This window comes from Antechinus flavipes, chromosome 6 (genome assembly GCF_016432865.1).
Source record: "Antechinus flavipes isolate AdamAnt ecotype Samford, QLD, Australia chromosome 6, AdamAnt_v2, whole genome shotgun sequence".
NCBI classification, from domain to species: domain Eukaryota; kingdom Metazoa; phylum Chordata; class Mammalia; order Dasyuromorphia; family Dasyuridae; genus Antechinus; species Antechinus flavipes.
Genome location: NC_067403.1, coordinates 30,892,007 through 31,358,250, shown reverse-complemented (window position 1 = coordinate 31,358,250; position 466,244 = coordinate 30,892,007). Strand labels below are relative to the sequence as shown.

Sequence of the window (466,244 nt, the reverse complement as noted above, 5' to 3'; positions counted from 1 at the left end):
ACAGTGATAACAGAGTTTCTGAGACTAATGAGCAACAATAATGAAATGCTTAAAGTTGATGCAGGCCCCAAACAAGATTATTTATCCGCCACGCTACCTAATGACATGTCAAGCCTAAAAACGCACCTCCTGGAAGGTTCCCCACTCCCAGCCCCAGCTCTGCCCAGAGAATTACAATTATTGCACCTGCACACAAAGTCAGAGCCAGACCACTCCTCAACTCCATCTCTAAGTCACTGAAGCACCTGGTTTCTCTAACTTTTCTCTATAAATTTATCTTTCCTACTGCTGGTTTTTTCTTTTGAAACTTAGCCTGCTTTAATTGTATTACAATTATAATAAACTTTGTCCCTTGACTTGGAGATGGGTCAAAACCTGAAAAATTTTTTGAGATACTTTGAGATACTGCTTTGGGTCCCCACTTCAACTGCAACATTATGACAGAAGGATTACTTGAAATCCATCTAAGTTGTAAAATTTAATAACCACAGAATTAAAGAGGGAGAGCTGGAAGAAAGACCATCTAAGAAACTACTGACCCCTTCATTTTCCAGAAAAAGGTTAAGGGTTTTGCCCGGGGTTACATAAACTAGGAAGTATCTAAGTTAGAAATAAAATATATTTCTTCCTGGCTCTTACTCAAGTTCCCCCTTTCCACTATATCAGAACGACTTTAAATTCAATCAGCATTTTTTCAGCATTTTCAAAATTAAAGATATTCTGCTAAATGCTAAAGATAGTTACAAAGTCCTTGTCATTAAGGAGCTTGTGTGCTACTCAAAAAGTTCACATTCTACTGTATGTATATGATGTTGGAATAAGATAGATAGATCTATATGTATGCGTGTATCTATCACATTGCTTGGCTCAGTAAAAAAAAATAATAATTAACTTCCCCTGAGTATGAAATTTGCATTTGTAAAATAAAAATCATAGTATCTATCCAACTGATATTGCAGTAATAGTTTATTCACTTTCACTATTGGCATTCCATAAATGAATTTTCCAAAAGAAATTTGGTTTCACTTATAAGGATTTTTTTTAAAAGCTCTCTGAATGTTTTAGAAGAAATATTTTTAATGTATTCTAAGATTCCACGCTTCTTCAATAGCATAGCAAACACAGTTTAGCAGTTTCCTGAATGAGTTAAGGCTTAATAAGAGTTTGCACCTATATCAAAAGTTCCCAGGTTGTTGAGCCTTTGAAGTTCTTCTATCTGCTTATTAGATTATTTTTGTCCCATCGTGCACTTTCAGCTGTCAGCTTTCACTTCTTACTAGTGTCAAGTCTCTTGTTAGTTCCATTCCCCAATCTTCTAAATTGCTGCCGGCCACAAAACCAGATAATCATGTTCATTATAATTATGTCTCACGTATGAATAAATAGGTTCAAAGTGAGAGCCACTCCTATAAATCAAGTGATGAGTGTCAGTTCTGGCTGCTAAAAAAAAAATCTTTATTTTACTGACTTCCAGGTCCTTAAGTTGGATTTTACTTGGTTAATGCTTCCAAGTCCTTATTTTCTTGAAAAATAGTGTCTTGTATACTGTTATGTCACTTTCAAAACTCAATAATAAAAGAGCTTATAAAATAAATATCTACATGCATATATATGCAGCAAACATACAGAAGAAAAATTAAAACATCAAAAATAATATTCAATGAAGGATATAATAGCTAAACATCATTATTCATAAAGGGAAAACTCTCTCATTTTACAGAAAAGTAAATTGAGACAGAGAGGCTGTGATTTGACTGATACCAAATGCTGGTTTAAGACAAAGCCAGAGCTGACACTGGTCAAAGCTACCAACTGGTCTCATTTCTCAATGGCTTCACCATTTGGCAAGGAAGCAAGTTTCTTTTAGGTGGCAGAAGTTCAAGGGTGTAAACAGCTCTGAAGATAGCAGCAGGATATCTCGTGACAAAGGCTTGGTCCCAGCTCTTGGGAACTAAAAGTCAAGATATAGTTGTGTAACTACTAACATACATGCTCCAAAAAAACCCCTAGCTCCCATCCAAATATAAACTTGGAAAGTGTGTTACAAATGCATTTTGGGGCCCTATCATTCTGGAAAATAATGTGGAATTATACATTTAAAATTAACTAAAATGCCCACACCTTTTCATCCAAATATCTTACTGTAAGATACATAACCTAAGGAATTCAGAAGTTAAAAGGTCCTATATATACACATATATAAACATTCACAGCAGCACTTGTGATAGCAAAGAACTAGAAGAAAAGATGTCCATTGATTGGGGGATGGATAAATTACTTGTCATCCATGAATATAATGAAATATTGTTATCCCAAAAGAAACCATAAATATGAAGAATTTAGAAATGCATTGCAAAAGAAATAAAATGCATTGATGTAGAGTGAAGCAAATAGAACCAAGGCAACAATATGTGCAATTAGCAGAACAATGAAAAGAGAACAACAGCTAAAGGAAATTAAATGATGAATAATTGTAATAATCAAGAACTTGGCCCAACTTATTTTTTAAAAAAATTATCTTCCTTTTTTCTTTGCAGAGAAAGGAAATACTGGTTGTCTACCATGGCATATATAGTCAGCATTGGTTAATGTAGTAGTTAGTTTTGGTCAATTGCTTTTTTTTCCCATTTTCTTTTTCAATCTTCATTATAAAAGATAATGGATAGTAGGAGAGCAGATATATTCAGAAATGAAGGTGATATAAAAATAAAAGAAAAATATTTTTCAAACAGCATTTCATTTTGATTCTTTTTTTATTTTTCTAAAAATTGACATATCCTGAACTTATATATTACATATGCATATATAAATTTGTGGTATATTATTTGTGTTAATAAAAGAATATCTCTCCACTTTCTGCCCCCTCTGTTTTTTCCTAGCATTTTCAAGAACTATAAAATCTTAGAATTTAAAAATATCTTGAAGCATAGATCCTTAATCTTTCTTGTGTCATGGATCTCTTTGATAGATCCTATAATTTCCTGGTATATAGACATCATCTTAGAATAATGTTTTTAAATGAATAAAATAAAATATATGAGACTACAAAGAAAATCAATTATATTGAAATATATAAATTTAAGCTTATGGAGTCTACCTTATGAACTTTTGTTTTATGGGTATATGATATGGGTATGAGATAATAATCTCCCACCCAAGTATGGAGAAATTCCATCAATGGAGAATTCACAAGTTACTTCTCAACCCATCCCATTTCATTGATGGACAAATAGAAAGTTCTCCATTTCATTCAACAAACATGTATAGCCCTATTACTATGTGTAGAACTGTGATAGAAAATAAAATTCTTTACAATCAAAGGCTAAATCAAAATCTACTCCTCAGTAAATTTCACCAACTGATCCTAGCTCTACTGCATAAGTAATACTGATCAGGTATATTCCTTTCTCATATGAGAAGAGAGAGATGATTATTTTCTTCTTTAATACTGCAATATGTGATCTCATCAATAGAAAATGTAATCCATGTGTATCTTCTCATTCTTTCAGACTCTTGCCCATGTTTTATTCTAAATTCTCCTCAGGGAATTCATCCAATTTGCAGGAGATTGTCTCTGGGTCACTTAACATTAAATGGGGCATATGAAGTGTCCATCTGGTATCCCTTCCTCTCTTTTACACAACCAGTCCATTTCTGTTTCTGATTACATATCTCTTATGCTATCACCCACATGACTTTTCATGCATAATTCGTCCTGGGTATCATGCTGTATTCTATTTATACCCACTATGGATTTCCCCATCATTCTTTGGATGATTTCTGATTTCAGAATCTGAAATCAGAAATCTGAAATCAGAAATCATTCAGTTACTCAGAGATCATAATATTCCCCTATTTTCAATCATGAAGCATCATTGAAAGATTATTGATATTTAAAAGATAAGTCTTTGTTTCATGAAGAAGTCTAGATCATTGAAAATACTACTAAACTTACCAAATGAAAAAAATCTATGTTATTTCTTTTATTGAATTCTAGGCCTATTTCATCGCTTCTCTGAAGCATTTGTCCAGGATAAATATACATTTTGATGAGTCAAGTCTATGTTGATATATCAGTCTATTGAAGCCTGCAAGCAGGCATTTCTTATCTACCTAGTTTCACAAGTTAGGATAGTCAGACAGAAGTCATCTGAGTGATTATAGATAACATTTAGGAAGCTTTGAAATATTCTAGGATTTGATGTAACCAAAACTGTCATAATTTGGAATGTAAACTCCTTGGAGAAAGGGATCATCTGGTTTTTTGTGTGTTTATATCTCCAGTACTCAATGCCTAGAACATGGTAAGCACTAAATAAATGATTTTTTTCATTCATTTTTTATTCCTATAAATGTATCACATAATGTAAACTGCCATGTCAGCTCTTCTCATGTATTCCCCAGAGTCTTTTCCTTCAGCAACCTAAAGTAGGTTTGGGCTCTTGCATCTTTCCTCTTGAACAGTAAATCAGAAGTGCCCAAAGAAGTAGCTGGTCCTACAGTGATTTCAAGCCTGAACACAACATGAAGATAATTTGTCAAGAACTGAAAAGCTCTCCTCTTTCAACTTTTACCATTTCTATTCTGCCAAAGGACAAGGTATTCTTCTTGACTAATGAGGAGAGCTGGAAGTCTCCATCAGGAAATATACTTTATTTCAATAAATGCATAAATTATTTACATATAGGCCATTCCCCTTCTACTTAGATGGTGTTGGACATCCTCCATGGCAATGGAAAGCATATTTAGCAATGGTAATTCTTCCTGTTTTATACTTTTCTTGATACTCACAATTTGAGATCATTGAATAAAGTTATATCTTTTGTGGAGGCAAGTCATCTTGTATGATTTTAACAAATATAAGAAAGATTATGTTGGAGGAAAATCTTTAAGATGGATATCAATTTCATTAAATAAGCAATAAGCATAGTGAGATTTTGTATTCTCATCCTTCAGTTAATAACGCGATTATATAATTTTGATCTTCAAAAGAATATAATTTTAAGACACTAATCTTTTTTTCCATTTTCTCTTTAATATGTGTATAAATTTCATGTTGATTTGTAGAGATGAAAAAGTACATGAGGTCAACAGCTATTGATATTCTCTCATTTGCTTTTTTAAAAATAGTAATAATATCTATAATTCTTTCAATCATTTATTATCTTCCCCTCTTTGAAATATCTCATAAACATATCATGTAATACCCTCAAAACTATCGCTTTTTTTTGCTAATGTAGTGGGGTTAAATGACTTGCCCAGAGTCACACAGCTAGGAAGTGTTAAGTGTCTGAGACCAGATTTGAACTCAGGTCCTCCTGACTTCAGGGCCTGTGCTCTATTCACTACACCAACTACCTACCCTAAAACTGTGTCATTTTTAATAAGAAAGCAATTTACTCAATGATTTCTCAAGTCTCTTTCAGCTTGTTCTTGTCCAGGTGATCTTTCCATGTTTATTTTCTTTAGTGTTATTTCTACTTCTTCATTTAGCACATTGAAGTCTTCAGAATCCAAATCATTGACTCCTCTGTGTTGCTGAAGAGAACTGTAGATGAAATTTTGATGGCTCTTTTCCATTTTTCATCTATTTATGTTCTTTGGCAATGTATCATTAAGTGATCTTGTGATGATTTGGCCCAATTTCCTTGTACTAAATTTTCTTTTATTTACTTTTTCCTCTACTTGCTTCTTGCTTTTTGATTAGGCAATACTGCTCACAATCTTCCCCTGTGTTCATCTATAAAGTCTGTTTGGGGGGTAAGGCGATTGTACGAATTTCTATTGTAAACAAACCTGAGTTACCATCCACATCTACTTGACAATGACTTGCTTAATGAGTCTTTTGGACTCCTTAGTGGATTGATTGTTTTACCTTGGTTAAACTTTCTTAGGAAGCAGTTGTTATTATTGCTATTGTTCATTTGTTTCAGTCATGTCTGATTCTTGATCCCATTTGAGGTTTTCTTGGAAAAGATACTGAAGTGGTTTGCCATTTTTTTTCTAGCTCATTTTACCAAACAGGGCTAAGTGACTTGCCCAGGATCACACAATTAGTAAATATGAGAGGCAGAATAGAATTGGGGAATTGAAGAAGGAAGAAAGCTCTTCAGTTCTCATAAAGTCTTATTCACATTATTTTCCAATTTCAAGTCACTTTGGCCCCAGAATTTTTTTGGATGTTTACAGCTTCAAGAGGGAAGATGGAAGAAGTCAACTACATTTTAGTTAGCTGGAGGGAAAGATTCAGGAAAGAGATAAGAAGAGTCAACAGACTATAATGTCCTAACTTCAGCTTGCTGAGACTTCAGGAAACATCCCATTTAGATGACATTTCAGACTCCCTCTCTTAGCTGAAATAAGTCACCTTGCTCCCTATGGGAGAGTTACTTTACTTTGTATTGTCTAATATAAAATTTCCCATGCATACCTTCTTTGAGTTCTTTTGCTGTGTAGGATTTGGATAAATAGGTCTCCTTGCTAGTCACTGAATGTGTAACTGTTATTTGGTGAGAAAGGAATTTCTTGGGGTCCTATTTCTCTTCCAGTGATGAATAACAAATATTCAGACATTCTCTTGTACCTGAAAAACTCATCCTCTCGACCAATTGGGGGGGGGGGCTCATGGTCCCACAACACTGATTCCTCTCAGTGCCTTGAGGAGTTCCATTGATGCTCTAGCAGTCCCAGCTCCTGAGCACCTCAACAGAGAGCTAGAAATCTTGTCCTGTATCACCCCTATCCCACTGCCGAGGAAAGCAGAGTAGCCCTCAGCACCAACTTTCTGCTTCCCATCCTAGCAGAAATCAAAGTTCCCTTAGAAAAGGAGCCAGGGATGTCTGTTCTGCCTCCCTTTAAGGCACACAAAAACACCCACTTGTACATATGGGCACGGTCCTTACACCACATGGACCTCCAAAAAATGCGGGGACTCATCCCATATTCAAGTTAACAATATGTTCCTATGACATAACTAGAATTCACAAGTGAGCAAGAAGGAAAATAAAAAGAAACTCCTTGGATCAATTGTCATTCTCTTTTCTTTTTACTTCCTTGGCATTCTCCCTTACTATTTTCTCTCATTATTATACCAAAAACAGCAATAAAAAGGAGAAGCAGGGATTCCCAGGGGGCAGAAAACATCTTATTTGTGTTAAAATCAACATTTGCTATTTTTTCCCTTATGCAAATTCTTTGGTAGTACTGTTATTGGGGTTTTTGTTTGATATTTTTTATATAAACACATCACTATTTGTATAATAGTGAAAATCGTGCCAAGAAATTATAATTTTCCTTCTTGTTCAAAGAGCCTATGTATTAAGAGCAAGAAGATTATTACAAGGGAATGTGAAATTTATTTAAGAATTCTTAGAGCTTAAATTGCTTCAAAGCAAAGGTAAGTAACAGTACATTGGGGAAAACATTGAATCTAGAATCCGAGGACCCAGTTTCCAATCCTTTGTCTGAAATTTATTACTTACCTGATCTTGGACAAGTGATTTAATTTCTCAGTTTCCTCAATAAAAAAAAAAGAAAGGTATGACCTAAAAGGGCCTTTCAAATCCCTCTTAGCGCTCTAAAACCATAATCCCATCACAGAGTTTTCAGTATTTTCATAGGATAGGTCTTTTCATCTCATTACCTCAAAATGCTTAATATACACAAAATGGCTCTAAAATCCCACATTAAAATGACTTCTGTTAAAATCACAAAACATCAGTGATGTAAAAGGACCTTAAAAGTCACTTAGTCTTAATATCCCATTTTACAGGTTAGAAAACTGAAGAACCCATTACCATTCAATAATAACTAATGTTAGCTTTAGCAATAAGAAAAGAAAAAGAGGGCCAGCTAGGTGGTACAGTAGACAGAGAACCAGCCCTGGAAGTCAGATGGACCTGAGTTCAAATCTGGCCTCAGACACTTAACACTTCCTGGCTGTGTGACCCTCGGCATGTCACTTAAACCTAATTGCCTCAGCCAAAAAAAAAAAGAAAGGAAGAAAGAAAGGAAATGAAGGAAAGAAAGGAAGGAAGGAAATCAAATTGTCATTCTTTGCAGATGATGTGAAGGTATATTTAGAGAATCCTAGAAGATTGACTAAAAAATTACTAAAAACAATTCACAACTTTAGCAAAGTTGCAGGAATCAAAAGAAATCCACATAAATCATCAGCATTTCTATAGGATACTAACAAAGTCCAGCAACAAGAGATACAAAGAGAAATTCTATCTAAAATAGCTGTAGATAATACAAAATATTTGGGAATCTATTTGCCAAGATAAAGTCAGGAACTATATGAACACAATTACAAAACACTTTCCACACAAATAAGTCAGATTTAATCAACTGGAAGAATATCAAGTGCTCATGGACAGGCAGAGCTAAAATAGTAAAAATTCAGTGCCAGGAAATGATTTTACAGAACTAGAAAAAAATAATAACAAGGTTCATCTGGAAGAGCAAAAGGTCAAGATTTTTGAGGGAATTAATGAAAAAATGCAAATGAAGGTGGCCTAGCTGTATCACACCTAAAACTATATTATAAAGCAATGGTCATCAAAACCAAATGGTACTCTATTTCAAAATAGAGTAGTCAATTAGTGGAATAGGTTAGGTTCACAAGACATAGTAGTCAATGATTATAGTAATCTACTGTTTGATAAACCCAAAGACCCCAGCTTCTGGCATAAGAACTTACTATTTGACAAAATTGCAGAGAAAATTGGAAATTAATATAGCAAAAACTAGATAATGCTCCACACCTGACACCCTATACCAACATAAATTTGAATTGGGTTCATGATTTAGACATAAAGTGATACTATAAGCAGATTAGAAAAACAAAGAATAGTTTACCTTTCAGATCTGTGGAGAAGGAAGAAATCTGTGGCCAAAGAAGAATTAGAGTACATTATAGAATTCAAAATGGATGTTTTTGATTATATTAAGTTTAAAAGTTTTATTCAAAAAAATCAAACTAGACAAGATTAGAAGAGAAGCAGTAAACTGGGGGGAGGGAATTTTGCATTGAAGAGTTCTGATAAAGGCCTAATTTCTAAAATATAGAGAATTGACTCAAATTTATAAGATTTCAAGCCATTTTCTAATTGATAAGTGGTTAAAGGATATGAAAAGGCAATTTTCAGATGAAATTAAAACCATTTCTAGTCATATGAAAAAATGCTCTAAATAATTATTGATCAGAGAAACTCAAATTAAGACAACTCTAAAGTACCACTATACACCTCTCAGATTAGCTAAGATGACAGGAAAAGATAATGACAAATGTTGGAGGGGATGTGGGAAAACTGGGACACTATTACATCATTGATGAAGCTATTAATTAATCAACCATTCTGGAGAACAATATCAAGTCATTTTCTAATTGATAAGTGGTTAAAGGATATGAACAGGCAATTTTCAGATGAAGAAATTAAAACCATTTCTAGTCATATGAAAAAATGCTCTAAATAATTATTGATCAGAAAAACTCAAATTAAGACAACTCTAAGGTACCACTATACACCTCTCATATTAGCTAAGATGACAGGAAAAGATAATGACAAACGTTGGAGGGGATGTGGGAAAACTGGGACACTAATACATCATTGGTAAAGTTATTAATTAATCCAACCATTCTGGAGAGCAATCTGGAACTATGCCCAGAGGGCTATCAGACAGAAGTGTTTCTACTGGGCCTGTATCCCAAAGAGATCTTAAAGAAGGGAAAGGGACCCACATGTGCTAAAATATTTGTAGCAGCCCTTTCCATAGTGGAAAGGAACTGGAAACTGAGTGATTGTCCATCAGTTGGGGAATGGCTGAATAAGTTATGGTTTATGAATGTTATGGATTATTATTGCTCTTTTAAAAACATTCAGCAAGATAATTTTAGAAAGTCCTGGAGAGGCTTACATGAACTGATATTAAGTGAAGTGAATAGAAGCAGGAGATCATTGTACACAGCAACAAAATTACAGGATGATCAATTCTGATGGATGTGGCTCTTTTCAAGCACAAAGTGATTCAGGCCAGTTCTAATGGTGAGAGCCATATGCAACCAGAGAGAGAATGGTGGGAACTGAGTGTGGATCACAACATTATATTGTCACCTTTTTTGTTGTTGTTTATTTGATTTATTTTTGTTTTCATTCTCAGTTTTTCTTCCTTTTTGATCCAATTTTTCTTGTGCAGCATAATTGTGGAAATTTGTATAGAAGAACTGCAAAAAGGAAGGAAGGAAGAAAGGAAGGGAAGGAGCAAGGGAGGGAGGGAAGAAGAAGGGAAGACTGAGGTACAGAAGGTGATCTGGTCAGTCATGCAATCATAAGAAGCAAAATTAGAACTCAAGTCCAAGTCTTCTGACTTAATCTAGTCCTCATTCTATTATACCACATATATAACTGAAATAATATACCATTCAAGAACAATTTGTGCATGGCTTGCTCAAAGTCACTCCACAAACAAATAAGATAAATGGTATAGCAAGACGGGTTCATTCCACGGTTCTATCATTTATAAAACTTGTCCGTTTTCCCATGATTTATAGTTTAATTGAAAGACCACAGTCTTGAGAATCAAAGAACATGGGTTCAGTTTCTGCCTCTGACATTTCTTGCATGATATTAAGCAAGTTTCTTAACTTTGTCAAGCCTCATATCCTTATCTATTAAAGGGACTAGATAGTTTCTATATTCTCTTCTACTTATATTCTTCTACTATATCCTTTTCCTACTCATATATCCTTGTGTATTCAATTCACATGTATCCTTAGTATTGTTCTCAGGAGCACAGATTTTTGAGGGGTAACAGAAGTCAGAATTATATTTTTAAAAATAGATAAATGTAGAAACAAGATAGTACACTAATGCAACTTTGTTGTTTGAACAGCAGGGACTGTTCTAAGACACAGGATAACAATCTATTCCTGGTGAGTTGTACTGAGTTTCCCGGAGAACAGAAAATTGCTTGGCACAAATACATTTTCATAATGACAATTGTAATAAAAATAGGAAATTACACTAACTTCCTTTATATTTCATTCTAACTTTCAAAACTAATGTCATATTTTTTAGCCATTTCCTTTTGTTTCTAAATACTAAAAGGAAAACTGAATCTCAGTGGTTCATCATTGTTCTAAGGGGTGTTTCAAGGGTCAGAGAATAGTAGATAAGTATCTCTTATAAATGTTTGTTCTCTTCATCTTTCAATCCAAAAGTTCTTAAATGTTTTCTGTTATGAGCCCCTGTTGGGTTGACAATTTCTTGGACGCTCTTTCAACTATTTTATCCCACTGTCAGTCAAGAATATTTATAAAGCTTTTTCGCCAACCATTATACTGATTGTTATGACGAACTTTAAAAGACTGAGACATTTTAACACACTCAAACACACCCTAGGTTGCTGCAGCCATGCCTGCAAACCAAAGTTTCTTTGTCTTTCCAAGGCTTCCTTGTTCTTTTTTTTCCATAAATAACCATAGTTTTTGCTTTCTTTCTTATCAAACTACTTTTTCTCCATCTCATATTCACTATTTTCATTTTTAATCATTATGATTCCTGCAATCTTTTGTAGCTTCTTTTTATGAAGACTTTGACACATCCACAGACTTTGTAAATGGGACAACAACGCTAAAGGCAATCAATAACCCTAATTTGGTGTCTTAACTCAATAAGGGAAGGAGTTTTTAAACCTGAAATATCAAACAGGAGAGCAAAAGGGGAATGACTTAGGCATCTTCACCTGAATGAGACGATCAGAATCTCACTCCTTCCCACAAAAGTAGAAAAAGGATTATTGGGGCAAATTCTGGGACTCTCACTACCTTCCCTCATCCCAGAACCAGTTCAAGATATGGCTGCTCAGGAAGGTAGAAGAGAGCCAGGTATTTCTTAGGGAATCATGGGGTTTCCCACTAATTGTCCTAAGCAGTGAGCTCCAACAAGTAGCATTACTTTGGGTAAAGAAGGTCCTTGATATGGGCAAGAATGTGTCCCTTCAACAGAAAGGGCAAAAATTGGCTCTCTTGATGGAAGAATGGTCAAAAACCAAAAAAACAGCTAGTGCCTAAGGTCACACCTGGACACTGGTTCTCCCCACTCTGAGATTTGGTCTCCAGTCTCTGAGCCACCTAGCTGCCCATAAAAAACAACTATTTAGTCACCTCAAATTTGTAATATTTCTGATTTAAAGACCCACGTAATTCTGAGCGGATCCTTGATTATATCAGTGTTCCACTTTGGGGAAATAAATTCCTACCTTTAAGAGCATGAAACTAAATTTAATCATCACATGTCAATTAGAGAAAGGCTGTGATTGTTGATGTGCAGAAGATAGGAAGTAACTACATTGTACGAGGGACTGGGGAGACGCTGGATGTCATTAGCATCTTCAGAGAGATGTAAGGTGGTATGGGGAGCAAGGACCAAGGTCCAAATGAAAAAATTGGTGAGAGTGAAGTCATTACACTCCAGCAGAGTTAAGGGAGGCAGTCTGTGTTCCATAGAGAGGAGGCAGAAACCGTTACACAAAGCAAATAACAAAAAATTAGTCTGTGTAAAGTGGGGGCTAAGAACAACCAAAAAATAAGTCAGTCAGGTATTTTGAGCCTGGAACTAAAAGACCACTGGCTGTGACTCGGGGTGCTGCTTGTGCTGGACACAGCTCTTTTGTTTCTTGAAGGAAAAACACTATTAGATGAGGGGATCCCCACGGAACATAGGATCGCTCATAAATTCAGAGTTCTCGTAAAGTTTGGGAGTTGTCAACCCCAACTCCCTCATTTCACAGAAAAGGAAACTGGTCTAAAGAGTTAATTGACACACCCAGAGACTCACAGTTAGTAAACATTTGAAGTAGAAGCTGAATCTAGGGCTTTACTGGCTTCAAGCCCAGAGTTCTCACTGTATGTTCCACTGCCTCTGATCAATATGTCTTCTCACTAGATAAACTGTTCTGATCTCTGGTCTAACAATTCTCCTATTCTAACAATTTATCAGGCTGTTTTTGCTTTCTTACCTCCCTACCTAGCCAGAACCTCGTATCACCTACTTCAACAAAGTCATCTCTACACAACTTTTTACCGTGCCCTTTTTAACTCATTGGTGATCCTTCTGGAAGTCTCCCATAATCTACTTTCCCTACTGCCAGAACATGAGGAAATCATAGCAATGACTAGGTTTATTATAAACCCATGCTAGATTTACTAACTTTTTCCCCATCTTCCATTGAACAACTATCTCTTTTTTCACAGTGGATGTTCCACATTTCCTCCTTAACCCCCAAACATTGCTAATTCCTTACCGATTTGTTCATTTGTCCTTCTAAAATGAGCTCTAGCAACTTCTCTTCCTTCCAAAATATCTCTACTATCATGTTTTAGACTAGGAAAGAAATAAAATGACATCAAAGAAACAACAAATGGTTGTCTTTGTGTCTCTAGCATCTTGCACAGTGGTCTTCTTGAGATCATAGATTTAGAGCTCTTCTGGGCCTTGGAAATCATCTACCTATCACCTCATTTTACATATGCAGAAACTGAAGCTTAGAAAGTTTGAGAAGTTTGGCAGATTGGATATAATTCTTATGAAAATAGTAAATGAACCTTAAATATTTGCTAGCTGTGTAGCCAAAAGTATGTCAAATAATTTCTCAGAATCAGTTTCCTTGTCTATAAAATGGATATAATACTATTTGCACTACCTACCACTTTCCAGATTTAATTGTTCTTTCAAAATACGATAGGCCCTGAAATTAATATTTCACTTAGGAGTAAATGAACTAGTAATTATTAAGAATACACTTCACTGAAAACAGCAATTGAAAATATTAAACTTATTGGCACCTAAAATCAAATCTTAATGGGAAAAACACATTTGAATCAATTAGCACCTGTGTTATACCATTCTTAACATACAATTTTAGAACTACAAATGCATCAAACATATTTCTGAAAATATTCTAATATAAACCTATATGCTTTTAAAAAATACATTTTATTAAATTAGATAAAGTAAAATTTTACCAATGTCAGTCAATGTCATTCAATTCCAACTACATATTACAACTCACATTGTGAATCCTATTCAGCATCTAGTTTGGGTCAGAATACTCAAGAAACAATGGCACAAACCTTAGCATTTTCCTAAACACAAAAGATAAACAGATATCAAATAAGTAGAAGATAATAAAAAGAAACAAGTTGTTATTGTATGAAATTGCATTTAAAGAGTTAGGCAAAACTCAAAAAAGTACAGGTCCCAATGTTCACACTTTTCTATTCTAAATTATAGATTGTCAGCACAAATGTTCTCTAATAGCAGGGTACACATAGAAACCTCCATTCTAAATAAGAAAAATGCTATTTTATACTGCAAAGGAAATGTTACCAATTCATGCTAATGAACAGGGGACACATCAAATTACCAAATTGTGTGGACTGGAACCACAGGGCTAACATCGACAGCTCAAAAGAAGGAAAACTATCAACATTATAATCTTAAAGGCTTACTTCTTGTGTGAACAATTCTTTCTTTCAACAAACAATGCGTATCATTTTTTTGGTAAGGTAGTCAATAGTAACTAATTAGAATCTAGACTATTAGCATGATTTATTGAAAAGAGTACTGAACCAAGAATCAGAAGGTCTGAGTTCAAATTACAAACTAACATTGATTATTTATTTAATATTGGGCAAGTAGTCATATAGTTCTGTGTCATCACTCACCATGTCTGAGGATTTCATGGCTAAGTTATCAGCCCACGGATAACAAACTTTTTTGTATGCAATCTGACTGGTCTTTACCTGTAAGCAAATAAGAGAACATATGCAAAAGAACTTTTTAAATGTTTTGTAAATGTGAGCTATTATTATATTGAAAGTCTTTTTCATACAGTAGAACATGCCTTATACTTATACTCTGGACCCTCCCCTACCACCATGAGGTATCACAGTAAGAATGTAGAATAATTCACAAAGGGATGTAGATGAGGTACCATTTTATTGCAAAAGTTAGAATTTACTGATTTAAATTCTAATCAAATTAGAATTAAATTCTTTAAATATACAGCTATTCAAATTGCATATAGCTACAATGATCCATTCTGCTGAATGTGGATTTTTTCAACAGTAAGATAGGTGATTAAGGCCTGTTCCAATGAACTTGTGACAAAGAGACCCAAAGAGAACACTGTAGGGACTGAATGTGAATCAAATACAGTATTTTCCCTTGTTTATTGTTGTTTGCTTGCATTTTGTTTTTTCTCATTTTTTTTTCCTTTTTGATCTGATTTTTCTTGTGCATCATGATAAATGTGGAAGTATATATAGAAGAACTACATATGTCTAACATATAATGGATTACTTGCTGTCCAAGAGAAAGGGTGAAATGAAGGGAGGGAGAAAAAAATTGGAGCACAAGGTTTTGCAAGGGTGAATGTTGAAAACCATCTATGTATATGTTTTGAAAATAAAAAGCCAAAAAAAATGCATATAGCAGAGGAAGTTACCAATTCCAAGTTTGTTCATTTGTTTATTTTTTGGTTTAGAGTGTTCCTAGGCTCAGCATGGTAATTAGAAGTTTCATAATCCAAATATCTTGATATGAAATCATTTCTCCCTGTTCTAGCAAATGCAATAGAAAGACACAGAGATAAGGGATTCTCTTCTAGTCTCCATCACAGGATGAATGGGGACATGCACTACTTATTCATCAGAGTGGTGCCTATTGCTGGCTTCACAAAGTGAATAGTAACAATTTTTCACATGGTTAGTCAAGTGACAGAAATATATTTCAGGAAATTAGTTGAAGGGAAACTCTAGCTCTGCTTCTACTACTAACCCTTATTTCTTTATTTAAAAAACAGATTTTATTGATATATTTTTTCTTTATATCACCTAAAATCCCTCATATTCCTTCCCCTTCTCCTTTCCATAAAGTCAACCTTTGCGATAAAGAATTTTTTAAGAAAAAAAAATTATATCAATGATAGCCAATATTTGAAAACATCTGAGGTCATATTAATAATTCTAAGCCTATGAATTCTGATCTCAACAAAGGAAAGAGAGAGGTATATTTTCTCTTATCTTTCTTGGAGCCAAGTTAATGCTTTACAAATTTACAATATTCAGTTTTGATTCTTTGTGACAGTTGTTTTTATTTTAAATTTACATTGTTTCAGCAATGACTAAATTGCTGTTTTAGCAATGAAGAAATTCTCAATTGTTTTTAATTACTAATTAATTGCTTCCCTGATGATGCTTTCTTCTCAGCATTAATTCATGTAGGTCTTTCATGCTTCTCCATCCCCACCGTATTGATTATTTCTTAGAGCACAGTAGCATTCCACCACATTCATGTACCACAGTTATTTAGCCATTGTTCGTTGATATAAACCATCCTCCCCTTTTCAACCCTGTTGTACTGTCTTTGCCCAGGATCTTGCTGCACATAAATGTTGGCTAAGGGAAGCAGCATCACACCTGTGTATGAAGGAAAGCAGACAAAGATTATATTTCCTTGACTCCTCAGGGAACCATTCAAGGGTTAAGCTAACATTTCTTTGTGCTATAGGAAAAACATTTACCCCACTCAGGTTCCATCAGGTTTTGTTGTTATTATTTTGTTTTTTTCCTTAAACGGTAATGAAAAAGTTCTTAAAATTTAATTGGTTTGGGGAAAAAAGCCTTAGATCACTGAAGAAGCTTCCTAAAGGCTGAGATATAGAAGTCAGACCTGGCATAAACCTCTGACCAACAAGTAATAATGACAAATGCAGAGAGAGGGAAGTCGGGCTTAATTGAATCAATACTGTATTCTTGCTGGATATCCTTTCCATCTTCTTGTTAAAGTAAATCTCCTTTTGTTAACTGCCATGTGGTCTGCCAGCGTCTTATGTTTCTCCAATTACAAACTGAACAATTCAGAATGACCTGAGTCAGACCTGGCCAGCAGGGGCTTTCGTAGCTTCCCTCCTCGCCCCACCAATACAGAGAAACAGATGAGTCAGCTTCTTATCCTAAAAATATTCATAAGCACATCCACAAAACTCTGTGTTTTATCAGGTAGAAAAAAATTAAAAATGAAATAAAAAATTGAAATAGTAGCTTGTCAAATGGTTGCCCCTCAAAAGCTCCTAGGCAAAGAGATTCTAATGGTGATATTTTTATACTCTTAGAATTTAAAAGTCCATCTTCTGCTATTCAAGATCCTTTCATTGCCCAATTACATTCCCAGAGCAACAGGGCTCATATAGCCCACTATTCCTTTCCTATCTTCTTTTTGTGAATGAACATTAGGAGATATTCACAAATTGTATTTTATGGAGCTTCAGTAATTCTAAAATTTAGAAACACTTGAGACAACTACCTCTTCCACATTGTAGTGTATTCAATTTTTATGTAACGAGGAAAAAAACATATCTGAGCAAGAAAAGTCATCAAAAGCATCTTTTTCACCTCTCTTATGCTTTATAGGAGTTTTATACTAAGAATTTGTATGAAAAAGGTCCAGCTCTAATAGCATTTGCCTTAATTATCCTAATCTTGCCTTATTCTGTGAAAGGTCCACTTATAACTCAACTGTGGGGTACAGCCTTTGTCTGTCTCTACAGTAACATATTAAGAGTCAAAGAGGAACAGATTAGCCTGGCTAATGGCAGCTTTAGGACCCTCTCCCCAAAGAGCCTCAGCTACTAGAAAGCATAAAGTCCTGTGGAGATGGAAGGGATAAACCTCAAATGAGTCTTTTCCCCAGTCCCTAAGAGTTTCTTGTCAGATATACATCATCTAATGGTGAGAACTGAAGGCTACTTTTGAGATAATCTAATCCAACTCCTTCATTTTACAGATGGGGACATTGAGAATCAGGTGAAGTGACTTGTCACACAGCTAAATACTGAAGCTGAAATGGGACACCATCTGGTATCTCCTCCCATTACACTGAATGGATATATCACACTAATGTTTTTAATTAATAGGTTTGCAAAAGAGGGAATGGTTTTCAGTGAGTCAAAAAGCATATTTCTAGTCAGGGAAGGAACATGAGTTCATGATGAATACTGCCTATTCTACTGAAAATCAGAACTTTGTGACCTAATTGTTAGCATATATAAATAGCAGAAAATTATATCACAGTATTTAGCAAGGGATCAAAATTAGGAATTCAATATAGAAAAACAACTAATGGCACAAATTATTACTCAGAGTATAATAACACATTTTGCATAAACACCAAAGTGGGATAAAAAATCAGTTAATGGTCAAAGCTGGGGAAAATGGAAGAAGAATAGATAAAATACTACTCTGTCTTTGGCAAGGTGCTCCCTTCTGAAGAGAAGAAAATAATTTCAAAGCTCTCCAAAAAATAACAAAGAACAAAGAGATTTTATGAGGCCATTCTAACAAAACAGTCTGAAATGAATGGGAACAAAAGAAAAACACTTTATTTCTCTTAAATGGTACATATGCTTGGCATTCTTCAAAAATTTTGAGCAAGCACTAGAAACTACTCCAACATAATTTTTTCCCAAAGATATACAAAATGAAAAAATATATAATAAAAGCTTTTAAATGAAACTATTGATATTGGCTAGTTTGAGACTGGAACATTTCATTTTAAAATCATATTACTTGATTTGCACATCAAAGATTATTTTTATACATGTACAATGTTTTTCATAAAGTGCATTTGTAGGAAATTATCCAAATTATAAAGCAGTTAATATCACAGTCTCACCTTTTTTTCATTGAGAAGCCATCTTCTACCTCTCTACTTTCCCCATTGCTAGACATATGTCCCAGAAAAAAATCCCAGAAAGACAGGTCATGCTAAAGGAAGGACATCTCCCCAAATAAAGTGTCAATGATTTCACTTTTACTACCATCAAAAATAAAAATCCTTGGGTAGAAATACCCCCCCCATTCTGTTGTGGAAGATTTGTGGGAGGATGTGGACCAGAATCATTGACAAGTTCAACCACTGGACAAAGCACCTACCTTGATAAGGTGAGAGATTCACTGTAGTAATGAAATAACGTGCTAGGCAAGGAATAGGCTGTTGTTAGTCCTTCATTCTCACCCTCAAAGCGAATCAATGACATCAGAAGGGTGACATCTTGACTTGAGTATAGGCAGTGAGGAGACAAAAGAAGAATGACACTATATTCCCAAATAACTATGATCTAAGGGGAGGAGGTACAAGAGTATAAAAGATTAAAGCAGAAAAAAAAAAAGATTTTGAGAGATTTATAGAGAAATAAATTATTCCCTTTATTCCCAGAAGATTGGCAAATGATAAAAACAGAAAATACTCAATACTGAATAGATGATGAGAAGACACATATACTAATAAATAATTGCTGGAAGCATTAATTGATTCAACCAATATAAAATATAATTCTGTACATATCCTAATAAAATGACTAAACTTTCCATACTCTTTGTATCACCAGGAACTGTTTCATTTTTAAATGTATAGACCCAACACCTAGCACAGTGTGTTGCATATAGTAGGAGCTTAATAAATGCTTGTTAAAATGAAATGAATACAATTAATGGGCACATACCTAATGAAGATCAAAGGCAAGATAGCAATAAAAATAAAATATTTGCAGTACAAACTTTTGTAGTCAAAAATAATAGAAACAAAGAGACTGCCCATTGATTGGGCAGTGAATAAAAATTGTGGTATACGAATGTAATGCAATATTACTGTGACATAATAAAGGATGAATATGAATAACTCAAGGAAATTTGGGGAGACTTGTATTACTTACAAAGCAAAATCAGGAGAACTAAGAGAAGGATATACAAACAAGATGTAAAGGAAATACAAAAACATATAATAATTAAAAGGAATATACAATAATGTTTTTAAAAATCCTTTTAAAAGGTAGCAGAATTCAGAATAACAAAATAAGCAATTAGTCAAAGGATTGATGATAAAGTATGACTGCTTCCTCTAAATTGATCTGTAGTGCTCTAAAGGGATGAAATGAAGCACAATCTGCCATATCATCAATGTATCTGTTTATTTTGCTTAATTTTACTTGCTGTAAGAGCATTCAATTGTAGTATAGGAAAAACTGACATTGAAAAAGAAGTATATAAAATATTTATATAAGATATTTATTTATAAATTCTAACATACTCATATAAAAATGGGGGGTAGAATCATTTTCACTTGAAGGAGGAGAGAAATGGAAAGCTTCATGGACAAATTGGCACTTGCATTACTCACTGAAATAAGCAAATAACTCCAACAAATCAAATTGATTTGAAAAGAGTTTCAGAAGTGGAAAAAGGGATGACTGTCTTTTTAAAAATTATTGTTCCTTGACCCTTTTAACTTACCCATCTACCATATAGCTCTCTGTTCCCTTTCACCATTATGCTTCTTGGAAAAGTTGTTTACTATATTTAACTTTTTTCACTGTTCATCCTTTCCTCAATTTCTTATCATCCTATATCTAGCCCTACCATTGTAGAAACTTTTCTGTTAAAGTTACTGAGGACTTCCTGATTGCTAAATCAAATGGGTTTTAAAAATCCTCAACTTCCTTGACTCCTCTTCAGCATTGAACACTGTTAACATTGTTTTGTTTTTTTTACTGTATACTTTCATAACAATAAAGATGAAAATATCCAGAAAATTAAGAAAATCATCCCATCTCCCTATCTCCTGTGTCCTTTTCCTCATCCTAACCCTTTGACTTGTATCTTCTCATAAATTTCAACTTTTTTTTTCTTTCTCTCTCTACTAACCTTATTTTTTTTTTGCTCTATGACTTCATCAACCACTTCTAGACAAATGAATCCCTAATCTATATCTGTGACATAATTTTTGACTTCCAGATCTACAATTCAACTTAGATGTCCTGCTAGTACATTAAACTCAACCGTTTCAAAACCAAGTTTATCATCTTTCTCCCTATACCTATTCCTCTTTCTGGCTGTGTTTCTCCTTTTTGTGAATTCATTCTCCAATGATCAAAACATTTAAGTCGTCTTTGTTTTCTCTCCCTTATCTTTTATATTCAACCATCTCACCAATATATCTTTACTTTTAATTAATTCCTGTTGATTACACTTCTGCAACACCTCTTGTGACCATTCCCTCCTCTATGTATTAACTGCATTAATAGATTTCCTTCTTATCACCCACTGGATAAAAGTTTCCTAATAAGTCATTCTGACTTTATTCTCTTTCCCCTTTAATTCATCCTTCAAATTTCTCCTGCATATATAAGATTCCCTATTATATCTCAAAGAAATTTCAAACTCCTTTAATTTTCAAGTCCCTAGACAATCTGATATAACCTTGTCTTTCCAGTCTAATTACATATTACTATTCTCTATGCATCCTATACTTAAATCAAACTGGATTATTCTGTCTCCTGAACTGACACTGAACCCTCTTCCCTTTTCTCCTTCACTCATAATGTTGCTTTGAATACCTTCTCTTCCTCATCTTCACCTGTATCTACTCTTCATACATATCTCATTTAAATGTCTTCTCCCTTATCAAGCCTTCCCTGATCTTCTACCAGTAAAAATCTTCCTGCCCATACTTCACATAGCACTTTGCTTTACATCTCGTACTCATAAACATTGTGTTTTATTTTAGCTTTGAGTTTATGCCTTATTCTTTCCATGTCTTATCTAAATTTTGCTTCTCTTCCATCATACTCAACACAATAGGGCCTTGATAAATGATTAGGGCTTTTTGTATATTGAGGGAAATACTAATAATTTCCAAGAACTCAAAGAATGAAATCAAGCTATTTGTTCCCTCTAAACTGGCTCTTATTATCAATTATCTGTAAATAGTCATCCAAATAGGATTTGGGGTTTTCATGCATTGTTCTAGAAAGGCTAGGGTATAGTGGAAAGAGAACTACAATGTTAGTGAGGATATTTGATATGTATAGTAGACATCACCACTGCACAATTAAGGACAGAGACAAATTGCTTCATTTCTCATGGTCTCAATTTCCTGAAAAACAAAATACAGTGTTTCTACAGATTAAATTAATAAAATCTATCAAAAACAAGTAGATGGATTGAAGGAAGAAAAAGAAATGGGGCATCTAAGATATAAATTATTGGGATAAGAATCTTGCTTTTCCAAATAAAAAGAACAAAAACTTTTGTAACATGGTAGCCAAAAATCATTTATCATGTCCAATGCGAAAAAAGTTATATGAGTCCAGGTAACTAATAAGCATGTCTAATTTAAGAGTCAGTTTTAAAGTAGGGAGGAAAGTCCATTTGGCATGGCAGCATCTTTATAAATTCAATTTTAAAAATATTAAACAAGTACTATATACAAGACACTATGTTAGGTTAGTAGAAGTATTAAAATGACAAATGATTCTGTCTCTGTCCTTAATGAACTTCCCACTTGATAGAAAGGAGAAGATGTGTACACAGATAATTAGAATAGTAGTAAAAGAATAATGAAAGTCAAAGAATAGCACAAGAGATGTAAGGAGGAGGGATCACTTCTAGCTAGAAGATTATGGAAGTCTTCATGGGATAATCCTGTTCTAATCAGCCCTCCCTCAGTCCATAAATTTTTGCTGGAAACAGGACACAACTAGAGACATCATGATACCAAACCTGTCAACACTCTAAGAGTCAATGAGTAAAAACAAGAGATTCAGTCAACAATCTTAAGTACAGGCTAAACTTGTTTTATTTATTTTTTAATACATGCTAACTGTTTTTCAAAATAATTTATTTTCTTTTTATCGTATATATTTTATGAATTTATAAGAAATCCATGTTCCCTCCCCACCAGAAAAGGGTAAAACCCGCTACTGGGCTAAAAGAGTCTATTTAGAAGGCAAAAACACACACAAAACTGTTTTGAAAAAGACTTAAGATAAACCCAGACCTAAATAAACAATCCTAGAAAGATAAGGAGTGAACAGGATCAAAGTATCAGGATTTCCTAAATTGGGCAGCCTGAAACACTTCAGCTTTATAATAAGCCCTTTGTTCATGGATTGGCTGGCTCCTGGCCACCTGGAATCTGAAGATGTTCCACCAGTTTCAGCAACTCCGTAAGCTTCTGGAGCTATGACCGTCTTTACGGTGGCAAGGAGATTAAGAAATGAATATTCCCACTACCCATAAAACTTCTCACAGACACATACCAAAATATGAGCGAGTTGTCTATAATCTCAGTATTTTGGTGGCATTGATTAAAATATCTATGAAAGTCTCTAGTGTTACACATGCTCCTTCCTTTCAACAGTGTTCAGCCAAATCAACAAATCATCAAACATTTATTAATGCTTTTTACATGTCAAGAGTTTTGCTAAACACTGAGAATACCAGAAAAAAACTAAAAAGACAATGTCTGCCATCATGAGATTTCCCTACTCATGGAAGAAGGCAAAGTAAAAGGGAACAGAGCAGCAAAAGAAGGGAGAAAGTACCTGCATGAGGACATGGTGAAGAAAGTCCAGGAAATGAGGAATAGGTCCAGGAGAAATGGGAGCAGGGCTACATAAGGCATTTGCCTTAAAAAAGAGATTGGGAGGAATTGACAAATCAGAACAAGGGGCTATATTGATAGGATGAGTTCAGTATGAAAAGGCTATTTAGTCATGATAAAGGAAGTCCACAAAATTAGGAATAAAACTCAGAGAAAGCAATAAATTTAATGAAGATTAAAAGAGATTGAAAAATTCGACTTAATTATTGATTCCAAATCATTATTTAAATATTAAAAATCAAAATATATATTGGAACAATTCATAGTAGATGTACAAATAACAGCTATTGTTTTGCCAAAATTATTACCTTATCAAATTGTGCACAGTAAGTTCATTCATGACATAGAACTCATTTTATCAAAAGGCATTCCATTCATTTTTTTTCCTTTATGTGGAAAGTCTTTCTTCATATTGATCCAAAACCTTCTTCTTTGGAAAGCTCTGTTGTGAGAAAAAATGAACAAGTTATTCCACTGGTCTCTCTCATCTAAAAGGATATTAAGAAAAGCATAAAAGGGAGTAGGGGATAATTTCAGAAAGTATAAAAGTGAATCAATAATTTAAAATAAATAAAAATGAAGGATAGTTGGGTTTTTAAAAGTGAATCAATAATAATGATCTGCATTTGATGTAGCTGAGCAAAAAGGAAAGTGGAAAAAGTTCTAAATATTGAGGCATCCTCAGCTCCACGGCCCTGCACCTTCCTATTATTTAAACAAGGTAAGGTTTTAGTTGCTTTTTCATTTAGTCCTTAAAGGTAATGCCCAGTGGAACATGTACTGAGAAGACAGTTGTCTTTTACGAGCAGGGTAAATCATTTTAACTCAGAATCATAGTGCCTGGTGAATCCTGGGGATCAAGGAGGCAGCTTTAGGGCTGCATTCTCTTGATTCCTTTACTGACAGAACCAAATATTTTGCTTCACCCTTCTTGAATTGAATTGAATGTGAAATCCTTCACAACTTCTTGATTGGAGATATTGCTTCAACCTTAGGGGATGAGCAGACAGTCTAGAGTCCTAGCAAGGAGTCTTATGATGAATTTGACTTTAAGTTGTAGAGGCTTTAAGGGAGTCTTCAGGAATTTGTATAGCTGACCTTTATTTCTCCCTTCTCTTCTGAGCAGCCTCAAAAACAGTAGTCTCTTAGCTCAATTCCCTATTTTTCTTCACTCCTAGTTGACCAAGAAAATGAAGTAGATTCTCATTTTTTTCTTTTTCTTTCTGTCTTTTTTTGTATCTCTATTTCTCCCCCAACAATGAATCATCTCTTGATGTTTCTGTGTCTCTGTCTCAGACTCTCCATCTCTCTGTCTCTCTCTCTGTCTCTGTCTGTGTGTGTGTGTCCCTCAGACATTTCATCTGTCTCCCCATCTCTGTGTGTCTCTCTTTCATTCTTTCTTTCTGTCTGTCTCTCTATTGTGTTTTCCTTCATGTGAAAACTGTGTGTATTTTCTTAGGCGTCATAAAAACAAAAGCATTAATAAATGATGATGCTTCCATGCTTACCCTTCAACATTATGATTTGTAATGGACAAAATAAATTATTATAGAATAATAAAATAAAATAAACTATAAAATATTAAAATTTGCTAAATGAGTCAACTTCAAATTTTTCTATTTTCTATTTTACTTTTTCATTTTAAACCTCTTTTCTATGTGGAGAACTTGATATAATTATAGTCATACTATAATGACTAATATACTAGACATTTAAAATTATTTCAGATACACTCATATAAAAGCAAAATATATCTATTTATGCACACACAAAAATAAAGAATCCTAATAACTGATACATTGTAAATTGCCCATAACCACTCTCTGATCTTGATCACAACAAAAGCTTCATTGTAAATTTTCTTAATAAATTCCTAGCTGACTAACTAGTGACATATTTAGATCAAAAGATCTTTCAGATGCCTTATCTGTATAGCCTATCTCAAAAGAAAAATAAAAGCAAACCGTGCTTACTCAGGAATAGCTTTGATTTAACAGCATTTTGCAATTAATAGGTTTTGATCATTTGGTATTTGATAATGATGCAACATAATTAATGCTTCAGTTGAAATAATATTTACTCAGAAATTACTCCGAAATCATAGAAAAGCCTCCAAACATTATATTGTTCTGATAAAGACAGCAAAATGGCTTACTTATTTTAAACATTCTTTTTTGAAAACTTCATTCTACTTATATTCCATTTATAAAGGTAATACATTAAAGAAAAAAAATCAGAGGCACAAAATGTCCATCTGGATTATCTCAGATAAGTTAGCACCATTGGTACAAAGCCTTAAAATTGATAAAGTAATTATCCTCTAGGTTCATACAGCTGTCCTGATGAAATAGCACATTTTGTGTTTGAAGGAAGAAAACCAGTAAATATTTTAGTAATCTGCTGGTAAGATAGCATTTTATTGTGTTCTGCTTTATTTTTCAAATAATGCTTGGTTTGTTAGGGTATTTTTCCCCATAAAGTGAAAAGAGGTTATTTTCATTTGTTTTTTCAAAATCTTCTGTAAATCTCTCATGGAGGTATTATTTTAATATGAGAAAAAAAATTTTATTACATACTCTAAATTGAGAGAATTGTTAGACTTTCGTTCAGTTAGTTTGAAATCATGATGAGATTTAAGTGCCTATTACAGAAGAAAAATATTTTAATAATACACTCTGCATTTTGAGGCACAAGTCTTCCAGAAAACAATTTTTATTAAGTTATTGTTATCCTAAAACCATGCATTTCTTTCTTAGAGAAAAATCCAGGCTGACACAGTTTCCACCTGTTCTTGGTTATCTCTTTCCCCAAGATTATTTGTTGTAATATTTATGGGAATTTTTAATAAAGAAAAGTTTCACAATGCAAAATACAGTTTAAGATTAAGATGCTAGAATAACTACTTAATCTTCTACTATAACTACTTAATTCCTTCCTTGGCCAATTCTTGCAAGAGTTGAAGGGATATCTTCTCGGTTATCAATATCTTAACACCTTGTAAATGCAATGTCCTTAAATTGGTCCTAACCTTTGGGAATAGAGCAGGCAATAATCTTAACTAGCTACAGTTACATTGGACTCTGAATTTGGCTCGTATCTTTAATCCTACACCCATGACCTTAGTCTTTCTTCTTTACCTTTTCCATATTTTCTTAAAAGAAAAATTTAGTAAGGAATTTTAGACTAGAAAATATAATATGCCTTAATATTTTCAGGTAAAATTAAAAAGATTTTTCTGTAGTGTGCTTTCTAGAGCCTCCAAATTGGAAGCCAAAATATACTGTCCAGACTAGCTCTCTGGAGGATCTGTCCTTGGTCTTAGTGGAGGAGGGATGAAGGATATTGGAAACTCTCATCCAACAGAAAATGTTGTGCATTATGTGTTACATTTTTTCTACAAGTTATTATATTTATATATATTATATATTATACCAATATAATATATTTAGTAGCCAAACTATCACTTCCCAAGCATCCCCATGCTATACCATTTGCACTCTAACCTCCTCTTATACAAGTACTGAAGGTTCCATCCCTGTGACTGGTCTCTGATGGTCAGTATTCATCTTATCTTGCTCCAATCTCAGATCTATCATCCCACTTTTTGCCCTCTAACCCCACGCTTCTCTTCCAACTCTTGTTCTGAGAACAGTAATCAAATTATGCAATTGTTCCTAATAAGAGGTATGGTTACAATAATCATTCACCCTGACTTTCCTATCCAAAACACTATTCCATGGCTATATGTTGAGAGAATTGTTATTAAACTGTTATAATAATAACTAATTATTAATATATGATCCAAGCTTTTCTCATAGCTTCTGTTGAGAATCCCAGCTCCTGTTCAAGATAGTCCATCTCCAAAGGGCAAGACTAATCAATCGATGAGATTATTCCCAGATTTCTCTCTAGGTGAACCCTGAAGGGGAATCCTTGAAGGAAGGAACTCTTGTCTTTGATTTCTTTCATTAGAGTTTGGAAAGTCTCACTTCATGAAGGAATAAAAATAGCCAATGAAATCTGGAAGGAAGAGTTGAAGACTTTTAGCCCCTCTCCTCATTAAATGTTTAGGTTGATTTTCATGTCAGAGAATCCTCTTTCAGAAAGTATTTAAGAAATTTTAAGATATCTCAGGGCCTTCTTTGGTATCTTAAATTACCAAGAGAAAACTAATTATTATTTATTCATTTCCAGCAAAGCTAATTAATAAAGTAATTATTAATTACTCAGAAACTTTGTCTCAGGGTTTTTCATTGATTTCAGAGTGTTGTAATCCTCTATTAAATTGTAAGCTACTGGAGGGTAGTGACTGTCTTGCTTATTTGTATTTGTTTCCATCATTTAACAGTTCTTGGCACATAGGAAAAATTATTTTAAGTGCTTTTTTATTCATTTATTCATTCGAACTGATAAACTAGTTCTAGAAAATTAACAGCAGTTAAAGAGGATAAGCAAATTAAATTACAGTCCTTCCTTTCTTACTGGTCTCTCATATGTTTGGGAAGAGGCAGCTTTATTGAATTGTAATGACATTCTCTTAACTAAAAAAAAAAGACTATTGTAAATATAAATTTTTCAGTAGGAAAAGAAGCAAGATGCTTGTAATGATAATGGAAGGAACTTATGCATTGAAAATGCAAGATGATGATATCTGTCTTGCTCAGCAAAGTACATATTTTCTACCTCCATATCTTTAAGGGAATTATTGTACTGGATTTCACCCAGAATCAGTGAACCAAAGCTCCTTCATTACAAGATAGTAAAAAAAAAAAAAAAAGCTTCTGAATTTAAAGTGGATAGAAAAATCAAGGTCTTCAATTCTAATTTCTGAAGTCATTAGTAGAGTTAGTAATTCTCATATCCCAGTACAAGGGTAAATCCACATTTATATGAGTGGAGAAGAGTGATAAGTGACTGCAAAGATTCTGCAATTCTGGTCTTTTTAAATGGACTAGCTGTACCAACTGCTTCCCTTATCAGCAGAATTATGCTGAGGGACCATTTGGATTCTTTTAGGAATAAGTGGACAAAGGTAAAAGAATAAAATCTTTTCCTAATGTATGTTTCTAATAAGAAATTTCTAAGTAGAGTAAACACAAACTAGAATTTTCTGAGGAGCTTTGGGGGAAACCAAATGGGGTAATAATTAGAGCTGGTTTGGAAATCAGGGAAAATTCAAGTCTTACCTTTGACACTTGCTAGTTGTATAAATCCTAGGCAACACTTAACCTCTCAGTGTCTTAGTCTACGTTAATCTCTGACTAAAAGTCAGACTATATGGCAGGCAGTTGCCAACCTAAATGGTAGAGGGAGTTTATTTATTCAGGAGTTTCCTATACCAGTGGAATCACCGGTTAGTCCTTAGCTATTGGAGGAGGTAGTAAGACCAGTGTTAGGGAGTACTGCAATAACATGCTTAATTTCCCTTTGTCGATTCCCAACAGGCCACTTATTATAGTCTGAATCTCCCTTATTGGCAAAATGTATGATTTCAAATAGCATTTGGAGAGAATTTTCCTTGCAAAAAAAGCAAATTCTTCTTGAAACCAAGGATTATGTCCTGAAGAATATAAAAGCTATTTCTATTACAACTATTATGCTGCAAATAAAATATCATAACATCCCCAAATACTGTTACATATGAGAATTTTAAGGGAATTTATTATTGTATTCCTCTCGGCATAGTCAATATAATAACAATGTTATTTATTTCTTAAGGTACCTCCTAGTACTCTACTTCACCAAAAAAAAAATTCAACATTAATTCTTTTGATAGATTATTTTTGTTTCTAAATGAAAATTACTGATTAACAAAGATCCCTAAGTACAGATGCTCACTTTCAGGTATTGGGGAATAGACTGGATCACCTATTAAAAGTTCCTTTTAACACTGGCAGTTTTTAAAATTTAAATACTCAAAAGACATTCTGATCTTGACCACAGCTTTAGAATGACAGAAAATTTAGAGGAAAAAATGTGGTTATAAATAATCAGCAGGATGATTTCAGGGAAGTCTGGAGAGACTTGCATGAACTGATGCGAGTGAAATAAGAGAACCAGGAGATCATTGTACACAACAACAATAAGATTATTCAATGATCAATTCTGATGCACGTGACTCTTTTCAAACAATGAGATGATTCAAGCCAGTTCCAATAGTCTTATGATGGAGGGCATTGCTCCCAGAGAGAAGACTGTGGGAACTGAGGGTGAATCATAACATAGTATTTTTACTCATTGTTTGCATTTTATTTTGCTTCTCTTTTTTTACTAGTTTGATTTGATTTTTCTTGTGCAGCAAGATAATCGTATAAATATGTATGTATGTATATATTGGATTGAACATATTTTTTACCATGTTTAACATGTATTGGACCACTTGCCATTTAGGGGAGAGCATGGGGGAAGGGGAGAAAATTGGAAAACAAGGCTTTGCAAGGGCTAATGTTGAATAATTGCCCATGTGTATGTATAAAAAGCTTTAATTAGAAAAAAATTATTTAATTAACAAAATGTACTTATACTGCATGTACTTATACTGCATTCTTTAATAGGCCACTGAGATCACATTACTTGATGGTTAGAGTCTCTGAAAACAGAAAGTAGCTAAAGTGGATCCTGAATGCCAAGTGTTAAGGAGCAAAATTTCTGGAGAATTACAAAGTCCAGAATTTACTGAGCCTATGTATATTTGGATTCATTGATTATACTTCAAATTCCTTTAGAGACTATTACAACTGGCTTCCCTAACTTGAATTAAATCATTACTTTCATTTGTATCAAAACTTCCATCTCTTATAGTCCAAGGATATCATACCTAAGAATCCATTGAATTCTGGATTAAGGAACAATCTCACTCAAACTCTACTTTCCTATTTCGACTTTTTTCCCCTTTGCAAAGTATAGCAATATCCTGGCATATAACAGAGTAATTTTGGTCTTTTCTTTCAGTGCCAGGGATGGCATGGCAGTGTTGATTGGAATAGATGAATAATCAAAAGTAATTGTAACCAGTGAATGGGGCAGTGGATAGGGTATATCTGTGTCTAAGCCAGCTGTGTTGAAACCCATTTTTGCTTAACGTTAATTCTTTTTTCAATAAGCTGTTTTGTATCATAGAAAATGTTTGCAGCTACATACAAAAATGTGAAGAGATTCGTTGCCTTTAAAAATCTGTCATGTTAAAATAAGAGACAATTTTGTGAGCTACAAGAGGAGTGAATATTGGCAGGATTAGAATAAAAAAACTGGTTCACAGAATCATAGAATTTTGGACCTGGAAAGGATCTTGGTGGTCAGTTAATTTAGCTAATATCCAAAAAAATTCTCAATTATCTTTCAAGTGGTTCTCCAGCTTTTACTTAAAAATCTACTAACATCCATAGGCTATTTAGGGGGCTAAGTCCCCTAAGTTTTGACAGCTTTAATTGCCAAGTTGCTGTGGTGATGATGGTTTAATTTAAACCTAAATATAAACCTAATTACTCCAACTTGTACCTAATGTTCTTGGTTTTTCCCCGAAACCAAAGCAAACTATTGTGATCTTTCTTCCAATATGATAGTCTATGTGATTTTTGAAGATAACTATTATATCTGCCTGAATCTTTTCTTCTCCAAGCTAAACCTCCATTCCTTTCAACATATTTCATATATTATGAACTCAAGTCCCTTCACCCACATGTATTGCTCTCACCTACTTAATCAATGCCTTTCCTAAAATGCGACAGCCAGAACTGAACCACAGTTCTCCAAATCCGGTCTGATCAGGGTGTAGAGTACAGAGAGACACACTATCACCTCCTTATTCCTGGAAGTTATGCTTTTTAAATGCAGCCCGAGATTGCATTAGCTTTTTGGAATTTTTGTATTACAACACTGACTCATATTAAGTTTATATTACATGAATACTCCCAGATATTTTTCAAACTGCTATTTGTCTATGCGTCTCCCTGTCAACTGGATCAGAACCAGCCTCTGACCTGGAAGTGTCTGGAGACACAAAGCAGGCTAGACACGGGAGAATCGGGACACAGACAGAAGCTTAATTAATTTCAGAGGGAGGAACTCCTATTTGGGGGAATATCTTCCTGATAGCAGCAGATAGCTACCTGTGTGTTTAGAAAATCTACAAATTAAGAGTCTTCTGCACTACTCATTTGAGGTATCTCACTGATTTTTAATGTCTTTGCAAGATCTGTAGGTTTCATTGTTGTGAACACAAAGGAAACAACACTCTTCTGTGATGGAGAAATGAAATATGTGAACATTATAGATACAGAGGAGACTGAGATGTGGTATCTTGTATCAGACTTTGTATACAAAGAGAAAATTCAACTACTGCTATAAATGTCTAGCAAACTTATTTTCCGTAGCTTTTAGATGGAACTATGTGGGCACAATAAAGTACTGTGATCAACCCAGTTTTTTTTCTTTGTTCACCCCAATGCGGAAAATCTATAATAGAAGAGAAAGCAAAATGAATGTATGACCTTTCACCATCTCTCTGTTGTCTCATTTTTGATACATGATTTATTTTCTGTTATGGGAGAAAATCTCCTTTTGGAATTCATTTGGTAGATAACTGCTGCCAAACAGATCTGCCACAAAGCAAAAACTACAGAGGTAAAAACCTAGGCTTTATTATGCTTCAACACAGGTTCAGAGGGGATAAAAAAAATGACTCCTAAATCAATATTAAGCTTCTAACAAGGCTTCTTCCAGAAAAAGATTACATCAGAAAGATGAAGAACTAATTCTTTTACATATTTCACCCTTATGTATCCTCTTAGGCCATAAAAGTTTAAAAAAGATCAATAATTTCATCTTTCCTTTAACATCATAAGAGTTGAACAGTTAATTAGTCATAGTCTCATATATTCTCTCTAAGGAAACAATAGTTACACAGTTTTTACAGGTAAACTAAGGCAGGTTACAGATTAAACTATTTTTATAGACTTTAGAATGGGCTGATGGAAGGAAATTTTTGCATCCCAAGAGACAAATTTCAGGCAGTTCAATAATCTCCTAACTAGGGGGGAAGACCATCATCCCCTCACCCCATAATAAAAGATTAACACAAGAAAGTAAAAAGCAAAATAATTCTTGTAACTCCTTTTCTGATCATATGTGTATATATATATATGTGTATGTAGGTATATGTTTCCTCTATACTATCAGCATGAAGTCATTCTGGTGATACATTATAAAGGCTTTATTTTTGTGTGATAAATGTCTTTCCATTACCTTTCAAGTTATTTCAAGTCTTTCTGAGGTGAAGATGTTTCATGATTCATAATCATATGGCATCCACAATCCCCTATTGGTGAAAAAGAAGGGTTTATGGCAGCTGGAATTTGGGGATTGATGAAAGCATTCTATAATTTTACAAATACTTCAGCTTATGAATTACACAAGATAATATGATTGCTATATTATATACTGGAAGAGCCCCTCAGTGACCATAGGATGGTACATTCAGAATTGGAATCTACTTCCATTTCCTCATTTTTATAGATGAGGTTACTGAGGTTTAAAAGTCAAAGTTCTTTGCAAAAGCCAGAGGAAGGATCCCAATTGTCTCCAACTCCTTCATTATCTTGATTACATGCAAATATTCCCTCTCAGTTTGAGTACTGTGAACCTTCTAACTGCAATTTAATATATACCCTGCCTTAGTTAACCTATAGAGTCTATTTAAATAGATTTTTGTGCTTACATGATACAGGAGATTATAATTCTGCTCAACCAAGTTTGTCAGACTTTTATGATATTGAAAGAAATAATGGGATTGTAAATATGTTTCTCCACCTTTATAATCCAACAAATATACAAGATTCCAATATGTAAAGTATACCTCTACCACTTTAATATACTTTTATCCATCCACCAAACATAACAGACACTGAAATTTCAGGAAAAGTATAGAAAGAGCTAGCAGAGTTCCAACAGTTCCAACAATATTAAATTTTCTCCATGCCAGAGCATTCCAGGTCAAGCAAAACAACTGTTACCCTTGGGCAGCATCAATACATTTAATTTTTTTTCTGACTCAAATGTCCAGACGGTTGAATGTCCTGATCACTAGGAAATAGAACAGAGCTCAGGAGGACCAGATCAAATTACTTTTAGATGATTCCTAGATCCTTGAGCAAAATGTTTGGATTCTCCAGATAAAAATAAATTGTTTCTTAAACCTTGCTTGATGAATGTTCTTGGGTATTTGTCAGAGTTATTGAAAGTTACCTTATTGGAATGTTGAGGATCATTTAGTACCTAGAGTATTTAACAAACCTTATTGAGAAATGTACTCAAGTATTGATTGCTACTGATAAAGACAATACAAATCTCAACATTCCTATAAAAGGAGTTTTGTTCATTTTTCTGTGTAACTACATCCATACGCACACACATATTCATATATTTTCAATTAAGCAGATATGTACATACATTCAAATACTCAAATGGATAAGTGATTTCATCAATGTAGATATTTCCTCTAAAGATACTGCCCATCAATACCTGTCTATCCCTTGCGCCTTTCTGTTCATGTCTCCTCCATGAATTCCACATACACTTTATCCCAAACACAGCAAGGATCTTCCCTCTGTCTCTTGACATCACCAATTGACCAACAGAGCATAAAGAATATGGAAAATTCCAAGGCAAAAAGATATTTATCACTAATTAATACTACATATTTTTGGATAGCTGCCAATGCTGTCAAGAAGCCAAAAGACCTGGAAGAAAAGTTAGAAGTTCTGGGTTTTTTCCCCTACTCCTCATTTTACAGGAGAAGAAACTGAGAACCAGACATAAAAGCCACAAAGGAGAAATTAGGATTTGAACCCAGGTCTTCTGACTAATATAATGTGTTCCCTATTTTGACACTTGGTTGCAAGTTTTAAAGGTATGTTGATATGTGAATAAATCACTAATTTGCTTTCAACAAGAGATCATTCTCCAAAGTGAAAAAGAGAGCTTATATTAGCTTTGTTTCACATTATAAGGGAAGAAACATATGTCAAGATTGATTTATTTAGGGCTTACTATTTTTTGGTTTATTTTTTATTTTTTGGTTTGGTTAGGTTTTTGACACAATGAAAGATAGTACCTGCTGTAACATTTCAATCTTCAGGGAGGAACAAAGCCCCAAACTATTTTCTTTGCAAACTTTTAATGAAAATGACATCTAATTTCTTTCATGCTAATCTTAAACATTTCATCCTTTGTCAAAGATTCACAGAAACTCAGAATAGGAAGGAATCTCAAAGACCATCTGATCTAACCATATCTGAAAAGGAACCGCCTTTGCAATATCCCTCATAAATTATCAGTCATAGTTGTGTGACCCTGGGCAAGTCACTTAACCCCAATTGTCTCCGCAAAAATAAATAAATAAATAAATAGAAAATAAAAAGTTATTATTCACCCTTTGTTTGCAAATACATCATAAGAGAGAAGCTACTAACTCCTGGAGCAGCCTATTCTATTCTTGAATAGATTTCATTGTTAGAAGTCCATTAGTGATACAAAAATCTGCTTCTTGGCAACTTTCACTCGAAGTTCCTACTGCTACCTTCTGATGTCATTAGTTCCATTTTCATATGATATCCTTTCAAACATTTAATACTTAGGAAATTTTAGGAAACTCTGTAGTAGAGTGGATAGATAGAGCGTTAGCCCTGAAGTTCAAATCCAGTCTCAGATCATTTCTAGCTGTATAATTCTGGAAAAGTCACCTCATCTCTGTGGGTTTGAGTTTTCCCAGCTGTAAAACAGGGATCATAATAGCACCTACTTCACAGGAGCAAATGAGATAATCATTATAAAGCCTTTAAAAGAATGCTTGGCACATAATAGGAGCTTAATAAGTGCTTATGAAAATGGTGAGCAATATCTCATAATTATAAATCAGCCCAAAGTGGTAGAAAGAAAAAAAGTTTTCAGAATGTTAAGTATAAGGTTTAAATACATCACTTTGTTCTCTGAGCATTTAAAGATGAAACTGAAAGGACAATAAACATACAAAACCATGTCAAATACCATCTATTTCAATGTTCTCTATGGCAATGGAGCCATCATATCAGAGTCTAACATCTCAATCACAGAGTTCTAATAAAGAAGTAGAAAGTAGAAGTAGAAAGCAAGTATATAGAGGAGATTTATATTTGAGTTAAAATGATTTTAAGTGATCAGTTCTCGAGATATTTAAAATGTAAGATATAAAATTAGAAAAAAAAATCACGAATGGCTTTACTAACAAAAAAAGCAGCAGAAAGGATATTAACAACAACTATACTCTGTATATTATTTTTCATCTTTATTAAAAATGTTATGAAAATTTTATATATATATATATATATCCTGTATATACCTAAGGAAAATATGAGAAGGAAATAACCAGGCAAATTATATTCAATATCTTTACATACAATTACCTGAAGGTTTTAGAGAATGCAAGATCTCTTTGGTTTATTATTTATTTACTATAAAAAAGCATTTGATTCAGCAGAGCAATATTAGGTTCCTCTCTTTTAAGAAGAGGTCTTACATACATGGTAAGACATATGACTCCTATCTACAGTGATCTTACAGTGAAACAACAAAGAGAGAACTCTTTTGAATGATTTTTGAATATGAAAATCAAACAAGGAACAAAATGTGGAAGTGTAGGTTTACTAATGTGGTTATCAAAAGTATGGGGGACTCCAGGACAGGGATCAAATGTAAGAAAATTCCTTCTTAATGGTAAGGATGTTCAGTTACTCTTGAATTACAGTTTGCTGGTTGCAACAAAGTCCGAAACACAAAAGAAATTTACAATTAATCAAAAAATTTCTGCTTAAAAATCCACACAGGAAAATAAATCCATAAAGAATACCTATTATTCAGATCGTGATATGTGGTTGAATAGTTCAATGACTCTTGTTGATCAGTACCGAATTATGAAAGATGCTCCATGTGGACAATAATGTAGATTGACTTTAGAAGGAAGAAAGAGGGCTGAATTTCATTTTAGAAGCTGTGCACAACTTTCAATTACCCCTAGCTATTTGTGAAACAAATAAAATAAAATCATCCCCTCTACATCAGTATCCTTCAGGTAATTCTATATAGCAGTGAATCATGGAGCAACACAAGTTCCAAAGAATTGAAATTGTTTATGGCTCAAAGGTAATTAGACAAGCATACGGTGAACATAAACTGCAGTATTTTGCTAATAATGTAATGTAGATAAGAATAAACAAAAAGTGACACAAATTTGTGACAAGAAAAACGTGTAGGATGTTAGCATGAGATCCAATTAAGCCAGTTCTTTCTATAATTGTGTAGAACTAAAAGAATCAGTATTTAAGACTACCTTGAAAAATCAAGCTATGTCTATTGATATAGTGCATTTTTATCCATAAGATAAAGAAAATAAAGATAATAAGATGAAAATTTTTATTTCAGAGTAAAATATCAGTACCTGTGTATAATTAATTATATTGAAAGTGCATTTGTACACATAAAGAAAAGCATTATTGTCAAATATATTTTCTTTTGTAGGAATTGATTTCTGCACACTTTTTGGTCACACATTTACCATAAATAGGTTATTTATTTATGTATTTATGAAACATGTATTTATGGTTGTGTTATGGCACTTTGTAGTATCACAAGTATGGTGTGTTTTGGCTAGAGGATTATCTATATCTTCAACCATAGGTGCTATAATTCTTGATTTGCCACTTGGACCATGTCCATTAACATGTTTTTTATAATTTTTTCATATTTTTAACATGTTATCCAGCTGTTTAGATGTGATGAGAATCATATCTAAAAAACTGTAGAAAACTGTTTTCACAAAAAAAAAAGACTTTGCCATTTGGAAGTTGTTCAGTCATTTTTCAGTCACGTCCGACTCTTCATGAGCACATTTGGGGATTTCTTGGCAAGGATACTGGAGTGGTTTGCCATTTCTTTCTCCAATTCATTTTACATATGAGGAAGTAAGGCACTTAACTTAGGGTTAAATGACTTTCCTGAGGTCACACAACTAGTAAGTGAAGGAGACCAGAGTTGAACTCAGAAAGATGATATCAGTCCTGGCACTCTATCCATTGTGTCACATAGCTGGCTCTCCAATTGGCAAGAACCATCCTATTTTATATAGTTTTTTCAAAACAGTATATCCAGGTCTGAGTTGTTTTCTTCTGGAATCTGAACATCCGGATGAAAGGTTTTTATAATAATTATCAATATAATTATTATACAGGTATGAAGTCACTTTCACTTTCTCTGGAAATTTCATAACCTGAGTTTCATGCAGAGTTTCTTTATTACTCTTGAACTATCTCTATAATTCTGACAAAGAGTACCAATTTTGCTGCACCTTTGTTTTTGCAAGTCTCAACGAAAGGCTGAGAGTTGTAATTGTCACGAATCACGTTGTAGCTTCTATTTAACATGCTTTCGTGAGCTTCAACGTAACATCTAGAGATGAACTGTATCATTGCTTCCAGTATCACATTTTCCTAAGGAAGGGAATACATTGAACAAATATTTGTTATCATCAGTGACTACTGCCTCCCAAAATTGTAATCAAATTTATTCAGTGTATTTGCCATGTGTTGAATAAATTTACAGTATTTTGAAAGGCAGAAATGATCATCAATATTACATAAATATCACTAAAAGGATATTATAGTTGGATACCAGACAAAACTTGTCCAGAGATAGATTTTGCTTACTACTAGTTTTTAGGTCAAGGTAAAGACATTATTGTATCCAAGAATTGATGGTTTGGCAAAAATTTATTAAACAAAAGAATCCCTCCCAGGATATATTCCACATACTTTTTACGGGTAGCTTTCTTCCACCAATTATATCATAAGTGCCAACAAGAACAATGAATTTTTCTAATTCATCTAATGTAATGGACCAGTTAGAATCACATGTTACTCATTGACTCTCAGCATTTAAACATTTCTGAATATTTCTAAGCATCAGATCACTATCTGATATTCAAAAAGAAGAAAAATACTTCTGACAATATGAGTTACAGAATATAAGGAAGGACTAGATCAAAGTATAAGAATATTCAGTTGTTGTATTTGTGTATTTTTGAGTAGTAGCCCATTGCCAAGAACCATTTTTATCTTTCAGACATGGTGGATGTTCATTTTTTCTCTCATGAATTTGAGAACCACACTGCTCATTATCTTTTAAATTGTCAGCTCTAGAAAGAACTTCACTGATGGACTTGTCATTAGACAGAATCAGATAAGGAATGATTCTCTGCCTCACTCATTAGAATTGTACCATTTACAATACCAAATCTACTGTAAAAAGTTCTCACAGGATATATCAGACAGGATGTTTCTTATTCAAATGAGATAATATTTGTAAAATGCAGTACTATTACACAGTAGCCATTATATAAATGCTTATTCCCTTCTAGTCTTTATTTCTTTTAAAAACACTTCATCAGTGAATTAGACATTTTGTCAGTAAAGACATAATTAAAACTATATTATTAAAAGAGCCAAACTATAAATTTTGAAAATGTGGAAAGCTAAAAAAATAATTTAGTAAAATAGCCGAAGTTACATGCAAATATACAATTGTATTTTATACAATACACGATTCAAAAAGTTTTGTAAACATTTGACAAATTATCCTAATGTTCCAAAGGAAAAATAACTAATATGGGCAAATAAATGACCCAGTAGAAATAAATGTCAGAATATTTCCTTTTATTTATAATTTATAACATATAATATAATGCATACATATAAATAATATTTTAGAATGTGTCATTTGATCCTTATATGTAGAAACACATTTTTAATTTCTTTTGTTACTTAAAAAGCCTTTAGAATGCTAAGGAAGTTCTTAACAAAGATATAGAAAAAGTCATTAAGGGGGCAGCTAGTTGGTATAGTGGATAGAGCACCAGCACTGAAGTCAGGAGCACCTGAGTTCACTTAACACTTAACACATCTTAGCTATATGACCCTAGGCAAGTCACTTAACCCCAATTGCCTCAGCAAAAAACAAAACAAAACAAAATTAAGTATAAAGTGGAAAGACCTAAGCCTTTTTGAGTGACCAAGTATCTAAAAATAAACTTGCATCAATTTACGTACCTATTTCTTTTCATTTTAAAGGTAAAAGTGAACAAAAATTGGAAAAAAATTATTAATAATGGTCACAAACTATTTTCCTTATAATTTTCTTCATTAATGATGGTGAAGCCAGCATATTTGGATTCTAAAGATTCATTCCTCGTATGTTATACGTAGAAGAAGAAATAGTAATAAGAGAAACAATTATTTGAAAAAGAAAAGGAAATTTGACCATATTAGGAAAGTTACATTTTTAATCCTATTAACAAGTGGGGAAAAATTTACTCTACTATCTGTAAATTATAAAACTGAAGGATAATGCAAAAAGTGACTCAAATCTAGCTAATGGACATCTCGATAAAGAACAAATGGAAAATTAATTGAGTTATCAATTTCATTGATAAGGTAGCTTTCTGAATTTAAAGTTTAAAATAACTCCCTTTGCTATAGAGTTACTGAAAGGGGAAGGCAGATTAGTGGAAGGAAAATGCTATCTAGTTTTTTCTTTATTTTTTATACTTTTAATTTGTAGAATGGATAATAAATAAATAGGAGTATTAAAGGAATTTTTAAAAAGATCATTTGAAAACTCTGTGGAGATTAAAAAGGCAGTTCACTTTCAGAGAAGACTACTTAATTAGGGATGACTGAGGAGAAGTGTGAGGGAGATGCCATCAGTGGTCAGTTAATGAGGCTAACGAGAAAATCCTCTTGGGACCAAGTTATCAGAAGCTAACAGAGAAGTGATTATGGATTGATCAAAGAATCAGGATTTTCAAAAGCAAGTAGTGTGAGTTAAAGAAAAAAGTGGTGTGTGTATTTGATGTTTAGGAGAAGAATTTTTAAAATCTAGTTAAAGAGTAAACAATAAAAGTTTCATCACTAAAGGGTCAACAATAATATTCTTTACTTACATACTTTTACACTTTGCTAATATACTTTAATTTCTACATAGTATTTGGCAGAGGAAGATAAACAACATAGTAAATAGACAAGTTCAAGACAAAGCTAAGTTCAGATCCTGCTTCATACGTTTCCTAGATCCTTGATAATGTTTTAATCTCTCTTAGCCTCAATCTCCTCATCTGCAAAATAGGGATAATAATAGTACCAACTTCACAGGAGGGTGTGAGGATTAAATGAGAGAAGCCACATATAGAGATAGAGACATATAGATATCCATCCATCCATATGTGTTTATGTATGTGTGTGTATGTTGCTTATTATCTTAACACATGAGGAGGGAGTACATTCCAGACACATGGGACAGCCAGTATCATATGTTTATATGTGAATATATATATCCTCTTCTTGCCTCAACTTCATGGTTTTTCTCCTTTAAAATGTAGTTAAACCTTGAAAATGTGGACAGTCTTTTGCCCTTCTATGTATATTTAGCACTTTTCACAGTACCTGGTCCATAGTAAATATTTTGCGTTTATTCATTTAAAATACACATAGCTCTACATTAAATCTTTCCTGTGCCGTCCCTCAAATACTACCTTATATAAAATATCTTTGTTAATATGGGATGTCACAAAAACTTTAATGCAATTTTTAATTTAAAGATTCTAATAGTTTAAAAATATGCAAATTTTTGGAACATCTTGTGTTTGCATTTTTTTGCTTTATATTAATGACATACACATTTTTATATATTTGTTTTCTCCCTTGTTAGAATTTTTGTTGCTGCTGAGTCATTTCAGTCACATCCAACTCTTCCTGACCCCATTTAGGGGATTTCTTGGTTTGTCATTTCCTTCTCTAGCTCATTTTAAAGATGAGAAACTGAGGCAAAGAGGGTTAAGTGACTCACCTAGAGTTATACAGCTGGTAAGTATCTGAAGCTGGATTTGAACTCTTGAAGATGAGTCTTCCTGATTCCACGACCAGTTTTCTGTGCAATATGGCACTACCTAGCTGCCATTATTAGAATATAAGCTCTTTATTAGGAGGAATTATTTTGTTCTTTGGACTGTATCTCCAATATTTAACATTAGAAAATGCCTAATAAATACTTGATTGCTTAATCATACAACCTTGTTTCTCACCCTTAGAGTGCTGTTCCTCCTCATGGCTTACTCAGTTTCCTTCAAAACTTAGTTCAAATCCTATTTTCTTTTGGAGACTTGCCCTAATTCCCTCCTCCTGCTTACCTCTTTACCTTCTAACTAGTCTTTGTATATCTTGTATATAAATAGGTACCTATATATTAATTCTTCCATTAGAATATGTGGTTCTTAAGGGCAAAGAGAATGGTTTTGCTTTTTTTTATATTCCTAGAATTTAACATATTGCCTGGTACATAATAAGCACTTTTGAAATGCTTGTTGAGTGACATATGTTTTGTAATTTTGCTGGATACAACTAATAATTATTTTTGCAATGTTTCAGAAACAGATCAGATCAAATTCTGCAATATAATTACATGCCAATCATTTATAATGAAATTAAACTCATTGAAATAAATGAGAATGATTGATATGAGAAGAAAATGCCTGTAGAACCTAGAGTTCTTTACCAGGATGCCGTGCACCTCGTGTACTATGATTGTGGCATTCAATAATAATATTGATGGTGACACAGCAAAGGAAAAAAATAAAACTGCATCATCAGGATGTTTTAACTGAACTATGATCCATTCTGCTAAATACTAAATAAGAAAATGTAACTGAATTGCTCACAAACCCTTACTTTTGTTGTTGATTGAATATAAAAACCTGACTCAACTATTTCCATCCTCCTTAGGCTTAATTATGTATACAGCACTCTTGTTTCACAAAACCTCAAAAATATTGCACATAATAGGCAACAAGCTACTTTCCAAATCAATTTTCCTATAGGGATGTCCCACTAGTTTATTGCTACAGAATAGTACTCATTGGCTGTGGACTCTAAGAAGACCTGAAAAGGCTTTAAAAAAAAAAAAAAAAAAAAAAAAAGCCAAATCTCTACCCCAGGAACTTGAATGCCCCCAGCAAGCAGTCTTCCCTAGAACACTAATAAATCTCTTTTCCTTTCTGTTTGACTACTTATTTTATAACTGACTTCCAGAAGGAAAACTTGAACTGATACCATCAAAGAAAAAACATCCAGCCCCTCAGGGGTACCCCTAGAGCCCTGACAGGATGATATCGCCAGCCTTGCACTGAGAAAATGAGCTCAGAAAACATTTATTCATATGTTCGTGCATTTATTCTTCCTACATTTTCTATATCCCAAAGTACACTTTAAAATTCTTATGAGTAGGAATTGGGTCTTCTATATCCAACACTAGTATCCAGCGCAGTGCTGGCTAAATAACAAGTGCATAATAATTTGATTAAGATGTGAAAATTTAATAAACCATTATTTTGGATGTTAGGGTAGGCTAGAAGAGAGCTGCATTATCCAGTTTTGCTAGCTTTGTTTATAAAATTAACAGTTTAATTCTTAAGTGCCTACTTCACTTAGTGATATGTAGGTCTAGTTGAATCACCAGCAACAAAAGGAGTTATCAATCTCCTTATGAAAACATGGAATATGTATCCCCTAATTTCATTGCTTCTACTTAGTTTACTTACTTACCTTATGCTCAATATCTACCAACTTATCTTAACTCTAGACAAATACAACTTTGTTTAATATAAAATAAAATTGTTCTTGTTCAGGAGTTTCAATCACATCTGACTTGTAATGACCCCATTTGGGGCTTTGTTGATGGAGATACAAGATGGTTTGCCATTTCTTTCTCCAGGTCATTTTATAGATAAAGAACTGAAGCAAGGAGGGTTAAGTGACTTGCACAGAGTCACACAGACTGTAAGCATCTGGAGGCTGGATTTGAACTTACAGAAATGAGTGTTCCTGACTTCAGGTCAGACCCGATCCACTATGCCACCTAGTGGTCACAATAAAATTATAGCTTAATATTTTGACTTTTCTTGCATTCTCTTCTTTAAGGATAACCATTATGTGTTTCATGGATTTTTCTCAAGGTCCAGGCAAAATTTGGGGAAAAAATCTTAAGTAATTAATGATCACTTCTTCTAGGAGATATTGTTTTTGAGATATTTCTAGGTCAGTGATACCAAAAATCATTATGATTTTCCAATAAATCTTTTAAACGTCCCAGCGAATTAGAGAATACTATCCAGAATATGCATAAACATTTAGCCTGAAAATCACTGGCATATTTTCTTATTTGATAGTGAAAGCTATAATTTACATTCATTTCAAGATTTCTCTTACCAGTATTTCCTTGGATTCTGGCCTTGCATGTTTTCTAAATCCAAAAATTAGAATTAGAATTTCTAGCTTTGTTAATAACATTTGTTTTTATTCTTTTGCGCAAAATTCCTTCCTTTTTTCTTTCTTTCTTTACTTCCACTCTTGTAATATATTATTGTTATTCTCATGGTTTCCTGAGGTAAACCTTAAGGCAACAAAACATATTAAGTAAAAATACTCGGGTTCTTTTCTCATTTTCAATACTAACTTATTGTGTCACCTCTGGCAAACAGCAATAACTTTTCTGTGTATCATATTATCCTTTCCATACATCACCATAGTAAAACATTGTATTGCTTCAAAAATGAAGGCAATATTCAGTAAATACTAGGAGTACCCAATAAAAAAGGTTAGTGGGAAAATGAATATACATCGAAATATAACTAGAAAACAATTTTTTCTGCAGTATTCCAGATATATGTATGCATAAGACCTAGAACAATTTTTATGTTTAGCTCCTTCAGCTAACTATAAGATAAAGAAAAAAATCTTAACTCTGGGAGATGACTATGAACCACTACATAGAATTCCCAATCACTCTATTTTTGTCTACCTGCATTTTTGATTTCCTTCACAGGCTAATTGTACATGATTTCAAAGTCCGATTCTTTTTGTCCAGCAAAATAACTGTTTGGACATGTATACTTATATTGTATTTAATTTATACTTTCACATATTTAACATGTATTAGTCAATCTGCCACCTGGGGGAGGGGGTGGGGAGAAGAAGGGGAAAAATTGGAACAAAAGTTTTGGCAACTGTCAATGCTGTAAAATTACCCGTGCATATAACTTGTAAATAAAAAGCTATAATAATAAAAAAATTAAAAATTTTATATAAGAAGAAAATCTTGGCTAGTGATTAGATTGTCTCATATAGTTTCCATGTTTCAAGGCGTCTCAAACCCAGAATATCAAAATAGACAAGCATATATTAATCTAGCGTATATGCATAACTACTGGAAGGTAAGAAAATGTGATGTAGTGGATAGAGGGCTGGATATGCAATTTGGAAAAACTGAGTTCTGGGTCAAGTCACTTTAATGTCTGAATCTCAGTTTCCTCTTAAAGCAAGGGAACTGGATTTGATGATCTCTGTTAACCTCTAAGCTCTCTTCCAGCTCTAAACCTAGAAGCCAAGATCCTATAGAATATGTGAACTGGTCAAGAGCATTTTAAGTTTTAGTAGGTTCCTCTTCACTCTCCTCTGAACCAAGGTCAGTTAAAGGTGTATATGAATTAGGAGAGTCTTGGTCTGCTACCACGTCAGCTCCAGGAATCTGGAGATCACTGGGAAGGAACTCTTAGTTAGAATAGTGAAAAAGCAGTAAGTATTTAATCTATTATAGGTGTCAAAGCTTATATTCTCAAGATTATATAATAATTTTTTTTCTCTGTCTCTTCATTGTTACTTCACTTGAATCTTTGTAGCTCCTTAAGGTGGATGTTCTCCTATCTGGGACAATCCCATTCATTCCTATAGTCTGCCATCATAGACATGACTCTATGTTCAACCTTAATTTCTCAACTAAATTCCGGATGTGTCCCTGGAAGATTACAGGATATATCCCCTAAGGGTCTCTCTAGTACCCTAAACTCAAGTCCATACTGGAACTTTATAACTTTCTCCTAAAGAGGAGACTTCTTATTCTTGTAGTGTTACCTTAGTTTTTATAGGTTTCACCCCTACCTCCTCCTCTCCATTCTTATTTCTATCATCCTAATCCAGGACATTATTTCTAAATACAATGGTCTGTTTATCAGCCTTTTCACCTCCATTCTTGCTGCTCCTCCCTTTTCTTCCCTTTGATCCCTGCCCCATTCTTCTTAATTCTAATCCTAAAGAATGCCTTCTGCGACCCAAAGGAGTTAGGATACTACATTAGATTGTCTCCATAAGTGACTATCTAGTAAGGAGATTAGGCTTTCATTTCTTACAGTCTTTGTCTCCTTAAATCCTCTACCTTAGAACCCCAGGAATGATTTTATTTACTTTTCAGATCTGAAACTTGCACCCAAAAAGGGGAGTAGAACAATGTAGGGAGTTTTTATTCAGTATTCAGTCTGAATCAGGCATTGGGACAGGTAGTTTATTCCTACAAACAAAAGGAATAAATACACCATAAGAGATTCACAGCATTGAATTAAGAGAACCAAGATAGGATTCAACAACTTAATTTAAAACTAAACTACTGTAATAATTTGTCAGGAGAATGATACTTAAACCTCATCAGAATATAAAACAATTTGCAAGACTGCTAATTCACTTTTGTTCAGCATTTTCCAAATATCAATGATGGGGAAAATGGTACATCTACTGATAAAATGGCAAGACTTGGCTGATGCTTTGGTCAGCGAGTCCCCTCTGACGCAGAAGCTTCTCCAGCTACCATCTCGAGCTGATTCAAGGTTTTTAAAATTCTCAAATTCACAAGGTCCCCTCCCAGCCTGGTATACTTGATGTACTTGTCCATTTTGGTATACTTGTTCATCTAAGACAGAATAAACAAAAAACAAATAGCAAACCCAGGTTCAAGCCTGCCCAGAGAGGATATGCCCTTGATCATGGATCGTGACCTTCTGATTATCTCATTTTGTCTGGTCCCAGATCCACCATATCATTCTTCATTATCTCCATCTTACTCTGTCTTGGGGGTACCATCCTTCTTTTCTATTTCGAACTTTAACTTTGAGAATAATAATCAAATCAACTTTGTGAGTTACTCCCAGACAGATTATCTCAATCATTTGCCCTCTGATCCGAATCACTGACCCTCTGACTTCCATCTGGAGTACTTCCGCTTGGCTACCACACATTTAAGGCTTTCCACATACATTATTTATAGTATAAAGAGTATGAAGGTATCTGATACTGAATCTGTAGAGCAGGTTTTACATAAAACTGTAAGTTACTTGAAGAGTACATTGAATTATTTCATGTTTCTTCCCTGGTCCCTTCACCATAGAATTTTAACTATGGCTTTCTAGTGCAGGAGGAGCAGGCTTTCCACCCAGGTCACTTTGTGATATAAAGCTGTCCAAAAAAAAAAAAAATGAGTAACTATGAGCTGCCTAGGGAAACATCATGGATAGGGAACCAGGAAAGGAAACAGCTCAGAGTCAGCTCAGGGCAGAGCTGCAGGATGTCAGACAGGAAGATGGGAGACACGAAAAGCAGACAAGGGCCTTAGTCACTCAGACTGAGCGAATTATTCATTTGAGTCCCCCCTGCCTGTTCCTTGTACCTCAATCTGACTAGCTTTCTTGAGGCTGGAAACGTTATCTGATCTTCATTCACACACTCACACACACACACACACACACACACACACATATATGTATATATAGCCTACATGCAGATTATCTAAGGACTATCTAAAGAGCTGGACCTATCTTTTGGGTCCCTTCACCAGCTGTAAATAGAATCTAACTACCTTGTTGTTGTGTTGTTGCTGTTGAGTCATGTCTGACTCTGTGTAACCCCATTTGGGGTTTTCTTGGCAAAAATAGTGGAGTGATTGGCCATTTCCTTCTGATTTTTTTTTTTTTTTTTTTTTTACAGATGAGGAAACTTAGGTAAACAGGATTAAGTGACTTGCCCAGTGTGACCACTGTTAATAACTGTCTGACACTAGATTTTAATTTAGGTCTCAATCCATGGCAATATTAAAAGATTCCAGAAATCCACTTTACCTTAGAGTTTTAGTCCTTTGTTTCTAAGAAGGGAAATTCCCTTCTGCAATTAGCCTCATCTCAGCAGGAACAGTATGCTATATGTAATTTTGATATAGTCATAGTGTCCTCCCAGAAACTTAAAGATATGGCCCTTAGAAACCCCTCCCAATTACCCAAATTATGAACCTGATGATCTTTAAAATGTACCGTCTCAGAGGCAGCTACATGGCCAAGTTGATAGAGCACTGGCCTAGGTTTAGGAGAATCTGAGTTCAAATCAGACACTTGATGACACTAGCTGTATGACTCTGGGCAAGTCACTTCATTCTAATTGCCTCCCCTGCCTGCTGAGTTTAATTCTTCTGCCTTTTTTAAAGATTGAGTCTCCCTTTCTTGCAATGATCAATCATAAGCTCAATCAGCACATGAGCTCTGGCTTGCGCCATTTCCTGGGCATTTCCTTGGGCAGCCTGATTTCCCCTTCCCAGGGGCTCACTGTGTGGGTACATGTGGCTTCCTAATCGGCTTTAGCCCTGTTGCAATTCAGAACTCCACCCTCGAGGAGCTGGAATTATGGGTGTGTGACTCCGTGATAAGAAGACCCTAAAGGGGTCAGGAAGAATAAGCCGTGGCTGTGATCTCTGCCACTGTAGAGCTATCTACATTATTGAGATAATAGACCCAAAGTATCAAAAGCTGGAGAGTCTTGTGATAGCATAAGACCATCCAGTTCTCAGTTAATGGAGAAAGCTACATCCCAGAAGTCTGAAGTGGAAAACTTGCCCCATATCCTAATGGTCCTGATCTGGCCCAAGATTTCCAGATCTGACCTCTCATACATCTAACCTAAAAAGTTGCTTAAGATAGGGGTCTATGCAAGAGAAAGTGTAGACAGATACTTATAAAAGCCAATGAAGAAATAAACCAGAATTTGTAAAAATGGAAAACAAATTTCCCAGGGAGAAAAATCTCTATTTGACAAAAAACAAACAAACAAACAAAAAGCTGTTTGGAAAATTGGAAAGCAGTCTAGCAGAAATTGGGCCTAGATCAACACTTTAAATCACTCCACAATATATTCTAAATGTATATATGACCTTAATGTTAAAGATCATACAATAAAAAATTAGAAGAGAAATATTATATGCCTCTAACAATTATGGGTAGATGTGTTCTTTATAACAAGAGACAGAGGCAATTACAAAAGATAACTTTGAATACTTGAAATTGAAAGGTTTCTGCACAGAGAATATTCGTGCAATTAGGATAAGAAAAGAAGTGGGTGAATAGAGAAAAATAATCTTTGCATCAAATTTCTTAAAGTGTTTACAATCCAAGATAGATTGACAAATATATATGACAAATACATATGACTATATATGATTATAATATTAATATCCTAATAGATGGATATTGAAGGATATAAACAAACACTTCTCAAACACACACACACACACACACACACACACACACACAAACGTTTCAAATCATCAAAATGAGGGAATGAAAATCAAAACAAGCTGAAATTTTACCTCATGCCATGAAAATTGGCAAATATGGCGACAATTAATGTTGGAAGGATTGTGAAAAGATAGACACACTAAATGGTTGTGAAATAACAGAACAATTTGGAAAACAAATTATACCAGTAAAGTGACTAAAATGTCAGAACCCTTTGAACTAAAGCTTCCATTATACCCTAAGGAACTATTAGTACAATGAAATTCTCTATATAATCCAAAGCACTCATAGCAAAAAATTTTTGTGATAGCTAATAATTGAAACAAAATAGAGATCCCCATTGGGGAATGGCTAAATAAATTATGGTACAGGAATGTAATGGAATATTACTCTACTATAAGAAATATGTATGATTAAAATGGAAAAGCATAGAAAGATCTGTATGAACTGATGCAGTGTGAAATAATCAGAAATAAGAAAATATACACGGTAACTACAACAATGTAAAAACAAAAAACAAATATAACAAATATACATCAAAAAATAAAAAAAAAACACATATAACAAAATTATAAAGATCAAGCATTAGATAAAGAAATATAAGACCCAAAACTTACCATTTCAGGGAGGCAAGAAGTCCACAAATCCACATTGCACATCTTTTTTGACTTTCAATATACCACTAAGTTGAGCTAACAATTTTTTCCTCTAAAAAATGTTCTATTCATCATATGAAATGGCTTTCTGGGAAAAAGAATACTTGGGATAACCAAGGCAATGTAACATAGTAAATATCCATTAAAATATATTTAAAAAAAAACAAAAACAGTGGAAAACTTGGCTGCCAATTCAGAAATATTACAGTCATAGGATAAAACTTGGAGCATGCTGGAGTGGAGTCTATTTTCTTTGTTATATAAGACCAGACTTATTAGCCATGCTAAATAACATTGCCTCATTTTGGCAATTATTTCATCCATTGATAGACAATGTTATGAAGTCATATCATGCAAGTCTGAAGCAGCACCTCCCATCCCAATTGCTATTTAATCCTACATGCTCCAGCTTTCTACTTTAGCAAGGAACACTGGGTGACCAAAAAAAAAAAAAAAATACCATTTGACTTGAAGGGAAGTGTCTCAAAAAAGAGTTGATTTTAGTGAAAGGAAAAATAGTTTGATTTTAAACAAAGATTGCCTCAGGCCTTGATATCATTCCTTCCTCTGAACTACATTTCTGCCTATTGATAGCCAACTTTCAAAGCCCAGCTCAATGATATCTTTTTCATCAGGTCTTCCTTTTTTCCTCTCTTGCCTTCTCTTGCCCTAATCAAAAACGATCTTTCTTTCCTTTAAGTTAGAATCTCATGATCTCTGACATAGGAGAAAAGAAATAATTCAGAAAGTACTATTAATAATCATTTCTGACTAGAGGAGAGGAAGCAGCACATATTTCATTTTTGTTTTCAATCCCAAGTATTTTGCATACAGCTAGTGCTTAATAAATGTTTGGCTTCCCCCCCCCCAAAAAAAAAAAAAAAAAAAAAAAAAAAAGAACATAAAGCCAGTTTGTTCCACAAGTTACAATAGCAAAGTATGAGTATATTTATTTCTCCACAACCCCACTAGTATTAAATGTTTATTTTGTCCCCAAATTCTGGGATGAGTGGTTTTGAATTTTTTCTTTAGTTAAAGTGGTTTTGAATCTAATAAGATATATTCAGCAGGAGATCTTGCACTAGGTCTTGGTTATTCTCTGAAAATTGATCCCAGGTTTGTGGCAAAATGGGCATGTTTGGCAAATTTCCCCAAAGGACCTGGGAGGAGGTACCTCCTTTCCAGGTATGCATATCTGGCAATGCTCTGTAACCCTGCCAATCAATCAGTGAGAAGCTGGAATTTGCAAGACTACATCTAAGCCCAGTTTATCTCCTTTCTGCTCATACAGCTGAGACCCTTATGCATCTAGAGGCTGACTCTCTCTCTCACCTGGAGGAGGCTGCTTAGCTCTCTCTCCATTGGTCCAAGATGGGCCACCAGTAGTCAGCAGTCAGGGAAAGCCTGAGGTAGGGCCTCCTCCCATTGCACATTCTGACTGACCTGTAGCTACAGGAGGGAGGTCAGGGCAGGTGGGCAGCTCCTCCAGAGCCCAGGCTGGTGCTCCCCCATATGGAAACCTTCAGCTGGCAAAGCCTTCCTCTAAGGCATCCTTTCTGCAATGTCTCCTTGGAGCTTCCTGCTTCTTACCCTCAAAATGTTTATTTAAACTGAATTTAAAAAGGAAGAGGCTCAGGAACACTCACTTCCCGTTGTCACTCTGCTCCATGGTGGTCTGCTTTTTCCTTCTCTCTGTCAAGTGCAACATGATTCCTGATTTAGGTAAGGATGAAAGGCTAGCTCTGGATACAAAAATGGAAGCCCTGCTTCATCTTATTTAGTTGTACGGGCAGCAGAAAAGCCTAGTATCAGAAAAGGATGACTTTGTAATTATTGCTTGTAATAAATTCATTATTTATATTAACTAGTAACAATAGTAATGATCAAACCTAGCATTTATATAGTGCTCTATGGATTTGCAAAGTCCTTTACAAATATTCTATCACTCAACCCTGGGAGTTGTGTTATTAGTTTTATTTGATAATTAATAAAATTGAAGTAGGCAAAGTACATAGACTTACCCAAGAACACACAGCTAGGAACTGTCTGTGACCATATTTGATCTCAAGCCTTCCTTGCTCTAGGATGAATACTCTTATTTACTATATCTCATTACGGTTTCATAAGATTATATAGGAAACCAATTATATTGAAATAAGTTAGTCAAATATATATTTTGGACCCAAATTAATTATCTTTGTTCTAGAGAAACTAAAATCATAGAGAAAATAGGTTAGTTCTACAATCAATTAGAAGAAAGAAAAAGAATTATGTGGAAGGAAAAGTTTCAGAGTACCAGGACATCATGGAATCCCTGACCTTCATCTCCCTTCAATGGACAAGTTTGTATAGATTGATTATCCCTTCACCATCTGTTCTCCTCTTATTCCCCAGACAGGTCAGAAATTCAAAGTTTCTGGACAAGAGGAGAGGAAATGATATGGGAAAAAATGAACAAATATTTCTATTATAAAAATACCAGATAATGATTTAATTTAAACTTTAATTGTCCGGATTCTGTCTGTCTCTTTGGACATTTATTGTGTTTTTCCTATTGTTTCTATGTAATTAATTTACCCCTGAATCATAGCTTCCGGTGACTGTGACATTGTGGAGGTTTTGGTGGAACCAATTAAAATTAGGCATGATGTGTCTATAAAAATGGCTGATTCCCATCTCCTCCTCTCCCCCCCTCCATATGTCTCTCTGTCTCTGTCTCTCGTGTACATATAAACAAACATACCCTCACCTCCTGCTAATGTATTTAAGGCTTATTTTTACTCAAAAGAATCATAAATTTTTTTAGTTTGAAAAGAAAATACTTAACAGCTAAACATTATCATCTATAAAATAATATATTATTCTCAATTTCATTGGCTCTTAAGGTGATCAAAGATAATTACAAGGATTTTCTAAAAATATATAATTTATTTCAATCCACATATGTGGATACATACACATAAACACCCTTGTATGTAATATGTACATATGCATATGTTTTATATAGCACCTAATATTGTATCATGTGTGACACATGTATACGTGTATACATGCAATATGTGCATGCCTACAATATGTGTAATAATGAGATATATGACGTGTATACATAATGTGTAATATGTACACATTTATTGTACGAGTCAACTCTTCTTTCTAGTTTGTGGAACAATAGGGCCATATTTGTTTTAATAGATTATAAATTCTATGAAGAAGGGAATTGTGTTATTGGTTCTCTCCACAACAGCAAGATAAAGTTCAGTACCTAATACATGCTTAATAAATATTTATCAAATAGAACTAAATTCTCAAAAGACTGATTAGATGAAAGTAAAGATAATTAGTAGTCATGAATTGTGAAGTTTCTTAGTAAAGGAAATTGCATTTCATTTAATTAGTCTACCTTCAATTCAATTAACCACCAATCTCATTTTCAATAAAACATCTAGTCTTCCATGAATGAAAGGTGGTTTTGTTCTTTTTGTTATGCAGGCAGTTCCAACTTTCCATGACTCCATTTGGGTTTTTTTGAGGCAAAGATACTAGGTAGTTTGCCATTTCCTTCTCCAGCTCATTTAACAGAAGAGGAAACTGAGGCAAACAGGGTTGAGTGACTTGCCTAGGCTTACATAACGGATATCTGAGCTCAAAATTGAACTCAGAAAGAGGAATACCCTGACTTGAGGGCAGGCATTCTACCCACCACACCACCTATCTGTCCAAGCAGTATTTTCTGGCTTTACAAAATAACCAATGTATTTCCCCCTTTTTCTCTCAACATTGTCTTCTAGTAGCAGTGATTTTATTATATTATTCCTAAAATATTGACTTATTATTTCTCTATTTTATAATATTTCTATGTTTCTGTTTTGCTTACCTTTTTTTTTTTTATTGTTACCTTTATTGTTTTATTTTCAGCATCTAGACAATCAGTTCCCATGAAATTCTACTTTTCTCTTTAATAGGCCAAGAGGAAATGATCATGGCAAAGTAGTGGTGATTTTTTTTTGGGGGGGAGGGGTTTAAAATGTACCAGAATCTTATTTTACTTCTTTAAAGACCGAGGTTTTTGTTTTTGTTTTTTTTTGTTTTGTTTTGCTTTCTCTTTTCTTATTAACACTACCACCTGGAACAGTTCTGGATACACAATAGGAGCTTAATAACTATTTGGCCACCTGACTGAATATTGAGTGTGTCAGAACCAAGATTAGGAAATGCAGCATTCGGAAGGAAACACCAGGGAAGAACACACATGGCTGGAGCCAGCAGGCTACTAGCAGCTTCTCTGGCCTGAGGCCTGGTTGTAATCAGATTTCTGAGGGATCTATCCAAAAAAACCAGTCAAATTAGGAGCTCCAAGAAAAAAAAAAAAATCTGAATTTGAATCCGTTTTTTAATGAATTGCTGCAAGGAGGCAAAGCGTAGTTAAGAAACAAATGATTTGCTGGAATTTATTCCTTAATTGATATTTCCGCAACTCAACACTTCATTTCCAATGGAATCTTAGCATCTCACTTAAAAACAAAAGGGCGTTTTTCCTTTCCATTGGATATTCAAAATCAAAAAGAATGTAAGTTAGTACTTTCACTGGCATGTCGCTATCTTGGCCAAAGTGAAATAGTTTATATTTACAGAGATGAAGGAAAGTTTAAAAAAAAAATCAACCTTTTTTTTTTTTTTTAATCCTGAGGTTAAAGTGCACGATTAATGCCCGCGGACTCCACGGTCTGCTCCTCTCCTGCGCCAGGCCTGAGGCCGACTTCAGATCTCCCGTTGACTTGGGAGTTCTCCCTAGCTAACAGGAGAGCAGGCGACCGGGAAGCATCAGGCCGGGCTCCCCCAGCCTGCGGTGCAAGCTCCCCAGGGGAAAACCCAAGAAGCACGGCTGCCCATCTGCTTCTCTCGGAACCTGTTGCTCTAATGGAGGGCGAGGAGAGCGAGCTCTTTGGCTGGTGCAGCTGCCACCCCCGAGGGTCCCCAGGGCGCGTGCAGCTGGAGGAGAGGGGTTATTTCCTCTCCGGCACAATGGGTGCCTTTGCTGGAGAAATTACTCTGCGCGCCCTCTTTCCTTCTTCAGGCTAGTCCCGTCTGCTCCCTCCCAGAGGCCCCTTCCCCACTCTCCGCCGGCTCTCCTTTCTCCCCCACCGCCCCAAACAGCCTTCCCGCAGAACCCAGAAGCCCAGCGCGAGCCCGGGACCCGGGAGGTCAGTTCCATCAGCTCGGGAAGCAAAAGGAGGGGGGGGAGGAAGCTACCAGGTTTGAAATGAAGGGTGGAGAGGTTTCTCTCACCACTACGCAATGGGCTGATTGAATTGGGCTGGGCAGGCTAGGTGGGTGGAGGAATACCGGGGGACGGACGGTCCCACCGCGCGCGGCGCGCATTGGCTGCCTCCGCCTCCCCCTCCTCGTGGACGGTGGTACGGTCCTCAGCGAGGTGGGCGGCTCTCGGGCGGCCGGGCTGGGAGCCGCCACAAGAGCTGCTGGGGCTGCAGCCAGCCCTCGCCCCCTCCCTTTCCTTTCGGGCTGCTGCAGCCTGAGCGCGAGCGAGGAGGCGCCGAGGCTCGCGCGCCGCCAGAGCTCCGGAGCGAGCCCGTGCCGCCGCGGCTGCAGTGCCTGCCCGGGAGCTCCCTCCCCCCCGGCGCCGCCGGAGCAGCAGCAGGAACAGCCGAGGCGGGGTGGGCTCGCAGGGGACGCGGGGAATGGTCTGGGTGCCCGCGAAGGAGACCGCGCGGCGCCCCGACATCCCGGCTGGGAGGCGGGGAATCCTTCGGAGCCGAGGCGGCGGCCTCGGACAGTGACAGGTGCAGAGCCCGGGCAGACCGCGAGCAAGAGCGGCCCGGGTCGGCGGGACCCACCTGCAGCCGCAGGAGCCGCCGCGATGCCCACCATGCGGAGGACCGTGTCTGAGATCCGCTCCCGGGCCGAGGGTGAGTGCAGCGGACGGGCAGGGGACGGTCGGCTCCCCGAGCCGGTGGGGAAGACGAGGCACACTGGGTGCAGACGCCTCTCGGAGCTTGCAGCAGCCTTGCTGGCAGCTGTAGGACTAGCTGGGGACCGGGCGGGGGTGGGGAGAAGGGGATGTGGGCGGGGGGAGGGAAACGGATGCTGGGGAGGGGGATGCAGATGCCCTTCGGAAAATGCCCTTCTCCCCCCCGCGCGCCACATTCATCACCTCTCCCCGCTCATTTCCTCTTTTCCCTCCCACCTCCTCTCTCCCCTAACACGGTCTCCTCTCTCACCTCCATTTCCCCCTCCCCATCACCTCTGTTCCCCGATCCCCATCACCTCTGTTCCCCCCTCCCCATCACCTCTGTTCCCTCCTCCCCATCATCTGCTTATCTTCTCCCCATCACCTGTTCCCCCCCCTCCCCATCACCTGTTCCCCCCTCCCCATCATCTCTGTTCCCCCTCCCCATCATCTCTGTTCCCCCTCCCCATCATCTCTGTTCCCCCTCCCCATCATCTCTATTCCCCCCTCCCCATCATCTTTGTTCCCCCTCCCCATCATCTCTGTTCCCCCTCCCCATCATCTCTGTTCCCCCTCCCCATCATCTCTGTTCCCCCTCCCCATCATCTCTGTTCCCCCTCCCCATCACTCTGTTCCCCCCTCCCCATCACCTGTTCCCCCCTCCCCATCACCTGTCCCCCCCTCCCCATCACCTGTCCCCCCCTCCCCATCACCTGTTCCCCCTCCCCCTCCCCATCACCTGTTTTTCCCCCCCCCCCCATCACCTCAGTTCCCCCCTCCCCATCACCTCAGTTCCCCCCTCCCCATCACCTCAGTTCCCCCCTCCCCATCACCTCAGTTCCCCCCTCCCCATCATCTCTGTTCCCCCTCCCCATCATCTCTGTTCCCCCCTCCCCCCATCACCTGTGTTCCCCCCTCCCCATCACCTGTGTTCCCCCCTCCCCATCACCTGTGTCCCCCCCTCCCCATCATCTCTGTTCCCCCTCCCCATCATCTCTGTTCTCCTCTCCCCATCATCGGTTCCCCCCTCCCCATCACTTCTTTTCCCACTCCTCATCACCTGTTTTTCCCCCTCCCCATCACCTGTTTTCCCTCCCCACCATCTCTGTTTACCTTCTCCCCATCACCTGCTTATCTTCTCCCCATCACCTCTGTTCCCCCCTCCCCATCACTTCTTTCCCCATTCCCCATCACGTTTTCCCCCTCCCCATCACCTGTTCCCCCCCATCACCTCTGTTCTCCCCTCCCCATCACCTGTTCCCCCCTCCCCATCACTTCTTTTCCCACTCCTCATCATCTGTTTCCCCCTCCCCATCACCTGTCCCTCCCCCACCGCTTCCCCATCACCTCTGTTTCCCCCTCCTTATCACCTCTTCTCCTCTATCCTCCTTTGGGTCAGAAATTGGCCGCGCCTTCTCTGCTCATTTTTTTTCTCTCGTGGTTCTGCTTTGGCCACGAACCCAACGCTCGTGTGGTTTTCCAGGGCGAGAGCGCGACATTGTGCCCATGTTGCCCCCCAGCCTCCCCCCTTTCCTAGCCCCAAAGCCTTGGCGCCACTGTCCGGCAGCGTCCCCCTTTCCCCGTGCCCGGGGGGCCGCAGAGCCCTCCGCCCCGGCAGACCCGTCTCTGCAGCTGCAGGGGAGCCGCACCTTTGCGGCCGGACCTGGCAGCAGCCCCTTCCCACCGGAGTGCGTGGCTGCCGGCTGGTTCTGTCGTTAGAGAACCACAGACCGGTGGCTTTTGCTCCTCAGGGATATTTTGGTTCGCCTTTTCTCTGAAACCTCGGCCTGGGCCTGCTGACCTGTCACTTCTGCAAGGAGGAAGTTCCTTTCTCCCTGACCCAGGGCCAGCTGTTGAATTTTTACTCTCCACACTTGTTAGCGTGAGCAACAGGAGATACACACAGCCCGTGTCTTTGGAGCAAACCCTAGCTTTGTGTGTACCTGCCTTTTTCGACTCAGGATGTGACAGATTCACATTTGTATGTGTTTGCTATCACAGAGCAGGAGGCAATTGAAGAAATTCTCAATGCCATTAAATTATTATTATTTTTTAGTGTGAAACCTGGTGAAGCGATGGTTAAAAGGGAAGTGGTCGAAATAAATAGCAAGAAATACATAAGAATACACGAATATAGCACTTTAAAGAGCAATCTTCACAAAAACCCCATGGTGCTTAATGCAAATATTGTTACCTCCAATTTACAAATGAGGAAAATGAGATGTGCATATGTAAGGTCTTGGCCACTATCTCGCAGCTGACTAGCAAATATCAGGGCTGCTTTTCAGACCAACTGGGGTCTTCTGACCCTAAATCTAGGAGGTTTCTTTTGACTCTACAAATTTGTCTCCTACAGTGGAACTGATTGACAGATAAGAGAAGTCAGGAGTTGGAGCTCATATTCCTAGTTCCATATTAATTAGTGATATGTTCACTCACATGCTTCTGCTAAGAGCATTTTATTAGAATGTATTTCTAAATTTGGTAACTAATTATTTACTAGTTAGATTAAATGTTATAGAAATCCCTCTCCTAAAGCACAATTTTTTTTAAAAAATGTGTTTTCCTTGCATAGTGTCATAAACTGACAGTGTTTCTGTACATTTCTTGGAAGTGTTTCCTAGATCACAAAGGAAAGAACTAGAATCTTTCAACATCTTTGGATTTTTACATGACCTGCATTTCAGCAGTATTCATTTTTCCTCTCCCTCTCAGAGAGCCATTCCTTGTTACTATGAATAAATAAAAGTTTAGCAAAACTAATGATCGTATTGAAAAAAAAAATCTGACATTATATGCAGTGTTCCATATTGCCTCTATCAAAGAAGCTAGGAAGAAGTACTTTGTCTTATGTCTTTTTTGAAAACTCTTCGTTATTACAATTTCACCATATTCAGGATTTGATTGTTTTATTATTGTTGTTCTTTGCATTTACAATATAATAATTTTATATGCTGTTTTCCTCGTTCTGTTTATTTCATTTTGCATCAGTTCATAAGTCTTCCCATGTTTCTCTATACTTTTCATATTTATAATTTTTACAAGGCAGTAATATTCTATTATATTCACATAAAACTTTGTTAGTTCTTTTCCATCAATGTACTACTTCCCCTCCAATTCTTTGATACTACACAAAGTGCTGCTAATAAATATTTTGATATTTACAAGGCCTTGCTTTTTATCATTAATCTTATTGGGCTCTCTGCCTAGCAGTTGGATCTAGGATGAGACAGGAAAGATAAGTAAGTGATAAAGGTTGAAGGAGTATTGATTCCAGTAACATGAACTGTTAGGTAACCTATATATGAGAAGAAGAAGGTGAGAAAGAGACCAGAAAATGCTGGGAACATAAAAGCTATGTCTGCAGGATTTGAGGAGGTAAAATTTAATTATAGGTTAATAGAGTTGGAAAGGACAATAATAATATTACTAATTTGCTAATTAGTATACCTCAATTTAGTTATTATTTTTGAGTTATTATTGAATTATTTATTAATTGGTACCAAAGTGTCAGATTTTAAGGTAAATACCTACAAAATGTTACTTTAAATCTTCTGCTCTAGTTTAATCCTTAATATCTGTGAACCACATTGAATATCAAAGTGCCACATGGGCTTGGAAGCACAGCCCGAGACCAATTAGGTTAAGTGAGTTAGGTAAGTTTGTAATTTACAGAATAAAGTTGAAAAAATGAATGGATTAACTGATAGGAGGGTGCTGCTGTCTCTGAAGATCAGATTTTGAGGGTGGCTTTCTCCATGTAAAAAAGAAAGGCAGATGGTAAGGTGTCCAGGTAAACCTTGGTTTTCTGGTAGATGGCCAGCTGATGTAAATGAAGATAGTTTGGAAGTCATTTCAGTGGGTTCATGCATGGGAGATAATGTTCAGACCAAGAACAGTGACAGTTGGGTATGAAGAAAGAGGGAGAGAAACATTATGAAAAAAATGACAATTTGAAACAGATTGACTCATCTGTCTTTTTTCTTTTCTACAAAGAAGAGTTCAAGATTTTAAGCCTGATGTCTTGATGATTACAATTTCATCATATTCAGGATTTGATTGTATTATTGGCAGATACAGGCAACCTGGCAAGGACAATGATTTCAGGTTTTTAGCCAGAGATTGTTGGTCAAATTCTGAAGGCCCCTGGAAATCGGAATCAGAGATCTGAACATCATTAGCCTAAAAAAATGAATTAAAGTCATTAAAACAGATGAGTTTGAAGAGAGAGAGTATAGGAGAAAGGAGAATGAGATTGAAGATTAATGCTAAAGTAGAACAGAATAAAGAATGAAATCTGGAGAAGATAGCTCTTAAGTTATTGGAGGGCTAGTTATTTAAGAATTCTACCAATCAACATTCATTAAAAAAAAAAAAAGGTTAAAGATAATCCCTTTCCTTAAGGAATTCACAATCTAATGGGGAGACTATTTGCAAACAAATATAAATCACCAATCTGTATACAGGATAAATAAAAAATAATTAACAGAGGGAAGGCTCTAGACCTAAACTGGTTTGGGAAAGGCTTCCTGCCAAAGATGGGATTTTAGTTGGGATTGAAGGAAGCCAATGGGGTCAGTAGGCAGAATTAAAGAGGGAGAGTCTTCCTGGCATGGGAGACAGCCAGAGAAAATGCCTAGAGTCAAGAAAGGGATTGTCTTGTTTGTGGAAGGACCAGGAGACCATTGTCCCAGAATCAAACTGTCTGGGGGGAAGTGTAAGAAGGATAGAAGAGTTGCAGCATTTGGGGGCTACAAAGAACTTTCAAGATCAGTTCATCCTCAAAATAAGAAAGAAATGGACCCAGAAAGGCTAGTTGATTTGTCCAAGTTTACATAGTGACAGGGTTGACTTTCCAACCTTGAAAACCAGTTTTCTCCCTACTATGGTGACTGCCACACAATGGAAAGTATAATTTATACAGTCTAAGGGAGCGAGGTTTCAGAATAAGAGTTTACAGACCAAGATGTCAAGGGTATCACATTACATTGTACCAGTAAGAAGTTATATAAACTGTTCTGTGTTTTCAAAAAGGACTATTCTTTAAACCTTCCAACTTGATGTGTTCTGTTTTTAAATAGCCTGATAACTGGGAAATTAAAAGTTTTAATATTTAATGAACATGGGATTGTATTCTTGTGTTCTAATGTGCCATCAAGTTGATTGTTTTCCTCATACAACTAAGTCATATTCCTTAAATTACACAAAAGTCAAACTTAAATCTGTGAAATGGCCTTTAGTTTTTAAAATACTGGACAAACACTAAAAGAGACACAAGGTTTTAGCATTCTAAAAACTTTCATGACAGTGCCATACATTATACATGTTCCAAACACAGGAAAATTCAAGAATAGGCACACGCTGAATGAATAGTATATCTGCCCAGTGCTACAGTGCTGAAATACAAACAACTCTTTATGTAAAAATATATTTCAAGTAGATTTGTCCTAAGTATAATAATCATTTCCCAAATTGTTTCTGTTTCTCAGTGATTAAAAAGAAGGGGAAGGGAGTGAGGAGGAAGCTTACTGTGCATCAGATACTACTCCAGGCATTTAAAAAATTATCTCATATGATCCTCACAACAACCTTGTGGGCTAGATGGTATGATCCTCATTTGACAGTTGAAGAAACTAAGGCAGAAAAAGGTTAAATGACTTGGCCAGGATCACACAGCTAATGTGTTTCTGAAGCCAAATTTGCACCACCTTGTTGCCCCTCATAAAGCAAATATAAAGCATGAAATAGCCTTATTTTGTTAGCCTTTTTAGGGTAAGGTATGAAAAACAGCAATGAATAATCTAATGGTCAAGGGCAGTCATTTGCAATAGTCCAGGAATAAAGTAAGCAGAATTTTATATGTATATAAAATATATATGTGCATGTATAAAACATACACTATGTAAAATGTATATATTATTTACATGTATACATATACATATATGAAATGTATGTCTACATGGAAGAAAATGGATTGTATTGCAGGTGAAAAGGGAGGGAATTAGCATCTGCATAGGCCCTTCTATATGATAAGCATTTTTGCAAATACTATCTTCTTTGACCCAAAGAGGTAGGTACTATTATTATTGCCATTTTACAGTTGGGGAAACTGAGGCAAATAGGTTAAGTGACTTGCCCAGGGTCACACATATAGTAAGAATTCAAGCCTGATGCTCTTTCCAGTGAACCACTTAACTTCATTGAGAAGGGATGGGAATTAAAGTCAATTCCCATTGTGTTCTTTTTATCTAATTGTGTTCTTTTAAACAAATAGAGAAGTTAGGAAAGAGTATGCAAGTTAGAAATTACTTCACCTTACCAGTACATAAGACTGCAGAATAAAATTGAGTCATTGTACCTAACTTAGCTTTGGAAAGACCAGCTACAAGAGAAGCAAATTCATAGAGATTTCCTAATCGAGAGTGCATCTCCAATTTTGTCATTTCATAAGAGCAGCCTAAGCAGAGTGATTTCTCAGAGTTTGCTTAAAGGAAGGCCATTTTTTTTCTTTTAGTTTATAAAATGTTAGCAGACTGGGAATGTGTTATCATTGTTAATAGAATATGACATATACCAGAATAGAACATGTCTATACTAGGATGCAAGTTTTAACTAGTTACTTCGTAAAATATATTGGGCAAAACAACAAAGCTATTGTTATATAGAGAGTCTTTGAAAAACGTTAAGGTTGTAGATCAGTGTAAAAGATAACTTGAGACTTGTTTAAAACATATATACTCTCTTCCTCACTATGTGATCCTGGGCAAGTCGTTTAACCCCAATTGCCTAAGCAAACAAAACAAAACATATATATCTTTAAGAAATTAGTTGGGGGACTCAGTGACTAAAGCTTGGAGTCAGGAATACCTGAGTTCAAATGTGGCTTAAAAACTTACTGGCTATACGATCCTAACCCCAATTGCCTCCAAAAAAGAAAGGAAGAAAGAAAAAAGACATTGTATAAATCAGTAATTATTATTCCTTCATTGAAACATCTTTGTAAAATATCAAGTGATATATAAATTTTAGCAATCATTTGTAATCTTACTAAGTAAATAGAATTTATAAAATGGAGGTGGGAAAAGAAAGGAAAAAAGAAAGAGAAAAAAAATTAGTTGGTATACCAGAACTAATTCCTCATCATATAGTTAAGTCTGTTCTTTTTCTCATTCTGTTAGGTAATACTGGTTACTTGGATAAATTTAAATAGTTATTTTTTAGCTCCCCAATTACCACCTATTCCTAATTACTAATATGTTAATCTCATTGTCTATTTTGCAGAGAACAGATTCAAATGAAAACTATCTGGGATCTGAATAAGTCCAATTAAGAAAATATTTAAGTGCCTTATTATTATATCCCAGGAAACTGTGTATTCTAGGTTTACCATTAGATTGTAAACTCCTTGAGTGCAAGATTATGTGCTATTCCCCTCACCCCATTACAAGGTGAGCTTCTTGTAGACAGGGGCTATTGTTGCATTATTTGAATTTCCAGTGCTTGGCACATACTAGGTGCTTAATAAATTGATGGCATATAAAGGTAGAATTTAGTCAATTAAATAGAATTGTCAAGACCACTAGCATTTATTTTGCTTACTTTGTGCCAGGCTTTATGCTAAGCCCTACCAATACAGAAAGAAAAGAAGGTGGGAGGCAAAATAGCTCGCCCTCCCAAGGAGTTCACACTCTAATGAGATGGAAAATAGGTCTTGACTTCAAATCCTGAGAATTTCTTAGAAGTGGAGATGGAGAGAAAAGGGAATTCTGGATGGCAATAAGTATGATATCCGGGAAAAGGTGAATAGTGAAGAGGCAAGAGCAAGTTAAGTATTAGAAGAAATTGGAGGAAGGAAAAATCATTTCTATGTGGGTAAATCAGAGAAGGTTTTGTGGCTCAAGGGGAATGCTAGTTAGGTCTTGAAGAGGGAAAAGCTTTAACAGAGACTGGAGAGGGTTTGACAAGTAAGCAGAAGGAGTATCAGGACTGGGAACTACATCTAGCACATAGTAGGTGCTTAATAAGCATTTAGTGAAAGTGAATGTTCCACTTTGGCTAGAATATGAATATGTAAAATAGAACAATAAGAAGTGAGTTTAAAACAGGGTTGGTACCAACATGTGTAAGATCTTCTGGCTAGAATAACTTTATTTTGCAGGCAATGATTTGTTAATGAAGATTTTTGAATAATGATCCATGTCTATATAAAACTTTTAAAGGTTTGCAAAAGAATACAGACTAAAGAAAGGATGTGCTCAGAGCAGTAACTTATGCAAATACTCAGGTATTTCTATAAAAACTGAAATTGGAGGAGAAACTCAAACTGCTGTTCTAGCCAGTCCAGGTTGGAAGAGATATGACCCAAATTTGGGGCATACTACCTCCTCCCCCTCCCCCCCCCCCCCCCCAGGGAAATCTCCAACAAGAAGCTACATAGTAGGAAGTTGGAAATGCAGTATGATAGCTCTGAGGAAACTGGTTGTCAGTAGAAGGAAAGTTTACTGAGGGCAAGGACCTTTTTGTTTGGATCTTTGTAGCTCTGTTGCCCATGATATCCCCTCAATAAATGAATTTTTAATTGATTGGATTGTGGGGATGCTTTGAAATATTCATTGTGTTTCCATAAGTGCAGGTTCTAGGGGGACTAGTTATTTCAATGCTCAGAAATCTAAATGATGTCCTTTGGCATGTACTCACATGTTAGGGCTCAAACAAGATCCCAGTGCTCTTCAACGTGTTCAAAATATTTTAAAGTAATCCCATTTCTCAGTGAGTTTATTAAGTATGGCTTTGCAGATGTGCTTCTCTGTTGGCAAGGGATTTTGCCCTTTAACTTTGTTCTTTAGAACAAAGCCCAGACATGCATATACTCTTATAAAGTTTCATACCATAGAACTAATGCTTAGGTAGTATAACCATTGGTGTGATCTTTATAGGACTACATGTAAATTTATAATATCTATTGACGCCTGTTGTAATTGTATTACATTAAACAGGCTTTAAATAGATTTCATAAACATTACTTCTTTCCCAAAATAGCCATCTTGTCCTATTTTTTATGTAAGCAGTACAAAATTTTCAGATCAGAATCAAAATGCCTGTATCATTGTTAGAGATTTTCAAGTATTATATTTCTACCTGTCAAAATCAATGTCATTTTAAAGATGATAAATATTTTTTAAAAGTTATGTTCCTAAATTATATATACAAGTAACTGAATAAAAGGAAGTCTATTTAAACGCAACATTCAGGACTGTTGGCTTGTCTGTTATTTTTTAAAATAAGTGTCTATTGATATCAATTGGTTTTGATCATTTTTTTAGCTTCCTACTACAGGGTGTCAAGATGCAACCTAAATTCAACTTATTGAGTTTATCGATTTCTATTAAAAAATGGTATTGGTCACACCTGTCTGATTGGCTAGAGTGACAGGGAAAGATAATGCGGAATGTTGGAGGGGATGTGGGAAAACAGGGACACTGATACATTGTTGGTGGAATTGTGAACACATCCAGCCATTCTGGAGAGCAATTTGGAACTATGCTCAAAAAATTATCAACTGTGCATCCCCTTTGATCCAGCAGTGTTTCTACTGGGCTTATACCCCAAAGAGATACTAAAGAAAGGAAAGGGACCTGTATGTGCCAAAATGTTTGTGGCAGCCCTGCTTGTAGTGGCTAGAAGCTGGAAAATGAAAGGATGTCCATCAACTGGAGAATGGTTGAGTAAATTGTGGTATATGAACGTTGTGGAATATTATTGTTCTGTAAGAAATGACCAGCAGGATGAATACAGAGAGGACTGGCGAGACTTACATGAACTGATGCTAAGTGAAATGAGAAGAACCAGGAGATCATTATATACCTCAACAATGATACTGTTTGAGGATGTATTCTGATGGAAGTGGATCTCTTTGATAAAGAGAGCTAATTCAGTTTCAATTGATCAAGGATGGACAGAAGTAGCTACACCCAAAGAAAGAATATGGGAAATGAATATAAATTGCTTGCATTTTTGTTTTTCTTCCTGAGTTATTTCTACCTTCTGAATCCAATTCTCCCTGTGCAACAAGAGAACTGTTCGGTTCTGCACACATATATTGTATCTAGGATATACTGTAACCTATTTAACATATAAAGGACTGCTTGTCATCTGGGGGAGGGGGTGGAGGGAGGGAGGGGAAAAATCGGAACAGAAGTGAATGCAAGGGATAATGCTGTAAAAAATTACCCTGGCATGGGTTCTGTCAATAAAAACTTATTTTAAAAAAAAATGGTATTGGTACAGGTTTTCAAAGGGGACATAACCTTTGTAATTTTTTAAAAACTCCAATGAAACTTGGTATATGGATTGAAACTAAAGGAAAATGTCAAGAGAAAATGTCATTCTGTGGCCTTAAAAGAAAATGAAAATAGTAACCTATAACATTTTACAATAGTTTGAGATTGCATATATACAAATCATTATTTGTAAAAATCCTACATCCTATTTAAGTCATCATATATTTTTTTTATTGACCTTCAGGTGGCTAATACTTTTGATTTTCTAAATGCATGACATTCCAACCTTATAGTCATATAACACCACCACCAGCTGGATATTGTAATTAAAAAGATAAACTTATCAACAGTAACCAGTTTGTGATCATTGAAAATATTATTTCATCTCTCAAGTGCAATCCATAATAATTCTCTTCCTTCACCTCAATTTTAGACTAGCTCAATTGTCATCTGCTGTTCATATCTAAGATACTTTGAGGTGTAAGTTGATTAGATGCCTTGTTTAATGAAAGTCTATAAGGCTGCTTCTTATTCTGGAGGGTCAGATGCTTAAAAAAAGTACAAGGTTAGTAAAGAATGGATATAGTGGAATTATTCTCTACACCCTTCAATCAGTTGTGTGACCATTAAGAAGTAACCTATTGTTGAAAATCATAAAAGAAAATCTACTTATTGTCATCGCATGTTTACATATTCCTTTTTTATAGTTTTTGATGTAGCTAGATAGACCAGATAAACAGACCATTATAAAGATGTTATAAAGAAAGAAAATTAGCGTATAACAATAGTTGCTGATATCTTCTTAGCCTTTTTTTTCCAAGTAGACGCATCATATATAATCATTTTTGTGTTTAACAATTCTTTGTCTTTTAGAGATTTTGAAATGCATTTAAAATGTATTATCTCAAGCACAAATTTCTTTCATATATATACCAGGTGAAATCTAGCTTTATATTTTTATTTGTCAGTGCCACATAAAATATCGAGGTATTAGGAATCACCAACCAAAATGGTTCTTTTATTGTCAGCAAGAATGGATTGCTTTAGAAATGCTAGAAACAGAAATACTGTTTCATTCCAAATATATATGTTAGCCTTCCAATTTCTTCTGTATATATTCCCAGGGTTATCTGGCTTAGTTAGATCTCTTTTAAATCAAGATCTACAAGTTTGTTTCCTGTTTATCAAATGAGATTATACTTTTGAAAAGTATTTACCACAGTGCCTGGTACAGAATAAACACTATATAAATGCTTATTTCCTTTCCTCCTTCCCCTTTCTTCATCTGCCTTTTGCAGTTTTATGAAGCAGTACTATTCCAACCAGCTCATTTGTAATGTTTACTAAATGGGTTAGTATTCTGTCCCGGTAGATTGTTTGGCTGCCATGTCTCTCTGCTAGCCAAAAATAAATAAATAACTCAATGTTAAAGGCCCTGAACTCTTTCAGTCTTATGCTTTTAGCATCTGTTTTGTGTCACTTAAAATTCCCTAAGAAAAAATGATATTCAATTGTTTTACTTCTTTCATTTCCTCTTTTTCATTATTACCAACTTGTTTAAACAGAGCTGCTTAGAGTTGTTGTAAAGGCATCCAGGATCTAATTTCTCCTAATTTTTCACCTTCTGTGACCTTTTTTCTAATCGATTATCAGACTACATACATAAATGGGTTTATGAAGTAATTGCTATGTATGATTATTTACTGTTCACAATCAGTTTCATTTTTAGGTGGTTTATGACCTCATTAATGTCTCCCAAAAGTGACCAACATATTAGTAATTATTGACTAGTTAGCTAATTTCTTTTGTCCTTTAAAGCTTTATGAGATAAACTCCACATTAATCTAGGACATCCTTGATAAAACAGGATCATGCAGGTTTTCCAGGTGATATTCTACAACAAATTACATTTTTATAGTTGCAAAATTGACAGTCAAATGAAGACTATACAAGATCCCACCCACTGTACCTATTGTTTGCTGACTATTAAAAAAAAAAAAAAACATTTATTGGGTAGAATAAAATACTATCTTAGGCTTTCAAATTTTCTTCCATGCATATGTCAAAATGATACATTTTTGAAAGATATAATAACAGAGCTAACTTTGTTTGACAGCCCTCTCATTTTTTTATATCAAGCAATGGAAACAGGTGCCCACCAGAGCTTTGTCACTATCATGGAGGATGTCTAAAGCAGAGCCCAAGTGGCAGGATTCTTTATAGATAATGACCTCTTTTAGATACTCCTCCTTGTAAATGATATTACTCTGATTTCACCAAGTTAGACAGAGAATGGAGCCTCTTAAATGAGATCCCTAATCACAAAGAACTTGAGCCTAATTATTCACAAAAAAATAAAGTATTCCTCTGTCCAAACTACACTATTCAGATGACTTTGTAAATCATAGAATTGGTACATCGGTATGTATATTTTGGGCAGATCTGTTTGTGCTTATGAGAATGAACTGGATGTAAAACTGAGCGTGATGTTGGCAATGGACTGACTGACTTTTGAGGAATTAAGACCCATTTTTTTTAATATCAGTATTTTCCTGGTCATACCATGTGGCCATGAATCATGGGACATGATAATCTCTTAAGAATTAAAGTTAAAAGTTATCCAGATGGCAAAATAGAGGAACACACTAAGTTGCAGAGGCTGCAACACATTCCTAACAAAGAATTATCCAGGAAGAGTACTATAAAGGTTCTATCAGCCAATTATATATTGAAAGGGCACTGGGCAGCTTTCAGGCTTTCTTGGGATCTTCCTGTTGTCATGCTATCTAGAGAAAGAACCTCCGTCATCTGAATGGACTTTTGTAGAAAATTTATGGAGAGAAACACAAGTCATTTAAGATGAGAAGAAATGATTATATTCTAGTCTATAGCCCTGGATGGCACATACTCATACACACTATCACAGATGGATCAAAGAAAGATTACCATGTCCAGTTGCCTCATAACATCAAAGCATTCATTATATACCTATAAAAAGTTTTCAAGTAATCTACCAACCTTAGGTTTCTTCCATTTTTTGATCTTAGATTACCTTTTCCAACATAATTTTTATCTTTTCTTATGCTTGATTTTTTTTCATTGAAGTTGCAGATTATCAAAGTGTATATTCATTTAGTTTAGAGGCTTTTGTAAAATTCTTCACATATCTCTGTTTCATCCTTTGTAGTGGATTTAAATCACATTTTATCCTCATGATGACCTGTTTGCTTATTTTTGGGAATACAATAACATGAGATAAAAGAGAACATTCACATGTTTGTATATAGGAGTGTGCTAGAGACAGCTCAGAACAGGCTTTTGAGAGCTGATTACAAATCTTCAATGTGAGCATTATACTTCAGAGACCGACAAAAACTACAAGTCAAGGTTTAATTTATTGGTTTTTTGATTGTCTAAAATAATGACAGTGGTGCAGATTAAACTTGAAAATGTATTATGTGTACTTTTCCCTTCTGGAGAGCCAATGGTTAAACATTTACCAATACATCCCTGTTTCTGACACATTTACAACAATCATTATCTAGTGTTGGGGTCCAGCTCTAGTGATCAATACTGGCCCTCTACAATCTAGAAATGAATGCTTTTTGGTCAGAGATTGAGTACATCCAGTGAGAACCGTTAAAAAGTTATTTTCCTGGAGAGTTGGAGAACTTTCCAGGAAGGAGGCTTCAGAGGGAAAATGTAGAAGAATAAAATTGTCTTATCCCTCAACCAGACACCACAAAGAATAGAATGTACATTATAGGAAGTATCATTAGAGAAAAATAATTAGATGAAATTCCTTATGACATGCTTTTCAAATTTGCTGATGAATGACACAAAAGTGCTCTCCTAATCTGTTGGATTACAGAACTAGGATCCAAACAAGATGGAATTTAAAATAATGTGTCCAACACTTGCGCAATACAGGTACTAGTTGGGGAGGTTTGGCTAGGAAGCACTTCCTGGGGGAGAGGCTTAGGGATCCTAGTAGATTGGAAGCTCAGTATGAGCCAACATTGTGACATGATCATCTGAATTCTGTTGAGACTGGATTGAGAGCAGTGTGGTATCCAAAATAAGAAGGGTGATAATCCCGTTCTATCTGCTCTACTCTTGTCAGATCACATTGGAAATATTCCATTTTAAATGTCATATTTTAGTAAGGATATTGAAAAGCTGTACCTATTACAAATAAATAAATAAACGAAAACCAAAAAAAAAAAAAATCTCTTTTCCAAATAAGGGAAACTAAGTCATATAAAGATCAAGTTGTAAAGACCCCACTGAAGAGAGGAGACAGTGAGAATATAATGGTTGCACAACCAATCAGATAGCAAGCCTATTAATTCTCCAGTAATAACTCTTGCATTTAACTCTCCTCCCTTCATACTGCCACGGTGTAGTTGAGGCTCCCATTACTTCTGTGGACTATTATAATAGCTTCCTCATTAAATCCCTGGCTTCAGTCTCTCCAATCCATCTTTTACATGATTGCCAAGATAATTTCCCTAATGTACAGGCCTGATTATTCCCCGGCCATTATTAAAATTTTTCAGTGCCTTGCTATTGTGCTATTATGCTACATGCATAAAATAAAAATTTCTGAGACTTACATTTAAGGCCCTCCTTAATCTGGTTTTAACCAATTTTCCAATCTTATTTCTTAATATTTCGCTTTATGTGCATTACAAGTCAGTTAAATCATCCTGCTAGATATTGCACTGTTAACCTGTCATTTCCTCTCTCTTTGCATTCATGCAAGTGTCTCTTGGGACTCAAATGGACCTCCTTCCATTCTCATTAGTAAAATACATTTCCTTCAAAGCTTAACTCATAGGTAATGAGTCCTGCATGAAACTTCCCCAATCCCCTAAACTAAAAAACATTCGCCATTCATTCCTTCCTCCTATTAGAGTTCTTTATCGAGATTTTACCTTTGCACCCGTGAGATTCTGTCATGTACTTTACTTATCTGTATACCTGCCATATTCCCCTCATCCTCTAGAACATGTAAGCCCCTCAAAGACTTGTCTTTTCTTAATTTTTTGAAGCATAGCAGTGTCTTACATGCAGATTTAATTGTTATTGTTGCATTGGGTTGAGATACTTGAATGGCGGTCATATGGAAAAGTAATTAGATTTGTTTTTCTAGATCTCCGGTGGGGGTGTTGGTAGCAGAACAAAGAATTGTATATGGAGGTTGTAAAAAGACCAATTTTGCCTTTTTTTTTTTTCTAAAGAAAGTTTCATGATGATTAGAGTTGTCTAAAAGTGGAATGAACTCGGTGTTATAGAGAGTATTCCTGTCAGGTCAAGGGTTAGAATATTAATTCTGCAAGAATACACCTCTGAAATTTATAACTTTACAATGTCACAGGTCAACATTGCTGGAAATAGTTTAAAAAGGTGTTTGGAAAATCCTTTCTTGAACACATTTTTAAAATTTAATGACCTCCTTTACCTAATGTTATTCAACATATCTGTCTTTGTCCATAATTCTGGGCCATAGAATTTGTTACAGAAGCTGGTCTTTGGTTGAATCTAACTGAAAAATTAGCAAAGCCTGGAGAAGAAAAAAAAAAAACTCTTAATTTTCCTAGGTATTAAAATGAGTTTCCCTAAGGACTCAATTGCCAGATTCCCAACAGATTTCAGCTTCAGAGTCTGCCAACCATATTTCAGTCTAGAGTTGATTTTTTTGTTTGTTTCTTTCTTTGTTTTAGAGAGATGGCTTGGTGTATTGGATAGAAATCCTTAAACTTAGAGTGAGGAGGACCTGAATTCAAGTCCTAACTTTAACATATACTTGTTATATAATCCTGGTACATCTCAGTGCCCCTAGAAACTTTCTGAAACATATGTTATAGATCTGCATTATTATAAGGAGTTATCTGAGTGAGGTTCCTATACCAATGTGTATCACAGATCTAGACACCTTCACCCTTCCCCAAGATGGGTTATTAATGTCTCTAGTCCAGGACAAAAATGATTAGTTTTCTTTAGAAATAGATATTAGGGAATATTTCCCCTTATGTTCATCCTAGTTTGTAGGTGTCTGTTCACTTTATGCTGGACGCTATGTAGCCTAGGTATATGATTTCCAAAGGTGAAATAAAGACCCTTGCCCCTAAGAACTTGGAATCAAATCAAAAAGTACTTATTCATAAATAATAATTATAATATCAGTTAAAACAAATCTAACTGTGAAGGAGAGGTCCAAGCAAAGTGTTTATGAGGAGTTGTAAAGAAACTATGCCCTTAGGGGCTGGGAATTCATGTTTCTGATTAGTTATGAAATAGACCAATTCAGTGTTTCAGGTAAAACTAATATTGTACTAGTTCTTTGTTGTATTGTTTAATTACTTCCTTATAAAGGGAGCACAGAAATGACTTTGAAGAGAGGAACTTCAACCAGTTGTAAAGGAAACAAAGTTTGAAAAAAGGTTAACCTTATAAATCCAAAATGTGAGAACGACCTGGGGGAGAATGGGGCAAAGAACAGGAATTGAAATATCCCAGAGTAGTGAGATAAGTTGAAATGGTTCTTCTTATATGATTTTAGATCTATCATGTTCTTTTTGATTTTCTATTTGACATTTGTCCATTTTCTATTGAATGTCAATCAATAGAAAATCGACGTGTTTTGCAAGAAACTGGAATACTTCTGAATTTAGCTTTCTAAAATGCAGGTGGGATGATGTCAGTTTTCATTTCTGCTATCATCACCATCTACGCAATAAACTTTACTGACTTCCTATTTCTTCCAGAATTGAATTTGATCTTCTCTATTTTGCTTTTAAACCCTGGTTCCTTCCTATATTTTTAGTTTTCTTGTTCTTTATTCCTTTCCACACACTCTGTGATCCAGTTATGCAGGCTTGTTTGTATAGAATCTTCCATCTTCCAGCGGTGTATTTTTTCCATTTTTTAGTCTTTTTTTATTTTAGTTTTTTTTTTTTTCCCATTTTTTACTCTTTTCTTTTAGTCCCCTATACTTAAACATTCTTCCTTTTTACTCATCTCTACTTCCTCAATTCCTTAGATTCCTTCAAGGCTCTATTAAAATCCCATCTCCTGTAAGAGCTCCCCCTTTTATGATTCTCTTCCTTGTACTCTGTGTGGAGTGCATATGTGTAGAGATGTGTTAATATACACACATATAGATTGTATATATTCATAGTTTTTTTTTACATGTTGGCTCTCCTCTTAGAATGCGGGCTTCTTGAGTGCCTGAACTGGGTTCTTAGCTTTCTTTCTATCCCCAGCACAGTAACTGGAATACAGTAGGTGATTAAGAAATGTTCCTTAATTGTTCAAACTCTTATTCTTTGTTTTTCTTTAGCTTTTCTTTCATCTGATTCTTAAACAATTTAATTCAATAAGGATTTATTGAGCACTTGTATATTGAATATAGTATACTTTTTTAAGGATACCTCTGCTGTGATTATAGTTGTACCTGCTTCTCTCTATCCTCTTCTCAGTCTTTCCTATGTATCATTCCTAATTATAGAAAATCTGGTTACATCTCTTCAAGGAGTAGAAATTCCATTTTTACAAAACTATTCTATGTAGCCATTCAGGAGTGGATTGTACCAAGAGATGCTTACAAGAATAGAATTAGAATATCTTCAATCAGACTGGGAAGTTTTGTGTAACAGAGATTTTTAAAAATTAAGATATGTTTGGGAAATAGTATTTTTTCCCCAATGAATTTGTGTGCTAAGTAACTGCTGCCAAATTAATCTGTTACAATGCAGAAATTATAAAATTAAAAACCTAGGATTTATTATGCTTAAGCCCAGGTTCAGGATTCAGAAAGATAACTCTGAACAAAGATTAAGCTTTTAACAAGGTTTTTTATAGACAAAAATTACAGAGATAGGGAAATATTTTTGACATACGCCAATCTTATATATCCCCTTATACATTGTATACAATCTCATAATCTCAAGCATCCCCTAAGAACATTGACCTGATTTAAGCAGATGTTATCAGAGAAACTAAGTCAAGTTACAGATTAAACTACATTTAGAGGCTTTACAGTGGGCTAATTGAGAGGAAGGAGTTACAAAAAATAACCAAAGTTTAGGAGCCAAGATAGTCCTTTCACAAAAGCTTTTTTGTTGTTGTTCATTTGTTCTAGTTGTATTTGATTCTTTGTGATCCCATTTTGGGGTTTTCTTGCTAAAGATATTAGAGTGGTTTGCTGTTTCCTTCTCCCCAGCTCATTTTACAGATGAAGAAACTGGGGTAAATAGATGAAGAAATTTGCTGAAGATCACAGTGTCCAAGGCCAGATTTTGAATTCAGGACTTCAGGCCTGACACTTTATCTTGAGCCACCTAGTTGCCCACTAATAGTTAACTAATTAACATTTTAGTTAACAAATAGTTAACTAAATCACCTTGGAAAACTCAAACTCCTTGTGGTTTCTTATCTGAGCAATGTCAAGTCTTCCCTTATACCATCATCTCATAAATCAAGTTTTAGCCAAGTGAGGTTAATATTAACTGAAAACAGGCTTCAGTTAGCCAAATGTTTTGGGAGGAATGGTAGAATAAAATTTAATAAAAGGAAAATGAAAAATTCTCATTAAAGATGTTTTAAAAATCTCACCTCGTTTCCATTTCACAGTAATACATTGAAGGAAAAAGGCCCTTTTCTTACTTGAATCTTATCTCAGTTATACTCTTAGGTTCATGGATTCCTGTTTCTAATTGATTATGGGATTGTCTTATACAGAATTACAAGTAAAACCAATACTGTCCTGTTTGGGCAGATCTTTAATAGTTTATGGGATCTCATTCAATTTAGTTCCATCCAGACAAGTATTTATGAAACATTTATTGTGAAATAAGCACTGAGAACATAAAGACAGAAATAAAGCCCTCTCTGCCCTCAAGGAGCTTACATTCTGCTGAGAAATATAACAATAAATAGATTTAATATCTGGCAAATGAAAATCAAGTTGGCAGGGAACACCAGCCACCAGAGCAATCTTCTTGTAAGAGGAGGCTTCTCAGTTGATAACTTGAAGAAATTAAGCTGGTACTCTAGGGTTGTTGATGTAAAGATTCTTTTTACTTGGGATTACTTAAAGTCTTTGTTAGCCTTAAACTCCTTTAAAATGTCATGAATTTGATGGCAGGCTGTATAAACCCTGAATCTTAAATCTTTGTACCCCACCCACCACCCATCACTCATCCTTCTTCATTTAACCTTTCTGTGTCAAGTGTGGGTTTTCCTGTTCTTTTTTTATGTCCATCATCACAAACTGAAAAGAGTGACAGCTTTACCTACTTTTCAGAGTATAACTTCTAGATCTATATGGATATTTCTATTCCAATCAATCTGGGTGGACCATTTTTACAATGTTGACTGAAAGACAGCATCTCAGAGATATATCCACTCATAACTTATGTCATTTCCTTTGATCCTAGAGATTGTTAGCACTGTATAGTTCCTTGATTTGATAGTTTTACATTGCATTATATAAGATAGTTTGGGTGTCATTTTGTGATACCATAGTTTTATCACTATTAGAAAAAGTTGGATATGCAACATTTTAACTTATTTTTGTTTACAGAGTATATGTCTCTACTTTTTTGCTGCCTTTTTTGTCTTCTCCTGCCCCTAAATCACAATTTTTAAACTTATTCTCGTTATCGTCACGGTTTTCTCATGATTGATACTTTTTGTTCAAAAATAAAAGTGTGCTTTAAAAAAATCTGCTTAAAAAAATCTGCAAAGTCTCCAGACATTATAAGGATTCTAAGGAGCAGGTGACAGCCAAGGAACTAACAGGTATATAAGCTGACTGACTCACTCATTGAAAATAATGTATTTAGGGACTTGTGTTTTTATGAAGTGATAAGTAGTCATCATGTAAGACAAGACTCATTGGAGATTATTGTTTTATACTAAGTGCAGAAGGGAAAAAAAAACATTCTTGTTCAGAAAATTTCTTGTAATCACTAGGTTATTTGTGAGCCTTTCTCTAGTTTTTTAATCCTTGTTTTTTAAAAAAATGCCTTTGTTCTTCAATGCCAGCCATTTAAGGATGGTACTAAAACTAAAGGGAATACTTAACTGATAAAACATTAGATCAGTTCAATAATGATTTTTTTTTTTCTATAAAGAAATCTAAACTTTGGGGATTTAAAGTCAGATTGGTTTTCTGGTGGTGATTCTTTCCCTGTTTAAAAAGTGGAAAAATGCTAATATGGTACCAGAAAATTGAATTGAAGTCAGGGTTGGATCTGGATTTGGATGATCTGTATTCACATTCTGATTCTGCTGCTAAATAGGGATTGATGATGTTAGACATATCTTCACTAGACCTCAGTTTCTCCATAGATAGAATGAGAATTGGACTCCATATTCTCTAATTCTTATATCCCACAGGATATTGAAATATTTCCTGAATATAATAATATTTAGCTAATATTTAGCTCTTTGTACCATTACACTTAAGATTTTAATTTTTAGATATTTGTAAATATTGAAACTAATAAAATGAATCATCATCTAATTTAATCAGTTCCCAAAACTTTCAAATATAAAGTTCAAATTAAATTGTACACATAAAAACAATACCAAGTGGTAATCAGGCTCCTAGCCTAGCCCACCAAAGCCCTTTCAATTCAACATGTAGCTAAATTATAGAGGCATCATTTTATAACATTATTTTGATAAGTAATGATAATATTAATAATGTGTTTGAAATTCTGGTCAGGAATGTGTCTGCTCATCATCTGGGAATGGAAATAAGGTTTGAATTCTTCATTACCTTACAGAGTCATTTTTTATCTTTATGCCATAGTTGAATAATTGACACGCATCTGTATTTAGAGTTGGAATAAATTTGTCATTATGAAAGATAAAGGGAGCATCTCTTCCAAATGGAATTAGCATTTTATTAAGGCCATACTATGTTCCAACCACTAGTGTGCTGTGCATTTTCTAAATATTATTTCATTTAATGCTCACAACAATCCTGTGTTATTATCATCCCTTTCAGAATTATGGAACCTGAGGTAAAAAGAAGGGACTTGCCCATAGTTGCACATTAAATAAATATCTGAGGCAGAATTTGAATTCAAGCTTTCCTAACTTCGGTCTTAGTCTATGAGCCACCTGGCTACCCTTAATTCTCAAGTTATCAGACACTTGAATACTCCTTTGCAAAATGGAAGGAGGTCTTCTCTAGAAAAACAAAGCAGAAAATGAGATGGGGAGGAATCCTCCCCAAGTCTGAGAAGAACGTGTCACTGAGGAGAAAGCAAAAATAAAAAAAGGCTGCTGAATCCTTGGACCTAAACCATGAATATGAGGATCTTTCTGAAGAGAGTGAAATGGGCCCCTTTGAGAAAGAAACAGCTGCTCGTACTCCAGAGAGTAATGATAGGGATAGGTAAGGGCTCTCAGGTGAGAGATCCAAGAAGGGCTAGAAAGTAAGAGTGTATGAGTTCCCTGCTGAGGGTTATCGATGCAACTTTTGTTGGTATAGCTGTAACACTAGAGATCTGCTGCTTTCCCGTGGCATATATCCAGGATGTTACAAGGAAGTTGTCAAATTACAGCAGCCCCCATGGACACAAAAGATGCCTCCAGAAGGCTTCCTTAAAGAGTGTGAAATGAAAGTGAGAGAAGGGGAGGGGAGGGAAGGACCCCTTTTCCCCTCCTTCCCCCCAGTTCCTGTGCTTACTATGTTGTCTCCTCCTGTTCATAGAGCAGCCTTGTGGAGTGAGCTCCCGCAGAAGGCAGATGTTTGAGGACAGCTGGATGGACACCCTCCTTCCATTTAACCTAGATCGTCTGAATGACTCATTGTAATAGAGGGCGTGGGAACATCCCCATTAAGTGTGTGTGGGAACATCCCCATTAAGGATGTATTACTCTCTCTCAAGATACAGCAACAAAACCCCAAAGTCAAGGTGTTCAGGAAGAAAATAAGTAGTCTTGATTAAATATCCATAATTTATCTACACTGTTATAGATTATTATTTGGAAAAATACTTTTTTTATTTTTTGGTTTTGTCCTCTGAACTGGTCTAGGTGTGAAATAGCACTTGAAATTGATAGACGCCGTAGAAGTAGGTGTGACGTGCTTTTAACTTAATTTAAAGCTAGCATTTTTGGGTTTGGAAACTGTGTAATTATCTACAGTCTTTTCCGGTTTTTAATGGGTCATACAAAAAGAAGGCAGCCAAGTGGGATAGTGGATAGAGTCAAACCTGGATACAACTTAACTCAGGAAGACCCATGTTCAAATTCCGACTCAGATACTTTCCAGCTCTGTGACCCTAGGCAAGTCACTTAACCCTGATTGCCTCCAAAAACATAAAAATAAACAGGTGAAATGAAAGGATGTCATTCTGGGGTGGGGTAGTTCTATAGGAACAGTCTGGGTCATGGAGAGATAGGTAAAGGAAGCTGGTGGATTGGATTTCCTTCCATTAATTGGGAGCTTGTCCAGTTAAATTCAATAATTTATTGCGTAAGGTACACCTTGATGCTGGGGCTGTGAGAAGAAGAAAAAGGTCCACAGCCATCCCTAATCTGTATTCAGTCACCTCTCTCACCTTCCATCTGTCCTTATCCATTAGGTTCTTGTCTCTAGTGGTCTCCCATGTCTGAAATATACGCCCTTAAAGAATCTCTAATTTACGTTAAAATATAGCTTTACAACTATAGGAAAGAGTCATATTGAGTAAATAAAGCTGACCCAGAAATTCTTTTGTCTTTAATCAATTAACCACTTGGGCTCAATTTTTGGTGGTCTCAGTTAAATTCCACAAAAAGAAAAAAACTTCAATTCATTATGACTTTTTTTTAATGGCTATATTGAACCAATAGAAAGGAAATTCAATTTTTTCTTTACAAAACCAAACTCACAGCTTTTTTTTTTTCTCCTTTTATAGCCAAACTTCTAAAAATTAGTCATCCTACTCAGTGTCTCCATTTTTTCTGGTATCTCGCAATCTGGCTTCCAACTCTATGAAATGACTTGTAATTTCTCTTTCCAAGACCAACAACTGACTTTTTAAAACTTCTAAATCCAATGACTTTTTCTCAATTCTCATCCTGTTGACCTTTTTCTATGTTTTGACATCTGCCCCCTTCTGGAATATGAGTCTATCCTAGTTTGACTCTTCTTTGCCATCTGTTTGCCATCCCCCAAACACGAGCAAAGAATGAATGAAACTTTATGCCCTCTCTTAACTCCTTCCTTGAGGGTCTCATCTATTTCCATGTTTCAGCAGTCTCCACACAGACAACACACATTTATTCAAAGTCTAGAATATAGATCTGGAAAAGAGATTTAAAAATCAGTCAATCCACCCCTTTTATGTTATAGATGAGGAGAATATAAATGGGTGTTTAAGGAGTAAAGGGACCAATATTTGGTCTATTTAAGTTTTATATTGCCTCCATTTTCCAAAGGATATTTCTTACCTCCATGAACAGATCTCTTTCCAATTGGCCTTTTGTTATCTTAAATCTCAACCTTCGTTTTATTTGAATATTTTTTGTTGCTAATAATTTTCAACATTCTTTCACATGGTTGTTAATAGTTGAGAATTCTTTGGCCACTTATTGAGGTATGGCTTTTGATCTTATATAGTTAGTAGTGGTCTACTTAGGTATCAGTTACACATATTTGATACAAAGATTTTTTCCCCAGATAACTTCTTTTTTTTAGTTCCATTGATTTTATCGTGTTATTCTCAGTTCTATGTTTTATAATTGCCTTAAGAAACCATACTTTATGTACAGAACAGCACATGATCTTATTTTCTTGAAACTTTTTGTGATATGGCCTTTAATATTCAAGTCATTACTCCATTTTGAATTAAATAACAATAGCTAAATATGATTTCTTTTAAACTCTCAAGTGACTTTTCCCAAGTCACATTGGTAATTAGTAGCAGTGCTTGGAGCTCAACTCAGGTTCTCTGATTCTAAAGGCAAGCTATTTCCATGGTACCCCACTGGATATGGTGTCTAAAAATGTTCTGCTGGATAAGCCTATTAACACATTTGTTACTCTATATGAAAAATATCAACAATTTATTTTTTATTCAGCTAAGTTACTTAACATAAACTGGCTTTAAACTATTGTCCTCATTTCATATCTATAAAAGTTCTACACGCACAAATGCACCTACACCCACACACCATTTCCCAACTTTCCTTTGACACTAATAGACATGGCAAATGATTTTTACATGTCTATTCATGTGAATCTATCTAAAATTAAATGTGTGAAAATAAACACCAGGATTTTTTTTTAAACCATCTTAAGAGGAAAAAACAATAATTTGACACTTCCTGCTTAGGTGCTGAATAAATGCCAAGCCCAACCAAAAGCTGATCTGAAGTACTAATTTGTCTCAGATACTTGGTGTAAAGTTCAACAAGCATTTAAATGATTCCTCTCACAGATAATGAATATCTACAACAAAATAATGCTTAGGAACATTAAAGATGTGTTGAAAGAAAGTCTGACATGAGGCCTAAAAAACAAAAGTTTGTTGCTAAGCAATAGAATCACAGAAGTCTTCATCAAGAAGTCGTATTTTAGTGAGTTGGGACTTAAGAGCAGAAGTATTTAAAAGAAAGGCAGAGAAGTTTAGAGCCCAGAACAGATTATATAAAAAGGGCACAGCAAGAAATAAAATTTCATATGTTTGGATTTCTCTGGTTCATGATCCTCAACATACTTTATAAGGAGCCACTGATATTTCCTGAAATCTGTACTTATAGTCACTTCCTATACCATATTCAACAGGTTTCTTTCTAAGCATGAAGAGTAATTAAAGTACAAGATCAAAATTCTGGGATAACATTGATGAGGAAAAGCTATACTTAATATGTTAGCGCTCTTTCCTTTTATTCAACTGAAAAACAAATATAAGAGTTTTGGGATGTTTTGTTTTTCATAAGAGTAGGGATATAAAATCATTATGGACCTAGGTTAAAAGAGGAAAACAATATGAATTTTATTTTCGATGGAAATTATTTGCAAAAAATTCCATATAGTATATTAGTTGAGTTAGTTTGGAAGATTGAATCATCTATACAGACTAGAAAGTGACTTCTAAGTATGATTAAGAATTCAGTGTAACAAACATTTATTAAGTATCTACCATTTGCTCCTCTCTGTGCTAACGCCTGAGGATCCAAATAAGAAAGCTGGTCCCCCAAGGAACTTATCATCTAAGAGATGATAAATTATCATCTATAATACATAAAAACAAGCTGAAAAAAGGGAACCAACAGCAAGTTCCTGTCTCAGCAGTATGATCTTCCTGGAAAACAAATTGATAAAAAATGAAGAGTTATCTGGAAAATTCCCAGCTCTTAGAAAGGAAAAATTTGAGAACAGTGTGTTGCTTAAAATCTCAATCTGTGGGGAAAGGCGTTTGAGCAAGCTCAGGTATTGAGTAAAAAATGCTGAGTCAATCTCCCTAGTAATGAAACTCCAGGTGATTAGCTTATCTTTACAGAGGGAAAGGTGTTCCTGGAATTGAAACCAAGAACACTCATGGAAAATGAAGCATTTACAATAAAGGAATATGCTATGTATATCCAGAGAAAGAAATGTTAAGTAAAAGCATGTATTGAATTATTTTACATATAGATATATGTGCATTTATATATAGATAGATATGTGTGTATTTGTGTTTAGTGTTATCCATCTTTAGAGTGGGAGGGGGGGAATGGAAGAAAAAAAGAAGAAATTTACATGATAAATGTATTATATATTTAGAAGCAATAGCAAGTTGTACACAATAGATTTGTAGTTTCATGTGCAATCTTTTTATTATTTTACTATGTTATGGAAATGCTTGTTTTATTTCATAAATGAAAGAGAAAATTAAAAATAAAAAATGAAATATTACCTAGAGAAGATCTAAGGATCAAAAATGAGATGATTCTCTGCAAGACTAATGATCGAAGAGAAGACCATGGAAAAACAGTGTACAACCAATGAAGAATGCTTTCTGTTGTCTCTAGAATTACTTCCCAGCCTGGGATTAAGTATTTCTGACACTGTTGTCACAGAACTGGGCCATACCCTCTCAGTCATCTTGTTTCCTCAACATTTTGATGTACCTAACACACGGTTTCTTTTATATATATATATATATATATATATATTTATGTATATATGTACATTCTTTTATAACTATATATAACTCCTATTGAATGATTGATCCTCCATCCATGTCCCTGCAAAGGGATTCAGTCAGTAAAATTCACTTGATGAGTTCAACTTGTAAAGCTTGCAGGGCCATGAGTCTTGGGAATATTTAGTAAGCGCTTCTGATTCCCATGGACATGTTCCTTGTTCAAAGGACAGACACTCTTGATTAGATCTCATGTTGGTTTAACTTGTTCCTTGGTGACTCCTAAAAGATGGAATTCTCTGATGAACGATTGTCTCTACAATGCTTCAGGTAGTCCAGGGAGGGTCTTGGAAGATTTTTTGTAGTCATCAGTGCTTTGTTATGGCTCCGTTCTGTTCAATGCTATGTTGTTTTGATCTAAAGGAATAAACTCTAGTTCTGGGGCAAAACGATCACCTGCCAAGATAAAGTCCTTCCCCCCCCCCCTTCCCCCCAAGGGTGATAACCTTGACGAGTAGAATCATGGGAGTGATTCTCCACACAGGAACCTGCAAGGGCAAGCCCGGGGAAAGAACTGGGTTTAGGAAAGTGTGTCTGAGGCCCTGTGGATCTTGTGATAGAACTGGATCCCTGAACAGATTTGGAAGCATCCCTCAGACCCCTCTCAAAGCCTCGGAACCAAACCTCTTATTAGAAGCCCAGTTTTCTTGCAGCTCATGGCTGCCTACCTTCACTTTATCTCCCAGGGCAGATATTGGAGTCTTTGGACTGAAAATAATATTCTTTTTCCTCTTCTATTTATCCCCCCCCCCCCTTTTTTCCTTTCCTTATCTCAGGACTGATCTTCCTTGGCTGTGTGGGAGGGAGGTATCTGGAGATAGAAGGGACATAGCTGGCTGGCTGTGTGGGGACTTGATAACTAAGACAAACTTTGCTTCTATTTTTCAATTTTCTCTCAAGGATTGGCATTTAATTCCGCTCTGCCAAATTAAACTATGGTTTGCCCATAGCTTTGGGTCTTTGAAATGGAGCAGGAAGGAGAGAGAGAAATAATACCTTAGAAAAACTCAGATGTGTTTCACCAGACTGACCACTGGAAAACAAAAGGAAGGATTTTATGTCTCTACCTCAAACCAGGTCCGAGCTTCACAGCCTTGGAGAGTTGGAAACTTCTTCCAGTCCCTCTCTATTTTTGTCCAGTCCACAGCTCTGGCCACCCCCACAACCAAATGAAGCATTCAAACCCATCAAATGTGACATCTTATGGTCCTCAAGTTTTGACTGCTAACCCCTATTCTATCCCTTTTCCTTTCTGAACAGTGCCCAAGGTCATGGCTAGCATGCTAAACTGCTAGAAATCTATGCTATTTTGTTAATTTTGTATGGTTCTATTGGAGGGGATGTGAGAAAACTGGGACACTAATGCATTGTTAGTGGAGTTGTGAATTGATCCAACCATTCGGTAGAGCAGTTTGGAGCTATGCCCAAAAGGCTGTAAAACTGTGCAAACCCTCTACTGGGTCTGTAAACCAAAAGTCAAATTCTAAAAAGTCAAATCACTCATTCTCAGAAATTTTTGTTACTTCAAGACTTAACTAATCCTAATTGTGGCAGTCAAAAAGGGAAATCCGGTTACTTCTTGAATTGTTGCTGCTTAAAAGACAATCAGTGGTCATTTGCATCATAAGAGAATTGTTGGGTCGATGAACAGCCAGCTCATAGAGGTCTTGTGGGACCTCCTATTTTGGTTCCCCAGCTACCTTAGGTTAGTGCAGTGTAGCTATGTTCCTGAAAAGTCATGTGGGAAACTGAATTTTCACAATCCGAGTCATGTTTTAAGTGTACGAGTAGAACTCTCTTTTTCAGGATGCTTGTAGTCAAAATGAAAAAATCCCTTCAAGTAAACAAAATGCTTTCTTTTTTTTAATTGAGTTGATTTTTTTTTTTTTCTGGAATCTGTTATTGCAAAGCATGCTTAAAGAAGCAGCCATATCTACTATTCCGAAAATTTTGTTCACTTCTCTCTCTCTGATTTAAAAGAAATCATCCCCAAATTTCTGAATTGTTCAAGATAGTAAAATGGTGATTTTTGTTCCAGAAACAGACCAGAATTGTTGCATCAGGTGACTTCAGTTTATTTAGATTTTTCCCTACAAAAATGAACTATCAAATTATTACTAGACTTTTGTTGTTATTTGTCCTTCCTTCTCAAAGAGGACCGATGACATTACAAGGATATTTTGACTTGTGAGTGAATTGGATTTAAATGAGACAGAGCTACAAAGTCATCAGCCTTACTCTTCCCTCCAGAATCATGAGTAAAAGTCATCATAAAAGTCAAGCTGATTATTGATGGCCTGGGATGCAGTGGGTGAACTTGGCTTTTCTAAATTAAGGTCTTTTCCAAATGCCAATTTATCTGAGATAACAGCGTAAGGCTTTTATAATTGACCTGCAATCAGCCCTTATTAATGTATATATATAGAGAGAGATGTATGTATACACATGAGAACATATATGTAATGTGTATAGATGTGTATGTATATATGGCATATATTTCCTATGTGTATGTACATACATACACATTATACAGGTAGCTTAGACTACTTGTGGAGGAAAACCTAGAGGAGGAATCAGAGAACCTGATTTCCAAGCCATCCACTTCCTAGATTGTATTTTTGTGGGCAAATAAATCACTTACCTACTGAACCATAGTTATTTGTGAAATGGCAATAACTAATACTTGAATTACCTACCTCTTAGTGCTACTGTAGATAAAGATATAAGTTAAGTTTAAAGTTATTTTTAACAAGTGTAATTTTTAAATGTGATTTATGCCATGGAAGTTTACTAAAGTTTAGGCTAATCATTGCACAGCTTTACAATCCAGTCTTCTTTTATTTATTCACTTGTTTTTCTTTTCAGGTCTTGCAATGAAAACAAGCCACTGGAGTGACATATATTGTCTGATATTGGAAATTTCATTTTTCCTCTAGCTAGTGCAGAGGTGACCTAGAGAGCCAAAAACTCTGCTCAGCTTTTAAAAATATATTTTGCCAATGCAAAATGGAAATCTTGACATTTTAAGCTTCCATTTTCATTGTGTTTTACAGCAGCTGTGCTTATCTCATTTTGTACCCCCTCTGTTCTGAACAGCTGCTGTCAAGTTTACGACTGAACATATCAAAAACCCTCTCTGTTTCAACAATGTCAGATTAGAGCATTTCTTAATTCCTTTAGTAGTCTGTGTCTGTCTCTATGTTAATTATATAATCATTAAATATGGACTGTTACATCATTTAAAACAAAAGAACTCTAAACTTGTAAACTATTTACTTAGTTCTGTTTTTTGTTTTAAAGAATAGAACAAATCTATTGGATCAGAGGACTCTTGAATCCATTTAAGTTTTTCCCCAAATGATAACAAGTTCTTAGCATTTATCTATAAGCCGCCCTCAGAATCACTGGTACAGTACTAATGTCAAACTTAACTGCTAAGTAAGGTTGTATCTGCAAAATTTTGACAGTGACTTTAAAAAAAAAAAAAAAGATATCATAGAATCTTGGGACCCTTGTCTGTTGCAAGTTTAGCCAGACATTTGCTGGTTTAATGCTATCACTTGAGGGAATATAAACAATTCCTGTGGAAAGGGGAACTATTGAATTAGAAATTTGTTTTAAGTTCTTAAATGTTATAGATGATAAAAATACATCCCAAGATTCTGTAACATCTTTTTACTTTTTTTTTTTTTTTTTTTTTTTTTTTTAAAGCACTGTCAAAGTGCCAGAAGGTTGTTTGTGAAAATACTGAATAGTTCTGTAGTAAGTCTTGGCAACATAATGATTCTTTCTGTCTTTTTCTCTTCCCTCTCCTACTCTCTCAGCCTCCTCCATCCCCACTCACCCCTGCATTTTTGTTGCATAACTCCAGTGTAACATACAAGACTAAAATAGCATATATTTGTTTTATCTTGTCTTACCAAATTGTATTACTAAACTTGTTTATGGTTTGATATTTTTTGGTTAGAATGTTAAGCGAATGGCAGCTCAGTGAGTAAAAAATAGGAATTCTGTGTGTGCCCAGTGTGATCCTTTTAAAGGGATTTTTTGCTGAGAGAGAAAGTGTGTCTCTGGCAGAAGATTGTGGATTGTAATGAAAGTTGGCTAGGGAGCTCCTTCAGGCCATTTTTGCCTTTCTTTACATCCCCATTGCTTGGGGCAGTGCTTGGCAAGGAAAATATTTAGTAAATATTTGTTGATTGATTGAAACATCCTGCATTTCAGAGCTTTGTTTTGCCAAGGGTGGGGACAGATTACACAAAGAAAGGTCACTTGTTGACAATACCTACAGTTAACTTGTTTTGTCTCCCTCCCTTTTTCCTTTCCTCCTTCCCTCCCTCCCTCCCTCCCTCCCTCCCTCCCTCCCTCCCTCCCTCCTTCCTTCCTTCCTTCCTTCCTTCCTTCCTTCCTTCCTTCCTTCCTTCCTTCCTTCCATTTTTAGTTAAGAGTATCATTATCTGGGAGGAGGGGAGTGGTATATAGTATTGTAAGACCACAGGTTTTAGAACTGGAAAGACTTTTAGAGGCTATCAAAGTCCAGCTTCCTTACTTTACCCTCTTAGAACCAGCATCCCTGAGAGGGTAAGGGCCCAGTCTTACTCAGCAGAAAGTGCCCAAGAAAAGATTTGTCTTCTGGTCTTTCTGACTCCATTTTAGATGGCTTGTCTATCATACCACTTGGCTGCCTTAATTATCATTGTAGAAATTTTGAGGTTGAGACAGATGAGACTGTAAAATGGTACAAGATTTTTTATGTGGTCCAAGAAAAGCCCCAGATGATTTGGAGACAGAGGACCTGGATTCATTTCTCACCCTGCCACTTAATAATGCTCTGATCTTGGACTAGTCACAGCCTCATTTTTCCCATTTATAAATTCTATTTCCCATCCATAAAGGCTTCAGACCTGAGTTATCTCCAAATTCCCACGAAGCTCTATATCTATGAACAGGAGACAGTATTTTTTTTTTTAATGGAATTCTTGTTAATTGGGAAAAAATCTGTTATCATGGAAAATGATAGATTTAGACAAGTAGAGAGGAAGTGTGGAACAATGGAAATGATGCTGAACTTAGAATGGGGATCCCCTCAGGCTTCAGATCCTCCTACTGACAGCCATCCATCAGACTCTGGCTCAGTAAGATAATCTTTGAGAAACTCTCTGTAGACTCCATGTTACAGAAAATGATGGAGAGTAGTAGTAGGCCGCTTAGCTAAATCACTGTACTTCCAGGTGGGGTGGGCAGCTTACTGGATTTCCTTGGAGGAAGATTTTCCTTCAGTCCTGCACTTACTGGCTGTTATAACCCATGGTAAGACAGTCGACCTCTGAGCCTTAGTTTGCTCCTATGTAAATAAAATAGCAATCATAATAACTATACTTCTTACCTCATAAGGTCACTTGGTGAGGATTAAATGAGATAACAAATATAGAACATTTTACAAGTTTTACGATACCATATAATGTGAGCTGTTAGTATTGAGTTTCCAAACCAGGTGTTTCCCTGCTGATGAAATCACAGGTCCCTGATGTATTGTACAATTAAGTACTGTTTCCTAAATAAGAATTGAATCCTGTTTTTAAAATAGTTTTCTCTGTGGATGTCTGCACAGAAGCAGGTAGATTTTAAGTTCAGTAAATCCTACTAACATTTTGCCATTTATTCTTTGCCAGGTAGTAGCAGGCCACAGACTGTAGTCTCTGTACATTGGACTGTGTTGCTCTTTTTCTCTTTGTACATGCACTCATTATTACAATACTATTCCACTTTGTAGTCAAAGGTCTTATGGTCTTCATTTTTTAGATCAAATAGCCATTGTAAAGGACTTAGCCAGACCTTAGATGAATTCCACTTCTGGTCTGTCCTACAAAAATGGATTAATGTGGATTAATTTTCATTTCTCTACCTTTTTCTTTGACCAGTAGAGAGTTGAGCAATCTGTATACAAAATCTTTCCTTTTCCTAACTTTCCTGTTATCATCCTGTCCCCGAAGCTTGGAAACTAAGTGCCATCCTTGACTCTCACGCTCTCAAAAATCATTATCAATCAGTGTCGGGCTCCTTCCTAGCCCTCATCTCTCTTGGATTATTGTACCTCAAGTCTCTCCCCAATCTAGTTCATCCTCCTCTTATTTGCCACAGTCATCTCGACTGCACTGATTCCCAAGGATCTATAGTGTCAGATGTAAAATCCTATTTATCTTGTAAAGGCCTTTAACTTGGTCCTCTCCTACTTTCCCATTATTCCTGTACTTGACTGTACCTTTTATTCTGATAGATACTGACCTCCTTGCTTTTATACTTCAGGAGATAATTCCTCCAGCTCCCAATTTTCTGCATTTTCACTGACTTTCCTGGTGCTTTGAATACTCTTCCTCCTTATCACTACTTCCTTTAAGTCTTAGCTAAAGTCCCCCCTTTTGTGAGAAGTCTTTCCCAGTCCTCCTTAATGCAAGTGCCTTCCCTCCATTGATGATCTCCATTTTTTCCTATCCACATCTTGTTGTATATAATTCTTTGACTGTTGCTTCTTTATTAGACTGTAACCTCTTTGACAGAAAGGACTGTTTTTTGCCCTTTTTTTGAATCCCTAGATCTTACAAAGAGCTATTTTTTGACCACAAAGAGCTATTTTTGCTATTATTGCCACAATGCCTGGCACGTAATTAGGGCTTAATAAATGCTCATTGACTTGAATTCAAAATACCATAGGATCGTAGTGCTGAAAAAGACCTTAAAATGATCTAAGCTAGCTGATTTCTTTCATATGTGCAAACTAAATCCCAGAAAGTTAAATGACTGTAGCTTGTTAGTGGAAAAACAGGAATGAAAACGTAGCTCTCCCCACTTGCAGTGATTGATGCCCCAGCTTCTACTTGTGTCCACCAGAAAAAAATGACTAGTTTTAGAATACAATCATTAGCAAGAAAAAGTTTTAAAAGCTTATGATAAGTAATAACTGGTATCCCAGAGAACTGATTATGAAGTGTGATACCCATTCTATGACTAAGAATAAATGGACTCAAAATGCAGAATGAGAAATACATTTCTGGGTGTGGTCAATATGGGAATTTTTGTCTGACAATGCAAATCTCTGGCAAGGATTTTATTTTTCGTTAATATTATTTATTTGGGGAGGAGCTGGGGATGAAAGGAAGAATGGGAATAGTAGTAGGATTGTCCTTTGTCCCTCCAAAAAGAAAAAAAGTTGATTGAAACTATTTTTTAAATGTGCAAGAGAACATATACAATATTAGAAACGCAAACAGGTTAGCTTTGAAATTTACTTGTTGATAGTAATAATACATAGTATTATTATCTATGAGATAGTATCATAGTATTAGTATTGAAGTAATACATAGAGATATGCACAATCTTTTTTTTTTTCCGTATTTTATATTATATGAGGAAATGGGCATTTTCTTTGGTGTTTTATAGGTTCAGAATTGGAAAATAAAATAAACTTTTAAAAAAAGTAAATAATTGATTTAACCTCAGAGCTTGGATTTTGTTTCTTAGCTTTCTAATGTATGTATTTTAACTATTATATGTTACATATATGTTTATATTAATAGCTTATTTCCCTCCTAGACTACAGATTTCATGAGAGCAGTGATAGTGTCTTATCTTAGTTTATCTCTATCAGTTACTAGCATGTAAGTGGCATTTAAAATGGAAGTTGCTAATTGCATATATTTTATTTGAATTGTCTATGTTTAAAATGTTAGTATCTTTCTATAATTATTTATTGCAAACTTAACTATTTTTCAATGCATAGAGAAGAACAAGAGATTTCTACACCCAATTAGTGCTGTGTATGTTTCTTTAAGAACCATATATAATATAAAAATTTTAATAAGGTAACCACAAAACTGTTGCCTTCTGATTTTTTTTTTGTGTGGTTTTCTATGCATTTAAAAATGTTTTCTTGTTTCCCTTTGTATTTTGACATTTCTGTCAAACTACCTACTAATTTACTTTCTCTTGTCACAAATACTTCCTGCAAAATAAATGTGTACTTTAGTGATGGATATTTCATTCTTTATCTCTAACCACTGCTTTTATCCCTAGTCTTTTTGAAGTCCTTCTTGTTTTCTGCTTTGATCAGAATTCTCAACTCTTTAAAAGTTCTTTTACTTCATGTTATGTGTTTTGCAGTCATAGTATAAATTATTCTCTTGGTCTTACTTCATTCTGTATCAGTTCATATATTTTTCCAATCTTCAAAATCATCCAAATTATATTAAGTCATTGGAATCTCCATTGAGAAGATAGGAATCATACATTTGTGGTTAGTGATGTAAATGTAAGAATTTAAATTCTGATATGACCTTTCGTGGCAGTAGTTTTTGATCTGAAATGCCTAAATTTAGACATGGGGGAAGATAAATGCAATCATAATAATATGATTAATAATAATAATAATAGATACAATAAATACAATAATAATAATAAATACAAAAATAAATACATCACAAAAGGAAACCTACTTATAGTAGAGTAGATTTCCTTTGTGATTGTATTTATCTTACACATTTAAAAACATTCTGAGAAGAGATCTGGAGGCTTGTCCACATATTTAAAGGGTACAGTGACATAAAAAAAAAAGACTAAAGACATCTCTGTTACAGAATAATCAATGCTACTTCCCTTTTTAAGAAATAATATCTTGGTTATTCTGAATCCTTAATTACAAAGGGGCCAGCTGCAATTCCTCAACTTAGGAGTTAGTTCAGAAAAGATTATGATGTTGTACAAAGTATTTTTGTCAGAAACAAATGAAAGGCCCAACAGTTAAAGGGGAAACAAAACAAAATAGGCATTTGTGCTATTTGGATTATCCTTCTTTTCTAGGCTGTTTTCTTGATCGCTCCTACTTCCCCTTTGTCTCCTCCCCTCACGTTACTTCTTACTCCTTCACTCAGCAGCCAAATTGATCTTCCTAAAGGGCAGGTGCAACCATGTTATTCCCTTCTTCATTATGCTGCAGTGACACCCCATTATCTCCAGGATCAAATGTCAATTCCTCTGACTTTGAAAATGGATTCTTCCAACCTTGACAATCTTTTCCTGCCTCCAGCTTTCATGTTCTCTTGATCTGTGCTTTTTTTACTTCATGGCTGGAATATTTGTTCTTTTCCCTGACTTCCTTCAAGACTCAATTCAAATCTGACTTTCTGAAAACAAAACACAAACAAGAAAAAGCCTTTCACCGCTCCTCCCCAGCTTCCTTCTGAGATAGCTTCCCATTTAGTTTATTCCTATCTCGTCTGTACTTTGCTGTTTCCATGTTGTTTCTCACATTGGCCAGAATTTTGTCATTTATTTTCTTTGTATACTCAGAGAGCTTAGAGCAGTATCTGGCCCATTTGAGTTCCTTAATAAATAATTATTAACTGTGGATACAAGTTTAGCATTCCCTAGTTCAGCAAACTTTCCACTGACTTCTTTAATTAACATGGTGGACATGGTCCTGTCTGGGGGAGCCCAGATCCCTGGTTTAGTTTCTCTGAGAATTGTCCATCACACAGTAAACTCTGTTACCAACCTGTTGCCTGAATTACCACTTTCTCCCTCTTTTCAAAGGAATGTGTCAAAAGGAGTCAGTTGGCAGGGGAATAGGATAGAAGTTTGACTTATAAACATATTTTCAGGATTCTTGCAACAAACATCCTGTGTTACTTATTTATCAGATTTTGTAACATGTCATATACACATACATATAATTAATTTATATGATATGTAATATATATTACTAACTAACTAATATATAACTAACTAAAATTGCAGTGTTATCAAGGACTGTTAGATGGCTCAGTGTATAGAACATTGTTTCTGAAGTCAGAAGAACCCGAGTTCAAGTCCACTTAAAACTATGCGACTCTAGAGAAGTAACTTAACTCGAATTACCTTGCCAATAAATAAATAAAATAAAATTAGTATTATCACTACATCTTCTAGAGTGGAAAAATCCTAATCTTTTGAATTTCATATTCTTATCAGAAACTGAAGAAAAAAAAACCTATTGTTTTTAACTTCTGATTCATTTTTTTGTACTACTAAAACTAATTTCTACTATAGATATACTTTATTTATATTTAAAATCTATTTTTAGCAATGCAGCAAAGCATTGTCCAAGTAGAATCTTTTGGATCTTTCGATTTGGTTTAGGTAAACTGTAGTCAGGTGTCTTATAAAGTACAAAGAAATTATCCCATGAAACTAACTCTTAATTCTTTGGGATTTTAAGTAGGAAAGAGATGGCCAGAGGAAACAGATGAGGAGGAGGATGATTTAAATATATGCGAATTTTTTTCCTGTCCTGAATAACCAAAATCTACTTTTCTCTCTCTCCTCAATACCCAAAATGGATTTATTCATAAAAAGTTTATTCAAATTTAATATTGTTTCTTCCTTTGTTACCTCTTCCCCTACCTCAACTTGCCATCTTGGCAAAACAAGTCTTATTATTATCTCTCTCTCTGGCCAATTCATTCCTTTCTTCCCTACCTTACCAACCATCTTTGGTTCTGGAGTATCTGAATGCAGTGTTTTAATTTCTGCTCTTATTGCCCCATAGTCTTCCATCCCTATAACTTGTGGACTAGTACACAGCCACTTTTCCCCTTTGTATACTTTGCTTCCTATTAAATTTTCAGTTCCTTGCAGGAAAGAACTCTCTTTTGCATTCATAATTGCATCACCAATGCTTAGTACAGGACTTGGGGCATTATCCTTAAAGAATGCTTTTTTATTTATTCATTTGTTCATTCCCTTCAAGATTTTTATTTAAATTAAAATCTTAGGCTAGAGAGGCCTGTGAGAAGAGAGAAACAAGGGAATATTCTATTAAATCAATCAAATATATGTTCAATGTGTCTACTATTGAAGATCTACATAGAAAAAAAGTCATTTGAAATTTAAATTTTAAAGAAAACTGAAACAAATCTTTGATCATTTTTGAAGACTCAAAAAGCATATTTTTGATAAATAATGCATAATGAAATATTTCTTAGTTATTAAAATTTTTCTCTTTTTTTGAAGGCTATGAGAAGACAGATGATGTTTCAGAGAAAACCTCTCTGGCTGATCAGGAAGAAATAAGAACTATATTTCTCAACCAACCTCAGCTGACCAAGTTCTGCAACAACCATGTGAGGTAAAAACTTCCTAACAATTATTGTAGTGTAATCTTTCAGTATCACAAAATCTAGAGCAGTGTTATTAAACTCAGAAAAACAAGAGCTACTAGTTGCTATACATAAGGATCCTTGCAGATGATTTAGTGACTTAGAAAACCTTATATTAAAACTGTTTATGTTCTGTGGTATTTTTACTTATTTTGTTAAATATTTCCCAATTTCATTTTAATCTGACTCAGTTCATACTTAAGAGTGGCGTGAGCCCCATGGGCACTGACTGGAGTCTGTAAGTCTCCCTTTGGTAATTATTGGACATGTTGACCCTTGTCAAATCACTTTGCCTCTATAGAGATAATAATAATTCTACTTTTACCTCAAAAAGTCAAATGAAATAATATAAATGAAGTACTTCATAAGCTTCACTGGCTTTTATTCAATACTTTTTTTAAAAATTAATTCTAACAACAATAATAGTATCCTCAACTATGTAAAGAAAGACAATCTCCCCTACGTGGACTTTAGCTATGAAATTCAATATTTGAGTCCAATGTGTACAAGAATGGAGATATGGCTTAGATTGCTAATTCTTTTAGGGTAGAGAAATGAAAATGCATCAGGTGGGGATTAGATCTTCTGGGAAAGTTATATGCTGGAAGGTAAATGTCAAAAATCTGTGGCAAAGGAGATAATATTTGCAAAGTGCCTAGCACAATAGTGATTATTCTCTTCCCTCTCCCCACTTCACATTGTTTCTATTGAGATTTGGGGGGTATTTGACATTAGCTTTATCAACTGATTTTTGAATATCTTTTTGGGAGTACTTTTTATAAATGTTTTAATAATCTTTGTAAATTCTAACAAGAAATCTGTAGGATGTTTTGAGCTCTCATTGTAATTATTGTTCTATGATTTATGTTGTGGTTTTCTTCTAAGTAGGGTATATATTTTTTAAAAGTGAAAGTGTATATAGTTGTGAGATGATTGCATTTAATCCCCAGTAATCAAAAGCTATTTAATTATTCTAGGTAATTTGAGTGAAGCTAACATTTAAAGGATCTAACTGGGACTCTGATTAGCACGTTGATTAAGATGGATGATATATCAAGTTTTCTTAATAATTCATACTCACATTTACATATATACATGCTTATACATGTGTATAATATACAGACATACAATAAACATATATGTTATATACATAAATATATTTACAAATATATAATATACACACATACCATACACATATGTATACATACATGTATACATATATATGCACCCTGAAATACTCCTTTAATATTGTTTGCTTAGAAAATGTTTGGCCAACTTAAAGAGAAAGAAACAAAAGAACATAATTTTATGGTGATCCAAAAGATGAATTTTAGCTACAAGTATCATTTCTGATCTTTTCCACTAGAGCTGTCATCAAATAAAGAAATAATTGTTTGGTTCAGTTTTTATTTCTGTTTCCTTTCTCTAATGATCAAGATGTTCAAGAGAAAGTGAGATATACCCAAGATAGGACGTAATAGAAACCAAGAAGAGGAATAATCCACTTTTTCTCTCTCTCTCAGTAATTGAAAATTGGTTATAAAAAAAAAAAAGAAAGAAAGTTTGAGAGTTGAACCACGGGGTCTGTATATAACAAGTTAGGAGAATGTAATAAGTTACAGATAAATGAATTTTGATGTGATGAGTTTTGTAATTATGATAAACGACCTTCACATGCGATCTGTTACTAGTTTGTGCTTTTACTCTCTACAGCAAGTTTATAGCAATGTTTATGTCTCAGTGAGTTTGCCAGGTATCACCTTCCTAACTAGTCATTCTTTCACCTGCTTAGCAAAAGAAACATATGGCTGTATCCAGCCAGACTAGAGGTAGACTTGTGGCTGTAATTGCACTAGTAAAAAGTCCATCAGACACCAAGTACAGATGGTATTACTCTCAATGCTGTCTTATGAATGCCATTTTCTTAAATAGTTTCACTTTCTGAGCATGTGTTCCAACTCTAGAAATGTTAAAAATCATTTACCTCTTGCCCAAATCTCTGGATTATTTTAGCAAAGACATTATTTCCCATCAAAGAATTCTGTGCTATCCTTTTATCCTTTGGCTAAAAATACTGAAGGAGGTTTAGGGGAAAAGAAAAAGAACCTTTGTGTCCTAAAATATGGATAGCAGCTTTCCTTGTGGTGTCAAAGAAATTCCCTTCAATTGTGAAATGGCTGGATAAGTTGTGGTATATAATTGTGATGGAGTACTCCGCAATAGATGGAGTACTATTGTGCTGTAAGAAATGATGAGCTCTACGATCTTGGAGAAACATGAATAGATTTGCACAAAATAATGAAGAACAAAATGAGCAGAACCCCAGGGAATGTTGTATACAATAACAGTAGTATGTTTTAAGAATGACTTTGAGTGAATAAGCCATTTTGGCTATTATTAATACCTAAAGTAGCTACAAAAGACATTTGAAAGAAAATACTGTCTACATCCAGAAAAAGAACTGATAAATAGAAGTATCTATAGGACGGTTTTACATATAACGTGTGTGTGTGTCACACATTTATCCCTAATGGCAAGTATCTCTAGGGTGCGGATAACTATTATCTAGGGAGGGGAATGAAAAAAAAAAAAAGGAAAAAGAGGTTATTTGATAACTTCATTATATATTTAAAGGGAATACAAAGTTGTACATAATACATTTGCAGTTTCATGTACAGTCATCTTTTTTTTCTATTCTACTGTATTATGTAAATGCTTATTTTCTTTCTTAAGTTCAGAATAAAATAAATAAACTAAAAATAATATAAAGGTAATTTCCCAAAACCTGCATGACTGGGCTTTAATCTGTCTTTACCATCATTTATATGGTTTCCCATACAGACACTATATAATCTAGTCCATCTATCCTTCTTACCTTTTTTCATATACAGAATTCTATTTCCCCTCTCTATATTTTTGCACTGGCCACTCCCTATCTCTGGAATATACTCTCATCTCATGTTCTAGAGTGCTAAGTTTTCTCCAGGGACAATCTTCTACATGAAACCTTCCCTAATCCTCACAATGACTAGTGCCTTCCCCATTGAGAAGTTACCTATTGTATGTATATCCCTATCTCTCCCCCAAAATCTCCTTGAAGACTGGGACTTTTTTGCTTTTGTCTTTAATCTAACAATAAATGCATTGTGATTGATTAAAAACAGAGGCCACTGTCAATAACTCTGATGAAACATAAATGGCCAAAGACTTGTACAAAAGGTTTTGCCCAGAAAACAGAATCCATGTTGGCTTTGAGACGTCACTTGTTACATAGATGGAGCTCCCTCCTAGAAGAGATTATTTTGTACTTCATTTACCTTCATGGTCTTCTGGAATGCTTTCCCTATGTTGAATAAAATGCACATTTTCTTGATGCCGTGGTTTTTGGAGAGTAATGTGGAAGTCATGAATTAACTTGTATTTTTGAGGCTTTTTTCTCCTGATTTGTATTTTACAGCACAGCCAAGTACAACATCATTACATTCCTGCCAAGATTTCTGTACTCCCAGTTCAGAAGAGCTGCAAATTCATTTTTTCTTTTTATTGCATTGCTTCAAGTAAGTACATCAATTAAAAAAAAAAAAACCTAGCATTTAAGGTCATATGCTGAGGTACTAATAAATGTCTTTGATAAGCTTTGGACTTGGTTTATCAACTCTTGGGAAATTCTCAAAGGTGAAGATAAGCTAGTTTGCAAACTCAGACCAGCCTTTTGTCACAGGTTGTACCTATTTCCCTGGTCCCTCCTCCCTAAGGCTATATAATTGAGTTTTTCCCATTTCATTATATATATCTTCAAATTTTAACTCTTAGACCATTAATATAACAGCAGGCTTTGCTTTTGTCCAGTTAGACCTGCTACCAGAAATGTTATATTTATTGTGTTTATGTGTGTTTTTATTGTCTTTTTTGCATAGTCAAATATCTGAAGTGTTTATTAATTCTTTAAAAAGTGAAAAGGACTGTTCTAAGTACCAGGGATACAGAGAAAAATAAAATTACTCCCTTCCCCACCCCAAGAAGAGTTTAGCTAGTTTGCAGACTCACCAGAAATATTTTATTTACTGTGTTTTTATTGTCTTTTTTTTTCATAATCACATATCTGAGCAGTTTTTATTAATTCTTTAATAAATGCCGTGGATAAGAGAAAAACAAAATTATCCCCTTCTCCACTCCAAGAGAAGAGAGAAAGTAAGAGAGAAGTAAGGAGAAATATAATATAATATGATAGGGAGAAAAAAATACAACAAACCATGTACATATAAGATATGTACAATGATAAGTTGGAGGTAATCTGAGAAAGAACATAGGAGAATTAAAATACTTAAAGAAGACTTTCTCAGTGTTTAATTCTCCTGAGAAAGTCTTCTTGCAGAAGATGAGATTAGCTGAAACTCGAGGGAAGACAGGAGGCGGAATTGAGGAGGAAAAGCAAATGCTTGGAGCTGGGAGCTGGGTTCTTCTATATATACAGTTAGTGTCCATGTATACAGAATCCATGAGGTGACCAAAGAATAAGACTAAAAAGATGGAAAGGGACTGGGTCATGGAGGGATTTAAAATCAAACAGATGTTCTGTTTGATCCTGGAGATCCTAAGGAACCACTGCAGTTTATGGAGACTGACCTATGCTTAGGAGGTGAGGAAAGACTTGTGGCAGGGAGACCACAATAGCCAGCTATTGCCCTGGCCCAGGTATATGGTAATGAGGGCCTTCACCTGGGTGACAGCAGAGATTGGAGCATCTTTGAGAGAGTTGCGAAACTGGAATACATAGGATTTGGCAACAGATTGATGAGAAGAGGATGAGAGAGAAGAAGAAGCCTCAAGGAGGACATCCAGGGTGACTTGGAGGATGGTGGGACCCTGAATAGCATTGAGAAATTAGGAAGAAGGCAGAATTTTGGGAGAACAATGATTTCAATGTTGGATGTCTGTGGGACATCCGTTCAAGCTGTCCAACAGGTGGTTGGTGATGCAAGACCAGAATCCAGGAGAGAGGTGATGGCTAAATAAGTATAGTGTAGCTCATACACATAAAGACTATAATTAAATCCATGTGAGCTGCTAAGATCATCAAATGAGATAGGATAGAGGGAGGGATACCAGACTAGTGTCCTGATGAAGATCCATTAAGGAAAGGACGAGAAGGAGTTGTTAGATCAGTAAGAGGAGTCCATTTGGTGAAAATACATAGATCAGTTCACATAGAATTAGAAAGGATGATCAACATACTCCCATCCAGCCTTCTCATTTTAAAGATGGGGAAACTGAGGCAGAAAGCAGGTGTGACTCTCCAAAATCACACAGGTAGCACAGCTTAAGATTCTGACTCGGTTCCTTAGGTCCCAAATTCAATGTTTTGGCCAATGTACCATGACTATTAGAGGTGGTTCGTTTTGTGTATTAAAACATACATGCTGTTTAGATGAATTGCACATATTTAACCTATATTGGATTACTTGCTGTCTGAGGGGGAAAGTGGAGAAGGAGGGAGAAAAATACAGAACACAAGATTTTTTAAAGGGAAATGTTGAAAATTATCTTTGTATACATTTTGAAAAATAAAAAGTTATTATTTAAAAAAAAAAAAACAAAAACCATATATGCAACTTGAAGGTCATTTTAGTGTTCTTAGCCAAAGACATTCCCCATGATGGCTAATTAGCTATAAATGAGAATCTCTTAAGGGGATTCACATAAGGCAGCTAATTTAGTTTCCCATACCCATTTAAAATGTGATGGCAGCCTCCAACTGTTATCTTTATGAGAACGTTGTGGGAACAGATTCTTAAAGTGTTATTTCGAGCTATCTTGTTCCCTGCTATCTTGCCATAGGTATTGGCTCTTAACTACCATTGGCTGTGGAGCTTGGAGAAGTTCCTACCTAGAATGGCTCACAGTATGAATCCAGGTGATGGTGTCCTGTTACCAGATTGAAAAAGCAGGGCCAAAATTTCCTCTTCTGCTCCCTTAGGTTTTGTTTATGGAGGATTATGAGATGATGTCCTTTTTTGAAATACTCCTTAGAGAGTCTTGGTTAATGCTTGATTTTCAGCGGTATAATTATCAGCTCCCTGAGCTCAAGGGTAATTTAGAGCTCCTGATGAGGTGTTTTCTTCTCACATGGTCATTCTCTCTGGACGATACTTTTGTGTTAATAGTTTTGTGGCAGTAACCGAAACTTGGATACATTTCTTGATAATTCAGGGCTTGGGCTCAAAGATTTCAGTATTCTTAGGATGTTATAAGTATTGTGCTTATTTGTTTGTTTTTTGAGACCATTCTGTGATAAGAAACAAACAAATGATGAATGAAAAAATGAATATATGCCCACATATTATATATATATGTACATATGTGTATATATGTATATGTATGTACTTATGTGTGTATATACACACATATATTACACACAGAAGATGGGTGAGCTCTATTGAAATATTGGACTTAAAAATAAATATTAGACTGTTTAAAAATGAACTTTTGACAGAATAATATAATAGTATTGATTAGGGAGCTTTACTGACTGTATGTGTATGTTTTAGCTGAACTTGTGTTCACTAATATAGATCTGTGATTCTTTTGCAATATGTAGTTTTAGAGAATTCCCTGACATGGAGAATTTAAGGGGACTTGCTTTGGGATGTATAAACAATTTTATATCAGAGGTGGAACTTGCCGAGTCCCCAAGTTGACTAGTTCTTTATGAACTAGAGTCAAGTAGCCCTTTTTATTCTCAACATTAATTCTTAAGCCATTGATTTAAGCCATATAAAATTCTATGCTTTTTTGGAAATTACACATGTTGTAATAAATCTGAAATGTGCTATTTATTTGGGATGAAATCTGAGAATATAAAATGTTAAAATGTCAAAGTGTGATGGAGCAGGTACCAAATATTCCAAACATAAAATTATACTTTGAGTTCAATCATTGAAAATACTACAAGTTTAACTTGTATCACGGACCTAGTCATTTGTTAAATTGGTAATAGATGATCAAGGATGGGAAAAGATGCAAGAATCTTTTTCATGGCAGTAGTGTTTGCAGAATAATTTAGGTCATTCTCATTAAGTTTCCAAAGGACCTGAGTTAGAGTGGTTTTTTTATTTAAAAGTGACTTTTATGATTTCTGGTACTAATTGATTTTTCTTCATTTTGAAAGAAACTTCCTTAGCTTTTCTAGTCCATCTTCCTCACCACAGAAATGAAAGTATTGAAGAATAGGATTATATTTCACTTTCAGTCTTAGAATTAGAGAGATGAATTTTTACATTGTTTCAGAGTTCTGCCATATGTAATTCCATTTCATTTATAGCTTGCTTACATTTATATTACTTGCTAATGTATTATATTGGTGTTGTATGAATAGATAACTTTTCAACTAATTTTCAGAGGAAAGTTTAGTCAGATAATGATTGATTACTGCTGAGAGAGAGTGAGATATCTAGAAAAAAGATTGGGCTGTCATTGACATAAAGATAACTAAACTGTTAGTTCTCTGTTATCACACAGACAACTAATTAGGTAGTCCATAAACGAGCATTTATTAATTGCCCTAAATGCCAGGCACTGTACTTTCCCATAAACCTGTTAATAGGCTCCCTCCTCTATTTGTTAGTTTGAACAAATTGAGACCACTGGCTCAAATATTTGAAAATGGAGCACAATGGTGTTCTCTAACATAGGAGACACTATAAAATTTTGTTATGAAAATATTACAAAACTCAGGTCGATTCTCATTGCATTTTTTTCTCTTCTATTTGAATAGCAAATACCTGATGTGTCACCAACAGGTCGCTATACGACGCTGGTTCCTCTCTTATTTATCTTAGCAGTGGCAGCTATCAAGGAGATCATTGAAGATATTGTAAGTCAATATTTTTCTAAGCAAATATACAACTTAATTATAATTTTGTTTTCAAGACTTGAAAGAAAATAGTTTTGGACCATATAACACTTTGTCACAGGATGTCTGAAATGTCTGATTAGGTTAAAAATACAGAAACTGTGCCCCCATAGCAGAAAAGTATTATTGTAGAATTAATATTATAAAAAGTTTCAGTATCCACCTATGGTTTTTATAATCTGGCAGAGAAATAACTCAATAAATGAAATGCAATAATTGACCTTGAGGGACTTCAATATCCAGGTATTATATTCCATCAATGGAGCTAATAGCCATTAAATTACCTTCCTATTAAGTAGCTTTGGTCCATTTTTTTCTTTTCATTACTTTCAAACTGTCCTTTTCCTTCTTAAGTTTCTTTGACCTTTTTTATTTCAGTTCAATAGTTCTAAGTTTACTTTTTCTTCCTTTTTGAAAAGCCCATTTGCTATTTTTACAGCTGCTATGAGGCAATGGAAAGAAAAGAAAGTCAAGGTTAGAGCTATTTTTTTTCTTCTTTTTCAGCCTCATTTTAGCAATCTTACTTGAGGCAGTCAAGATTCCATTTGTCATGTTTCTTGGTATTTTTTTTTTGCTTCACTGAATTGATTCTCAAGTTATTGAGCTTTCATCAAGCTGCGAGACAACAAAATGAGTTTCAGGGAAAAATTCTGAGACATCTGTTCCTTGAGTTGTTTTATATGGATATTATTTTTCTAAGAGAGAATTAATATTTCTCTTCAAGACCAATCTGGGCAATCACTCAGAGGACTCAGATGAGCTATAGAATCTCAATTCAGTTTGTTTTCATGAATTTTAATAGGTCAACTAAAGTTTTAAATCATCAGTATTGGTCTCAGACATCTAGAAAGTCTGGGAATGTGTGTATGTGTATGCATGCACTCTCAAAGATAACATAGCCTTCCTGTTTGAAAATGAAGTAACTGGTATTGATCATCCACTAGAAAGAATGAAGTCACTTTGTCCATACACTGCATGCAAATTTAATTCTAGGACCACTTATTACCTATTACCTATTTTTAATACTTATTAATTACCTAGGAGTTCCTTTTGGTAGAGATTGGCCCTGTTCACAATTCTGCCTTTTTGTTCTATAGTCTTTTATTTTTAAAGAATTTATTTCTGCCACTTAGATTCCCAATCTTTCTGCAGTAATTTTCCTTGTTCTTTGGCCTGAGAAAATCTAGTACCTATTAGACTAAATTTTGAGATATTTGATTGAATTAATTGGTTAATTTTTATCAATAAATGCTTGTCTTATTTTTTGCAATATTATTTGCTGAAAATAGAAATAGCTGAATGTGTTAAATGGACAAGGAAGTTTCACCATACATACTTAATTAATGCTTGTTATATGAAACATATGAAAACATCTTAATCAAAGATTAACACAATGAAATGCATTATTAAGTATAAAATATTGGTGATTAGCTAAATTGCAAGTAATTACAGGGCAATTGGACCAAAGCAGTTAGCTTGGAATGGGAAGAGGGGGCTTAAACTTAGTTCATTCTACAACAGAAAAAAAGTATTTTGTTTGTTTTTTTCCCCTGAGGTATCAGAGCTGTATTTACTTATTTACTGGAGAGGATACATATAATTTAGGAGGATATACTATCCCTAGTTTTTTTTTTTTTTTCTTTTTCCAGTTTTCTCATGAATTGGTACATTGTTTGCTCATAACCAGAATAAAGTTATAAACAAGCTTAAGGATAATAGGTGAAGTTATAGGACAACTTGAAGTTTTAAATTCTTAAACTTTCAGTTTTTTGTCCCTCTTTGGGGTAAAGGATGTTCTTTTAATTTTTTCTCTTAATGGTGAGATTCAGGTAAATTCACAAAATACGTTATAAACAAAGTGGAAATATATTTCCTTGTTCAAATCTGATCTCAGACATTTACTTGCTGTGTGACCCTGGGCAAGTCACTTAACCCTGTTTGCCTCAGTTTTCTTATCTATAAAATTAACTGGAGAAAAAATGACAAACTGCTCTGGTGTCTTTGCCAAGAAAACTCCAAAATGACATCCTGAAGAATAGGACATGATGGAACAACAACATCACAAACATATTTTAGAGCCTAAAACATTTATATTTTCTGAATGCCTCAAATTCAGATCTCTTTTCTTATTACCTCTGCTCCTTCCATTCTTCTTTAAAAATAATGAGGAGACAACCATGATTCCAGAGGACCAATAATGAAGCTTGCTGTCCATCACTTTACAAAGAAGTGATGGACCCAGGTTGGGCAAAAAGAGATGTGTAAGTTTGTACATGAACAATGGAGGAATTTGTTTTGATATTCTTCGTAAGAAAATTTGCTGAAAATGTTTTCTTTCTGGGGAAACATGAGGAGGAGAAAAAAATTATGTGCAAATCTGTTCATAGCGGGGAAAATATGCATGTTTAATATATGTGTGTTTAACAAATGCATTTCATCTTTAGCACCAATTTTATCGAGACATGATAAGAATAATAATCACCAAATTTGTCATATTTGAAACTCCTTGTTAGCATGTCAACTGTTGATTCTCTGAAAATAGGATATTGGTATACTGTCTTATCATCAGGCTCATCCTGGTGGGCTCACTTATTTATGAAGCAGTATTAATGTCTCCTAATCCTGGGTTACACAAATAAAACCATTTTCAGGTTGGTTATTTGTGTGTGTGTTATAATAAAACTTGAGAATTTACAAAATCCTCTCATTAGAAAGCCGTCCTTTTTTCCAATTAGAAGATATTTATAAATGTGTATAAAAATTTCTAATAATTAGAATGAAATGGGTTTTGGCCCCTATCACATTGCCCCAATCTGTGTCAGTCTCTTGTTATAGTAAGCTAAATCTGACTTTGGGTTTTAGATTACAAAAGATTTCTGCATTACAATTGCACTTTCTCACAATTTTAATGTATAACTGTTGCACTATGCTTTAGTACAATGTCCTAATAGAAGTCAGTATAATATCCAACCATTGCTTCTAGTAGAACAGTGGTTCCTAAACTTTTTTGTATATTGTTCACTTTGTGCTTACTTGACTATATTCTAACATACATTTTTTTTTCTTCTGTACTTCCTTTCTTACTCTAGTCTATATAATCTATGCCTTCCATATGAATATCATATCAAACTCTTTCTCATCCATCAATAAGTCAGTCTTTTCATTAAGTGTGAAATAATTTTAATATAGGTGTCTTTTAACAGTGATTTGTATCTAAAGAAATATGAAACAGGATGGAAAAGCCAAATTTTATGAACTATGTATAACTAGAAAGTCCCATTGAGTACTTAATAATAATTGTAGAAGTTTACTAACTTCTCTAAAGAGATAATTAATATGTTTATGATCAGTGTAGTAAATAATGTTTTTTATGGAAGAAAATTTAAAAATTCTCATGATACAATCTATTACTATTGACTTATTTTATATAATCTTTCCCTTAGCATAAAACAGTTTTTCATTCAGAGTTTTCCTAGCTGAGTAAACATACTTCTGATGGCCAGGTATTTGTTTTACCTAAAAAGTATCTTAGAAACTTGGAGTCATCAAGTCAATTCCCTCCTTGCATCAGGAACATTCTCCAGATTGGACCCAACCCATTCAACAATTTTGAATATCTTTTTTTCAGTGGGAAACTCGTTCAAACAAAGCTGCCTATTTCATTTTTTAACCTGTTTGCATTGTTAGAAAAACTCTTCCTATTAATTGAATTAATTTGTGCAGTCCCCATTTTCTAGAGCCATGTGGATCATCTGCTTTTTCCACGTGACAACTTGTAAATATTTGAAGGCAGCTGGCTTGGCCCTCTACTGCCTTCTTTCCTTTCCACTACATTTTTTTGTATTTTCTTCTATTTTCAAAGTCAAATAATCTCAGCTTTCTTCAGCAGGTTCTCTATGAGATATTTTTCATGATTCTCACTCACTTTCCTGGTTACCTTCACAAGAATATGTTCCAGTTTATAGAAGTATACTACATGGATTATTTATTTTTTCAGTTTTGACCTTCTTACCTGCATGCCTGTTCTTGGTTTTCCCTAATACTGCCTACATTCCCTCATCTTCTCATGATTTATCTATGTATATGTTAATTTAATTAGATATTAAAGTTGAGAAATAGAAGGAAAAAATTAAAAACAAATTAAATGGGGGAAAAACCCTTCATTTGGGGGTTGAATATTTTTGGTAGTGGGTTACAGCTATCACTTTTAATAATGGCACATCTCCTTTTGTTTTTATATTTCAGAAACGACACAAGGCTGATAATGCAGTGAATAAGAAACAGACACAAGGTAAGAATGATGGCTTCTCATTTTATAGGTTTCTAACATATTTGGAGAAGGAATGATACCGATTAAATATAATTCAATTTCAGAGACTATGTATCTCTTAGGCCTTTGTTTCAGTTCTAAAATCTGAGTTTCAGTATTTGTCAGCCTGACATTTAAATTCACATTAGAATGATTTACAATGGTAATATGTTTGGAAGATAATGTTTTTAATATAGTTAAATGCCCCAAAGCAGTGTTATTCTAAGTACCATTCATAAATTCAGTAGTTTCTTTGACATTATTGAATGCTGTAAAATATATCTGTGGTCCTCAGGGTTTCTTCAAAAAATGTAGTCAAGGTAGTGGTCTAAAGTTTAGTTATGACAGGTGAAAGATGCTAGAAGAGCACTGAATATAACTTTGAGAAAGTCATAGAATCTATCAATTATCAAATTTTTCTTCAGAAATACAAAGCCAGATTTTATTATATTTCAGAATGCCCTTAGAAACCTTCTCCCACAGAGAAGCTGTTAGCTTCTTTGACATTATCTATTAATTTTTTAATATTTCCTTAAATAAAACTCAATTAGGAAGGTAAATCTGTTAACAAAGCCCCTTGTTGTCATACCAACCGATATTTAGCAAATCCATATTTCATAGAAGATGGCATTTGAGATTTGGAGGAAACTAGGGAGTCTGAGAAGGTGAAGAAGTATGTGTATTCCAGGCAGAAGGTGATAGTAAGCCAGAAGATGCAATATTGTGGGACAAAAAACAAGAGTATTTTGTAGGTTTTCCTTTATTTAATAAGAGTGCTGGACCTGGAAACAGGAATGAGCAGAGTTCAAAGGAAATCATTCAACTTCTGTCTACCTCGATTTCCTCATTTATAGCATGGGTAGAATAATAGCAGTCAATTTCTTTTGTTGTAGTTTTGTGAGGATCAACTGAGATAATAATTGTCAAGCACCTTGGAAAGTACATTACTATATAATGATCCAACTGTGATTGCTAAGTCAATAGCACTCTCAATAGAGTGATCCAAGACAATGCCAAAGCACTCTTAATGAAAAAATGCTATACTTCCAGACAAAGAACTGATGGAGTCTGAATGCAGATCAAAGCGTTTTTTAATTTTCTTTTTCTTTTTTTGTCTGTTTTCTTTTGTAATATGACTAATATAAAATGTTTTACATAACTGCACGTGTATCATTATTTACCTTTTCAATGTGGGGAGGAGGTTGTAAGAATGGAGAGAGAATTTGGAGCTTAGAGTTTTAAAAAATGAATGTTAAAAATTGTTATACATAATTGGAAATAAATGAAAATTTCCTCTGAAGAAAAAAGAAAAGCTTTTGAAAAAAAGAAAGCTTTGAAACATAATATAACTTTGATGATGATGGTGTTTACATATGCTCTCTTCTATAGATGGCTACCATGGACAGAAAAGTGTTCAGTTGCTGTTATAGCCCTAACTGTTGTCAAAGTTGACCTAGCATTATGACTGAAAAAGAGCCTCCTTTTTCTCACAGTTGCCTACCACCATAGTCTGGCACTTATAGCTGCTACTATTTCTTAAAAATATTCACTGATTCTCATTCTCAAAGCATTTCAGATAAAATTATTCTGCTTGGCTATTACAGATATTTTTTTGTCTTTCTTGATCCATACATCATTGAATTGACAGAATTACTCTTTTTCAGATTTTCAAAAGAAAAAAACACTGGAATATATTTAGCATGCTTCTGATAGTACCATTTCTATCTTTAGAAATTGATATCTCCAGAAGAAGCTTAGCCAATCATAAACCAGGGCATATAGAGCAAATTTAGTTTCAGAAGCTAAATGTGGGGGGTAAGGAGCTTGGAGCTATAGAAGTTTAAACAACAGGTTTTTTTGCTATGAATTTCATATCTGAGGAATTATTGCTTTCACACTAAGACTTTGCAATTATATTGTGAGAGAAAAGAATCTCTTTTTTGACCCAGTTTATGCATATTAGTCACATTTTTGGGCTTAGCAATTTGGCAGCTGAGGGAAGATAAGAAAAATGTTTGAGGAGGACACTGTTTGCTGTTAAATAACTCAATATGCTAGATTTGAAAGCAATCTGTTGTCATTAGAGCTGAATGAGGTCCCAATTTGCTTTGTTGAATTGGAGAGGAAAGGGAACTATTGTTTTGTTTTGTTTTTTAATAGACAATTAAGCATCAAACTTGTCATTTTCAAAAGACTTATCAAGAGATCACTTTACCTTCCCAAGGACATCTTTTTCTAGGGAATTTTATTAACTATTAACTCTGTTAACAGATTGAAGAAGAAACACTTTTATCCTTTAATTTGCTTAGGGAAATTGAAGTATTTTTCTCCTTTATCTTTCTTGGTTAATAGCCACTTTGGAATCCTAGAACTTCCCTTTTCTCCTGCTATATGAGGATCAGCCCACGTCCATTATCTCATTCTCACTGAGGAAGCTGTCCTTGGTACAGAAAACTGCTTACCCCAGAGGTTCATATCATTCCACAGGAGAGTCCCTTCTTTAGTGTAAGACTAGATATGTCTTAATACCCCTGAAGGCTTACAGAACCAGACTTTTTAACCATTTTATTTTTTATTATTATTTATTTAATTAACAAGCAAGCAGAAACACATCTACATATAAAGAACAAGAAAGGGTACATAAACAAACCCTTTTTACTTTGTTCTAAAAGTGTATATTAGGTTTAACACAACTGTAATAAGATTACCCAGTTTATCTAAACATTATTTTGTTTCCTTATGTATATTTTTTCCCTTTTATTTTTTGCAATGTCGTCATTACTCCATCCTGCAAAAAGTAGCTTGCCTTTGAAATAAATATGTGTTGTCAAGCAAAACATCTCAACACATTGGCCATATTTGAAAATACATGTCTCATTATCTAGCTACATTTATCAGAAATGAAGTGATTAACTTCTAGCTCTTCCTTTCCTAAGTTGAAAAATAATCCTTTTTATCAACTGTCAACTCATGGAAGCCCAAACTTGCAAATTCAAATGACAGTTGCTTCTGTCTGTTTAACCCTGGGGACAAGATCCACTTACTGGAACTTGGTAGAAAAATTGTTGACTACTCAATGACCATGAAGTAATATTAAAAGAGGAAAAAGATTCTCCCTCAGACTTATAAGACAAAGTTTTAGGAGGAAAATGGCAGATATTCCATTTTCTTGTCTCATAGCTTTTGAATCTTATGATACAAAATAATTTTTAACACTTGCAAATAAATGAATAATTCTATTCACTTATTTGCAAGTGTTAAAAATTATTGTTCCATTATTGTTGTTCCACTAACTAGTCCTTAATATATATTTTTTAAATCAATTTAAAAATCAAATTTTTAAATCAATCATTTCCATTAAATTGGGAGAGCTGGTCAGATTTCTTACTGTTTTTCTTTCTTTTACTTTCTTTGAGAATATTAACCATCTATAAAAAAAATGTCTCTTTGATCTTGATCTCCTCTGAGTTCTTGAAGTTCTTAGCCTGCTACTCCCCTTTTCATTTATCTACCCCATCCCCCTATTTGGCTGTGGTTTCTCCATCTGCCCAGACACCCAATCGCCAACTTGCCCAAGAGCTATTTAAAGTTGTTATTTCCATGACTCAGGGAGTCAAAAGTTGAGGGATGATGAGGGGTACTTTCTGAAACATACTAGATTATTATGTTTATAAAACACTGAAGAACTCAAAGGTTTACCTGAATTAGAATAGTTGGGAATATATATTTTTTAAATTGCTTCATTGATTAGCTCTAGTTTATATCTGTAAAGAATGAAGACCTTTTAATGATTGAAAAAATCTGATTATTTTCTTTTCCCTTTTCAATATTGGTATGCCTTCATTATTGAGAATAAGCCAAAAGAGAATTTTGAAAGGTGAGATTAAATATAGTAATTAGACTGATGGGATGCATTAATATAATACATTTCAAAAAAAAAAAAACCCTAGTTTCATGGTGCTTGATTTTATGTTGCTGTTTGAATTTCGTATCTATAAATATCTGGTCAGAAAATTAAGGAAATAATGGTAAAATAGACAGAATATTGGCTTTATTATCTGGGTACATAAATCTTAGTGAGGAAGAAGTGTTTATTTGTGGGGAGACATTTTCTAGATTTTCATTTTTGTATTGTAAATGAAACCAGCACACTGAGACTGTGGAGAATGCCAAGTAAAATTGCAAAGGAATTTTAAAGATATATTACTCACCATTATCGAGTACTTTCAGAGTTTCAAAACACTTCTACAATAATTCTTTGTTAGAAGCTATTCTTATGTCCATTTTTACAGATGAAAGAACTAAGTGAGACTCAGTTTTAAGTGATTTACCTATGGTCAGGTCTATATGAGTCCAGATCCAACATTCTGTTTACAGGGCCACAGTGCATATTTAATACAAGCTAAAATAGGTTACATTTGATTATTTATTTAACTATTTATGATTTATTGACTACCTTGCTTTTTGCTTATTTTTCAAACCAAATCACCCTTTCTCTTCTCACCTTTAATGTTAAGGTCAAACTTGATAGTCTGGTAGAAATCCATAACCCATCTTTTCCTCTTTCTCTTCAGAGAAATCCAAACAAATGGCATCACCATGTTTCTCAGATAGCAGAAAGGCAGTTTCAGCTTCAAAATTAAAATTATGCTTTTTTTCCCCTTCTAATTACCTCATTCCCCCAACCGTGAATGCTCATTTAATGAGTACCAGTTATATCAATGACAAAATTAGACATTTAGAGGAATTCAGTGAGAAAGGGGATGCGGGTCCAGATTTCAAAAAGATAAGCCAGCTACACAAATGTCTTTTTCTAGAGTGTATTGTAATTAAACGTCATTAAAAAGGGGATAAACTAATGGTTATGAGAATATAGAGGAAAGAAAGATTATACTAAACTGAGGAGGGTAGAGAGAAGGCATCTTTGATTAGTTGTTATCTGAACTTGGCTTTTAAAGGTCAGTGAGATTTAAATGGGTAACAATGTATGTGGGAGGTAGAATGGAGTTGGTTGGGACAAGGGAAATGAAGCAATGGGACATGTCACCCTATGAAGTGCAGCTTTTTCTCTACCAGCTCTTCCCAGAATTCTAATAATTGGAACTGCCTTCTGCTTATTCTGGGACCCAGCATGTCTTCTCTGCTTGCTGAGTTTCTCCTGCTAGCCAGTTTAGGTTGTGAGAGACTATACAGTCATTTTCTCCTCTCCTAAAGATAGTCTTACATTGATTTATTTATTTTAAGCATTTGCACAACTGTGGGAACCCTATCCTGGGGAGATCATTATAAATTAGGAGATAAGCTTACAATGTGTAAATTTACAATGGATTTAAAAATGAATGCTGGCCCTATAAATTAGTACTCTTTCTTCTTGGCTTTCTCATTTTTTTTGGCAAGGTCTCGTACTTGATTAGAGATTATTTGTAGCTTGTTTGAATGATGAATTCAGTGGGAGACATAATTTATGACTCAAATTTCAACCATTAGCTTCTCCCTGCTTCCGTTGCCTGGAATCCAGTCTTGGAGTATAGGGCAGGGATTTCTCTCCTGTCACCTCTCAGGGGCTTAGAGATATTTTTCTATCTCTTTCTCCCCTCTCATTTTTCCAACTTAGCTCCCTTATGAAATAATTCTCTTGAGGGAAGTCACTGGCCCCCTGGCCTTATACTGCCTTAAATTATCTGAAAAGGTGCATAATGAATATCTAGAATAATCTATAAATCTTATCTCACCAGAGTAGTCACTGTTGGATTGATGTTAACTAGAAATCCCTGATGGAGTTTTATCAATTTTGAAAAAAGCAAAAAAAGTTCATGATTATTTGTAAGTGGAAAAAGTTAACAGGAATGATGAATATACAATACCAAGTAAAGTTTCCGAAAGATCTTGATGAGCTAGAACACTGTGAAATCTAATAAGATAAAAGTACAAACTAGAGTTATGTACTTAGTTCAAACAATCAGCTGGACAAATAAGAATGAGATGGGGATGTCTTTCTAGAAAGTGATTTATCTGAGGGGAAAAAAATCTATGTTTTATTATACCACTAGCTCAGGATGTGACAGCCAAGAAAACAAGTGCAATTAGAGGTACAATAAGTCAAGGACTGCGGAGGTCCCTATAATTAGCCATAGTCAGACCACTTCTGGAGTATTGTGTCTGGTTCTGAGAACTGCTTTCAGATGGACATATATAAAGATTGGTTGAAGGGTCTAAAATACACTCACACTCACACATATAAGCAAAAAGATTGGTTGAACGGTCTAAGAATATAGAGCTTGTCAAATTAAGACATAATAGTTTTCCTTAGGTACATAAATAGCCATCAAAGAAGAAGGAGTTGTTCTTAATGTCTCCTTATTGAATTGGTAGCAGTGGATAAAAAGATGCTAATTTAAGTTTAAGTGAGTAAACATTTCCTAACAATCAGAATGGTCCTACAGAGCAGTGGGTTTGGTTGAGAGAGAATGGATTCTATCTCTTTGGAAATTTTCAAGCAAAAGCTACTTGATCACCTTTTGAATATATTTGAATTAGACTAATCTCAAAGATCCTTTCCAACTCTGAGATTTGGGGGATTATGGAAATCATGATTTTCTAATCCTGGAAGACCTTTCTCTGACACTAGTCTTTGGTTGTTAAATTGTTAAATTAAATTTGGTTGTTAAATTGAATTTGCATATTTTATGTACTATTTCTCTGTGCTAAGGAAGGGTTCTTATTTTTGGAGGTTGTCTCTTCCACTCCTGATTAACATTGAAACTCACGAATGAGTCTGTAAAGTATAAACTCCTCGAGAGTAAAAATACGTTGGTTTTTTTGGCCTTACTGTATTCCCAGCCCCTAAACACAGTGATTTGTATGCAGCAATCAATCAGTGTTTGTTAAGTGATTGTTAAATTGAATTGACTTCTCCTATACCATTCCCAACAAAAGGTCTCTTTGACATTCATGAATTCATCCAGTTCTGATTCTGTTCCCCCTGTAACCTCATTCAGTATTTTCTTGGCAAAGATACTAAAATGTTTTATCATTTCTTTCTGCAACTTATTTAACAGATGAGGAAACTGAGGCAAAGTGACTTGGCCAGTTCACACAACTAGTAAATGTCTGAGATCAGATTTGAATTCAAATCTGAGTTTTCCTGAGTGCCAGGTGTGGCACTCTATCCTCTACACAATCTAAATATTAAAAAAAGTTTTTTAAAATTGTCCACCAAAAGTAGCTTTCACTCCAAAATAGCTTCAAGACTTTAATCTTCTAGACGCTGTTCTTTCTTGTTATTTGCCATTCATTCTTTTGTCATCAAAATAAGAACAATCCTTGTTATTTTATTTCTTTTCTCACTTTTTATACTTTGAAAAATAGATACTTTATAACGTATATTTTATAGTATAACTTATTTATAAACGTATATATATATAGAGAGAGAGAGTATACTTTCTAAAGTATACTTTATACTTTGAAATCTGAGCTCATTTAAGAGATCCTTTTCTATTTCTATTCTTATTAGGGTAAGAGTTCTTACTATGAAATCATAAAGTTGTATTTTTTTTTATTTAAACAAATAACCATTTTTTAATATAACAGGTAATCCCATGTATTTTGTAAACACTTAAAAACAGTAAAAACTGAGGAGTGCATAGATGGAGTTTGCTACCAAAAAAATGCTTTAGATCCCCAGCAGAGACTTTTGCTTTTTCCTTATCTTCAAGATCATTTATTGTCAGTGTTGTACCTGAGAGTCTCCCAGCTTTCTTGGATTATCTTCTATTTTATTAGTTTCTCCTCTTGAGACCAGGCTTGTCATTTCTCTGAGCTCATCTCCAAATTCTTTTTTTTTTTTTAAGTGCTTAGTTTTTTGTTTTTTTTTAAAGCTTTTTTATTTTCAAAACATATGTACAGATAATTTTTCACCATTACCCTTACAAAACTTTGTGTTCCAAATTTTCCTCCTCTTCCCCAACCCCTCTCTTAGATAACAAGTAATCCAATATGTTTTAAACATATTAAAATCCATATTAAATTCAATATATGTATGTATATTCATGCAATAATCTTGCTGCACAAGAAAAATCAGATTAAAAAAGATCTTCAAATTCTTTTAACAAATATTGAATATTGTGGCATGAGAAGATAATTATGGAATTATGGGTGTGAAGCCTTGATATATCCATATCTGAATAAATGAAAAAGGTATGTTAAAGTACTTGATAAACTTAAAATATTATATAAATGGCAGCTATTGTATTATTTCTACATAATTTCCTTTATTGGAACTCAGAAAACAAATCAGAATTAAGAAGACTTAGTCATTGCCCTTAAAAAGTTCTCAATCTAAAACCATCAATAATAAATATGTAATATATGTGTGTAACAATATATAGGATGTCTCATAAATCAGTACAGTTTCAATTTGATGTAATTTAAATCTTAATATTTTAAGTTTTAACAGCTTAAAACTACACTAAGCTCTCAGGGACATTCTGTATAGCTAATAGGACACAGGACATAGTTTTCAACTTTCTCTTCATTGCTTAATTGTAAGCAATGTTTTCATGGAAGGGAAGTAATGACAGAAGCAGAGAATATAATGTGTGGACAGTCCAAGGCCACAGAATGATAGGACAAAGATGATAATAAAGAGAATTACAGGAAAATAAGGTCAAATTTTAGATAACAAAAAATGTCATAGAATGAAGGAGATAACCGCAGGACCAGATTTGATGGAAGAAAAGTGTTTACAAAATACATGAAATTGTCAGTTAAATCAAAAGATAGTTATTTGTTTAAAAAAAATAAGAACTATAATGACTTTATGTTAAGAACTCCTACTCTAATAAGAATGATGGAAATAGACAAGGATCTCTCAAATGAGCTCAGATTTTTTAGGTTGAGTAAATGCTGGACTTCTGACTCTGGATCCTCCCTTATTTTCACTGCCCCATATTGTATCTTTGTGTTTATAAAAGCTTCTTCCTATGTTGATAATTGCAAAATCATACCCATATACCAGCTCATCCACCTGGCACATCACGTAATCATCGTATCTCCATGTTGAAATAGGCCTGAACAAAAAGTACAGCACAGACAGAAGGAATAGTTCTAATTGCACTTTCTTGTTTATCTCTCTTTTATATAAACTGCTTAATTTTGTGTGTGATCTGTTGTTTTTCGTATGAAAGCCACAGGGAGGCAGGCGGAGTGGAAGGCACCTGTGGGCCAGGGATGTACTCAGAAACATACAACTATAGATCCACACCTGGAAGGAGCCCCAGGAACTATGTAGTCCAGCAGCCCAACCCACCTCCTCCCATCCCCACTCCCTCTACTTAGAGATGCAGAAATGGAGGCTTTGGGAGACTTACCTAAGATTGCACAAGTAGCTAGGATCAGAGATAAGATTAGAAACCAGTTCCTTTAATTCCAAAGCCAGGACTCTTTCTGCTGTACCACCTTCTCTTTCTTAATATTTATTTCAATTTTTAAAAGATTGGGCTCCCCTTATCCTAATAAACCCAGCCATCTACAATGCAGTATAGGATCTTTAATAGTTGTTATAGTCAAATGGCCTCTCCAAACCTAGCTCTGCTAGTCTTTCAAGTAGAGAAACAGTATTTTATTAAGGCTATAATCAGCTTTTCTAGCTTGATTATATTTTCCAGATTTTTCTCCATACTGGAATGATATTCTAGAATCCAGCATCGTCTCTGTCCCATCTTAAAGAGTTGCATTTAAGACATGTCTTTCAGCACATAGAAATATTGATTGATATATAGTAAAAAATAATAATAATAAATCAAATTATTTGCAAAAAAATTAAGTTAAAAATTATACAGGAAAAAAAATCTGCCAGATTTTTTTAAAGTTTATGTAATAGTAAGAGGGTATAAAACTGAAGATATTGATTAGTGAAAACAGAAGCCTAGAACCCTAAAATTCAAAGCCATGGCAACATTTTTCATGTAGAGAAAAAAAGCACCAAACCCTACAGAGGCTAAGAATTCATAATACGAAATATGTCATGAATTGTAGACCTTTTTCCTCCTTTTATTTTAAATTCATTTATATGTAACCAAAACCTGTTATTTAGCAAGATTCTAATCTCATCTGCAGCTAATTTGAAGGGTTAGCTCTAGTACAATTCATGTATTCATGTTTATGGGAATTATGACTCAACTCTTTCAGGAAAACAGTTAAAAGGAATGGAGAAGCTGTTTATAAACTATCTCAAAGAGTTTCAGATTATGTGTATTTGTATTAAACTCTGCCCAATATGCTGGAGGGTATCCATCAATAATTCACCTGTAGTTTGATGTTTTCTCTCTCCCAATACTACTACCATAAAAAATTAAAATATTTAGACTTGTGATTCCAAAATGAACTTGGCAAAATTCATCTGTTAAATACCAGTTCTCATTTTGGAACAATTTATTAATATTTCCTTTAAATTAGAATTTTGTTCAGCAAGGATATCAAATTATAATTTTAAATAATATAAGGTCTTAGAACAAAATATACTGCATGATGTCTTTCATGCCCATCAATGAAGCTGCTTTTCATTCATTTTTGGATAAGTAATTATCTGGTAATTGATAACCTATCAATTCACATAGGTTCAGCCACCTATAGCTATATAGTAACAGTAAAATTTGGGATGATTTCTTTAAATTTAAAATTTATTTATTGTTATGTCCAGGTTATTTATCTTATCTAAACATGACTTCCTCAACTGTAAAATGATCTCAAAGGATTTGAAAGTCCTTTTCAGTTCTAAATCTATTGTAAGATCATGCAATAAACCATTAATATGGCATAGTTGCAGTTTTATCCCATTTTCTTATATTGTAATACCAATTGAGTAGATTTTTAAAAATATCTATATGAGGTAACTTCTAAATTGTAATCACACAGTTGTTCCATTCTCTTTTTGCTAGTGATCTTTAATAACTTAAAAATTCAAGGATCTGTGATTTGATCTGGTTATATAGTCTCAATGTTTTTGAATCTTACTGTGCTCAAAAAATTTCATTGTTTTTGTTGTTCAGTTGAGTCTGCCTCTTAGTGGCCTCTTTTGGGGTTTTCTGGGCAAAAATTCTATAGTGGCTTGTCATTTTACAGATGAGTAAACTGAGGCTAGCAGAATTAAGTGTCTTGTCTGGGGTCATACAGCTATTCTGAATCCAAATTTAAACTTGGGAAAATATGTCTTCCTGACTTTAGGCCTAGCACTCTGCACTCTGGTGCCATATACCTGCCAAAATTCATTATCTTACAGCAAATTTAGTGATGAATCTCTTCAGATAGCTAGATGGAGAGCAGATATACAACCCATCAGCTAGCTTGTATTTATGTGTAAATCTATAAATATATAAACATAATATTTATAGATTTATTTTAAAAATTTACATTGCTTTTTTTTTCTAGAAAATAACCATCTAAAGTTACTATCCTATGAGAAATTTGCTTTTGATGATGGGACATCTTATCAAGATATGTTGTTGTGATTTTTTCTTTTCAGTTCTGAGAAATGGTGCTTGGGAAATTGTTCACTGGGAAAAGGTAAGTACTATTTTTATTTTGCTTCATTAGATAATTACTTTGAGATAATGCTATTATATTATCTTATTCATAATACTATTAACTAGCTTATGTAAGAAATTATGTAGGACTTCACTGATATTGGAATGGAACTTAATAGTGACCATATATGTAAATAATGTGATATGTGTACCATTACAGTGGTATGTGTATTCAATGTAGTGGTATGGATATTCAAATAGTAATGAACATTTAATGCTTTTACAGTATGCTAGAATGTATATTATTTTTAAAATAATTTTTTAAAATTTCTCTTTACACTATTGTATACTTTTAGTATTTTCAGAGGTTTTAATTAACCATGAATTATTTTATTTAAATTTTTTATGTTAAATCATTTACTGTCCAAATAAAAATAGTTTTAAAGATAATATAAAGTTTAAAAAATGAATGTTTATAATTTGTATGTGATACTTTAAGATACATAAATTACAAAATTCCCTGTCTCACAAAATATCTACTCTTTAAAATTACTACTACTTTTTTTTTTGGAATAAATTGTTTCCCTCAATTAATTAGATAATTAACTCTTAAATTGTATCATTCAGCAGTTAGTGAAAAGAGCAATAGTTTACCAAAAAGTGTTCAAACATTCAGCCTATCATGTTTTCCCATTTGAAATGCAAGAAATAATATGGTCTTTCTCTATTTTGGATATATAATCAACTTCAAACATCCAGTAATAGATCACCGTAGGAGGGAACCCTGTTGATAAGGAGTCCTGGCAGTGGACTCTGATTCCTGGGCTGAAAAAGAATATTTCCTAGAGACCAGAAGTTGTTTTGTTTTGTTTTATTTTTAGCACAGAGTCTTTGGTAATCCAGTGTCCCCTATCTGATTGGAACCATGTATCTGAATTAATTATTTCAAATGACTAAAACCAATCCTTTCTCTCTGCTTGCAAATTATTGGGCATTGATTATGTTAGCAAGAATTTTAATTAAATAATGATAAATAGAGCTTTATGTATTCCACTTTATATTTCTTAAAAATTTAAATTCCCCTGTCTTTGATTTAAGCATGTCAAATAGAGAAGAATAAAAAATCCCTGAATTACTTAATCTTATAGAGCTGCTTTTCAGAGGAGCAAAGGAGGAAGAACAAAAGAGCATATTACAAGCAAAACCAGTTGCTTTAAAAGTTTCTGGCTAGAGCTTTCATGTGTAAAATATGTATAATATGAAAAGAATATTAGTTATTGGTAAATGCAAGAGAGTTTCATGTTCTTGAGTATTTTCTTTAATACTTTCTGTATAGTATAACAAATTCTTAAATTTACAAATGAATATGTATACTTTAAGAGAGAAATGGAAGAATGGTTAGAAATTCAGGGCATTATACTAGAATTTGAACCAATAAATCTCAGAGAGAAAAAGATGAAGTTCCTGAAAAGGCATTAATTCTAACTAACTAAAATCTCATAAAATGAGGGAAGATGCATAGTTTTGATTTAATATTTAGAACCCTTTATTTGTATCACTGGAGACTCCTGGTGGTGGTTTTTTTTTTCTTTTTTCTTTTTTGCTAGTTTGAGATAATTATTACACTGAGAAAAATCTTGAGATATCTCAGCCTTTTTTTCCCCCTTAAGTAGTAATTGTAATAATTTTTTTTCTTAAAAATCCAAGTACAGATTTTATTTGTACCAGTGGATTCATTTGTTATTTGATACTATCTAAATAATCTGAGAGCCACAAGTTTTAATTTTCTAGCAATATCTTGCTATAAAAATATCCAAAAATATATCTCCAGGTTTATATTTTTATGCCATTCTACCAACTCAGAAAAAAAATTAATAAGAATAAAGTCACAGGAAGAACATTTGCTATTCATCTTTAATTTTAATACTAGTCATAGTATGAATCCCATCTTTCATCTGCTTGATAGATTAATAAAATTCTGTGGGGGAAAAAAGATAATTTGTCATACTTAATAAAACCTAGCAGGAGAGCTTTCAAAAGTTATCTTCATTTTCCTATATGGTTAAATTCTTCTGTTGATGATATTGTAAGACACTCAGGAATTTGAATCAGATTTGTTAAATGTGTCCTTTTTAATATTGAAAAGAAAGAATATTGAGTTATTTCCCAAAGACATTATAACAAAAAAACCTAAAAAATTGAGCTGAAGACGAATTTTTAACACTCCTACAATGTGATTGACAATTGCTTTATATGAACACATAAACTTGGTTTTGATTTAGGAAGTTTTTCAGGAGCAAAATATGAATCAAATATAATAAGTCACTTTCTGGTTAGCCCAATTCTGTCTGAAAAGATAACCCAAAAGAGGGAAACTTCTATAAAGACATTATATTCTAAAACCAAATAAAGGGGACACTGCAGAATAAGGGGCTTGGTGCTTTGAGTTGTCCAGGAAAAGAATTATTTAGAATTTAGTATAGTTACCACATCAGTAATAACAATAAAGTATACTTATTTTTTTAAAATGGTCAATGTTTAAAACAAAAAAAATCTTTTATTATTTTATTCTTTCCCATCTTATAAATAAACCAAAGAAGAAAGGTTTTAATTTGACTATCATCCCAATAGAAAACATTAGCACAGAATCAGATACTTTGATGTGTGTATTAAATTGAAGACAAACTGGGTAATATGTTTGTGTTTTAAGTCTTTAACTTGCTATTGAGAAATGTGCTTTTTTTTTCAGGACAAGTACTTCTTGCTGTGATTCCCCCCCCCCCCCCCCCAACCCCCATCGCTGTTATTCATCATTAACTATACTCAATCACTCCTCTTCTTCCCAGAGCGTGAAGTGCTGCAATCTGTTATAATTGCCTGAGGTTGCCTGGGCTTTCTTTTTAGTGCTAATGAGGAGATGGTGGAGAGGAAGTTCCACATCAGTTCTTCTTTTTGGGACTGAAAAGAATTTTGGAACACTCTTGAAAATCCATTCATTAAAGGAAGAGTCACAGAGGGCAGTTCTTAAGGAAAATGATGTTCTACAGTTTCTAACAAACTGTAAATAGCCAATGTAGAATAATCAAATTTAGAAAAGACTTTCAGAATAAATAAATATAAATATGAATTACCTTTGATTTTCATTAAAGCAAGTGTGCAAAGCAATATCCTAACCAGAGATGAAAAGCAAAATCCCTTTGTGGATGTAGTGATTGTATCACTATTTTGGTTAACCTGTTGGCTGGGTCTGGATGTAGATAGTTCACTTACAGTCATTGCTAAAATTAAATTCATTTAAAGTAGAGAACTGCAAGTGAAGGGATGATGACTTGTGACATCTCATGTCTCTTCCCATCCTATTGAGGATCAGTGAGACTACAGGAACAGTAGTTCTTTTGTGGGCTATTCTAAGGACTAGTGTCCATCAGATGACTAGTCTTTAGTGTATCATTTCTCTTGAGATGGGCACAAATATATAATATCTATATGCATGTAGATGCATTATATATATACATATATATATATATGAGATACATATATTTATCACTTGGAAAAACTGCTTATACTGTTAGCAGCCATTATCATAAAATATTTGCCTATTGCCTGGAAGGCACTGAGGTTGTATGATGAAAAATGACACATTCTCTTTTGTTAAGGAACTTAACTCTATCTAGAGAATAGTGAAAAGTTGAATTCCCTTCTTTACATCTTGATTCTACCAAGATAAACAGGCATTGATTAGATTAATGAGGAGCTCCTATAAAATGCTCCTTCTGGTGCTATTTCTTTTCAGTGTTGTTGGGACTTTCCCAAAGAATAGTCTTGAGATTCCATTTTAGAATTTTCTCATAGTTTGAGAAGGATATGATAAAATGATAAATGATGAGTAAGTAGATGTCACTAACTTCATTCTATTAAGGATAAATTAGAGAAACATCCCAGAGTGATGAGAATGGACTGTTGCTCTTGGTGACAGCCTATGTGTTGTATTCCATCATTTCCAACTATTTTCTTGGTTGTATGTCATCTTGTGAAATTTGGTGCTTATTAGGGATTTTACACCTCAACCTCAATGGGATTTGTATTCATGACTACACTTAATTACAGATTATTAACCAATTCCCAGTTTTCTTTCAGGTAAATGTTGGAGATATAGTTGTAATAAAAGGCAAAGAGTATATACCTGCTGACACTGTACTCCTATCATCAAGGTAGAGATACCTACTGATGCTCAAACAGTGTAGAGGCTGGTTTCTCTACCCTGCATTGAATCTGTGATTGCTCCAAGGAAATAAAGAATAAACAGAAGAATTTTTAAACCTCTTTAATGATTGTAACTTAAGGATTCAAAAATGTTTGCAGAGTCAAACCTCTCTGATACTTACCATATAGAATAAATGATAGGTTCTAAACTTAAGTTTCAAGGTTAGAATTACATGGAGAAGCTATCTTTAAGAGCAGTGGTGCTCCCAGGACTTCTGCATGTATTTTTAGCCTCATTCAAGTTTCCTATCATTTATTTTAGGTAATACATGGATTTTGTTATTTTAATCATACCTTAGGTTCTTATTTATTCTCAATCAGTTCTTAATGATGTGTTCATTTTTTTTTTTCACATTTTCTTGATGTTTACAGTGGGACGATACAGAAAAAAGTAAAACTTATATTTTTCTGTTTTGCAGTATTACCATTTAAAATAGTTTATTCCCACATACACAACTGAAAATGCATTTTTTCTTTTGTGTTCTTCATGTTAGAATAGTGAATCAAAATAATTTTGTATTATTTTGTCATTTGTTTAAAATGTCCATGTATTACAATTGGAATTCTAAATATCAAATCATTTTATTCTTTATACAATATAAACTTTAAGTGATTTTGAATATAAAAACCACAAAACTAAACATGACAATCAATTTTAAGTAATTTAATATTTTAGAGGTTGTTTATCATCATTTCCTTGGACAGTTTTATTTATAAAATCCACATTTGTAATGTGGAAAGTGCACTTTTTTCAAAATCTATTTAATCAGGTCATTACTTAGAATGATTGGATTTGTGATGAATTAATGAAAAATAATTGTGCTGTAAAAAAATGTTCAAGACATTTAAATGAACAAATCTAAAACAATTCATTTATCCTCTGACTGGACAAACTGTTCATGAATAACTTCAGTATTGTTTTAAGAGTTTAAAAAAAAAAAGGTCACATTTAACTTTATATCTCAAAGAGAAGACATTTTATTTCTTAATTCTTAATCTGTTTTTGAAAGTGATATTTTGCTTCAAAGATATTCTAAATCAGTAATGGCATTCAAGTAGTTTAAATAGTTTCTGAATTTACACAATTATACTAGGTATTCCAAGTAGCCAATATTCCCAAACCAGAAAGACCAGTGTTCAAGCCCTGCCTTTTCCTTATATTGGTCATATGAGCTGGAGCAAGTTACTTTATCTTTTAGTCCTTCAGGTTCAGGTACTTACAGGGTAGTAAAAGGACAGAATTTTTTTTCACTCAAGCATGGTAACAACAAAAATGAATTACTTTTTTTTTTACTTGTTAATATTTTCTTAAGTTAAAATGCTATGTTGTAATTTTATGCCTGTTTTGAAACAGGATTGTAATATGGGTGTTCATTTGTTTGTTAATAGAGTACACTTGTCTTTAAACTCTCCGAGACTCTATCAATCTGTCTTATTAATACATAAATACAATTACTGAATTGTAAATCATTTTAGAATTTATTTTTGTCAAACTTTTTTATCTCCTTATAATTCTAGAGTTCATTATTTTTGTTATGGGTTTTTTCCTCTTTTATGCTAATAAAAGAAGTGTTATTGAAGAATCAGAAATAATTGACTTTCTTCTTGTTTTTAATTATTTTCACATAATTAACTCAAGTAATGAACATTGCTATTCATTAATTAATTGCAAGACACAACTTTGTCAGATTAATACTGATAACGGCATCTTCCTATATTTGTAGAATCCTTTGTTCTTTTTTTCAAAAAGTTTTCTTAAGTTATCTTGTTTTTTATAACAATCTGCAAGGTGCAGATTACAGGTGTTATCACTTCTATTTCAAAAAGAAAGACCCTGAAAGCAGGAGAAATTTAACTGATTTGGTCAATGTAATGACATGGTTATTGAGAAAGTAGAAATTATAATGTCTATCTGCCTGTCTTTTCATTTGGTCTATTCTTCTGTTCACTGGAGCACATTTAAAAAAAAAAAAGTATGAACCAGCTCTTTCTAAATAATAAAAATGATAATGATACAGTTTAAAATTTAAGAAATTTTATATTCCAGATTTTTTAGCTAAGAATTACTTTATACAGTAATTCTTTTGTGAGATTTTTATGTGAGTTTTTCTGGGTTATTTTTTTTTGTTTTTAATAAAGAGAGCTAGAAACCGTGCCACAGAAATCTTTTCTTTTAAACAGAAGAATATACTCATGTTGGTTTTCACATTATATTAAAGAACAGTGATATTTCATAGATTATCTAATAAATGCCTTTTTTGTAGCTTGGACCTGTCTTTTCTGTTATCAAAGCAAAATCTTAATCCAATGAGAAGAAAGCTCTAGCAGTAGTAGATAGAGACTGGAAGCAAGCTCTTCTTGCCTTGGCCTTTTTATTGCATTTACTCGAAAATTGATTCATTGTCCCAAAGAGTTACTTTCCTAAGTCATTTTGCCAAGCACTATTAGGTGGAACTGACTCTAGCAGTTGGGGGGCAGCGGGGAGAAAGCCTTACATATTTTATTTTTTTACCTTCTCAAAGTCTGTATATATAATTATGATAATTAATTTCTTACACTGAATTAAGCTTGAAAAGATATTAAAATATTATTTCTAGGAAAATGTTTTGAATAAGTACTTATTCAATAGATAGTATAAAATTCAAGTTTTTTTTAAAGAGACTTTTCAATAAAATAACTCTTGGAAGCCATAATTTTATTTGCTGGAGAATATTATTGAGAGAATAAAAATTTACTTACATGAATATTTGTTAAAACTGCGACATAGATTTGCAAGTAAATTATACAATTGAGTGATTTTTTTTGTCCTAGCTTTTTTGAACCTGATTAAAATAGATTTTGAAAAATTTGTCTTTAGACATTTTTATTAACACGTATTGTTTTATATAATAATTTCAAATTTTCTGTCTCTTTTGTCCATTTATGTTTTTTTTCCTGTTACTCATTTTTTTCTGTTCTAATAATTTCAAACTGGGATGTGTAGGTGGCAGTAGGGGAAATAGTGAGAGTGACCAATGGGGAACACCTCCCAGCAGATCTCATCAGTCTGTCTTCAAGGTTAGAATGAACAAATTGCATAGGAAATGTGTATGTGGGTCCTCACATCAACTTAGAAGAGACCGACCCAATGTCATTGGGGAACATGGCACTTTGAAACTCAAAAAAAGATTTGCTTTTAAAATTTTTTTAGAAATGGGCACTTTGCAGATGTTTTGAAAGCATTTAATGAACATAATTGAAGTTGTTGGGTCATTTTTTGGACCCTTCATTGTGCATATAAAACTCCTCTTGGATTCAATAGGAGTCTCAAGCACAACAGTCAAAGTAGATTTGGTGTTTATTTTAATTTTATATAAAATATTAGTATATGTCTACATTTAAGAACACATAATAAAACTTGATTCTTTAGGATTACTGATTCAAAAGTACATTAAAAGTTTGTATTTTATTTGTCAACTTTTTAAAAGAAGAAATCAGTGCTTTTTTGTTTTATTTTTTTTACCACTTGAAAATTTTGACAAATTATTCCTAAATTACCCCCAAATTTAGGGTTTTATGAGATTTGTGGAGGACCCCCTGCACAAAACTAAATGTTGTACATTTTGTACTGCATGCATTGGAATTATTATCAACACGTTCCTAGTAACCAAGTGCATGTTCCTGTGATATATTTCAACTATATCTTTGTGTCTGTCCTGTGACTGCATCTTGTTTCATTTTTCCACTTACTAATCAAAAAGCCTGCTTTGCCTTTCTGACTGTAGTCTGTGTTCTGGATGTCCTCATAATTTGCTAAAATATTTATTATCTAGCATGATTCTTTATCTGAAACATCTTTGCTGCCTTTTCTGAGTGCTGTCTTTTGAAAACTGCTTCAGTAATGGGCTGTCTTCAGTGATTAATGAAAATGTATTGTATTTTGAATGTGCATTGGATTTGATGCAGTTTAAACAAAAGTTGTCTGTTTCATTTCCTCAAAACAAATGGTTATTTGAGAAAAAGAGAGAGAGAATACATAAGGGAGAAGAGAGAGAATGATCAAAATAGTATTAGGACAGTCTTCTCAGATGAATGTCAAGGTGGCTTTGGGCAGTCAGGAAAATGTTCATGCTTTCCTGCCACAATATGGCATCCATGTTGCTCAATTTAACATTTGGTGTCTTTCATATTGTTAATCTGTATTTGTGATTCTATAATGAGCTATATATTTAACACTTTTACATAATGAAATAAATAACAAATTGACTGATAGTTATTAAAAAAAACCATAAAAATCTAAATTACCATTAGCGATGGTGATAAAAATATATAATGATAAAGTGAAAGGATATACATAATTAAATCTCCTGGAGAAAATAAGTGGTCACATGAATAAATTTAAAAGATTATGAAATTATTTAATTGCCTTTAAAATTACTACATGAAATAAATGTTCATAACATTCAATTAACACCTGTCCTTTTTTATTTATATCTTGAAGACATAAAAAGTTAAATTTCCACCATTAATTCTTATTTGTGAAATTGGAAATTGATGGGGGCATTCGAGGTATGCCTAATTTGCCAGACTATCTGGTTAACTATATATTAACTTCGTTTTGGAAGTTGTTAACAGAGTAAAACAAAAGTTCATCTAGTTCTGCGGTTTTTAGTAACTAAAATGTATTTAATGAATATAATTAGAAAATCAAGTCATTCCTCAACCAAGTGTTAAATAGATCAATGTGATTTTTGAATGCTTCCTCTTTTCAGTTGTGGGCATGAATAAGTAGACCTTCCATGTTTGTGCATATTATAGAAAAAACTAATTATATAAAAAATTTAACTACAAAACTAATTTTAACTCCCTGTCCTTCCTTCCACCTCCAATTTTTGAAAATGAGACTTTTTCCAGGGTAAAATAATAAACTTTGCAAAATGACAAAAGTATTAAGACAGAAAGCATATATTTGACCACTTTTATTGAGAATGGTGTCCTTTCATCTGACCCAAGTCGACTCTTTTGGACACAAATTTTCTTCATCCCTTAAAAAAGCATTCTAAAATTATAAAGAAAATAGCCTATATGTTCTAATCAATTATGAGAATTCAAACTGTGAACATGAATCAAACATGATAAACCTTGATAGTTAATTCCTTCCTTATATATTAATATCTGGGCTGAGCTTATGCATGGTGAGCTTACTGGACTGTAGTATGATAGGCACTTTAATTCAGTTAGACCCATCTTTAAGATAAATACTGATTGATGCAGCCAAATTGCTTATGAGACAGAAAAAGACTTTAGTTCATTAGTTTCTCATATATAGACAGAAACTCAGTCTAAGGCTTTCTATTCCAATTGAACTGATCTATGTAAAAGAGAACTTTTATATTTTACTTCTGTATCCTAGAGGGAAGCAAAGATTTGAGTCTTCATGAGTTGAGCATTCTATAACTGCTTATTGTTCCTGTGATTTTTTTTGGTTAAATTTTTATGATTTCTTAATTTTAAATAACAGTGAGCCGCAGGCCATGTGTTACATTGAAACGTCCAACTTAGACGGTGAAACTAACCTGAAAATACGACAGGTAAAATCTCATTTATTTTCTTCATATTGATTGTTATTCTAGCAAGTGATATTAAAAATTTATTTTTTCCCATGTCTCTTCAACTTAAATATTCATTAAGTATATGTACCGGGTACTTTGCTAATTGATGGAAGTAATGCTAAAATTACATTAGGCTGGTCTCTGCTGATGGACATGTGTATGTACCTGTGTGTTGGTGAGATCTAGGAGAGAAAGAGGACACGTCAGTCAGTAAATAAATAAGAATTTATTAAGCAGTTACCATGGGGCCAAGAACTGAGAATAAAAAGAAAAAAAGCTACATATGGAGACAAATAAGCTATGCACGGAGATTTTTACGTACTTTGGAGAGAATGTTGGCATTTTGTCAAAACTAATTTTACTGGCCTGAACATTAGTATACGCTTAAATAATCTTAGAAATTACAGTTTCACATCTCGGCCAGTTGGCTAACAGCAATATTCTTTTGATGATATTGTACAACTGCCAGTATGAAATTGCCAGAGTCTTTAAAGAATTAAAAGTTAAAGTCACTCTGGACATGAGTAGACTGTAGCACATGCCAGTAAAGAATTGCATGAAAGAAGGCGTCCAAAGGATGTCATCGGAGATATATGAATGGAAAAGCAGGTGGGCCTGAGATCAAGAGATCACAGATGGGACAGTTCTTGTATTTCACGGGCATTCATTAAACATCAGGTAATCTAAAGCAAGGTCCCACGTGTTGTAAGTCCCTCTGAGAGCTCAGTTAAGTGGAGAACATGACATGTACCTATATTAGTATATATATATTTATACACCTAATCGCAATGCAAAATGAAATAGGAGAAATATATAATGGAGGAAGAAACTAAGAACTTACTAGGTAGTACTTTGAGAGTGGAGAAAATTATTAATGAGTAGAGGAATCTGACATACTGAAAAAGATAGTTGGGATCCAAAAACATTCTTGTTAGGATAGAACAGGAGTTCTTGACCTGAGGGCTACATGAATTTGGATAAGAAAAAAACTACATCTTTCAATATGATTAATTTCCTCTTTAGTCCTTAGTATTGCATTATCTGCATTTAAATATATAATGTTTAGATTATTCTGAGATAGAAAGTTCATAGATTTGGCCAAAAGTTTAAAAGCAGAGCTCTAGAGCACTGCAGTGAATATAATTTAATGAAAATATGATATAATTAATATAATGTAATGAAAATTCCTACTGAAGTAGGAATAAATGCAAAGTCTTATACTATGGTTCTAAAACTCAACTTCCTAAATATAGGATGTGATAAGATAGTAGTTTTTCTGAAGAATATTTGGGGATTTAAATGCGAGTACTGCTTCAGTCATCAGTGTGGTAAAATAACCAAAAAATAATGGTTAATGTAATCTTGGCCCACGTAAAGAAAGTCATTAGCTTCTGGTTGGTAATCATCCCTCTGTGCTCTGCCCTACTCAGACCATATTTTGATTATTGGGTTAGGCTTACTTTGCTTTAAAAAAGGATATTCGTGGTCTGCCACATAATAGGCATTTAATAAAATGCTTATTGATTACTTGACTGGAAAGCATTCAGAGGAAGGAAACAAGGTGAAGGATCTTGAGAACTTGTTTTATAAGGATCAATTGAAGGGATAGATTGAGAATGTTTAAAGAAGAGAAAAAAAGACTAGATTGAGGAAGGAGAGGGATAGGAGACTCATCATCAAGTATTTTAAAAGTTTTTATGGGAAAGAAAAATTAGACTTTTTCCATTTGACCACAGAAAGTATCACCAGGAGTAGTGAATACAAGTCGGAGAGGCAAATATAATGTGGTATCAGGAAAAAAGCTTCATGGAAAGCATAAGTAAAAGAAGAATGGCTAGCTTTGACAAATTGTGGGTTTCCTTCCATTGGAATTCTTCATAAAGAGTCTGTGAATGCTTACTTGTTATATTATAAAGGTGATTCATTGTGGTTAAAGGATGGATGAGAGGGTTTCTAACATGCCTTCCAACTCTAAATTCTGTGATTCCCCAATCAGGTAATGATTTATGGATAATTTGATATTTTAATCGGATCTTAGTAATTGAGTAGAATCTTAACATGGACACTGAACAGCTTTCTTGGCATAGGAAACAATGTAAATAAAGCCCCCAAAGTAAGATATAATATGAAGTATATCTTAAGAATTAGTTTGACTGAGACATGGGGAGTAGCATGAAGAAGAATGAAGGAAATACAATTTCAGGAAATTCATTCTCTTGGGTTTCAGCTTAAATGTGTGTGAGTTAGTTAATTGAAGAGCTAATAGAATTAACTTGCCTCCAGAGTTTTAGGTAGAAAGTGGAATTTTGGCAAATGACAATGTACACATCATTATTATAAATTAGTCACACTTTTTCCTGCACAAATAAATGACTCCATCTCCTCATGAATTCTCCTGTTATTGAACTACTAGAATATATTTAGAATAGTCAGTCATCATCATTTTATAATTGTGTCAAGTTTAACAAAGTGCTTTACATATGGTATCTCTTAACTACACATTATTGTATTACATATTATTGTGTTATTACATGTCTGGTGTGTAGTTTGCGTTTAATAAAAGTATTGTGGTCAGTGAAATGACAAAAGTCAGTTCCTTTTTGTTAACTAACCTCAAGATTAAAATTAAGCTTATTTCCAAAGATACTGTAAAATAATTCACTAATATCAGAAAGTTTTCTTCTTCCTTTTCTAACCTACAGTAATCTTCCTCTCTGAGCCACCATCTTCACTGATCCCCTACATGTAAAACATCTGGAAATTGTGGTGGTGCAGATTTGGAGACAGGAAGCATAGTTTAAATACTATTTCAGATAATTGGTTCCCTAGGGTCTAGGTGAGCTGTGAAATTTGTATCTTGGATGCTAGTGTTTTAATGAAACTGGAACAGCACTAAACACCTGGGTTCAAATTGGTAGAAAGTGGGGAGAATCAAGAGAACAGTAAATTAGACTTGCTTCTGGGTATAAAAAGAGCAGTGGTAGTTTGGGAATTAATCAGTCTGAGAGAAGGTGTCTACTTTCTTGTAGAAATTAACCCTGAAGAGAGAATTGGAATAGGGCATCATACTTATAATACCCTAACTTCTCTCCATTATGTCATTCCAGATGCTGTCAATTTTGCATGCTACCTTATACTTTCCATTAAATATTATGTCATAATTGAAGTGAGCTTGGATATTCCTCCCAATCAATACTTTTACTTGGTTCAACAGGAAATTGAAGAAAAAGTCTTGACTTTTTTGCCCTCTTTAAAAGATTGGGATGAATCCTGAGGGTGTTATATGTGTGTCAGTTTATATGATTAAAATATAATTACCTTTTTCTCTTTATAAAACAGGGTTTGCCAGCAACATCAGATATTAAGGATATTGACAGTTTAATGAGAATTTCTGGCAGAATTGAGTGTGAGAGTCCAAATCGTCATCTTTATGATTTTGTTGGCAATATTAGGCTTGATGGACATGGGTACGTATGATCTATACTCAAAACTATTTGCTGTACAAAATAAATTACAGTAAACAAAAAAAAAAAACTTAAGTGTATTCCCACTGGATTGTATTACATATGTGAAACTCTTCCTAGAATTTGGCTATAATATTAATAATAATTTCCTTTGAAGATTATTGTGAAAATATATTGTCTGTGGTGTGTTTTTTTTTTAATAGCTATTATGTAGGTGAACTGAAGAATAGAGTCTCCCATCTGACAGTTATATATCCTCAGAGATCTGGTCATTGTCAAGTCAAGCAGAACCAATGGGATACATTGCGACCGTCATATTCATGACAAAGCATAATCTGATTTTTACCTTCTGGAAATTTCAGAGAACCGCAGGGTATCCTCAGGAGATTTTGACTTGCCTATGTATGGCAGGGTTATTGTAATGGTACAATGCAAAATGATGGGCTCTCAGACTATGCTTTCTTTATTTTATATGGGGCTGTTCTGAGAAGCTGGAGTAACTGCCAAGCAAGAAATTTCAAATGACTTCAAATAGATTTCCTGGATAGATACCATTGATTATGAATGCCATGTAGTTATAGTTCTGAGGTACAAATAAATGAATAATGGGGAAAGCATTTATTAAGCTCTTACTGTATGCAAAGCACAATATTACCAAGGAGCATTGTAAGATCTTCTCTGTTCTTAAACAACTCAACCATTACAGGGGAAAAAATAGGGGAGGTTTCAGCTGGAAGTTCTATAAAAAGTCCCTGCAGATCATATAATATTGCTTTAATGTCATTTGACTACATATAATTTAGAGAAATATATATGTTCTGTTAATGGATAAGCAATGAATTTTATTATATATGTTTCTGCCTCTTTAATGTCATTTGACTATATGTAATTTAGAGAAATATATATGTTCTATTAAGTGGATAAACAATGAATTTGACTATATATGTTTCTGATGTTGAACTATTTGATAATGCAAAAGAATATTAGTTGCAAGAGCACTTTACGCCAACCTTGAGTAGCTGTAATTGGTCAGAAGATTGGGGTTTTGGCTATGGCAGAAGCAATTACCAGACTGGATCTCCACCTGGATTGTTCTTCTGGGATGGCAGGCAGTGAGAGCACTGGGAGCATCCATACTTTCCTAGAGTTCCCATATCTTTCAGTAGTGGTTAGATGGCTTTGATGGTAAGTTTGATGGCCATTAGACTCCTCCAGAGGAATTGCTCCCTTGATAATGACTGAGGGGACAATGCAGGATGGAGTTCTGGATGTTTGTCGTGCACTCTGGGGATACTGAGCAACAGCCCTTGGGATGAGTCTTTCTTAAAACAATGATGGACTTGGAAGGATGCTTAGTGGATGCACCAATTCCAAGCTTCCACAACGTCTCATCAGAATATGAATTCCAGACTCTGGATCTCCCTTTCTAAGCCAACGGTACTAGCCTTCATTTTTTCCAGTGTCATCAAGTTGTAGTTAGAGCCACCCACCAGCTAGTATTTGAACACATAAGTTTAACACATGGCACTCTAAGGAATATATCTGCCAATACTTTCCATTCTTGACTCATGTTTATAGTTGAACATGAGATCATTTTGATTTGCCGTGAATTTCATCTTCATTGAGAGCATAAAATTGATTCTCTGTGGTTTTGAAATAATTCAAAGATAATTTCCAAAATTTCATGCAGTGTTTCTCACTAATATATAAAAGTATTCCCCATACACGGAATCGCAAGTGTGCTTGTCTGGCTGGTACCCATAACCTCCTAGCAGTTTCTATATGTTTTTATGCAACTGAGACCAAACCACTCTATTATGACAAACTACTCAGCATAAAATGTCTACTCATAGAATACATTTAAGGAGTTTTATTCCACATGGAAAAATTGAACCAAAATTTCTGACTCATGGATTTCAGTAACATTTTTAACTTTTCAAAGTATTTTCACAGTAAAAAAGAACTATTGATGTATTTTGCTTTTAGGGAAAGAGAATAAGAGTACAAGCATTTTAAAGCACTTATTACATTCCAGGTACTGTGTTAAGTGTTTTATAAATGTTATCTCCTTTTATATCATCTTAATTCCCAAGTATAGCCCTTCCTTTCTATTTTAAAATAGATTTTTAAAAAGGAAAAGAAAAAACCCAGCTCAACAAAGTTAACCAATACATCAGTCAAATCTGACAGTGTGTGCAGTGTTCTCCAGCCATAATCCTCCACCTCCAGAAAGAAGGGGGAGGATGTACATCATTTCTGTCATCTTTAGTTACCAACTTAGTCGTAATTACAAATTTTAATTTTTTCATAGAAATTTGTAATGTAAGCAGGACATATCCTTAATTGATAGATGAAGAAACAATGGTTCTGAACAATTAATTGACTTGTCTAAGAATTCTACAGCTAGTGATAGGATCAGGATTAAGGTCACTTGATATTGTAAAACAATATCTGATATAAATGTCAGATTATAATATATATAGAGATAATATATATATAAATTATTATATGTACATATATGTATGTACATATATGTATTTATACATACAAATAGATGTTTTGATCCTCACACTAAATCTATGAAACAAGTACTTACAATATTATCACCATCCCCATTTTTATAGATGAGGAAACTACCTTAAAGAATTGATCTGGTTACAGTGAGTTTGTAAGGTTGGTTTGAAATTTGCTCTTCCTTGACCTAAAACCAATTTTATTTTTGCTTTAACACTTATCCATACTATCTCATTTGTATGGGGCTATTGTATAAATTGATGGTGGTAATTCTCTGTAGTTTTATTTCCTTTTTTCTCAAATTTTTTAATCACTAAAATTTTGGCATTGAATTGACATTGACCACAAATGTGATTGTTATAGTCGTGTTTTGGGATAAAAATGGCGGCAAGTGCATGTGAGTGTAACTTTTTTGTGCTTTAAGTATAACAAGTTCAAAAATCTTCAAAATCATTTGGAGTGGGAGGAACTTAATGTTAGCCAGGTATAAGTCTGGTTTGCACATCCAATTAGATGTGAGAAAGGCATTTTCCCCTAAAAGTATGTTCTTTTGTACAAAGCATCTAGATGGTCCTATTATCACTTTTTCCTAATCTAAATATTTGGGATAATTTCCTAAGATCTTACTTGTTTTTATGATGTTAGGTAGCTTTGTTTTGTTGGAGTCATTCTATGTTTCACTTCTTCCCTATTTAAACTAGTTGTGAACATTATTGAATCAAGAAAGGTGGTATCAGAGGTCCATGCTAAATGATCTCTTTCTTCATGTGACCGAAATACAGGCTTACAAGAAAAGAAATTCTCATTGCTTATCCATTTAATAAAACATATATATTTCTCTAAATTATCTATTAGCTTATGATGTCTTGAGTATCGATTCCTTTTCGGCTGCTGGCTAGCACTTAGCATAGTGTGCCTGTCTTATAATAGGGGTTTAATAAATACTGTTGACTATATTTGATTAAAAAGTTATATATTCTCAAGAGAATTAATCCTTATTTGTTCAAAAATAGATTTTTTTCCCTATCCTCTCCTCTTCCAAACCCACTATTCTTTTTTATTGTATTTTTTTTAATTGAGTTCACATGTTTTTTAAAACATAATTGCTTAAATTGTTAAAAATTGTTAAGAATCTTTAACCCTTGCTTTCTTATACTAAATCCTCCCTTTTTTGTTACCTCTCAGAAGAATCTTGTAATATTTAAGGTTGTGTGCTTCCCAATTCTATTCTTAGTCCCCCAGAATACATATTAAATATTCAGTTGAACACTTGCCTCATTATTGCAAAACTAATCTCTTGGGTAATAGATTGTATTAACAGCTTTAGTTTGTCTCACCTCACAATTTAGAACTGCTTGCAAATCACTGTTACAAGACCATTTTGAATTAATCAATTCTCCAAAGGATACATATTATCAAATAAGTAAATAGAAAAGATACATGTATATATTTATGTATTGCTAGTTAGTTATTTCAGGGTGCCCCAAAATGGGCAAATTTTATCAATATGTAGGATTGAAAATAGAAACAAGGAGTAGGAAAAGGTGGTATTGACTAATATGGCATGACTAATGCAAATTTTATAGATATGAAGTTGTTTTTATATCTAGTATTTCTCAAAGGCTAAAGGGAAGGTTTTGAAACATTACAATTTTAATTTAGGAGGAAAAAAATGAAGATGATATCTACCAAGTATCTTAAAAGTCAAAGTAGATTAGACTCATTCAACAGAAGGCATAAATTTGCAAGAATTCAGAATATTCCGTGTCAGTTAAATATCAGTTTGTATAGTGTTGGAAGGGATGACTTAATAATGAAAAAAGGCAAGCTGAAGTTTTCCTTCCATATTCTTTTTTATGTATTCTCATGTAGGAAGGATGGTAATTCCTAAAATTCTCAGGGCAAACAAAATAAATTTCACTTTGGAAATCAATCATGACATCAGGAACATAGAAACCATTAATTATTTTAAGAAGGAATTCAGTGTTTTTGAAGATTAACAAAATGTTGTTTGAGTTTTAGAAGGAATAGACCTTATTATTAATATAAACATTCTTCATTACAGAACTGTTCCCTTGGGAGCTGATCAAATTCTTCTTCGAGGAGCTCAATTGAGAAATACACAATGGGTTCATGGAATAGTGGTCTATACTGGACACGATACCAAGCTTATGCAGGTGGGTTTCTTTTGGCTTGTGAAAATTTTTGGTGCACTATTTTGCTTGCTTTTTATTGTTTGTTTTTTAAATGAATTTTTTTTTATTTTAAACTTAAATACAAATGAATAAAGAAAAAGAAATTACCATGTGCAAAGCAGACCATAAGAGAAGATACATATAAAACAAATTTCTATTGCAAAAAAACCTACATAATACTACATAATATTTCAAAATTGTCCAGTTTTTCTTTGCTTCCTTTTTGTTTTTCTTCCCTGCAGTTTTTACTTTATTTTTTCCCTCTCTCCATTCCTCTCAGCCTTACTAAAGAAGATTACAATTAAATGTGAATATATACATATATACATAGATATGAATAAAGCATATACATGTTCACAGATATCTATAAACATATATATGCAGATGTATACTCATAGACATCTGTAAGACCATACTATGCTTATTTCCACCTATCATCTGTTTCTTTGAAGCTGGATAGTGTATTTTTTCCATAGGTCCAACTCTTTCCCTGCTTTTCTAAATCAAACAACTCATCTTTTCCTCCATCACAGCAGTATCAATCAATTGCATGCTATCTGAGAGATGTAGGAAAAGTTTGGGAAAATTTTTTATGGGTAATCTATTGGAGAGATTATCTATAAAAGTTTTTTCCCAAATTTTCTTGATTTCTTTAGTTCTTGACTATATATGTTTTATTTATACAAGAAGATTTTTATTAAAAATAATTAACATTATCTTTTTTTTTACATTTCAACAATGTTCTCCCTTATAGTTTAAGCCGTGATACTGCTTAATGTATTTCCTTTTCCTTTTTATTTTTCCTGGTTTCTTTGAGGTTCTCAACCTTTTGTTTTTTGAAATAAACTTCATTATATTTTTCTAACTCAGTAAATTAACTTTTAGCAATTTAATTGAAATGACATTGATTAAATGGATTAGTTAGGTAAAATTGTCATTGTAAACCTTACATTGGCTTTACCTACCTATGAACAGTAAATATTACTTTAATTATTTAGTTCTGAATTTATTTGTATAAAAAGTGTCTTATGTTTATGGTCATATAATTCCCATGTCTACATACTCAGATATTTCATACTGTCTTGGTATTTTAAATGGTCTAAAACTATATGGGGAAAATTTTTTTAAAAAGAGAAACAATAAAATAATATGGAATAATATTCACACAGTGTAGTTTCTCTTTTTTTCACTTTTATTATTAAATCTCTTTTAACTTTGAGATCATGATTGCTATTTATGCTCTTTTTTACATAACAAATTCTACTCCTGTTCTTTATTTTATCTTTGTGTTTATTTCTCATTTTTATAAAGTTTTCTCAGAGCAACATATTGTTGAATTCAATTTTTTAATCTGTTTATGTCCATTTGATGGGTAAATTTATCCCATTCACATTGTGAGCTACACTTACTTGTTGTATTTTCTTCCTTTCTATTTTTTTGTCACTCTTCTTCTCACCCTGTTTACCCTAACTCTCCTCATTCTTCTGCTTTGCATCTACCTACTATCTTGTCTTCCTGTTCCTTAACCCATCTACCCTTTTAATAGTTCCTCTCTTGTCCTCTTCCCCCATCCTATCCCCTTGCCTTCTTATTTCTTTCAGAATTTAAAAGAATTTTATACATACATAAATGTCTGTCTATCTGTCTATCGAATCTCTAGCTAGCTTAGATATATTTGTATCTATCCATATCTATCCTATATCTATCTATTCAGCCATTTATAGCTATATCTGTCTGTCTATCTATCTTCTCCCTACTTAACCATTCCTGATGAGAGTAAGGGTCTAGCACTATCCTCCTTCCCTGTATTTAGTTTCTTCTGTATCAGTTTTTCCTTTTATGTCTCATATGTATGAGATAATTATTCCTTTTTATTTCTCCCTACACAGTTTTATTATTTTAAAATTACCCCATTATACAGAATTCCAGTCATTTCAAGCCTTCTTTTAACTACCCCCAAAATGAAGATAATCATAAGAGTATTGCTAATATTTTTACATGTATGAAATAAACATGATGAGTGGCTTATAATTTGTCTTTAATGTTTACCTTATATTTCTTCTGGATATTATGTCAATTTTCCCCTTCAGCTCTAGAGATTTGGTCACAAAAACCAAAAAGTCTTTGAGTTTGTTATAATGCCCCTTTAAAAATTATTCAGGACTATACTTCTGGGTATATAGTTTTGCTAGATAAGTTACCTTTAGTTATAATCCTAGATCTTTTATTTTAAGGAATGTAGTATTCTTCAACATAATAGTTGCTAGGTCTTATGTAATCCTTATTATAGCTCCATGATATTAAAAAAATTTTTTTCTTATCATTTCCAATACGTTCTTCTTAACATGGATGCCTTGAAATTTGGCTATGATATTTCTATAAGTTTTCTTCCTGGGATCTCTTTCAGGTGATAATCAGTGAATATTTTTCTATTTCTATTTTGTCTTCTTGTTCTAGAACTTCAGGAAAATTTTCCTTGGTAATTCTTGTAATATTGTATCAAGAATCTTTTTTAATTGTAATTTTCAGGTAGTGCAATTGCTATTGAATTATTCCTCCTAGATTTGTTTTCCAGATCAGTTGTTTTTTCTGATGAAATGCTTTACTTTCTCCTCTATTTTTTTCATTCTTTTGATTTTGTTTTGATATTTTCTTGTCTTGGAACACCATTAGTTTCCCGTTGCCTAATTCTGGTTTTCAATGAATTATTTTCTTCCTTAAGTTTTTGATTTTCTATTACAAGTTCGTTGACTTCCTTTTCACAATTTTCTCTATTTTCTTGGATTGCTCTTATTTTTTTCTGATTCCCAACCCCACCCCCAAAAAAAACCCCTCTCTTATTTGAGTTTTAAAGTCCTTTATAAATAAAAAATCTTGAAGATTTTTCAAGAAATCTTTTTCAACTAGGTCAAGTTGAAAGAGGGTTTTTTTTAAGCTCCATTATCTTCCTCTGAGTTTAAACCCAGATAATATCCTCATAGTAACTATCTATGACTGGATTCTTTCTCCTTTGCTTATTTGTTTTTATTTATTTACCTTTTTGTTTTATTATGTTTTTAGTAGCTATTAGAATAATCAAGTTGTAGTCCTGAGGTATGGAAAATGGTACCCCAAGTCCCAGGTCTTTTTTATTGTTATTTTCTGGGGATTTGAGAGAGTTTTGTTAATAAATGAAAAGAAATGAGGATGGCATCTTGAAACCTGAAAGGAACACAAAGTAGCCAAAAGCCAGCATGATTCATGGAACTTTATTGGAGTTGTAGTCATACCTTCAGGTCATAATATAGTCACTTTTAAATTCAAAGGAAAGCATTTTACATAAATTTTACTTGGAGATATTTTATTTTTAAAGATTTTTGTTTATTTTATTTTTAGAGGTGTTGAATAATTACATTGAATTTAAGTTTGTGAGATAAGTATATATTTTTTAATATTTTCACTTATTTTATTCCAATGGATATTTTTAAATCTCAAAGCATGGAAAAACATAACTTACCCATTTTATAAACTATTATACACATAGACATACCAGATACATTTTGAGAACTCATTTTGGTTGTTTGTATTCTTTTTTCCTTCAGAATTCAACAAGTCCACCTCTGAAGCTCTCCAATGTGGAACGGATTACAAATATACAAATTCTGATTTTATTTTGTATCCTGATTGCCATGTCTCTGATCTGTTCCATTGGTTCAGCTATTTGGAATCGAAGGCATTCTGGAAGGGACTGGTATCTCAATCTCAATTGTAAGTCTTAAGATAATTATGTTAAAAATCATCCTACGGGATAAGAATGATTTTGGTACTCATATTTGCATGGTTCCAAACACCTATCTTTGAAGATGATGAAAAAGACTCTTTGCTGCTTTTAAATTAATCCTTTTGAAACATTGGAGTCAGCTTATAAGAATATTAATATTCGGAGTATCCAAATGGAATTCAATAGGCCATGAACCATGTTATATCATGCACTTTCTCAGATACAGTAATTATGTACTCATAACATTGTTGCATTTTTTATCTTAAATTTTATTCAGGATTTTTTCAGTGAATGACTGTGGATAAAACATCAAAGCATTGTAGGCGCTTGCAAATATACCGAGAAAGTATTCACTGTCTCTCCGTCTCTGTCTCTGAGGCAATAGAGAGCTGATTTTGGGTTAGGAAAACCTAGATCTCAAGGCTTACCTTGGGAATATACTGACTTTGTGATCTTGAAATGAACCATCTATTCCTGGAAAATAAGTCTGATACAAAAGACAAGAAAAAACTGATTTTTATATTTTCTATAATTATAAAATTACTGAAAATGAAATTTGTAATCAATTTATTTTCATAATCTTCATTTTAAATGAAAATTTTATAACAAGATGTTTCAATAAATATACAACAAGAATACACAACAAATGAAATTTTTTTTAAAAAATAGGAAATTGTCCAGTTTTATTTAGTAATGAAAGATAGGAAAATGTCCAGTTACATTTAGTAATGAAAGCAGAGCTCAAGTAAGTTTGTATTTATGGCAATTGCAATAATCATTTTGGAGCTTCAAAGTGTTTTACAAGCTTTAAAACATTAAAAGTCAAAGTACTTTAATTTTCAACTCATGAGAGCAAATGAGTTCTGTACCATTAGTCAAGTTTTCCTGCTGGGAAGTATCATTAAATAGGAACATTTATATTCTTCATGATTATAGATTGAATAGGCATTTCTAGTAAATGCTTTGTAATTCCTTTTGACATGTACCTACCCAATAAATAATTCTTACTCTAGAAAATATAAAAAGTCACAAAATCTCTTCTTCTGATTTTCTTTCTATGCTTTATAACATTTATTCGAGATGCATGCCTTCCAAAACCAGCCTTAAAGTAATTGATTTGCTGTCTCTGTCATTTGTTATACCTATTTCCTATAATAATAATTCTTGTGTCACTGTCATATATTTATATTTGATTGGGGGAAGGAGTTCCAGTTTAGGTATGTTGAGTTTGAAGTGATAGAGCAATATTTACATGAATTCTGTGTGTCTGTGTGTGTGTGTTTTCACAGAAATATAAATATATAGATCTATGGAAATCATTTGCATGGAGGAGATAATTGAGGCTTTAAGGTCACGGGAGTATAAGAGCTTACAGGCTCATAACATTCTGAGGTAGAACGGACTTCAGCAGCCATATTTTATGGTTGCATTTTACAGAGTAGGAAAACAAGGTTACTGGAGATGAAAAGATCTTGACTAAGTTTACACAATAATAATGATAATCATCCCAAGTGAGATTTGAACTTAGTTCAGCTGACTCCAGAGCCAGCGTTCACCAGTCTGGGAAAGTTGGACAAAAAAAGAGCCTGGTACATTCCCATGAAAAATATTCAGATTTCAGAGGGAGAAAGAAAAATAAGAACATGGAAAAAGAAATAACACAAAGGAGGGCAGAAAGGCAGGAAAATCCTACATATTCAGTGTAAAGATGTGGTGGGATATAGAGGGATTATTTTTCATTTTGATTATTGATGAAGAGGAACATTATTTAAATTTGAAGGAAATGTATACTATGGAGAGGTTTATTAAAGAAGCTACTAATAAAACATTGTGTAAGATAACCCTCACCCATATGAAATGTATGCATTATTGTCCAAGGACTTCCTGATTAATAATAAAGTTTGAAATCCTTGATTGGATTCGTCAAAGGACTGATAAGAATGTGAACTTTGATACTGAAGCACATTTCTCAGTTAAGAAAAAGGGACTGCTATCAGCCCAACATGTATTAAAAATTGATACTTATTTATCTCATATATTAGAGGACCATTTTTTTCCTATTGAAGTTATATTTTTTTAATGTCACCAAAAATAACTTTTCCCTCCCTTTTTTAACAGATGGTGGAGCTAACAATTTCGGACTGAATTTCTTGACTTTTATCATCCTCTTCAACAACCTCATTCCAATCAGCTTGTTGGTTACTTTAGAAGTTGTTAAATTTACCCAGGCTTACTTCATAAATTGGGTAAATAGTATTAATTGTTGTGGTTTATACCAATATTGTACATTGTGTTATATAGCAAAAGGTATTTGTTGCTTGCATTTTTTTTTCTTATATTGAGAGTTTTTGTTATAAAATATTTAGTTTTGGGGATCTGAAGAGAAATTTTGAAAATAAATGGATTTTTATACATGTAAAATATACATGTGAAGGAAAATAATTTCATGCAATTTCTTAAAATTAGAAAATTTTAAATCCATCTTAACATCAGACATATTTGTTGTATATAATCATCTTCTGTACTTAACTTTTAATGAGAATCACAAGTATAATGTGTTGAAAATTCAAGAATATAGTATCATATAGTTTTACATTTAAATTGCTTCTATTTAAGATGTATTTTTATTCATTGTTCTTTTCATTTTTCTAGTGAAATAATGAATAGTTCTTTTCCATTTTAAAAATCTGAACTTCTAAAATAATGCATTAAAATCTGGATTAAAGGGCAATGAGCTCAGAATTATTTCTACAACAAAAAGATACCATTTGTGAAATTGAAACTCAGATTCTAGATACATTTTTGCTGATAAATAGCTCTATAACCATGGAAAAATCATTAAATTTTGTCTCCCTGGACCTCAGTTTTCCCATATGCAGATAAGGGGGTCAGAATAACCTCTAAGTTTCTCTCCACCTTAAGATTCCAGTGATACTTGTTTGAAGCCGGTTTGCATTAGTTGGCTTTGTACTGATCCATGGCTGCAAAATGTGAGATTAATTCTCACTTACAGATTTATAAAGACCTTCTTTGGCCTGTGAAAATAGGGTTGTTGATAAATGATCGTCAATAAATTGATCGATTAAAATTACATCCCCTACAGCTGGGAAGCCCTCAGAATTCCCCTCAGTGATAACTCCTTTAAGAGCAGCTTTTTTATTATCACATGTTTGGACAAGAACATTATTGTGCCCTACTTTTAAGATTAATTTACTAACCAGTTCCTTACTAGAAAGGACATTAGAGCAATTATTCGTGAAAGATTTGACCTTGAAAAGCCCAATTCGACATTTTACCTCGCACCTTTTCATGCATCTTTTATATTTTGGCACTCCTAGTATATTGTATAAACTAAAGTAATTCATTCCTCTTCAGTAGCTAAATTGCAGGAGTTTAAATAAATGTTTTCATTTGTTGTTCTACATAATCTAAATTTTTTGAATTTAGGAATTGAAATAAAATCGTGGACATTGCTAGAATTTTTATGTCGGTAAAATTCATTGTTTTCCAATAATGGTTTTGTTTTTTCTAAAACTAAGACTAGTGACTTAGATGTCATTTTCTTTAAGATTCTTGAGAGTTTTATTTCTTATCGAGTAGTGTTCTTTCATTTTCATATTTCTTTTCTCTGTGGCTTTTTAATTAACATTTGTCCTGAGAGACAGTGACATTTCTTACCCTTCAAGGCTAAAGTCTTCAGTATTGGGTAATATAACTGAATCCACTTAAAATAAATTATGCCTTTCTTCTTGATAAATCCATTTTTGGTTGCTTACCATATGGAAACCATATTTTCTTAATTAAACAACAGTATATAAGATTAAACTAATTTTTTTCTGCCTTCATGTTTGCTACTTGATAATATTACTTGGGCTTTTAAAATACTATTGATAATGATATGCTGATAAAGAACCACAGATACTTCACCTATTCATGTCATTCTACTACTGCTATTAATAATTGACATTTACACACACTCTTATGTTTTACGCATCCTAGTAACAATTTGGCTGGAGTATAGAACACTTGAAGATAAAACATATGAAATAAAACCAGGAAGATAGAGTGAATACATATGGCAAAGGACCTTAAGCTTCAGACTGAGAAGTTTATTCTATTATATTAATATATTAATTAAATATTAATCTCTAAAAAAGATATTAAAAATAAAAATAAAATTTATAAAGCACTTTACCAATAGTATCTCAATGGATCTTATCTATAGCCATGAGAAGGAGTTGCTATTTCATCTCCATTTTACAGAGTAGGAAACTGAGGTAAACAAAAGTTAAGTAACTTGTCCAAAATTACATAGCCAATAAATAGCTGAGGCTTTTTTTGAAATTAGTATTTTCCTGATCCTAGGCCCAATTTACTGTACCATCTAGCTTTGAAACCTGTGAAGCCTATTAAACCTATGAAACCATTAAAGCTTTTCTTTTTAGCCTAAGGAGTGACATGATCAGATCTGTGTCATAGAAATCTTAAGTTTTATAGTTATATAGAAAATGTATTAGTAAGGAGGAACTAAAATTAATTAATCTAATTACAATTTTTCATGTAACGGTAAGTAAAGCATGGATATAAAACAAATGGAAGTAAAATTTATAGATTTTTGCCTTAGGATTGAAAGTGTTAGAGACAAAAGAGTTAAGAATTATTCTGAAGTTATAGGTATAGGTGAAAAGAGTGTAGTGATTTAAATAGAATTAGGAAAATATAGAGGAAAAGTGGTTTGGGTGCTAAAGATAATCAATTCTGTTTTGAACATAACTCGCATTTGTAAATAAAATTATATTCAAAATGGATTTCAACTTTCATAGGAACAAGAATATGAAGACAGAAAATATAGAATTATTTCATAAAGCAATCTTTTTTGTAACACTTGGCTTCATAAAACTAGATTACTTGAAGTGGGCCGTCTAAACTTGTACAAATTTAGAAATCATTGGGATATGTGTTTTTCTTTATTTTAAATTGATATTGGATAATCAGTATATTATGAACTGTTATACACTAATTCATTAAAAAAGGCAAGCTTTAAAAGCAAAACAAGTACACTAATTTTGTAGGACTAGAAATGTAAATATACAAGATATATTTATTTTGTCAAAATATTCCAATAAAATTTCACTAATTTCGTGATTTTTAGCCACAATATAGTAAAATAATGTGATTTCTGATTTATAGAATATTTTAAAAGATTTATTTTGAGTATTTATTTTTAATAGCCATATGATCTATAACAGTGAAACAGTTCTTACTATTAATAGCTCAAACTAGGCTAAGTCAATCATGGTGAATTGGAAAGAAGATTGCACTGGGTATCAAACAACTGAAACTGTACTCTTGATTTTTGCCTCTAGCTAGTTGTTCCTCCTGAATTGAAACTGCTTAATCTCCAGCTATAGAAGAATAAATTATACTTAAGTAAGCTTAGCCAAATCACTAAATCTTCATCAATAACATGAAATGTTTTGGACAAAATTATCTTTGATTTTGTAAGCTCTAAAACTTTGTGATTCTTATGCATCAAGACCAAGTATCTCCTTAGCTATCTCTTCTCCTATTTCAAAATCCTAAATATATTAAGACTAAGTTGTTTTTAAAATTGTGATAAAGGTAATGATATTATTATTGAATGTTTTTCTGAAAATGTCTCTGTCCATAACACTACCTGGTTGTCCTGTTTCCTCACCTAGGAGTTCCCTATACCAGTGAAATCTCTGCCCCATCCCTAAGTAATGTCTGTCAGTCTTTCTCTGCTCTTCTTTTTAAAGAGCAGACTATATTCCTATTAGCCTTCTTAAGAGCAGTGAATGTTTTTTGCCTTTCTTTGTTTTCCTAATTTTTACCTATGTCACAAGAGTTCAATAAATGTTATTAACTGACTGAAAATACCTGGTTTATAAGTGTACATTCACTTTTTGTTTGATGTTTAGGATCTAGATATGCATTATGAACCTACAGACACTTCTGCTATGGCTCGGACATCCAATCTCAATGAAGAACTTGGCCAGGTAAATGAAATACCTCTGGATGAGAGTCAGGTTTCTGGCCAATTTAGGGAATCCTAGATAGGTTATTTAACCGAGAGAAGGATGCCATTGTAGGAGGAGAGTTCTCTAAAGAAATTTATGCTCTTTATGGGACTACCTGCCATCTAGGGGAGAGGTGGAGGGAAGGAGGGGAAAAGTTGAAACAAAAGATTTTGCAAGGGTCAATATTGAAAAATTACCCATGCATATGTTTTGTATATAAAAGCTATAATAATAATAATAATAATAATAATAATAATAATAATAATAATAATAATAATAATAAAAGAAATGTATGCTCTCAAGAGAAAATTATTAAGTAGGCAAAGGGATTTTACTACTAATATTTATTATCTATAAATAATCCCTAGCTCTTAATAACTATATGGTCTTAGTTCATTTACATTCTCAGCATCCTAATAAATGTCAAAGTTGTACTAGACAATCTCTCAGGCTCCTTTTAATTCCAAATCTATGATGCTTTGAATAAGATCCAATGATCTTATGATTGTTATTAGGTTTTTTTAAATTATAAATGGAGAAGTTGATATATAGTGTTGTCTCCTCCATTAGATTATGAGCTCCTTGAGGGCAGGATTTATTTTTTTCCTCTCTCTCTATCCCTAGTGCTTAGCACAGTATCTAGAACATAGTAGGCACTTAATAAATGCTTACTAAGTGAGTGATGTTACTTGAGATCTTATAATGATTAATATAAAGCAATCTCTTAGATCAATATAAATATATCAAATATCAATATAAAGCAATCTCTTAGATCAATAGTTGCTTCCTACTTAGATTTAAAACTCTAACAACACTCTAAGGTTTGTTCATGGCAGTATAAAAGGAAGAACTGTTCCTGTATACTATTAACATTTACCAACTTTATGTTTAATAATAGTTATATTTGTTTGAGGAAATCAATTATTGTTTGACATTACTTTCGTAAGTACTACACATTTTTAGTTCATTATATGCCACCTTGGGAGACCCTGATAAGCACTTTAGTTCTTTGTGAACAATAAGCAATACTATTTTTTTTACATATTTTTGTCATTCATTACTATAAATGGTATAATTTGAACGGCTTCCACTGTATATTTATTTTCATTCGGTAATCATGTGAAGCTTGCTATAAAGTATATTGAAGTGTAATTGAGCTACTCTGAGATAAGTAGAAACAAGTCAGTTTCTTGATTGCTAGTAAATCATTGTAATATAGTAAAATTACTGTACTAAACTAAACCATAATAAAAAATTTGTAAATTTTATTGAGTTGCTAGTAAAAAGCAAAACAGGAAGTAAATTAGTTTTCTCTCTTCATACTTTTATCATTTAATGGACAAGATTGATAGTAACCTTTGGAATATTCATGTGAATTTCTAAACATTTGTTTAGGTCAAATACATATTTTCTGACAAAACTGGTACCCTGACTTGCAACGTGATGCAGTTTAAGAAATGTACAATTGCCGGAATTGCTTATGGGTAAGTTGTTTTTCTTTTGTTATTTGTCCCAATAAAAGATTGTTCCACATATGTTCAATTTAAATTCTCAGCTTAACTTTGCTTGTTTATTTTCTCTGTAAGCATAGATTGAAGGTGAATTTTCCTTTAATTAGTATTATTCTTAATAAGCTCACCCTATTTTTTTTTTAATTGAAAGTCACTTTAATTGGATTGTCTGTTGTCTGTTTTCCTTTTCTGCATAGCTACACTCCGTTTTTAATCTTAGTATTTGGGCTCTCAGATCTTTTTTTGGAGTTATCCTCCCCAGTGCTGTCTACTAGGATTTTCTGAAGACCACAGCTCATCTTTTGAAGTAGTAGTAGGCTTTCAAGTATCTTGTTGTAAGAGCAGAGAATATCTTGCATTTATTATCAGCTACAATTTGAACAATTTGAATAGTTTTCAGATTTAAATGATTTTATTGTCCATTGAGAAGAGTCCCTTCCTCACTTGTCCCTTCTGTGTTTTCACCCAAGATTAAATCTTGATCAGGTTTTAAATGGCCTTCAGGACCTTTCAATGGTCCTAGGGGGAGGGATTTTATTCTTTTTTTCCAAGTATGTTTATCTAAACTGTAAGAGATACTGCTTTTTTGATAAATGCAGAATAATACCAAAGAATTAATTATACAAATACAAAAAATATACAAATTATATAAATAATACAAAATTATACAAAAATTCCTTTGCTAGAAAGAAAGGAGGAATAGTGTATTTTCTGATTATGGTCCAGCTTTTAGTTAGACCACTCTTGTAAAATTTTCTTAATTCCAATTGTTATTTACTGTGTTTAAAAGAAAATAAACTCCCTAGACATTCTATTCTCATATTCACACATGATCACATTCATTCAGTCTTTTCCCCTAATATGCACATGTGTACATACAAATACACAGATAGCAATTAATCAATATTTAAAATTATATAATAAGAGCAGTGTTCATTTAAAGGGACCAAGTAGAAATATAAATATATTTCCTATGTATTTGGACAATGAACCCTACAAAAATGTCACTAATAATTATTTTCCCGCTGCATACACAAGCTCTGAGTTTGGATTTGGAGCAAAGTTACCCTTTGAAATACTAACCATTGTCTGATTCTCTAAAGATCTAGTTAGCACACTTACATTTCTTTGAGTAAATTTAACTTGATAGTCAAATGCACTTATTGTCAAATACATTTCTGTCGAGGTTTTATCAGGAGCATCATCTTGCTATGTAGTTAAACTTGAAGATGGGTTCTTGGTTCTGTTAATACTTGTGGACCTAAATATATTCAGCATTATAGCAACAGGAATAGCTAAAGTGCTCCTTGCATACCCTGTATGGGAGAGCTGAGTAAAGATGGAACTTGTCTCCAAGAGATAGCAAAATGTCACTGACATAACCTTGCATTTTGCCAAGTCTCTGTACCCCAATTATATGTTTAGAACCAACTACTTCCTATTGATTTCCTCTTGGAGCTTTATGGCAACACTCCCGACATTTTTCATAAGTAAGAAAATTGCTTTTACCTAGGCAAAAATCAATTTCAGCCAGGAGTAAAAGAATTTGAAACCCGATGATAAATGTAGTTTTGTCATTTGAAATATCAGGAAAATTATTTTAATATATTTATTATATTTTAAAATATATTGCTACATTTCTTTGGATTGTTCTATAATTCAAAATTTCTAACAATTCAGATAAACCTCTTCAGAAATTAAATTATTAAAATGTGAATGGAACAAGTTGTGTTCCTAAATTTTATCATCCTTGATGTGGTGAGATTCAGTGGTAAGAGCATATCTGGAAATAAATTATATTATGTACAACTAGAGAATTGTTTCTTTAGGTATTAATTAATGTAGCTGACTTGCTTCACCAAAATTATCACTTTTGAGGTATCAAATCCATCCAAATAACATTTCAAAATTAACTGAAGTGTATTTACATTTTTTCATGGTAATGATTATGATTTTTTTCACTTCATGCTTATAAAATTAATGAAATAATTTAATCACAATCGGAAAAATCTGAAATTTGTTAAATAAAAGTGTCTATTAAGAGAAGTATTAGATAATCATATAATTTTGACATACTATTAATATTTAATAGCTAAGACTTTTTTTATATTCACATAGATTTAAATATGAGCTTTTTAAAAATACAGTAAAATATTACATATATAATGTGTGTTTCAAAAGAACATAAGCAATTTTTAAAATTCTCTTCAGATACATAATTAGCTGGCAGATAATGCTATCATTTTGGCAAATTGGAGTGGATACTTTACCAGTTTGTTAATTCTGTATTCATAAACTGACTACAACATATATTTTCTAGCCTTATTTCATGTCACTTCTGTTGAAAACAAACAAACAAACAAACAAAACTCTATGTTCCAGCCAAAGAAGGTAACAGATATTCTCCAAACTTAATATTTCCATCTTATCTCTCTGTGTTTTTCATACAAAGTGTTCTTATTGCCTGATTGGTAGAATATACTCTATACGACAATATTCTCCTAATTCTAAACCATCTTCACTAGGAAGACTTCCCTGACTGAAACTATTCTTTCTTCCCTTCTCCAAAGGCTCCTCTGTAGCCTTATATTCCCACAATGAACTACAAACCTGTCAAGGGTAGACATTGTCATTTTTTAATTGTTTATTTACTTTAATTGTTTACATAGTCTAGCACCGTGCCTTGCCAAAGTAGAAAGCATCTAAGAAATGTTATATTAAATATAATTGAAATAAGGTTCTGTCAGACTGAGGAAGGCCTTCAATTTATTCCTGCTTAGCATTTGACATCTTTTCCTGAAAACCTTAAGGGTTTTTGAGCAGAGGAAAGCTCAGACCGATGTGTTGGAGACGGAAAGTCCAGTCAAGAAGCCAAATGCAATAATAAGAGCAAAATGTAGTGAGATGATTTTTTTTATTATATCTTTGAGGAGTAATAAATAAGGTCATGAACCACAAAGAACACACTGGTACATGATGGGGAGATCAGTAAGGTGCTAATACAAAACTAAACTACACACTGAGATCAACTGATTTTAAAAAAGAATTTTTTAGTAAAGTGAAATGTCTTCATGTGTACGAATTTAATTTTTCCTCATTTCAGTAACATTTTGTAAACTGTTAAAAATTCTGATGCTTTTTAGTATTTAAAAGGTTTAAAATTTCAAGACACCCTTATAGAATGATTAATTCTGCTTTTGGTGCCAGCCTCACTCTTTGGGTAATTACCACTAAGTACATTGAGGTCCCATTTCTGATTGCGTGGGCCCATTCTTCTTCAAGTCAGAATAATTGAGATGTATTTTGCAAATGACCTACTTGCTAATGCATTTTCCACAAAAATGAAATTGCTAACAGCACATATTTAATTGTTCTCTAATATTTTTCTTATAACTGTGATATGCAAGTTAAAATAAAAGTTAAAATAATACAATCACATTAGTATGTATGTACTTTTGTCACTACATTCAAATATTATTAAGCATGCTTATCTAAATATTGACTGTTTCAATTTGAATTTCCTAGGATTTTTTCAGAGCTCCTGGCCATTTTCCATTTGTGACAGTTATCTGCTTAACAGGAGGAACATGTTAACACATTCTCTTAGCTCTGGGCATATCTGCATTGGCTGAACTGCCCAGAACAGGATGCTTTTAATTTTTATCAATAAGGAACCTGCAGTTCTGGGCTTTTAGAGGACAGTCTTTAATGATAAAAGGATCTGGATCTTGCTAATCTCTTGTAATTACTTAAAGTGAAGCAACCAAGGATATTTCTTGAGTGCCTGCTATATATTCTGGTCTTAGTGATGTATGGAATACCAAAAAAATCAGGTGTCTGCCTTCAAAGAATTTACAGTCTGGTTAAGGAGATAAGACACATGCATGTGAAAAGACAAAGTATAAGCTCCCCAAAACAGTAGTACATGATTGTCAAAGGAAGGATGCAGTTAAGCATTTATTTAGTGATAAGGAGAGACTGGATTTGTCTGAGAAGGCTTCTTGAAGGAGTTGGATTTTGAGCTGTATCCTGAAGTTTATGTAGCTTTTAGATTTTAGATTATGTAGCTTAGATTCTAAATCTAAGGATTTAGAAAGGAAATAAAAAGGGAAAAGGATAGATGGTGCAAGTGGGAAGAAAAATGACATGAGCCAAGATAAAGAAATGGAAAGAAAAAGCCACAAATTATGGTCATAGTAGGTAACCTCACAGAAGAAGACTGCACAATAGCTATGGACTGGCATAAATGCAGCTTTAGGAGTTGGAATCTCATTCAGATGGGCTGCCAGGAAAGATTTTTGAGCAAGTAAATGACTAAATCAGTGATTTAGGGAAATTAATTTGGCAGTTTTGTGTATTTTAGCTTTGAGGAGGAAGAGAAACTTGAGGCAAGGAGTTTAATTAAAAGTCCTCAGAGTATCCGTGGCATGAGGGAGTAAAGAGATAAATTAGGGTGGAAAGAGAAGGAAAATTGGCAGAATCTGTAGACTGAATATGAGTACTAAGGAAACAAACTGAGATCTTTTGCCTAAGACTGGGAGAATCAATGAGAGAGAAGTAATGGTAAGCTTAATTTTGGATATGTTGAATTTGAAGTGGCAGCAGGATATCTAAATGGAAAATTTTAATGGCAGTGGGGGATAGAGAGTTAGATAATAAGATCAGGATGATATAATAAAGAAAGGATAATTGAAATAAAATTACTATAACAACATTCTTTTTTAAATATAATTATTTTTATTATCAAAATATATGCAAATACAGTTTTCGATTTTCATTCTTGCAAAATCTTGTGTTCCAAATTTTTCTCCTTTCCTTCCCCCCACCTCCTTCCCTAGATGGCAAGTAATCTAATATATGTTAAATAAATATATGTTAAAATAATGCAATTTTTCGAAACATACTTATGCTCCATGAGAAAAAGCAGATCAAAAAGGAAAAAATATGAGAAAGAAAACAAAAAGCAAGCAAACAACAATTAAAAAATGAAATTACTATGAAATTACCATAGTCCTTTCTCTAGATACCAATGGCTCTCTCTATAACAAGTCTCTTTGAATTGTCCTGAGTCACCTCATTATTGAAAAGAGCCACATCCATCACAGTTGATCATCACATAATCTTACTGTTACCTTGTACAAGGATCTTTTGATTCTATTCAGTTCACTTAATATCAGTTTATATCATCATCTTTCCAGGCCTTTCTGAAGTCATCCTGCTGATCAGTGTTTAATATTCTTAAAGAAGAAACTCTAGAAGGGAAGAGCAGCTGGAAACCACCTTAAGGAGGACTCTTGTGTCCTCAAGGACAGAAGGAAGAGCTCTGGGATAATGTAGCATTATACAAACCAAAGGGGGAAGCTGCTTGTTAAAGCAGAGTTAAAAGGGACCTCAGGCCGACCCAGTTGGGAGCAAGAACCCCTGGTTTAGTATACCTGACAAATAATATGTCATGGACTTTCTGGAGGGGTGATCCCCACTACTTTCTAGGACAGCCCACGTTGGGATGGCTCTGACAGGGAGAATAATTTCCCTAATTTTAGCCTTTTCTAACAGAAAGCTGACATTTACTTCTTCATGATTTCCATCCATTGCTTCTACTCCCTAGAACCAGAGACCAAGTGTAGACAATTCTTTTGTGTGATTGTTTTTAGATACATGGGCTTAAATAGTGACCTTCCTAAAATATAGCCAGAACTGACCTTAGTATGCCATTGGGATTAGCATTACATCTTGCTCCAAGAAGACACAATGTTTGTTGAATTTAACTGATTCCCTGCTCCTTGGCTTGATGATGTGGCTAACATTTTATGGCTATCCTATGAAATGACCCACACATTATGTTTGTAGACCATTAAATCTGGTATCTTCAGTTGAACTGACCATCATCCAATCCCCTCTAGTCATAGAATTGAAAACTAGGTAGATGAAAAACTGTTTTTGTTCCTATAAAATTTAATATTTCTTAATTTGGCCCAATGTTCTGTTCTGTGGACCCGATTCTAGCATTTACCTATCTTTCCCAGCTTCATGTTATCTGCCAATTTCATGAAGGTGATCTTTATAGATTCAATCAAATCATTGATTAAAATACTAAGTGGAAGAGGGCCAAACACAAACCCTTGGACATAGCCCATTAGACATCTGCTTCTGAGCTGATAATGAATCATTACTGATTCCTCCTTGGGTCTGAGTGCACCCAGGTAACCCACATATAGTGTCCCCAAGACATGACTAACATGAATGCCTTCCTCAAATCCTAGCCTAAAATCATGGCAAATATCAATTTCTCCAAGTATTGAAAGGAATATGAATTTAGTCCTGCATGGCCTCTTCTGAATAAAGCCATGTTGTCCTTTTGTGATCACTGCTTCCTATTGTAAATGTTTTCTCGCTGTCTCTTTAATAATATATTATAGAATTTTGTCTAATAACAAGGGGCCTAGCATATATAAAGTGGCTTCTAAATGCCAGGAGCTCTATAAAAATATCTCCTTTCTCCTTTACAAACAATTCTGGGACGTAAGAACTATTATTAGCCCTATTTTACAGTTGAGAAAACAGACATGGAGCTTAAATGACTTGTCAAAGGGCACAAAGCTAGTAAGTGTCTGAGGCTAGTATTGAACTCATGTTTTCCTAAGTCCAGGACCAACTCTCTCTCCATTGTGGCACAGTGATGGAAAGTGACATCAGATTCACTGGCCCATTTTTAAAAAATACTTTTCCCTTCTTGAATCCTTCAGTTTTTCTTCCATTCTCCAAAATCTTCCAGGATTCCCTGACATTTAAATACTTAAACTTCTGCCATTTTTTTGTTTGTTTTTGTTTTTTGGTACCCTGGGATTGTATTTATCTAACTTGATCACTGAACTTCTTGAGGGTAGTTAGCTGTTAACCTATTACTTCTAGAGTTACCTTGGGTTTCATTTCCCTAGAAGCCATTTTTGTTCTCTCCAATCCCAAAATGAAACTTGAGGAGCTGACTTTTATCCATTGGCTATTATATTTTTGTTCCATCGAAGCCAAATATCAGTCCTCTCTCTTTTAGCATTGTTGCCAATATGGGCTTTTAAAAAATATGGGCTCCTTCCTTCCTTCCTTCCTTCCTTCCTTCCTTCCTTCCTTCCTTCCTTCCTTCCTTCCTTCCTTCCTTCCTTCCTTCCTTCCTTCCTTCCTCTCCTCCTGTCCATTTACCTACTCTCCTTCCAAATCCATATGCATTTCTTTGTTAGCTCTGGATCTAGGGCAGAAAATCACATATTATCCCTGTGACAGCTCAGAACTTCCCAACCTGTGACCCACCATCCCCAGTCTTATCACCCAACAGGAATTACAAACATGCCTTACCATGTCTGACCAGAATTTTGTTCCTAAGAGCTTCCCATCCATTCTGCTGCCCTCAACCCTAATAGATGACTTCCAGAAAATTCTTTTGTGTGATTGTTTTTAGATACATGGGCTTAAATAGTGACCTTCCTAAAATATAGCCAGAACTGACCTTAGTATGCCATTGGGATTAGCATTACATCTTGCTCCAAGAAGACACAATGTTTGTTGAATTTAACTGATTCCCTGCTCCTTGGCTTGATGATGTGGCTAACATTTTATGGTTATCCTATGAAATGACCCACACATTATGTTTGTAGACCATTAAATCTGGTATCATCAGTTGAACTGACCATCATCCAATCCCCTCTAGTCATAGAATTGAAAACTAGGTAGATGAAAAACTGTTTTTGTTCCTGTAAAATTTAATATTTCTTAATTTGGCCCAATGTTCTGTTCTGTGGACCCGATTCTAGCATTTACCTATCTTTCCCAGCTTCATGTTATCTGCCAATTTCATGAAGGTGATCTTTATAGATTCAATCAAATCATTGATTAAAATACTAAGTGGAAGAGGGCCAAACACAAACCCTTGGACATAGCCCATTAGACATCTGCTTCTGAGCTGATAATGAATCATTACTGATTCCTCCTTGGGTCTGAGTGCACCCAGGTAACCCACATATAGTGTCCCCAAGACATGACTAACATGAATGCCTTCCTCAAATCCTAGCCTAAAATCATGGCAAATATCAATTTCTCCAAGTATTGAAAGGAATATGAATTTAGTCCTGCATGGCCTCTTCTGAATAAAGCCATGTTGTCCTTTTGTGATCACTGCTTCCTATTGTAAATGTTTTCTCACTGTCTCTTTAATAATATATTATAGAATTTTGTCTAATAACAAGGGGCCTAGCATATATAAAGTGGCTTCTAAATGCCAGGAGCTCTATAAAAATATCTCCTTTCTCCTTTACAAACAACTCTGGGAGGTAAGAACTATTATTAGCCCTATTTTACAGTTGAGAAAACAGACATGGAGCTTAAATGACTTGTCAAAGGGCACAAAGCTAGTAAGTGTCTGAGGCTAGTATTGAACTCATGTTTTCCTAAGTCCAGGACCAATTCTCTCTCCATTGTGGCACAGTGATGGAAAGTGACATCAGATTCACTGGCCCATTTTTAAAAAATACTTTTCCCTTCTTGAATCCTTCAGTTTTTCTTCCATTCTCCAAAATCTTCCAGGATTCCCTGACATTTAAATACTTAAACTTCTGCCATTTTTTTGTTTGTTTTTGTTTTTTGGTACCCTGGGATTGTATTTATCTAACTTGATCACTGAACTTCTTGAGGGTAGTTAGCTGTTAACCTATTACTTCTAGAGTTACCTTGGGTTTCATTTCCCTAGAAGCCATTTTTGTTCTCTCCAATCCCAAAATGAAACTTGAGGAGCTGACTTTTATCCATTGGCTATTATATTTTTGTTCCATCGAAGCCAAATATCAGTCCTCTCTCTTTTAGCATTGTTGCCAATATGGGCTTTTAAAAAATATGGGCTCCTTCCTTCCTTCCTTCCTTCCTTCCTTCCTTCCTGCCTTCCTTCCTCCTTCCTTCCTTCCTGCCTTCCTTCCTGCCTTCCTTCCTTCCTCTCCTCCTGTCCATTTACCTACTCTCCTTCCAAATCCATATGCATTTCTTTGTTAGCTCTGGATCTAGGGCAGAAAATCACATATTATCCCTGTGACAGCTCAGAACTTCCCAACCTGTGACCCACCATCCCCAGTCTTATCACCCAACAGGAATTACAAACATGCCTTACCATGTCTGACCAGAATTTTGTTCCTAAGAGCTTCCCATCCATTCTGCTGCCCTCAACCCTAATAGATGACTTCCAGAAAATTTTAAGCATTAGGTTTTTTTAATCTTTTTGGACTCTGCTCTCCTAAATACTAGGTTGCTTGTCAGACTCTATCTAACCTTCCTTTCCTTTTCAATCATGAATTCTGAGAAGAAGCTATCATTTCCCATACAGATCCCATCATTTCTACCCTGGCCTTCTGTTTCTCTGTGGAAGAAAATATGCCTTTTTGTCTGTTGACCTGGATTTGCTCACCTAAGTCAAGGAGTGGCCAGGAATAGAAGGAACATCAAGATTGGGAGGGTGTGGAAACGTGGCTTTTGAACAAAATGAGTTTATTGAAAGTGTGCTGGGCAAATTGAAATGGTTGAATAAAAAGAAAAAGAAAAAAGGACATGGACCATAAACATCAGTAAAGGTCCATTAGGAAGCTAGCTAGCAGGAATTTGTAATGAGCCAGTTAAGCATGGCTTTGTGACTTGGTTTTAGGTTTTTAGCAGCAATAGAGAAAGTGAATAGTAAGCGATAATTCAGGGCTTTGGATTGGTCCAGTCAGGAGACAGAAGAGCAGAGGGCATTTGTAGGAGCAGAATTTAAATGACAATATTTAGGGAATGTGCTAATAGACTCCAAATAGGGGAGGATGAATGATGACAGCTGGTTAAGTTTGTATTGAAGAGGAAAGGTAAGATAATCATGGAAGAGGAGGTCACTAAGATAGGGATCTTGGGAGATGAGAACATGATAAGGAACTTCTTATCTAATGTGGGCTAATGTGGCCCAGATGTTAGATATGGGAGATAGAGCTGCATCCCAGCCATCTACTTCTTAAAGAACCAAATTCCTTCCCTCCAGAATCATCTAAAGTACCATTAAGCAAAATCAAATGAGATTTTGAACCAGAATCTTTGCCTTATATTTTCTTTGATTCAGAATATTTTAAATTTGTATTTCTAAAAACTGATATGTTTGTTTTTTAAATTCTGTGACATCTCCCCACTGTTCATGTCATGGGATGAAAAATGTTGAGTCATGTTTAATCACAAAACTTGAAATTAAATATTTGATATTACAGAGACTGTATCTTCATGCTATATACTCTGTTCAAAAGTAAATATTTGCTGAAGAAATTAATCAAATAGTTAACTTCACTAGTACATGTTATCTATGAGAATAATTGAGGTACTTTGGACACATTAAGTATTTGAGGCTAAAGGTTTTTTGTAGTAAATTACTGCTACAGTGGAAATATTTGGACTGGTAATTTGGTTTCAAATGTTAATTTATGACAAAATAGAACTGTATTAATATCATTGCTTTATGCTAGATATGAGTAGTTAATTTATCTCACATATAACACTCTAGGGTCTTGAAAATAACTTCCTCAAAAAAGAATGAGGAAATGATAATACATGTTTATGCCTCATTGATATATCTTTGCTTTATCTTGACTGCATTATTTATATGATTGACATTAGCTATCAACAAATTCAGAAATCCAACTATTTGCATTTGTCCATGTAAATTTGTATAGATTTTCATGTGTATGTATTTATGTGTATAGTTTATAGAAATTACTTGTATTTTAAATATACATAAAATTTATGTATATTTTAAATATATATAAACAACTTCTTGGTTGTTAACAACTACACTTATTAACCCTGCATGTTTAAGACTACCAATTAGTTATTATATTTCATCTTGATTTATTTGTTATTATTAACAGCCATTCTTTTGAAATTTACTAAACATTCTCTTCTTTAACTTTAATAGTCATCTTTCAAAACTTCTATTCATGCTCTCCTTTTTTTTTTAGCCTTTCTGTGATTATTTTCCCTCTTTTTCTATTCTTCCTTTTGCTCTCTATGAAGCCATTTCCCTGAGCCTGAGGATTATGGGTACTCTGCTGAAGATTGGTAAGCCCTAAAAATCTTTCAGACTTTTCAGTTTTTATTTCTTTAAAAGGTTTACATCCCTCCCCCTTCTTCCCTTTCCTCTGCCTCTCTCCCTCCCTCCCCACTCCTCTTCTTTTCCCTCTTTCTTCTTCTCCCTCTCCTTATCCCTCTCTTCCTCTCTCAAAGTAGAATAATAGATAAATTTTAATTCTATGTGATGGACTTTCCTTAGAATACATTGAATATTTATTATAATATGTGGCCATTGTTTCTGATTATTCTTTGGTCATTTTACAAATTTAACAGTGGAGTCTCTGAAATGTTAACACCCCTTGGCTCACTAATATGAAAATCTTATATATCTGTAATAAATGCATCTGAGAAGGAATTTAGAAATATGGAAATTCAAATGTTCCATTCTGTATATTATTTCACCTGAGTAACTTTAACATAAAAACCTTTCAAGATGTCTAATAAACTTATCATTGCCACTTTCTGCCATCCCAGTCATAATGTGCAGACCACCCAAAAAAGACTCCTAGAATAAAAAAGTCAGTCTCTCTCTCTCTCTCTCTCTCTCTCTCTCTCTCTCTCTCTCTCTCTCTCTCTTTCTCTCCACCTGCCAATATCATTAATAAAACAATCATTATCAATGTTTAGCCTATAGAAAAAGGTTAGAATCTAGTAAGTTTCTACTAAATCTAATGAAATGTGTAATTTTTTAAATAGACACTAACATATTAAGTCAAATGAACGGATCCACGTTTCTGTTTGTGATATCCACCCAAAAAAGCAATAAGGGGGAGAAGAGTTGATGAGAATTATATTTTGTAGGTTTCACCTGAATGCTTATAATTTTCCAAAGCATTTTCTGCCACTACCCCCTGACTTAAGTTCTTAAATTGATTTTAACTTGTCTTTACAATGCATAACTGCTTCTGTGGGTTACACGTAGAATCAGAGCAGGGAGTTTCCTTGAACACCGTAGAAGGGAATACATTGTGTGTGAGACTGCAATAAATGACATGTTTCTGATATATCAGCCTGTGAAGATATCTTTAAATTTTGTTCACATAAATGCAACAATCTGGGAAAAATATTTTCCTCTGGTAAGAATGAAGCCAAAGTGAACCTACAAGCACTTAATGACAGCCATAGTTCATGTGTCAGCTAATGATTCAGCATGTTCAAGTTCATTGCTGCCAGTTTGCTAAATGTTGACACCTCCATCCATAGTGACTCATTATGTTATTTTTAAAACTCTAGACTATCTCAGCATTTGTGGATGAGTCAATGTAATGATACTTAAATCCATGGATCCTCATTTGCATACTTCAGCACTTCTGAGATTCCAATTAAATTTTCCAGATTTCTTGTATTAATTTTTTTAAATTGTCTTTCTTTTCCTAACAATAATTATAATAATTATAGCTAAGATTTTTATAGTGCTTAGCATTTGCAACGTTCTTTCCAACATCTTATTTGATCCTCACAGCATATTCTTAAGCCAACAATAGGGCTATAATTAAGTTGTTACTAATCAAGTTTATAAATGCTTAATTGACAGAAATTTCTATATGTGTTTAGTTATTCCTGGTAAAAGTCAGAGTAGCTTGATGGCACAGTAGAGAACCTAGAGTCAAAAGACCTGATTTGAAATCTGACCCTAGGGAGTTACTAACTGTACAAATCTGTCTGCCTCAGTCTCATCAACCGCAAAATGGGTATAATCTTAACACCTACCTTTGAGGGTTGTTGTGAGGATCAAATGAGATATTTGTAAAGCTCTTTGCAGACCTTAAAAAACTATGTAGGTGTGACCTATTCTTCTTCATCATCCAACATTCTTAGCTTGAATACTGAATAATAACATCATCAGTTAAATATTAGAATTGCTTAAATTACTTAAAAAGGAAAATATTTACCCAATTACTTTCATAACATCTGGAAAGAGTTGGCGAAATATTGAATAATTTAGTCTAGCCCAAAGCTTCTTAAAATGTGGGTCATGATTTTATATAAATCTGAGGGTCATGAAAAATTTGACAACAGTAAAAGATCAAATATTCCACAAAAATTTTATTCCTCATATAAAAATAAACAAGCTCAACCATCTCATTAGTATGCAAATTTGCTGCCATCTTTAGTGAAAGGTAAAATTATATGTATATCAAAAAATTATTTAAAAATTAATTTCTTTATGATTTATTTTTAGTAAATGTTTAATTTGTATACCTATTTTATATACCTTTATACCTGAGATCACATATAAATTTCTTGGGCAAAAAGGAGTTGTGAATGGGAAAAGTTTAAAAAGCTCTGGCCTAGCCCACAATTTACTCTTTTTCATACTCTTAAAGAAAACTTTGTGAAAACTCGTACACTTTCTTATTAAACTTCTAGATTTATTAGATTTAGACTTTTTCAATTTTAAAAAATATTGATACTTTCTAATAGTCCCTATATCCCCTTAATTACTCACAAATATTCCACTAAATTGATAGTAATCATGAAATTGTTAGTAATAGGTACAAATTGTACTATAGAGGATAAACCCTAAATACCAACTCTTTTGCTATCTTCATATTACTATTATTTAACCTTAAATTCTCAGAAATACAAACATTCAGAATCTAGGAGTTGGAAGTGACTTTCTAATCAGCCCATACTTGCCCAAGACACCACCAATGAATGGTCATTCAGGCTCTGAATGATTCTTTTTCTAGCCTTCTCCCTACTAAAGTAGCTTAATCACAATTTTAAATAGCTCTGATTATAAGGATGCTTTTTTATTCATAAACTTTAATCTCTTCTCATTTTACTGTTGTTACTGGATCTACCCTTAGAGGTCAAACAAAATTATTCTAAGCCCATTTTTACAACAGCCCTTCAGATATTTGAAAACTGCTATTATCTTCTCACACCTTCTGTCTGCCAGACAGAAGCAGGTCTTCTATTCTACAAGCCAAATGTAGGTAGTTTACCATCTAAGTCACTCTTCTGCCCTCCTGTTTATTAATGGTCTTCCTAAAATATGGAGCCTAGAACTAGCATTGTATTTCAGATATGTGCTGATGAGTGCAGGCTACAGAACTGAACCTCCCTTGTTTAGGATGCTATATCTCTTAAACATAACCTCAAGGGCATTGTCTTTTTTTTGGCTTGTCATATTCCTCTGCCAACTTTTAGTGACCTTGTTCTCTATTAAAATTTCCATATCATTTTCACAGCAACTGTTTTCAATTCTGTCTCCCCATCCTGCACTTTTCGATTTTTTTTTTAACCCGAATGTAGAATCTTAAATTTGTCTCCATTAAATTTTATTTTATTTCCTTAATCTCAACCTTCCTTTTGAATTCTAACTTTTGTCATCCATCAAACTAGCTTTCACTCCCAGCTTTATGTCATTTATAATTTTGACAAATATACCTTCTATTAATTTATTATATACGTAACTAAAATAATGCTAAGGTGCACAGGATCAGTAAGATATAACCAAAGGCAGTCCACAAGAGTCCGCTCTCAATTGATTGATCTATTAATGATTAATATTTTTGGTTTGGCCATTTAGTCAATTCCAATATCTTGCACAAAAATCCTGTCCTTTTTGTGCTCTTCTTTTTATCTCAAAAGTAACTTTAAAAAAAATGAAAAAGAAAACTTGTCATTTCTCATTCTGGGATTTGACACACCTGATCCTCTTTATATATAAATTTCCTACTCTTTTGCAATCATCTTCAGTTGTTTGTTCTTGCTTATAATAATCCTAAATGAAAATGAATTGATGTTCCTTTTTTAAGTTTTTTTTAATATAGTTTCCTTCCTTTTTACTTATATTTTCAAGTTTTCATTCTGAATTTCCTGTCTCTCTTGAGATAACAAGTTCCCCTTCAAATATCAGGTCATTGGATATTGCTCTAACCCCTTCAATCCCTCTAAAATCTAGGATCCATCTCAGATTATTTCCAATTTTCCTTTCCTTTTGTTTCCCAACACCTGGGATAGAGTGATCACTTGACCCCAAGTTTTCTTCATCTCTAATATCAGCTACCAGTTTCTTCTTGCTGGGCAGAAAAGCCGTTCTTCTGAAGGCCAACATGATCATTAAGGCTTGTTACAATTATATCACTGATTAATCGGATGTTCTGTTTTTGTCTTAAAGAAGACTGTAATGGGATCATTAATGACCCCGTTACCCAGTATGTCATGCCTTCACAAGAGTCCTTTGATATTGCACAAAATCTTCATCAGATTCCTCCCACTACCAGATGGTCTGTAGTGAGTTCCCATTATACTATCCATTCGGCTTCTGATCCTGATCTTCATCATCTCAGTGATCTTTATCAGCTGCAAATCTCCAAGTCTGGGAAGTTCTCTGTGCTTCAGAGAAGGAACCAACTTGCATTGCAATGGAAGCTCCCTCATGTAGTCATTCCCTATACCAGTGAAATTCCTCTTTTAGTTTCTCAAATCTCACTTCTAATGGCCAACGTCATTTGGAAAATTGCAACTGCATATATCTAATATAGATTATTTATAATCAGAATGTACTGGTCTTCAGAAGGTCTCACTACTGATTCATTATTAAAAGAACATGCACCTGAGAATTATGGTCCTAAAAGATATTATTGACATTGTACTGAGACATCAGTAGTCACTAATATTCACTCTCATGGAAACTAATTGGAGAAATCTGAAGAAAGATTTAACTGACTTTTAAGGAGAATATCTGTGAACATAGAATAGACCCAAAGTACCTGGATTTAATAACAAGGATCACACTTATGACATTGATATATGGCTAATGACAGTTCTAAAAGTGAGGTTTTAAGTCATATATATAGAAGAGAGAGATAAATTACAATAAAAGTGTCCCTTTATTCAGCCCTCTTTCCCTATCCCTTATTATTATATCTTTGATCTGTGCTCTAATTTCTCTAGATTAGTGATTCTCAGAGTCTATTATCCCACAGTTTCACCAGTTGATCTGAAAGCTGTTCTTTTTGTTGCACTGATGCTTATGAATTATTGTTTATGTTCTTTTAAAATTTTATTACAATAATGACATTTCCAAATCCATAAACGGTGATTCGATGTTATACTGATTTTTTGATATAAATTACATTGAAAAGCACGCACAATCAATCTGAATTTTGTTTTTCTAATGAAGAATTTATTTGAGATATTCATTTTTTTAAAAAACAGACTTATCTCCATGATAGCATTTTTTCCATTTAATTCTGGTGAGACATGCTGACGATCCGTAGACCAAAAAAGTTTCAGACCCACTGTTCAGGGTGCATATCGAGTCTTAAAAGTAGATGGCCTGCTGACTCCTAGGAAAGAACATAGCATTAGGAAATGACTCTGCTAGGTGCCTTTTGTGGGAAATTATTTTTATGCTTGTTTACTAATGCACACAGCATGTGCACGGCACTTGTTGGACCCCTAGTGGTCATTACAGTGGCCTGCATGCGTGGGTTAGCCTTGATTAACTTTTTTTATTTGCTTGTTTTTTGTCTGTTTTTTTCTCACTTTGGAGATTTCAAGATCTTACCTGTTTAGGATTTGGTAATATTATCATATTTTATCATACTAAGTTTTTGGAAATTAGAAATCATTTTGTTTCTGGTTATAAGTAAGACTTCTTCCTCTGATTTCTAAATCTACTTTAACTTTTTAGAAATCCATCAAGAAAAATTAAAATTATTAAAGAATGTAACCTTCCAAATAGATTGCCTTGAGTCTTATGACCATTCTTTAGTATCTGTGCGCTTTCAGTAGCACAATAGGAGAGCCTGTTCTCTTGTGTTTCACATTTGAAGTTCATTTGTCAGTTCATGCTATAATAATGGCACTTTTTCATCTGGCTGTGTTTAGCAGCTTGGATCCCTAGTTTTGTGTTCATATATAGGAAGTACAGCTATGAAAAACTGATAATGAGTTTTTAATGCTAGATTGTTAGATATCATAAATACAAATGAGTGTTAGTCTTCAAAAAATTCACTTTGGGAGGTTGAGGCTTTTATTCCAGAAATGCTGCCATTACTCAAAACATTTTCAGAATTTTCTTTGAGAATTATCTTCAGAGACATCTTTGAAATTATGCAAGAAGATCTGTCCCATTCTCATATAATCTTAACTTCTTTTTGGCCCAAATAAATATTGGTTAGTGAGATGATTTAATTTACGTATTAGTCTTGACCAAATGGCTTTTGATGATAAAAATACATAAATAATCATTTTTAAATGACAAATATTTGCTAAAATAGGGGATTTTCCAAAGATTATACTTCAGATTATGAACTATTTTAGGTATCACTCGTTGACATGTATAAAATCTAAATTATTGGGTTTAAACTATAAGATTATAGTTATCTTCATTTAGATAACATACATACATATACATAGATATATTTATGTAGTTGACATAAATGATATATCCTTAAATACTACTGTTCTGCATTGTTGCAGAAGATAAGGTTAAGGAATGTAGCTGTGATTTCATGGTTATGTTATATGAAGTCCTACTTTTTAAAGTAAAGGATGCTGCTTTACAAGGTCATATATGAGTATCAGAGACAGAGATAGATATTAGATCTGTGATTTCTTTGGTATAGGGAACTCTTAGATGAGGAAATTCCCTCCATCAATACAGATGAACACTTTCTCTGTAACTTTTAATCATAGAAAGTTGCTTAGAATACTTTAATTGACCTGTGCAATAAGTGTGAATTAAAGTGTAGTGTTTATCAGAAATAAATAGTAATCATTTCTGTGTTTATATGTGTATAGATAGAAAGTTAGATATAAGACAGAGATACATTTAAAATAAAATGCCCATTTATCCAGCCTTCTTTTCCCCTCTCCTCAGGGATGCAATTTGGTGTTCTTTGTCAAGTAGAAGTAATCAAGTAAATATTTACATAATATATAGAAGGTAATTTTTGTAAGTGGAAGAACATGAGGAGCTAAGGGGTCCAGGAAGGGTCTCCTGTAGGAGATACTGTTTGAAGTAAACTTTGAAAGAAACTAGGGATTATAGGAAGTAGAAATGAGAAGAAAGGTCTGAGAAGTTACTTCCCCTGTTCCCAGTCAGTATACTCAGCCATTCTTGTTCCTCATAATAAAACATAGCACATAATTATTTGACATCTGTTAGAAACATGAAATGTGAGTTTTTTATTAAAATGAACTCTGTTTTGGTGACTGATTAAAAATCATCTCATGATTGCTATGGAAGAGGGATTAGAGCTACTTTATACCTATATATTTATTTTTTACTAAATACTTAATTAGGATAATCTTTTTCATTTTTAAATAATTTTAGTGCAAACATTCTAAAGTTTTAATAACATTTTACTTTTCCAAATACATGCAAAGATAATTTTCAGCATTCACCTTGGCAAAATCTTGTTTTTCACATTTTTCTCCCTTTCCGCCCCCTCCCTAAGAAAGCTAACAATCCAACATAGGTTAAACATGCAATACTTCTAAATATATTTCTTTATTCATCATGCTGCACAAGAATAATCAGATCAAATGGGGAAAAGCATGAGAAAGAAAAAAAAAACAAGCAAACAAACAACAACACAAGATGAAAATACTATTCTGTGATCCACATTCAGTCTCCATGGTTCTCTCTCATCTGGCTCTCTCCATCACGAGTCTGTTAGACTTGACCTGAATCACCTCAATGGACCAAAGTTCAGAGTGGTATATCTAGCCTCAGTGTAAGAAGAATTTTCAAATCATTAGAATTATCTAAGAGTGGAGTGGGTAGTTTTGGATATAATGTATGGATCCTTTTTCATTTTCAGTCTTTAAAAGCTGGAAGAGCACTTGACAGTATTGGATGTCTGTATATAGCATTGTACTTGGTTGGCTGTATAGATAGTGGATTAACAGAAGCCACCTCTGAGCTCCTATTCCAATCTAATATCTTATCCTAATTTATATGTCAAGTGGTGTTTTGTTTTTCCAATTACAATCCAGACTTTTATTGCACCAAGAAATCTGTTGGTACTGAAAGAAAATGTTGAACCACTATATATTATAATGTCTGAATCCTTCTATCAATTTCTGATATGTAAAATGCAATGCTCTGAAATGTTTTTTAATGATAGGATGCCCACTTAATATATTTAACTGGGAATTTTATTTCATAGTTCAATTGCAATCTGACCCCAGTCTCCTTGTTAACATAAAACTCTTTATTTTTTCAATATCCCTATTCTCATAATGATTCTTTATCATTGGTAATCTGGGTGACTGCAGTCTGACAAACCTCCCTCAGAATTACAATTACAATCGAAAGACAATGGAAAGATGTAGTCTACTGTTAGCTATTGCCTGCTATTAGTAGGCTGTGTCATCTGGTCAATGCATGAATGAATATTTGGGGAGCAAAAGATGAAAATACTAGAAAGGAAACAGCTGGAATGGTAAAACGATATGCCAAAGGCATGTCTGGAAATGTTTTGTCTTTTTCAGTATAGCAGCAGTTCTCATCTCCTTTAAAATCAGGGACTTCAGAATTTTTAGGTAGCAAATTCACCATATATTATATTATGGAACAATATTCAATTTGTTTTCCCTAGTAATGGCTGGTATTTAAATTCACATAATCTCTTGACTTGGTTATTTACATTTCCTCTGCCTGTTCTTTTACTACATAGGATGGTAGAAAAGTCATGTAGGTAACCACTCTCCTGTATCCATTTTTGGGCAGAATCCCTGACAAGTGGCCACTTAGTCTCTGCTTAAAAGCACAAGGTAGCTCATTCTCTTTTAGAGCATTTTTAGCCATTACAGTAGGTTTTCTTGTATTGAGTTGAATTTGCCTGCTGTTTATTAGATTTTGTTCAAAAAGATTAAGTCTTATTCTGCTTTCACAAGACAATTCTTTAAATATTAAATGATGGCTATCATTTCCTTCTCATCCCCTACCTCTTCTTTTCACTGGCTATACAATCACCAGTTTGTGATGCAGTATTGAGTCATGTGCTTATCTCAATTGCCCTTTTGGAACCTTTTCAGCTTGTTAATAATATTCTTCTTCAAATGTGGTACCCGTAATGGAACACAGTACTCCAAGAAGAATATAATGCTGTTATCTTTTTTTTTTTTTTTCCATGCACTAGGCCTTTCTTCTTTCAGTCTAATATTGCATCAGGTTCATTTGGCTATTAAATCACACCACTAATTCATTTAGACCTTCCGGTCCACTCAATCCATATTCTGTTTCATGTGGGACTGCCATATAGCTACATCTTCTGATTTTATGCACTTAATTTTTTTTTTTACTTTTTTATTATAGCTTTTTATTTACAAGATATGTACATGGGTAATTTTTCAACATTGACAATTACAAAACCTTTTGTTCCGATTTTTCCCCTTTTCCCCTTCCCTCTCCTCCAGATATCAGGTAGATGAATACATGTTAAATATGTTAAAGTATATGTTAAATACGTATGTATACATGGCCATACAGTTATTTAAGTGCATGCACTTAATTTTTTAATCCAATGGCATTGTTATATTTATCTTTATTAAACTTCATCCTGTTCGATTTGGCCCACAGTTCTAAATCTCTTTTGGGCTCCAGTGGTATATTTTGGAATTTTAGTAATTATGTTGCCTATGTTGTCATCCTAGCCATGGATAAAAAATGTTGAACAGAATAACACACAGCCTTAAAGCATTCTACTAGAGAATTCATCCATTTTGTTCCTGACCTATGAAACATTTTTTGTGACAAGTAGTAGAAATGATAACTAACATTCACATAATACTGTAAAATTTGCAAAATCCTTTATTTTACATCATTTATACATTATCTCATTTAATCTTCATAAAAACTCTCTAAGGGAGATTTTACTGTTGTTATTTAATCATTTCAGTTGTGTCCAATGCTTCATGACCTCATTTAAGGTTTCTTGGAAAAGAAACTGGAATGTTTTGCCATTTCCTTCTCCAGCTTATTTTACAGATGAGAAAAATGAGGCAAATAGGATTTAGTGCCCAAGATCACACAGCTGGTAAGTGTCTGAGACTAGACTTGAACTCAGAAAGAGGAATTTTCCTGGCTATAGATCCATCATCCTATCCATTGTACTACTACCTGTATTATTACCGATACAGAAACTGAGGCTCAGATGACTTAAATAATCTCCTGGTTGTCATCTATTTGTCAAAGTATCAAATATTTGAATCCAGGTATTTTCCTCTGCAAGGCCAGCACTTGCATCTACTGTACCCCACACTGTATTTCTATAGCGAGTGTTGAACTTATCCTGTGATCTTAATTCTTCCTGCTCTCCTCTCAACACAGGTTTTAATTAAAACCCTTTTTATTATTTTTAGCAATTATAAGAAACCTCCACTTATACTCTGCTTTATCCTTTCTGAGGCCATATTTATAGAATCATGAAATCCTTGGATCCATTCTAAATTATGCCTTCACTTCCATCTCTTGTACATATCTTTTTTTTTTTTTTTTGGTTGTTTTGATTGTTTGTACATATCTTTTTAAAATCTTAACTTGTCAGTGAATTTCCTGTACAGCTACATTGATTTTTTTTTTTTTAAGAAAAGGCAACTTCATACTTTCTTCATCAAAATAATTTGGACAACATAGTCCAGAATTTTGTTTTTAACAACTTCTGTTTCTCTTGAATTTATTTTTCCTTTTAGACTCTCGGGATCATAGGATTATATATAGCTTTTCTCTGAACTCTGAAATACTTTCTCTGAGTATCTGAAATATGGCTCAGTCTCTGTCTGGGTTTCTCTTCTTCATCACATTTTCCTAAGATTCTTGTAACTTCATCTTCAGCAACCAATTCCTCCTTGGTCAGAATCAGATTTAAGGTTTATGTTTATTTCTCCACTTCTGACTTCTAAGAGATGAAATCATTATCAAGGCAAGTAAGAACTTGCTGAGCATTTGTTAAATTCTTAGCTTCCACATGGTCCAAATCTCCTTTTTAAATTCAATTCAATCTTTATCCAAGTTCTGAGATCTGATTATAGCACTTAACCTTCATTTCCTCCATCTGATGGATTGATCTCTATGGAGTGCTCTGATAGTTGATTGTTTCTATTTTCTTTCTTTTTAGCCTTACTCAAATGTCCTCCATCTCACTTCCCCTCCTGCTTAAGGTTGATGAATTCCTGCATATATCTAAATCTTCTCACAATTTTATAATGCTTTGCTAAATATTCTTTCTGTTCCTTTTATAACAAGGTGCCATATTTCACCACGTCTCATTGGTATTTGTAAGGTTGTAATTAATCATTAAGATCCATGATCTTCTTTGTACATTTTCTTAGGATTTGTATCTGACCATATGAAACCAGGAAAATCATTTATGCCCTTCTTCCTTGTAATTTTTCCCTTATGGATTTTTCTGCATTTTTTCTGTTTATTTTTATGATATAAATGCTACACTATGGGGCATATAGTTAAGTAGCAGTGCTGTTTGGAATAGGGGAAAATTTTATAATTTTACAAAGGATAGCACATATCTTAAAGGATAAATTGCACAGTTTTTATTACAAAGAATTAAAAAGTTCAGTATTCAATCAATTGAAATTATAAAGGAAACAATTCACCAGAGAAAATACATTGACATGAGTCTCAAGGAATAAGTTCAAACTGTTAATAACCATAAAGGAAAAATGCTTCAAACACCCAAAATGATAGAAAAAAGAAAAAGGAATTGTTGGAGAGGTTGTGTTAAAACAGGAACACTAAGGAACTATTAGTGAAGTTTGATTTAGTCCAGCTTTTCTGAAAAACAATTTGAAACAATACTTTCAAATTCACTATACTATAAAAATGTGTGTGTGTATATGTATTTATATCTTTTGGACCACTCATACCACTTCTAGGTTTATTCCTTCACAATATTAAAGAAAGAGGGAAGAGACTCAAATGTACAAAATATTTGTAGCAAGTATATTTGTTGTAAACAAAAACTAGAAGGGAAGACAATTAGGATGTTATTTATTATGTAATGGAATATTATTGAATAGTAAATAATGATAAAAGGGACAGGTTCATAGAAATCTGGAAAATCTTGTATGAACTGATGCAGCATAAAGGGAGTAGAATCAGAATATGAAATTTGATCAATGAAAAAGATGAATCAATGAAAAATTTTTGTTCATTAGTTAGACATCTTTATATCAAGAATTTTGATTTCTCTTTTTCAATTTCAGGGAAAGCAAAATTAGTGAAATAGGAAAAAAATTAAAGAAATCAAATGTTCTTGCTGATAGTTTCTAGATTAAAATTAATTTGATTTTGGAGACACGTTGATGTTTTCAGGAAAAGGTCTATTCTAGATTTTTATTCCTCTCATTTGAAGAGAAGAGATAAATTGACTGTTTTTAAAATACAGTAAACTATATGCTTCTATGGTTTGCCATTCTTTATTCAATCTTTTTCCCTTTGAATAACAAAATTTAATTTTGTTACTGTTGTATGTCGATATGTATAAAAACAGATCATCTTCTCAATCTTCCATGGTATTTGATTTGTATACAACACATGTTTGAGAGGCAGCATGGCTAGTGAAAAAAGCTCCAGGTTAGTAGACCTGGGTTCAAGTCTCACCTCTTACACAAACATACTGGATATATAACCTAGGCTAATTATTCATCTCTCAGGCAGGTCTCTAAAACTAAGTTGATAAACATGTGGTAAATAGATGTCTCTATTTTAATAAAAATTAAAGGTCCTGTTGTTTTAAAAAATAGCTAACATGGAAAAAGTTCCCATAATAATTTGTTTTCCTTTTGCTTCTAAGCAACTTGCTGACCTCATTCAGGCAAAAATCACATATAAAACTTAACCATTAATCAAAATTTTGGATTGCAGCTTCTATGGAAACTTTCTTCTCTTTTCTTTCTTCTTTCTTCTCTCCTGCAGAAGGAACTAACTCCAAAGCCCTGACCCAGCCACTAGTTTCCAGTGTGACATTAAACAAATCATCCACATTCCTCAGTATCTGAGAAGGCTCAATTTTCTCTAAAGTCTTTAAGTTTTAAACTTTGTGATTTTAAACAAGATTAGGTGTACTATATACTTTGTGACCTTAAAGAGTGACAAATGTTTAGACTGTGAAGAAATAAGGAAATTGCCACCGTAGGATCCTTGTAGACTGTATCAATAAATAACACGATGTGAAAAATATTGATGCTCCTTGTCCTTCTAATAAATATATTTGGAATAGAATAAAGACACTCTATTATTGCCCATAGTTTATTAAGACAAGTAGGAACCAGTCCCGGTTTTCAGAGAGTCTCATAGTGGTTCTCAAGTATTAAGAATTTATACAATTTCAAATAGGGCAAATGAACGTCAGACATGAAGGATGTTCATGGCTAATCCCTGCCTGAGCACAGAAAAATGGAACAGTTTATGGTTATGAAGCAAGAAAAGGAAAACAAGTTTACTTGCTCTCTCACATTAATCCTAATTAGAGGATGATTTACAAAGGTGTAGGCTCTAACCTTAAATTTAGTGGTAGGTTGATTTCTGGCATATTCTTTCTGTGTGACCGTAGACCAATCTCCCAATTGTCAAGAGTACTCCAGAATGCAAATAATCCTCTAAAATAATAAATTACAGAGGAGTTGTTGAATTACATCAATGGAGTGAAAACACAGGTGTGAACCAATGTAAATATAAATAAAAATGTACCTATGTATGTATACATTTGTGCAAAAGGAAGCTCTAAGAAAATCAGCATCATAAAGCCATTCTGTATTTAAGCACCTATATTTCTTTCCTGATAATTAAAAATTGCTCAGTGTTATATTTCATGTTGCTAAGGCATAATTTCACATCTGTAATATCAGCTACTAGAGTACTTTTCGTTTCCATTAGATTACAAAAATTAATCATGTTCTAGTACGTTGAATATATTGGGTTCTAATGTACTTTTTCCTGCTGCAAATAACTTTTTGTAAGTCTACATAATATTTTCATTAAAAATACAAATATTATACTTACCTTATTAAATGTTTTTTTGTGTATAGAAATTTAGTTGATTGTCTTGGGATCAGTGAGTGACAAATAGATCTATGCTCATGCTAATGAACCAATTTTTCTCTCTTCTTCCTCCCTTCACTCCCAAATTAGGCAGGGCTCACAGCCTGGAGAAGAAAAAATATTTAATGATTCATCATTGCTGGAAAATCTCCAAAGTAATCATGTAAGTGCCATGGAAACATTTTTTAAAACTTTTATGAGAAATGATGAAAGAGTTCTTCTGAAGCATAAACTAACTTTCTCTGTATATTTCTTCTTAAATAATGAATCCATGGGAATATCATAATTTCTCATTTGTTTATATATTTAACAAATCTTAAAACAACTTACTGAATCAGTAATAATCTGGTAAGGAATGTTTAATTTTTAGTAGGTTGGCATAGTGTGATCAACAACCAAAATGGTGTTTTTTCAAAATGCCTTCTGATGAATTAATTGTGGAACTCTTTTATTCCTGCTAAATAATAAATACTATTTTGACAGAATGGAAGGAAGAATTGGAAGGGATCTAGACAGACATTTATTCCAAACCAAACCTGAAACAGAGTCCCCTCTCTAACATACTGGATCAAGAAATTATCCATCCTTTGCCAAAAGTCTTCAAATGATGAAAAACCCATTATTTCCTAAGGCAGCCATTTTGTTTTTAGATAAACTAGAATATTTTTCTTGACATGAAGCCTCTTTGATGTCTTTGAAATAATCTCGGCAATTTCCACTCATTGTTTCTGTTTTTGCCTATGGGCCAACCAAACGAGTGTTTCCCATTCATAGCATCTCAGGTACCATAGTCTGTTCTTTAAGCTAACCATCCTCCACGTTCTTCAGTCCATCCTTGTAGACCTGAGGGATTTAGTGACCCTCCTCCATCTTTTGTCCTTCTCAAACTCTGGTGCCTAGAACTGAACACAATATATGGGTGGAAAGGGGTCATGAGGGGAAAAAGTTTGAGAGGTTTACTGAAGTAAGATTTATAAGCAGAGCCAGGACATGTTCCCCATGGAATTTCTCCTGGAAATATCCTTCTAAATTGATATTATTTCATGTCTGAATGCTTTAGATAAAATGTTTCAGCCAGTTCCAACTGTACCATTTTCCAGTGCACATCTCTCCATCTTAATCATAACAATCTATAGAATTTTAGAGCAATATGTCCACAAAAATATCATGTGAAATTTTGTTAAAAGCTATGACAAAATCCAGGTATTATGTGTTTATAGAACTTCTATGAATTATCATTTTAGTATTCCCCTTTAATTCCCCTGCTATAATACAAGCTTTATGAAGTCTAGAGTTATATCTTATTCTTCAACATATTTCCTACATCTATTATACCAGAGCCTCTCAAACTTTTTCAACTCATAACCCCTAGAAATTTTTATGTCACCGTGGGTATGTAGATATATAAAATAGGTATACAGATCAAATATTTACTGATAACAAATCATAATTTCACAATCTCAACATTCAGTTACAAGATCTATATGGAATCAAGAACCATAGTTTAAAAATCTGGGCATTATGCTATAATAAAGTATCTTATATGCAATAAAAATTCAGTTAATATTTGTTGAATCACCCAGTTCTGTAATTAAAACCTTCTAGACAACAGAACATTTGCCTGTTTAATTTTCACTTATAAATTGGTGGTGGTGGTATCCTAACCTACAGACTTAAGATAGTAATGTTCCTATCACTGGTTAGAACACTTAAATGATTTTTAATATATTATTTATTTTATTTATTTGCTTTTTTTTCTCTAGCCAACTGCACCAATTATATGTGAATTTCTTACAATGATGGCTGTTTGTCATACAGCAGTACCAGAAAGAGAAGGTGATAAGATTATTTACCAAGCAGCATCTCCAGGTAACAATTAAGTGATGGTTGGAACTTTCGCTGTAGAAAATGATTCTGTTTGCAAATAAAATCTCATTTCCTAGGATTTAGGATTATTATTTACTTTCTCAAAATGAACTGTTACCATTTCTGAAAGTAAAATAAATCACTGCCCATTAGAATCTACTTTGTGCAGACTAAAATTCTCTCATAGTCTGGAAGCTTTGACTCCATTAAAACAATTGATAATATAAAACACATAATTTTTGTTTCCACTTTTAATTTATAATTCTCAAAAGAATGAATTTAATACTAAAATGAAAAAATTTTTTGATACACAGACAACAATGTGCACACTATTTATTCCTTCTTTATGAATAACTAGATTTAAAGTTAAAGTAATAAACTGTCAGCGCAAGGAACTTTCAGGAAGAAAGTTCTGTTTTCCCAGGAGTCATCAGGTCTTATGTACTTCTTTTCCACTGTGGAGCTATTAAGCAAATAATTTTTATTGTATGCTTAGTTCAGTGAGAACAGACTAGATCATTTCAAAAGATTTTTGAAGGTAGTTTGTTGATGTTGTTTCTATTATAGTGATTTAGTAGTCATTGAGAACTTAAAAACAAATGAGTAACTCAAGATTTAGTAGAACTGTAAGTTTGAAACTCGTTACATTGCCAATTTTATAAACACAAAATTCTGAGAAAGCAAACAATCTGGAGAATAGTATGTTTTATATAGACATAGTGGGTGAGTTATGAAACTCCATAAAATAAATTAGTGTCCTATAAAATGTTGTCACATTTCGTAGTTTCCAGGCTAAATAGTTGTAATTCATTTATCATAGTGCTTAGATACATAGTAGGCACTTAATAAATGCTTTTTCCTTTCCTTTAATATTATATTTTTGTTCTGATGTTGCCATTTTAGTCAATATATTCATTGATCAAGCTTCAGTTTTAAAGCTGCTGGGCCAAAAAACTGGACTTTTGGTGCCCAAAGTAACAAATCTGCATTAAATCATTAAAATGTCAGAGCTAGAAAAGATCTTTCAGATCCACTAGTCAATTTTCTCATTTTACATACAAGGAAGCTGAGGTTAGAAAGAGCCCAAAGTCACATAGTCAGTAGCAAAGCCAGGGTAGCAAGCCTGGGTCTTATGACTCTCAGAACAATGCCCTTCAATTATGGACATTCTACTATGAGATAGCATCAATTAACAGAAACCGAGGGAATGTTTTGGGTGCATTAGTATATCCAGCCCACATTTCCAATTTAATTCAATAAACATTTATTAAAAACCTATTGTATTTAGTACAGTTCTATAGCCTCAGAAACAAGACAATTCTTTTTCAAAGTCCTGAAAGATCCTCAAATGCCAAAGATTGTAATGTGCAACATTCCGTAGTTATTCAGTTGAGGAGAAATAGTTTATATAGATTTACAAGAATAAAAACTGACCTAAAAAGGACTTTTCGCTTCATATTTGGTTAATTTTTAAAAAATATTTAATTAGAATTTTTATATTAACATGTTGTTTAATCCATGTGTATTGATTTTAATGTATTATATTAATATAACAAATAAATGTAATGAACTAGCATATTAATTTAATATAATGTATTTTAAAAATATATTTATTCCATATTATTATTATTTATTTTTCCCCAAATTTATGATTTCATTGAAATCAAAAGTTCCCCATATATAAAATTTTTCCATTGATATTTAATTCTTTTTAATAAGCAGCTCTTTTTTTTTCAGTTGGTTTCAGTTTGTCAAGTATTTTCTTATCCATTACCCAACATATTATCTTATTTTTTTATTTTGTGATAGTATTTTATTTTTCCAGATACATGCAAAGATAGTTTTCAACATTTACCTTTGCAAAACTTTATGTTCAGCATTTTTCTTTCTCCCTCCTCCCTCCCCAAGACAGCAAGCAATCTGATTTAGGTTAAACATGTACAATTCTTCTAAACTTATTTCCATATTCATTATGCTGCACTAGAAAAATCAAATCAAAAGGGAAAACAAACACAAGAAAGAAAGAAACAACACCCAAAAAAGGCAGAATTGGTATGCTTAAATCTACCTTCAGTCTCCATAGTTATCTGTGGATGGCTCTTTCTATCACAAGTCTATTAGGAATTGCCTTGAATCACCTCATTGTTGAAAAGAATCTTCTACTTATTATAGCTAATATTTTGACAGCATTTTAAGGCTTGGAAAGTGCTTTACATATATTACCTCATTTGATCCTGAAAACTGAACCAGAAAGAAATTAAGTGACTTCCATAGTGTCACACAGCTAGTATCTGAAACCAGGGAATTTAGGTTCCCTTTCTTCCAGGTCTAATATTCTATCCATCATATACCCAGAGGCCTACTAACAACTTTACAGATTGCCTGTGACAAGGAAACCCTAGTCAACAACAAAGTTTCTGAGGTATTTCAGAAACTGGACTTACCCTCTGTCTTCTAGCCATTATGTGTTACAAACCTAAATTTTCCTTTAAGACCAGTTAGCCCTTAATATATTAAACCACAATATTTCTCCAGTGCTTCCATGGAAATCCCTAATATCAATGATTTCTTAAAACAGATGAAGGAGCCCTGGTCAGAGCTGCCAAACAGCTGAATTTTGTTTTCACTGGAAGAACACCTGATTCAGTCATTATAGATTCTGTAAGTTCTTATTTTTAAAAAAATGTATTTCAAAAGAGAGCACATTAATACATAATTTTGTACAATTTTGTAACAAAAACCACTACTATTGAGATTTTTATTGTTTCTTTTTTTTTCCCCTCTTAGCTTGGACAGGAAGAAAGATATGAATTACTCAATGTCTTGGAGTTTACCAGGTAAACCATCTAGTCCATTGATTTTTTTTCATTATTTTTTAAAATCACTTATGAATGAGATTTATCAATGCTTATTTTTATTTAAGTGTTTTAATAATGGTTATATCCATTTTCTGTTTAACTGAATTTGATTAGACTTATTCTAAAGTATTTAAATTTTTATCTCTAAAAGTTAGCAATCATTCCTTTAGGAAATAGTCAAGTCATAGGCAACCCATTTCAAAGTGTACCAGAATAGGGATTGGGATGAATCATTTTTAGAAAGTTTTTCCATTCTGCAGCACTAATAGGTCTAGAGATCAATGACCAATTAACAGAAGATAAACAACTAGAAAATTAATTAATTGTTTCTGTTCATATTTTTCTAGGGTATTTTTTTATTTCATTCCTTCTATATTGATTAGTAAAACTTCTGTGACTTATTTCTTCGTTCATATATTTATCTGTATAGTTAAGTAAATAGATCTTCTGAAATGATTTCCTTTGTTCTAAGACAACTGTGCCTAGATAGTTATTTTTCCTCAAAAGGAGATAAATACTTCTTTTTTGATTACTTTTTTTACATTCAAATTCTTTGACATTTTAGGAAACAAATTATTCTAAACATAAACACCAGAAGTGATCATTTCTACATGTACAGCAGAACAGAAAAAGATATTCTCTTGAAAACCAGGATTCTCCATTTCATAGATTTTGCTTTTACTAAAAATTCTTCACATTAACTTTCAAAACTGTCCAAATTATTTGTGCTTCCTTTTTTTTCGGTACATTTAAAAAACATGATGGGTACTCTTTTATTCTAGTATTACTATTACTAACTTCTTCCTCCACCCAACTCGACTTCTCCATATATAAATCAAGAGGGGAAAAAATCCTCTGTAATAAATTATTAAAATTAAGCAAAAGTACTCCACACAGTGGCCATGTCCAGAACCATGTATCTATCAGATAGATACATTATTCATAGGTCCTCTGAAAACAAAATTGGTAGTTGCATTGATCAGAGTTCTTGAGTCTTACAACTGAATTGTTGTTGTTGTGTTCTTTTTTTTTTTACAACTTCATTTTCCTTATATAAATTGTTCTCTTGGTTCTTCTCATTTCTGCTTCAGTTTGTATTATTCAGGATTCTCTCAAAGTCTCTCTTTGATCATTTCTTATGGCATGATAATATTCCATTACATTCATATGCCACAATTTGATAGTCCATTCTCCAATTGTCTAAGAGGTAAACTAAGTCCCCCTCTTAGATTCTAGTTCTTTTTCCCTCCTATTAGTTGCTTTCTGAAGGATCAGAAAGTTTATTCAACTTGGGACTATTCCTTCCCAGTAGCATTCTTTCTTTTAATCTTTCCCATTTCACTTGTTTGGCTGTTGCATTTTATGGTTCTTTATACCAAACTTATGTATTTGGATTCAATTTTCCTCTGTCTATTTCAGAAATAAATCAGATGTTCATTTCAGAGTAAGATTCCTTCCTCCATAATTTCTTTCGTGTTTATTTTTCTTTTCCTCGTGTGCCCCAAATATGAGAAATTTTATAGCTTCTTCCAGCTCACTCAGGTAAATTTGCATTTCTAAGTTTCTCGGCCCTTTTGTCTGTCTTTCAAAATTCCTACTAAGTTTGGTCTTTTTATACTAAACTTAAGAACTAAACACTTAAAATTCAGTCTTCATTAAAGGTCCATATTTCTCCTCTATATAATCATTTGCAGCTTTGGTGGTAATTTATTCTTAATTGTAACTTCACCTCTTTTCCCTTTTGGAACATTATATTCCAACTTCTTCTCATTTTTAGTAGAAGCTGCCAGGTCTTATGTGATCCTGACTATAATTCCTTGACATTTGAACTGCTTTTTTCTGGATACCTGCAGTATTTTTCCTTTGACATGGGAATTCTAAATTTTGGCAGTGACATTCCTGGGACTTCCTTCTGGAATTCTCTTCAACAGATGATTAGTAGATTCCTTCAATTTTCATTTTGCCCTTGGGTTCTGATAGGCAATTTTCCTTTATGGTTTCTTGAAATATTATTTTTTAAATCATGGTTTTCAGAGATCCCAATGATTCTTTATGACTTCTTTTCAGATCATTTGTGCTTTTATCTCAGATATCCTATTTTTAAATTTTTTCCAGTCTTTTAATTTTGTCCTTCTAGCATCACTGATTTCTCTCTGATCTATTCTAGTTTTCAGGGATTCCATTTCTTTGGTAAGGTTTTACTATTTTTCCTCCAAAGTTACGAATTCTATTTTGAATCTTTTATTTTTAGCTTCATTCTCCTATAGTCCTCATAGAAGAAAAGCCATCTTTCCCTCCAAATTGTTGTTTATTGTTGAGTAATTAGATGGATGTCTTGATTCACAATAATTTTTGAAACTACTTGGTGTTTTACTCTTCTCTGTAGCTTTAGTTCCTAAAGTGAGGTCATGTTCCACTTCCTGTTGCACTTTTGGACAGAATGCTCAATCCTGCTTTATTTTATCATAACTCCCTCAGGTTCTTGCTGACCTCCAACTTTGCAGATGAGGCCCCTGGATCTTTGAAATTCAGAATACTCCTCTCTGAAATCTCAGGACTGAATTTGTGAGAGCTCAAGAGTCCCTGAGCCTAGGCTGTCCTTGTTGGAGAGCCTGAATATTGTAGTCTGAAATTCCCTGATTTTGGTCTGGTCAGTCCCAGGCTTTTCTGAGGGAGCTTTTGCTGCCTCCCGACAATACTTGTGCCTTGCTCTGAAGGGCAGCTTGCACTATTCTGGAGCTGGAAGAGCCCCTTTCCTATTATCCATGAGCTTATAATTGACCTTCTGTGCAGTTATGGGACGGAGAAGTCACTTACTATATTTTCTTAATGTATTTCTTAATCATTATTCCTCTTGGTTCGAACTTTAGGTTTTAGGTCAAACTTTAGGATCTGAGTATCCTGCAAAATTTCATCTTAGGCAAAAATACTTTTGATTATGTTCTTAATGATGATGACAGTAGCTCACATTTATATAATTTATAAAGAACCATCCTCACAATCCTATAAAAACCTAAATGCAGTGCTAGTACCTTGCCTTTAAAAAAGCCATTATTATTCCTTCTGAGAAAAAGCCACAATAGAAAAGCAAGATGCTTTTCATTTTTCATCTACCACTATCAAATAAAATAGCTAAAATAATGGATTTTTAACTTAATTTTAAATTCAGCCCTCAGTGTATGAAGTTGACTGCTTTCCCTAACAACCACAAGAAGCTCATCAACAGAGCGGGGGACAAGGAAGGAAGGGAATATCATAGGTGCAGTTGGATCATAAAAGAACCTTTTTCTAGTTACGAAAAAGAACATGTAGATTTCCAAATGAAGACCTAGGATGTTTTTGATGATGCTATTCTGTCCTCGGTATAATCTGCCATCTTTTCATCGATGCATTGAAACATTTTGTGCATTTGGCAGGCAGTTTTCATTAAACTGTGCTTATCTGTATCATCAACCACAGTGATGAAATGTTTGTTCTTGATAGCTCAGATTTATTTATGTAAATTAGGTTTTTTTCATGATACTAGCGGGCTGCCTCCAGTCACTGAAGAAGGATCGTTTTATACGTCCAAATTCTTGTTTTAAGGGTCAGTGGTTAATTTAATCAGTGTTTTTATTAAAAATTAAAGATGGATTGATTACATTTCCTTTTTAGCCACATTTTCTTTTATACATTCAATTCATCTACAATATTACATATTTATTTGGATAAATATACCAAATGGAAACACTGGAGCAGAACCTAGCACAGGAGTTCCCCAGGAGAAGCATTTGGGGAGGTGCATTAACTCTTTCAGGTCACTAGAGGACCCTTTTCTAAATTATTCCTCCTAGATAGTAAATTGTGCCCTGGTGCCTTGAAAAATTTAATGTTGCTTCAAAAATACCCTAACTTTACTCCTGGGGAATAGTTTGTTTGTCCGGAAGGATGTGGCCCATTATTGGTTCGAATTTATTTCTGCACTGTGAGTATTAAAGTCTGTGTTGCATGGCAAACATTTCTATGCACATTCTGGTAAAAGTGCACATTATGGAAAGCCTCTTTTCTTTCAGCACCCGAAAAAGAATGTCAGTGATTGTCCGCACTCCATCTGGGAAGTTACGGCTCTACTGCAAAGGAGCAGTAAGGTTCTATTTTGCATTGTTAGAGTTTTGATTTATGAGCGTTTATAAATGCATATTCTAGGCAAAAGGGAAAATTTCCACGATGGAAATGTAACACAGATGTTTAGCATGAAGTCGCTGACATCAACCCCTGTTGATGTTTTGTGGTAACATTATCCAGCCTTTTTTAGTGAAATGTGGGGCTCCCTCTGCATGCTTTGAAGAATTTGTGCTAGGTTATTTTTACAATTCAGTTTTAATACATAAATATTAATGCTTATATTGTAAAAGTCTATTAGGAAACATTTAAATTTAAAATTTTTGCATTATAACTCTGATGGCCAAAATTAATGTGATGTTTAGTGTTTTTTTTCAGGCCATCAAAATGAAAAGACTATTTTAATCCTAACTATAAGCTAAGTAGTTTAAGTTGTTGTTAGAAAAAAAGTCTTCAAATGATTATAACTTTACTTTTACTGATTTGACTATAGCAGATTTGGGGTTGCTGGGTTTCTTTATAGTATCTTGTCAGTTTGGGTTTCAGATTCAGATACAATGTCATGCATTTGCTGGTTATATTTTGTCACTCAGTTAAGACTTTGTGATTTCATGAATGTGGGTATTCCTTCCACCATGCAGATAGCAATTTTTTTCACAAATAGACAGCATTCATAATTTAGAGAACTAAAACAAAATTTAATTACCTGATGGCCAAATCTCTGAGCAGCTCTGCTTTTTGGGACCAGGCCTCAGACTGGTCCCTAAATTTTCACTGAACCCTGACTTTAAAAATTTTTCAGGATGAATATGATTGAGGGTATTCTACTAACATATACTTTGAAAACATGAGAACACTCATCTAGTATAGAAATTCAGAATACCAAAGGTTCTTTTTAATATACACGGGAAAATTGGGAAGATACAGTTCCAGGCCTCTTCCCTATCTAAAAGCACAAGAAAATTATACTATTAGTCAATTATTATTTTTAAATTATTTCTCCAAAGATTCTATGTTATAGTTAACAAATTTCTGAAACTGATGAAAATGGGAATCCAAAATTTTGCTTTGAAATATACTTAGTTTGAAGTTGAGGTTTTTCACCTTCTTATTTTGTCTGTTGGTGAATTATGGATTATATTAGATTAATCCATTTTTATATATTATTCTGGAACTTTTATCTTAATTTTGTCACATTTTTCATGTGACATTTAGTTGATTTGATCTGATAATTATTTTGATTTCTTCTGCCAAAATTTTTTCCAGTTAAATCTTGTTACAAAAACAGAGAGCAAGTCAGTTAGTCAACAAACATTGATTAAAAATTTATTATGTGCCAAGCACTACACTAGGTGCTGGGTATACAAAGCCTTTAATATATCATATATAAATTTTTAAAAACAAGATAAGTCTTTGCTGGGTCATTCTTTAGTGGTCAGAGGTCCATAAGGTTCCTTTTACAAAAACAAACAATGTAAATCATTCTTCCTAAAACACATAGGATAAGATCAATCTTCTGCCTGTGGGAAGAGATAGTCACATCTTAGAGTATCATTCGTGAACAAGGACAGAAAGACACAGAGCTGGGGTGTTTCAGGAAGAATTGACTTCAGGGGTTCCTCATTCTAAACCCCAGAGTCTGAGCACTCTGCCACTAGATGACTCCACATCTTTTTTCTTTCAAACACAAATCCATATTTATGCAGCACAAGAAAAATCAGATTAAAAGGAGAAAAATGAGAAAAAAGAAAAACAAGGAGCAAATAACAACAAAATGAAAATGCTTTTTTGTGATCCACATTCAGTCCCCACAGTATTTTTTCTGGTGCAGATGGTCTCTCCATACCAAGTCTCTTGGAATTGACTTGAATCACATTGTTGAAAAGAGCCACGTCCATCAGAGTTGATAATATAATCTTGTTGTCATGTACAATATGCTCCCAGTTTTGCTCATTTCACTCAGCATCAGTTCATGCAGGTCTCTCTAAGCCTCTCTGAAAATCATCCTGCTGGTCATTTCTTACAGAACAATAATATTCCTTAACATTCATAGACCATAACTTGTTCAACCATTCCCCAATTGATGGACATCCACTCAGTGTCCAGTTTCTTGACACTACAAAAAAGGCTGCCACAAACATTTCTGCACATGTGGAGCCTTTTCCCTTTTTTCTGATTTCTTTGGAATACAAACCCAGTAGGAACACTGCTGGATCAAAGGTTTGCACAGTTTTATAGCCCTTTGAGCATATTTCCAAATTGCTCTCCAAAATGGTTGGATCAGTTCACAGTTCCATCAACAAAGTATCAGTGTCCCCCTCCAACATTTGTCATTATCTTTTCCTGTCATCTTAGCCAGTTTGAGAAATGTGAAGTGCATGCTATAATCAATAGTGATTTAGAGCATTTTTTATATGATTAGAAATGGCTTTAATTTCTTCATCTGAAAATTGCATAATCAAAGGACACAATGGCTTATTTCAAATTTTTCTTCATCCTACAGGACCTTCTCTTCCCACCCTCTCAGCTAAAGTCCTCACCTTATGCTTTAATGAAAAAAAATTGAACTCCTATTCTCTCTTTTCTGCTCCTAGTCATCTCACATCCCCTTGACACAATCCTCCCATCATTTCTTCCTTTACTTCAATTTCTGATGAAGAGGTGACCTTTCTCTTCTTCAAAATCAACCCCTCTATATTCCCTTGATCTTATAGCCTCCTATTTTCCCTAACAGATTAGCTACTACCATCCCTTCTATAATTTTGAATCTTTCCCTTTTTAATTGTTTCTTTTCTGCCACCTATAACCCACCCAAACTGCCGCCATATCTCTGCTCACTCTCATCGCTGAGAAAAACAAATTGCAATTACAATATTACCCCTTGCATTTCCAACTTTACCATGCAACCAAAACTACTTTTCCAAAGTTTTTTTTTTTTGCAATTTTTCAAAATTGCAAAATTGCAGTTTTAATAGTCTCTTCTCAATCCTCATACTTCTTAACCTTTCTGTGGTGTTTAGTCACCTTCTCTCTTTCTTGATACTCTTTCCTCTACGTTATTATGACACTACTCTTTCCCAGTTCTTCCCCTTCATGTCTGACCTCTCCTCAATGTTCTTTGCTGATTTGTCATCTCTGTCGTTCCCCTACCTAAGGATATTCCCCAAGGCTCTGACCTCATGGACCTCCTCTCTCTTCACTCGCTCATATTTCATGAGCTCATCAGCTCCCGTGGGTTCAATTACCATCCCTATACAGATGACTTGCAGATCTATATATCCAGCTGTAGTTAGTTTCTCTCCTAAATTCTAGTCCCACTTCATCAACCACTATTGGACATTTTAAACTGGATGTCTCCTAAGCATTTCAGCATGTCCAAAATGGAACTCGTTACTGCCCCGTCCCCCATTCCTCCCCACAAAAACCCCACCACTTTCTTCTTGAAGATTGGTAGTGACTTTAAGAACTCATAAAAGAATATTATAAGTTTAGTCTTCCTTCTGCGGATCTGTCCCCACTACAGTCTGTCCTCCCTGTGGTCACCATGGTGGCCACTGATGCTTTCCTAATGTTTAAGTCTGGTCTATAAATTCTAGTTGACTTGTACCTTGTGGATCAAATATAAATCCTGGGTGGGTATTTAAATGTTTTAACAACCTCCCCCCTCTCTACCTTTCCAATAGTCTTTCATTGATCCCTTCACAAACTTTGGGACCCAATCAAACTGAGCTCCTCACTATTTCATACCCAGAACACTACCATCCATCCATCCATCTCTGTACCTTTGTTGTTCCTCACCTATAACCTCCTCCTCCTTGATTTTTGCCTTTTGTAATCCCAGGTTTCTCTTCAAGGGAAAGTAAAAGGGGCCACTTTTAAAATGTTATGTTGTTCAATCCTTCAAGATTCAACTCAAGCACAATTCTTTTTTTTCTTATTTTTTTATTTTTTTCCTGAGGCAATTGGGGTTAAGGATTACACAGCTAGGAAATGTTAAGTGTCTGAGGCTGGATTTGAACTTAGGCCCTTTGACTTTAGGGCTGGTGCTCTATCTACTGCACCACCTAGCTGCCCTAAGTACCTCAATTCTTTATGGAGCTTTTTCTGATCCATAGCTCTCCCAGCTCCCAGTGCACACCCTCCAGCAAACATGCACACATTTCTATCAAATCCACATATATTATGCATAAGCATACATATACACACACATATACATGTGTCTTCTCCATTCAGTATAAGAATTTTCAGAACAATATTTTTCTTCTCTTTATATCCCCAGCAATTAATACAATGCATAGCATATTATGAACCCTAAATGCATGTTTGTTGATTGATTATTAGACTTTATCTGCTCATATCAAATATCATTGATATTTTTATATTTTTTAATATTTTTAAAGGTTCAGTGAATAGAGTGTAGAAAAACCTCTCACCTCTAAAACTTTTTAACTATGCGATCATGGACAAATCACTTAATATCTTGAACCTAGGCAGCTCACTAAAATTATCTACTAAGGTATAGATGCATTAATGGTGGGAGTTCCTACATTCATGAAATTGATAATTATCATAAATATTTCTTTAAATATTAGAAAAAATATTGTTCTTTTTCCATAATTATGTATTTAATGTATCATATTATAATTTAATAATTATGTTTACCAATACTCTGAAAGTGAGGAGTCACCTGAAAATTAATTTAGAGATGATGTCCTGTATATAAAATATTTGGATATATTGTAGACTATTCTCCTTAGTTTTCCTACATATCAGTTTATTCCTTAGTAAAACAAATTTTATGGAAGAGATTCCTTCATTTTTTTTAAAAGCTCTTTGCCAATTTCTTTCAAAATATTAATTGCCTCCAGAAAAAGGAAATTAATAAACTATAACTTTTATTCTTGGGAGGCAGCCATGACAGGAAATCGTCATTACCCATTTCCCTTGTCTCCTCTTTGTACCATTGAGAAATGAAAAGAAATTGATAATTGAGACCTAGAGTATTCTATCTGGGTTGAGGTCACAAGGTTCCCTTTCTCTCAAGGGCTGTAAATCTAACTCTATTAGTCAGCTTTCAAATCTCACCTCTGAGGCTGGAGCCCCAAATGGGCAGTACCTTCTGAGAAAGTAATTTCAGGTAATGATTTATTTGGTCTTGGTCTAATATAAAGCCCATGTAAAAAAGACCATTTGCTGAAATTCTTAAAAACAATCAACTCCAGCAGAAGAATAACTAGAGGAATATGACTTGGATTATGAAAGTAGATCTTAAATAAAAGCCACTACTGCTATCTTGGGAATGCCCCAACAGTGTCAGGAACTCTGCTATTTGATATTCTGGATTGGTGGAGCCCTCATGGAATGGAGAAATAAAGATCAGATCATCAGAATATGGGCCCTTGAGAATTAGTGTAACTGAGAGGCAAATCAGAAAGATTAAAAACAATGCTCCTGAAATTCTTGGATCTTTAGAGGAAAGGAAAATACTTAGACATTAAAAATTAATTCTCAGAAATATGTTTATTTTGAGGACTGCTTTGCTAGTTATTGCTTTATTAACATCAGATCAAGTAGAACTGGCACACTTAATTAAGTAAATGATAATTTTCTCCTGTTTTATATTTCAGGACACTGTAATTTATGATCGTCTGGCTGAAAGTTCAAAATATAAGGAAATTACTTTAAAACATTTAGAGCAGTTTGCTACAGAAGGTAAGTAATAAAGTGTGATTTTTAAATGCAGGGTAATAATTCTGTTAATTTTTAATGAGTAAGTTTTTTTTTTTTTTAAGTGTAATTGTCAGATTCCTAAAAATAAGTCTCAATTACGGTTGATAATATAATACTGGAAAGAGAAATTATAGCAACTCAATATTTTCACTTATTCAACTTAAGCCACAATTTACCAACAATTTTTTTTCCTCTGTTTTTTTTTTTTTTTTTGGGGGGGGGGGAGAGGGAAAAGAGAAGGACTACATATATATTTTATCATTAACCATCAACATACATAATATTTGCATTTAAAAATTTTAAACTTATTTTTTAAAAGATGAAATTTAAGGCAAATTTGTATGAAGAAATAATTATTACATTCTACAGAGATGAAATGAGTATCTTAATAAAAATTTAGCAAGGAGGGATGGCAATCTCCTGCATTTGCCACATTGGCTGCTAGAGGGGAGAAGCTGAGGAGTGTGTATCTCAGGACAGGTTCCTTATCCCAGCCCTGGTATTGAGAAGGAAGGGAGATTCAGTTGTTGGGGTGCAGGGTTCCTGATCCCAGCCCTTGCATTTTCTGTTCCCCAAGCCATGACTTGGGAAGTAGGGGTGACTACCATCCTGGCTTTTGTCCACTACTGATGTTTCTATAGAAGAAAACTGACATGGATGGGAAACAGTACCCCAAGAGCAAACTTAGCACAAGAGAAGTGTAAAGGAAGCCATTCATTTTATACATATTTAAATATGTCCCTAAAATAAATGGTTTTATTATAGCATGTATTAAATGCATATGTATATTGTACATAATATATAATTGTATATAATATATATGTATATATAGTACATAATTGAATATATGTATATATGCATATGTAAATAAATGTATAATATTGTACATAACATATAATGTATATTATATATAATATCATATGTAATATACGACATATAATATTACTGTATTATACGGGTCACTCGGGGAGTGTGGAAGCAAACCCATTGGGGGTACTAGTGCCAGGAAATCACATAAAATTTTACCAGGGCTATTATCTTAATAATGATCAATTATTGGTCAATGGTGAGTGGGCCAAAAATGGTCATTCAGGGTGCAAAGCCTAGACTTGAGGAAGTCATGGTTTGTGGGTTGGTGCTAACTTCTGGAGGAACACCAGAGGAACTGTTGGGTTTATTAGTATTCAGATTCTGACTTTTCCTGGTAATTCTGGGGCTCTAACTCCCCCAGCTTTTTTGTTTGACAGGGTCGATAGGTTATTTGGTTCCTTCTAGCAATTACGCACACCAGCAAAATTATGGCTCAGAGTAACTATTAGTAGCATTTGCTAAGTAATCTGTAAAGCAAATTCATATAAAATTTCTCATTTAATACAACTACTTTAAAAATATTGAAGTATCTTACTATTCCTTTTGACAAATGAAAAAACTGAGGCTCATGGGCCTTGAATGACTTGCTCAAACTAGTGGCTAAGCTGAGTCTTCTCACTTCACTAACCCTATTTGTTTCATAGTACCAACATGCTTTTCTTTCCTAAGAAAGACTAAAAATCCTGGAATTGTTTATATGAAATAACAACCTATCATTGTAGTCCCTGTGATAAGGGCTAGCAAACAAAGAATGGTAAACAACTATTAACCATTTCTAGGGAGAAAGAACAAGAAAAAGTAAATTATGATATAGCAGGAGGGATTAAGATTTCTTACTGAAGATTGTTAATAGCAAATTAAGACTGGTGACAGCTATAGATGTGAAATATCTTTTCTTAAAGAACTTTATGACTCATAATATTTTTCAATAAAATGTTTATATTTAAGTGATTTAAATTTAGGGTCTCAAATTCAGCTTTTATAAGATAAGATTATTATAAATAATTTCCAAGAAAACCATATTTTGAGCAGTGTTCTACGTTGACTTTTTCAGGGTTAAGGACTTTGTGTTTTGCTGTGGCTGAGATTTCAGAGAGCGACTTTCAAGAATGGCGTTCGGTATATGAGCGAGCTTCAAGTGCTATACAAAACAGGTTGCTCAAACTGGAGGAAAGTTATGAGCTAATTGAAAAGGTAAGTGGCAAATTATTTTACCTTTTGTATCAGGAAATTTTTGTTTTTCCTTAAAGGTAAACATCACAATTTTTCTGGGATAATAGACTGTTTTTGCTTATGATAGATAGTCTTAACAAATCTAGGTAGAAAACTAATTTCTTGCCTGATAAAATATTATCCAAAAGTTATCTTGAATTACCTGTGTATTAAGTGGCCATCCTCCTAGGCTAAAATTTCCATTCTAACCTCCTTGCCTTCATCTCTTCTCTATCATTCCAATCAATCCTTAGATAATATATTAAGAGGAAATCTCATTTAATGTAATTTAAGTGATTTTTCTTTTACTTTTTATAATGTGACAACTTCCCAAATTCCTTGAATTCAGGACCTCTATCAACTAGCTTTCCTATTACTTTACTGTTCTTATCCACATTTTTATCAAGGTTTGGTCCCCGCTCACTGGAAGGCAAACATCACACCGTGGTACTTCTCACACTCTCCCTGTTTTACCTATGAATAATTATGAGTACATTTTCTTTGTTTGGTGTGTCTCTCTTCATTAAAAATAATCTGTAAAATCTGCCAGGGCTGCCAACCCTACCAATCAGTGGTATTATTCACTCTTCCCAATTTTCATTCTCTTGTATTGTTGACTAATGATTGTGTATATGATATCATCACCATTGGTTTTCTGCAGATCTACTTTAAAAATATAGTTCTAAACCAGAACTTCTCCTTTGCTCTAAATATTGTTTTCCTTCTTTTTCCCACCCTCCCTGACCGTTTCAAAAATATTCCTTATATTTGAAACTCTGTACCTTATCCACTTCTAGAAAAACTTGGAACATCTGCTGTATTTTCCTTGGGGGTATAATGGCCTAGTTAGGAAAACTGGGGTTCCTACCTCTAACACATACATGCTAATGTGACCTCAGGAAAGGCTCTTAATAATAATAGCTGATTTAGATAATGCTTTCTCTGTGCTAAATACTTTGCCGGTATAATCTTATTTGATCCTTACAACATTCTTGAGATTCCCTGTTTTAGAAATAAGGTATTACCATTATTCCCATTTTACAAATGGCTAAACCAAGGCAAAAAGGGGTAAGTGATTTACTAAGAGTCATACAGCTATAAGTGTCTTAGGTCAGATTTGAACTCAGATCTCCTGACTCCAGAACTGGATCTCTATCCACTGACCCACCTAATTGCCTTTCTGTGGCTCTGGACAACTCTGAAAGATCACAACTGTGGAGAAGGCACCTGGAGCATTGGTAGGAACCCCCTCTGTCAATCAAATGAGAGGGCGCAGCCCAGCCATGAAAGGTTCTCACTGTGTGCAGTAAGGGGTGTGTGTGGGGGAAATTTCAGATAGAGATATATACTTATAGTTTCAGGCACCGAATTGAGTGTGTAAGATTTCAGCTATAGATATAGTTTCAGTCAGTAGATTGAGTGTATATGTGTATATGTTAAATTTTAGATATAGGCATATTTATTGTTTCAGTCACTGGATTCTGTGTGTGTGTAAAATTTCATATGTAGTTTCAGTAACTGGATTTAGTGTGTATATGCAAAATTTCAGATAGAGATATATATTTATTGTTTCAGTCATTGGATTCAGTGTGTAGTGTGTGTGTGTGTGTGTGTGTGTGTGTAAAACTTCAAATATACATATATTTTTCTAGTGCTATGGTTCCTGGGTTGAATGTGTGTGTGTGAAGTTCTTATTTTTTAAAGAAACTTTTATAATGTTTGTGAAATTTCCTTCATTATAAAAGAAAGGGAACAATAGAAGTGTTTTAAAAGTACTGACTTGTTCATTCTGCCTCCCTTTCTTTGAAACTCAAAGAACACAGAACACTTTTCCCAGCAGCAATGATACATGGTGCTATTATTACTTCAGTATTTTAAGGATCAATGATTTTTATGATGTTGGTGTTTTAAAAATTATGTTTATAGTCATTATTATTCCCTTTCACTAAACTTTTCAATTAAAAAGAAAACCCATCACAAAATGCATAATGTAATTCAGAAGTGTCAAAACATGCATTAATTGGGAAATGCTAACAAAATTAATAAAAATATAGCAAAGCATAGGCAATATCAGCATTAATTGATTCATTGATTAGTATTCATAAGTGTGTTTTCAGTGACATGATAAATACCAGGACTGGGTTCAAATCCAGCTTCTGACACTTACTAGCTGGATGACTGTGGGCTGTCACTTAACCTCTTAGCTGCAATTTCCTCATCCGTAAAATGAATTGGAGAGGGTAATGGCAAACCTCTTGAATATTTTTGCCTAAAAAACCCCAAATGGGATCCCTGAGAGTCAGACAAGATTGAAAAATGACTGATCAATAAAAGCAGCATTATGATTTAGTGACCCTCAGTTTCTATTTGAGTTTAACACCACCGGTCTGGAAAAAGAGATTCCATGTTGGCCATGTCCAAAAATATGTCTCCTTTTGAATTTTAAGTCTACCAGCTCTTTGGCCATTGTCATTGTTGTTTGTTCCTTATTCTCCAAGACAACCATGACACTGGAGAAGTGATGCCATGACATGCAAGTAAATTGGATTTCAGTGAGGGAGGACTGGACAAGTCACCTGCTTACCTTCCCCTCCAGAGCCAGCTGGGACTAGTGACCTCTCTGGAAGAAGGAGGGTAGCATTAGTTCTCTTGGTTATCATTGCAATGATCAAAGTTGTTTTTCTCCATAATGTTGTTAGTGAATACGTTGATCCCTAATTTCTACTAATTTCGCTCTGTATATTCATAGTGGTTTTTCCAAATTTTCTCTAAATTTCCTAAATTTCTCTATTTCTATTCAGTTCTAAATTTCCAAAATTTCTCTCTAATTTCTCTCTAAAATTCCAATTAAATATTCCTTAGAGTGCAGTAATATTCTATGACATTCATATAATGTCATATGTATATTCATATATATATATTTAAAGATATATGTGTGTGTATCTATCTCTGATACATATATCATGTGTGTGTATACACACACACACACACACATATATATATATATATATATATACAATATGTATACACACACACACACATACACACACAGCATTAGGTGGGTCATCCCTTTAGTTTCTAGTTTGGGGCTATTAAACAAACAGCTACAAATTTTTTGTAGATATGTAGGTCCTTTTTCTCTTTCTTTGATCTCTTTGACATATATGTAGTGTATTTCTGAGTGAAAGAAAGAGTACACAGTTTAGTGACTTGTAAGACATAGTTCCAAATTGTCTTTCAGAATCAATTCCCAGCTCCACATTGGTCTTAATATTTCTTCCATCTCTACATAACTCAACCCAACTTCAGAGAGAGAGAATTCTTTGCGAGTTACTGTGACTAAAACAATTATCACCAGAAATTCTTCCAGCTTAGATAGGCTTGTCCTTTCATAATTGACATCTGTCTGAGCTTTTCTAACTCAGTAAAATCTATGTAAAGAACTTGTTTTCTCCTTATGTAGCACTTGAAGATCACAACATTTGAATCATTTGAATATAACTTTGGCCTAAAAATATGTGTGTGGATGTCTCTGTTTAACTATTTATATACAAATCTCAATATATGTAAGATTAGTGAAAGTTTAATGTTTACCTAGAAAAGAATATTAACCAACTTCCAGTTGAATAATTTTGTAGGGAACCCCAGAAGTATTGAAAATAACAATTTATGAAAGGATCGAAGTGAGTGGATATGATAGATCAACTTCATATATTTTGAGGAATAAAAAGTTATGGCTAAAACAGTCCCTTCTTCCTCTTCCTAAAATGTTCAACATATTGGCCAGCAGATGGTAGTGGTGAGACATTTAGATACCCACGTTAAACTTCAAGATCTCTTAAAATATATGCTTGAAACAGCGAGGTCCCAATTAATACAAATAATGAATCCCATGAAGTAGCCACATTATTCAAATTCACACTGCATCTTTCTCTTGGGCTGGAACCAATTATTACATTTTACATAAATTATAACTTTGAGTAGGGTGAATTTGAATACACATGACCACTTTCCTAGATTAAATATTTTCATGGGATGAAGCAGTCACACTAATAAGGGTCTAGCACTAAACCTGACTTATGAATAAAGAAGCCTCCTTATCACCTTTGCCTCTTATTTCAACTAATAAAAATGGGAAACTGCCTTCTAATTCTTCCTTTCGATATGACATAGGGTCATGGGGTACAAGAAGACTCCTACTCTCCGAATTTTAGAAGTGAAAAGGTGTTTAGAAATTATCTCATTCTAATTCCCTTGTTATATAAATGAGGAAACTATGGCCCAAAGAGGTTAAGTGATTAACTTAAAGTCAGTCAGCTAATTAGTGTCAGAGTTGAAATTAAAACACATCTGTGGCTCTTAGTCACTTGCTCTTTCCACTTTACCATAGAAAGGACATTTTGGGGGGCCAAATGAAGAATAATACTCAGCACTTGCCCTAACCTTGAAGACATTCTGGGGTTACTACATGTTATTCTTCATTTTGGATTTAATTAAGAGTTAACTTAAGCATCAGATGAGTTTTCATTGTGCTCTGTAAACAGTTGAGAATAATGAAACAGGATTAAAATGGTAGCTTGATATAATTAAAACTTTCACAAGTTTCTTTGTTCACCAGTCATGGACTATAGTGGACGCTGATTTTAGCAAGACTTTGGAAATCTGCGTAAGTTTGAGTTTTGTCATTCTAGTTTCAAGACATCCCTTGAAACTTGCTTAACTACTTAGTCAACTGTCCATGGCATAAAAGTGACTATTAGTTATTTAGCTGGTTTAGATCTTTGTGACACATATTGTACTAAAATTCTCACATTTAAAGTATTAAGTTAAAATATTGAATGCCAAATTCCATCTTTCTTACATTACTCAATCCTTGTGGGATCTTTTAAAAAATCATCATGATTTAAATATTTTGACTTGATAACAAAAGAAGAAAATATCAGCTCTAGTCAAAGACCAAATGTTTCCTAATTATATAAGTAGAGAAAAAAAGATTTTATAAATAAATCTTTGAAGGAACATTGTGTTTTAGCTCAGAAATTAAATTTTTAATTGGATTTTAATCTCTCTTTGTATAGTGATAATTTTACACTTTATGCGGTTTCAATTCCATTTTGCTTCTGGCATGTGATTTAGGTAAAGGTTTTCTGTTTTCTTTTTTTTTTTTTTTTTTTTTTTAAATTTTGTGAAATGAGTGGAGGAAGTGCATAGTAGTTTAATGCTGCAAATTCTACTGGCTGATTTTTAATTGAGACTAGCAGGTCATTTTTTGTTCTTTTGCTTATTTGTTTTTAAATGTTATCAAAGCATTTCTATATTTTGAAGCAGTTGTTTGCTATCCAAGCTGAAAAATTACCTAATTAAGGAAAGTGGGCATTTATTAAGGATTGGAAATTCATTTTTTGGTGAACAGAATCATTAAATTTTAGGACTGAGGCTTCAGAGATCACGTAATTCAAACCCTCCTTTTAGAAATGAGAAAACTAGCCCTTCCTCTCCCCCTGAGAAATGAAGCAATTTGTTCAAGATCACCCAAGTAGCTAGGGGAAAGCTGTCTGCCACCCAGTTCTAACTCCTTAACCAGTACTATTTCCCCTGAAAAAATACTGCCTGTCCCCTTTATTCTGTGTCATCATTGGCTTTACTACAGAATGTTAAAGTTTTGGGCTCCCACAACATAATTAAGATGAACTTTTAAGGAAGTATTAGTTAGAGATATGCTTGACAATGTCAATTTGCAAAACCAGGTTCTAATATCTTATTGCTACATCTTAAGTTACTTAACAAATTCAGGACAAATTCAAACTTAGTTGAAAAGCCCTAAATTGTTGAAGAGCAAGATTATTGTTATTAAGGGGAGGTGTGAGAGGACTAGAATTACCATCAGATCCTTCCTAGTTACCTTGACCCAATTTGAGAAGGAAAACGTCAGCATGACAATGTGGTATTGTGGACATAACAACACTTTGAGGCTGTTTTAGTCACTACTTGAGAGAATTTACAGTTGTCTCATTCTTTCAAAGGAGAAAATTCGCTCTCACTTTCTCTCTTAACTCTCTTCTCTGCAAATTATCAACATAATTTATTTCATTAACATAAATTTATTAGAATCAAAGTTTTAAAATATTTATTGGATCTTGTCACTGGTCAACATTGTATTACATAAAAGGATTTCATTTGCAGGTGTTTTTCTCCCCATTGGACATTAAAAAGAATAGATAAAATGAAAAGTGATATATTTGCTTCATTGTACCCAGAAATGCTTCATTCAGCTCAGGAATGCTTTCACTCTCTTATTTATTCTATTGCTTGCACAGCAACTTAATTATTGACTTCAAAGGCACTTCATTAGTTTTGGTCCAGTTTTAATTCAAGTAAAATGGGAATAAATGCATCTAACCCCTTATTTCCTCACAAGTTTCTCTGTGAATTCATGGCACAAATTATTTGACCTATTCAGAGGTTATTTTATCACTGCACACATGTACATATATGTATATTTTTAATCTAAATGTATAAATATATATTATATAAAGGTTAAAGTATATGTGTAGTATATATATATAGTATATAATGAAGGTGTTTGTATTCTGCTAGAAACCAAAAAGTTCTTCATATTTGTTTTCTAAAAGAAAGTTAAACATAAAAATGCCATTACACACAGTAGTACTGGTGTCCCTGCAGAGTAACTAATATTAGTTCTCACATTTGTGAATGTGAGCTTTGTGTGAGTTAGAGGAGATAAAGTAAGATAGAATCCCTAATAGTCGCATGGCCTCCATCAGTGGCGTCAAACTCAAATAGATATTGAAGCCACTAACCCTTTATTCCTATCTCCCCTAAGGGCTTCTTCCTTCTTATTCAATACGAGCCTTATTTCCCCTGTCTGATAGTTGAAGGAAGGGACCATCTTATCTGACTCAGATTTTCCTCTCTTTCCTCATTCTCAGAACACAGTGCCATGCACACAGAACAACCCTTACCAGACATTTGCACAATTAAAGTTTCTAGAGGAAACAAAAGCTCAAAAAAAAAATCACTTTTATTTTGTTTTAACAATTCAGAGTTGCCGTGTATAACGGCATAGTTACATTGGTCCTAGAGAAATGCTACAGGGCTTCAAAATAAATAAAACCATAGGAAGGTAAGAATTTGCAGGAGCTCAGTAAGTACTTGTAAAATTACAACTGGATCCCCTTATTGAGTGGAATCTTGGCTTCAATGATTCTCACGGCATTACAGAAGTACCCTGGGCATTTGGGAGAGATTTACTTTCTCTGCCCCCCCCCAAAAAAAAAAAAAAAACTAGGGCAAGTTTACATGTTACCCTCCCTGAATAATTCCGTCGTCACTGAGCATCATATTGAATGTAAGTTGCCCTATAGACTGAGATTGGTTTGATCATGTCTATCAGAGAGATCTGAATGATGAACTCATGTTGAGTTACCAGTTATAATATGACCTAATTTTCCTTTCTCTAGCAGTGGTTCTCAAACTTTTGTTTTCAATATCAGTATTGAATATCAATATCAATAGGATATATTTATCCTATTAAAAATTGAGGATCTCTCCAAAAAGTTTTTGTTTATCTGGATTATACTTATAGACGTTTACCATATTGCAAATAAAAGCTATTTTTGAATTTGTAGACCCTCTAAAAGGGTTTCAGAGATCCCCAGGATTCTCTAGACCATACTTTGAGAACCACTGCTCTAAAGTAATATAGGTCTCTATAATCTGTCACTCCTTCAGGGACGTCTTGGGGAACCAAGATCAGGCAAAAAGACTTGAAAAAACTCTTGAATAATTTTCTTTTTTTGTGAACTTTCACTAGTGGTTGCTCTTTTCCAAAGTCTCTTGCCCCATGATTGTATTTCTGGAATTCCCCTACCAAGCTTCCACCTTGAATCCCTCTCCCAGTTCTGTGCCTTCATTCCTGCACACACTGTTGAATGAAGTCGAAGTAAATCACAGGATTGCGCTGACTGGGTCCACTACAAATTTATATTTCCTAACCCAGCTGGGCCCTGACTCTCCTGCCCCAGGGCTGTCTGTTGAACAGTTAACACCATTCCACTCTCGCACCATGGCGGCTCTTCCTAACCTTTCATCTTAAGTCTCCCTCTCCTCCTCCTCCTTCTCCCATTTTAGTGAAAAACCTTCCTTTTCTCCCTTTTTCATTTTACATCATGGAAACACCCACCACTACCTTGTCTTAAGTCCTGAGGTGATCTCTCTGTTCACAAGGGATCCCATCCCATCTCCTCCAGCAGATTCCTCTTTCCACATCTTCTCATTTATCTTCTATTTCCATAGAGCCTCATGTGTATCCCTTAGGATGATACTTGAGTTTCTTAAAATACTTCATGAGCTTGGGGAGGGGGAGGATGGCATTCACTTTTAGCATTTAGATCACTGACAAGTGATAAGATTAAAATCTTTGGTCACTGTTTCTTCTAACAGTAAAATTATGAAATAATACAAGAAATAAATTATTTGAGATTGATGTATTTTTAAAAATTAGTCCATTGATGAATCCTTTTTTTTAAATTTAAAATGATTATGTACTGAAAGAAATTTGGTAAGAAACTCTCCTCAGCTGTTTTTTTTTTTTTTTTTATACTTTCTTTGATATGAAAAATCAGTACATCAATTGACAAATATTTGTTAAGCACTTATTATGGGCTAGATACTATGATGAGCATTTAGGATAAAAAAATAACACGACCTAGACTCTACCATTAAGGAACTTAGAACCATCTTGGAACATGCACTTATAAGGTCAAAAGCAAAGCAGATCCAAAACAGTTGGGATGAAGGTTAGGAAGGAGGCATTAAAAGCAGGAGAGGTCAGAAAAGGCTTCAGGTAGAAGGCAGCAGATGAGCTGAGTCACAAAGAAATTCTAAGAGGTAGAAATGAGGAGCAAGGGAAGTCTAGCCATGGTGGACAGCAAGAGCAAAGGCTTGGACATAGAAGTAAAGTGCTCTGATTGATGAACATGAAGGCCAGTTTGGCTCAGGGAAGCACTCCTATTTCTGATAAAGTTGTTGTTCACTTGTTTTAAGCCATGTCTGATTGTTTATGACCCCGTATGATGTTTTCTTGGCAAAGTGAATGGAGTAGTTGGCCATTTCCTTCTCCAGTCCATTTTACATATGAGGAAACTGAGACAAAACAGGGCTAAATGCCTTACCCAGAGGGCACAGCTAGGAAGAGCCTCAGGCCAGATTTGAATTCAGGAAGATGAACATTCCTTAGGATAGGGCTAGGTTGTAAAGGGATTTAATTGACAGAGAGGAGTTGACCTTAGGGATAATAAGAAGGCTCTGGAGATACGTGATAGTTTAACCCATATTTTAGGAAAATCACTTAGCTCTGTGGAACGATTATTGGGATATAGAGATAATAAAATGGTATGGTCAGAGTGATTATAGGCAGGAAGGTAAATAAGGAGGTTATGAAGAGTCAAGAGATGATACCTGAAAGGATTCCTCAATAAAAATAGGAAAATTTTTGGAAGAGAGATAGTGAGTTCTGTTTGGGAATGGAAATTTAAGGTGTCTATGGGACATTAGGAAGAAAGGACGAGTGTCACAGAAGTAAAACTTATTCACCCAGAGAGACTCGAGTCTTGTTGTAAAGTGTGTTGGAAAATCTGCAAATTAACTAACTTGGAAAGTAATCTATGTATATTAGCAGGGCTAGTTGAGCAGGAAAAGGAAGAAAAATGGAGGAACATTTAGAACCGATTCACTTTTTGACTGAGCTGTGGTTTGTGAATATAGGAAGGAGACGTGATTTTCTCCCGATGTGAGAACACTCTCTATCAATGCAGATCCCAACCTTGCTGTGACTTTGGGAAACGCGAGGGATTTGCCACCGACGTATTGACGCTGACTGACTTGCCCAAGATCACATAGTTAGTGACAGCAGTGGGAATGAACCCAGGTTTTCCTGGCTTTGAGCCAGCTTGCTTTCCAGTCTAGCGTGCTGCCTCTTTCAGCTAAAAATAAGTAACATTTCCTTTCATGTTATTTACATTACTGTTCTATAAAGTGTGTCTGTGTTTTCTGAGACTAAGTACCTCCTTGATGTGGCACAAAATAGATCAACCTTGTTTGGCTGGAGATGGGGGAATCGAGTGCTTTAAACACGGGCAGAGTCTTAGGTTAGTAGATTCCACGTGAGATATAAAACCTAATGAAAAACAGGACTTTTTCTTGAGTGCATGTGACAGCCTATCTCACCCTGCCTTCTATATTAACAACAGAATCTTTTTTTTTTTTTCAGATAAAACATAACCGTTATTCTCCTCAGGGACTACAAATATCACTTCTTATTTGTACTAAAACTAGATGAAAACTGGTTTGAAATAGGAGTTGCATGGAGAGGCTTAGCACTATAAACTTGTAGTAATTTACTGCTTCATTTCAATTGACAGTCAGGAGTATTTCCAGCTTGATCAGAAGGAAGCAATAAGGCTTCTAACAGTTGGGGAAGCTTAACAAAAAGACAACTGAGGACATAGAGGCATTTGAGCAATACTTGATCCCAAGCCCAACAACTACTGCTGCTGTTATGCTACATCTGCTCAGCTAATGAAACTGGCTAGAAATGAGAAATTCTGCTTCAAATTTTTTTTTTTATTTACAAAACCATATGCATGGGTAATTTTTCAGCACTGACCCTTGCAAAACCTTCTGTTCCAACTTTTCCCCTCCTTCTCCCAACCCCCTCCTCTAGATGGCAGGTAATCCCATACATGTTAAATATTTAAAGTATATGTTAAATCCAACATATGTGTATGTATGTGTGTATACACACACACAGTTATCTTGCTGTATACACACACACACACACACACACACACACACAGAGTTATCTTGCTGTATAAGAAAAATTGGATCTAGAAAGAAAGAAAAAAACCTGAGAAGGAAAATAAAATTTCTGCTTCAAAATTAAAGAGAAACTATCCATCTTATATTTCTGTCTATAAAGTCAGGGGCAGAGGAGAATCATAAATCTTCAATTCTGTTCAACAGGCACTTTTTTCAGGGTCTATCTTGTACCAGTATAATTATATAATAATTATATGTGTTCAAAATCGTGGTATTGAAAGTGAGATTTATATAAAAATTATATTCATGCACAATGAAAATATGCAGGACAAATTCAAATAATGTAATCACTTCAGAAAATTCATCATTCACACCAATCACTAACCCAATTATACTTATTAAACTGGGGATTCAAAGACAAATACAATAAATAAAAAGTCTCCCTTCTCTCAAGGAGCTTACATTCTATTAATATGAAAACACTTCAGTTAATACTGATTTAAGGAGAAAAGCTTCCTGATGGACTTTTTTCTTTTCTTTTGACTTCTTATGATATTTCTAGAATGTATATCTGGAAAGTGAGACTAGGAGGTCAGTCAAAAGGGATGAGACAAGTAGAATACAGGTAATAAAAATCAAGGTCTACAAATTTTCAAGATTAGGTAATTGGCAGAAGTCCAGATGAGCAGTAATAATAACTGACATTTATATGATGCTTTAAAGTTAGCAAACCACATTATGTATTTTCCTGCATTTGAAACTCAAAACAACTCCATGAGGTAGGTATTACCTCATTGTGCAAATAAGAAAACTTATGATCAGAGATGCTTTGCTTAGCACATTCAGCTAATGAGTGTCAGAGGTAGGTCCGGTTCTTCTTAACTCTTAAGGTCTCCATTTTATTTACTGTGTCATGCTGCCACAATAGAAGATAAGTTATGTTATATACTTTGTGTGTATGTATTTATGTGTATGTACTTATTTGTAATAAATATACATTAGTTACATATATATTACATGTTTTAAGGTTTGAAAAGTACTTTAAATACAATATTAATACAATATCTTTATGAGATAAATAGTGCAAATAATAATTTTTATTTTACAAATCAGATAATTGAAAAATGAGAAAAGTAAAAAACATAATTTGCCTAAGATCATTGGCCAGTGATAGCTGGGACTAGAATTGAAGTCAATTCAATTTAATCTTTCCATTATATACTCTACTGTCTTCCAAAGAAAGCATAATAAGACCACGTATTTCCATAAAACTTTAAAAATCACTTTCCTTACAGCAAACATCTGGGGAAGGTAGTATAGATATTATCATGATAGAATTAAAAAGACTCAAATGGGCCATCTGTAAAATGAGGTGGTTGAATCTTTCAGGTTGCTTCCAATCCTGAATCTGTAATCCTCTACCTTTCTTAAGCTTACTTGGCTAATTGGTGCTGAATCTGAGTAGGAACTGCACATCAGGAGGTTGGGGAGCAGTTGTCATGTATCTAGACAAAGGTATTTAGATAATTTGAAGTTTGGGATCAGAAACTAAGACACTAGAGAAGAGACAGGAACAGAAATAGTCACTGTGAATGTCATCATTGCACTCTTCAACAAGACTGGATGATTACTTAAAGAATGATTAAAATTAGATTAGATTGCTGGTGCTGTTTTTATATATTCCCTATGACTAGAGTCCAGTTGATTCGAGAGCATGGGATGAATGAGGTTGATTCTACAGATGGGAAGAAAAGAGCTAAATGTTCCTATCCTATACAATTAGAAAGATGTAGCATGAACAAAAGGAAGATCCACACAACAAAGAATTTTATAAGAGTCTTGATTTTGAAGAATTGGATGTAATTAGCTCTACAGTGATATCATTTGGGTCCTTTGAGAACAAAAGACAGCAGCCAACCAATATTAGCCAGATTGGACTGCTACCACCTTCTAAACAAAACTTAAGACTTTTTCCTTCTTGCCACACAGTTCACTATACTAGGAATTGCCTCTCTAATTAACAGTGCTATTTTTTTACACTTCTACCAATCAGTCTTCTGCCATCCTCCAAGGTCCAGGTCAAATCCTCAAAGGGAGCTTTTCTTAATCTAACCAATCAAGAAGTAACTTTTCCCTCCTTCCAAGTATTATGGCACTTTGTACCTCTTCTAAATTTCTGTTGCTCTATTCTATAATATAGTTGGGTGCAGAATTTCTTTATCTCCTTACAAAATTATATGGGCCTTAGAGAAAGAGATAAGCACTGATTATTCTTTGTATCTTCTGCAGCATATTCATTTGAATTACAGAATCACTGACAAATCTATTCCACTTTTACTTATTGATTATATGGATTTTTTCATTTCTTAATACATCATATTTCCCAATATTTTTGACAGTCTTTCCTTAGATTCACCTTCCTTTTAAAATCACCAAGTCCCAATGTCTATCTTCACTCAGAAGATCTTGGCAATTTTTTATATAGTCTCTATTTTTCCATCCAGAGCAGCTAAGTGGTGCAACAAATAGAACACGAGACTTGGAATCATGACCACTCATCTTCCTGAGTTCAAATCTTACTAGCTGTGTGTCCCTGGCCAAATCATTTAACCCTATTTCCTTCAGTTTCTTGTCTGTAAAATGAACTGGAGAATAACATGACAAACCATTTTAGTTTCTTTGCTAAGAAAGTCCCAGATTAGGTCCCAAAGAATCCAACATGACTAAAACTACTCAACAACATCATTTCATCTACTGCATTATAGATATTAACACACCATCATGGACATTTATTAAATGCCCACATGTAACAGATAACTAAGATTAAAAAGGCAAAAAATGAAACTGTTCTTTCTCTCAGAGAGAATCTATACCCCTGTAAGTAATATAAGATATAAAGCAAATTTAGTATTTAAAAACAAAAAAATTCTTGTTTTGTTCACCTATATTTGAAATAAAGGGAAACTTGTTAAGCATTCCTTTTCTGTAGTTTAAGGATCATCATAGCAAATGTCATGTTGTAATTTAAAGAAGTAACTATACCTTAGTCATTTTGGTATATTTTACTTTTTCATTTGCAGGCATGTGTCAAATTGATCTTTTTCAGTCTAGAATAACTTTTCCACTTCAAAAAGTTACTAATCTGGAAAGAAGTTATTTGAGAATCTATTATCTAATAAAACATATATTGTTATTTTTCAAACAATTTACAAATTTGTCATATGATATTCTGCTATATAAACATTAAACACTCAGCATGCAGTTATTTTTATTAAAGTAGAAAAGAATAATTTACATTAATATGTCCTTTTCAAAATCTGCATAAATTATCTGAATATTTTAAAAAGGTAATTAGATTAGTTGGGGACTTTCTGAACCAATAAACATTTTTAAGCGAATTTAATAAGATAGATAAAAATCTTTTATTTCTGAACTTAGAACCTTTATAATAATTGATGCTGTGGCATTTTGAAAAAAAAAAATTAGTCTGGTTTGAGTTTTATATGTTTTTTTAATTATTATTATTCCATGAATACTATTGAGATTTTCACATGTTTCTCCACTCCCTGAATATGTAATTCCCCTGGTGCCCATTAGTAGCCATCTGTGTAAGGTAATACGTATTTTGAATGGAATTGATTAAGGCATAAATGCACTGGTGGTATGATCAGGGAAAGGAGGCAAAGTTCAAATCTTTGTCTCTAATGCCCATTATGGAATTGTAAACAATAGATTGAAATGTGACTTTCTAGATTCAACACAGCCTATTGTGAAAAAAACTCATCTTAAAATAAGCAATACTCAAAGATACAACTAAATTTAGTGAGCAGTTTACTAGAGAAAATCATGAAGTTAACTAAAGAATCATCATTTATTAAGCACCTACTATGTGATACCCACAAAGGCCCTCTAATTACATTCTAATGACAGAAAACAATTATATGCATAAGGAAGCTAAAAAGCAAGGGATTGGTGGGAGGAAAAAAGGTATCCAGGTGTTGGGAGAAAGGGTCATGACATAGTCCAACATCCAGGTTGTAAATGAAGAAATGACAGGTCCTCTCCATAAATGAAGGATTTGGGGTTCATGGTCCCTTTCTCCAAATTAGAGGAGGAGGGGAAAAAGAAGCATGAGAACCAAGGATTCAGGATGCAGGATGATGATCCAAAATAGACATGTGTTTTGCTAAACTGTTAAAAAGGATTTTATTTTGTTTTTAGCATGGTGATATGTAAGAGAAAGGGATTATAAATGCTTGTTAATTGAAATTTTAATAAATAGGAAAAAATGAAATAAACACATACAATTTTTAAATACTACTTGGGGAGTTCATGTATTCTATGTCACTTCCAGCGATAGAATCATTAGTAGGCTATATGTAAGTCTGCTGCATTCTTCTAGTCCCCTTCATTGTTCAGAAGTGGAAACTGAGACCCAAATGGAAAAATAATTTGCCTAAAGTCACGCAACGTAGCAGCAAAGCTGAGATTCAAATCCAAGTCTCCCAACTTCAAATCTAGTCTTTGAATACAGCTAGGTATTCTATTGAAAGGGTGCTGAACTTGAAGTCAAAAAGTTGTGAATTCAAATTCTGCCTTGACTACTTGATAATTGGCAAGTCATTTTTCCTATTTCAGTTTCAGTTTCCTAATCTATGAAATGAACATAATAATAGCACCTACTGTACAATATTGTTCTAAGGTAAATATTAAAATGCCATAAAGCTAGTTACTATAATTCATAGTAATCCCCAGCATTAGTATTGTTACTTGTGTTCCTTCTTTACATGAAGTTTTTAACAAACCACGTTCTTGAAAATTTTCTATTTTTAATCTGAATCTTTGATAATTTATTCTTACAACCTCTTGTCAATAATATATAGCTCTCTGTAGAGCTCTAATGATATTTTTATTTATGTATGTATGTCTCTGTGTGTGTTTCTTTTGCATATATCTTTCTTCTCTTGCATCAGATTATAAATTCTTTTGAAAGCAGGGGATATCTGCCATTTTGTTGTTTTTGGAAAGAGAAGAACTAAATTTGATCCCCAGCTCTCATGTTAGTTGGATCTGGGCAAATCATTTAACAAGTCTGACTCAAATGGTTAAAAAAAAAAAAAAAAAAATTTACATAGTCTACCTAACTGGGTTGTTGTAAGGTGGCTGCTTTGTGAATTTTAAAGTGATATAGAAATGTATCCTATTAATAATGAATGAATTGCAATTGGGCAGTGAATGTAGTTGGGAATTTCCAGAAAAACAGGTGTGTTTAGGTTGTGATTACCTATATGTACTAAAGTGAGGAAGGAAGGAAGCAGGGGAGAGAAGGAGAAAAGGAGGAAGGGAAAAAAAGAAAAGAAAGAAGAAAGGAAGGAAGACTGGAAAGAAGAAAAGAAGGAAGGAACAAATGGACAAACACTGCTTTTAGCAATGACTGGGAGTAAGCAGGTGTTGCTATTTGCAGGATTCTTGATCACGGGGTCCTTCTCTGTCTACTAGAGAATGAGGGCAGGTGGTAGCTGAAAGTAGTAAACATCAGGATTTGGCACACCTGGAACATTCTTCCTCTGTTTCTCTCAAGGGCATCTTAGTGTTTCAACTACATTTGCCTGCTTATGGTACAGGTGGCAGTTGGACAGCAGCTGGTATTGCAAGTGGCCCCCTTCTTCATTAGCTTCCCTTAATTCCTTCAAGGGATGGCTGGGAACAATACTGTTTGGGGATAGATATGAGCATTTTCCTCATACCAGATTTAAGGAAAATCTTGTTACTTGAATTTTCACATAAGGGACACTGAATAATAAAATGGATTGGCCCACACCATTTATCATGTCTACAATCCACTTCTTCCTCATCTCCTCCTTATTTTAAGGTTTAACTAAGGTCTCATCTCCTTCCCTCTTCACCCTTCCCAACAAGTTGTTAATTCTCTTTTTCTTCCAGTGAAAATTTTATTTTCTTATCTGCATATGTCTTAAGAGAACGTAAACTACTTGAGGACAGGTTTCGTTTCATTTTGGGTTTCTAGCTCCGTTACCTAGCACCGTGCCTTTCACACAGGGGATAGTTAATGTTTGCTTATCGAATTTAATCAACGTTCAAATGGATGTTTCTTCCAGTGGTCTCTGTTTAAGCTGAAGGCATGATTTTAAATCAGTAGCCTACTAAGAACATAACTGGGGGGAGAGGAGCAGAGAGAAGAGTGAATCCCATATCATAGTTGAAAGAACACTAGCTTCAAATTCAAAACATGTGTCTTTGAATCCAGTTTTGATACAAGTCATTACCTGAAAGAATCTGGACAAATCATTTCACTTCTCTCTGCCCTGATTTCACTTATTAAACAAGGCAGTTGACTAGATGCCCTTGGAAGCCCCTCGCAGACCCTAAATCCATGAACCTATATCTCCCAGGGAAACTTATGACTGTGAACATCAATCTTTATGACTTTGGGTGGATGTTATCTGTGGTGATTTAATAGCAGGGAACTGGTGATGGAGGAAAGGATGTTCCTCCATGTGCACATTTCATGATCATCTTGAGACAGATGTGAGCAAACTACTACAATCCCCTGAGCCTCTGACCTATCCCCTTCCAGGTGTGTGGGGATGTGTGAGAAATACACATTGATTTCCATTCAGAGACTAATGCTGTCGATTTGTGGTCACTGCTGATATTTGTTCCTCATCGAGTCTTAATGTATTATCCCTGTAGCCTTCCTGGTGTTTGCAAAAACCTACAATTGGGTAACATCTGCAAACACTCTTTGTGAGTCCACAGCTGCTCCAGTAATCTCCCACCCCGGCATCTGTTTCTGTTCCCCAACAGCTACTGACCCAACTTTCACTGGTTTCCAGCTCCATCCTTTCTCCTGTCTGGGCTCCCTCCATAGAATAAGAGGAATTGGAAGGGAGACCAAAGTCAAGAGTCCCATTGTAGGACTTGTAAAGAAGGATAAATATATTTGGCGCCTTTTACAGAGACTCCTCCCGAGTCAGTAAATTATCTTTTGGCCACTGAGTCAGTTTTCATTGTTAACATTCAGGGGATGTAAATGTGAATTTTGCAACTATGCTCCACTCACCTGAACTTGCTGAATGTGTTTTTTTCCCCTAGAATCTTCAGCTACTGGGAGCCACAGCCATTGAGGACAGATTACAAGATCAGGTACCCGAGACTATAGAAACTCTAATGAAAGCTGACATCAAAATCTGGATCCTCACAGGAGATAAACAAGAAACTGCCATTAACATTGGTAATTAATACCATTCAAGCTTTGAATCTCAGTTCTTTTTTTTTTTTTAATAAAAGGTGGAGAAGGAATAAAGAATTTGAATTCTAGCTTTTAAAAATGTTGTAACTATTCTATATTCCATTTTATATATACATATAGTATTATAGTATTTATATATATATATATACATACACACATATATATTTAGTATATATATGTATATATATACTATTCTGTATTCAGTTGGCTTGGGGAGACTATTTAATATATTTTCTTCCTTTCTCATCTCCACCTGCCATCACCCCTTCCATAATTTACACAGGAGTTAGTTAGCCACCTTCTTATGGTTAGTTATTAATGATGAGATTGTTTGTGGCAATTCTGTACTACTTGTGATTGATTCTTATTTATGTGACTCCATTGTGTTTTGAGGGCAAGAGAAATATTTTTAAAAGATTGCTGTATTTTATCCATGTTTCAGAGAAATCTTTAATGTCACATTCTTTAGTCTCTTAGAAAGAATCCTACATAAAGAATAAGTACTAATTAAAGGAAGAAAAGAAAAACTAAATGAGGAAAGAATTGATTTGAGGCCTTGAAGGCTTCAGTCTCTAGTAATACTCTTAACATTCAGGAAATCATAACTTTCTTTTTAAATGAAATCTGAAAGTGCCCTGAGTATACTTGAGCCTCTAATCAATATCTAACCTCTGACTTCTCTGTAATTAAGTATGGCATTACATATTGATTTGAACAAATAACCTTTTCCAAAGGTGACTGCACCTTGGCAAATACATTCAGAAAGTATAAGATGACATTTTTAGAAGGCTAACATTGTACACCATACAAATGAGAATGATAAGTTTGTATGCCTTTGAAAAGTGAAAGCAACTGGCTCATGATACTCTGTAAACAAAAGATTCTTTCACATAGATTCATAGTAACTAGTATATTTGTATCCATAAAATGGATCAGAAATTGATTTCCAACATTCCCAAAAACAAACCTAAAAAATGATATGTTTTTGTTTGATGATTAAAGATCATCATCAATAGTAAAAAGAAAAAATAATTGCAATTAACTGAAAGGAAGTGACTTATGAAAAAGGAGTTAAATTACATAAACTTCAAAAAAGACCACAAGTTAGAAAATACTGTACTTAGAAAATGAAAATATAATATGTACTGTAATATAAATATAGCAGTATTACAGCATTATATATTTATATACAAATATAATGATGTAATATTAAGTACAACTATAATTAGGAAACAATTAGAGTTACGTAAAGAAAAGTTTCATTGGGATTAAGCCCATAAGGAAAAGACAAGGATTTGTTCAGGATATGCAGTTCCTTTAGAGAACCTTGTGGGTATAAAAAGTAAAATGGCGATTTCTGGAGGTTTTTTATCATAATTATTATAAGAAAGTACAGTTGAAAATAATGAGAAAGCTTCCTTGAATGCCATCAATGAATCTATAGTCTATATTTGTTTGAAAATCATTGTTTTCTCCTTTCCTTTTGACTGCTAAATCAAAATTACATTAGCCTACCTTAATAAGATGGTTTAGTCAATTTTTTTAAAGAGCTAACTGAATGGTTAACTTATTCCAAAGAGGCTATACTTAAAAAAAATAAGAAAACTACTCATCTGGTCATTCTCCAGCGATCCCAGCCAATCTGCACCTAAGCTATTTGATGGATGATTGTCTTGAGTATTTCCAGAAGAGAAAAGACTCAGTGACTTCCCTTGGTAATCACCTTAGGAACATAACAACCTTTATGAGCAGGGAATGATCCTGTGTCTAAGCTAAATCCTTCCTTTAGCAATTGAAGCCCTTCTTTTCCTGACTCCCATCCACTGAAGATGGAGAAAAGCTGGCCACTACCCCTTGGATAAAGTAGATTTTAAGACTATGACTTTACCAGCCCTCAGCCTTCTCACCTTCACACAAAATGTCTGAGTTGCTCAGAGATTCTGACTCATTTTAATTTGTTTCCTTTGAACCTTAGGAACCATGTCAAAATCTCACTCTAGTTGGATTTAGTTATAAGATTATGCCATCTGTTAGTTATCAAGTATCATTACATCCCAGTCACCTAATCTGCAATGTTTTGGGTTATAGGGCATTCTTGCAAACTCTTGAAGAAGAACATGGGTATGATCGTCATAAATGAAGGGTCTCTGGATGTAAGTAAAAATTACAAATCCACCAATGTGATAGATAACCTTGCAAACTGTTTTGTTTTACTCTTAATCTAGGCTCTCTGAATGGCTGCAAAATATTTTCCTTTAGGAAGGGGAAAACTAGCTTATTACCCATTGCACTCCTTTAATGTAATGTACACTGTTTTGAACCGCAGTAATGTAAATGGATTCAATCTTTGCTTCTTTGACAGCCAAAAGAAATTGCTAGATGATTTGCTTAATGTTGTGCGACAGGAAAGCTGCATAATAAAAGCATTATGCCAGAGGGTTGCTGAGTGAACAGCACTAGTCGGTATCTATTAGGACAAAATTCTCTGGAATATTCTGTATCTGTTTCAGCTTTGAGTGCCAATATAGGGTTTGCTGTTTGTGAACGTTCATGAAATCAACTGAGAAGGAAAATGTATGTCGGCATTATTCCTTATTAATGATTTACCCCCCTCCCCAGCATTAACATTGTCCTATAGGCTCTCACAGATTTCTTTCTACTGCCCTAGGTGTCTCATTCAGCCATGAAAATAAATATTAGCCCATGTTGTAATATTTATAAATACTAGCTCCAGACCAAACAGTGAGATTCCTAATTTAGTATTTGGCCCAGAGCGCAGGACAATGTTCTTCAACATTTCAGCGAAGAATGTTGTCCTAAGTTTTAAACCCACCCTGAATCTGAAACCTCAATATTTGGTCCAGAGCCAGTATTTATGAATACTAGCATGGGGGCTAATATTTATTTTCACAACTGAAATTTAAGCATTCAAGACAGCATAAAGTAATATGTGAGAGAGGGGAGAGACATTTGGTCATTTGGGAGAGGTTATAGGGGGGAAAATGAGGTAAAGATGGAAATGTCTTTTAAAGAATTATACCCCAGGAGATACTCAAATGATAGGAACAGTTTTCAAAAATAGCTTTACCAGTTATCAGTAACCACTTAAAAACATGTTCCAAATCATTAATAAGAGAGATTAAAATTAGAACAACTCAGTGGTTTTATCAGGTAGTCATCAAGTTCACAAATGGAAAAGGTCATTGTTCTAAGGGAACTATGGGTAGACATGCATATTGTCAAAGAGCTGTGAGTTGTCCCACAGTATTTTAGCTTTTCATAATGTAATATTTTACATTGGCATAATTTGTGCCAGTGATTATCCTCTGTTATTTTCTCCATTATAAGTTGGTTAGTCAATAATATACCAGGCTAAATGCTGGAGACAGAGCCAGGTGACATTCTACTGGAAATACTCCCATTAATCATTGGGTCTGATAACTCATCTACTTCTGAATTCATTATTATCCTACCTACCTCTCCATCTTTTCCACATGTACATTATGAAAGACTTTGTCAAATGCTTTGCTGAAATTAAGTATATCTCCTGTATTCTCCTAATACCTTATCTATTCTGTTTCTTTAATATACCAATCTAGTAGCACTTATCAAAAAGGTAATGTGGTTTATGTGGGATGATTTGTTCTCAGTAAGCTTATGTTGTCTTTCAGTAATCATTGCTTTCCTTTCCACATACTTACAAACCAGTCATTTAAATCTAAATCAAATTTCCTAACCTGTAGTAGGATAATTGCAATACTGTTTGCCCATTTCCCCATTTCCAAGGCTGAAAGACTTCTTAACATATTCACTGCACTTGGAGCATCTTTTTAGCCCCCATTAGGCTCCTTGGTTGTTCCTTGTTCTCCAAGAGAACCAAAATGCCATCACTTTATAGAGTCACATTAGTGTGTCCAGCTGTGGCTGATCAGACTGATACAAGCTTGGAGTGCTCTGCCCCAGGTCAGACACAAATAGTACCTATGAACATTTCAGGGGCTTCTCTAAATTTGGGCATCTCGCGTTTCTTCTGAGCGACTTCATTTCTGCTTTGCCCATAGAGCATTCTCTCTGATAAGGATACCATGCTGGGTGGTCCTCGGCCATGTCAGTAAATCAATTTTAAGGTTCTTAAGAGAGACCTTGAGAGTATCCTTGTATTGCTTTTTCTGACCACCCTGTGCTCTCTTGTCCACTCCTTATGGTTACAAAGATAAAAATGATATAATTTCTCATATCTCATAGTTTGTAGTCTATTTCATACAAATATATTTGAAGGAAATTCAAGCTAGAGAAAATAAACAGGAAGAGCATCAAGGAAATAGGGGAGTGGATCAAAGAACATTTCACAGCGGAAGATGGGACCTAAACTGAACTTTGAAGAAAGTCAGGGATTCTGAAAGGAGATATACATACTAGGCAAGGCAGAAGTAGTTGCCCAAGGTAGAAAGTAGAATTTAGGGAAATACTTCATGAACATGAGAAAGAGAAATAATGTGAAATAAAGTTACCTAGGTTGGAGTTGGAGGGAATGGAAATGGTGGAAAAATATCAGGCTGAGAAGTTTGTATGTCCTGGAGGCAGTAAGAAGACAAGGAAGGTTTTGGAGGAGGGGGATGATGTGTCAGACCTTTGATTTCAAAGCTCTCTAACAGTTTCCAATATCATAGACTCTAGAGGACTGTGAGATGTAGTTGATCTGGCCCATTAGTTTACAGAAAGCAGCCAGGAGTCCTCATATCTGCTTTTCACTTAACTTTCATTTACAATTTCTCTCTCCCATTTTAGCTCTCTTTCCCAATCTAAAGTCCCAGGATAAAGCTTTGGTCTCTGTTTATCATGAAGCTACTAGAATTTTTTGATCAGGGAATTGCCATGGTCAGAGTCTTGTTATGAAGAGATTAATCAGAGTATAATGTGAGGATGCATTGGAATAAAGAGGGAAGACCAGGGAGAAAACTATCATCATTTTCTATGCTAGAGAATATTGTGAGTAGTGAGGTGGTAGTGGGGATCAAAATGTGAGAGAGAATTTAAAGACAGAATCAGCAAACCTTGATGGATTGAATGTAGGAAAACGAGAAGGGGGTTGAGAGAGTGTGTGAGTTTGAATGTCAAGAATTGATGACATTCTGATGAAAAAGGCATTTCATCATTTCCTATTTGTAAAATCTGTCAATAATAGGAGTTACATACGGTGTAAAAATGGATATGCTTGAAAAAAAATCAAAGCAGATCATCTCAAATTTAAATAATGAAAAGAAAAATTATTTTTGCAGACAAGTTCAGTGTTGCTTGTTTAGGCTATTGTATAAATTATTTAGGGTATAGTATTATTTTTCCTACTACTTTTACATGAAGAATATTCATGAATCTTTGACATACCAAACAACATCAATAGGCTCTAGAGAGGGAAACTCTAGGTAAAGAAGCGGGTGCTAAACTATGGCTTTCCAATCCATCTGGACAGCTTCAAGATACCAACCCTTAGTGCTTCATCTCATAGGAATTAGTCCAAATCCCCGAGCCTGGCATTCAAGGCCTTTCACAACCTACCACCACCATTTAATATTTCTAGCTATATCCTCCCTAACACAGATGTTGTGTATCAGCCAGAGTCAAATATGACCTTTTTTTCATGACCTAAATTCATGCTTTTGCCTCTGTGGAATATCCTTCCCTGCCCTCTCCACCAGTCCCTCCCATCCACGTCTCCATAAAATTCCCAGCTTCTCCATAAAACCTCTCCCTTTCACATTGACCAACACTCATCTCTTTCTTTCTCCGAGTTCCTGTGACTCAATAAGAGTCTGAAAAAAATTAGTTTGGTCTTTCCTTACACACATGTTAATATTAGACTTGTTACCCCAACTAAACCGTAGACCTCTAAAGGCCAAGTGTTGTGCCAGGTTATCTTTTAGATCCCTGGTGTGAGGAGCAAGACTGTGCCCCAAGGATTTAAAGGAAAAATACACTACTTTTAACATGATAGTTTCTATCTGCTTTCAATTAAAAATAGGAATAGGAGATAGAGATCAAACTGGAAGTTTCATTAGTCCCAGAAGCTCCTAGATGAAGAAAGTCCTTATTCCACTACAAACTAACAACATCTTCACAACTTAAAGTCACAGTTTTCTTGAGCACTGAGAGGTTACAGGATTTGAATACCAATTTTCCTTATTCTACCCACTGTGTCACATTGACATTCACACTAAAGAGATATTCTTGAAATGTTTGACATGTCAGGTAAGCACTCTAACAGATTCAAGAAAGAACAGCCAAACAAACATTGAAATTTGTGACAATTGTTTCTCTCTCTGAGTATGACTTTCTACTTTAGTCTTCCAGGAGAGTAATTCAAAATTTACAAAAATCGAGACTTTAAATCAAAGTAACTAATTGTTCTATCTGCTTCCTCTGAAGGAAACATGAATAGAAATATCAAGAACACATATAGTTTCAAACTTCTCATGATTTGGGATACTTTATGATGATTATACCTTTCATATAAAATAATACCTTTCTTTAATTTTTAAATATAGATATAGATCCTTTTTAAAATTTTGATAGTAACCTATCCTGTCTGAATTTCCAAAACTGAAATGATGGGCAATCGCCTACCCCCCATAAGGGGTGAGGACAGAAACCCAGGCAAGTACTGTGGATGAACAGTTGCTCTCATTTGTTCAGCCTTAGGCTGCCATGGATTCCAGCCCCCACTATTTGAGGAAGGGTTTTCTTCCAGGGAGTTAAGTGGTGACTTTACAAAGCTCACTGTTTGGGGTCAGGCGCACAGTGGTACACTCATTTGTTTCTCAGCAGGAAAGGAAACATCACTTTGCATAGATTCGTCAGATCTCATATCATAAAATCCATGGCTGAAATTTCAAGCAGGTTGCTAGACTTGTTAGGATTCTGATCGCTGAAGCATTTGTCTTCGTTACTGTGGCAAAGAGAAAGCATCCTGTCTGTTCAGATTTTACTGAAATAGTCATAATGTAAGATGATTTCTATTAATACACGGTTAGAATAATTGACACTTAAGTAATTTATTGCTTTGAGGACATGACAGAAAATAATTAATGCTTTCCTATACTAACAAACAACAAAACAAAATTAATTTTTCCCACAAGTGAAATGTATAGGACAACTCAGATACTATAAGATGAAATCCTATCATTTACATTTTAAATATTATGTCAGCAATTAGGAAAAAATATTCACTTCCAATGATTTGAAGTTGTTTGATATAATGATAATATGTATTAGTTAGGTATGTGGTGATGACCTTTCATCATTATTTTTCTAAGTTAACAGAGTTTTGTAAATTCTGATGGTACTTAATTCCTCTGAAATGTTTTCTGTAAAATCGCTTTGTACTTAATCACAAAATTAAAAAGCTGAATGTTTCTCTAAGTGATAAACTTTAAAAGAAGAAGAAGAAAGCCTATTTAGAATTCTTCCTGTTTTAAAAATAAAGTATTTCATACATGCAGCTGTGGAGTAAGACCAAAAGAAAAAAATGTCCATATGTTTGTTAAAATATTGCTAATTATTCAATTTTCAAGTCCAAATTAGCACAGAAATCAGAAATACTTATGTATAGCTTTGCAATTCATTTGTATGCTTATATTTGAACATGAGTTTTAGTAGGGGAGTTCACAACATTATAAACAAAATAATCATATTCCTGCAAGCTTCAGTCAGTTGACAAGTTGTTCCCTCTTCCCTCCCCCCATTCCAGTTATAGAATGGGCAGTATTATCTCTGGAGCAGACAGGGCTTTCGCTGGCCCCTGCAGTATTCTGGTGAAGCTATGTATGTTTCTCTTCTCAGAATTTTTTTTTTATCACTGGGGAGAAATGTTAAATTTCATTGAGTAGTTCATCAAAATAAAGATATAATTTATTCTTCCATATACAAGTTCATGAATCTACTGAAATCTCTCTCCTTGGGGGTCCATGGTTAAAACCATTATTCTAAATTGATACGAAGCTTTCTTTTTTCTTCTGATAGCTTCCTTGCTCATTCCTATGTTTGGTTTAATAGTTCTATTTTAAAAGGAAGACCTAGTCTCTTCTTGCAGTTTCTACTGGGTCCTGAACAGAAATGTTGACAATAACAACAAAAGAATTTCTTTCTGCTTTCTTGTGATTTTTTTTTTCCTCCTTGCTGACATGAATAATACAATGACAAATTATGGCTTTTGTGAAAATAACAAGGATTGGCTATGCATATTTTCACATCATTGATATTCTTATTGTGGCTTGGTAGATTGTGAGTGATTTTTTTTTCATAATCCCTCATTTTGAGGGCAGGAATCACTGACATGGAACCGTAAGACAAATTTGATGAGAAGCACAGCATGATATAGTGGGGAAAGAACTGGGCATCCAATTAGAAGAAACCCCACCCTTGATACTTGCTAGCAGTGTGACCATAATAATCAAGTCACTTCATTTTTCTGAGTTCTCATCCATAAATTGGAGATACTAATAAAATTTTAAAAATTCACATTTAGAGAGTACTTTATTTAATTGCTTAATGCTTTACTACCTAGTTCAAAATGTTGGGAAGGTAACATGAACTTTAAAGTCCTAATTAAATGTTAATTGCCCTAAATGCCTGAAAATTGTGCAAAGATGAGAGAAATCATAGAATAATGGGCAGAGAACTGGCCCCTACACCAGATTCATCCCAGTTGATAAATCTTGGCTTTGTGACTGTCAGGGCTTTAGATCAGTTTTTAATTTTTTTTCCTATCCACACCCCTTTCCACCTGAGAAATGTTTATACAATTCTGTATATATAAAATAGGTATACAGATCAAACATTTACTGGTGATAAATCATTAAGAAATTTATCTTAAAATATTTCTTAGACATACATATAATTTTCCCATTTATTAAAGATGGAAACTGGTTTGCATAGTAACAAAATGCATGTTTGTTTATTTTTTCATCAAGAAGAATATTTGATACCTTTTACGCTTGCCTAATTTTCCTCACCTGCATTTAGTTATACAACCCCATATAGAGTCATAAACCATAGTTTAAAAAGCTTTAATCTAGACAGTGTTCTTAGGACTATGGGGGGGGGGGGAATGCCTACCTGCATTGAAGAGGGAATTTCCTTACCTCTGAGTTCTCTGTATCAATGAAATCACAAATCCAGTCACCCTCCCTAACACATGTAAAAATAGTGAATGACAATCCCTTAATCCCAATTCTACTGTACAAAATGACGTCTGAAATCTAAATCTTCTCTTCATAACAGGCCACATAGTTCACACCATTAGCATGATTCCTATATCCCCTCATCTATAAAGTTAAGTGTTTCCAGATTTTTAAACTTTTCTTCATATAATAGTTTTAGGTTTCCTCAGTTACACAGGGACAATCATCTGGACATGTTCCAACTCAGAAGTGTTTCTTTTATAATCTGAAGTCCAGAGTGAAACAGGTCTCCTAATCTGGCCTTGCCAATGAAAAACAAAATGAGATTATTAATTTCCCTTTTTTGGAAATGTATTTCCATTGATATAACCCAAGACTATTCATTTAGGAATCATTCTTAGAACTCATCTTATCCCCTTCTTATTGCCGTTTCAAATGCTTCTTCTAAGCTAATCATTCCACAAAAATATAAAATTTATCAAACAGGAATTTAAATAGGAATTTAAGAATTCATTATTCTGAATTCTCTTTAATCTACATGGCAACACAATGAGAAGAGATTTTTTTTTTCTTGAGCAAAAATCTCTTTCAAGAAGAGCTAAGATTATACAATGATAAGGGTTATAACTATCATATTCTCTGTGTCCCTAATCTCATAAACAGCTTTGATGCTTCCTGGACTGAGGACAGGGCCAAGCTGCCCCAAGAAGTTTGCCCATTATGAAGCTGGTTTATTTTATTTAAGACTCTTTTCAGAGGAAACTATTACCTTTACTTTGAATGAACTGTTAAGTTTACAAAAGCTTGGGCTCCCTTGAGATCATGGCATAGATTACAATGTTGTTATTTTTTCAATTACAAAGGGCATAAATACAATAGGTATTATATTATTCAAAATTTCAGTTTCCATTGAGGGAAACCTAGTTTGCAAACCTGGAGCCATCATTAATTCTTCTCACTCCTTTACCTTTATACAATCATTTATTAAGTTTCATAAATTGAGCCCTCATCTTTTTTTCATTCATTTGACCACTACTTAGTTCAGGCCTTCATATGCCTGTGTACTTAGGTTCCTTCTCCATACTGTCTCACCTATGGTGTCTTTACAAAGCATTTGTTGAATGAAATAGTTTTAATTTCATTAACCTAGAGTATGGAATAGTTATCATATCTTGGTAGCTGTATTTACCCTTCTGTTTTTATAGTCTGGGATGCTTTCCAAGCAAATAATATGCTCGTATCAACTTATTTTCTAGAAATACTTTAAATATCTCTCTTTTATTGGATATTGATCTAATGTGGTTTGTAGGGTGTGACATCATTGTTTGCATTTTGAGTTCCTCTGCTTTTCAGAATATATAATTTCATTCCTTTCTGCAGTTTCCTGTGATTTAATTCTGCATTATTTGCATTTCTTGCCCTTTTTATTTGAAAATCTTTCTCTTGATTGCTTGTAGATTTTATTGTTTGCCATTGGAATTTTTCAATTTCACTGCTATGTGTGTTGGAATTTGCAACATGGGATTTGGGATTTTCTTAGAGTTTGGGTTTTTTTGCTTCTTCCTATGATCCAACTACGAATTCTTTCAATTTGTACTTTGTTTTCTATATTCTAAAGATCTGGGCAGTTTTCTTATATGTTCAGATTGTTGTTGTTTTTACTTGTAAAGTTCTTCTGAGAAACTTATAATACTTAAATTTTCTCTATGCAGCTTGTTTTCAAGATCAATATGTCCTGTTTTTATAGAGATCATGGGTCCCTGGTAGCTAGGAGGTGCAGTGGATAGACTACTGGATCTGGAATTAGGAAGAACTGAATTCAAATTCAATCTCAGACACTTAGTAACTGTGTTATCCTAGGCAAATCATTTAATCACTATCTGCCTCGGTTTCCTCAACTGGAAAATGAATATAATAATAACACCAATCTTACAAAAGGTCAAATGTTATTATTTATCATAATATTATTTATCATTTTTACACATAGTAGGTACTATTGATTTACATATGCATATATGTCCATTTGTGGGTACTTATTCTTCTCCTTTTCTCTTTTAATTGCTTTTTGCTTCTATTTCTCCAAATTGCCCTTCACTTCAGTGTGTGTATATATATTTCATGGGCCTCAGATCCTGACCCATGTGATTTCTGAGGGATCAGAACCGGCCCCATCCAGAGACTAAATATCCTTTCCTCCATGCCTTTTGTAACCACACACATACTTAGGCAGAGGAACCATGTCTCACTTCCCTCTGTAATTTAGTTCTGGCTACGTGATTCTACAGGGAGCTGCTATTTCCATTTTCCAATGTCTCCTCACCCTTAAAAGGGATTAGAAAGGGTTCAAGTCTACTGTTTGTTGCTGAAAGGTAGTGACGGAGGACAGGGACATGATGTATTGAGACTGTAGCAGTTAGAAAATTTTTGAACATCTAAATCTGTAGCAGGTAGAAGTTCCAACAGTCTTCGAGGCTCTCACGAAAAACGGTCCTCATTCTTGTTTTCACCTACTAATTATGTAGACCCACTGATCAGTGTCTCTACTTTCTATCTTCTGCTCATCTCATCTGGAGCTGAAATCCTTTCTTAGCCAGAGAGCTTTATATGTCAAAGCTATATCTCTCACTAATGTCCCTTGCCACCCTATCATGACAAATAAAACCCTTTTTTAACCACTATTTAATGAGTCCACACAAACTGTGTAGCAAATGTTCCTGCTCAGTAAGTGAATTTGTGGCCCTAAACCAACTTCAGTTTGTTATATTGCTTTTTTTCTCCTCCCTTAATAAACACAGTTCTCCTCCTGGACCAAAGAAATTCCCTTTATCTGAATTTGATACCACCAAAATCATGTATGAAATAAAATGCTATCCCTCTGCATGAGTCTGCTCAGAATATAATTGTGAAGTTGTCATCTACACCCTATGAAGCTCAATACGTATGTATTATTCAGTCAAGTTTAACTGTCTGGGGAACCAGCCACTGCTGAATGACTTCTGAATAGAATCCAGAATAAGCAAGTTATTGACTTGATTCCAGAAAAAAAAATTGGGCTACTTGAGGTTTTGTTTTGATATGCCCCTTAAGTCTCTTACTATAAATTTTATGCTGCTTTGAAAAGTCATTTCGGCATGTTTAAAACACTGCATTTTCTTCACTAGAGTTACTGACGGTTTGCTACTATGGATTTTTCTCTTTTTACAAGCAAAATGGTGTAGGTTCTCATGCATTGAAAATTTTACTTAAGACCTTATTTTAGCTTCCAGGGTGCTTGAGGTATCAACCCCAGGAGCAAAAGCGCTTTTTAAAACATACTTTTTGTGAGAACAAAATTAAATGTGACATTTTCTTTGGAGCTGAAATTACCAAAAAAAAAAAAAAAAAGGTGATGTGTTGTTTTTTTCAGATATAAAAATCTGGTTAGCCATTTGCGTTGGTAGGAAGAGTGTTAAAATTGCTTGTATATTGTTTGGCACGTAGCTTACTAAAAGTAGACCTCAGGGAGGAATGCCAACTTTGCTACAATGGAAAGAAACAGATTAGAAAAAAATTAATGTTATAAAAGAATGAAAACAATATATCACAAATCATATGCTCCCATTTCTTTACTGATTTAAGGTCGTGTCAACATTATAACAAAACAATTTGTTGAAAAATATTGAAGTCATACTTTAATCCTTCAATATTTCAAGTTTATTAACAGGAGTGTTTGCTTCCCTTGTGCCTATAGCAATCCCAATATACCCAAATAATTTACCGTGGGGGACCAAGCCCCCTAGTTGGTTAGTACAGTGTTGCAGAGGCAGCTGGGTAGCTCAGTGATAGAGCACTGGGTTTGGGGTCAGCAAACCTGTGTCCAGCTTAGCCTCTAACACTTACTAGCTGTGTGACCTTGAACAAGTGGTTGATCTCTGTCCACTCCAGTTTCCTCAAATCTAAAGTCATGATAGTAATAGCACTTTATGTCATGAGGATCAAAGGAGATATTTGTTAAGTGCTTTATAAAAACCTTTATCGTGGTACCTGGCCCAGAGATATTATATAAATATATATAGTTATATATTATTTAAATCATATAAATGTTCATTCCCTTACTCTTCCCTATTAATTTTAAATCCTTAACATCTCCATACTCACTAATAATTTTATGGCACAGAAGAAATTTATAAGAAAAATAAGTATCTCAATGATAAATTTTGGAGTCCCCTGTACTTAAAAGTTTTGAAGCAGTTCCTTAACTAAGAAGAATCTTTAATTGTAAAGTTCTTACACGTGAAATAGGTGGTTCATGATTATATGTTTGGATAATGGTCCACATGACTATTAAGTCAAGGTGACTTTTCTGGCAGTAATCAAAGGCAAATGAGGAGTTGATAACAAGGAAATAAGCTTGGCTTTAGATTTATTTACCACTCTAAAATTGCAGGGATTTCTTATTTCATAGAATTGCAGAAGTTTAGAGTTAGGAGGGACTTTAGCAACCATCAAGCCTAGCCCATGTCCCCAAAAGGATTCCATTTTGTAGCAAAATCCAAAAATGACCATCCAGCCTTTGTTTTGATGAAAGACTTCCAACAAAAGGGAGGGTACTGCTCCCTGAGGCAGTCTGTTCCACTTTTAGACAATTGTAATTATTAGGAATCTTTTCCTTTTATGAAGTCTAAATTTGCTTTTGTGACTCTTGCCATCAAATGAAATAAATATAATCCTTCTGCCAAGTATTTGGGGACTCCTAAATGTCCTTGCCTTATAAAACATTCTCAATTTCTTCTACCAGTCTTCTTATGGGCAGGCTTTGAAGCCCTTAAATAGTCTGGTTGCTATCCTATGGAAATTCTCCAACTTATAACATCCTTCTTAAACTGTGATACCCAGAACAAAATACAATACTCCAGATTTAGTCTGACCAGAATATAATATAAAAAGGATGATTGTTTTCTTATTCCAAGAAGCTGTCTATCTTAATATCATGTGATTACATTATCCTATTTGGTGGCTATATTGCTTATACCACTAACTATTGGAGCTTACAGTCCACCAAAACCTCAGGGTTTTTTTTTCCCCAAATTACTATCCAGCTTTTCCCAACTTATGAAGTAAAATGTTTTAATTCAAATATAAGACTTCACGTCTCTTCTTAATAAATTTCAGCTTATTTAAATTGGCTCCATGTTTGATATGTTAATATCTTTGGGGTTCATTTCTTCCTTCATCCAAATGCATACACACTAGTCTCTTGTCCCAAATTTCTTCATTTTCAGATCCTATTGCTGAATCAAAGAATGCCAATTTTTGCAATATTGAGAAATGAGGCAAAGATTGGGGAAAGAAAATGAGTATTTCTTATAAAGTTTGCTATTTTGGAGTACTTTTATTTATGGGCTACCTCAGGCAAAGGGAAGCCTAATTTTCCCCTTAGGCCTCTCTACCACACACATAACTAAAAAAAGTTGATTATTGCAACTGGATGATGTTGATGATGCTAAGGATGAAATATGATGGCAGTCTCTGCAGTAGGATAGGATGGAAATTTTGAGTGGATTCCAAAAGAGGCAGCCCATGGGCAGATAATGGGCTCTGTCTCAACTTGGAGGCTAGCAGGATATGGATTGAATGCATGAAGGCTTTGGCATTCTTCATTTTTATAACATAAGTATTTTGTTGGGTTTCTTTCTTTCTTATATGGCTTCACCCATTATTGCTCAACTTCTGACACAAAATACCTCTTGAAGGGTTGTAATTGTTGGTGAATCTGTGGGGACTAGAGAAAATAGCTAGTGTTCTCTCTTATTAGATAAGTGACCAAATCCATCATAGTATCATTCACAGATCCTATTTTCTTCTATTTGCCAGTTCAGTTCCAAATCCTTTATTTTCACAATATTTCAAAGAAGAGATCATTAAAGGTGACTCAGTAATCCCATCTGCCGATTTGGGATATAATTGTGACTTGAATTCAAGGTCAGCTAAATGCTTTTCTTAAAATATTAGATTAGATTAGAATACGTATCTCCTAAAACACATTTGATGTTAATTCTAGACATATTTGTTTCATTCTTCCATTACAAAGTTCAATATCTTTAGTAGAGAAACCAAACAAAAACTAATTAGGCAATTCCACCTCCTCTCTTTGATCAATTATCATCATTCTGTCATCCATATTCTAAGGAGCTGTACTTTCCCCTACACTAACTCTACTTTTTTCCCAATATAACTAAAAGAAAAATTAGGCACTTTATTTTCATTAGATTTCCTAGGCAGCCTTATTTCATTCTGGATTTTAGCATGTCTAAAATATTGTAGAATGCTACAATACTATAGAATATTACAATACAGTCAATACTATGTTATCAATTTGAATTAATATTCCATAATCTACCTTTCCTTCTACATATATATATATATATATATATATATATATATGGTTTTAAAATCTAAATTGGAATTCTCTGTACAATTGTATCAGTCCTTTCAGACAACTTCTGTTTTTCTTCTTCATAAAGTTGTTTGCTTTTATGTTGCAAGAATTCCATTCTTGAGACCTGCTCATATCTCTTGGGCTCACTTTCCCATTAGAATCATCTTCTCTGGACACCTAAAATGAGTTTTTTTTCTGAGCATTTTGAAGGCTGTTTTCCCCAAATCTAGTAATATACACGTCAGACTGAATGCCCAGTTTCCCCCTCCTTTTTTTTTTCCATAAACTCTGCAAGGGAGAGCTTACTTCTTCCCAAAGTTCCCATAATTTCTACCCCAGTTACCCAGTCTCCCCTAATTGTGAGAATTATATCCAGAATAGAATTCTCCCTGCTTAGTTTTTACCCGTTAAAAAAGGATGGAACTATTATTAAAATGAGTCACACAGTTATTAGCTGCTGTGCTTTGGCAGGGATAGAGTTCCTGTAGGTATCAGGATAATTGAAACGATACCATCTTTTCTGTGTGGGAGATTTGGGTTCTCTTCTATAAATTTTTCATTTATTTTCTCTTGATTCTCGGGTAGCCTGTTGGTAGGGTAGCTAGAGTGGATTGGGTACCAAGCTTGGAGTAAGGAAGTCTCATCTTCCAGAATTTGAATCTGGCTTCAGTGGGGTGATCCAAGCAAGTCGCTTCACCCTACTTGACTCAGTTTCCTCATCTATAAAATGATCTGTAGAAGGAAAAAACAGACCATTCTAGTATCTTTGCCAAAAAAAAAAAAACCCTAATTGAACAACAAACACAAAAACCTGTTAATGTGTTCTAATGATCATCGTTTCTGTTTTTCCTTGCTTCTTCCTCTGGTTCCAGGATTTCCTCAACGATAGCTTCTAGATATACAGGATTTACCAAAATTCTTAGTACATTTAGCTGTGTAATGCTTCTCACTCCTTTAAATCCCCTACCTTTTTAATTTTTCCCATTTCTTTTGAATATGATATCTCTATCCCCAAACCATATTCCAGTCACGGTTCTCATCCCATCAAGCCTCAATAATATAAATCAAATTTACTTCCTTGTAAGAGTCACTAGTTCTGCTTACTCTCGCTTCTATTTTGTGCATCTGTATATAGATACATTTGAGGACCTTGTTTCTTGTTTTGGTTTCTTTTGTCTATTGATTACTGATTGAAATTTTTTATCTTCAGGATGTCTCGACTGCTATTCTTCCTCCATTGTACCCACTCTTATTAGTCTTTCCTATTAATAAACCAATGTAAACCAGTGTTTCTTGATCTGGAATCATGAATTTGGCTTTTAAAGAATATATTTTTGACAACTATATTTCATTTTAATTGGTTCATTTCATAATCCTATGTATTTTATTTCATGCATTTAAAAACATTATTCTGAGAAGGGTTTATATGCTCTACGAGATTGCCAAAAGGGTCCGTGACAGAAAAAATATTAAGAACCCCTGATGTGGACAGTTTCTTTCTCCCCCTTTATTTTTCAGTTTAAAACTGTTTTCTTGGTAGTAGCAGTTTTGGCCTAGCCCCTACTATTGCCTTCCTTAAGCTTTAAACTGAATAATTTATTCACCTTCAGGGGCCTGTGCTGCTATACACTGAGAACAGCTTCTTCCAGGAAAATGTAACTCAACGGGATATATGCCAGCATAAATCCTGAGAAAATGTTTCCTTCTGCACTTGAGTCATTCTATCACCAGTGAAAAAAAGTTAACACAAAGCTCAAATTTTAGGCATTTAGGGGATTATGTGAAATAATCACCATGAAGGCTTTTGTAAAACCTTTACACACAGTAATGCTTAAATCATTTCATGGTATTCCCATCACTTTGCTCTCTTTTCTTTCCTTTACTTTTCTTGCTTTCTTGCTTTTTGTTCTGTCCCCTGTTCTCCTTGCTCAATGAAAATTAAATGGGAATAGAGCGTACATTAATATATGACATAACACAACAACTGGTTTTTAAGTTCCTGCTGTGTGTAAAGCACTGTGGAAAAGCTGAAGTGAAGGATAAAACATGATCCCTACCCTCAGGGAGCTTACAATGAATTTATTGGGATAACAGTTTACACCAGCAGCTTTTCTATTATGTGACACAATCTATTGTTGTATTACACGATAATTGGCAAGGGTGAAATACTCTCCTAATCAAATGGATTTGCGAATTCATCCTGATTGATGTCTTTCCATCTAGTTTATTCTCTGTCCAGTTCCTCTGCATGGTGGCCCAATGGATGTTCCTAGTACACCTGTCTGGCCATGCTCAGTAAGCTTCAGTGGTTCCCTGCACTAAGGAAAAAATGCAAGTTCTTCTGTTTGACCTTTTAAGCATTTCACAATCTTATCGCGACCTCATCTTGCTTCTCTCCTAAAAAAAAAACACCCAAATTTACATATATATATAAATATGTATACGTATATACACATTCATATGCATATATACATGCTTTTTCTTTTAAGACATAGAAACCAAGGAAAATATTTATTCACTAATTATGCATTTACTCCCCCTCCATCCAACTCCAACTGTGTTCCAGCCACACTGGTCTACCTGCTGTTCTTGTCTGCAACATATGATTTCCATGTCCATTCCTTTACATACATTATTCCCTAGCTTTCAATACTCTCCTTCTTCACCCTTCTTTCTCTCTTATTTGTAATCCTTGTGTTTTGAAGCTGGGCTCAATTACCACTCTAAATGCCTTTCCTAATTCCTTCAGCAGTTAGCAGGTCTTCCAACCACTGAATTTTTTTCATTTATATATATATATATATATATATATATATATATATATATATATATATATATGTTTGTAGCACATATATTATACATGTATGTATTATATATGTGTGTTTGTATCACATATATGTTTGTATTATATATATATGTATATGTATGTATGTTATATGTATCTATAAATATGTTATTTATCCCAGGAGAATGTAAGCTCATATGATAAAGGATTGTACTGTGTTTTATTTCCCAGGACCAGACATTATGCTTGGCACTTATTGAGTGCTGGTTAATTGATATTCCCCGTAATGGCAAAAATCACCCCCCTTCCCTGCCATTCATCCTGTGCTATGTATACCTCCCCCATAAGTTTGCTCTAATGGGGCACCGATTGTACTGCTACCTTCACTTTTTCTTGATAGGGATGCTACCCATAGGGCATGCAGGCTGCCTATTAGGAGGAAATAGAGATTTACAGTGTCAGAAGCTGCAGAGAATAAAAGAAGAATTGTTAAGAAGCCTGGTGATCCTGCAGCTCCAGAAAAAGTAGTAGGAACCTCAGTTCTAAGGATTCAGACCCTGAGAAGGTAAAGAGGAAGCAAATATGTTGGCGATTTAAATAAGGATTTCTTTGCTGGGATGATAGTAGACACTAGTTACTAGTGCAGAGCTGCAGGTCCCATCATTACTAAGCTTTGCACCTGGAAGGTGGCCTGATCAGCAATAGCCCCTGCTCAGAACAGAACCATTTCCCCCGGTTCTGTGAACATATTTATTTGAGCCCACAGATTCCCTCAGAAAAGCCTTTTCTTGCTTGTCTGATTCCTTTGTCTGCTTGACATTACAAAGGGCAATAACCACAGGGGAGATAGAGCCTTTCTCCCAACTAAACTAGAATTTGAGTGCTTGAAATGCATCAAAGGGACTTTTGGTTTTTAAATAATGAGACATTCTAAGTGTCTTTATTCTGTTTCTCTCTCTCTTGGTCTAAGGACCAAGGGGTAAAGGACAGGTATTCTCAAAGAATGGTCAGGTCTCAAAGTCAAAAGTATTTTCATCTTTTATTTGTAAGATGGCAAATGTTGACTGACATGACCTAAATAAACAAATACTCTTGGCAGATAAAGTTGTAAGCACATACATACATACATGCATAATTGTCTAGGGGTCCCAGAACTCCAGGGGTTGAGAATCACTGGTATAGCATAAGGAGAATCAGATCTGGTTTTTGTTGTTGGACTTCCCTTTGAATCCTGGCTTTGCAGCCTACTCCATCTAATCTAGGATCATGAAGGGACCTGGGAGGGGATTGAGTGTCGCAAGCCCTGACTTGGAGGATTCTGAGATGTACTAAACCACTGAGTAAGTTTTTAAACCAGCATTCCACCCTAGATATTCCTGTTTCCAAAGTCAACCTCTTTGGGTCTGAGTTTCCTCATCTGTAAAATGCCAAAGTTAAACTAAATGACTTTTGAACCTCAAAGTCTTTGATCTTATAATCTTTCACAATTTATTTTTATTAAATGCTCCCATTTAAAAAACATCAAAGTAATCCTGGCTTTGAAGCATCTTTGACCCTTTTTTTCCATTGTGTCAACTCCTCTCTACCCTTGCTTTTGGTGGGAGGAAAAAAAATCACTTTATATTTCATATATTCTACTTATATGTGCCTTTAAAAGTTCTATGTTGGTGTAACTTGGGAAGTTAGCGATTCCAGGCCCCTTCAACATAAAGCTCAGTAATTTTTCATTTGATACTGTTTGAGACAGTTACCAAGGGGACCGTCATATCGTAAGTATAATTTTCACCTTCTTCTAGACAGCCAGTCATGTCTTCCTTAGTTCTCTTTCTTCTCTACCACTTCATACGAGAATCAAACTGGAGTGGTTTGAGTTTCTAGTTCCTAGACACTGTGCTTAAAAACACCTAAAATATCCACGAAACTGTGGAATTAGTAACACTCTAGAAAAATAAGCAATGTCCAATAGTTTATACAAATTGCTATTATGGGAGTCATAACTCTTTGTTTAAGAACATGTTAACATTTTTCATATTTGTTTTTGGCTATAAGATATTGTAAAGAACACTGTTGGAATGTTCTGCTAATTTGTAATAACTTTGGAGTGTGAATATTTGGAGATTATAATCATGGAGGAGAGAGAGAGAGAAATATTACTTGACCATAAATTTTCAAATACCACATGTCTTAAATGATGATTAGGTGGTGGCAAAGACCACCAAAGGGCTAATAAAATATGCAAGTTAGATTAAATTTCTTTTATTTCTTCTCTTGCTTTGAAATTTCTGATAATCTTAAATGTGGAATAATAGGCCAAATCTGAAAAACCCTTAAATTTATAGAATTAAATGTAAAATTGTAGGCTTGAGTTCAGAAAATCAACTTCACAAGTATGGAACAAATGAAGGTATAGCTAAATGATAGTTTTTTGTGAAAAAGATTTAGGAGTTTTAATGGACTGTGATCTCAACATGATTCATTAATGCAACGTGGCAACCCAAAAAGCTCATGAATTCTAGTGTCCATCAGATGGAGGGGAAAAAACAGTGTCACTGTACTCTCCCCTTGTCAGATCATACATGAATGATTGGGCTTTCTTCCAGGTACCAGTTTAATAGAAATATTAAGCCATGACAAGAATATACAGTAATTTAAATACATTAACACAGTACTATCTTGATCACTTCATTATTTTGGGAGGAAGTATGACCTACAGACAAGATAAAGGATAAAAAAATTATCCGCTTTTCTCAGTACTTTTTTGGGGGGTCACCTTAAGGATACCATTTAAACAAGGATATAGTAATCTAGTATATAATTTAGCTTTTTGTTTTTGTTGAAGTCAAAACAGCTGAAAACAAGGCAAGTTTAGTGGTCAAAGCATCCCATCTTAAACTTTGTGTTTATAATCTATTTCATATTTTTTCTCTTCCTTGTGTATAAAATTGAACATGTTTATATTCACTTCTATATTTCTTCTAACTACCTTTTTGTCTTTTCTTTTAAGACTTTCCTTGGGCATATTCTTGAGTAAGATATCCTAGAACCCTTGCAGAGAAATCTCTGTATTTTTCACAGAATTAATAGACCAGAAGTATTGACTTAAAGTGAGGTATACTTTACAAGATTACAGACTAGAGCTCTGAGGTGGTCTTTGGCTTTCTTGGCCCTTCCAGTCCCTTGTCACATCCAACTTTGCCAAGTCTAGTTTTGCCAAAAATAAAATGACATCTTCATCCTATAACTGATTCCACCCAATTCAGGACTTCCATTTTATTTCATTATAAAATTATGTCAGATTTCATTTGGCAAAGGTTTCTTCTGTGATTGTATTCCTAAAAAGTTTCCTTGTAAAATGACATGTAAAATAATGAAAAAAATAATGATTGGAGCCTGTCAGGCCCATAGCAAGACACAGAACTAATGCTCAGTTGGATCATTGTGCAAGAATTTCTTACTGGAGATTGTGCAAGAAAAGTAGAGACCTAAAAGATCAATTCCCATGTTGGACCACCAGGAGACAAAACCAGAAGCCAGGGATTGTGATAGACTGTCGAGTCTGACCAAGTAGGGGTATCCAACTGTGGAGAAGACAGGACTAAAATTAATTTTTTTTCTTTGACTTAGAAAATCTGGATTTTGCTTATACCATTCTTAGGTTTTTTAATAAAGGAAGTAGCCAATGGATTCTTCTCATTTTTATTTTGTCTTGAGGTTCTAATAGGTTACTTTTATATTTTTTATGATTTTTTCCACATACAGAACTCAGGCTTTTTGTTTGGTCATGATTTTCAGGGAGCTTGATGATTCTTAAATTTTCTTTCCTCTTTTGATATCCTATTTTTCAGTCTTTTTACCTTTTTTCTCCCTAATATTGCTTCTTGTTTCATTGGGCCATTGTGTTCTATTTGTTCCATTAAAAAAAATAATCCAACCACTTGGGTAAGTATATTTCTTGGACTTAATGTATAATATTTCTTCATTAAATTTATTTTTCTGTTTATGTCTTCAGCTTTTATAATTCCCCTTTATCTCAGTTGAAGAGATAATTTGGTATAGATAATTTAGAAAGCTTCTCTCAAATCAAGGAATTTCTGGATTCCGCTCTTACTTCTAACACAAACTATGACTATGACAAATGGTTATGTGGTCTCACTATTAAAGGGCATGACTTAAATTAGAAAGAGTGGTAAAGAAAATACCTTTTATAGCTAAAGATGAGTGTAATTTTTGACAAAATATGGGATAAAGATGGTAACAAAAGACAAAACAAATAATGTTTATAATATAAAATTGAAAAGCTTTAGTCCAAAGAAAATAAGTGCAGTTAGAAGTAAAAGAAGAAAGTTTTATTTACTTTGGGTATTTTTTGGGGGGGGAGGTGGAGAACTGCAGATAGAAATAGTAGCCAACAAAAGAAGTAAAGAATCTTTCTCTGTATTTAGAAGTTATTGACACTTTACTAAAAAGTAATCTCAGACATTTTAATAATTCCAAAGGCAAAGGTGTAACCTTTGGGCAAATCTATTAAAAGAATTCCATTTCAATAAACTTAAGCTTCAGAGGTGTTAAAAAAATATGTATGACTAACAAAGCCTAGAGTTAAATTATGTGTTTATATATATATGCTTATTTACATATGTGATTAAATATAGACATATATGTGCATATGTATATATACATATACATAGATATATATATATGTGTATATGTGCCTATTTAAATATATATATATATAATATGCATCATATTTGGATAAGAGCATGGAAACATTTTTCATTAGTGTATGAAAAAGAAAAAAAAGCTATTATATAGATGACAGAATTGTTAGCATGGGAAATCAGTAAAACAACACAGAAGTTGATTTCTATGCAGTGTGATCATATGTTAATGATAAAGAACACCTGTGTTTCACCAAGAATTAGAAATGATTTCCACAAAGCAAAAAGATTAGAATGCACAAGGCTGAGTTCTTTGACAGCAAGAAGTGCCTTTTGCCTTTCTCTGTATCCCCAGCAGAATCTGGCGTGTACTAAATGCCTTAAAATAATTATTGACTAACTGACTTGTGGGAAATAATCATGGTAGTATTACAGAAAACTGTCTCCTTTCTAGAACTTTAATACTTCTCTGGATGTTTGAAGATCACAACCCATTCATGCTTTCTCATGTAGAATTATTGGTCTGACCACATGTCAATGAACAGCTCAATTTTTAAATTCATTGATTAGGGATACCACACACCCTCTCTCTGGATTGCTAACTCTCCCTGACCAGCTTTCTACCTATTCCCAGCATGGAACCATCTTGATCTCTCATAGTGCAGAAACTGTTCTAATTGTAACAGCAGATGCTATTTTCCACTCTAAAGAAGATATGTAAAAGGGAGGAAGGGGCAAGGAGAGGAGAAAAGGGGGAAATTAATAATGGTTTCATTCTATAGTACTATATGTTCTTGTATTCATTCTCTATTTCATTTTAGCTTATTTTTGAAATTTCACTTTCACAAGCTGTCAAATTCAAATGTTTAAACATCTCTTCCTTCAAGAGACAAAAATAAAATAGAGCAACATATACTAATAAACCTACCCCTGACTCCAGGAGATAAGCTTCAATGCAATATGGCCATAAAGTATGTCCTCAAGACTTAGAGAGAAGTAATAAATTTACATAAACAAAATAAATTTAAATGCAGTTTAAAAAAATAAGAAAAACATAATTGACAATGCATAGGCAACAAGCTAATTCCAAGAAAAGCTAAATTTAAATTTTTTTTTTTCACATTTGTGTGTGTTTTTCTGCATATCACCTTAGGTGGGCTGACAGGAGAATTCAGTTTAGAATGAGGTCTTTTTTTTTACTCACCTTTTAAAAAATGTTATTCTTCTCTGTTATATCTTCTGACACCTTTTGATTTTTAAAGATCTGTGATAATTATCAAAAAGTCCAGGCACATTTATGCCATAAATAAGAGGTCTTTAACAAATCAAAAGGTTCAGAGAATGTCTTAGAAGAGAGAAAAAAAATATTAGGAAGAGAGAATCTTCTTTTTTCTTAGCTGTATCCCTCAGGCTAATTAATGAGGGCATTCACACACAAATTTGTGACTTACCTGGTTTTTATTTTAGCTTCATGGCTCATCCTTGACAATAATTGCAAGTTTTTCTGTGGCTCATGAGTAATTTAGTTTATTTGAAAAAATAAATAAATAAGGAGAGATTTGAGTGAGCAAAATCTCCTAATTTGTAGGACTTGAAAAATGGCTTCCATGTAATGGGCAATGTAGCAGAAGTTTGTGGTTAAAAGTATAGCAGTCATCAAATAAGTAAGGATTATTTTTTTTTCATTCGAGGACTGATAAGCACTGGAAATCACCTTAAAAGACTTTGAGTCCAACCACCTCAATTTATAGATAATGAAACTGAAGCCTCAAAAAACAAAATTAGTTACCCAAAGATGGACATTTTTATAAAAACTAAAATTCAAACCCAGTCCTTCTGCCACAAATTCCATCATTCCTGGCACTATCTACACATACTGCTCTTCAGTTACGGCATGCACAAACTTTGATTTAAAAAAATATTCACCTATCTAATAAATTCTACATAGTCACACATATTCCACATAATTGCTCTGCTATAGATTTCCCAGTGAAAATCTGACTTTGTTTCTTATTGTTCCCTAATCTTCTTAATTGTGTGCTGAGAAAAAAAAAAAAAATGAAAAGGAAGTTCCAATCATTTCCCCCCATTTTCAAGGAAGTTTTGATCTTTGAATTTTACAAAAGAACACTTTGAGTTTGGTCTTTGACATCATTCTCAGAAGTACACACTCTATATACTATCAAGTGTAGGAAAGTACAGGAAAGGTAGGATGGGGAAGCTGGACCAATTCACTTAATATAGTTGGATTTTTTTTGTTTAAAGTATTTTTATAAGTCAAGAGCATCAGTTTTTAGCCATATTCATATATAAGTACAGAAACTCATTCCAAATCAACTGTAAATTACTTGGGGATAACCTACATCCCTGCTTCTCTTGTTTGTGAAAAATAATAATGATTTAGCTATGTAAATAACATAATATATAACCCTCATTTAAAACAATTATTATATTATACACAAAACTGCCTGAGGAAGAAAAGTAATTTTTGAAGCTCAAATAAGATATATATGTGAACTCAAAGATTCCTCTGGAAGCTGTATCTCCTCCTCCCCCCAGAAGATGTTATTTGTCCTTTGTCCTCAGAGAGGACCATGACATTAGGGAGGGGATGTCATGACATGGAAGTGAGTGCATATAAGTAAGGGTGGACTGTGCAGAGTCACCAGCCATCTCATTCCAAGTGGAAAGATATGGATTAGGGTAATTGGAGATGATCCCCCCAGAAGATAAAAGACAGAAAGACAAACCCTGTATATGCAAAAATAGCTAAAGCAGGAATTTTTTACAGTGACAAGAAGCTAAAAACAGAGTAGCCCACCCAATGATGAATGGCCAAATTTATTATGAAGATAAGCATGTAATCAAATATTACTGAGCTATAAGAAATAATAAATAAGAAGAATAAAGAAAAATAAAAGAAAACAGATGAGAATTATTGCAAAGTAAAGAAAGCAGAACAATATACACAGTTACTACACAATGTAAATGAAAAAGACAAATCTCAACTGATTTTCCTAGTAACCAAGGGTGATCCCTCAAAATATAAGATATACCTTCTTCCTTTCTTTGAAGAAGTGGATAACTGTGTAGAATGTTCATGTGATGGTTAAATTTGCTGAACTGCCTTCCTTTCCCTTCTCTTTCTTTTTTTATTCTTTATTATAAAGAATGGTTAAAATAAACAATAAATTCTAAAATGTAATTTTAAAAAGAAAAAAAAATCCAGATCATTGAAAGCTTTTTTAAAAAAATAAAAGGTACTACTCCATTTATTCAATAATGAATAGGACCAGCTACACCCAGCAAAAGAACTCTGGGAAATGAGTGTGAACCACTACATAGCATTTGTCCTCTTGCATTTTTGATTTCCTTCTCAGATTAATTGTACACTATTTCAAAGTCCAATTCTTCTTGTGCATTAAAATAACTGTATGTATACATGTATTTAACATATACTTTAATATATTTAGCATGTATTGGTCTACCTGCCATCTGAGGGGGAGGGGAGGAAGGAGGGGAAAAGTTGGAATAGAAGATTTTGCAAGGGTCAATGCTGAAAAATTACCCAAGCTATAATAATAATTAAAAAAAAAAGGTACTAAGCAAATGTAAGTTGTTACTTTTGTAATAAAAAAAAAGTTTGATTAAACAATAATTAGTGTTTATGTGTTGTTATAGGCAACAAGAGAAACTCTCAGCCATCATTGTACTACTCTTGGTGATGCTCTCAGAAAGGAAAATGATTTTGCTCTAATAATTGATGGCAAAACTCTGAAATATGCCTTAACTTTTGGAGTGAGACAGTACTTCCTGGATTTAGCTTTGTCCTGCAAGGCTGTTATCTGTTGCAGGTAAGTTTGTTGTTCTTAATATGAAAAGCCTTCCAGTGAACTGTGAATTTCAGATCTTCTGTATAAATGTTCCTTCATATGAGTTTGTTCAGGAGCTACTCACAAAGCACTTTTACTTAAACTTCACTAACCTAAAAAACTATCTATTTCCGTACATAAATTACTAGTTTTGAATTTTTTTTCAAAAATGTTTACAAAAGAGCTATGAATTTGTTTCATTTTAGCTGCATTTTAATTTTAGAATTCTACATTTCATTGCCTCCTATTCTTTATTGACTATTTTGGTATCTTTACTAGTCCACATTTTAATATGGATCAGTACAATTTTAAATACTTATTTGAATCATTTAGAATATAAACAAATAAAACTATCGCAAAGATACTTAGGCTCCATTAAAGCTTTATTTAGTTGTCCCATGATGGATGTCCTGGAGAAGATGTTGGGTTCTTGAATGATTAGCCAGCAGAATGTAATGCAAATTCTGGCAGGAAAGTCTATAAGAATAAACAGAGATGGACTCTATATCATCTGAGAGCCAGCCTTTCTAAGTTCATCTATAACTTAGCCACACAGGGATGATGTATCTTTTTGGCTTCAATACTTTCAAAGATAATTTACTAAGTTTCTCAGGGATTGTGAAATTGTTGTTTATCTCTAAAATGTTAAAGTGTTCATTCTTTGTATTGTATTTACATATTTTCAAGAGACAGTCTGATAGATGAAGTAATCAGCAAATTAAACTGGTCTCTTTCTTCTCCTTAGCATGGTAACCTTTTTAAAAATCTCATACATTCTTTATTTCCTACCTATAATCCAGATGAATGAATGTGATAATAAAGCATTTTGCCAATATTATAGCATTGAGTTTGAAGAGCAATATGCTGTACAATCATGGCCTTTCAGATATCTCACTGGTGAGGACTTTTTAGTGTTCCTCATTTACTGTTTAAACTAATATAATAACAAAGAGTTTATAAATGATCAATCAAATATACATAAATCTTGATTTAATTTTAAGGCCATTTGCTTACTTTTTGGAAGTACAGATCTTCTAGAATCTAAACTAATAATCTGTACCAAAAAATTATACTTTTAAAATATAAAAAATTATAATATAGTTTAAATATTAGGGAAGCAACTTTCTTTTGCAAAAATAATCACACAGCCAAACTTTTTTTGATAATATTTCTCAGTAAACTTCCCTTTCTCCCCCTTCACAGTGTTAAACCACAGAATTAAACAATAGCAGAGCAGGGAGGGAAATTAGGAGGTAGAGTCAAGGGAGGGGAAAAATATGTTCTTGACTCATGAAATTGCCTCCAGAGATCCCGTGCTGGAGTAGTCACAAGGCACATGGGCCTCAGGAAACTTTAAGGCACCAAGCCCTTAGGAGAGGATCACATTCTATTATACACGTGCAGATCAGGACTGAAGCTGAGATTATAAAGATGTGTGTGGGCCCTCTTCCTCCCGTGCTCTTGTTTTATACACGTTTGTGGACCTTGGAGGTCCCAGTGCAGGCCCTGAATTGTGCTCTCCTTTGTTTGTTTTAATGTAAAATATCTTTTCTCAGCATTTTTCTTCTAATTGTCTTAATTCCTATTCTCCCCTTTCCCATAAGGAATCTTGTCCCGCTTCCTGCTTGGTGCTGTCCGTGGCTTCAGGCCCACCATTACATCAGGGCCATTAGCTGATTTACATCCCTGCTCCCCGCTGGCACCAGGGGCCTTGGCACAGGGCCACCTGGCATCCGGACCACTGACGTAGGGCATCTCCTTGGCACCTGGCTCAGCCGAGCCCCGAGCACTGCGTCAATGGGGAAACTCTCGCCCCTTAAGAAAGTAGCTGGGATGGAACAGTTTATCATTCTCTGTGAGAAAAAGAAAGTGTCCCTCATCCTTTCTCAGGTTCTCAAAATCCCCTTCTGTCGAGGGTCCTATCCGACGAGTCTTTTCTGCAGAGAGGCTCCAGGTCAGCATTGCACAATATTTCAAAACAGTCTCTGGACAGAGTGGTTTCCAGAGCCTATTTATATTCAGCCTTGGCTTTGTGGTCTTGTCTCTGAGACTTAGTATGCTTACAGGCACCATCCACACCTAAGCTGAATTCACAATCTGATCCTCCTCTCTCCCTCAAGACTCATGTCTTAGTTACAGTGAAAGAAGGAAACACAGCTGTCTTACAGTACGTAAAGTGGCTCCGAGGCTTCGTTCCATCTTCAGAATTAAATCCATTCCCGTCTTCCCCGACACATCAGCACAAGCAAGGAAGAAAATTTGAAAACGTTCGCCTGATAAAAGTGGTGTTTAAAGACTTTAAAGTTTCACGTCCTTAAAGGCTTAGAACAAACATTGATTTTACTAGTCATTATACTTCTTTTCGAACACCTCAGAGTTTTTGTCTGTACAAATATTTTAAAATATTAGTGTGGAATTCAATATAGTAATTATTACAATTATTACTCAAACAAAGCAAGGATTTTAAAGCTGGAAGGTCCTCAATAAGAAACCAGAGATTTGAGGAAATGTACAGAATAACAAGCCTCATGAAATCATTTATTTCTTTCTAGATACTTCTTTTTCTTTTTTCCCCTAAATAAAATTTTAACTGATATATTTTATTTCAGTGATGTTGAAATGTTAACTGATATATTTTATTTCAACATCACTGAAATTTCTTCATGAATATTTGTCATATTCCTCTTAATTAAATGTCCAGCTTACTGAGAGCAGACAGTAAAACTTTCTAGATACTTCTTTTCTTTTTTCCCCTAAAATTTTAACTAATATATTTTATTTCAACATCACTGAAATTTCTTCATGCATATTTGTCGTTATTCCCCCTAACTAAATGGCCAGCTTACTGAGGACAGACAGTAAGTGTTCTCTCAGTTGTAGATCACTGGTATCAAGTACAGTATATTATTCAGTGTCCAGTTAAAGCCAATTGAATCCAATTAAAATTCACTAAAATAACATAGGTGGAGTCTTTCACTTAATGAAGATTTGACCTTTTCTTTGCTAGGTCTAGCCCAAAAGCTCAGTGAGTTGTGGATGCTTACACAAAGGTCAAAGTCACTTAACCCTACTTACCTCAGTTTCCTTTTCTGTAAAATGAGCTGGAGAAAGAAATGGCAGATCACTCCAATATCTCTGCCAAGAAAAATCCAAATGGGATCATGATCATATACACCTGAAAAATGACTGAGCAACAAAAAGTTGTGTACAGTGTTATGCAAATCCCTTCACCTCTCTGCATTTCTATATCTTCCTCCTCAAAATGAGATCCTTATACTTAATCATTTTTAAATTCCCTTCCATCTCTAACTTGCTACCCTTCATCATCTTTAGACCAGAATACTATGTGTCTTAACTGAGCATCTGTTTTATTTAGGTGTTCTTTTTTCAGGGAGTTGGTTTCTCTCCTTCTTGGGTCAGCTTTATTTCAATAACCATTTGTAATGCTTCTTTGAAGGCTCCCTGCTTGAAAGGGTGGGAATAAAATGGTGAAAATTGTCTACGTTAAATAGCTCGTGGCTTCCAAGGTCCTCATCAGTCCTGGTAGGCCAGCCTTGAAAATTATTTTACATTTTTTCCTACAGTTGTCAGTTTAGTTTAAACATACTTTGAAACTTATGTTCTGTGACAGTTGGTTGAAAATTGGCTTACAGCCTCCAGCTTTTAGACTGTCTGGCAATCACTGTTCTTCTACATAATTTATGTATCCATGTCTTCTCAAAAAGAGAAGTTAAATTGAAGTAAGCATTTTTCCCTACTTGCGACATTGCTAATCAAAGTTTAATCCCCTTCCAGGCTATTTTTTTTCCCTTCACTCTGTAAAGAGACTCAATTTTAGTAACTGCTGTCACTTGGGACTGACATACCAATCAGAACCTTTCACCTTGGTTTACTAAGGGGGTCCTGCAAGCAGAAAAGAAATCTGGAGAACCACTTTGTATATTTTCTGCTATGATGCGATAAGAACCCTAAATAAAGGGTCCCATTAAATAGAGTTTTGGGAACCCCTAGCATTCTCGTTCTAAGAAAGGGTTCCTCTAAAAATATTCCATTAAAAGAGAGTCATGAAGCATAAATACAGCTAATAAATGTTCAGCAGACGCTTCATTTCCAGAAAATCGGCAAACACTCTCAATGCCAAGCAGATGTTTGGCTTGGGAAAGACTTCCAAACTCCTAATGAATCCCAAACTCATACTTGCTTCCCAGAAAAGTAGGAATAAAGTTGAAAAAGTTAAGCAGGTATTTCCCTCATAGACACATGTGACTAAGCCCAGATAAGTTTATTAGCTATATTAAATGGCCAGATTTTGCTTCAATAGCAGTCAGCTGTTCCTGCTCGATTCGATTCATTAGGTATTCCAACTCCATTGATAAATTCTATGGCTATCCTACGAACTAATACCCATTAAGATCATTTGCTACAAATGACGTGTGTGTGTGTGTGTGTGTGTGTGTGAAATTAGGTTTTTAAATCAACCATTGGCTGATATAAAAAGTTAAATCTTATCCAACACCAGCACCACCACCTGTGTTATTTTGATAGAATATAAGATGAAAGTGTTAGTCCCTTCCCCAACATCCAGCATTATAAAGGACTTCTTTGGGTATTGTTCTTGGCGTGAGTTAATTATGATTAGCTCCTGTACACCCCACTGAACTACCCATTATTGACCTCCTCTTTCTTAATCCTTCCTGATTTTTCCAATCTGTTCCTCTTATTCTGACTTGATTTCCCTCTTGTGTTGACACAGCACATAGACATTTCAGTAAGGTCTCTGTCCTCCAGCCTTCAGTTATTCTCCTGTAATTGAATAATATTTATTTATTGAATAATAATAATTGTGAAATAACTCTTGACTTAATCCTGCTAATTCCCAACCCTGGATCATCCCCACTTTCTAACTTCATATCCAGCTCCCTAGCTCACTCTCACTTGTAGCTAGAAGAAGTAGCATGTATATACCATGTACAAACAATGATCACATTATCGAAAAACTCTCTCATCAGTCAGTCCAAACCCCATATCCATCAGTGAGTTAGGGAGAGATGCACCCCAAAAACAGGAAGCCTTTACCGAGCACAATGGGCAGAAGAAAGCAGTTTGTTCCAAAAGCCATGGAGCCATACTGAAACAAGGACTGTGGGGTGTTTTGAGCTGGGTTGGACATTGAAAACCAAGGATTGTCCATTGCACCCTGGAACATCACCCATCATTTATTTTTGCTTGCTTTTGGACTTCTGTGACTCTGGAAGAGAGAATGAGGCTGGCGACTCTATGCAATTCTGCATTACTTAATTTCAAGTCAAGCTATCAATCTGCGATGACATTAGTCCTCTTCAAAAATGAAGAGTGAAAATCAGCTTCCAGACAAAGACACAAAACCATGTAGTATGCTCCAAAATCATTCTATCCCACCCCCAAGGGCTCTCACATAGCAAAGATGCCATTTAGTTTTGATAATGTATTTTGCAGTAACTTTCCAAATCTATTTCCTAAGTTGACCTTCCCTCCTGCTTGACCAAGAAGATTGAAGTCATTTATAGTTAACTCCTTCAGTCTTCATTGTTCATACTTTCAGCATCTCTAACACTTACCTGTCCTTTCTTATCTCCCAGTATCTCTAACACTTACCTGTCCTTTCTTATCTCCAACAATGAGGATGTGACAGTTTTCCTCTTCACTATAACCCTTATGTGCTGAATCTCCTACCTTCTAGGATTTTGTGCTATTCGTTTTCTCGTTTCCCCCTTCATAGTCTTCATTTGTTTCAAGCTAAGTGCTGCTATGAATATTTCGGTATATTGCTTTTTCTCATTGTCTCCCTTAGGACTGGCACATAGTACTATATTAATGTTAACTATTATCATTGCATATAAATCAATAACTAAACTTGCCTCTTGTGTACCAGACAATATTCTAAGTGCTGAGGATACAAAGAAAAGCAGTCATCTCTCTCAAGGAGTAATAAGGAAGGTAATATGCAAATAAAAATATTTAAGCAACCTGCATACAGGATAAAGAGGAAATAATTGAGAGAGGGAAAATACTAAAATCTAGAGGGGTCAAGAAAGGCTTCCAAGTAAAAGATATTATTTTAGTTGGAACTTAAAGGGAGCCAGGGAGATCAGAAACCAGAATTAAGGAGGAAGAACATTTGAGAGCCAGAGAAAATGCAGAGTCAAAAGATTTTCTTGTAAGTAGAAAAGCCAGAAGGCCAAAATCACCAGATCAAAAAGTATGTGCCAAAAAGTAAGGTCCACGAAGGCTGGTAGGATACCAGAGGGCTAAGCTGTGAAGGGATTTGAATGCCAACCAGAGATTTTTTTATTTGATCCTAGAAGTAATAGAGAGCTACAGGAGTTGTAGCTTACTGAATAGAAGGTTGACATGGTAGAAAATATGTTTTAGAAAAATCATCTTGATGATTCAGTAGAGGATAGATCACAATTGTTAAGTTCTTTGGGTGGCTGAAGAGTTCTGAAAGGAACAGTAAACAGTACCTCTTAAAGATTCTCTAGATACTTAGCCTGCTAATGAAAATCACCATGCCTTAAAAAGATATTTTCCTTCCATGATTTAAAAAATATTTTAAAGAGTTGCTGTGGCCAAAAATGTTACTGCCTCATAGCCAAACTTCTGGTAATGAGCTTCTAATGGCATAACGGATAGAAAACTTGGAATCATAAAACTCTAGGTCTCTCACATTCAACTCTTAGCAGCAGTGTAATTCTTGGTAAATCTTCTAATTTCTTGATAAATCTCTTAATTTCTCCAAATCTCAATTTCCTCATTTGTAAGATCACCTTAATAATGTTACTTTGCTAAAAGAAATATTGTCAAGACCATTTGAGATAATGTATATAAAAATATTTTGTAAAACCATAATATGTGGTGCAAGTATTAGTGATTATTTTTATCAGTAGTAGTAATAGACATTGTCGCAAATGGCAAACAATCAATCTATCCTTGGGCCTGTGCTCTAAAATCTCTCTGCTTTTGTAGGATCTGCTGGAACTTACAATATAAGCATAAATTTTAGAAATTCAAAGTAACCACCTTTCTAAAACATAATTCACCAGAATGGGATTTTGATAGGGGAAATTAACCATACTTTCCAAATATCACCCCGTGCTCAAGCATTTTCGAAGTTCACTTTCAATATGTTCAGTCTCATGATTTTGTTGCATATTGGTCCAGATCGGTATGTACGTTTGTAACAATACAAAGAAAGTATGGCTCACTTCTTTCCAGTAAACTCCTTTACAAGAAAAGTGATAGGTTAATGCTTATGTTTTCTCAAGAAATTAATCTATTGACATTTATTCAGCGGTTTCCTTCCAGTCACACTCCTGAGACAACACTTCATGAACGTCCTAACTTATGTACCTACCGGCCTTTACTGATTTGTCCTTCTCCTTGGATGCCCTTTACTATATTATTTTCTGTCAATCAGCAATATATGTGAAAATATTTTGAAAATCATAAAGCATTTTTAAAATGTGTAAGCTAATTCTTTTAATCACCCTCTTCTGAAAATGTCTCCTTTTAGCTCCCATGATACAAGCTCAGACATCATCTCATCCAACTCCACCTAAGTTTATATATGAAGAATCTTAAGCTCAGAAAATTAATGAGAATTTCTTGTGGTTACATAGGAAATAATTAGTGAATAGGAATTTGAAATGAAGTGTTTTGACTCTATTTCCAAATACTTTAATACACTGTTCTACTTCCTCTAATCCTGTTTCTATTCCAATTTGCCCAATCACTCCTTTTCCCTATTATTTGTAAGCTTATTTTCGTTTTATAAAATCTTAATATTGGATATAATTCAGAAATTATCTGTTCCTACCATCTACCCAATGAATTAATCCCCATAGCCATATTCCTACTAGATGGTGGAGAAACAAGTGCTTAAACTTACATTTATACACACACATACACACACACACACACACTTACACATACCCCACCCTACCACATTAATGTTTTTCCACTTATAAAGCACATTTGCCAAGGACATTCCTATGTGAATGTAAAAAAACAACATTCTGTCCATTATAATGGAAAGAAGTCCAGTCTTTCTAAAATACAGTGTAAAGAATCAGAATAAGATAATAGGAGCATTAGCAGATCGAAATCCTGAGTTCTGGATTCTGACTAGTATTTGTGTGACTTTGGATAATTCACAAAACTACCTCAGCTTTTTTATCTGTAAAAAAAAGGTGGGAGGGGAGGGAGGAGTTGGACTAGATAATCTCCAAAATTCTCACTAAATTTAAATTAATATATTATAAACTATATTATCACCAACTAGCTGACATTCGAAAGCACTTTATATATGTCCACTCATTTTATCTACAAGGTCTCCTACTAGCTAGAAAAAAAAAAGTATTTAAAATTAAACACCACTTTTGTGTCTTGAACACACTTTACATAGGAATTTCTTTCCCAGAATTTCTGAATAACAGTCCATCATTAATTGTAGGCTCAATTTGTGTATTGTAAGAGATCTTAAATGGTTGTGATAACACAATTCCTTAACAAATCTTAGCTTTGCAGGATATGAAGAAAAGTCATTTATTACCCTAACTATATAACTATAGTCTTATTAGTCAATATTTGTGTGAATTCTACTTATTATAGTTTATGTAGAACAACCTTTGAGAGGTAGGAGATTCCGACTTTCCTTTTTATTCTAATAATCCAATTACAATAATTGAGACTTGCACCAATATATAACTCTGGCACTTAGAGCAATTCACATTAAGAAAGATATTGAAATGTCTTTTAAGGGTTTTTAGATTACATCATAAATTCATATATCAATTAAAATTGCCCCCTTTTATATTAAAATCAAAGAAGATTCGAAAAAACCCTTTTGGGTTAAAATTCATTATTACATTAAGAATCTCTTCCTCTCATTTTGTGAATTTCCTCATGTAGTCAGCCAAATAGAACTCACTGAGGAATATTCTGATAGTCACAAGGGGAAATCTAAGGAAGTTTATCAAAAAAGGAAATAATGGCCCCACACTAGATCTGCTGATCTCAGAACAACCAGGGTGGTTCTCACTCTGTAAACTCATAGACATTTTTCATACCTGAGGATAATGAAATAAAGTCAGGTCCCCTTGATGTCTTCTTATGGAAATCTCAAGGTCTTCATCCTTCAAAAGCAGACCTTGAGGTATATTTAATGATCACATTTCATCAGTAAAAGCATTTGAAGTGTGCCAAATAATCCATCTCACACGTTGTAAAGTTATCCTGGGAGCATCATGTTATTGAGCTGATGTTTTTGAAATGTTAAGAATCCTATGATACTGTTTACCAAACAGAATTTTTAAAATTCTCTTCTTGTACCCATTTTGGTCACTCTTTACAAAGCCCTTTAAATTTTTCCTCAACAAGGGCTTTCTTTTTATTTTTACATGATGCTCTTTATTGTCGTTTTTTTTTTTAATATTCCGTACAGTAAAGGTGATTCATTTTAACTGATCCCATCAAAGCCATTTTGTACAAAATTGTATTAAGTGGTTCACCCTGTATAACTTTTTTTTTTTCTACCAGTGAACTGTTATTTTCCGGTGCTTCTGCATAGCACTAGGAGAACAGTGGAAGTTGCTGCACAGAAAATAAGAAAAATAATGAATAACATGTGCAGGAACTGCAGCCAAAATAATATCTGAAAAACATATTGCCCTTTTTGTACTTTCAAGTTGTATTGCAAAAGACCACCCTCTGTTTGTGGAACCATGGGGAAAGAAAATGGACTTTAAAAGTGCAAGCTGAATGGGAAGTCATGCCTACAGAGGCTCTTAATGGTATTCCCAATGAAAAAAAAAGGAACCGAGATGGTGGCTCAGAATTGTGAATCATTTACATTCTTACTCAGAGCATGAACATAGATCTTTCCTGGAAAACACATACACAGATTTTATGATGGTTTGGAAGCATACATTTAATCAGGAATGAATATGTGGTAAAAGATCAAATTTTAAGGGTTTTGTTTTCCGTTTCCTTTCTTTTGATTGAATTTTGTTTGGGAAGTGAAAATCTGAAGGAGCTTGAAAAGGTAACTTAAAATATAATAAACCTGCTCCAGGACAATGTCCCAGGAGCAAACAAAGATGTTGAAGAGAGGGAGAGAGAGACATTGATGATCACAACAAAAGTTGGGAATGAGACCTAAAAGAGAAAAAAAGAAAAGAATGAAAAATATTCATGGAAGTCTGAATTGTAAGGGTATAAACACCCTACCTACTCATTTTGTGAAGTCATTTCAGTCTTGTCTGACTCATGATGACCCTAATGGAGATTTTTCTCAGCAGAGTTACTACATTGGGTTACCATTTCTTCTTCAGTTCATTTTCCAGATATGGAGATTGAGGTCAAAAGGATTAAATGTCTTGCCCAGCATCATACAGCTAGTAAGTGTCCAAGGCCAGATTTGAATTTGGGAAAATGAGTCTTCCACTGTGTCACCTATCTGCCCATCTTTCTGTATATAATCAGTATAAAACACAAAGCTGAGCAAATGGATGTATAAGTGTGAAATTTTTAACAATGTATAGGATAAGGAACAAAATGAGATAAGCAAGAAATAGGACAGAATGACAGAAATGAAGAGATTTGACAATCAATTCAAATTCAGTAAATATTTCTTAAGTGCAAGGCACTGTGCTAAGTCTGGGGATACAAAAAGGGGTAAAAAAAAAAAAATAGAAATAAAACCATCACTGCCCTCAAGGGATTTACAGTCTGATGCAGGAGACAATTTACAAACAAGCTACATAGAAGTTAAATGGGAAATAATTAAAAGAAGGAAAGCCTGTAATTAAAAGGAGTTGAGAAAGGCTTCCTGTAGATGATGGGATTTTAGTTAAGATTTAAAGGAAGCCAGGGAAGTGGGAGAGGGATAGCAGTCCTGGAATGGGGGACAGTCAAGAGAAAATGCCCAGATCGTAGAACTGAAAGGAAGCCAATAATCACTTTATATAAGAGCAATCTAAGACCTGACCAGTTTGTAACTTAAAGTTTTGGTGACAGAAAAGGTATTCTGACTTACACTTTGCTTTCCCTTTCCCTTCTCCAGTCCACATGTCTTGGAAACAAGCTGGGTGAGAATCTGCTCCAAGTGCTGGCCCAATTCTCAAGAGAGAATTTAAATCTTTATTTTCAGAACTTTGGTTCTGTGATGAGTAAGGGTCTACTCAATCTCATTCTTTTTCCAATAGTTATTTAAATACAACTCATCTTTTAAAGAACCATCAGACATTGCATGCTGCAGCTAAACTGGACCAGTTATTTTCCAAACTGGTCTTAGTCTTTCCTGACTTTATGCCTTTAATCTTTGTCATCCTCTGTACCTGGAATGTAAATTCTCTATTTTTGAGTATCAAATCTCTCCCATTCCACTGCAGGAAGACAATACTGTTGGCAAAGCTGTGAATCAGACCCCCGAAATTCTGCAAAACACCTGAATTTAGGCTAAAACAATCTCATGTTGTGACCCAGAGGTCTGACTTCAAGGCATATGCTTCCAGGGAAGTCAGAGGAAAAGGGAGTGAGGGATAGAGAATAGGTCATGTAGGAGATGATATTCATAGTAGCCCCTTTTATGATGACAAAGAACTGGAGTGCGCCAGGGACAATCCATGAATTAGGGAATGACCAAACAAATTATAGTTCATGGATATCATGGGACATTATTATACTCTATGAAATATGAAGAATTAAGAGAAGCATGAACTAATACAGAATACTGGAACAGAACTAGAAAAAAATACTAAGTGCAATATAATTATAAAGAACACAAATATGAAATTGAATCATGTACAACTATAATGTAACTGGAAAAGAATTGAGAAAATGTATCTCTCTTCCCTCTTAGCCAAAGTGAGTAGGGGCCTGTGGAAGTAGAATATTGCTGAACTTCCTCCCCCTTTTTTTAAACATTATTTCTGAGGGATAGCTCACTAAACAAGGGAAGGAGGAGAATATTCAAAAATGAATATGATTTAAAAACAAAAGGCATCAATGAAAGTAAGGTTTTGTTTTGTTTTTTTTTTTAATAAAAATCACATGTCCCATTTTACTCAGCTCAAAGGCTGCCTTTTCTTTTAAATCTTTCTTGATACCTCCCACCAGAAGTGATCTCTTTATATAATCCTGACATCCCTTTTTATCTCTTCTATGGTTTTATCATATTCTATTTTGTAATTGTGTTATATTTTGATGGATCTCCGTAGTGGCTAGTATACATCTAGCATCACTCACCACCTTGCTTCTGAGTTTGCACATAATGAAATCATATAAGTTTTACTTCCTCCCTGAAACTTCTTTTTAATATTTAGTCTTCCACCCAAACTTCTTGGCCTGCCCTTCTCTGAACCCCTAACTTCAAATTGCTCTCTTATTTTGTTAGTTTTAGCTAAATTGCAAATATTCTGAGACTAAGTGTTTGTTCTTTCCATATCTCACAAAAATATAAGTTTATACTCAATAAATATGTCAATTTGTAGGTTTTTCATACTTTAAAAAGAACTAGATTTGAGGAGCTTTTTAGTTACTTGAATGCCAAGCAAGCCATCTGATCTTAGTTTTTTCCCCAGACTTATACCTGCTGACCCTTACTCAGTGGCAGACACAGGGCGGTTTGTATATATATTTACAAGTTAGTTTTCTGTGTTGAGTTAGCATGGATTATCTGCCAAGACTGTTCACTTCTGGTATGATTAGAAACTGATTTCTTGGGCCAATATGGCTGGTCACCAATCTAGGACCAACTTGATATCCAGAAATACTGATGACCTCGTAGCCTTGTAACTACTTCCTAGAGTAGGGGGAAACTATAGCTGGAGAGAAAATAGGGTCTGGGGTCCACGAGACCCAACTTCTTCTACTATGGTATTAAATGTTTACCAGCTATGATCTGGACAAGTCATTTAACTATTTGCCTCAGTTTCTTCAACTGTATAATAGAGATAATAATCAGGTTGTTGTGAGGATCAAATGAGATTTTATAAAGTACTTTAGCATAGGAACTGGAACACAGTAAATGGATGATAAACTTCTCCTTCTTTTCTTCCAATCATTATAGTACAAGATAGAAATTAGCCCATATGGGGTTGGCTATTTCTTAAAATTGTTAGTAATAATTTCTCACATTTTCCTCAATGTTGCCTTTCAGGTTATAGAAATAGCTTCATAGTATTTTAGCTCTTCAGCAAGATGGCATATATTATAATTTGAATATAGTCTAACACTCAAGTAGAAAGAAAACTTGATAGGGAATTTCAAATGCTTATGCTGATCCATGATAATTCAGAATTTGCTTTTTAGATCACTTCTTTGGAGTCACCTTTGACATCAGCCAAAGTGGTGCAATGTGCTAGTGATAATTTGATGTGCAGTTAGAGAATCTGGCTCTCCGAATTGGCTGATACCTCCTTCCCAAAGGGCCTTGGGCGTTGAGTTTTCCTCTCTAGTTCTCTGTTTCTTTCTGAATATGTGAGATGGTTGGATTAGGTCATTCAGGCTCCTCCTGGTTCAAAGTCAAGGATAGCTGGTCCCTACAGAGTATTTGACCTTATGCACTGAATTTTCATATTTACAGTTATCATGTTAGAAAAATGAAGCAAATTAAGTAAAAGGAATGAAAAATATGTTGGGGAAAATATAGGGTGAAAGAATTTATCAGTCTATTATATATGCTCACAGTCTCACTCATTCCCTTATTCTCTTCATGTCTATGTCATATTTGGACCACACAAACACACACACCAGATTTTAAAATTCAAAATAGTGATGGTAATCCAGAAGTCACTCAGCATTTCTTTATCAACACCTTAGTTCAGCATAGTAGTGAGGCAAGAGCTTACCATAAAATATCATCTCCATCTTCTTGAAGTTTCATGATACTCCTAAACTATATTCAATATTAAGTGAGAATAAAATAGAATACATATTGGAGTGCAGCTAATCTGACAGCAGCTAAAAATGTTTGATACATTAGTTTCATATGTGAGCATCTCTACAGCAACTGAATGTCGGCATAATACAAAGGTTACTGAAGAATGAGGAGCAAAGTAAGAAATCTACAATCATCATCATCATCATCACTAATATTTATATAAGATATTAAGATTTTTCCAAGCCCTTACGTGCGTTGTGCCATTTAAAGGGTGGAAACGAAAGCATTACTTCAAACATTTTGATATAATTATGAAAATTTTGAAATTGGTACCAGTCACCAGTCCAACTTAATATGGTTGGCAACTTGGCATTTTAAAAATAAAATAAAATAAAATCCATTCCTAGATATTCTGAGACAGCCACAAAACAACCGCCTAACCAAAAACAGTTAGTTGCAAACTCAAGACTAATTGTACTTATAATGTTAAAAAAAAAAAAAAAGGTGTTTCCTTTTCTCAGTTATTTCTATATATGATGCTGAATGTACTTCATTTTTCTGAATTCATTTCAAATATAAAAAACAAGTAATAAAATAAGTATTTTTTATTCAAAAAATAATATTGTTCTGTTAACTCGGAATTATTCTTTGACTTTTGTTTTTCATACTACTTTGTATATGTTAGCTGTTGTGTAACATTTGATCACCATTTAACTTTTTTCTGAGTCTATTAGTCATTTCTTCTCTCCTTTTTCTTACCATGAAATCCCTTAATATCTAATGGGCTTGTCATTTCAAAATTAAGTAAGCTCCTGCACTTCCTATGAACCCTCTTATGATTGTCTTGGGTGTTATTTCTATGCTGAAATAGCCTTAATACATTTTATAAGACTTGATGAATGATTTAATTTCAAATCAGGCCCAAAGTTAAAACAGAATGATGTTTCATAACAATATTTAATTCTTCTGCCTCCAACATAAGTTTATAACAAAGATTTTAATTTTTTTTTAATTTGTCATCAGAAACTTTGGGAAATAATGGGAATGAATGGCTCCTGGTTTTTTTAATTTACATGGAATTTTTCAAGTTTTTCATTGTATTTAAGAATAGGTGAAAGAGTCAAAAGCTCCCTTACCTTTAATTAAAGCAAAATATAGAGTAAGTTGTTTTCTGTATATTATAGATCTCCTCAGACCAGATCATAGAAATTCAAGAGTATTTTATTTTATGTGACTCCATAATTAAAATTTGTAAAACCTGAATACAATTCTACAATCCTAACCTTTGTTGTCAGATTCAGAAATGTGGAGCCACCTAGAAATGAAAATGATTTCTATATACCAAAATTGAAGCTTTAGCATTATTGCTTCTTCCACAAGTTCATGCAGAGCTGTTTTAGAACTTTGAAACTTAGCCACCAAAAAACCAAAAAAATTTGGATCTACCCTGTGATAGTTCACTTATAAAAGGGATGTGTTTCAAAATGTTGAATTTTGCATTAAAAATTTTTTTTTCACTAAAAAAAAGGTCAATTTTATATAAAGTTTAGAACCCAATGCATTTGTCAGCCACTTAGATATAATTCATCCTTGACCTTGTTTAGAGCAGGTGCTTATTATCTTTTTTCAAAGGCCTGAGTTAATTTTCACTTTCAATTTAAGGGTATCACCTCTTCAAAAATCTGAAGTTGTGGAGATGGTTAAAAAACAAGTTAAAGTCATAACACTGGCAATTGGTGATGGAGCAAATGATGTTAGCATGATACAGACAGCACATGTCGGCGTCGGGATAAGTGGCAACGAAGGGCTGCAAGCAGCTAATTCTTCTGACTATTCCATTGCACAGGTAAGATACTATTGCAGCAAAGGGAGGCCCTTGTTCAATATGTTCACTTATAGGACCAGGGCCGATTAAGAATATTTATATTGTTGTTTCAGTTCAAATATCTGAAGAACCTACTGATGGTTCATGGAGCCTGGAACTACAACCGAGTATCCAAATGCATCCTTTACTGCTTCTACAAGAATATAGTGCTCTATATTATTGAGGTAAGTCTGGAAAGTGGGCACAGTGGGAATGGAGCCGGTGAATATTCAAAACCCAGCTCTGAAATCTAATTTTGTGTGACATAAGGCAAATCACTGTATCTCATCAGGTTCCAGTTTCACTGAAATCTAAAAATGAAGGCAAAAGACTAGAATCAGAGCTTTTTAAACTTTTCCCACTCACAACCTGTTTTTGCCTGAGAAATTTTTACATTACCCTGAGTATATAGACATATAAAGTAGGTATATAAAGCAAATATTTACTGATAAGAAATCATAATTTCACAACCTCCACATTCAGTTATGATATCCCATCTGGTGTTAAAACCCACAGTTTAAGAAAAAAGTAACTTTCTGTTCTAAATTTATGATCCTTATTCTTGTAACTTTTTATTGGAAAATCCACTTCCAAATTTTGAAAATAAATAAAAACCAAATGTACTACCATCTTAATTATATTAAAAATAAATTTTAATTTTTTTTTCTTATCCTTAAAAAGAAATGGTTTAAATTGTTAGAAATCTAACATGCCTCTAGCAAGTGCAAAAATCCTTCAGGGTTCTTGTGAGGATAAAATGAGATCTTATTCATAAAAAGCATTTATCATAGTGTTTGAGATATAGGTAATATATAAATGCATATCTCCTTTTGTTAAGAATGAAAATTGGATTTTTTAAATCAGTAAAGGACATAATGGTCTATGTAGATATCTATCCATGATGTGCAAACAAAAATATGTAACTATTTAGCTCAATTCTCACTCTCCAGCTCTATATGATATCACCATATGCCCTCCATAGCTCCAGGTAAATCCTCCATCTTCCACTCCGATCAAGGAAATATTCAGTCAGATTTTTTTATCTCCTCATAAATCAGCTAAGAGCTTTTCTAGAGCCATTCATGCTTCTAAGTCCAAGACCTGTGCAAATATGTATTTCTACACTGCAGAGAGAAAGATGAAAAAAGGAAATAAAATATGAAAATACAATTTGAGACTTTATACAAAATGTGCCAGCAAATGTCCCAATAGAGAAAACCAAAGAAAAGGTGCATGAATTATCCAACTGTTTCCACTTCTAGGAAAACTAGGAAAATGCATTGGTTTAAGCTATGGTAGCAAGGACAAATGAGAATGTGCTCTATTTGAAGTTAAGAAAAGGTGGATTAAACTCCTGCTGCAGACATCCTAAGCAAGCCACCTAACTAACTTCTGCCTGCCTCAGTTTCTTCCTTAAAAAAGAAAAATATGTTAGAATTGAAGGCTTCCAGAGCTCATTCCAATTTTAAGTCTGTAATACAATTATCTTAAGATCCCATATCCTGATCAGAAGTGATCTGTATGAAAATGTTAAGTGTACTTGCTGTAAAATATAAAACCAGTTGAAGCTCAGACATAGTTGAAAAACACAATTATCACTTATTTAATGGCCAGTAAATGCAAACATATGGAGTAAACAAATCAAATAATTAGCTGTTAAGGTAATTTATATATAAGGTAATTTTATTTACTGTTCTTCCCTATTATGTGTTGACCTATATTTGGAAATTAACATAATTAACCTTTCTTGCAATACCTTCATGGTACATACAGTACACCAGTAAATCAACTGAATAGATAAACAAGTAGTTTGTTGATAAACACTACATTTAGATTTTTTTTTTAATTGTTGAAGTGGATTTCATTATTTTTTCAATCTGGGTATTCCTCCACTAGATAATAATTTTACATTAAAAATTTTTTTTCACTAAAAAAAGTCATTTACACAAAGTTTAGAACCCAATGCATTCCTCAGCCACTTAGATATAATACATCCTTGACCTTGAGCAGATGCTTATTATTTTTTTTCAAAAGCCTGAGTTAATTTTCACTTTCAATTTAAGTATCTATCGCCTCTTCAAAAATCTCCTCCATGTCTTCTCATCTTATTAAGTTTCTTATTTATGGACCATCTTCAAAGGTCCACCTAACAATCTAAAGAATGTTCATTCTCTAATTCTTTTAGCATTTCAAAAAAACAAAACAAAACACAAACAAACAAAAAAATAAATACATATATATATGAACATTCAGACTTGTTTTCATATGCTGTACCTAACTCTTTGTATAACTACTTTGCTTCTTCTGCTAGTCATGAGTACTTCTGTGGCAGTCCTTTTTGGTTCATTGTTGGGAACCTGCTGCAAGTTATATTTCTAGCACTCTACATCTTTCCATTGTCTTCTGGGTCACTTAACTGTTTTTATTCTTCTGAGATCACAGTATTCTAAGTTTCATAGCTGTGTAAATATTTTGATATTAAGAGATGGGCTTTGATAACATTAAGCCATTTAGGAGCATTGGAAAGGCCACAGTGTTTTATGAAAATTTTAGTTTGTTTCTAATGTTGCTCAAATTACATTATGCAACCAAGCATACAACCCACCTAGTTACTTCATCATACATATTTATATACCTCAGATAGTTACTATTCATGGGCAGTGGGCTGAGGTCAAAGCCATAGAGGAGGAGGAGGAGGAGATTGAACTGAATTACACTAATATATAACTTAATGCTTCAAAATTACTCAATTCCCTATTTTCCTTTTTTTTTTTTTTCTTTCTCTTACCCCAAACTTTTAAACGATTATCTCCTAGTGGATTTCTCTTATAAAACTCCTGGTAGAGATCATGGGTTAAAAATGGGTAGAGTGTAATAACTGCCAACAATAAATCAGTTTACAAAAATATAATTTCACAAAATAAACATGAGAATCAAGGCTGGTTCTTTTTATATTAGTTTAGATTATTTGACATTAAACAATTAAATGACTCCAATTTGGGGGCTAATAGAGAGAACGTGAAATATTTTTTAACCTAAATGAACGATAACTAGGTTTGAATGGCCTGTTGTATACTCCAGAGGTTATGTGATTCAAAGCTAGTTAGTCTTCAATTTTACTTGGCTTTGAATTTGAAAGTTCATTACGAGAGATTTAATACTTTAATACTTATCAAATTCTTTACACTCTAAAAAGGAAACAGGTTATAAACCTTAGGGAAATCTCGTTTTAAGGTATTTTTCTTTTAGAACTTCATGGAAATGTATTTTAAAGAAATGTAATTCAGCTATCTTGGAAACAAGTTGACCTTTTAAATCAATTCCCAGATACCCAACTTTTGCCAGCTAAAACAAGTTCTGCAGATGTTAATGGCTCATGTCAATACTGTGAATGAATAGACAGAAAATACATCATTGAATGTCCCCAGTGAGGACAACTGCCAGTCTTGAATCTTTCCTTTCAGTTTTTTGTGCTGATCAGCCGTGGGAGCCGAGAACTCATTGACTATTTGTAAGCTGCTGTTTAATATGCAGAAATGCTACATCAGGAACTTGTCTGTGGGGCTTTTGCTGCCACGCCTCTGCTGGGCCTTGGAATTTAGAAAATAATGCCGAGAGAGGAAGGTCTGAAGTTTTTTTGCTAATGAAGAAATTGTCTTGAGCAGAAGGGATAACTTCCAAGATTAGTTCTATATAATCACCTTTCCTTACATCCTTTCCATCTTCCTTCTTTTTGGTGGAAGGGATATTGGTGAGAAGATATGGAAGGACAGGTAGTTTATTATCATAATCTGTTCTTTAAATTGCAATCCGATATCCAGTCCTTGTTTTTTCATACAGAAAGTAGCTGCAAATAACAACTATCCACCAGCACACATAGGTTCATTCAAATTATTGTCCCACAGTATAGAATCCCTCAGAGTCGTAATGTTCTCATTCTAAATCCTTGGTTTTGGTTCAATTCAAGAAAAAGAGTTAATGTTTTTTATGTGAAGTTAGACATTCTTTAGTCCTTCCTTAATCTGTGTTCATATTTTAATCATAAAAATACCCCAAATAGCATAATATTCAAAATATCAAAAATAATAAAAAAGATGATTTTGCAGAGTGGAAATATTCTTTACAATGAAAAGAATTTTTCTTGATGCAAACTGTCTTTCTAATTTAAAGATAATTAATAACAATGTTGTAATGTGGAAATTTTTGCTTATTTATCATTTTGTACTTTTACAATTAAATTCCAAAAATACTGAAGGGCCTTTTTAGAAAGAAGTGAATTCATTTCACAGTAACTTTTAGTAGGTAAAATAATAAAAGTAAGAATGTGTTGGCCCTGCCAATTTAAGTATCTCAACACTTCTAACCACAAGGCACTTGATGATGCATTTTAAATTGTGATTAAAATGTAGTGTGAGTTGAGATGTGCTAGTTTAATTTGAAAGTTGAAACTTATTTTGAAGTTTAAAATTATTAAAGTAACAATATTGATCTGTGCATAACTTATAGTTTGTTTTATTGAGGTTTTTCCCATTTTTTGGTTTATATTACCTTTTTGAACCATACTGATATTTTTGTATAAACAAGAAGCTGCTGTGAACATTTTCAAAGTTTTCTTTGTCCTCTCTCCCCCCAAAAATTGATTACTGTATGTTTCTCTTGCAGTATTAAAGATATTAGATGTACTTGTAAAGAAAAACCTCAAGTTAAATTAATGTCCATTTAGTGAATTTGGTATGCAAAAACATCAGTCCTCTTCACACTGCAAGAGCTTGGAAAGATTCCCCATAGTCTATTGAGACTATAATTGAAAGTTTGTTTTTGTAAAGTCCTTGTATGTATTTCCACGATGCTCTAAGAACTCTGAAAGAGCTTCTTAGTATGTATTAATACAATAGGCTGTAGTGGCTTTGAAGGGGGACCATTACTGTCACAGTGGGTATCACAAATATGTATTTACATAATCCACATTTCCAAAAGGCCAAACTCACTACACAATAGGCAGCATTAAAGTCTGTCTCATCAATTTGCCTATACTTATTCAAAAAAAAAAAAAAAAGTGTTGTTTTTTTAAAGCACAATTCTGAGGAATAATCTTAGCTGAGATGGAGACGCCAAGCTATTGCATGAGCAAATTCTCCCAGTCCCATTATGAGCACACTGTTCAGAGTTTTTAGCCAAATCAATGACACGCACAGTTACAATCTCAGCTTTGAAAGTGCTTGCTTTTTGGGGGTGTCCATTTATGTCATAGTTCCAACGTAATTTAGACTTATTTTGTGTGTGTTCTGGCGACTTTGTTATCCTTTCCATCTCACGAGGGCAACATTTCTTTTTATACATGTTCACTCATTCCCTTACATGATAAAAAGGAGGAAGACCAGCTTGTGCACAGAAGTTCTTTATCGGGGGCCAGCCTGGGCACATATTGATAAATGGTGAATTTGTAGCAATTCATGCTTCCCTAATGAGGTTAAATGAAACGTGAATTGTAGCAAAGTCTCTGCAATACTGATTCTCAAATTCACTTGACCAGCGTGTCAGGCCAGCTTTATTTTAACAGGTTTGGATTTTGTTTTTTATGTAATCTTATTGCTGGGCCAACCTCTGCTGTTTCAGATAAAGTCGATTTTAAATTATATAGATCATCTATTTTCACTGTTGTAAGAAAGTGTTTACGAGCATAGAACACTATTCAGCAATTTTCTCCTAAAAAAAAAAAAATCACTTTCATTTTACTATGAATATTTTTCCATTTGACTTAAATATTTTGAAAAAATTAATTTTTTTTTCTGATTTATATATTGGCATCCCCAAGTCAGTGATCCAAGTTAAAAGGTAATTGCAAATATCAATCATGGTTGCTAGAAAAACATTATGTTTTTGACCTTTTCTTTCCAAGTATAAAATTTTAAAGAAAGGAAAAAAAAGGTCAAGAACTAAGGTTTTAATTTTTTGTCCTAATTTGTAATTTTCTAAAGTTTGTGTTAAAGTGTAAAAGTTTGGAGAAGTGTCTAATTTCATCACTACAAAAAGTGTGGGGCATGTCATTAAAATAAATTAGCACAAGGTACCTGAAGTACCTCAAAACCTCTTATGAATATATATATATATATAAATGAATATTTAGATGCATATGTATTTCTACATACATTTTAGAGTGCCTTTTAGAAAAAAGTTTTTATTTTATTAAAATTCATTTTTAAAAGTCAATATTGAGGTTTTTAGTAGAAAATTATTTCTCACAAATCTGTACTCAACATAATATAATAAACATAGGCATCAGAACTATTTAGGTTAAACAAATGTTGACCTGAATAACAAAAGCATCCATTTAAGCAGAAACATAAAACAAAAATAAGAATACTGCTTTAAAATATAGTTCAGAAGAACAGCAAAATTTTAAATATAAATTCAGTGGCCTTGTGTAGGATATTTTAAGTGTCTAACACTGACAAAATTATATTTTTATCTTTTAATTGTCTTTTTCAGATCTGGTTTGCCTTTGTAAATGGCTTTTCCGGACAAATTCTCTTTGAACGCTGGTGTATAGGCCTTTATAACGTGGTAAGCTTGATATATAGGCTGCTTACAATTGCCATCATCTTGTGACAAATATTTCTTCATTGGGATTCTTAATATTATACTTAAAACTTTTAAAACTTATTTTTTATCTGGCTTAGATGTTTACAGCAATGCCTCCTCTTACTCTTGGAATATTTGAAAGATCTTGTCGAAAAGAGAATATGCTGAAGTATCCAGAATTATACAAAACGTCTCAGAACGCGTTGGATTTCAACACAAAGGTAGGGGGGAATCAGCTGAGCTTATGATTGTTTCTTTTATGATAATTTCTAGATTCTTATTTGGTAAATGTCTTCAAAGAATGAGGTTTCTCTTAGTCATAAATAAAAATAAGCTGCCTTTCATGATCATAAGTCTCATATATACATACACATGTGTGCATATATATGTGTATGTGTGTATTTATATGTACATATCTATATACATATATCGTGTCTGTCTATAAGTGTATATAGATAGGGGTGTGTGTGTATAGACATATATACACACTTAAATACACACATATATATATAAAATATCAATAAATCATATATACACTTATGTATTATATGTGTATATATGCACATATATATGTATATATACCCACCACATAAATATGTGCATAGATACACACACATATAAATACACTTATGTATTATAATAAATATTATATATGTATATATATGTATGTGTGTGTGTACAGACACACACAAGATAATAGTACATTGGTAGGCTTTTTTTTTTTTTTTTTTTTTTGCTACAACTGCTGCTAAACAGCTTTTACTAGCTGGTAATGAAGCTGTCTTGGGCAGTCAGAAGTGATTGTCCCCTTGGCCCTTCTGGTCTTATGTATTTGAAATGTTGTGTGGAAATGGATTACTGACCTCTGTGGAAAAGTGAAGCAAAGGACAATGAGGGCTGTCATTAAGTTTGTAGAGGGAGGAGCTTTTATATCATTCCCCATTAATTTGGAGGTCATACAGAATTAGAGTGTTTTAACTTAAATTTCAGGTTCTATTTATGGTTTTAAATATTTGACTTTGAGGAAGAACAAAAAGATCGTGGCTCTCAACTTTGCCAAGCCACAAAAGGAGATGTTAAATTGGGCGGGGGACATGTACTGGACCTGAGATTTCATTGATAGAGGCAACTCTTGTATGAGGAAATTAATTCTGCCTCTGCAGGTCATTCATCACCTTCCCTTGGACTTACAGCCCCAGAGTATTGCCCAGATCACTGAGGGATCAGTTCCTCGCCCAGAGTCACACAGCCAATGAGGAGCCAAACTCGTTCCTTCCTGGCTTCAAAACCATCATTTTATCCCCTGTGCCACTGGTGTCTCTCTATTAAATTAGCATATGTGAAATATTATAATCTACAGTTGGGAATTTATATCCTACTTCACATTAGAAGCACAGGCTTTTGCTATTTATGCAAATATCAAAGTTCTCTGAGTGCTGGTTATTTGCCTAGTTCTATCCTAAATACAAAGCAATTATAGGCTTTGTGGCTTTCTGTCTTGTTCTCATCTTCAGTGTTTTATATTCACCATTCTCTTTATGCACGTATCTGTAGGTTCCATATAAGAAGAGGGAAAATACATACTGTAATGGGAAAAAAATCATTCCTTATTGAAATTTTAATATTTATGAGTTTTGTCATTTCAAATATACTGAATGCTATGAAATAATACAAAGTTATTTCATATGTAATTTAATATACTTTTAATTCATCCCTTGATTTCATAGATGTGTGTGTGTGAATTTTAGCATATCCTCGTGATTAGAGAGATCTAACAATATAAATAGTGTCTCTCTTCCTACCAACCTTCAGTATTTGTCGAATTCATGGGGCTCTCTGAAATGGCCTAGAGTTTCTAATATCACAATTAACAGTGCTAGGAGTTTATGAGAAAAAGAATCATGGTTTACATGGCACTAGATAAGGATGAGATGCAGCATTTTTTACTTTTTTATTTTTCCAAGTATTTTTTTCAATTACCCATAAAAAATTGTAACATTTGTTGTGTTTTTTTTAATTAAGAGTTCCTCCCAACTTCCCCTCTGCCCTTCTCTCCCCCATCATTGAAAAGCAAAGCAATTTGACATAGGTTATAGATTCAGCACATTTTAAAACAGCTTGTAAACATTTCATGGATGTCCCCTTTATATCCAACTACCTGATTGTCTGCTGTATTTTCCCTATTTCCATAATTACTTGCTTCGAAGACAAAATTCTGACTTTCTTTTGGTAATGACATATAAATATTAGAAATATTTCTACATTTTAATTTCTTCTACTACTAACAAAATTGGGAATTGGCTTCATATAGTAAAGAAAAGCTGAAATCAGATTATTTGTAGATATTCCATCTATCAGGTTGCTCACTAAATAAAAAATTATACCAACTTGCCAAACATTTGGTTGTGAGTGGTTAGTTTTTTTTTTTTTTTTTAAAGGAATGAAATCAACCGTGTCTTTTTCTATGCTTCACAGAATTACTTAGCAATGTATTTGCAAAACTGTTATAATATTTTATAAGAAACGTAAAAACTGAATTGGCTTAATTAATTTTATATATGTATCTTTGTTTAAGTTCTAGGAAAGAATCTAGAATTTTTAAAGCCAGATACTTCGAATTTAGGAGACACATTTGTGAGGATATTCTTTTTCTTCTCTTAGATTAAAAATAACTTTGATATTTGTAAATCCCCCCAAAAAGGGCAAATCAACTGAAATCATTTATACTGCTGAAACATTTCAGTAACAGAAATGCTTTATTTTTTTAGACCTTCCCACTTTTATCTCATTTATTTTGTAGGATATTAAATTTTCTATTAATTTTAGTGAAAATTCCGTGCTTAAATTCCATCTGAGCATTTGAAAATTCGGAGACAAATGACTACAAAATACATAGTTGTATAAACAGCAGTTGATGTGGGTCCCGAGTGTGGGAGCATTGTTGCCTTGAATGATGATGCATACGTTTGTTATGGTAAAAAGGGTCACAGGTTATGAGGTCATGACAGAGGTTAAAGGATTAGCATGTGACAATAAGTATCGGTCAGGAAAATGGAAAAGTAGAACTAATTTTTCTTGCACCCACCTGTGCTTTCTGTCAAATAAAACTTGTGGTAATGACATAGCGAGGAGAAGAGACAAAGGTTAATGAGTAACACAAGTTCAAATGTGTAATGTATTGGAGCGTAAATTGGATCATACAATCCAGTAGAGTTGAGTAAGCTAACAAAGGATGTTGAGATCACAGTGGAAAATTTTGGAAGGCAGGCAACTTAATTTCTCTTGTTTGAACAGCTTAAAACTATTAATACATGCCAATTTTATACAACAAAAGTTACATTTGCAAGTAGCACTTTTAAATGAGAAAAGTTAATTACCGTTCAGAAAGCTACAAGAGTTCCAAATCGGTTTTCTATAACTTTCTTTCACACATCCATCCCAAAGAAAGCACCAGTGGTAGTTGCGTGATGCTGTTTAGAATGCAATTGCTTTAAGTAGGTTATTTGACTTTTATGAATGTTTATATCTATGACGTGCAGATCCCACTTAACATTTGACAGGTGGTAAGAAAAAATTTAGAATGTCTTTTGAATAAGATTTTACAACTTTATAGTCAATTTTTTAGTTTAAAATTTTACATTTTTTTTTTTTTCCAACTCAGAGCATTATATGTTTGTTACAGGAGACTTTAACCTTGCATGAGCAGATTAAATGAATGGCAAAGATATAAACAGTTCTCTTATGTATGGAAATAATCCCCATGTAAAGAATTTGGGCTGTTTAAATTTTAAATTTTACTTTTCTTTATCAGACAAGTATTAAACGTGGTATATTCTTTCAAGATTTTCCAAAAAGAGAAAAAAAAATTAAAAGTGAAACTGAATAAACACTTTTGGAAACGTAAAAATAAATAAATGACCCATGAAGGGCTAAGAGGCAAAAAGTGTCTGTCAGTTCTATTAGTTCACAGTGGTGGCCTGACAGAAACACATTTTGTGAATCTAGCCCACAGATAAAAAAAGAAAGGTCAGAGTTCATAGAGCTAGTTTATCGCAAATGGTTCTCATGGATTTTTGTTTTCCCTTAGGTTTTCTGGGTTCATTGTTTAAATGGCCTCTTCCACTCAGTTATTCTGTTTTGGTTTCCACTAAAAGCCCTCCAGTATGGTAAGTAGAAGGGATATGAATGTTAAGAGATGCCTTTTTACTTTAAAAAAAAATAACTCTATGTCAATATGTGTTAAAATTACTGCAGTATCTTGTTTTACTGTATTTTTCTTGATCTGAAGTAATGTATATATTTTTAAATTGCATATACATTAAAATTTCTTATTATTCTTTTGACTTCAAAGGGATTTTAATGTATGCAAAAGCTCAGCTTTTCATGTTTTTGAAACTTAAAGAGAGTTAAATGAATTTCACTTCTTTTAATTCAAAAGGTTTTAATGCTGTGTCTATATGATGTATGGTTGAATGCTTATTTGCATTCCATTTGTTCTTTATCTACAAGACTTTTGTGAAGTCTAAACATTAAGAAAATATATGTCGTTGTTTTGTTCCTGCCGCATTAATGTATTCTGTGAATAAGATTTCTTTTATTTGAAATTATTGGGTCATCCTTTGGTTTAAGACCTTTTGCTGCCTCTTTTTTTTTTTTTTTAAGGACATGATTTTATTTTGTCTTTGTTGATAGAATTGTAGTACATTTCCTTCACCCATAAAAGTAAATACATAGGCTTTTCTGAATGGAGCTCTCCAGAAATGCAATAGGTTATCCTGGCATCTCTGTAAACAGACTATGTTGGAAATCTTGGAAGGGATGCTAATTTATCAGAGCCTTTGTTTTTATTGTATAAATAAATATGCATATTATATACTTCAAAACTAAGGATTCAGGAACACTATATTAACATAAGTAATTTTCATCTTCTGTTAAGCATTATCTGCTTAACAAGTTACCTATAGATGATCTGATTAATCTGATCTGTCTCTGAATCTATTCCAAAGTTGCAAATAAGGAGTTTTGAATTACTGCTTGTTTTCACTGTATTTGTGCTTCCCTCAAATGATGTGACTTACATAGATCTGCTTATATAAAGTCATGGTCTTCATAGCATCCCTGTTGGTGGCTTGAAAATATTTCTTTCTGCCCCCTTATGTCGATTTTAATACTTAAAATTTAGGAATATCAAGTAAGAGAGGTGAAAAATCTCTTTTTATCTATAGTTTTCTACCTCTTAATCAACTTTGTTACTTAACATTAAATTATGTCTTCTTTAGTGAACTTAAAAGGCTTCCTTTCTCTCCAGAAAATAGGGGTAGGAAATAGGAATGTGAAATAGACAATGACTGTGAAAAAAAATCAAATAAACATACACATCTGAATTTGTTTTTTGCTCCCGGACTCCATTCAATCTAGAAAGTTTTGAAAATTGTACATCTCTTCCTTATAGAGGGTTTAGTTAGAAAGGAGGGTCAGACAACCAACTAATGGTTAATATCCTCCTGTCACTTCTGTTTCCCTTATGATCCATACTGTTGTTCTTTTAATAAATGAAAATAGAACACAGAGAAATTGTAGATAAATGGAAGGAGTGTATGCAGATTATAGTTGAAAAAGAGACTAAAGGAGCTATTTCATTATGATCCCAAAGGCAAAAAGAAACAAAATTTCTTCGATACCTCACCTAGAAATGATGAACTTATTCACATACGATACCTTGAAGGTGAATTCAAGTTGGTATTACAGAATGCATTTCACAGGATGAAGAGTCAGAAAAGTTCTTTAAAGGCTCCTCCAAACCACATAACTTGCCAATTGGCAATTTCTTTTTTAGAAAGTTTGCTCAAAGAAGGACAAAGTTGGTGAGAAATATAGATGGGGATCAACAAAAGAAGAGGTCAAAAAGGCAGAAGCCTCATGAATGTAATACTTGAATATTTTTTCCAGAAAATCATCAGAAGTAACTTTTCTTATTGTTTAATGAAAAATATTTGTTGTATCAAAATACAATTTTGACTTTCACAACAAGCTTTCATTAAGCAACTTCTCTAAAGCTAGATGCAAGGGGTTCAGAGAGAAAAATAAAATAGTTGCTGTCCTTTGGGAGATTACATTAGATTGATTTTTTTTTTTTAAGATGAGAATCAGAAGCCACTGAAAATGAAAAGCCAAAGCAAAAGAAAAATTAAAGCATCCAAAAAAATTAAATGTAATTGATTAACAGGAAATAATGCAATATAGACAAAGCATCGTCTGGATTGAGACATTGAGAAAAACACCAAATTAGAAGTGGAGTGGGTTTGTCTCCAGATTCTGTTAGAGACTGGAGCTTGTGCTCCCCAACTTTCCTGGAAAGGAAATCAGGGGCTGAGAGGGAACACTTCTAAGGAGATGGTCATACTGCTATGATTCGCAAATTTCTAAGGGTAATTCTAGTGTGGGGAAGCTATACCTCCACTACACACTACAAATCACCCAAAAAAAGTACCATTGACTTTTAGTCATGAAATGTTTGCTACGCAAAATGCAAAGGCAAATAAAAATGCCCAAAACAGCCCATCCATAAACGTGGGTTCCAAACTCTCCCCAGTGTACCCAGTGTCAGCCCAGGAGAGTAGACAGCAACTTTCCAAAGCTTAGGAAACCACTTTTGCCAGTGACAAAACACTGAAGGTCTTTAAAGTTCTTGGCCATCTTCAGCAGTATTCTGGCCAAAAGTCACCTGTCCAGCTAAGTCATTTCTCCTCTAGCTGGACTCCAAAATCACCATTCAGTTCTTTCAGCAAAGGCCTGAATCTTCAAAGGTTTTCATATTTCCTGCCTGGGATGGGCTCTCGGAGGTCTTAAACCAACATGGCAATAATGGTCAGCACAGAGAAAGCTCTCATGGCCTCCCCTCTATCAGACCCTAGGTGGAAGTAAAGCATTCTGCAGACAAAGATTTCCTTCTCCCAGACAACTCCCCTCTCAATAACAGACTCCAAACCTGGTTTCCTCCATTTCTCCATTAGGGAGAAGTGATAGGATCTAAATTCTCCTCTCAACTCTTCAGATTGTCCTTCTTTGAGATATCCACTCAGTTAGACTCAATTCCTTGTAAGGAGCAAATTAATTCAAATTAATTCTAAATTCTACCCTCACCTGAACGTGGAAGATTTCAGGGTGTGATGGGCAGTATTCCTTCCCTACTTTGCTTTTTCAAGCCCTGAAGATTCCTGCCTCAAAGCAAGATTTCTATATTTGAAGTGACATGTTTGTATTATAGGGTGAAAAATCAAAAATCATCTTTCTGTGAAACATGGCAAATCAGACAATTATCCTATTCCCTTGAAAAGTTATGAGGATTGCCTAAGTATTAGCTTTATGATAATAGTTCCAAAAATAGAAAATAAAAAACTTTTAATATCTCTGACTTTAGTAAGTACTTTTCCCCCTCAGAACTTATTTTTTGCAAATAATTGTCATTGTTTTTGTTTCTTTCAAAAAGCAAAATGTCCAAATAAAATAGGCACATAATAGGAGAAAAGGGTAAGATGAGGGAATACATAATTATCACAATTTGAATCTAACTTGATTGTCAGGCTATCAACAATGGAAAAAATGCAAAATTAAATATATTGAGTCTTGGAGAAGGAGAAGTAATCAACAAAACAAGGAAGCTAAGAGATTCCAGAATTCAGTTCAGCAAAGCAAGATATATAGTCTCCTCACCAAGTAAAGGGACATGACAGTCAAAACCCCTTGAGAATTAAAATTCATTTATAAAACATTATGGAAGCTATAGATGGACTTAGATCATTATATGCTCACAAAATAATAAAAACACTTTTGAGAAAGTAAATCCTTCGGAAACCTTGGCAGAAAGTCCCACCAGAGCACATGCCCTCATCACTATAACCTAAACCATTCTAGCTATTCTCTTAACCTCCTCCTATTCATCTTTCATATCAATCCAAGTTAATGCATAGGAATTTCTGCTTGGGTCAAAAATATGACCACTTTGAGCTCATTAAATCCATTGAGTACACTTATCTTTTCAATCTGAATGATCACTTAAGTCTGCTTTTTCATTGGTGTACATAATTTAATGGGTCCATAAGCATAGTAGCAATAAATTCAAATCTGGAGATTGGTAATGGTGAGTTAATTAGACATTGCTCCATTCCCCTAATTTATTATTTACCAAATTACATCTATCTACCTCTTGTTGAGTATAATGAGATATTTATTGTAAAGTCCATAAGCATAATAACTATACCTTATCTAAAGTTTCTCTCCCAGTGGGTATCAAAGTGTCTTCCTGTAGAGAGTATATAATAAGTAATTATAATTTTATTCTGTTAGGTATATATGTTTTAAGAAATAGAAAAGAATTGAAAAAAGTTAAAATTGCTTTTAAAATTTTTTTCTTTTCCTTCAGGTACTGTCTTTGGAAATGGAAAAACTTCTGATTATCTATTGTTGGGAAACATTGTTTATACTGTGAGTCTGAACATTTTAGTTTTTGTTTTACAAGTAAAGATATTTCCTTATTTCTTATTCACCTAATATTTTCTTTTTAAATATATAAATTTATGAGTTTTGCTTAGGTATTTAAGTCATTGAGATTTTTTAAAATAAAATTGTTTTATTTTAAGTTTTAATAAATTGGCATTCCTTTAAGCAAAAAACAAACATCTTAGAGTTCCTTATGATTTGTAATCATATCATATCATTATGATGATATGACTTTAAGATTTTTATACCACTTGATTGATTGCAAAGGACTTTTTTTTTCCACTAAGCAAGGGCCAAATAAAAAAGAATATTGATTATAAAGTCCCAAAGACCTGGGTTTGCATGAAAGCTCTCCTGCCTACTGCCTTTGTGACCTCAAGAAGCCACTTAGCCTCATTAGGCTTGTTTCATCTACAAAACATATCTTTCAAGTTCCTTCCAATCCTAAATCTGTGATTTTTTGAGACTTTTTGAGGAGAAAGTTTTACTCATTTATTTGCCCAAAGTTCTATGACTAGTAGCAAAGTGGTGACGTTTGGGGTTTGAACACAGATTTATCCCCATTTCAAGTCTGATACCTTTTTCACTGTATCAAACTGCCTTTTAAATACAAAATAATTGTAATAGCGACTATCTGGCGCTAAAAATTTTAGGCCTTTAGGAAAAAATTACCCTACTTTTGGCTTCCCAAAAGTCTTATTTCATACCTAACTGTGACAAAGAGGTGAACTTCTATAACTAAAATGGTGCCCAAAAAAGCCTTGGCAGGTGTTTTAACTAGCATGACATTGGGTCTGAGTCTGGACATATATCACATGATATATCTTTTACCCAAGAACCAACCTAGGTAAATTCAGAGAGTTTGCTGTGATGTAACAAATTTGGTCATCACTTATAAGACCTTTTCTCATGTTTGAAATTAAGGGGTAGATTAAGTGAGCTCTAGGAATCTATCTATCTAACTTTAAAATCTATAAGATGAGCAACAAATCACTAGCAGTTCCTATGATGAGCTGAATAATAACTAGCATTTTTTAAATCTTTGATTATATCATTTAGAAAACAGTCATGGCAATAAAATGAAATAACCAGTTTATCTTTTTGTTTTAGTTTGTAGTGATCACTGTGTGTTTGAAAGCTGGATTGGAGACATCATATTGGACTTTGGTAAGGACGTTTTACATTAAGACAAAAAGCTATGTGCTACCTTATGGTGTGTGTTGATAGCTATCATTTTTTCCTTTTCATTTCTTATGCTATTTTCCAAAACGTAAGATCTTTTTTTATTTTTAAAAAGCTTTTTATTTTCAAAGTATTTGCATAGATAATTTTCAGTATTCACCCTTGCAAAACTTTGTGTTCCAATTTTTTTCCTTCCTCCCTTAAACAGCAAGTAATCCAATATATGTTAAACATGTGCAATTTTTCTATACATTTCCACAATTGTCATGCTGCACAAGAAAAAATCAGATCAAAAAGGGAAAAAATGTGAAAGAAAACAAAAAGCAAGCAAACAACAACCAAAAAAGTGAAAATACTATGTTGTAATCCACACACAGTCCCCACAGTCCTCTCTCTGGGTACAGATGGCTCTCTGTCTATTGGAACTGGTCTGAATCAAGGTATTCTAATATTAAAGAGTGAAGAATAATTATGGTTACATACATGTAATTGAAATATCCAAAATGCTTCATTCAACAAGCATTTATTCAACATGAACTTTGTGCTAGTGGCTAAGTTGGACATCATGTTTAGATAAAAGTTAAGAAATATTCCAAATATGTGAATTTTCCAGATAATAGAGGCTTACATACTATGGACCCAAATTTTTACAAACAGTTCTCATTTGTTATTATATATATATAATATTATATTATATTATATTATATTATATTATATTATATTATATTATATTATATTATATTATATTAAAAGGATTTTAAAAGGATTATATTTGAAAAGAGTTCTTTCTAGATCAGTCTGTGATTGAATCAGTGGACATTTTGAACTTTGATGACTACACCATTCATATAGATACAGATATATATATATAGATGCCCTCAGGGATATTAAAAGTATTTGTAAGATTACTTGCTGAAATATCCTAAATTGTTGTACCAGTAAAGTTTCTTCTTGTTTTTTAATAGTTTTTCTTTTTGTCCTCTTCATTAGCTATCATTTCTCAAACACATTTGTGAATCTTCAATATCTCTATCCTGCTGCATGATTTTATATGCAGTTTTATTGAGAAAGACCTAAAGATAGGTCCCTCCCTTATCAGTGGGTAAATCTCTTAGAATTTGTTCATGACTATTTTCGTTAATGCACAGCGGTCCCTTCTATTTACACCAGAGTTCATAGCTAACAGGAAGCTTCCTAAAATTCTGACCTCCAGGCAGATATACATAACCATCATTTCCAGAAAAGATACTGGTACCTGCACGAATAGACAATTTCTTATATCAATGAAATCACAGGTATATCAGATAACTCTCTTCATTTATGAAAACTTCAAAATTACCTTAAAATCATCTCCTGCAATATCTCTTAATTAATTTTTTAAATTTGTATCTATTTAAAAAACAATATGGATTAAATTGGTCATACATTTTGAAAAAGCATACTGATAATAATGAAAATAATTGTGGCTGGGTGCCAACATCTGTCACAGAGGATGATAAAGTAGAGAAATTAGGTAAAGAGCTTAGTGAGTATATTCACTGATACTCAATGAGTTAAGTAGAAATGTAGACTTAGAAAAAGAAAGTTTAAAATGTTAGAAATTAGAATTCAGAATGAAGAAATAGAAGATTTCAAAGGCCAGAAATGTCTACTCTTAATACCATAGATTTTTGTCTTGAAAAAGTCAGAAGTTAGATGTGGCAAGCACTGAATATTACAAAAATGATATTGGCTGTGTCTTAAAAGGCAGGAAATGACTGGTAGTCATTTCCAAGCCATGACATGTCTATATGCAGTCAAGCCAGTCAAATTATTAGAGCAAAAGTCAAATTTAAGACCAATTTTGAAAAAAAAAAATGATAGAGCCAGTAAATCCTTGGTTTTATAATCTCCTTCATTTGTAGTCCCACATGTAGTACAAACCCTCCCAGATTATTCATTTTGTGTCACTTATCTACATCATACTATCAGGGCCCATAGGAAGCCCATTCATGGGCTAAAATCTTAGAATCTAGGTCTTTAATATCACATATACATGTGTGTAAAGCAGCACACAGACTACAAGACATCTATTACTACTGGTTGCATTACCTGACTGACCATATTTACTTCTTGGATAATAACTTGTGTGTGACCTTTTGTGTATAGGTCATCACTGGCAATATGCTATAGCCATTTGTTCTCCTCATTTTCCTTTCATACATCTACCATTTTGATTCTTCAGAGACTGGTATTCCATTATTTGTACCCATATAGAATCACTGGAATACAGGTACTAAAAATATGAGGTTTTGTTTTGTAGAAGAAAGAAAACAAACCATAAAAAGTGACACAGTTTTGTAAGTGTTATGAGATCATTTTTTTAAGATTCCTGAAAGAAGGAGAAATTCGAAAAAGTAAAAGTCATAGATGGAATTATTAAGAATATAATAAAATTGAGAGTTTTCAAATAATTACTGTTTTTCATCTCTGTCAAGTGTTTGTGAGAATGATCTATAATGCTGTTAATGTTAAAACAGCAGGCTTTTACAAACTGTTTTCTACAATAAACTATAGCTTTACAATCACACAATTGGTTGAAAGGTTTGAAGAATATAGGATCTCCCAAGATTATATTTGGATTTTTTTAAGTATTTGACTCAGCAAAGAAAAAATAAGCCTTAAATGTTTTCCTCCAATAAGATGTCTCCCATCTTGCCAAGACCTTACCAAATTAATCAGCAAATAAAAATAGAGAGGTGATTTTGTTCAGTGCTTCTCTGGTTATTGTTATCAAATGGAAAAGGACAGAGGGAGAGATTTGCTTACTAAAAATGTTTACAACCTCTATGGAGGCTTTCTTACAAATCAGCCAAATGGAGGAGTTCTTTATAGGTTGTGATCCCCTTCTGCTCCTGTTTGAAGATGACATTATATTGACTCCATTCAGCTTCAAAATATTTGACTAAGTAGAGCTTACTTAGTCAGTAGTAGGCTAAACCCTCAAAAGGAACCCACCTTAGAATCACATTTTTAAAAGTCCATATAGAAAAAGAATTCCTGTTCTCCAGACAATGACATACAGTTGACATGGATCCTCTAGCAACATTGATGCTTCATGCCTTTCTGATACCAATGGGAAGTTACATTTTCCTTTCCATAATTGATGTGTTTTTTCCCCTTGGATAGTTTTTCAAATTGTAGTAACTTAAAAACTATTTTTCTTTAAAATAAAGCTTTTTCAAGTCAGTCAGTGACCAGAATAGTAAGCATTCAGGTTCAGATGTCTGGAGCAGTCATTCCCAATTTCTAAAAGCATATCTCATTGCTAGAATTTATTGGGTTTTACTACTGAAGGGCCTTTATTTAAAGTAATGAATAGTTCTAGTGATGTATATGTGTATTAGTTTCTATCATTGGAATTTTTTATTTGTGCATGACATTCTAAAAAAAACATTTCCATAAAGTATTATTCCTACAATAGATGTTATGTATATAATTTCCTATTTAGAATTATATGTTTAAAATTATAGTGGAATTCAGAGGAATAAGCCAGAACTGCAAATTAAACCAACTCTGAGGTTTCATTAGACATCCAACAAATTATCAAAGATGGCAAATGATAAAAATGTTTGATGGTGAAGAGGTTGCGTGAGTCAAGTCAAATCAATTTGGGTGACTTCTTGGTTACTTTTGAAGAAGTGATTTTTTTTCTTTGTAATAGGATCTGCAGAGAGAGGAAGAAAGGGAGTATATTTTAAAATAAAAGTAATATATTTTTTAAAAAGATACCAGTAATATATTTTTTAAAAGTCAGGAAAGACGACTATGATAATAACTGAAGAATATCTCAATATATAACCATGCTGACCCTCAGAAAGAAGCTATATATATGTATTTATTATAATTTATGATAATGCTCCTAACATTACTCATCACACTAATATTCTTGCCTTCAGAATGTGTCTAAAAGTCTGACACTAGGAAATAGCAGCAGTGAAAATAGGTAGCAAATTTTCTCATTTTGCTTATGTGTTCATAATCATAAAAATAGTTGACAAAAAGTCTCATGATTATTGTCCATAATTTTTTAAAATCTTGGCATTTCACAAAAATATTTGGTTTTCACAAGTCTCCTATTTTATTACAAGCAAACTAATCTTTATGTTTGACTCTATTCAAAAATAATAAAAGTAGGAAGCTCTACTTAAATAAGCAATGACTTTAGAAAAGAAAAATGTCAACATATAATCGACATATATTAAGTATCTACTATGTACAAAGCACTGTGTTAAAGTACTGGGAGTGCAAAAATAGACAAAGACAGTCCCTGTTCTCAAGGAGCTTACAATCTATTAAAGAAGGCACCATGTTAGCAAATATATAGAAAGCAAATTATATACAGGATAAATATGAAACAACTAACAGAAGAAGAATACTGGAACAAAGAGGGGTTGGAGAAGGCTTTCTGTAGAAAGCAGGATTGAGACTTAAAAGAAGTTGGGGAGTTTCTCTTTTTAAGTAGTTTAGTAACAAAGAGTAGAAAAGATCAAATTAATTGGCAAGGATGGAAGGGCCAAGTTTTGTTTTTTTTCAGGATATCAGAGACATAGTCATGTTGGTAGGCAGCAGAAAATGAGCCAGTGGAGAGTGATAGATTGAAAAACAAGTGAAAAAATAAGTGTGACAGGAGAAAAAAATAAGTGATAGAATGGGGAGGAGACATGCACCATTTACGAATTTGCTGGATTTTCTTCCTTAAACATACCTAGCATTAGCTTTTGGGTACTTCCTAAGATCAGTGATTTTTATCTAGGTGAATATTATTTCAATTGATGTAGCTGAAAATTCTTTCAGCCTTAGTAACTGGTTTCATGAGTTGCTGTGGACACAGTTCATTACTTGGTGGTCAGCCCTCTGCTAAAGAACTTTTTCTTTGGGTGATTTTTAGTCACTGAGGAGACTTTCCAGCTTTATGTAGGCTCTGCCAAAACTTATACTCCACTAACACACTCTTCAAGAACTTAGTAACTTCTATACCATTCATCCTGTGAAGCATTGGAATAGAAATCTAATCTAGAGGTTGTCATATGTAAATGAGAAATTGCATTTATATGTGCTTTTTTTCTCTGTATTCCTTTGATCAAGAGTTTTGAATTTTTAGTCAAATTTGGCAAAGATATTACCACTTAACCTCTCATAGTAGGGTAATTTGTATCTCAACTTATAATTTTCCAAAGCCATAGAAATATAAATGTTAAATGATATTTTTGTTATAGTTGAAACTCAATAATTGAATCCAGCAAGTTACTATTAGATTCTTAGATAAGCATCTTTATACAGTCCATTCTCAAAATATCCATGCTAATTAATACAAGGAGTAGAATGGATAATTCAGAACAGCAAATAATCCAAAAGAATTATCGTTGGTTTGGTCATTTAAAATTGAATAGGAATTATGCCCAATTGGAAATTCATAATGCTACAAAACAAACAGTGGCTCACATGTAATGCCTTCCCATTATACAGTTTTTTCTTATAGCAGTAGAAATATTACTTTCCTCATTTTATTAATGAGTATACCGAAAGGATCTGCCCAAGATCTCAAGGCTGGTAACAGAGATAGTACTCAGAGTGATATTCTCAGACTGAAGTTCAATGCTCTTTCCAATATCTAAAGCTCCACTTTCAACAAACTAACTCAGGGAGAATAAAGAAATCCTGAGTGCCCCTATTCTTTCCCTCTGTTACATGTTGGACATAGGCTGCACCATCAGCTCTCAGCCCAAGCACCTTACTCCATTTTTGAAGCCTCTTAGCTTTCCAGCTTTTCCTAACACAGACAAAATAAATGAAAGTTTTGGTTTTAATAGTTTTTTTTTTCCTTTCCTATCATGGAAGGCTGCAGACTACAAATGGAAATTTGCCTTTGTGGGAAGTGAAAATATTAACAACGATTCTAAATTAACAAGAAGTTAGAGGAAAAATTAAATAGGTTGAACTGATGTTCTATTTTACAAGTTTGTATGGAACCCAAAGTAGTCAGACATAAACACTGACTGGCAATTTCGCTGCAGTTAGCAATGTGCTTTATTATGGTGGGGGGAGTAATGAGAATACAAAAATACAGGTATCTCAGATTTTTATAATTATAGAGGATCTTAGGCTTCTTGAAATCGAACCCATTTTACAAGTGAAAAAATGGAACCCTAGTGAAATATATTGGAAATTATAAAGCAATATATGTTTACATTTGAGTCATTATTATTGTTTTATTATGGCCAAGGATCAATTAAGAAAGTGTTTATTGAGCATCTGCTATGGACCACGCTGTGTCTAGATATTAGGGATGCAGAGACCAAAAACTAATGGTCCCTGCTTTCAAAGAACCTTAGATTCTCTTGAATACACAGCCATGTAGCAAATCAGATACTCAATCCCCCATCACCTAAATTTCAGTCAGCCCTGTGCTGCCTTTCAAAAAAGAAACAGAAAACATGGTTCACAGCCCACCAAGATATTATTATTCTCTAGTCAAGTTCTCCAGTATCTTGTACAAAGCTATTAAAGTGGAAGAGAAAGCTTCTAAATATATTTCAGCTTAAACTTTTTTAATCTGCCCAAGGGAAAGCATAAGCCAGAAACCCAGCCAACTAAATGTTGAAAACAAATGAATATAGTGCATGCAGAATCCCTAAATGCAAGATACAGAATGAAAACAGTAGGATTGCAGTGATATCGGTTAATCAGTGACATACTTCTTTGAAAAGGTATTTTTGAATAAAACTTCGAAATCAGTGACATGAATTCATCTAAAGATGAAATCCCATGTAATGGAGTATTATTGTTCTATAAGAAATGATCAGCAAGATGACTTCAGAAAGTCCTGGAGAGACTTAAGAAACAGATGCTAAGTGAAGTGAGTAGAACCAGGAGATCATTGTACCCAGTAATAACAAGATTATGTGATCATCAATTGTGATGGATGCTGTTCTTTTTAACAATGAGGTGATTTAGGCTAATTCTAATAAATTTGTGATGGAGAGAACCATATGCATCCAGAGAAAGGGCCATGAGGACTGAATCTGGATCACAACATAGTATTTTCATTTTTTTGTTGTTGTTTGCTTGGATTTGTTTTTCCTTTCTCTTTTTTCCTTTTTGATCTGATTTTTCTTCTACACCATGATAAATGTGGAAATATGTTTAGAAGAACTGCACATGTTTAAGCTATATTACTTGCTATCTAGGGTAGAGGGATATGGGGAAGAGAGGGAGAAAAATTTGGAACACAGGGTTTTGTAAAGGTAGATACTGAAAATTATATTTGCATGTATTTTGAAAAATAAAAAACTAATATTAAAAAATAATGATGAAATTCCATTTTAGAGTAAGGAACTGCAGAAGAAGGATGATGTGTGCAAAGCAAGAATAGGAGCAACTAAGTTTTCTTGGACAGATCTGACAATTTATCTTAAGTATTAAGAAATAAGATGACACAATGTCTGAGTGAATTAATATGTTATTTGATGGATCCTATAAAAGGAGTTGCTTCTTATGTGTATAAGGGACACTTAAGGAGCAACAAAAGGAGTAACTCCAAAAGAAATATAGGGAAGAAAATACAAGAACTTATTAGTAAATTGAAACAAAACTGCAGATTCCAAAGTTAAAATCTGGTAGAGTATGATCTCATTTGAATCCATTACAGAAATGACTTCTGAGCACACACAGTAGGGCTCTCTTTATTCTGTAGCATTTTTGATTAATCCAGCTGAGACGTTTTCTCTAGAAGTTAGTGGTTTCTGTGAAATGACATTTTTCCTTTGGTTCCCATTTACTATGCACACACAAGTTTCTCATTTACTTCATAACTCTACAACTATATATTGTGACTGGGGTGGGGGGAAAGTGGAATGGAGAATGGCATTTAGTGAGAGACTGAATACATATAATCCTTAGGGGGGAGAAAGCTTATTTTCAATATATCGAAAATAATCCTTTTGGGATAAAATCAGGAGCTACATGGGATTTATAAAAGTCACATCTGCATCTTTTTCTTGAAATAATAATCCAACACTTTTTTTTAAAAGTGTATTAATTTCAACACCCTCTTTTTTTTTTTTTCCCTTCTTCCTCCCCCTTTTCCCATACAGTTCAGCCATATAGCAATTTGGGGCAGCATTGCACTCTGGGTGGTGTTTTTTGGAATCTACTCATCTCTGTGGCCTGCAGTTCCTATGGCACCTGATATGTCGGGAGAGGTAATATATGCTAAACATTCTTGTCCATAATTGATGACCTGCCGCTTTTATTTTACTTCTGAAATATTCATATTTTAGCATCATTTTTCACTGGTCTGACCTGCTTTTTAATTCTATAGTTGTAAGTGATAAATTTTGTGAGAATACTTATTTTTGCAAGTTTCCCATGTTCTATTTATCCTCTCATAATCATTTGAGGAACATTAAAAGGTAGTTTGTAAGGAACCAGAAACATTGTATATGCATTTATCTATTTGCTTACACAAATCGTACAATAAAATGTACAGTTAAAACCAATTATACATCTTGAATCTGAAATTGGAGGAATGTTGAGGATATACATTTATACTTACTAAATACAATAATTTGTGCTGTCACTTTTTTTCTAGAAAAAAAGGCATTCACCGGTCTATTAAAGGTAGTTTTTATAATGGTTTTAATGATATCAGTTTGGTTTTCATTATGAAAAATTCGGCACATTTGACATTTCAGCCTTATCATAGTCCATTTTCAATCCTGTCTTTCAGTGTCTTGTTACTGGGGTAGGAATTGAGTTATTAGGTGTTCGGGAGGGAGTGTCAGAAGATCTCTTTTCTTTCAGAAGAAGTTCCAACAGGACGATGGTTTATGATTTCAGTTGCAGGAAATTTGACATAAAATGTATGAAAGAAAATGTGGAAAACATTTCAGGATTTCCTGTGACCTCACAGTAACTTGCAAATCCACGTAACGTGAGCCGGGTTACCGTGCTTTCTGTTGCTGCAGTAACAGGAAACCTTTCCAGTGGTTTTGCTGTATTTGTTGCCCATAAGTACTGCCCTGAGTACCTTTCACTTTTGACAGTCTGGTTTATAGATCATTTTCATGAAATTTTATCTGACAGGATTCTGCTTTTTATAAATTAGCAGAAAGCAGTTACTTAAAAAAAAAAAAAAAAACTCTTGTGGTTAAGTTTATTAGGGAGAAGGTTTTGATACAGTTACAATGAAACCAAACATATCAAGAAACATTCACTTCCACCTAAAGTGAAAGCTTTTTTTGAAGCATGTAACTATTCAAACTTTAGGACAAAGGTTCTTAACCTTTTCTTTTTTTCTTTTTTTTTTTTTTTTGGATTGTGGAACCCTTTGCAATCTAGCGAAACCTATCATTCCTTTCCCAGAATAGTGTTTTAGATGCATATGATAAAATATGTGGATTTTCAAAGAAAACCATTTTTAAATGTCATCAAATTTTAAATATTAACTATATAATTTTTTATGTTCCCAGACCCCAAGGTCAAAAACCTCTACAGAAGTTGAGTCTATATTTTAAGAAAAAGAGAATAAGGATTTTCCCTCTTAACCCTTTTTTCCTTTTGTATTAATCAAATCAGACTATATCCAGTAACATCCTTTAGAAAGTTCAAGCCTATTCTTTATTTTTTACCCAATACTCTTTTAAAAATGATTTTTCCTTAATATTGACCTACCTTCTCCTCTTCTTCCTCCATGACAGTCATCTTGTCTGAGTTCTTGTTCTCTTATTATTTTTTTATTTTTAATAATGAATAACATGAAATGAATTTTAAATGATTTAGGCACCCAGGACAATTGAATTGCATTCAATGTTTATTGAGCATTAATTACTCTTAAAGCACATGCAAGGTATAGGTTTAATAAGACATATCCAGGACCATAGAACCCTAGAATGAGAGCTGGAAGGGACTGTTTAATCTTCCAATTTGCAGATAATATGGTTAAGTGACTTGCCTAGACTCATATGGGGAGTTAACAAAAGAGGAAAAATTAGAACCAATTTCTCCTGACTCCAAATCTTTTCACTGCACCTTCTCATTTGCTAGCAAAACTGGAAATAATGTGGAAATTCTATTAGAGGGTCATTTCTATTCTGGTATCAAGTAGGAAAGCCAGGATCTGATCCCAGGTTCTTCCTGCTCTGCCATACATACTCTCTCTCAAAACAAAAGATAAAGGCCTCTTAAGGGTCTAAATCTCTGCCCCAAGACATGTCCTTAATGTAGCTGGGATTGTAGGTCCAGCAAAGTAGGAGATTGTTATTGGGCCCTTCCCCTAGGATCATTAGGGGGCTTAATCAGACCCTAGGAAGCACCCCTGCTCAGGCTGGCGTCAAAGGACCCCATAGAACAGAGGACTCCTGCCTTTCAGGGAACTTCCTGATAAACAGGACTGGGGGGAGATGCATTGGATTGGTATCCACTGGGGAAGGAATAGTTTGGACCCTCTTCAGGATGTGGGAAGGAGGGAAGTTATAATGTAAATCATTGCCATCTATGGTTTACTACCTACCCAGTAATGGTGGACTCTGCTTATCCCCACCTCTTCCATACATAGCCATTGGAATAAATTTGCTGTTTTTTACTTTTTTCGGAATCTTATTTTTGTTGGGGAAAATGCAATATATTTATATGAGAGTTGTGCTAAAAAAAAAAAAAAAACCATACCTCTACCTATTTACACCATCTCCTCCCCTCAAGTGTACCCCACATTTTAGAAAATGTGAGCTTTATCTTATCTCTTGAGCCCTGTGATATCACTATTTATAATTCATAATGCAATGAATATTACATTTTATTTTAGTTAGTTTCGTATGTGTTGCTAACTGCTAACAGGACTTTATTTTCTTTTGTTATTTTATTAATCCTTATTTTTATGTGTGTGTAGTCTTTAAATAGCTGGGACAGTTCTAGAAGTAGTAAGGGAGGGGAGGTAATGCAAAATGAGCTCGATTAACATGCCATTATGCAAATCACTTTACACTCAAGAAAGAATATCTCAAATCCTCTAGTTAATGTCTTCTGTGTGTTGATTCCTAGCCTGTAGGATAATAGGTGTTATAATAAATCAGCACCTGCTCTGTACCTCAATGTGTTTGGGAATTGCCTGGAGCATTGATTTGTTCCTGAGGTTACCCAGCTAGTAACAGGAGGAACCCAAATTGTCCTAATTCTGAGCCAAACTCTCTACCACCACAACAGGGCTTCTTAAACTTTTCTACTGGTGACCTCTTTTTGCTGGAGAAATTATTACATGACCCTGAGCATCTAGGTCTATAAAATAGGTATACAAATCAAACAATTACTGATGAAAAATCATAATTTCACAATCCCATATTCAGTGACACAACCTCACATTGGGTCACAATCCACAGTTTAAGAATCTTTCTCTACATCACATCAGCCCTCTGCTTGTATATGACAACTCTCATTTTTTATTGACGTAAAACCAAGTAATATTTTTTTAAAATAGATGTTCTACTATTGTATTTTACACATGCCAGATTTTATTGGGATTACAAATGAAGTATTTGTATATACATATGAATACCTATACACTACACATAACAAATTGTTCTACCACCTTAAGGAAAAAAAACACATGCTATTCATCTGTTAATATTTATAGCAATACTGTATTGTTTGGAGGAAATTGTATTCATCAGCATTATTTGAAATTGTAATGTTGGAAGAAATATAAACCCTCATACTCAGTGTTTGACATATTGTACATCATATCTCTAATAAAACATGGCAGCCCGCAAACAGAAGTGCCTTTGGCTAGTTTCCTTCCACTTGGCTAATTTTTCCCTACTACCACCTTTGGAGGCGAGGGAAGGAAGGAAATAATTTGGGGTGGGAGGAGGCTTCTTCCTTTAACTATACCTCTAGGACCATAATCCTTTCCTCAGGGCTGGGCTTGAAAATAGTTGCTCTGAAAACAGATCTGGTGGTTTTCATATTCCTCAGCCTTTCCATGTAGCCTTTCCATGTATAGGGCGGCTTCTAAACAAAAATAAAACCTAACATGATCTTAGCATAAATAAATTCTAATACTCAGATTATGGAAATTAATCATCTCACTTTACTTACCCTTTGTCAGATACCTCCTGGCACATACTGTGCACACTTTGGGGTACCAGATTTTAAGAGAGAGATTGAAAAACTAGAGTTCTTCCAGTTTTTTCATGCATCTGTAAACCATCTTGTGCAATGCTTGGTTGGAAAGACCAAAGATAGCCAAAAAGAAGATAAGTTTAGAGGGGAAAGATAATATAGTATCCGTCTTTAAATATTTGAAAATGGTTGCCATGATGATAAATTCAGTCTGAGTTACTCTAGAGCATGGTACTAAACCTGGGTTCTATGAGCTTATTTTTAAATTATATTTTGACAACTATTTCCACATAATAGACCTCTTTTGTAAACTTAGATGTGCAATTTTATGCTTTTTAAAATATTATTCTGAGGACTCCATCAGACTGCCAAAGGAGTCCATGATGCAGAAAAAGGCTAAGACGCTTGCTTCAGAGGGGAGGACAAATAAACACTGGCCAATGGGTAGAAAGGAAGGCAAATTGTAATGTATAAGTAAGAACCTTTTAACAGAGTGTTCTAGTGCATAAGATGGTGAGTTTCCTATCATTCAGAAGTATTCATTTAGAGACTGTGTTATTGACAGTCAGTCAGAATGATGTAGAAAGAATTCTTGCATTAAGTGGAAGTTCGAATTATCTTAATCGACTTTTTAAGTTATATAGATTACTTTGCTGTAGTGCAGGAAAATCTCAAAGCATAAATTAGGTAAAATATAGATATAGCTCATACTACTTAATTCAGCTCAATGCAGATTCAAACATAATTCAGGCCTTTAGAGTCCCTTGCATTTTTCTTCCTACTATTCTTATTTTCAGCCCTAAGATTGAAAGTAATTTTTATTCATTATCCTTGATCATGGAGGCAAGATCCTTTCTGGCTGATGTCTTTTTTCCCAGATTGAAACTTCTTTCCCTTTGAATAGCTAGTCTCCTTTTTACTGATCTCCATAGCCCTATGTTTTCTTCACAAAATTACTCATAATTAGCCTCTCCTTTTTTTAGATACTCAACCCCTAGTCAGAGCTACCCCAAACTAAAAGCCTTATTTATTTCTTTTATGACCCTTCAATTTACCCCAAAACTATCTTGCCATCATTGTTTTTACTAGGTCAGAGCCCCAGGATTCCTTGTCTCCCAGTCTGCATTTGACCTTCATCCATTGAATCATCTCTGTGATCAATTATCTCTTTTCAGCACCATGATCAACAAGAATCCCATCATCTCTTAAAAAAAAGTTTCAATTTTTAAAAATCTCAATTATCTAACATCATCCACAGGCTGTCTTTACAAAATACTTAGATTATTATTATTATTAAGATTATTTAGCACTTACCACTTTAGATCTTCAAAGGCTAATAAAATATAAATGATCTCCTCCCTCATCTCTTATCCCATTCATCCAGATACAAAGATAACACACTTCTTTGTGGATGGATATCCACCTTTTTATGTTCAAGGCTCCTCTACCTGTTATTTCGGTTTTCTGTCACTTGTCCCTCCATTGTTTCTTCTAATCATTGAGTACTTCCCCTCCCGCTCCTAATTGTTTAGTGACCACCACACTCTCCTCTCACACTCTCTGCTTTATTTTCCATTTGTCTCTCTTGTCATTCTCCCAGACATCTCAGTTTTAGAGAGGTAAAGATGGAGGAAACTGGCCCTTCAGAGATGTTGCCAGCCATTCAGGCAGGTATGACCAAAACTGAAGGTTCTTTGCCATTATAAAAGGTATGTTTCCCTGTTAGAGATTAGGCATCCTTCTGGATACTTAAGGACTCCAGAAGACCATTTCCAGATAGTCAAAATGTTTTTTTATTTTTATTGTTATTTTCTTGAATATTTTGATTACTTTGGTCTCAACCATTCCTTGGTACTTAGCCCACATGTGAATTTGGAAGGAAGGGAGTCTTTGACACAATCCCCACTTAGGAAACACATTCCTTAAAGTTACTTGCTTTTAAATTTCTTCTGCGGAGAACCTCTATGTAAAACTGTTCTCAGTTCTTTACTTCAGAAAAATGAACAATTATATAAGAACCATAAATAACTGCAATATTTAACTTTTTAAAAAGAATCATCGTGACATCAGTGAAACTTAGAGAGTAACAATGAGAAAATCATTTAAGGAAGAAAAATAATAAAGGAAAAATAGCACGGCATGCTTAGCAACCCCTTTAAATATGCAGTTGTCGTCTTTTTCTCTGGCAAATATGGTTGTGATTTAAGAGGAGACCCTTTTTTTTTTTTTCAGACCTGACTTGTATTTTTTCACACCAGTAGAACAATTTATGGGGCAAGGTAGGCCTTAGGGAAAAGCACAATGGTATATAAACAGATGCCGACCTGCTTTCCTGACTTGTCTGAATGATATTGCCAGGGTTTTGAATTTTGAGATTGAGTCTTAAAAATATTTGAGTTGATGTGATTAGCAAACAGATTAAAAAATTTGAAAGTACCATGGTACTCTCAGAACTATTTCATATCAGGATTAATACCAGAAGCTCACTATCTGCAAAACTTTTAAATTTATTGTGGTATTACAGGCATGCACTGTAAAGTTCTCCAGAGCGCCATCTGTTTCTGCTCTGTCTGGCCTAAGGGATCTATAAAACTACTGAAGGAAATTGAAGTTAAGGAACGAGCATGTGTTTTACAGAATTTCAGATCACTTGATTGAGGTTTGTAGAGTCTCTCTGAAAAACAATAAAAGTCTTTGTTGAACTCTTTAGTGTCACCCCTATAGGAAAGGTATTAATAAACTATATTAGCAGTGTTATTTTCTTAAATTTTGCTGCTGTCCATATTGTCCAACATAATAAATTACTTTTCATGTGAGGAATTTCCTAGTTAAAATATCCCTTCTCACATATTGGCATTTATAATTTAGATAGCAGTGAATAATTTATTGGTCATAAAATTAGTCCTTTTGAGGGATGGGGGTGGAAGAAGGTCCTGATATGATGGAATTTCATCCAAGGTTATCATGCTCAGACCAGAAATCTTAAGAGAGCAACTCTCATAAACCCTGTCAAATATTCTCCAGTGAACCCAAGGGTTGTGAGGCAGTCTAATAAAAATATGTTCCTTGATGTTGGTCCTTGCGTCCCTAATATTTGAGACCACTTTGAGTTACTCAGGTAGCCCCATCCCTGTGGACCTCTGGAATCCATTTTGTAGTAATAACCCTGTAGTCCAGCAAGAGTGCTAAGTAGAATGGAGGAAATGGGTGTCATCTATTACCATAAATCAGAATTTTAGGTCACAACGGAAAAGGGAAATCAGCAAGCAATTTCTTACTCGACTTGGCAAGAAAGGTGGCGGTGCTTTGTGAATACATCAAGTCTTCCACCTACTCTACAATTTTCCCTTTAGCTATTTCACAAGAATCCTAACTACTCTCAGTAATGATGGCATATTTATTGTAAAGATGGCAATATTAAAAATAAGAAAAAAAGATTCTTTGTCTCAGCTAAAGTCACATAGCAAGTCAGTTTTAAATAGTATGGTAAAGAATGGTCTTGATCACAAAATATAGGACAGGTGGGACCCATTAGAGTTGGTAAATCAGATGGTAGTTCTTTTGGAAGAATGATTTCTCCATCACTGCAAGAGTAGAAATCCTTCCCCATAAATTGGCACAATTTGTTTTTGGAGATCTCTAAGCCCTACCAAAATGTACAGAGAAGAATCAGCAATGTCATCGTGACCTTGGTTTCCATAAATCATGTATTATTTTAGCTGTATGGAACCAAGTAATAATAATAATAACTTATCTCTATGGGATAAGAAGCTCTTTCCTTAATAACCCAATGAAAGAAAGTCATGCAAGTATTCCCATATTTCAGAATAGGAAATTGAGACTTTAAAAATTTGTAACTTACTCAAGTTGAAGAAACTCAGGCTGGAATTTGAATCCAGATCTCCTGATTCTGAGTGACATTTTTTTTTTTTTCTGAACCCTCTTCACCCGATATTCTAGTTTGAGATCATAGAACAAGTCAAATACACCCTACCTATTAGTCAGTGGCTACGTTTCTTTCTTTCTTTTTTTTTTTTTTTTGGTCAAATCAAGCTGTCTTTATCATTCAAAAAACCAAGCTACTTTATGAAGTGTTTTACTTACCAAAAGAAATTGGGTTGCTTTTGATTCAGAACAATTCTATTTGCCTTTTTTTTTTGTCCTCAGTAGAATACCTACATGAAGACAAGTAGTCCAATATTCTTCATTTCTAATGTATAAATTAGTTATTTTTACCATCCCATTTTACAATCTAGCAAATTTTCACTCAAATAATAGCTACTATAGAGTTTTATCTAGATGGCACAATGGATAGATAGAGTGCAGATCCTGAAGTCAGATATACTCATCTTCATGAGATTAAATCTGGCCTCAGAAACTTATTAGCTGTGTGATTCTGGGCAAGTTGCTTAACTCTCTTTGCCTCAGTTGCTCATCTTAAAATGAGCTAGAGAAGGAAATGGTAAACCATTCCAATGTCTTTGCCAAGAATACCCTAGGTGGGATCACAAAGAATCAAATATAACTGAATTGATTCTACAAGAACAAAATAGAGTCTTATACATTTTACAGAGTTTAGAAGTTGTATAGAGATAAAAAAAACAACATACCACAAAATTATAAAAATGTGTTACACTCCTAATATACTGTGGAAGTTTTTAGTATGTAAATTTTTACTATCTATTTGTAATGATATTAGAGTCATGATTTAAAATCTTCATTTTACCTAATACCATGGGATATAAACAAATTCATCTTTCCTATGAATAATTTGTTAAATGTATCAAATAGTTTAGTACAATATTATAGTGTAATGGAAAATTTATTTCTTCTGGCAAAATATTCTATTTCATATTTTTTCATTAACTTATTCACAGATTTTATAGTTTTTCTTTGTCATGGTTATGTGTATTTCTTTGCTAGTTCTTGTGTTAATGGGGCCTAATCTTGATAACATAAAAGGAACATTTTATTTCTGGGTGTTCATATTCTATTGGTATCATGCATCCCTTGTTACTTCTGCAAAAGCTGTTTGCTGTAACACAGGAGATACAGATACTAAGATTTGAAATAGAAAAAAGATTTCACTTATTCATAGGAGATTATTTAATTTTTCCCTAGTTTTTCTTTTTCTTTCTTGCACTATCCACATTTTAATCATTTCATTGATAACTGTTGATTGATTGGTTAATCTCATGTCTCAACCAGATGTGAGAGAGGAAGAGAGAAAATAGTGATTTAGTTTCAGAAACCATTTTCTCAATATTGAAAATATCCAATAATCCTGGGAGTTGATTGTGTGTTCATTTGTGCCAACAATAGTGTAAAAGAAAGAGGTGTCTGCATTTGGAACCTGGAGATGAGGGTTCAAATTTGCTCTGAGTTTTCTGGCTTTAAGGATTTAAGCAAGGCATTGAATGTATAATTCTGTGCAATGCCACATATGGTGCAATTCTTCATCTATAAAATAGGATCTTCAAAAATAGCAAGCAATCTAAATAAAATATATTACTAGTACTATGATTGGATTCTGACTTATATTTGCAAGCATATTTTTGATCCAGGCAATCTAAGTAGAGATTTCCTTCATCTTTGGATCAAGATACAATGGTAAAATAGTTTTGTAACCAAATAAATGTGTATGTTGACATGTATTAGCAAGACCAATTATTTAGTCCTTTCCCACTGTTTTGTGAGTAGTCCAAAGTTCCTGCCTTTCTGATGAGACTGTCTAAGACTGTAGTTAAGTGATGAATTCAGACTATCTTAGCACATCATCCAAATCTCTTCGCAATCCAACTCCAGATTTTCTGAGAAAATCGTTCTGCTTCTAGAAAGTGAGCTCTGGATTGTGACCAGGCTTCTAGTAAAGTAAGGGGAGAATCAGGTCATTTGGGGATAAGGTAAAACAGAATTATATGAGAAAAGTGACTAAACTATAAATATCCTCTGACCTAGCCCGTGCTAGACCTTTTATTCCAAGCAGGTCAGTGACAAAGATTCCACATAAAATAGATTTCTAACAGCGCTCCTTGAAGTAACAGAAAACAGGAAGGTGAAAGGAAAAGTCAGTATGGAAATGGCTAAATAAATTGTGGCATTTGGAATATAATGGAATTTTTGAACCATAAGAGAAGACTGAGAAAATGATGTGAATTTATACAGAATAAAAAAAGGAGAATAATGATTATGATGAGGAAGAGAAAACAACATTAAGACATCAGTATTCAGATCCATTCAATGACTATCCTGACTCCAGTTTTGGAACATAGTTCTCTCCTCTTGGTAGAGAGATGGTGAACTACAGGTGTGGAATGAGGCTGTCAGACATGGTCAGTGGTGGCAGTTTCTTTTAGCTAAATTGCTAAGGAACAGCTCTATTAGTGGAATTGCATGGGAAAGGAAAACAATGTTATCAAAAGCACAGATAGGACTTTTTTTTTGGAGGGTAGATCAAGAAAGAAATAAGCAGGAAGATTTTTTTTTTAATGCAAAAGGATGTGAGTGAAGTTCACACATTATGTTGTTCATATAATTCCATAGCCATTACAACTTCAGATTAAAATTACTCTGAAATATTGAATTCTAATCCTGATTCTAATTTTGTGAAATATCCCTATGTAAACAGATCTAGACCAGGCCCTGCTGTGATAATGTCTGCTCATAATCTCCATTCCTTAGAATAGACATTAACCTTAATTGCATGGATGCCAATGACATTGTCAATTGTAGAAAATGGAAATAGGAAGGAAATAAATTTTACATCTCAATGGGAAAGAAGGTTCCACATACAAAATTGTTTTTTTTTTTAAATTAGATAACATACAGAGGACTTTGTAAATCTTAAAGTGCTATGTAAATGCTAGCTCTTAATAATAATAATAAAATGTTCATTGATCTTTTTGTTTTCAGATCACTTATATTTCTCAGTGCATTTCCTTCTCTCTTTTCCTCCTAAAGAGGTAACCTTGTAACAAAAAATAAAGAAGAAGAAAAAAATTGGGGCATAACTAACTATTGCTTAATGGGGGTAGGAAGGGGCAGACTCTGATATTATCTGTTATGTTCCAAACCCATAATTTCTCATTTGTACAAATACACAAGCACCCACATATACACATATGTAGGCATGTATATGGAGGGAGTTGCCTTCTTATTTCTTTTCTTTGGAGCTATTTTTGGTCATTTTAATTTCACAACATTCAATTTTATGGACTTAATTGTTGTTCTCTCTATATTGTTGGATTATATTTTCCAGGCATTGTTTTAAAATTTTCTATAAATTGTAGAAAAGATGCATTGGTAGACGTTTCCTCACGGAAATTCTCAGTACTAGTGAAATCATAGATCCACAATCACATACCACAACTTGTTCAGCCATTTCCCGGTTGATGAGGATCCTTGCAATTTCTAATTTTTTGCCACAACAAAGAGACTTGCTATAATAATTACATTTTTAATTGTAATTTTACTATTTTCCTCCTTAGCATCTCTTTTTACCATGATCTTCTCTCCTTACCATCCTATTCTTTGTTTTATTTGTCTCTTTTGTTCCCCCACCCACCATCCTAAATCTCAATCTAGAAGAAAAAGGGAAAAATGAAATTTACATGAAAACTTCATTATATATTTTAAAAGGAATCATAGATTGCACATAATAGATTTGCAGTTTCATTGGAATCATCTTGCAATAAATGTTTGTTTTATTCCATAACTTAAAAGTAAATTGGAAAAAAAAAAATCATAGGTCTGATCTATGTCCCTTAACCCTTTGTTTTCTAATTTTGTCACATATATCAATTCTTATAGCATAATAATATCCCATCAGTCTGTTTTCTCTGTTAAAGAGGAGGGTAACAGTGACACTGGGAAATGATTGTAGTATGATTTTTTAAAAAGCAACATTAATACAACTTAATAAAATAGTAATTAAAACAGTGACTTCAGAGAGGTCATCATATCATTTAGTCTTTCCTTACAATCCTTCTAGGTTGCCATCAGGTCTGTATTTATTATCACTCACCAAAATTTCTGTTATTTGGACCTATGTTTGAAACTACTTCTGCAAGGTTCTCTTTAATGATAATGTTAAATTATCATCAGAATATTATCATTTAATAAAAGACATATTTCAATAAGGTTTAAAAAAAGATTTAGTCATTGTATATTAGCTTTCTTGCTGAAAAGCTACAGTTGGGTATGATTGTAATATTTCATTTGTTTTCCCTAATTATGATGAAAAACTGTTTTCATTGTTCTATGTAGCTTGCTTTGTGCAGAAAAGTGATACATGATGGATGAGGGAAGGCTGGTTCTTTTGAACAGTGATATGGCAAATAACCATAGATTCAGGAGTAGCTAAACAAGTTATGATACATGATTGTGAAGGAATATTATTATGCTATAAGAATTGATATATGTGATAAAATTAGAAAACAGGGAGAAGGGATATAGATTAGACCTATGATTTCTTTTTTCCCAACTTAGTTTTAAGTTATGGAATAAAACAAACATTTATTGCAAGATGATTGCAATGAAACTGCAAATCTATCATGTACAATTGTAAAAGCAACTCACAGAATTGCTAGATCTAGCATTATATATAACACCCATCTCCTGTTTTCTTCAGTGTGTCATCCAAGAAGGATTTCTTCATCTGCTCCTTGAAACCAGAATTTGTCATTACAGCTAATTTTAGTTCAGCTATTTGAGGAAGGGTGTATTTCCTTAAATTTACATTGTTTTGTCTTTCGCTTTCAAAGAGTACCAAAATGACATCACTATATTAGAATCAAATTACTATGTGTCCATTTCTTGAATCTTAGAGAGAAAAGAAGCCATGAGAGAATAAATTACTATAGCCCCTCATTCTCAAACAAAGCATTTCACAAAAAATCAGATTTTATTAACACATTATTAATTTTAAGGAAGCTAAGAAATAACTTTTTGCATCTTCCCTTTCACAGGACTCTCACTTCCATTGTATTTGATCCTGCCAGTGTCCCTTAGAAATAGATGAGATGGGAGATATTAGCTCCATTCTAATAAAGAGCAAATCATAGGCAGTTAAATAAATCACCAGGTTGCATGGATGGTTAATGACAAAGTTGGAACTAGCACCCAGTTCTTCCTACCACGTAACCTCAGAATGGCCGCAGTGATTTGTCTTTTACCCAAAGCATCTAATAATCTAATATTATTTAATCATCTGATCTCTGATGGCTTTGAGACAAGATTAAAAATAAAGCTGGAATGCAATAAAGTATCTTCAGTAGAACTTGCGTGATGATATTGCAGCTATCCAACTTTAAAGTGTCAACTTTAAATATAATCATGAAGAAGAAATGGGTAGAACTTGAAGATTTCATTTTAGATGATTATGCTTCAGTTTAATAGAAGAAGAAGCCTTTAAGATTAATCAGCTCCTAGAAGCAAAGTGAGAGAAACCTTGAAACTTAAGAATGGGCTTCTTAAAACATGGCTAAAATAGAAGCACAGAAAGTGGTAAGATTGTATAATGAAGAAATTAAAGATTTGGCAGACCACAGAAAAAGTACAAATTATTCCGTGAATCAAAACACCCAGTACATATCATCACTTCAGGAATAATTGCTTGAGGGAAATAGACACAAAACAATTAGCGATTAGTTTTGTGGTAGATGCCTTGCTCTGAAATAAGTCTTCCATTCTTTTTAGAATCTGACTTCTTCTAACAAAACTCATTTCAGCTCCCCAGTTCTCCAACTTGGACTATACAGGCCCAGACTATTAAGCTTCTGATCCACTGAGGGCATTTTTTGTAATATGGGAGAGGAATGGATATTTCCTGTCCTGTCTTCCTCCTCCATGTCCATCCTATCCCTAATACCTGGAAAGTGCTTCCACTTATACTCTGCCTATTTCTTTTCTTTTTAAAGTTTCTCCCTTCATTAAAGGACCAGTGTATCTTCTGACAGTGTCCAATCCCCTCTGCACCTCACCAATTAAAAGCTTTTTTCCCCCTTTCAACAAATAATGTTTTTCTGCATTTAGAATGACCTAGGACATAGAGAATCAGGCCTGAAATTAGGAAATTCTGAGTTCAAATCTAGGTTTGGATTGTGCAACCTGAGCAAGTCACTTAGTTTCTGTTTGCCTGTTTCCTCAATTGTAAAATTAGATTGATAATAGCACCTACCATTATGATCTTAGGAGGATCAAATGAGATTATATTTGCAAAATACCCAATACCATGCCTTGCCTATGGGGAGCAATTGATAAATCCTTTTTATCTAATACCTTGAAGTTAATAAGTACTTAATAAATGCTTACTGAATTAATATACATATTTCATTTCAAACTAAACCCTTTTGAATTGACTAGATTTAAACTGTTGGTAGAGTTTGAACTATTCCAACCATTCTGGAGAGCAATTTAGAACTCTGCCCTAAGAGCTATAAAACTTACATACCCTTTGACCAAGTAATATCATTATTAAAAAGACATTTAACAAAAGGAGGAAGGACCTGTTGGTACAAAAGCTATTTAGAGCAGCCCTTTTTGTAATGGCTAAGAATTGGAAATTAAAAGTTGGGGAATGGCTGAACAAACTGTGTTTTATGATTGTAATGGAATATTATTGTGCTATAAGAAATGTCGAGCAGAATGATTTCAGAAAAACCTGGAGAAACTTACATGAACTAATACATAGTGAAGTGAACAGAACCAGGAGGACATTATACACAGTAACAGCAATATTGTTTAATAATCAATTGTGAGCGACTTAGCTATTCTCAGCAATACCATGATCCAAGACAATCCCAAAGGACTAATGATAAAGTGTGCTATCTGCTTCTAGAGAAAGAACTGATGTCTTTTGAATACAGACTGGAATAGGCTGTTTTTCACTTTTTTTTTCTTTTATTCGGGTCTTCTTGCACAAAATGACTAATGTGGAAATGATTTATTTAATTGCAATTATATAATCTATTACTTCCTCAGGGAAGGGGGGAAGGATGGACTTTGGAACTCAAAATTTTAAATAAAATGTTTAAAAATTTTAAAAATAAAATAATAGCTAACAATAGCTACTATATGTGTGTGTGTGTGTATATATATATACATATACACACACATATATGTATATTTGTGTGTATATATAAATACATATTTACACACACACACACACACACACACACACACACACACACACACACACACAAATATATAGTGCCTGTTGTTTGCCAGGCATGGTATTAAGTACTTTGTAGTTATCTTATTTAATCCTCACAACAATCCTCTCTAACTCCGGGGAGGTAGAAGCTAATATTGTCCCCCTTTTGCAGAACAGGAAACTGAGACAAAAAGAGACATTAGAGAATGCAAACTGCAGCCTGTTCACATCCATCATAAATCTTATGGTTTAAAAAAAAAACTGCTAGAAAATAGCTCAGTAGGCCATGCATTTATATATCCCAAGGCTCTGTTAATGCCCGTTGTATATATACTATATACACAAACAGGAGACATAGAATATCATTTCGCTTTATTCTGTCCTGGTCAAATGGCATTTGGACCATTATGATTATTTAGGAGGACCACGTTTTTAAGAAAGACAGTGACCTCTTTCTTCTTCCTTTGTAACATAAGGAATCTGTTATCTTACTCTTCATTGGAAAAAAATAGGTTACCATTAACTGTCTCCTTAATTCTCTACTTCATATAGCTTCCACATTATCCCCCATTTCCTCTCTTTTTCTCAAGTCTCAGAGGAAGGAGTAGCCCTTCTTGCAAATACAAATCCCTTTTCTTTTGCCTTTGACCTATTTTTTCCCTTCCTTATATGCTGAGGATATAAGTGCTGAGGATATACTTACATGCATAGCACAATGTCTGGCACATAATAGGCACTTAATAAATGTTTATTTAGTGAGTGGGTGACATATATTATACATGTTATAACATTATAATTATATAATATATGTGTGTTCAACTATGTGCAAAATCCAGCCCTCTTCCTACTTTATTTCTATTGACTTCCTTGCCACCACTTTAAACCTGGCAAATCATCCCAAACTCTTTTTCTCTCCCTCACACCTTGTATCTAATCAACTTACAAGTTCTGTCGAGTCTCCTTCTGCACTCATATCAGGCCCTTCCTCTTTACTCATACAGCCAGCTCAAACTCTCATCACCTCTTTTCTGGATTACTGCAAGAGCATCTTAATTGGTCTCTCTGCTCCTAATCTGTCCTCTCTGAATTCCATCCCCACACAGCTGCTAAATGAATAGTCTTAATACCTAAGTCTGACATACCATTCAAGCTGTGCTCCAGGAAAATTGAAAAAGAAGCAAAATTTGGTTTGATCTCCTCAACCTTCTCTTTCTAGACTTCTCTTATAAATCCTAGTGACTTTTTTCCCAGAAAAAAAAAATATTATTTTGCTTTCATGCACAACCCCACATTCAGATTTCTTATTCAGGTTCATCCTCCTAGAATGATCTCCATTCCAAAATTGCCTTTTCTCCCCAATTTTCTCCCACACAAATATAAACTATAACCCCCTAATCCTTTACTATTATACTGCTATGGAGTAGTATTAGATTTTGTTTCTTTGTTTGGGGGTAATTCACACTAATAGTGGAATTACTGTCATAGAATTATTTAATTTCTCTCATGTGTGTGGAATAGATATTTTTGACATAAGGACATTCCCAGGATCTTTTGCCTTCTTTCTGTCCAGCTTCCAAACCTCCATGCATTTCAGGAGAACAAAAGTCAATGATTTGATACTATATTTCTAATAAATAAAATTTAGCAAAAATGATTTTTGTCCACAAAATGTTTGAAAATCTAAGTCAAAAAATGAAACAGATAAAGATTTAATGTGTTTTGCAGTAATTGAATACCAAGTATGTTGATATTAAAAGGAACCTTAAAGATATTCTTATTCAAGTCCCTCAGTTTACAAAGGAGGAAATTGAGATACATGATGATTAAAGTGGTATAGCATTGGACCTGGAAGACCTGAGTTCAGATACTAAACTTTATGATTCTGGAGGAGTCATTTAATTGTTGTCTGCCTCAATTTCTTTATATGTAAAATAGGAATAACATTTCTCTTTCTCAGAATTTTGGCCAGGATAAAATGACATAAAATTTCTAAAGCACTTTGCAAATCTTCAATTACTATATAAAAATACTTGTTATTATTATCATTACTATTATTCCATTGTCACACAAGGATGTTAGAACAGTCTTGGCTAGAACTAAGGTCTCCTGATTCTTAGAACAAAGATAAATAAATGCATTAGCCAGGTGGGTGGTGCAGTAGATAGAGGAATTAGTAGGACCTGAGTTCAGTTGGAGCCTCATAAACTTTACTAGATGTGACATTTAAGCAAATCACTTAACCCCAGTTGCCTCCCAATAAAGAAGTAAGTGAATGAATGAATGAAAAGATAAATGTATTCATGAAACAAGGGGTTCATATTTTGATGGAATTAGAGTGAGGATTACTTACCTAATTTTCATTTGGGAAGATGAGATGCTCAGAGCTATTTGGAAAAAGAAAAATATAATTCAAAGGAACTATGGCAACAAGGTGCCCAGCATGTCACAGAGTAAGATGACAAAGGCAAATGAAAGTTGTCTGGAACAATCTGGCGTCAGCTTTGGAAAGGGCTAATAATGCATTTTTCAGAAATCATTTGTCTTAGAGAAAGAACATGAATCGGCACATGTGTGGGCTTGAATCCTCTCTCCAATGTTTACAGGCTAAATGACCATGGTCAGTTTTTCCCATCTCTTTGAAGCTGTTTTCTCCTTCATAAAAATAGGTATGGTAATTCCAGTAGTCTTGAAGATCAATTGAAATAATGTAATGAGATTATGCAATTGAAACTTGAAAATGTTTATATATGTGTTAGCTGGTATGATTATCATCTCTGAAGCTCTTTTTTCCAACTAATAGTATATAAACTTCTGTGGTCTTAGTTCAACTCATTCTTGAACAACAGTCCTGTCTATAATATACCTGACAAGCAGTCAGCTGTCTCTTATTTGAACATTTAAAGGAGTCCATTCTACTTTGGTGTACCTAATTATTAGACTTTCTTTTTTTTTTTTTTTTTTGCATAAAGCCAAAATGTGCTTCTTCACAAATTTCAGTCATTTTTCCTGGTTCTGCTCTCTGAGACCAAACAAAACAGATTTATTCCTTCTTCCACACAAAAGCCCTTCAACTACCTGGAAACCTCCATGATATTGTCCTTAGCTCTTCTCTTCTGCAGACCCTCTTCTTTTCACTGATTTTCCCATGGCATAATTTCAGATGCCTAGATGTATGAACTCATATTTATTACTATTAAATGTCAATTGATCATATTCACCTCAACATTCTACCATGTCAAAATCTTGGATTGTTAAACAGTTATCTACTATGTTTGTTCTCTCCCTCAGGTTTGTATCATCTGCAACTATGATAAATGTGCAAGCTTAAGTTTATGGGATCTGACCAGTGCTTTTTCAGAATTCTTTGAAATACCCTATGCAACAAGTTCCAGTCCACCCATTATATCAGTAATTCTAGCTCATTTATTATCATCATTTCCACAAGAAAAACAAGCGAGAAGACCCAAATCTTTTCTACAGTGTAGATAAAATCTAGCTAGAACATTGCCCTGCTCTAATAACCCTATACAGAGAGAGACAGAGACAAAGACAGAGAGAGGAAGGGAAGACAAAGACAGACACAGAGAGGGAGGGAGAGAGAGACAGACAGAAGGACAGACAGACAGGGAGGGAGGGAGACAGGCAATTAGAATTCTTTGTCAGGATCCATTCTTGATAAAGCCATTTTGTTGTTGTTTAGTCATTTTTCTTCATGACCCTGTTTGGGATTTTCTAGGCAAAGAGACTGGAATGATTTGCCATTTCCTTCTTCAGATCATTTTACAAAGGAGGAAACTGAGGTAATACAGTTAAAGTGACTTGCTGAGGGTATCACAGCTTTTAAGGGACTGTGGCCGGATTAGAACTCAAGTATTTCTGATTCCAGCACTGAAGAAGCCATGCTGGGTTTTTTGATGAGAATGAGGATAATGACAATGTTAACAACCAACATTTATATATTGCTTCCCATGTGCCGGGTAACAATACCAGGCACTTTATACTCACTGTTTCCCATTCTAGATGTTTCTTTAATAAATCCTTTATCCTCTAATAAATAGTCCCCACTTTTGCTAGGATTTTAAGTCAATAGCTAGTCTAATTAATGTCAAGTCAATGTTTGTCCTCCATTTAATTCTACTGTTACTCTGATCTTTCAAGTATCACTAACAGGGAACCAACAATCAATTCTGCCCATTTTTTCAGTAGCCAGGGAATTAAATTCATCAAAACCTGGTAGTATAAACTCATCAAAGGCAGGTAGGAGTTCATTAATCCTTCTTTCTTTCTTGAATGTCACCTCGTTTTAGTTTATTATAGTAGGTGACTAACATTGGATAACTTGATGACTGTTACTATTTTCTTTTAAATTTCATGACTGTGTGTCAAAAATAAATGGCAAATTTTAGGAAAAGTATCCTGTCCTTCACATTTTTCTTATTTTCCTAAGCAACAAAATCATGGTGAAACTTATGAGAGATCTGAATTGAATGAGCTTATGTTTGACTTGGAAGGCAGCTGGGACTTGGGGTCTGGTAGACTTAAGTTAAATCAGACTCTTAATACTTATATAGGGAAGTCATTAGCTCTTTTTGCCTCAGTTTCTTCAGCTGTAAAATGGAGTAAACAATAGCACCTGTGTTTCTCAGAGCTCTTGGGATGATTGTAAAGCACTTTCCTGTTGTTTTTTAGTTTATCTCCTTTGTGGGATAGTTTGAAATAAAACTGAGGTTGTAGAAGAAATGAAGAGGATTTGGCTGCTCTAGAGTAGTCAGTAGAGATAAGAAGTGGGGAGGGGGAAAGAGAGGAAGAGAGATTGTTCTTCTCTTGTCCAAGTGTCCTTGAACGGTTCTGAAAAATTTGCTCTTGGTTCCCCAGTCCTAGAGATTTGGTTCCCTTGGTCAAGATCGCCACTAGACAGAAGCCAGGAACACATGGATTGAGAAAGCCTTTTCTCACCCAGTTCACAGGGAATAATTCTTTGACGTAACTTGAGTTTTGAGAGACTGTTCATTTATTTTTGAGGTCCCGTTTGTGTAATTTTGAGTCCTTGTCACTCCACGGAGACAAGAGGTTATTTGTCTTCCCCGCCGGGCTCGTTGGGCCTCCAGTTTACCAGGCTTTGCAAGCCTGATTTTCTGATTCTTTCTGAAGTCCCCCGGGAGCCACTTTTGTGGCAGATTCCATTTGGTTTCACAAGGCCTCCAGGCCGAGTGGGGGCAGGGGCAAACTTGGCATAGACCACAAATCTCACACATTAGGAACAATTTGTAAACTTCGAGCGGAGGGAGCCAGAGTCCATCCCCAGAACAGGCTGCTCCTGTTACTGCCATTGTCTGGGAGGGATTGCTTTGCCATTTCCCAGATGACCTGCCTGTGTGTGGAGAGATGTGAAAAGTTAGAGACAAAAATGGTTTCTACAGAGTGAGGGGGAGCTTTCTTGTGCAGAAAGGAAGGAAATACCTCTGTGGGATTTTATTTTTTTCCAAAAAATACAAAGAGGCTCTCTGTCTTTAATGCGAATGTCAGCTTTAAATCTTTTAGGTTTGGATTAACTCTGCAAAAGAAAAAAAAATCTGACAGGCTTTCAAATATGATGCAGAAAAAAACTTTTTTTCCTCAATTCTTGTTGTTCATTTGTAAAGCCAAAGGCTGGGGAGGCTGTGAATAGTGGGCGCCAGTTGTTCCTTCATTCATAGTTAGCATTACAATGGTCAGAATTAACATCCTAAAACGTACATCACCACTTTCACCAGCAGACATTTAGTACAAGGTGGCAAAGGCAGAAAATAAACTTTCCCTGCCTTCCCCAGGAAAATAAAAACGTTAGAACCAAAGCCAGGAAAACCTGAAATTTTAGTTTAAAATACCTAGAATTATTTTGCTTTTTTTAATATGAAAAAAATGGCCTTTCTACAGTTATTATCTTACTATAAAACTTCCTAGGAAACACACTACGGGCACCAGCAAACACCCCGCCCCCCCCATCCTTGATAGACATTTCCTATTACACAGTTAGTGTTGGTTTTAACAATTGAGAATGTCAGCTAACATGTCCAAGATCATGTTTTGCTTATAAAATAAAGTGACTTTTATGTGAATATTTTTCTTCCCGTTTGGTTTCAGAGGTATATGGGTGTTGTTCTGTGAAACCCACGAGTTATTGTTTAATTTTATTTGCAGAATTTGTTTGTTTTAGGGACCAGTTTGTAATGGTTTTGAGTTGATTTTTAAAAGGAGTGTTTTCAGGGCTACTCTGCTTGGTGCAGACAGAATCTGTGCCCCCAGAGCTGCTTATGTGTGTGCTGAATCTGATACGTAGGCAATGAAAAATACAATTTAGAACAAACTGGGCTGCTTAGCTCCAGTTACACATCACTATCAGTAGAAACTCTGAAAAGCAATTAGACCTCTCATAAGAGATGTGATTTTTCGTTTCTGAATATTAGTTTTCCAAGTGTAAAAAGATAAATGATGACGTGTCTGAGGGTAAAGCAACAGCCCGTAAAAGCGAAATTCTTGGGAACTTTTCCTCACTTATCTGCAATATAAAAGGTTTCTTTCTCTTTTTTCATTCCTAAAAGTTGTTACTTTTTTGAAAAAAGTATAACCATGTTTTTCTTAAATGGTTTCCATTAAAATCTACAAATTTTGCTTTCTAGAAGTAGAGTCTAAGAAATAAGTTAAGAAATTTCTGGTGCCATTGCATGGCACCATTAATTTTAACCTAATTAAATTACAAAGTAGTATAGTTGCAGCCAACTAATGGTGATTTATTAATAGAATCATTTTCTTTGCAACTATGATATTTCTGATATAGATATTTGGCATGTGATCCAAAGGCGGGTTGTTTATTTTAATACAATTTGTTCTCATTTTACATGCAAGTTATTTGCTTTGGCGTTGACTCAGCCATAACAGGTGTGTTGAAGCAAATTATATAATTAATTTGAATAGAAGACAACTGATTTCTCTCCAGAATCAGTCAAAAAGTGACCCAATGCTTATTGTGAGTGATATCTCTATTTTCCCTGCACTGTAGGAAATTATGATATTATGTAATCAAGACATTATATAATTTAGCAAAATATTATAGGGTTGAAATTTTGAAATCAAGTCTTATTTATTTTTGGTAGAGTTTATTTTTATTCAATAATTATATTAAAAGGTATTGGAAATGTGCAAGATTTTCTGTCGAAGGTCTGGAAGACTTATTTTTTTACATTTTCGAGTTTAAGGAAAATATTATTCAGACCTAGTCTGCGTTTTATTTGGACTTTTGCTTGAAAAGAATGGAGCATGATATTCCAAGCCATTGAAAAGGCATATAGGAATGTCAAGATTTATTCTCTCCCTTTAATGTTCGTGATCAACAGAGAGAGAAAACTCTATTAAAAGAAATTCATGTGACAGAACTTTAATACTATCAGACTATTGTAGAAAAGAAAGCTACTCTGAAGATTTAATAAAATAAAATTTTCACAAATTTGTTTTTTTAAATTAAAAGATTTTACATAATTATGTTAATGACTGTCATTCCAAAATGGTAACCTGAATTATTTTTATTATAAACTCAACAAAATTTAAAACTTTTTGAATTATTTTTAAAGTTTATTTGTTCATTTTTATTTATTCAGGCAGCCATGCTCTTTAGTTCTGGAGTCTTCTGGATGGGACTATTATTTATTCCTGTGACATCTTTGCTTCTTGACATTGTATACAAAGTGTAAGTTTATCTGTCTTTGATATATATGATTATAGGTAGGAGCCTCCCTTCTTTTAATTGACATATTTCTCTAATTGGGAGGTTATCTTGAGAACTTATTTTTTGCCACTTTACAAGGTTTAATAGTAGTATGACATTAGGAAAAAGAAAATTAAAAGAAGAAAGGGTCAATTGAATGGCTGATCGAAGGCCACCAGTTGAAAAACTGAACCAAAACAGAAAGTCCATATTAACAGTGGGGAGCACTGCACGGAGAAGGAGAATTACTTGGAAGTTTTTACTTAAACCATCCCAGATAAAAAGGAGATTGATGTAAGAATTTTGTTCCCTTTGAATGCATAAGGTTTCTGATGACAATATATAGAAGAGTAGATGGAAAATTTTCTTGTTTGTCTGAATCTTTGTTCATTTCTCTTCATTATAAGAATGTTTTTGAATGTTAAATACTCCCACAATATAAAATTTTCACCCGGCACTGACTTCATATATTTATTTAATATTTATCAATGTTTTTATGTTAAGCCAAAACTATTTTCCTGTAAGCAGCTAGCGTGATTATTTTAAGATTTGAAAGGGGCACAGCTGAGATTAATGTTTATGTAATTGTTTGTTCTGAGGTGATCATTGTACTTATAAATTATTAGCATGGTATTAAAATGAATAACTAATTCTTATATTTTGACATTTGCAAGGGAATTTTCATATGAAACTTATTTTTTGTTTTTGTTTTTTTATTAAACAGAATCAAGAGGGCTACTTTTAAAACACTGGTAGATGAAGTTCAGGAGCTAGAGGCAAAATCCCAAGATCCAGGGGCAGTTGTACATGGAAAAAGGTAAAATTAAATAAATAAGTAGATTTTTCAAATATGCTTTTTATTTACACATTGACTTGTAATTCTCTGGTGTCTAACATCATAGAAAAGTATTATGCAATGTAATCATGGCACTAAGCTTAAAAATAACCACAATAGATATATATCTATATATGTATGTATGTATGTATGTAAACAAAATTGGTATGTAACATAAGTATTTAACAGCAATACAAACCTGCTACATATTTATTTTAATTGGTACTCAGCATCAGGAACACTTGACTTTGAGTAAACCATTAGACCTTGAAATGTCCCTGGAAATTCTCTAAAACTCAGAATTTCAGTGTTTGTGCTGAAGGACTTTTCTCAGAAGTTCCCAGAATCAGTGAAATACCAAGTCCTGTCCCTCCCCCTCCAAAAAAAAAAGTTACAATTAATCTAAATAATTAGTTTGGTTTGGCATAATAAGTTTTAGACAATTTTTTAAGGCACTTAATTTCTTGAAGCTCTTGATAACCCTAAAGACCCTGAAATTTCCTAGAAGATGCTGACCACACCGGCAGAACAAGTTTCCTGTCATATAATAAAAGTACGGGTCCAGGCTCTAGCCTAATCCTTTATAGATTTCAAAATGACATTCCCATTTCCCACACACTCTCCAGTTCTTTGGTCCCGGGAAAGTCACTTATCTCTTGGTACTTCCTTGCTGGTGGGTACCCTGTCTCTTAGAATTGAGAATAAAATTATTTATTCAAAAATAAATTAAGTGGCAGATTTTGGTAATAATGATGGATCTCCTCCATTGAGTAAATTTTTCCATTTTAAAACTGACATGTGAATGCTACTTAATTTAGAATCTTGTCATATACCAGTTGTTTAGAGAAACTGGAATATTTATATGTCAACTAAGTAAAGGTATGGGAGAGGGAAAGGAAATTTGGCAATACTCTCTTAGGAGTCATATTGCCCATCTGCCAAAAAAAAGAGACCCAAATTTCCATTAAAAAGAAATGAAAATTGATTAAATCAATGACTAAAGGCTTCCCACAACAAAAAGGAGTATCCAGATTTGTAGCTTCTCCTGCCACTGTGATGGTGGCAAACCTGAACAGTAACCTATTCTTCCTGAAGAAAACAAAGAAAAAAAGGAAAGGTGGGGGATAGGGTGGAAGGAGTAGGAACTAAAGAAGGGGAGGGTCAGATGATGAAAAGAAATTGGAAGAAGTCACTGGAACTAGCTATTATATTAAAGAGGGTAACTTGGTAATGTGATCTCAAAGGCAATATCAATCATCTTTTAAAAATAATTGCTCATAAAAATAGTACCAAAGATGGAATTGAGCAAATGTCCCATTTTCCAAAATGGAAATTTCTTTACAATGTACTACTGATATGCTATTCAAATAAAGAGAATTCCACATACTACAATAAACTTTATATTAACAGCAGATCATTAAACCAAATAGTATGTGGAAGTCTCAGAGAGAAAAATAAATCAATCACTTGGCATTAATATGGGTTCATGAAGAATAAGTTTTACCAAACAACTTTTTTAAAGGATTTACTAGGATAGCATATTTAAAGGATTCCATAATAGATATCTTGTTTTCATTAAGGCATCTGCCAAAATATCCTTTTAAACAAGATATGTGGATGGGATGGAAACACAATTAAAGGGACTCAAAACTGGTTGAATAGTAACATTTTAAAAATACTGTTTAACTGATTGATGTCAACCTGGCAGGAAGTCTCTAATTGCATGCCATAGGAATCAATCTTTGGCTGATCCTTTTTAGTGATTTTAATAATGACTTAGAAAAGGACTTGGTAAAAATAAACTTTAGGTACTGTATAAGTTTGAGTCTTTTTTATAAAGATAAAAAGGCATGCTGTGTCAACTGTACAGGTGATGGAAAAATAGGAAGAGTAAATGATATATGAAAGATGATTAAATCTAATCATCTTTCATATCATTTACTCTTCCTATTTTTCCAGATTTAAAATCTAGATTTAAAAGGAGCTTGACAGGCTGGAAGGTTGGGCTTTTATAGAAAGATGACATTTAAGAAGTATGAGGCTCAAAATGAGTAATTATAAACATGCTTGAAACTTGAATTCACAAAAGCTTGTATTTAAAACAAAACAAAACTTGGCAATACTAAACAGCTACAAACTAAGTAGGAGATAATGACATGATGGATTTATTTACATTAGTAGATATAGAATATCATATTATTGAATATAATAGTAGCACTGGTCAGACTACATCTACTATATTATGTCACTTCTAAAAACTATATTTTAAGAGGAATATTGACACAGTAGAACTTTTACATCCAGAAGTTGAGAAATTAGAATGATGAAGCACCTGGAAATTAGGTGATATGCAACTGTTAAATGAACCTTAAGAGATTTTCCTTAAGAAGAAGACTGGAGGAACAAAGGATGATAGATATCTTCAAGAATTTTTAAAACTGTCATATGAAAAAGAATGGAAAGATCTTTTGTGTTCTTACCAGAAGGCAGAAATTATAAGGGCACATTTCAACCTCTCCCAGTTAGAGTTATCTATCAATGGAATGAGTTTCTTGAAAAACTGAGCTATCCACCACTCCTTGTATTCAGAGTCTAAATAACTACCAATTCAGGGGTGCCATCCAGGTGATTCCTGTGTTATAGATGATGAGAGCTGATAATCTCTAATTTCCCTGCCTTTCTGTGGTAACATTTCAAAATGCAATTGTCATTGTCACACAGTCAGATTCTGCTTTAAATTTTCAGTCTGTACAAAACTTTAAGCTAATTCTTTTTTACTTTCAAACATTAATGACTTTAATCAAGGAAGAACATTAATTAAAACAAACCAAGGAAATATAAAAGGAAATCAAATTTCTGAGTTTGCCAGTTTTTATTCTTTTTTTGAAGACATCAACCAGAGTTTAGTTTAAAAGCTTTAAGTAACCTAAACTGGAATGGAATTATCCAAAGAAATTTTTACAAAAAGAATTTTTCAATAGGATTTTGAAAAGGCAATGAATTTGCTACTTGCTTTGCCTCATAATGACATTGGAACTGTCCCCCAAATCCCATTTTAAATTTTATGGGGTTTTTTTTTTTCTTAATATCAAAAGTGTGTCGACAAAAACAGGATATTCTCTATCTCATAAGTTCCAGTCCTAGCAGAGATATAATTTCAAGTCATAGCTAAGTGAAAATAGATCTGTAGGACTAAGGCTAGTTAAATCTCAGCATTATTTCACCGAGAGTTAATACCTACACACTCCTGGCTATTCCTGCACCAACTCTCTACTGCCATCTGGGTCTAGTTTAAGCCAAATGGATATCATCACAGAACTAATTGTGGACAGCAAGAGATAATACGATTCCAGAATTTGATGTAAAAGAGATATAATCATGGTCATAACTTATATGTTGGAGGTTAGTTTTAATAAGATAAACAAAATAACTTGCCAACTGAATATAATTTTTAAAAAAACCGTTTGCCAATAGATTGAATAACAAAATATGAGTTGGTATATAATTAATTGTATTGAATTATCTACGTAAAAAAAGTATTGCTTTTCAAATAATATGTCTATACCTCCACTTTCATTTAAAATTGCTATATCTTAATGATTATAGAAATAGTTCGCCTGCTTAAGTGGCAGTTGCAGCTGAATTTTTTTCCAAGGGTGGAACCGAATTTTTAATTGAATTTCATAATTCTGCATGATGCGATCTAACCACAATAGTGCATAGGACTCTAGGATACGGTACAAAAATCTTAACACAGTCTAATGCTGAGAAAAGGGATAAATGTGATAGGAAGTAGATTTATGATGATGTAAGTAGAGAAAACTTTTCTTCATTTTCCATGTTGGGTTTTTGCAGCAAAAACACAGAATTTTTATTTGTTCCTTTTTTATGTATCACATATTTTCAGTAGAGTAGAAGTTATTACTTTACAGTAAATATCGGTAACCATAAATATCCATGGCACTGAAGAGCATTTTTTAAATATAACAGAGTCCCTGTTGAAAGGCGTATAAATTCTAAGTTGAAAGGTTCACTATAGGTGAAATACTAGAGAAATACCATTCCTCATCATATAATGTTTACTATGCTCCCTCCTGTGCATGGCATTTATATTTATATGCTGTGTTAAAGAATTAACTATTAAATCGAGACAGAACAAAAAGATGTTTGATATTTTACAAAGTATCATTTCTGTGTATGTATGTGTACACACATATGTTCTAGCTAATGTTCAACAATATGTTTATGTTCCCCATTAGCCTGAGGAGTTGCTTATAAACCAAAACACACTCTTAAAGGGTAAAAGCACCTGCTATTTTGTGATTGCATCTCTTCTGATTGAACTGGTAAATTAAATTGCAGAGAGCCAGGGAAAAGGAACAGGTTGGGTGTTTTGTTTTCATTGAACATTACACAGCCCTTCAGGCTAACATTTAACATTACTCAGCTAATGTGGAACATTACCTCGTTATAAACAGTTGGTTAGATGCCGTCTTCTGCCATGAAGCTACAAACCTGCACAAATAAAAATGACTGTTCTCCTATTTAGAAATCTATAATATGGAAGTTAATTTTCGCATATACCTTCTAAACACATTTATGTTTTCACATTAGGACATTATATACTTAGGGAAAATGCAATGAAACCTGCCAGAAGTGTTTTTGATAAGGAAGTTGTAGCGTGATATATTTGAAAGTTCCCTGCCTTATTATTGTCTAGTCATTTCGGCATAAAACACCGGAGGCTTCCCACCACCCCCATTGCCAGTGGTTCTGCTAATAAAATTAGACCACCTGCTGCTAAAGCTGCCTATTTCCTCAAAGCAGTTACATATTTTAGGATCCCACAGGGTCCTCAAGTCTGTAATGTTATATCATTTAAAGAGTAGTTGTAGTCAGAAAAGTGACTAGGTAAAAATGGCACCTTCCTCTTCCCCGTATCTGTTTATTCCATTGAAAAACACAAATTTTACAATTCTTTGCAAAATTAATATGGTTCTGCATGGTCTGCTTCTTACAGTGAGGTAACTATTCCCAATGAGAAGGTGAAATTTTTTATTCATTCAAACTATGAAAAACTTTAACAGCACTTTTGAAATGTTTTTGTTATTATTTTTCTTCTTCTTTTTTTAAATAGCTTTTTATTTACAAGTTATAGCATGGATAATTTTACAGCATTGACAATTGCCAAACCTTTTGTTCCAATTTTTCCCTTCCTTCCCCCTACACCCTCCCCTAGATGGCAGGATGATCAGTAGACGTTAAATATATTAAAGTATAAATTAGATACACAATAAGTATATATGACCAAACCATTATTTTGCTGTTTTGTTATTATTTTTCAAAAATGTTTGAGTCTTCATGGCTCCAGTTGAGATTTTCTTGGCAAGGATACTAAAGTGGTTTGTCATTTTCTTCTCCAATATGATTAAGAGATAACTAATCTCCAAGACTTTTATATCGTCCTATGGACATTTTCTTTTTACTGGTTGCAATTGATAATACACCTAATTATAAAATTTGCATTCTCCAGTAGCTTCAAGTTTCAATATTCATGATATAAATATAATTTACTTAGATTTCTAAAAGAATAGAGGCAAAATATAACATCAGTTTATTATAATTGAAGCCTCTAGATTCACAGCGGTTCTCAAACTTTTGTTTTCAGTATCTTCATGTTGTTAAAAAAAACTATCGAGGATCTGTTCAAAGAGTTTTTGTTCACATGGGTTATATTTATAGCTATTTACTATATTAGAAATAAAAAATGATTTTGAACTTGTTGACCCTATGAAAGGTTTTCAGAGACCCCAAGAATTCTTTGGACTATACTTTGAGGACCACTGATCTAGAACTTCATTGTGGTGTAGTAGTAGCATTGGGTCTTAATGATGATAAGAGTCATTGAGAGGTTCTACTTAGTTGGAAAGGCTTCAAGTATGGCGACAACAAAAGACTATATCCACTGTGTAACAGTTAGCAGAGTTAAGTTTGGTGAGATTCATCACCACAGGACTGGCCACCTGGTAATAAATATTTTGTGTTTGTATCTATTCAACAAATAGATAAGAATGCAAAATGGCTTTTAATTCTGTATTTCTTTACACTTCTACAGTTAGTCATTTATCTTTTTAATTTGCCATTGTTCTGCAAAATCTTGTGAAAAACACATTGCTGAAAGAACTGAACCATATCTATATTGAAATTCTCTGTAAATTCATGGTAAACAAAATCAGAAAACCTAAAGATGTTGCAGTTAGATGGAAAGTTGCTTAAGCATTTTCCTTGGAGAGATAAATAATGAAGTTGGAGAAATTGTGCACTTAAGGAACAATGAGATCCATTGACTATTTAGTTAAATTACTCACACTAAATATCGAAAGATAAACCTCTATAAATATAATTTATATTTTTTATACATATATAAAAATAAATATAAGTATAATATTCTCTTAACCTCTCATTCTGTTAAGTGACTATGAAGATGAGAATCTGAATTAGAAAAATGTAAGCTTGCCTATTCCCTTCTAATGTTTTCATCAAGGATATTCTGGATGCATGCATAAATAATTTTCTTTGCTATAGAGTTTTCACAAAGAAATGTGGACCACAACTACACAGGAGAGAAGGCTTCAAAAAAAAAAAAAACAAATAAAAACAAAACAAAACAACAACAACAAAAAAAACAGGGATCTCTACTGGTAGAGGAGCTACCCATATCACTGAAATCATAGATCTACCTAAGCATCTACAGGAATAAACATCTATAATGTGCTATTCGAATCCCTGAATAGACATGATACATCCTTTTCTTGAAGAACTTGGAATCTAACAGGAAAATAAGTCAAACAGAAAATAAACATGAAATTATTACTCCATAAAAATGCATTTGAATTAAAACACAAAGAACCATGGTTAGTTTAAGGAGAAGGGTTAGAATCAATTGAGATCAGAAAAAAGAAGTAACTTTTAAATAAAGCTTCTGAAATAGCAAATAATTGTTTTATCTGGTAAAATGCTACCACTATAATTTTAAGTCAGTTCTAACAAAGAATGGAAACTGTATAAGAATTTGGAATTTCTTGAAAAAAAAACTTTTAATTCCCTCATTTCCCCCCCTCCCTTTTTTTTTTGTTTTTTCATTCTGACACTTATTTTTCATATCTACCAGTGAGAGCCAATTTTCATTTTCAAATATGGTAGGGTTGGTTCCATTTTAAAGACAGGGCATGTTGATGGTCTTAGTCATCAAAATAATGTGCTTTTCAATTCAAAAAATATTATTCCTTGAGGCATGCTTTTAATAATTACATGATTAATTAAACAGATTTACTTTTGTCAGAAAGACTACTATGAACATTTATTGAAAAACAAATATTGCCCTTTGCTGTGTTATATTGTATAATTATTTCTAAAAAATAGTTGGAAAAATAAAATGATAAACACATTTTCTGTTACTGTATCTCAGTAGTGTTTGAATTATTCTGACTAGAGAGCTATATGCAATATTTACATAGTATTAATTTCCCTTTCTTACATAAATATAATATCCTTGGGGGATTTTTTATTTCTCAAAACATAATTTTGTACCCTAAATGGTGACATGAAAAAAAATGTTTATAATAAGGGTTTTTTGCCCCTAGCCAACATGATATATTTGGAAGATTCTTTATTGTAGAATCCATTTTGAATCAATTAACAGTGTCTGAATTCTTCATCTTTAGGTAATATGCAGGTACCTTTATTTTTTTTTTAATTTATAAAATGAATTCATTAAACTAACTGACCTCCAAAATCCTTCCCAAATCTTAAGGTTGTGATTTGACAGTATTCCAGTAAACCTGATATAGCTTAATACTCACATAGAACAATTTCACCCTTTTTCCTCTCTTAAGAAGATAATATCCACAGTAGAAAATACTTTATGGTTTTGTGGTATTAGAATATAGAATGAATAAATGCCATACGAGGATCAAACATTTGGTTACCATTTTACTATCTCTTAGTAAGCTCAGGCTTTGCAAGGGACTTTTTGTACCTGAAATAGTACAAGTTAATTTAAGAATTCTTTGCAGGCAAGATATCTTGAACCAGAAACACTGAAAATTATCTTGTTTTTTAATCTCCAGAACCAGAAACACTGAAAATCTTTTCATTTTTTAGTCTCCCTCTTTTGTCCCCATTCACCTAACTTAAGTAAATACAGGAAGTTAAAAAGAAAAGTTTATTGGAAGTACTCTTCTTCAAATATGGTTACAGCTTAAGATGGAGTATATAATATAAAGTGGAATTACATGAATTATCTTTTTTTTAATTGCAAAATCAGCAGATTATAAATTTCTTAAAGAGATACTTTGTTTATATTTTGTATACTTATTCTGCTAGCCCCTAGGTTAAGCTCATATATCATGTGCATATTTCATTATTATATAATTGTGTGCTTCATATGTTTGCACTTTTCTTGGTAGCCTAACAGAAAGAGCACAACTTTTGAAGAATGTCTTTAAGAAAAATCATGTGAACTTGTACCGTTCTGAATCTTTGCAACAAAATCTACTCCGTAAGTGTTTATCCTTTTAAAAAAGTATACCTTAGCACGATTCTATTATAGGAATAAATATTGTTGAAATAAGGTTTTTATGGTGTTGGGCAAAATAAAAATCATTGCATGATAGAAAATAGCATGTATGTCACTGAAAAGTAAAACATATAATTAACATATCAGAAGCAAATTCCTGTAGTCCAACAGTCTAAATTTATCTGTATAATATAGATATAAAAAATAAGACATCAACAAAACAAACAATAAAATGTTATATTTCCTGGTCCTTTGCCACATTTCAAAAAGGTTCCAGTGGTAGAATGTGATGAATATCATAAAGTATTTTGGAGAATGAATACTTTATTAGATTTTATTAATTTTTATGATAGATCATTTTTTCTTGATCTATTTTGCATAAAGAGTCAAATTCTTTCTTTAAAATATAATCTACTTTTCTTTTTCACTACAAATATCCATAACTATGCAAACTCTTACAAAATTGGTTTGGTACTTCAACCTGTTAATATTATAAGCATCTAAAAAATAAGCATTATTATTGAAAACCTTAACTGTATCATCAAGCCTAAAGTAAATTCTCCTTCATATCGTTAATGTTTAAAAGGTTGGGGTTTTTGTTTTTGTTTTTTTTGGGGGGGAGAGACTAAGGTTATTATTTGCATATCTGGTTTATTTTTTATTTATATTTACTATAACTTTTTAAATTACATTTAAAATATAGGAAACTTTTGACAAAAATAGAGAATGTATTCTAGAGAGCTCTGAGAATAAGAAAATTTAGAGACACTGCTCTTTATATTAATCCTGCTCTTGGACTTCCCTAATCATATTGACCAAAGAGCCCATTTTCAGTGGCAGAACCATGGAGAGAGAAGCATTGGAGGTAACCCAAGGGAGGAGGACCTATTTGTCCATAGCGCCAAGAAACATGATAAATGCAAAGTATCATCTATGCTGTATAACCCATGGATGTTCAAACCGTCAAGTGACAGGGATTCGCCCTAGTCAAGTTCCAGATGCTTAATCAGAATAAATAATTTCTCCTTTCTTTTGTAGATGGCTACGCTTTCTCTCAAGATGAAAATGGAATAGTTTCACAGTCGGAAGTCATTCGAGCTTATGATACTACAAAACAAAGACTGGATGAATGGTGAAAGGGACTTGACTGAAGAAGTGGGCTCGAATACTTACTTTCCTGAGACAACCTACTAGGGCTTTACTGGAATCTGCTAAATCATTCCAGTCCAGGAAGTTACAAAAAAGATCCGTGCTGATGTCATTGCGTGAAGTTCAGATCCATCTCTTCTGTAGACAGAAGCACTGTGCAACTCTACTGGAACTACATCTCTTTCAAAGTTTTCTAAACAAGTATTTGCTTCTATCTTTGTAAACAGAAGTTGAAAATGACCTTGTCTCCTGCCAGATTGCTCACTTAAAATGAGGTTTTTTTCAGTGTTGTTCTTACTCCATAGCTAGGGATAAAGCTAGTGCTGAGATTGCTGAATATAACTGAACGATGACAGATCTCTGCTGTTTATGAAAAAAATGTGAAATGGCATTATGTCAAAAAGGGACTGGACTGTTGGTAACAAGACTCAGATTCGAAATGAGCTGATAACCAGCATTTTTAAGGGGCGGACTCATCTTTCCGAGTAAAATTTCTAAGCAAGGCAATGATGGTTGTGAGTGTCAAAACCGTCCTAATAAATGTTTGCCAAAGAAGTTCAATAAATGTATTTCTCTTTCAGTAGCCATTTGCACAGAAATGTCAAAGGAAAATTTCCTTCTTGTCATTTTGTCAGAACTGCATGCTTGACTTTTTATCCGTAAGATGATCAGTTTGCAAAAATGAGTCAAATTCAGGTTTCGTCTATGGCATTTGCTACTAAAATCTGTAACGTTTTGCACCTTCAGCCTTACGAATGCTTCTTTCTTCCTTGTCTCGTTTATCTGTCAGTGTCAGAGAGGTACATTTTCACGTGGCAACTCTCTTAGTTGTGATGGTAATTTTTTAATGTTGTGTTTCTATCTATTAGCCAGCTCTAGTGGATTTCCATCTTTTTCTATGATGTTTCTCTGCTCTAAATTTTGTGGCCTGACGTGGTATTGTAAAGTCCTAGGAGGAGCTTTTTTTTTTTTTCCACTTGAGAAAAACACATTTACATATTTATATAAGATTTCCAAAGTTTCTGTTCAAATATTTGGAATACCACATCAGATAAATGCATTTGCTTTTATAACGTCCTTTGATTTACTTTCCAATTCCCCCTTGAGGTTACCGCTGTCTTATATAGACAAGCCATGTGTAATTTATATTTAAGAAGGAGTAATTAGTTTGCTGTTCGGTTGTCAGAAGTAGCTACCACATTTCATTTAACTAAAATGAATCATATGTTAATGGAAAAAATACATTTTTAAGATGCAAAAAAAAATGCTCATTTTACCCAAGGCCATAGTTGAGAAATGAGGAGCACTCCTCGATATAGATGGTTGTATCGATATGCTTGTTAAATGAATGTTTAGTTCATTTGACACTTCTGAACTATTAAAAATGCCTATTTTGCTACGAAAAGCAAGTGACAAAATATGCTTGAAGAAGCATAAGCAAATTTGTATTCCCATTTTAAACATATTGCTTTTATTTTAGATAAAGAGAACTCCAATTTCCAGATACTTATAGTAGATTGAAACACATGTTGCCTTTTAGTGAGTAGCAGATTTGCCTTTCAGTGGACAAGAGATGCCTAAGACATGAAACTTGCTTCTTTTTTTGTTTTGTTTTTTCCTTTTTAAAAATTTTGTATGTAAAACATTTCCATATTACTCATTCTGTAAGCCTCTTTTTAAGAAAGGAGAGTTTACTAAATCAACCCTTGAGTTTAACAATTTCACAGTCATCATTCTAAATTCAGATTTAAAATAATTGGGTCATATCTTAAGAGCATCTAAAGTCCCTTTCAGTTTTGAACTTCTCTGGTTCTATGACAAAAGAATCATTTCACTCACTGTATCCCGAGCTATCCTCTACTTTTTTGTCAAGTAAATTCCCCTTCCTTTCTCCTTTACCTATAGAAACATGTCACATCTTCAACTTAACTTTAGTTTAAGGCACTTCCAGCGCATATTCAGAAATCCAGTTTTAAGGAATCATGATCTAGAAAGATTATTGAAGAGTTGAGTATTGAATAATAGAGCTATTTTCTGAATTATGTCATTTCTAAAGTTTAAAATATATAATGTCCAAATATTTATCCCTTCTTTTAAATGTCTTTAGTCATCCCTTCCCTAGTTCATATATTTTTATATACTATCCAAGTGAAGATTTTTGAGAAAGAATCATGAATATTCAAAAAGAAGTACATATATCCCATATACCAAAAAAAAGCGATCTTTCCAAAAAATCATCTTCTACTTCTATTTCCTGCCTCTTATCAATCTTACTCTTCACAAGACCTTAACTTCCAAAAGATATCAATGAGATAGAATTGAATTTCCTGGCTTGAAGGTAATACTTATATTATTGATCCATGGTTTACTTTGGTGAAATTTATTAATATTAATGAGATATCCTATTTAAATGATTCTCTTTAAATTCACAAAATTAATTAATTTATCATGACTCAATTTCTCCCAGCACTTGAGTTACAGTCTGGCATAGAAGTCAGGGTGCTAGATTTTAAGTGAAGGCAACTATTCTAATTCTGCCACTGACACTTCGTATGGCCAAGGTAATTTACCCCTCTGAACCTCATTTGTCTCATCTGGAGAATGAAGACTATAATCCTTGTAGTTCCTTTTTCATAGGTTAATGGGATCTTATGAAATGAGAATATTTTATAAACTTGAAAGCATTCTATAAATTTTCATTCTCAATAATATCCACATTTCTATCTCATAAAGAACATTTTAACCAAAAAGAAAAAAGTCATGTCTTTGTTTTCATGATATCAAACCTTAGGAAAACTTAAAATATATATTTAATCATAGGATCTTTACATTGTTAAAGCAAATCACAGCTACTCTAAGATTCCTTGTTACCTTCTTCATAAGAAAAAAAAAGTTTTCACAGGATTAGTAGAGCTGAGGTACACTAATTCTATCTTCTCTTCATAGCCTATTCTGAGTTAGAAGTCTGTTTTGGAAATCAGACATCCCAAGTTGGTTTTTATTCTTAGGCACTAAGGAAACTTGTTGCTTCACAAGAACTACTGCTTATAAATTTTTCACATGCAAATCTCAACCTATCTAGCTGTATCAGGGTTTTGATTGTATATTTGCACCAAGAAGTTGCTATTTTCTGAAAAATATTAACGGCCCAATGGTATTTCTCAGGAAGTTAGTGTAAAAAAAGAAAAAAAAAGTGAAATGGTCCAGATATTTTAGTGAAGAAAAAAAAAAAAAAAACTTTAGGCCATCTTTGCCTGTTGCTAATCAGGTCAGATGCACTCTGGGGTCTGCTAATTTCAAGTGAGAACAATGAGTGGTCAGTTATTGAGTATTAAATTTTATTGTGAAACATTAAATTATAATTTCTGAACCCAGTATTTTCCAAATTCAGTATGGAATGCACTCCGTAATTTGTAAAATTCTGCATAATGTGCAGTGCTTAATAACAGCTTTGCATTTAAAATCCCCTTTCATAAACAATGCCTCTATAACATTGGATTTCTTACAACCAGTTATGACATGCTTGTAATCATGTCATAATTATTACTAGCTAAGTAATTCTTGGTGATTTTTGCATATATGTGAAATTGCTTTTTTGCTCATTTAAGAAGTCGTTCTGCCAATAAAGTAATAGACTTAGGAATGATCTAAAAAATTGTTCCTCCATATAACTGTTAAATACAAATACCCACACACACCAACACATATTTTTGTTTGGTTTTCTTTGTAAAGTATATAACACCACCCATGATTAGGGGCCTAATAAATGAGATGATAATGATAATGAAAATTTCTACTATATGTATGAAAGTTACCATATTGAGAATTTTTCTCATTTAAATAACTAAATGTCCTTTATGAAACTTCTACTTTGTTGGGTTTTAATTAACCTTGGACAGCTATAAAATTGGAAAGTATGTTAAATTTTAAAGGAAAGGAAATGATTTTTCCCTTTTAAAATCTCGATTCACAGCTATGCTTCTGATGAGTTTATGGTTTGTCTGCATGAATTAATATTCTAACGTGGTCTGAGCAAATGCATGGCTTTTCCTATAAATCTTGATATTTCCTTCTGCTTTCCAAAGTCATATCATAGTATATCCAAGAATTAATGTTCATCAGTAGGTAAATGCGTTGGTCCTCAGTTCAGCCTTTTAAAATGAGTTTATTCTTTTCAAACAAATTTCAGGAGAAGTGACTAAATCATTTCTTTGAATTGATTGACAGAATTTTGCGTTTTGAAGTTTTTTGGCAAATAAACCTCTTAAGGAGGAAATATGGTAGCATTCTGAAGATGGGATTCTCATACCTGCTTATTCCTAATTCTGACTTTCTTTAAGTGAATCTCTTGTTGTAAAATGTGACCAGAATATATAAAAAGATTACATGTGTGTCGTTGTTCTAGAATAGAAGCCATAAATACAGTGAGCAGTGAGGTTTTTTTTTTTTTTTTCCTATCTGGAGCTTCATTTTTGACTTAAGTATTTCAATGTATATTAAGTGAACATGCTGCATTGAAAGCAGCAACCAGGCAAAGCTATAGTTTGCATTAAAGGGATTGTGGGATTGTCTGATTGCACCTCACTGTTAGTACAGAAGCTGTTGTGGAACCTTCACAGTTGCATGAGTGGAGAATTGTTTTGACTCTGTGTTTATGGTAGTTTTCTCAGGTTTGTTTTAACTTGACATTAAATGCACTGTGTTTTATAAATAGTTATTAAAATTTAGTAATGTTCAGTTCTGTGCAGTGTTACATGTCACTGGCATTTTGTGAATGTGCATGTTTTGACTGCAAATTTTAAATGCATCGTCTTTTAATTGTTATTAAAATGAAATAAAATATGCCATTACATAAAAAAAGTCTTCATGTTTTCAATACTGATCAGAAATTTTTCAAAATAATTGTTTAAGTGAGTTTCTTTAAACCCAAATGATGTATGAAAGCTAAAACATCAAAAAAAAAAAAAAAAAAAAAAGCTAAAACATCGGAAATTGTTTTGTTTTGTAAAAAGTTGTTTTGGGGAAATCACAAAAGATCCCCTCCTTTTAAACTGAGGAAATGAAACATAATGACAATTGAGGATGCTCTTTTTCCTGCTTTGGTATGAGGTGTTTACTTGCATGGAAATAAGAGAAAGAGAAAATTGTTTTTATTATTGTTGATTAATATTCAATGCTACTCCATATTCTTCGGCTTTATTTTCACCAAAACCAATTTTATTCTAAGCATCCCTATTAGCTATAACAGAGCTCTGTAAAAGACAAGTCCATTCATGTTAAGTAAATTTTTTTTTGAAGCACTCGTTTTATTTACCTAATCTCCATTTCTCTGAGTTTGTGTATGTGTGTGTATCTGCCTCTGTGAGAGACGGATAGGAAAACAAATAGTGACAAGTATTAAAACTAAAGCAAATTTGGACAGAAGGGTAAAAATTGGATCCGAGTAAAACTAGAAATTAATTGGGGGCAGGGATCATATATCTGGTAAAAGTTTCTGGGTTTGAAAAAAAGGAGGATGAATCATAGAAAAGAGCCTTACCTTTTTCTTTGCAGAAAAAGCTGAACTCATCATTTGATAAAGTGAATTAGACAAAATGAACATGGGCATAGTTGAGAAAATGGAACTTGGAAACTTTAGATTGTATCAAAGTAAAGGAATTGGTATGGTTTTGAGTTAAATAATATCCAATTTCACTCCATTCTTTTCCTACCCATTATATGTATCAATAGATTTTAAAAATACAAATGGGAGTTATAGAGAAAATGTTTACTCTTGAAGTATACCTAAAATATTAGCAGATTTAAATAAAACTTGTAATATTGTACTTATCCTGACTACTTTAAGATATGTCTTGTAATAGAAAATGGAATTTTGAAATCCTTTGCCCACAACTGTGATTTACTTCTCTAGCTACTCTTGACATTTCTGACGTCATATTTCTCTTTTAAATAATAAATCACCTCATTTTAATTAAAAGAACAAAACATTAATTTTGATAAATTGGAAAAGTTGTTAGAAGAAATAGAAAATACTGAATATCAAATATTTATGAAATTTTAGTTTATTACTTTCAAGAATATACAATATCTAGAGTTTCAAAAGAATTCTTGTCAAGCCTGATAATTAATTGCAATTAGCAATTATGTGCAGATAAATAGCATGACAATAGTTTCTTTTTGTTAGATTTGGCATATCCCCACAGCCTCTTTTCACTATTAACTCTCTAAGCAAATGCATACAATACAATAGGATAATAAATCTCGGTCTAGGTCAGCCATCATGTATTCCTAATTAGTGAAGCTCAAATTACTATGGTGTTACTATGCATATTCATATGTGAGTATACACATCCACACAATCAAATATGGTTTTGTTATTTATACCTCAGATCATAGGAATATATATATATATATATATATATATATATATATGTATATGGACACATACACATGCACACAGACTCATGTGTAAAAGTTAGAAGGGGTCTTGGAGGTAATCTAGCACTACCCATTTATTTTACTGGTTGAAAAATTGAGGACCAGAGAGTCAGCTTATTTATCTAGGTAATAACAATGCTGGCAAGTGTTCAACCCCCAAATCCACCATTTTCTACTTATAAACTTTCAAAAGTAGATTAAATATTCTTGGATACATCTTAATTGAGTTTAATTCCCTCTTCATCTACAGAAATTCCTTTAAAATGGAAATGATTTCCTACAAACTTTGAATTTTAGATATGTTATTGATTAAAAAGAAATTCCCCTAGCAGAAGAAAAAAAAAAAAAAAAAAGGTGAGGGAAATCCCCAAGAATGTTATCCGTTTGGACAATTTAAAAGGTACTCCCCAGCACTAATGGGATTACCGACACAGTAAAACAGATTATCCCCCAAATCAATTAAATCATTTATGTTTGTCTTCGGAATACATCATTTGGATACTTTTATACTAATACCTATAATTTATGCAGCACTTTTAGTCTTGCAAAGTACTTTCTTTATTTTCGTTTATAAATGAGGAAACTAAGGCAAACAGAAATTGTGTCTTGCCTCAAGGAGTCTGAGACTAAATTTAAACTTCTGATCCTCTATCCACAGTCTCACCTAGCTACCTAGCAAATCTGCTTAATTATCTTTTCTTAAGCCAATAATGCCATTCCCAAGTACACATTGGTGTAGTGTGTGTTTGTGGGCCTAAGGAGACACTAGTCAGTTATTTAAAATAGTCTATCAATTTGTTGCTATTCAGTCATTTTTCAGTCACGGGCTACTCTTCGTGACTCCATTTGGAGTTTTTCTGGCAAAATATAATAATGGAGCATTTTGCCATTTTTTTTCCAGCTCATTTTATAGATTTAAAAAAAAAATCTGAGGCAAACACTGTTAAGTGACTTGCCCAGGATCAACAAACACTGATACCAGATTTCAACTGAGGAATATACTCATCTGACGCCAGGTCTGGCAATCTATCCACATCACCACCTCGCTTACCCAGTCTGTGAATAGCCAAGAGCTAATTATATCTGAAGAGTCAAAGCAATTTTCTGTATTTTATCAAGGAAATTTACTGTTTTTATTAGCATCATTTGCATTGATAATAACTTTTCTTTCTAATAGATCACCTGAAAAGTATGTCAACAGAAGTTTTTCCCTCTGTCAGGAAATAAGGTCAGATATGGATCAGTTTTTAAAAAGAGGATTTACATAATGCAAAAAATGGTTCAATGCTAATGAACAATTAGGAGTTCAACTAAAAGAATAACCAAGTGTAACTTATACTTACTCATCTAGTTATGTAGTCTTTTGGCAGAGAAAATCACCTTGCCTCTTATTCTACTGGATATTATCAGCAGGCTGCGGACTACTGAGAAACACCAGAGGTATCCCCTTCTTACATCATGGAGCAATTGCTAGAAATGCATTAAATGTCATAGAACCCCATTATTCTATTTGTCTGAAAGGACAACTTTCCTGGGCATCACCAAAACACTAACACTGGATGGACCGTGAGAACATTGCTTGTTTTATAGACTTTGGATATTAAATCACTTTATCTCTACACTTTACGTCTCCCTAATGTTTGATCTGTACAAATAAACCCATGACATAGAGGGTAGCATATTATAAAAGTATACCACATATTGGATTAAGAAATGTTAAATGAATGATAAAAATTATTCTGAAATTGTCATTATAAATAGGATGGGAAATTTGGCACTAGGACAGTTGCTTAAGAATTAGGACAGGCTGTGTCCCCTTTCAAGAACTTTGTTTATTCATCTATGAGATAAAGGAATTGCCCTAGATCTCCCTGAAGTCCCTTTTCTCTCCAGATCTAATAATAAACTCATAAAAAGATATGTATTTTCTATTGATGTTTATTATGCAACTTAGTCATTCTAGAATGCTTTTAATAAGAATAACCTTCTTATTCTTAAAGCTATCTTTTTAAGTTTCCTTATCATCAATGCTGAAGAGGGTGAGTATGTTGGAAGTTAATGACCACTCTAAAGTGGAAACAGCTCTTAGAACGACTTTTAAGGTTGAGGTTTTTTAAGATTTATAATAAATTAACTTCAGAAACCTTATTAAATTTGTCACAACAAGAAGTTTGTTATAAATAAGTTTCCCACTGAATTTATTACAGAAATAAAAGAGATGTGGTACAATTTTAATAAGTTTTTTTTTTAACTTTCAAGTATTTATAGCCAATAAGTTTGGTTGGTTAGAATGTACTGTTGACAATACTAAAATTGTAGCTCGAGATCTATGAGTCTGTTAGCTGTGCCCTCTTTCAAAGGTCCACACTGATCTTTAAGCCATAACAAAGATGGATACTTCTCACTTGAATATACACCAAAATTTAGATCAGTCAGCAGGGGAACAGGCTTCCTGAGAAAAGGAACTGTTTTATATTTACCTATATCCTCCACAGTAGATACTGGAGAAACCTCAACATATATATTTGACTAGTAGTAAAGTAACTATTGTATGCAAGAAACTCCATAGGTAAAAATAATTATAATCTGTAGCAATAATACAGGCTCTCATCACTAATGCAAGTTTCAACTGTCTAATTTTGAAATATATGGGGGGGGTGACATAGAAACTAAGTTGCTCTTAGATATCATAAGGGTCTATCTCTGACTAAGTGACTGGAATAAGAGAAAGGAAGATGTACACAAGATTTTTGCTAACTTTCTTCACCTTTTTTAGGTGCAAAGTGACTACATATAGTAAATATTGAATATATGCTTATTGCTGCCTACCTTTTCTGATTAGAGATGAGAAGTTACTTTTTAAAGCAAATGAAATTCAATATTCAATATTACCAAATTTCTAAATTTAGTTATATATGTCTCTTTTACTGATTTTCAAGTAGTTTGTGTCTCCTATAGAATGAAATTCTTTGATAAAAAGTTTTCACAAAAGAAAATCAAATGTATACTGCATCTAACAACAGTAGGTGTAATAAATATTCTTTAGCTCCAAGACCTCTTCATCTTAGCTTATTGGCACAGAATAACAATATAGGGAATTTTAACCACAGCTTTTATTAACATAAAAATTCAGTGTGATTACTAAATAATTAGTATTGTCAATGTGTAAATACATTAAATTACAAATATCTTCACATTTTTACATAATTAATTTTACAAATAAAACTTTAAGATTCAATTGTCCCACTTTCATTTATATACTAAATGTCACTGAACAGAAGTTCACAATAAATATTCCCTAGAGGGAAATTTTAGTTAGGATTTGCCTTACCATGAAAATTACTAATTAAATTTTTTCATACCGTTTTGTCTTCTGAAAAGTATGTATTCCAATTTGTATGACTATTAATACAATAATTATATCGACACACTTAAATATTGTCCAAGATGCTTGGGGTGCTCTTAGTTTATTAAGAATGATTAGTGTTTTTAAAAATGAATTTCTGATAACTATAAACAGATACTTCCTTTTTATTATAATTAAATTAATCATTCAGGCGTCTTCTGAAAAGTATGTATTTCAACTCATGTGATTATTAATACGATAATTATATTGACGTACTTAAATACTGTCCAAGATGCTCAGGGTGCTCTTAGTTTATTAAGAAGTGATTAGGGTTTTTAAAAATGAATTTCTGATAACTATAAAGAGGTACTTCCTTTTTATTATAATTAAATTAATCATTCAGGCTTACAAGAGTAACTTCTAATATCTTCTATACAAATAATGTTTTGAGTTGAGGGGTGAAATGTTTTCACCAGAATACTGGATTAAAGTTCTAATTGCTGTGATTATGAGTAAAGATATCAAATGAAAGTGTAAAGGTCACCTTTAAAAAACCCAATAACCTACAATATTCATTTTGTGGGATCCAGAAGAGGAGAACGCGTTAGTTCTAGAAGTACTTCTCCCTGATGACTTTCTGCTGCTGCCCTAGAACATCATGAACACAACCCAGACGCAGTCCATCTGTCCTTCGTTCTGCTGCATTATTCATGTCAACTCGGACTGAAGTCCGAGCAGCTCTTCCCGGGAAGGGCGGGCTCCTGCTGGATGGGGTAAGCAAAATATTGGGGCGACACCAGGAAGCCGGACGGCTGCGTCAGGTGGATGGGGTGGGCCGTCTGTAAGCAGCCGGACGTGTAAGGCGGGGGAGGAGAGGGCACCAGGCAGCCGGACTCGGCTCTGGCAAAGGAGAACCTCCGCACCGAGCCTCCGTTGGAGCTGGAGCTGGTCGCGGTGCTGGACTGCCGGGAGGGCGCGCGGAGGTTGCCGGAGGTCAGGATCATGGGGAGGGTCTCGTTCTGGTAGCTTCGGAGGGAGAAGCGAATAGGCTGCTGGGAGGTCTGTTTAGGTCTTAAGCAGGTGCAACAGTAAATGGCTACTAAGGAGCCCAGGATAATGAAGGCGATGAAGATGGAACCGACGATCAGGAATGGGACATAGACTGGTTCTAAAAGGAAAAAAAAAATCCCTTGTTAAAGACTTCCAGTTCTACTTAAAAAGATCATGTTCTGGCTGCTCATTGGCTCGGGTTCAAGCTAGGGGAGACCCAGAGGTCTTGCGTTCCATTTCTCAGAGCGCTTTCTTGACAACCTCTGATGCACATGGATTCCAAGGATAATGACCAAAGAGACGGGTCCCTCGTTTAGGAGAAAACCCACCTCCGGCCACATCTTTATATTACCCTCGCTTGGAAATTGTGGTAGCTGAAAAATCCCTCGTCCTCATTAGAGCGATGGGGGTAGGGAGCAGAATTTCCTTTGGACGGATTTTATGGTGTTAAAAATCCAAAATGGTATTGAGATTAAACTTCCCTCCCGTCCCAGGAGCCCCCGCTTACAGCTGGAAGTCTGGGGCCTATTCATGTGCATCCAGAAGTTGGAAGAAACTCCAGAAAAGCCTACACAAAGCCACTGCAGTCCCTATTTCCTAGTCCTCTTGGAGACCTAGTCATGGGTCTTCTACAGCATCTTATCCATGGTGGCCCAGGAAGGTCTAATGTCTTTTTCAAGGCATTGAGGCCCCTAAACCTCCTCACTACGGAACCTCTGGGAGGCCCGCTGGGCCAAAGACGGACCATGCTGGGCTGCAGCTGCCTTCAGCCCTATTTTCTGCCTGACAGTCTCTTTCATAAGCAAGGCCAAATAACATCTTAATCTGCACCCACCCAGGCAGGTATATGTGAGGTGGATTTGCCTCATGGCCAGCTCTCCGTTCCTCAGAGTCAGTCCCTAGTGGGCCAGGCCTTCACCCAAAAAGTGCCACTTAAGAAAGGGTAAGCAGCAGCAAAGCGGGCCCATGGGATGTGGGGAGGAAGCCACAGGGAGAAAGCCCCTTCTTTTTTTTAGGTAGAAGTAGTCCTGTCTTTGTGCTTCTGTTGACTTTAAAGAAAATATGGGGCAGAGAGTGGGAGCCTGAGAGAGTCAGAGACAAGGGGAAACGAAAGACACAGAGACAGAGACAGGGAGACAGAAAGAGAGACAGAGAGACAGAGGGAGACAGTGACAGAAACTAAGGGATAGAGACAGAGACAAGGAAGGAGAGAGACAGAGACATATGGAGAAAAAAAGAAAGAGATAGAGATGGAAATAAAGAGATTCACAGAGATGAAGCAAGAATAGTATAAACTGAGAAACCAAACAGAAGTGATTTAAGCACCTTGGACTCGAGGAAGGAACCGGGTTCTCAAAGGAAGAGGAGGAAGGAGTGGTGGGGAGATTTATACTCTCTTTTTCTATAACAATAATAATGTCACATGGGTGTAGCTTTTTAGAGTTTGTCAGGTGGTTTACATATAAATCGATTCATTAACAAAAGGACCTGTTCTCGAGGTGTGACCAGGTGTCGCCCGAATGCGACCCCCAAACACAAAGAAATTGGGGGGGGGGAGAATCAGATCCTAAAAGGAAGCTGATCAAGGAGAGGTCTCCGCGCCTTGGCTTTGCGACAGCAATCACCCTCCCGGGGCGGGGGCTTCACCGAATGTGTCCCACAGGGAGCCCCCTCTGGGCCAATCCACCTGTTTGGTCCCAACCTGCCCCGTGGGGGCTCCCCGCTCTCACCTCCAGCTTCGCTGACCTGTCAGCTGCAGCTCAGAGTGTTTGCCCAAAGCTGAGGCTCAGGTGGGGCAGAGCCAAGGCCCTTCTCGCTAAGGTGTAAGGTTCCCCGGGCCGGGCTGTGATTTATTCAGCTCTGAAGTGAGCGGAAACTCGAGCCGTGTTTTCTGAGGCGAGAATAACGGGGAGGAGGGCTGCCCACCGGGGCTTTTAAAATCGCCACGCCGGTGGCGGTGATTTGCGCCCTTCTCAGCGTGGCTGGGGGGAGGCCGCGGGGAATTTGATGCAAAGAAAGGAAAGGGGGTGGGGGAGGGGTGCAGGAAAAGTTTAAAAGAAAAAGTGACTCGGGCTTCGCCTCCAGTGTCGGGCTGTTGATTAACTGGCGTCAGGAGTAAAGTTTCACACTCCATCAGCACTCACTAACGTCTTCCAGCTCGGGGGCCGGGGAGCCCGACCCTGCCCCCTCTGCGTTTCCTCCCCCACCTCCCGAGTCTACGCGGAAAACTCGCAGAATTCACGCACATTCAGACCAAGCGCGTCTATTAACACAGAGACAGTCAGAGACAGAGACACAGAGACAGGGAAAGAGAGAGAGACTGAGGGTGTGCCAGGCTCTGTGCGGAGCGCTGGGAATCAGAAAAGCTAGCCTCTGTTCGGCAGCGCGGGCTGCGCGCCTCCTCTGCCCCGCAGCCCCACGCGGGATGGGAAGGCTGCTGCCGCCCGGGACTAGCCCTGGGGGGGATGTGAGGGCAGCGGGAAAGCGAGCCCCCCTCCCTCTCCCCGGTCCCCTGGGTGAGCGGGCTCCACCTTGGCCGAGGGGCCCGATTCCGGCCGGCGCGCGCGCGCACCCCCACTAGCGCGCCCCAAGCTCCCGCGGCGAGCGGCCGGCCCGGAGGGCGGGAGGGCGCGGCGGCGCTCGGGGGCCGGGCACTTACGCGCGGTGATTCCCGGGTGCTCCAGCTCGCCGCGGTCGTTGGTGCAGCCCCCCTGCTCCAGCCTGGCGTCGGCGGCGGCGCAGCAGTAGCGCAGGGCGCAGGAGCCGCAGCAGATGGTGGCGTCCAGCGTGTCGAAGTCCTCGGGGCACTGGAAGCCCTCGTGGTAGTTGCCGTGCGCGTCCACCCAGCCGTGGCAATACTCTCCGTCCTGCTGCGCCCCGGCGGGGCCCCAGCGCAGCCAGCCCAGGAGCAGGCAGAGCGCCAGCAGCGCCCCCATCGCCCTTCCTGAGGGGAGAGGAGCGGGCGGGCGGGAGACGGGGCAGGACCTGGGCTTGCTTCCCCCGGGCAGCGAGCTGTGAAAGTCGGGGCGCGCGGTGGCCGGGCTCTCCGGGCTTGGCCCGGCCGCAGACGCTGCTCCCCCCGAGATCAGCACGAGCCGGGCAGGCGGCCGCGATGGCCGGGTGCTCCCCGCGGTCCCGAGGTCAGCATGGTGCATCAGGTAGAAGGGAGCTGGGAAGCGTGGCTGGCCGAGGGCAGGGGCGGCTCGGACCCGAGCGCCTACGGGAGGCGCCCGCGGCGGGATCCCCCGGACTGCGGCCCGCGCCGGAGGGGGCAGGGGCGGCCGCTGCCCTGGCCGCTGGGGCCGCTGCTGCTGCTGCTGCTGCTGCTTCGGGGGCCGCGGCTCCTGGGGCTGCTCGTCCTGCTGCTGCTGCCGAGGCTTTTTACCCGGCTCATAGTTCTCCGGGCCTGGGGGGCGCTTCTAACACCCTGCCGCCACCCCCTTCCCCTCTCCCCACTCCTCGCGGGAAGGGTCACACCAAGAGGTGGGAACTTGCTGGGGACGTCTTAGCGCGCAACTCAGTTCTTCCCGCACCTTTCCGCGCCGCCCGCAGCAGCCCCGGGGACCCGAGGCCGGAAGGCTGGGAGCGGGCGTCCCGCGGCCGGCGGCGAGCGCAGCGCGGAGGAGACGGGCGGGGAGGGCGCTGCTGCGCGCCTCGCGGGGGCTCATCCCCCCTGCGCCCGCCGAGGAAGAGGAGGCTGCTCCACACTGAGCCGAGAACACACCGCTGCTCCCGGCTGCTGACAGCTTTCCCGGCCGGGAGCCCTTTAATAGGAAAGAAGAGGGAGGAGGGGAGAGAGGTGGATTAAAAGGGCGGGGGGAGGGGGGAAGGAGGGGGAGTATAAAAAAAATCTGCTGTCCCGGGTCACAGTGCAGGAGCAAATCAGGCGGCGGCGGCTGCTCCTGGGCGATCCCAACAGCCCTCAATCTTCCCTTCTCCCACTCCCTCCACCGAGTGCCCCTTCGCACTTTTCCCATCGTCACTGTCCTAAAGTCCTGCCAGAACGGGCAGGTCCCCGAAGCTGGCCCCTGTAGGCATCCTGAGCAAGCTTCCCAGAGGCGAAGCCTTCTGGGGAAACCGTCCCAAAGTGAGGAGGGGACGCCCCGTGTCGGAGCGTGCTCGGAGCCGCCAAGGGTCCTCGGAGCTGTTCTCATGGTTCTTTGCTTTGACGCGGTTTCTGGGCTTCCTTTCGGGGGTCGCCCCTTCCGCGCATCCGAACTTGCTCCGGGAACTTCTCGTTCTCGTTCTCCGCTGCCTCACCTGAGGGGGCCGCTGGATGGAAAGTGCCTGCAACACTTGACTCCTCAGTTTCTCCAAAGGAGCAGGGAAGGCTGGAGGGGGCGAGGAGAGGGGGAGGAGGGGGAGAAGAAAGAAAAAAAAAGGGAAAAAAAAAAAAGCTCTGTTGGATCGCGGCTGGATGAATAATCACCAGTAACCTAGACGGGCCAAGAGCTGCCTGCTAAGTCTCAGAGGCCGCGGCTTCTTCGTTCACGCTTGGGGAAAAAAATAATAATAATAAAAGGCACAAAATTAATGATAATTGAGCAGGTTTGAACTTCTGTTCAGGCAAAGGAACACATTTATTTAAAGGATGGGTCCCCTGTGTCCTATCCGAAGGGTCCTGCTGCCTTAGTATTCTAAGTGCTTTATGGAAGTGCTGTTACATGAAACCAGGACTAAACTCTCGAAATTTATTTTTACTGCATCTTAAACTTCCTCTCATCATTTATTGGCGTGTATGAATATGGACGGCGTATCTCAGCCTGACAATTTGTCAAACGCCCTCGGTGCCTGTTTCTCTAATGAGATGCTGGCAGGTTGAGCAAAAACAACAGAAATAAAGTATGTTGTGTACTAGCAATAAAACACCGTGTTCGAAAGTATTTATCAGAACCTTAACTCGTCCGTTGGCAGTTGATTCTACTAGGATGTATTTTTTTGTTTCACTTTTTTGGTTACACAAACTTTGAAAGACAAAAAGAGAAAAGACGATTTCTTTAAACTAAGTCATTAACTAACATTTGATTCATTGCACACAAATTCAAGAGTCTGAATTCTAGGCTTTTGACAATTTCTTATTCTCTTTTAAGAAAATAGTTATTAGCCCAATATTTTGCATTTTAGAGGGGAATGAAAAAAGAACATTTTAGCTTTCCGAATAGTTTATTAATTGAGCTAACATATTAAATTTTTAAAAAATCTAAAGGTAGGGTTATCATGGATAAACCAAATAAAACTAGGCTTTTCATTGAACGTTGTAGTTTCCTCGGCTCTGTCCACAATGATGTGATTTAAACTTCTGAATATTTGTTGCACCAGCATTGTTTATAATGCTCTGTGCATGTATTTTTTTAATTGACAGTAAAGTCAGCTTTCTTTTTAGGACCTAAAAAGTTGGGTTGGTTGTTTGTTTTTAAGTTAGGGTAGGCTTTTAAGAAGTGTTTTGAAACACACCAATTGTCACATATGGCAATTGGAGGGGAGTTCATTAGGAGGGATAGCAAAAATAAACAATTAGAGTGATCGTGAAAAAAGAAATACAGAATATCACATTCGTGTTTATTACTAACAACCTTCCTGAACTCATGTTTTATAAAAGTATTGATAATGTTTGGAGAAATAGCCTTACTTCTTTCTCGTTAATTAGCTGTCCCATCCTTTTTGTTAAGATTATTCAACAGCAATACAAACACACAAACACACACACACACACACACACACACACACACACATTCTCTTTGAGACTTTGTTGGACTTTCTTTAGACTCTTAGGCAAAAGTTTTTAGACTTGCTTTGTTTTCACTATCCACTGCCTACTTTTCCTGAAGGATTTAAAAATCCTGGGCCTTAGGTTTCCATGATACCAAGAGTAGCAATTTCTTGATAGTACCTGGTATTTTCAGAGTTGTTTTTATAATAAACTCTAGGAGTACCCTTCATTGTTTTCCCTTAGACACATTTGTGTTTTCTTGACAAAAGTAACCCAAAACAGTGTGAAATCTTCCCTCACCAGGCAAGGCCATTTGGGATAAGGAGCAGTGAAGAAAGGCTTGAGGGCTCAGTTCTCCATCTTCTGAGCTGCCATCATTCTTATTTTAGTTGCGGGTAGAGATGGGATCCAGTCTCATAGTGATCTGAAGGTAAGAAAGGGGAAGTCGAGAAATCAACAAAAATTTTTAATATTAAGCACTTGCTATGTGCCCGGCACAGTGCTGAACACTATAAATGGGGAAGGAGGGAAGGGGAAAAAAACACTCTCTGCCTTCACAGAACTCATATATTAGTTGGAAAGACAATATGTAAATCATGAGGTATGGACAGAGCAGAGAGAAGATAATCTCAGAAGGGACGGCACTAATAACTGGAGGGGTTGGGGGGGAACCAAGAATATCCTGCAGAAGGGAGGATTTGATCTAAAGGACTTCAGAGACATTATGAGATAGAATTAAAGAAGAAGCAAATTCCAGGCATGGAGGATTTCTAAGGCAAGACTATGGAAGATAGAGTGTCCTGAGAGATAGTAGGACTATAGCCAGTGGGACTGCATCATACTATGCTTAGAGGGGAAAAAATAAAATATAAGAAGACCAGAAAAGTAGGAAGGGGTCAGGTAAAGAAGAGCTCCAATTGCCATCAGACTTTCTATTTCATTCTGGCAGTAAAAGGGAGCCACAAGAGTTTAGTGAGTGTGGCAGGGAGTAGACAGGAGGGTGACATAATCACATCTATGATTTAGGAAAATCACTTTGTCAGTGGAATAGAAAATGGATGGAAATAGGGTGACATTTGAGGCAAGGAGACCATTCAGAAAGTTATTCTACTGACTCCTCCCAAAGCCCAAGATTTTAGCCCTCTACACAGCCCCGGGGGTAGTAGTCTGACTGGATGTCTTCACCTTCCAGGTTGGCCATCTCAAGAATATAAGTTCTTCATGGGCAGGATTCTTACATGTTTATCTTTGCATCATTGTGGGTAACACGAGGCTCATCATATAGCAGGCTATTTTATTTATATTGACTAGCCAGGGGATTCTGGAATTCTGGAAAGTTTCTGGAAAAAATCTGGAAATTTTCAAGCCTTGGTGATCTAGGATATAGGTTTTGACTTTGGGTATCAATGACCTTGGCTAATTTTTCTCCTTCCCTTCCCCCATCCCCAATAACCTTTTTTAAAATCCAGAACTTCATTTGGCCACTAGATATCAAAACTATTGCTTAGATCCAAAATACATTAGCCAACCCCTTGATCTTTGGTCTAAACCAGTGACTTCCAGGATAAAGAGAGGAGGGGGATGGTGGTTAAAAAAAAAAAATTAAACTTGGAGTTATACAGAATGTGTAACTTTGCTGTTTTCTATATCTAGGTGTCCTTGGGAAAATCTTCTAGTTTCTCTGGCTCTTATTTTCCTTTTTCAAAGAAAAAAGGGTGTTATATTGGATAAATTCTGAAGTTTCTTCCAGCCTTACATCCAAGATTTTATGATTTAATGAGCTGTTTCCAGCAACCCAGTTCATCAACATACCTGCAACTAATCATATTAAAGAATTACCTGGAGTATGGAGAGATTAACCAACTTCCCATTAGTTGCACAATGAGTTAAGCATCCCAGACAAGACTTAAATCTATGCCTTCCTTACTTCAAGGAGAACCAGCTATCTGTCCTATCACCCTGATATTCTGCTCCTATTCTGTTATTCCAAGACTCAAAACATATGGATTGTTGAGATTACACTTTACCCAGATTTGGTTAACTGAAAATAATGCACAGTAGCCAAATTCTCATTTCACTTCATATTGAATAGATCAAGAAGAAATGAACATCCAGAAGGCTCTTGGAACTCGGAGAACTAAATTTGAATCCCAAATCAAATGTGTCTCAGTTTTATAGCCACAAAAAAAGGCACTGAACATCTCTGATCTCATTTCTCCATCTGTAAATTGGAAATCATACTTGTACCACCTACCTCCCAATGGATATCAAGCAGAATGTTAGGAAAATGAGTTATTACCAAAATAGCCATGTGTATGCTATGCTGGGTTGTTGCAAAACTCCGGAAACATCCACTTTGGTGGTTTTGACCCAGAAAACAAAAAGATATGCCAGTTTATCTGGGCTTTGTTGCAAGAGATCTTTTGGATGCTCTTCCCTTCCATGCTTTAACATCACAATTGTTGTTCTTCTCAGTGTGTGTTTTGGCACTGTGAAGACATTTATCTGTGAATTTTGTATTCACAGTAAAGAGAGTTTTGTACTGAAACCAAAAATGTCTTTGTTGGCCTGTTCAAGTTCAAGTAGCTTGGAAAATTCTTCCCAGCAGTATAAATTTTAACTCAAATTTGCCCTACCATATATCCTTGACTTTATGGCACTCACAGATTTATGCACAGGGTTTTTTTTTTTTTTTTTTCAAGCACTATTTTCTTTACCTACAAAACTAATAATATAACATTAACGTTTGTAAATCACTTTGATGTTAGTCTTACCATAATTTGGTGACCCAGGTTCCCCTGGCATAATTTTACCTAGTCTACAGATTAGGAAACTGAGGCTCGTGGAAGTTTTTAAAGTAGACCTAGATGGACTAGACCTTTTAAACTAGACCTAATAGGACTAGATGACCACTTGTAAGGATGCTACAGTGAAGGTATGAATTGAACTCCCTGGACATAGAGGCCCCTTCCAACTCTAAAATTCTGTGATTTGTGACTCTACTATGATCACAGCCAGCGAGCATCAGAGATAGGATCTGAAACCACGCCTCTCTGACTTGAAGTTCAGTGCTCTAGCAACTATAGTCATAGTAATGATGTGACAAGTAACGTAATCATAAGAAACCACCTCTAAAAGTGACTGCAGGCAATTTTCAATGACCTCTCTGCATGAATGACACTTGGTTCAGAATGGAAGGTACAATCTTCTGCTTGATCTCTGAGTGCCCCATTCTGGGCTACAGGAAAGTGGCCAAAGAGTAAGAACCATTGACTCCAAACTACCTTCTCAGATCAGCTGGTTTGGGTCCCATTCCTGATATTCCTGCTTTGGGTAAAGGGATGGTAACTTTACCCCACCTGGATTACATCACATAAGATCCTGATGAATAAGAAGAGTAAGGAAAGGCTTTTGATGTAGTTCTCTGGATGAATAGATTGCTTATGGATCATCAGGAGTTGAATGTGCACTCCCACTGAGAATACAATCTACCCAACATTTAACATATCTGAGTCCAACATTTAAGGAACCATCTCCATTCTCTCTCACTCCATAGATACCCTCAATTTTCTATAGGTATAAGAATGACAGAGGATAATGGGAGCAAGAGTAGTTAGAAAAGGAACTCTTTTATCTGACCCAAAGGAACATCGTTAACAAACCAAGAAACTTTTAGTCATGGGTACAAGTTGAACCAAACTACTCCAGTATCTTTGCCCATAAAATCCCCACCCCCCAAAAAAAGCCAAATGGAGTCACAAAGAGTTGGATAGGATTAAAAATGACAGAATAACAAAACAAGTTGAACAGCACCAAAGAAAGCTTTTCTCAGACACCACAGATATTCACCTCCCAGTCATATCCTCAGTTTTTGAGTTCTAAATCTATCACTCTCTCTCTTCACTCCAATCTTCCCATTGTTTTCCACTTTGCTGTCCTCTAGGTCTCCCTGTTTGACTACATTTTCTTTTTCATTCTCCTTTTCTTTGCTTTTCTCACTCAGGCAACCTTAATCAAAGAGTATACAACCAAGATAAAAAAAAAAAGCCAAAAAGAAATACAACCCAATGGATGTCAGTCTTATTCTACTACTGTAGAATTGAAGTTCCGAAAGGTATGTATTACTTGGAATCATGAACCTAAGACCAGCCTTAGCTTTTGTGGGGCCTGAAGCAAATCTCCCAATTTTTTAATGGTGGGATTAATAAAACTGTAAGTGGAAATGTTTGCACCAGGGGCAAGTCCTTCAAACCTGCTGAGAAGGAGCAAGTAGGGGAGGAATAGCAGGAAGTAGCAGGTAACTACTGATAGAATTATCTTGCTGATTAGATCCTAAATTCAGGTGATTCTGATAGCTTCCTCCAAACTTCAGAGCCCTACAACAAGTCCCATTCTCCACACACATACTATTCATGTCCCTGGGAATCAGGCTTAAGGGGAAAAATCATTGAGATGTGTTCTTTCCTCTAACGCTTGTGCTCCAACCTCCCCTAAAAACCTCCACTGGCAAGGAAGTCACCAGGCTACGAAGCAGACAATTTTTGGACAGCTCTAAGTTATTGGGAAACTTTTCCTTATACCTAGAGAAATCTGTCTCCTTATAACCTGGACCCACTAGGCTTAGTTCTGCCCTCTGGGGCCAACCAAAAACAACCAAAACAAAACAAAACAACAACCAAAAAAAAAACATGTCTACTGCCTTTTCCATGAGACAGCCTTCAAATACTTGAAGACAGCCATCATCTTTCCTCTAAGCATTTTTTTTCTTCAGACTAAACATCCTCAGTTCCTTCAATCCTCAGAAATCTTTGTTCCTAGTCTCCTCCAGTGTTCTATCCACTGTCCTCTGGCCACACTCCAGCTTATCAGTGTCCCTTTTAGCCAAAGTGCCAGATTCCCATAAGGCCAGGACATGATAAATCCCAAGCCCGACCCCAAACACAAGTTGGTGTTTAAGACATTTTCCAATAGTCTGTGATTCCATAACACATCCGTGAGATATAATCTATGGAAGCAGAACTCTCGACATTCTTCCAGACAATGAACAACATAGTGACACTTCCATGAGTAAATAGAAATTAAACTAATCTGCTTCTCCTTCTAGCTGAGATGTCCGTGACAAGTTCAGAGATTCCCCATAACCTTACTCCTTTAGATGAGGAAGTTCCTTTTGACAGCTGGCAGAGAAGAAATACAAAAGGAAGCCAGACCTTATTCATGGAAATCCCCAAGGAGTTGGAATTCTCTAGGATTTTGGGTAGCACAGAAAATGAGCTGATGGAATAATCATCGGTCACTCCTGTGCTATAGTTTGTACTCTAGGAGAAAGTATAAGGTACATTGTACATTTTTTTAATTTTTGAAGAGGGCAAGGATTTATTTATGCTACTCATCATAAAATGACATTTAGGTAAAACATGGTGCTAATTAGAAAAAGGACACAAGTTCAATCCCCTGTAGACCAGCTGACTTTGGCTCAAATTTATAAAAGTATACATGGGCAAGAAAATAATATCTGTGTAGAGCCAGTCTCAACAACCCAGTCAACCCATGGTTGAGTATGATGACTGAACCATCGTTGTCTTTATTGATTTTTTAAAGTACAGAACATCATCATAGATGAATGAATGAATGGATGGATTTTAAATACTTACTAAGTGCAAAGGATACAGGTAGAAAACTCAAGTCCCCACTCTCCCAGGGCTCATATTTTCATGGAGGCAACAGGAAAGGAGGTTTTGGGTCAGACAAGTCCCATGGTCCTCGCAAGGTCTGACAGAGTGGAAAGTAAGGCAGCTTCCTGGATGTCCTTCTGCTGGGGAGCACTTCTGTTCCTGATGCAGAACCATTTGACAGCACTAAGGACTTCAGGTGATGAAAACTGTATTTCTTGGCTTCCTGATGACTGAGCCTGCCCAGGAGGCAGGAGCTTCAGCACCTACAGGAGCAGTTTCCAGGTTATAGGACAGCTTCATCCTCATCATTTAGAAATATGCTTGTGAGGGAAGGAACTCTCTGGAGGGGCTTATTCATTTGTGATCTAACCCATTTTGTACTTTTACACAAAACTACACACTCACACACATTCTGCACAATGCTTCAATTCCAGCTTCCGAGTGAAGAAGAGAGAAAGGGGACTTTTTTTGCCTTCCTCCTTTCATCTTCTACTCAATCTGGTGGGATGGGTAAAGAGAGATTTACCCATCTGGAATAAGTCCTTGGGGCACTCTGCCCACTTGCCACCATTACAGAAACTAGACTTATTGGCAGGATTTTTTCATGGCACAAGGCAAAGACTCAATGATTCCAAAAGCTGCTGGATTTAAAGTCAGTTATTTGGTCATATCCAACTCCTTGTGATCCCCATTTGGGGTTTTCTTGGCAGAGATACTGCAATGGTTTGTCATTTCTTTCACCAGCTCATTTTACCAGCTTTCAGAGGCACACAAGGTTAAGTGACCTGTGCAGGGTCACACAGCTAGGAAGTGTCAGAGGCCAGATTTGAACTCATGAAGACGGATCCTCCTGACTCTAAATCCGGAGTTCTGTGCACTATAACCCCACCTAGGCTGCCCTTTAAGTCAAAGAACCCAGGTTCAGCTGTTAGTTGTGCTACTTAATACCTGTGTAATCTTGGACAAATCACTTAGCATCTCTGGGACTCAGTTTCTTCATCTATAAAGTGTAGAGGTTGTATTATATGGCCTCCAAGATCTCTTTCAACTCTAAATTTAAGATCCCATAATCCCTTAAATTCCAGATAGCTGTTTCACTTCCATAGAACTAAGCTGTCTAGCAAACTTGCCTACCTTAAGTATTGCTAAAAACCAGTAAAGAAGCAAAAAAAAAAAGTTTTTAAACAGCTGAAAAAGATATCACAAACTCAGTGCACCAACGTTTTACTTATACATGAATCCATCTGGTTCTAATTCAGATCCTATTTATTCTTATTTTACACATCATTCTAACAAATTTGGTTATCCTCAGAAAAGCAGCAGCAAATTAAAATAGAAAAGAGGGACTTCTTACAGGTAAACACTAGTATTCAAAATTAATTATACCTAACATCTTCCATGCTGCTGAAAATTCATTTTATAAATCCTTCACTACTGTACAAATGTGACAAATCCAATAGTAGGTAAAATTACAATTGCTTCTTGACCATCTGGAACCCTCTGATAATGACTTATTCTCGAGAGATGAGTTGTAAAAAAAAAAAAAAAAAAAAAAAAGGAAACAGACCAACAATGGAAAAGACAGAGAAAGTATTAAAAACAGACCCAAGAATTCCATAAACAGAGCAATCTGAAGCTATTTAGAATAGGGACAAATTGTTCTATCCTCCTCAGTAAATTCTTATAGCATCACTATATGAGGACATCACTGCATTAAATCCCAGTTTAAGAACAGATCTGCAGCTTAGTGGATAGGGCACTGGGTCTGCAATCAGCAAGATTTCAGTTTAAATTCAGCATCAGACATTCATTAGCTCTGTGATCCTGGTCAAGTCATTTAACCTCCTCTATTTATTTGTCTTAATCCACTGGAGAAGGAAATGGCAAACCATGTCGGTGTCTCTGCCAAGAAAAATCCATATGGAGTCATGAAGTCACACTGAACAACTGAACAATAAGAACAGATATAGTCATTGCTATATCTGGACTATGAAGAAGAGGTTCAATTATATCTTAAGATATAATTGTCTGTTTAAGAAGGCAGGGAAGTATCTAATACATTCAGGAAGATTTCCATCCAAAATAGTTATAATAAAAAAGTGATTGGTGCTTAAAAAGGGAAACCTTTGTGTGCAATTAATTTATGGCATGTATGATGTTAACTACAATTAATTTTTATATGCTCATATTTACATTACCTAAAGGAAATATTATCCAAATAAACCAACCTATGAAATAAAATTTCTCGAAAGAATTATAGAAGTCATCAGTCTTGTGGTCATTATTCATTTTCACATTACATAATTTAAGCCACTTGAATGAAAATATTAGAACATATTTTTTGACAAGGTAGCTAGACGACAGAGGTTAGATTACAACATGGAAAAATAATAACAAGTTCCTACATAAAGGCCTTTTTTTTTCTTTAGAAAACCTTCATTTAAAAGCATAGCACTTGCTTGACATTTGGTTTTGTTTTTCCATTAGGTGTAATTTTATGATCACCTTTCTTGGAAGCCATGAATTATTTTATTTGGATTCCATTCTCCTCCCCACCCTCTCCCTTAGATGTTCCTTTCTCCCTCCAGAAAAGAGAGAGACAGACAGAGACAGAAAGACAGAGAGAAACAGAGACAGAGAGAGAGAGAGAAAGAGAGAAAGAAAGAAGAAAGAAAGAGAGAGAAAGAGAGAGAGAGAGAGAGAGAGAGAAAGAAGAAAGAAAGAGAAGAAAGAAAGAAGAAAGAAAGAAAGAAAGAAAGAAAGAAAAAGAAAGAAAGAAAGAAAGAAAGAAAGAAAGAAAGAAAGAAAGAAAGAAAGAAGGAAGGAAGGAAGGAAGGAAGAAGGAAGGAAGGAAGGAGGAAGGAAGGAAGGAAGGAAGGAAGGAAGGAAGGAAGGAAGGAAGGAAGGAAGGAAGGAAGGAAGGAAGGAAGGAAGGAGGAAGGAAGGAAGGAAGGAAGGAAGGAAGGAAGGAAGGAAGGAAGGAAGGAAGGAAGGAAGGAAGGAAGGAAGGAAGGAAGGAAGGAAGGACACACATTAAGTATCTGAGGCCAGTTTTGAATTCCGAAAGATGAGTCTTCCTGACTCCAAGCTTAGCATTCTATTCACTATCACCTAGCTGTGACAGAGATTACAAACTTTATATTAATATTTATAAACAACGAATGAGTATTTTTTTAATAATTGATTTCACAACAAAAAATAATTCCTTACTACATGAGTTATATTCTTGCAATGTCAAGAGAATCAATAGAAAAAGAACACACCCTGTCAATCAATTGGTTGTTTATCTATATGACAGCAAACAATTAGAGACGGGTTTCTTTTCCTTACTGATGAGTTTCCTAACTGAACGTATCTAACACATTTGGGATGTCTACATACAAAGCCTAAGATTAAATACATTGATGAGTTTATCCCCAGGAGACTTTAAGGGGGCCTTCTAGAAGTTCACAAGTAAGTTGATAGAGTTCCCTAAACCTAAAAATTTACCCATCACAGAAACAGCCATGTCCCATTAAGTGTCAAACACACCTCAGCAGGGATGACAGGCTGAAAACTATTTCTGTTTCATAAATTTAAAGAGTTCAGATTTCAAGGAACACGGTGTACTTAAGCTTTCATTTTTAGGAAAGGTAGGTTTTTGACCATTAAAATGGAGTTTTATTGAAATGATATATTTTTAAGTGTGTGTAAGCTTTCTCCTGGGTTTCTATTCCTTTACTCACGTTAATGTTTTGTGCAATATTGGGATTAATGTTTAATCCATGTAGCTGTCTAAATGAGACCTGCCAATTTCTACCTTATAGTAGTCACTTACTACCAGGACCAAATGGATCACCAATCAAGAGGGACTCTGCCTAGGAATGAGATTTCAATCCGTGACAATCCCCTCCCGGCACACGCTCACAAACATGCACACACACAAAACACACACACTCCGTTGGTCATCAATTCCCCCAAGTTCATCACTGGAGCACAATCTTCTTGTAAAAAAGCCAAATCTCTGCACTGAACTGGGATATTCCTCAGGCAGGAGATGGACATTTTCTAGGTTATTCTTCTGACCTTAGCTGTATATGACAAAGCCCAAAGTTGATGGTGAAGATACTTTCCCTGCTACTCTATTTTTCTGAAATAACTTTATTTTGAACCAATTGACTATATTCTATGGCTGACTGTCAAAACTAAATACATCATTTGGGATTTAGTTTCATGGATTAACCTGTAAGAGTTTTTTATGAGGAACCTGAATTTGGACTGAGAGGGATTGCCCCCCAAGTGCTACATTTCTTTTATTTCTGTATTTTAATCATAAAATCTAGCTCCATGATCAGGATCAACAACAAGAAACTATCAACTATACTGGGGACTCAAGACAGCTCCAATCTTATTCCATTCTATCAATGTCCAACTAATTGTAGAGTGATTTTTTTTTTTTTTGCTTAATTCTCCCATTGAATGACAAAACTTCAGGTCATCTTACTGGATTTATCAACTATGCAATCGTAAGTTTCTTAAAAATGACTTGCAAGTGGGTTTTTCTTTTCAACCAAGAGCAGGAATAAGGTTGGAACACTGTGGAGAATTAAACATGTCTTCCTTGATGCTATTTCTGTGTTCAGTGCATGAAAGAGACTTGAATCACCAGAGCTGTAAATCTACTGCCTTTCCATAGTCCCATTAACTTTTTTAAAAAACTAACTAAATTCTAAAATTTTTCCAATAAAATATGGTTTGATACATTTGGCAAATATGAAATTAATCAAATTACAACAAAATATCAAGAAAATAACAGTATCCAGAAGACATTATTTTTACCTAGTGCTTAGAAAAAAAAATAATCCAAATGTATTTTTTTGTCCTCACAATGAACTTGTAAAATGTTCATATTAAAAGAGGTGTGTATATATTTACTATTTTTCCAATGTAAATATTCTGTTTAACTATCAAACAGGAAAGGGAATATAGAATCTCTAAAGAAGACTGCAGATCATTCTTTGGGACTTAGGATCTTGAATCATAAATTAGAGGTCATCTCAAGGGCAGTGACATCCAGAGTGATTAAGTGACTTGTCCAGGGTGACACAGGCAGCAAGTGCAGTCAAGATTTGGATCCAAGACCTCTGATTAAAATCCAGTATTTTTGCTTTAAGTGTCATAGAACATGAATTGTTTCTAATGACTTTAAGATGGTATTAAACTTTTTGTTTTCTTTTTTCAAGAGAATTAATGACTTGTTTTGATTTCATAATATTAAAAGACATTTTAATAGGTAACAGATAAAAGCTACTTGTACTCATTTCAACCTTATTTCCTTGGATTACTTTTGAGGGTTTATTGGGTATCAGGAACTTGGACAGTATTATCAAATGAATGGGAAAACACTTTGAAACCTAAATTATTCAGTTAGAAATGGTAAGAAAAATCCTCTGGATGTACCAAATTTGAACTCAAACTTGATAGTTAATCTGTATTTCTATGTAAATTCGCAGAGGAAACAGTAGAGTGCCATCTGTCGGTGAGTTCTTGGGGTATTTGAAGAAAAGTTATCCTTCTCGCCAGTCACAGTTAAAATTCTGCAGAGTTTGTGGGTGATCTATTATTATTTCAAACAAAAAAAGTTTGGCAGCAAAATCATTTTTCGTTCTGTCTCAGGCTCATTACTTGTTCTGAAAAATAGAAAATGTCCCATTCTGCTATTTCAGGAAATAGTGCCAGCCATTTCCTTTACTCTTGCCAACCTATCATTTTCTCTATTTAGTCCTAAATACAACTCTATGAATGTTGATGGCTGCTTTTGCACAATAATTTGGCAAATGGAATGACTCTTGGGGGTTCCTTTTCGCATTTTTGATCATTCCTTGGTGGATTTCTTGAGGGCAGTTCTGGATTAGATGAGATCAGAATCCCCATGTGAACACATGGATGTTTGGGTGATTATTCAGTGTGGGTAAGGGTTTCATAAAGTATAGGAAAAGAGACAGCTGCATCTTGAGGGGGCAGACTACATTTTTTTGACACATTTCACCTGCTAAATAGCCTGTTTTCTAACTACCTTTTTGTCTAGTGTGCTGAATATCAGTCTTCCAAACAGCCACAAATAGGAAGCTTAAAGGTGACTCTATAGTCTATGACCAAGAAATTGGAGAGGAAGCCACAAGTTCCCTGTCTCCTATCAACAACTTCCAGATCCCTGCCGGATGTGCCCAATTGCAGAGGCCATCAGCCAAAAGCTTGGAGGTTCTATCTGCTGTGAGTTCCAAATGTCTTTTTTTTCTGGAGATTGTTTATATATAAAAAACTGTTAGGAAAAAATAGAAGATTTCATTGTAGACAATTATATCAAAATGTGTTGGCAATGGTGAAAGTCAGAGAAGAAAAATCATTATGAACCAACATTGGTTTATTTGTTTGTTTTTGACACCTTCATGAAGGAAGTAAAATTTCAGATAGTCCTTGACAAATGGGTAGAATTCAGATTGGCAGAAAAAATAGAATGGGCAATGAGAAAAAATATGGAGGAAAGAATAAATATAATTTGTTTCTTGATCAATGAGTCTTATGAGAGGACTGGGAATGTGGTGAAAATAAGAAACCAGTCATTCTTTGTGAATTTTTGTTTATCACTAATCAGATTTTAAAGGGGTTAGTGAATTTAGGGCTAAATGTAAGCGAGTAACAGACAGAATGAGTTCTGTTTTGGTAGCCAGAAAACATCAAAAAGCATAAGAATTCCTTCAGCAAATCAGGCAGAATATATAAGATGTGGATAAGAGATACCTACATGTGGAAAGACAAGGAGGGGTTTCCATGTGCACTGCTATAGTTTCAATCAAAATTAAAGGCTTTGATTTTTTGTTTCAAAATCCCCTGCTAGGGATGTTTGTGGTGGTTCTTTTTGTGACAACAAATTAGAGATTGGGTGGTTGCTGAATGGATTGTGCTGTATGAATATAATGGAGTATTATTGTACTATAAGAGTGGACTGAATGCAGAAAAGCATATGTACATGGATTGGAACACTAATGCATTGTTGGTGGAGTTGTGCACTGATCCAGCCATTCTGGAGAGCAATTTAGAACTATGTCCAGAGGGCTATAAAATTGTGTCCAGCAGTGCCATGATTGGGTCTGTATCCCAAAAGAGATCATAAAAGAAGGGAAAGGACCCACATGTGCAAAAATGTTTGAGGCAGCCCTCTTTGTAGTGGCAAAAAACTGGAAATTAGTGGATGCCCATCAGTTGGAGAATGGCTGAATAAATTGTGTTATGGGATATTGCTGTTCTATAAGAAATGATGAGCAGGCTGATTTCAGAAAAGCCTGGAAACACTTACATGAACTGATGCTAAGTGAAGTGAGCAGCACCAGGAGATCATTGTATACAGTAACAGCAAGGTTATATAATGATTAACTGTGATGGACTTGATTCTTCTCAGTAGTACATTGATCCAAGACAATTCCAATAGACTTGGGATGGAAAATGCCATCTGCATTCAGAGAAAGAACTATAGAGACTGAATGAAGATAGCTTATATTTTCACTTTTTTAACTTGTTTGCTTTTGTTTCTCGTGGTTTTTCTCATTCGTTCTGATTTTTCTTTTCGGCATGACTGATATGGCGATACATTTGGGGTGGTTGGTCATATGTGACTTAAGTCAGATTGGGGTTGGGGGAGGTGGAGGAGGTAAAGGGAGGTAGGATAGGGAGGGAGAAAGGAGGGTTGGGAACTCAAGGTCTTATAGAGGTGAATGTTGGCGGCTATCTTTGCACGTGCTAGAAAAATAAAATATTATTGAATTTTTAAAAATCTTAATCCTCTGCTATACGTAGCATTTCTGTTCCCTTCTAAAGATCCCAAACTCCTAGCTCCAAGGATCATTGACTGACCTGATTCTCTCTACCATTTTACATTTGGTAATCAATATTACTGAGTATCTGTTAGCAAATACTTCTTTCTGGTATCTTCTCTTCTAAATCTTCCCATGCCTCTGCCTATCCTATCCCTTCCTAAATATTTTCAGTGCTAATCCATCATTGGAGACTCATAAATGAGGGGTTATGTTGGGGAGGGGGAGAAACAAACAAAATCCATAACCTTTATCTCTAGGATAATACTCACTTCTCTCAATTAGTAAGGAAAAATGATTTTTCACCTAAGACATTAAACAATATCAATTGTATGCAATGCAAACTTCTACTCTTTCACTATGGTGAGGCTGATGACATTTGGCCCACTCTGGTGTGGATAGAAACTGCAATACCAGGAAATTTAGCACTTGTCAAGTTCCATGGAGAAAATATCAGCAACCAGAAAAAAAGTGCAGAAAAATCAGTTCAAAAGAAACTATCACTCATCAAGAAATCAAATATAAGAAAAAAAATTTGGTATTCAACTTATTATGCTACTTTTGATTTGAGTGATGAAGGATTTGACTGTAATGGAAGAGATGTTTGATTGATTGATTGATAGATACATGACTGAATAATTTGTATTTGTATGTGTGCATATACATGTGTGTATATATATATATATATATATATATACACACACACACACACACACACATATATTTCACGCACAGGTATATTCCACTTTATTCAAAATTGACATATATAATATGTTAATTTTATAATATATGTATATATGTGTAAAGTAAATTTACATGTTGAATACTGAGTGGTAAAAATATTTCACTCTATTATTCCTAGAAAACATACGTTACTCATTTCAATAATCTGTTATTTTGTAAATGGCAGAGATGCTTAAGGAATTCAATGATTCTAAGAGCAAGAAGTTCGAGGTTCTTGGTAGATTTTCCCAGAGCAACTAGATCTGAGAGGATTCTGATCCCATTTTAAATCAGTGAAAATTGCTGCCACTGATATAGTAACAGTGCTGTGAAGAATATTAATGTGCTTCTATCAGCCAGTGCCCAAAATCACAAGGAGGAATTCAGCTAATCTTGTAGAAGGGGCCAAGAGATGAAGTATCTTCAGGAGAAAATTAGAGCTCAGTGATCACCAGAAAATGGAGGAATGTGGGAGAAAGAGATCTAAGAAGAACTTTGTAAAATAATAGAGGAGGGTCTTTATCATATGAGATGGCTTCGTGTTATAGGAAGGGAATAAAAAATCTGCAAATAAAAGAAATGCAAACAAAATGAACAAACTCTCCACACATGTGTTTGTGAGCCTATATACATCTACTTTATAATTTATATAAGTATATAGAAATATAAAATCTATATAAATATCCATCCATGCATACATTTTATAGTCTAATAGTATTTTATTTTTCCAATTACTTGTAAAGACAATTTTCAAAATTCACTTTTTAAAGAGATTTTGAGTTTCAAATTTTTCTTTCTGCCTCCTCTCTCCCCAAGACAGTATATAGGTTATTTACGTGCATACATTTTTAAGTGAATGCTGGAAGGCATTCAGAGTCACAGTGATAGACTGAGATAAGTATAAGAGTGGGAAAAAAGTAGCAAAAGAAACTGGGGCAGTGGAGCCCAGAAATCACAATCCAAAACAGATGCAGTTCTGAGGGAGAGAGGAAGTAGGGCTCTTCCTTCTCTTCCTTCTTTTCCTCTTACCTTTACTCTCAGTGATTTTGATTTATTCCCTTCTCTCAGGCTAGCCACATAGGCAGAATAATAGGACATAGAAAAGACATTGTAGAAGGAATGAAGCACCCCACTTTACACTTTTCTCTCTATCTCTTTGTCTGCCTGTCTGTCTCTCCGTCTCTGTCTTGTCTATCTCTCTGTCTGTCTCTGTCTCTCTCTGTCTCTGTCTCTGATGTGTCTGCCTGTCTCTATCTGTCTTGTCTGTTTTGTCTGTCTGTCTGTCTCTGTCTCTGTCTCTCCTCTCTCTGTGTGTCTCTCTCTCTCTTTCTCCCCACCCCCCATACATCTAGTTCTAGTTATTACATCCTAGTTAAAACTCTCTCAATACTTCACCCTGACATGGAAATGATCCTGAATTCTGACTGTCCAAGCAAGCCACAGGCTCTAGCCGTCTCCAACCAACTGGAAATCCTTCAAAACCAGAGACAGACTGGGTCCCAGCCATCTACACCAGGAGTTATCTCACCAGGCTGGATGAGGGGTAATGAATTTTTCAGCCATCACAAGCCTTGCGGGTCATCTCTGATTTCTGGAAGGTCACAGTCTACACTGGAGGAAGAATACTCTCACAGATGAAATTTCAGCCCCTTGAAGTTTTCGAGCATTACCTCCCGGGATACCGGTAAATCCAGCTGGCCCATTGCACCTGAAGCTCCCACTGTCTCTGGGCTGGTGACTGACTCCCTTCTAGCATGGCAGGACAAAACAAAGTGAGGAGGGCTTGCCCTGCGCCTTACCTTCTTCAGTCCGGCCCTCTGACAAGAAAGGATGGCGAGATTTCACCTCAAATGAGCTCTAAGTTCATTGAATGTTTAGACCATTCAATCGTGGAGATCATTTTAGATTCCCCAAAACACATGCAGGGAGCCCAGCTCCACCAGTAAACAAGTATTACACAGGGAACAGAGGGGTGGGAGGGTTTTGGGAAGGGGGGACGACAGTATTTCAAACCTCATTTTTCCATAAACTCCCATTATATTTCACCTAGCCTAGTGCTGAGTAGGCATTCAATAAATACTTGTTGACAGAGTGGTTGGAAAGCCAGAAATAAATTCCTCCGGGGGGAAAACATTTGTCCCAAGACATAATAAAATCACCTTCGATAAGAATAACTGACATTTAAATGGTGTTTTTAAGGTTTTCAGAGCACTTTACATACATTATTTATCTTAAAGCATATATTGAAATTCAGGAATTGTTAGAGGATTCCAGGGGGAAACAACATGATTAGTGTGTCTTCAGGTGGTAATTCATCCTAGGACGAGTCCTGAAGCTATTTTAGCATTAAAAACAGTTGAAATTAGACAAGGCTTGTTTTCAGAATCCAGGGACTGGCTCTTGCATTGTGAGTGACTACGCTAAGCCCAGCTAGTCTGATATGTCATATATCTAACAGTTAGCCAATCAAAGAAATCTGTATCCTCTGCTTTGTATGGAAATGCAAGGAAGTTGAAAGTCTAGTCCCTGTCCCATAGGAGTCAAAAGTCTAATTATGTATTTAATATATAAAACAAGCATATTTTATATAATAGAAAATAGATGCAATGAATACATGTGTTATTATATATATTATGTTATGTGTAAATATATTATATTTTGTGTATTATATGTATAAATATATTATTTATTATGTATATTATGTTATTGTATATTATATGTATCATATTATGTATATTATACATAATATATATTATATGTATAAATATAAATAGATCATGTATATTCATGTATATTTAATACATAAATATATATTTCAAAGGGAAAAATTATTGGATTGAAAAATAAGATGATGTCTTCATTAATTTTAGTATATCCAGTAGTTTGAGTGTTAATATTGTATTTTTGGGTTAAAAAAATAGTCACTTTTTCATTAAAAGCAAACATTTATCCTTTACAACCAGGCAATTCCATTTAGAGAATTAAGCCATGAAATTATTAAATAAATTTGGTCTGTTCCCTTTAATTCTGTAGAAATGGAATTTTCCTGGCCTGCCACTGATCAGAAAGGCCAAAGCAGAAAGGAAAGTGCAAGCTCTAGCCGACTCTGCAGTGCTCTGAAATTGGTCTGCCCTGAGAGGCAGAGAGAAGATGCAGAAAATGTGCTGGCATTAGGATGAAAGTGTTTTTAAAGGGCATCTTAGACTGGTAAACATATCTCCATATTAAAATTGGAAAAGGACACAGAACAAACAGGATGGGGAGGAATGCATAAGGTTTTCTCTAAAACCTAAAACAGCAAAAATAAAAAACAAAAACACCCAAACTCCCTAATACATGAATAAGACACAGGATGGACAAAGTTGATTTTCCACTGCTCTTTTACCCCGTCCCCAGCCCCACAGCCAGAAACCATCTTCTCTCTCCATCTTCATCGGCTGTGGTTGGTTTAACGTGTGGGAGATGCGCCCATCTATGGGATGTGATGGAGAGGACGTGGAAAACAAGCTGAAAAGGAGTAAAAACAAAAAACTAGACCCAGGGATGTCTTTTTTCTCCCTCAGCTATTGTTGAAGCTGGATATGCTTGGAGAAACTTGTGATTTCCTCACATGCCGGAACATAGAAAAAGAACCCAGCAATAACAGTAGTATCAGTAGACGGTATTGATCCAGATTGTCCAAACTGCCAGGTTCAAAGCTATGGAAGAGTAAAACACACATATTAAGAATTACTGAGGATCTAGATCACCCAGACAACCAGGACTAGAGCTAAGTAGAAATCATTCCGGCTCTATTCAATATTGGCAAGAGAAGGTTTAAATCTCATTTCTCAAATTTCTTTCAATTCCTGGATTTTCCAACACTTGTTCGTTGACTATAACTATTAATTATAATTATTATAATATTTAATATTTAATTTATTTTATTATTAATTTCTTTAATAATAATTAATATAAATTATAATTAGTTGTTAATAATTAATAACTATCATTTGGTTATTGATAATATTGTTATTAAATTATTGATGTGTGTTATTGTTAATTATTAATAAATGATTATATTTTAATGATACTAATTGTTAATTATTAATAAATGGCTATATGCATTAACCCATGATTATTCAACAGACTCTATTATGCGATGTTGGTGTAAAATATACCAGGGAGAAGAAAGATAAAGTTTCTTGGTGGAAGAAGACATGAACCATAAGAATCTGACTGGAATCCTACAATAATAATATGTCACCTCCCAGACAAGGGGCAAAGGTAAGGGATAGAGACAGCCAGTTCTCAGAGAGCTACAGAGAGCCTGACATTTGCCTTGCTTCCCCAGATTTTGGGGTGGAATTCAGAAGGAGTTGTTGAACTTTCGGGAACACAGATCAGTCTCCTGATCAGGAACATCATGTGGTGGTTAGACTCACGTTTTGACAGTTAAGCCATTGAGGACTGAAAAATGATAATTGAAAATACACAAAAAGCAAATTATCAAGCCGTCCTTTCCAACAGCTTCAGTGGGCAGCATGGCATAGTAGAAAGAGCTAGATGTGGAATCAGAGAATGTGAGCTCTTCCCCCTACTACCTGTGTGAACTTGGATAAATCCATTAATCTGACCTGCCTTCAGTTTTCATCTCTGTGAATGAAGACATTAGATTATCTGTTTCTTCTTACTCAAGTAAATGCTACTCATTCTCATGTAGACTATTGATTGAGAAAATTAGCATGCACCATAAGCTTCCTTCCTCTCAAGACCTTTCCCCAGTTCTACTCCTCCTCTCAGCAGATGAGGTGGCTCTTTTTGTTTTCAAAGATAAGGCTTTTATTTGTGCCCTTTAATTCATTACCTATTATTTCTACTTTCCCATTGATCCCTATACAGTTATCTTTTCTACATCACAGGAGTTAGGAGAATAGCACTCACATGCCCTTCCCATTGCCGTGATCTGGAAAATCCATGTAAAATATTGTGGCCTTCCCTTTGCACCAAAGAAGTATAATTTTTTTTTCTTTTATGGGGCATTTATATTAACTTACTGTAAAATTTGGATTAAGTGTTTGGTCACAGACTATGTTATTTGCTGGCTTTCATGTATCATCTGTACTCTGCAAAACTCCCCTAAATTCCCATTTAATTTCTCATACTCACCCAAGATATATTGAAACCATGATGGGAAAAATCACAGTAGGGAAGGAATAATCATATTTCTCATCATTGATCTTTACATAATTAATGATTTCTTCTCCGCTGGCAACAAACATAATTAGAAATCCAACGCTCCTTTAAAAAAATCCCATGATCCAGCCATCCTCTCAAGCTCTCTCCTATCTATTTTCCTAGCTATTACCTTTCTCCTCTCTATTATTTTAGCCATCATTCCCTCTTTATCTCTACTTTTCAGAATTCTTTCTTGACAAAGTACAGCCTACACCTGATTTAGCTGTTAGCAAAGTGGATAGAGTGCTGGGTTCGGAGGCATGGAGATCTGAGTTCAAAACTAACCTCATCTTTATGGATATTCTCACGGTCCTTGGCTTTTTCACTGCCTTCTTCTCATTCTCTGTTAGTTCCTTCTCACTCCCTGTACAATGGAAGCCTGGGTGCCCTCCAGGTCTCTGCCTACAATCTACCTTTTCAGTCTTATTTCCTATTGTTCTCCACCACACACTCTACAAGATTTTTACCTATCACTCTTACCACTGCACGTTTGGACATTTCTCTCTCCATTTCAGAGTCCTTCTCTTCCTTCCTTCAAGATTCAGTTAGCAGTTAGAAACTAAAAGATTTCTCTTCCTTTTGAGTTTTTCTTTGTCCTCTCTCCTTACTTTGTGTTATACTTAACTATGTATTTGTCACACATTTCTATCTCGAGGGCAAAGATGTTTAGATACTTTTTCTTAGCATCTTAATAAGTATTTGTTGAATGAATTTTAAAAAGCAATAGCCTTGAATATAAAATAAGTATGTGGAGGTTATTTCACAAACTTTGCCAAAACATCCAGACCCTGGAAGTCGGTACTGCCTTATCTGAGTAAATCATGACTTTATCTAGAGAGTCTCCCTGATTCTGATACTATGAGCCTGTGAGTATTTGGGAGCTTTTGGTGGTAATGAAGGTGGTGGGGATGATTGTCTAAATGATTTGAACCTGTAGTGTTCTGAATTCATACCAATGCCGTTCATGGCTCCATGATTTCTTCCAGACTTGACTGAAGTAACCAGAAAATCTGTGGCTCGTCTATTATTCCATCTAATGTGTGACAGGCAGAATGTAAACTCTCATCTTCTTGACTATAAGTCCGAGGTCCACTGAACTAGCCGACTCTCTAATTATTTGTTTTCATTATCAATGATTTTAACTACAAAACTATCCATCTTACTAAAGGCACGTTTTATGTTTCTAATCACCATGATCGCCTCCACTGCATCCTCCTCTATCCCCATTGAATTTATATTTCCCCATTCTTTTTATATCTGGTCTCAATTAGATGGGGAAACCCCTTCATTAAAGATAGTACATGATCGTGTACTCTTATGTTTTACTCAAGTTTATCTTAAAGGATTGAACTTGATGGCGATGATTAATTCCAAAGTTTAAATCTTTGGCCCCAAAGCAAACTTTTGCAAAGGAAGCCTTCCTTTCTGTCTACTTTGTTCGTAAACATCCTCGCCATGTACTCCAGGCTACCCCTCCCTTTCCATGGGCCCCCAAGCCCTACTGGGACTTCTTGGGCAGTAGTTCTGCCTTATGATTAATTTCTATGAACCCAACTTGGACCTTTGGCTTTCTGGCTTTTGGCTGACTGGCCGAGACATTTCTCTAGCTTGAGATAGTTGGCTTCAGTTCTAATTAATGATCAGTTGTTATCAGCCCAGTTTAGACTTTTTGCTCTCTGACTTTTGGCTGGGTAGCCTAAACACTTCCCAGATCCAAATAGCTGACTTCAATTTATGTTTCTCTTTTGGCATTGTCTCCATAGTTCTGATGCGGGTCCCGTATAGAGAGGAAGATTTTAATTGTTTACAGCTTTGATTAGTGGATTTATCTGTGCTTTGATATCTTATCACTTATAATGTTAAGCAACCTAGAAAGTAAGGAGTATTTTATATTGCTCTCCTGGGATATTTTATTCAATTCTATTTGAGGAGTTACTGTTTGGCTTCTTCTCTCCATTACTACTAAGCTCCTAATTATTGCATTGGAATTGAACTTTAAACCATCACCATTCCTTGCCCTTTCCCCTGCCTTTGGTATTTATCGTGTTGTAGAATTTCATACTGTTGATTCAACAGTCTTTTCTCAGACTCCCTTGGCTGTATATCTGAAGATGACAGCCCTTTCAGACAGCATAGTCCCCCAAACTTCCAAACATTGGACACATCACATCCCCAACATTCATCAGGCTGCTTGAGAAACCTTGTCTCCTTACTCTCCATCAGATAAGTGAATTCCTTGAGCATCAGAGTCACCCTACGCCACGTAGCCAAGTCAAATGGACTCGTTTTATATGGAATCCTAATTGTATTGACATAAGGGGCTTTTTTGCTCTATTTAACTTGTAGTCCAAATCTGTGGTCATTTCAGAGTCCCTAATTATGTACTTATTAATCAAAGACATTGTCAATGGGTATGGATGCTCTAAGAAACCACTGGCCAGTAAAGAAGCATGTATAATGTCTATCATGTGCCAGATATTGTACTACACCCTTGGAATACAAATATAAAGAAATCAGACAGTCTTCCTCTCCTTGGAGGAGACATATACATATATAAATACAAAATTAAGATAAGATTTTTACAGTAGAAGACTTGCACAGTTGGAAAATTTAGGATAAGTGACGTAAAAGACTAACATTCAACTACAGGGAAAGAGGGATTTTATGAGGTAGAGATGAAGAAGCAATGCATTTCAATCAGGCAGGATAGTCGGCAGATGGTCTCAGAGATGGGAGATGGATGTGCCATGAGATCCAGAGAGGAAGCTAAGTTGGCTAAATCAAAGAGTTTGTGGAATTATATGGCTGCAAAAAAATAAAAAATAAAAAAGGTAGAATTAAGCTATACAGGACTTTAAAATCCTGACACGGATTCTTGAGGAAATAGGAAACAACTAGAATTTGAGTGAAGAGAATGATATGGTCAGATCCGTTCTTGAGGAAAATCATTTTGCCACTTATATGAAGGATGGATCGAGAGGGCTTAAAACTACAAAACAAGTCAAGACAAGAGGTGATTAGGATCTGGTGGCTAAAGTGATGGTTATGTGATTAGGAAGGTATAAGAGAATCAGACACAAGTTTGGGGGGCTGATTAGAAATATAAAGTGGGAGGCTCTGAGCTCCTTGCCTCCTTCCCCTGCTCCCTCCATCTTTGACTCTTTGTTTTGAATGTTTCCTTCTCACCTGTCCTTGAACTTAAATAATAAATACCAATTTGTGAAAAAAATGTGAGGTGATGGAGTTGAGGATAAGACAAAGATTAGAAGCCACAGAAACTGGAAGATTGATGATGCTTCTTTACAGACAGAGGGATGTTAGGAAAAGGGATGCATTTGAAGGGAAGATATGTCCTGTTTTAGACACATGGATATCGATATATCTCTAAGACATTCAACTGGACATGTCCAGTGAACAAATGGAACTAAAGTTTAGGAGAGAGATTGAGGCTGGGTTTAGAGATCTGGAAGTCGTCTGCATGGAGATAATAATTAAAAGCATGGGAACTAGTGAGGTCACCAAGAAAGATAGTAAAGAGAGAAAAAGAAGTCCAAGATTGAGTGGAGTGGACCCAAACTTAAGGGGCACAATATGGATGATGGTATATTCAAAGAAGGCTGAGGAGAGGAAAGACAGGTGGAAGGAGAACAAGGAGAGAGTAGTGTCACAAAAATCCATGGCAATCTCTGGACAGTTGTTTAATACAATTGACTTCGAATCTACAAAAGTTTACTACACTTTTACTATGTCCAAGAACTTTACTAGGTATTACCAATGGAATATGCAAAGACAGAAATTAAACAGTTTACATCCTACTAGGCAACATGAGTAAGTAAATAGAAATGGGAATTAAAGCTAATTTGATGAGGGAGAGAGTTGGATCAGGAAGGATTCCTTTAGGAAACAGCACATACTCTGACACTTGGGTTTTTGAGATGGAGATAGTGATGGAGTGCCTTCCAAGCTTGGAGGACAGCTGCAGAGTGACATGGAAAGGAGTTAGAATGCCAAGTTCCCCGAGAAGGCCAAGTTGGCTAAAAAGCAGTCGTTTTAGAATGTAGGTAAAATTTCTGGAAAGGTAGAAAGGAGAAAGACTGTGAGAAGTTTTAAATAGCAAGCTGAGGAGTTTGTATTTCATCCTAGAGGCAGTGGGGAGTCATGGAAAATTCTTGAGGAGTAAGGTAACATGGTTAAACCTGGGCTTTAGGAAAATTATTTTGGCAGTTGTGTGGAGGATACATTTGGAAAGGGAAAAGACTGGAAACCAGGAATCTAAATAGGAGGATGTAATAATTTTGCTGAGGAGAGGTAATGAGTAGTTGCATAAGAGTGCTGTTTGTGTGGAGAGCGAGAAGGAGGCAAATTCAAGACATTTTGGAGGAAGAATTGGCAAGATTTGTCAACAAATGAGGTATTGCTGAGGAAAATAAGAAATGTCTTGTTAGTCAAGATAAATGAAGGAAAGCCCTGATTTTCCTCTGCAGCCACATAAGAACTTCTGCTCCACTTTGATCTTATACCACCTACTCCTCTAGGAATCAGAAATGGTCCTAATTCAGATGAAAAGGGACACAGTTGAAGAGAGATGCAGATGTGAGGTTGAGGGGAAAAGGATAAGGGGGATATCTACTGAAATGTGAGAGTCGAAGGCAGAAAATCTAGATTTAAATTCCAACTCTGTCATTCACTCTCTGGCTGACCTTAAGCTTACCTGAGTTAAAGAATCATAGATCAAGGGCTAGAAGGGATTTCAAAGGTCATCTCTACAGAAAGGGAAACTGAGGTCAAGAAGGTTACTGACTTACCTGAGTTCACATGATCCAGAAAGATTGCTACAGGAAGTCTTTCCTGATTTTTCATAATATTAATGCATTCCCTCTACTGATTATTTCTAATTTATCCTATACAGAGCTTAGCTATTTGCATGCTGTCTCCCTCATTAGATTGTAAGCTCCCTCAAAGCAGGACTATCCTTTATCTTTCTTAATTTCCTTGGCACTTGGCACAGTGCCCAGCATCTGGTGATACTTAATAAATGTTCATTGACTGACATGAATTTAACACAAATAGCTAACGGAAGAGCCAAGATCTTGTGATTCCAGATTCAGAACTCTTTCCATTGCACCATCTTGCCTGCCAAATCATTGTTGAGCATCAGTGAATCAAAGAGTTGGAACAGACTAATTTATACACTCTATTGCTGTCTATGTTTTTAATTACTAAGTCCTCCTCATCAAAAGAAAAAATTGCCTTTGCTTAGCTCAAAGTACCCCATCCCCCCTTAGGATCACCTTTCAAGGTCACTCCCTTAGACCTTTCCCCAAACAAACAACAAAAAGATCTCTTCTTTCTGAACATCTCTCTCTTTTTTTTGTGGAATTGTCTGTGTCATAAACTAAAGCCATAAATTGGATTCCTGGATATTTTATGTCTTCATATAGAATTAAGAATGTACATATGAATGTGAAGTTACTTAGCTACCCCATTGGAAAGAGAATTTCTTTTGCAGATATATATATATATGTATACATATATAATATATATATACACATGCATATAAATGCACATATGTGTTTATATATAAAATATTTATATATAAAAATTAATATATACATAGCCATATGTTACTATTATATATACATATTCTACATGCATAATCATACATACTCTATGTACATATACCTATATGTGACTGTTACACATATATACTACATATACATACATATATATGATTACTCTATCTTCTTAAGAACAGCTATTCATTTCTGAAATAGCAATAAAAGGTTGAGTTGAGATGTAAATTGACTTTGTGGTTTAAGGGAAGGGGAAAGTTATACTCCCTGGGATTTATTCATAATGGTAATTAAGATTAGCTTGTCAATATGAAGATTTATTTGTTCACTTTAAGAAAAAAAAAGAAGAGGAACAGATTGGGACATCTTTGTTCCATATTTCTAGAGAGTTACATTTTCTTCTGTTTCTGAAAGATAAAAAGTAATAACTCTTTTCTCATTCTTCTTTTCTCTCTATTTCCTATTTTCCCATCATTTTCTTCTCCCAGTCTCCTATTCACATTTTCTCTTTCTCTCTGCTACCTATTGTTCTTTTAAAGATGTCTCTTAATGAATTTTCATTAGGGCTTCTGAAACAAAGAAATACAAAAGAAGAGATAGAAAGGACCAGAAAAAAAGAAAAGTAATTTCTAATTAATTTCTGAGACTGCAATCACTATCTCTTACGAGTTACCCTTGTAAGTGACCTACCAATCCTGATTTTAGTGCAATCTCTGACAAAATATAATTATTGGAGATAGTGGGGGTGGGAAACTCAGTATGAAGAGCAGCTCCCTGAGAAGCCCCATACTTCTCTTGTATACAGAGGAGTGTGTTGAAGGAGATTGGGATATATTTCTAGGGACAGAAGAGTCACATCTAGAAGAAGGAGCCTGTTCACTAGCCTCCTATGGGGACTATATAGCCGCAACAGGCCAAAGATTGAACCTAGATGGGTAGGTCATAACACTCTTCACATAGCTGCCTGAAATATGAACTTAGACACATTAGTATGAATCCAGGTATGAAGTGATTGAAAGATAGAGGGAGCTAGAAACTTGTCTCTACCTCCTGTCTTGAACAGATAAAATAAATGGGATTCAACATCTTAATCCCTGAAGTCATTGGGGTAGAATATCTTAACAAAGAAAGGAAAAGAGCATTGAGGCCATATAAATGAAGCTGACTTCTTTGGGTAATTGGTCAAAACAGCTATATCTATTGCTCTGTAGGTGGTTGAGGTATTTTTCAAAGGGAGGGAGTGAAGACCAAAATGTATAAATCTAATTCACTATTAAGAATAACAAATTGATCAATATATTTTCTCTCTTCTTTTAGTTTGTGAATTTTTACAAGGCATGGACAATAAACTTCTCATATTCATTATAATCCTTTACTTAGAATAAGAACATGACCAACATGGAGGGATGTTTGAAAAATAATGAGAGCCAATTGAGTCATTAATAATAATAATAATAATAATAATAATAGCTTACATTAATATAGAAGAGAAAGCATGATGAGATGGAAAGAACAGTGGACCTAGATTCAAATCTTCACCCTTTCACATTCTACACAGGGCCAATCACTTCACATTTCTGGGTTTCACATCCTTCTTCTATACAAGAAAAATGTTGGACTCTATGACATTGAAAGTGTGCTCTTATTATGAAAACAATTTCCATACGGCAGAAGCAAATTTTTCAATATTTGGAATCAGATGTATTGCTAAGAATAACAATGCTTCTATCCCAGTGCCCTTAAATATCAACCTAGAAAGGAATTCCACAAGGCCATTGCCAGTCATCATCAAGACATCACCTTCCTGATGTCATTGGTCCAGAATGAGCAACAACAAACAAAACCAGGAAGGGACTCCCAGAAAGATGCAACCTGAGAATTGTTCCTGCAAGGTGCTATAACCACAGCTACCAAAGACCAAGAAGAGAAAGTTCTCGTCACCAAAGTCCTTGGAAGGGTTCAACAACTCAACATAAGAAGCTGATAGAATTTTTTTATCATAGAAATAACATGAATACTTGGTTTTTCACTATACCCTAATGGGACTTTTCCATCTGACTTGTATTTGTTGTGTTGTTTTTACCATTAAAATGTGAACTCCTTAAAGAGTTCACATTCTACTTTTCTATTTGTTTCCATGGTATTTTGTACATAGTAAGTCCTTAATAAATTTTATTCATTCTTATTTTAGATTTTTTTTCACAAATTAAAAATGGCTCCCATTGACCAGAAGGTAAACTGTGCTCTTGAGTGAATGGAATTGAAATCCAGAAAAGTATTGGTTCCCTTCATTGCTAATGGAAAACCAGGGAATTTATGGAACTGTATTATATCTTGTAGCAGAAAGTGCTCTGGACCAAAAATCAGGAGAGTGGATTTTGGGACTTGCCTTTCCATTACAATGGGGTATGAAATAAGGCAAAACTGAGAATTGTGGAATTTTAATCTGGAAAAGCCCTCTTTGATCCTTCTAGCACCCTTGTTTCCGAAGATTAAGTGATTTGACTCTGATAATTAGTGGCAGAGCTAAGAAAGAAACTAGGTCCTCTACTTTTTAGGCCAATGCTTGCACCACCCCTAAAGGGGCAGTTAGTTATTTCCAACAAGGAGACCTTCCCTAAACACATAACAAAGTGTTGTGTCCACTTTAGACTAAGCCTAAGGTGAAGGGAAAGCACTTTATTTTGGAATTACAAATCTTGGATTCAAATCTTGGCTTTGGCACTTATCACCTCTGACAAATTCCTTCAAACTCTGGATCACAGTTTCTTCCCCTTATAGGAGGAGATAATTAGACTGAATGACCTCTTAGATTCTTTGTATTTCTAATCCTATAATCCTCTCTAACTTTATTTACATGGATCCAGACATTACAAATTATCCCCCAAATTTATCAGCAGATGCCCCCAATGAAGGAACTTGGTTTTTCTTTCTCTCTTGCCTTTAATTCCATATTGGCTTAGCTTAAGTTAAATTTAAAATACAGGATTCAGTCCTTGGGCTTTCTACTAGGGTTCCTCTCCTGATTAAACAAAGATCTGGCTTTTGTTTTCAATTCTAAACTGTTAAATCAGTTTTTTTCCCTTTTTTAAAAAAATCTCTATTACATTTGGGACATAAAAAGTCTTCTGTGTCTAACTCAGCACCTGTACGTTCCTCCTCTCTGTTAATTAAGTACATATCTGGTCAAGTTTATCTTTTCTGAAGGATACCCTCCTTCCTCAAAGCCTCTTGCTTTTTACCACGCTGGGACAGGAGCACTTAAGAGAAACAAGAACACAGCAGACCAATCATTGCTAGAAACTCAAGGAAAGCACCAGGTGCAGAGCGACACGGAGAATGTGATCTGGGAAAACACTTATAAATCAAACCAATCCATGGGAGTGAAGTGATAACTCACTGGGGGGAAAACAAAATGGTAATAGAAGGGTAAGTCAGAGCAAATCTACTATAAACTAAACCCAGTAGCCCCCTCTCTAAAAGAAGGTAAGCATAATAGAATGTTGGGCTCAGCACGCAGAGGCGTAGAGCCCAGGTGTCTTGTGTGCAGTTCAAGTTTAGAAATTCTCTCATATTTTTTCTTCCTGAGACATTTCATTAGCTCCTGAAACTGAGCTCTACCAGACACTTAATCTTGATTTCTCAATGAAGACCGGAACAATCTTTTCAAATTAGTAGTCTCTCAGTTCTGATCACCAATATCTATCTCAACAAACTTTTTTTTTTTTTTTTTTACTGTGCAATTTATTTTATTTTATTTTATTTTTTAAATAATTTTTTATTGATAGAACACATGCCAGGGTAATTTTTTACAGCATTATCCCTTGCAATCATTTCTGTTCCGGTTTTTCCCCTCCCTCCCTCCACCCCTTCCCCGAGATGGCAAGCAGTCCTTTACATGTTGAATGGGTTGCAGTATATCCTAGATACAATATATGTGTGCAGAACCAAACAGTTTTCTTGTTGCACAGGGAGAATTGGATTCAGAAGGTATAAATAACCCGGGAGGAAAAACATAAATGCAAGCAATTTATATTCATTTCCAGTGTTCTTTCTCTGGGTGTAGCTGCTTCTCAACAAACATTTTTTAAGCACTTATCAAGTTCTGGAGCTGTCCTAAACTCAGCAGACACAATGAAAGGCCAAAAAATAGTCCCAGTGCTCATCCTCATCTCATGTGAAAACTTGATTACCACACTAGTAGAGGAAGAAAGAGGAGTCAGTAAGGCTCCTAGAAGATTTATAAAGGAAAATGGAAATCTATTCAGGAGTAGAGATAAAAGTGAAATTAAGGTTTCATTTATTTAAGTATAGGAAATTGTATAAACCAGGGTAATTTTATTCAATCACATAAACTCTAAAAGATCTTTGGTCATTTGTTAAATCCCTTTTTTTCTCTCACTACTTAATATAATACCCATGTGAGGTCATGAGTCATATGATTGAATGGATGGGGTAATAGATATCTACCATAAATTTCTCATTGTTTATTTCCCAAATATAAAAAATATAAATATAAACTTACTACAGGTAGCAGCTGCTGAGGCAATTGACAAAACCATTTAAGAGCTACCATATTGATTTTAATATATATTACACTTTCCCCAAAATAAAACCTGAGCATGGCCTAGAAACTGTAGAGCTTTCTTTTTCAATATATTTAAGAATGAAAACAACTCCAAGCTTACCTATTTCAAAAAGTTACTGATTTTTAAAAATTGGGAAATGGGTAGAGAAGAGATTATAAACTTATACAAACATTTAAATGGAGTAAATCATTGCCATAAAAGAGGAGAGCAAAAGAACCTAAATCATCTCAGTCAGAAAATATATATATATATATATTTTTAAAGACAAAAAATATATTTTACTTTCTAAGCAAGGAGATACGGCAAATAAGAATCATAGTAGTTTAGAAAGTGAACTATTTTGCAAAATCTTACAGCACTAGATGGTAGAAGATTTTGAGCAGCACTACTTCATAAAATAGGAGAAGCAATGGAAAAAGAAACATGATTAAGAGAAACTTAGTGAAAGACCCAATTTAGAAGAGTCATCTCAGGATATTTAAGAATAAAACTAGAAAGATGACCTCAAACAGATGGAAAGTGGGAAAGATCTGCAAAGATTTTTATAACAAACTTTTCACAATTAAGGAGAGTGAAACTATTACATTTAGACCCTGACATCACAGTTCCAGATGTGCTTTTAGAGGAAGTGGAAATGTCATGGAATAAAATAAAAATGAGAAAAGTAGCTTAAACTTGACAAAAATACGAAGATGAGATCTGTGCTGGAAGCAATATAATTTTGAGGGATTAATTCTCAGGGTTTCTGAAAAGAGGAGAAGAAACTAAAAGTATGGAAATACATCAGACCTCGTTATTACCAGACAATCAGAGGTGAAGTGATTTGCTCAGTTAGATAATTGGTAAGTGTCTGAGACCCGGTTCTTCTTGATTCCAAATACAATGCTCTCTATATTATCAGTTAACTACGTCTACAATGTATGGTACCACTATTTGTGTATTATTTTTTAAAAAGAGAATTTGACTCAGAAAAGCAAAATGTTACCTTAAAGATTCTCCTCCATGATTATGTTAAAATTGCACAAGATTTCTTGAAACATATAACAAAAATAATTTTGTCTGATGAACCAAAATTATTAATATCTATGAATACATAAAAACAGAGTTGTAAACATCAAAGGTGTTTGCCACTTCATAGAAGTATTCTGAAGCAAGGTTCAACAAAATCACAAAGGGATTCTTTGATGATTCTCCAGATGCTCCTATCTAAGGGAGGGTAGTCACTTAATCTTAGTAGCCCAGGAAATTTTCTAAGGCTAAAGCTGTCTACCAGTACACACTGGTAGATCAACACCGGTAAAAGGAGTGTTCTCACTGGAAATTTCTTAAGAGTCAAATGACAGGTGCATTGTATTAATTGCATCAAGTCCTGGAATAACACAGCATTTCCTAGATAAGCTCTATAATCACTGTAAAGACTGCTTTAACTATCCACACACAAAAAAACAAGTGGATGAAAAATACCTGTTATTCAGTTTGGATGAACATTCTCTAGAATTTGTCATCAGTACATGTCATACACACACATATACATATATATAGAGAGAGATATACACATACACACGCATTGTATGTGTGTATATATTTGAAAGATACAATAAATGGATAATTAGGGGCACTCTGAAATGAAAATATGAAAAAGTGAATTAGATTGCCTTGGGAAAATGCAAAGTTCTTTTAATGTCCCCAAACTTTTCCCTATATTTTTAACACTAACATTCTTCTGGTGATCCTGTATGGCTGTAAATGACAAAACATTGTAGTCTCCAGAAGACGATGAATCAACCACAGAGCAATAGAGATGTGAGTATTTCTGGGCTTCAACAGACTACAAATGAAAAATTTTGTAGAAGAAGTGGCTCAAAGGACATTATCAAAGAAATGTATAATTGAAAAAAAAACAGCCTACTCAGATTAAGCAAGGAATAAAATAATGATAATAATTAGGATTTGTATAGTATTCTTTATGCACATCTCATTTTTTTCTGATGCTCAGCTCAGACTTCTTTGTTATCCTTGCTTCAGGAAGAGAATTCTAGGAGGCACTCTTGCATGGTGAGGGAACCTCATGTGGCAAACTTGTAGATAGCGTAAATAAGAATTGCATATGATATGAAAGCACAAATGAGTCGCCAAGCAGATGCCAAAAGGCACTGGTAACATTAACCTTGGGAAAGGGAGCATCCTCACTGGAAATTTCTTGTTAGCCAAATCACAGCTTCAGTTTTATGTGTTTATTGTGTATATACTTGCTACTATGTGTGTAATATATATATATATATATATATATATATATATATATATACACACACACACATATATAAATATATGTAAACACAGACCCATGTATATGGACATATTCATACGTGTTTTTCTATACTCCTTTCTTTCTAAAAGATTTCATATATGTGGATACAAGTGCATATATATTTGTAGGTATATATTCTTTCCTAAGAGATTTCATTTTACTAATATGATATATTTGAAACAAATATACTTGTCTTATGTGTTTTATACAAACACACCTGTATGTCTATGTGATTGTACACAACAAGCATATTTACAAATCTATATATATATAAACACATTCTTTGTTGTTCAGTCATATCTGACTCTATGATCCATTTGGAGTTTTCTAAGCAAAGATACTGGAGTGATTTGCCATTTCCTTCTCAAGCTCATTTTACAGATAAGGAAACTGAGGCAGTGTTAAGTGTCTTGCTCAGGTTCATCCAGATAATAAGTATTTGAGGTTGGACTTGAACCAGAAGATGAGTCTTCTTGACTCTAGACCCAGTGCTTTATCCACTGAATTACCTGTACACATACATATGGCAAATCTATTTGCCACAAATATCTCTTAGAAAAAAATGTATATATGTGTATGTATGTATATATATATGTGTGTGTGTATGTATATATGTATACACATAGATTTCCAAAAGAAATGTATATTTATTCATGTGTACATTTATATGTACATATGTATGTGTATATAAACACACAATTTTTAGCCTTAAGATTTGCTTCCAGTATCATAATCATAATTAGCTATGGTGAAAAGATCTCTGGAGAAGGAATTAGAATAACTAAATCCCATTGCCTGGTATCTGTATTACCTATGAAAAGTCACTTGTTTTCTGAGATTTCACTTTAGTATCATTTCTAAAATGAAGGAATTGAACTAGATGATCTCTAAATTCCTTTCCAACTATATATCCTATGGTTTAATTCCCCAGAGAGAGGTAACTAAAAGATTGGAATCTCATCAATCAAAATTTCTGTTAAGATGATCATATTTGACATTCTTACTCTTCATACAAAAGATTAAAACATGATCATAATTAAAATATAATGTTTCTTTATAGACTCTTTTAAAAATTTTGGAAACCATTTCTAGTTTGGGGATATTTTATACTATGCTGTGACTTCTTTTTGGTGATTGAAGCTAATCTTAAAATGAATCCAGATGCATAATTTCAGGGCCAGTTGTTGACAGATTGAGAAAAAATATCCCCTTGAGAAAGGATTCTTAAAATAGTAGATATCTTTTTTAAACATATGCATACATTTGTACATACACACATATAATTTGCTGTTACAGGCAAGTCAAAAAATGAGATTTATATATTTCAGAATGTATATACAATAATAGGATTTTCCTTTTGCGAGGGGCTTTAGAAATGATTCACTTTACGTATGAGGTTAAACAACTGGAATTATTAAGAAGCAACTAAAATTTGAATTCAGATCTTCTGATTGAGATTCAAGGTTATTTTATTTTCCTTAAGGCTGTCTAACATAATACTGCCAAGAAATAAATCAGTAAAAGATCATGGAATCTTAATGAAGCCAGATTGGCTTCTCCAAAAAACCACTTAACTCTGTTGTAATTTTTGGCCTCAGATTCCTACCACTAAATCTATTAGTTCTCTTAAAATATAGCTCTTATTTAAACAGAGGGACTGAGTAAGAAATTGGGGATGGAACTGACCAATTTCAGCATGATCACCGGAGAAACAACACAAATTGCATATTCTAGTCACTATAGCCAGTAAATTATCTTTTTATTAAACTGGCAGCACATACTATGAAATGCAAAAGGTATAACAATCCATTTTAGAATCTTAACTCTCATCATATCAGAACTAGTCTCCAAACTTGACAGCATTCAATATAAGTGAAATACAGAGACTGATATTCACTCAGAGCTTTTGTTCAGTACCTCAGTACATAGGCAAGCTTTGCAGCTATGTGGTAGATCAGTAAGCAATTACAAGGATTAAAAAAGGTCATCATTGCAGTTGGCCATAATCAAGTACATTTTTATTTCATATAGAGATTATTCATAATCAGCAACTAAGACAGAGATTCTGGGGTTCAATTAAATGAGACTCCACTGTAGCTCTTGGTGTTCCCTAAGGATAAAGAGAAACCATATTCCATAATAAGACATTCTCAAATTGTTTTCAATATTAAGCACATTAATTAATTAAAAAGAAGGATTTTAAAATTGAGCTTAACCAAGTGTACTGAATCTCCTTGTACAGCCCTGGGACATAGAGAAACTTCATGGTCTCATACGAAAAACTAGATTTTTTATTCTTCACTTCAAATCAAGATTCTAGCCTATTGTATTTTCTTGGTCATGCTATAAGCCAGATATACTAAAAATGATTTAATGTTTTCCATTGAAGCGTTTTATAAGCAAAATTGAAAGCAATTAGAGCACTTGATGTCCAAAATAGAATCTGGAAATTCCTCTTTGAATTTCATACCCAAAGAGAATGTACATCTTGGCTTTGCCAGTTTATTTCTGTTAGTTTTAATAGGAAGATCCCTATTTTATTATCACCCTCTTCATCTTCATTTTTCAGATTAGCTATTAAACTATTACATATTAGAATTTCAAATTAGAAAGAAAAAAGTCTGAATAAAGGTTAAAGACAACTCTTTTTCTCCATTTGCCATCCCATGATATTGACCTTTGAGGGTTTTTGATAACTGGCAAAACCCTCAAATCAAAGTTTTAATTTCAGTGACCTGTTTCACCCTGTAGTTACAATGTTCCTCTGAATACCAAGTATCCATCAGGATTCAGTTAACCTGTCTTGAATTTTGCCCTAGTGCTTATCAATTATATTCCAATTCCAGAACAGTTTTCTTATTCATAAAATAAGAAAATTGAACTAGGAGATCAGCCTTTAAAATCCTAATATGTTGTTTCTGAATATTAAGAAATAAAAAATAAAACAGTAGTTTCCGCTGACTCCTTAGAATACAGAGCCTTGGTTGTCAGTTTAAAGTATAATTTTAATATGATTCCACTTTAATTACAAGCCAAATTTTATCCAAGAATGCTTCAACTGAAAAGAATTGAGGGGGCAGTCTTTGCAGAAAATTTTGTTTTACAAGCTTTTGCTCCTCTCCTGAGAATCTCAAAATTTTACACAACTTTATTCTCATTCATTGAGTGGTTTCATATGGCTGGTTTTCTGCATCCTCTACACAAAGTGAAACATTTCCAAAAATGCCACATTGGTTTGGTTTTCCACAGAGAAAGGTCAGTTTGTGCTGTTGAATGTCGCCCAAATTATTTTCCAAAACCATAACTAGAACTATCTTAATTGTCTCTCTGCATATATTAAAATATACAGTAGCCTATAGTTTTCAGTCTATAAATTCAAAGGTCTTCGAAACAAACTTTTTGTGGGCCTCTCCAGGCCTAATTAGGCTTCTATGATCCTTTTCAGGCACAATGAAGTGTTATAAAAATATTTTGGTCTGGAATAAGCCTTTCTTACATGAGTTTTCAATTTGATTTGAGGTCTAGAAATGTTATTGGCTGTCCCAATATGCTTCCTAATGATGATAGTGGCTTCTATGCTTGAATAATACTCTTCAATATATTAGAGCTGCAACTGATCCCTAAGGGAAAAACCAAGCAGTTAAAAAGAAGTTAATTTGTTTGAGGTTAGAACAATACATTTTAAATTAAATTCTATTTTCTTTTTGGTTCTTAATTCTCTTCCTCCCTTTTCCCCCTTCTTCAGTTATTGAAAAGACAAGAAAACAAAAGTCATTACAGATATTTATAGTCATGCAAAACAAATTCCTGCTTTAGTGATGTCCATAAGGAAAAAAAGAGAAGAAAGAAAGAAAAGGAAAAGAAAACATGCATCAATGCACTCTGAATCCATGAGTTCTCTGTCTGAAAGTAAGTAACATAATTTCATTGTGAGTCTTTTGGAACTATGGTTGGCTGTTGTGTTTATCAAAGTTCCTAAATCTTCCAGATTTGATTATCTTTATGAGATTGTTGTTTTCTTATGAAATATTTTCCTGGTTCTGTTCACTTCACTTTGCATCAGTTCATTCACGTATTCTCATTCCTCCCCCCCATTTTCCCATTTCTTACAATACAATATTATTTTGTCATATTCATATATCATAACTGACTTTAAAGAAGCATTAGAGCACATTTATAAGCAAAATAGAAGGCAATTAGAGCCACAAACATTTAACGTTCAAAATAGAATCTGGAAAATCCTTTTTGAATTTCACACCTAAAAGAGAGTTTTCATCATGGCTTTTCCAATTAATTTCAGTTAGTTTTAGTGGGAAAATTCCTATGGCATCATTACTCTTTTTATCTTTTTTTTCAGATCAGCAATTAGACTAAGTTTCTAAAATTAGAAGGGTAAAAAAGTTATCTCAAAAAAGAACAGAAGGATTAAGGGTAATATTTCCCTCTCCATTTTTCATTTTTATATTATTAACTTTGGAGAGATTTTGATGGAGAGATTGAGATGATGATCTCAAAACCAAAGTCTTCATTTGATGACCTGTTTCATCTCATATTCGTCTTTGAATGTTTTTACTCAGAATACTAAATATTCATGAAGATTAAGTCAACCTCTCTTGCATTTTGCCCTGGTGCTTATCCATTATATCACCAACAACTTGTTCACCCATGTCGCAATTGATGGGCATCCCCTCTGGTTCCAATCCCTTACCCGCACAAAAAGAACAGCTATAAATATTTTTTGATACATTTGAATCCTGTTCCTCTTTCTTTGATCCTGGTGGATATAGTTATCATAAAGTTGAAAGGAATACACACTTTAATATAGTTCCAAATTGGTCCAGAATGGTTGGACTAGTTCATTGCTCCACCCATAGAGCATTCACATAATCCAAAGATGTTAATTTAAAATAATTTTCCATTTATTTAACCATTTCATTAATATTTAACACCATGTTGTGCTAATTTCTATAAAAGTAAATATCAGGAATATACTATAAGAATAAAAAAAGAAATTATCAGTTTCAATAGGTCTCCTTTTGCCATCATTTTCCTAACTAGCCTATGGAGGAGAAGCAGAAATAATTCCAAAATATTTTCTAAAAAGGGCCCTGTATTTTTCCTACTCTTCTGCTCCTCTATAAATAATCATATCATGAATTTTTTGTGTATTTTCCTACTCTTGCGCTCCTTTATAAATAATCATATTATGAATTTTTTTTGCATTTTCTCTCTCTGGATCTTGTCTCAGAGCATACCCTTTATCCTTTGTTTTTCCCATTTCTTCTCTCTACTCTGTGTTCCCGCTATCCTTTTCACTAATTATATCAGAATTCATTGTCTTGAGCAATATTAAATACATACAGATAGACAGATAGATGTACATTACTTTCAAGCACTCTACTAAGACATGCACAAGGAAACGGTGCCTTCCTTCCTTGTACTTTTGCAATTTCTATGGGTAGTAGATATTTCCACAATAATCATACATTACAGTTAAATTTCATCTTCCTAGTTTTAATTATGCCTTTTTCACATGCTATAGAAAATATACCACATGTGGGAAATTTCTAAGTTGGGATGGAAGGAAAGACTAGGAACCATTACAGGTGAAACTGGCATTCAAATCAGTAAACATATATATATACTTAGCCAACTTCCTGACCACCCATTATGTCTATTAAAAGTTGTTTTATTCACCATGCTAACTTTCGTTTTCTTTTGAATGGAAAGATTCTGATGGAAGTGATCCAAGCAAGAATTGAACTGATTCCATAAAATAGGCTTGCCTAATCACAGACTAATAGGCTCCTAGACATGATTGCCTGTGGTCGTTAAATGGCAGGGAAGCAGATTGGAAATCTGGAGTCATGTTCGAGTCCTCATCCTGCTCTTTTTTCTTAAATTATTGTTCCTCCATAGGCTTCAGTTATAGGGATACAATTCTAAAAGGAGTTCTCTGAGAGCTCCAAGACCTCAAAACTCTGTGGCCCAGTGGGAAAGCAATGTATTGGAGATAGGTGCCATTAGCTTGAATCTCAACTCAGCCATTTACTAACTGTGCTCCTTTCCTCCCTTGACCTCTGTTTTTTCATCTGTAATGTGAAGGGGTTGATCTTTATGTCTCTCCTGTCTATATTTCCTATTTCTAATAGAGTTTTGGATGTGTTTATATTGTGTTCAGTTTTTAATATAACTAAATAGCTGCTTCATATGTGTGTCTGTATCTGATCTGGTATCCAAAGTAAAACTTCAATTTTTGACTTTTTAGGAAATATATGGAAAGCAGCACTTTCCTTTGCCTACCCCCCAAAAAGACTAGAATTAGATCTATCTCCCACATCTCCAAATATTGATATCTAAAGGTAAAATGGCCCAGCTAGGTCTTGTAGTGGATAAAGCACCAGGTATGGAGTCAAGAGGATCTGATTTTAAATTTGATCTCTGACACTTATGGGCAAGTCATTCAGCCATTTTTGCCTCAGTTTCCTCTTCTATAAAATGAACTAGAGAAAGAAATTGCAAACTACTCCAGTATCTTTGCCAAGAAAATCCAAATGGGGTTACAAAGAGACACCATTGAAAATAATTAAACAATAACAGCAGCAACAATTGATAAAACACCATTAAAATACATTAGCGAAAGACAATACTTCGTGTAGAACAAAGATTCTTAATCTTTTTTGTGTGATGTACCCATTTGTCAGTTTGATGAAATCTGTGAAGTCTTTCTCATAAAAAAGTTTTTAAATGCACAAAAATAAAATACACTGAAATACCAGTAGTTATTAAAGTAGTTTTAAGGCAAATTCAGAGTAAGAGGCCTGGTATAGAGAATATGATGCTGGAGCTACTCACTTATCGAAGAAAAAAAAAAGGGATTCCATAAGATGAAATGGTGAAGGAGTGCATTCCAAGCATTAAAAAATGTCCAGTACAAAGGCCCAGAGGTGGCAGTTTGTGTCTCCTTTGATAAGAGCAGAGACAAGAGCAGCTTTAAATGAAAGGAGTAAAAACCTAATCAACATTCTTTTTTGATTTCCAATCTGATTTCCATTAGGTCTCCAATTAGGAACTGAGCAGCTAGACTTATTTTTCTATTTATAGGTTTCTAGTCAAAAGACCAGGGTATGAACTCAGCTCTGCTGGCTACTACCCATGTGACTTTGAATCGATCATTTATGTTTTCTGGATCTTCGATTCCTCATCTTTTGTGCTGGATTTTAAAATTCAGCTCTAAATCCTGTGGCCCAGATTCCAGATATCTGACTTCAGAATTATTTTTTTAAAAGGCAGAAGAAAATCTTATTAGTAGGAAAACCTAGACCTTGCATGTTCCTCTATAAATAGCTAGTTACTTGAAAAATTCTGATAGAAATCTGCTTTCTCTATATGAAAAGACAAATTTTGCCTGGCAGTTTATTGAAATGGAGAAGCTCCATTTTAATAATCACGTGATTCCATATTTTGTTCAACAGCAAGGACTGGAAGCCAGCTGTCATTGAAGCATAGAAATGTATACACAGAGCTCCCATCGGTGTTAATGGGATGGCACAATAATCTATCAAGCAAGGCTCAGGGAAGAAATGCTCTCAGGCTCTAAGTCTTTACATTTCAGCAAGTCTGTTTCAAAGCCAAGGCTGATTCGAAAGTCAGCCCCACTCAAACCAAGCAACCTTTGGACAGTGCAGGCAGAGAGGCAGGAAAGAAATTGGTAATAAAAATAATAAGCTCTCACTTGGAAATGCCAGCATAATTTAATTAGCTTTGTATGTATCTTCTCAGGGTTACCAGAAAATTTATGGAAAAACTTTTTTTTAATTGACTTGATTTTTTTCTTTAGAAAAAAAACAACTGTTCCAAGCATCTGGGTAGAACTACAAAAGGAATCATACAAATTAATGACATTTAAAAAAAATATATATATATGTATATATATATATATACATATATATATATATATATACATACATGTATATATATATGGCATTTCCAATTTGTCTATAGGTCACCATCTACACACTGGAAGAGGATGATGTCATTCAGTCTAAATTCCCATACCATTAATTATGGAGTATAGAGTTATAGCTGCCAAAGCCATATATAGACATTTTCTTCTAATGGGGTCCCAAAAATACTTATTGTGGCTGTTCTCTGCCAGCCTGTTGCTATGTTGACATGTATTCACCTGCAAGATCCAAGGTACCTTCATCCCATATTTGTATATAACATCTCAATTCAATATATATCAGCTAATATTAGATGCACACACGGGAGGATATCCTTAGCTTTTTTATTTTCCTCTTTTCTCACAATTCAGCAAAATAAACAACCTTCTAACAATACAAGGTATTCCTAAGTAGGACCAGTAAGCAACAAAGAGAGACTTCAGATTTCCCCACTTCTGTAAGGGTCTTTTCTGTATTCTTGTAAGCATAAGGCACAGAAAAGCTTTCCAGTTAATGCCCTGGTATCCCCAATTATCCCAGTCTAGTCCTGAACTAGTTCTTCTACCAGAGAGAGACTGTCCTCATTTTCACATGGATTCACACAATTATATTTTTCAAGCATTTGAACTTTGATAACATCAAGACATAAAAAGTCCATCCACATAGAAATCCATACTCTTCAGATTTGGCGGAACTTTAGCTGAGACCTGGAGAAATTTAGGAAAACCAGAAAGTAAAAATGAACAAGGGAGAGGGCTCCAGGCAAAAGTACAGAAGAAAGCAAGAACAGTCTAAATAGAAAGCAGAGTCAAGAAAAAATAGTATTATACCAAGGTTGGATTGGTAGACCAAGTTGTGAAGGGTTTTTAAAAATTATTTTAATCTTTATTTATTTATTTATTAAATAACTTTTTATTGACAGAACCCATGCCAGGGTAATTTTTTACAGCATTATCCCTTGCATTCCCTTCTGTTCCGATTTTTCCCCTCCCTCTCTCTACCCCCTCTCCCAGATGGCAAGCAGTCCTTTACATGTTGAATAGGTTACAGTATATCCTAGATACAATATATATGTGCAGAACTGAACAGTTCTCTTGTTGCACAGGGAGAATTGGATTCAGAAGGTAGAAATAACCCAGGAAGAAAAACAAAAATGCAAATAGTTTATATTCATTTCCCAGTGTTCTTTCTTTGGGTGTAGCTGCTTCTGTCCATCCTTGATCAATTGAAACCAAGTTAGATCTCTAGTTCGAAGAAATCCACTTCCATCAGAATACATCCTCAAACAGTATCATTGTTGAGGTATATAATGATCTCCTGGTTCTGCTCATTTCACTCAGCATCAGTTCATGTAAGTCTCGCCAGTCCTCTCTGTATTCATCCTGCTGATCATTTCTTACAGAACAATAATATTCCATAACGTTCATATACCACAATTTACTCAGCCATTCTCCAATTGATGAGCATCCATTCATGTTCCAGCTTCTAGCCTCACATAACAGGGCTGCCACAAACATTTTAGCACATACAGGTCCCTTTCCTTCTTTAGTATCTCTTTGGGGTATAAGCCCAGTAGAAACACTGCTGGATCAAAGGGGATGCACAGTTTGATAACTTTTTGAGCATAGTTCCAAATTGCTCTCCAGAATGGCTGGATGTGTTGTGAAGGGGTTTAAAAGTGAAACTAAGAATTTCATATTTTATTCTAAGGATGATAGGAAGCTGTTGGAGTTTATTGAATAGGGAAGTTAAAGGATCAGGCTTGAGCTTTCAGAAAATCACTTTAACAGTTCTGTAGTGGGTAGCTTGGAATGGGGAAAAATTTGGGAGATCAACTAGCAAGTTATTGTGATAGTTCAGGTGGAAGATGATGAGGGTCTGAACTAAAGCAGTTAACATATGAATTGAAAGAAAAGGACAAATGCCAAAAATAGGGAAATAGTACATTGGAGCCATAATGATGGAGATCCCTAAATGCCAAGATGAGTTCATTAGTCAATGGAAAGTTATTAAAGATTTTTGATTAAAGAACGAACATGGTCAGATTTGTGCAAATAGGTGGGCAGAGCTGATGACTGGTGGGACTGGTGGATGAAAGAGTAAAGTGATTATCAGGAACTGATTACTCCAAGGAAAGTGTTATTATGTCTTAAACTAGAAGTGACGAAAGCTGCAAAAGAAAGGAAGGGACATATAAAAGATATTGTAGAGACATAATTGATAAAATTTGGCAACTAATTATAGGTATACCTCATTTTATTGTACTTTGCAGTATTATGCTTTTTACAAATTGAAGGTTTGTGTCACCTTTTTGTCAAGAGAATCTTTCAATACCATTTCTCCAATGGCATGTGATCACATTATATCTTTCTGTCACATTTTGAGAATTCTTACAATATTCCAAACTTCATTATTATATATGTCTATTATGGTGATCTCTGTTCAGTGATCATTAATGTTATTATGTAATTGTTTTGGAGTGCCATGAACAATGTCCATACAAGACAGTAAACTTAATCGATAAATGTTAGTATATTCTGACTCCTCCACCGACTAGTCATTTCCATCCCTCTCCCTTGGTGTCTCCCTATTCCCTGAGATACGATAATATTGAAATTAGACCTTTAAGTGTTCAAATGAAAAGAAAAGTCAATCACTGAGACCTAGAAAAACACAGATGCAGTGCATTGATATCCACCGATGGGAAGAGTCCCATACCAAGGGGTTTTGGGACTCAGTTTACAGAAGTAGAGAATATTATGGGAGAGAATATATGAATGATGGGAATACTCTTAATAGCTTTGAAGCTGGTGAAGAGAAAAAAAAACATTAATGGAGACAGACAAGGAGCAAAATGATTTTCTTAAAACATAGACTCAACCATATCAGAACCCTATTCAATAAACTCCAGTGGTTCCCTTTTGCCTTCAGTACCAAAATTAACATGCTCTGTTTGTCATTCAAAGTCCTTCCTTCATCATCTACCTGTTACCCCGTTTTTCCTACAAACTATATGTTTGATCCAGTAATACTGGATTCCTTGCTGTTCCTCTAACAAGTCACTTAATTCCAAGAGTTTTCCCTGACTTTCCTTTATTTCTGCATTACTCTCTCTCTCTCATTTGGTTTCTCTCAAGTTCCAGATAAAATCCATCTTCTACAGGAAATCCTTCCCAATATCTCTTAATTCTTCTCTCTTTTAATTAATCCCTGCTTTTCATACACACACACACACACATGCACACACACACATATGTTATTTGTACATTTTTGTTTACTTGTTGCCTCCTCCATAAGATTGGGAGTTTCTTGAGGGACTGTCTTTTGCCTCTTTTTGTATCCCTAGCACTTAGCACAGTACCTGACATATAATAGACACTTATTAAATGTTTATATATATATTATACATATTTAATCATACATACTATAGCCACACATATTTATATAAATATTGTTTTTGCTTCATTGACTATGGTTCCTTTCAACATATTTCCCTATTTATCTTTGATGTCATTAATTTTTATTATATCCCCAGGAGTCATAACAGCTTCTGCTGTTTTGTGTGTGTCTATTAAAATACAACAGACTTTATTCTAAACCTTCATTTTCATTCTTTAACCGGCATGTTATATTTTCAATGTGTTTTCATGCAACCAATTATTGAATTTTGTTTTCTTAGCTAGTCTTCTAGTTGAGCAGTCTTATGTGATTCAAATTGATTTTCTTTGTTATTTGAAGGGTTTTCTTTTGACTGATTAAGATAATTGTTATTTGATAGTTATCATTGAATTTCTGCATTTAAGGCATAAATTTTTCTTGATGAGTTCAACTTTAAACTCATTTCTGTGGGTGTCCTTTGTACAGGATTACTATCGATTTCACCTATTTCCATTACGACTGAGCAATTTTCCTGAATCATTTCCTTATCTACAACATTTTGATTTTTTATCTTAATCATGTTTCTCTAGAAGACTTAAAATCAGGAATATGTTGATACATTTTGATTTAATATTTTTCTCTCCCTATTACATGCAAAAATAATCTTTAACATTCATTTTTAAAAATTTTGAGTTCCAAGTTCTCTTCCTCCCTTTCTGCCCTTCCCACTTTGGTAAAATTTTAATAACTGGCACTCTAACAAAAATGTATGCATAAGGCATTTTTAAAATTTTAATCTGCATCATTAACATTTCCTTTATCAGTTTCCTAAGTCAAGACAACAAATTAGGTTCTGATTTGTAATGTTTACTAATTTCCAACATGTAAATGCCCAAATTGAAAATTTAGCAATAAGTTCTCTCAAACTGGTTTGAGCTGGGTCCAGCACATCCTTAAAACATGGCTTTTTGATACCAAAACAAACCAATACCAGAACCAGAAAGTTTTGGAACTCATGACATTGAGTTTGCCATCTAGGCTCCCTCGGAGAAACAAAAGGACAAGGCTGATCTAGCTCTCAACTCAAGGGGAGGTAGATTGGGGATGGGGCCCTTCTCCATGATAGTACTTGTTGCCTGGAGATGGGATTTGGAGATGTGTAATAGGAAAGACTTTTCTTTCAGTTATTTCTCACAAACCCCATCCTAACAGTTGGGACTGTTCTGGTTTACTTGCTGCTTCAGCAGAAAGAAGGGTTACACAAAAGGAAGAGGCTTCAATACAAGCAGGGCAAGGGATATACTAAATAGAATTGTTTTCAGTCTATCTACTAAACTTGTATTATGCTCTCTCATCCCCTCTTCCCCAAATGTTTCCTTTTTTCTCTAATTTCATGGAGAAGCAGATCAGGTGTGTCTGGGGGGAGGGAGGGGATGAGGATGGAGGGATAATGAATAATGTCTCAAGCTTCCCCCCTGGTTAGCATGAGCCTGTGATGGGAATGATCTGGTATACGACAGAATCAGGAAATCTGACACAAATTGTGTCTTGAACTGGAACAGTTCTGGTGAATGTTTCAGGTATTCTATTTATTTTTCTATATCCGATTCCTCTAGGGCACTTGTATCTTCTTCTTATTATTGCTGTTTTTCTTACAAGGGTATTTTTTATTGATTTGAGTTGCTGAGCAGGGGGAGAGAATCTTAAAGCATTTATTTCACTCACTTGCCAGTTTTGTTTTTCTGTCCTTGCACAATTACTCTCAAGTGAAACTGTTTACTCAAGGAAACTCATGATTCAAAAAAATAATAGAACCATTAGCTTTTTCAAAGAAAGTATGTTAAAGTTGGGGGGTGGGGAGTTGTGGTTTATAATATACATTGGTATAAAGTAGCCATCAACAGCTAATATTCCAGGACATCCCCAGGGAGAGCAAGAAAGGTTTAATTGATAATATAAAATAGCAAATCTATCCCAAAATGACCTCTACTCTTGTCCAGTAAGGGAGGTGTGAAGTATATTTTATGATGGTTTTAATAGTTATATATCGACCTGAAAGGTAAGACTTTCATGATGCTACATTATGGTTTAAATAAATATAAGTAGCCCTGATGAATTATGCTCACTTATGATTTAGGGAGATCTTTGTTGCTCTTATAAAATTTTAGAGAATAATGCCCTATGCACAGATGCTATTTTTAAGAATTTAACACCAGGAAAAGTCTTCTGGGGCTCACTCTGTGGGAGTGAGGCCCTTTTTATGTCAAGGGTGATGTATGAACTGATGGCTCATGAAAGGTGAAGCTCAGACTGAGTTATCAAACTTTTTCCTTCTGAGTTATGGCTTGGCGAGCCGACTTGACCGATTACATTTACTGACAAGAGTGAAACAGTCTGTGAGCTTGTTTATGTTACTGAAGAGAAGTGACAATATGGTCCAATTTAGTGCCTACAACCCAGCATAGCTAAACAAATTTGCTTTCCATTCCAAGCTGAATTTCTCCTAAAGTAGACTAGGATTTATGTGAAACAAATGCTGGTTAGAGCCGATTAGTCTACAGTCTTTGTTTGGGGCCAAATTGCTTTAAAAGCCACAAATAAGGAAAAGTTGGGAACCAAATGAGGAGAAATCTCCTTACACATTGGAAATAAATTGCTGGAGCCTCTAGACAACACAGCTCAACCCACCCCATGCTCATAATGGCTGTTTGGAAAGTACAAAGAGTTCAAAGGGTCATGGAGGCTTGCGTAACGGGTAACCACCCCAGATGGAGCCAAAGAGACCCCATAACTCAGAAGGAGATATAGCTACCGCTCCATCGTGGGCTTTAATGGTGGACATTCATCACCTAGCTTAGGGCTGGATGACAAAGATCTTCCAGATAAGGAAAGTTTACCTGCTCTGTGAGGAGAACGTAGTAGAACAAAGACACAAAAAATTTCCCTTAGGAGAATAAAAATAAATAAATGGAATGAAAAAATGTTGAAAAGATTTAAAATATTTTTCACTTCTGTGGTTTTTATATTAAAGGCAAGAAAGGAAAATCTAGATAAGATTTACTATCTTATTCTTACTTAAAAAAAAACTGGGTTATATTCAGGTTAGAAAAGAAAGCACATTGGGCTTGGAATTAGGAAACTCAGATTTGGTAGCATTTGTCTGACAATGGACAAGTGCCAGTTCCCTGCTGTAGAATGAAATAAGTTACTTGTCATAAAAAATCAATAGCTACTTCCCCAAGATATAGATAGATAGATAGACAGACAGACAGACAGACAGACATGGATCTATATCTATAGATGTATAGATAATTTTCTGAGAGGAGACAGACTTTCAGAGACAGAGAGAGAGAGACAGACAGAGAGACAGACAGAGAGAGAGAGAGAGAGAGAGAGAGAGAGAGAGAGAGAGAGATGGATGGATGACAGGGCTTGATTTACCTGATCAAGATTCAAGCTGCACCTCCTTCAACAAGACTTCCTGGAATATAGTTGTGCCATTGTAACTTCTCAAGGCCCATCCATAGGGGGGTAGTGCTCTTCAGACACAGTGGATACTCAATATTAAATATGTTACCCACTCTCTTCTCTATTGATTGGCACTTTTCCATATAAAGTCAAGAGGGCTCCCATCTACGCAAACAAAGTACTAATGTATAGCCTTGCAATGTTAGGTCTAAATACCCCCCTTTTAATTATCTGATGACCTACACATGTTTTATTTCACCCCAACACTGAACCTGAACTAACAAGATACAGGATGCAACTGCCGGGTCATTCCTAACATATAGTCACTCAACATCATTGATTAATCACTTGTTATTTGCCAGACACCGTGATAAGTAGACCAGTCAGGGTTAACAAGAGAAGGTTAATTTTGCCATAGGACAAAAACAACATTCAACTCAATATTCAGCTTTAGTAACTATAATCTAACTCACCTCCAAAAAATTGGTTATCAGGACAGGGTGTAGCAATTCACCAGTTTGATGATATCTACCAAATCCAAAGGGTCTAATTCCACTTGGGGAGGGGGGGCTTTTATGGCCTTAAGTCATCAGGAAGACACATCAACATGGCCTGAGGCCACCAGGAAGATGCTTCATAGGAAATGTAGCTTGACCTCTGAGTCAATCAAGTCTTTGGGACAACTTCCTTGTCTTAAAAAATAATAATAATAATAATTAATCTTACCTATATGATAGAAAGTGGGAAGAAGTCCTGTCTTAACCTTTTTTTGAGACTCAGATTCCACATCTATAAATGGAAGATACTCTCACAAGTTTTTGTTTTCTTTTGTTTTGGTGAGAAAAGCATTATATAAACAGGAATGGTCAAGCAACAAATCATTCCCTGTTTTCCTTTAGAGAAAAAAAAATCTGAGAATGTGGTGTAAAAGAATTGAGAGTGAGTAATGAGAAAAGATGGATTAGAAGCTGATGGTTACTGAAGAAGAGATAGAATGAAATTAATAACATGATATGCTGCTGTTCTTCCCCAGATTCTAAGCTGCACAATGATTCCATGAATCCAAAGCAAAGACTCCAAGCAGCTAGAAATCATTTAGCCCACAAACAGGATCTGTGTGATAAATAGTAGCTATAATAAAGTTTGAAACCTTATTACTTTTGAAACAATAAATCCAATCTCAGAAGGGTTAAATGATACCGGACCTGGTTTCAAAGCGTGGGCGAGGCTGAGCTACAAGTAAACTATACTTTGCCACAGAGTTTTCAGAAAGTCTACATGTGAGGGAAATTCCTATTGCTACATAGGAATCAATCAACAAGTATTTATAACAAAGGGTTTCTAAAACTTTTTTTCATTTGCAATCTTTTTTGCCTGAGAAATTTTCACATGAACCCAGGTATGTAGTTATATAAAATAGACATACAAATCAAACATTTACTGATAATAAATCATAAAGAAATTTATGTTAAACAATTCTTTGATGTACACATATTTTTACCATTTATTAAAGATGAAAGCACATTTGCATACTAATGAGGTAGATTGCTTGTTTATTTTTACATAAAGAATTAAATCTTGGCAGAATATTTGATTCCTTTTACTATTGTCCGATTTCTCGCAAATCTCACGTTCAGTTTGGGGATTCTATATATGAGATGGCAACTCACAGTTTAAGAAGCTTTGTTATAATGTACCTACTATGTGCCAGGGAAATGAATCCCAATTAAAAGAAATGGGAGCCCCCCCTCACCAAGATCACAGAAATAATAAGAAACAAAGCTAAAATTCAAACTCATAGCTACTGACTTCAAACCCAATGCTCTTTCCAATTTAATCCAATATTTTCCTATAAGCTAGGCAACTCTGCAGGGAATGGTTAGTTAAGTCAGCAAGCAGTTATTGAGCATCATGGGCCAGATACCATACTAAGCATTGGGAATCCAAAGAAAGACAAAACCAGACAAACAAATGAAATACAACCTCCTCCACTCCTCCTCACCCCAGGCCAATTGCTTTATCCATTGGTGTGACTCATTTGGAGCATTCTTCTCAGGTTTATTATAATCTGGAACAAGGGGCATGGATCTTTTTGGCTTAGCACCCAGTTGAAAAAACTGACTCTACGGAGCAGAGAGACTTCTGCATTTGAGTTGTTGCCATAGAATTTGGGTAGTCTTTTAGAGTTTAAAAGGATTCAGAAGTCATTGTTCCCAAATAGATTCAAAAGAAACATTACTGGACTGCACAGATCAGAGCTGAATATCTGAAGTCCATTTGGCTTGGCAGAGAATCGGTGATCAAATGTCCTCGTAGATAGTATGTTAATGAATCTGCATAAGCCCAAGTACATGTTGTTTTATTCTAGAGATTGGTTGATTTGTTGGCGTGGTATCTTATTTCCCCTGAGAATTCCCATGGGATAAAGCGTTTCAAGTGCACCACCCAAGATGGCATGGGATAACTCTCTGTTCTGGCACAGATTTCAACCCTAATGAAAAATTCCAAGGAGATACTTTATCCCCAAGACCCACACACCCTCAACTTCATGAAACCCCATTTATCTTAGGGAAAAGATAAGGGAATCGAAATCCCAGTGGCATTTGAACTCCCGGTTTCCAAGGAGTCTCCAAAAGGCCAATCCAGTACTTCGTCCTGTAAGTTATCCCTCTAACTAATGAGTGTCAACGGTAATACATTACAAGCGTAATCTTTCACAGAACCCCATCGTCCTTCTGAAACCCATCTGTTTGTTTTCATTTTGACAGGTTTCATCCCAACTAGCAGAAGCATGACAAGATGAAGGTCTTGCTTTGTTTCAATATTTGGGTGGGAAATTGAGCATTTTTACACACTTGCAAAATGGTATCACTGACACCCCAGTGACTTGTCATTACACATCAGGTTATTTTACTTTGAAAAACTGCTTTGTCATTGAATTTAAACACCCTTGGGTTTGTTTTCATTTTCACTGAAAACAAGAATGGAAAGGCGAGCAACCCATAATGACAATAGCAGCTGTCATTAATGCTTAACTCTTGTATAGAACAAAAATCTCTATTATTCTTCATCTCCTTCCCTCCCCCACACCCCCCAGATCAAACCCTTTTTTTCAGTCCTTCAGCCAAAGATACATATGTCATCAATGTAAAAATTCAATAGTGTAGCCAAAATTTAATACAGTGAATTTATTATTAAAAAATGAAAGTATCCATTGAGCCATACATAGACAATTGGATGGACAACTTGACAAAATAAAGAGCAATCCACTTGTGGTGAAAAAGGCACCCCTTTATTCAGAGCACAGTCTTTCAGCCTAGATCATAACCCCACTGAGGTATTTAGGGGCATTGCCTCATTGCAATCCCACCCAGATCTCTTCCCCAATCATGTGACCCAGCTACAATTGTATGTACTCCATCACTAATGTGGGATCCTGTTGGGACATAACACCTGAAGGCAGCCATGCTTTCAGTCATTTAACTGAATTTCTTGGTTGAAAGCTTGATATGCAGTGAAGTTGATAGAAAATGATACAATTTATTTTAGGCATTGCTGAGAAATAGAATATTTTACCTTTTTTGCTGTTCTGTGGGCATGAGTATGGGAGCTATAGAATAATTGTAGTTTTGCATTAATAATGATGATTTTCACACTGGGAAGACCTAAAGAAAATAAAATCATAGACCTTGACCAAACCTTCCTTCCTTCCTTCCTCCCTCCAAAAAAGTACATTGTATTGTTATAAGTATCATTTTGTCATCCCAGTACGAGCCTGTTCCTTCATATTATGAGTCCCAACATAGCTAGCTAATAGAACTTGGATAAATGTAACCTAGGTTAATCAATCAAGAATCATTTTATTAAGCACCCACCATATTCAGGTATTGGGAATACAATGACAAAAATGAAATATTCCCTGACCTCAAGGAGCTTACATTTTGTCAGAGAAGATAGTATTATATAAATAAGTCTATAACAAAAATATACCAAGTAAATTTGGTGGGGGAAGGATATGAGTGGCTTATGTCCCAGGAATATCAGTTTTGACAGAAGAGTAAGGAAAGGGAAGTAATCATAACGAGTTTGGAAAGATCAATTGGGATAGGGTTGTGAAGGGTAAACAATAGGGAGCTACTGGAAGATTCTGAGGGGGGCAGTGACATGGCCAAAGTTTCATATAGAAAAAAACTCTTTGTATGTAGTCCATTACTAATGTGGAATCCTATTGGGACATAACACCTGAAAGTAGCCACGCTTTCAGTCATTTAACTGAATTTCTTTGTTGAAAGCTTTATATACAGTAAAGTTGACAGAAAATGATATGATTTATTTTAGGCATTGCTGAGAAACAGAATATTTTAACTTCTTTGCTGTTCTGTGGGTACAAGTATAAGAGCTTAAATCAGGGAGGCCAATTAAGAAAGAATTGTAATAGTCCAAGAGAAATGTGATGAGAGACTTAATTAGACGATGAGATTAGAGATTAGGGAGCAGATTTAAGAGCTGCTTTGGAAGTAACACCATTTGATAAGTGATTGGATGCATGATGATAAACAGTGATTCTCCAAGGTTGAATACCTGAGCAACAGGAAGTATGCTAGGAATCAAGAATAACAATGAAAAATCAAGATAATTTGAGAGTGAATCAGAAGACAAAAATACCATTATGGATAACAGAAATAATGTGAAGGAATAACAGAAAAAAAACTGTCACATGAAGCAATAGTTAGGTTGATACTTTAGTATAAGAAATATCTGTAAAATGGATATTAACAAATTACCACTAAGTATTAACTATATTATGTCTAGAGAACTGATCAAAAATTAAAATATCTTGAATACACACCAGCATAAAGGCATTTCTATGAATGTAACAAAGACTGGGAATTGAAGGAAAGCCTATTATTTGGGTTATAGCTGAGCAAGTTGTGGTATATGATTGCAATGGAATATTATTGTTCTAAAAGAAATGATGCAGTCTGATCTCAGAAAAACTGGGAAAGATTCATATGAACTTTCGCAAAGTGAAGTAAGCAAAACCAGGGGAACATTGTATGTAGTAATAGTAATACTACACAATGATCAACTGATCTCAGCAATATAGTGATCCAAGACAATTTTGTAGGACTCGTGATGAAAAAAATACTACCCACTTCCAGAGAAAGGACTGATGGGGTCTGAATGCAGATCAAAGCATACTATTTTTCACTTTCTGGTTTCTCTTTTCTTTTTGGAATTGATTTGGATTGAACTATATTTATATATAGATCTATAACCTATATCAAATTGCTTACCTTCTAAGGGAAGGAAAAGGTGAGGGACCAAGAAAAAAATTGGAACTAATTTTTTTTAATGAATATTAAAAATTGTCTTTACATGTAATTGGGGGAAAATAAAATATTTTTAAAGAATATAACAGCCATACAAATAAGAACAGGTCTACAATGTAATAATTGACCATAAATATAGGAAAACAACCCAAAAGGAGATAAAGATAATAACAGTAATTTCAAAGGAAATTTATAGACATTTATTCATACAAAATATTTGGTACCTCAAAGTCTTGGAGGCTTAATGTCAGTCCCTACTAATAAAGGAAAGAATTCAAGTTCAGATATATTATCATCTTATCATATTTGTTTAGGTTCAAATTCACTTGAATTTCATATACCAAGCTAGAGAGAATCTTGGGAAAATCCTAATCTTCTATCATATAGCTGTCTGACACAAAGCACTGTGATTCAATCTTAGATCTAGGGAAGGACATGAGACAAGAGATGAAAAATAAATTAATATAAACCTCAGGCCATTTTGCTATCTTTTGATGAATGTAACTAGTTTTTGGATGCAACTAAGGAGTTATCAGCCTCCTTGTGTAGTGTATGTAGGTCTAATAGATATATTCCAAGAAACAAGAGCTAAGTTGACATGGCAGGTCAAGTTTAATTCAAGGTAGTCTGGTGTTTCAAGTTCAAGATTGTAATTAAATGAGATTCTTTTGAACTGTCTGATATTTTAAAAGTTTACTTAGCTATAGCACTCAAAGGATATTTTGCAAAGATATATAGGTTCAGATAGATGTAGTGCTCCTCATGCCCATGTGGAAATTTGTTTGGTGAGCAAGAGTATAATGGAGGTGTTGACTACATAATAAAGGAAATCTGCCAAATTTGAGTCATTATGGAATGGGGTGATTGGAAAGTTGCACAAACAGCTTGAAACAATCCCCTTGATTAATCATGTCTCAAGGAGAATTTCCCTACCTTCTAGCCTATCCTACCTGGCAAATATTGCTCCTACCATAGATTTCCAACAACTAGACTCCAACTGAGATTCAAGAACAAGCAGATACAGTGTGTCTGTCACATGACAAGGTATAGGTCCTCTTGGAACACTTCAGTGTCATCACCAGTTCTTCATGGTCAGAGCTATGATGTTACCATCTTCCCAACTGGATCCAACAGGTATCCATTCCTCCCTCGCCATATGTAATTTTCCATGATAGATATCTCCAATGAGTGTCCATTCTTTCCACTAATAGTGTGTATATTTATGGAAAAGTGTGCCCAAGCTTTATGGAGGAAGGGATATCTTGCTGTTCTTACTTGTATATTATTTCATTAAATTATCTTTTTTTAAATTACTTTTTTTCTTTTGATTTACCAATATAATTAAATATATTGGTTCATGAGTTATAATTTTTAATGGATCATGGAATGAATGCCCACTCTTTCCTCTATTTGTGGGAGAGTTTATGGAGAAAGGGATCTGTTGCTATTCTTACTATTATATTATTATTATTATATTATTATTTCATCAAATCTTGCTTTAAATTCCTTGTTTTCTCTGACTTACCAGTAAAACTCAACATATTGGTTTGTGAGTTATGGTTTTTAGTGGATGGTGCTTCCTGAAGCTGGTGTGGCTTTTCTAGGGGGTCCATATGTAACAATGCAGTCCTTGAGAAAATCTATCCCCTTAAACCAAATGATAAAATAAGCAAATACATAATAGATTCATGTAAGCAAAACCCAACCATCATCATAAAAGCTTACAGAGAAAAAGAAAGCAGATGCAAGGAAAAATAGAATGGCAAAACAAAGCGCTTCCTGAATAAACAAAGGAAATTTCTCTACATTTCCAACAGCAAGATACAGCTATGAGTGAAGTAGTTGCAATGGATATCCAGAAATATACACAGATAATTTTATCATTATAGAAACTTGTTCCACTAAGTTGGAACTAAAACCCATCTCTGACTTAAAAGGTGAATTCTAGAAAATGTTCTAAGGCACAAAAGTTAAGTGATTGTTTAAAAAGCGATAGAGGCGGAATTTGAATCCAGATGTTCCTAATTGCAAGCCTTACAAATTAATCACTATGACACACATTACTTGTATCCTACTGAGAAATAAGATGCCAAAATGCTTTGGCTCCTAAATGTCTTGATGTTGAAGTGATGTAGTTGCCTAGGAAAGGTTATTCTTCTTTAAATACTATTTTCTTCTGAGGTCTCTTCCAGCTCCCAGGGACCTTCTTGCCCTGAAATTAGTTTATACTCTCTATATAATTTGTTTGTACATAATTACTTAATGCAATTTTCTCCATTAGAATGTAAGCCCCTGGAGGGCAGGAACTGTTTCTACTTTTAGAAAAAAATTTTTTATATCTCCAGCACTTATCACAACATCTGGCACATAGTATGTACTTAATAAATGCTTTTTATGGATTGATCGATTCATTATGAAATGTAGTCAACATATTTTTGCTTGGCTCGGTATGGAATAGACTTCAATTTGTGGTAAGAGAATAGGGATTTGATGGATAGCAAAAATGATACAAAATAAAAAAGAAAAAAGGAGCATCAATGAAAAAGTTTTAAAATTCACAGAAGAGACAGGTCAGGGGTAGCATTCAGACAGGGACAAACATGCAGGACAGTTTTTTTTAATTATCTTGTTAAATTTAATATGCACTCAAGAACTGTACATAACAGAAGTTCATAGTTGTATATACAATCTTTCATTCTCTTCTTTATGTATTGAAATGTTATACAGGTTGATATTTAAGTCCATAATGAAAAAGGAAAGTTATAGTTTAAAAAAAAGATTCATTCTTTCTCATTCAGGGGTTTCTCTGTGGTTGAGTAGACAAAACAACTTTCAAATTATCAGAAATAAAGCAAGTGATTAATTGCACAGTGAAGACCAGGAACATTACAGGGATTTAGAGGAGTTGAAAGTCAGTGTGAAACACCCAACTCAGGAAAGGTTTTGTGTATATGGGAGGATTTGTGTGGGACTTCAAAGGAAGGATAGGATTTTGACTGATGGACAGAAATGGAATCAAAGGCTAGAGACTGAACATGAGTAAGCACTTTAAACTGGCATGTTTGGCCCAATGGGTAAAGCAATGTATAGAAAGTCATAGAGTTGAGAACGACTATATAAATAAGTAAGGAGACTGAAGTCAAAATATTACATCCAGAAATGGTGGCTGCTGAAAATTGGCTTGGCAGCTTGGGACCAGACCATGCAGGAAGTTAAGACACAGGATGGCTGAGTTTAGACGTGTCTCAATGCATTCGGTCACGCCTAGTTGCAAAGCATATGTAAAAATCAAATTCCCGAAGAGTTAAGTGAAGAACCACAAGTTATTAAGGTTAGAAATATTGCGACTGCTGCCATTGCTGTCAGTCCTGTCAGCACAGATGGATAGAAAGCAGGGACAAATTCACCAAGTACATGAGCATCTCACGAGAGAGTTGGTTCGCTGACATTGTCATGTGGGCCATTGTTGCTGACAAGATTAAACAATGATGTTTTAACTGAGACATCGACTTGCCCCATTTATTCTTGGCTCCTACCAAAGAACAGGTCAACAGTCAAGCAAGGATGCAGCTGAAAGTGAAATGGAGAGAGCTCTTGGGAAGTCCACTCAGAACTCGAGCTTTCATTCTTTTTGAACAAAGGGGAAAGAGCAGACCCCATAAAATCTACCTCTCGTATTTCATCACCTTCCCTCCCAGCCATTTCCCTTTAGTTCCAGTGTGCTCCATAATCATTCTTTTTCAGTTTTATCACATACTAAAGTTTTCCTAAGTCTTTTCGAAAATTCAAGTACAAAAGCCATCAATTTTTCCCAAACACACTGAATGTCGAAGAGTATCTAACCTATCTGTTGTGTATACGCCAGGGTTCTTTGAGAGTAGAGACCACATCAGCATCTTTCTACCAACCTAGAAAAAACTATCTGGGCAAACTGATTCTCAGAGATATGAAACACAGCAAGGGCAACGGGGGCGGAGAAACCAAAGGAAGTTGATGGCCAGAAGTTGAGCATCAAGAAAACATTAAATTGCCATGTCATGTGAGTTACTTGTTAACAGTTGAATACAGTTCAAGTACTTCCTGTCCCCAAAAGCATTCCCAAACCCTATTGAAAATGTTTTCCAAAACATCTGTCCTGGATTAAACAGATACTCTACATACAAAGTCTGTTTTCAAGAATCTCAGGCTAATGTTAGGCTAATAAAAAAAGGAGACCTCATCTTCAAAGCAATAAAGAGGAAATTGTGGTCCTTGGGGAGCAAGCTATTTGGTTCTTGTTGGGCAACCAGTTAGTCATTATAAAATATTCAATCTCAGAAAGTAGCATTTTTGTTTCCTGTAAAATTGCAGCTAAGTACAAAAAGGAAAAAAATTGAATATATGCTATTAGTGATCCTGGTGTTATATGGACACATCACCTTTAAGGGCATCTGGCTGATGCTGGTATTGTTAACTAGACTTACTGTAGTTGAAAATAGAAATACATAATAAATTAAGTTCAATACAACAAACACTGATTAAGGGTTTTCTCTATGGAAGTCATTACTAAGTACAAGGAATACAAGACAAAAATGAAGGGGATTTCAAAAAGTTCACACTTAACAGGGAGGACAGAGAAATTATAAAGAAATACAATAAATTTGTCATGCAGATGTGTTTTGTGATATATAGATTTTGTTCTTTAGCCATTGAAGTTTTGTCTGACTCTCTGTGACCCCTTTTGGGAACTTCTTGGCAAAGACACTGGAGTGGTTTGCTATTCCTTCTCCAATTCATTTTACTGATGAAGAAACTGAGACAAATTAAGTGACTTACTCAGAGTCACACAACTAGTAAGTGTCTGAGGTCAAATTTGAAATTGAGAAACTGAATCTTCTTCATTACAAACCTTATGCTTTCTCTGCTCCACTATATAAGGATGTATGTGTATATGTGTCTCTGTGTGTACCCAAGTCATTTCCAGAAGGAGAAAGTGTTAATAACTGAATAATGGGGGTCAGAAGTAGAGAAGAGGAAAAGCTTCATGCTCATGTAGGAATTAAGGGAACCCCAAAAGCAAAGAATGAGGAAGATGGCATTATAGACACAAAGAGCCACTTGTTAAAAGGAACATAGTGAGGAGATGAAATGTTCTGGGGAACTGCTTGCTGGCCTTTTTTTTTTTTTTTTTTTCTGAGGCAGTTGGGGTTAAGTGACTTGCCGAGGGTCACACAGTATAAAGTATTAAGTGTCTCAGGCAGGATTTGAACTCAGACCTTCCCAACTTTAGGGCCAGTATTCTCTCCACTGTGTCATCTAGCTGCCCCATTGCTGGTATTTAAAAAATAGGTTTTAATTTGTATGTTTTATTTTTATGACAATGAATTATAACATTTTTGAAAAGAAAAAAGAGAAAAAATTCATCAAAGTCAATCAATCTATCAATAAAATATTATATTATGTGTAATGTTCCACAGCCATGGATCCTTACCTCTGCAAAGAAGAGGCAAGAGATATCTTCTCATATCTTTTCTTAAGGTCAAACTTGTTTTTAAATAATATCTGAACATTTTGTTCTTTTAGTTATTGTTGTCGTCTTTTAATGTATATTGTTGCGGTCATTTTGTGCATTATTTTATTAGTTCTGCCTTTCCTAACTCTTTGAATATACTCATTTAATCTTTTCATGATTGTGTAGTTATATGTTCATTATTTCTTACATCTTAGTAATATTCTATTATGTTCATATGCTGTTTAGCCATTCCTTAATGGATGACATCCACTTTATTTCCAGTTTTTTTGTTATCAATGAGTGCTCTAAAAAAACTTTGCTATATATGGAATATTTCTTTTTTGCCAGTTACCTTTAGTGGATATGTGGATGGCAATGGAATCTCTGGGTCAAAGATTATAGACATTTTAAACACTTTATTTGTATAGTTCCAAACTGTTTTCCAATTATGTTTAGTCCATTTCATGACTTCACCAACAATCCATTGTTCTGTCCACAATTTCTTCAAAATTGACAATTCCCATATTTTCTCATCTTTACCAATCTGCTGGATATAAGTAACAACACCACACGGTTGCATTTTTCTTATTATTAGTGATTTGAAGCATTTATTTATATGATTGTTAAGGGTTTGCAATTCTTCTTATGCAAAATGTTTGTTCATATGCTTTGATCATTTCTTTTGGGAAATGGGGAATTTCTTTTTGGTCTTATATATTTCTGTTAATTGTCTTTGTAGCTAGGAAATCAAAACTTTATCAGACACATTTGTTGGAATTTTTCCCAGTTAACCATTTCCCTTCTTATTCTAGATGTGGTGGCTTTGTTTTGTCCAAAAGCTTTTAAAATTTCAATTTATAGCCCAAATTAACTATTTTATTTTTTATAATTATTCTATTCCTTGTTATGAATTTACCCTAGCTGTCAAAGATATTTTATATGTTCTGTTTATCTTCTCATTGTTTTATAATAAGGCTTTTAATGTTTGAGTCAAAAATTCATTTTGAATTATCCCACAATATTTTGTTATTCTTAACATATTTAACATATATTTTAATACATTGACAAAAATACATTTAACAATAATTTCATGAGCATTGAGTATTCTTCTAGTTATTTTATTTCTTTAAGGATTTTTAAATTGAATTTGTATTAGTATTGGGTATAGTGGGCCATTCTGAATAGAATGTGAAAGGGTGTAAAATGAAATAAGAATAAAAGAGAGATAAGAACCATATTGCAAAAGGCTTTAAATGCCAGGCTGAGGATTTTATATTTTACTCTAGGGACAAGAGAAATCCCTTTAAAAATGTTTAATAGAAGGATGACCTTGTCAGATCAGCATCACAGGGATATTGATTTGGCAGCTTTTGTTGTTGTTTAGCCATTTTTCAGTCATGTCTGATTCTGTCATTTTATTTGGGATTATCTTGGCAAAGATACTGGAGTGGTTTACTATTTCTTTCTCCAGTTCATTTTATAGATGAGGAAACCGAGGCAAACAGAATTAAGTGACTTTCCTAAGGTCATATAGCCTGAAATCAGACTTGAACTCAGGAAGATGAGTCTTTCTGACTCCAGGCCCAGAATTCTATCTAGATACTGTACCATCTAGCTACCCTTGGCAGCTATATTAAAGAAAAATTATAGTAAGAGAAGACTAGAGACAAAAAGAAACAAAGTCAGAGGCTAATGGAATAATCCAGACTCTAGTGTTTAGCAGAATATAATAGATAATTTATTGACTAAGAGGGGATGAAGATTGAACAAAAGTAGAGTCGACAGGACCATATAGAAGGCCTCGCCACTGGCAAATCACCTATTCTCTTGGAATAAGTGTGTTTTTCTTGTTTTTCTGTAAAATGGGGATAATGAAAATATAATATAAATATGATAAAGTCTCAGACCTACTGGCTATGGATCTCTCAGCAAATCCCAAAGCCTTTGTCTATTTTAGTTGTTTCATCTGTAAAATGGAAATAATAGCACCAACTCAAAGCATTGTTGTGAAGAGAAAATGAAATAATCTTTATGAAGCACTTAATCTTAAAACACTATCTGAATGCTATCTATTATAACTACCATTATCTGAGAAGACATGGAAAGATATAATTTTATACAAATTAAGTACCTATGCCATAAAGAGAAAATCAATACAAAATAATTTGCAGTTGAAGAGACCAGGAAATGCCTTCTGTAGGAGATGGACATTGAACTGAGTTTTCAAAGAAACTGGGGGTCTCAAAAGGAGAAGGAGTGGGGGGAGTTCATTTCAGCCATAGGGACAACATCTCTGCAAGGGCAGGGAGCCAGGATATGAAGTGTCATTTAGAATAAACAGCAGGAAAGCCAATTTGGATGAGATTGGATTAGCATGCATGAAGGGGAGTGGAATATAATATGGCTGGAAAGGTAAGCTGGAGCCAGCTTTTAAATGACAACTAAAGAGTTTGCATTCAGTCCCAGAAATAATTTCTGCTCCTGGAGTTTATCAAGCAGAATAGTGACACAATCATATTTTTGCTTTTTGAAGACTGTTTTGATAGCTATTTGTGGAAGATGGAGTAGGAGGAGGAGACTACCAATAGAAAGCAATCGCAATTATCCAAGAAAGAAGTGATAAGGGCCTGAAACAAGGGGGCTGCAAGGGGAGTGAAGGGGACAGAGAGATGTGGAGGTAGAAATGATAAGACTTGGCAACTGATTGCAGATGATGGGATGAGAAAGTGAAGAAGGTTGTGAACTTGGGAGACTACAAGAATTGTAGTAGTATCTTTTTTTAAATTTATTTTTATTTTATTTTATAATAACTTTTTATTGACAGGTAGCATCTTTATAGTAAGAGAAAAGTTAGGAGGAGGAGAAGGGTGCAGAGGGAAAAGATAAGGAGTTCTGCTTTGCACATGTGTAGTTTGAGATATCTCTGAAATATTCTATTTAAGATTTAGAACCTTGTCTAGATTTGTAGATCTGGGAGTCATCAATGTAGATACTAATCGAAACCACAAACGTTAATGAGAGCACTAAGCAAAATAGAATAGAGGGAGAAGAGGAAGAATAGCCATCCATGGCTGGATGAAGATCCAGCAAAGATGACTCATAGAGAGGAGTCAGGAAAATAAGAGGAGAATTAGAAAAAAGCAGTGAGCCAAAATCCTAGGAAGGAGAAAAGATTCGGAAGATAAGCAACAATGTCAAATGTTAAAAAGAGATCAATGAGAACTGAGAAAAGAGCCTTGGATTTGATCACTGAAAAACCATCATGAATTTGTAGAGTGATTTCAGAGGTTATGCTTGAATTCTGTGAGTACTTAACAAATATTAGTTACAATTTAAATGGAGATTTTTTTCTTTAGTTATGATCACTCCATTTCTTATGTCACCACAAAATCTGGCTTTAGCTTTCTAATACTGAATCTCAAACCTCCTTAGGAGAGTGACTCACCTCATTCTTTGTTTTTATCTCATTCTAGAGAGATGGGCTAGATTGTACACTAGTTTCAAAATCCATGATGGAAGAATATAACTAAAAATGCTCCATCAGATTTTAAGGACCACTAGATCCTAAAAAAACAAATGCCAATACACTCAAAGTATCCAATAGTTAAAATGAGAACAATTCCCAGCAATCAAATATTAAGATGTAATCAGATATTATCAAAGCATAGTTGTACAATGAGTACTCTAAGTGAACTAAAATATTAAACAATATATTTATCAGAAGTGATCAAAGTACAATTAGAATAGGTAATCAAATCAATCAAATATTAATATGTATTAGAGTTTTCCAACACCTAATTATAGAATACATAATCAGACTATAACTGTAACAGGAGTAATAGCAGTCCCTCTCACAGTTATTTAAAATCTCTCACTTTAAGAAATGAACATTCCCAACTGTTCAAGGCCAAAGCCAAGCTCTAGTTTATTTTGTGGACAGGAAATTCGCTCCAGAGTGGTAAATTAAGTGAATGTTGACAGAAATCCCAACTGTCCTGAAGCATAGAAACAACATAGATAAGCTCCTAGAGAACAAGAGTAATTAGTTAAAATGGGAAGCCACCTAATGTTAGATTGAGATTAGGTTAGAGTGAGGTCCTCCTTTGACCTGATATGTTTCCTTCACCCTTTCCCCATTTTTATGACAGCTTCTCAAACAGCTGGTATCTCTGTCTCCTTCTCAGCCCATCTCCTCCCATCCCACCCACACATGCCTTCATGTCCCAAATATAGTTTGTGGTACTTGTCATAGGTCTGAAAATTCCTATTCAAACCATTCACTTTTCATGGATATTACTCACTATTGTAGAATTTAAGACTGCAAGGGACTTCAGGGAAATTTCATGCTCAAAATATATCGAAATGCATTTCTGCCGGCTCTCTAGCAATTCTCCTTTGCTGGTTTTGTTTTTATGTATTACAAACCTAATGTCAATAAGAATAGTATAAAGAACTTTTAAGAGCTTTAAGTCTAGTCCCCCAATTTTAAAAGGGAGAAATAGGGGCTAAGAGAGGTCTGAGTCACATATGCAATGAGGAGCAAAGATAGGCTTGGAACCCCTAAGTTTTGACTGTCGATTCTGTCATCATTCACACCACCTTTAAAGAAACACATTATTTCTGTGGCCTCCTTCCCCTTCCCCTCCCAGTGTCTTCTAGCAAGGTCCCAAACAATCCAAAAATAGGAAGGCACCAATAGGAAAGAGAATGTAATCTCCCTCCCCATCCCACTTTTTTGAACATAAGAATAATATTAGTCTGTCTCTAGTACTTTTGGAATCTCTCTTATGTTACACAATTCATTAAATATTCCTGACAGCACCTTGGCAGTCTCATTGGTGAGTTCTTTCAGTACCCTTGGGTGTGATTTATCTGGACCTGAAGACTTGAACTCATTGAAAACAGTCAGGTACAATTTGACTGTCTTGAGCTTCAATTCCTTCTCAGTGTGTTTTTTAAAATTACTGTTTTCCAGACTTAATATTATTATTCATCAAAAATTAACAGATAACCAAAACAGAAGTTCAGCAGTTATGCTGTCTTACAATCATCCTTTAACATCCACTTGGGTAGATCAGTGGAATAGGTTAGGTACACGAGACACCATAGTCAATGTCTATAGTAATCTATTGTTTGATAAGCCCAAAGATTCCAGCTTCTGGGATACGAAGTCATTCTTTGACAAAAACTGCCGGGGAAACTGGAAAAGTGTATGGAAGAAACTCAGCATTGATCAACATCTCACACTCTATACCAAGAAAGATCAAAATGGGTACATGATTTAGACATAAAGGGTGATACCATAAGCAAATTAGGATATCAAGGAATAGTTTGCCTGTCAGATATTTGAAGAAAGGAAGAATTTATGATTAAATAGGAGATAGATAACATTGTGAAATCCAAAATGGATTAGTTTCTTTACATTAATTTTAAAAGATTTTACACAAAGTCAAAGCAACCAAGATTAGAAAGGAAACAGAAAGCTGGAAAACAATTTTTATAGCCAGGGCTTCTGATAAAGGTCTCATTTCTAAAATACTTAGAGAATTGAGCCAAATTTATAAGAATAAAAGTCATTCCTCAACTGATAAGTGGTCAAAAGATATGAACAGACAGTTTTCAGATGAAGAAATAAAGTCATCTATAGTCAAATGAAAAATGCTCTAAATCACATTTGATTAAGAAAATGAAAATTAAAACAACTTTGAGGTACCACCTCATGCATATCAGATTGGCTAATAAAGACAATAATTAATAATAATAAGGAAATAATAAGGAAAAGAGGAAATGATAAGAGTTAAAGAGAATGTGGGGGAAATGGGACACTAATGCACTGGTGGTAGAGTTGTGAACTGATCTAGCCCTTCTGGAGAACAATTTGGAACTATGTGCAAAAGGCTATAAAACTGTGATGTAGCAATCCCACTACTAGGTCTGCATCCCAGAGATCATACAAAAGGGGAAAGGACCCACATGCTATAAAATATTTATAGCAGCTCCCTTTGTGGTGGCAAAAATTGGAAATGGAGGGGCTACCTGTTGATTGGGGAATAGTTAACGAATTGTGTTATATAAATGGAATAGAATACGTTTGCTCTATAAGAAATGATGAGCAGGTGGATTTCATAAAAACCTGAAAAAGCCTACATGAACTGATGCTGAGTGAAGTGAGCAGAACCAAGAGACCATCATACACTGTGACAGCAATGTTATACAATGAACAATTTAGATAGACTTAGCGTTTCTCAGCAGTACAATAATCTTAGCCAGTTCCAAAAAAAACCTTTTCACATCTAGAGAAAGAACTATGGAGTCTGGATTAGATCAAAGAATACTATTCATACTTTTTGTTATTTTTTCTTCCTCATGGTTTTTCACTTTTGCTCTGATTCTTCTACCACATGATTAATGTAGAAACAGGTTTAATATAATTGTACATGTGTAGCCTATATCAGATCATTTGCCATCTTGGGGATGAAGGAGTGTGTGTGTGTGTGGGGGGGGGGATGGAAACCAAAATCTTATAAAAGTAAATGTTGAAAACCAAAAGAAAAAAGAAAGCAAAAATAATCACTACATCACTTGTCCCAATCAGTAGGTTCATCTTTTTTTTATTTTTATTTTGCCCCAAATATACCTTTAAAGGTCCTTCTCAGTGGCTCTAATACCCATTTTTAACTTAAGCTCTTTGAAAATATCATTCTGGTTCTATGCTGTTCTTTTGCATTCATCTTTGGTTTTGTGTCTTCCTTTCATATTTTGTGCATCTCTTAAAAATACAAGCTCATTGGAGGTCTCTCTACACAGTCATATTTTTTCTTTAAATGTTCCCTCATTTTCCTTCTCCATCAGAATTTCATTTCTAAGTGTCTTCTACCCTTTACAACCCATTTTCCTTTTCAAATCTCTAACTATTGGATTATACTTATTTTTTGGTATAATTAAAAGAGCATTCTAACTGGAACCCAGATCCAGGTTCTTCTACCAACTAGTATGTGACCAGTGGCCAGTCATCTTACTCTCTCTGGATCTCAGTTCCTCATTTGCGAAATGTTGTAGACTAAAATCTAGTCATTGGATGATTTCTAATGTTTGATTTGTGAGCTATGATTCTTCTCTGTTCTTTTGAAAGAGTTCAAAAGAATGAGCGATTATCATGACTTGGAAGAGTTGGGGGAAGCTTCATGGAGGAAGTAAGGGACCCTAAGAGAGCTGAGTAGGTTTTTAGGTTATTGGAGTAGAGATAGAAAGTACAATAGAAGAGTGGGTAAATAGTATGAGAACAAAGTCAGAGAAGAGAATGAACAAATTCGAACCAAGAGATTCAATCACTTTCTATGGCAAAATACATGTTCATCTAGAACTCCTTAATGCATTTTTTTTTTAAATCAACAAAATGACGGGGAGTGAAATGACAGAAGCAATACAGACTTGAGGGAACAGCAGAGGAAGAGGTGGATCTCAGAACACCTTGGCTTACCAATGTCTGTCATCCTTTATTGAGTTGTACCATCCTGGTCTTTAAACCAAATCGCCCAAAGCCAAGAAATTTGCTCTCATGAAACTTAATAAGAATACCAGTTTTCCTGACTGTCTAACTCCCCTCCCAACCCACCCTCAGAAATGCTCATTTGTCTAAAGCAGAAGCATTCACACTTGACAAGCCTAATGCACAATCTGTTAATCCACAACATCTTTCACATTTATTTGCAAGTCAATAAGAGAGTGAAAATGTGGTTCATATTGGAAAAAAGACATGAAGAGTTTAGCAACTAGGTATGAGGGAAAGAGCACTAAGCTGAGAGTCAGGAGGCTTGGATGCTAGTCCAGCAATTTGGTAAATGGCTTGATTTTTCTGCTTGCTCCTGGGTAAGGAGGAGTGACTCATCCTAGATGGCTCCTTCCTTCCTTCCATCTTTAACACTGCTAAGAAAGTGCAGTCATTTTGTTTCCTTTTCATATTCTTCTTCTATCAAACTGTGGAACATTTAACCGAATTAAATAGTTGTTTCCATTTAAAATTCCTGAGAAACAAACCCACAGACTATGATTTAATGATAGTTTGTTTAAGCTAGAGGCAGGGTGTGAAATGGAGGAAAGTGGGAGCCAGGAAGACCATGTCCCATTCTTCCCCTTCCTGGTTGTGTGAGTCCAGAAAAGTCACTGCCTCTCTGAAGATCAGATACCTCTCTAAGCCCTTGGCTTTGGGTGGAAGGAATTCTCACGCAGCCAGTTGTTACAGGTGGCCAAAGGGGAGGCCAAATGATCCTTCTCGAGGAAGCAGGTGCGAGGCCAGAAGGTCCTTCAGGAGGAGTCCCTCATTATGCAGAGAACACGAAGCTCTCCTTGGCTTTCCCCCCAATTCGGATGCTTAAATTTGACTATGCAAACAGCTGAATATCTTGGTTCCTTTCCCTCTCATGGAATAAGCCAGTGCTCATGGGCTTAGAGCTGGGAGGGACTCCAGAGACAATTTAATTTAGTCCAAGTACTTTATTTACTTCCAGAGAAGTGAAAGTGTTTGCCCAAATTTACATAGTAACAAGTAACAAAGTACAAAGTAACATAACTAATAGCTCACAGGTAGGATTTGAACTTGTCCTAAATCCAGCACCCTATCCATTATACCTCACTGTCTCTCTTGATAAATCTAATGGGACAAAGCAGAGAATCTGGATTAAAGGTTAAGATCCTTGTTATATCATGGAATGGGATTGGAATTTGGATCCTACCCTTTAACCTAAAAACAAAGCAGAGGAAACAGAAAAAAAGGCTTCCCCAGACTAGACTGATACCTCCAGTATTCTCAACTCATTGTTTCTGTGCAGGTTAGTCAGTCCCACCAATCCAAACACCAGTAAACTTTAATTTCTCAGTGGGAAAAAAAAAAATATGCCTCTAAACATTCGTTTGGGTCGATTCCTCACATTTGGAGCAAATGCCACTTTGGAAAAGAGCTCCACAGGCGGGTCTCTCATTTCAAGAGGAATCTCTTAGTGCCCTCTAGAGGAATTTTGTTTTTATGGATGTATAAAACGAGTGATGTTGTGGGGATCCCAGCCAAGGCTCTCAGTCTGCAGACAGTCAATTTCTAAGAAAATACTGAGATGAGGAAATATCACATTTTCAGCTTTCCAAAGATTTTCTATAACAAACCAACTACCTTAGATCAAGCTAAGTTTTATAGAACAATAGACAGGGTGAAGCCCAGGAAAATGATAAACTCTTTTACTTTCTTCAGAGGTTTTAAAACTGAAATGGATTTTTATGGAGTTTATTCTTTGTAGATCAAGTCTCTTTACAAATGAATTTCCTCATTTGTCCTAAGTGTCAGAGGTGCTCCTTCACAATTCCAAACCCAGGGATCATTTCACTTTGCCTCTGTCCTACAAAGAATTAGTGGTGTGTGTGTGTGTGTGTGTGTGTGTGTGTGTGTGTGTGTGTGTGTGTGTGTCTTTGTCTCTCTTTGTCTCTATCTCTCGTTTCTCTCTGTTTCTCTATCTCTTTGTCTTTAAGTCTGTTTCTATCTCTCTTTGTCTGCCTCTAACTCTCTCTCTGTTTCCCTCCCCACTCTGTCTCTCTCTGTCTTTCTCTCTATCTCTGTCTCTCTGTCTGTGTACCTCTGTGTCTCTGTCTCTATTGCTGTCCCTTTGCCTCTGTCTCTCTCTCTCCCCTTCTCTCTCCTTTGCAAACTAATTGTGTAGCTGTAGAACAGAGCTTCTTAAACTTTTTTTCACTTGCAAGCTCTTTGCAACCCAGAAATTTTATGCAACCCCAGGCATATAGATATATAAAATAGGTATACAACATTTACTGATAATAAATCATAATTTCATGACCTCCCGCATTCACTTATAAGACCCCACATGGGATCATGAACCATAGTTTAAGAAGCTTTGCTGTGGAGGAGACTCTTGAAGTGGGCAGCTTCATGCACAGGTGATTGTGGTTCATCACCTGGATTAGAGTATTTATGGTCCTTTTATGAATCCTGTTGGCAACCTGTTTCCCCTGTAATGATGAGGGGAATCAGGTAACACCAATGGGACTTTTATATAAGATTTACCTATCTATTTTAAATAAATGACTAATGAAATGATAGGTTGAAATCAGAGACCCATAGTGCAACTGAAGAGTTCTGGTTTATTAATGGTAAACAAGAACATCTTATTCCTGAAGTCACTAGTATTTTGGGAGAGAGGTGAGAATGTTATTTTACTTACCAAGAATGCTTTGTGTATACTCAAATTAGCTGAAGAGGATCACTATGATTTGTCTTAATGAGGATCACAGAGTCTCGAATTCTTTGATTTAAAAAGCAGCATGTGGGGCGAAATGGTCATTAAAATAACATGGTTTGGATTACGAAATTTTTTTATTAAAGAACAATAGGGCAAATCAGAGAGTTGCAGATGCTCTAAATTAGACTTCATTTGGAGGAAACCAATGTTGGGTTAGCAGGGTGTGACCATATTTCCAAATTTTGAATGACTTGAGTAGTATATTCCCAGAGGGAATCCAGCAGCACTGAAGCCACCCTTATTGCACCACAGCCTGAAGAATGACCCAACTCCGTGCACAGGGGTGGGGTGATGAAGCAGGTTAGCCAAGCAGCTGCTGGGAGGTCAGCTGTATGGGGAAGAGAGACCAGGAACAGAGTCAGCAGAAGAATCCTCTGGCAACAACGGGTAGGGTAGTTTGGCCAAGCTGAGGGATATTGGGAAACAATAGCAGTGTGGAGAAAAGACCAACATGGTGTAAATATGGATGGGATTTTCTCCATGGAGAAATTCCCAAAGCAAACTGCAAGCAAAAAAGTCTTGACAATAGCAGTTATTGCCATTAACTAAAGAGCGTGGTCCCTAAGCACAGAACATTGCTAATCAGGTTCTATGCTTTCTAGGCACTCACCCAGCTAGAGTCACATCAACACAGCTAGTCTTGAATTGTTTGTTTAAAAAAAATCTCCTGCTACTTAAATCAATGCTATGACTAACCACAATTCCAGAGGACCAATGATGACTTATAATCCCTACCTCTAACAAAGAGCTGATGGACTCAGGATACAAAAAGGAGATTTTTTTTTCATGAGAATGTGTTTTATTTGATATGTATATTTATTGTAAAGATTTTGCTTTTCTTTTTTTTTTCTTTTTAGTTGAGAGGGGATGAATAAAGGGGAGAGAAATTTTGATTTTTTTGCTCATTGAAAAAAAATTTTTTTTTAAGATTTCATCTTCCAGGGCACCTGGCACTTCTCCCAGACTACAGAGTCTCTGTAGACTTTTTATAATGAATTATATTGAAATTATAACAATTCAAGAAAATAGCACTTTAATCTCTTCTTTCACAATTGTCCTAGGAAATTGGTGTTTTAAGTAGTATGCCCATTATACCTATGAGCAAACAAAGGCACGAAGAGATTAAATGACTTGGCCATGGTTATAATAGCGATCTCTGGCAGTACTGGAATGTGCCAATGGTCTGTGAGGAAAAATATCTGGGGATTTTAGTGGATTGCAGAATTAATAGGAATGAACAGCATGACTGTTGCCAAAAAAAATAAAAGATTAATACAATTTTATTTCCACTTAAAAGGGATAGCTCTTTCATTTCATCAGTGTGGGTACAGTTTCTGCCACTGCAGATCACAAAGGTTCTTCACCTTCAGAGATAGTTTTTATGAGTTGCTGCGGTTGCCAAAAAACAAAAACAAAAATCCATCACCTGGAGGCCAGCTTTCTGGTAAATAGCCTCTCTGAATTTAGCTAGGTTACTCCCTGCATAATAATAAGTAATTCATCATCTGCCCGGTGTTTGAAACCTTTCACAGACTTTGGGATACAAAGCTATATCTGGAATATTGCATTGAATTTGGACACAGGCGAGCAAAAGTACCTTCAGAGAAGGATAAACAAGGTGGTGAAGGGATGGGAAATCAGACCAGGGAAGGATGGGTTGAAAGAAGATGGGATATTTAACTTGAAGAGACATCTTAGAAGAAAATAGGATTAAATTTGAAGATGTGATTTAATTTGAAGGTCTATCATGAGAAAGGGTTTTTTTTTTTTTATTTGGCTCCAAAAGACCAGTCTGCACAGGCACAGATTTTGACTTAAGAAAGACAAATTTCCAAACAATTTAAGCTGTCTGAAATAGGAACGCTTGCCTCTGAAAATAGTGCAGTCCCTTCGCTGGTGGGTTACTATTTATTTTGTCAGGGAAGCTACAGAGGAGGCTCATGCTTCAGGTGTAAGTTGATTAGGTTAAAGGTTCTTAAATTGTGAGCCATGATCCCAAATGGGGATCACTGAACGTGGGAGTTCTGAAATCATAATTTATTGGGTTTGATTTGTACATCTATTTTATGTACCTATATGCCCAGGGTTTTGTAAGAAAAATTTCTTGGGAGAAAAGGGCTTGTAAGTAGAAAAAGTTGAAGCTGGGCTACATGCCTTGTGAAGTCACTTAAAACTTTGAGATCCTATAAGAGATGAAATTCTCACTAACTGGCAAAGTTCAAGGAGACAGTACTTCATTTTCCTGATTCCACCCTCGGGTCCAATCGACCAGGCCTATTACTACTAGCCTAGCTACGATTCTACTTTTTTCTCTTTCTAATCACCCCCCTTTGATTTCATCAATCTGCCCCAGCACTAGCTCATCCAGGCAATTAGGAGATAATTAAAGAATTTCCCAAAGTCTGGCCCCTTCACATCAGAAAGCCATTTACTCTTCTCTGATGCATCTATTACCCTATTATTTTCATTTGGACTATTTGTACACAGTTCTCTACTGCTCCAGACTCTCAAATTACTGATTTTTATGCTTCTTCCTTAGCATTTAATGTAGTTCATAAATTTCACTTTAAAAGTTTATGCATAAATCATGCTAAAAGCACCAAGGCCTGAGGAGCTGGCTGCAAGGCAAGCTGGGAATCTCAGGCCCCCAGCATCCATTCTTAAGCCCTGAACTTCAAACCAAGGAAGATTTCTTTTTTACTTGCAAAGAAGTAATTTAAGGTTTTCTTTATAACTTTCCCCGACTCTATATCAAGTTGAAAACAGGAAAAAGCCTCATCCCAAATGGAAAACAAGATGTTTGTAAGGAATGTAACATTTTTACTTTATGGGGAAAAAAATTAAGTACTGAATCTTCTGAGTTTGGGATATAGAGTTTAAAAAGAAGAAGAAGAAGAAGAAAACCTCTGTATTGAAAACTTCATGAGGTCCCTAAGGAAGTATAATTGATTCTGGGCCAAGGTGAAAGGGTTGTAAGTTCAAAGTATTCTGGGAGGAAAAAAAACAACCATCCAGATATGCTTCATCTCCAACACCCTTTATATGATTTAACTTGATGTCAGGAGCAGTTGAGACAATAGCCATCTGACAAGATGCAAAAGCCACATTTTATCTGCGGTGCATCTGGAGAAGATCCCATATTCCTGGCTGGAATCAAGCATTGACGTTCACCTTCACCCAAGTGCCCCATTGACATGCCTGGGGAGTAAATTGACCAGATCATTCACAACAGAAAAACTTGCTCCAAAGGGTTGCCTGATTCCTTTTTTCAAGGGGAGAGTAAATAAATATTCTACCCATGAAAATATTTTTTGGTGGTTGTTTTTTTAAGATAGAAGTTTAGCCTGCATTTTCTTTTAGCAGCTATAAAATTTCTTTTAGAGAACATAATAATAATACTTGGCACTTTTCATCCAGAAAGCAATTGTAAACATTAACTAATCAATCTGTCCAGCATCTGCATGAGATAGGTGAATACAGAATCATTATGTCCATTTGAGAGATAGAAATAAGAGGGTTTACGGAACCAGAGCATAGAGAAAGTCGATATTTAAGCAGAAAATTGGATCTTCTGACACCTGTTCTTTCTCAAAAACCTTGAAATTGCCTCCATTCTGTGTACAGAACGTAGGGGGCAAGAAAAGGGAAATCATACCTCCCCACCACCCAAACCCTCTTGTGTAACTCTGCCCAAGCCTATTTAACCTGACCACTTAGCCCCTCCCCATTTGCTATCTTGGCTTGAGGAGGGAAATAAGTATAATGAAGAAAAGAGAGAGGAGAGAAGAAAGGAAAAGAGATAAATGTTTAAAGTACAAATGACATTCTTCAGTGGTTTAGTGGTTCAGAATTTAAGGAATCCTAAGAAACCCTGAAATCTGACTCTTGGATACTTGGTCTTCTTAGTATCTCTTGGGCATTTTATACTATTGATCATCTATTCCTCCCTTAGCTCATGGAACAGTTTACTCTCCTAATTCTCTGATACTGCCTTCTCTGACTCCTGTTTATATATAATTAATTCCTTCTTCTCATCCCTAATTTTGGGTATTGGTGAAATTGATAGAACACTGGCTTAAAGTCAGGAAAACCTGAATTCAAATTTGAGAGATAGGCACTATTGCTAAACCCATTTTACAGTGAAGGAAACTGAGGCAGAGAGATTAAGTGACTTGCCTGAGGGAAACACAGCTAGAATATATCTAAGGCCACATTTAACTCAGGTCCCTCTGACTCCAACAATTTATTCATTGTGGCACCTAACTACCCATCCATACTCTGACCCCTATTATAGTTTATAATTTTTATTACTGAAACCCCTCAAATTCTGCTGAAGTCAATAATGTTTATTGACTAAGCTTTCCATACATCAAATTCTGCCCCACTGTGGTGTCTTTATTCAGGGAATATTCTTCCACTTCTTCCACAAAGACTTCTTGGACTATGTCAGGCCATATTGATTTTTTCTCTCTTGACTCCTATTAGATTATCAATCAGTCCCATACCTTTTATCAAAAATTCCCAGACAGATGATATAATCCTTAGATCAGGACATAAAATCATAGCATCTTAGAGCTAGAGAAAATAATGAAATTAGGAATACTCTTTGCAGCAATGAGGACTATTTGTGTGAAGCATTGAAAATTAGAAGGATTGATCAGTTCCTCCCACCCATTTCAGTTCCTACATGTGGTGGCAAAGGGCTCTCTGAGAGATCCTGGGATAAAATAGTATCTATGCTAAACAGGGAGAACACCCACTCACAGTTCTCACATGTTCTAATGAGATTCACAATAGAATAATCTGTTATAATTAACAGAGTCTTCCAAGGGCTGAAGAGGGGAGGAGGGAGCCGGTGGCCTCTAGGTCTGTGCCCAGATTGGGATGATAGTCTAAATTCCCCAAATGGCTTTTCAATTTGTCCTTTCTTTTCAAGAAAAGTCTAATTATTGACTTGATGTTGGGGAAGCTCTCCATCTTGGAAGAGGTTTCAGAACGGCAAATGGTAGAGATACAGAAGTACTTTTTGAGATCGTTGAACATTGGTTTTAATTGGTAGAGAGGGATGAGAAGCATGAAAAGGAAAAGAGGTGAAGATCTGACTCATGTATTATGGCTGAAGTTGGGCTTGATTTCAGAGATAGGAGTTTGTACTTCAAAGCCTTGATTGGACTTCTGAGAAACTCTTCCCTGAATAAGTGGTCATATTATCAAAGAATAAAAGTGTGAGGGGGTGTTGGTGATTTTGTTTTTTAATTTAGTTGTCACTCTCTTCAACTGGTCTCCAAAACTCTAAAGCAGGAGATAGAGCAATGGATGGAGTGCTGGGGGAGACCCATTGTCCCTCCTCCTTGTTTCTCTATTTAGTCCTGCTCCAGGGCAAATGAGAACCCACAATAAAAACACCCAGTCACAGTCATCTCCAGCTTGCCCATTCAGATGGAAATCACCTCTAACAGAAGATAATTCCAGATGTGGGCCATAACAGCTGCTGCCCTTGAGAATCCTTCCCCACACAGCATTTTGCCAGAGGTTATTTCAGAAGAATTCAACTACCAACAAAAAAAAAGGAAAAAGAAAAAGAAAAGAATCCAACTATCATTTCCATTCCCATCCTGGTTTATTATTTATTATTATTTTAATTTAATATATTATGATATTCTACTATATTATGAATATCCTATTGCAAAGCACTATACTAGATTCAAAAAACCAAGCAGCCCCTGCCCTCAAGGAACTTACCACCTACTGTATTATTAAGTTATTGCACTTATCTCAGTTTAATGTGAGGAGGAAAATTGATAAGAATTGTACCTTCTCAAGTCCTTTAGCCTCATAGCCAAGTTCAGAAGAACAATGTTTATTTAATTTTTCAAAAATTCTATTGATGCTTCTTTATATAAGAATCATTAAACTGCTATCTCCTCACTACAGTTAAGCATTGTATATTCTCTTTGAATAAAGAAAAGTAGTCAAGGAAACCTATCCAACATTCAACAAGCTGTTCTCCATTGAGAAAATGGTGGTATGTTTCATTCTCTATACTCTGGAATTTATTTTGGTCATTGTCTCTATCTGGAGAATTAAAAGGCTGTGGGTAGGAGTGTGTGTGTGTGTGTGTGTGTGTGTGTGTGTGTGTGTGTGTGTGTGTGTGTCTTTGAAGAGTTATGAGTTCTGTATTAAATAAAAACATTTAACAAGTGCACATAGGACAATTAATTGCTCTACCCTGATTTCCAACTTTTCTTCACATCACTAAACAGTACAATCTAATCCAATTCAACCAACATTTTAGTTAATCTGCTGTATATAGAGCTGTGTGCTAGGTTATTGCTGCTGTTCAGTCATTTTAGTTGTATCTAAATTCAGCTGCTGTTTTCATTTTCTAACTTTTTAGAAATTTTTTTCCTTTAATAGTATTTTATTTTTCCCCTCAATAATATGTCAAGATAATTTTTAGCCTTCAAATTTTACAAAATTTTGAGTTCCAACTTTTTCTTCCTTCCTCCCTTCCCTCTCCCTCTTCCAAAATTTGATAGAGTTGGTGCTCTTTTCATTTACTTTATTGTAGTCATTTTGAATGTTGCTTTCATTCTATTTACCATCCCCTGCATCAGATCGCAGTCTTTCCATGTTTCTCTGGGTTTCCATATACGTCATCTCTAATGGCACAGTGGCACTCCAATATCTTCATATACTGCAGTTGGTTCAGTCTTTTCCTTGTCAATGGGAGCCCACTTTCTTTCTAGTTCTCTTAATAACTAGCTCATTTTTCCAACCAGTATCCAGGGCAGAGAGATCTCTTAAGATCCTGAGTATCCCAATAGGGAACATACATGTATATATTTGGGCGATGTACTGTGTGATTGAGTTCAGCTTATAACTGTATCTTTTTATCAATAACCACCAAGTATTACTATCATCTGCATTATGTTCTTCATCAATTCTGTTTTTATAAACAACAGCAAAATGCACCCAGGGTTTGGAAAGAAAAGGGTATTTTGTAGCATTACTTCTAACTAATCTCAACAAACAGCTGAAGACCCTAGAAACCTGGGATAGGCAGCAAGAAATCAATACACATACACATCAGTCTATCAATATGCGTGTTCGTTTGCTCTCTTCAAGGTTATCTTTGCTTTGTCACTTTGGAGGCTCATTTTCTACATCTCCCACTGCACGCTTTAAAACTAGGAAAGAAGGAAAAGAAAAGGCACCCCCAGATATCAGCTCGGATCTAATTGGAGGAGAGCAGTCTGTTTGAAGGCTATGGGGCTTCACACACAGGAAAGGAGTTTACAGCTGGAAATCTCAAACATCTTCAAGATTTCCCAGAGGGAAATGAGCAATGATAGAGCAATTAAAGGGAGGAATGATGCTTTTTACTTCCTTCACATGCCCATTATTGCTTAGTACAGTGCTTAGTTACTTAATAAATGGCTGAGTGAAAAAAAAATCTGTGCTTGTTTTGAAAAGAAAATTCTCAAAGAAGCATCAGAAATCAAAAGATATGTGTTCTTGGAAAATCTCAAGTTATATCGTGCCATCATCTCAAAATCAAGACCAAAGTGTTGTATAATGAGCAGTACTTAGGACAAAGCAACCCGAGTTTTGCCCCAGGAATCATCTAATTTACAAGAAGAATTCGTTAAAACAGAGAGTTATTTGCCCATTTCCTACCCAACTGCCCCTCACCCTAGATGTCCTCCTCCCTGACCCTTCCCTTCTCTGCTCCCTCCAATGACATAAAACTTACCTGTTATGACTGTTCCAGAGTATAATTTGAGGGACATTAGGAAAACACCTTTGTGCAAAAATATCCATCCCAGAATACCCACCTAAAGCACCAGCATTATAGGTTATTTCTTTGGATCTCCAAAATCTTGCATATACAAAAGTTCATTAAGAAAATAGGATACAAAATATATCAGATGTTGTCAACAAAAACTTTAGTGGGGCTCGGGGTAAAATTTAGATTTGGACAGGCTTGCAGCAGCTAGATGGCACAGTGGATAGAATGCCAGACCTGGACTTAGGAAGACTCATCTTCCTGAGTTCAAATTATTTATTAGCTCTGTGACTGGGCAAGTCTTTTGACCCTGCTTGCCTCAGTTTCTCCATCTATAAAATGAGTTGGAAAAGGAAATGGCAAAGCACTCTAGTATCTTTGCCAAGAAAATCCCAAGTGGAATCATGAAGAATCAGACATGACTGAATAACCAATGGTTTGAGATAGTTAGGAGAAGGAAAATAGAAAGAAAAATCAGTGATGTACATCAGAAACTGGAAGAGTCACTGAAAGAGCAGAGGACCCTTGTCCAAAGCAGCCTTCTCCCACCTTGGCCCATCCAGTCAAAAGCCTTCTTTAGCCAGACCCTGAGAATGCATGATATGGCCCTGGAGCTGACTATATGTCTTTAGTGTGTTTATCTCAGTGTGAGTCCCTAGGAAGGGTGCAGGAGAATAGGAAATGGTGATATTATAGACACATGAACAAACAGTTAAACAGATACAGATATTCCCTGATTGATGGATGGCCAATACTGGTTGCTGGACCACATGACCCACTGACTCCTTCCCACCCACCCATCTCATCTGCTACAATCCCTATCCCTTTTTAAATAAATAATTCCAGCATAAAACAAACTGGAATCAAGAACATCTTAATATGTCTATGATAAATCCTTGTTCTAGGAAAGAAAGAGAACACTGTTCTCCTTTGGTGATAAAGATGATATTACTCACCTATTATCAGGAGAACATGTACTTTGAAGTGCTCCAGCAGCAGGGATGGATTTGCCCTGATTCAGAGAGATCAAATCTTCAAATGTCTTCATTTCCTAAATTCCAAATGCCTGATTTTTAAAGATCCCTAATATCCCAATGACCTCTTGCACACAGAATTTTTCTGCCCCAAAAGATTGTTGTATGATACCTCTCCCAAAGTCCTTAATTGCTAGTTCAAATCAAAGCTGGGATAAAAAGGGCATTTCTACTTCTCAGCAGCAAATCTCGGGATATCTTGTGAAACTTGTAAGGGAGAATTGGGAGGAAGGGGATGGTGTTTGGCTCTTACTTAATCATATATTGTCTGCCAGCTCTGAAAGAACTAGTGGGTGTGATTGATGAACCACTACCAGTGATTTTTCAGTAGAAGATTGAATAAAGGCAGATTCTGATCCAATCTTCAAAACAGGAAAAAGCTGACAAAACTCTAGAATAGGGGTTCTTAATCTGGGGTGTAGATCCATGGGTAGATTTCAAAGGATCTGTAAATGTGGGGGGAAATCACATCTTTATTTTCACTAAGCTCTAGTGAAAATTTAGCATTCTCTTCAATTATAAATGCAGACAACAAACATTTAGCACAGACTGCAAAGGGGGTCATTGACAACACCAAAAAGATTAGATTCATGCTCTAAAACAGGGGTGGGGAACCTCTGGCCTTTGGGCCACATAAGGTCCAAGAAATCGTTTGAACTAATCTTTGAACAACCACAGGTGATGATAAATAAAAGCGACGTCCAATAACTTTCCATTGCTTGAGTTTTTAATTGATAATTTTGCATGGCGGGTAAATGATAGAAATATCTGAATGGCCTTTGACAGAAAAAAAAATTTCCCACTCCTGCTCTAGAACCTGAATGACTAGTGAATGTCTAGAATCAGCATAGCTGACTAATCTTATGACATAACTAATGTTACGTCTGACTAACCCTATTTCTTTTCTTGACAGGGTTTCTAGGTTGGTGGATCATGAGAATGCTTCACCTGCATTTTAGTAAAACACCCGACAAAGTCTCTAATGTTACTCTTCAGGATGATGAGGAAATGGAACCTCGAAGGTAATACAATTAGAGGAATTTCACAAACAAGCTAGCTATACTCTAAGAGTAACTATTAATAATTCAATATCTTCTATCTGCTACCTTGCCCTTGCTTGAATAATAATCCAATATCAACTTGGAAGAAATTCCCTAGGGAAGAAAAGTATCAGGAATCTATGCCTTCCCTATGATTTTTACCAGTGATTTAGATCAAGGCTTCTTATTTTTTTCCACATCTGACCTTCTTTCACCAAGAAAGTTTGTGTGACCCTGGCTATATAGGTAACAAAAATAGATAAACAAATCAAACGTTTACTGATAATAAATCATAATTTCATGATCCCCACATTCAGATATGAGACTGACCCACAGCTTAAGAAGCTGGGATTTAGATAAAGGAATTAAATGGTATTTTTATCAATTTGCTGATAACAAAGCTGGGAGGGAAAGCTAACATTTTGGACGGCACAGTCAGAATCCAAAAAAGATCTTGCGAGACTAGGACATTAGACAAAATTCAATAAGATTAAATTTAACAAATATTAATATGAAACTTTCACTTGGGTTGAAAAAAATCAAAATTTCAAGTACAAATAGGGAAGACGTGACAGGATAAATTTTTTTCTGAAAAGCTATAAGAGATCTAAAATGACTGCAAACCAAGGTATGAATCATCAATGTAATATGTCAGTCTGGAAAGTTAATGCAATCACAGATACAATGTCCAAGGTTAAGGAGGTCTCATTGTACTTAATCCAAGTCATATGATACCTGAAGTATTATGTTCATTCCAGGAATTACATTTTTAGGAAGGATCATGATTAAGTGGGAGACCATCCAAAGTAGGAAACCAGCATGAATGGCATCTAGATCATGCTATGAGGGTAAATGGGAATAAACCAGGCTATTTAACCTGGAAAATAGAAGGGATTGGGGATTAAAATAATATTCAAAGGACTGTTCCATGAAAAATATTTTTTCTGTTTAGTCCCACAGAGCAATAAATTACAACAAATAGTAGACATTGCAAGAAGGCAGATTTAGGCTTAAGTTAAAGGAAAAAAAATCAAAATTGAGACAACCAAAAAGTGGAATGTGCTACCTTGGGCAGTATTCCTGAGGAGGCATCCAACCCGAGAAGGGTTGACTATTTGTTGACTGTGGTATAGATAGGAGTCTTTTTTTTTTTTTTTAAATTTAATTTAATTTTATTTAATAATAACTTTATATTGACAGAACCCATGCCAGGGTAATTTTTTTACAACATTATCCCTTGCACTTGTTTCTGTTCCAATTTTTCCCCTCGCTCCCTCCACCCCCTCCCCTAGATGGCAAGCAGTCCTATATAGGTTAGATATGTTGCAGTATAGATAGGAGTCTTGTTAATGGATAAGTTGGACTGAGATGGTTTTGAAGGATTCTGCAATTTGTATTATCCTCTTACATCACAATTTAACTCTGGTATCATTCAACTTGTGTGTTTGTGTGTGATCACCTCAACTGGCTACTCTCCATGGGGCTTCCACAAAGCTTCCACATAACAGCAATTCTACAAGCATTTATTGATTTTGTTTTCATTTTTGAGTGAAACAACAAACATTATCATTACCAAATGACATTTGGCATCAAACTCCATTATAGTCAACATCAGCAAAAAAATCAGTCAAATCATCTAATAAATCAATAAGCATTTTTAATTGCTTACTATATGCTAAGCCCAAAGGATTTTTTTTCTTTTTTCTTTTTTTATTAAAGCTTTTTATTTTCAAAGCATATGCATGGATAATTTTCAACATTCACTTTTTTTTTTTTAGATTCTTTCTTTCTTTATTTATTTTTAATTTTTATTTAATAATAATTATATTGACAGAATCCATGCCAGGATAATTTTTTTTTTTTACAACATTATCCCTTGCACTCGTTTCTGTTCTGATTTTTCCCCTTCCTCCCTCCACCCCCTCCCCTAGTCCTATATATGTTGGATATGTTGCAGTATATCCTAGATACAATATATGTTTGCAGAACTGAACAGTTCTCTTGTTGCACAGGAAGAATTGGATTCAGAAGGTAGAAATAACCCGGGAAGAAAAACAAAAATGCAGATAGTTCACATTCGTTTCCCAGTGTTCTTTCTTTGGGTGTAGCTGCTTTTGTCTGTCATTTATCAATTGAAATTCAGTTAGGTCTCTTTATCGAAGAGATCCACTTCCATCAAAATACATCCTCATACAATATCGTTGTCGAAGTGTATAATGATCTCCTGGCTCTGCTCATTTCACTCAGCATCAGTTCCTGTAAGTCTCGCCAGTCCTCTCTGTATTCATCCTGCTGGTCATTTCTTACAGAACAATAATATTCCATAACATTCATATACCACAATTTACTCAACCATTCTCCAATTGATGGGCATCCATTCATTTTCCAGCTTCTAGCCACTACTACCAGAAGCCCAAAGGATTTAAAAGAGGTTTAAAAAAAAAAAAAACAGAGAAAGTGCAAATTTCTAAACTACATGTAGATAGAATTTTCAATGTCCATCACACTCACACCTCATTCCATACTCATTACTAATGTAATGGGGCAGTGACATTGAGTGATGTATCAGATTGACCATCCTCAGGAACAAACAGCAAACAGCCTTTCTCCCTAGACTTTTCTCATGATTTCCAGGAGCTTCTCATAATCTCAAAATAATTTTTATGGCTTGAACCTCTGAAGGGAAGAGATGAAAAGAATTGGAAAAGGAATTAAAAAATGATATCAATGATTCTGCCAACCTCAAAGCAACCTGAGAGGGATATGTTAATCATGCTGGGGGCTCTTTGCTTGCAATAGGATGATGATGATGATGATGATGATGATGATGATAAAGATAAAAACAATAACAGTGATGGCAACAATGATGATGATGACAAAAATGATAAAGATGATTGGTGATAGTGATGATAACAATAATGATTAGAATTCTTACTACATTCTGGGTATTTTTGTGCTAAGTACTTTATAAATATTATCTCATTTGATCTTTATCACAACCCTGGGAGGTAACTACTATTATTAACCCCATTTTAAAATGAGGAAACCGAGTCAAAAAAAAATTAAGGGACCTGTGCAAGGTCACACAGTGAATAAGTAACTAAGACAGGATTTGAACTCAGGTTATTTTATCCACTGTCCTATGTGGAAGAGGTAAATAGCACTATATTACCCTAAGTTAGGAGTGAGCACTAAGAACCCTCACTTGAGATGGGCAAGTCAGCAGGTTTTCACACTCACCTAAGCAATCTTCCGTGCTCACCAAAAGGTTGTGACAATCCTGGCAATCACATAATCTGTTACATTTTCCTGAGGAAAGTAATGGGGATAAGACAGCAGAGCAGAGCAACTATCCTCAGCTTGCTCCACTAGAGACTGTGGGGAGTTTTCCTTGGAAGAGATCTGGGACTCTCTCTCGGTTGACTTGAGTTACCTCACTCCCAGAGAGAGAGCTTCACTCTGTGCAGTCTGGTATATATCCTCCTAAGTCTACCTTCTCTGATTTCTGAACATTAGAATCAAATCAAAAAGGTGATTTACTACCTTTTAGATAAATGGGTTTCTTTGCTATTCGTGTGTTCATCGTAAATTTGATGGGCAAGGAATCAAACCCTGAATGCAAAGCTCAGGGTCCTCCTCCCCCCAATAATAGCACAGTGATCAGAAGTTTAGCTTGCACCTGAAAAATCACAACCTAGACTAACAATATTAAAGCGAGCTGAAAATTATTATTCTAGCCCAGTCCCCCTTTCTCTGAGGAGGGCAGAGTGATCACTGGCTTCAATTTTTTGCTTTCCTCATGACAGGAATTCAAGTCTCCCTTAGAGAAGGATAGGAGAAAAAGACATGTCTAATCATTTTCATTTCTCTTGGCTTTGTAAAGTGAGGAGTTTGGACCGGATGACTTCGGAAGTCCTTTCTAGTTCAAAATCTATGAGTCTATTAGCATCTGGCTTGTTCTCAGCCACCCCCTGGGGATTTTCAGTTCCCTTCCAAGCAAGCAAGACTACCAAGGCTGTAACACTGAATAATTATTTGTAGACAGTCTCATAGGTAGAGAGAGCCATATATAAGAAACAAGAGAACTGGCTAAGAGAACTGAAAAAGACTAGCTTAAAGTCACATAGGGTATCAGCTCCCCTCAATCCACATTGTTTCCACCATATTGTTAAGTCAGATCTAGAGCCCTGCTTGGGAGTTACCCCAAACCATGAAGACAAACCTCCAAGATTAAACTGTGGCAGCTCAGTGTTTGCATGATTATACCACAGCCATTATATACCATTGCCATAGATTATATTAATAAATAATATTTAATTAATTGAATAGAAACATCCATCCAGAACAGGAAAAATAATAGTCCTGACTGCTGTGTAAACTATCCTGGTCAGATCACAATTGGGCTTTTGTTTTCATATGTGTGTGTGTGGGTGTGTGTGTGTAGATAGATTTAGGTGAGATAATCAGGGTTAGCTGACTTGACTAAAGCCAAATTTGAACTCTGGTCCTCCTAATTGCAGAACCCTTACTCTAATCATTATACCATCTAGCTGCCCCTACGCTTTACTCTATTTTAAAACATTTCTCAAATCTCACTTTTTAGAATTCCATTTGAAACCTACACTTTTTGACATATCTGAGCATTTAATTTAGATAAAAAGTATGTTCGGAAGAAAAATGGCTGGCCAAAAACCATCTTGACAGCTAGAACAAAAATCCTGGAACTGGGAAAAGGCTAAACTTTCCACTTTTAAAAGTAGCAGGCACCTGGTATTTTGTATGCTAATCATTCAGATGTCACTCCAGAGCAGAAAGGGCTCTAATCTGAAAGACCATACGTGGCATTTGCACTTTGTCCTGCAGCGTTTAATGGTGGCCCAATAATGGTGCACTCTGGGCCCACTACTTCCCTGAAATGCTTTTCCTATCAATTTTTATCCAATCCAGCTTCTCACAAAGGATCTTTTGTCTCTCTCGGTTTGACTTTGCCAGAGCTGTCACGTGAAATCATTTAGAAACTTTCTGTTGAGGGAATAGAAGTGTCTCGGTCCTTCCGGCTATACAAATCTTGGCTATTCTAGGACAGAAACAAACTGATCTATTTGGCTGTTTGTTTCTTTCTCTTCTTGCCTAATGTCGGACTTGCAAACATTTTTCCAACACGGGGTGCCGGGATAATGTATGTGCATTATGATTCTTCTTTACTCTGCCACTGTTCAATTTGGAAATGATAGACTTACAGTTGGGGTAATCATCTGGCCAATTTATCCTAGATTTAAGAATTTCTGTAGGCCTTGTAATCAGGACTTGATAACTCCTGATTGTGAATTTTTATCCATACGAGTAATGATGGAAGCGATCAATTGCTTTAACAATGCTTAATAGCGCTTTCCTGGTGTCTCAGTAGTTTCTTTCCAATGTACTCAGTTTGACTATAGTCAGCTATTGTTCCCTTATCAAGACCCATCTCTTGTCTGAGATGTTTCCCTTCTTGGAACTGAAAAGGTCCCATTACTTCTGTGATCCCACTATGCCCCTCATTTCTCCTCCATTTGCATTTGATAAGAATGCATTTTTGCTTCACTCTGTATTCATCTTGTATCCAGAAATACGCCTAATTTGGATGGAGGCCTTCTGGACCCCTTTGCAATCTCACTTGAAATCTTTCTCCTTTAATCACCATTCTATAAATAGAGAATCTCGACATCTCAAGCTTCCTAATGTCCTCCGTACAATCTGGTGCCCAAAGCTGGACATAATAATTCAAATGTGGTCTCATCAGGATGGTATAAAATGGGACTGTCCCCTCCCTCATTCTGAACACTGTTTCTCCAAACATCTCAGTGTTATATTAACGTATTTCTGCTGTTATGTTGTACTTTTGATTCATATTGAGCATGAAGCTCACTAAAATCATAGAATTATAGCCTTTATATCTTAGAATTGAATGGCCTTTAAATCATAGAATTATAGCCTTAACATCATAGAATTATACCCACTAGAATCATTGTCTCAGATCCAAAGGATAACTTTAATGTTAGTCTCGAATCTAAACTTCCTCAATTCACAAGTGAGGAAACTGAGACAGAAAAAAGGTAAATGAATGACTTACAAGGGGTCACACATAAGTGTCTGGGGCAGAATTTGAACTCGCGTCTCCCTCCATTATTACAAGGACATCCATCAAGAGAGCGTTTGTCCCTTGTTCTTGCCAGATAACTTATCTTCCCTTCCTATCCTAATATTCCTTGATGACGTAGATAATAGAGCACTTGACCTGGAGTCGGAACAGCTGAGTTCAAGTCCAGCCCCCCACACTTACTGATTTGTGTCACTTAATCTGTGCTTGTCTAATTTTTTTAACTATAAAATGGAGATAAGAATAGCATCTCCCTCTATTCCTCAGTGGGGCTTTTGTTTCTTCATTGACTGATTACATTGGACTTGCTGGCCTTGAAGCCATACAGCTTTCACCATCACAATGACAGGGTATTTTTTGGTTTACAAGAACTTTGATCTTAGAATTTCTGCAACATGGGCAGTAAAACTATTTTTATCTCCATTTTACACAAAAGGAAATTGAGGTACCAAGAACTGTATAGAGGTATGGGATTTTAAACTAGAGAGAGCTTAAAGATGATCTACTCCCAATCCATTTTACACAAGAGCAAACTAAAATCCAGAGAAACTGTCCGTGCAGGTAATAAGTAGAATTATGCATTTGAACCCATGACCTCTGACTCCAAATCCAGTTCTTTTTCTATTATAATTCTTTGTCTTTCAACATTCTAAAGCTGAGGACACTGATGACTAAAGGGATGAAGTGGCTTGCTATTGATTACATATCTAAGTGAGTGTTGGGGCCAAGGAAGGTCACCCTAAATCAGGGGCTCTTAATTAGCTCCTTCCTTCTTTCTATACCTTACTCCCTACTTGTACTCTTGGGCTAGTGACACTAGCCTCCAGATTCTCCACAAGCAAAACTTCCCCTGACTCTGGACATTTTCTCTGGCTGTTCCTCCTATCTGGAATGATCTCCTTCCTCATCGCTGACTGCTGGCTTTCTTGGCTTTCTGCAAGTTCCAACTAAAATCCCACCTCCTACATGAAACTTTCCCCACCCACTCAATTCCAGAGGTTTCACTTTGTTAATTATTTTCTATTCGTCCTGTATATTGTTTGTTTGCTTTGTCTATTTTTGTTTGCATGTTGTATCTCCCATTAGATTATAAGCTTCTTGAGGGCAGGTCTATGGAAATCTTTTGCCTCTTTTTGGCTCCCCAGAATTTAACATAGTCCCTGGTACGCAGTAGGCACCTCATAAAATTTTTGATAGATTAATACCTCTTGGGGGCCTTCATAAGATCTTTATAAGCCTTAAAGCATCATATAAATATATTATTAATAGCATATCTTCTTTTTTTCTAATAGAGCATAAGCTACTTGAAAATACGGTTGAATCCTATTTATCTTTGAGTCTCCTTCATCACCTCACACAATGAACATTTATTGAATTGAAAATTATGACTTCATGAGGAAATACAGAAATAAAATACAGAATGGAAATATTTTGACAAAGAATGCTTCAAGACACAATGTTTTCTGAATAGCCGCAGACCACCAGAAGTCCCCAGATCTCACTTTGAGAACCATTAGTTTAAAACTACTCTTCCTCCTGCATCAATGTTAGAAAACTAGATCTAGGAGATTCAGAAGACTATAATGAAAAGATACTTCTCTAGAACCACGGCCCAAGAGAGGTAATAGAAAGTCCTATATGTAGCAAAATAATCATCGTAAATGATCAAAGGATATGAACAGACAATTTTCAGATGAAGAAATTAAATCCATTTCTAGTCATATGAAAAAATGCTCTAAATAACTATTTGTATGGTATAGTAATGATGATGCTACAAGGAAGGATTTAATTGGGGGGAGTAATTGGAAGGGTAACAACAACCATAAAACTGGAAGAAAGCATACTACCTCATGACCAAGTACTTTTTAGGGGTTCCCCTTGATTTTCAAGTTCTCTTGGACCCATTCTTTCCTCACACTTTGTCATTATCATTTTTCTATTCTGTCAGTCTCTTCCAACTTGGATGGTACCATTTAATTTCTCAAATTGTCCTCCCCACCTACGATACTTTTTATCTCCTCCAGCAGGCCTCGAAATGCTTGCTACCTTTTCCCGTGTCACTCTTGATGTAGCCCTGAGAGAGCTCAGCCAGCTCCCCACAAGTGATGATTTAATGTGTGAATTATATGGTTATTGGAATGGGTGTCAGAGAAACGGTGTAATATATGTAATGTGGATGCTAATGTGGCTGCATTATCTGAGTGGATGTCTGGGTGATTTCTAGCACTTCTTTAAATGCCCTGTCAATTATTCTTATCACCTATCATTCCAAGCTGTCTATTATATTCTAATAACAGTAATGATGCTTTGCACTTATCATTGTACCTTTCACCTGAGGATCTCAAAGAGCTTCTGCAGAGCATTCATTAGCTCTTTGTGAAGTAGGCAAGGGATACATAAATATCGCATCTCGTGGCACCGGAGCAGGAATTATTAGCCCTCTGACATGGGCTGAAAGAGAAGCAGATGGGCAAAGGAAGAACTGGTTACCATCATTTTTAAGGTATCCACAGGGTTCAGTGGTAGAGTTGGAAGGATCTTTCTTTTTTTTTTTCCTAGCATTTTCATGAGTCTATAGATTCCTCTTTTTGACAAAATGTAGGTTAGGGACAATAAGAATTAGGAGACCTGGCTCTTCCCACATCGTGAGATCTGGCTTGGGCCAAAAACCTTCCTTCCCAATTGGACAAGTTCTGAGTTCTGTGGGGAGTAGCAGCCTGAATATAAGCATCCATCCACATCAGCATGATATGATAGGGATACTGTGGCCTTATGTTTCATTCTTGCCCAACCCTAAGCTTCTGACTCATATTTGTGGATCCTGACGCAGTATCTCCTCCTTTTACTCTTTATCCATCTCCCTTTAGAGACAGTGTTGTGTGGTAGAGAATGAGTATCATTCTAGGAGTCAGGAGACACAAGTATAAGTAGTGCCATGGAACACTAGGAAATCTGGGGTCCTGCCTCTCAATTACCTAGCTTTAACTCTTTGGGGAATTTGGTTCAATATTTCAATAAGCTTTTTCACATGTTTAATTTTTTTAATTGACAGATTTTTATTCTCACCTTCCCTGTATCATATCTTGGGAAAGTAAAAACAAAATCTTTGTTTAAAAAACAAGCAAAAATAATTCCTGCATTGGGTGTGTCTAAATACACACACACACACACACACACATACATATATATACACACATGAATATTTGAGTACCTGATAGCTTCAAGAAATCCTGTTAGAATTTAAGGACAAAAAGGAAATACCATCTCCACAGAGATAACAATGCAGGGCTTCTTAAACTTTTTCCACGTGCAATTTTTTTTTACCCAAGAAATTTTTACATGATCCTAAGTATATAAATAAGTATACAAACCAAATATTTACTGAAAATAAATCATAATTTTATGGCCCTCACATTCAGCTATGTGATCACATATGGGGTCACAATCCACAGTGTAAGAAGCTTTGGTGTAGTGGATAGACCCTGGACTTGAGTAGAAGGATCTGAGGACAATCCTATTTTAAATACTTAATCACTACGTGTCCCAGGGAGTCACTGAAATTTTCTGTGCCTCAGTTTCCCTATCTGCGAAATAATGGAGATTGACTCGGCCACAAAGATCCTTTTTAGTTCTATATCTATGATCCTATGGTTCAGGGGGCTTAAATTCTACTGGGGATACCTGTATGGTTGTTGCCCTTCACACTCAAAGAAGCCCCAAATAACATCACACTGTGTAGTGTGTCCAACTGTGGCTGATCAGACCAATGTGAGCATGGAAGACTCTAATAGAGATTGTGCAAAATAGTTCATGCAAACATTTGGCACATAGGTGGTGTCGTGGAACACTAGTCTGGTTGCTAAAAAACCTGGGTTCTACCTCTCAATCACCCAGCTTTAACTCTTTGGAGAATTCAGCTCTTTAAGCTTTTTTGCATGTTTACTTTTTTTAATTGACAAATTTTACATTTTTTTTGAGCTACTGAGATTCTGCCTTGTTCATAAAGAATGGGTCTTGCTTTGATGTAGAAACACCACCCCGGATGGTCTTGTTCCAGCATCTCCCGTGTCTTACAAACAATACTAAAGTTTTTCAGAGAGACCTTGAGATTGTCCTCCTATCACTGCTTGTGACCCCCCGTGTGAATGTCTGCCTTGTGTGAACTCATGGTAAAGGAGTCTTTTAGATAAACATGTGTTTGACATACAGGCTATATGGTCAGCCCATAAAGTTTCTCTCATTGCAGTAGAGTTTGAATGTTTGGCAGTTCAGCTAAAGATCAGACCTCGGTGTCCAGTATCTCATCTTGCCAGATTATCTTCAAAATCTTTCTAAGACAATTCAGATGGAAGTGATTCAATTTCCCTGGCATGCATACATGTACAGAAAAGCAAAGGAACAACATGTATAAAGGGGGAAAAGGATGAAGGGACAATATGATACAATAGAAAAGGAGTTTGATAGGAAGTCAAAGTTCCTACATTTCAATTTCATCTTTGACACTGTCAACCTTTGTGACCCCAGGCAAGCTATTTATGGTTAGACTAGATGATCTCCAAGATACTCCTAAAGCTTAAAAATTGTAAAGATGTGATCCTAAAATAATTTGAGGAAGAGGGGAGCACTAATAGTGGGAGAACCCCAACAAAAGTTGACCATAGGAGGTGAACAGGGAGAGCACTCTGGATATGGGGAACATCCTGTACAAGTGTAAAGAGAAAGAGCTGGAATGCTGGTTAGGGTCAGAGTAAATAGACTAGGTGGTTAGAGTATAACAGGGACAATAAGGTATAATCAGGCAGCAGAGACAGACAGAAACCAGAATGTAAAGGACTTTAAATGTCAAACTGAGGAGTTGGTTGCTTATTATCCCAGGAACAGTGGGAAGCCACTAATGCTTCTAAAAGAGAACAATCTGATCTGACCTAGGAATATTCCTAAAGCACGGAGGGTGAAAGAGAAATGGGTTCTACTTGAGCAGGGGCAACCATTAAGATGCTTCTTGCATATGCTAAAAGAGGGGGTTGTAGTTGTGTAAGTAGAAAGAAGGAGATGGATGTAAGAGCTGTTCTGAAGGTCTTCTCCTTTCCCCTACTGTAAATAACGAAGTTTTGAATACAGTCACTCAAAACCTTTTCTGCTTTCAGACACTAGATTTTAGATAGGAAAATATTAATTGATAGAGAACCATGTCTATTCCCTAAACTTCTATAACATTTCCAAATGAAAACATAAAGTTTTGTGTGTAATTATGTTCTTAATTTTATCTTCCCGATAGGTTTTGAACTGTCTCAGGCCAGAAATAAATGCTATATACTTCTTTGTATTTCTCACAGCCATTGACCCACACAATAGAGACTCAACAAATATACCTGATAGACTAGTTTAAACAATGGAAAATCCAAAAATCTCAGTCTTTATCTTAGCAAGGAGCTCAGGGTCATGGTGTTCATCTCATACTTCATCAGACCTCATCAACATCACTGACAAGCAGTCATCCAGTCTCCGTTTGAAGACCTTCAGTGGAACTGAAGGGACAAATTGGCCTATTTTACAGTTGGATAACTAATTGTCAAAATTTTTCCCCTTATATGGAGCCTAAATCAACCTTTTTGCAATTTCAATCCATTACTCGTGTTTGGCTTTCAGGCATCAAGCAGACCAATTCTTTTTTTATTCATAAAGCTTTTTATTTTCAAAACATATGCATGAATAATTTTTCAATATTAATCCTTGCAAAACCATATGTTCCATTTTCCCCTTCCCTAGATGGTAAATAATCCAATATATGTTAAACATGGTAGAAATATAAAACAGACCAATGACCAATTCTGATCTCTTCTCCATATAACTAGACTTAATTCTTGCAGACCTTATTTTGCACTGGCATAGCCTTTGGAAACCTAGGGTTGCCTACTGGGGATCCAGCAGATTATCTTTGTATCTGAACGTGGAGTAATAGAAAAAGATCACATTCTAGCATCATTTATCCCATTCTAGCACAATTTGTCCCATAATTCTATGACTTTGGGGTGATCCATTCTTTGTAATGTAATAGTTCTACTAGCAAGTATTTACTGATGATCTCCTGCATGTCAAGTACAATAAGTGACATGAAGAAATACAACATATTATTTCTAGGTCCTTGTCCTTCAAAACCTAATTGGAGAAACAAAACAAAGACAATAAGGTGCTGAAATGGACAGCACCGATTGTATCATAGAACTTTGTAGAAGGGAGGTGTGACCCCTCTGTCATTCAACTCTTCCCAGAGTCATTCCAAATGAGATGTTTAGGTGTGCATTTTAGACCAAGATAGAGATCTCCTAGCGTCATGATTCTCAAGGCACAAAATGCCCTATTCTACTCACAATGCACCAAAAGCAACAGGACATAATTCATTTGTGTAAAGTGCAATACTGAATGCGAAACTCTGAAATATGTACTGCATAAGTAATGGCAGTAAAAAGCCAATAATATTTTAAAGATATTTTAAAGATTTAGTATTTATCATTGTAACAGAGTTTTTATGTTTGATATTATATGAACCTATGATCTCACTTCTGAATCGATGCTATTTTATTACTTGCTGTTATATTTATGGAATGTTACTGTGAATGAAGTAGAGCAAGCCAAGTATATTCCCAACATAACCTATAAATAATTTAAGTAAATAAACTAAGCAAATCTTCATGAAGCAATGCATTATTTACTATTCTTTGTTGCTGAAATATGAGTTTAAAATTTGGTTACATATTAATGTTAGATCTTAGAGGTTTCTAGGTCTCCCTGGGGAGTTAGATCCTAGGGCTGAACTGAGAATTAACCTTGCATACTTTTCCAACTTCCTATCTGAAAATGGTGCTCCTGGACAGAGTTGAATTATACTTCTCATTCCCAGAATTCTCCTAAAACATCAGTCTGTATTTCCATTCCACTGTGGGTCCATGATCTCCAAGGTGTAAGCATTCCTTTTTACCTGTGCAGATTAAATCCCTCCCCTATGTCGTCTCACCTATAAATTCATGTCCCTATCCTTCCAGTAATATATGTTCTCAACGACATCTTGAAAACCTTATAAAGAATTATCAACGTTTTCAATCATCCAGAGAAAATCTACTTCAACACTATAGAGCCTTGCCTCTCCTTTCAGAACTGCTTTTAACCAAAGTTCTTAAGCATAAGTGTGCACAGAGTTGAGCAAGGGTGTGCTAGAATATTCGAAGGTAAGAATTATCATTTCTCTTTATAGGACAGCTAGAAAGGAAAAGTTCCTTCATTTAAGAGAGAGATTATTTTTAATAGCTTTTTTATTTACAAGTTATATGCATGGGTATTTTTTCAGCATTGACAATTGCAAAACCTTCAGTTCCACCTTTTCTCCTTTTTTCCCCCACCCCCTTCCCTAGATAGCAGGTAGACCAATACATGTTAAATATGTTAAATATAATATACGTATACATAGTCATACAGTTATTTTGCTGCACATGAAGAATCAGACTTAAAAATAAGGTAAAAATAACCTGAGAAGGAAATCAAAAATGCAAGCAGATAAAAACAGAGGGAGTGGAAATGCTGTGTTGTGGTTCACACTCATCTCCCAGAGTTCTTTCGCTGGGTGTAGCTGGTTCAATTCATCACTGCTCTATTGGAACTAATTTGGTTCATCTCATTGCTGAAGATGGCCAAGTCCATCAGAATTGATCATCACGTAGTATTGTTGTTGAAGTATATAATGATCTCCTGGTTCTGCTCATTTCACTCAGCATCAGTTCATGTAAGTCCCTCCAGGCCTCTCTGTATTCATCCTGCTGGTCCTTTCTTACAGAACAATAATGTTCCATAACGTTCATATACTACAATTTACCCAGCCATTCTCCAATTGATGGGCATCCATTCATTTTCCAGTTTCTGGCCACTACAAACAGGGCTGCCACAAATATTTTGACACATACAGGTCCCTTTCCCTTCTTCAGTATCTCTTTGGGATATAAGCCCAATAGAAACACTGCTGGATCAAAGGGGATGCACAGTTTGATAACTTTTTGAGCATAGTTCCAAATTGCTCTCCAGAATGGCTGGATGCATTCACAACCCCACCAACAATGCATCAGTGTCCCAGTTTTCCCGCATCCCCTCCTACATTCTGCATTATCTTTCCCTGTCATTCTAGCCAATCTGACAGGTGTGTAGTGGTATCTCAGAGTTGTCTTGATTTGCATTTCTCTGATTAATAGTGATTTGGAGCATATTTTCATATGGCTAGAAATAGTTTCTATTTCTTAATCTAAGAGTTATCTGTTCATATCCTTTGACCATTTATGAATTAGAGAATGGTTTGATTTCTTATAAATTAGAGTCAATTCTCTATACATTTTGGAAATGAGGCCTTTATCAGAACCTTTGACTGTAAAAGTGTTTTTCCAATTTGCTTCCCTTCTAATCTTGTCTGCATTAGTTTTGTTTGTACAAAAACTTTTTAACTTGATATAATCAAAATTTTCTATTTTGTAATCAATAATGATCTCTAGTTCTTTTTTGGTCACAAATTCCTTCCTTAAGGGAGAGAGTCTTAACCTTTAATCTGTAAACCTTTTTAATTTTGATGATTACTTCAATATAATTGTTTTTTCTTGTTAGCCTATATATTTTATTTTATGCATTTGAAAACATTTTTTTCTGAGAAGAGATCTCTAGACTTCACTAGAGTGTCAAAGGGATCCAAGTACTAATGCTTCTTTTCCACATCTAGCATGGATCCTTAGACACTTAATTTGCAATCTTTGCAAGAAATACTTAGCATTTCCTCTTTCTGTGCATTGTAGATTGGAGATAATGGTTTTCAAGATCCTTAAGATTGTATAGCATTTTTTCCCTCAAGGAGAGAGATTCTTCCTTCCATGTTTTTCCTCATTCAGAAGCAAGGCCAGTTGAACATCCTTCTTACCTTCAGAGGAGTCTCACCATTAATGCTCTTAGAAAGATATGTTTATCTAATTTGCACTTAAACTGTATGGACCTCATATTGACATACCAGATTACAAGAAATCAGAGATGAAATGTGGTATTATGAACTGAACTGAACTCATGAGACCTGAATTTTAGTCCCAACTCTACCAGTAACCAATTGCATGACTTTTAGAAAGTCACAACCTCTCTAGACCTCCTTTTCCTCATATATAAAATGAAAGAATTAGAACAAATGAACCCTGAAGTTCTTTCACGATCTGAAATTCTATTATTTGTGCTCTCAAGAGATAATCTAATCTACATCCTGCCTCCAGAGAGCTAAGTGAATACCAGAGTCACCCAAGATGATGTAGGCAGAGAAAATATCATCTCATCTTTATTTTGGTCTTTATCTCTTTTTACCTATTCATATATATATATATATATATATATATATATATATATATATATATATGCATGTATACATATACATATACACACATGGACATGTGTGTATATGTATATATAATGATAATATAAATTATAAGTTCATATAAATGTAAACATATAAATAGCTGTCATTTTATATAAATGCAAATATCCACATTTATATAATATAACTGTATGCAAATTTATATAAATGTAAATAGATAAATATACATAAATTCTATCTCTATATACCATGAAGTCTATCACATAATTATAAAATATTAGAATTTGAAAGGGCTTCAGTGGTTGTATAAATCCAAATCTATCATGACACCTCTCTATAGCCTCCTTAAGAAATAATCTTCATTTTATACTTAGAAGACCTCCAATAAGGAGGAACTCATTCTCTCCTAAGATAGCCCTTTCCAAGTTTATAAAGCTCTGTTAGAACAATCTCTAAGTGTTGAAGCTTCTGTACAGGCTAGGGATGTTTAGATATGAACTAAGGCCCTTATCCCTAGTCTTGCAATATCCGTCTGTCTCTTTATAGCATTTCTCATTTTCCGTGTGCTCTTATGTTCCCTCTTTCCTCTCCACTCTCCCCTCTCCCCTCTGCCACCAAAGTATTCTGTTCTCGGATTTTGTACCGTCAGAGAAAAGGATGTGATAAACTAACTCATACTATATTAAGGGCTGATGACAGCTTATCTGTTATTTCCTTTTCTGCAATTTGTATTTAATAGGTGAGCTTAGAGAGCTAAGTGGTGGAATTTCACATATCCGAGACAAGGATATAGATGGGAGGTTTTCCATCATTCTGAACTTATGCCCTGCATACGTAAAGTAGGTCTTTCTTACTAACGATTTACCTTACAGTCTCAGAAAAAAAGAAAGAAAGAAATGAAGAATTTCCCAATCAGAACATCCTTTGAAAAAGTCCAGTATCCGAAAGGGCTAGGACACAGGGGAGGAAGTTGGCCATTTACAACTTTATTATTTGTCCTCGCTTCTTTGGACCTCAGTGTCCTCATCTGTCAAATTAAGATCTGAACTTCTCAGTCTATAAATTGATTTTGAAATTTAGAACTGAATTCCAAGCTTCTCCAGAGAAAAGAAAAATTGTCAAGTTTATTCGGGAGTGAAATCAAAGTCCTTGGCTGGGACACTTTTGATTTCGCTGGCTTGCTGAGCACTGAACTAATAGTGTATTCTCTTAGACTTCCTCACTTAATTTGAAATTTACATCTGAGATACTGTTTACATCATGATGCAGACAGATGAATTGAAGACGGAGCGGGTCTCGGCGAGCCGAGGATGGGAGCCAAGCTGTGCAGCAGCTCCACTCATACTTTATCTATCCTAAGCAGCTCGGCTTGAAGCTCCAAGGAGAGACGCAACAGCCAGTGGTGGAGTATGGTTTTGTCCCTCAGGGGAACCTATACATCTCAGTCCATTAATCAATCAATAATATGTGTTGACAGCTCACAAACATCACCCCAAATCTTTGAGACAGTTATCTAGTTGTTCTGTGTTGATAACTGCCCTATTCACACACACACACACACACGCACACACACGCATGAAAGAGATATGTCTGTGTAGACACCAGATGTATATATTAATATTCAAATATTTATGAGGTACCAGTATGGACCATAATCGATCTCAAGCCGTAACCGACTGAATGAACAAAACGAAGTCATAATGTGTCACTAGAGACTGCTAGCCGGACCCTCAGTCAGAAAAACCTGAATTCAAATCCAGCCTCAGACACTAATTGGGTGACTCTGGACACTTTTAACTTCTGTCTACTTCTGTTTCCTCACCTGTAAAATGATGACAAAAATATCACCTACCTCCCAGCGTCGTTGAGAGGATCAAATAAGATAGTATTTGTAAGCACTTTGCACAATACCTGGGACACAGTGATGTTTAATAAATGTTTGTTTCCTTTTCTCCTTCTATTCTGCATCCAGGAACCCTGAAAGACAGGCCAAAGGCCTCCCTGAACATGTAGTTCTGGAAACTGTCACCATTTTAAGGGAAATCTTAAAAACGAAGAATAATTTTAAAAATATAGACAGCGTGACTTCAGGTCTGAGACTGAGCTAGTTCATGAGTGTTTTTAGATGGTCAATCCCAGTGTCATCCCCAAGGGAAATTTCTGTTTACTCAGAAGTCAAACAAGCCTTCTCTTAGGTGATATTTTTTAATGATAATTCATGATCCTCTCAGTTATGAGTGTTTTTCCTGCCTTCCTGAAATTACTTTTTGTTTGCTTTGTATACAGTTTATAGATAACTGTGTACATATTGCTCCCAATTCCCAAATCCCATAGAATGGAAGTTACTATTTCATTTCTGTCTTTGAAGCTCTAGTATCTATACCAGGGCCTCGTATATAGGATCATACATTTAAAGCTGAAAGGGACTTTAGAAATCAGCAAGGCAACTTCTCTCATTTTCCAGATCAGGAAAATGGGTTCTGTCAGATCAGACAATAAGAATGTTTTGTCTTGGTCTTCCTCACTAAACTTGATTTTAACATCTGAGTTACTATTTACATTACACAGGCCGTTCATTGATTATCCTGAGAAAGGGTTTGACTTGAACTTTCCTTTTTGTGTTATGATGTAAATAGTAGCTCAGCTCCACTGATAGTCAATATTAGTAAAAAAAATGTAAGAAAGAATATTGGGAGGACCCTTAAACCAAAATTATGGGAAGACTGAGAAGAGTCTTACAAGCAAAGTAGTATTCTCTAGAAGAATACTTACATTAACAAATCAAGGAGTACCCACATCAGGGAGCCACAGATCCTTTGAATAGTATAATGGTGCCTGGGAATGGGAATGAGGGCCTTAAACTTGTGATCTGCAGAGCCTAAGAATTTCATGCCCACCATTATTGGCAGGGCCAGATAACTCAATATTCAAGCAGAGATAATCAACTAATTTGATTCAATCAACTAATTTCTGATTTTTTTAAAAAAAATAGATGCCATCCCTAAATAGCCAAATCATAGGGAAAAGCATAGTGTACTAGGAAACTCCTGAATTTGTAATCCGAAAATATGGATCCAAATCCCAGCTTTACTGTTACCTATTCTCTGTGACTTTATGGACCTCAGTTTCCTCATTAGTAAAATGACCAAATGGTTGGACTAAATGATCTCTATGGTCTCTTTCAACTCTAAATTCTACAAATGAAAAATTTAAACTACCCTCAAGCTTTAATGATCAAATGGTAGGGGGACTCCTAAACTGTATAAAATAAAATAGTGAGATTTGAAATAATAATAACTCACATTTTATAGTACTGTAAAGTTTACAAAGAACCTTCCTTCCTAGCAACCAATCTATGATTTAGATTGTGCAATTATAGCTGTTCCCCTTTCACAAATGAGAGGATTAAAGTTAACAGAGGGTGATTGACTTGTCCACAGATACAAAGTGTGAGAGCTGAAATTTAAATACATTTCTTGACCTTCAATCCAGCATGTAAGATGAAATGACTGTAAGAATCCTTATATTACATTATGACACCATCCTCTGTATTGCTATTTTTATTGTTATTTAGTCCTTTCGTTATTTACAACTAGGTCCTGGTTAATGGGAATAATGAATCCCTGTGAAGTGGTGACATTATTTGAATTTGCACTGTCTCTTTCCTTGGGGCTGAAACCAATTATCATATTTTGCATAATTATAATTTGGAATCTTGTGAATTTGAATATATGCAACTATTTCTGGGGATTCATTAGTCTCACTAATCGAGACTTAGATATAACATTTTATTTGTCCATTAATTATTTTTCCAAATCCACTTCTATGCTACATGAAGATAGAGACCATGTTGTTCTCATTTGATATTTGCTATTGTTCAATTGTTCAAAAAAAGAGTACTCATTCTCAAATTGACATGTGGCTCCTGGTAAAGAATTGCTATATCTGTACCTGGCAGCGAGCAATGGAGAAAGGATTTAAACACCCATCCCAGTGTGAAATTAAGCATCTCTATAGTCATCTTGGTCCAGAAACTCATTTTATTGTTGTGCTAACAAAAACTTGGGTAGAGAATAGGACACGAATCAATCATCCAGTTAATAAGTATTTATTAAACAAGTATCATGTGCCAGATTCTGTGCTAAGTAAGGGGGTGCAAAGAAAACCCATTGATAATCCCTGCCCTCAAAGAGCTTACAATCTAATGCTGTAGACAACAAGCAAATATGTAAAAACAAGCTATAGACAAGATAAATATGAAATAATTAACAGAAACAAGATATAAAAGTCAAGAGGGATTGATCTGACTTCTTATAAATCAGAATCAGTAAGGGGTTTAAATTTAATCAACAAGTATTGTGTCTACTATATGCCAGACTCTAGGAATACAAATACAATGAATGAAACAATGTCTGCTCCTAAGAATCCTACATTCTTAGTGGTGGAGATAAGCTTTTATAAGTATATAAAAATAACTATTAATTAATAAATATATACAATGTAATTAAATATGGGGTAGCTTAAGAATACTAGCAGCAGAAGTAAGCCCTGTGAAGAATCCATTCCTAGTAAAGCAACCTGAGTGTAATTATAAATAGACTTCCTAACCAGAAATTGACCATTCCCTTTTGTTATTATTTGATTTTTATTTTTGAAGAAAACCACTGATAACATGGGATAATGTTTTAAAGTGTGCATGAATTGGATTTAAGTAAAACATAGTTGCACAAAATCTTCAACCTGACTCTCTATTCCTGAGTTGTCAAAATCCAGTAACAGGACAAAAGTCAAGATAATTGGAATGGCCCAGGGGAATCTTGGAGATTTGGCCAAGCTCTAAGCTCCAGATGACCAGTGGAACAAATTGTTCTCATCTGCCCATTCCTCTGGGAAAATCTTTACATGTTGGGGTACATATTCCCCTAATCCTGGGGTTTGAAGCTCATCAGTTACCCTCAACCTGCTTTAGTCCATCTACTGAGACTGGTTATTGAAGCCCTCCAACCATTCTGAAGAAAAAGAGATGTAAATCTGGATGATACCTTCTTGAGAGCTTCTTGAACTGTCTCACCTAACACCCCCAAAAAGTGATCTAACATCTTATACTGAAAAGCAAGATGACCAAGAACCAAGTTATAAAGTATATAGTGGTCCATCTCACCTAACATCCCCAAAACCTAACATCCAAAAAAGTGACCTAACACCCCAAAATCCTAACATCCAAAAAAGTGACCCAACACCCCAAAATCCTAACATCCAAAAAAGTGACCTAACACCCCAAAATGCTAACATCCAAAAAAGTGACCTAACACCCTAAAATCCTAACATCCAAAAAAGTGACCTAACACCCCAAAATCCTAACATCCAAAAAAGTTACCTAACACCCCAAAATCCTAACATCCAAAAAAGTGACCTAACACTTACACTGAAAGGCAAGATGGCCCAGAACCAAGTTATGGACTGGGCGTTCTTATAGGACAGACCATTTGAGAAGACTTGGTACTCAGCATATATGCTGGATGCAGAAGCATCCCAGCTGTGGAGGCAAGAGCACGATTACAAATGGCAACAGCCCCTCTGAGCCAGGGTAAGACTCCCAACACCCAATGGGGAAATGCTGGTGGATAGAGACCAAGAGTTTTCCTCAGAGCTAGCAAATCCTACGCTGCCTGCTGTCTGTTCTGGACCCGATGGCAGAATCCATGAGCCCAACAGAAGTCCCTCCCTCACCTGGCAATCATATTCCCCCACACAGGCTGGCGCACTGTCAGCAGCCGCATCTCAAAATATGAAGGATGGGGCTACGCCATGGCTTGAAGTTGGGGTCATCGGCATCAATCTTACACCATCAAATGGCTTTACATTTTTTAAAGCCCAATCCCATGTAAACTCATAATATCCCAAATTAAATCAAGTGCACGAGTACAAATGAGTGAACTGTTAATTACCTCCCGCCGCTGACCTGAGTTTCCAAAGCCTGGATGTCATTTTTCACCAGACAGACATTCTGAAAGGCTCCATTTGTCAGGTTCAGATGGCCTCCCTCCAGTTCAACCTTTTCTCTTTTCATTCCTGTGATTTTACTAAGGCAATGTTAAAGAAGTTTTTAAGTACAGACATTAGCTCATTTGCAGCTAATTATAATAGGCAAATGGTGGAGTCAATTTGAAGAGTTCATTCCTCTCTCCTCTCCTCCCCTCCCCCCTTTTTTTTTGGCTGAAGCTTTTGTGATGTTCTCCAGGTAAATCCCATGCATAATGTAACAGTGGCAATGTTGTTTGCATAATAAGCTATTTTCTACCAGAGAAGCAGAAACATTTTATCGCTATAGAGAAAGCTCAAATTATGAATACATTTTCATATAAGTTGATTTATGTGAAAATTACAAATAAATGCAGAGCTGGGCTGCAAGTGAATTGTTTGTTCCCAGTTCAAGGAGTAGTGTTATTTGAAATTAAAAAAGAAAACAACCCCACTGAATCCTGCTAAGAGAAATATTTTTAATGTTATTCAGACTGAAGCATGCACCATGTGATGCAGGAAGAAAAGCATCTCCAGACCGGGCATTGAGAATCGAGGTTGCAAAAGCTGTGAAAAACGTTCAGTGGTTTCTGCAGCCTACTTATCATGTAATTTTTTTTCTTTACTTGAACTATGAGGCCATAAAAATTCTCAGAAAAATTCTGAAACTGTTTCCTACTATAATCAAAGGAAGTTGAAATAGTAAGTGAAAATCCATCATTTTTTTAAAGACCAAACTGGGGAATGGAAAGGAGGAAAGTGAAAGGAGGATAGGAGAAGAAAACATTAATAGAAGTTGAGGATGATTTTGGATGAGGTTCAGAACTTTCTTCAAGCACCCCTAAGGCTCCCCAAAATTGTGGGAGGTCTCAGAAAGAGTCCCAGTTTGGAAGCCAGAGGACTCCAAGCTCAAATCTTACTTTGATAATCACCTGGATAACTTGGAGCAAATCACATCACTTTCCTTCACCTGAGACCTCAATTGAAAAATCACATTTGTGTGGTCAGCTCTAAGGTAAAAGATGCTAATAAGACCTGTGTGTATTTACGCCTTTGTTTCCTCATCTGTAAAATGAGAAAGTTGAAATAGGTGACCCATGACGTTGTGCTTTCCAGCTTAAAATCTAGGATGTGAAGAATAACTTGAGTACTGTGAACATGAGACTATTCCTTGCTCTCTTGCTAGGGAGTCACAAAGACTTTTGTACTAACTACAGATCTTTGATTAAAACCTTACAGATGTCTGAGGCAACGGCTGTGAAGGAAAAGGCCCAGAGGCTTGGCCACATCTACATAAGCAAAGAAAAGCAGAGGGATTACCTCTGGGCATCCTGTAGAGTAGACAGCCAGTTTAGATTAGATAGCTCCATCTCTGAATATCCCAAATTGTCAACTATAATTTGGTCAAAAATCAACTGTCCTTCACCTTCCCGCTCTTTCACTTTGGCTATTCAGACTGGACTTTTAAGATTAATGATGAAGAGGAGGAAGATGAGGAGATGAGGGTGAGGATGATGAAGAAGAGGAGGGAGTAGTATAGCTTTTTAAGGTTTTCAAAGTGCTTTCTAAATATTTTTCTCACTACATCTCCAGAGAGTGGTGTAACCCTGGTAAATGACATCACTGCATTTTTCTTAAGTGTCTTCCAGTTGAGCCCAGAGTAGAATTAATGATTCTGGCCTTGTTAGAATGGAAGGAGGCCACGGCAAAGGCCTTCACTCGGCCCCACAACATATTATTGCTCCACAGCCTGAGTAACTATGGACCAACTCTCTGTTTCTGTTTTCATTGTTGAGACTGATTTTGCACATTCTTTCGGGTGTCATGGCAGTAATGTATGTAAAAAGTTAAAATAAATCACATTAGACATGGCCTTAATTAATATTGTAGAAGTGCCTCGTGGTGTCCAAACAGTCCGGGAGGAAATATTCGGTCCATGATTCTCGTCCCTATTTCGGTTTTATATTCATAACCAAACCTATGCTCAAGCATCTGAACCAGCTCATTGAAAACTAAAGGGAAGGAGCAAATGATCCCTATTTTCTAATCCTACGATTTATAAATGAACCAAGAGCAGTTATTTTCCCTCTAAATTAAAGACAGAAATGTTCGTTTCACTAAAAGAAGCCACCACACTATTTACACCCCATGATAATTAGAAAGGTTGATGCAGCAAGATCTACGAAAAATGTTTGACTTTGAAAATCAGGTACTGTACTAATAGAAATGTTAGCACTGTGAGAAGTGTCTGCAAGATAATAGCTCTAAAAAACTGGATTTTGGCAATGTCAACTTGCACAGGGTTTCCAAATATAACATTTCATCAATACGTCTCTGAACAACCATGTATTTCTATAGACTTGCTGCTAATCAGGCCAACTGGCAGAAAGCCAGACCCACGCTAACAAAAGAGCAAAAGAAAACTATCCTTTCTTAATGAAAATCCAGAGATCAAAGGTGCTTGGGACCTGGGTATTGGCCAAAGGCCATATGGGTTTTGTATCTCCTTTCTGAATGGTGAAACACTTTTCCACCAGAACTTAAAGAAACCTCAGAGGACATCTAGTCCAATCCACATCTGTGCAGGAATCCCTCTTACTATATGTCCACCAAGTTCAGCCTTCTCTTGAAACTCTCTAGTGAGTGGGAATTAACTGAGGAACCACTGTGTCTTCCTGAAGTTTCCCGGATAGTTCTACTTTCTAATTTAATTGTATCTAGAATTGAGTCACTTAACATCTTCAGGTTTCAGGTCTTTTTCATCTGCAACAAGAAGGGCTAGTCTACATGGTCTCTAGGTCTTCAGGTTTTCACATTTAATGACTGTCGTGGAGTTTTGATGCACATGCCCAGATAATCTAACACCTGTTCTAGCATAAAACATCTTGCGTTCTCCCATCACATGGTTAGTGATGTTCTCCTTCCACTGAAACTAGAATCTTTACAACATCTTTGCATCTTTACAACAACCAGTCCAGGACTTTCATTCTCTTTTGCCCGGATGTCCAAAAACAGTGAAAAGATCTTGTTCAATCACATCATGGGCACCCTGAACCAAACGGCAAAAGCTATCTTCTTACTATTCCACCTTTTCCCTTGTGGCTCCCAGAAATAGGCTTGGGACTTTGTTTGGATTCTCATTTATCTTTTTTTAAGATCTAGCTGGCAGATAGAATCTCTAGATCCTGAATCAAGCCATGAGGACCTTGAAGGAAGGATTCCAAACTAGATATTGGCAATCCAGAAGGAAAATCCAGGAAAGCCAGAATCGGGGGAGGACGGGGGCTTTAATTTTGGAACTCTGGGTGGGAGGCTGTGCTATATAGAAGCTAAGCTGTGAATCTAATAATCTTCTCCTCCCCAGAGTGAGGGATTACAGAAATAGTTTATGTTTCCATGTATTTGGGAGACTAGAAAAGTTCCATTTTTATTCTTGTCTTACCTTGGAGTAAATATTCCTTTGAAAAGTTAATCTGACTGGAAGGTAGTTAAGTGAAAATGGAATATGAGATCCCTTAAAACTGGGAAACTCCATCTGTTAGGGATGAAGTCAATGGAACAGAGACTATACACCCCCAAACACACATAAGGGTACTGGAAAAATCTTTGAAGAGGGGTGAAATATAACTTGTTTGGACAATGTGGGCTGGGATAATCACTGTTGCAACTATAAAAAGCAAAAGATTGGGAGGCAATATGGTATAGTAGGGAAGAATTCTGTTTTCAGATTAAAGGCACATGGGTATCATTTATAGTTTTGCCATCCGTGACCTTAAGCAAATCACATTCTTGGTAAATTTGTTTCCTCATCTGTGAGTTGAAAAAATAAAATATAGTAGCAATTTTCCTATTTGCTTAAAAACCATAGAATCACATAATTGGAAGAAATCTATGAGATCATCAAGCCTAGAAGTGCCAAACAATATAATTCTGGAAATGTTTAAATAAATAAATAAAAATAGAAAAATACAAATAATCATAGATATATAAAATTAGTCTGTGGTTTTCTCAGTCAATATGCTTCTATCTGTTTCTATTTTCCAATCTAGTGATTTTACAGGGAAGGCAATCAATATCCAGTGAAGATGAGTGATTTGTCTAAAGCTGCTTTCCTTCTGGGACCAGCTAGGTAGTGTAGAGTACAGGACCTAGAGTCAGGAAGAATCATCTTCCTGAGTTCAAATCTGGTCAGACACTTAATCTCTGTGACTCTAGACAAGTTATTTAACTCTACTTGTCTTTGTTTCCTCATTTGTAAAATGAGCTGAAGAAATGGCAAATCACTCCAGTATCTTTCAAATCTGGCCTTTAACACTTAATCTCTGTGTGATTCTAGACATGTTACTTAACTTTCTTTGCCTTAGTTTCCTCATTTGTAAAACGAGCTGGAGAAATGGCAAACCACTCTAGTATCTTTGCCAAGAAAACCCCGAATCAGGTCATGAGAAATCTGAAATGACTAAACAACTCTTCTAGTAACGGCTAGCACTTTTCAGGTTTATCATTTCATTTTGTCCTTATTGGTCCTATCAGGTAAGCTCTACAGAAATTATCATCATCTTCTCTTTGCCACTGAGGACACAGAGGCTCAGAGAGGTTAAGTGATTTCCATATGGTCACCAAACTGCTAAGTACTGAAATGAGAATTTGCTCTCAGGTCTTTCCTAATTCTCATTTAAATGCTCTTTCCAATGCACCATTCTGTTTAATATAAGTCTAATGACCTATCTCCTTTATTTTATTTTATTTTATTTCATTTTTAATTTATTTTTTAGCTATCTCCTTTCTTAAGCTGGTATACCTATGAAGAATAACTCTTCCAACCAATCACATTTTCTTATGCAATATCAGTCACCTTCATCCACTGGCCAAGACTTTATAATCCTTTCTGATTCACTTAAAGACTTATTTATATATTTATTGTGGGATTGTAGGACAATTCTTTATAACATCTTTCAGACTTTGTGATTACATTCTGGTTCTTCTCTGGTTACATTATTCTGAGATGAGAGGAGAAATAACTGCTTTACGAGTGAAAAATGTTTATAAAACCAAATATGTACACTATAAAGTATTCCACAAACATAAGAGATTATTTCTGTTCCAAAGGAAACGTTATTGTAATTATAATAGCTGACTTTCAAAACACTGAATGTACACTATCTCCTTTGAACATCTAACGACAAACCTGTGAGATATTAAAAATAACACTACAGATATTATAATTCCCTTTTACAGGTGATGCTCCCAGAACCTCCCAATTCACTCTAGATGACATAGGAATACAGGATTTGAACTCCAGGTGAAGCCCTCTATCCACTCAACCTTCCTGCCTTATTCCAGATATCTCACGTTCCCCCTCTCTGCTTTAGTATCTTCCTGTGCATCTCTATGAATTTGACCCAAAGCACCATGAGATCAGTCTTCGCGATCATTAATAAAACGGTTCATTCAGTCTGAACCCAGCGAGCTTCTGTCACGCCCCCAGATGACAGACATCTCGAAATGTAGCATGGTATAGCCTCACATCACTCTGGCTTCCATATCCTCAGCCTGTCACAGAGCAGCCATCTAGGCTCATTGCGAAACCAATTTGAATTCATTTTGTAAAATTTCAATATATACCATTTCAAAAGGCTTCACTAGCTTCAGAAATAATCTTCCTTTCCTGTCCAGTGAAGTCAACGACTCCCGGGATATTGTACCCTGCCATCCCCTAATTTTGTAATGCTATCATGAAAAGCAATTAAGTTTGTCTGACATGACTTGTTTTTATAAACCCATGATGCTTACTCCTCTTAATTTCATTCTCCTCTTACGACTTATAATTTCATTCTCCTCTGACAGTTGATGTGTTCCCTCCACATTTGTTCTATTACTTTCCTAACCACAGCAGCAAACCCTGTGAATCTCAGCCTGATGGGAAAGAAGCTGTAAAGTCCCCGGTCTTTGCTCCGTGCTCAGTCCCCACACCCACTCTGGCTTCCAGAGGAAAAGCATCACAAGCCAGAGTTCACACCTTTGGAACCTGAGGCTTCAGAGACTGAGTAATGTAAGTGAGGAGCCCTCACATGCTGTGCCTGACAGAAATAAACCCTAGAGGCTGCTCCCTGTCCAGCAGCCAAGCCCCAGCACTGAGAGTCCACGGGCAGCACTAGCTTAGCTGGAGCTCCCAGCCTGGGGCAATGTAAGGAAGACGGGATTGCTTGGAATCCTGTGGCTTTCACTTAGTACTCTGCGCCTCAGTTTCCCCTCTACAAATTAGAGAATTGGAGTATCCCACCTCTAAGGTTCCTTTCCAACTTTATGTCAATGCACTCAATTCCCAAGATCCCCTCTTCTGAATCTTTCTTTTTCTTCTGACCATTCCACTGTGTTATAAATTTTATTAATTTTCAATTCAGGGAATAAAACAAACATTTCCATAACATAGTACAACCAAAATAAAAAGACGATTGCACATGAAATTACAAATCTACCATTTACAACTTGCTTTTCTCTCCAAATGTATAACAAATAATCATATAAATTTCTTTTTTCCTTCTTTTCTCTATTCCTAGAGATAGCTACCATTAGACACATACATGTATGTATATACACATATAGACATGTGTGTGCATGTATATATATATACATATATGCATTATTGTGTATATATATATATATGTAAAATTATTCAATATGTACTTCTATTTGTCAGTTCTTTCTCCGGATGCACATAGTATCTTTCTTCAAACGACCTTTATTTTAAATTTATGTATCTATAATAGTCAAAATGACTTAATCTCTCAAAGTCATTCTTCTGGGTTCTTAGTGAAATAGTGAATGATGAGACAGTTGTTTTTTTTTTTTTAAATCATCTCTTTAACAGGGGTTGCAGAGTGATTCTTAAAGTGGCTTCTCTATATATAACCAACTTCTCTATAATGATCAGAAAAAAAAATTCTCTATGACTAGTTGGTTTAATCAGGGAACACTTAATTGGAGACTACGGGGCCAACCTTAGAATCAGAGAGTTGGATTCAAGGTCTGTCTTTGATACATACTGGCCATGATCATAAGTCATCTCAACGTTTCATCTCCAGGTAACTCTCTAAGACTTCACAAGTTGCAGAGAAGTTGAGATCTGCATCAAGGAAAGAGATCTTACATACATGATTCCCCCTTACTGATGAAATCACAGGTCAGCATCAAAACAAGAGTTATTATTTCATTTTCTATACTTGTCACTCAACTGCAACAAATACAGGTTATTCATCTACACTCGATTGTTTTGACTGAGCATTCAAACACTCGAACAGTTCAAACACAGTTCTTACATGCATCCTTTTCCCCCTACTCCTTGACTGCTATGTGATTCTTGGTTGTTTATTTCTTTCATCATAGAAGAGAGAGAAATGTCACATCCTAGTGTGGGTCCTTGTCTGAGTTTATAGTTATTGAAAATCTCCCAGGATCTCTCTGCTTCCAGCTCATTAATGCCAGCCCTAATTGGTGGTCCAATCCAAAGGCAAGCCCATCTGATCTGCATGAACACACACTGGATTTCAATCTGCCATTCAACAAGCGTGAAGACTTTCCTGCTCATCATTTACCAGTCGGGTTATGCCCTAATCTTTTTGTTCTGCAGCTTTCTTTGTCATACTCTCTCTGCTATTATCTTGAGACTAATGCTTGTGAAGAACATGAGGGGGGATCACATTTTTAGGATCAAATTTCAATTAAAAAAATATTTATTATGTACCTACTGTGTCCAAAGTACTGTGCTAGGCGATGTAGATATAAAGAAAAATGAGGGAATCAGAACTTAAAAATTAGAAAGGATCTCAGCAACCTGAGTTCAAATGCTGCCTCAGGCACTTAATACTTGCTGTGAAACCTTGGTAAATCATTTAATCCCATTGCCCTGCCCCCTCCACCTAAAGAAAAAGAAAGAAAAGTAATATATTCTATTAAATACTAAAGTGGTCATATGGCAATCTGCTTGACATCTTGACAATCTACCCAGAGGGGAAAGCCATAACCTCTCTAGGGAAGTCTTTCTATTTTGGGATAGATCTAAAAGTTAGGAAGTTTTTCTTTTTAAAAAATATAATTTAATTTTTTTTCTATTATCAAGCATTATTTTCCCTTTCGCCTCCTCTAACCACCTAAAAACAAAGAGAGAGTAAAGGAAGGAGTTGGGGAGGAAAGGAAAGAAGGGAGGAAAGAAAGAAGGTAGGGATGGAAGAAGTGAAAGAAGGAAGGAAAGGAAGGAGGGAAGAAGGAAGAAAGGGAGGAAGGAAGAGAGGAAGGGAAGGAGGGAGAAAGGGAGGGAGGGAAGGAGGGAGGGAGGAAGGAAGGAAGGAAGGAAGGAAGGAAGGAAGGAAGGAAGGAAGGAAGGAAGGAAGGAAGGAAGGAAGGAAGGAAGGAAAGAAGTAAGGAAGGAAGAAAGGAAGGAAGGAAGGAAGGAAGGAAAAAAATATAATCCCTCATTGATGACATCCAAAAATCCATCATATTCTGCATCATCTGCCATGAGCTAGACAGAGTTCTTCCTTATTAGTCCTCTTAAATCAGTTCATCAGAGTCCTTAAGTCTTTTTAAATTGCTCACTTTCATAATATTGGTATTATTGTCCACTTTATTCTTCTGGTTCTGCTCACTTCACTCCAGCTTATAGAAGTTTTTCTATATTTCTTTGAAATTATTATTTTCATCATTTCTCACAGCAAAATCATATTTCATTAAATTTAAATGCAATAATTTGTTCAGTCATTGTCCAATTGACAGACCTCCACTTTGCAGTTTTTTGCACCATAAAAAGAGCTGCTGTAAATATGTTTGTGCATATAAGATACTTTTTTTTATTTCTTTCAGGTAAAGTCCTAGCAATGGATATGCTGCATAGTTCCTTTTTATCCAATGTTCCAAATAACTTTTCAGAATGGTCGGATCCATTTATAACTCCACCAACAGAGAGGGCATTAATGCACTTACCTTTCCACAATACCTCAACATTTGTCATTTCCTTTCTCCTTTTTTTGGGTCACATTTGCCAATCTGATTGATATGATGTGGAAGCTCAGAAATGCTTTAATTTGCATTTTTCTAATTATTAGTGATTTGGATCATTTCTCTACATAGCTATCGATAGCCTGGGTTTCTTCCCTTGAGAACTGCCTGTGCATGTCCTTAGACCATTTATCAATTGAGGAATGTTTCTTATTCCTATAAATTTGGGCCTGCATTTTATTTATCTTGGAAATGAGACTTTTAGCAGATTAATTTGCTGCAAAGACTTTCCCCCCCAGTCAATCGTTTTTCCCTTATAATCTCAGCTGCATTGGTTTTGTTTGTATGAAAATTTTTTAAATTTTATATAATCAAAAAATTATCCATTTTATCTCCTGTTATCCTCTTTATTCTTTGGCCATGAATTCTTCTCTATCCATAAATTCAATAGCTAATTTCTTTTTTGCTTCCCTAATTTGTTTATGATGTGACTTTTTTATATATAGGTCACAAATCCATTTGGAGATTATCTAAGTATAAAGTGTGGAGTGTTGATCCAAACCTGATTTCTTCCATATGCAATTCAATTTTTCCCAGATTTTTTTTAGCCAGATAGTGAGTCCTTATGCCAATAGCTGGGATCTTTGTACTTATCAAATACTAGGCTACTAAATACATTTGTTTCTGGATATTGTGTACCTAATCCTTTCCATTGACTAATCTCTGCATTTTTTAACCAATGACAATTTTTTGGAGGGAGCAAATTACTGCTTTGTTTGAAATCTGGTACCCCATAGGTCCCTTTTTTCCTCATTATTTCTCTTGATACTCTTGATTTTAAAATTCCATATGATTTTTAAAAATTCTATAAAATGCTCCTTCAGGAGTTTGACATTAAATAAGTAAATAATTTAGGTAATGTCATGCTTACTGCATTAACCTTGCCTACCTATGACAATTAATAGTTCTCTAATTGTTTAGGTCTGTCTTTATTTCTATAAATCGTGTTTTGTACTTGTGTCTATGTAATTCTTGTATTATCTTAGCAGATAGACCCCCAAGTATTTTATACATTCTAGTTATCTTAAATAGAATTTTTCTTGCTATCTCTTTCTGCCATGCTTTATTGAAATTAATACAGAGAAATACTGGTGATTTGTATTGATTTTTTAAGTATTCTGCAACTTTGCCAAGTTATTAGCTATTTCAATGAATTTTAATGATTCTCTAGAATACCTTAAATATGTCATCATATTTCTGAAAAAAGTGAAAAAAAAGTTTTTCTTCTTTACCTCTCCTTCTTCCTGCAATTTCATTCAATTTCATCTTATTGCTAAAGCTAGCATTTCTATTATATCAAACAAGTAGTGACAATGGATATCCTTATTTCATCCCAATCTTATTGGAAAAGATTATAATCCATCCCCATTACATATAATGTGGCTCTTGGTTTAAGATATTCACTATGTTAAGGAAAGGTTCGTTTATTCCTATGTTTTTCAAGTTTCATTTGGTTTTGTTTTTTAACAAAAATGAGTTCTATTTTGTCAAAAGTTCATGGTCATTGAGGTAGTCAGATGAAAAAGAAGGTATCAAAGTATTTTTTTTTTTAATGTTTCGATGATACTGAAAGGAAAAAGGAAAGGAAAGGAAGTAGGAAGGCTATATCAGGAGGGAATGAGAGGAATATAGGTATGTTTATTTCATATAATCTAATCTCTCATTCTCTATCTCAGAACCCTTATTTTTACATCATTGAAATTTCTCTTTTATTTCAGAACCCTTCAGTCCCCACCCTCTTACATCTTAACAGCTTCAATCTATTTCCCTTATAGCACAAAGCCTGGAATGCAGTAGGTGCTTAATATATGTTAACTGATTGATTGAGTATATAAAGACATTCTTTTAATCCCTTTGCCATGTCCTCCAGGAGGAAAATCAGCCTACCTTATTAGATCATAATTCTTCAGTTGTAGCAAAAGTACAAAAGTTGCATCCTCCAATGCAAATCACTAAACAACTTCCCTTTGAGAGTTTCGATCTTATTTCTTTGACTAAACCTAAGCACTTGTTAAAAACTTTTACAGGCAATTTCTAATTTTAAAATTTTTTTTGGTCAATTTATCCCACAAATTAATCTACTCTATGCATTTATTTAGCACTGTTTTTTTTTTTTTTTCCAGTTAGCTTTTTCTTTTTTCCCTTGCCTTTCTTTGCCTAGACAGCAACCTTCCCTTTGTCCTTCATAAACTTCCTTCTCTATTTTTCCTTTTAATTTTCTATATTTATCCTTGATCTTGCATCCCTTAAAATAAAGATATTGGATCTGGACCACTATAATCTAGGCATAGAGAATTTTATCCAAATTTTCTTCAATTTCTCCCAAGTTTTGCCAAATTTCTCCACCTCAAATTCAATCTATTTTACTAATTCAAATCCTTCTAAGTCTTATATATAAATTCCTCTTCTCCATTTGGTAAAAGTCCTTGTTCCCCTTCCCCATTTGGTAAAAATCCTTTCTTCTCTCTCTCTCTTTTCTTTCCCAGAAACTGAAAGTCCAGAAATGAAGGTAACCTCAAAATTCTAAACCATCACCCTGATTTCACAGAGGAGAAAACTGAGGGCCATGTGGATTAATGGACTTGCCCTCTATTACCTTAATGAAGGAGAGTAATTTCCCACCTAGAGTACATGGCAAAGGGACTAAAAGAATGCCTCTATCTATTCAATCAATAAATTAACATATATTAAGCACCTACTGCATGCCAGATTCACCCAGGTATTAGCTTGAAAGTGATGAGAAAGGGAGGAGTTCATTGACATCCAGATCTTCTTGCTATTCCAGTTTGGAAAAACCAGTTCACATTCAGAAAGCAATGTGAGCATTCAACCTTTAAACTAACTAATGGTGCTTACTTTATAAAAGTATAAAAGTGACTCCATTTCAGTTTCCAAGAAATGGAAGGGATTAAAAAAACAAGTAAAAAATGGCAAAGAAATGCAAACTGATAAATCCAAATGCCATGAACACCAACATGACCCCATTCTGATAGCCACCATTTTCTTTCCTGGATTAGGATTAAAGAAATAGCATAGAATTCTCCTATGTCAAATGATTTTTCATTGACTTTTTATATGTCATTATCAAAAGTGTCTTAACTTGTTATATATTGTGTTTCATATTCCGATCATTGTTTTTTCCTTCAAATTCATCACATAATTTTCTATACCAATCAATCAATAAATATCTATTAAGCACTTAATATGTTTCAAGAAACTTACTAAGTAGGGATACAAAAAGAGGCAAGAGACAGTACCTAACAAAAAAGAGCCTATTCCATATGATGTTTAAATTGCAAAATTGGTTCAAGGTGATATAACTATTCTGATTCTGAAATAAAAAAGTGGAATAAAGACTAAGAATGCAAGTCCGAGAAAATGTTTCGATAAATGTTGGAAGGCTGATGATCTAAAAGATGCTGAAAAATCTTGATACTAACATATCCATTTTAAAGAGTAGAGAAGTTGCCAATTCTAAGGAAAACAGAGGACCTAAATGAAATGGCATCAGGAAAAATTAGAAATGAATAGTTTAAGAAGAGCATTGCCCAAAATAGTTGCCTTAGTTAAAAAAAATTCTCTAAAAAGCCTGGGCTTAAAATGTAAAGATTGTGATGAATTCATGTCTTGTTTTTTCCCAAAGACATGAAACAAAGCTCCGAGACAACAAAAGAATACCTGCTTAGAAGAAATTGGATAAAAGAAAGATAGATTTAAAAACATCTGGAAGACTAGTCAAGAATGCATTATTTTAAATCCTTCATAAGCTGGAAAGGACTATATAAATCTGAGCTATTATTAGCTCAGTAAATATAAAAATATCATGGTCATTTTCCCTCCAGCAAATAATAAAAGGAAAATCAGTGGTTATTTTGATACTCTTAAATTTGAAGCGTTAAGGAAACTCTGATTCTTATTACAATGCCCTAGGTTAGGTCCAGAAGCATACTGACTCCTGGAATAACCTTGAGAAATCCAGTCCAGTCCAGAGATAGAATTGTTCTAGGTCCTAGCAAACAAGATTCCTCTCCATTATTTTCATCCTTGGCCTGAATTCTTTTAGGTGCTAAATGAATTGTGTTATGTAGGTGTGGGTTGGGGTGTCAGACAAGGGGTGGGGTGCTGGAAGAGTTACTTGCAAGTTTAAACTGATGTGTTGACATCAGGACAGGAAGTGCTGCATCAGAGCTTCACAAACATTGCACTTACTTTCTTGTTCTCCTTTCAAGTGACACTGGAGGTAACTTAAGACTGGAAGAAATTTTAGAAATATAAGTCAATGTGGTTTGGAGCTTCTATAATACCTAGTGAACTTACCTCGACTGCTTATTGTCAGGTTCAAATGGGAAAAATATATGGAAAAATCAAACTATATAACCAGGTGGCTTTTAAAAGAAGAAAAATTAGCTATTAACAACCATTTGATAAAAATACTCTAAATCACAAATAAGAAAACTGAAAATCAAAACAACTTTGAGGCTCTATCTCATATCTATCAGATTGACAAATATGACAAAAGTGAAAAATGGAAATTGTTGGAACATCTGTGGAAGGATGGGTACACTAATGAACTGTGATAGAGTTTGAATTTGTCCATCTTTTGGAAAGTATTTTAGATAGTCATTATACTTTGCATCCCCTTCGACCCACCAATACCTCTTCTAAGCATTTATCTTTTGGGGAATGGCTCTTGTTTTTATGTTTATATCATTTCCATCTACATCTTGAATATCAGATCTTTATTGAAGAAATTTGTTACAGAGATTTTTTTCTTCCATTTCCTGAAAAATAATTGCCCCTCTACTTACATTGCTTTTGTCTGTGCAAAAACTTTACAATTTTATGTAATCCAAATTGTCCATTTCATCTGTGAAGATCATGTCTATCCTGTGTTTGGTCAGGCTTTCCACCTATGCACAAGGGTGAGTGAGAGGTATTCCCTTCCTTTCTTTTCTAATCAGTGAGTAAATGATTTAGATCTTGGTCACATATACATTTGCAACTTATTATTTCCTATGTTACTGTCAGTCTAATTTCTGCAAGGCAGAATTATAATTTTCTTGGCAATTTAAGCTGAATAATGAGTCCTTTGTCTCAATAGCTGTTTTTTTTAAACATTGCACAATATTAATTACTTTTGGGTTTTGTAGAAATTACTTACATTGATAATTTTGGTATATTTTTGTTGTTGTTCAGTCCTGTCTACTTTTTGTGACCCCATTTGGAGTTTTCTTGGTAAAGACACTAAAGTGGTTTGCCATTTCTTTCTCTAGCTCATTTTACAAATGGGAAACTGAGGCAAACAGAATTAAGTGATGTGGTCAAGGTCACACATCTAGTGTCTGAAACTGAATTTGAACTCAGAAAGATGAATCTTCTTGACTCCAGACCCAGTATTCGATCCACTGTGCCACCTAGATGCTCTTAACATTTTTAAGCTGTACCAAATATAGTTTTGATAATTGTGACTTTGTATAATAGTTTGAAAAGTGGCACTGCTAGCCCCTTTTCTTTTCTTCTTTCTTTTCTTTATTTCCCTTGAGAATCTTGAGCTTTTGTTACTCCAGATGAATTTTGTCATTATTTTGCCTTCTATAAAGTAATACTTTGGAAGTTTGATTAGAATGGCACTGAATCTATATAAATTTAATTAAATGTTATTGTCATTTTTTATTATCTTAGCATAGCCCAAACACAAGAAATTAATCTACAATTACTTGTCTTCCTTTAGTTCTATGAAAATGGTTTGTAGTTATAGTGATCTAATTCCTCTGTGTGTCTTAGTAAGTATAATCTCAGGTATTTTATACATTCTGTAGTTATTTAGATGAAATTTCTTTTTCCATCTCTTCCTGCTGGGATTTGATAATATACAAAAATCATTTTGTGAGCTTAGAGAAGTTAATAATTATTTCAAATAATTTTAGTTAAAGCTCTAGGATTCTCTATACCACTATATCATCTACAAAAACCAGCATGTTATATTTCCTTTGTATGTACTCCCTTGAATAATTTTCCTTATCAAATAACTATAGTTTTCTATAATTATATCAAATAACAACATGTCAATAAACATCCATGCTTACTAGTAATATTATTGAAAAGATCTCTAGGATATCTCCTATCCTATAGGATATAGGATACATCCTAAATCTGCCAATATAAATAAAGCTAATTCTTGGTTGTAGTTACTTACTACTTATATTAAAGAAAGATTCATTTGTTTCAATATTTCTTAATTTTTTAAATATAAATGAGTAGTGTTTTGGTAAAAATTATTTCTGCATCTATTGATAGATAATGTGACTAAAAGTCAATTGATTTTATTTATTCCATTACTAATATAGTATGTCATGCTTATATTTCCCTAATGTTTTTCTTAATTTTCCTAATATTAAATCAATCCTGTATTCCTGATATAAATCAATCTGGATATATCATAATCTTCTTAATATGTTGGTATGGTCTCCTAGTTAAAATTACATTCAAGATTTTTCACATTGATATTCATTTAAAATATTTCTACAGATTTCTTTCTTTTCTTAATCTCTTTAGCTTTTAAAGAAATCAATCATTTAGTTAACATTTATAAATATCTACTCTGTGCCAAGAACAGTACTAAGTGTTGGATATAAAGAAAGATAGACAGTCCCTTCAAGGAGCTCAATCTAATGGGGGAAACAACATGCAAACACTTATGTACATATAAGTTATATACTAGATAAATTGGAATTAATCAATAAGGGGAGGACATCAAAATTAAGGGAGTTCAAGAAAGGTTTCTTGTAGAAAGTGGCATTTTAACTTAATTTGGAGAAATCCAGGAAAGCAAGAAAAAGGAGATGAGGACAGAAAGAGAACATTTTGAGTATTGGATACTCTCAGTGAAAATGTCTAGAGTGACCTGTGAGGAATCAGAAGGAGATCATCATCACTGGATTGTCCAGTATTGGGACAGAAGAAAGAAGTTAAGGAGTAAGAAGATTGTAAAGGTGTTTAGAGGGAGAGGTAATCATTAATAAAGGGCTTTATAATAGAGATTGTAAGCCAAAATAACTGAGATAATAATAGTGTGCTCAACGGTAATAGGACAGTTTAGAATGAGGTTTTGTGAGAAAGATAATGAGCTCAATTTGGGTCTGAGTTTAGAATGTTTGTGGGATATCCAGTTCAAGATGTCTAGGAGACAGTTGGAGATATGACTAGAGGTCAGCAGAAGCTAATTTTATTTTAATGTTTGATTTAATGTAAGTAATCTCATTTCAGCTTTGGGTTTTTTGTTTTGTTTTGTTTTTTGTTTTTAGAGAGTTTCTTTTAGGTTTGTTTGATTTCTTTTTTTAAGATTGGGTTATTTAAATTCTCTATTGTTAAGTTAATCTGGATGTTCTGTGGTTTGTAAGTGCTTGTCCATCTCATTTAATTTTTCAATTTTAATGCCATGTAATTAAGCAAAATAAATGCTAATAATTTCTTTTATTTCCTTTTCATTTATTGGGAATTCTCCTTTTTCATTTTTTTATTTTGATAATTTGGCTTTCTTTTTTTAAATCAAATTTACTAATGATTTATCTTTTTTCAAAACTTTAGCTCCTAGGTATATCAATTAAATTGGATTTTCACTTTTTACTTTTGTTGAATTTTTTGATTTTTCCATATTTTCTTTTTTGTATTTCTCATTGAAATGTTTTGATTCATTGCTTTTCCAGATTTTTTTACTTGTATATGCTAAATTCAGCAACATGATATTTCTTTTGTTAATGAAAGTATTTAGAGATATAAAAATCTCCACTAAGGAGCACTTTGGCTGCACCCCACATGTTTTGGCATATTTCATTGTTTTTCTTTTTCTTTTTTGTTTTTGTTTCATTATTTTTCTTTTTTTAGATGATTTTTTTTTGTTTCTATTTGTTCCTTGATCCACTTTTTTATTCTATTACTTAATCTTCATTTTAGTTTGGTCCTTTCTTTCAAGACTATTAATTGTAATTTATTATATTATAATCACACTAAGGGTTGTGTTCAATAGTTTTGCTTTTCTATATTTGTTTAAGAAATTTTAATACTCTAGAACATGATAAATTTTTGAAAAGGTATCAGATACAGCTGAGAAATATGTATGCACCATTTCATTCCCATATAAAAATTAGTACAGAGCTATCATATCCAAATTTTCTAAAATTCTAATCAAATCTATTAATTTACTTTTTGTTTGATTGGGGGATATATATTCTATATCTATACAGATAAACAAAATATGAATGCAAAATACAGTAAATGGTTGAATATAAGGTTGACAAGTAAATGTTTTAGTGTGCTTAGAGAAGAGTTTCACCAGGGCATGTAAAAATCAGAAGGATCTGTCATATTTAAAGACATGGGGGTAGGAGGGTATCATAACAGGAGGCAAGGGCAGATCAACAATGTGTCCCTTACAGGAAGCCTGAAACATTTGTGATGGCCAAAATCCAAATGGTGATTGTTGAGGACATATTAGGCAATAGTCCAAATCTCTTATTAAAGATTGTGAAGGAGAAGGAAAGAGACAGAGGTGAGACCACCACCAGAATCTGGTGGGAGAGGCAGACAATCGAAGGATTGGGGCAGGTGCTAATGTCCAGTAGTAGTAGTAGTTGTACTAGTAGTAGTAGTAGTAGTAATAATAGTAGTTGTACTAGTAGTAGTAGTAGCAATAGTAGTAGTAGTAGTAAGAAAAAGAATGAGAAAGAGGAAGAGGAGGAGAAAGAAAATAGTAATAGTAGTGGTAATTAGTATCTGTATATATTTGCATGTATAACTTTAAGATATGAAGGTTATTTTACCCATGTTATCTCATCTGTTCCTCACACCAACCCCATCAGGTAGGTACTATTAATATCTTCATCATACAGAGGAGGAAGCAGGGGCTGAAAGAGGTTGAGGAACATGCTAAGGGTCACACAGCTAAGTAAGTGTCTGAGGCAGAATTCCAACTGAGATGTTTCTAACTCCAAGTCCAGCACGCTCTGCACCAGGCTATCTAAATTAAACTTCCTGTTTTCCATACAACATTCCTGTCTGCCTTAGTAACATCAGTCAAAAAGCCCTGACTAAGCAAAGGCAATAACTGTAATACATTAGCTTTTAGAAACAAAGATGAATATTGTTGAAGATTTAAGCATTTTCATTTCTGGCCATCCCTGCTGATGTGTGTAGCTTCTATTTGATTGCCTTAGGAATCTCACTCTAAAGATTAATGTGAAACTCTCTAAAAGACACAAAGATTAATATTCAGCTAGGATATGATTTTTTTCATTTTTATTTTAGAAGTCAATTTGTTAAAATATTGTAGTATGTAATTTATTTATCTCTCTCACTTTTTTGTTCAAGTTGAGGTATATGGAAATATCTATAAAAGTACTTTCTGTCAATACTCCTAGGATTTACATTGCTAAGTTACTGTAATTGTTATCTATGAGCATTCTATGAATTATTCCTTATGATATTAGATTGGACTGAACTAGTTTAATATAGAGATGATCAATTAAAAATAAAACTCACAGTGATTCCTGCTCCATCCCCTGAAGAGAAAGTGAGATGGATAGGCCCTCCTCCCTGATTCCTCAGTTCCTATGACCTCTATCTCTCCTCTACTTTAGCTACTTACCTTAGACATCACCAATCAATCGAAACTGCTCTGCCTCCGGAGTCTCTGATTCTTTCTGCCTCGAACATCCTTCTTTGTCTCTGTCACATGGAAGAAATATTAAGGTCGTGGAATCATAGATGGAGAGCTGGAAGGCACTTTACAGATGATGTAGTCAGAGGATCGGATAAAATCATAAATATAGAATATTAATGGACCTTGGAAGTTACTCAGACCAACCCCCTCATTTTGAAGGTGAGAACTGGGACCCCAGAAGGTTGGGCCATTTGGCCAAAGTCACACAGAGCCAAGATCTGATCCCAGTTCCTTTGGATCTCTTCCCCTCCCCCTTTCCATATCTTCCTGTTAGTTATAAAGTCCAGTTGATCCTATCACCAAAACATCCCTCTTATCTCCTTTCATCTTCTCTTACACATCATTACTCTAATTCAAGTCCTTCTGCCTCATGCCTGGAGGTTTTATTTTAATAGTATCTCAAGTGATGGTCCTGCCTCTCTTATCCAGTCTCATTCTTATAGCTTCTATATGTTAAAGTCTGATCCTGTCACACCACTGACCTAAAGCATTCACTGACTCCCCACTGTCTACAGGTTAACTATCAATCTCTTTGGCTGGGCTTTGGAAGCCTTCTGCAATCCAGTTCTAACCTTCTTTTAGAGACTTTTTCCTCGTTCTTTCCCATCTCAAAACCTACCTTCCTGCCCATTTGGACTCCCAGTTGTTCCCCAATTTCATCTTGTCTCTCTAGTGCATTTGTACTGGACATATCCCATACTAGAGCTGGCTCCTTTTACATCTTGTTGTAAGCCTTTTCTTCCTTTGAGGTTTTCCTCCATATCTTCCCATGATAGGACTAATATCAGGCTATCATTACAACTTCCTTCAGGACTGTCTCCATGAAATCTTCTTGTGATGGGACTAGTATTAGGGCATCATGACAACTTCCTTCAAGGCTCTTCTCTGCAAAACTTCTTGTGATGGAGCATCATTTCAACTTCCTTCAGGACTCTCCTCCATGAAATCTTTCTGTGACGGGACTAGTATTGGAGTGCCATCATAATTTGAGTTAGGCCCACATCTCCACCTTCCCTCTTGTGACAGGGAATAACTCTCCCTAAAAGGGGACAAAGCTGTTCCCGGGACCTGATTGGATTGACATAGTTTTGGGGTCATCTAAGGGCATAAAAAATCCAAGCCATCTAGGCCTCTCAGACTTAATGAGTATCTGAGACCATGGAAGTCACCATGTTCTACCCCAATAATCTGCCAATCAGACATGTTTCCATAAAAAGATGAAGGAGGCTGAGACTACCAAGGATAAAGAAAAGTGTTTCTCCATCCTTAACACGTAATCTTGCTGTGTTAGGGTAGCATAAACATCCTTTTGGTTAACTGCTCAATGGCTCAAGAGGACCTCATTTCTCTAACTTCTCCAATCTCTCAAGCCAGAAGTCATCCTTTTATGCACTGTTATAAACATCATGTAACAATTTATATTAGAGGTAGTTGTATATTTGTTTGTTTTATTTCCCTACTGGATTATAAACTCCTTGAGGGTAAGGATGCAGTTAGACATCACTAGTAGCTGTCAACCTGCACAAGAGAATTAGAACTTCATAAGTGTTTTTTGAATTACATTTTAGCTCTTGACAATGCTTGGAACAAAACAAGGGTTTAATAAATGCATATTATCTCAGAATGTTATCTTATCTGATGACTGTAGCTGGTGCGGTGGCAGCTGGTAAAAGGAGCCTACGTAACCTGACTAAAAAAAATATTTTTCCCTAATTTTCTGCTTTCCTTCTGATCTTAATTTAATTTGTGATCAGAATCATCCATTTTATGCCTCATACTGCTCTTCTGTTTATTTATATACCATTCACCTATCCATAAATATGATAAGTAATGTATTCCATGTTCTTCAAATTTTCTCATAATATTTCTCTTTATGTCTATATGTTTTGATCTGATGTTGGTAAATGTTATAAAATATTAATCTATGCCCAATTTCTGGCAGACTGCTCTCCAGTTTTTCCAACAATTTGTAATCATATAATGAATTCGTATCCCCAAAACTTAACTTTTTACATATAGTTGTCTAATGCAAGGTTATTTTATTTATTTACTTATTTGCTGCTGTATATTGTCTATTCTGTTCCACTTATCTACTTTCTATTTCTTAGCCAATACCAGACAGCTTTGATAATTGTATTCTTATAATATTGCTTAAGATCTAGAATTGCCCTGGCAAATGATTCCTAAGAGGGAATCCAAGAGACTGTTTTGAATTCACCGGCCAGACCCTTAGGATTTGGATTTCCTTGTATGTCTATTTGGAAACTCAATGGCGAAGCACTGAATGAACTTGCATCATCATATGGTTAGATTCTAGGAAAGCCTCAATGCTTCAGACTTCATTGCAGATGTAGACAACATTAAGGAAGGAACTGGGTTCATGGTTACTGAGCATGGTCACATAATATCTTAGGAGCAAAATAATTTAGGAGTATTTACAGTAGGCAGTTAGGAATTCCTATAAAGAATAGAATATATGACATAACCTTCACACCACACTAGACGGAATCCCACCAGTTCAATCAGGTGATATCTTCCCTGCCTAGAGGGGTGGGTCTCAGTATCTCCTTTAAAACTTCAAGAGGGGGAAACTAGACACACAGTGAATAGAGCGCTAGCCCTGAAATCAATAATACCTGAATTCAAATCTAGCCTCAGACACTTAACACTTACTAGTTGGGTGACTCTGGGCAAGTCACTTAATCCCAATTGCCTCACCAATAAATAAAAAAATAGAAGTACAAGAGCTCAGGAAAGACATTCAGTAATTTCTTAGACTATATGAAATTCCACCTCGGTGACAGCTATCTCAGCCTTGGGATCTCAAGCTTGTCTTCAGAAGAGTCAAGGAAGACTATATTCCCCGTGTATTCCTAAGCTATCACCAACTATCCCTTTTAAATAAACTTTATGTTAACTTAACCGTGGTATCCAAGTGATCATTGAATCAGTTTTCATAATCTGTAACAACATCCCAAAAGTATAAGCTCTTACAGAAGCCACAGGAAAATTCATGTACAAGATATCAGACAAAATCATATGAATCACCTAGAGAAAACAACATAAGTTCAAACGAATGATCATTAAAAGTAAATAAGGCTATAAATGAAATTGTTATTTTATGTTTTAAATATGCTTAGTCTTATAAATTTGAACAGAAAGAAAAATTGGAACAAAGCTAGTCAACTAAGATCTTACGTATCATAGAATTATATACCACTTATATTTTAAAAGGACTTTAGGGGCCCTATAATCTCACCCTTCCTCAAAGCATCAATCCTATCTATATCTCCAACAAGTGGTCTTTCAGTCAAGGCTAGGCTTTTGATGACGGGGAATTCAGTTTCTCATAAGACAATCAATTCTATTTTTGAACAGCTTTAATTGTTCATTTCCATACATTAAACCTAAACTTGCCTCTCTGTGGCTTCTCTCAATTGATCTCAGGTTCATCTTTGGGCTCATGTCCACAAAGTTCTCTTCCTCATTCTAAATATCACCAGATCCTTGAACTGATTCTCTGCTTTCAAATACGTACTACATCATTCTGTTTGCCAATGTCCTTCTTAAAATTCAGCACCCAACATTAAAAATAATTGTCTAGATATGTCTTAGATTGGTTCAGAACATTGGTTCAGATATGGCGGATCCCTCACTCTACACACTATAATTCTATTGATACATTAGCATTTTTTTACTTCCATGTCTCTCTGTTATTTCTTAAGAAGCTTGCACTTAGCTAAAACTCTCAAGTCTTTTGCATGAGAATGAACTATTAAAAATGGCCACATGTCCCCCATCTTATGCTTGTGCAATCAAAATGCTTACCCCAAATTACATTTACTACTATACATTTATCCCTATTAAATTTCATCTTGTTTGATTTGGCCCATCATTCCAGCTTGTCAGAATCTTTTTAGGTCCTAATTCCATCATCGAGCATATTAACTATTCCTCCCAGCTTTGTGTCATTGGTGACTTTGAAAATGCTAAACAGAATGGGGATGAAGACAAAGCTTTGTATCACTCCACAAAAGACTGTTCTTCTGGTTAATGTTGATAACATTCATTGACACTCATAGCATATCAAAGAATAACTAGTCCAGGAGCCTCATTTTACAGATGAAGAAACTGAGGCTTAGGGAGCCTAAATAACTTGCCCAAGGTCATACAGGTAGTAATAATAAGAGGTGAGATTTGAACGCAGGTCCTCTGATTTCAAGGCAGTTTTCTTTACACAACATCACATTTTCCCCTTCTTCCCTCACTCTTTTTATATACTAACTTAACCAATTCAAAATTTACCTAAACTGTCACCTCGAGATGGCACAGTGGATAAAGTGCCAAGAGAGTCAGGAAAATAGGAGTTCAGTCCAACCTCAGACACTCACTAGCCGTGTGACCCTGAGCAAGTAAATTAACTTTTGTCTCCCCCAGCATCCTCAGCTTGGGAATCATTATAGTATCTCTCTCACAAGATTGTAGTATGGATCAAATGAGGTATAGATACAAAAGCACTTAGCAAAGTACATCACACAAGTTGGTACTTAATAAATGTACTTAGCCTAGACATCTCCATCTTGCCCCCAAAAAACATGATGAGCTACTTTTCAAATGTTATAATCAAATTCAGATATATTTTTCCTTCATCTATCAAATTTAATCACCTTTTCATAATACTGATTTCCATTCATACTATCAAATGTCCACTCCTCTTGAAGACTCTGTCTTCCATTGATTTCCATGATATTTCTCTCTTCTGGTTGACCTCATATCCCTCTCAGGTCCTTTTGCTATATACTTTAATTGTCAACATCTCACAAGGATCCCTCTGGACTTCCTTCTCTTCTTACATTCCCCATCGTGGTGATTCCATTTGTTCCCTAAGTTCAATGATCATTCACTGAAGACTCTCTAATCTACATTTTCAGCCTTCACATTTCTTCTTTATTCTCCTTTCACATTTTCAATTACTGGGATATAATCACCTGAATGTCCCATTAGCACCAAAGATCAATATATCAACATTTGAATGATTTTCTCCCCTAATCTCAGAATTATTTTGAATTTCTCTATTTCTCTTGAGAGTACCATCATTTTCCAATTTGTTCAAATTTGCCACCTCAGAGTCACTTATGACATTCCTCTTCCTTACTCTCTGTTGACAAACCCTATCAGTTCCATCTCCACAGCATCTCACAATCATGGCTCCTTTTCTTACTCACATGGTAACCTCACTAGTTGGGCATTCTCAACTTTCCTTCTCATTTACTTCCTCAACCTCTAATCTCTCTCTTCTCCTATATAACTTCCATACAATTGCCTAAATAATTTTCCAAAGGCATAGATCTGATCACATCACTTTGTTGCTGAAAAGTGTTCAGTGGTTCCCCATTGCCTCTAGAGTAAAATAAAAACATTTCACCCTAGAATTTTAAGCCCTTATCATTTAAATTGATTTAATTTTTTGTCTTCATATAGCAATCATTTTCTCTTCCCTCCATATTGAACCTTCCCCTCTATTGTGACAATGAAAAACAATTTAAGCAAAAATGGCTGATTCAGTAGCTACTCCAGATAACAGATCACAAGTAGTTGCTTTTAAATTTTAATGGAATCTTTTTAGATACTGTATCCCTCAAAGTATGTAAACTCTGTGAAGAGGGCAATTATTTTTCCCTTTTGTTTTCCTAGACAGAATACTGCTAAGAAATTTGCTAGAGATGGACAAGAAGCTTACAAGTCTGAAATTCCCATTTCAGAGTGGTGGAGGAGCGGTACTGTTCCACTGACGTGTTGTTTGGCGGGCACCCACAGCCACAAGCAACTCTTGGAAAAGAATTGACAGGTAGAACGGGTCTGTTAGCACGGAAGTTCAAGCACTCCAACTGAGCCAAGGAGACAGAAAGGAGAAGCAGAGACATCTTGCAGAATGATTGTGCTGGCATTTCTTAAGCATAAAGGCTGCTCAACTACGATCCTTAAAGAAGGCAAGATGTCACTCAAGTTTGCTAGGATTTTGGTAATGACCCAGAATGATATTATTCAAGATAAAATGGTCAGATATTTCTGGTCCAGAGACTTTCCTAATTTTACAGATAAGGAAACTGAGGCCCCAAGAAGGTAAATGATTTGTCAATTAGTGCCACAGCACTAATAAGGAACAATGCAATCTAAATCCAGTTCCTCTGTTACTACTTTCTTCCTTTCCCTGTCCCCCGTTCCCTTTCCTTAATAGCAAACTGCCTTTTCTTGAGGATTTCCCTCATGAATGAAAGACAAGTAAAGTAGGATTCAGTTACGCAAAGAAAAACCATCGTCATGGGCTTGGGAAAGGTGTTTTCCTTCGTGTACTTTGCATATTCTCTGCTAGTACGCTGATCTTCTGGCAGAGCATCCAGGGGAGGAGTAAGTGAGTGAGTGTGTGTATGTGTGTGTGTGTGTGTGAGCCCACCTTCTGCCATGGAAGTGCATGCACAGCTCCGGCCCACTCATTTGTCTTTGGTTTTCAGAGGGATGCTTTATCATTTATCTCTTTCTTTCCAAAAGACCAAAGCATCTGAAGGAATTGAAGGAACCAAAGCGAGGCTTTCCAGGTGTCTCCTAAGGCAGAGTCTTTGAGCCTTGTTTATCTGTGTGTGAGTCCCAAGAAATCTACAGACCCCTTCTTAGAATAATCTTTTTAATGGATTTTTAAACTAATTTTAACTAAAATTAACTTTTTTACTCATTGAAAGGAATATCTACTTTCAGCTAGAGAGGAGTAAAAACAAAATTATGACTTGTTTTTTTCCCCATTTGAACTCACAGAAGCCTTGATATCTCTCCATGGCCTCTGGTAAAGAACCTCCATACCATTGCCTAAATAATTTTCCAAAGGCATAGATCTGATCACATCACTTTGTTGCTGAAAAGTGTTCAGTGGTTCCCCATTGCCTCTAGAGTAAAATAAAAACATTTCACCCTAGAATTTTAAGCCCTTATCATTTAAATTGATTTAATTTTTTGTCTTCATATAGCAATCATTTTCTCTTCCCTCCATATTGAACCTTCCCCTCTATTGTGACAATGAAAAACAATTTAAGCAAAAATGGCTGATTCAGTAGCTACTCCAGATAACAGATCACAAGTAGTTGCTTTTAAATTTTAATGGAATCTTTTTAGATACTGTATCCCTCAAAGTATGTAAACTCTGTGAAGAGGGCAATTATTTTTCCCTTTTGTTTTCCTAGACAGAATACTGCTAAGAAATTTGCTAGAGATGGACAAGAAGCTTACAAGTCTGAAATTCCCATTTCAGAGTGGTGGAGGAGCGGTACTGTTCCACTGACGTGTTGTTTGGCGGGCACCCACAGCCACAAGCAACTCTTGGAAAAGAATTGACAGGTAGAACGGTCTGTTAGCACGGAAGTTCAAGCACTCCAACTGAGCCAAGGAGACAGAAAGGAGAAGCAGAGACATCTTGCAGAATGATTGTGCTGGCATTTCTTAAGCATAAAGGCTGCTCAACTACGATCCTTAAAGAAGGCAAGATGTCACTCAAGTTTGCTAGGATTTTGGTAATGACCCAGAATGATATTATTCAAGATAAAATGGTCAGATATTTCTGGTCCAGAGACTTTCCTAATTTTACAGATAAGGAAACTGAGGCCCCAAGAAGGTAAATGATTTGTCAATTAGTGCCACAGCACTAATAAGGAACAATGCAATCTAAATCCAGTTCCTCTGTTACTACTTTCTTCCTTTCCCTGTCCCCCGTTCCCTTTCCTTAATAGCAAACTGCCTTTTCTTGAGGATTTCCCTCATGAATGAAAGACAAGTAAAGTAGGATTCAGTTACGCAAAGAAAAACCATCGTCATGGGCTTGGGAAAGGTGTTTTCCTTCGTGTACTTTGCATATTCTTCTCTGCTAGTACGCTAATCTTCTGGCAGAGCATCCAAGGGAAGAGTGAGTGTGAGTGTGTGTGTGTGTGTGTGTGTGTGTGTGTGTGTGTGTGTGTGTGTGTGTGTGTGTGTGAGCCCACCTTCTGCCATGGAAGTGCATGCACAGCTCCGGCCCACTCATTTGTCTTTGGTTTTCAGAGGGATGCTTTATCATTTATCTCTTTCTTTCCAAAAGACCAAAGCATCTGAAGGAATTGAAGGAACCAAAGCGAGGCTTTCCAGGTGTCTCCTAAGGCAGAGTCTTTGAGCCTTGTTTATCTGTGTGTGAGTCCCAAGAAATCTACAGACCCCTTCTTAGAATAATCTTTTTAATGGATTTTTAAACTAATTTTAACTAAAATTAACTTTTTTACTCATTGAAAGGAATATCTACTTTCAGCTAGAGAGGAGTAAAAACAAAATTATGACTTGTTTTTTTCCCCATTTGAACTCACAGAAGCCTTGATATCTCTCCATGGCCTCTGGTAAAGAACCTCTCTCCTAAAAGAATCATTCATTCTCAAGTAAATCGGCAGCAGTAACTAGGGGTGTGATGATTCTTATAATGTATCAGATATATGCTCCTTAGGAACTCAACCTTTCCAAGGAACTAGAATTTAGTTTGGGTTTTTGTTGTTGGTAGTAGTGGGTTTTTTTTTTTTAAAGCTGAGTTAAGTGACTTGCCCAGGGTCACACAGCTAGGAAGTATCTGAAGCCAGATTTGAACTCCAATCTTCCTTACTCCAAGACCAGGGCTCTAACCATTGTACCACCTAGCTTCTTAAAAGTAGAACTTAAAATTCCCCAAGCTTCATCTTCTCTAGAAGGAAGACTCCAAGTGTCAAAGGGTAAAAGATTTTGGGAAAATAGAAGACAGTTAATAGCTGGCTATTTCTCCCAAGAGGTACTGAAAAGGACAAAGGGAAAAAGCATTTATACAGCACCTGTTATGTATCAGGTGCTGTGCCAAGTGCTTTTCAAATATTATCTCATTTGAGCCTTATAACACCCCTGAAAGGGCAGGTAATATTGTTATCCCCATTTTACAGTAGGGGAAAGTGAGGCAAGCAGGATTAAGGGACTTGCCAGGGTCACACAGCTAGTGTTTCAGTCTGCATTTGAATAGGTTTTCCTGAATCCTGGCATTAGTGCTCCATCCACTGTGACCCCTAGCTAAAGCCGAGGTAGCTCCGAGTCTACCTGACAAGAATAGTAAGAAGGTGTCCTGTGTTCACACGATGAGCATCTTAGGTTGGAGAATCACTCAAATTTGTCAAACCTGACATCACAACTCCCTGTTGTTGATTTATGAAGAAACAAATGTCATTGCCAGAAGGAAGCTGGAAACAGGGCAAGTCTTTAGCAAAAACTTCTGGGTTTTTCAGGAAAAAATTCAGGTTGTTTTCATCACTGCTACTAACTTAAGGTAGAGGGTTCAGAAAGGAAAACTAGTTGGTTTTTCAAAATGAAATTTAATGGATTATTTCACTTAATTGCATATGTATAACCCATATCTGATTGCTTGCCATCTCGGGGAGGGAAGTTGGAAAGGAACGAGGAAGGGATAGAGGTTGGAACTCAAAACTTTAAATATAAATGTTACAGAATTTTTAAATGGAATTAAGATTTATGGATCCTAACTTAAGATATAAAAATGATGGACCCTTAGATCTGATCCGTGGAACTCTGTATGTCCCCATCCCCCTGAGGTGCTGCCTAAAATGCCACCATTAAAAAAGCATTCCTACTGAGTGGATGCCCATCAGTTGGGGATTGGCCGAATAAGTTATGGTATATGAATGTAATGAGATATTATTGTTCTACAAGAAACGATCAGTAGGGTGATTTCAGAGAGGCCTGGAGAGAATCACATGGACTGATGCTAAGTTAAGTAGAAGCAAAAAAAACCCAAAGCAACAACAAAATCATTCATTGATCAATTCTGATGGATCTGACTCTTCAACAATGAGATGATTCAGGCCTGTTCCAATAGACTTGTGATGAAGAGAGCCATCTGCATCCAGAGAGAGAACTGTGAGAACTAAATGTGCATCAAAACAGAGTATTTTCACCTTTATAGTTGTTGTTGTTGACTTACTTTTTTTTTCCTCTCATTTTTTTCTCTTTTTGATCTGATATTTCTTGTGCAGCATGATAATTGTAGAAATATGTTTAGAAGAATTGCACATATTTAACCTATATTAGATGACTAGCTGTCTGGTGGGGGAGAAAAATTTGGAACATGAGGTTCTGCAAAGGTGAATGTTGAAAACTATCTTTGCAAGTATTTGGAAAAATTAAAAGGTTTTTTTTAAAAGCATTCCTGGAGATTTTCATAGCTCATAGGCTCAGAAATGGAAAGCGTCTTAGAGGTCGACTAATTCAACTCTCTCGGGTACAAAAGAGGAAATCAAGCCAGAATTACTTGCCCAAGTTAAATGAGGTATCCATGATCACATGAGTAGAGACAGAAGCAAGATTTGAACGTGAGTCCTTTCTCTAAGCATTTTCTTTTGAAATGCCCATTAAAATTACAGATATCCCAAATAACTTATTAAACTATAAAATTATTCCGGGGGTGGGGGACAGCACTATGGCTTAGTAAGTCAAGCACTGTCCTTGAAGAAGGAAAAATGTAGATTCCAGTCTCATCTCAGGCATTTACTATCTATGTGACCCTCATTATCTCTGATCTCATTTTCCTCATCTTTAAAATGAAAAGTTTATACTCTTTCTGGCCTCCAAACTCCAAAGATAGTCTCCTGCTCTAAATCTGTGATCCCATGATCTCATTAGTATTGGGAACTTCCAATGTAGAAAGTCTTCTACCAATGTAGATCACCTGCTCTTCAACCAACTACACTACCTCCTAAATTACACTTTAATATCCATTACTTTGTCTAATTGTTTCTTAGATATTTTGCTAAATTAAGAGCCCTAAAGAAATGGAAATTTTGATTGGGTAGGAAGAGAGAGAGGAGAAACAAAGAAAAAATGTATATATATATGTATATATATATATAAAATTTAGAATAAAAATATTTTTAAGTAGCATGAAAAAATTATCTGAGAAGGAGCTATCTAGTAGATGGTAGGAGACCACTAGAAATATGAAAAGGGGGACAAAAAAGGAGAAAGAAAGAGAAGTTGAAAGAAAAACTTTGCCTACTTCACAATTTTTCTTAGCATTAGTTTTGCTTAGTATATATATATATCCCACCTTTCTCTTCTCCATTCTAACTCCCATTATTTTCTTCTCTTTTAGTACCTGTGGCTTAATCCTTTAAACATTTGCGTTTCTTTGAATTTTTCTTTCTTTCTATTTTTTTTTTTTTTTGGCAAAGCAATCAGGGTTAAATAACTTGTCCAGAGTAGCACAGTTAGTGTCAGGTGTCTGAGTCTGGATTTGAATTCAGGTCCTCCTGACTCCAAGGATAGCTGCCCCTATTTCTTTACATTTCTAGATTCAAAAAATGTAGATAACCAGGGAAAAGATTACCAAGCTGTTTTCTTTTTCAAAAATATAAGAACTTTATTACAGTAATAAATTCCTCTATCTCTTCCTTTTCATTGAGATGGTTAAAAACTGATGAATAAGTTTCAATACTAACATATCATGTCCAAGAATATGTTTAATTGACATGCACAATTTATGTAATTTTATTGGTATCATAATTCTGAATTTCATTATGAAATTGGTGCCAAAGCAATAAATATCCATTCTCAAAAGTATAAGAAAAGACTAATATATTTTAAGGGACCCAAAGTAGAGGAGAACATGATCCTTTTTTTAAAGATCACCAGTTGAGAAACTCCAATAGAGCAAAATGTTCATGTATCTGTAGTATTTTAGACTGACAAGGGCTCAAAGTCATGAGCAGTGCAAACACACACACACACACACACACACGTTAGAAGGCCAAGGTCTTAATTTCACAATTTTACTATTTGTTCCAGGGTAAATCATTTCACACTCTGGCCTCGGTTTTCCTGTCTATAAAATAAAAGGTTTGGACATATGATCCCTAAGATTCCTTCCAAGTATATACTATTCCAATGACTAAAACTCTAAATGTATCATTCTGTCAGACAGAAGACTTTCACTTAAATTATTGCAGAAAGACAGATGTCCATAGAAGGTAATCCTAAAACACTTATTGTAGATCCAGGAATTTCATCAGATAAATTTCTCGTGCACTGATTTAAAATTTTTTTCTTTTCTCTGTTGGCATTAAATGAGACTGATCATGCAAACTGCCTTCTCTGTCCCTAGTCTCCACCTATAGACTGGTTCTCTTGATGATTTCATCAGCTAGCTCTCTGAAGTTCAATTTTCTCCACAGAGATGATTCTCAGATCTATATATCCAGCCCTATGCTCTTGCCAACCTAAAAAGTTCAAATTAAAAAGAGGATACTCAGAAGAGAGCTTTGGAGAATACCCATGATCATGGGTGAGATATGGATAAATAATCAGCAAAGGAGAGTGAGAAAGGATCAGACCAGGAAAGAAGTGATGTCATGGTACCCCAAAGAGACAAGGTCATGAACATTACTAAATACTTCAAAGAGCTCAAGAAGAATGAGGATTCAGATTTCAGTTATTGGAGAGAAGAGAGAATGGGGGAAGGAGTGTACCCCAACAACTTCCCCAGCCTCCCTCCAGTCCAAGAAAGAAAAGGCAACAGTTCTGAATGGTGATAGAGCAGCATTACATCAGATAGATTAAATTGGATTATGCCAGTCCCTGAAAGCTTAGATTTAGAAATGAAGAGTCAATAGCAGAGTAATCAAGAAATGCTCAGCTCTCATTGATTCTCTTTTTTTGTGGTGAATTTAAATTCCCCATTAAATCCAGAGCAACCAAGAAAGAAAGAAAGTATCAGAAAAACTAGGCACTAGCCAATCTGCCATGATCTCTCCATTGGCCAAGAAATCAGCACTCACTGGAAGAAGCATCTGTTGTAAAAATCAACCCAATCAATCAATGAGAATATTCTCACTTAACAAAGGGATGTAATGGAGTCCATCAAAAATGGTGGCTTTATGCTTTAATTATGGTAAGTTGCTTAAGCTTATCTCTGTTCACCTTTCTACAGAATTAAATATTACAGTAAAACCTGTAAGTAATATTTATTTCCTTTGATCAATGCAGGTTTCTCCTATTTGAAGTTAACTTCATATCCTAGAGTTACCAAATTGATGAAGTATGAAATAAAGCTATTTTCAGACCTAGATTGCAATTCAAGGATCATAGAGCAGAAAGAGACCTTGGAAACCAATCTGACCAGAGTTACTTAATTGTCACTCAACTGTAGACTACACAAGGCTGATTAGTGAGTCACTCCTTGCAGGCCCACATAGTACTCTATATCTAAGTAACACAGGCCCCAGCTCATGCTTTATATTACATCAAGCCATGTAATGTCCAGGCTAGCTTTCTGGAGGATCTCTGGATGGGTCTTGGTCTTTAAGTGGAGAAGTGATGAAGGCAGGAGAGCCACCATGAAGCTGGTCAAAGATGGAGTCCAGAGTCTGGAATCTGGATTCTGGAGTCTTCTCTTGTGTCTGTAGCTGAGATTCTGTGTCTGAGACTCTCAGTTCCCAGTCCTCTCAGCCCTTAAATACCTCAGTATAATTACATCACTACAGGAACTGAGCATAGGCTAACTGCTATCATTACATCACCATATCACACTAACTAGTAACTAGAGTAATTACATCATTACATACACTTAAATTTATGTTTAACTAGAAAATCATTATCCCATCAATCACATTGAGAAGGTGCTTAACTACAAGTACCCTGCTGTTCTTGATTCAAGTATACCTTTCCAGAGTTCTAGCCCTCTACATCTCCCGCTTTCTTTTGTTTTAAAACATAGGTAGTCACACCCTCCCTGACTTCTCAGGAAGGGAGGTGAAAACACCAAAGGGAAATGGGGAGTCAAACCAGATATTGTTAACAGCTTTCCTCTCAGTTGAAGGGTCTTACTTGAAACAGGTATACATAAATCCATCAGCATGGGAGGTTTTACACAAGCACACAGTAGTATAACACAGGCTAGTAGTAATGTAACAAATAATATGAATCAACATGAGGGATTATACATATCCATAAGTCCTAGAAGGAAAGTATATAAAATAACAATCACACAAACACCTCCTTCAGCAGCCAAGAGATAGTCCAAAACCAATCTGTTGTCCATTACTTCATGTCTCAGGGAATCCAATGAAGTCTTGCAACAGTCTCATCATGTGTCAGGGAATCCAATGATTCTTGCTGATTTGATAATTTTTGATATTCATGAGTCAGTTGTCATACACATTGGGTCAAATTGGGTTAAAAAACCATGCTTTTTCAGAGGCACATGTAGTCAGAGATGGAACCATCTGATATTTCTCGGGTCTTCTCCTTCGTTTCAAGGGTCTGCTCTGTCTCTCTCCGATGGACAAGGCGAATATGGCTCGTTGGCACTCATCTGATTCCTTCTCCATCTGTAGAGATACAAGCAAACCCTCTACCCCAAGCAGTTAACCTGTCTGGTCCCTTTCATTCACCACTTTCAGGGTCTCTCCACATCATCTGGGGTTTTTAAAGATAGTGGAGCTGCTCGCATTGGACACTGCCCTTCCAGTAGGTTGTAAAACCTGTCTGCTGGAGCCAGTTCATCTTTGTCACAAATCAAGAAGTTAATAGTATAAAGGGTTAGATTTAGAAGTTTTCTAGGGTTACCTGTGATTCCCCCTTTCTTTTGTTCTTGGAGGAGTGTCTTAATGTCTCTGTTTCTCCTCTCTAGGATTGCCTGTCTTTGAGGATTAAAGGGTATAAATCTGATTCTGTGCACAAAAGTGTGCAAAATTTTTAGAAGTATATGCAGGCCCATTGTCTGTTTTTATTGCTTGTGGCACAGCTATAATGGCAAATGCTTGTATAAGAAATTCAGTGACCATTTGGGCTGTTTGTTTTGCTGCTAGTATTGGAAAAGTAAATCCGGAAAAGTTGTCTACCACAATGTGGATAAAAGACAGACAACTAAAAGATTTATAATGGGTCACATCCATTTGACACATTTCACTGTGTCTCAAACCACAAAGGTTCTTCCCTGGAGGGAGTGTAGGAGTGTAGAAAGGAAGCTGTACAGGCTTTTACTACACTCCTAGCTTCCTCTCTTGATATCCTAAATTGGAAATGTAAACCTCGAGCAGCCTGATGACATTTAGAATGAGATTCTTGGGCTTCTTGAAATAAAGGAGTATTGGCCAGCATAGTTAGAAGGCTATCTGCCTTTGAACTACCATTAAAAATAGGACCTGGAAGTCCACTATGAGTAGACATGCAAGATATAAATCTTACCTGGATGTTTTCTCATTTGCTCTTGAAGTCCCTTAAAGAGCTGATATATATTAGAGGATGCAAATTTTATTTGGGCTGGGGCAATTCTTTGTACCTCACCTACTGAATAGGCCGAATCAGATATTATATCTATATCTCCTGGATAATAAATAATAACTAGAATGATGGCATACAATTCATTCTGCTAAGTGGGCTGAAAAGGAGTTCTGACTACTCTCTTTATAATTAAGTCACAAGAGTATACAGCACAAATATTGTGTTTGGATGCATCTGTAAAGATAGTTGGTCCTTTAAGAGGAACTTTAGAAACTTTTCTTCAAGAATCCATTGCCAATTATGTAATAGTCTGGTTATCTTTAATAGAGACCAATGTGTAAAATTTGGAGCCATGGCTAATAAAATTTGCCACTCTGGGATGGCCTCACAGCACACATTCATTTGTGTATTAGTATAAAATGTGTATATCTTGTCAGGTCTTATCCCAGATAATTGTACTGCTCGCTTAATGGCCTTTAATAAAATTTTAGCCATAAGCACTGGGTAAGGAGTAAAGCTTTGTTTTGATTGTGCTGGGAAGTTCACCCACTCTATCACACTGTCTCCTTGATGAAGGACTGTTATGGGTGCCTGTTGTGTAGCAAAAACTGATATTTCCAAGAGTTTTTGAGTGACTCTTTTAACCACATTGGATAAAGCCAGTTCAATGTCTCTCAAAGCCTCTTGACTTCTTTTGTAAGCTGGTGTGGTGAGTTTAGAGCACTGTCTCCATTAAAATATCATATAACAGTTGCAAGCCTAACACTGATTGCATCCATTGGATATCTCCTATCAATTTCTGAAACTCATTTAAGGTGTTTAGCTTCTCTGTTCTTAAGGACAGTTTTTGTGCTGTAAGCACCTTAGGGTATACTTCATATCCTAAATATTGAAAAGGAGCATGTCTTTGAATTTTCTCTTCAGCTATGTGCAATTTGTAGTTCTTTAGTGTTTCTATGGTCTTTTATAGACATGCTTCTAACATTTGCTCCTCAAGTGCACACCTCAAGATATAATCCATATAATGTAACAACATAACTTTTGGAAATGCTTTTCTTACTGGAGTAAGAGCAGCAGCAACATATATTTGACGCATTATAAGGCTATTTTTCATTCCTTGTGGCAAAATTGTCCATTCATATCTTTTATAAGGCTCAGCTAAGTTAATGCTGGGCACTGAAAAAGCAAATCTTTTCATATCCTCCTTATCTAGAAGGATAGAAAAGAAACAATCCTTAATGTCTATAACCCAAGGAGGCCATTCTCTAGGCAATTGAGTAGGAAATGGAAGCCCAGGCTGAAGAGTTCCCACAATTTCCATCTGTTCATTCACTTTTCTCAAATCAGTCAACATCCTCCATTTTCCAGATTTCTTTTTTTTACAACATATATGGGGGAATTCCAAGGACTTAGAGAAGGTTGCAAATTGCTCTTGTATTATATCTAATAAGGCCTGAATTTTATCGCTACCTAAGGGCCACTGTTCTATCCACACTGGTGTATCAGTTTTCCATTAGATAGGAACAGGTGAAAGTGTTGGCAGGCTTTCAACAGCAGCCCTGCCTAAAAACCCAAAGTACTCATTTATAATCCTAATTGTTGTAAAATGCCTCTTCCCCATGGATTGGTCAGGAAATTTTCAACTATAAAAGGAGTAAAAACTCCTGTTTTACCTTCAAATGTCTATCTCAAAGGGCTAGCACTAACTTCAGCTACTATTGATCCTCCTATGCCAGACATGTAGATATCCACTTTAATCTTTGGCCAGTGACTGGGCCAGGTGGCTCCTCTAATGACTGTACGATCTGCTCCAGTGTCTACCAATCCTTCTATTGGTATGCCATTTACATAGCTAGTAAGCATAGGTCAGTTAGCTGTCACATCTGTGATCCAGAATATTCTTGGACTCTGCTGCTTAGAGTCAGACTCTGGGCAACTATCACTAGATTGCCTATTAGGAGTCTGTATCAGTAAACCTTTGCTACTACTTCTCCTGGTTGATAAGTCACACATTGTCTACCTGTATTAGTGACTGGGATATTATCTACACATTCCCCAGTTTCCCACATCAGTGTGTGGCTGGCACTGTTTTGTAAGTTCTCTCAGGAAGTGAAATGGTCAAGCCTACAATGTCTGGAGGCAAGGGATCCATCGGCTGGAGAGGAACAGATTTCACCTCCCCAGGGAGTATCTCAATTGTCCCAGCTACATACAATTCTATTCTCCCCAATTGTAATCCCTTTCTCCCATAAGGTTGCTTCCTGGATGATTGATTGTATAATCCCTTTCTCCCATCAGGTTGCTTCTTGACTGATTGTTCATGTCTGAGTACTGAACCTTTAAAGACTCTCTGGGTGTAGCGTCAGCAGCCATCATGCCCCAAGCGTTTTTTGCCTTGGGCCCTGGGGCTGGGCCCCGCTTCCCGTTTCCCTGAGTCAATCTACATTCTGATGCCCAATGGAAGCCTCTGTGCATTTTGGACATGGGGTTTTGGGTCTTGTTTTCCCACCCTGTTTTTTCACTTTATCTTTATGCCAACATTGAGCTTTCAAATGCCCTACTTTACCACATTGAAAGCATTGATGAGTCTCTCTGAAAGTCTTCTCCTTGCCCTTGCCATCTGCCCTACCGCGCATATAGTCATAAAGGCTTTCTAATCCTCATTCTGAAATCAGTTAACCTAATCCATACTACTTTTTTTTAATAGAAAGGGTATGTCAACTCCTGTAGGGTTCTATTCACCATTGGTAAGGTCTCCAAAATCAAAAAAACCCTTCCCTACCTATCATTTTCTTCAATATGTTATTTCCCTCTACTGGAATGGGAGTTCCCTGAGGTCCAGAACTGTTATATTTTTGTATTTATAAGCCCAGCACATAGTATAGTGTTTCTTGTCACATAGTCAATGTTTAATAAATGCTTTCCATCAAAATGCTATCCACATCTAGAGACAGAACTGATGGAGTCTGAATGCAGATTGAAGCATGCCGTTTTCACTTTTTGTGTGTGTGTTTTTCTTTCTGTCTCTTTCTTCTTTCACAATAAGACTAATATGAAAATATGTTTTACATGATTGCACATATATAACCTCTATCAAATTCCTTGCCATTTGGGGGAAGGAAAGAGAAGGGAGGAAAATCTGGAACTCAAAATTTCATAAAGAATGAATGTTTTAAATTGTCTTTACACGTAATTGGAAAAATAGTATTTAAAATAACATATAAATAAATGTTTTCCATGCTGAGTTTGAAGATCTGAGGTCTTTCATAGAAACTCTCTGGCTTCAGTTAAAATAAATGAAGCTTGCCCATCCTTCTCCCTAGTTTTATAAATGAAGAATCTGAGGCACAGAAATGTGAAAAGACTCCAAATTCAGGGGCTTTCACATGGGACTGTGTTGGCTGAATATGGGTCATTGAGTGATATTTACTGTCAAAGTAAGATCTTGTATTCTTCATTTTCTCCTGCTTTCCCTTAAGCTCTTCTAAACTTAATTTTTGTTAAGAGCACAGCATCACTCTACTCAAATTGCAAATGGCATCCTCAGCTCTATACTCCACCCCCCCCCATCTATGTGTCCAGATCTTATTATTTCTGCTCCCAACTTATACAGCTACTGCCCTAATTCTGGCCCTCATCACCCGTCACTTGGACCATTGCAATAGGATGCTAACTGGCCTCCCTTCCTCAACCCTCCCCCCTCCTTTTCAAACTTATTTTCCACTATCATGGTTTTCCTAAATCTATCATATCACTACCTGGTCAAGGAATTCTAATAGTTATCTCTCTTTTACTTCAAAGCTATAAACTCCTCATTTGGGCTTGGAAAACCCAGCCTACCTCTTCAGCCTTATTCTCCATTATTGCCCTTCACGTAGTAATAGCCATCACTTATATATAATACTTTAAGGTTTGCAAGGTGCTTTGTAAATATCTCATTTCAACCTCACAGCAAACCAGGATCACGCAGTGTCTTGAGGCCGGGCTTGAACTCAATTCTTCCTGGTTCTAGATTCACTTCACATTCTATCTCTCAACTTCCCCATCGGGGCATTCATTGGCTGTCACTTCTGCCTCCAGGAGTCCTCAGTTTTCTTCAAGGCTCTTTTTACAGTTGTATTATTTCATATCCTATCAACTGATAATACCCCTCCCCATTACCTTGTATCTATTTTTGTGTGTTTTATGTGTATATATATATACACACATATAAACACACACACATACAACATACATATGCACATGTGTAGAAATATACATATATGAATAAATATACACATATATAAATATGCCCACATATAAATATACACATATAATACACACACACATAAATACATACATATTATACACATACCCAGATATGTTTGTGTTTATTTATGAGTATATGTTAGAGACAACTAGGTGTTTCAGTGGATAGATCACTAGCTCTGGAGTTAGGGTTAAACACTCACTAGCTGTGTCACCCTAGGCAAGTCACTTAACCTCAATTGCCTCACCAAAAAAAGAAAGGAAAAAAAGGAAAGTTTTCATTTCAATGCCCTGGGAGACCTTTCTTTCTCCTTCCCCTCCACCACCAAAGCACCATACCTAATTTTGTTTTGAAACAAAATGGACAAATAGAATATTCACTTGAGAGCCAACTTTGATGGAAAGTAGATACAGTATCTAGCAATTAGCACTGGTGTGCAGTTTCATGTACAATGTATTCTACTATGTTATGGAAATGCTTATTTTATTTCCTAAAAAAGAATGTTGTGAGTAGGGATCCTTTAGTTTCTGAGGAAATGACCATATGAGGGTGCAACCCAGGAAGTCTGAATTGCCACTTTCTAAGCCTGTCTCTCCATGACCTGCAATCTACCTTCGGCAATGAGAGTGAACTTTGAACGGTGGACTAAGGAGACATTACATTTATGATGCGGAGAGCATCTGTTGTTTTAAATAATCACAAAGGACGGCATAGATATGTGGAAGAGAAACTTTTTTTTTAAACAAGTAAGGCAAACTTCCAAGTGAGGCAGTGGGATCTCTCCCATTAGACAATTTTAAACAAAAGTAAAATAATCTTTTAAGTTAATCTTTTAAACCATTGATTTCTATGCTTTGTTCATGTTCTTCTTATTTTTATTATATTGTCAAGCCCCACTGGCTCTCTGTTCTCTATCCTATTCCATCCCACCTCTACCCCCAAGAACCCACCCTCATTACAAACAAGTACAATTAAACAAACAAACAAACAAACAAAAAACACTTCAAAAGATATGGAAATGCCTACGTCATTCTGCACCTGTGGTCTATTACCTCTCCTTTCTATTGGTTTTGTTTATGCAAAACCTTTTTAATTTAATATAATCAAAGTTGTCCGTTTTGCCTTTCATAATGTTCTCTAGTTCTTTCCACCACCTCTCTGCTAAGAGATGGATCAGTTGTTTCACCTCCAGTCCTCTGAAGCCACAATTAGTCACTGACCATGGTGCTTAAAGTTTTAACCTACCCCAATAATGTCACTTCTTGATTTCATTCTTCTCCATCCCTACAAACACCATCACCTGTTAGATGTCCTACACTCATGTAGTAAGTGATGGGCCACCTGTAATGATCCAATTGCATCAGCTACATACTGGCTCTATCCAACTGAAAGCTACCATTTATTTGGCACTTGCTATGTGCCAAATACTGTATTGAGTGTTTTACAAATGTTATCAACAACCCTGGGGACTAAGTACTATTATTATGCCCATTTTACAATGAATAACCGAGGCAAACAAAATCTAAGTGACTTTCCCAGGGTCATATAACAAGAATTTGGGACTAGATTTGACCTCAAGTTTTCCTGTCTCCAGTCCTATGCTTTATGACACCGCCAACCAGCTGCCCAAGTGATTTGGTCGCTTTCACCAGGTATCAGAAGAGGCAAAAAAACAAGTCAACAAGAAATAACTACCCTCTAGAGGTTCAAATTGCTATTTTCTTAGGCAAAGGAGCTACAAAAATTCATATGTTATTTCTTGCCTACAATTACCCGACAAACCCGACAACTGACATCAATACCATGGCACAGAAGGGACCAACAATGATACCAAAGAGACAATGACCTTGGTACTGCTCAGAATCTGTAGTCCAGCTGGCAAGGCTGGGGCAGGGAGGACTGGAGAGTGCTGGTAAGAGCTCTTTAATAGCACAAAGAAGACCCTCTAGGAATCAATGGTGAGCCTCGATGGCTGACTAATTATAGCCGGGGAATTATTTTGATTACCTCTACAATCTATGTCAACAAACTGCCTCAGATCATCTCTAAGAAAAAAATATGAACAATGTGATTTTCCTTCAATACTTTTAGGTTACCGAGTCATATCTTAATAAGACTTTTCTGGAGACAAATTCATTAAAAAACAATCCAAGACTCTGGAAAGAGATCTGAACTAAGAAATGATTCAAAGCATTGCTTTGGCTCTTACAGGGATAGACAGGTCACTTGACTAAAATGAAGGAGCTGACCTGGGTGAGCTATGCTACCTAAGATTGATCATTTTAGAACTCCTGTTATCGACCCAAAGGAATAAATCTTATAGTGGGAATTTCAAGTATCCTGACAAATCAGCGGGATAGATATTCCGGGGACAGAGCCCCTGAAAGCACCACAATACGTGGGCAGCTTGTATTTCTTGACCAGTCTCAGTGTAGTGGACAAGAGGAGGTATCAAGAGAGCTGTTAGAGATGGCCCACATGGACAGATGAGGTGGCAGTTTCAGATTCTCTGAATAAGAAAAATTGTATAAAAAATTGGATCGTCCTAATTCTTAAAACATTAGGGTCAGAAAAAGAAAGAGAAAACCAAATAGAAATCCTGTGCCAACAGCTGCATAATGTCAAGGACTCGTCTAAGGAGCAAAAAAGAAAATTACAAGGAGAAAAGGTGAGGAAATGATGAGAAATGCTCAAGAATGTTTATAAGAGGAAGCGTGTTGAGGAGCAATTCTAACTTGGCTCCAAAAAAAAAAAAAAAAAAAAAAAAAAAAAAGGAAGGGAGACAGGGAGAGAATGATCCTGGGAAGGAGGGTATTAGCATTTATTTAGCACCTACTATGTGCTGACCCTACATTAAGCACTTTTTGTGGAATATGCAGTTGAAGGATATGGATTCAAATCCTAACTCTGTTATCTTTGTGAATCTGGGCTTTTCCCACTACTGAAAAAATAAGGGAACTGGATCAGACAGCCTCTAAAATGCCTCCGAGTCCCAAATCTATGAAGTAAAAATAAATCCAAATCTGCCATTGAAATAATGTTTTAAGATGAAATAATCACAGTCTTTGAAGAATGGCTGCTTGTTATCTTATTTTCTTAAAAGGACTGTATACATGCACATATATAGAAACATGTATGTTATAGACACGTGTGTATACATATATGAGCACATGTATACATTGATGTATTTATGTACACCTACTTTGACACACATTATATGTGCATACATATTATAAAGGATTGTACATGTGCACATATATAGAAACATTTATGTACAAAATGCACATATACATGTGTGCAATGTATACATAGTTATATTTATATATACCTACTTAGACACACACATATGAAAAATACACATTATAAAGGATTGTATATGTGCACATATATAGAAACATGTATGTTTATAGATATGTGTACATAATACATATACAAGTATAAAATATACATATAGACATATTAATATATACCTATTTAGATACATATATGCATCTATACAATACATATAGATATATACCTCTTTATATACATATATATACATGAACACACAAATTATATATAAACATATATTTTTTTCTGCTAGATTAATTGCTCGATGTTCAAATCTAAAAATAAGGAATCATTTAAGCTTTCTCTTTTGCATTCCTTTCTTGAATAAAGATTTAATTCTTCAAGGGAGACCCAAGCAAATTCTGGACTAATCCCAAACATAAAGAACAACCAAGATGACAGAACATGACATCTGAGTTGTAGGACTACCTTTCTCTGCCACATGATCGAAGTCCCATAACTATCCCCAAAGCAAGCCTTGATCTTATTATTTCAACAAAGAAAAAGTCTAACAAAAGAATAGTTAATCCAGTATTTATCCTGGACATTATTCAATCTCCTATGTACATGCTAATTATCGTTGTTGTTAGACTTAAAGAGAAATAGGACAGCCGGCTTTGTTTTGACTCTCCTTGGCACATTTCTGCAAGCAATAACATAATTAAGTGCTTTCAGATGACAACCTTGTAGTTTGAGCTTCCATCCTCTGATTTGTGCTCTTCCTCTAGAACATTCTTATGCACCCTCAAACCCAATCTGGCTAAACACTCATTTTCTACTCCCAAGAATTGTACCGGACTCTGCAAAGCTTTTTGGCCAATAAATTTGCTTCTTGGTTCAACTGGACACAATGCAGTTTCCACTACACCAGTTCCTGATCATTGCCTTTGGTTTTAAGAGACATTTAAATCTGACAAGTGTTTCCATGCCGCCAAATATCTTTAGTTGGAGCGACCACTGAGATTGAATCTTCAGCAGAGCTCAACCAGAAAGTTAGAGGAGCCTGGCTTTTGAGGTGATTTTACTAAACCTATAAGGGACATTCATTGTTACCAGAGCTAACTGAGGGGTCATAAAACAATTACATTTATATATTTTATATAATTAAGAGAAGCTAAACTTTTGACAGATGGCTAGTGCTGGAGATCATTCATTTGGTTTCTTGAAAATTCATTATTCATAAAGCTCTGGTCTGCATGGAAAAATGAAAAGGCAGCTAAGAGCAAGAAAAGATCTGAACAAGCAATGTAGGAGCACCAAAATGATGCTGGCATCAGGGAGTTCCTTTTGCTTTCTCCAGAGTTGTAAGCATTTTTCCAAAAAGTCCCTACACTGTAAGGAGCCTGGGGAGGATGTAGAAGAGAACTTTAATGTATAAAGTAGAAGCAGCTCTTAGGGGCAGTTGGATGGCTAAATAAAGCACTGGACTGCAGCCAGAAAGATGTGTGAATTCAAATCCAGCCTTAGACACCCACTCTCTGTATGATCTTAGGGAAGTCCTTTAATGTCAGCCTCAGTTTCCTCATCTGTTACCTCTTAGAGTTGTCATGATGATCAAATGAGATCTTGGTTCTAAAATGTTTCACAAATCTTAAGATGTCAGTTGTTGATAAGATGCTTTTCTGGAAGAATTTAAGCCCCAGGACCTTTTGTTACTTTGTGTATTTTGATTAATTCCAAAGTTCCTACCCAAGACCCTGAGCTATCATGATTTTCTTAAATATGACACAACTCAGCATTTTCCTAATACTTTCAGCCCCAACTTTCCTGATGCAGCTTCCTAGTCAAGGTACAAAAAGCCCCAGCCATGTGTAGTCTGGGTCCCTGTAATTTGACAGGTGCCTGAGACTATACAAATCACCATATCCTGGAGAGTTGCTGATCCAACACATTTATGCATGAAGGCAAGGGAAGCCATAAGGCTT

At 34.9% G+C, this 466,244-nt stretch overlaps 2 protein-coding genes across 3 annotated transcripts; one reads left to right on the top strand and one right to left on the bottom strand.

Moving 5' to 3' along the window:
• The first annotated feature begins 54,992 nt into the window (after positions 1-54,992).
• On the top strand, positions 54,993-311,712 carry ATP8A1 (ATPase phospholipid transporting 8A1). Of its 2 annotated transcripts, none has more exons than XM_051966099.1 (37): positions 54,993-55,597; positions 93,161-93,275; positions 96,764-96,863; positions 101,081-101,179; positions 105,464-105,509; positions 117,049-117,089; positions 124,296-124,369; positions 126,813-126,882; positions 130,243-130,370; positions 134,947-135,058; positions 138,658-138,823; positions 140,955-141,082; positions 144,779-144,856; positions 146,273-146,361; positions 157,450-157,494; positions 171,626-171,698; positions 173,299-173,404; positions 175,980-176,062; positions 176,189-176,238; positions 180,312-180,381; positions 185,988-186,072; positions 188,015-188,154; positions 206,128-206,266; positions 208,373-208,437; positions 233,003-233,175; positions 248,777-248,960; positions 249,053-249,163; positions 255,468-255,542; positions 255,659-255,781; positions 259,648-259,726; positions 263,983-264,044; positions 265,170-265,226; positions 273,377-273,484; positions 296,184-296,272; positions 297,015-297,107; positions 305,594-305,685; positions 306,742-311,712. In XM_051966099.1, the coding sequence occupies exons 1-37, from the start codon at positions 55,549-55,551 to the stop codon at positions 306,837-306,839; spliced, it is 3,495 nt and encodes a 1,164-aa protein (XP_051822059.1). In that variant the 5' UTR covers positions 54,993-55,548; the 3' UTR covers positions 306,840-311,712. The 2 variants fall into 2 exon arrangements, with proteins under 2 accessions (XP_051822059.1, XP_051822058.1); XM_051966098.1 differs by lacking the exon at positions 124,296-124,369 and adding an exon at positions 121,187-121,260 and having other exon boundaries at positions 55,459-55,597.
• A 1,186-nt stretch (positions 311,713-312,898) lies between these two features.
• Positions 312,899-320,923, bottom strand: SHISA3 (shisa family member 3). Its single transcript, XM_051966100.1, has 2 exons — positions 320,346-320,923; positions 312,899-317,804 (listed from the first exon to the last, which is right to left on the bottom strand). The coding sequence occupies exons 1-2, from the start codon at positions 320,839-320,841 to the stop codon at positions 317,350-317,352; spliced, it is 951 nt and encodes a 316-aa protein (XP_051822060.1). The 5' UTR covers positions 320,842-320,923; the 3' UTR covers positions 312,899-317,349.
• Between the last annotated feature and the right edge of the window lie 145,321 nt (positions 320,924-466,244).

What these genes read in the sequence shown, in the direction of transcription:
- ATP8A1 (XM_051966099.1), top strand. Translation starts at nt 55,549, where the DNA reads ATGCCCACCATGCGGAGGACCGTGTCTGAGATCCGCTCCCGGGCCGAG. An exon ending in CTCATCAGTCTGTCTTCAAG is followed by an intron (nt 124,370 to 126,812) that starts GTTAGAATGAAC and finishes TTTAAATAACAG; the next exon opens with TGAGCCGCAGGCCATGTGTT. An exon ending in ATTCAGTCATTATAGATTCT is followed by an intron (nt 176,063 to 176,188) that starts GTAAGTTCTTAT and finishes TTCCCCTCTTAG; the next exon opens with CTTGGACAGGAAGAAAGATA.
- SHISA3 (XM_051966100.1), bottom strand. Translation starts at nt 320,841, where the DNA reads ATGCACCATGCTGACCTCGGGACCGCGGGGAGCACCCGGCCATCGCGG. An exon ending in GCACCCGGGAATCACCGCGC is followed by an intron (nt 317,805 to 320,345) that starts GTAAGTGCCCGG and finishes TTTTCCTTTTAG; the next exon opens with AACCAGTCTATGTCCCATTC.